Here is a 563,548-nt window from a genome sequence, read left to right as displayed (position 1 = left end):
CATGTTTTTCACCTGTAGCCTTCATATTTATTTGCTTCAAGTTGCAAATAATATCAGTTGGACTAGGCCAAGTGGTCGTGTATCTAGAATATAATTAACTGATTTTAGGTGACGCCTCGAGGAGTAAATGGACCGCGTAACTCCGGCCCTCTTCTCCAACCAGTGTCGCTGAGAATTTATTGCCGTCCGTTCCGCGCGAGGATTACCAGAACTCGGTCGAACGATATCTGACACACTCTCCCTCGTTTCGTCCAGTTAAATCCACTCTAACGACCGCGTAAACGAGCCGGGTAATTCTTAAGGCGGAGCCAAATATAGATGGACAAAAATCATTCCAATAAAATTCGACGTTCACCTTCTTTGCTTATTCCCTCATAGAATACAGGCTTGAACTTGCAAGAAGAAAAAGGGTGCGATCAAAATCCAATGTCTTCCGGGATTCCTGCTCATTCTCCTTCCCATACAAATATAAATTCCTGATTCTGGTGAGTTAATCAATTAAAAACGAATTTGAAATTAAATAGATCCATCAATATACATATCTATTCACCTACTGACTTCCTGTTCCTCTAGTGTTCCATTATTCCTGATCTCAACCAACATTGTAATTCAGGTGAGTTAACAAATTAAAAAATTAAATAAATTAATTCATCTGTTAACTTGCTGTTCCTCCAGTGTTTTACTGTTCTTGAACTCAAACAACATCGTGTCTACTATTTGTATTTGGGAGATTACATTTATTATTACTATAAAACGATGAAACTAATAATGATGTGCTAGTCAATGACACGTAGGATCGAACAATTTAACTGGCAGCAAGAGGCGACAAGCGTTCCCTTCGTCGCACGTGCGTGGAAGAGGCCGTGAAGCTGCTAATAGTCGCCTAAATGGTCGACACGCTTGCTCTGGCTGTCGCTATATGTCACCTCCGCCCTCTATTTACACGCCACGGACGATGCACGTGCGTGTGAATCTCGACGCGACGGAAACGAAGGAATTCCCGGCTGTCTTCGGCTGCCTGCCGCGTTACCCCCCATTCGAACGCCTTAAAAAATGCAACCGGATGAATTTTCCACATAAAATTTAATCCACTCGGCTTTAACTAATTTCCTAAGCCAGTCTAAGCCGTGACTAATAATTATTCTACTGCACACCGAACCTATAACTTTGTTCTTATAACATATGATATCTTTCGATGAGTAGAATTAAAAAATTAAGGCACATGGATCATTATTCGAAAAAATCATGCATATTGCACAATTTATTTGGACGCCATATTAATTTTGGACGGTCATCATTATGGCTACAATCTTTCTCAGATTCAGCACCAATTTGCTTGTATTTATCCGATTCGAAACGACAGGTTTCTTAATAATATTAATTAAATTTAATCAAAACAGATCACTAATTCGTTCTGTTAATCAAGCTTCCAGCAATGCACACAAATTTTAAGATATGTATGGCTAAGTAAAAAATATAATATACATTAACTTTATATACGCGTAGCTTTTAAATGAGAAAAATGAAAAATTAACAAATTTCATATGTTATAAAAACTGCCAGTAGTTCAGTGTGTCTGGAAACGATGTTCGATCCGAGTCGTTTATGAGTGTATTTCAACGTCAGCCAACAATTACAAGCCATGTCGGTCGTAAAATCAAGAAAATTATTGTCTCTCTAATTGTCAGTTTACTAGAACTGATTCAATGGGAAATAATAACTGTACGGTGGTTGCGTCCTCTTGTAAAGTACCGCCGCCACATCTCTGTAATCCGAGCCTACAGAGAAACACCACGAATGATTTACCTGACTCCCGTTGGATTCGTTCCGCGGAGAGGGGAACCACCGATGATTAACGTCAGTGTTTGCTTATAGAGACTGTTTGCGTGAACCGAACAGTAGCCGACGTTTATGTTTCGAGTTTCTTGTAAGATTTAGCTATTGTATACTTTTTTTTCTATCATGGACAGATGGATGGCTTATTTTATTTTCTTGGAGACACCATTTTTCTTGTAATAACTGCAGACTGCTATTTAGAGGTAGAAAGAATAGGTTTCCTCCTATAGTAGATAAAGCCTCCCTTCCTTTTAGTCTCACCTGCCCCAGCCAACCAATGGGAATTTAGGTATCCCTATCTGTCTCCATGGTGGTTCTTTTGCAAAGAAGAGACAGATGTTTTACCTGTCCCTTCCAACCAATAGGAGAGTCAGTATGTTAGCTCGACCCTCCCCATAGTTTACATTAGTGAAGTATATCTTCTAGAATATAGGAATAAGAAAAATGTCAGGTAAAAATTGTATGTTTTAAAAGGAAGTTCATAGAAGATTTAACACTTCAATTTAATTATTATAATTATCTTCTTTGGTATAGACAAAATTATATCATTAATATCATAAATATTATTGCAGTGCTTAACCAATTTATGATTTGGAGCATTTTATCCTAAACAGCAAAAAATTACAAACTAATTAGATGAAAGCCAAGAATATGAAATTGTGAAAAAAGAATGGAATTTGCGAGGACCCCAATAAGCAACATGAAGCTACAATGATGCAAGTGGGACGACTTCTGTCCATTCCATTCATGCCAAGCGTGCTCTTTTCCATCGAGCAAGCAAGATTTATTTTGAGGCGGGCGTGGAGAAGGGACGTGGCCGTACGATCGATTTCCAGACGAAAAATAAAGTGCACGTGCTATTCCTGCGCTGATGCACGTACGGTGTTGACTGGCTGTGCACGGCCAGCCTCTCTTTTACGGAGAATATTAAAGCTCGGCTACGCGCACCGTGTTTGTAAAACATCCTCGTCCACGCAAACATCACCATTGCTGGCCATTGGCTATTTTTCCCTCTTCCGCTCTTTTTCTCATTTTGCTAGGGATATTCTGAGCCCAGGGGCTCGCACTGAATCACAGGAAGCGACTATACTTTTGTTCTGAATATCGAATCGAAATAGAATCAAAATAGACACGAATGATGAATCTATTGTGCTTTTCCATTTGCAGAATTATTACGAATTGGACAACACGGTGATTAGTTGGTTAAAGAATAAAGAAATTGTAGGGGATCTTTTTGTAATTAACTATGGAAAATATCTTGAACGATATAGGATATTTTAAAGAGTAAGAGTCATAAAACTAGAATTATATTTCATTTGGAATAGAATATCATAATGAAAGGTAAATGATGCTCGTGTAACAGTATTAGACGATAAATAATAGAGATTTATTTTCGACTTTCCATCTAATTACAGGAGCTGCCACGTGTGTCCAGGGTTCTTGGAATAGGTCACGGTTAATTAATCAAACTACTTAGGCTTAGATATGTACACTGACGAATAGTCTTGCAGAGAAACTGCTTTTTTTTTTTCTTCTTTTTTACTATTGCGTTATGCGACTTACATGTTTAGATACACATTTATCTCTTGCTTCTACATGGACCTAGTTATTCATATATATAAAAGAAAACATGTTCGAGTGCCTTCCTGTATCGCGAATGGGCCTTAAGCTACGCGTTAATCGTTAATTCTAGATCTGTGCTCCTCGCAAATTCGTTTTTCCTATTGTGGAAACCAATTCACGGGACACGGACCGGTCCCTCATCTCGCTTAAATATCGAATACTGTGCAGCAGTCGAAAACACACGAGGACAGGGGTGCAATGTTTATCGCTTTAAGTGGAACAAACCTTTCACGCTTGTCTGAGACAGAATTATCACTATAGACCAGCTTCAGCTTCTCTTCGGCGTCACCACGGGAGCCACAGAAATTTCCAGTAAAAGGTATCACTCCAACATTCCACTCTTCTTGCTTACCACCTCATCCGGACGAAGCTCAGCCTAATTAACGTCGCTGAAACGACGCACAGGATGATCCTTCAGGACTCTGATAAGATTCTCGGCTTGTGACAATGGTGCAAACGGTGGATCGATTCACATGAAGCACTTGGACCGAGATTGAAACTCCATGGGCGCGAATCCGCTCGTAGAAACTCCTGTTGGAGTTGTAGATCCCATCATTCCTGAAGGAACACCCACACCACCCACGCTGGTGCTAGATACTGCCACAGTTCCCGGCTCCTCCTTCACGTTCACCACTAGAACAGAAGAAAGAAACAGACACTTGTCTCGTTCAGTCTCTTTGGATTAACAAGAAAATCACTGCAAAAGATGATTTCATTATACAATTTTATGTAATCGTAGTGGCTAAAGGAAATACCTGCAAACTATTGTATGTACTATACTATTTACGTACAAATTAGGTTCAAGTAAATTTCAATTTTCTAACATTCGGTATAATTTGACGTTATGAAAATGGTTCGTAGAAACCGATAAACGAAATTCTTCATTGGAAAATGTGCAAATACTTTTAATAGTCATTATATGCGCATCTTTAAATTTTCCATAAATGCATGCAAAATCCACAATAATCATGCTTGTTTAGTATCATTAATAAATTAAAATGCAAAAGGCAAAACTGATTGAAAATAATTACTTTCTGGCCAATAGCACCTGGCAGGTACAGTTTCCTGGGTCATGGCGGCGTCATGCCTCCTAGCGAAGCTGCTACCAAAGGAACCACTACCCATAGAACCTGGGGAACTCGTGGTTCCACCTGGAACATCCAAATAATTGCCTTGAAACGCTTTGCCTGGTCGTCGAGCATTTCACAAAATCAAGTACTAATAATCTGCTAGTTAGAGGAGAGACTCACTTAACGAGGTGCCTAATTGACTGTAGCCATTCATGGTTGGGATCTGCATGGACTGCATTGGCTGCAACTGTGGCTGAAGCTGCGAACAAATTGGGGACATTGATTAATTATACTTTTACTTTTTCAATAACAAAAGTGTGAAACTTAGAATATCAGAAGATTAATTAAGAGAGCTTGTTACTTACTGATTGACAATGGCTGTAGGACAGCTGAGATTGCTGAAGACTCCAAGCACTAGGAATCACAAATAGAGATTGTTTTTGAAATTTAATACTGGGATGAAGAAGCTTCGAGATAATTAGCAATAAATGGTGAGGAAGCTTTGAGATAATTAGCAATAAATGATAGGAGGAAGCCTGGGATAATTAATAATAAATGGTGAAGAAGTTTTGAGATAATTAACAATGAATAATGAAAAAACTTTGTGATAATTAATGGTACCTTGTGTCGTATCTGGGATATGTAGACGGAGCATAAGATGGCGGAGAGTGACCAAACAGGTTCCTAGGACCTAAATGAACGTGTGTTGGAGAGAAAGGATCGCCAAATAGCGGTTTATGATACGGTGCATTTCTGTATGGTCGCTTCATGCGTCTACGTCTTCTGTAGTTACCATTTTCAAACATATCCGCGTATTGGGGATCTAAAAGTAGATATTGTATCGAAAGTGTATCAGAATTGACCAGCCGCCGCTATTCCTGGACTAGAAATTCCACTAACCGAGAGTCCAAAAATTTCCTTTTCTCTCGCCACCTCCATCACGAGGAACCTTCACGAAGCACTCGTTCAAGGACAGATTATGCCTGATAGAGTTCTGCCAACCTTTCTTATTCTTCTGAAAATATGGGAACCTGGCAGTGATGTAAGCATAAATCTCACTCAAGGTCGCCCTCTTCTGAGCACTATGTTGAATCGCCATAGCAATTAGAGCGACGTAACTGTACGGCGGTTTCTTGCTGGCGGAATCGCTGTTACTACCACTTGTATTTCCTGTTCCAGTCGCTGTGGAGGACCCATCTGCCGCTGTGGTAGGCGTCGAGGGTGTCGACGGTGTCGAAGGATTGCTGTTCGTGGTGCTGTGAAGAGCTCCGCTCGGGGATGATCCTTTTTCATCGAGGTGATGATGAGTGGAACCTGTGGAGTGCATAGACACCGCAGAATTCGGGCTGTGAAGACTATGGTGAGAGTGATGATGACTCAGGGAGGCGTGGTGCGATGTCAGCCCTCTCGCGAGGCTCACTGTGGAGTCCAGCTCCTTCGACACGCCGATACAGCCATTCTGCATCTCTGATACGAAGCTGCTTACTGAAAATATTACAAGTATCGTTTCAATATCGTGATATGGCGAATGACCTTGAGGATGGCTCGTACGACAAGATCATTAACTTTAGAAAAATTCTTGTAGAAGAATCTGCCAATGACCAAGAAGTATCTACGTGAAGAAAATAAAGCAACATTTTTGGTAATTTTCTGAAGAGAGCAGGAGTTAATAAGAGAAGGCGAAAAGAGAGGCTAGATGATTTTCATTCGAGACACGGTTTCCAAGAAATTGGACAATGGAACTGGCTCGATCGATCTACGTACAGGCACGACTTCCAAGAAATCTCAGTCGGGGTAAAACAATTGGACCTTTGAAAGGAATTCGCTGGGCGACACTCGAGCCTCGACGATAAAAGTTGTTTGAAGAAATGATCATCCAAGGTGCACTGCGTGCCCTTGAGTAAAAATTACGTCATTTTCTCTTTCACCGTAAACGTATTTATATCTACTTCATTGACAAGAATCATGGTTGCTACCAGATTACATTTACCATTGTATAAATCATATCGTGCGAATCGCATGACTGAGTGCCAGAGGCCTCTGTGATGGAAGAAAATTGAGTGAAAAACACGGAGACATGAGTCAGGAAAGGAGTGCGTACGTGCATGGTGTCGAATATTCACCGGTGCCCCGCGGCACATGTAACTGAAACCGTAATTAGACACCGATAAGTTAAGCACGCCGCACTTGCGCAACAAAGAGGATAAAGCGGCTAACAGAGAAGCTCTGAACAAAAGGAAAAACAGCGGAGTATGAATTTTCGCAAATTCAATCGGATCGATTTCAAGAAGAGAAAGAACGACGAACTGAATATTCGAAATTAAGTTAAAAAATGGTTTGTTCAATTTACTTCGGTCCATTGTAGCCTGCAGTAAATGATCGATTACATTGTTATCGGAACCACTAGGAACGGGAACATCTGTTCCCAGGCTATGCAAATCCAGGCAAATATGATATGCCACTAACGCAGACCTCCAGGGCGTATGATTTTCAGCGCGGAGAAGCTTCTTCGTTCGGGACACAATGATGTTTCCATAGCAGGAACATGGTAATATATTTCCTACGGTACTATTGCGGCGGTCAGATATTTTAGCCATTTTGGTAATTGGACATGCTTTAAAAGAAAAGATTGGAAAAAAATAATTAAACTCAGACCCAAAGATGTCTCTTTTCAGGCAATTCACATCATTGAATTCTAATGGATCGATATTGCAATTATAAAAATGAATTTCCAGAATTTCTATCTCTCCTTCCTAAATTCTACATTTATGAAAGAAAATTGAAATTATGCAGCTTTCACGCATTATTTCGCTTAATCCTTGATGGGTTAGCTAAAGAAACTAAAGAAGAAAAGATAGAAGGAGGTATAACCAACGAGGAACTATTTGTATACGATCTGTTATCTTCTTGAAGACTTCAGATTGTACGTCATCTTTTACAGATCACGTGTCCCAAGTTTGACAAGTTGATATCGACCTATGGGGAGCCTAACATATCTACGTAGGCTCGTGGACTCCTATGTGTAGATCTAAGGTGCATAAACGAGCGACGAGATCGCGATAACGTCGAAACGTTTGCCAACACACCTGACTGCAACTGGAGATTCTCTGCTACGCGACACCTACGAGACCACATCTGCTCTCGTCACGGGATCCCTTGTTTCATAGTCGTCTGCGACAGACAATCGTTCAGTATAAAACACTGGATATAGAAAAGGAACTGAAGCATAATTTCCTTAGCTTGTACTAAAGGTGACACTTATGGTATCATATAAGAAAATCGCTGTAGAAATAATTTTCTTAACGTGTGCCAAAGATGGTGTCACTCATGGTGTCTTATAAGTAGATTACTGTAGGAAGCAGAACATGTTTCGCAATAGGGCATGCAGAAAAATGCAGCTGTTGTGAAAACCCGTGACGTAATTAGGCTTGCGAAAATTGGTGGCCTTCGCCATGGTATGTTTGTAACGATGATTTAACGACGTCTGCAGATTTGTGAAACGAGTTCACGAGTTCTTGGAAAATCGGTGATTAACTAGGTTATAAATCTGTCTCATTAGGTCTCCTATATGTAACGTTGATCATGGTTCAGTTACCGTTGTTCGCCAAGATCAATGCTACACATCTTATCAAATGTTCACCTGGACAAATTGTAAAGAGCGGTATGATGAAAAAAACTGTTACTTCATCTGTGAAAAAGAGAATGAAGAGAATGGAAAGAGAAGAAAAAGGTGATACGGATTGATTAGACTGAAACAAAGGCGATCCTCGAAGCGAAGGTCGTTGTCTTCGTCGTCGTTGTCGCACTGAAAATCGTGGCATTCGCATTCCTGAAATGCTACGGGTTCCGCGAGGAATCGGCGTCGATAAGCGAAATACAATACGCCGTGACATCACGCTGCGAATCGCACGCCTTTGTCCTCGTCGACGCCATGCGTGCCTCTTTCTCCTTACTCTTTGATCAGGTCAATCTACGCTCTAATTCTAAAAAAGCCTATGTTACCTTTAAATTTATTAAAAACTTATTCCTTCAGTATACATAAGATATAAAAGTATATGAAGAGATTTTCCTCAAACATGTATATGGAAGATTATTATATATATTGTAATTGGATGAAGTACATACTTATACATGTATGTATCCTCTTTCTTCCTGAATAATATCATTCACTAATTGATTAGCTAATTGTAATATAGTGGTAATATGTAATATGATCATTAAAGGTGAAAGTCATACTTCTCTAATATCAGATATCATGACGATTATAGCGAGCTAGGGCAAGCATTAGAGGGCGTCAGGGCACGTGTTCAATGATCCAGCTAATAGGGGGATTCCATTGGAGTAGCCACTCCCACCATGGATGAGCAGTAATGAGCACGTGCCTGCCCATGGTGATACCATCAACTTCGAAACATATTTTATAATCTTATAATGTAACGATACTTCAGATTTAAGTATCAAATTCCAAATAAACCAGGTAAGTAATAAACTTCACCATTTAATGGAGAGCGTACAATGACTTAACCTGAAACATGTTCTTTTCAGAATTCTTTAAGATGTTCAAAGTATCAACCTGAATTTATCAAGAATTGGAGTTATATTATTCTAAGCCTAAAATAATGAAGATTCCTTGCACGAGAAGGAATTACGAGGATAACATAGAACTGGAATCAAGGGGCATGGAGTCATCTGTGCGACGATAGCTCAGCTTGTGGTATCATCGCATGAGCCAATCTTTAACCTAGGCGTCGCATCATCGTCGGTATCCTCCTTCTCCCCGACATCCACAACACCGGAAGTATATATGGGATCAAATTTCTCCTAGTTACTATGTATTAAGTAAAGACCATTCTGATCTCTTCGTTTAAGTCATGCTTTCTTCTGCAGATTTTTTAACCTTCTTCTGCACGTTTTTATCTCTTCAAATATCTTCTCTTTTGGATAAAATGAATAGAAATAATATCTATTGAAGTACAACGTCAATTTTTGGTCATATAGAATTGAAGAGAACAACAGGATTCACTTTAATTCGTGGAGGTGGATTTTCCTCTCATTGAGGATGCAAGGAATTTCTCTGCTCGTCTCTCTCTCCTCTAACAGCAACCTGTCGCGTTATCACGTTTATTATACCGAATATATGTGATTTGGAGAAAGGAAGAAGCTACTCTGGACCAGATCCAGTCGAAAACAAATGCTGACGATTACCTAACAGAAACTGAGTGATAATGGTCAGGGGGCCCGACTGTGTTCTTGCCACTTGGTTCGTCATCGAGTATTTATCTCGAATCTTCTTTTTCGTGGAGCTTTTCCAATCGACTATCCGTCATTCTAATCGTTTTATCGTTCTAAAGAGCCAAGAATCCATCTGGTTTAGACGCCGATAAGGAAATCAAGTACTAATTGTACAATACTAATTCCACCTTTCTTATCTGCTCTGGACCTCTATGGGAACTATAAAGTAATGACCTAATTTGAGATTATGTTGTACAATTTGATCGGTCAAGTTTATGTAAGGTCCCGACGAAAATTATGCATCTACGTAATCATCGTGGACGCTAGCGATTCCCTTATCAACCAAAGATTAATACAGAGAGCCGTACCCTTGTTTACTACAGATCTATTTTAACTCGAGTACGTGCGAAGATATTACGTCCACGACCTGGTTTCCGAATAAATAAACAGGGTCGCGTTATCGGTGATGAAAATGAGGCCCAATCTGTTAGTTTTTGGCTAAAAACCGTCGAGGATCTTGAACTAACACCACGGAGGTAATAAGATAAATAGCTATATTTAGAAAAGCAAGTATTACAGTATAATTATGATAGCGAATATGTTAAAGCGTTTCTGTCTTATTTTCTTGTGATTGGAGGGCACTAAAGAAGCTAAATTACAAGTCCGGCTAATCGCAGCACCGTTCAAGCGCTGCATAATTAAACGTGTCAGCTTTCCATGGAGTCTTATCGGGGAGTCTTTATTGGCCCGATAAATTTGCACGCATAATCGTAAATATGGCAATGTACTAGATGAATGTGGAACACCAATCGAGACATTCATATACTAATATTCGTAATTTATGCCTGCTACTCACAACTCTTCCGAATAGAAAGAATTTTCTAACTTTTTGAGGAGCTCATAATCATGTTGGAACCTACAGTTGGAAAATATTAATCAAGCACCGTCCCAAGGATCTGCGAAGCAAGGAGAACGAGATATTGATTCAGACATTAACAACTAAAATGACGGAATAGAGTTACATGAGTCCATAAAGGATCAAATAGTAAGAAATTAAGAACTTTTTAAACAAATGTTTCTAATTATGCACGCTGTAATAGTATTTAAAATATTTTTCACAAGAAACCCAAGGACCAAAGAGTCGCACAATCAGTGATGGGATTCAGGAAAACACCGTCGTCGTCCTATATATCAAGTGAACCGTTGGAATGGGCAACACTCCCGGATTAGCGACCATAATTCTCGACAAAAGCATTCAGAATGGTTCTCCTCGATTTCGAAAACACAAGAGGAGCCATCAGAGAGTCGTTATCTCGTGTTGCTCCTGCAAAATTCTCGACCGCCAGCCACGAGAAGGATCTTCCACGTCGTCATTGAGACTGACTAATCGCTTTATCTATCCGAACACGAACAGAGAAAGAGCTCATGATTTTTGCGACGCGTTTCGCGATCAAACGGCATGCACACGCGCATAACTGGCCGGAGATATTGATACCAAGCTTCTTAGATTTCAACGAGGCTCCGTCTATCTTCAGCGATTAGCGAATAAGAAAAATCTGGTAATGCGAAACCCCGAGTGCAGTCGTTTTCTTTTATCGATGTTTTATCTGCTTCTTTAACCCCCTTCCGACAAAGCCGTCTTCCGCTAGTATCGAAAATCGCCTTCGATTTTCCTGAAACTATATTTTTCGAATGGTTCGTATACCTAGATTATGTAAACGATATAATGACTCTGCTTCGGTTTTTGATCGAATTTATTACCCGTTCGTAAACAACCAGTCCATTCGCTGCACGCGTCTCTTTCTACCTTGCAGGATGATTAATGGACGCGTTAACGACCAACGTATAACTGAACTCGTCCATCAGCGACATATTACAACAAAATACGCGTATACACCATCTATACAAAAACAATGTAGCTTGCTGATTGTAACTTATAAATCATCGGTGCCCCTGGAGACGCGCGTCGTATACGCAAGGATATTTCTATCAGTGATAATCTCTAATCCGAAACTGTGGAGGATAAGCCACTGACAGTGTTCGGAGAGAGCGTAATCGAGCCAGAGAATGTAACTAAACGATGCGTGGAGAGATCAGGACGCAGCCTCCGTCGGTATATCATCCTCCGCCGTCTCTCCGTCCACTTTTGACTTTCTTTCCTTGTTTCACGTATTCGTTGTTCCGTCGTAACGTCTCTGTCTTCTTTCAGATTACCCTCGGCCCAGTCTTTTCGTTCCTCTCTTCCCCGTGCACCGCGCCTTTCATCGTATAGAGTCACGCGACACTCGAGCACCGTTTTGTATTATTAGAACGCGGTTTTCGGATTCCATGAACACGGAGGAATCATTGGTGCCGAGATCCTGATGACGTCAAGCAGGTCTTTCAAAAATTGTCAACGCGTTTTTAGAAGCTTGGTTGTACGGCAACGATTTTTCGTTGGTCAGGATTAATTAAACGCTTACCTTGGTGCAGAGGCGGAAGAGGTGACGGTGGAGACACCTGAAACGGCTCTTGCTTGATCTTCAATGAGTGGGACGACTCCTGCATCCCTCCCAACCCTGCGACTCCCAAATTTCCATTACCTTGCTGCAGTTCCTGGAATCACGAAGAAGTTCGTTACCATGAATATATTTTTAATGCGGGAAAGTTAATTTTATAGCAAGAAGGTTTTTGCTAAAAATAAATTACTACAAATGTAATATATGCATATGTAATCTAGCGTCTGGTTATATGAATATTCATCGGTATTTACGACGCAATTTAAATTATGAAACCTTAATAATAGGTAATAAGGTAATTATGATTACCTTATGAAATAGGTAATCTAAATAACCGTTATGGCTCTTTACGTAACAATAACACGATGAACAAAAGGGTAGAAGGAGGTGATAAAAGGTGAACGAACCGGAGGATCGTGAGAGGTGAACGACGCGGCGCATCCACGAGACCGGGCCAAAGAGGCTTCTGGCTCGTAGCTGGCAATGTTTGAAGTGCCGTCGCCGGAAGCTTACAAACACCGACTCCGTGTTGTGACATCGTATTATGCCAAGCGAAACTTACGATCTCGCTAGATCGTTAATTTGCGATCCGGTTTTACGACGTCTAGTTTGCACTGAGCCACCAGTGTACTTGGCGAAAATTCGTTAAACAACCGATACCTTGAGGTAGTACATTCTTTTCAATATTTATCATACCATATTACTTTTTTTCAAAGCGTATCCTTCTAAATAAACCATTTGTATTAATCAATTGTATATACAATTCAGAGAACGACATAAAAAAACCGATCGGAAATTTTCATGGAAGAAGATCCTCCTCCCTAACTCGTGTATCTGACCAAATAAAAGGGCGTGTCGTTGACCTAGGGATTAAAACTGATTGGGTATACAATCTGCTCGACACTGAGCTCATAATTATTTCTATAGTGGCGCTAGAGCTGTCAAGTGCGGCTTGCAAACGCAGCAAGATATACAGGCACTGTGTCGGACATACTGCAGAAGTGCATCAACGGTTGACACTGAGAAACGTCCTCGAGAAATCCGTCGGGGCGGCTAGCTGGGACACGCGGCCACCTCGTTAATTCGCTAGACAGCCATTAAATTAAGCTCCTCGGCCTCTGTCGCCACCGATGAATGCTTTGAACGAGTGAAAAAAGGGAATCGGCATAGCCATGCGATGAATTCTTCAAAGGGTAGAGACTTTGAGATGCTTAGATAGATTAATACCGGTATACTTGCTAGTAGAAATATATGGAGAGCTTGTTGAGGCTCTACCAAATGAAAAGAAGTGATATATCTTGCATTAAAGGTGTTAATCGCTCACTCTATTACAAGATTCATGATCTCCTTATGTTCTTAAAAGTTTAGGAAGTGGTAATGATAATTTTTCAATTATGGAAATTGTAGATACTTGTACGAAAAGACTGAAGAGAATCCTTGTTGCTTCGCAAACAAACAAACAAACAGGAGAGGATTTATTGTTTCTGATGATTTAGCTTGTTTGCACTTCAACACTAATAAAGGTAGAGGGTCTATAAATCACTCCTGTAAACTAGCAGATGAATGACTTTAGGCTCTAAGGATAAATTCCGATAAACTTATTGCTAGTTTTACGTCTAAATTGTATTATTGAAACTTTGAGTTGTCAAACAATCAAACATGCACTTGATCATACTGAAAGAGTGATAACTTAAGGATTTTAGAAGCAATAAAGTACGATTTTTAACAAACAATAAAAGCTGTTAATGTAAGCAAATACTAGTTTTCCATTTATAATTATTCAAAATACTACAGTGTGTGATGAAAAATTGAAGAATGACTGAAAAATTTACTCTGCTCCTTTCAGCAAGTGCACGAACATCCAGCAATAGAAACCAGGCTGTGAAAGAAGAGAAGAGATCAGCATAGGTCGACGACGTGAGAGGCAACTTCTCTTATCATTGACTTGATAAAAGTTCCTCTGCTTTTCCTCCAACTTATCAGCTGTTCGTTTATTTTCAATAACTAGTTCGCATGTCTGCCCCAAAATAATCGTCGCATCACCCTCTAATAATCGTATTCTGATTTCGATATTGGTTTTATTTAAGTCAGCACGGAGTATGCTCGTACAACTGGCCTGGTTTGGCCTGTCAGCCATAGTAAGAGGAGCTTCTATCGATTTCTCCAGTTCGCTTTGTAAATCTAAACCACGTCCAACCGATCCGCGGCTCAATCAGGTATAAGTTCATTCATGGAAGAGAGGATTATTCAATAAACTCCATGGATTATGTTCGACTGGACGATTGTAATTGTTGAAAAAGAATTTTTCTAACTTGAATGAAGGAAACAGAAGAGCGTCAATTACTTGGAAATGGGAACGGGAATGGTTGAGAATGCTCGGCGAAGACGCAGATCGGATAGTTGCGAAATTTTCGAGATCACGACCTCCACTTTTCTCTTTTTTCTTCTCTCATGTGCGACGATAAGCGACGCTGGCTCGACTGTCGACTATCGTTCCAGCTGAACGTTCGTGAACGTTCATTTGAAAAACCGCGAAAATTCAGAAAAATTCATCGTTTTGCAATTATGGATTCTACACTATCACCATAAATCACTTTGCCTAATAATGTGACTGTAGGAATTGGATGAATGATCTTTTATGATTGTCATCAGCTCAGATATAGATAAATTGTAAATTAACAAGTTGAAAATTACCCCAGCGACGGGAATGACGTGCGAGACCATCCTTGACTTATCCAGGTCGTAATTCATAAAAATGCTGGCCGCTGCAGCTGCATTTACACTATGCTGCACGGCTAGGTCCTCCCAATAGGCGGGCAAGCCCTCCACTGTTTAACACTGATTCTTTCAAAACGTTCTAATTGATTTGACTGAAATTTCCTTAAGATTCTTCAAATGCACTGACACTTAAGACCGTTCAACACTGATCACAAGCTATGTACACCTTCGATACTTGATGTTACATCTTTAAGAGGAAGATACGTTGGTACACCAGAGTATCACTAAGGTGGTGGAAATAATTCTTGAAATTTGCTGATACGATCTGTAACAGAAAATGGAGATACAAGTTCATTTTATAAGCTAAACGCTCAACAAGTTAGAAATTGTATTTTAAAAATGAAAATTTTTACATATTTATAACATAGTCTAACAATTACAAGCAAGAAAGAAAAGAATCCTTCATTTCTCAATAATTTAGTAACATAAAAGCTAGTTCACAAAGTAGTTCTTACCATGATCATCGCTATACTGTGTATTTTTATGCATGTGCAAAAATGCACATAGGATGCATATAATATGGAAAAGCATAGAAATGAGAAGCGAAGAAGAATTGTGAAACAAGATTTATTGTCAGTCTAGAAATATGAATTTTCATAAATATCCCTAGTCTAATAGTCCAATCAATGCCAATTTACTAAGTAATATAGAAACAAGTTCTTTCACAGTTCAAAAGACATTATCAAGACTATTTCTATGTATTTTAGAGACCTAACATTTTCTCCACCGAGGTCTACCAACGAAATAACCGGAACCTCTGTTCGTGACAAATGTAGCGAGATCTCTCCAATGCTTCTGAACGATTTCCAACGTAGAGACTCGTGTTTGAAGCTCAAAGCCGCCGATGCGATGGGACAAGGAGTTTGACACGGCTCTGGAAGGGAATGTTGACGAGTGAGCAACAGCTGAGCACTTAGCCGAGCACGAGGAAAGGGAGTATATCCCGGGGGAGTCGTTGAGACTTCCGGCGGCCGCCGACAGAGAATCCTGGATACGTCCTCCGGCGGACATCTCGTAAATTTTGACAATAAGAGGGTATACGCGGCTCGTCGAACTCATTTATTTTAAGAGTGAATGTACATTAGGAGCTACTCATATCGCTTTATCGCTGAATGAGCTCATTAGCCGTGTATCAGCATCAAACCGCGTGTAATTTCGCTGATTATTCATTTTAATGCTAATCGAAGCCGTTTTTTTCGTTAACAATTAAGCACTTCTACTGGGAAATGACTAACAAATTTATTGAATGTCCCATGACGTATTCAGATATGTTTACGAACATCATGGATAAATATTTTGATCTGTAGGAGAGCATCTAAGTATTATAAAATGTAAAGCTATGTACAGACATTGCGTGGCAGAAGCACGAGACTGCCTCGCGAGGCGTGCATTTCACTGTTTGTACATAACTGAAACTGTTAAGTACCTTTGATCTCGCTAAAAAACTGACAGACATCTTGAAACTTTTTACTCAATTGATATAGCTATTAATTGATTTTATTAAAAAGAAATAATTATGCAACGGTGGAATGTACAAGCTACGCCTCAATAGGGAGAAAATTAATTATTATTATACCTACACCAAGTTTAATGAACCAGTGGTTGTGAAATCTCTGACTAAAAATCGTGCATCCATTAATTAATTTTGTTTAAAAAGAAATGTCCATATATGTAGTAATGGAAAAAAATCCCAATAGGAACAAAAAAATAATTGATATGTAGGAAGTTTAATGAAATCAGAGAATTAATTTAGCATCGAATGATTTTATTGTTGAAATCCCTTAAGATTGGTGTATGTTAATTGATCCCTGATTTATGGAGGTGCAGACGACTGTTTTGACGTAATTAGAAGATCCTCTTATCTCCTTTGGCAGAAGGAAGAGCCATTTATCTGGTTGTTTACTAAACACCGCGTTAAGTTCATAGGAATTTTGCTGATCGCGGAATCAAGTTTACAAACTCGTTCCTGGCCACGGTCTTCTAGATATTTCAATAATAATAATATGTCACGAAATCTACCTTTTTATTTTCACTCGCGTATTGTGATAGTAAACCATCTCATTCATGAGATTCATGATCATAAACGTTTAGTATGAATTGAAGTGTTAGATCAACGATGACCCAGAGCTTCTAGAGGTGAACTTTGCACATGACGTAAAAGACCACGTCGTTAACGTCCGACGGCGCCGTCAGGTTTAGAGAAATCTAATTCTGCATGATTTTTTCCCCAAAATTATGAGAACAAATTTTCTTCTTTATCAGAAGATTCCAATTTGATTAAAATTTTCCTAAAAATTAAAAGCAACAAGATACAAAATATAGTTTACTTAAGGAGAAGGACAGATTTATAATTTTGTAATCTTTATTTGGGAATCCAGTACTGATACATTTTCTACTTATTTCAGTGAATTCTTTACGTCCAATCTCCAAAGAAATTTCTTAAATTGCATAAGGAGACACTTGTGCACATTCATCTACTTCATCTATCTCATTCAAACGATACAGGACACCAATTTTAAAAACATATTATGCTATTCATAAAAGTAGCATAAACTGAGTCTGGATGACTCAGGAATCACCAGCAAAAACTACAATTACTCAATTACACTTTATGTAACTCAAGTCACAAAAAAGAACCCAGAAGACTAACTCAAACTAAAGAACAGGGAACGCATTACCAAACAAATACAGTAAACCACAGCATGAATTTAGCAGAAATTAATACAACTAAAAATCATTACTTTCAAGATGGTTAAATAAATCACTAAAAGCATTTACATATAACTATAAGCCAATGAACTCACAGGAACCAGGGAGCCAGAGAAACCTGATGGTTCTTCAAGTGGAATAGAAGATTTTTGAGTTGCAGTAGCTGGTTCACCAGGAAGCTTTTCACCAAGAAGGTGCTTGTTTGAAGCACTGCTATAGCAATTTTTATCACTGTATCGCGATTCGCGTGGAAACCGTCGAGTAACAGCGGGAGCACGATAGGACGTGCGCCAGAAAGGAGAGCCAGCCGAGATTGAAACTAATTGAGAACGTTCTGAGCGAGCCAGCGAGCGTTCCGAAGCGGGTGGAGGCGCACAGAGGCGGAGTTTCGCGGCCACAGCGCCGTTCAACTTATCAGAGACCTCCCACGTCTGGTTCTCCGCCTCCAACGGTTGGAACAGCCAAAAATTCTCGTATGCTACTTTCATACTCTCTAACTCTTGCTATTTCTCTCCAATGCAATATCGAGTGCCCATAAACTGACTTTGGGAATTTTCTTTGCAGGAGATTGTATGAAAAACTTCACAATTGACGCAATGCATTGAATGGATTATTTTTATTGAGACTGAAGAAAAAAGCAACAGTTACATGAATAAGGATGTCTGACTATTCATGGTTGTTGATCTGTTGGGGCGTTATTTGTTATACTTCCAGCAGCAAGTTTGTAAAGAGGTAGAATGGCATGAAACAAATATTGTATTTAGAATAATGTTCTGAACGACGATATTATTTATTGGTCAAGTTTTACAAGCTGTTGTTGGAATTTCCAGCTACAAGATGACTTCAGTATAAATTAAGTTCTCTTAGGGAGTACCACTTTGTCAATGAGATTAAAATATATATATTTACTCCTAAGTATCAATCAGTCAGTATAATTTAGATAAGATTAGATTCAGCATAATTAATAATAAAATTGCATCTGTCCAGCTGTCCTAAGGTGAAAACTCCTCAGAGCCTGTTCTGTTCGGTATTCTTCAACCTCCACCACTACAAAACATGTATATATCGGTGTGCTCTACTTTGTAAAGAATTGGTCCAACACGAGTCATCAAGTGCAATTATGTAACCAGTGCTCAGGTGGCGTTTAAGAAATCACATTAGGCAACCGTGTTTTGCACGATAATCATTACCTACAATCCTACTGGAATTAAGGTCGCCGAAAGAATCGCTGAACTGATTGGAAAACGCCTGGTCAGGATTTCATTGCGCCCGGTCTGACCATAGAGTTGCCGTTTCCACTGTGCCGGTTTCAATCAGAGCGCACGCGTTCGTTTGGATCGATACCTTTTCTCATAGCTTATATCTACACGTAAAAAGGTTCCTCTAATCAAAAAGAGCAATCATTATACTTAGATTATATTCTACATCAATATATACATAAGTTATGAAGCATACATTTGTAGAAATTAATTTCTGTTGAAAACTAAAGATTGATAAACTGTTTGTAGAATTATAAATCTTTAATATGATGAATCCTTTTTGACTACAAAAGCAAGATATGCGTAGTCAATTGATCCATTAAAAACGTGTTTCTGATCAGGTTCCGTTTTTCGTGTTACAGACAGCATCGGGGATGTTCATTTAACAGGATAGAGGGGAAGGAAAAACGGTCGCCATATTTTGGGCGGAGACTGCGATACATTTGCCTGTTTCATTGGATGAAAAGATCGATCTGGTGCATCAGCTGCACGCGCCTGCCCAGTGAACATTCTCTGATACCTTGCGATTCGTTTCACTTAGCAGGAATACTGTACCGAATACCATTTCAACCCCCTAAAAGCGATACTCATTGCTTTCTAGAAAAAGTGTACGCTTCGAGTACCTTCATTGGAAGAAAACTGCACTGAAACATTTTCCAGACAGTTCTGAAATAGTCTTATGTAATTATGGTTAGTCAAAGCCTGAGTAGGAAATTTCATTGTATTAGATATCAAGTATCAATTTCTTTTAGTAAACTTCTAGGAAATTCTAGGAAACTTTCTAGGAATTTCTTCTAGGAAACTTCTGAAGTATGTCAAATACAGTACGCAGTTTGTCGTGAGAATTTCTTGAGGAAATTTATTTTAAGAACCTACATTAATACAGATTTATTGACAACTTTAATAATTATTACCAATAGACTAAAAATTATGTATAGTTTTATTTTAGGGAGGTAGGATTCAGAGGAACAACGATGCATTTATTCTGGTGAAGTTTCTGAGAGCCAGTTTCTTTTCACGGTGTCGCTATCGGAATCGAAATCTCCGGGCAAATAAACAGCGCATGAGTTCCCAGCCATTGATCGTGAGCAATATAAATACTTACTTCCTACGTGATGTAGGTACGATTCTGAGAAATAGGCTTGTCATATATGTATACATGCCACTGATTACGTAATACGAGGCTACGTGATTTAGGCAGGCTGCTGATAACGACTGTGAAATAGAAGAGCTTACGTTTCTTGGACCATCTAATCAACCAAAATTCTTGCTTCGTTTTAAATTACCTACCATTGACCATATAATACTTAATCTGCTAACAACATAACATAGACTATCAAAACAATGAAAGAGATACCGTAACTATTAGTTGATGTGCATTGTTCGTGTTGTATTATCGTGTTGTATATCACGTTAAGTTTTAAAGCTGTTATTCTTAAAATTTCCACAATAGTCTAAAAATTTGCTTTTTGATTTTAAATTTACTTTTTAATTTATGGAGTTGATCGGTGTGGCTCCTGAGTTGCTCATAATCTCTGATGTTCTTATAACATTCTTTTGTCACTCAAACTGTATTTTCTGTGTTCTTGTACTGCTTTTTAATTAATGAAATTCCTCTCTCTTTTTCTCTCTCTCTCTCTCTCTCTCTCTCTCTCTCTCTCTCTCTCTCTCTCGCAATTAACATACTTAAGCTAATTTATTTTTTTTATTAATGAAATTCTTTTCTCAGATTCTTTTACTGATTTTTTAATACCGTATTCCTCTTTTTGCAGGTAATGGTTAGAAACAATTTGAAAGAGATGGCCATGAAACGTTCGACCAGTAGTCATTGACCACAAAATAAACATCCAACATCAAGCATTGAGGAAATCAAGAAATAAACTTTCTTTAAACAATCAGTACAAGGACAAGAATTGAAAGAGTAGACATTAATTAAGATCCCTTATGAAATACACCTATCCGCTCCTATGAACCTTTATCATCAGTAAATTAGTCTGGAAAAATATCTATTTCTGATTATGTTCTTCAAATATATTCAAGTCAACTGTTCTACAAGATAATTTATAAGTAGATTTTTGTACATCACGATTCTTATTGATTTCATACATCGACTGAAGATAAGAAATTTGAACAAATAGTTAAAATTTCAATTAGGTCCAATTAGTTGAAAAAAGAAGAAGAAAAACAACAGCCGGATATTTTTCAATGGTGATAACGGATTGTTGATCGAAGGCTAAGACTCACCGGGCTGAATGTTGTCACTGTAACAGTGTATTGTTAGAGCAGTACAATGAGCGTGTTTAACAATACCGGCGACCGATCCGGCCGATTGTTTCCTCGCCTCTTAACGTTACTGTTGCCATTAGCCGCGGCGATTGCGATTAATTCGCTACTAAAACAACGTGCGCCTTGCCTGTCCAATTATTATCACGTGCACGATACTCTATTACATGCGAACTAATCATATCGAAAGGAATATATTGAGACTCCAGATAATTTGTTGCAAATTATTTTCAACTAGACCGTCGATATTTTTTATTATCTTGGATCATTATGAACAAAGGATAAGGTGAATATTTTTATTATCATATGCTGTTGGAAACTATAAAAATTCCTGTCGTTCGTAACAGGTCACGCTTATGAAGGGACGATAAATTATTAGGAAACTCAATCCTTCGAACCCTTTAAAAATTATGACTGACCCAACAAGCGTAAGGAAACACGAGGAAAAAGAGAATTCTTGTTTTGATTAGGGAATGTCAAAGCGAACTGACTCCGGAACACTGGGCTGCCCTTTCTTTCAGTCTCTCCCTACCAATTTTATTGGCTTTTTATGGTGGTTTGTCATGACTGGTCGTGGTCACGTTCTACAGTCTACAGTAACGCATTGCAAGCTATTGTGTCATGGTTGTATGTACTTCTTAACTTGTTAAGGGAAGTATAGAAACGTAGAATTGTTTAAAATTGTTGACTCCTTCTTTTTTTAAATTAGATCTCGTGTACAATACAGTATAGAGTACAAAATACTCGTATTAAACTGTCGCAATAATATTATCACAGAATATACTATATTAGAGAAGTCTATAATTTTCTGAATAATTTTAGGATTGTACTATAGTTGCTTAAAGCAGATATTTAATAATATAAAAGAATTTTACATGGTAATACAACTTTAAATAAAACAGACCATATGAAAGAAATTATCATTTTAATAAAGCAGATCATGTAAAATAAACTATCATTTTTTAATAGACGAGCCCATATAAAATAAATCGACATTTATTTATTAGTGCCAAGAGTTTACTAGGACCATGAAAAGTTTTGCTGTAATATTGTATGTAAGTTGCAATTTTGCATTACTTATAAGTTATCTAGTATATATAAAGAAAATAAAACAATAAGAAGGGAGATAAATCGTAAAGATTTGGGAAACAAAGAGAAAGGAGGGTATTTCTTGTAATCGTTGCAATTGTACTTGCAATGAATCTTACAATTTTTTATTATGATTATTTGTGATTCCTTAAAAGTTAATAATGCAGTTGATCTGTCGTCTGTGGTACGATCATCGACGAGGTACAGGCCATAAAGAGATAAAGATAGAGTATGCGAGTCATATGTTACCGTGCAAGTGGATATTATATGGGAATAGAAAGAGAACGCTGTATAGGAGGTTCCTTTTGTGCTTGCCAATCAGACACAGTGAACATAGATACCACTCAATGATTACATTTTTATTTACTATTTCTATACGAATGTGCATGTGTTATTAGACAAGAATATGAGAGGTTTGTATGCAACATTCTCTTTCCACTCTTATACCGCTTTCTCAGCTTGCTCACACACTCTATCTTTATATCTCTATGGTATGGACCCGTGGTATGTTTTACCTCGCTTTTCATTTGCCTGTCATTATACATAATGGCATAGACGATCGAAAAAGACTGGAAAAAGCGAACAGAAGAAAGATGAAAACAGGAATGAATATAAAATCTCAATAATAATAATAACAACTTGCGCTTGCTTGTACCTTTCATTAATTCTTCATAAAATCATCAATGCTTTATTGCTAAACAAGATTAAACATAAACGATTAAATTTTATTATTCTCCGATAATGTGGATAAACGAAATAAAGGTAAAAATAAAAATCATTTTAATGAGATCATGTTTAAATAAGTTTGTATAAAGGATCTCAAAAATTGATAACATTTTATGTTGTAGCAGAAAATGTAAGTTGATGGATAACTTTTTAAATGATATACAATAGAATTTATCTCATACGAAAATCTAATTGTTATCGTCAAATCATAAAATATTCTAAAACGCAACGTAATGTATGCATATGTGTATATATTATATATACATGTGTATATTTAACAAAATGTGTAACAAAAAAGGTTATATACATATTTCTAACACAAATTTTTCGCTTCTGTTACCTTCATGTTGTCTTTATCAACTTTGGTAGTTAAACTTATAATTTCTAGACTCATTGCTTTAAATCGTAGAGGACATAACATAACGTCCGATTTTTTTTTAAACGTCCGCTCGGTATTTCAAAACATACGATTCGAAGCCTTTAAAGATGTAGGTTTATCTTATATACCCGTCTGTGGTTTCGTTCATCTGGCACCACCCGACGATAGCTGCAAGTACTAAATGATAACCGGTTCTCGACCGAGTTTTTCGTAACCTATAGGAGCAGAAGACTAAGATTAAGGGAAAGCATTGGCACTTTGTAATTTGTGTGAGTCGACAAGGGAAAAAGTCGAAATTCCGAGATGGACGATGACAATGATCAGGAACATCTAATTGAGGACGATTACTACACGTTCCTAAACATCGCGAGAAATGTGAGTTACCGAATCATTTCGAATTACTGAAGCTGAAGATCAATTTCTCTATCTCCACGTGACATAGTATACCTTAGTGTCTGATGTAATCGAGCTTCCCTTAGGGATAAATAATAAACAATATAAACTTCCACTTTAAGAAAATCATTCAAACATACTATTACATTCCTATATTTTGCTAATCAATCATTTTCAAGGGAATAACAGGTTATTTTAGTCACTGTTCTTATAGGCTGAATAGAGAAACTTCCACTTTAAGAAAATCATTCAAACATACTATTACATTCCTATATTTTGCTAATCAATCATTTTCAAGGGAATAACAGGTTATTTTAGTCACTGTTCTTATAGGCTGAATAGAGAAACATGTACTTCAGGATTGAATTTTCTTTAAGTTTTCTGTCATTAAAATTAAAAATTATTTTACAACATTTTATGTATGATATATTTGCTTACAGGCTACACAGGAGGAAATTAATTATGCGTACCGTACACAGAGCAAACTATATCATCCTGACAAGCATGTGGACCCTGTGCTCAAGAAAGAAGCGGAAGTATTGTTTAATCGTACTAAAGCAGCTTACAAAGGTTTATATAGAATAATATATTTTAATGTTTTATTATATTATATGCAAGTAAAATGCTTATTATAATACATATTATAGTCTTAAGTAATCCCCATCAAAGAGCTATTTACGACACTGTGGGGATTAAAGGACTGAAAACTGAAGGCTGGGAAATAGTAGAACGTACTAGAACACCTCAAGAAATCAGGGAAGAATATGAATATCTAGCAAGAGAAGCACAAGAGAGAAAATTACTGAGCCTCACGAATCCCACTACTAGTATCACAATGAATATCAACGCAACAGACCTTTTTAACAGATATGAGAAAGATCCTGAAAATAGGTAATGCACTGTAACCTTTAATTCAGATATATGTGCTATAAAATACATTGTGTTTTAAAATGTAGCAGGGATGTACTTTCATGCATAGAAGTCAGTGGAATGTCGTTTACACAATCCATTGAAGCACCTCTTAGTTTACAAGATATTGTAACATTGTATGGTCAATTAAGCACAAGAAATGGTGTAGGATCTGGTTCTATAAACGTGTCAGCGAAGCGTTTGCTTTCGTCTAAAGGTTGGGTAGAATTAGAGGTCGGTGCTGGGAACGGGCCGATGATATCGTTCAAAGGTTTTCGTATGCTACCCCATAAAGTATTGTTCAACGGGGCAACGATACTGGAGTTCACTCCATTCGAAATTAAGGCTAGTCTTATAGGCAGTATGTTTGTCCACCTTATCCTACTTATTGATATCAGCTGCTGAAAACATTATGTAATCTTTAAAAGAATTATATTAATTTCAGGACTCACAATGCAATTAGATACTCATATAATGGGTGACCTTACATATAATGCGGGTCCAGAAAGTTCCATGAGTACCAGTATCGTTAGAGATACAGCGAGGACTTATACGTCGTTTTCCATTCACCTTGGTGTTCTACGATCATTCGTTAGTTTTAATTACATATATAAAATGCACGAGAAAGAGATGAAACTACGTGGCAGCGTGAGGTTAATATCAGTCAACAAATTATTTTATTATCCATGATTGTATGTATTCTATATTTCTAAGTTGTGAACATTTTATTAATTACAGAGCTGGCACATTCGGGCTGCTCGTAGAATACGGAGCGGAAAAAAAGGTTTCGCGACACACTAAATTATCCGCCATCGTGTCCGCAGGAGTGCCAACAGGAGTCATGCTAAAGCTTAAATTGAATCGTTCCTTTCAAACCTACGCGTTCCCTATTCATCTTAGTGATGAGGTTCTTCCAGCTACTATGTTCTACGCTACTGTAATCCCACTAATGACATGGGTCGTGCTGAAGAAGATTGTTATAGATCCTATGATAAAAAAACGACAAGAACGTGAAAAAGAAAAAGAGAAGGAGGTAAACAAGACAAGGATGATGGAAAAACAAAAAGAAGCAGAGAGCGCTACCAAATTAATGAAAGCCACTGTGAGTAGGATAAGAGCTACGGAAGAATCAAAGAAGGGATTGATTATCACGAAAGCTCTGTATGGAAGATTTGTCTACCCTCAGCAAGATCAGTACAACTCAGAGCAGCAGACTATACGTAGAGACGAAGTAATAGATGTAACTATCCCTTTACAATGTTTAGTAAAGGATTCAAAGTTAATCCTTCATGGTGCATCTAAGGTATGTTTTGTAAAATTAGTTAAAAATAATATATCTTTTCTTTTTCGTAAAAAATAAAATTATTGCATGTTCCTATATTGCAGAGTGAACTGCCAGGATTTTATGATCCATGTGTAGGAGAAGAGAAACAATTGTTAATACAATATCTATTTCGTAATCAAACACACGAATGCATAGTCAAAGATAATGCACCAGTCAGAATACCATTACCATGTAAAAACTAAACTAGATAATATATAATGATAACTATAATTTTTATAAATATTAACAAGAAAAATTGGTCTGTTTCAGCGCATAAAGTGAACACAACATGACGTATGCGCCATCATAAGAAATCGAAGTAAAATCGCCGTGATTCATGGTGATAGTCTGTGCTGCTTCATTGAGTTCTTTTGACCGTTTTTAGATTAAACTTCCACAGATACCTTGAAGAAATTGAGTGTTCATCGATCATTCATACTACTTTATACGATAATTTTGTCCTCAAAGTAATCATCTGTATGATGTGTAAAGAAAACAATGAAAGAATCAGATTATTATTTTCACAGTTACTGTAAGAAAGAAAAAAATTGTGTTAGATACGACGACTGATTTATTCTCGTGTATAAGATCAAGGAGGGGAAAACTTAGTATGCCTTTATATGACTATAATAGAGATATTTTTCACACTAAAGAAAGTATTATTCGAAGAATCGACTATTAATAGAATTGTATCTTTGCTTCGTAATTCGTTAATATATGAAATATTTCTTTCATTAAACGCAGAATGTGTATAATATATACATCATCTTTTAGAAATTGTATTCTCTCATACATTTAATTTTTCGAAAATAGTAGTACTCTACGAATTAGTATGAAAAGTGTAATTGATAAATTATGTAAAATGATAATGTAGATCGCACATGCATAGTTCCTCCCCATATATTTAATTTAAAGAAGTAATAAATATGATTTAAATTTTAGTTGGAAACACATTTCAAATGAACGATTTATTTAAAACAGATATGTTACATATTATTTTTACATATTTACATTTAAATCAATACTTTTCAATGCATTTGTTGAAATATTAGACCAAAGTTGAGCCAACATAGTTATTTCCTTGTTCTTCTTATCAGTCTCTTCTAAAGATGTCCATGAATGATCATGTTCTAGTCTGTAGGAACCCTTGTGAGTCTGAACTGGTTCAGAATTTGATATAGCCCATTCCTGAAATATAAAATAGTTAGACTTTTCACATATCTTTTTTAATTCTGGAATTATTTAAAAGCATAATTTATTTACTTCTGGACTAATCATGGATAAGTAAAGCTGACCAGTTTCTTTTTGGTACAAATGATACACATGACCAGGATGTTTTACAAAATTACAAGGAACATGATGTAATTTCATGTTCCAATCAGCTTCTATGAGAATATTTTCAGCCTGTTTCTTCAGGTACCTTATTTGGTCTACAATCACTTGCAATTTGCTGCAGGCATTTGCTTTAACAAAGTCGTCTGCTTTTTCTATTTCTGCTGCTAATGCAATTAAATCTTGTCGAGATATTTTACCCACAGCTTCTGGATCATTTAATAGAATACCTTGTGGTTGAATGTTACGCTCTACAAGAACTACTGCTTACACATTAACAATAGAATTATTATTTTAAATAGTAGCAAAAGATTGATAAGATTCTATTTATACCTTTATTAGATAGATCTTTGGAATCATCCATAGTAGTAGCTACTCTTTTCATGAGGAAGATAGTTTACAAACACATTTATCGAGAATTTTCTATAAAAATAAAAATTAACAGTAAAGAAGTAACGACAACATAATGAGGAGGTTATGATACACAATAATTCAAATAATCCGATAAGGTTTATTTCGTATGATTAAAACATTTAAACTTCCCAAATTCTGGGATTTTAACAAGTGTAACGGTAAGGTGTTTATAACACATGTTATTACATGTTCACATGGATTCGTTTGACATATAAATTCACCACGTACCTTTAAAATACATAAGAAAGACATATATAAGTCTCTTTCAAATCAAAGCTTTTCTTAAGTATGCAATATTGGACCTGTCGCCAATTGAAAACGGAATAAAATTTTGGGTTGCTTTTAAACACGTAGTAGCGCTGACAACGAAAGATGTCTCTGCGAGCAATTGTGAAATCTCCAAAGCGATCGAGGGAAACCGTGTAAACAGGGATTAAGTAGTTTTACATACAACAAATTTTAATACGTTTTAAATGATTTACAAAGAAAATGATAGAAAAGTTGTTATCGATAGATACGGTGAAACGAACTAAATACAAAATTTCAACGAAATTGAACGAAAGAAATCGTTATTTGTGTATAATGGAATCCTACCAAGTTTTAGGCTTTTAAATAATTATTGACTATAAGATTATTTATCAGACCAATAAATAATTTGCAATGGATTATGCAAGTGTAATCGACCAAGCTGTGAAACAGTTCTACGCGGAAGGAAATAACGATGTTCACTCATGGTTGCTCAAAGTTCAGACTTCTCCGGAAGCCTGGACTTTTGTTTGGGACCTTCTTCATTCCTCTAAAGTAATGGAATATATTACTTCAGCCATGGGATATTTGTATCTTATTGGAAATAATAGTTCTCATTTTTATCATAGTCAAGAGAAGCACAGTTTTATGCGGCTACCACGTTACATGCCAAAATTTCCAAACAATGGGATGAAGTGCCCAAGAGTGAATATCCTGCTCTACAGGAGCGTTTAATAAACTTTATGAAGCAGCCAAACATGCCAAAGGTTGTTCTGTCCAAACTTTGCCAAGCGGTAATATCTCCTATTTGAATTTATTTTATTTAATTTAACTTGTAGAGATAATAAAGTAACAAATTCCATGGTTTCAGTTAGCTGGATACGTAACAAATGTTAGTATAGTTACAGATAATGATAACAAAGATAAAAATGTTGTAGAGGAATTGACACGGATGTTGTCTTATGATTCTCCTCCTATGTTGGAACTGTTGTTACGCACCCTTTCTCTGTTACCTGTAGAGGTAAGATATGTACATAAATAGTTTTTATAGTGTTATATTATATATTATATTAACACGTTCAATAATGTAATTAGTTTGAAAGAAGACACAATGTAAGAAGAGCCAAATTACACAAATGTCTAATAAATAGCTGGTATAAGACAACCTGCCTGTTACAAGAAGTTTTTTCTATGACAAATCTAAATTCTGAATACACTAATAATGATATGCACTTATTAGCTATGGAATGTGCATTATCCTGGCTTAAAGTTGGCCAACTTCCTCTTGAGGCAACAGGGCAAATATACCCCCATCTATTAACAGCTGCAGCATATTATGCACCAACCAGGTATGTGTATACATATTTCAAACATATTTTTTATAAATGAGACAAAATGATAAATAATTTTAAAGGACAATGCATGACGAAAATCCCAGAGGTTGGGAAGTAGTTCAAGAATGCTTAGATATGATAGTAACCCATAGTGAACTTGTAAAGAGACCACAAACATTGTGGGAATGGGCACATAGTTTGGTAACTATGGCAAGACAATACAGTGACAAATATTTTTGTGAAATTTTAACTGCAATTGGAGAGGTTCACAGTAGAACGTTTTTAAATGCTTTAGTGGAAGAAGGAAATGAAATGCAGAAATGGATAGTCGAAGGTTTAATTGAATTACTTTTACAATGTTCAGAACAAGAGGGAAGATATCCCACAAATGAAACTCGCAGTTCTATCCCATTTGGGTTCTGGTACGCTTTGCAGGATTATCTCCCCACTCTCGATCAACCTTACGAAAGTCGTGCTTTACTGATTCTGAAGCCCATTTACGCAAGATTAGCTCAAGCATTATTAAGAAAGTCGACGCTTCCCTTGACTCACAGCGAAGCAGGAGATGAAGATGAAAGAGAACTTTTTAGGTGTTACAGACAAGACGTGGCAGATGCTTTAGGTTATTGTTATAGAGTATTAGGACAAGATTTACTAGTGCTTCTTGGACAGAGATTAAGTCAGACGTTAAACAGTTCACAGAGGTGGACAGAAGTAGAGTCAACGTTGCACGCTTTTGAAGCTGTAGCAGATAGCGTTGGTATTGAGGAATCCCACTACATTCCCGCTTTAATGGATTTGGTTCTTAGTCATATCCCATATGACCATTATCCTGGAGAGGTACAACAAATTCTCTTGTATTAAAATGTTGCATAATTAAATTATATTTTGCAATTTTATATTTACTTACAAAAAAAGTAATATGTAGAAGCTTACTCTACTTCATCATAGATGGAATGCAAGATTTGATTCTATGTTTTTAGGTACTTGCATGTGCATGTTCAACAATGGGAGCATATGCAGAATGGATCGGAGAACATCCAGATCCTTGGCTAGAGAGAGTGCTTCGAATTGTAACCTTGGGTTTGACAAGAGGCTCAGTAACAGCACCTTTTGCTACTATGGCTTTGAAAGATTTAGCTAGAGAATGTGAACAGCAACTCACACCTTTTGCTCCATCTATTCTCAATACCATCGAACAAGCTCTTCCAAACATTACTCCGGGATGTGCAGAAGGTTTACGAATGATGTATGTAGCTGGCAAGTTGCTAAATATCTTGCCCTCTGTTGACGAACAATTAGCTCATTTGGACGCTACACTAGGATTATGTATAATAAAAATTCGAGAATTACTGCAACAACCTTGGTTCATGGCTCGTGGTGCAGTAATGAATCAATTAAAAATGGCTACCATGTTCTTTTCTACATTAGAAGGATCTATTGGAAAGGCTGTATTAGATGGACTGTTACCGATATTCAGCCAAATCGTTGCTCATCCCGAATGGGGACAAGACAATTTCACACTAGAGGAGATGTATATCTGCGCCCAAAAGTCCTTAATGTCATTGTTGCATCCTGAGGAAGATGCTCGACCTCTACTTCCCATTCTGGCAAACTCATACAAGATTTGGCCTCATCCCGCAGCTTTAAATCTTCTTCGACAACTCATCCTATTATTTGGACGAGATCCGAATAACGTAATAGGTCCCGTTTTCGCGGACATAAGTTCTATTACGCTGAGTGGCGTCAGGGCCTGCAGATCCGTAAATGGAAATTTATCCGATTGGACAGAATTAATGGAAGCGTATCTTGGGTTGTTGGCTCAAATTTGTAAAAAGAATACCAGGCTATTGTTACAGATTCCTGAACAAATTCCTGAAATGTTGCAATGTGGTAAGTTTTAGTTTATAACTTGATATATTTTCGATTATTAAATCCGAAAATCTGTAATATCAAAATTTAAAAAATGCAGGAATCGACTGTTTAACATTACCAGAATCAAGCACAGTTAAGGCGGCCGGACATTTCCTCACACATGCTATTATGCAAAGTCCGCACCCACAGACGTTCATTCAACCAATTGGTCAACAGTTAGTTTACGTAATTTTACAGTGTGTAGGTATGTAAATAGATAGCTGTTCTTTGAAAAATTTCAAATAACTATATAATAAAAATTCGTAATAATAGGGGGACAAGTACCACGAAGATACCTAGAAGCTCACGCGGAAGTTTTGTTGACATTGAATAAAATATGCATAGAATGGACAGCACAGTGGCTTCGTGTCGCCTTTGAAAAACATGGTGCCTTATTTAAATTTTCGCAAACACAAAAGGAGAATTTCATTAAAAATGTCCTCCGAGAACGAACGAATAAACGGATGTACGATTTATTACAAGATTTTAGCTTGCAAAATTTACCTTCTGCGACTAATTGGAATGTAATGACGCGCAAGCAATAAAAGCAAAAGGGAAGGTAACGAAAGTAATTAATCATACTCGATTGAGTAAATGCTATTATAATCTGTGTATTATATCTTTTACCGCGAATGGTAATGTTTATCTTTTACATAACAAGCAATTTTAAATAAAAATTATGCGTATATTTAAAAAGAATATGTAATGAGTGAAAGGAGAAGTAATAAACAGAAGTATATTACATAAGACATCGATTTTTTTTATTCATTGTCCATAATTAGTGCGTTTTAAAAGTTTACAAAGAAATCATTTCCATTTTTTAATAGAATCCATATACTGTAATCTACATAATACTCAATATCGACCTCCACACGACATAAAACATAAAATATTCATTTATCTTGTTGTTTCTAAATCACATTAAATCAATCTTACAAATTAACTTCTATGTTTCAACATCATTCGGATGTATAACATTCAACTCGATATGCTTACAAAAGAACGGAGAAAAAAGGGAACTACAAAATAAAAATGACTTACATTTGAAATGTCGATATGCTTACAAAATCGGAAAAAAGAAAATTCCAAAATAAAAGTTACTTATGATTGAGTATTACAAACATGCTACTTCAATATCCTTGAAGATTCTTTTTCCATTTGCACACATGCACCTTCTTTTTGCTTGGAATTGTTTATTACACAATATCGGAAAGAAATGTAAAAGAGAGATAAGCGCGTCAAAATGTCTTTCGATTGTTTACCAAATGTTCTTCCTTTTTCTTTAATCTGAATTTTGATTTTTACTATGATTGGCTTCTTCAATTTGAGTTGATATGCAAAATTTCGCCGCAACTCGCGACTTTTTAGGCTTTATTAAGATCTGTGTATTTTGTACTTGATGTGAACTATTCTGCACTGGTTTCTGCTTCTCAAGGGTCGTGCTGACAGCTTCCACTTTTATCGTCTAGGAAGATTTAGTATAGGAATGAATATTTATAATTGTTTGAGAATCAATATTGTTTTAAAAAATATTGATAACAAACCTTCGCTGGCGATTCCTTTCCCTTTTGTTGTACTGTGGGCTGAGGTTTGTCTTTGGCACTTTGATTTGCACTGTCTTTGCTTACAGCCTGTTTGGCTGTGATGTGTCTGCTTTTCTTTTGTGCTTGTAAGGGTACGAAAGCTGTACACTTCTTTGTCTCTGCCTTTGGTTCCTTCTGATTATGAGTTCGTTCTACTTTTGGTTGAATATGATGCTTATACTGATGTTTATTATGCTTGGGCGGTTCTTGAAGTCCAGGTACGCGATGATGGTCCTTTTGAACCCAATCAGGGAAAAGTTGAAGAAGTTTAGGTTCTGGAGGGTAATATGGTACTGGTGGTGGCCTTATATTCTGTGGCCAATTACTGTTCTGGGGATTAGAGTACCAATGTTGCGGGGGCGGTAAAGGTATCTTCATATTTGGCAATAAATTAGCTAATTTTAGTTCCTGTCAAAAAATCAACAAATAGAGTAAGAATAGAAAAAGTAGGAAGATATTCAAATAAAACTTCAAATTACTATATAAACTTTCTTTGCAGCACTTCCTGCTGCTTGTTCGTGATTCGCACAAGGATCTCCAACAAATATTCTTTTATCTGGTAAAAGAACATGTGCTTGGATTAAATTACTATCTCCAACACCAAAATAACTATATCGAGGCATTCCTACTCCACTGAGTTGATAGTAATTCAGTAATTGTGAGCAGTACCAAGTTGGCGCCTTGTCGTTTTGTCGAGCATGCTGGAATCGAACAATTCTTTTTTAATACCCCTATATTAAAGACTCGAAATAAATGCTTACATCAAACATTTGTTGCACTAAAGGTGGCGTGTCCAATGCCTTCTTTTCTTCTTGTGAGTTATTTAAACTTTTAGTTGTTTTAGGTACTCCAGGTTGGACAGGTTCTTGAGAGTTTCCATCGGAAATTTTTAATACTGCTTTTAAGAAAGCACTAGGATCTTGTAGCTAAAATACCATGATTGGTAACAGTCTGTTAATAAAATGCTAAATACCGCACAGCTATACTTACTGAATTTTCGGTTTGTGGCACAGCTTTGATTAGCTCCTAGTAAATAAGTAATAACTTAAGATCTTTCTTAATTTCTTAAAAACAACTTAAAATATTTAAATTGTCAATTAAACTAACCTGTTTTTTATGCAATTCGTTCCATATTGCTTGGAACTCGGATGTCGGTTCTGCCATCAGCTTCTTCGGTACGTTTTGAGAAAGCTGTACGCTTTTTGCTACTGGTTTATGCGATTTCCGAACGTTCACAGTGTTCTGCGCGTTATACTGCTTGAATTTATGAGGCAGCTGATTCTTCGGGATTTCCTCTATATTCTTTTGTGTAGACCATGACTTTGGTGACATTGGTGCTTCCACCATTAAATGCTTTTCGTTCCTATATATAACATTGCAGGCATTTGTGCGCGATTGAGCGTTCTGATTGATAGCCATGATGTTCTTCCATTGCTCTGTGGATTCTATATTCATTTGCGTTCCTTTACCCTGCTCTATTCTCTGCCCATAACTGATATTTATAAAATCAAGGACTGATAAACGATACGCGCGGAATTCAGAAGATCCATTTATGCTAACTCCACCTACAGATAATGTCGAAGTAAATCAAATTGCTGAAAATCACCGCTTCAAGAAATAGAAATTATCCTTACCTATGATTGGTTTGTCGAACAAAACATCGTACATAGTGTCCAACGTATTTTCCATCTTTTGTATTCCAATTATAGTTCCCTTGTATCCAAGAGGTACTGTGAAATTATCTTTAATACTGCAAATTCTGTCCAATAGCTGAGTCTGCGTTTTTGGATCAGGTGGAAGGTTTTTTATACGCAAAGTAGGTGTATAAAGCAAATATGGTTGAACTTGCATGTCCACAATTTTTCCAATGCTATTTGGTGACTCGAGATACGCGTCCACTATTTCTTCAAGTTTTTCCATTATAGTATTCTCGATAATTTCCCTGCCACAGGCACGACTTTCTATTCCATGAAGTTGATCTTTCAACCATGCCACTGTATCAGTTAGTTCTTCAGAACTATAGTATTGAAATATCACGACTTAATGGTTGTCAACCTCACCAAAGATTGATTGTTAATGAAATTATTGATTACCCTTTAGTAAATAGATCATCTTCTTGAAAAATACATGTGGTTGGATTTTGAGCTAATCGCTCAAACAAAGTGGGGCACCTCAACATGTAGCTATGGATTAAGTCGAGAACTTTAGGACTGTAATACCATTGACCAAGTTCTACTTTTCTAGTGTAACCAGGTATCTAAAATTATACATACAATGATAAATCTATAAAAAAAAATATATATATATATATATATGCACTTACCTCCGCGTTCTTTTTGTTGAACTTTAAATTAAATCCGATATTATATCTAACATCATCTTGCTGAAGTTCATTTGAGGATTGTTTTACGAAAATCGAGCCGGTAATTCTACTTAAAAGCAGAGAGCTTATACCCAACCTCTGCGAAGCTACGCTGCCGTGCATATATTGGGTTTGGAGATCTGCTTGAATCTGTTTGATCGCTTCAAACGACGGCTCTCGCATCGTTGTTACAGATACTTTTATTCTGCCCGAATTCTTACAGACCGCGGATTCATGTACCTAGTAGAAAAGGAATCACATCTTTGCTCTACGATGTATTACTCTATACATCTAATACTAATACGACTAATTACTCTATATGACGTACTTTTCCCATTGCTCCATAATATGGATGAGCCAACATGAAACATACAGTTCCTGGTTCAAAGATATCACCGACAGTCTTGTATAATTGTACATTATTACAATAGGTTGTGATATTTTTTACTATAGTCTGATAAGCATAACAAGTTGGCATTTCGGTCCAGTGCTTCTCGATGTTCACCTTCCCTTGAGCGTTAAAGATGTACTTTTTGCCTACCAATAGTTGTACATGAACTAAAAACTTCGTATCTCCGATATCCACTCCGAGATGGTCCTTATACCTACAAATAATGATTACTATAGAATTCAGAGCGTTAAATGACAAATTTTAGTTGACTTACATTTCTGTTATACGTTTCTTCCACACATTCCATTCTGTTTCATTGATGTTGTCAAACTGATTAACCGAATTCATCTTCCTGCTCGATTCAGAAACACCGATTACCAAACCTTCCTTCAAGTGAGGCCAATTCACGTACACTGTTTTACCTAATAATTTCGAACCTATGGTTGTTAAGTCAATATTGGACTGTGGTTTTATGTGGAGAATCATACTTTCTCGGCGTGAATGTCTCTGGAATACCTTTACCTATAAGCAAGAATATGTCAATGAAATAAAGCAATATAGTTAAGAGTGTAGAGTAAAAAGATTGTAGATACAGTGACTCGCGAAAATATTCATACATTTGTCGATACCTTTTATGAATATATTATTTGTGTTGAAGGAAGCATTTTGAAATTTCGTTAACGCTGTAGTAACATTCATTTATTATGATTATATTTGTAAGATATAAGACCATTCTGAAAATTTATATGGAAGTTACAAAACATTTAGTACAAGTATATATTTTGTAAAGATCATAAAAATATTTAAACAATATTACATTATATTATAATAACAGTATTCATAGGACTATCTTTAACACTTATTACATGATTGAAATGGCTATTTATACTGTATATTAATTGTTTACTAAATATAAGTTTGCAGTAAGTACCTTGCAACTTCTGTATATGTATATTTTCAGATATGGTTTAACTTTTGCTAATATAATGAGGCACGACTTCACTATAGTGCTAATGAAATTTCAAAATATTTTATATAATATGTACAATATGTACAACATAATAATAAGTGTATGAATACTTTTGTCAGCCACAGCAACTTACTTTGGCTTTTTCTAATCTCGCAGTATGTTTTATATATTGTAGAGTAGAAAAACCAGGATAATATACATCCGGCTTTACACCAGGAGACAAGCCCCGAACTAATTTTTCCCGAGGTACAGCAATGTCCTTACGATTAATTAGTTCAACTTTTGCGTGATTAATAATGTCAGGAAAATATTCAGGTGCCTTATAAGCACCTAAATTTTCTTCTGTATAAGTGAACAAACACATTGGACCATGCCTGTTTCTTGCCCGTTCTTCCGGAGTTATTTGTGGATAATGAGGCGCCATTGCTACAAAATTCCAATTAGTAATTTCAATTTATCGATAAACGAAAATGTACATATTTTTACACACCGTCTACTATATCTTTCTCATTTATGAATGGAATGAGTACTACAGCTTCCCATTCCTGCTCCTTGCCATTTAAATCTGTCTCAAAATTCGTCGGATAATATTTAATTATAGGAGATTGATCCTCGGTTAACAATGTTTGGAATGCTGGCGGTAATAAGTCTTTACTATAAGATGGCAATACAGCTAATAATTGTTCGAACGGTAAAAATGGTTCCCCTAAATCAAATTCCAATTTCAAGTCTTTAAAATCTTTTATATCCGAAATATAAGGTGCATAATGGTGTGGATAATACCACGACCAGCTGCAACAACCGTTATAGTAATAATTTAAATTCCATTGAATTGCTCTAACGTAACCCTCAGCTTGTGAACGTAAAAAATCTCTAAAACATCATTTAAGACACAATTAACAAACGTAAGAAGTTGAGTCATATAATCTCTGTTGATTACACTTACTCGTCTATATTTTCGTATTTTAGTTTATTTATATAATAATCCTTTTTGCATTGAACGAATTCCATAGTGTACATTTCACAATCTGATTTATCATCACCATATTCATCATCATCATACTTTCCTGTTGACTGCATTAGATTGCTGTTAAAGAGTAAATATTGTAAATATGATTATTTAAGTACAATTTAAGTAAATACCATATCCGCGGCAGATCTAAGTAAAGCATCGAATTCCTTATCTTGCATTTTCCTTGGAGAACGAGTCTCTTCAGTGCTTCCTGACCTTTTGTCATTGGAGTTCTCAGTTTCAGTTCTCCCTGTCTTACTTTCGAGATACTTTAGATCTGCGTAATACTCCGAAAATTGCAATGTGTCAAAACGACTAAGTCTTTCCATAAATTTTTCAAATCTATCTAATCGTAACGTTCCTGTTTCATTTATGTAACCTAAAATAAAATGGCTACTTTAAGAAACTCATGAAACATACCGTATTATATGCTTCCTCTGTTTTAGATTATCTAACCATCTAATGTAGGCATTACATCCATATATACTTGATACAATACAGATAATGCGCCGTGTACAATATGTAAATTTGGCAGATGTGGTATAAAATCATTTCCTATAAGAAATCCCATTAAAATCCAGTCGTCGATTATATTTTCCAAATTATATGGAAAAGGCAATTTTTCCTTTAATGAGGAAAATTCGTGATTTATATACTCTCTTAACAGAGATAAATGAAACAGACAAAATTTTGTCTCTTCTGGTGTTAAACAAACTTTTTTTTGTTTTTTACCAAATGTCACTTCTTCTCTCAGTAATGTAAAATGTACTTCATGTGTGCATAAACCTAACATTATTAAATCTGCATCTAAACCATATAAACAATGTTTTGTATTTACATCATAATTTGCTTGTGTTTTCATATAACGTATATAGTCCATTATTTTGTGTTCTCCTTCTCCAGGAACCTGGGATCCACTGAATATGACTTTACACTTTTGCCAAAGTTTGTCAGTTGATATCTTATATGTAATAAAATACTTTAATTGTTCATCAAGTTTGGACATAAAAACCGTTCCTGGAGTTATACAGTTAGAATCAAATCTTTTTTCTTTGGGTAAAGTCGTACCCTTAATCTTTGCTTTATCTTCCTGAATCTTTGCATCTTTCGCAGTCTTGAATCGTCTGCTTCTTTGTTGATTAATTTTCGCACGTGGTGCCACACCATCAACTGCTATAAAAAATAACTTCTGAGGCTGGATCATACGAAACAATACTTCTATGTAACGAAATATATTTTTGAATATGGTCTCTTCTGAAATACGGAATGTAATATCCGTGTCATCCGGATGTGAGCAATCATGTATAATACCATTCACATCTAAATATAAATTATCAAATTCAGGTATCTGTAAATAATAGCATTATTTTACATTGATAGTACATCCAGAGATATATATTCATTTTATTTCATATATCATTTATGTGTATTTCAGTTAGAAAAATTAAAATTCGAAAAAGTTTTAAATAACAAAAAAGCATAAAAATATAGAAGAACAGAAAAATATAGAAGGATGAATATTGTTGACGAGATTTTTTTTTAATTACTTGATAGTCCTTCAATTTTTCAGTAAGACAAGGATATCTTTCGCTTATATATCGAAAGAACTTCGGTATACCCATTTTTAATATAATGATCTTTTCTTACTGATTAGAAATGTTAATTTGAACTATGATGATAACACTTAACGATTTCTAACTTAAGAACTATTATACAAAAATTAAAAACTTCGACCATATAAGTTTATCAATTTTAATCATATTCCATAGACAATCAGTTTTGGGAAGATGCGAAACTCATTGGATTTAATTAGAACATAGCTCATTGATGGCTATTATTTTCCCTAAAGTTTTAATATTTAATACATAAAAAAAGAATAAGAGATGATTATTGTATTATTTTTTAAACATTTATGAACTTCCTTATCGCGCTAAATTCAAAGTAATTTATTTACTCTGTACAAATTTATTTTAAAAAACAGACCATCATTTCGTTTTTTGTAATTTAATTTTTTATTTTTTCATTATTATACATTAATTCGATATTATAATTTGCTATTAAAATATGACACACATTATTCATTAAATATTAACATTTATATATTTTTTTATCGTTCATATCGAGTAAGTAAATCATGCAAAAATGCGAAACGTAAACTTATAGCAATTACACAAATTTGTCGTTTATATTAAGAAGAGAAATAAAATGTAATTTTTACAGCTAATTATTGTAAAATCGAGAAATTGTTAATTAAATTCACGAAAGTTATGAAAAATTATTTATATTTCCTATAAAGAAGAATTTGTCAAATTGTATCTGAAAATTCAATTTAATGTTTATTGTCGAATGGTAGTATTTCAAAGTTACTATAGAATCGATAAAGAAGTCACGAATTCAGAATGAAAGCCAGTCATAAACAGCTTATTTATCTTCCTAATAATTGTTCGTCTCGATTAATCGCAACATACGAAAAATCATTCTAAAGTTTTGCGTAGGTACTACTGAAATTTTATTTCAAATCAAACTTTATTGTCCTCGCTGATTATCTGTTCGTTTTCTATGAAATATTTCAGTCTATCTTCAATCGTCTAAGAACTTAACCTTATACAGCATCAAAGTAACTTTAATTTGTTACCTGACAAAAACACTAAAGTTTTTGAAATGGAAACTGTAATTGTATACATATCAAATTGTTGCATAATAAATGTCACTTTCCCACAGGATCTTGTTTCAGACATTCTGAAATCCTAAAACATTTGACAATTTTATGGTGGATGGGCAAAAGAGTTTAAGTCAAAGTTTGGTCAACAGGATAAATATGCTAATATTTTCTACATTGCTGTCTTTTGCTTACAGTTCTAATAATACAAATCAATTTCATTTCTATCCCACTGTGTTACTTGAGATTATAATAATATACCTAAAATCTAACACCTAATCCTACATTGATCTTTAAATATTGTAAATAATTCTTTGCAAAATTAATAATTCTGACTTATACTCCTTTATCTAACAAAGAATGTTTTCATTCGTAAATTATTTTGTTCGTGAGATTTTTATTATTCATTTCATTGATTTCACGATATTCTTAAAGCAATTTCATTCTAAGAAACAAACAATATCAAAGATATTTTATTGTTACACTTCATTAAATGGAATAATAGAGACATTTATTAGTTTTTAGTTGCAGATGATCAATGTTGGAAGAATGGTATTGTCGCTCAATTGCAAACAACAATGCAGATGCAGAGGACGATGACGATGATAGTCCAGAGGAGGAAGTACCTAACTATAAGGATCAGTATCGAAATCTTAAGAGAAAATTAAAATTTTTAATTTATGTATGTGTATCTAGTATTTATATATATATTTTGGGTATAAATTTATATTATCATTTGATAATTATTTCAGGAAAATGAATGTTTTCAAGAAGCTTTGAGATCTACACAAAGAAAATTACTTAAAGTAAATAGGGACAAGAGTTTTTTATTAGATCGATTATTACAATATGAGAAGGTAGATGCCTCATTCAGTGAAAGTGATGAAACTGAATCATCTGATGAAGAAGTTACCCGCCTTGATACTTCAAAAAGGTAATTGAAAAAATTTTAGTTAAAAGGAAGGTGTTAATACTTATGTAACAATTTTGTTCTGTTCCTAGAAAAAAGATAGAAATGGGAATTAGTAATCATACACCACATCATATGCCAACAGTGACAAAGTCTCAACTCAACACAAGCAAAAAGAAAAAACCTACTCCAAAAGTAACAAAATCAAACAGCACACCTATAGTAAGTAACTATTTGTAATTTAAAGGAACAGTTAGTTTAGGACATTTTATATTTCAGGTACAATCATCAAATAATGTAGTACCAATGTCTTTGATGTCAGATGGCCATATGACACCAGAAGAAGTAGAAAGACATCTAGAGTCTCGACAGACTTATTTGGAACTAGTACCAGAGAAAGCACCACCTACTGTCCCAACTGAAATGTTCAGCAATGACCCTTCATTAGATAGGTAAATAGTTTGTTACAGAAATTTTTGTAGAAATATGTGTTATACGAAATTTACATTTATAGCGAGTCTAACGAAATCGGAGAATTAGAAACGTCCCCAAGTAATATAGGTGAAGACTGCCCCAGTGTGGATATGATGGCCGAGTGACAAACATTTATTCCTAGTTTAGTGATTAATTACAAACTGCACATATAATTACTTATCTCATTAATATTACTTTACTTGACTAACTGTATTCTTCGTAATGTAATACAAGTTTTTATACATGTAACGAGATAGTTTGTAAATGACCACCTGTTCATAATCCTCATTTTAATGAGTACTTACGACGTACAAGAGAAAATAAATGAAATCTTATCATAGGAATTAACGAATTTCATTTTTCGATAACATAATAGAATAACGTAAACAGCAATAATAATTGCAAACTGAAATAATCATGTAATTAATTTTCGTTCGTCTTTTTTCTTCTTCTGAATATGTTACGAATATTCAGGTTAAACAGCTAAAAATAGTCTATAATGATCGGTCAGAGGAGTTCCGTGGAAAGTGTCCTAGAAAAAATTATAGCAAAAGTTGAAGCAGAATCAAACCAAAAAAATACAGGTATTAAGTTGACCATAAAACGAAAACTCAATAATTCAAAACATGATTCGAATAAAAGAGCGAAATTGAATCTACATGAATCCCTCGATGAGGCAATACACTGTCGTATTTGCTACGATTCTTCTCACCAATTACCCATTACATATCCCTGCAAGTGTAAGGTTAGCTAATCATCGCCACTTTTAATATTCCAAGGAAATTAAAAAATAAAACGAATTAAATTTTTTCAAGGGAACCATGGGTGCAATCCATTTGAAGTGTCTAGAACATTGGCTAGAGGAAAGTAACAGAAATAGCTGCGAATTATGTGGACACCAGTTCGAGATCAGACGAACTCCTCGTTACCATGTTCTACATTCTATATTAATTTGGGTGTGTCTTAATCAACAGCAACATCAATTGTATGTTCGAAGTTTGAAGGCCGATTTACTTCGGAGCATTATTATTACGCCTATGGCGATAGGATGTTCTTACATTTGTATAGTCGCGGCCGATTTTTACGCCAAAAATAATTACGATAGCTTTCCACCAGCGCGATGGTCAACTTATTTATTATTAGCTATGATGTCTCTGTTGCTCTTCTCTTATTTTATATGGATGTACATGGCAATACAGTATCATCAGAAAATCTGGTTTTATTGGTGGCAAAAGACAAGTACAGTAAGAGTTATATTGAATCCAGAAAATAGAACTTCAATAAACTACAAGTCTAACGTATCACAAGTTTAACAATTACTGAACACTTATACCCGTAATAGCGAATACTTTTACGATAGTCATTAGGATGCTCTTCTTTTGATTGAAATTTTTCCTCGACTTAATTGGGATATATATATACGCACCTTGCTTCCATCCGAAACTTTCTTCACCCATATCTATAAAATGAGGAAATTATAATTTAAGAAAAAGATTATAATAAAAAGGAAGAAATTTTATGAATTTGTTGATAATCATTTACATACAGCTTCAGTTCCTATCGCCGAAATATTTGCAGCGAACCTAGTTAAATCTTTCCCTTCTACGTACACTGGTTGTCCACGATGGAACCTATAATTTTCTTGATTTAGATAGATAATTCCAAAAATAAAAACCAAAATTACCATCGTCTTTCATGTAGAAGTTTGCCATCTTCTATCCTAGTCTCTATTATAGGGGTATCAGAGGGTGGAGGAATATGTTGAGAAGGCATGTTTACTGTATTATAATGTGGTAGTATTGCTGCAAATAATGATTCCCAGTTAATTCATGTACATTATTTTGGAATTTTTAGTCAGTACCTGGTTTTCGAATAGTGGTCAGTACTTTACCGCGACTAATAGCTTTTAAATCACTCTCTATCTCTTTTTCATCTAACAAATAGTTCAATTGCGCGGGAGGTGGTTTCCTCCGTTTTTCTACTTTCTCAGGTACAGGATCGTTTGGTCGCCTTCGTAATTTCCTTGTCATTACAGGTTTCACCTCAATAAGTAGAAAAATAAATATATGATATAACGAAGAGTGAAACTGCTATTTGTATCAGATTTATACCTCCATTGAATCGCCAGTGAGTTCCATTGTGTGTCGATCAGATTCAATCATTTTCCGTTTCTCTTCCATATCTGTTAGTAAGTTCTCCTTTAAATCTATTTTCTTTTCCTCAAATTCCTTCACTGCTGCTTTTTTTTCTAATATATAGTCCCGTTCTACCCATTCTGTCAAATAATCACGGTAAATTACATTCAATCGTAATCTGTAAATAAACAATTTAATTAAAGGAACAAATACATAGTAATTCCATTCAAAATGAATATTATACTTGAAGAATGCAAACCTTTCTTTGTATTGGGTTTCCAAGCGTTTTAGTTTCCGATTATATTCTGGATGTGTGCCATCCTTTAATTGCTGTAGTTGTTTCTTTAAACTAGCTAACTTATCTTGATAAACTCTGAAAAATGTGAATGTAGTTCACCATTGATCAAAGAATTGACATAAATTTATCTACTTACTGCTCTTTTATTTCTGTATACTCTTCAGATTTACCAAGATCTGTCTCGCTTGCCTCCTCTGTATCTAGAAATTTATAAACTGCCTGTTTATACAAGTATTAATTATAAAAATATATTTTTAACGAATTAATTGTACCTTCATCACTTTCATCTTGTTCTTCAGCATCTCTGTCATCTTCCAAATACTCATCGTTGTCTTCATCAATATCATAATCATCCTGACCATACATGGTCGAAAACGGAGAATCCTGATACGACATTTTACAGTACAATAATCATTTTTTAATATTTCATTAACAATACTAGATATTTTAAGCCAGTTTAACCAGAAAAACAAATAACCGCGTCCAATTAAGGTTAATTATATATCTACAATGCCATTTACAACAATACTATGTAATTTCAATTTTCATAATGTGCGGAACTCATTCTGATAATAAAATAGCTGTAAATAGAGCACTATTATGTGATAGAAATAATATATAACATGAAATCGTATATGTTATCGTATATGTACTTGAAATATATAAACAAACATATATGCAATTGATCAGCTGTGGAACATTTGATGAAAATATCATTAAGGCTGTTTTAATATAGCGATACTTTTGCGAGTTTTTAGTAAATCATTTCATAATTTCAACTGGTACAAAAAACGTGTAGTGAAAGAGATGTTTGAAAATTTATTGTAATAATTTAATATACTGATATATAGAATATTATAATAATTTAAACAAAAGTACAGTTCATTTAGGATTCATGCATAAGACTAATATACATGGAAATTAAATATAAAAATTTGGAAAAATTATACATTCGTTAAGAATATTAATATCAATTAATAAAGGAAACGCTTAATTCCAATATTTGCTAATTTTAATCAATATTTAAAAAAATATCGTCCTTCTTTTACACATGCTTTTATTGGATCTTAAAATGCAGATTATTTTGCGATAATATTTTTCGAACAATTAGGATTCATTAAACGATAAAAATTCATTACCTTATATTATTTTAAATAATAATCCATGAAATTTTCGAAAATCGTACGTTTTCATACTTATGCACCTGATTAAATTTAGAACTATATAGTAATTATGAGAATTCAAATGCTATTGGCAAAGCATGCAATTGGCAATACTTTTTAACGTACTTCGCAGTTGTATAGTTACAGTTTTAAAATGAATGCACGAGTGATGAAACGAATTTAAATGTAATATATTCATTTTGTTCTGTATGTTTCTAAATTACGCCGTTTTCCGGATACTCTGTCAGATAATACTTTGAATGTACGCTATCCAAGCTTGTGCCAATTGCCATTGGAAATACACAACAGGATTATTGAAATTTGGCGGCAGCATAACCTTATGGTGACCTTAGTGGGAAAGTTTATAAATGATTTTTTATCTCATATATTTTAATATCCTGTGTAAAATATGAAAGAACTAGGGGAAGTTAGCTGTGAGGTAATTCACAATGTCAATGGAGTTTCCTATTTTATTTTCTTAAAAATATGCTATGAAAATATTTACTTGGTTATTGTAATATTTATTTGTATATTATAAAAGGCAATATCACTCTTAATCTAATAACAATATTATTTTTGTGTAGATACGCAGTGTTGTAGATATTCAGCACTCTATAACAAAATGTTTAAATAATGTAAAAGGAGATGACAGTGGACCATCAAATGGTTCGCAAATATGTAATGGTCTTGATGGTGTTTATGGAGGTTTTCTAAATGATGCCACGTATGCTTGGCTAAGTTATGGTTGCCATTTAGTAGTTCTTAATACAAAAACTGGTGAAAGTACCAGTTCGTGGACCTTCCGAGGGAAAATCACTTGTGTTTGTCAATTTCCTGCTCAGTGTGGGGAACTACCATTACTCCTTGTTGGTTTGGACAATGAAGCAACTAGAATTAAAGATTCTGTGGGTTTATTGTGTATCTTTGATTGTACTTCCTCTCGTGTTTTAAGAGCCATTAAAGTAGGTATTGAAATATGATAAGTTTCTAAATTATGTGGTATTTAGAATGAAATGTTCGTGATATAATATATTATGTACAGATGCCAGCTGGTGTAGAACAAGTTTGTATTGTATCTGGCGCAACAGATTGGGAAGGATTTAATGACAGAAGACCAGACAATATTCTTATGCAAATGGATGGTATAGCTTGTGTAGTATTACGCAATCTTCATCATCTCATGATTGATCTTCAGAGATCTACTTGGGAGGTTCCTGATTTATCTGTTACAATGGATGAAATTTCTCCAGCTGAAATACAATTCTTAACAACTAAAGACTCCTTTCATAGAAACAGTAGCAAACACATGACTTGTAATTTGCTAACTCAACGTATGTATAACATAAACAATACTCTGTTTTTGTTGTTTCTTTATCCTACTTTAATATACATGATTACATTTTTTACATTTGTAGGTATAGAAAAGCACATTGGTTTTAATAGAGAAAATTTTGAATTGAATTCTTTTCTAGACGAAAAATTAACAAATACTATAATTAGCTCAATGAAAATTGGTTGTTTAATATCAGGATGTCTAGGCAGAGTGATAATATGGCAGAATGATGGTTCTGTGGGATGGATTAGCGTACCCTTGGATGAAACCATGATAATAACACATTTAGCATTATTAGAACCAACAGATGATCCTAGACCTTTCTACTATTTGTGGGTTGTTTTCCAAGACGATTCGTTTAAGATGCCTCCTATCTTGAGAATGTTTGCCTTATTGTTCCAGCGAAAATACTGTGACAGAGGAACTAATTTATATTTTAATCTGGAAGGAGAGCCTAGCCTTAAATTCGAAATTGAATTAGACCCAAAAGATAGAGTGGTTAGTTTGTCTACGTTCGAAAGAGGAACTAATCTGGACCAAACAGAGTCAGAATATAGGAAAGGTGAAGACAGTTTGCTTCTAATTTCAACTACTAATAGAACTTTATTATTCGATTTGAATCAATGGTACAAGGAACAAATGCCTCAAACCCTCAGTGAATGCAAGAATCCAAATAGCATATTGTCCTGTTATAATACAAATCACAGGGCCTGCGACATAACTGGCAAAGAGATAATAAGTTGTGCCTATATTCCTCACACCTTACAAGAATTTCCTAATAATAGTTTAAACTCATCAGAAGAATTATTTTACCCAAATTCTTTGTTCTTTGAATGGATAGAGCTAAGTTTATCAAAATTAACATTTTGGTATACTAGAGGAGTCCAAGCTGAATTACTTCGTGAAATTGCTCTTGCAGGGCCTATTATGCTAACGCAACCTTCTGAAATGTTTCACAAGTGTCTCTCCGTTGGTTTGACACCGTTCAATACAGAAATTTCATTTTCTAGCGATCATAACGCTCAAAGGGATATGTTATTATCGCTTTGTCTGGAGCAACGTTGGGCGACTTTCTTGATCAAGTGTGCCAAAGAATGGTCAGATGGAAGTGCCGCCTACATGTATCCAAGTTTCTTAAAGTGGGGAATACAGCGCGCGTCTTCCATAAAAATGATTGCTGATCGTCTATGTATTCCTCTATTTGATCAGTCAGGTAATAACATAGGCGAGTCAGAAGTAAAAACGTTGAGATTTTGTTACCAACAATTGGAATGTTTATCTAATGTAGTAGCTAAGTTACCTTTTGAAACAAGCAGTTTAATCAAGCAACGAAGAGCACTAAAGCGAGTATCTATGTACTTCCAAGTATTATTATGGTTTTACGACGTGGGTTTGTTACCCGAATCAGAATGTCTAGAGGAAGGTCCTTTACCAATGTCTCTTGCTCTGAAAATTCCATATCCATTCGAAAAATTGTTTTCTCTGTACAAAGAAAAACGAGAATCGATTAAAGACAATAATGCAAAAGAAGGCAGTGAAGAGGTGCTTTTCATAGATGAATTGATAGCTCGAGAGTGTCCTGCCTTGAATTTACAGTGGGAAAGAGAAGCTGGAGAAGCGAATACCAATGGCTATTATCCTCCACCCTCTTTGCAGTCGTTACTGAGGAGTTACTTGACTGATTGCGATCAGACAGAGTCAAATGAGATAGAATGTAAACATCAGATCACTATATACCTTCTAATGGATTTAGCTATGCTGTTACAGGGTTCCTATCCTGGAGTTGATCAATTGATCAAATATCCTTCATCTTTCAAGATGAGTCCAAGCCTCATAAAACTTACCCAAGCATTCTGGCTTCTAGATCATGAGGATTACCAAGGTTTCTTGGACATGATGACTGGTCAATTAGTCAGTGATTCTGATGTCAAAGACTGGCATCATAAACTTGTGCTAAAAACACTGATAAGGAACAGTCAGCACAAGTTAGCTTTAATGTATCTACGCATAAAGAAACCTCCTTTGTCATCCTTTCAAGAACAAAGCACATTAATAAGTTTATCAGTGGAGCATGGTTTGGTTCAATCTGCTTTTCATCATAGACTGCAGTCACATTATACACAGCTACTAATGTGTTTCTTTCAATCCTGCAAGAATTACAATAAACTCGGTGATATTTTACATTTGGCCTTGGATACTGAAGAAGAGGAAATGTTTGTCAAGTTTTTGGAGGATTCCAAGTCTGAAGACATAAAATTATTGTATTACTTGCAACGTTGTCGTTACATGGAAGCCAATAGTGGAAACATTACTACTTGGTCCAGTTCTGTTGCTTCAAAGAACATGCACTTTGATATGTTAAATGCCTACAATGCAACTTTACCTAATGTAGTGAAGCGGTTTTCCATGAATATGGGTAAAAGTAATCTAGATACAGATTTAGAGTCCAGATATCCCAGACCTATGACCCACAACAAAAGTTTTCAGAAAACTGCAAATATTTATGAAACAGTTATCAGGAAGGCAAAGGAAACCTATGTTAGAACAGAAAAGTCTGTGGTTCCCTTCGTCACTGCCCCTTGCGCCGCGTTAAAGTCATCTAATGACAGGATCAATATAAATTGTGTAATGTCTCCCAAAATGGTACAAATGAATAACAAACGCACTTTGGAACAGGTTATGCATGATGAAGAGAACGGTGGTATGAGAACACCAGAAAGAACAAAACGTAGGAAGTTGCTGGATGATAGTGAAGCAGCTTTGAGTGCTGCATTTAGTACCCCATTGGTAAAACGGAAAATATCCACCAATAGGGATATTCCGATTGAAACTCCGCATTCTATTTTAAAAATTCGGCAGCTTATAAGATCTTCGACGTCTCCAATTGCTGCTAGCCTACAGGATGAAATCACAGGTAGTCCAGTTTCGGATAGGGAGCGTAAAATTAATAGACAGATACGATTCAATATTAGTCAGTCAAAGAACAGCTGTTCTCATGGTGAAGTCAGCAGAGAAGAAGAATTTTCTAAACTTAATACATCTGATCAAAACGATGAAGTGTTCGTGAGTCCAGCGACAAGTGAAAAGTGTCTGATTGATAGTCCAGTTTTATCAGATAGTAGTTATACTTGCAAAAATGTATATACAGCTCGACCTAGACCAAGTCTTAGAAGAACTTACTTACAAACGTCTACAGAATCCATAAATGAGTCTTCGTCCAATTGTTCAAAGACAAAAAATTCCGCAAATTCTCGTTTGAGCGTTCCTTCAGTCAATATGTTGAATCGCTCATTAACGAACACGCCGCAGGTATCCAAAAGATTATCTACGTTATCTTCCTCCAGTTATTCCCCCGCGGTTCTCTCTCCAGATAGTAGCTTTGAGATAGAAGTTCCTTCAAGAAGGTCCGATAAGAGTGACCTTCAGCGCTCCTTGAAAATTCCTAAACAAGAAAATACTAATCATAATTCTCTTATGGCCTCAACACCTATGGCAAAGAGTTCTAGCCCTGAAAAATCGCGACACAGTTCGAAGGAATCAATTAACACAGAAGTCGAAGAGGACATTGTTCCAGAAGCATTTTATAAAAATAGAGAGAAGACCTCGAAAAATATAGATCAATCAAATCATTTAGAACTACGTAACAGTAAAAAATTAAAGGAAGATGTGAAAGGTGTATGTATAAATAGAGATGTTTCGAGCTCTAAAGTTTTGGAAAATATTAATGAAGATCATGAAGGAGATGAAGAGGAATATAAAAGTCTTTCTAAGAATAATGTAAGTTGTTTAAAGAACACAGAACAACACCGTCGATCATTTCATGAAAAATTACCAAAAGAATTTGAGCACGATGTTGAAAAACACGTTAGTTCTAAAAATGGTGTACTATTCGACATCACTGACGATGAATCCTCAAATGGTAGCGATGAGGTATTCTTAGTTCTTGATGAACCGGAGAGTAAAGAAAAACAAGATTCAAAAACGGTACCAATGAATACAGACAACATCTTTGACGCTTCAAATATCACAGATGATGAATCTGATTCCAGCATAGAAGTATTAGATAATCTTCAAAGAAATACTGCACATCTGGATAAAGAAGAAAATATACGTGACCAATCCAGGTTTTCCCAGAAGAAGGAAGAAATTGCAGAGGAACAGGAGACAAAGGACAAGTCGATTCGACTTGATAACAATAATTCTAATTACAAAAGAACTAGGAGGAACTCAGTTCGAGGTTCACCAGTTCATATAGAACCAAAGGACATTGTTAATACTTCTAATTTAGACTCTGAATCCCTAGAAATCACACCTAGAATGACCAGATCACGTCGAGCTTCATCCATATCGAAAGAAACTAATATGTCTCCTTTAAATTCACCTTGCAAGGTTCTTGCAAAGACGCCACGATCGAGACGAGCGAGTTCGTTGGTGAAAGAAGTATTAATTGCTTCTGTAGTACCTGCAGATGAAAGCGTGAAGCAGATAGCCTCTTCTGGATCAGATGCATCATCTGGGATTTCGTCGCCAAGGAAAATCAGGGGCAAGAGGGCATCTTCTGTTGCCAAGGATATTTCCATAGAGGCAGAGAGTGAGGAAGCTAAAGTTCCAGTGAGAAGGAGTGTAAGACGTTCTGCCTCAATACAAAAGGAGCTACCAGAAAGTAGTGAGAAAAAGGTTCAAACAGAAACTAAGAGCTCAAATACCAAACAATCCTCAGGAGAAGCAAATAAATCGAGTACAATTTCAATTCGATCAAGAAGGGAATCTCAAACAAGTGAACAGGATGAGGAAGAGCCTAGTATTGTTAAGTCATCAAGGAGACGAGGTAGTTCTGTACCTAAAGAGCCAGTCAACGTGGTAAGAACAACTCGAAGGTCTAGTAGCGTAGCTAAGGAAATTGTCTCAAAGGAGCTTGGACCATCATCAGAATCCATAAAAGAACAATATTTGGTAGAACAGGTAGTAAGCAAACCAGCTGCAAACACACGTAGTCGTAGATCCTCAATACAATCAATACCGGAAGAGCTTGAAGAAATTCTAAGCGTACCATTAAAAGAAAGAGTCTCTACTACGAACAAGAGGCGAGAGGCTTCACGGAATCCTCGATTGAGAAGAGCAGCAAGCGTGGAATTATCTCAAGTAGAGACAAGGAGGAAAACCAGAAGTGCCCGTAGCAAGGAAATCTTTGAAGAGACAATAATGGAGGAAGAAGGGACAGAAACCATAAGTCCAATAGACGATTCTAAGAAAGTTTCTAAGAAGAGGAAACGTGGTGTTTCTGAAACCTCTACTCGAGAAGCGAACGAAGCGACACCAAAACCAAGAAGAGGAACAAAGCAATCAACAAAACAAAATATCAAGGATAAGGCAGCTAATCAGTTTTCTTTTTCACAGCCAGAGAAGACGAATGATCAACCATTGGATCAAAAAGGTACATTCTAGCAATATTTAATTAATATTTATTCATCGAGAAAACTTATTAAGAGAATTGTTTTAAATTTTATTTGCAGCTATTGGAGAAGTTCCAAAATATATGTTTTCACCGCCACATACCAGATCGAAAACTATGGCTTCTGATCATCGTAGGTGGTTACTTTTCAATTAAATTAATTTATTTCTTTTCTAGAATCTGTTATGAGCTTACTTCTCTCTTTCCTACACACGCTTCTACACACTCAATGTTCTGCAGCTTATTCACTCATGCTTCTAATAGCAGCTAAGAACTTATACTTTATATGCTTCTTTATTACCTTCTAAAAGCACAGAATCAGTATTAAAATTTTTTTATTTTTTATACAGATTGAATAATTTCATTCCGATTTTGAGCGAAGATGAGGGGGAGGAAGAGAATGAGGAAGAGACACAGAATAATATACAGAAAACTGCAGAAGTGAAAAAGCCGAACTGTTATCATATACGCCGCTGTAGAACAAAGTTTGTACTACCCGTGAAATCAAAGAGTACAACAAACTAAATATAATTTTACGAAATTTTTTAAAACCTTTTTTTGCACAATCGTATATTCAGTTATCCAATTTTAAATGATTTACAATCTATAATCTATGATAGATCATATACAGTGCTTTCTTTCGACAACCATGTACAGTGGATAATATGTAAAAAAATGCAGTTGTTTTTCGAATGACTTAATTGCATAGAGAGAAAAAAAGATGGATTAGAGATTATGATACGTGGGACCATGTGAAATGAAACTTTTGTTACATCATAATGATGCAAAGTTTATCATAGAGCAAGATTCGTTTCTAAAATACAAAGCAGAGAAAAAGAGGACAGTCTTTTGCTATCGATTTGATAATATTCAGTATAATGAAAGTTATAGCTATATTTTATCAATGAGTAATCCCATCTGATGCATAACGCTTGGAACATATGTTAATATGGTACTTTGCGAGGTGTATATTTTTTAAAATTAACATGGTTTATTTAGAAGACTATTTTATATAATCTATAAATTTATTTAATCAATTTAATTAGTATTTTCATGCTTATGAAATAACTTGTTTTTTTTTCTTAATTGGTATCATTAAGTTTCCAAAGCGTGTGAACAGGTGTATAGAAAGAAATTTTCGTTGATCTGTATCTTCTGAATATTAAACCAGCAAGGAACTTCAGAAATGTATTATAAAAACTAAATAACTCTCTCTCTATCTCTGTAAATCATAAGATTCCTTACTTTTATATACTTATTTGGCAAATATATTTGTTACATTAAATTGATTATTTTTTTTTAATGCAATAAGTTCATGGAATGAATTATTGTCATAACGTATATTTATATGGTGGTTTTTGATGAAAATGTGTACCATAACTTTGTAAATAATTTATTAATATACCCATGTATAGCTGTATTCATACAATAAATGTAAAAAAGAATTAATACATATTATTGCTATCGAATAAATTTCCAATCACCATAAATAAGTACCTATAACTTAAATATTGAAGCGACATTAAATAATAATACTACAATTGTGCCGCATCTACATTATAATAGATTAGTAAAAATTGTAACACGATCATTCAACTTACATTTCCTAAAGTAAAGCTTACAAAATCATTTAATTTATCAAACAATTGTTTTATAGTACTCATTCGTAGCTTCAAATATTTTTCAAAAAAGACGAAATTCTCGTGTTGCTAATACTAAACTTTGTCTGGTACAAAATGAACGTTATGAATGTCCTCTTTGGCAGTAAATACATATATATTCTTGGTTAGGCGTCTTAAATAATTAAAAAAAAGACACATTGCTTTAAGAAGGAAGCAAGGAAAATTTATGCATATGTTAAATCTATGTTAAATTTAGAGAGCAATATTTATGTAATTCGATTAAAATCTGTTTCAAGTAGATCATTTGATATTCAGTCTAAATGGTCGATATTTGTACATCATTGTTTTCTTATTTGATACAATTAAATATAATAGCTGAATCTTCTCTTTTTAATCTTAGTATGATTGTCTACTTCACTGCTTTTATTTATTCATTTTTTTGCATAAAAATCTCTTTGATATTGTTATATAATATATTATTCTCAAGTTCGATATAAATGTACATGGATAAAGGCAGATGTAAGATTCAGGACGGTGTAACTGGTTATTAAATGCTAATCAGTTTTCGATATTCGTTGACTTCCTTACACCGTACTCTTTCAAAAGGCACATTTATCTCTATATTGCTTTCGTTAAATATATCTTTTCGTAAATGGAAGATAAAAATTTAATTCTATTTCTATATTGATTTTTAAGTTAGCTATGTATATGATGTGAGCTTCTACACGTAACTTACGATAAGTAACTTATATCGTTTCTTCATGGCATCGAAAATGTTCTATCGAAAAATAAAGAGAAACTTAGTAAACTATTTTTACTGCTGTTTACAACCATCTTTTACACGACGTTTATGCTTTTCTTCATGAGCTTGGGACGGGGATTGCATTTGATTTCTTCGTTGTCCTTGTATAGGCATATAACACGGAGCATCATCGTTCATAAGCTCCTGTGGAGGTGTAGGCAATGCATATGTAGGACTTACTGTGCTACTTGAGCTACTTGAAGTGTTTCTGTGCATACTTCCATTGTATGTAGGATCAATAATTGCAGCTACGTTTTGCACTTCTCTTATATTTTCAACAGACTCATCTAACGTTTGTATTTCTTCAGGATCAGGATATTGTGGATAATTTAAAGTTGGTTGTACTCTAGTTTTGCCTTGAGCGCCTTTCAATTCTAATCTATCAGGTCGTTGAGGCTTCTCTGTAAGATTCTGCTCCTCTAATTCTTGAAGTTGCTGCCGTTCTAGTTTTCTCTGCTTTGCTCTTTGTCTCGCTTTCCTTATTTTTGCTCGCTCCTTTTCCTGAAGCATTCGCGCAAGTTCCGCATCCTGTGCTTCCATCGCAATTTTTTGATCTAGCAGTAGTTGTTCATTAACAGGACCATCATGATTATCTATAGCATTTTCTTCTTCTTCCTGCTGCAGCTTTCTTGCTAATTCCTTTATTTAACAGATAAAAATTAAATTATGATAATGAATACTATAGATGCATTGTTAGAATATTTTTTTAAATACCTCATCTTTTTCTTCTTGAATGTGTCGTTCGAGCTCAAGCTGTGCAGCTTCATCGTCCAGTCTCAATTGCAGTCTCATTTGCTCTTGCAATTCTCTTTCTTTCTGTCTCTCCTCTCGTTCTAGGGACAATGCAATCTGTTTTGCAACAAGAGCATCTCTTTCCTCTCTAAAATCAGAAACACTGCAATACGACATAAACTTTAACAAATCAGTACAATCAAAGGTTCAAATACTAACTGCTGTTGAATATAGGATTGATATCTAAGCTCTTCCAGCTCCTGTTCAACCTTAGCCCTTGGTAAATCCTCTCTAACTTGTGCATTGCGAACTTTGTTGCTTGTGTAGTGTTCCCTAACTATAAGGCACAGTACAATAAAGATAATAGCCAATAAAATCAACAATATTTTACAAATAATCTAATATTCTTACTTTCTTCGTCTTGTAGACGGTAAGCGAGTGCTCCATCTTCGTGCACCAGCCACTCACGACACACTACAATATTGTCGAAGGATTGCTTATTAGAAATGCCAGGCAAATGAGTAATTGTAATGTAATTGCAATGAGTGACAGGAGGCGTTGAAAAAAATGCAACATACCTTCGTTTACTCGGCCTGCCTTCGGTAATGTGTCCGAGCTCAAGACAGATTTCGCCATTTCTTATCGATTAATCCTTGCCTTACGGATAAGATACTACTTTTCAACCAACTTTCTTGTTTACAACCACCTTACGGAAAACATACGTTGTTTTTTCTCCATCTTGAATAGCAATGAATAGAATAGAGGCCTGTATTTGTGCTATTCCCACCGTACATGTGCATTTCTCCATTCACGGTGTAAGTAAGAATATCCGTAAAGCACATTGGAGACGTAGTACGAGCTGTGAGTACACATATATATCGACACACTTTCAAACTAAGCTTCACTGAATCTAAGTGATAGGTACGGTACTGCTCGTGAGTTGTGAACAATTTTCTTAGCAATTATTTTATTAAAAATGCATCCAATTTTTAAATTTCTTCTTATTTCATAACAATAAATAAAAATATATTATTCAGTTTCAAGTTAGTGCTAAAACTTTATCAGAAAGATTATATTAAATTAGATTAGGTTGAGATCAGATTTCAGTTCATTTTAAACATATTTAAATAAACAGAAACAATATCACTTAAAATTATTGTTTAAAAAATTGTTGACCTTAAAAATAGTTTGTTATTTTAACGCAACCTAGACATAACTAATCTTTTTGGCAAAATTTCATTATTAAGTGGATTAAACATTAAATTTATAAAAGTTGTCCTTATTTCTTAAAATAAGGTTGTAGTCAAATATCCAAACTTAACGTTACTAGAACTGTATATATAATTAAATTTTCTTAATTCTGTAATAGCATACTAGTATTTTTTGCAATTTCTGTAAAAGTTATTAATATATAATAATAAATATCGGTTTATTTCATATAGTTGTCTAAAAATATATTTGCAGGAAATTGTCTGAGCAACTGTTAGGTTAAACTCATCACTACTTCATTTAAGATTGCTATGTAGTAGTAATGGCGTAGTGGTGGTAGTGTTTGTAGTAAGAGTAGTAAGGCGAGCGTACTCACGTCGAACGTTAGTGAAGTGGATAGTAGAGTTTCCTGTATTAATGTCACTCTAAAATTCAATACATAGTACGATCTGTAAGGATAAATTCTGTATTCGTTCATAATGAAAGATGATAGATTTCCCTTTACTTAAAAAAAAAAAAAAAAAAGAAATTCTGCACTAATCGTTGCGATGATATCTTTCGTTATCTATAATTTGAATCGTGTTAATAAAAGAATTCACTGAGCAAGATGTGAATCGGAGCGGGACGTATTATCCTGAAGTAGACTATACGTAAATATTATTTAAGGTAGATGCTCCACTATCCAGGGAATTTAATTATGAATTTCATACATTTTTTTGCATAAAATAAATGTAAAACATAAGATTGATTCGTTAAATAATGCACATCTTTAATGGATATTTTAACGAGCAGTTCTCGTACAGAAATTTAGGAAATGAACTTAGTTTCAAGCGAATGTTCTGTTCTTATATGTGGAAACGAATAATATATTCAAGTATTTGTACAAATGAATTAACTTCTAAGAAAGTAACTTTACAATAAGAAGATACTGATGCTGAAAATAATTTAATCCCTATTTCTTCTGTTGCAGGTAAAGAATTTCATCTCCAAATTTCAAGTGACCCATGATAATTCTTCATCCAAAGAACAATGAAAACTCATTTATTACATCTATTAATAAGAGAAATTGTATTATTTTGTTAGATTATATTGCATTATTGTACAAATAATAATATTATTACCTTTATATCATTCTGTATAGCTTGAATTACGTTTCATAAGTCGAAAAATACAAGGAAATCAGTGTGTTTTTAATTTAAAAACTGTCAAAAAATTTCCTTTCCTAGTGAGAAAACATTTTCGCTTAAAAATGAAGTTAAATTCCATGAATAAATGTACGAGGAAATAATAAAATAGCAGTAAAATTTTCATTCCGAAAAATGACGTTATATTCCAAGAATTGTCGAACTTGTGCCACCTCCTATGATGTTATGTTCTCCTGATACAAAACCGAGAAGCTGGGAAAATTTTTTGCGAATTGCTTTGATTTTCGACTTGTAATATTTTGACTTCATCTCTACAACTTTTTTTTAAATTTGTGGTTTATAGAACTTATTATTTATATGGTAATGGTTTTGATAAATAAAAACGTTCGTCTAAATATATAAATTGTTATTCATTATTTCTAAATAGTGTAAAATTCAATTTAATGCAGATAGTAATCATATATGATGATTGTTTATAATAATTTATTTGCACTATAATTTAATATATAATATAATACAATAAATAATAATATAATATAATAATATAACAATGAACATGTATTATTATTTAAATAATGTAGCATTGATTGTTGATTGTAGATTATTGAAGATGTAAAATTGAAGTTCTTGTAACATAGAAAAACAAATATTAATTTTAATAGAGAAAATTAAAAATATGATTTATATAAAATTAAATTAAAATTGAATCGTATTAATTTATAGTTAATAAACGTACTTCAAATTATTTAAAAAATGTATGCTATTGTTTCACATCTACTTCATTTTATTTATTATAATTTGGCTAAAATATATTTTATTTATTAATAACTATGATATTAATATTTGTGAATACATATTCGTTTACAAAAAATGAAGTTAAATTTTTTATGTCATTTATTACTAGTTTCTAAATGCAGAAAATAAGGAGGAACGCAATTTGTGAAATTTTTACATTCTAAAAGAATACTTTTCAAACTTTGTGGAAAGCTATTTGATTTAATTCTGTTGGCGATCTATAGTTAAAGTGAGGTTAAAAATTAACCTGCAATTAATATTAGATAGAAATGGTGAATTACATATTTAAGTAGGATAAAGTTACATAAATCTTAGAAAATGCTGTGTTACAATGGAAAGCTTAGTTTCTTTTGTTTTATCGCCGCTGGTTTAATCGCAATCCTACCAGAAGTATTGTTAAGGTTAGAATTCAATGTTTTTCAAGAATATTTTAACAACATTTGGTTTACGCATTTATTTCAATATGGATTCTTAAATATACTTGTACTTCTTGCGTTTCGCGACTTTGCTTATCAGGTATTTTGAATATATTACTATTATAACGATTCATTTATGTGAATTATTATGAAGACATCAATTTATTTTATGAATACTTACATTTAACAGGTTGCTGTAAGGGCAATTCTCCTAGGATATGCCTTTGGTATTGGGATTATTGTGTCCTTTGTTGCACCATCTTCATGGCAAATGTTCGGAGTGTATATCACTATAATGGCAATATTTCATTACACAGAATTCCTAAGCATAGCTTGGATAAATCCTTCTACTCTTTCCATCGACAGTTTTATTCTAAATCATAGCATAGCTTATGGAGTAGCAGCATGTTCTAGCTGGATAGAATTTGTTATAGAAAGGCACTATTATTCTGCAATGAAAGAATCTTCTTTTATATCATACTTTGGACTTGTACTATGCATTTGCGGGGAAATTTTGAGGAAATTGGCAATGTTTACTGCCAAGCATAATTTTAATCATATTGTGCAAAGTGAAAAGATGGATAGTCACGAATTGATTACGTATGGAGTTTACAGAATTTGCAGGCATCCTAGTTATGTGGGCTGGTTTTATTGGTCTATAGGAACGCAGGTAATAATCTTTCATATTAAATATGTATAATATTTTACTGAAGCGTAGACAAGTTTTATATTTGTCTTTGTAGCTAATACTCCAGAATCCAGTTTGTTTCCTTGCATACACTGGAGTATCTTGGAAGTTCTTCCATGACCGCATTTTAATTGAAGAGATTACTCTGCTTAATTTCTTTGGGCAGGATTACATAGAATACCAGAAGAAAGTTAGTACAGGACTACCATATATATCTGGTTACAAGCTGAATTTATAGCAGCCAGTATGTGTTTGAAACACTCTAATTGTATCAATTCCTCAGGTTTAATCTTAACATTATTTGTACTGACTATGTTTTTATTGTACTTCAAGCAACAATGCAATAATTAAGGGAGGTTTTCTTAACAAAATTATATTTATTGTCTCATTTCATTTTGAAGAATTATTTATATAACAATAGACTACACTTTCATTATATGGTTACTTTCAGTTGGTAGATTATACACTTCCTTTTTATATTTATGCTTATTACATATGTGTGTGTGTGTGTGTATACATATATATATATATATATATATATATATATACGAAATGTAAAATAATAAATATAATGCTGTAGCTAACACTTGCATTGACATTCAGAAAGCATTCGTTCGATGTTGGATAATAAGAAAGTTTTAGAGATTTCAGCAATGTACTTACAATATTGTTAAGTCTGTACATAATCATTTACAATATTTTAGTATCGACAAAGCTTTTTGATATACTGATGTTAATTATCGATCTTGCCTTGATGATTCATGGCCTATATATTTTTTATTATTGTGAAACCAAAGAATGAATTTAGATTATGAGAATTTTATTGAGAGAATATGTAGTATTATTTATAAGTAGAAAAAAGAAAAATGAAAAATAATTGAATTATCGTTGTGCATTAGACTTGAGTCACACAAGATTTATATTATTGTATTTTGTTTGTCATACAAATCTAGAAAATGCCCATGATTGTTACTACTTTCCATGTGAGAGAATCTGCATTTGTTAATTGACAGTTTAATAGGCAAATGCACTAACAAAAGGAAATAAATGACAATGTATCGTTGTAGTAATCCATGAATAAATAAATAACAGTAATCTGTAAATGTATCCTTTGTCGAATCTTTCATTTAATCCTTACCTATTCGTTTTTTTATGCAATATTTCTTCTGAGAAATAGCGGTTATACAGAATGTAAGAAAACGTTAAGGTTTGAGAGACTAATTATAATTATTTACACACGTCCGTCGCATTTTCATTGAATACAAATCTCCTTAGAACTAGCAACATATTTTACTAGCACCGTATCTTAACTATGCAAATACTTGTAAGTAACTTTCCTTTGTTAGTATCACATAATGAAGTTTAAAGAAAGGAAAACAAATTTATATAGAAGTCATAGAACAATCAATAATAGGGCCTATCATTGGTCCAGATAAATGTTGGAATAAAAATTTTACTTTGTGATACAACTTATTTTTTATGTTTTTCTATATGTCGAAGATAAACATTCTCAATTCAAAGAGAATTTGTTGTAACGTTACAACTAGAATTATGAATTAATGGAGCCATTTTTAGTGTTTACTTAGCTAAAGATTAGAGGAAGTTTATGGGAAGTTAACAACTCAGACAATGGCAGTGAAAACTTATGCGTGACGTAATATAATATTATTGTATTCATTCGCAGTCGCCTTAACGTTCATTCTTTGAACATGGCAGTCAATTGGAAAAAAGCATTGTCAGATAAAAAAAAAATAAAAATAAAAAAGGGAATAGGATTGGCTAATATAAGGAAAGAATCTATCGTACTTTATAAAAACAAAGAACTGTATAAAATGTAGTTAATTCGGTTATAAAATGTTGTCAGAAACATATTCTGTACACGTACAGATATAAAACTGCTTATACATATATCATTTGCCATGGTAGGCTTTACAAACTGAATAATATAATTGTCCCTTCATTTAAATAAACCACTTCCATATCTTTCCAAGGTCGCCTCTTGTTGGAAGTCTATCGTCCAAATAACTATAAAAAAAAAAGGAATAAAGAGAAAAAAGATTATTAATTAAAACATTAATAATCCTTGCTTGTTAAAATGTTAATAATTTACCTTGTCCCCAATGTTAATGAAGCGTTAAACAATTTACAAAATGGATTAATTCCATAAGTTACCAGAGAATACGTGTTTCTTCATTATTAAATCATTGTTGAAAGGACACGTATTCACTTAAACAAGACCTAATCCAATTAAACAACACTTAACTCAATATACATTTCATCGCGTTTATAGTGTCTATGCATAATACTGTGAAAAGCACGCTCTGCTCTCGGATATCCATGGTGAAGGCGAGCAGATTTTGAAGTAGGATTAACAATGAGTAATTTTTGATACTGTACGCAGCCAAATTTGCCGCTGGTTTAGGGTGGATTATATTGACAGGAGGTGGAGGAACAAACGCGTCGAAGATGTCCGTATCCGCGTTGGTAAATACTAAGGAAGAGGGTATCCATCTTGCTCTAAGCAGCATGAAAGATTAACAGACTATTTTATACAGTTTCCATGTTGTTTTCTTAACAGAAAATTATTTTTTCATTTACCTAGTGCATGGTGAAACGTTCTTTCCCCTTATAGATTTTTCTCCAATGTCTATGGCCCCAGAATCTTGCACCTCCATTGTGTAAATACATCCAGAAAATCCTTCTTGATATTTTCCATAAGTCATAGCATAGTCTGGTACTCCACCTAAGTACACGCTGCCTCTAGCATTCAAATCTTGCTGTGTTCCATAGCTAGCACTGCTCTCCATGTGTTCTCCATTTAATTCTATGCTTCCATCACTTCCCTGACGCTTTAAGATTATTCTGTGTCGTTCTCCATCATCTACCTTCTGTGCAGTGACACGAATCACTACTGGTCCTGTACCCAGGTTGTATTGATACTCTACATAACTGAAAATAGCAGATTAAATAAAATATTTATTCTAAAAACTGGAATAGAATACTTATTGCTCGCAAATGAATTCATAAAATATTGTGTTTAATTAAAAAAAACGTTAATTACCCATCAACCACAGCAAGAGCCATGTAGTGATCAAGATTAAGATCATTTGGCGTCTGCCCATGCCACATGATCAATCCTTTGGTCTTGTTCGTTGAAATTTCAAAACCTAACACCTCACGTTCTTCTTCATGGGTCATTACAGACTTATCTAACTCTAACCAACCATCTCCTCTGAATGCAACATCGTAAGTTACCTCCGCCACTGAAAATCAAAGAGAAATTGATAAGATTGTAAAATAAATATTCGTATTTAATACTAAAATTGATTCTTTGAAATATTTACATTTTTCACAATTCTGTCCATTGTAGCCTAAGCGACAATCGCATTTGTAGGACCCATGGAGGTCTGTACAGGTGCCTCCGTTTCTACAGGGAAGCAACAGTTCGCATTGCTTCAAAATGTTCTCACAGTTTCTTCCCACGTAGCCGTATTCACAGGTGCATGAATAATCGTATGAATCAGTATTCTGACACATTCCATGAATGCAAGGATTGGAGGCACACGGATCATAGGGAGTCGTAGTGGATGGTGGAATAGTGATTACAGTAGTCAGCTTGGTTTGATTAGGATGTAGAACATTGCAGTCATCTATGTTTACTGAATCCAAGGCAGACTTTAGTATGTCTACATTCATCGAAGACACTCCAAGCTGAGAATATAATAGAATATGTTTTATTTGGATAATTCTACCAAGAATCTTCTGAAAAAAAGTTTATGATGAGCTTACATCACTGATGCAACCACGAAAGGTCCTATTTACGCCGGCATTTCTGTTCACTATAATTCTTCTGCGATCAACGCCTCCAATATAAAGTAGTGTATTAAGCGTCATGGTGCGAGCAGTCCCGGGAGACTTGCCTCCTATTGTAGGTTCTCCATTTATAGTCAAATTCCCCTCCTTGAAGTCCCTGTTGATGGAGACATGCGTCCATACACCAGGTTGAAGAACATGGTTTGATCTAATGATCGCCAGGCCAGAACCAATGTCGTATCGAAACTCGACACGTTCATCCTTGACTACCAACGCAACGAAGTCTCCTAGTCCCTCTTCACTTTGAGCACAATACATCAGTATGCCATCTTGATTGTCCAGAGGATTGAAGTTCATTGCTACTTTCAATCTGTAATAACATTGGAAATATTAAAGTCACTGTCCTGTTTTAACATTAGATGTAGAAATTAGTTCCTGTTAGTGGGAGAAAATATTAGAATTAATGGGAGAAAATACATTGGAGGGACACACAATTTTCCTTTTGGAACGTGACTTACCTCTTTGATGTTCATAAACTACTACGAAGGCAGGTAATCAGCAAAATGACAAAAATCCTGTTAAATCAATTTTTATTTGCATCTCAAGACATATATTTATACTTATAGCATCACTCGAAGCCCGTCGAAATACATATAAACGGTCATTCTGGCCCTAGAAACACACCACTTATGGCACATACATCAAACAGGTTCTTACAAAATAAGTACAAACATCTTAAGATGTGCCTGATATTAAGTGTGTGTGTGAATGTGTTGAGTGTGTGCTTAGTACACAAATCGCGTATAATGCCACAACACAATAATGCCAATAATAAGCTCTTGATACTACTGTAAAGTGCCTTTCTTGTTTGGTAGTGATCTTATTAATGGTTTACTTTAAACAATAATTAAAATAACTAACACAATGCGTTAAAATGTATTATTCAAGAAGCTGTACAAAAACCCTTTATGGTCCAAGATCCAACGAATCGAATGGCATCTTAATAAAAAGAGAGCTCTATCGACAAGAATTGTTTCTGAAATAATGTTGCTATGAAAATAATTACTTGGACCTGTAAAAGGTTGTTATATGAAAAGTATAACGTAAGTATATTAATTGATACTCTAATATTACAGCACCATGAGGTTCATTCCAAGGAACTACTCACTATACAGGCTTCAACATAATCATCTATGACACGTATGAGGCAGACACAAAAAAAATCTAATTGTAAATAAAATTCTCATAAAAAAAATATATATAATACACATATAATATATAATATGCTGACTAACTATAAATAGCAGTTACATAAGAATCGATTCGTTCTCTACAAACATTTAATAGTTATAAATGACTTTTCCTTCGTTTCTTTTTTCTTTTTTTATCATTATGTGCATTAAAAGGGTTTGGTTGTGAAAAAAAGGACTAATGTTTCGTGTGGTGCAGCTTATTGTGGTGATGTGGCCTTGATCGTGGATTTCTAACTTGTGCGTTGCGTGCTCGTAATCGATCGTATCTTTTGGTTGGGTTCATTCTCGGCCTGAAAATCATTGTTTCAATTAAGATCAGGGATTTCTTTTTATTAAGGGCAAGTTAAAGTGCGCCTGAGGATCCTTTAGAGAGTCTTTGTATCCATCGATTAACATTTAAACATACATATAATAAATTGTTTAACATGAAACTCTAAAGTGGAAACTTTCTAATTGTTTACTGACAAATATAAAAAATAAGGGACATATGCAGCAGAAAAATTGGGCTAACTTTTCTAATCATGCATCATGCACTGTCCAGATACTTACCGCCTAAGAGCTTTAGGTGTATCGTGTGCTATATAGGATTTATCGTCATGGAAGGCTGGTTCATAGACCTTCATCGTATTCTCGCAACGAGCACCGGTTGTTCCGTAAGGACAATAGCATTCGAAGCCCGTTTCCTTGTTTATGCAATCGCCTTCACCACATGCACCTATAATTACAGACAATTACAATTGTACAGATATAAAAACAAAAGATAAAAATGAAAAAATAAAAAGTAATTAAAACATATTTTTACCTGGATAACAAGGTTGGCCAACATAGTCACAGTGCTTGCCACTGTAGTCAGCACGACACAGACAAATGTATCCATTCTTTGTAGCAGCTTCTTGACATACACCACCATTGTTACAAGGATTTTCAGCACAAGTTTCACAGTTAGTGATCCCAAAGCTATCTGTCTGATCACCAATCAGGTCAATTTCCTTTTCTCCAATTACCAATCTACTGATACAGCCAACGAAACCACTGTTGATCTCCGCATACTTGGTAATTATGGTTCTACTGGGGACTCCACCCACAAACAATAATGATTTCATATCCAATCCTTGTTTCCTGCCATCTGCGATACCTTTGTAAGGGCCTTCACCATCGACTAACATGGTTCCCTCCTTTCTGTGACGCTGGAGTTTTATAGTATGCCACTCTCCAAGTGTTACAGGCTTTTCTGCCCGAATCATAGTTGGTCCAGAACCAAGATCAAAGCTAACATAGGAAAATTCTTATTATAAATGCAATTAAAGAAACAGAACCTACACAAAAATTTGTTTCGCGTTTAAAATATTACAACTAGATATGTTATGTATTTTTGCATATTATGCGCTTTTTATACATTATTGCACTTTAATTGCATATTAGTGATGTGTTCAAGTTATTTTTAAGTTAGTTATTGATAATTACCTAAATTGTGGGTAGCCTCTAACCAGTGACAACATAATAAAGTCTCCATTTCCACGGTTGGATTCATCATTGTACAGGATTATACCATCATAGCTCTGTGGCTTGAATGAAATCTCTATGTTGAATTTCAGATATGAGTCAGCTAGTGGAGGTAAAGCAATGAAACTTTGAGGTGCCTGACTGAAGTATGGAACTACTCCAGTTACGACAAGCATAGTCGGTATTTCTATATTTTCATGGTCGTTGTTCACAGTGCAGATGTACGTGCCTGCATCCTCTGCCTTGACGTTGGTTAGCTTCAATTTGCTCTAAGAGGGAAAAAGATAATACATGAAGTCAGAATGTCTTCTGCTATCGTTTTTAATTATGATTTTTATATTATGATTATCGTACCTCAAACACTTGAGCGTCAGGTTGCAAAATACCTCCTAGTTTGCTCCAGGAGAACGTCAGTGGTGGATCGATGCTAGGACGACAATCCATTTCTAGACTGGAGCCATAAGGAGCAAGCTTGGTTTCAATTGCTGGAGCATCGTTATTTCCACCTAATAAAAGAATCCTCAATTGAAGATGTATATTTTTGGAGTTTTGAACTTATTGTATACTTACATTGAAACATAATTTTGTAAGCACAAATGTGAAATAAAGACTTTATTAGTTTACTATATTACTTGAATGATCAATAAATATAGTATAAAGATTAGGATACTGGGAAATAAATAGAATAATAGAATAATCAAGTATGAAACTTTACCATGGACAACAAGATTGAAGTCCTGCTCGAAAGTACCATCAGGAGTGTCTGCAGTGCATCTGTACAGTCCACTGTCACTGACAGTCACGTTAGACAATCTTAGAGTATTTCCATGCACTTGAGCATTTTGTGGCAGACTAGAATGGTTCGGTCTGGACCAGTAGTAACGTGGATTATGAGTTCCAGAGCATGCACAACGTATGTCAATGTTATCCCCAATGTTCACTGGATCCTGAGAGACTTCCACACTGACAGCAGGTATTGTAGTAGCTAAAATATAAACAATAGAGTTAGCAGAATGCATTTAAAGTTATTTTTAAAACGTATGAACGTGAGCCCCTTTCCATTACTGCTTCCTATGACATTGAGTTTAGGATAAATCTAAAATGACAATGGATATCATTTGGATCAGGAGCAGGCTATTCTACAGAATAACGAACACATATGGAAGATATTTAATAACCTTGCTAAGATGTTAATATCCTTTTCTATGATCATTGTGCAAAGTTTCTAATTCTCTTAATCTTTAGTACCATGAACACAACGATACAAAGTGTAAGGTAGTGACAGGATGAAGATCTATTAACAATTTCGCAGTCAGACTGTGTTCCTGATTTTTTTCTATTAGGGTAAAGATAGTTTGAGAGGAACAGTAAAAAAATGTTAATCTTGTTCAACAAAAGAAGGAGAAAAGCATTAACTGTCCAATAGACATCACAAATCGGGAACACATAATTTGTTGAAACAAAACAAACCGCCTAGTTGTTGAAGATAGTGGGGAATCCACCGTTTGTTGTTGAAGTAGTGGCGATTATCAGGATAGAAGATAGCATTCACATTGCAATAGTAATCCAACAGAAAGCATCCTTGGACGCTGCAGACGCAACTGCTTTCCCTGCACTGCATTGGGTTCACACGCGTGCAATCCGTACGCAAATTAAGTACTAATAAACAATACCGCGACAACCATAAATAAAAACTGTGTCCACCGAATCTGTATCATGACTTGCTGATGATTAATTTTGCTCAAATTGAACTGAATTGAACTCAATCCAAAATAATTCATGCTCAGGAACAATTTAGTACAATCAGGTATAATACATACCCTTCTAGTCATAGTTTTTTGATCGTATGTTGTCTAATTATATTACTTGATTTGTATCGAGAAAGATGAAAAGTATGAAAGTGAAGGAAGAACACCATGCATGATGTGATAGAAACCATGGGTTTCAACTTACGTGAGACATTTAAATTAACATAATCACTGGAAACCCCATGAGAGGTTTGGGTCTGGCAGATGTACCTTCCACTGTCTTCCAGTCTTACTCTAGGTAGGTCCAAATAATCGTCTTTGATTCTAGCATTAGGTGGTAATGGCAGTCCTTCCCTGGACCAGTGTATTGTTGCTCTATCGCTGACCATGCATCGTAAACGCACAGGTTGTCCCACATATGTGACCATGTCTCTTTCGAGATGTCTGACTTCTGTGTTCTCGTAAGGATTTTCTGAAATATATGGATTATAACAGAATTACATTTCATTTTATAGTTATATATTAGAGCTCTATTTATCTGAACTCAGTGGAAGGGTTTATTAGTGCTTGATTACAAGGCCACGTTTGCCAGAAGGTGCATTAAGCGCAAACTAGGATCTCACTCCTGTGGGACCAAATTTTATGACTTAACTTTAAAACTTATAACTGTATTATGTTATATAAAAGTATAAATGCGGTCCTGTTTGATTGCATGAACTTCTCCTATATGCTCACTGGTTACGTTATTTGTCCCAAAAATGAGGTCTGATGAATGGAGTTTTATTATAGAACTATTAGGATCAGAGTCTATGGTATTACGTACGATTCACTAGAACTTCAGCAACAGCTTCAGCGGTTCCTGCTTCATTGGTAGCTTTACAAACATATTTTCCCGCGTCAGAATAAGTGATTCCATGGAACTGGAGAAGTCCACGATGGTGTGTTACCGAATGAGGTAAGCTACGCCCTATGGCATCCCATTCTATGTTCATTGGTTCGTCACCAGTGGTACGACATTCGATTGATGGATTTTCTCCGGATCGGACTGTTTGTCTTGGTGGGATTAACACAATCCTTGGTGGGGCTGCAACAATATATAAACAAATAATTTTCAATTCTGTGATTGTTCAATTCGCACATAAGGCATTGGAAACAAAAGTGGACTAAACTTAATCAATCATACAAAAGTAGGAGAATTCATTAAATTAAATTAAAAAAATTAAACTAAATTAAATCGAGATATTATGTCACATAAAATAATGAGATTAATTGTTGCATTGAGTACTTTATACTCATGTCTATGGTAAACAAAGAATTATTTAATTTGCTGAATACTTGACTTAGCCCACTTCTGTTCTCATATTATGTAAGCAAGATAAAGCTCGATCGAAAATCTTACATAATACTTCAAGGACAGATGTGGCTCTGAAGAGAACATTTCCAGTTAGATCTCTCCCAGTGCAAACGTACTCTCCTGCAGCGCTTTTATCCACGACAGGGATGATCAGTACACCATTGTCAACGGAATTACCAGCTGGCAGAGGTCTATCGTCCGCCCTTCTCCAATCCAGATAAATTCTGTGTCCATCGGAATCCTGCACATGGCAACGCATTTCCACCTTGCCGCCATCGGGGATTCTGAGGTAGTCCGTTCGTATAGCGTTATCATTTCCGTCCTACAACGAATATTTCAATGTTTTATTAATACTTACCATATTCTTAAGCTATGGTTACAGCAGATACGTGTTCTAACGAATGAACGATTTCAAGTGGTAAGTGTTTAAATATTTTTGTGAGCTATCGTAAAAATACCATAATAAGGAACACGTAAAATTACAGGACAATTATAAGAACACGTACATTTATATCTTCTACTCTGATATAGACTCGTTCCTCAGTAGTTCCTACTCTGCTACTTGCATGGCAGATGTATGAACCTTCGTCACTCGAAGAAGCGGAGTGTATTTCATAAACGGCCTGATGAGGGGCTGCCACTTCATTGGTTGTACTATTGCAGAAAAATCCAGCGGTTATCTCTGGTTTCTACTTTCCAGTATTATTATTAGACTGCGAGTATTTATACAAATTCATATTTTCATGAACGCAACTAAAGGAGTATGCTGTAGTTTCATCTATGAAATATTATACTTAGTACTGTTCTTTGGAATTTTACTTCATGTTTACCTCATATAGTATGTCAGAAAAGTAATGAGATTGATGTCATTTCTCGGGAACTGGTAATTTTATGGTGTTGTATAGTTTCTCAAGAATATTTTAGCGGGAACAAAGTTCATTTGTACTTGAGGTATTTGCAGATATATATTTTCAGAGTATCAGTCCGATTACTTTCCTAACACACTTTGTAACGGAATACATAATAAGTATAATGCTTTTTAGAATTCTTGGTAGATAAAATCATTTTCTACCAAGGTTCCTATATAACTTTCTACCTTTTTAACTATGTTCTGATGAAGTTACATAAAAATCAGCAGTCTAATTATATGATCTTCCTTTTAAAAAATAACTTACAGTGATACTACGTTCGGATGTCTGCTCCAAGTAACTGAAGGTTCCGGAAATCCATTTGCGCTGCATAATAGTCGTACCCTATCTCCAGGTCTCACGTGCAGCATTCCAGATTGGGGCGATATACTGATGACAGGCATGGATTGAACTTCTATGTATACCATGGCTGAATTTGTTCCGGCGGGATTGATAGCGGTACAGACGTACGACCCACCATCGCTGGCTGTGATGTTGGTTAGTCTCAGAACGCCACCAGGAAGTTGTTTAATATTATGAGGGAACGGTCGACCAGATTCGTGAGACCAATGTAACTCTGGCATGGGGATTCCAGTTGCTCGACATTGGAGATCCGTGGACCCATCCAGAGTAACTGGAGGGACATTCTTGGGATAGATCTCTACCAGTGGAGGTTCCCTGCCTGTTTAAACAAGCCCAAATAGTGAAATAAAAGTTGTTCCTAAACGATTCTTAAGCTTGTGTGTGAATAGATTATACAATTAGTAAATTTTAATTTTAATTCTAATTTATTCATTTACGAGTCAAAGATCATTATACAAAGATATATACGTACAAAAATTTACTAAAGCAGTGATACGTGGTTCGATTACTGGACAATTTTGTGTAGGGAACAGAAAACTTAATATTTACTCACGTTCGACCTCGATCATGGCGCTAGCTTCGTGAGTTCCACTTGGTCCAGTGACTCGACACACGTATATACCCCTGTCAGCAATTTGGATGTCGACAATTCTCAAAGTGTCTCCTACTTGTCGTACATTAGAACTTAGCGGTTGAAGATACTTGCTCCACGTCATATGTTCACCGGATTCTCTGCTTGTTAGACACCTTATTTCAGCTATGCTGCCTTGAGGAACGGTCTGTTTCTCAGGCGTCACTTTGACAAACGGCGCTGGTGTTCTAGATGTTACTGTTATGTTGATAGTGCTGTTGGTTATTCCTACGTAGCTGGTCGACGTACAGACGTAGATACCGGAGTCATAAGGGGTAGGATTTACAATTGTTAAGACACCATCACGTTGGCTGGCTGTGTGGGGTAGTGGGTTTCTTTCTCTAGACCAGGTGAGATTCGTTACTAAAGATGTCACGCACGTTATCACGATCGTTTCTCCAGGTTGGCCGAACCATTGTGACGGAGTGATGGTTGGTGATATTATGGGTTGAATGGATTTTTCTATAGACAGAATGATCATCTTGTAAGGACTATTTTCTTTATAGCACAATATTAAAACTGTCAATGAATGTGTATTTGTTTTGTTAATTTTCTAATTTTAATATCATTCTACAATTAAAGATTGTTAGATGCAGAAACACAAATTTCTTGAAAACAGCTTACAAGGTAACGAAAATTTGTAAAAACCAAAGGTACAATTATTAAAGAAAACAATATTTAAATATCTTCAATATTTGAATATTATGACAAGCAAATTTTCAAACTTATAGATTTTCAAAACTATTTGTGACTATTTCTCCTGTAGTTTTCATATTCGACAATTTGTTAATAATAAACTGGCTTGATTTTGGCTTCAATTTATAAGAAGAATATTCTTATTATATCAAAGCAATGATGGAATAACAGTCAACGATACCTTCAACGTGAAGAATGACAGTTCTCTCGTCCACGCCAACGTTATTCCTTGCCATGCATTTATATTCGGCGGCATCGTACCTCGAAGCAGATCTCAGGAGCAAAATTCCATTGTTAACTACTACACCCGGGCTCATGGGACCATAGACACGAATCCATTCGACTCGTGGCGGGGGATTCCCAGTTGCCTCGCACCGGAATTCCGCTGGTTCTCCTTCTATTACTTGTAAAGATGATGGCTCGACGATAACCCTTGGTGGAACTACATTTGAGTGTTTAAATGAGAAAATAAAATTATCCGAATGAAATCAAGATAATTAATGTATTGTGTTAATGTCGTTCTGATTAATTGACTGTTGCCTTATCTGGCATCTTCTCATTTTTCAAAATGTGGAATATTGGAAGTTTTACCATTATTTTATTTATTATGTATCATCTGCCGAATTAGACCTAAGTATAGACGCAGATAGGACATTTTATTGTAGCATTGTATGTTGTTATGGCATGTTGTAGCATTGTATGTGCAGCTAAGTTATTGTTACTGGTATCTAAGCTAAGATTCGTGTACCTGGAATGTCCAGCAAACTTCGCGGGAAAGCTGCGTCCGAGTTAATTATACGACACTCAATAATATTAATAAAATATGTACGAAGATGAATATTTCTTAGTGGTCAAATTCTCTTTATGTTACCTCCAACAGTGAGAGTGACGTTCTTGTAACCAATATGCACTCCATCGCTGATTTGACAAATGTAAATGCCGCTATCAGACACTTTCAGGTCTCGAATGATCAATAAGCCACGCTTGTCGTCTATGCTTCTTCCTATTGGTAGTTCGTCACCTTCTTTTTCCCATCTGATGTGCAAAGATCCCTGTATCCCAAAAAATATTTAATACATCCACCGTACATATCTTTCCAAGTGATTTATTTATTTTTCTTACATTGTCCGTTCTTTCAAAGCAATGGTACCTAACAGTGCCTCCAGCTTCAACGATTTGGAACTCGGGTTCTCTGATATAAACCACAATCTTTGGTGGATTTACGGGTGGACGACTTGTCGTGGTGGTCGATATTGTGCCTTCTGTAAGAAATACCATAAAAGTTAAAAGAAGCAAGTCTTTGGAATCCTACGATCATATAACATATAGAAACATATAAATGAAAATAATGAAGAAGGACTTAATTGTCCCAATCCAACATTTTACACTCAGTTTGATACAAGAAGCCCATCAACCAAGGTGTGATCAGACCAACAATCAAAGTGGTCAAAAAGTTAAAAGATCTATGAAATAGTCAGTAGTGAACATATGATTCGTGGGCGTGACTAAAGGAAACAATCATATCCAATAATGAACTAAACTAAAACACGAATGAAGATGAAACCATGATGTTCCACCCTTCCAGGGACAAACACGAATATTCCTTTAATTTGGCTCATCAAACCTGGCGTAACCGTCGTTATAACTTTGATCAGTTCCGTTCCATGATCGTCCACGATGCAGCATATTACATTGAAAGGATTCTGCTGGACATAAACGTACCAGCTCCTCCACGATCCATTAGTAGTTCTTTCAATGGGCCCTGGTGGCATGCTGGACGAGGTTAGCGGCCAGCCGTCGCACGGAGTCATTGAGAAATAGATATAAAATGGGTCTGGGGACTTGTAACTGCACGTGAACAGAACCCACGAATTTGCCTTTAACACGCTCGTCGCTGGCGTTAGACTTACCATCAGCCCATCTAACCGATCCAAAATATTTCATTTAATATCTCCCTCATCCTAAATTGCTTTAGAGAATTTTCTTGAACCCTGACAAGCTTCCAATAAATCTGACAATAAGTACTTCGAAGTTTCTTTCATACGTACCAGTGTATTGACAATACTGGCCCACGAACCCTGGCTTGCAGTGGCACTTCACATGGCCGGTGTGCGTCATCTCGCAGCTCTCCTCGTTGTTGTTGCAAGGACAAAGGATGCAGGAGCCCAGGTAGCTGACGGATCGGTCGCTAGTGTCTCTGTAGTAACCTGTTGAGCAAGACTCGCAGGATGTTCCAACGTATCCGGTTGGGCAGCGACAAACTTCCACTTGGACAGCTCTTCTGTTGCCAGTTGGATGCTCCACAGCTGTGTCTAGGCTTATGTCGCTAATGTAAGTGGCTCTCATTCCTTCGCTGTGGGTTGCACGAACCAAAATCGCCTCTAAGTTAGAGAGCACAGTCATCAGATCGGTCCTGGAGCTGACTCGAGGCCCCTCGGTGGTCAAACGCTTCCACTCTGATTCCCTGAATGGCACCGAGTAAGTCAATGGAACGTCAGGCTGGATGTCAATAGGATTCGTCCAGAACAACGTGATTCCATTTCCAATTAGGATAATATCTTGATCCTTGTAACTCTGAGCCCCAGGAATGGCAGTGATATGTTGAGTCAAAGTCAGACTTCCTCCATAGCTTTTAACCTTGTTGCCAGTGAAAATAGGCGGCAGGGACCACAACAAGCTGCGTCGTCTGCTATCTGGATAACGATATCCTATTTCGTTCGTAGCTAAGTTCAATTCGAAATCACGGTGGTCGATGATTTCCTGTCTCGTCGAATCGGTTAGAGTAAATCCGTGTTGGTTGTCGTATACCCACATGGGAATCTGCTGAACGTATAAGGAACTCTCGTGACATTGATCGGTCAGTCCACTGCAGTAACACTCGCTACACCCATCCGGATTTTCCGCGGACAGTCCAAACGTAGCTGGACGACACCTGTTACACTGCCGTCCCTCGACGTTTCGTTTACAGTCGCATCTGTCACCAATGTACAAGCTGCTGCGCGAACCCATTTCATTGCAATCAGTATGGTTTACCTCGCGACCTGTGCAATCGTAAGGAGTTCCTCGAGTTGCGTCACCCGTGTATCCTGATTCACAGAACTCGCACAAGTCGCCAGTGGTGTGGTGAGCACAGTTCTCGCATACTCCCGTGTCAGGATTACATTGGTTGGAGTGACCATTGCAGTAGCAAGGCTCGCACGTACCCAGATAGAGACCTTCGCCACCTCTAGTGTATCCAACATCGCAGTCCTCGCAAGATAGTCCCTTGTAACCCACTGGACAAGAACATTCCTCCACCTCTACGGCTCTTGCTCGACCTGTGTTGTACTTTTCAGCTGTATCTAGGGATACCAACGACAAAGCAGCCTCGTCGGTGTGGGTGGTATATGTGGCTTTGATCCTAATCGCGCGAATGTCAGCCAGGGCCATTAGCAAGTGTTCTCTGTCAGCCTGTGTTCCATCGTTGCGTTGCCAATATTGTTCTAACAGAGGTACGACGAAAGTCTGGGGAGTATTTGGCTCGGGAGACTCTTTGGAGAAGTATAGCAAGTTTATATCGTTGGCGCTGATCAACTCGACGTCAGCAGCATTGTTTTTCGAGCTCTGACCACCTGGAGACGGAACATAGCGAACAGTATACTTGAGGTTGCCACCGTAGGAGGTAACTTGATCGCCTAGGAAAATGCTAGGCAACTGCCAGTAGTAAACGTCGTTGTTCCCACGGTTAGGGAATTCGTTGTAGATGATTTCGCGGCTGACTGTGTCCAAACGAATACCGTCTGTGATTGGTAGACTATCTGGTGTTCTAGACTCGATGAGAGAGAAGTCCCTGACAGAATTGGTAAACGAAACTCGAATCTGTAAAACAGTATCATCTCGTGACAATCCTGTAGGTAAAATTTTGTAGGTTTTTCAATAACTGTAACGTAAAATATACTCACGTCGTTCCTGTACCAGTTGGAGGAGACGCATTTGTCGGTAATGCCCATGCAAAAGCAGCTGATGCAGCCAAATTGATTTTTCGATGCCAAATTGAACGTGTTCGCCTTACATTGATTGCAAGTAAGACCCGTCACATATTGCTGAAAACCAATACGTTAATACCATATGCATCAAAATCTATCCTTGAATCGTTCTAGTACTAATTCTCTTCATTTATCCCCCTGTACTTACTTTTAAACAGAGCAGGAATATTTCCGAATTAAACGACAGCATAAACAACATTGAGCACGTCATACAAACTTCTTCTAATTTAAGTAAGCAAGTAATTTTCTACCCTTTCACAAACGTATACTGGATTTCTAGACCAAGAAATTTAAAGTTTAATACCTTGCATCGACATCTGCCGGTGTTAGGATCCGCGATTGTACTGAGACTACCGTCAGGGTCACAAGAAGATTCGGGAACACACATGTCTCCTGGAATAAGAGGATTTCCTCGGTATCCAACGTTGCACTGTTCGCATCTACGACCTATGTATCCTGCTGGACAATCGCAGGTCGGCTGACCATCAGATCCAAGGTGACAAGTGCGTGCAAACCTGTTTCAGAGCAAGTTCAAGCAAATAGTTGTAACACAATTCTTTTGGACTTATTTATATTGCACAAAATATTTGCACGAATATTCGTAGTCTACTAATGACATTGTCTTACTGATTGGATGGATTGGTGAGTGGACAGGGGCACATTTGGCAAGGAATGTTCCTCGCAGGATCTCCATAATATCCCAAAGGACAACCAGGCGGCGCGGCTAAGTAACATTGACCAAGCCAAGGACCAGACTCTCGTCTTTCGTATCCTGGAGCACATTGCTCGCACGACAGGCCACTGTATCCTATATAAATATTGTGTTTCGTAATCATTCTGAACATAGATTCGGAAAGTTTGATAGGTCTCAGTGAATCGAATTAATATTTACCTATGGGGCATTCACATTCTTCCACATAAGAAGCCGATCCGAGTCCAGTATTCCTTACATCAGCTGTGTCCATCACTATGTTAGTGAGCCGGACATCCAAGTACGGAGAATCGTCATACTGTACTCTAACAAATAATTCTTTTGTCAATTTCGATCTGAGAATTTGTTAATAACTAGACTGCGTGATTTTATGCATTTTTGGCAAATTTGAAAGTGCAAAAATGTACAGAATGCATACAACGTGCAATGATATAGAAAATATCCAAAATATATTCAGCAAAGCAATTGTCTATCTAGTATTATAATAATATGAACTTGCATAAATATTCGCAGTACTAATAATTGGTACAAACAAATGATCCAAACGCTGGCCCTCAGTCACTGGAGAGGCACGACTCAACGTCTGGATCATCGGTTTTGAATAGATCAAACTGCTTCGCATACTTGATCAAGATATTGTCCACGTTCTCCAGTGTCATCATGATATCTTCCCTGGTGGCAGGAACCTCAGCCCACCCTTGTTGCTTGTACCATTCACCATCGAAGAACCTGACAGCCTCTTCGTTATCGTAACCCGTTATTATCTGCTTTCCTTTATGCAAGAGTCGATAATTATTTCCAGTCAGAATAACCGACGGCGCGGTGTTTGGTATGCCGGTTCCATTATAGGTTACTCTGTACTTCAGATAGCCACCGTAGGATTTCAACTGATTTCCGTGATAGTTCTCAGGCATGACGAAGTAAGCAACTTCCTGTTCCTCTCTTGAATCCAGTGGCAATTGGTTTGCATCGTACAGCTGCACTCCATCTCGACCTATACCTCTCACAGATTGCACTTGTCTGGTGATATCGTTCAGAATTTGAAGATCCGGTTGAGTTTTTACGCTTACGATACTGTGGCGGTCGAAAGGAGGTGGAATGTGATAAGTGAAGAGGTTGGCGCTGTGACATTGGGTAGCGACTCCGAAACAGAAGCAGGAAATGCACTCGTCTGCGGTTCTAGCTTCAGAGTTGAACGTTCCCTTGGGACAGATCTCCGGTCCGGTCTTGTTCACGATCACGATGGCGTCGGGGATGGCAATTACGAAGCCAGCGCTGTTCAGTGCCTCGCAGGAGTAGGCTCCTTGGTCTTCTGGTTGCATGTCAGGGCAGGAGAGAGTTCCAGTTCCGTTTATCGATGTCATGTAGCATTTAGGAGGAACGTGGCCCCAGTTGAGACGCCAGCTGATCTCGGGAGTGGGTATGCCAATCGCTGTGCAGGTTATCATTAAAGTTGTTCCTTGAGACACAATGATCATCGGTGGAGGTGGTTTCACTATGTAAACTGGAGCTAAATAACACGAAAAAAGAAAAAAACTATTGCTTGAATTAAATTCTTTACAGATTCAAAATAGCAGTGTCCGCTTAAATTCCAACAGAATTATTTCGCCTTTATTCGAATATTCTACTGTTGCCTACTACTCAGTGTCTCGAGTTCAGTTTAAAATTCATTGACAAAGACGATACATAGATATAGTATGAGTAAATGAGAAATATTATGTCTCTCTCACGTTTGTTCTCATCTCTATTCTTCCTTTTGTTGAGGAACTCGGAAGTACATGCACCGCGAGAATTACAATGTGCTCTCCCAACGAATTGAAATTTAAGCGGCTACTGTATCTAGTAAAAGAACAAAGAGACACGTACAGCATCCTACTTCGTCGCTACCGTCTATGCAGTCCCTCTCCAAGTCACAATGATAGCTTTTGGGTATACATTGATCGTGGCTGCCACAGGCAAACTCTGTGAAGCGGCAGGGAGTGCCTGGTGCGTTTGGAGCACAGTCTTCTTCGTCGCTACCATCGGCGCAGTCCTTGTCACCGTCACAGCGCCACACTTTGCTCACACACTCTGTGTTGTTGCAGCGGAACTGATTTGGCTCGCAACCGTGCGGACCTATTCAATGTAATGAATTTTCTTGTAGAATGAAGAGACCAACCTATGAGTCAGACTATGAATCTTCATACATTTAAACGAGATTCGAAGATGCAAATATGCAGAATGTGTATAAAATATTCATAAAATGGGTGAACCAAATCTCTATTTAATCGGGTTCTTGCATAAATATTCACAGTCTGATGTCTATGAATGATGACTTACTGCAACGCATCTCGTCAGAACCATCGGTACAGTCCAGTCTGCCATTGCACACGTATGATTTGGGAATACATTCACCGTTGCTGCAGGTGGCTTCGTCGTATTGGCACGCGTGGGGTTTGTTGGTTGGTGGCGGCTCGACTGTATAGAGAACAAAAGTGATGAATCGAAAATACCCTTGTTGCGTTCTCTGGGTTTTCCTTAAAAATTGCTTAAACTTGAAGATAGCACGAAAGAATAATTCCTTGTTTCAATTCTGCCAATTTATTTAAACGCAATTCTTTTAGCTCGTTAAAAGAAGGGTAAGATTAGACGACATGAAGATCAGAAGGCTGCGGCAGAATTAAGAGGAATTTTCGGAAAAAGGCCTATAAAACAATTGAAGATAGGAATAATTTTTTTTAATTTCAAAGCACGTACACTTTTCTACAGTGAGGTACACGCTCACTTGCTGACCAGGCATGGACGAAGGATAGCCAACAGCTTCGCAGATATACACTCCTGAATGTTCCAGTTGGATATTTGGTATTTCTAAGCGTCCATTGACATCTCGACTTCCAGGAGGCAGAGGCAGATTATTTCCTCGTAGCCAGCGCACTCTGGCTCGAAGAAGACCTTCGTCACGACATTGGAATACGACCTCACGACCTAATTTATGAAATAACAATGTAGTATCCTAAGAGACTCCTGCCTTTCGACGTTACGTGTTACTTGTCTTGTATTAATCGTAATGTTTCCATAAGAAGCTTATGTTATGAGAAGAGTTTTTATTGTTTTTATTGTTTAGTGTGAGTAAAACGAAGAACATGTAATGATATGCGGTGTTGTTCGTGGAATTGTTCTTGGGAAACGCTTTGTCAAAAATATATATTACGCTGTAAAGTAACTGTCTTTGTTTAGATATCCTCTTCGCATGCACGTTACTATTAAATACAATTATCTGCTGTCAATTGTAAATTAAATAACACGAAACTCCTCGCAGACATAGACGATTCTGGTATTACAATTATGAATGAATAAAATGGTCCCCTTAGATGATCATCCACAATTTCAACGAGTCATTAATCACGTTCCATAAATAAAAAAATTGCGTAGCATTACTTGCGATTGCTATCCGTAAAAATCTTACCTTGCTTCGGCGGGTCTGGCCAAGGCAAGAAAAAGATAATCAAAAATTGTATTAATCTCTTATATAGTTAATCTGCTTAATTTATAATACGTATATTTCTACGTGTAATACATAAGATACTGTGTAATACGATTATTATTCTTTTGCTGCCACTAAACTTACTTTCTTTGATCAGTTGCTCGCTTGGATAAGTCTTCAAGTTGAGACGACGAGATTCTCCATCTAGAGAAAGCAGGTAGTAAATGATCATGATAAACTATATCAAATAATATATATTAAACTTAGAATTAGTTACATACAGCAATTTTCTTCGTCGGATCTGTCCCTGCATTCTGGCACCCCATTGCAGAGAGAGGACTGAGGTACACAATCTTTGTCTCTGGTGCACGCGACGTAGCCGTGTGGACAACTGTCAGACACTGGGGGAGGGTTGTGATCTAATAAAAAATTCGTACAAGAATATTAATATAAAATACCTTCTATAATATTCTGAAACTGTTAATAATTGGGAGGAACATAAAAAGGTGTTGATACCAGAGAGATGGTACAGCACAAGACTCTACTAGAATGAGAACGATATGGTATGATCGTAAATTTAACTCAGAAGAGACCATTCGTTAATGCAATCGTATCCAGGATCATAGTTTAGATTCGTTGAATGATTTTCAAATTAATATTCAAAGCAAGCCTATACGATATTAAATCGCTTATTACTTTATGCTCGATGGGAAGTGTGCTGCTAAACTTTTGAAGAAAAGTCTTTCGAAGGAACGGTTAATGGCAGAAAATATTGCTCGGCCCTGAAAGGAACTTGAGGACTTAGCCTCTTCAACTTTACATTTTATATCTTGGCACTCGAGATATATAAACTTTAGCTCATCGGTAATTTTACGACTGTACTATATCGTTTCCACCTAGTTTGCTCACTCCATTCCCAATCTGTAGACGTAGACGATCGATTCGTGGCTATTTTTGGCCAATAAGGAATATACAGGAACCCTATTTTTAAGACTGTGTCGAAGGAATATGGTAAACCGCACTTGCATTGTTCCCATTCTGGTCTTCTTTTTAGCCAGAAACAGCATGAAAACCTTACCACAATTTTCGTCAGATCCATCATCACAGTCTATGAAATTGTTGCACTGTTGGTCAGCTCTGATGCAATTTCCATTCGCACACTGGAACTGGTCCTTGCCACAGCCTGCAAACACGTCCATGTATTGTAACTGATAGAATGAACAACTTTGTCTTGAAAAAACGATCGTGTGATCGTGAAAAAGTTTGAACGAGGCACAAAGGATCTATTACTCTTTAAGTAACGGTCTAAAGAATGAAAAAGAGCATGGACCACCAACAGTACCTAAAAATGCTAAGAACAGACATAAAATGATCGGTATATGTACACGTGTACTGGCACGCACAGAAAAATAGCGAGAGAAATTCACTTTTAACCCCTCCATACTGATCGCCTGTGAGTTTAACATTTTACTTATCGGGCCAAACTTGAGGATAGTTATTTTTGCAATTTACAGAGGAATGATAAAGTAGAAATGGAGTGGTATGCGAAATATCTCAATGGCAATTTTCCATTTCGATTTTCATCTCAATATCTCGATTGCAAGTTGGTAAATTAAAAAACAAATTAAATAATTAACTCGTGTTATCGTACGAGACCAGATTCAGAAGGTTAAGGCTTCCACTGTACATTTTTCTGTGTATGCTCGTTAATAAATTACTATGAAACTAGAAACTGCTGCACTATTCTACAACACTCAGAACATAGTCTACGATCGATCACTTCAGGTACATGTACCTTCTATCTCTAGCAAATCAAAAACTATGTCTCATGCTATAACAGGATCTACGCTAGGTTCGTACCAACAGGGATGTTCAACAGATTGTACCAGGCAACGGATGCACTAATAATTTACACAGGGATGCGTTGAACGTGTGACTGAGTTGAGTAGAATTCACTCAAGTCTCTACTCGAACAACCTACACACTGCCTATTTGGCTGCTAACACAGACTGAAAGAAAATGCAGAGTCTAGAAAATCTGGGGCGTCCAGGGTTCCAATGAAATCCTCATTAGAATCAACTAAAAATCATTTATGTTAAAGCAGAAAAAAGAGGCTTGAAAGTTACAAATTAAATTATTTTTGTCAGCAATGTAGGCGACACACCATTCCTGGATAAGTGATCGCATCTTTCCTTGGTCAAGGTTTCAAGAATCATCGTTATTTTTTGTTTGCAATTGATCATTATTTTTGAGCATACAAAATGTTTCCTTTGATCATAGATCAAACATAGCTTCGTTATTTCATTTTCTTTAGAAGTGACTGATTAAATAAAAGTTGAAAAGTATGTGCTATTTGATCAAAGAAACTGACTGTAACACAACTGAATGGATAATGAAAAAATTGGAATGAAATGAATTTGAGGGGATTGGACGCCAGCAGATCATCAAGGTCTGCCAGTGATCTAACCGAAGCAATACTGTTCGTCGGTAAAGTCGCGGCAATCGTAGAAATGGTCGCAGTGGTGAGTTTCAGGGATGCAAGTGCCATCAGCACAAACAAAATCATCCGGAGCACAACTCCTTGGAGTGCTCAGATTAGCTGGCGCCTGATAATCCGGATTGTAATCCTTGCTAGCCTGGTTCACGTGGGTTAGTCCCACCAGTGTGGTTCTACCTAGAAGTAACCGAAACTGAAACCACCTTGCACCTGGCTCTTCCTTTCTTTTAACTGTTTCTTAACCAATCGTCCATCTCTGTCTTGGAATTTTAACCCTGCAACTACTTACTATTGCGATTCCAGTCTTCTGTCTCTGAAGGAAGAGACAGTCATCGTCTGATCAACTATTTGCGATATTTTGTGTGTGATTTATAGGGCACCACAAACTGACAGTAGATCCTTTATGATTACACCAGTTAATAGTACAGATAGTGAAATTTGGTTTGCTATAATTTGGTTCGGCTGAGTGTTTGATTTCCTGTCAGTCTGCTGTACAATTTGGGCCACTTGCGACTGAATCAGTGCACGTACAAACTCGGTGCGGCACAATTGGTTGCCTCTAGCAGGCGGTGGACACGGTGTCACGGCCAAATACTGCGTGTGCACCTGGTGCGTTGCGTGATCTACTGGATCAAGTGTGCAGAACCGAATAGAGCTTATGTACAGACAGTGGAAACGGCCACGACACGGTCAGACATCAGAAATCCTCGACAGACTCAACCGGACCTTAAGAAACGTGTTTCTGATTGTAAGATGTAATTTGTTCTTGCAATAGAGGTTCTCCTTGAAGAGACTAAAGTATTTAAGTTCCTCCAACCATTTTCCAGAAATACTACAGCACTCTTTTGCATACTTGAACTAATATTACTGGCGCAATTTTACAAATCAAATGACCATTTACAAATTCCAAGCCATCCGATTATCTTTGAAACAAAGAATTATAGACCTACAAAAAAGAAGTTCACAATTTGTATCTTCTATCCCATCAATTGATGATTAATCAATTAATTATCATTAAATTAATTATCATTAATCAATTAAAGTCTCAAATCTATCAATATGTTTCTCAAGGAACGAGTCAGTTTCGAGGATGTTCAAACGGGTCAGTGTAGGTCTTAGCTGGTCCCTGCAGCCTTTTCCACCCACTTTGGGTCAGACTACGTCTCCCTATGCGACGTCTAGGACACGTTTCAGCCGGTGCACACGTGTTCCTGCCTAGTTCCTTCCCTTCAGCGTCCTAAGCTGTCTTACAGACATCTTGTGCACCTACCTTGATGACAATTCGCCTCGTCGTCTTCATGAGGGCAATCTGGGCGTCGATCGCAGACGGCGGATTGCGGAATACACGTTCCATCGCGACACGTGAACTCGTCAGCACGACATTCCGCTGGTGGGGTCACCACGTTGTCTGCAATTTGGAACATTTTTATCGTTATTACTTCTCGTGGATCACTATGGATATTTATCTACAAGTCAGGAAGTTATGTTTATTTCATTAGTTGGGATACAAGCGTCGACTATTTTGGAATTCTGCAACCAAGGTCTTTTTGAGGTTTTCAGCACCGGGTTACTGCGGATCAAGGATTCGTCAACTTCCAGACTGTTTCGAGGCTTTATCAGCTTCAGCAAACAGTAGTTTGGAGCTTGGATAAGGAGAAGGTTACGATCTCCATTTGAGTTTGACAATTAGCTGAAACTGATGTTCCAAGAGAAGCTAAATTCTTTGAACCATTTAGGATTGGATTAGTGTATAATAATGTTTCTATAGAACTCGTTACTAGGAACCAGCTGTATTACAATTTCTGGAATACTTTAAGGCTTCGTGGAGTTCGACAGAGTTCTTTTGCAAAGTCCTTAGGGTTCAGAGAGGGAGGCAGGATCTTCACGGTGCTTGGAACATGGGAAAAAGGCTTTGAAATGGTCTGAAATCCTTACTACAGTCGCGTTCGTCGCTACCATCGTGGCAATCGATGTTGTTATCGCAGAAGAAGTTCTTGTTGATGCACACACCGTTGTCGCAAGGTCGCTCACCGTTGGGGCACTCTGAAAAGACAGGCGACAGTTAACGAGGGAAAGGGTAATTTTTCAAGAAATATTCAAAAGAAACTGTGAAAAAATATATGAGAAAAGAAAAGAAGTAGACAGTATGCTCGCTTCCCTAGAACCATAAAGACCCCCATAATGCCATATACATTATCCCAAGCAATTGGAAGAAAGAGAAACTCGACTGGACAGTTGGAACAGAGCAAAAATGTACATAGACAGGTTCCGATCGATTCTCCACGGTCCAGTGGCAGAATTCCATGAGAAAGTATGGTCGAATAAGCGGCCCATGGTAATTAACCGATCGATAGACTGTCCTAGTCGAGATACCAACAAAGATAAAACCGTCAAACAAACAGCGTGCACACTGCCGGCTGTCATGCGACGTTTTAAGGAGCGCACATGTACACTGATCCCCATAGCGGAACTCTCTATGGTGTCGTGATCGCGTTGGCCGCCCGCGTTTAGAGATAGTAATTTGTAGAATCGATTGGAGTACCAATGGAACTTTACATTTCTTGTTTCTTCTTTTCTCTTTGCTCTTTTCTCAGGTCAGATCAGGTCTCGCATCTATTATGTGATATTATAGTTTGTTGAAGACTGAAGGAGGGAATTTAATTAATATGTTTGATTGGTAAACTCAAATGAAAATTATTTTCACGTCAATCTACTTTTCTAGTGACTAATTAATTTCCAATTAATTCTTGTAGATTTATAATTACCGTCAGTTTTAGAATCGAGCAATTCCTGCAACGAAGTATCCTCGTAAGATAATTTACGCATTCAGAAATTCAAATTATTCAAAGTGGAACAGGAGATGTCTTTCTGCTCTCAGCAGTTTTCACGTCAGTTTTCCAAATTTCGGATACTAACTTTATCAAGACCGATAATGAAATTCTCACATCTTCATAATCTTCTTAACGCGGAATACTCGATTCACAGTAAATTTGTTCTATATTCACGCAGCTATAGAATTGATAATACTGTCAAAATTTAATGGATGATTCTGATCGATTAAAGTGAAACTCTTGAGAAAGAATATTTCGTGCGCGCCGATCTAATAATTCCATAGAAATCAAGTTCACTGATTCGAAGTCGAACGACGTATCTTAGTGATTTCGATGGAAGAGGACATCTGTACTTTGTTACTCTTATCGATGCTGTCAATTTCGCGATTAATCATGCCAGAATCGATTCTGGTAACTGGTAAATGGGACCAAACACTAGTTTCCATTGTTACTCCGTGGGATGTGCGTGTATTGGAAGAGTGGTAAGTAGGAAAATTCTACTATGCAGCACGATAACTCCGTGAACTACGTTCTCCCTAGGGAGCCAGAGTGTGTAACGTACTTTCCAAAAGCTACAGGAACGTTTAAACGTTATCAAACAGAAAGATCTAGGCAAAAGGCGATGCCTCGTAAATCTAAGGCTATGGTGTACCATATAGTAAGTAAGAGACAGAGACAGAGAGATAGAGATAGAGAGAGAGAGAGAGAGAGAGAGATACAGAGAAATAGATAGAAAGGGGCACATACACTGGGATCGATCAAAAGTTTCCTTCTAACTCATTCTACGTTGCCAAGGAACTGAAAATTATAGAGACTTAATTGTAGAAAATTATTAAATTGTAGAAAATTCCCTTGAAACGAAGAATATTTCGTTATTAAACTTTTCCTCGACACCAGTGTGTACAGAAATACGAAAGTCTCATCCGGTTTGGCGACTTGTCGAATCCTAGGATCCTGTGTACGTGCGCTGTGCAAGACTCTTATAATCTAATATAGATCAGAATGGAAGAAAGATATATAGATAAATGTGAATATAAATATATATATATATATATGTATATGTATATACAATCAGAGAGTGGAAGAGGTATGTACATATCAAGGTCAGGCAACCTGTGCTGAAAGAGAAGACCAAAAAATAAAACAACCAGTGTATGAAAAAGAAAAAGAAGAAAAAGAGAGAGAGAGAGAGAGAGAGTGGCAAGAATGGAAAGAAAGTGAGAGACAGAGAGAAAATTCGAGCAACAGGATAGAGAATTGTTTGCATAAGAGCGTCCAATTGCATTTCCATAGTATCAATTATAAATAGGTCGTCGGAGTATTAGAACGAGATTTAAGGGGGGTGGGGGTGGGTGTAGAGCTGAAACATACAAAGATACCGTAATTGTTAATTACACGAGACTACAGAAGGGCACGTGCTCATACAGAGAGAGAGAGAGAGAGAGAGAGCTAAATTACATGAAATGAAATTTTTCATATTATTCTCACATAGATACATTCAAAAGTTCTAATGAATATTATAAGGGAAAAAGATGGAATAATAACTGTTTCACTTTTAACAGGAGAACCAACGATTTCTGTTTAAATATCATTCTGACGTTTAAGATTGGAATGGCTTCCTGTGGGATCCATTTAAGGGCCTTTTTCATATAGAATGTGAAATAATACGCAGGGTGAGTTAACGGGGCGATTGTTCATGGAAAAACGAGTCAAAAATGTACGATGCATTTTTTTCGCCCGAGTTTCTGTTTTCAAGAAAAACGACTTGAAAGTCGGTCGCGAGTACGTGTTTTTAGCGTAGCTGGCTCCAGTGGTTCTTAACCTGGATACATTTCAATATACCGGAGATAATTTACCATACAGTCTTCTACCGTTACAATTTACGCATTTGATTCTGCAATAATACCTACTTACAATTTTTTATTCGAAACTAATCACTCTTTTTACGTATCTTCAATCAAGCATATGAACATTATTTAATAAAACAGATAACATCTCAAGATTTGTTTGCCAACGGGAAGAATTAATTGCGAAAGGACTAGGAAGCTTAATTACGTCACATCAGCAAAGATCGTATTATGAAAAAACGGAAAGAGAACCACTGGAGTACCGTAGAGCGCAACGCCTTTCAAGTTCAATTTCCCTCAAAACGAAGTTTCTTACGAGGAACCTCCACTGCATCTTTTATTCTCATTTTTACCCAAAGAATCGCCCTACATAAAAACCAAAACCCACCGCTGCTAACAACCTACATAACCTAACTTTTTATCACAAAAATCAATCGTAAGTCCCTTAGATCCATCGTTAATTGTTATTTATCTTTGATTGTGAAAAGCTTCCAGCATTGATACATCTCTATTCAGAGGACAATTCGTAGATTCCATAGCCCCAATGGACAATCTCATCCTCGATGACGAGGCCCCCTGGTCGCAGCGTCGCGATTCAAACCGAGACGGCAGTCAACGTCCGACTCGAAACACGGTCGATAGGAACGCGGAAACGAGATTAACGGTTCTGCACGGCCAGACAAGAGCGAGCTGGCATTAGTTACAGCTTCTTAATTGCCGCCTTGAAGACCGACGCGCGACCAGGCAAAAGGCGGAGGGCTCTCCCCGCGATTCCCCGTACGCATCGATTTCTATTCGATGGCTTCTTCTCGTTTTTCACGCTCCGTCTTGTTTTCTCGAGCATCCATCAGATAAACCGGCACTCTCACTTCGATTTATTTCCTTGCAATCGTTCCTTGATCTCTTTCTACTTCGTTTATCTATAATTCTCTTCGGATAGTCTCGAGGAAGACACAAGAGAATTTGTTACAATTTGAGCTTCTTAGGTATAAGCTGTGTTCTGAAGGAATTGCGTGTATCGTTCGACTTTTGAGAAAACTATAATAATTTTAATTTTAATTTTAGTTTTCAGTCTGTGTGTCATTTGATTCCTAAAGTTGAAATATGTAGTCTACGGTATAAGTAAACTGCGAATTTTCACGTTGTTTTCATATTTCTAAGAAGGTAGTTAAAAAAGTAGAACCTTAATAGAAAATTGCTTTGCCTATTAAGCATTATAGAAAGCACTATACCTCGAATATTTTAAATATTTTTTCATAACATTATGTGTACTTCGTTAAATCCTGTACTTTCAAATTTCCTATAAATGCATAAAAATTCGCAGTTTGCTTGTAAGACGACACAGCTTAACCCAAACATTTCAAATTACGATATCAATTAAAATAAGCTTTGAGCTAGTGAAAGTCCAAAATTTTTTACAGGCAATTGTGCTGCGTACGTGCATATCGAGGTGAGAGTCCTCTGATATTTGATAGTGTGCAGGATGGGATATAGCTGAAAACGAAGAAACGATGAGCGTTAGAGAAACGTGTTAAAGAAAAGCTTCCATTTTTTCCTCAGGAATAATTTTTCATGCGAGGCGTCCCGGGAAAATGTCGAGATCCAACCGCGGAATAATTTATCAAGATGCGATTTCGTAGATTTAGCTCCGAAAGGCGGGGAGATTGAAAAGACAAAGGAAGAGACGAGAGAATGAAAATAGAGAAACCGGGTCCAGAGGTCGGTTGATTTACATTACAGGCTGGACACTGCGATCGATGGGCTCTGGCGTGATTGTTTAATTGCAGCTTTCTGCGCAGGGGAATCCTGCCACGCGCTGTTTTTTCTGAATTAAAACTCGTTCTCGTTTTTCTGATACCATCGCGCGATGGTACTCCATTGCCTAAATATAAATTGGCAAAAAAACGAGGGAGCGCGGTTGCAAAAAAAAAAGGAGGGGGTGTTTCTCTGCACAAACTATGCTTCTCGCATTATGAAAAATAGGGCGCAGGTGGGTCATGCCAGTGGTTCTCAACATCCAAACAAATAAACTAGACTAGGAAAAATCCCTTTGTGTTCATCATTTAACTCTAAGCAATGAAGACAAAGGATCTTCTTCTCGTTTCGTCTTTATTGTCCAAAACGTAGAAGTATGAATCGATTTGATAGATTAATCGAAGTTCTATTCTTAGTTAAGTTTCTATTTTTATTGCTAAAATGAGAACTATTGGCAAATGAATTTATTCAGGGGATTTCCATAAGTTCTCCCGTATCGACCGTTGATCACGAGATCAATTCTCCATCGATACTGCAGCCTGCAGTGCAAATCGGCCTTGATTGACAGGCAAATAGACAGAGAGAGAAAGAGAGAGAGAAAAATAAATAAAGAAAAATGACGACCGTACGGCAGTTGATTTCGTCCGAGCCGTCCTTACAATGCTGTCGACCATCGCAACGTCTCTTACTGTCCAGGCACAATCCGTCGTTGCATCGAAACATTCCAACTGGACATTCGCTTACTACAACGATGCCCAAAAAAACGGTCAGGTGATTTTCCATTAGAGCATCTCGTGCAATGACGCGCAATTCATAAGAGAAAAATGACCTTACCGACGGAGTTCATATGCCCTCTTTTAATTACCATCTATTGGTAACTATTACGTCTTTCTCTTTTTAGCAAACCACATTTAATTAAAACTTAATTATAAGCAACAACACTAATGTTCTGTGGTATTACATGTAAAAATTTTCGAAAGAGGTATAGGACTCCGTCACCACCTATTCCTTCGACGTCCTTTGCGCACACGTTGGTCCGTTGGTTCAGGAATGGAAAAAGTACTCACGTATATCTCCAATAAATTCCCGAGGAGTATATTCGGTTCTCTAACCCTTTCGTTGTACAGAAATACATACAGTACATATAGTTGCATAATTATTACATGTTAATTTTAGATCTTTCGAACTTGATTATAGTGTCTAAAAGAAAGATAGAGATCTTAAATTCCATTTTCGAGCTCTGACCCAATTTTAGGACAGATATAAGTAGTTTCAAAGACGCTACCTTACAGAAGATAAAGAATTTTAAGTCCAGAATCAAGAAACGTTTCTGAGGTTATGACCCCACATATTCTATAATACGTCAGACAATTGTAAAGAATCAAGTTTCAAGCATGAAATGATATGAATTGAGATTTGATAAACAACGAATGGGTTACAAATTAACCAGCATACGTTTCAGGCAATAAAAGCCGGCCCCAATGAGCCAATGAAGTGTTATACATGCTTGGAAATCGTATACCCATTCTCATGCAGAAACATGCATTTAAATGTCCAATTTAAGACTCACAGTCTACGTAATAATTGACCAAAACTTTTACATGCATCCGTATCGCTGAATATACAGCGTAAGTCTGACTTTGATAATGCCAATATATCTTTTGCATCGAGGGAATGCGACGTTAGTTAAAGAACGACCAAAAGATGTTATCTCCCTTAAAGACGACGAATCAGAGAATAGGAAGATTAATGCAGGTTAAATGGTTTTAGTTACAAATGCCATGAAATGTGCCATTGAGGTTAGTAAATTTATATTGTGTTAAAGATGGTCCCCGAAAGGTAATTTTCTATTGGACAATTACGCAAAGGAAGAAGACCAGGTGGCCAGGACATTTTTCGTTATGTATTGGCAGCAATGATCCATAGTTACCGCATCCAATCTCGTCAGATCCGTCAGCACAGTGGGTTACATTGTCGCACCTCTCGATTTCAGCTATGCATTCACCACTGGCACATTTCCACTCGGCAGGTGTGCAGACCCCTTGACACAAGTAACAGCTCAACAACAAGCTCTAAAGAAGCTTCAACAATGGGATGTTTAGGGAATTGCAGCGCCATTGACATAATCACTAGGGTGATCACTTCTAGTGACTACTCATCATGGCTCAGTCATGACCAGCTGAGGCAGGCAAAAAGGATCTTGACCAAGGTAAGGGTCACTCGAAATCTTGTATTTCTCATAAAAGAATCGAGGAATAGCAAGTGATTTTTGAATTATTTATTACTCTGATGTGACTAACTGTGCACGTATATAGGAAATTCAAAGGTGCACAAATATCAGAGTACAATTTCCATGAAATAAGCAGGTTAACTATCAACCACGAAACCATCAATTTACTTAAATTGAGAAAATAATTTCTACCGATATAGAATCTGTCTTTCTTCAAATTTAAGATCGACCGATTATCAAAGGTACTTTATTCGATGAGAAAGATTATCGGGAGACATTGAAAATGCAAAGACCATTCGAATGACCTAACTGGGTGCAGAGGAAGCTTACCACAGTCATGCTCGTCACTACCATCGAGGCAGTCGAAGATATTGTCGCATTTGCGTCGAAGCAGAATGCATTGTCCGTCTTTGCAACGCATTTCCTTGCTCGGATCGCATTCCCTCGGGCGTTCAGTTGTCTCGCCTGGCCATACATGGCCTGAACGTACATACACAAACAAGCACATTGCCAGCTACTCGAACACAAGCCTTTTGCTATATACAAATGTAAAAAAGTATCTCCATGTCGAGGAAAACGATGCTAGAGCGGTCAAGATCACTCCTCACCAAAGCTTTGTACACATTAGCTTAATCTGAATAGAATTGGGAACAATTGTCCCATATAATAAAGGGTTATATTATCAAATGGAACTTATATTTGTCAAAGGATAAGAAATTATAATCTTCCAGTTTTTCCTAGCCAAATTTTGCCAAGGTATTCTATATATGTATATAGACAAATAACTTTGAAAATTTGTTTAGAAGTTATTGAAAAGATAAAACAAATGGCAATAGTAGCGAGCGAAAAATAGGTTCAATGTAATTTGAAACTTTTATCGTTGCTGTTGATAAAAAAACCTATGGCGATTCAAAATTGAGTGTGTTAATCTTTCTTATTAAGGAAAGTATATTTTTCTTAGAACTTGTTAACAAAGCTTCAAACGATTGATATTTACATGAAATTTTCCCCTTTCCATATAAAAATTCTATACAGGTTTGTCTCCCATTTATATTCGTACAACGACCAGACAAAGTTCGTCGAGAGAAATTTGAATATTCAATATAATTTTACGTTCTTGTAAGTCGCGATAGCTAATTATTTTTAATTATTTTTTACAGTTCTAGTCTCTTGCTATACGGGATACTGATCTTTGAGACAAGATACGGTTGAAGAGCTAGGGGGAAATAAACCTGGAAATAAAGACGGCTTCTTAGCCAGTTTTACTCTTGCTTATATCAAGCTAATGAATTAATTAGCGGTGAGGCCACGGCTGACCAGCATCGTCATCCTCGTTGTCAAGTGCTAAGCAAACGAGAAATACGCGTCTACCCAGCCAGATTTTTACCTACATTAAGAGGAAGGCCCCCACAGTGTATTCGTAAACACGTTTCTTTGAGGTGTATTCAGACAGAGGATGGAGGAAGAGGAGTCGAATATAATCGAATGCAGATGGTATATCAAGCGAAAATGTATCGTAACTTTCACTGTTGTGCCTGGTTGGAAGGAACGACCCGCAGATTACTATAATTTTTGTTGAAATTCTCAGGCACAGAATATTTATCCTACAATTTCAGACAATCTTCATTTTACAGATTGAAAGATCAACAGAAATTAGGTGTTTTGCAAATGGGATATTGAGAAGAGATTTTACATTTCGCGCTCTAAAGTTTCTATAGTATACACACATATATATTCCTGTGTGTTTGCGTTACAATAAAGAAATTACGATGCCCCGAGCTTCTTTTACCAGCTTCTCAAACTTCTTCAAACCGTGTCAAACTCTACCAAACTTATACGGATTCAAACGGATGCTGGTTCAAATTTCTCAAAATTTATCCAAGCGGAGCGGAATGTTCCTTCCAACAAGAACAAAAACTTAAATTGTCCAAATTTCGTTGCTCAAAATTCCAAAATCAATGTTGTAAACACGTCCAAACTCTGTACTTCATTCTGCCGATATTTTTGAGGTATCTTTTCTTGCATATTTCCGATGATGCAACAAGATTAATTCACGTTCGTTTATCGCACTATTGAGCAAGGAATTTCGTGCAAAGAGAATGAAAAAAAAGATGAAGAGGGTGAAAACAGCGTACTGATAGGTGGAGTGGCGTGTGTAATGGTTTCGTTAGCGCAATCTTCGTCGCTCTGATCCGGACAATCCGGGTGGCCGTCGCACCTGTAGACACCCTCGATGCACTTGTTCCCGGTGACGCATTTGAACTGGGTGGGTGTGCATTCCCGTTCTGTTTGTGTGGTCGTTTGTGTCGCAGCAGGAATACACGGGAGCAGAGAACACACATTTATATATACAGATATGTTGACAATGCTGCTGAACAGGGGATGGTTTTTTGTTCAGGGGGACTCGATCGTTCGTCCATTGAAGAAGAATTTTTTGCCTTTAACACTAGATCTCGTCTGTTCCATCTTTGGAAAATGATCGAGCTTGGAATTTTCTAAAAACTTCAGTTTCATGAAAGTTAAGAAACTATTATATATTAGGATGTTGATTTATATTTCTTCTTCCACGTCTACGTTATCCGGTTGATAACTAAAAATTCTTGAGATTTAAATGTTTCAAAAATTACAATTTCATTATAAATCGTAATAAATAAAAATAGATTTCTGTTTAAAGAGTTTTACAGGTTTCTTTATAGTTTATTATATTGGGCTGCTATTTTATACTTCTTCTTCAGTGTCTAGTTACCTTGTCCTCCTGATAGAGGATAAACGTTGCGCGTTGAAGAGGGGGGATCACCTGTAGGGTTTCGATTCTGTTATGACATCACGAAAAGCTCGAAGCTCGTCCACGAACAACGAAAGCGTTCGACGAACAACGATACAAAAACTATTGCTTTGAACAATACGGGAGAGGGACGATCGACCCTCTCATTCTAGCGTTTTAAATTGGATTAAGGAAAGTCCTCTAAACTTTCTGGGGACTCAGGACGCGTGAATCTATATACAATTAATAGTCTAGAGAGGTGAGGGTTAAAACTTTGAAACTACAAATGTACAAATGTAGGCACGGCGGGTAACAAAAGCTTTGACGTTTTTCTTTTCCTTTCTTCACTATTTTTCGGTTGACCAGCAACTGATTTTTCATCCAGGATAATATAACCATATTAAAGCACTGAATTTTATTTACTATATTGCTATACTCCCATTGTTTTATCTACTATGTTGCATTCATTTTTATTTCAGTTATTCCAAGCCACTAGTTACCGGTACCAATAGACTCACTTCGATAATGGCAATATAATAAACGAAATTTTCACAATAAAGTAATAAGTGCGAGTGTTAGAAATAATTGAAATCGGAATTGTCCAGTTTATGTCAATAGTATTGCAAAGATATTCTTCCCTATCGAACTCTTTCAAGTAACAGAAATCAAAGGAACATCAAAGCTTCCTTCACCCAGCACATGACACGCTTCGTAAGTATCGTCAAGGGTTGAGATTACTTGGCAAGCAGAAGCGGAGACCACCAACACCAGAAACTCCACGTCCACTTTCTCCAGCTCAAACAATTAACTAAATATCTATTTCTTTCTGAAAACAGTAATTTATAAAAAGAAGAAGAAAAAAAAAGGAAACAAAAGAAGAAATGGCACTTTTATGGAGTCTCCAATATTGAATGTTCCCAGATGATAGGTAAGTGTTTATATACCGCAGTGAAGCTCGTCTTCTGCCCGGGGGCAGTTGTCGAATCCATCGCAAACAGCGCTCTTCGATATGCAAGAGCCGTCGTTGCAGGTGAAGTCCATAGAAGGGCACGGGGCCAAATCTACAGGGCGCCACCGGCAAAAACAGACAGCCTGGTTTCGTCAAACCCGTCGCCTCGAGCTCCCTCTTCAGGATTATTGCTCCTCAAAGTCGTGGAAAAGCTCGAGTCGAGGTGGCCATGTTACATTGGTTATATATTAAATATAAATATATGTACAAGCTATGAGATCCACGTGGACAACACACGTGTGGAGACATTTAAAGCGGGATCAACTGGGCTTGATACACTGAAAGCATCTGTTATGGTGAATGGTATTTATATATGGGCAGCTGTCAGCCTGCGATATTGCCTCATGGTTGCCAAGTTAATCCTGCATTGCCATTGTTTCGTCTGATTTTTGAATAACAATTGATATAATACCTTTGTGTACAGGTTTTGTGATTTTTCTGTTTTCAAAGGAATATCAGTCTTTCATATTTGGAACTTTCTATCCGGCTCGTTGTTGCATCCAGGTTCCTTAACGTTAGAAACATGTTACCGTTTGTAATAAAAAGTGAACAATTTTTTGCAATCCGACTGTGCAAAAATCTATAAAATTCCACCGCTATGAATCCATAAAATTTCTATGAAAAATTATCTCGACTAAAATCTGCTAGTTTTAGAGTTAAATCCTGCTGCAATCGACGTTCCTTTCTCATCATTTTCTTCCCCTACATTTTTTCATACACATCTTTTTTCATAATTCTCCGGCCAAGAAAAAGTTATTTCATCAGTCGATCATAGCGCAGCAGGATGAACAATACAGCCACAGTGCATGATGTTTATTGGCACAGTATCTGCAGCCTGACAGAGCACACGACTCCTCGACCGCGGGGTATCTTTTTACAGAGGATTCCTTCGAAGCTGGCTAACACTTAAAGCAATCTGAATGAAGCCTCTCGAAGGCGATTAGGATATATTCCATGGGTTCTATGTACAGTGTGTGCGTCTGGACGTGTAATTTGTCTATCGTGTCTGCGTAACATTAACTGAGAACATCGACGACCAATGGAAGAATCGGGAACAACGTTGTTTGGACTCCAAACAGATTAAATACTTTGGTTTACTCGTTGAACCTCAGGGCAAATAAACTGACTGCGAATTGCAGTGTGCAGTCCGCAAGACCGATGAAAGATGTTTGTTATATCCAGAGATGTAAGCTGTCTCGACTTCCTTTGCATTCACCGTTTGCTTTATCCCTATCTTATTGGCCTTATTTGTACAGCTGTGGCCTACTCCGAGGCCTACTTTTTCAAATAACCATAATACGCTGGTAATTCGTTTAGATTCCATTACGTTATGGGGTGCAAGCTGTAATTCTCACGAAACGATCTCTTCTTTATTAATAAGGAAGCAGTAGCCTTTACTACAGCAACAAAAGTCTATCAGTAAGAAAAGTTTCAATTAAATTTATGAGTACCGAATTTAAGAGAATCACTGGGGTTTAAACGAGATATGTAACTACCACTTTGTGCCCTACCTTAAGATCTATCTTTTCAGGTAATCCAGAAACTTGAATGCAAAGGAAGAGCCACGGTGACTTAGCCTGTGCAAGGAACAGAATTCCTCCGAGTACATTCAATACAAAGGCCTTTGTACAGCAAGGATGGACGCCACAAATTAAGTTCCAACATGAACATACAAATGTCTTCTTCGTCAGAATTTCTGGGCCAGATTTTCAAGCCACCACTTTGTACAGCGATAGATCCCACCAATTCAGAGCCCCACTTTTCAGACCTTCGTTGTTGGCAAGGTTTCACTGAAGAATATTCGAAGATGCCAAGAAGTGAAAGAACAGAACGGAAGAAGGATAGATGGACTGGTTTCTACCTTCCATCCCACAGTCAGCTTCGTCTAATCCATCCTCACAATCCTTTACGCTATTGCAGACGAAGATATTGTCGATGCAGGTCCCGTCGCAGGCAAATTTCCACATCGGACATGCGGAATTTTCTTCGGTCTCGTTCACTCCATTCTCATAATCTCCATTGGTATTGCCGTTACAGTCAAACTCGTCGCCATAATCTGGACAGTCTGAATATCCATCACACCATTTGTCTGCCGCGATACACGTGCCATCGCTGCAAACGAACTGATCCGGGTCGCAGTTCGCGGTCGTGCTAGTCTCTTTGAAGATGAGGTCGGAATTTGTAGTGCTCGGTCTTTCTGTCATATCCTCTTCGCAATCGTCCTCCACGTCCTGGTCAGCTCTGAGCTTTGTGCTCGTCTTTTCATCCTTCTTGCACTTTCTTCTAGCCGGGGAAGAGGAGCTCTTAGTGGCTGGCAAACCTGTAGAAACCGTAACGTCGTCTACTCTGGAGTATGTTTTACTGTGCTGATCTTGCCCTTCCTCTTGGTCAATGATTTCCTTGGATTCTTTGCTGATGTTGTTCTTGCTCAGTTCTGTCACGGTCTCCACCAATGTCAGTGATTCTGTGGCGTCTGAATATTTAGAATCAATTGGTTTTATAGTTAAACTATGGTTGAACACCTCTGAGAATTCCGAGAAGTCCTGAAAAGAATCTGAAGAATTACTGTCATCTTCAGGCTTGGAAAGTGTGGTATCCTCGATTAATCCGGAATCAATCTTATTCTCGCTTGTCAGAGACTTCTCGATACCTGCTTGTCGCAACTTCTCCTCCAACTCATACACTCTCTGTCTATAGAAATCCACACACTTCGAGGTACAATTGTATATCTTCGCTTCCAAGGTTTGGTCGATAGAATTAGGAAGAATTTTATCAGTTAAGCTGTCCTTACTAAGTAGATCTATCAGGATCTTGGAATTGTTCAAATTAGATTCGAACAGTGTCTCCACGTTTGCAGATACATTATAACTGTAATCCTCGTCTGCAATCGTAGAAGCTGTCGACGATACCGACGATGATCCCTTCTCTTCCAAGTTCTCGTCATAATACGTCGTCTCTTCGCTATCTTTTCTGCTATCTGATGTCTCCGTAGAATCCTGATTAGATCCGTCAGCAATTAAAATTTCTTCCGAACTTAAGACAGTCGATGTCCTGTACTTTTCCGTAGTCCAGGAAGAATTTTCTGCATCCGGCACTGTGCTCTCTTCCAGGAATGTCGTCTTCGAGTTCCAATCCAGCTTTTCCTCCAACAAATATTTAGTCCCAGATATATCGGAAATATTTCTTTCCCCTGAGTCCAATCTCAACGCGTCTTCTTCCCCAGTGAAGTTCAACTTCTTGTCTAAATCTTCTTCAGAGTACCAATTCCAATTTGTACTTTCTGAAAAGTCAGTGGAGTTGATCTGTTCTGTACTCGCCGACGTGGTTACCACGGCTTCTTCCAGACTCCCATCTTCGGAAACAAATAATTTTTCACTCGATTCTGTAAGAATAAGAGATTCATCCTTCACCGAAACAAAGACACTATCCGTTGTCCTGTTCACCTCGCCCTCCAATGTTACTTCATCTTCTTCCCTCGTCGAAAGATTAATCTCCGGTGTAATCGAAAAATCTTCCAATTTTGATACCGTAGTTTCCTCCACGCTTTTCAAAGTACTTTCTTCTTCCATCTCTTCTTGAATCTTATTAGAAAGTATTTCATTTTTCATTGAACTTGGATCGTCACCGACGGTCGAGCTAACAGTCCCCGGTGTTGTCGAGTCTGTTGGGTATTTTGTGCCAGCAAATATGGACATGTGTCTGAATCTACCCTTCCGCCCTTTCTTCCTACCCTTCCTTGACTTCTTCTTCTTCGTACGCACCTTTTCATCGTTCACCACAGTCGTGGAATTTGTGGAATCCGTCAGAACTGACACTTCACTGGACATTGCGTTCTCAACATCAGACTTTCGGTGGTTCTTCTTCCTGTTCCTTTTCGGCTTCTTCGCCTCATTATCAGTCAGATCTCTCACGTCGTTCAAGGAACGTATCATCATTTTGGCAGATCTCGAGCTATTCCTATTGGGAGTGTCAATTATTTTGAAACCTATTCGTGGCGAGGGATTCAAGTTTCTCGACTTGGACCTCCAAATGTTCCCTGGATTCGTTTTTTTCTCGACTATTTTTATCGAGCACGGATCGTTTATCTCGATGGCTATTCTTGGTAAGGAATTCGAATGCTCTGGCACGGACCTCCAAATATTCTGTGGACTCGAATTTTTATCAGATAGTTTATTCGAGGATGGATCGATGGTAAAGTCGTTCTTCGGGTGTTTCTTTGAATTTGTCAAATTCTGCTGCTTCAGGTCACCAACGTGATTCCAATTCAGCATTCTCGCTGTTTCCAGATACTTGCGAAACGTATGCTCATCGTTGTATAAATTCCTCCACTTGGCCTTTTCTGTGACGACGATCATAGTGACGGAACATGAAGGATTTGCCTTTCCGAAGAAAGAGGCGAACGAGAGAAGAGAATCGAGGCGGAGAAAATCCTAACCTTCCACCTCGATCGAGACATTAACGTGAGAAAGAGGAAGAAGCACAAGACTGGACCAAGACAGTGGACTAAATAGTTCACTTTGCTCGTTAAGGAGCAAACAATTGATTCGTGAATTTTTCTCCAAAATTGCCCTCGAAATGAAAGAAAGAAAAATATTTCGTCAACGACCAGAGCTTGACAGATGTGAATAACAGATGTTATAAATTTCACAGGGTCGTTTCACAGAAATAGTCGAATTGCATGGACGATTAATAAAACCGCGATGAGGATTAAACAGAGGGGATACCACGAAATTAGGATGGTGTGGTTTCAATTTTAAATATCTCTAGCTATGTCAGAGCAACAGGTGCCTGCATTATTCAGAAAGTCCATTTTCACGTTTCAGAGCCGACTTGGGGACTCTATCCCACGCGTGTCTCCCTCAAGGAACAGTTGTACGACTAAATTTATGTATTACAAACAATTAAGTCCACTCAAAGTAGCACGATACTACTTGGCCATGTAAAAGCGAGGATTACTACTGAAGAGATAGGGACTTTTCCATCTTTCTCTTTTTATTTTTAATTTTTTTTCGATGTTTTCAAAAAATCTGAGACAAGCATCTGTGAGATATTCCTAATTCGCCAATTGTACGTCTACCCTCTGCAATTTCTAACAATTGAGATGTACAGAGATTAAATTAACACTAGAACTAGCACACCAGTCAAATTGACTGGTTTTACAATTTTATTTTAAAATTCCTAAAGTTCATGTTATTAGTTTTAAAAGAATAATATAATGAATTTTATTTTGTTTTTTATGTATTCAAACTTAAAATAATTTTGTATCGAGGCTACTTATACCAATAGCAGTCAAAATGACTGGTACTTGTCAAAGTGTAAAAGAGTCCTGCAATCTGTGTATCAAACCCCAATCCCTCGTTTAGGGATCATGGTCCCAGATGGATTAATAATACCAAAAATGTACTACATAACATGGAATTGCTTCTGTAAGGAAGTAATAGATCAATAAATATACAAACATTCTATTATTACGTATTTTTTAAAGACCCTGTCAATTTGACTGGTTTTGGTAGAAATAGCTTCGTGTTAACTATCGGTAGTTCTAGTGTTAAAGAAAAGAAATACGGTAGAAGCAATCTTAGCCGAAACATTGTGGTCCCGTAGAACAATTAGAGTCAGCGTTAGAAACACGTCTTCTTCCTCTTCCCTCTCAAGTTTCAGCCTCGTCGAACCGATAAAGCCACTAAACCTGATCCTCATAACGCGCTAAATGCTCTTTTGCAAAGATCTCTGCTGAAATTACGTAACTGATCCACTGAAACTGTACGATCCGATCGAATCGTCGTTCCAATATTGTTAAAAACAATTGCTCATCATTCTACAGAAATTCAATCAACGATCGTCAGTGATCGATAACGAAACATCATGGTCTAATTGCAGCTTGAGATCCAAGATGTTGAATAGGGCAAAGAGCTACCAGGAGACAGACACGACGCTTAAAAATCCAGAGCAAAGTATATTGTCGTATGTATGTGTGAGTGTGTATGTATGTGTGTGTATATATGAGCGTGTATGTGTGTGTAGACACGAGTGTAGGGACACGAGTAGGTAGTGTGAATGGCATAATTACCGCAGTCCCTTTCGTCAGAGCCATCAGAGCACTCCTCCACCCCGTTGCACTGCAACTCGTAACCGATGCACCGTCCGTCCGTGCAGCGAAACTGGGCCTCTCCGCAACCTGCTCCACACACCACACTCATGCACATTTAACCCTTTAACCACGCGCAACTGGTCAATAACATCGGGAATGAACGGTGGAGAAGAATTTAGAGAAGAAGAGACATTTCATAGTCCTTTCTTTACATTCTGATCCTTTGACGTACTTTTGCTCTCAATGGTTCTTTGATGTCGAAGATAGAGAGGTATTGGTGTACAGGTGAATCACGGTAGAGGGATCATTTGACATTCCGAGGCTACTGAGCGACGTAAAAACTGACAAATTTACGTGTTGACGTTGATCGGAATAATTATTTTTCGAAAGATTCGTTAGCAGACTCTTTTGACCCACTTTTGCTCTTGATCGTACCTTGGCATTAAAGATGGTGAGGAACATTGTTCGGTGAAATATAGTTGAGGGGTGATTACGGTAGTCCAAGTCTATTAAAAGATGCGAAACTAAGAGATTTAGGGGTCGATTGTTGGTTGGAATAACCGTTCTTGGCAGTGCAGTTGTGCAAGAATTCTACAAGGGACGACAGACACTTTGATAGACTCTTCTGGAATTCACTCTTGCTCTTTCCTTCATGTTCAAGCTCACGACAATATCTTTTGAGTGAAGGAATGAATCGTTAGTAGATCTAGTGCTGTAGGTACATCAAGAGACGAGAAAATAAGAAATTTAATATTCAAATATGGTCCTCGAAAATTGTCCATGTCTCGGTTGTGTCTAACTCCACGAAGGAACGAAGGACTTAACTTTAATTAATAATTCGTTTTCATAATAAAAATCTACTTAACACGAAGAAACGAGTGATCAGACATTGCAGTCCGAATTCCATTTCTCCTGCAGCATAACTCTGTGAGTAAGAATGTCTATTCCCACGGTGATTTGGAAGGAGAAATATTCGAGTGAATGGCGCAGTTAAAGGGTTAAAAGCGCAGCCAAGCAGGCTTCTCATCAGTCCCTGCTTCACAAATAAAACACGCGGCTTCGGCTTACGATTCAAGCGTCCCCTTTGATGTGTTCCCTTTCCATCCAGTGAAATCAGCCGTGTGCCGTCGATACCGAGCCCTCAATGAAACCGCCACAGAGCGTAGAGAGCATTTTAGATCCTCTTGCCGTGATTACCAAGCGGCGGATGATCAATGACTTCGTGATTCATGATCGACGAGACTCGAAGTTTTACGAGATTTCGAATCACTTCGAATTTCATCGAGTCGATGATTTTCAGTATGAAACATGTTCTGCATTTGGACTCGTTTTCTCAATGCTTCCTACTAATTCTGCAGGACGACTTTTGTTACAGGGAAATTAATATACGACGTTTTATCAATTCTTCGGAAGAGGCTTATCAAATTTCGATGATCAGCGGATTATTAAATTCCGAAGTGATTCGAGCTCGTTACAAATAAGGGGAGAGATGGAATTGATCGGGGATGATTTTCGAGCGTGAAAATCTGTCCATGCGTGCCATGGTGGAAAATTGCAAACTTGGGAATAGGAAAGAAGCCACTTCCGGTGTGAGGTTGACCAGCAGGGAAAAATCGAACGTCGTCCAAAAAAGGAATAGATATACTCCACCGAGATGTTTCGTGTCTTGCATCCAATTTTTCAGCGCTAAATAATATCTTGCAGCTAACTTAAAAAGATCACATTGCCCTAGTCAATTTTTGAGCGAAAGAACAAACGAATCCCTGGAAGACTGATAATTCTTGGGTGACCTTGAAGGTGAAACCCATTTAAATAAGGCTCATTTTATCGTGGAGGATTCCAACAAAAGACTAATACAAACTATAACATAATTTCTTTCTAGGTAAATTTTTCTATAACAATACGATACGTAGAATAGAATTTTTCGATGAAAGAAAAAGAAAGGAGACTTTGTTTCACTTTATCTGTGCATTAGATTGGAAAGCGTCTCCGCCACAATAGAACGAGCTACGCGAGTCAAACCAGATGAATTAGCAGGTCATCTGAATCACTGTGTCGAGCTTGCTTGTTGCTTTTGCAATAAGCTAACAAGTGGCTTTCAAACACCTGGCCTTTCAAACCATGCGTTCACACCAGACTGTGTCGGTCAGAGGATTCCATCAGATCATTGGAATCCATGTTTCTCAAAGATTCCTATCGTATCTCAGGAATGATTAAAACAGTTTGTCTTTTTTCTTCTTTCGTTAAGAGATGAGAATAGGTTGACTCACCACACTGGTTCTCGTCCTCTCCATTACGACAGTCTATGTTCTGATTGCACCTTTTGTCGATACTGATGCAGGTTCCATCCAGACACCTGAATTGATCTCCGCTGCACGTGGTCACTTGGAATGAGAAATGGAAAATTCAGATTATTTCACTGTGTCACGCTGAAACTGAAGTTGTATCTCCGGCGAATGACGTTTTGAGCAATTAACAAAAAATAAGATAAAGCTGAACCATGGAAGCTTGAATTATACTTTACGGTAATTTGCCTCGGATTTTTGATAAAATAAATAAATATGACGAACGTCCATCGTTCAGTAAAAATAAAATACAAAAAAACATAATGGTACCGGTGCAATTGATTTCATCAGATCGATCTCGACAGTCGGATCTTCCGTCGCATCTCGAGGTCTGGCTCACGCAACTTCCGTCTAAGCACTCGAACTCGTCTGATCGACATCGAGCTGTGAGTTGGGAAACAGAAAATAAGACTAAACAAAAGTTTCATAATGGTAAAAGAAATGTTTAACATGAAAGGAACAACGACGCGTAGGGATATTAACCAAAGAACAAATGTTAAAAATTAAATCACAATAACAGAGATGCAAATCAATTGCTACGACTATTTGTATTTACTCTGCTACAAAGATAAAAAAAGAGTATTTTCGTTGGCCTGGACTAGGTTAGGTCACACATTCCTAAAAGAATTGTAATATAATTCCAAAAGAAGTCATATAGACGTTATAAATTGCTCTCAAATTAGAATCTATGTTGGGATATCTTTTTGAAAAATTACAATGCAATTTTTTAAACATGATATAAATTTTATAAATAATATTTTATATACTAGAAAGTCTTTCCCGCGCAAAAAGGTAGGAGAGGTTATTTTATCGATTTTTAGGTTAGAACTTCTAAAGAAATAAAATTTTCCTTAGATCTAGCCATCTTTAATTGTGCGATCCTTCCCAAACACACGCACCGTAACAAATATGTAAAGATTCAGCGATTAAACGTGTAAAAGTGGAGGCTGGGTGACCTAACCTAGCGGCAAACAACTTGGAACGGTTCGAAACTGATTCTAAAGGGGATTGATCGGTCAGTGGAGATGAAACGGAGCCAGGAAGGTCCATTTATCGGGTCGACGCTTGTTCACAGCGGATAATTAGGCAGTGGAACGATGATAATGAATCGGATTATTCCGTTGCGCCTCGTCTCAACGCGAAGAAAGGAGGGATATAAGATTCTGAAGGCAGGAGAACTAACGATTACGACTGCTCTGTTCATAGCCGTGCAATTAATTACTCGAGAAACAAGCGTCCATTATTGAGGCCAGTAATATGCTTCGGCTCGGACGATTACTCGGCCGAACAACCACGCGACGAGCCGTTTCACCTGAAATCGAACCTTGCGCCGAGTTCGCACTTAGCGCTTCTTTCTCGCTCGTTCCTCGCGCTTATCTCAACGTACCGGGTGTCCCGTTCAACCGTACACCTTTCAACAAATCTTTTTCTATTCCTTAATCAGGAAATGTTAGTGAATCGCGAGAATTTACAAGTTTCTTTTAGAGAAGTTTAAAGAAAGCTGACTTTATTTACTAGACTTTGTAATTTTGGTCAAATCTATCGTAATTTATCTCGCTTTTGCGCTACAGTTATTGACACACCCTGTATTTACTTTTCCAATTTTCTTCTTTTAATTTGAATAGAGGTTTTTCTTTGAAAATTGTGTTCGAAGTGTTCGGGATTTGAATTTCGCGCTTTCGTTCAAACGGTCACGTGATCCCACATTGTCGGTATGTGGAAGGGGTAACCGTGTAACAATGTTATACCATATTTCTTTCTTCCTCGTTTCTGACAAGTATACTTAATTTAGTCAATCTTAAAAGTGATTTATTTATCAAAGGCGTATTCAGGTTTTTACAGGGCACCCGGTATACATCCCTTTAGAGGAATTTATTTATTCAGACGTAGAAAATGTTTTGAATGTTGTCCCTCGTTAATTAATACTTTTTACATTGTTTATTTTAGATCCATCATGCTTCAAAATTCGCTATTGTCTGTCGTATCGTTTGATACACATCAGAATCCCATTTATTTAAAACTTGGCAAGAAATTAAATTAGAAATGAATTTATTTAGATTCCTCTGTTCTAGTGTAAAAGACAAGCGAATTTTGAAACATAGGTTAGGTTGTATGTTTGTCAGTCACTTGTGAAACCAGTCATTTCGAAAAGTATGCGCCTCTCTCATTCATATGTTTTCACGGACGATTAGTGAGCTTCATCCCCGTCTCCAGACATTCCACTTTACTTCGTTCAACAGATTAGTGGTTAATTTTCGTACTTATGTGCTGACAATTTTCCTCATCCCTCCCATTTCCACAATCCTGGTATCCATCACAGCGTTTCGACTTATCCACGCAATAGCCTGGGGTGCATTCGAATTTGTTCTCTCCGCAAGCTGCAAGAATCGTACATGTTCCATTTCTCTGTTCCTCTATTTTTGCTTTCGTATGTTCTTCTTCGAGTTGACAGATGTTGACAACACGAGTTGAGAAAAAGCTCCACGAAGGCACAGAGAGCGAGTTTCACGAAGACAAATAGACAGAGACACAGCGGAGAACACATATAACGAAGACTTTCGATACGTGATAAGCTTGAAGTTTGAGGTTAGGAGGATTTGCAGATGATTATTGCGCGAACCTGGCGCCACACTTAGGCGACCAAGTGCATTTTGAAAATATCCCCAAGTGGGAAAACAGAGTTCCGTATAATATCATAGAGTTAACAAATAAATATATATATCACGTTTTATGATAGCGACGATAGAAAAAAAAATATTTCAAATATATGTAGCGCACTACTGAACACAAATTGGCCCATGAAGCTGAGACAAACTATATTTTTATAACATGTATCACATAATTTCCCCAAAAAGGTCGCAAATTCATTGCCTTATGACTAGACCAGGAATCTTTACGTATTTGTAGAAAATTTAAACAAGGAAAAATCTACAATAAATTATACACGATCACGAATGTTGAAACTCGATTTTCTCAGAAACCTCCGACGCAATTTTGTTATTTTTCATTCTCGTCTTACATTGAAAACTCAAATCGTTTCACGAGACGTTGCACAAATATTTTTCAAAATCTTCATCCAACCGTGACCGGCGAGAAAGCTATTCAAGTCCTCGAATAAGATGAAAAATTCTTACAAAGCCGTACTATAAAAGTGTTGACGACGCTACTTAGAAGTAATAGGGTTTCAATTCCGTGAAAAAAAGACGCCATATAGATGTCGAAGGTGGATGAAGGAAAGCAGTGGTAGAATTAATTAGTAACCAGACAGATGTAGAGAAGGATAGCCTACTGACTAGCGTGGTGTGGCCATTAATTAACACGCACCTGAGGAAATTTCGCGGAAGAGATTATAAATGAACAAGGAGTTACGGGCCACGCGGCGGCTGTCTAATTTACGGCGGCAATTAGCTAACGATCGAGGATGAACGGCACTTCGAACGGAGTGCACTCGAAAGAATGGAAACGGAAGGCAGCCATCCTCTAGGAATTTCCATCGAGCTTCCCCTGGATCTTACTCCAACGATTCTCGACGTGAAAAATAAGCCAACCGCTGTATTCTTAAGATCCATACACTGGGTGTCCATTTCCAACTCCACTTGCTGATACTTGGAGAAATATTACGTATAATTAGACGGTGGATTTTCATCTGTTTGTAGGAAAGTCGAAATTGCACAATTGCACGGAATACATGTAATTTTATATATATATAAAGAAAACAAAAATTTCTCAGCACAGACAGCTGAGACTGAAGATCTCGAGCCCTGTTGACACTATTAATTGTCTGCTTTGCATATTCATGTAGTTAGTTTCGGAAGTACAATATGCCGAATATGTAAAAATTCAATGAAGGTTTACAAGGAGGTCGACATTTTCCTCTTTGGAATATTGCTACGCATACTTTCACAATGCGCTATGAGATTTGCTATATAACCGGTGTTGTTTCGTTTTTTAATCGAAAGCAATTCCTGCGTAGAGATTAGCAAACGAAAATATATACCTGTGAGTTATCACGGCCGATAAGATCGAGACAGGGAGAAAAATGGGTTAGTGGCAAAGCGGAGCAACAAAACGTTCCATTGTGCATAAATATCGTCGTTCTAGAAATCAGAATGCTGTCGCGGTCGATCCATTGTTGCAGGACTGTTTCAAATAGTCTCTTTACGTACGTCCCAGATCGAATCTACGAAAAGTTTCATGTAACGTTCTGATCGTCGTTGGTAATTAATAGAGCGCCGATATTTATGCAAGTTCATATTTTTGTGGATATCATTGACAAGAGAGAAGAATCCAATCAGTTTACTATGCATACTAAATACCATATAAACAAATATTGTACTTTGCATGCATACTACGCTCAAATATCCTAATGTCAAAGAAATACTGCACTTCCTGTAGATTTTGATGTCTTAAAATTTGCCATGATTAGGTAGAACACTGCAGTCAAATAATGAACACTTTATAGACGATAGCCGATTAATCGGTTTTTCGTCGCCGATGCTTTCCGACCGATAGCCTATTCGTCGGCTTTCTGTCTCCGACGTTTACCGACCGATAGCCTATTAATCGGCTTTTTGTCGCCGACAATCTTTCTCATTATTTAAGCAGGAATTTGTCATTTGGTACTAAAGTACCTTGCTCAATTGCGTCAGTTTGCGTTGCTTTGTAAGCTCCCACAGTTTTATACCAATTTGAAAAACTTACACTTCGCGATGAACGAAAAGAATGGTATTGGAGGGTCTAAACCGAGACAGAGCCGGCGCCAGGGAGAATCTGCGCCTGAGTTGCCGGTCGGACGTGCGTATGCCGTTGAATCGCTAGCGGTCGGTAAAGTGTTGAACATCGCGACAGATAAAACAAATGGCATGTTCTAAGTGATACGTAAGATACGTTCTAATTATAATGGCAGTGCTATATACCGAGTGTTCCGAAAATAGTCGGCGAACAATAAGCGATGAAAACTATAGTTCCTTGCCGAAAAACGTGGAATAATTAATAGACACAAAGGGGAGCTATTTCTTTTGACCATTTTTCCTTTTCACTCTGGTTTTTTTCAACGAATTTGTTCCCGAGCTGGCGTATTGTTGCTGGTCGACATGCGAAACACAGGCTCTCACGTGCGCAATAATTACACAGAAGCTCGACGTTACGAACGTGTCCCCGTGTTTCCATTAAACGGCGACGTTTACACGTTTTTACCTGAACGTCGACTCCTTTGCACGCGAAAAATGGCGGCACGCGATCACTGGGGAACGCATTAACCGGCTTGGATCTGAATTAATCCGCCGGATCGGACGACCGGCTGCCTGTTTTTCTGTCATTATCTCTTAAATAATAGCCGCCCGTTGATTGTTCAACTTTTTATTACGATATATCCCACGTAACCGTTGATAGAGCGCGTTTCATGCTCGTGAAAATCGAATTTCCTAGCTATATCCAGCACGACATAATTTAACTCAAGAATCGAGTAGTTCGTTGCTTATTTACCTTCTGTTCTCAACTAACGTCTTATTATCCAATTTCTCACCATTTCTTTTCTCCTATTGAAGAGACACCCGGTATGTGATATAATGCGAATTTCAGAATCGAATATCTTATCAAGTTCCTATTGTTCTTTTTTCTTCTTAAGTAAATAACTGGACTTGGAATGTTTATGAAAATTCATATTTCTATCAACATGACAGAAAAGACACGAATTCTAAATAAAGATTCGTTTCAACGAATAAGAAATGTATTCGATTGTATTAAACGATTAGGAATATTTAATAAAGGAGCTATAAATATATATATATAAAGTTCAATATTTGGATAATTCAGGGATCGATTCTTAAGTCTGAAAATCGAGTTTTTTTTATTATAAAGTAATTAGATAAAATACAAAAAATAAACAACAATTAATATATCCGTCTATAACAATAAATAACAATAATTATATAAACGGGAAATAACAAGTCTTTGGTACAATGTTTACCTAAACGTCCTGAGCTATCGATCTTTCTTCTTCAGTCTTTAAAATCTTAAATAACTATTCTGTAACCTTGTCTGTCTCTAATGTAACTCTCTATCCGTTCGTTTGGGAAAAACGTGCTTCTCGAAATGGTTGTCCGTAAAACAAAAGAAGATCGCTCTGTCCGCGAAACACAGCCTGTTGTGCTACCCGTAAAACAAAAAGAATCCCTATCCCCCATGAACTCTAGGGAGTTTACATATATATATATACCTTCCCAAAGAAAGACCCAATACTTGGGCACGAGGTGACATAACTGGTCGCCGAACGTAGCCACGGTCACGGGATGAACTTTATGCCTAACGGAAGAAGTACAGATGTTGAGGGACACGCTGTATTAACAATCAAGCCCCGGCCAGGAGCAATGTTGGTTTTACGCGGGACTGCCTAGTAACGGCGCTTGGAATTTTGTTGATATTCCCGATCAATATATAATTGAAAAATGTGATCGTATCTGTCTTTTATTTTTGCGATCACCTTGGAGAGTTTACTGATATCGTCTAGGCAATCAGTTTGAAAGTAACCCAGCAACTGAGCTAACGTTCTGCGTGCTACAAAATATATTCTAATGTACAAAGAGTTTTCCCGTTGACCGTGGATTCGTTATTGAACCCAAGAACATTGTCAAAAGCATGCGTTAAACTAATTATTCGATAAACTTTGTAAAGACATATTTATACGTGTAAATACAATCTTTGTTGTGCATCACGATGGCTAACTCCAATAAAGAATTATCACGCACCCGAAATCCTAACAAAAACCCGACATATATGTATATATTTGCCTTATATACATTATCTCTTTATATTACGTGGATTCTGTGTATTTATAGAGTTTCCAATTTTTGTATAAATACACAAAAGTTCACATTCTAGCAATGACAATTACGACTATTCGCGACGATGAATATTTTTACGTGTGACATTTCTAAAAGGGGACATCCTGTGCATAAAGTAATTGTGACATCAAATATCAAATTCGAAAACCAGGCTAATCTATCAAATTCTGGTTCTGGTTCTTCTATAACGACACTGCTGAGTTGGAAATTTTTTGACAGCCAGTATACGGCCGCGTCAAGAAACAGCAGCGCAGGCTACAAATTTGGCACTAAACGGAGCAAATCGACCTGGAAAAGGGAGCAACGATTCTCGATAAATCCTGTAATCACGTTCCTCCATTGGGCAGGAGCAACCTCCCCTCCCCGCTATAAAGAAGCAAAAATCGACACAAGTCGAAATTAATTCGATTCCATGGAAGCAACGAATCGAATGGAACGTGAGGTCGCGAAAATCCAGTTACGATTTTAACGCGATTTGCCAGGTGGCAAGTGCGTGCTCCCTCTCTGGTCGTTGCATCGCGGTGATCGACGAATATAAAGCGAATATCGCGACCTCGAAATTGGCAAACGTGCGGCAAGCCACGGTGGCGACACGCGTGACGCGCCTCTGCAAACAGGAAATCGCGAAGGGAACGAGGATAAATATCTTACGATTTCTCTGACATTATCTCTCAGGTTCAAGGCTCCATCCGTCTGTTCTACGCTACGGAATTGCAAATGACTGGTTCGCGATACAATCGCGATGACCTCTCTCTTTTTCCAGCGAGTAATCCGTCGCTCTACGCTCGATCACGTACCTTTTGTGACAGAAGTTTCTAATCTTTCTTTGATGTTTGAGATTAGAGGTTAGGAAGATGCCGGCTAAATAACGCTATTGGAAGAAGGAAATTGAATAACGAACATAATTTATTCGAATCTGATATAGGATGAGATGATGTTTCATATTCTTGTTTTTTGAGGTTAGAGGTTAAAAAGAGAATTATCGATATTTTAGGATAGTTTATGATCCGCAAGAAATGTAGCTGCAGGAAGAAAATTAAATAAGGAAGTTAATTTACTCGGACCTAACCTATACAGGACGCGATGAAATTTCTGATTTTTGAGGTTAGGATCTATAAAGAAGTATTTCTTGCTATCTCTGCGTATCTTAGGACTTTCCAAAGCTGAAATTAGGACTTCCAAAACCAAATAAATGGGTGTAACCTAACGTGATTTAGTTCAACCTATATTGGGTGTGATAACATTTCCTATTCCTTTGACTTTTTAGGTTAGAATCTAAAGTAGAAGGGTTTATTATTACCCATGGATGCATTAAGACTTCCAAAATGGGAAGTTGAAGGAACAAAATTAAACAAATGACTCTAATCTAACGAAACCTAGCCTAATCAATATTAAACAAGAACTTGCTGTTCCATTTCTGCTGTTTCTTTTTTGAGGTTAGGAATTAAATAGAACACCTATTCATTTTTCCAAAGGTTAAAATTGCAAGAACAGAATTGGACAAGTAAGCTGACGATTACTTCATAAACGAAAGATTCCAAGAAATTCCACTGTCCGCTTTCTTCAAATTCTTCCTTAGCTTAGGTGGATACACGAAACGACTTGACAGTTCTACGTTTCTCACCCGTGTATTCTTCGTATCTTTCCTTGTATTTTTTCCCCTCTTTTTTTTTGTAATTCGTCAACAAACTTCATTAGCAGCATTAATATCGGACGCCGCAAAAACGGGCAACACTGCCACAGCCAAATTTAAGGCGGCCCCCGTGGCCGAACGAGATTTACTCGCGTTTATTAAGCCGCCCTAATAACCGGCTGCAATTTTAATCCGACGTTAATCTCCAGCGGGGTTGGCCGGCCCTTTCGCGGCCTCGGCCCTGGAATTTCATCCGTTTTCACCGGGTTTAATCCAATTCTGATTCATGCCTGGACCCCTCGCGACCTCCTCCGCGTCGTCACAACGTACGAACGTGTGTATCAGGATGATGTTTTCAGCGTCCGACAGACTTTCCCCCTCTTTTCTCGGAAATCTAACTATCAAAGTATATTGATTGGCGTATCAGCTCCGTATTTTTGATTTTATCAGCTCATCCATTAGACAGCACTATTACTTTCGGTATGACGAAGAAACGTAAACTAGAAGATTGTAAATTTTTTTTTTTTTTTGAGAGACAGTTTTAGAAAAATGTAGCAAGTTTAATATTAACGAGAGAACTCTGTGCAACCATGTGGTTTTATCGAAGCTTTCTAAACCGAATCCCAGTTCTGCTCGCTCTACCCAATGATACTAAAAACTGGATAGTAGCCCTGACCAGTGTTTCAAAATGCAAGCCGATTCCAACAGAGTCAGACTTGCCGAAGAATCGAAAATCCCACATACATTAACCAATCAAATATTAATCACTGTATTCGTACAAAGCTACCAAAGAAATTTCTGCTGATCCGAGGCCGATATTATCGCGAGTTTGAAAATGTCCTTCGATCTATTGTACTTGGAACTCTTCAACCACGCGAATCCGCTTTCGAAATTGAAAGTTCCACTTTCCTTCAAACGATCACGATACCCAACAACAATTTTAATTATTTCAATTATCCGTATAAAATAGCCAAAGAAACTGTTCCTAATCCTATTGCGATCAACTCTGTTCCATTTTCACAAACAGGTCGTCAAGATAATTTCTTCCGGCGTTCCAATAATACGAATGTTTCGCTTTCTAGTGGAATGTTTGAAATCATGGACTGAAGAAGGTGGCCAATTTTTGTTTGCACGTGTTGGACAGCCAAAACTGGCATTCCAGGTCGATACGAAGGAAGAAAGGGACGCGAGGTATCACCGTGGGCTGGTTAACTTTCGACGTGCAGCGTCGGAGCGTGCCTCCGCAAAAGACGATGGAAATAATAAGGGGTTAAAAGGACAGGAAGATAGAGTGCGGGCTGACAGAGGGAGGAAAGGTGGGGCAACAAGTGCAATGGCCTGAAAACGCGAGGCCAAACCCCTTGCCTCTTCCCTCTGCCTGGTCACCCATGTCTTCCCAGCACGCCATTGTTATTATTGTCACAGCTATTGTAATTATTCAGCTCATCGTAATACCTGGCCATTCGCGATTAGTTCCGGCGTAGTCGCGTGCCACACTGACGATGGCCGCTGATAAAATTGTCCTTTTGCTTTTGCTCGTTTTCTTGCCCGCTGCATTTCGCTCGCGTGTTCGCTGTTCAACGAATTTTGGATGCTACTAGGCGCGGATTAAGGAGCAAGCTATGGGCCCGAGCCTTGCTGTTTAAGAAAACAGGGGCCCCAGCTATTTAAGAGAAATACCATTTTACCATTTTGTTCGTCTGCAGAAAAATGAATAAAGAAACAAATGTCTTTTGAAAGTATAGTAGGAAATTTAAGATGTATCCTGGGAAAAATAAATTTTATCCAACGTTTCGGTAATTTAATGATTTTACCATTACGCGAGGACACTGTGTTTTAAAAATGTATAGTAGATGATTTTAAATACGACTTGTTAAGAAATAAATCTTATTTCGTATTTATGTAAATGTGTTTCATTTTAACACTGCCCCATTCTCTATCTCTCCCCTGGATCAACAGGCCCAGACCTAAAAAATTTTAATCCGCCCCTGGGTGGTACTGACGATGATTGCGAAGGACAAATGTGACTATGCTACGCGTAGAAGAGGAGCCACCTTTTGCGTTCGGTGAATCGATGAATATGGTAATTGTGATATTCAAGTTCAAAGAGATTTTATTGAGGGTAGGTCGTGGATTTGTTGATGTGTAATCGTTCAGTAGATTGTGAGGGAAGATGATCTTTATAAAAAGTGATATTAATAAAAAGAGAAGGGTGTTTTTGGTTTCGACGAGTCTGTGAAAACAGGAAGAGTGAAAATTATAGTGGATCGAGAGTTTGCAAGTCTATGGAGATCAGAATAAGAGCAGATTGCGAATCTGGGATGATCTGAGCGTACATGACTTAAATATGGGTTCAATTTTGGTGTTTCTAATTTATTTTAATTAAATTTGGATCGATGGGTTTATGAGTTAGGCACGTGAATTGGTATGTGAATGTAAATACGGTGTCCAATGCTATTGGCATTGACTGAGAGGTAAAGGACGATGTAAAACAAATATTTGGATGTAGTCCAAAAATGATGGAAAGTGATGCGTTGTTTCGAGACACACTGACCGGCTTAGAAGATTCGAAGGCAGCCATTGAAAGAATTTAAAAGATTTATGGATATTGTTTCACCGTTGTTTTCGGTCAATGTGTCTAATATATCGACGTTAAAATGCTTTTGCCAACTGTGTAGCAGATCGGACAGAAGATATAGTATCCATGTGTTACGTAAAGTTATATCCCACTTGTTCGAGAACGTGCGAGAGATCTATACCCATCGCTACCCACATCATTTATGTTCGTACGATAGCAGAGGATGCAGGTAACAAATTCAGACATTTCTGAATCTCAGCAGAGAGTAAGGACAGACATGCTTATGTTAATCATGTGAAATTGTGTCCTGACATCGTTGAATTATTATTGGCGAGTACCTGAATGAATAATTTCATTCAGAAGTTAAATAAGTTAGTACACAATTGCCAAATATACATTGCAAACCAAGGCGTTATTTCTTCCAAGATCTCACGTTAGATTGTCACATGTCACGGTTAAATATGCGAGAGAAAGATCACCAAGTGGTTAAGAATTGTTTAATCGCGAAGTAGCGAAGCCACCCACGAAAATTGACGGGTTATTTTTGAAAAATCAATTTCCGAGTACCTCCGATGAATTGTTTGAATGAAATCCACCCGTGCATGCCATCGAATACATCGAATATAGAGCCGCGGTTACGAAATATTTGATGTTAATGCTGAGACACCCAACGGAACGAAGAAAACAGAAAATAATTTTCCATGCACGACGAAACGGAAGAAAAAAAATCCTACGAATGTACTCACGGCAGTTAAGTTCGTCTGATCTGTCTAAACAATCCTCGACGTTATTACAGCGGCCGCCGCTGTCGATACACTGACCGTTTCCGCATTTGAATTGCGAGGCGGTGCAGGCTGCGAACACAGAAAACGAAAAAGTCTTGTAAAAAAAAGAGCGTGTAAAAAATATTCGTACTCGAATAGAAAACGTTGGAAATATATGATAAGGGTCGAACGAATATTTCAAACTTTGATTCCCGATCGATCTCATGGATCTCATATTGCGCGGCTATACTCGCGTGCATAAACAGCGACCATAATGCCGATTCAATTTTGTATATACGTTTTTGCTCACACACACACGCACACACGCGCGCGCGCACAGAGAGATAGAGAGAGAGAGAGAGCGAGGAGGAGAGACAGACAGACAGACAGAAAGGCAGACAGACAGACAGACAGACAGAAAGACTGACAGACAGATAGACAGACATGGAGACAAACAGAGACAGGCAGATTGAGAGATAGACAGACAGACAAACAAAAAGGCAGATAGACAGACAGAGAGGAAAACAGACAGACAGACAGGCAGACAGAAAGGCAGACAGAGAAGTAGACAGACAGACAGACAGATAGACATGGAGACAGGCAAACAGACAGAGAGACAGACAGACAGACATGGAGACAGACAGAGACAGGCAAACAGACAGACAGAAAGGCAGACAGACAGACAGACAGACAGAAAGACTGACAGACAGATAGACAGACATGGAGACAAACAGAGACAGGCAGATTGAGAGATAGACAGACAGACAAACAAAAAGGCAGATAGACAGACAGAGAGGAAAACAGACAGACAGACAGGCAGACAGAAAGGCAGACAGAGAAGTAGACAGACAGACAGACAGATAGACAGACATGGAGACAGGCAAACAGACAGAGAGACAGACAGACAGACATGGAGACAGACAGAGACAGGCAAACAGACAGACAGAAAGGCAAACAGACAGACAGAAAGGCAGACAGACAGACAGACAGAGAGGAAAACAGACAGACAAATAGAAAGGCAGACAAACAGACAGAAAGGAAAACAGACAGACAGACAGAGACAGGCAAACAGACAGACAGACAGAGACAGACAGAGACAGACAAAGATACGCACACACAAGCAAGCATGCACACGCACACGCACACACTCACGCTCACGTATATATATATGTATAGATATTTATTTATAGTCAATGTTAAAATTCCATCTACTTGTGTAAATATATATATACATATTGAGATATGTATAATTTTATGTGCTAATTAGGTTAAATGCGTGTAGTAATACTTGTATGTGAATATCAGTGTGTGGAAGTATGTGTGTGCGCGGCATCTCGAAAACAAATGAATGTAAACTGTTCACTTGGTTAGCAGTCAGTTATGGAAGAAAATGCTGAGACGCTTGCAAATGTGTATCGATGAATATCTTTGAAATCATTTATCAAATAAATATATAACTATTCTAATATACATTCCAAGTGTAAATTTAGTATTCCTTTACCATTATTTCGGCTATTAAGATCCAAAATTCTCAACAATATAATACAATTAACATTGACTATAAGTATAAGAACACCTGCTGATATTTGGCGTAGATTGAATACTTTTCAATGCTCTTATTTTCTAATGGTTTCGATAATAGATTCGTCGTTTCATCTGCATATGTGCGTTAGAATGCAAAGTTTGTTTGGTAGCTGGATTCTTACAAGCTTCGCGAAATAGGAATAAAGTTGTATTGTACAAATTTTGATTCACACCGCCCTGATTCTCAGCCCACTGGGTAAGACTAAATAAATTTTGTCAGATGGGAAAAAATTCACGAATGCTTTATCAGAATGTTGTAAAATGAAATTATAAGCTACAAAGAATTTTAACACATCAGAATAAAGTAATTAGAAGAATCAGAACGGGTGACACATTTGATTTAATAAAAGTAGCAACGTTGCTATGAGATTTAGCTCTCTTTCCAAAAATTTGATGAAGAGCATGTTATTATATCAATCGACTGTAACTTCTTGGTTCGACGTTTTTAAGATATCATTAGGGAATTTTGTATTGCTTCAAACGAATTATTTATTTATTACTTCCTCTTTGAGCTTCATAATTTATGTTTCACATAATTATCGAAATTAATAGTACTCGGTATCCCTCCACTAGATTACTTGGAGTTTAATCAAATTCAGTGCACGTGGTGAAATTCCTTCTGCCATTCGTTCCTTGTCTGTGATTTACAAAGAGAGTAGGCATCAATGGAACTCGAATTTCCCTGATATGCGAACAGACGAAGGAATAGAAATACGAAGGATCCAATAATGCCAATTGAATGCCGTTTAATACAAACTCGCAGAGGTACCGAAAGAAAAGTCAGATTTCAAAGACTAGGTCCTCCATGGCATTCTACTATTTCTTCACCGTTTAGTAAAACAGTAAAGGTACTAAGCCAAATATGGAATAGCACTCTGTCTTTCGAATGTCATTCTTAGAAAATCAATAGCAACAAACAAAGGATTTTCGTGGGTATCAAGAGCATTTCTTAGTTTTCTAACATTGTTCGAACGATTTTCAATATTGAACAAACAATAAAAGGATATAAATCCTATCTAATATATTATAGGTATAGGATAGATAGCAAAATAGAAGAGAAATAGAAAGCAATAAAAAAAAAACAAATAGTTTCATTCTTCTTATTGATTATAACATTTTAGAAAATAGCTACTTGCAATAGTCACATATTGCAGTGTCACACTTTGTGCAAGTACATTCGTCATGTGACCAGAGTGCGCGCATTAGGCACTTGATCCATATTTCTTCACCAGAGTATTGGGGAAAAAGTTTGTAGCAAAATAAACGATACCAAAGTGACTGAGCGAGCAAGCCTATAGTCGTTTGACAGATATTCATTTGTCAGATTTAAAAAAAAAATGGCGCTATTCCATACGTGGTGTGCTATTCCAATATCTGGTCGTTTCTCTCTAATCATAAATCTTAAATAACATTCTCACAGCATTTTTTTTTCTTTTTTATCTACCTGCTTAATCACCATCGATCTTAATTTACCGACAGGAATAAAATGAATGAGTTTAAACCAGGAGAAACGATGTAAGCGCCAATTAAATGTTTTCCATCGTGTAATAATTTTTTCTCTGGCCTGTTAACCTCTGCCCACTGGCTGTCCAGTGATTTACTATAGGCAAGCCACTCTGCAGAGTTGTCAAAAGTGTTGGTGTATTGTGTTACAGATAAACAGAGGCCGTGGCTGGACGCTCCAGTTTCAAGCCGACAGACCAGACTCTAGCTACCACTCGGATGTGATACGAGAGTACGTCGACCATGGTGTTTCAGCAATTGAATCGACAATGGTTCATCTCGTTTTCACAATTATGCCATGCTCATTCGAGACAATCCGATCACGTTTCGGATAGCGTTACCGTAACGCGGCGTGAAGTGCCTCGCGGTTCGTATTTCTACCGATTTCCCGCGCTTCCGACCGACTTCCGCCGATACTGTTACCGACCAATGGTCACTCTTGTCGATTCGGGGATTAGTTTCATATTCACACAAAAATAACAAGAATATAGGTAGACTGCGGTTATTTATGCAAATTCATGTTTTTATGAAACACAATTAGTAGAGTATATAACCAAGTGCTAATAACCAATTATGAATAATATATACATATCTATATATATAATAGCATATTCGCATATTACGTTCCATTTTTCATAGGATGATGTTTGACAAATTTTCACTTGAACCACAGTGATTCTCAGTCCGTCAAATAAGACCGCATCGTCAGAATGCTTTATTCAAAAGTTTGTAACGATTCTATACATTCTTGCAGTCTTAAATTGCCTGTAAGAATCAGCATGGCCAATTTGATTTGCCCCAGAGGCAGATCTTGATCGTCGAAAACCACAACAGCGACCACTCGAGGATTCCCCGGGCTTTTGTATCCATGATCTCTACAATTACCAATGGAGTAATGCGAGATTTAGGGTGGTCTGAGTTCCTCGGGTTAACTCTCTGACGAAGGTTAAGGAGAATTCCTATTAGCTTTCGTGGCAATGGCAATATACCAGCAAATGGCCAGCCAGAGTCAAGTACGGCGATTGAGTGATAGTCTCCCGTGTCAAAGCACACTCGAGTTCCTTTAGCAGACATAACCTGATCGTGCCTCGTGTGCCTCGTATTCTTATGCCATCCACGTGTCGAGTAAACCCAAAGTAAACTGCTTGACACCAAAATTAAACGTGTTCTTACAAAAGACTGTGGCACTCGATTTTTCAACCATTTCCACTACTCGACTTTTTAAGTTATGTAAATAGATTTTAGGTTATGTAAATAGGTTTTAGGTTATGTACACGAACATTCGAAGCGAGGTTGAATTGAACATCCTGATGCAAGAACTGGGCAAGTTTGCCGTTTATGAAAATTATCCTTGCGGAAGCTTTGTATATTTTTATACATTGCCGATCGATTGGGCCAAAAATCGAGCAAATCCAATGCGCGCGTGATAATCTTTGCGCTTATTCCGCTTTCACCATGTGCCTGCCGCTCGAAAACATCATGAATGTTTATAAACGCTTCGCAAGTTTGCCCTTTTGTCGTGAAAATTCGTAATAATCGAATTCCATCGAAACGCGACATTATCATCTTTATTGGAAACAAGGAAACAACAGGGTAAACCGCGAGATGGAGTGAAATATTGAAGGTGCGAGCTGTGGCGAGAGCGGGTAGAACCAAGGCGGATGGAAAAGTTTGCCTGGTTACGTTTTTTTACGCTCTAAAGATGCATGAGAGCGTGCCTCGCGCTTCAAAAGCCCTGTCTCTTCGAGATGCATCTCTTTACAGCCGGCGTTTCTCTTATCATTCCTCCCCCTCCCCCTCCCCCCCCAACCCCTGTCATGCTCGTTCGATCATAACTATCTAAAGCCCGAGAAGTTGTGGAAATTGCCGCTCCGCCACGCTCTAACCACTTTAACGTCGCGAGTTTTCCACCATCTTGATAAAACATACAATTTTCTGGCCCTAAAACGCCATTTTAACCCTCTCGCTCGTAAATTATTCAATAGCCAGCAACACTCGCGCAATTTCTAATTCCTCGTCTATGGCGCGATAAATGGAGGATTTACGCGATTACTTGGACATTCGGAAATGATACTGTTCACGAGTATCTGTTTGTCATTTGAGCTTTTAGATTTTCCCATTTTTACCCTCCGTTTTTATTTGTCACGTTGTCTCCGTTTGTAAAAATGTCAAGGTCGATCACAGGCGATTTCCGTTCTCCATTAGGAAGAACAGTTTTTCAGCTGTGATAACGAGGGCATTAGTATCGCGTGCAACAGCCCGTGCAAAGTTGCAGCGCTGCTTTTTCAGTCGCATCAACCCGGAAAGAACATCTTAGAGGTATCACCGGGCTTGAATTAATTTACCACACAAGGTAAGGTAGATCGAATAAATTCCGAAGTTGCCCCAGACAATTAACCAAATATTTTCACGAGCGAACGTTTCTTTGGAAACGATGTAGTTCTGGTATAGTTTTCTTTTAATCAATTATTAACAACAGAAACGTATTCTTTCAAGCGCGTTTGAAAGAAAAGACGAGGACAATAAAATTGCGCAACTTTCACGAGAAACAAATACGTTTATTCTCTAATTGGCGAATAACTGATGGAAATTTTAGTTATAGTAAATTAATACACTGCCTTTAGATCCACCAAAATCTACAGATACAAATTATAATTTAATAAATTATTTACGACTATCCTCGCTATTTATTAAATTTAATAGTTTACTAATTATTAATAAGTATCTCTCTGTCTATTACAATTTAATAACTTATTAATTTTCAGTAGACATTTCACTATCTATTCAAATCGAATAAATTATTAACTATTGATAATAAATATCTATGGGAAATTAAAAATCTCATTGGCTTATGATTGCTCTCCCTACTCTAATTCCTCGCGATTTAGTTTACATCACGCGATATACAAATTAATTAATTTACGCCCCTAGTGTGATCACAAATCGAGCATGAAAGGGTTAACAATTACGTAGAAATTCAGGGAGCATAGTCTTCGTTGAAATATAAATTCGTATCTTATCTTTTGGCTTCTTTTTTTTGAGGCAGGTTTATTAGAAACGAAGAGCTGAAAGCGTAAGGTATGAAGGTAAGGGAGTGAAAGAATACCCCATGGGGACTAAACTTCCCCTGCTGGCAGTCCATTAGAAGAGCACGGACGATTTAGCAGAGGGGCTTTTAGGTCCAGCAATTTGATGCTGCTTGCCTGTCATGCTAATATCCCGAGCTTTATATCGAGTCGAGTTTTTCTTCACCCGCTTCTGATGTATGGTTTCCCCGCGTAAGTTGCCGGGAGTACACGTCGTTGAACATACCGCTGGATGATGCTTTTGTTGCTGCTGCCCCGGATTTTTCCTCGGGGAGTAGCTTGTTCAGAATTTTCTCTTCTTTCGCGTATAAATATTTATTCTACTACCATTAAATAAAAATTCTAGGACACGTAGCGCATTTGAGAGTCGCACTTGGACATCTTGGAACCTATTTCGTCGTCTTCCTTTCTCGATGTCCTAGCGTTAACTTTTTCCGTTGCTGGAATTTTCATCTTTGGCAAAGTTCCACTCTACTTCTTTTCATCGCTAGAATTTCTGTCGTGATTCTGCTGAATCGTAAATTGCTGAAATTCCTTTTGTCTTTACTGCAATTTTGCTACAATTGCTTCTTCAATTGTTGTGTGTTTCAATTTACTGTTGCTGCAGTTTCCTCTTCTCCTATGTTCACACGTTGATCTTTGTTTATTTCTGGAATTTTCATCTTTGGCAAAGTTTCACTCTACTTCTTTTCATCGCTAGAATTTCTGTCGTGATTCTGCTGAATCGTAGATTGCTGATATTCCTTTTGTCTTTACCGCAATTTTGCTACAATTGCTTCTGCAATTGCTGTGTGTTTGAATTTACTGTTGCTGGAGTTTCCTTTCTTTTGTATTCACACGTTGATCTTCATTTGTTTCTGGAATTTTCTGGTTCCATTTATTCCTGAAATCTTCTAGTCTCTTTTATTCCAGGGATCTTTTGAATCGCTGTTTCTGTTAGAATTCCATTTCTGATTTTCCTTCTGTTGCTTTTTATTGCTGGAATTGCCTTTTAAACATTCTGCGTTAATTTCTTTGTTGCTAGTACTTTCCCTTTTTCTTGTTGCTGGAATTCTTGTCCAATGTACCATACTCTTCGTTGCTGAAATTCTTTATCTATTGCTCGTGCATTAATTCTGATTCTCCCAGTCGATTTTGATACACACGCTTGACTCGAATACAATTATTTTTCGATAAATCGCGTATTTTTTCCACGTACATGAAATATTCAGGAAGAGGAGGGACGCGTTTTGCAGCCGAGAAAAAGCAATGCGGCACACGAGCAACTCCAGTTCCCGGTATACTCGCGTGATTTAGGAGATAACGAGTTCGGGCTCGTCCTAATGAGACACGGAAACAAAAAGGGCGTGATTTCCCTTCGAGGAGTGGAAGCAGTTCTCACTCTACTTTTCCACCCCCGCGTAACAAAATCCATCCGCAACCATAACCCTTCATAAAACCACAAAATCGACCTCCTTTCCGCAAATAACGACCAAACTACAATGAACACTAACAAAATTATGAAACAACTCGATCTTTCTATTTACAATTTTATTCTGTATATTTTTTAAGAGATACCAAGCTGAGGACCAGTTTGCAATAGCAATTAGATTAACTGGAATTTTCCATTCAGGCCCCATTATCTACCACTGTCGTAGGTTCGTGTTTCAAAGAATGTCGCACAAAGTGATTCTTGACATACGCGTGAAGCATCATTTACACAAATAAAATATTCACTGTGAAAATAATGTAGCCCAAAGCTCATTCTTCTAACCGTAACATCCGCAAGTCTGATAAGAGAAATATGTCAAAAAAAAAAAAAAGAAAAGAAAAAATGCAAAGAGATAGGAGAAAATAAAAACACGTTACACAATTAACATTACAATAAATAATATAAATGGATAATTGTAATTGATAATACGATTAAATTCCACGCATCGCGGATGTGATAACCAGCGGACAAATAAAAATTTGAAAAGAAAACTGTCGTGAAACTAAGGGGAAACAGCGAGGAAAGGGTTAACTGAAGTGGAAAAACACAATTGAACGTGGTACTAATTTCAAGAAAATGCTTGATTGAATGGATGGTTCACCAAGGAGAACTTTTCGTAACAAGTGTCTTACGCTATTGAAAAGATCAAGACGAAGATTAGGCTCAAGGTCGAAGTTTAAACGCGATCCATCAAGACGATTAACCATTAACCAGGTCCATTCGTAGCCCTATAATGGCATGGACGGTCGGTGATAATCGTTTTAGAAAAATTACCATCGATTTCGCGGTTGAATTTGCATGAAAAATCGCCGCACGTTGGATAACGAGGAAACGAACATTACGCTGCGTTTCCAACGGGCCAGCCGCCATATACGAACGCGGTATATAAAGTATATTCGCGTCATATATTGCGGGGGTGTGCCTTCTCCCCTCGTACGCTAGGGATTCGACATATTTTAGTGGCCGATTTGCAATTTAAACGTTATAATTAATGACGTCCTGTCGTGTCTCGCGACGCGTTGCGAACGCGCCGTAACGAAAAAATTATTCCACGAGGAATGGCTGTGAGGAGGGCTGCGGCTAATTATTCAAAATTATCTTTGCAACATCCTTCTCCGTTCTGCTGGCATTTTTCTGTTTCTCGCGTATTTCGATGCGACATTTTATTGAGACAGAAAAGTATATAATATATTTAGGAATTCATCAGTAGCAGAAAGTATAACATATTAGGAATTTATCGAGTACAAGCAAGGATTTAACTATTATATATACGTGTGAGCTGTTTAGAAATTTACAATTAGTTTCCCAATTATATGTAATTTAATTTAAATTGTTTAATAGTTTCGAACCCTGTTAACGGTTCCTTTTAACGCACGAAATTCTTTACCGAAAGATATTTCGATGCGAAGAAATTCAAACCTTCCAAATTCTGTTTTATCGATATTCTACGATTAATTGGAAACCAATAGCGCGATAGCGATTCCCTTTGTATCGATAGGCGATGTATTGAAAGATAATTCGAGACGAAGGAATTCGAAGCTGAATTTCTATCTCTTACTGATATATCTTTCTAAATTCTTAATTTCCATGAAACTGTAATTCAATATCCATGGAACGAGTGACCGTGGTTTCTGAGCTTTGGCCGTTATCAAGCGAGAGAAATATCTGAGAATAGAAATGTATACACACATAGCTATATTTCCTTTTAGCCAGTTGCATTTTGCATTAGCAAGAAAAATGAATGGAAGCTGGAGAAAGAAGCGGAACGATAAATAAATCATCGACGTTTAATCGTGTGCACAGTGAAGACGAGTACCGAGCGGCGCAATCGATAACTCGTTTACAATTAATTTCCCTTGGAATGACAAATACTTCTGCGAGTAGAATGGCTCGCGTCGAGCGGAAGTCGCGGCGTGAAGCTCCACGATTTAAGCGTCCTTCCCAGCAGTGATTCTCAACCTGTTCTATTCGAAAACTGTAATTGAAGTTCTTTTTAAAATGCCACTTCATCGACATTAGACGAAGATTAACCGACTGCGGTTGACGCGTGATATTACGTACCATTAGACTGCGGCTTTCTATGCAAAATTATATTTCTAGGAACACGATTAAAGAAACAGAAGTTCGATAGAGATTCATTTTTCCTGTTAAACATTATAACAAATACTCCGCCGTTACAGCTATATTTTAATTATTTTCGTACGTTGTATCTTCTCAGTTTGACATTTTGAATAAATGCACAAATCTGCAGTTGAAATATGTATGAACCTCTCAGCCTGACCAACTTCACTACTATGCGCGTAATTGACTACTGTAGTAGTCGGATCTCTCAAAGAAACGAGTCCATTTATTGCGGGAAAGTGACAAACATAAACGTAAATTCCACGAAAATTCTTTAAATGTTAATATTCGATATAAGATTCTTTGCTTTTACAAAAAATGTGAGTTTTTTGAGATTATGTAACTATATCAATGCTCGTAACCTTTCAATAGCTTGGCTATAAAATTTTGTATCGAGAACAGACCTGGATCGAAAATGTTACCGTCTGTCGGTAATACTTCCGACGATATCCGGTTATCGAGAAAATCCTCAAAATTCGACGAAATGTCAAGCGAAAGGGACATTTTTGTAGTGACAAGAGATCTTGGACAGTGGCCGTTTTCATTATATTTCTAGAGCGTGAAACATTTAGTCCTTCACGCGTGCAAAATCAACCGAGTAATCTACACCGGTGTGCATGCGTAAACTCCGCGATAACAACGGCTAAGCGTACGTCTCGGCCCCTTATCGCGATTCAACCAGCCATAATTCCCGTTTTCACGGCCGGATCATTGCTATCTTATGAAACCCAACGCGGAATCGCCCGCGGCCACTTCGAAAAACTGCTGTTCTAAGCAAAGAAGAAATTCTTCCTCATGGAACCTTAGATAGATCTCCGCATCTTCCGCCAGTTTGTAAATTATGCGTTCGACAGGTCGAAACTATACTTAGAAATCTTGAACGAAACATTGCAAATACAAATTCACTAATTTTACCATGTAAAACATCAAAATCGAAATTTTATACGAGGTCTCGGTAAATTATCCTACATTTTTAGGTTAGGTCGCAACTATATGTGATGAAGTTCTTCCCCGTGAAACCTTTCACTATCGAAACCGCCAGTTTGTAAATTATGTATTCGACAGATCGAAATCTTCGATAATGTTTCTCGATTTTATCGGCTTTTAATTAACTTTATGATATTAAATATAGAGATACGTTAAATATTTTAGTAGGAAAGTTTGAAATGTCATTGGTACATTATTCTACACTTTAAAGTTAGCTTGCAACGGTATCTATTTGAAAATTGTTCCGTTTGACCATCGAAATCATCGATAATGTTTTTCATTTTTACCGATTCAATCATTTTGTAATATTAAATGCACAGATATAGAGAGTTGGATATTACAATGGAAAAGTTGAAAAGTAATTTTACGAAAAATATTTCTCGGCCGTGATAGTCACTCGTCGCCTTATCTGACGATTTCTGCGCGACATAATCCACCTTTCTACGAACCACCCAGTCATCCGGACTACAACGGGACCATTCTGCTCTCCCCGTGGGATCGCGGCGCTTGTAAACCAGCCTGTAGCTTACGTTCAATCAATGGAGCCTGGTAAATCGGGGAGAACACGGAAAATCGCGACAGAAATCGAGGTAACAGCTTGTCCGATCCCTCGGGGATACTACGGATGAAGCACTGCTCGGATTAATAAAATTCTGCCACGCGAATTTTTAGGTTAGGTTTCGCAGAACGATTCGTCTTTGCGTAACGCAGGAAGATAGTTCCTATTCTAACCGTCTTTGCTGCCGATTATTGATCCTATCATTATCAAAAGTAACAGAAATATAACCTAATCTTAACTTATGTATAGACAGCTAAATTATTCACAAAAATGCTTTTAAGTGCTGGAAGGATTCGTAATTGGAACAGACGACAACCGACGCCGAACGATCGATGTGATCAATTAGCAACAATCAGTTCTCATTTGACTTTCCTATTCGGAAATGCTCTTCACAAAATAATTAAAAAATCTTCTTCTCCCTTCAGATGCATTCAAAGGCTACTCTTCTGGAACGATCAAGTTTCTACATACTGTTATTAATATTTATAAACTCGGGAGCTGATTGTGCAGCAGAAAACAATAGAGAAGATCCACGTATAAACGTACGTTGTATCTGTTTATGAGGTACCACGAATTTTCTGTTTTGATTTTACATTATCTAACGAGTTTTACAGAATATGCTCGAAATGACCATCTCGTATTTCAACACAATGACGTCTTGCCACGGATCCAGTTACACCCTGAATGTTTCCTGGTGTTTCGCGAATTTGTTGAAAAGCCTGTTCTATTCTAAACCTTGGTATTTCAACCTTCTCTATAGCAGCGTTTCCTCTATGTACAAAATTCGTCGTATCTCATAAACGAAGACAGTTAGAGCAAATGTTGATACCAACTTTTCTCGCTCTCTTTAACTGTACAATCAGCTGCACAAGTGGTTCGTACGTGTTCCCTTACACGCTTACGTATTTGATCTTTCAAAAAATCCCAAAGTCAGCCTCTACCACGCTGTTCTTCTTCGTTCATTTTAGACAAATCGTTTTAAAATGATCGACGGAATCGATCAGTAGACATCAACGGTGATCCGGCAGAAAACACGCGACGACAAAGAGGAGTCATCGATTCGTAGGTAGCGACCGAGGTTTGGTTCGTTTCGACAACGCGACAACCATAACCATACGCGGCAGCAGCAGCCTCTTTCCGCCCTCGAGTATCGTAAATAACGTTCAGGTAAAACGAATTGTCGATAAATAAATGCTCGAGCCGCGGATACGTGTCACGCGTGGGTGGACAGCGGCCGGTTGGATCGTTATTTCATAACAGGTCACGCTATCGTTTGTCCACCGAGCATATGAACCCACCGATATCTCTCTCTCTCTCTCTCTCTCTCTCTCTCTCTATGTCGCGCAACGCGTTTTCATTCGTTAACTGACGTGCGGTTTGTTCTCGCCAGACGCAATTAGAATTCAACCGAGTGTCCTTCTTCTCTGTCGATCGAACCTCCTACCGCCTCCACTTTCATCCGACAATTCCATTTTTTCGACTTTCCACCATAAAACCTCGTCGATACAATCTCTTCCTTTTTCAACGATTCTGTCCGCTCCAAGATCAAAAATTCCACGTGTAATAATACCGTTCTTCTATCCGGTATCCGTTTTATCCTTCGGGGTGTAACGAATTATTTGAAATCTCCCGCGGTTTTTTATCTTCTAAGCGAAATTATGTTACTCGAATTTCGTACGTATTACGAAATAAAAATTAAATGTGTAACATCGATTAGTTGTACAAGGTACAATATAGACGATAACAATTTCTTCAGTTTTCGAACGATCGATAGGAGAACCTATGGACAGAATTAATTACGTGTATCACGGTGCTACTATAGATTGTGTCCTTGGAACGATTATGTTATAGGTGCGTATATGAATGGTTCATCAGTACAGGTGACAGAATCTCCAATTTGAGGAAACTGGGTAAGTTTGCATCCTGATAGGGAAGTCTGTATGCAAACATTAGAATACATTATTATACGAGACTATAAAAGAAGAAGTACCCTTCTAGAAAAATTTTCTTGGCTATTTGACGAAGAACCAAGTGAAACGAAATCGAGCCAAGTCTCCAGGCAGGTCCACAAAATTGCAATCGATAGAGGAAGACATTTTTTCTTGACTATTAGACGAAGAATCGATTGAAATCAAGTTTACAGGCAGATTAAAAATATTACAACGGAATCATCGTTCCAGTGTTAATTAATTTTCGGGGAAGATTGAATTGTAATTGACGATATGGAGAGAAAGAAAATTATTTTTCCTGGAATCATTGTCTTCGATTACAATATCAGACAAACATTTTGTGATACTAACTGGCAAAAAAAAAAAAAAAAAAAAAAAATGGACCAAAAATTGATCGAGTTTTCCTAGAGACGATGTTAAAAACCAGGATGACTCTATGGTTGGCTTTAAACCCGTGTAGAAATATTCGTATTTCGGTTGGCAAAAGCTTCGTACGGGAGGTATCTCTTTATCAATAAGAAATTCTCGGCTATGCAGTTTGCTAGCCGGCAAGGAATCATATTTTACCGCATCCGCAACTGATACGTGGAGAAGATGCCTTTCATGGCGCATTCTTAGACGTCGTTTGAGATTTCACCAGCTCCGAACACCTTCCTCCAGAACCAATCTTTGTTTGACAGAATCTCTTTCCCACGGTGCATTAAATTTCTTACAAAATTCCCCATAAATTCATCGATTCGCGATTAAACAATTTCCAAATCCGACTCAGCCGTTGACAGGCGCTTTTCGCCTGCTACAGTTACCCATTTAGGATCCGTTTTTAGCTGCACGTATACTTCCATGACTCTCACTCAGGACTGTATCAATATTTACTTTGGATTTGCCAACTGGAAACAAGAATTTTTTATTCTCTTACACTATTTAAACGTGTCAAACGGACAGCGAAGCTGGATTTTCCTGAAATAACAGCAATCGACGTCGATAATCTGATCAGTTAAATCGATAAATGGCTATATTATAAATGTATGTAGGAGGTGAATTTATCACAAACATCTATATTTTTAGAGGATGAGGGCCACTTAATTTCCACTCGAGCCCGATAAAACGTCATTGAAAAAGCTTCTAGGTAATTTTTTCATGCAACCCTTTCTGCATAATGCATGGATCGATACAGTTGGACGACTTGGAGAGGACGCTCTTTCGCATGCAGAATTCGCTCGTAATTGTTGGCACGAGCCGGCTGGACGCTTCCTGTCGCCTTTTCGACTGGCTGACAATACACGGTTAATTACCGTGCGTCGCATAACTTGCCGATGCAATCATGCAATGCGACTGAAAATACCAAACAACGCACAGTGGTGTTTCCCTCCTCCTCCTGTTTTCCCCTCTTTCTCGGACCAATACTCTCTTTTTACCAACCAATGCGAGAACGTGACACGATCAGCGGAGCGAAGGGGCTCTCTCTCTCTCTTACTCGATGGTGTTTGTGTTGCACATGCATCGCCAGTTATGTCACCCAGTCGAATGTTGCACGCGATGAGTTCATCGCGGGCATGCTATCGGCAGCGTATCGCGGAAAACGTGGGGTGACGTCACTCCCATTCCATTCGATGAGATCTCGATGTCTTTTAACGTTTCTCCAGGAGGATGAACAGAACCGCAAGGAATTTGCTCGACGTCAGAAGAGAAAACCGCAAGAGAAACGTCGTTGTCACCGCTATAATACATACACCACCACCAAGCCTGCACCTGATCCGCCAGTCGAGATATAGCTTATCGTTTTTTAAATAGGGAAATTAATTAGCATAACACGAGTTATTTTTTATGTTCTGTGTTTAATGTTGTATCTTATGGGAATTCTTAATGACATAATGGAGAAAACAGCTAGGAAAAATTTGTTGGTGGAATCGGGAGTCGAACTCGCGACCTTCTAATTGCGAGCAAGTGCGTTAATCAATGTGACTAATTAAACAATCGATATTCAATGATTTTGAAATCCTTATAAGGCCTCATCTATTTCAGTAGTTCGATAAAGTGAATTGCACAATATACGAGTACTGAGTCATGATATTATGGTATTATAATTAGACGATGACCTAAGTTATTAGACAAATATCCCATTAATCAGATCAAAAATACTGGAAGAAATATCTGGCCCAATTTCCTTCGAACATTTTTACTTAAGAGACACTATACAGATCGTCAAGACAATGATGCCACGAGTCAATTTAGACACTCGTGCCCTAATCGAAAAGCGACATTCAAAGAGCATTTTGTAGGCTAATTGTTCGTTACGCCACGCGTTTCCTTGGAAATGATTTGCCGTCGCTTAATCAGGCGGGCGGATTATATTTCTTAGCAAGACGCGTTACTTTTCGTGGCGCCACGTGGGTTTCTATGTCAATGTCGCGATGTATCCACGCGAAAGCCTCTCCTCTTTCGTGAAATGTATCAAACCTACGTACGAGACTATTATTGGACCATCAGAGACTCACAATCCCGTGGAGCGTTGGTGGAATATTTCTGACTATGCAAACAGTGAATCAGCTTGGACTCAATTAATCCAACGTGTTCGCTCTCTGCATCACGATCGTCAACATGATTGATCTGTTTTTGTAGTTAGATAAAACAGGAAGTTCCATGTCTTCATACTAATTTAACCGTTCGCTTAGAATTTTGTAATCTCCGCTCGTGTAAATCCTTGTGTCACGGATGTTACGAGATCGCCATATATGTAGGTTAGTCACGTGTGCTGGAAGGGACTGGAGATTCAATGAAACCGATGGAATTTTACGAAACTTCGAACGTGGGTCCAAATTGCTCTGAGTGATTTAATGCCAACAAGAACAACCTTAGAAATTAGGAAAACGTGCCTCGCCATGTATGGCTGACTATAGGGACCAGATCTAATGGTAGATGGGGAAATTCCCTAGATTGGAGCGGGTGGGAACATTTTATGTTCCACGCGTTGGCAGACTTAGACGTTAAGTAATCTTAGAATATATCTTGGAGGTTATATCGAAGATATTTCCTGCATTTGAATATATTTATCGAAATTGATGTTTTAGCATATGGTTGGCTGACACTTTGGGGCACAATTTTGATAATTTTATGATACTGAACTGTGTAGGTCTAAAACTGTGTAGGTCTTGAATCTATATTTCTAAACGTCTGAAAAATATAAGAATGAAACAAGCCAGAACCTAAGCTGGTATCAGGCTTCTCTTGCACGCTGCTCTATAAAATCTTATTTTATTTTTGTCATATAAAATTTAATATGTGATTTCTATAGAATTTTTTATACCGAATTCATATATAGAATCCGTTTATTCTCGTCACGCAAGGTTTTCACGTGACACACAGTTTGATTATTTAGTGACTCGTATAATTCTATAGATTTGGGAATTGTAGAACACAATGCCTAAAACCTGGTACCTATCGATTTGCTGGGATATTTTGCTCGAGCAACATTTCGTTTATACGTCTAGCAATAAATTAACGAACACGGAATATCCTCCCTGACATTCTACGTGCATAGACATTTCTCGCACGATCGCGAAATCACTCATGGATAATTAACTAACAGCGTTCATCAATATAATAATATAATAATCTATATAATATAAATAAATAATCAAATACAATTTATATATTAATAAATAAATTTTTACCTGTCCTATACATAATACGATTTTTTACTATAGGATTTCGTTCTGCTGAACATACTAAGCGGAAATTAAATCCGCCCTATGTATTCATGCCACTATTGACAATATAACTGTAAATTCAGTTATTAAGTAATATAAATCATTGTTACAGGAAAACTATGACAGACGAATGACGGAGCATCGAAAAATACGCAAGAACCGGTATAAATATCCTGTGTGACAGAAATCATGTTGACCAGCGTAATTATAGGCTACCAAGAGTAACAAATTCTGTCGCATGACAGCGACAAGTTTAATAGCAAAGCAAGTTACCAGTCAGCTGATTCATTTCGCATAAAATACCAACACCGTAACAAGACTATGGCCTACAAATCGCAACTATCAACTGATGAATTATCGTGCAACGCAGCCTTTCTAACAAGAGGTGGAGAATTTTCTACAGACGGAGAGAAAGCTTTTATACAATTGGAAGGTTCAACAATTACACGAAATTTAAGATACATATTTCTGTGTAGTGCACAGAGAGGGACGACGTCTCTCCTAGCGTTAACATGGTCGCCTTTGTCACTTGTCGTTTAACTTTTACAAGGACTGCCTTTAATTACGAACACGTTCCCTGTTCTGTTTTTATCTTCTTCTTTTTTTTTTCTTTTTTTTTTTTTTTGTTTTCCTACGTTCCGTATCGCGCGATGACATCAGCGAGTCGCTAATTCTTTCTGTCAGTTCGAACGAACGTTTCACACCCACGGCAACGATGAGATCAACCGACCAAAGTGGCGTTTTAATTACCGCGAATCGTGGGTGTTACACGCGGCTCGATTCCTCGGCACCCTGGTGCACGAGGAACCAGGGCAGACCTCTTTAATTATTTACTAGCCGGCGAGAAGCTGGTTTAATCCGATCGCGCCTTCTTCTCTCACTCCAATTAACCTTTCTCGCGTACACGTTCCAAGAAACGTTCTTTACGATGTCATCTTTGCATATATATATACTCTGTCCATGGATCATAACCTAAATTATGACAAAGAATGATTCGACGGACGCTCAGGAAGGTCTTTTGTGAATGAAAAACGCCTTCGAGGAAGCAACGATTTCTGGAGTTCATTATACCCGAAGCAGAGGATATATCTGCTGCAGCGATCTCACTCGGCGTCGGCCTTTGACTTCTTGCTGCCAGTGTGGTCGGGCCACGTTGCCAACTGTTGAATCCCTTTTACGTGCGACATTCTTGGAGATTTCCAAGTTTCAAAGTTAGTCGGAAATTTTATCACATTTTTGCTAGGAAAAATTCGATAGAATTTAGATTCGTTGAAGTAGCCAACATTTGTCATATTACGGTAGCAGTATGAGATACTGAAATCATTAAAATATGTGTGCGTGATAAGACGTGACATATTTATCCAGCAATCGACGTGCTGAAATTCCGAATAGCAATGAAGATCATTAGTTTTCAAATGTAACTCTCAATCATGTTTGAACAACGTATTTGACACCACGGCAATAGCATTCAAACGATCCTAAGGGAAGTAGTAAATTCCTAAGTAAATTCTTCCTCATTTCGAGCGAGGACAACGATCTCCAAGATTTATTCAAATCCCCCAACATCAAACACCCAATTGGTGTCAACAAGTAGCCAGAAGCCAGACAAGGAACTGGTTTGCTTGCTCTGATTACTCTCGGGTCACTTTCATTGAGCTTCGACACGGTTCCACAAACAGTTCGCCTCGAGAAATTCTTTTAAATTTATCAATGAATTCATCATCATCCTACTTCCTTTTTTCTTCTCAACGCTAGAGAAGAGGAGAGAAACTCGAGGAGAGAGTCACACACGTGTATCTTTCATTTTATCGTCGGATCTATATCGACAACTTTCTTCTGTGTTAACTGCAATTGCCAACGAAAACATGTAGTTACGAGAGCAGCAACAACATTCCTACAGTCACATTTTTCTTTTTCCCCTCGTCACGTGTAACCGAAGTGCTAGAAAAGCGATATGTTTTCACAGGCAATTATTCACGCACGACTTCTGGCCACATTGCGACTAAATGAATAATTCATAACGGAGCATTGTTAAAATGCCGCGACGGCAAATATTTACGATTAAAATTGATCGATATGAACGTAAACAGCAAAGTAATGCGAGAAAAAGTCACTGAGAAATATTTTTAAGGGAAAGGGGATTCGAACCTGGGTCACGCGCGTGGAAGACAGCCGCGCTAGTAACTTGCCCAACTTCGTTCTCATACATATCAATCTTGTTCCATTTATTAGTCGCGCGGTTTGATTAGAAGAATGATCAAAGTATTCGGAATCATCTACATTTCTAGAATTCCACTTTTAAGTAAGTACAACGACGCGCCTAACAAATGCAATGTACATTTTGCAGATGTAACATATGGGAGGACACGAATACTGTAAACAGTTTGTCCAAAGTAATATAATAATTAATTCGAAATTGAATTCTCAGTACGAAATACAGAAGTATCCTTGCCAACGCACAAATGCTGTTATTAATTTCATTTAACGATGGAAGATTAATCTTCGATATGTCAATGCTAAGGAAACCGACTAACCATAAGCATTACAAACGGTAATCGATCCATTCGTTGAACAGGAACGAGCAGTTCGTTTCCTCAACCTGTATTTAGCTGTGTTAATGATCGTCATTATCCGCAAGAAGCCAGGAGCAATAGACGCATTTATCCTATTCAAGGATCAAGCTATTGGCGACGATAATTGGCATAGAGTGTGCTGATAAAAAATAAACGATGCAACATTCTTTTCGCAAAATAGCTGCAGGGATGGAGGCATAACCTCGTGATTCTTCGTGTTAGTAATCATCGACGTAAAAGATTGCCTATTTATCCACGAATTCCATACGATTAGACGTGTCTGATTGCTTAATCGAGTTGCTGATAAAATCGCTAATTCCGAAAAAAAATTAACTGTAAACTTCCATCATTCCTCGTCTTGTCTGATCGTCGTTCCACGTGACGATATACACAGATAATAAAACAATGCAAAGATTGTTGCGTCTGTGCATTGAATAAAACAGGATAATACACCGAGCCAGCAACAGTTCATAAGCAACGGAGTGGAGAAAAACTAATTTTTGGAATTTTTGTCTGTTTGTTTGTTGGTTCGTACTCGCATCACGTAAAAACCACTGAACGGATCTTGATGAGGTTTCCTTTGTTGTATAGCTTGATGTCCGCGAAAGAAAACAGAGTACATTTCATCTTCAACCGTTTCGTAGAAGCAGAGAAATAGTCTGGCATCTGAGTTATATGCGCTCTCGTACTTCGTATTGTTTATCGTTTACGTCGTGCTTCTTCCGCAATCGAAGCTTTTTATAATTTAATGCTTTTTCCTACGAGCAACAACCCAACTGTTATTATAAAAGATACCAGAAGGGTATCTCATATTTATAAAAATTCATCTGCTTAAAAATTGTTCCGTACATTAGCATTCTACGCGAACGAAATTGCGTGCGAAGAGCAGTATACAGTACGAAGGTAAATGACTGTCCTATTTTTATTTGTCAAGAGAATAGCAAGTAGTCTTATGCAACTACTTCGATGTTACACGATGAACAAAGGATCTTACGATCGATAGAACGATTATTGTTGTACAAATTCAATTAGGAATAATTAAATTACGATCATCAGTTCACGTTTATCGATAAAACGAATCGCCGTAACGCAAATAGAAACTGCTTGCGTTTGCTACGTATATTAACGTGGCTTGTCAATTCAAGAAATTAATACATCATCGTTAATGCATCTATGGATAAAATCACGTTCATAAAAGAATAACGAAGAATAAAAACTGTTATATAATTCTCTTTACAAGATGATTTATTCCTCGCGCTTATCTCACATTCCTCAGCGTGTGATCAGTCGCAGCAGTACAAACGTGAGGATTCATCTTTGACGATAACTCGGATGAATGTTACGTGATCTATCACGATGAAAACACGAAATTGAGCAAACCTAAGCGCCAATTTACTCGATATACGTATGAACTAAAATTTAGCATTGGCACTGACTCGTAAGCGCGTTTGACGCTCGCAGTCGGGTAGGTCCGCAGCATCGAGCGGAATTTATCGAGGCTTCTCGAACGAGAGGAATGAGAAACACGAGAGAATGACAAGCTAGCGTTGGATCACGACGCTATTTCCGGCCTGACCGCGTAAAAATCCCTAAAACTCACTTAACGCGATTAAGCCGTGCATTTTCGCGACCTCTCCAGCTTCATCTTCGTAAGAGCTTAATAAAATATTGAAGAAGAAACGGCGAGGAACACGCAGGCAGGCGCGAGACAAAGAGAAAGAAGCATAAGCAAGGCAGGAAGAGTAGGAGGCGGAGGAGGATTGAAGCAAGGATAAACGCGTTAAGTCTGAGAAATTCGGTCGACCTTTGTACATGGCGAGACCGAGTGCACGGCTATTATGCACTCGAATCGCCGTGAACTCTAATCTCGTCCTGCCGGAACGGAAGAACGTAACACCTACACTACTCGTCTCGCGTGACAAATATCAGCTCATCTGAGGATTGCACACGGTCCTTGCAACCTTCCTAACGACCCTTTCAACGCGCGAATTATGCATACGCCAGGTTGAAAATATCGTCGTGGCAGTCGAAAAGAAATGTCTCCGACAAGTGGCTCTTTCCTTCCTGGTGTTTACCACTGACGACCAGTAACCTTGGTTTTGAAAAAATGTTGAATTATTTGGAATCCAGGCTGTCCTGACGCTCGAAAGACGGATTGTTGTTATCTAAGCATTTTCACTTGTTCCTTCTAATCCCTTTGTTACTTCTTTTGTTAGTTCTCATCTGGAATTAGGTGTGCTAGTAGATTTTACACGATGTTTCGATCAGCGTCCTCGGGAGGGAATTTTCGTGGGGATGCTGCGGCATTCGAACGACGAGCAATGATCTAGATAAAGAAGACGGAAGTGGAAGTGTCGCTGAGATAACGGCCTCGGAATGCCTACGCAATAATCTCGGGAATCTTGGGAATCACTCGCGGCAAGCGGAAGCGCCGATGAAGAATTACGAGCTTCGCACAAAAGAACGTTTTGCGTGCTCAACCACGCGTGTAACCGTATCTTTTATCTGGTGCGCAACGTTTTCCCGATTAATTTCTTAGAAAATTGAACTATGTCCGCAGCCACGGGCGAACAAACGTGGGAGATCACGGTGCAGCACACAGTTTCGGCGAAACGATAAAATTGGTAAAATTGATATTAAGATGAATCTGGTATATCGAGAGATTTGCCTCGAGGCACGCGGTGAGGACTAAGCCGTTCGTTTGCGCAACTTTCTCCGCGATTGCTATACTTCTACGACGCCTGGATTAGCATGAGCGTGGAAACTATTCGAAAATTAGCACCCGACGTTATCCAGACTTCTAATCTCGATGTAATTTCTAGCTCGGGCTTCGACGTCTGACGCTTCCCTCGCCAATGGTCAAGTATCATTATGTTATCTATACTTGAAACTTTGGTCGCTTATTAGCAACACGAAGAAATTGTATCTTTGACCGGTGTGAAGAGGCTTGAACTGCTAGGAGTGGCTTTATTTGCGTACCGCACTACCTAAATTTAGTAGAAATTAATTTATACCTCTGTCAATAAGATGGAAAGGATGAAAGAACCAAGAGAGAATACTGTTTCGCCTACTAAATTTTGGAATATTATCTTCGTTAATTATCGCATTTCGGCTATTTCAAGTTTCCTATTAGCAGCTAAAATATTTAGGCTCGTTCGAGTGTTTTATGCTCCACGCTAAAATCTCATTCAGGCCGCCATCATTTCCTGTCCAATAATGAAACGTAAAGATTGGTTATCTAATAATAGGAACCTAGAAACCTGAGTCGAGAGGACTGGCGAACACGGAAAGATGAAAAGCAAAGCGTTACCGATGCCTGTAAATCGAGGATGCACTTCAAAGATCTTTGGAAATTCCCGCTGCATGGCAGAGACGTGCGCGCGCGCGCGCTCACGGGTAAGTGGATCTACTACATCACTGGTGAAACATCTTAACCGTATTCAAGGCGCGCGTGCACACACCCGCGATAAAGCTGTTCCAATATGCATTAGAATGCCGTTACACGCCAAGGTGAACGCGGCCGAATAATTTATTTCACCGTCACCGTGAGCTTGCGCGCGCGCGTTCCTACGATCCTCCAAGTCCTACACTTAGCATTTCCATTGCGTGGCGTGTCATTTTCGTTGCTCCGTTTCCTCCTATCCCGATGCATCTACCACGTAGCTGATCTTTTCCTTTTGTTTAACAAAAATAATTCCCACAGAGGAAGCAAGATGGCGGTGACAAGTTTCCTAACCTGACCTGTACCTAAAGTAACCAACCTAACCTATCTTTCGATCGCTCTATTCTCGTTGTTTCCCAATTAAAACGGATGCAAATCGGTACACGCGTTCCTAGAACGCTCATCCATCGGCTCTGCTTCCTTTTGCTACTCGCCGCTATGAATCGTTCGTACTTCGGTCAGTCTGAAAATATACCTGGTTGTAAAACGTTCGATGAGGTCTTGGTTCGACATACATAGCACGTTACGGATGGTAATTTTAGCCGATCGTTTCGGAATCTCGTGGAATATGAATAGAAGTATTTCACCGCATTGCAATTCTCTTGGCTAATCCTATTACCATAGATCCTATGGCATAGAACGATTTGCTTAGAAGCCGACAGACAGTCGCGATCACTCTTCGCTGGACGACTACGATTTTCTAGTGACAGTCGAAGACGCACAACCGTTCGATCATGGCGCATTCCTCGCTTGGATGCCACGGAGATGGCTCCCTGGGTCGGCTGGCGTTCGTCAGCCTCGTAAATATCGCAATTCAAAGCCTGCCACACAGATTCCATCGCGGGGAGGTCGATGATACCCGCGGCAAGAGGCTCACGCAGTCCTCTATGCCTTCTAGTGGCAATTTAAAATCGCTTGACGAGCGAGTCGTTGACGACATTCGGGTCATGCCAGCGATAATCCCTCGCTCGAGTGCTAGTCGATCCTTTGATCCACTGTCTTTTTCACCAGGTTCCATGATTAGCCGTGTACGTATTGGTTTCTGGTAGGTTCGAAGGTTGAACTAAGCGCGATTTTCTATATTCCCCGCCAAAAGTTTCTACGAATTACAATAAAACAAAAGAACCGTGCCTTTGATCCATCAGCAGAATCGTTTGAGAGGTTATGTTTGATCCCCTGTATCGCGTCCAAGGTTGGCAATGGCACAGACGTTCTTTGATGTATTACGATATTGATACACTTAAACTGAGAATAATCCAAGAGAGGATATTCTTGTAACATTGACTAATGTACATTGTGATAAATAAATAACTGTATCTTCCAAGTTATTTTTCTTGGACGTTTTCGCTGGTAGCCAGACAGATGGGTAAAATCGCGAAGGTCTCGCGGTTTTTGATCAAACAAACAAGTTTGTAACAAATGGCCTATACAGAGGATCGAAATGGGTCAAAAGTCGTGTACGTGTTGGGAAAACAGGGTTTAACTCAAGAATAAGTGCGATCTGCCGCAGTAAATCAAATTCACCTGTAAATTTGATTTTCATGTGATAGTTTAAGAAAGGATTTTGCAGACAACCAATTCGACCAGTTATACTTTAATTAAATGCCTTTGTGTTGGACAGCCTCGATCCACGTGTCGTACGTTTCATCGATCGCCAGGCTCTGGATAAGCCTGAGACAAGTGGTGGGAAGGTGAAATTCGATAGACAACCAGGGAGCATGTGTGTCTCTGGAAAAGTATGTTTACCGCCAAGCACGAAAGTCAGCCAGAAAATCTAATAACTGTGCAGATCAAATATCTCGGGCAAAGGAAAACGTAGTTTCGACCTAGAGGCACTGTTCGCTCGACGAAAAAAATCTTCTTGATCAGCGGTTCCAGATTGGGTCAAGTTTAGGTTAGGTTTGAGTTCAGATCAAATTAGCTCGTGCTTTGCCATTTATTTATATTTGATGGTTAGATCTGAGCTGAGTTTCGCTTTAAATTAACCAAAATTGACAGAACGACAGACTGTCAGACCAAATGTTAGACGTGGATCACATTTGAGTTTAGGTTAGGTTAGGATAACAAGATGTCAGCCTATGCCAAGTCTATACATAATAACTAATTAATTTTTCCTTGGGTTTGCAATCGGACCAGGTAAAGTAAAGACGAAGATATCGAGAGAATGTTAAAATCTCAGACAATGATCGGGTTAAGTTTGAAATCAGAAATTCCATTTTCTCAGGTTCGAGCGAATAGAAATTAGAACGTCGAGCCATCTGTACCCTGTACCATAAGCTTACCAAGCCCGGTCAAACGAGCGGTTTCAAAATTTCATTTAATCCCAATGAACAAAAGAAACAACAATGAACGTGCAACTTTAAACGAAATTTTGAAACCGTTCGTTTGATCGGGTCTGGTAAGGTCAGTGTCACGATGAGACTGACACGACATAGGAACGCGAACTATGCATAATAGAGAGCTAAATTCGGATGTCAATTAAGCGAAGATGACAAGATGACAGAATATTACTGGTACGTTTCTACGTAAGACGGTCAATCTATTCTCGAATCCTTATGAGAACTTTAGAAAACGGAACTCGGTGGCCCATCAGCGTTCGCACACCTCCGGGATGGAACCCAACCTCGGAAGAAGACTGCAGACCGAGCTGATATTTATTTGTCAAGGATAGAAAAGCAGCAGGAAGTCGTGGATAAGGGGTGAACCACAGGTTACCAAATAAATCTTCTCAACGGCGCAGGAAGTAGCGGCATCTAAAAGAGACCGGAAGTGGTACGTCATGGGCTGCTCCGTGCAACCAATCGAACGTTCCTCGTACAAGTGCTAACGATTAATCAATGGAAGAGCCAGAAGAAGAATGCTTTCAGGTCTCACGACGAATCCAAGGGAAACTGTATCCCTCGGGACGGAGGTTGCAAAACTTGTCAACTCGATCGGATTTGCCAGGCGTTCCACGCCAATAGTCTTCGTCGTCTGGCGAAACAATTTGCTCGTATCGACTGGAAAACAGCACGGAAGAACGGATACGAAAGGGAAGAGGCTCGAGATACTGCAACTTAAATAGTCTCCGGACTGGTTAATACCTCGATGAACGTTCTGCATTGGTCGTGCAGGGAATCAATTTGGCTTTTCATAACGTCGAGCAACGATAAGACAAAAGTTTCTTCTCGTTTGCTGGATCGACGAGAAACGCTATAGCGGTCGTCAAAAACTATCGACAAAGTGTACTCCGACAGAGGAGGCTGGCAATGTCGAGTATGTTCGGATATCCGAAAATAACCAGTTACATTCGGGTCAAAAGAAGGATCATGAATAAGTAAGGCGCGTGTTATGTTCATCCATTATCAGCCTTCGGTTTTCTATGGAAATTTCACGTCGGGTATTAACGTATTTCGTAAAATCTATATTTGTTTGACGAGTTTCTTACAGATTTAGGTTACATGGAATTGAACGTTCGACTTACGTGTCGATGGAAATAAAACCAGCGATGCTACATTGCTTGCTAGGGTTTCGCGTGCGTAGACAGGATCCAGATTTGGCCAGATTAATAATTTGCAGCTACTTTTCTTTTCTTATTCGCCTTTCTTTCTTTTTTAATATCGCGTTGTTTAAAACCGTGTCTTCTATCGTATCAATGGTCGCTGCGATTAAAACGTGGAGGACGTAACCATCCCAGAAATACAGTGGCGCGTTATCGATTACACAGGTGATAAAATTCTTCCGAGAACAGAGTCACGTTGTTTTTCTCTCTTTTGCATCGAACAATTTTTCCAATTAGTCCGCGCTGATATTCTTCAAGGGGGCAGAAAAATCAGCGAAATATTAAGAATTGCAATAAGATCGCTAGATCCGCTAAGTTTTACTAACAGCCACGTAGTTACTCTGCCGGAATTTATCGAGGAATTCGTCGATACTCTACGACGAATTTCTGGTATCTTACGAAGTAACGTAATTACACGTCGTTGGTAACCAGCTATAATTTGCCAAGAGAAATGCTCTTTACCAGCCAGTAACAGCAGGTACCTCAACTGATAAATATAAAACAATATTATTCCAATTGCCTTGTATTTTACATCTGACAATTTTTATCCAAAATATCACACGCTCGGTTTAAATTATCATTTAGGAAATAAATCGGTCAGAGCGGTCGAAATTAGCGATAGGAATAATCGGCGGTCGATTAATTGGATGATTCGAGGACTGGGTTTGCGGGTGAGTGGCGCGAAGAAAGAGCAAGTCCAACGGAAAAATGTCTCTCTCTTTCAGTCTCTCTGCAGCCCCGAAGAGTTTACATTTTAAATACCGCGGGAAATTCTCAGCATACACCGAGATTATTCGCTGGGAAGGGAAAAACGCGATTTATGCTTTCTTTACCCGCTACGTTTCTTTTATTCGTCGCCTTTTTCTTATTCCGCTTCTCCTTTCGGACCACAGAAGAGGGAAAAAATCTGCTCATGCATATTGCACGGGCGAACGAATCGGCGAAGGATTTAATTACTCCGCCGTAGCGCGATTATAGTCGGCGGATTCTTGAATATTTCGTACATTTCGCAAGATTATTCTTTCACCAGGCGGAATGTCCTTCCGCCGCTTAATTTAGCCAGAACCAGGTTTGCCCTACCGAGGTCAACCTGGTCACCCTGGGCAACGAGTATTGTTCGAATATCCACGTTGTTTCCACTTATTTCTCTCCACTGATCCGACAGAAATAATCCACGAGGCAAATGACCTACACTGAAGCGTAAAGGAACTGTTGCAGGTTTAACTCGGAACCTGCTACAGTTCCAGATACAGGCATCTCTGCGATTATTAAACAGACGCTAGATATTTTTTGGTAAAATGAAACTTTTATTCGGACAGACACGCACCTCTTTACCAGGTATGTAAATATGAAACCGGAATTTTTGTATAGAAAATACACGTATGAAAATGATTAAAAATATTTTATTCCAAGTATTGCCCATCGCTAGCTATACATTTTTCCCACCTGTCTGGCAATTGGTGGATGCCAGGCCAAAGAAACTGTCGCTCTTTTGAGGCAAACCAGTCATCGAGGCATTTTCGTACATTTTCGTAAGAAGTGAAGTGCTGGTCAGAAAGCGCGTGTCCCATCGATGCAAATAAATAGTAATCGGACGGAGCCAAGTCTGGTGAGTGAGCCGCGTGCGAAAGTATTTCCCAACTGAACGCTTCGATCGTTTCCTTGACCGGTTTTGCTGTATGCGATGGTGCATTATCGCGAAGCAAAATTACTTTGTGTTGCCTTTTTTGATATTCTGGTGGTTTTTCACGCAAAGCTTGATTCAAATCGATCATTTGTTGTCGGTAGCGCTCATTATTAACGGTTTCGCCAGGTTTTAACAGCTCATAATAGATCACGTTCCACGTTCCACGTTCTTCGTTCCTCATGTCAAAATTGCCACTTCTGAATTTTTTAAACCACTCGAAGCACTGTGATTTACCAAGAGCATGCTCACCTTAAGCTTCGACAAGCATTCGATGCGATTCTACAGCAGTTTTCTTCAAATGGTAACAGAAAATCAATGCTGTCCGCAAATCGTAGTTTCCAGGCACAAAATTCGACATGTTCAACGCTATTACAAACTATGCTGTTGTATGAAACTTGTATTGTTCTGAGTCGAAAATGTTTGTCAGATGTCAACAAAGACTTTTGGCATCAATGACGCAGTTTAGTGATAACTACATTATCAGCTAGGGCAATCTATAGGCAAATTCCGGTTTCATATTTACAGACCTCATAACATTAGAACTATCACACCAGTGAAATTTATTGGTTTTATAATTTCATTTTAAAATTCCTACTTCGTGTCGTATCTTTCTCCGCGATGGTGTAATGACTTTTGCAACGATAACCAAAAGAATAATATAGCGAATTTTATTTTGTTCCTTATGTATTCGAACTGAAAATAATTTTGTATCGAGGCTACTTGTACCAATAGCAGTGAAAATGACTAGTACTTGACGAAGTGTAAAAGGGTGCTGCGATCTGTTTATCGAAACTCAATTAACCAGTTTCCTCGTTTTCTACAACTTGCCACGCGTTTTTCAAATTTTCACCGCGTATCGTTCGATATGGTGATGTCAGTTACGTGGAAAATTGCGGATCGATCGCTGGATCGCTGGATGCTAACGCTAGAAACACCACAGCAGTGAAAATGACTGGTTCTACGATTTTATAAATGTGTCAACCCTCGTTCAGCGATCCCAGATGGATTAATAATAGCGAAAATGTACAACACAACATGGAATTGCTTGCGTAAGAAAATAATAAATCAATAAATATACAAATATTCTATTATTACGTATTTTTTAAAGACCCTGTCACTTTCACTGGTTTTGGTAGAAATAGCTTCGTGTCAACTATCGGTACTTGATCTAACCGAATCCTACGACTGTCGACTTTTGTAAATCCATTGAGTAACGTAGCAAACGCGTTAATAAGCAAAACCACGAACGTTTGTATCATTTTTTAAAAAGCCTGAGAAACAAGTCAAAAGACAGCGCTAAACTCGGCGCACGTTGCACACCGCGTTAGCGGAAGAAGCTTGCGCTTAGGCCGGGTCAAAAATGTTCTAATAAGAGCTGCACGCCTAAGCTTCCTACGATTAATCAAATCGATCGATTTGAAACTGAACTCGTAACGCGAGCTAACTTCCGTCAGTTTTGATAACGCGGAACACGAGAGGCCAAGATATTATTTTTCGACTATCGTCGATCAGAAACGACGTCAGCTGGATCGTTAAATTGCCTGGCGTTTATAAACGGACAGAAAAGTGGCCAAGAGCTGGCAGATTTTTCACTGATATTTACAAAATTTACGAGCTAATAAAAACGATCATTCGACGTTAATTATTCCGGGGAACGGGTAACCCAGATTTCACGGCTTCGTCCATCGGATTCGCCAGAATTGCGCGAGAGGGGAGAGGAAAATCGTGGCCAGAGAGGAAAAGGAAAAACACGAGGCAAGACTTGAATAGAGGGGAAAAGAAAGAGAGAGAGAGAGAGAGAGACATGGAAAAATCTACTCGCATGGCGTAAAAAAATTTTCTCCTGTGGCGTTTATGCGAATAACTGCGACCAATTTGTGACCACCGGTTTATGGCCGGCCAAGTATGCGGCTGACGTAAAAACGTCCACGTTTTATTTTACCGAAAGAAAGCGCGCCGAGTTAAGTCGACGACGGTTTTCAGAAAATTGAAAATAACAAGGATTTTTCTTTTCTCATTACCATCTAATGACAAAATCTTCGATCATTTAGTTGCCAACGACGAATATCAGTCGGCTCTATGAACTCGTTAGCGCGTCCCACGAAAGTCACTCGATCAATTCCCAGTCGATTTTCCTTTGCTGGAATTGCTGGGAAATTGCAGAACCCGCAGCAGCAACGATACAGTGTAGGCTGGTACAACGATATAAACAAATACAAATACGTAGTCGACTGTGATATCTGCCGTGTTCCTCGACGAAGCTTTTGATAAATCTTGCTGAATAAAGCTTTCTTGTCGATTATGTGTTTTACCGAAAGCAACCGGCCAGACAACGGCAGGCAACAGGCCGCCCAACGTTACCCCGTGGCAAATGAAAAACCGATGCCCGGCCGGCACGTGACGAAGGGTGAACGTCGATCGCGTAAAAGAAGGAAACTGGCCGCGACAAATCGAATTATCCCGGGCACGGGGGCGATGGTTAGAAGGAAGAACGCATAAACAAAGCCGATCGTTAACGCCGGTTATGGAAGTTGCTGGTTTGCCGGCCATTAGACTCGTTGCAGTTCCTCGACTTCGCTCTGCTTTATCGCGCAATCGTAAACGTATTAATAAATAATAAGGAAGCTTCTGCCTGGATTAGCGTTACGACCTCGTCTTACGCGTTAGCTTAGCTTTTTATCTTCTTCCGTCTTTTCTCCTTTCTTTCCTTTTTTCGTGTTCTGTCGCGTAACGCAACCAGCTTTGCGATCAGTCGAGGTATCAGGCGTCGTTAAACGTGGCGATAAAGAATTACGCAGGAACGTCGGTCCACGGACATGGTTTTCACTTGGACTTGAGGCTGTTTGTTGTTTAAACAAGTTTGATCGGAACGGCAAATGACAAATTGTTCGATCCGACGAAGGGAGTTGCGAATCTTTGGAGAAATAACGAGAACGTGGAACGTATGACACGGTGGTGTACGCGGGCAGCAAATTAGAAAGGACGCGAGTTGCGAAGCAAAGAGTATATCGTCTTGGTATTTCGTAAACTTTGCTGTTAGAGCCGCTCTTACCGCCAACATGAAAAATGTGCAGTTTGTGTGGCTTTCGTTGAATAGCCGGGGTACCGTACGGCACACGAATGGCGAATTAGTGGGCACAGAGTGGGAATGGAAGCAAGAAAGAAGAGAGGAGGAAGAGAAAAAGGGAACTGAATGCAGGAAGTAAGGAAGAATGGGAAGAAAGAGGAGGGGGAAAAAGGGAGAGAACAAGAGGAGAAAGGAAAAAAAATGAAACGAAGAAAGGAAGAGACTGAAGAGACAGAAGAAGAAATGGGAATTGTAAGAAGAAAGGAAAGGTAACGGAGTGCATAAGTTACGTGCTATTTGAAATACTTATTCATACTTTATGTCTCTACGTTGCTACGTGATTATGCCAAATAGAACATATTATTTCAGGTTTCTTTGTACATGAGACAAATTTCAGTTAGAACAGCGATTGGCGTGCTTCGACGTTGAAATGTTAAATGGTTTTCTCCTTCTTTTCTTTTCTTTTTCTTTTTCCTTGCCTTGTCGTTTTTTCTCTGTTTCTTCGAATCGAGAGTTGATCGTTCGTAAAACTTGGTTGAAAGGTATTAAAGATGAAACGGTTGAAGGGGGTGACTGTCGATCGAAGCTGGAAGCTGCGTCGTGTCAACGAGAATTTACGACGTCCGTTAATGGAACGATCTCGCAGTTTGATTTCAATGGGCTTGGAATACGAACGGACACGGGATTGAAGTCCTTTTCATTCGGAAATAATGACAAGGTGTCATCAATATTCGCTATCAACTACCGCAGTTCGATATATCTCTTTCGATCTGACGAGCTGCACGATTACGCTTTGCGTATCCTTCCAACGATATAAAAATCATTATAGCGAATTGCAACTAACTCTGTATGAACCTAGAGATTGCAATAGAGTTTCAACAGAATCACAACCTGATTGTAGGGAAATATTTGAAATGTCTATGACAAGTATTGGGAGTCTATGTTCGAGTTACTGAAGTTTGGAATATTTTATTTATTGTTAACATTCTTGGAGATTGACAACTTTTAAATCTGACTTAGATCAGGACTATAAACTTCCCCAAACCTTGGAAGGTTTCATCTAAACCTACAGATTGCAGGAGAGTTTAAACAGAACCCCAATATGGTTGAGATTGCAGGAGAAAGTTTGAAATAACAAGTGTTGGGAGTCTATGTTCGAGTTACTATTGGAATTTTGGAATATTTTATTTCATTGTTAACATTCTTGGAGATTGGTAACTTTTAAATCTGGTTTAGATCAGCACTATAAACTTCCGCAGACCTGGGAAGATCATCCAAATCTACAGATTGCAACAGAGTTTGAAGAGAATCACAACCTGAATGAGATTCTACCAAAAAGTTTGAAATGCCTCTGACAAGTGTTGAGAGTCTATGTTCGAGTTACTGAATTTTCGAATATTTTATTTCATTATTAACATTTTTGGAGGTTGACTACTTTTAAATCTGACTTAGATCAGGGCTATAAACTTCCACAAACCTAGGAAAATTTCATACGAACTTATAGATTGCAGGAGAGTTTCAAAAGAATCCCAACCTGAATGAGATTGTAGGAAAATATTTGAAATATCTCTGACAAGTGTTGGAAGTATACGTTTGAGTTATTGAACTAAGTGATTGCGGATTTTGTCATAAGATGGTAATGACTAGAATGGGTAGAAGAAGAATGCGCATCGACTTAATTTAGAAAAGGAATTCTCGGTATCTTTTCGCTGTAATTTATCAAGTAACTGGTAAAAATGTTCATTGTCCTGAAAGTATTGACTGTACGCGTACAAAAATACCAAAAAGAAACAATTTGTAGGAACACAAAGTTTCTTAGTATTATATATAAATGTTTAATGTTTATTAGCTTGAAAGTATTGACTGTACGTGTACAAAAATACAAAAAGAAAAAAAAAGAGAGATGAATAATTTGTAGAAATACAAAGCTTCTTAGTATCATATACAAGTATATAATGTTCATTGGCCTGAAAGTATTGACTGTACGAGTACAAAAATACCAAAAAGGAACAGTTTGTAAAAACACAAAGTTTCTTAGTATTATATATAAGTATATAATGTTCACTGGTCTGAAAGTATTGACTGTAAGGGTACAAAAATACCAAAAAGAAACAATTTGTAGGAACACAAAGTTTCTTAGTATTACATATAAGTATTTAATATTCATTGTCCTGAAAGTATTGACTGTACGCGTACAAAAATACCAAAAAGGAACAATTTGTAGGAACACAAAGTTTCTTAGTATTATATATAAATGTTTAATGTTCATTAGCTTGAAAGTATTGACTGTACGTGTACAAAAATACAAAAAGAAAAAAAAAGAGAGATGAATAATTTGTAGAAATACAAAGCTTCTTAGTATCATACACAAGTATATAATGTTCATTGGCCTGAAAGTATTGACTGTACGCGTACAAAAATACCAAAAAGGAACAATTTGTAAAAGCACAAAGTTTCTTAGTATTATATATAAGTATATAATGTTCACTGGTCTGAAAGTATTGACTGTAAGGGTACAAAAATACCAAAAAGAAACAATTTGTAGGAACACAAAGTTTCTTAGTATTACATATAAGTATTTAATATTCATTGTCCTGAAAGTATTGACTGTACGCGTACAAAAATACCAAAAAGGAACAATTTGTAGAAATACAAAGCTTTTTAGTATCATACACAAGTATACAATGTTCATTGGCCTGAAAGTATTGACTGTACGCGTACAAAAATACCAAAAAGGGACAATTTGTAAGAACACAAAGTTTCTTAGTATTACATATAAGTATTTAATATTCATTGTCCTGAAAGTATTGACTGTACGCGTACAAAAATACCAAAAAGGAACAATTTGTAGGAACACAAAGCTTCTTAGTATTATATATAAATATTATAGTATTATATAATGCTCACTGTCGTGAGAGTATTGACTGTACGCGTACAAAAATACCAAAAAAAGAAACAAGAAAAAGGAAGAATTTATAGGAACACAAAGTTTTTTAGTATAATACACTGTTAACCTTATATAAGTATCATAGAGATTTCTGAAAGGATGAGTGAAACAAGTGCCACTTCCAAAGATGAGAAAACCAGAAGATAAATGCTTAAATTACAGACAGATTAGCAGTAGATGAAGACAGATATCGCACGCAGTGTACAAGATGCGTCAAGAGAGGGAAAAGTTTTGTGCAAATAATGGAACCATTGCTAGAAACAACAACAATAAATATACGTCAACGTAAATATATGGTGAAGATAAGATTTTGATAAACGTCAAGGTCCAGCGAATAGAATATAAAAACGCAGGATATCTCGCATATCTCTCGTTTTGTTTAATTAATTCCTTGGTCAGAAACTGCAATAATAACTATACATAGCGGCAATGCCCTAGAAATCACGATACGATCGATAAGGCAATAATTCTACGTGAACAAAATATATGTTTATAAATATTGATATTATATAAATATTGTATTGAATTAATAAATATTAATATTTGTAAAGATTTAACCTATATTTTCCATTTATTTATTCATTTATAAATCCTTGATACGTCGTCTCGTCTTCGATGGAATCTAATTTGAACATTTCCTTGATATATATATCAACTTAGCTGATTGCGAACTGAATATAAATGGACAAAAAGCAGATTATTCCGCGCGCAAATGATAAGTAAAGAGCGTGGAATACAATTTTTCCGTTTGTGACCTGGTTTCCCGCAAAGTAAAATTTGAACATGTTACGTTAAGTATTTGATAAACGAAAATATCGCTTCCTAGCAAATGACGCGTCCTGCGAGCGAACTTTATTCTACGTTTGCCATTTTTAGTTTCGCGGGTAAAATAACTTCTTGTCGGTTATCTGCTGCCGTCTAGTTCGGACATAGGCAAATTCAAACGTATTTGACAAATTCTTCCAAGCTCGATATCTGAGAAAAAGACGATACGCGACAACACGAAGCCAAAGATACGAAGAAAAGAAAGCAATATGTATGTATGCGTTTCACACAGAAATACGAGAAAGTACACATTTAGATATTTTGCAAGTAGCTGATATCATAATTAATTTATACAATTATTTACAGAATTTAGAATTTATTATTACATTTATTTACAGAATTTAGGGGATAAGTAACGTTTACAAAATGCCGTAATCGGACACCCACATTGATTAAAAATGATCACAATGACGATTAAAAATCGTCACGATGGCGATTAAAAGCTGACGACGAAAAAATGACGATAAGACTGTGTAAATGCTGCGAGCGTTCGACTACGCCATTATTTTAAACGTTACTACTCTAAATTCCATAGCTACGTCACTTACTTAAAAATATCTGAATGTGTACCACACATATTTCTCAGTGAAGCACATACGTACAGCTCTTTATTTTCTTTTTTCTTTTTTTAGCTTTGGTCAGTTTTAATTTGTTTGTCAGGTACCGTTTTCTTAAAATATTTATTTAGTTGAATCTTTCTCTTCTAGTCTTATTTTTCTTCACGCCGAGACGAAACCTACAGGTAAGTACGCTATACGTAATAAGGAAAAAAGTAGACACATTCCTTTTCTGAATTCAGCGATTTCACGACGCAGCATGCACGTTTTTTCCTATTTCTATCTATATCTTCCGCCATTTTGCTTTTTCTTCCCTTTTTTCTTCAATATTCCTACATAACCTACAAAACTCTACCGAGACGAATCGATTGAAACCTGCAAAGTTTGAATCGGTTGAAGCGTTTTTAAATTACACAAACGTAAGCACAGACAGAGACATCTACGTACGTACAACATACATAGGTTAAAGCCAAACACGATAGCCTCTTCTTTTCTCCTAGCACAGTCGGCTAAAAAATTGTATTTTATATTTTCGACTTGGTTTTTGACGTAGGATCGCCTTTTTGCCGACGCTGCAATGATCGCTAGGGCAGCCTGCGTTTAAAAGAGAAGCCGACAGTGAAAGAAACGATGCAATATACGCTTCGCGACTAGCGATGTCATGTAGCAAGCGTCACGACGAATGAAAATCGTGACGAACGCACGATGCTACCTCGCGGAAGAAGAACGCGCATTGTTTTACATTGCTCAAAGCACAGAAACGTGTAGAAAACTGTGCCACGTCTCTAATATGCGTGTCTATGGAACGACGCTTCGTGGACGTATGTCTTCGAACTTAAGGGATACGATGACTGGAATCTGGCGGCGAATAATGCCGAATGAAGGACTATTTCTTCGAATTATTCGATAATAGAAAATGTCGAGTCACTGGCCAAAGCGTTATCGATGGAGTTTATAGTATTAGGTTATCCCGAAAGTTGTTTTCGTTTTAGAAGGAAATAATAGATGCAACGTTTTTCGTTTCGTATTATTTTATCGAATTATGATCGATTCTGTAGTAATAGAACAAAAAATAATATGAAACGAAAGATGATGCGCATCTATTATTTCCTCGTAAAACGAAAGCAACTAACCTAATATGATTGTATTACCTGAAGTATAAATTTAGGGGCTGAGTTCGAGATTTTGAGGTTAGCCGAGTGCCGTATTATCCAGAGTGCTTTGAACTTTACTCTGATTTCATTCTTTTCAAACAATTTTAACACAAACAGTACGAAAGCGTAAATAGTCTATTGTAGAGCTGTTGATCGAACTTTTGACCGATTAAATAATTAAGAAACCTAAATACGCGTACAATGTAACATTGTCAAAATATTTTCTATCGTTTTATTGTACGATTTACCAAAATATAATAAAATCCTTCCCGTATTATCCGAATTTTCTAATTATATCTGAGATAAGCCCGCGATCACGTCATTTAGAATGATCGAGATCCTGTTGTACTCGCAACTGACTCGAGAAACTCTACTTCGGTCCTTGGTTATCGATAGGTTTTTGGTTACTGGTATTAATTACACCTATTTTATCAACACTGACTTATCAACCACCAGTCATGGTAATGGTATAATGGCATAATAGTATAATATTGTAATAGTACAATAACTCGCCGTGACAAGCAGTCGCGAAATTCTGACGCCAGATAAGATGGCGTGAGAGCAGCGAGAGCCAACAGCTAAACAATCTCGGCAATTCGAGATGTGTTGTCTTTAGAGTGAGTGAAAGATACCTTATCATATTCGTACGGATATGTAGAAGAGACGGTATGCATGAACACTAACAATCATTTATCACAGTGCTCGCAGAATCACAATTACGATTGTCATGTAACTTCATTCGCGGCCGTGATCGTTATTCTCGATCTTGACTGAATTATTTTTCTTGAAACACTTCGACGTAGCTCGCGTGAAACGTAGATTTCAAGTTACAACGTTACGGTTCCCTCTTATGGCGTAAATTTTACTTCGTTTCGTATTAAAAGTAGAAAATAATTCAATTTTCTCTCTTTTAACTTATATCGGCATTTCAAAGAGTAAAACGTTAATTCTTCTTCCCGATTTCAGAATCGTAATACATATTCATCCGATATCGTTAACATAAAATATACGGTTTATGCGATGCATGCAAAGAACAATTATCCAATCTATTCTTCACTGAAAAACCACCGTGATTGAGATCGTACGTGATCTAATCACTCATGTCACAAACAGCAATTCACGCCATCTTCACAGTAATACAAATTAGTGTAAACATTATCTTTCGCACGATGAACGTTTTAGAGCTACTCCGCTGGATGAGAATTCGGTTGTGTCGAACATAAAAAAGATCCAGGGATCAAAAAAATGAAAAGACAAAACGTAATCCGCCACGACGTGTCATTGACTTGTCGCGCGATATCGCAGTGTTAAATTGACTTGTTACTTTTAAGCCAAAACTAAAGTCAAAATGGCCAGAGTTAATATACGACTTTACTACTTTTCGTAGATGCAATCGATTCTTATGAGCATACAGATTACGACGTTTAAATGAGTCATTGCTCGGAATGACATTCATCGGAATACACATCTACTGTAACCATAACCTTATACGGTCTCAGATAGCGAATAGATTAGCGAAGATAATAATACGATTAAAAAATCTCTTAGAAAAAGGACAATAAGGAAAAACAGTCGATATAATAAAATACTTTATCTGAATTTCCAAGAATTTCCAATCTTATTACTTACTAATTAATTTCTACCAACTACGTGATCTACTTTAACGCATTAAAACATAGTCAGCTACTTGACTGTTATAAGCAAACATACCTGCGTAACAATAACATCTGGCACACCACGATGTCCAAATATTCGCGAGCCACTCTACGCGCAACTCTTAATTCACTGTTTTTCCTAAAGTTTTTATTGTACAATCCTCTGCAAACTGCTTTTCCCTATTTTAACCCGACCACGCGGTTACATACCACGCTTAAACTACATAACTACATAATTACAGTACCGCCATAATCAATCGACTGCCTGTTAACCTAACTCTGTCCTGTCGTTTCCTCCGGAATTAGGCTGTCCTGACACCCACGAATGGGCGCTAAAGCCGCCAGTTACTTTAGGCAGCCTCCGCCGCGCGGAGCAACGTAAAAACGCCAAACAAGACAGCATGAAAATTCGGTTGCTCATCTAGGAACAGTGGCGCGGTTGCGAATCCTTTTCACCTAACGATAATTTATGCCGTGGACGATCGACCAGCTAGTACGAGACGGAGTGTACAGAGGGCGAGTGTGTGCACTGGCTGAAAAGAGACGCAACTGTACATACGCCCTGTACGCGGCAAGCAACGGTCTGCGCGATTGTTTCATCCCGAAAATGATATTCACGGGCCGCCACGCAGCCAGCTCGTAAAAGGACTCTTTTCTTTCCCTCTGTTTCCTCTCTATGCCTTTCTCTCTCCCTTGTTCTACCATCCATGCGTTTAACCCGCTACCTTGTCCTTTTCTCTCGCTGTCGTATTTTTTAGCAAGAGCAACAGCGTACGGTTTACCCTGAAAATACATCGCGGCCCCTAGCATCATGCAATTAAACGTGAGTACGTTGGAGCGCGGCACAAGTGGTGGGGATGCTAGTGGAAAGAAGAACACCGATAGGGCGGATGGGCGAGGAGTGGGGGGCAGTTGGCGGGTAGAGAAAAATCTATCGTCAGGGTGAACGACGCTAAACAGTGGACGCTTTGTCGATGACAAGTGCGAATCTCCGGTGGCTTATAAAAGTCGTGGAAATCATCATCATCCGCCTTCCGTTCGCTTTGAAGCCTTACATTAATCAAAGACGTCCGCTACCCGCTCTTTTCGTGTATGTCGTCATTTTCATATAACGAACCCCCTTTTCAGCGCGCACCAGAGATATTTCTATTAAGTTTCGCGCGATTCTCCGTCAGCCTTTGTCCCCTTTCGTAACGCAAGTTAACGCGTTAATTTCCAGCGAATCTTCCTTCGAGATGGACGTTCGAGTTTCGATTTTTCTTTCGATTTAATTCGCGGTTCGGGTAAGCGTTCTTTTGACTCAGCTTAACTCGTAAGTTAATTTACTAAGGACCAAGCAGTGGTTCGTCGTATCGTTAAAAATATCTCGGTTTCTCTACATCTTTTACAATTTCTAGAATCTGGTTAGGGGGCGGGGGGTGCGACGAGGAAGGTATCGGGCGAAGTTTTTGGGATTCTTTTGCAGAGACGCAAGGTCAAGACATAGATTCGATAATGTAGATCGATCGAAAAGAATATGGCAAACGGAGCGTCGTGTTGATACAGTTCGCCTAAACTGGGTTAAACTGTACGCTAAGTTTAAGGTCTAGGTTACCTTTAAATTAGTTTCACGTGGATCGAACGCTATTTACGGGTGGGTTAAGTTAATTCGATTTGTCGTAGGCAACAATTTCAAATACGCTACGTTTAACTCAGTTTTGATATATCGTAAATCTCAGGTTCGAGCTATGCCTGGAATAAGCTGCGATAGACACAACAACTATGAATTCCAATTTAATCTGACATCGACCCGGTTAATTTTATCTTCGGTTTTAAGTCGCCCGAATTTCACTCCACAGTAAATCTGAAAGTCTGTCAGAGTTATATCTGCGTCGTAAATTCATTTTGAATAGAATTTAATCGAACCGTGTTAGGTTGACGAGATAAAATTCCTGGTGCAACCCTTCGTGGAAACGTTTCACGCGATTTTTCGTCGCGTTAGGGAACAAACGGCCGCGCAATCGATACCGACGACGCCTTTGAGTGCTCTTCATTAATGCATAATGCGAGGAGGCGCACGATACGATTTCGAGAACGAACGTAAGTGAGATTTTCGCTCTGGAGCTAACCCTGCCGTTGGAACAACCAAATCCGACAACAGTTTTTTCCACCCTTCAACCAGATTCCATTGAAAATTCATTTCAGGTCAGATCCAACCGGTTTCCACACATTTATTATGCAACATAAAAATATCACATCGAATGATCCTCCTCATCGATAAATAGCTGATATTTATACACGTAAAATTGTTTCACATTATGCAAACAAAATTGTCAAATATAGGACACATGCATAATACGTAAGATGGAGTGGAATTTCGACGATATAATTGTAGTTATATTATTGAAACTTTTTATATTAATTAGAACATTACTGATTCAACTTGATTTATAATTCGGTATTGTGTGACACGATGAATATTTAAATTTACTTCATTAGCGTTAAACTTCGATTGACTTATTGATTACCGATTCGTAATTTATTTATGTCAATCATATTTCAATATAATCCTTTCTTCAACATTCCTTATAATATTATATAATAATGCAGTCGAATATATTAATAGCAATTCCCTTCACTATACAGCTTAAAATTCTCCTTTCGAGGATTTAATGGACGATTTACAAATAAATATGACGAAATCGAATATTTTTTACTCCAACGAATATTTTCTATTAGAAAAAGAAGAGGACCCTGAAGAAGGTATTCCCTTCGACGATTTACTAATATCGAGCTTTACAGAAATGTTTCCAAGAATTTAATAGACGATTAGATTCGAACAAAATGAATCCGACGAACTCGAATACTTTTTATTCGAAAGGTACATTAAGATACCCTGAAGATGTTAATCAAATTCTCCGGAAACAAATTTCTAACTACAATTTTCTTTTTCGTAAAATGTATTCGTTACAGAGATATAAATTCCCCATACAAGTATGCAATTTCTAAACAAAAGATGAAAACCTGACTTATCGACAGACTGCGGATTTTTATGCCTTTCGTACAACATTTGAGAACGCGCGTAATATGAGACAAATATATACAATATTCTGAGCGTAGTGTTTCCTGTAATATCTGGTCGGTAAAGTAATTTCCCACAAAAGTCCTACTTCTTTTTTCTTAATTATATCCTCAAACATACGAATTTACACGAAAATCCGCAGCCTATTTATCGATATTCCTTTGGCTGCAAATCTTTTATTCCATTGGTAACATTAATTTCGCTATTTAAACAGGAATTCAACGGAAATACCTAGATTCGTCGGTAAGAGATCGTGGTACAGAGTGAGGTTAGGTTCAACAGGTGCATAAATCAGCAAAGATTCGTGGTAGTTACCTCTGTTCCATGGATGATAAGGTCTCCTCTGCCTCTGGCCGAGGTTCGACTGTGCCAGCGCCAGCAAGAGCAAAAGAATCACGAGAAATCTCCTCGCCGGAAGTCCCATTTCACTCTCCACTATCGTTTACTAGCGTCTCATTTGCCGCGGACGATCTTCAACCGATTTTCCTCCGTTCTTCCCTCGATTGGCTCTCTTCGCACAGGACACAGGGCTGGATGATTTCATCAACTGAATTCAATTTTCCCGATTAACCGATCAGTTCTCTCAAGGATTAAGCCTGGACGACACCTTCTTCGAGGTTTCGGGGTTTCGAAGGATCCGGTATTTAGAGTATCTGTCAGATCGCAAGTCTGCTTTCGTTTAGATCTTTCGATCGTGTTCGACGTTTCGTTTCAAGTGGCTGGTGTTCGACGAGTCACTCGCAGAATCTGTTGACAATCGTTCGCTACAGAGCAACCGCCCTACAAACGCTATAACTTGGAAATAACCTGCACTTTTTCTTCTACTGGACGAATACAATTTGGTAGCGTCAAAATTGTAATTTTCTGATTAATCAATCATCGAGTAACGGATATTGTTCCCCGTTTGGCTATGGCCTGACGTTGATGAGCTTTCTATCGACCATTTCGCTATGACAAATTTAGCCAAAGAACGCTACCGCCATTACAACACAAATTGAATAACGTCTGGTGTATTTTTTCGCCGATATAAATGAGATTCGAAGACGTCGAAAATTTTATGACGTCAAGAGTTTGATTAATAAATCGCAGACAGAATAAAAAAAAAAGGCGTCCTTCGTAGATGTTCGATTCGATGAAACTTTTATGAGCCCTTCGACTATGATGGAATTTGAGGTTAAAGGCGTCACCTTAATTATTACGAGAATGTTTCAGCCTACTTTCGCCTAGACACAACGTGATTAAACGTTTGATATTTTTATATCAATTTTTACATTGATAACGACCGAGTAATTGATTGGAAGAAATTACACAAGAACCTGTCACATACAAAATTGCACGATCTTTTTCATAGTTTAAGATAATACGACCGTTGGCTGTACAGATAAGGACGTTCGCAAGGTCCAACTGCGGATAAAAGTTGGCAAGAACTGGAGTTGCAAAGAACAATGTATCGACTGGAGTATTAGTAGATAATAAATTTCACGTCTAACGAGACGTTTTACATCGTTTATCGAGAATTTTGTTCGTTTAACAACAAATTGGGAATTCAATATCGGCGAGGACTTTGCGCCAGGCGAAGAAAATTTTCAATAAACGAGACAAAATGTCTCATCAACTATCGAACCTAAGGCTAATAGCCGCTAACACGCTTCTTCCTTTCCAACTTCCTTCCGTTTGAAAAAAGAACCTAACCTCTCAACTCTTCAGACACTTCGATATAATTCTTACCGGATTCCTAATCCTCGATTAGTATAGGTCACAATTAGTACAGTGGCGCTAATTTCGGTTTAAATAAGTCAAGGATATTTCTATTCATTAAATAAGGTAACTAAATTTCTATTCATGTTAGGTTATCCGAAATGTGTCTTTCTTTTACAGACACGTCTTTCGCAACGACGCATCTTTATACAAACATGAAACCTGATCAGTCGTTGTGATTTTTATCTCGATAAAACACAACGGATCATACGTAATTCGATAAAATAATATAAAATGTGGTGCATCCATTGTTTTCGTATAAAACGAAAGAAACTAACCACCTAACATATTGGCTTGGCAACTAAGTGGTTGCGGATTTTGTCATTAGATGGTATTGACAAAATCCGCAACCACTTAGTTGCCAAGCCAATATAACCACATAATAAACCAATATCAAATAAACCGACGATCGTTATCCCATAAAATACAGAATGCAAAATAGAATACTTTATTTCCGAGTATCGTACCTGGTCCAAAATTTCTCACCGCGATCATGCAACGTCTGTACACCTTTGGAACACGCTATCCCCTATAACGCAACGTAGCGTTAATGGAAGACACAAAAGGGAAAACAGCACTAGACACAATTCTACGCAAAGATGATAATAAGACGACCGACTGTCCCTTGGAATCTCCGATAAAATCGTCGCTGGACCTCGCGTCCGAGTGATCAAAAATCGCTCACAGAGTGTCCTCTGTGTTCCAAATCGAAAACGCAGCACTGTGTATGTCTCGCGGTGGGATCGTGGAACCTCCAAAAAAAGAAGCTTCAGGGCAAAGATCGCCGCGTAGCCGAAGAGCAGAAGCTCTGGACGAACGAAGACTGGCCCTGTGCGTCGATGTGCGATTAATCAGCCGTTGTTGGGCGAGAATTGCAAGCGAAAAGCACCGGGAGCGAGCATGGAAGAAGCGAGGAGTCACAAGGCTCTCGTTAGTTGCACGAGCTTCCTTGCAGCCTCTGACCGGCCGACAATTCGGTTTTTGTTTTCGCGGATTACCAGAGCAGAGGGGGGGCGACGGAAGAAAGGAAAAGCACGCGACGGTACGCGGTGGAAAGGCAAGGAAATTGTGCAGCGAACAAGACACAATGGTCTTGCGGTGGCGCGGCGACACGCTGTGTTTTTCAATTATTTTTAATTATTTTCTGAAAGCCGCGACCGCGTTTGATGCACACACCAACCCCCGGCTCAGCACACAGCCGTCCCGCGTCTCTCCGCCCCTATTTTTCACCCTCACCCTATCGATCCCTCTCGCTTTTCCACGTCCAATTTAAAAACACGTCCACTGCCCCTCCCACCCACCGCGTCTTTTTCCCATTTTCCTTCGTCCTTTTTTCACGTTCTCTCGGCCGTCGCTGCCACCGGTTACCAGACAAAGAGGAGAATTCGAAGAAGAGGAGCTTTGAGTCGCAGCTTTGTGTGACGGGAGCACGCAGCAAGGTGGAAATAACTGCGGGAATTTGACTGAATCGACGACACAAGACGAGCAAGCAAGCTGCGGCTCGATCTTTCCGCGAGATCGTCGTTTTTAACGTAACGTCGCCACGGTTGCTGTCGGCCGATCGTCTCGGCTCTTTTCCACAACAAACCAGCGGACTAGGGATTTTTATGCGAATTCCTCTTTTCGTACACGCCATTAAGGAACTACAAGTTTTTCGGATTCTACGCCTCGAGATTCTCTCTTTTCCTGTCCACTGTGTTACACCGCGCAACGTATTTTCCGTATTTTCTATATTTCCTACACGCTGCCAGCCGTAAGCGTTAGCACGTTTAATTTATTATACTTTTCCACGTTTGTTATTTATCTTTTATAAGACAGCAGATTATCTTTATCGAAATATTCTAACAAACTTTACTTTGCTTTATGCTGCATATTTATATCGTACGAGACGCGAATATTACGAATGAATTAACCAAATTGTAATTAAAAGGAAGCAATTAAGCGAATAAAAGCAGCGGAAGGCACTGGATTTCGATCGGGCAGAAAACGTCGCACGAACCGTCCGAATACTTGCCGCAGCTACCGTGTTTTCGTATAACGCATGCATTTTGAATATTTTCACGGCTTTAAAATTTCAATAGACGCGAAAAAATCCGCGGTCCAGCGACGGCTGAATTATTCAGTTTTTTGATTCCGTCATCGACGAAACTTTCGAAATATACCAAACTATTGGGATATAACATTACCGTTTACAAGATGACAGATTTGCAGATAGCAAAACTAAAAATTGCACGATTAGAAGACAAACAGATAGAAGAACAACGAAGCCTTCTTTTCTTACGATCGATGCCGATTGATCCAGCAATTTACAACAAGTCGAACTACGTTTAAAAAACTCTGAAACTGATAACAGACGCAACGCGCAAAGATCCATAGAAGCCGTGAAATTTTCGTTTAAATCGAAGAATGCTGGAGGTTTCTACAGGTCCGTTCAACCCGTTCCATGGATTGCACGTTACTTTACTTACGGAGGAACGCGACGATCACACGTCAACGACGATTGAAATTCACAAGAGCGAAAACTTGGCGAACATCGACGCCCTGAAAGATCGCGAAGCTCGCGGCTAAATACAAACGATGCGAGATATCTGCGAACGTGCGACACTGCACCAGACTCGAACTTTTCGAACGTTGCAAATTCTTGGAATTCCGAAAATCTCCCAGCAAAATTTCCCGACACAGTCCACTCAACGGGAAGATGATACTCCGTCGCGTCTTTGATCGCGGGATCCTCGAACAAGGTGTCTGTGGGATCGATCCTCGAGCGAAATTTCCGAGGCGCGAACAAGATGGAAGAAAATGAAACGATGATATCGATGGTCGCGATGGATTCTTGTTACCTGCGGATGCGAGTCGCGACCAAGAAGCAGAGGAATACGCGCGGTTCTCCGTGCAGACGCCGCGTTGGCCGAAGCTGACAGACTGGCAAACTACTAGTCGCCATGAACCGAACCAACAACAGGCCACCCCACCTCCGCTGTCAACAAGGGAAGCGTGGGAGGCACTAAGCTACTTTGCATTTTTTTTTTTTTTTTTTTTCGTTTTTTTCGTCGCCGCAACTAGCGTCGACGTTGGCGTCGCGGCGACCAACGGCGGGCCCACGCCTTTTCGATTCCTCCGCGAGATACGCGCCGAATCTTCGGTCCGAATTTTCACGAGAAGCTAGAAAAATCGCTGTTACTCCTGTTCTTGCTTTTGTTTGTCTGTTTTTCAGATGCCGAGGGAAAATGCTGAAAGGATTGGGCGAGATCGTTGAAGCGTCTTTTCGGCGAGCTGAGAAAGGAGAAAATGTTTCAGCGGGGAGATGGAAGGTGTTGGGAAGTTCGCGAGCTTGCGAAATTTTTCTGCGATACAGGCGCGAAATCTTCGGTTGAAATTTTCTGAGCGACGGAAGACGCGGCTTTTTGCCATTCCTTTTGCAAATTGGTGGATTGGTGGACTGGCCAGGCTGGTGAAATATTTCCCGCGGGGAAAGGGAAAACGGTTTAGACACAGACACAGAAGAAACGTAGATTAAAATGTCTTTATGATATTGAGACAAAATTGCTAATAAATGTTTCTCAGATTAATCGCGCGGTTTGTTTAGGAAAATATTAGAAACTTTTGCGCTCTTTCAGAATCGTCGTAACGCATTGGATCCTCGCTTGGAATATTTTGCAAGGCTCCGTGCAAAATTTACAATTTCAATGTTCTTCCATTGTCTTCGTCAGAGAAACGAAGAAAAAGAAGAACAACAAATGTTGAAAAGAATCGATGAAACTGTTAGAAGATCTTTTCGAACAATTTGCCCGGAAAATGCAGAGAAAAGTGTTTTGTTATTGTGCTTGACCCTCGGGATTTCCATAGAATATGAACATAGAACATCGAAAGACAAAACATTGAAATTCTCGTTGTTCGTCTGTTCTCGAAAATTTTCCCAAAGCTACGCAAACGCGTTGGATCTTTTTACAAAAGTTCTATGAAATTTTGTCCAGAAAAATATCCTTGAAAAAAGAAAAAGACAGGAATTCGAAGTTTTGCAGCTGCACAGAGCGACAGATCCATCGAACGGTCTACGCGGCATTTACAAGATCGTAAGCAGCTTGTTCGACGAACGAGCGTGAATTTGTGGACAGCGGAAGGATTTGCCTCGGTTTCGTGATCGTTCGGTGCTTTAGAAGATTGCGAGTGACTTTCTTTCTACGCCGCCCCCGCGGAACTCGTAACGCGACACCGGTTTCCAACAGGACTACGAGCGAGAAAAATCGGCAGGAGGAATTGGCATCGTTTTAAAATTCCGCATACGAAAATCCAGCAACGAGATCACCTACGATCTCGCGGCAAAAACATTGCCGAGAAACTCCTAAGACGCTCCTATCTAATTAAAGCTGCATTTCTAAAAATACGCTATCCGATCCAATCTATTCGAATGTTCGAACTAATGTGGAACAATTTCGACCATCCTCTTTCTTCGCGAAATGTCGAATGCCGTAAACGTAACGGATCGGGAGTTTTGCTAACTTTTAATCAACTTTGAAATTCCTCGGAGATATGAAAATTTCAAGAACTCCAGGAATTCTGTTGTTGGAGCAGAATTCGTCTTTACGGGCGATCAAAGTGAGCGGTTTTTTTTAAATTCCGTGGAACGTAAAGCAAGCAAAAATATCATCCAACGATTTGAAATTCGAACTATCGAAATTTCCAATGAACAATTTTCCAATGCTTCTTCTCTTATCTCACGGATTTTCAAACGTCGTCGATATAATAGAATTGCGGGCTTTGTTCACTTTTAATGAACTAACAGAACGCCTCCAAGATGGCAGAATTTTAACAACTTGAGCAACTCGATTCATAGAGCAGAATTCAGCTCGAGGATCGTCAGCCAGGCGTCTCCGATGATGGAGATCTACGGTTTACCGATCGAAAGTGTCGAGAGCGTGGCCGCTAATATCTCGAAAGAGCGAACGAACCGGCCCGCGCCGTTTCGAACGAACGACTGTCGAGTGGCGCGTGCAAGGCGTCGCAGCCGCGGCGGCTCTGCCGCGCGATCAGCGCAGCGGCGCCGTATTCCGCGCGCCTCTGTCGACGCGCATGCGCGTCTATAGCGGCGCGCATGCGCACAACACCAGGAGAAAGCCGCCAAACCTCGTAAATTGAAAACCATCGAATCGCCAGATGTCTTCATCGCCGTCTAATGATCTTTGATGATAATTAGACTGCGGATTTTTATGCAAATTCACATCTTCGAGGATATAATTGAAAACGTAGAACCTTGGTAGAAGATTGCTTTACCTGACGAGTATTATAGAAAGTACAGTACTTTGAATGTTTCATACACTTTGTCGTGTTACGTGCATTCTGTGCAATCTTGTGTTTTCAAATTTCCTGTAAAAGCGCGAGAATCCCCAGTCTAACGATGATCAATTGGCGCCCTGTAGTGAGGATGAATCGAGGAAAATATTTATGAACGTTCTTACAACGTGGTAGTTTAAACATTTTCCCTTTTTTTCTTTTTTTTTTCTTTTTTGGTTTGGTTAGACTTAAAGATTAATATCTTCCAATCGATTTATACTGTCCAATTCGGTTTTTCACAATTTGTCTATGAAAGAGTGCTAGGTCCCAAAATCGTACAAAATCTTTAAAATAAAATGAATGGAATTCTAACATTCCCTTTGGAGCGAATATTTCTTGGATTTGTTGCTAGTCAATTAGCCATAATTCGTTCTACTACTCTGTATGTTATTATTAGCTAGAAAACTCTACAGTGGGAAGAAATTTTGGAACGCTACAAGTCCTACAAAATCGGAGTTTTGCATCTAGAGATCTTGCACACCTAGAGATTTAGTCTTCGACGATGCGCTGTGTCTGCTGAGCTGCATCGTTGTTCAAGCAAAATCTTTCTACGTAGGATACAATTCGATCTCGTGCATCTTTTAATAACATTTCACATTTAGGTATATTCTTGTTCGAGTAAAATATTTTTGAACTGGATAATAAACAACTGAAAGATTGATCGAATCTGAAGACGTTCTTCAAGAAATACCCATTTAATCGTCCTGAAGAATTCCACAAATTAATTCAATAAATAAAAAGCTTTGCGTCTATCGGTTTTGAACTTTTCCATCGACGTTAACATTATGACAATACGATGCCAATTACTAACCAATCGACTTGACGCTCGATGAACATCAACGAAAACTTAAGAACGTAGAACGTGAAGAAACGTGGAACAGCGATATATTTTAATTCTTTCGTAAGGAATTTAACTTGTCGATCTGGTAAACTTTTTTAACAACCTTGAACGGTATCCGTGAGCAGAATATAGAGGGGGTTGGCATGGTGAAATTTAAGGTGAGCTGTATAAATAAACGACAGTACAAAAGATAGCCAACCGGTCTATTTAATTCTGCGTTGTTCCATGGGAAAATGTCCCCAGATCAGAATTCTAATTAACACCAGCCAAACGAGATTATCCCACAGGCTGATCCAATTTCCAGCGACATAAACCATCCGACGCGGGGCAGCCTGTGAACGAAACGAACATAAGAAAACACGTTTCGTTCGCGGATTATAAAAGTTTAAATAAAATAAGTTGAGAAATCACGGTTCGTGCCGGCGATATGACGGCCGTGGAAAGCCAAGGAAAAAGCTGTTTCACCCGTGGAAACCTAGCCGTGGCATTTATTCGAACGCGGCCTTACCTCGCATTTTCATACTAATGGACTTTTTCAACTTCCTCGACACGGTGTAACCAGCCTCGAATTATCTTTTTGTCAGATGGATTAACGCGTGCTTGGGGGATTCTTTGCGCTTCCGTCGACTTCTCCAAAGGAACCTGCAGCCTTGGAAATTCGCGAATCAACCACTTTCCACGATTTTCCGAAGGATAACGAAGAAACGCGTATTAGGGTCCTTGAGGAATTTCGTTGCAGGCGTTTCAGTTGAACGAAGCTCGAAGAGATTCGAGGGAAAATTCACGATCATGCTCGTAAGCTGGTCAGATTTTCCCGAAGTACATACTTTTCTATACATACAACGCTTTTATCGAAGAGTCGTTGGAAAGAACGTGAAATTCGAAGGAATTAGATTAATTAATTATTAGGAAGCCCTAAGCGTCTAATTAAGCTTTAAAATGTGGCCTCATAGAGAGCGAGGAGGCAGCTTGCGCGCAGCGCGCCTTATGGTAAATATGGAGCTGTTTGCAGGAAAATGAAAATTGCAACAACAAACGTACCGCGTATAACGTGCAAAAATATAACATGATATACAAAGTATAGCAGCTAGTGTAACATTCGGCGGATTTAATAAATTTCTACTTAGATCCCACACGTCTAATTGGCTTTACAATTACAGCAGCTTCGAGCAAAATACAAATTTGCATAAAAGTTCACGATCTAATCGTTGTTGGTCTTCGACGATGAACGCCTTCCATGTTAATTAACGCAGTCGTGCGTTTTTCACTGCGTCATGCAAATTACTCCAAATATCGTTCGTTCGAGTTCGATGTGAAATCCGTCGCTGACTATTGGGTTGGCAACTAAGTGATTACGGATTTTCTCGTTAGGTGATATTGACAAAACCCGCAATCACTTAGTTGCCAACCAGGCGTAAATTCAGACGAAGGTTACCGCAACGAACGATAGGCCTTTTGGTTGGCGAAAAATACAACTTTCGCAAATATATTTGTAGAATTTCACCGGATTGCAGAGGTTGGGTTGGTTTTTATGGAGGAAAGCTGGATGATCATTCATCGTTAAAGCCCGAACGCGAGTGAAAATAGGGCCACGGATCGATATTTCGAACTTGGCTCAAGAACTCTTCATCATCCTTACGTACAGTCGTGAATCAACTGTGACGATTAATGCTCGGTCAACTATCGAATTGTTGCATACAAAATGTCTTATCTCGCAGATGAGGACAGCTGTCGTAGCAATTTTGGACAGATTTTTGTCAAATATCTCCCACGGGAGAAGTAATTCGATGTTCGATGATAAAGAAACGGTGGGAGAGAAAAGTGGAAAGAATCGCGCGACGATATGGTCAGGAAGACGTTGTACCGTTTCACGGATCGATCAACGAAAAATTGAAAATCCGAGAGCACAGAGGAAAAAGAAAAATATGGCGAGTTCATATTTGTTGATTTTTTATTTCGATGTCAGTTGCCTAACGTGTAAAATACACGTTTAGCTCGAAAGTATGTCTTTTCCTGGTCTATGCAACTTTGTAAAGGATTAAAAATATAATAATTTATTCTAAATGGGAGCAGAATAAGAGAAGAATTTAAATGGAAATGAAGAAAAAATTACGATAAGTAGAGTGTAATATAATAACCGATGACATTCTTCGAGTATACGATTGATTAAGAAGCGTGGAATCTTAAACTTCTTCCATTAATTCTCTTCTTCTCACCTTTCTGTCCCTTCCTTTCTTCTTTACGTTTACAACTCTTTAAAAATCTTGCCCTTTTGCAATACTTTATCGATAAAAAAAAAACGTGGAATACAGAAAGAAGGTAGTAAAAATTACATAACACTAAAACCAAATACTTTGCTAATATTTGTTCCAACATGAAAGCCATTTGGGGGCCACAGAAACCCGAAGGGAACAGCCAGGTTGAAAAAGGGGCGAACTCTTTGGCTGGCTGTGGCCACTTGCGCGTCGAATTCCTCGTCTCCGACCACTTGCCTAAAAATTCCAAGCATCCTCGACCAAACACCCAACCAACCAACGTTAAAAAGAAAAATCCTCCTCCCTCGACTACCCTCGGCAATTCCCAAAATCTCTGATCCCCGAGAACTCGCGAAAAAACAAAGGGCAACCGCCCCCTCAAAAAACCAAAAAAAAAAAAAGAACAAAAACCAAAAACCAAAAAAAAAAAAAAAAAAAAAGGAAAAAAGCAGAGAAGCGTCGGATTTATCGCGAGTTCGGTCACGTCGAAATTATAATCCATCCGCGACGCTTCAACCAGATTTACGACAGCCAGGCAATCCCCCATCGACGGTGGCCACCCCCGGCAAACCAGCCAGCCAACCAACCAACCAACCACGCTTTCATCAGCCGCGCTTTTTAGAATTCATTTTCGGCTTTAAGCTTCATTTCTCGGCCGGGGAGAATTAAGCTGGGCGCGGTGGAGGGTCGGTGTAGCTTGGTCCGGGGGACAAACGGCAGATTGGTAGGCGTTACCCTGGCTGTTGCCACACTTAAGGGGTTCACACTGTGTAACGAACCACCGTCGCCCTCCCACAGCCACCCCCTCGTGAACCATCCCGCGTTTGCCAACTCTCTACGTGCACTGGATGCATGTACATACGTCGAAATGTCGCGATGGGGTAGGCAACAACGACCACGCAACGACGACGACGACGACGACAACGACGACGACGACGACGACGACGATAACGACGGGGATGAAACGGTGGCGATGGTGTTGGTGTTGGTATTGGTGGTAGTGGTGATGGTTGGTCGGGCGGGCGGTTATTTCGTGGTAACAATTCCCCGGCTTTTTTGTAATTTACGACAATACGAACGCGACCGGCAGAATTACGATCCGCCCTGGCGCGACGCGGCTGCGCGACCTCCAATCGTTCGTTTAATCCGCGGCTGGCAAGGAATATTCACGGCGGAGGCAGCCGATTTCCCGCCGTTAGACGCGTTTCTGGCTGGTCTGTACTTGGCACAGCTTCTGAAAATCATCTTGCAGGATACGCTGCTACTCCGAGGATGAAGCGACTGGGAGGAATTTTAGGGAAGTTGAGAGCAACAGGGGTGGAGGGCAAATTTTAAACAAAGGGGTGTAGGGCAAATTTTAAACAAACAAGGGCAAAGTTTGTAGATGTTGTGGATTTTGTAGAAGTTAAAAGTAAGAGGCGCGGCGGGCAAATTTTGTGATTGCCAAAAACGAAGGAGGAATTTCGCGAAAGTTAGTGGTAAGAGGCGTGGAAGAAATTTTGAGGATAATAAAAATTAGTTGAGCGAGGGCAGGAAGAGTTTCGTAAATATCGAAAACGGGGGTTTTGCTAAGGTCGTAGACAAAGGACGTGACAAAGGACAAAATCAGACAGGTAGGAAGAATTGTAAAAATGTAAGAAACAAGAAGCGTAAGGGGTAAATCTTGTAAATCGTGTAAAGAACAGAGATAAGAGGTGGGGGATAAATTTTATGGACATTAGAAAATAGATAAATAAGAGTAGACAGAGTTTTGTAAATATCGAGAATGCAAGTGGACAGAATTTTACAGAGAATCTTTACGAATAAAAAATGTACGAAGAATTGTTTAAAAGACAAATTTAAAAATTTAAAAATAAAAAAAAAATTTTGTAAATGTGCGTTGAAAAATTTACGCCATCTGGCGACACAAATTATTAGAAATATTTCAGTTTGTCTCTGAGGTAGGTTCATTGTGCTAACATGTAATGTTAATATTAATTGTTAAGTAATTATTAATTAAATAATGTTCATCTTCAGAGTGCTAAGGTGTTAGGAAAAATATAGCACACACTGGTAAATGTTTAAATGAGAAATTTGTCTTTGAAATATGTCCACTGAACCATTTCCAAGGATGTGCTAATACGGATGATCCTGAGTTGTTAAATAGGTAAAAAGAATTTCCTAAACAATAAGTACACGATCGTTCAATTTATGCAAAATTACAAATGTCAAACTCAATAACAGAGTCGAAAGTCAACGATAGGAGGAGAGACCTTTCTGAAGACTTTCCAAGCTGGACTCTAATTGCTATGGAAATAAAATATACATTTTAGAACGCCTTATCGCGTGAAATATTTGCGTAGAGGGGAAGTCGTTGATTATAATATCGGCAAATTATCAATACTTATTTTATGTCGCAATTTGATAACGTTAGGTGGTTATCTGAGCGGATCGCGGCCTCGGTGGTCAGGCCATTATCTTTGGTCTTGATTATTTATGAAATGAGCTCAAGGCGCACACGAGGCTCGCTCGCGCGGAAACTTACACCGTCCACGAAATTTCGTGGCACGTCGAAGTCCACAGGCCGGGAATTATTTAGTAGCTGCCAGGTCCCTTATCAGCCAATAACACACGGCGGGCTAATTATCCCTTACTCAACTCGTTGATCCTTGTCGATATGTGCGGCAAAAATATCCACCGCCCGTTAGAAATCGCCAGAGCCATCAGAAATTTCAGGATCAAGATGATTCTCGAATGTTGAGTACATAATAATTCATAGAAACGTCTCTTTGTTTTCGAATATTAGGTTGAGTCAAAGAAGACTTGAGTTGGGTCTGAGAACGAAGGAAAATCCCTAGAATTTTGTTAGATATAGTAAGACACACGTGACACAGGTCTGCGTTAGACCTGGATTAGTTTAGGGAATTAATAAAAATCCCCTATAAACCTATTTCTCTTTTTTCTGTCGAATGTAGCTTTACGCGAAACATCTGTGAGCTACATTTAAACTAATCTTCAGTTGGATTTTGCTTAAGTTTGAAAATTGATTAAAATTCCCATGCTTCTTCTTTTTTAAATATGACACTGCGGTATACGACGAATATCCGTAGGTCAGGTTTAGGTTAGGTTCGGAAATCGACAGAAGTCCCTATATTCTCATTATATTTTGTAAACATAAAAATACACTGCAGAACAGTGTCGAAGGTGGACTCGAGGATCGATGCAACTTACGATTATTAATACACTACGGATTTACAAAAATCTTCCACGCGATATTTAGAGATAAATCCGGATCCATCTTCGAGAAGGATTCTACAACATGGTACAAGCGTTATTGTTACAGAAAGTGAACACGTAGTTGTTAGTGACTGACTTTGCGAAATCTGTAGCTTGAAATTCTGAAAGAATTCGTTGCAATGGCTCATGAATAAGCAAAACCCATCACCAGGTTTACTTAGAGCTGTCGAACGACTAGTTACCTAAGAGCACAATTGGGTCAGGCTCGCGTTAAGCATGAAAACAGACATAAATTTCAATTGTTTCAAAATATAGGAATTTGTGTTTGCAACAGATCTGCGTTTCGTTCGGATTAAACGAAAATTTTCGAAATACGAAGGAAACGAAAGATACAGAAAAAGAAAACCTCGGTTGGGCTTGGATGTTGGTAAAATGTTTCTGAAAACTAGGACGAGATCGGTGGCAGCGATGTTTATCTGCGCAACAAGAAGACAGTGGAGCGAAAGAAAACAGGAGACATTCAAATTTTTCGCGAAAGCTAAGTGGCTCGTTAATTTATCGATCAATGATCACGCGATGCGGTTGAAATTCGTGACGTGATTTATAGGCAGAACGAACGACTCGGGCGCAGGAAGTTTTCAGACAAATCACGCTGCCCCAACATTCACGACACATTTGCATATGCTTATTTTGTCAATAAACCGTCCTCTTTCGTTCGCCGGTGAATAAAAAAACCTTCGGTCCTGCAAAGGATCTTGTTCAAACAGGGATAACGCAACGTTAACCCAGAGAATAAAAATACTCGGACCGGTCAAATTTATCCAATGAACAATTATTACCATAAAGTAGACATACGAACAGAATTAAAGATTCGAAAAATAATTTTGCTTAATTCTTTGCGCTCGTAACGACAGCTGATATACCAACCGTCTTTTCCACTACCAATTTTAGAAACCTGTTCGTATTTACCAAATTACTATGAATTTTGTATTGAAAAATTTCTTCCCTTTTTTTCAAGGAAATTTGTAATACGTTCGACGAAACATTTAAAGAAATAACTTCAACTTTATTCGACGATATTCTCGGCAACAAGTTCGTGGAATCTCATCGTTGTAAAAAGATGTCTTCAACGATTTCACTGTTATTGATTGACGAACGATTAATTTCATTTAATTAATGGAGTTTCACAATCTCAACGAGAGTACCACGCGATTTTGAGGACAAATCATCGAATAATTGTAAATTCAAAAGACGTATTTCTGAACATACAACAGATTGATCTGTAGGTGGCAAAGGAATCGCACATGTTTGAACTATTGTTTGACTATTAAAAGAGTTCAAGGTTAGACGTTAAAAGAACGACTTGGTGGTCGAAATTGAACAGTAGCTTAAACGATTCCTTTGATATTTATTATTTTACTGAAATAGGCACACGAACGTTCGGCCACACGGTGAACGTTTGCACAGGGTGGTCAAAAAGTCGTGCACGTTAAACGTTTGGTCCTTTGTTACCTGTCAGAAAATATTTAGGATAAAATAACTGCTGGCTATTCTAGCGTAATTGGTACTCAAGTTTGTTGAGCTGGCCTTCTAGAAATTGAAATTCAACCGTATTGACGCTGGCCCCATTCCAGATATAACATTATTTCTCATTCAAAATTTCAACTAACAGATCGTATTTTATTGGAAAATCTCCGATGTAACTTGCGTGTAAATTAAGGCAAGATCCTTGAAATTCGATTCTCAGAATTTACTGTTCCAACGATAAATCTAACGTAGCCAGTTTCTATAGACTATTTAGAAATCTTCAATCATTTGCTGCTTTTTTTTCACTTCTTGAGTCACGTTCGACGCAACTGTTGAGCCGAGAACAAGAATTCTGCGAAATATCGATCGCGCCAAAAGTCGACACGCGACACTTGTCGGTTCTCTGAATTTTCGAGATACACAACGAGCTAGCAGCAGTTGCTAAGAAGACTGAAAACTCAGGAAAAACTCCAGCGTCAGGCAGAATATCCGTTTGAGTGCCAGGGGTCTTTGAAAAAACAAGATCGAAGAATCCTGAACAGCGCGATAGCGCTTGCCTCGATCGATTGCGAGGAGAAACAAGCGGCACAATAGCGCTCGTCATATTTGTTATTTGTTGTTATATTTGTTGTACATCTATATTATTATACACGCGTACTGTTAGTTTATAAATATTCCAAGTTTTGTTCAAGAAAAATTATTGACAAGATAACAATGAAATAGAAAATACCGTGGGTCGTGCTGCGACCAAATGTACTGGGACCATTCGACACGAAATGTAAACAGCGCGATCGCCACTCAAACGGTTAATCGTTGCTACGTTTGATCCGGAAGAAAAGCTACCTATGTCTGAATTATTTTCTGACGTGCAAAAATGTTACTCTTATTTCATTCAGCAGTGTCAGTTGAGCGCACTATGCTTCTATAGCCATCCCATATCTACATACTGACATCGTGCACAGTCCTGGGAAAGCTGCATTCTAAGTTCTTGTGAAAAGTCTAAAGGTCTTGCGAACGCTCCATTCTAAGTATACCAGGCTGATTAAGCTGTTCTATATCGAACGCAGACAAGAAATCATGAAAGAATGATCACCTGAGATTTCTATATTCCAAGAGCTGAAGCCCAGATCCCAATAAGCGGAGGCTTGCAGCTGACAAGCTGAGAGAAGCTTCCATGGAAAATGTACGCGTGTCACCATGCTGTCCTACTTTGATCGCACCGAAGGAATCTTCAAGGTCAGAAAAAAAGAGGATTGCGCGAAAAATGAACGAAATGAGGGATCGTTAAACTACCTAGACCGATGCAAGTGGAAAAGGTGGATGCTTCTACCGAAAACCTAGCACCGCAAATTCTATCCATGCAACAAGGACGTCTAGACTCGGTGTCACCAGGTGACACCCATCGCCGTAACCTCGATAAATATCCCAGAACTGTCACTCCAAGCCACTGTGCAAAGTTACTGCGCTCATTATCGATTGCATGATGAGAAGCGGAGCAAGCGAATGACTGCTTACAAATTCATCCAAGCAAGGATGATGCAGCGATTGCCATCATCGCAACGATGCCCACGTGTTTTTTTGCACACCGCGTATACCAGGTCGAGAGGACGCACCTGAATAATGTGCCGGGACAGCAGGGGTTGACGTTTGTCGTGGCGGTGCCTAGCGTGCTGCCGTTCCACCTACCAGCCTAACGTACAACTCCCCATCCTCCCCCCTGCCAACCTGCCAACCATACCAAAGCCTCGTTTCCCGACTTCCAGTAACGTTCGCTTCGTCCTGCTCACCAAGACTCATAATTGTCCCCGTCCGAACTGGCATATCGCGGAAGCAAACGGGGGACACGAAAGTGGTTATGCGCATTCCTATCCACCGTGCAGGATCAACGGAGGCGGGAGGGCGAGCACGAGGGTCATCGGTAGCGATGGCCTCAACACGGATGCCACTCTGATCAAGAGCTGTTTCGATTTAGTTTACTAGCTGTCGGTATAGCTATAGGTGACATTTCTAGCTTGAGAAGGAACGCTGCAGGAATACTCGTTCTCGGTACCAACGATCATGGTTCTCCTAACTCTCGCTTTGTAACCACAATGTGTCTCGTATTTGGCAGGAAACAATCGTCTCGCCAAACTATGCGAAAGACGGCATAGAACATCTCTTTGCTGAAGCGTCAGCGACACGGTGAGTTTGGGATACAGTGAGATATGGAATGGACAGTGAGAGAACGTGGAAGGAGCATTAGCAACTTTAGTTCCTTTGGCAGCGTTAGCATCATCGACGTGGTCGATGGTCGTGCAGGTTTTAAGAAGATTCTATGAGCTTGTAGCGTAATGTGTCGTCGGTTTGGTGAGAACTTGGTGGTTGGAGACGGAGCAATTGGATCAAGAAATGTTCCTGCTGTGCTATCAGCTGTACGGTGATATTCCTGGCTTCCTGTTAGGGACACAGTTTGCTACGAAAACGGTGATGTTTTGAAGATAGAACAGTTCTCCTCAATGGATACTCCTTTGGTACCATCCGACGTCTCTTTTTGCTTCCAAGAGAATTCTCAAATTTTTAGATGCAACGTGTCCCAGATTTGATGAAGAGAAACGATCTTTGGCGATATCGTAGATGGATCGATGATCCTGCCATTGACACTGCTGGTCTAATGTCACTGTGATTGTACAAGATTAAAGGAGTACGTTTAATTATACTGTATCGTAACATAGGACTCCTTAGACATTTCTTCGACATTTCGAAGAATCCGATCGATCCGTCATCGATGAAAAAAAGTCTCACTTGCCGAATATGAAAATCTTGTTCAAGACATCACGATATATCGATAGACACCTAGAGGACAATTTTACTCAGAAGATGGCGATCCAATGGATTCGAATACCCATCGCTAGTAATGAGGGGATAAGGTCGATGGTCCCCTAACGGTTGAATACTTGAATATTGATTAAGCATGCACATCGCGATTACTGGAAGCAGGTAAAAGCAGCGGTCTGCGTGTCTCTGGATATTTATAACGAATGCCTCTGTCTGTCTCTCTTTGGCTTTCAGCAACCCAGGAAAACTTCGACTTCAAGATGTGCAAAACGAATTTCATCGGCGATCGACTTTCGAAGATTAACTTTCGACTCATTGTTTTGTCGTGGTTTGGCCCACTTCCACGCAGCTCCTGCATTTCTATTTCAAACAGGGAATTTAATATCCTTTGTTACGTTTCTAGACCTCGCATAGCTGACGCACTCTCCATTAGCCGCAACTCTGATCGAGAAACTTGAGAAGACCTGGCCTTCCCCTACTTGCCTACTTGCAACTGAGAATTGGTACTCGGGATTCGTTGTTTGGCCTAATCTGCAACCGTTAAACGCTACAACAGTAGGAGACTGGGTGTAGTCTCGTGGACTGATCCACAGACTGAAATAAGTTACCGTAATTGTTGTGTCTTGTTGGTGTCCTTCGCATTCCTCTTTTTTATCAGGAGACTTCTCGAGACGCTTAACGAATTAATTTAACATATTCGTTAAGCTTATGGCGTATATTACTGACGCATACGTTGCATCACTCGAATTAATGTCTTCAGTATAGCACGATGGGACTCTTGTCTTTTTGCTTGCTAACGAAGAAACATTAGACAAATTTAACACTATAAAAATGGCCAGCTTGATCTTATTGACCTATCCGATCTGGAACCGTTAATACCAATTATCGACTCGGTAATACGTTATGCTGATAAAAAATTCGCGATCCGAGGTTCCAGCATCACGTGACCGACTTCCGTGGCCGTTGGCCATAATCATCCGCCTCTCGACGGCGAAAAAAGCGCGGTAAAACAGAACGGAAGAGCAAAAGCCCTCGAGTTTTGAATATTCAGTAGGTACATCCTGGTCGGTTTCCACCTGACCCTCTTTTCACGGCGAAAATCGTCACGTTCTGGCTCGTCTTCGACGCTCTTCCGTCTCTAAGCCTTTGACGAGCCGGTGACGGTGTACTTATAATTAGTTGATGGTCGCCGAGCGGAAACAAAGACGTTGAGAATGATCAACCTGACGTAAGGTCGGAATTTCGGAGTCATCGATCCGATATGTCGGCAAAACAGACCCAAGGTCCGCGATAGTCACGCGACTCGTCGGTAAAAGCAGAGATCGATCGGTAACCAAATCTTCGAGGGTAAGATACAAGGTCGGTAAGAAGATAAGAAGTAGATTTCTACATCTTTTCGCAGTTGGCAAATGGACATTTTTTCAATGGAATTCTCATCGTTTTCTAAATTGAAGTAACAGTCGATTGATACAAGTTGGAAATCTCTATTCATAAAATAACAACGAAGTAAAGAAAGTAGATTATTATCGTTATTAGTTGCTAGAAAATAAAAAGCGACTTACCAGGATAGTTGCAGTCGTGTTCATCGCTTCCGTCGTCGCAATCTTGGACGAAGTTGCATCGCTGCGAGTCCAAGATACACCTAGACACGTCGCAGGCGAATTCTCCGGGGCTGCAACCTGTAAAATCGATCGATTTCTTACTGCTTACGAACGTACGAGCTGTGGATTCTTTTTCAACGCAAAAGGTCAATAAAAATTATCAAGATAAGGAACATTTGATACTTGTGGAGGCACAGTTAGTCTATGTAAAGGTACTGCCGTTATAAGTAAGCATCTAATCGTAATCGGGAGACAACATCTGTACCTGGATGGGGACAACCATCTTCATCATCACCATCGTCACAATCTTTAACGCCGTCACATTGCTGTACAGAGCAGATAGAACGACTTCCATCTCTACAACGAATTGTGTCGTCGGCGCGACATTTGCTAGATATCGAATCAACTCTGTTTATATCTCCATCGTCTTCTTCTGGTACAACTCCCAAAATTTCGTTATGATCGGTTCTTCCGAAATCCCTGATGCTCGGCTCTGTCGTCGATCGTTTCGATGATTGGGAAGTGAATACAAATTATGAACATGAAGAGAGAAAAAAAAATACGTGAAAATGAGTAAATAATTAAAAATAAAAATCTTTCTAATAAAAAAAAGAAAAAGAATAGTGGCAAGCTACAAATGAGTGAAGCAATGAATTTAACCGAGCAAACTAACGAATGCATCTGACATGGAACGATTTCACTAGTAGCAAAGAGCGATCTATGCCAAAAGTCGAACATGATACTTATATTTTAGTGTATTTACAGCTACTGTGTCGACAATTACGGTTGCTACTTACGCGTTGTAGTCTCGGAGCAGCCCTCTTCGTCAGAACTATCCTTACAATCGGCAATTCCATCGCATCGCCGCTCCAATGGAACGCATGTACCATCTCTACACGTTAACTCAGCCGACTGATCGCATTCCACCTCTTCAAACCCTACTTTAGTTAGATGCGTATTTCGTGTGTTTGTGTGTAGGCGTGTTTGCAATCATCGGGTGGACAAGAGAATGCAACAAAAAAAGGTAGAAGAACGAAAAAGTGAAACAGAGCTCCAATACAAAAGATTCTACTTATAATACAAAAGTACAACTAGCATGACATAATAACAGCATGCGACGTAAGTGTGAAAATTGAATGGATCGATTCTTCCAAGCAAAGATCTCGCTAGAACGTTCCTGCTATCTCGAGATTTTTTTCTTCTATGGTCATCGACCTGGGTGGTCTTCGAAGAGGAATCGATCATTCCACGCGTCAGCGAGTAGCGAAACCAAGTTACCTTGGAATATTCTGAAGGTAAATCCATCCGGACGCACTTGGACGTTGCCCAACGAGTGGATCTGCAGCTGTTTCTCGATGATGTACTGCATCTCCGTCTCATCAGCTAACGTCGAGCCGATGTCTAGAGTAACTTGCGACGTAAAGCTGTCAGAAGTTGGCCTGAACATCGAATAGGAATTATTATCGTACCTCGGATACCTATTGGCTGAGTCACTTTGACTCAGCTTCTTCGGCTACCTGTCTATTTCAGAAAAACATCTCTAATGTCTTTAACGCTAGAACCACCACACCGGTCAAACTGACCGGTTTTACAATTTCATTTTAAAATTCCTACTTCGTGTTATATCTTTCTCCGCAATGATGTAATGACTTTCACAAGGATAGCCAAAAGAATAATATGGTGAATTTTATTTTGTTTTTTATGTATTCGAACTGAAAATAATTTTGTATCGAGGCTACTTGTACCAATAGCAGTGAAAATGACTGGTACTTGACGAAGTGTAAAAGGATGCTGCGATCTGTTTATCGAACCTCAATTAACCAGTTTCCTCGTTTTCTACAACTTGCCACGCGTTTTTCAAATTTTTACCGCGTATCGTTCGATATGACGATGTCAGTTACGTGGAAAATTGCGGATCGATCGCTGGATCGCTGGATGCTAACGCTAGAAACACCACAGCAGTGAAAATGACTGTTTCTACGATTTTATAAATGCGTCAGCCCTCGTTTAGGGATCCCAGATGAATTAATAATAGCAAAAATGTACAACACAATATGGAATTGCTTGCGTAAGAAAGTAATAAATCAATAAATATACAAATATTCTATTATTACGTATTTTTTAAAGACCAGTCATTTTCACTGGCTTTGGTAGAAATAGCTTAACTATCGATAGTTCTAGTGTTAAAAACACACGGAAATCAGTTGCTACGTATTCTCGATGATGTTACTCATCACAATGTGATTGCTTTTTAAGCCATTGTGGAACAATTCGACAACCTCTCACGTTTCATTTGTCCTTCATAGAATTTATCCTAAAACTTGAATCTCGCTTTGAATTTACCGAACTTTTCATTTAATTTTCCATTTAATTTGATGTTATAGAACATACTCTTTATCATGTTTCATCGTATCGTTTCAACTTTCAGTACCGCGTAACAATCATTCGAATCCAGTCTACGTACGATTAGAAGCCAAAAGTTGCTACCAATAAGAACGTAAGGAACGTTGGAAACTAAGGAAATTTGTTTGTCGTAGAACAGAGGAATAGAAATAAATCGCACACCGAGTGACATTACACTCACGATATTTTAACAACGTTGACGTGGTGATTTTCGTTGGGAATGTCACGGTTCAGCAACTCCTCAAGCGGCTGCGTCAGGTTCCCACTGAGTTCCTTGTACTCTCTGCTGCTCCTGTCCGCGTATTCCCTCCTGTACGGTTCTCCAACGGTCAGGGTTATTCTGTAGAACCCTGAAAAAGCCACATTGAAATTAGCAACAAGTGCAAGAAACTCCAGCCACCAAATCAAATAACCATAAAGCTGTTGCCTACTTCTTTCTCTTCTGGAAGCGTAATTAACTTTCGTGTCAAACTCGGTGGCGCTGCCTTCAACTTCTCCAGATCCGGCTAGGTCTTCGTCGTCGGTATTACCAAAATTGGCTGGCTCCCTTCGACCCTCGGCCGCGTTCCCAACCTCGTTATTCTGTCAACAACAACAACGATCAGGACCACTATCGAACCAAAGATTTACGTATTTACTTCAACGTCCTAAGTTCTTGGATATCGACCTCGTCATCATCGTCGTATTCTTCCGCGCTATCTCGGGTTATCCTTTCCAAATTCGAGCTTTGCGGCTCTTTGTCCTCGTCCGACTGAACTGGAGGAGCGTTGTTCAGCTCGTTGTCCGCGTTGTCGTCTTCGGATTCTGTAAAACATTAGACAGTACAATTTCTGTAATACTCGATAGAGAGCAGAATGTTTGGCGCAGTGCGGAGGATCTGGATTTCTCCCAATTAGCTAACGACGATGTTTAAACGTGTTTATTATGGCAAAAAGAATGATGCGTTACCTGGAGCTTCGGTAGTGGTAGTTGTCGTTTCAGATGGGCTAAAAATATCCCACAGCCCTCTCTTTATCCTATGAAACAAGGAGTCTTGTTGGCGCGACTCTATCAGCGGAGCCTCGCCGATGAACTGCTTGCCATCCTGGTCGAACACCAGATCGTCGTTCTGCAAACGAAAGAATCCATACGTAATCCAACTTTCTCAAACTCCAACAATCATGTTTCAAGCGTCTTTGGAAACGCTTCCAGTGACTTTTCTATAGAAACAACGTTACGTAAATGGAACACCAGGCAGCACATGGGCTTTGTACTCTAAGCTAATTGTATGCTCGAAGGTCTACTTCTTGGCGAATCTCAGAAGATCATAAAAATCCTTCCAACGAGGCTGTCGAATCAACAAATTCACAGTACACTAGAACTCCATTCACAGCAAGGAAACTTTGCTCAATTACATCGACGACACTTGTGCAAACGTGAACGCCTGTTACATGAACAGGAAAGTTTGTAAAGTTTGTAAGTTTGAAAAATTGTATTTGATATTAAGCTACACACGCTATCGACCGATTAATTGCGTTTGACGAGTATACACGTCGTCGTTTGTATTTATTCAGCCACTCCGTGATCTAATCCGATTTCTACAACTAAATTTCACAGTTAACTGGTTGATAAAGCGAATGCTGAACGAAGAGATCCGTTTGCTACAAAACGACGTGGCGGATCTCGATGTTGCGAAGATTCAAGAACTGTACGCTATTGTACACATCTAATATACATGCAGTTGGCTGGTTGAAAGGGAAGAAGCGTTACAAACGAGGAAACCGCAGCAGCCAATGTACATAACGAGTGAGATTCGTCGAGTGTGCTCGAGGTATCGCGCAGTGAACTCACGTGCGACTCATAAAGAACCAATTCTCACCTAAACACGCGATATAAATTCAGGATCGTCCGCCCATTCCACCGGCCGTGATTCGCTGGCCAGGGTTCGACGTCGCGGGTCAACGACGTCTCCTCTCTGTTCGACGAACAACACGTGCACGTATACACAGAAAAGAAGAAGAGAAAGAGCAACAGAGAGTCCAAGCAGCAAGCATCGCCTGGCCGAGATAAAGTATCGTTACGCGAGAAAACGACTGACGAAGCTTATGCAACCGGTGTACCCCTGTCGATATTATGCTACGACGCGAATAACAAACCAGACGTTTGCTCGCCGATCTATACGTGACGAGTCGAGCGTCTGCTCCGACGAATACAGGATTCCCCTCTATCGAGTAGTTATGGAACATCCGTCGCGTTTTTCACCATCTAGTTTTCAACGACCCTCTGCTCCCTTTCCTGGAGACCCAAAAAACTTGAGATGGAAAATTACGACGAATCAGACCACCCTTGGACGTATAAGATAGGAATTTGGGGATTTTGCTCACAACCAATTGCGAAATGAAAGGCTACAATTGCTTGGATGATGTTAGTGTACCTTTTGGCTGTGCTTTATGGAACCAGAACAAGCTCAGTGTTTCCAATTTTCTTCATAATTAAATAGTTGCAAAATGGGAGGCTAAAATTGCTTGGATGCTCAGTGTTTCCAATTTTCTTCATAACTAAATAGTTGCAAAATGAGAGGCTAAAATTGCTTGAATGATGTTAGTGTACCTTTTGGCTGTGTTTTATGAAACCAGAACAGGCTCAGTGTTTTCAATTTTTTCATAAATAGTTGCAAAATGGGAGGCTAAAATTGCTTGGATGATGTTAGTGTACCTTTTGGCTGTGTTTTATGCAACTAGAACAGGTACAGTCTTTTCAATTTTCTTTATAGGTAAATGCAAAATGAAAAAGGCTACAATTGTTTGGATGATGTTAGTGTACCTTTTGGCTGTGCTTTATGGAACCAGAACAGGCTCAGTGTTTTCAATTTTTTTCATAACTATTTGCAGAATGCAAAAAGGCTACAATTGCTTGGATGATGTTAGTGTACCTTTTGGCTGTGCTTTATGGAACCAGAACAGGCTCAGTGTTTTCAATTTTCCTCATAACTAAATAGTTGCAAAATGGGAGGCTAAAATTGCTTGAATGATGTTAGTGTACCTTTTGGCTGTGCTTTATGGAACCAGAACAGGCTCAGTGTTTTCAATTTTCCTCATAACTAAATAGTTGCAAAATGGGAGGCTAAAATTGCTTGAATGATGTTAGTGTACCTTTTGGCTGTGCTTTATGGAACCAGAACAGGCTCAGTGTTTTCAATTTTCCTCATAACTAAATAGTTGCAAAATGGGAGGCTAAAATTGCTTGAATGATGTTAGTGTACCTTTTGGCTGTGTTTTATGAAACCAGAACAGGCTCAGTGTTTTCAATTTTTTCATAAATAGTTGCAAAATGGGAGGCTAAAATTGCTTGGATGATGTTAGTGTACCTTTTGGTTGTGTTTTATGCAACTAGAACAGGTACAGTCTTTTCAATTTTCTTTATAGGTAAATGCAAAATGAAAAAGGCTACAATTGTTTGGATGATGTTAGTGTACCTTTTGGCTGTGCTTTATGGAACCAGAACAGGCTCAGTGTTTTCAATTTTTTTCATAACTATTTGCAGAATGCAAAAAGGCTACAATTGTTTGGATGATATTAGTGTACCTTTTGGCTGTGCTTTATGGAACCAGAACAGGCTCAGTGTTTTCAATTTTCCTCATAACTAAATAGTTGCAAAATGTGAGGCTAAAATTGCTTGGATGATGTTAGTGTACCTTTTGGCTGTGCTTTATGGAACCAGAACAGGCTCAGTGTTTTCAATTTTCCTCATAACTAAATAGTTGCAAAATGGGAGGCTAAAATTGCTTGGATGATGTTAGTGTACCTTTTGGCTGTGCTTTATGGAACCAGAACAGGCTCAGTGTTTTCAATTTTTTTCATAACTATTTGCAGAATGCAAAAAGGCTACAATTGTTTGGATAATATTAGTGTACCTTCTGGCTGTGTTTTATGAAACCAAAACAGGCTCAGTGTTTTCAATTTTTTCATAACTGGTTGCAAAATGGGAGGCTACAATTGTTTGGATGATGTTAGTGTACCTTCTGACTGTGCCTTATGGAACAGTTTGGGAATTTTGTTTGTAGGTAATTGCAAAATGGCTGAAGTTGATGTATAATTAACATACATAATAATATATCACATATAACGATATTTACAATAATTAAAAAACGGCTAAAGGCCAAAATTATTTCGATGATATTAATGTACGTTTTAGCTGTGCGTTACAATCTTTTTTTATTTTTTAATTAACAAAATTTAAGGAAATTAAATAAGAACGACGAAATGTTATAAAATAGCCAAGTTGAGATAAGTTAGGCAAAACATTTCATTCGCAATTTCTTTCTCAATCAAATTGCGTTACTAGATTCTGTTTTTTGATGGTTACGAAGAAAAATTCTAAGGATTTTATTCCTCTTCCATCCAGTTCCCACTAATTTTAATAATTAATTCTTCTCCCATCTAGTTCCTACGATTTTATGAAGTTTAAAGAAACTGAATATTTATAACGCTATTATAAACTATAGTTCTCTTTCTAAATCATGAAAAATACTTTCTCCCTTTCCGATTCGCGCAATTACTTTTTATTCTCCGTACCATGGCGCTACGATGTGTACATTATTTATTTCCTGTCTACTCGTTAATTAAACTCTCCGTATCATTATGACGCGAAAATACGTTTTTTCGTGGCGGTGGAATCAGTGGCGAATAGCATGATCCAACAGAAGCCGACCATCTGGCGGATCTTGCTAATCGCGACTAATACCTCAGAGTGTCGCGTTTCGTTGCGAACGCAGCTATGAGATGGGCCTGACCACGTGACCGGAAGCGTCCATATAACTTCCTGTCTGTACGCTGTTGAATTCGTTTCGAATTTCTTTTAACCTGCACGGTATAATCCTATCACTAAAATATTAAAATAATAATTAAAATCGTTTAATAACTTGCAATTATTTGTTTTGTAAAATGGTAAACAATTATTAATTATAATTTGAAAGAAATCGCAGCAAGTTAGAAGTCTAAGGACTCGACTTCCGCGTGCGCACGTTGCGCGTGTGAGTGGGGGTCGACGTAACGTTGCGTAACTGGAAACAGAGAGCTCATGGAGGATAATGACACGAGCCGACGCTCGTTAATCCTCCAGCTAAAATTAGTTGCAACGTATTCTTTGCTTGTAACCGATATGCGTGAATGTACGATGATAACGAAACTTGAACATAAGCAAACACATTCCGACGCTACGTAAACGACTCGAATCATTTATTTCCAAGTCTAACACCTTTCGCATTCTAATTCTGATACAGTCTATTCCGAATACTCGAATATAATCTATTCCTCTTTTAATAATTTCAATAAATATGGACAATTTTGGAAATATAATATCGATGTTAATATTTGGCTTGCGATAAGAATCTCTTACCGTCTCTCCGGCCGTCAGCACCAAGTCATCGTGCTATGTTTGCAGAATCTAGAAACCAAATCTACGTCTATAGACGTAGACGCGACTGTATCTCTGATCAACCTCGATCGACCAATTCTTAGATCGGTTCTCTTTTCTTTGCGTTCTTGCTTCTTCCTATTTCTTTTTTCTTTTATATACACAGCTGATGTAATATCTGAGAATCGCAGTTTTCTCCGCGATAAAAGTACAAATTTCGCAGGCAAAGTGTTAAAGAAATTTTTCTTGAACCGTCCGTACGAGAAGACGAGCGTCCGTTTCGATCCGCGATAACGCGCCACGCAGCCTGCAACCCGACCAACACGGCCGCTGGACCTGGTTGCTGTATCTCATTGCAAATCCACTCAGTGACCCCTATCAATGGTGAAACTTCTGCACGAGGGGAGCTGAAAGGCCTACTTCTGGCAGCTGTAGGAACAGGAGGAAGAGGCCGTGTAACTTCTCCACCAGCTCGTTCACGGAATTCTCCGTTTCGCTCGAAAAACTCCGAATAAACTAGCGCGTTCCGACGTTTCTCCGTTTAATCCTCAACGTGTCGCGGGATCTCGTCGTTTCCCTTCATTTCGGATGATTTGCTGGCTCGTCGAGCCACACGCGGGTCGATCTAATCTCCAATCAAAGTCTAACCTTCATCCACCTTGTCACGAGTATAAACATACGTTGTATATTCATATTTATACGAACGTAATTAAAAAACAAAAAGAACAACCCATTCAGAAATATCAACGACCAACTAACGGCCAAACGTGCGAACGACGAGTACCTGGGTCGAGACTTGGAAATTGTGTGTTTCAAGCATAAGATTGCCCTTCTTCTTATCTAAACGCGAGTGCGATAATAATTAGATGGTGGAAAATGGAAACGACGAATGCGAATGGAAGAAGAAACGACGAATTCTGAAATCGAAGATTACCAGTGTCCGATTTGCCACAAGATGGGTCGTAGATATTAAAAAAGAGAAATAAAAGGAAGGTGGACGTGTATGAAGCAGGGGGCAAAAAATCGGAAAAAAGTAAGTCAGGTCGATTAAAGCTCGTTTCCATGAGCGAAGAGGACAAAGAATTAGAAAGAAGCGAGAGAGGGTGGTATAGGTTAGAGACGAAACTTTGTTATTCCGGGCAAGTTTTACACGGGATTCTCCGGCTAAGTCCACTCTATGATCCTTTCACGACAACTACGTGCTCATACTTCGACAAAACACCGGGCCCCTCGCGCTGTCCGAAATCCTTAAAATGCATGGGAAATACGTGTCGGCGCAGCTTAAGTGGCCAACGGGAAATTCGTCCTCGGAACTTCGACTATGGGGACGAAGTTGCGGCAAACATCGAGCCTCTTGGTCTACTGTCGACCCCCTCGCTCAATTTTCTTCCGCTCACACTACCTTGTCGTTTGATTAGGTGACACGAACCACGTACAAACTCAACTGGTATAGGCTTTGTAACGATCAATCGTTTGACTTTTTTATAAACTCTGCTCGCTTCTTCGCGTATTTGCACGTTGCTGACGATTTATCGGAAAATAAACTTCGCCCCAATCGGCGCACTTTTTTTAGAAAATATGTCAAATGAAACGATGAAACGACAAAGATCCACTCACAGGTGTCCCGTGTTAATCCGCGTCTAGAATATCGCAAAATTCGGTTCGCGTCACTCGTCGATAATGTACGAAAAGTGCTATTTTATCAAGTGAATTTCTAACGTGAAAATTACGCTCGAAACTGGCCGATATCAAACCTTATCGCTAGATTATGGATATTTGTACACTTATGGGGGATTTAAGGACGCAAAAATGTACTGAGCGCGTGTGATAACAAAATGTAAATAAAATATAAATAGAACGTAATTGAGCGGACAAATAAGATACCTGAAATAGAACAGGTGCGACGAACTTTTATTGGGTTGGCAACTAAGCGATTGCGGATTTTCTCAATACCACCTAATGACAAAATCCCCAACCACTTAGTTGCCAGCCCAATATTTAGCTTCCATTCTTTCAACCCATTTGCATCCGAGCGCGGATTAATCCTCGCGTTGCTTTTTATTTCAGTCGCCAAGTATTCTTCAGATGTGAGAGGTCACGTTTGACCCGTTTGTCAGCATCTTGCCTGTATCAGTTTATTGTATTGACCATTTTAAAGAAGACGAAATATGATTTAATTTCTTATTTCTTATTTTCTTTTAAATAAATAATTTTTCCTTTTTTCCTCTGTTATAAATAATGTAAGATGCGATGTTTGCGAAGTAACGTTGTCTATCAATCGCTTTGAACAGTAAGTTTTCGATAAACTCCATGAAGAATTCCTTTCTTGTCATGGTCATAGGGACCATTTCTCTTAAGTAGGGCCATGGTTAATGGGTTAATGATATTCGGCAATACGATGATTTGAAATTGTACAAACTACTGTAGGTATACTAATCCAGTCATATTCTAAATCTTCGTGCACGATTCAATTTGTTCGTTTATCTGTAGCAGATAATTCACGTAAGGGGTCTATCGTATCAAACTTCGATTCGATTATCGTATAACGATACGAATTGATCAGCGGATGCAAAGTGATCGAGGGCGAAACAGGAGTGTTCAAATATTTACGCGATAGTGTCCATTACAGTCGAGGAGCGATTCTGAGAATGCACCAAGAAGATTCGACTGTACTGTATCACGTAAGATCACAAGTCACAAACTCAGATTATATAAAAGCAAGAAGGAAACACAACTATTAACTTTCTTTTTATTACACTTTATTATGCACTCAATAGTCACAATTGAGTATACACTGAATTGACACGTACAAATCAAACTTTACTCTAACAACTTTCTATGAATTAAGTAGGCAACTGATCTAAGGGTAGAGACCCGGTAAAGAGATGTTCACTGTTCGAAAGATGAAGAATCAGTAAAGTTTAGGTTGACAATATTGTGGCGGAGGAAAGCTAATGATGGCTGGGTCTAAGGACACGAAAAGAGCTGATTTGCTAAGGACAAGTTTTCATTAGGAGAGCGAAGGAAATAGACTTCCCTGTCAATTGGCAAATTTTCTAGGTTGGTGGGTGAAGAAGGGTGCTAACCGCCCTTGAGAGAAAGCTGCCGAGGAAGATACCGAACGTGAGAAGATTCCCGTATCTTCCCGCAGTAGACAAAAATGTAAAGAATACTCTAAATAAAAAATGCTTGTTTAGTCTGAAGGACCTTAACCATGAAAATGCCAAGATTGGGAGTGGGTCCTTAAGAATATTGAGGGTACGCAGCAAGGATGTGCAGACATCTGGTTGCCATCTTGTCCTGGGTGTGCGGCCTGGTTTCTGATGTTGATTGAGATGTGGTTGATATCACACACGCGTCGATAGTGTGTTGGCAACCAAGTGATTGCGGATTTTGTCCATATCACCTAATGACAAAATCCGCAATCACTTAGCTGCCATATGAATCGTGCGAGGACTTTTGACATTTCCACTGACTCAGGCCTCCTAACAATATGTATAGGTAGAAAAATCTTTTCATCAGACATTAATAATAGGAAGCTTTGTTCTCTAGAAAATCGTGTCTCTGTAAGGATTACAATATATCACAATTAAATCCGTTTCAAATCTATCGTAGACACGTTTCGAGCTCCATTGTCGAATAACAATGTGAATGTGACAATTTCAACAGCTTCGTTACAAAGAAACCTCGAGGACAAAACGAGAAGATAAAAGATAACGAAGCCTTTTCTCCTAACACAAAACATCCAACCACTGTCGTGTTACATAATGGATCCATCGATGACCTGGATCCATTGATGATCTGGACACTTGAAAGTGGATGACACCGCTAATAAACGTAATATATTTCATTTTTCCTTGCCACAGTGTCGCGCTTCTCGCAAACTGTCTTTTCATACTCTCACAACGATATGCGAATTATTAATTTTAATCTCTTATTCCTGTCAACTGAGAGTTAACGGTTGAGGAACAACGAATGTGAAAAGATCAATATACTTACACAGTTCTTGAATTTTCGTAGTTTAACGTTGCTCTCGTTGTAACAAACAGAAAGGATTTCTCGTGTTGCAAGACGTTAAACACAGGATCGTGCAAATTAGTGTGGCTCTTCTCATATATCTAACAATACTTCTCTTCTCATATATATTAGAAAGACATAATTGAGCCGAGGATGATCGAAAAATGACTCGACTCTCATCAGCCAGTCGCGTGTGAATCACCATCGCCAACTCAGCTATGGTTAGAGCCACTAAATTCGATGGTCGTAAACGTTTGACAAAACTGTAAGATTGCAAGGTTGGTGGAGGGAAAGAAGGTGGATCAACGAGCCTCGAGAAAGAGACGAGGAGAACAAGTAAACGAGGTCGTTAAACCTGGTGCAAAAATGAGTCCGACCGATGACTCACACAGTTGGAGAACTGGTCCTGAAAAAAATAAGCAAGCGCGTCTGCATATCGTTAAGCCGGTCCCGTGCAGTTTGCACACACGTGTTGATTGCATAATGCGAGCGAGAACCTCGCCTCGAGCTTGACCAGACTCGCCTTCGCGAAACCAAACTCTCGTCTTCGCGTGAAAATAGATGGCAAAGTATCGATTCTTTACCTCCGCTGCTTCTTCTCGTCTTATATAGATGCCACGAGAGACAATTGGCGTTGAACGGGCGATTAGGCGAGACAATATCTTGGCTATTTTTACCAGGATGCAAAGATCATTAGAAGTTTGTGTTTCGTAGAAGTTTGAATTAATTATTTCGCGAATTCAGTAGCTTCTCCGCGTGTTTCCAACGTCGGAATACTCTTTTAAGTAGAATCATTTTGGCTGTTTGCAAAACGAAAGCTGAATTGGATCCTAGATCCTCTGGATTCTGGATAATTCGACGAAAGATACTCGGTTGGCAAATTTCTCAGGAATATTTGAATACTAAACCATTCTTATGCCTAAGGATCCTGGATCTTAAGTTTCTGGACCGTAGATCGTGCAAATCAAAATCCTTATACTGGAAAATTTTCCGATCCCAATCCCTGGGATCCAAGGTCCTTGGATCCTGGATCTTCGCAGTCCGAATGATTGCATCCTAAAATTCGTGGATCTGACATCTTTCAGTCTCTTTGTCTTGGATTCTGAACTCTTGAATCCTGCACAGTCGAATCTCTAAATTTTGTAATCCTGAATACTCGGACTGCTGAAACTTGAAGTTCTCGATCCTGGATATTTGCAGCCTAAATTTCAATTTCGAATCCTCAACTCTTGAATTGGTCTTAAGCTATTGACTCATCATCCCTGAACCCTAATACACTTCGAATCCTAAATTTTAAAATTGCATCTCTCAATCCTAAATCGTTGCAACTTGCACTCTAAATTCTTCGACTGCAAATCCCCAAATCCAAGATCCTAAGGTCCTAGGCTTCAGAGCTGAGAAACGAGCATTCCAAATACGCATCGTCCCACCTTTTGACTCGTGATCGATCATCGCACCACCTACTCACGCTCATGACTAGCTGTCTAAACACTCGAGCAACTGGCGCCAGACCGGAGTCCTCGGTGATGATCAGGATCAATCTGTTCCTTTGCAGCGAGGCTGCTTCAAAGGTCAAGATCCGGCACGTATAGAGGCCGAGAGCGAGAAATCCCCCAATTTGAGAGACTTCCAGAGGCTTCGACTTAACGAAAATATACGCGCTGGCGAGCTAGATGGCGTTGTGGGTGGAGAGCAGCATCTCCGAGGGAAGAATCTGGCGAGACTGGCCGATCGTCTTTTGTCTTAAGCCGCTCTATATTAATGTGAAGAACATGCCATGTCGAACCATGCTACGATAGCTGGACGACTAGACGTGGAAAAGAGGGCTGTCAGCGCCCGGAATACTAAACAGTGGCGAACTATGTGCTGCATAGGTGGCGCTAGTCTCGCCCGACCGAGCCTTTGCATTTTAACTGCCTCTCTGCTCCAGCAAATCCTTCGGGCAAGGCTTTGCCAGGTATAGCAACTTTCGACAGTTCCCCTGTACGCACGTTTGTTGCGAAAGAGCTGGAATTATGAGCTCGTGAAGACCTGTGGAGCCAGGTGTTGAAGTTAGAAACGTCTGCCAAAGTACATTCACTGGATTCTTCTTAATCTGTCGGGTGAGAGCGATCGGAAAACAGTACAAGAATACTACTTCATAAATGATATTTAGAAACTTATCACACCTCGTATTACTCACAAGGCGTAGTATAAATTGGAATTGTAAGAAAACGCAAAGCTTCCAAAGTTTCGGACTATATCATGGAACTTAGGAAGAAAAAGCTACTCGAGAGTGTCATAAATTAAGCTTCTCTGGGTACCGCGCTTGGATTATATGATATTTTCTCAGCGTACAAAACCAGCGTTTTGTAGTTTTACATCCTTGAAAGCTAAATCGTTAGATTTTAGACGTCTTAGATAGATCAAATCATCGAATGGGGGATTTTGAGTACAGTTTGGGCGCAAGTATAATCGAAAGTGCAGCAAAGAAACACAGCGACTAAACAGAACTTTGATCATAGATATAACCAAGATAATCAATGTATAGTTAAGATAAACGTTTGCAGCTACGTCAGACGTTATAAATTTCTTCAGACACTATCGGGATAGCGGATACTCTCTCTCTCTCGTTCCTTTTCGTCTGCTCGTTCCTTTTCTCTTAAAGGAAGATTCTATTATCGAAAGAGCAACGTCCATAATCGGGACCAAATCTCAAGCTTTCGCTCACGGCTAGACCAAAGTGTCACGTGTTGATTCCCAGGCCGTAAAACGGACGAAACGACGCGATGAGATCCAGAAGAAGCAGGATCATCTCATATGAACTTTCATATCTCAACCCTTGTGCGCGAGGAGGGCAAATACTATGGGCAATCCTGTGAAAATGGTGAAATTGCGGAAATCACGGGGCTTCAACTTCCCGACAGAAACGTTCCGGCCCTCGGGCTGCGATCTGCCACTCACGCGTCGAAACGGCTGAAACTGAACGTCCTGTGGCGGTGAAGAAAAAAATCGAAAAAATGCCTGTCAATGTGAAATTTCAACCGGACTTACTTCCTTCAATGAGTCAGTCCATTTTCAACAAGATAACCTGCAGTTGCTGACTAAACGTTGGATTAATATTAGCAAGAAGCCGATGCGATTCTCGCGAAAGTTTGGCACAAGCTGGTCTGCCAGCGAGTTTTCTATCAATTATTCTCATCGCCGTACGAAAATAGATGTTTCGATATTTCTAAAAACGAATAGTGGACGGTTTTTCAACGAGAAGCGTTCAATTAATAATCTTCGATCGTAGAATTGGCCAAGTGAATGAGATAAAATGCTGACTGCTATAAATCTTATCACGAGATTTAACTCAATCCTTTCAAAGACTCAAGATAGTTCAATTATGCGACTAGAAAATACACTCGGCATTTGTAATTACCAGAGACCTAGGAGGCTTCTTTTCGCGAAACTGCTCATAGAAATCTCATAAATTTCCTACGATACGACATTTAATTAGACTTTTACGCGCAGTATACGGCTCAAGTCTATCGTTTACATCTCTTTCCTGTCAGTTTTATATTCCATTCTCGGCTGGTATTAGCATCGTTGCTTCTGTTATTTACATAAAAGAGAAAACCTCATACCGATCCATCAAATTATTCCTACGAACACGTCTATCATTTCAAATCAACGGAATCGCAAGCTACCGAGAAAGGTAATCGAAGCTTTAAAGCGGCGGTTTTGACATTGTCGCGTGATTGCTCGATAATCTACCACTTGAGAACACGCTCATCTTCATCATCGGCTAAAGATCTCCCGAGGAAGTTGGCCTGCCACTGGCCTGACACCAAACAGAAGTCGATTCAGCGATCGACCAGGCTCTCTTAAAGAGCTACGTAGGTTTGTTTTTACAGCAAACAAGGGGGATCGTGTGCACGTCGCCTAAACACGTCGCTTAACCACGGCTGCTTCACCCTTCGGCCATCCTCTAGACTCAGCCGCGACCCTTTTACCCATTTTCACCCCTCTAGGTGAAACCTGAGGCGGTTCGACAAATTACGAGACTCACTTAGCGCCTCGTGTTGCCTGTCACCGCACTCTGAATCCAAATTCCTCGTCTTTTACAGCCTCTTTTCTCTAGTCCCTGTCGACTATTAGGAGACAATTAGGCTAGCAAGCTCGTTAACATATTCGTCGTCGGTGGTATTTCGACTCATTCGTTGTTGTTCACACCAAGATCATTCTGTGTTGATGCGCACATTGAAATTTGAAATTTAAATTATTCTTCTTTTTTTAGTGAAAGAAGAAGACGTGTCGAGTATCACACGATACGACACGTGATGTGTTTTGCAATCAATTTTTAAAGTTGTCTGTTATTTTTAACTTTCTGAACTAATCGTGCTCGTTGGAAGATTCCAAGTGAAATGTAAAAGTAAGAATAATGCAAAAATAAATTTTGTAATAGAACTCTGTCGTATAACACGATACGACACATGATGTGTTTTGCAATCAATTTTTAAAGTTGTCTGTTATTTTTAACTTTCTGAACTAATCGTGCTCGTTGGAAGATTCCAAGTGAAATGTAAAAGTAAGAATAATGCAAAAATAAATTTTGTAATAGAACTCTGTCGTATAACACGATACGACACATGATGTGTTTTGCAATCAATTTTTAAAGTTGTCTGTTATTTTTAACTTTCTGAACTAATCGTGCTCGTTGGAATATTCCAAGTGAAATGTAAAAATAAGAATAATGCGAGTTTGTAAATAGAATTTTGTAATAGAGCTTTATCATTTTGTACTTAGTAGAGATCCATAATAAAATTGCTAATTATTCACAGAGCTGCCGCACATCTTCGATTTCCACGATTCTTTTATTCTACTGTCAGCTGCGTGATTCTGAACAATTTTTCCCCGTACGCGTAACCGATTACTCGCTCTTTGTTTCTGAGATATTAAAAAAAAAGCTGTCGGTATCGTTACATTTACAGATTTCTACCTACAGTGGTGCGTCTAATTTTGATCTTCTCTTTGTAATTCGTATAGCTTTGAATATCGTTTTAATGATCGCCATGGGGTGACTGATAATGAAATATCAATGTGCAACACTGTCGCACGCAATTACAAGCAAAATTCACTGTAGCGACAGTTCTTCTTTTTCTTCTTTTTTCTGCTACTAAATTAAAAAAATGTTGGTTTCTACAGCATATTAAAAGACCACCGAAGCGCGACATGACGCGAGCTTCCTAAATAATTAGCATAAAATGTCCTGCTAAGTTCAAGAAGCAACGTGTCGAGATTGAAAGATACCACGAACTCTGTATAATCCAACAACAGCCAGCAACATATTACGCGATTATGGTTATTATACACGGGTCGTATGATGTCGCACTATAAACGTGACGTAAATGGAAATTTTTGTGTCAGTGTCTTGAAATCGCAATACTGTTATCAGTTATTGGAGCAAGAAGTTGAAGAATCGAACGGTTTTGCCGGCAGAAAGCGACAACGATGAGTAAACGAATTCAGTGGAATGGCTCATTAATTCTCGACAAGAGTGGAGGAATCACCTACGTGACACGCATGTTCACGTTCTTCACACTTTTCCCGCCTGTCAGCCGAGGAGACTCGTTCCTCGAGTTCATTGAGTCGTTCAGCCGACCGATCATCAATCTTCTTCGGACCTGTCCCTCAAAAACCATCAAACTCAACGGCTAATATGCCACGCGTTGTTATCTCGTATTCAAATTACAATAAAAAATACGATTTATCTTTTTCCTATTTTCTCTCGAGCAACCTGGAGAGACCTTCACGACTGCGCAGCAAGGCAAAGTTTAGAAACTTCTGAATCGAATAGATTCGTCGCACCTAAGTAATCGAAAGAGCTTCGAATAATACGCGGAATCGAAACGAGGCTGAGAGATACGTTTCTTGTTATTTTCTTGGAGCCTTGCAGGCCTCCGTGTCTCGTTCAGAAGGTAGAACTTTGGAAACTTGCACCTAGGTAATCGAGAGTTGTCCCGAATAATAGCTGGAATCCAAATGACAAGCAAAAATACCATTTTTTCCTATTTTCTTAAAACCTACCGTCTCCTCTAACCGAAAGAGGGGAATCTTGTCCACTGGAGGTTGGATAAATGTAAAAATCATCTCTACGTCAGCCGGTTCTCCCCGTTGAACCCTCTAAAAACATTGGTTCAAGTATCAAAGGGGGTCGGAAGAACCTGTATCGGCCATCGAGAAGGAAAACACGGAGGTTAAACACCGAGGGATGATCCTGCTACGATTTACATGAAACGTTTCGTTGTTAGAGTGGCCGAATCCGCCGGTGCAATTTATGATTCGCTCCTTTTCCTCTTTTGGGTGGAACACGCGTGACAAATAACAGAAGGGCGGCTATACGGGCTGATTTGGCGGAGAGAGAAGGAAGAAGGTGTATTTGTTCGGCGAAGGCAAACAATTGGTCGACAGACCCATTTCCGTCGGATCGAAAATAGTCGAGAGCGGAAGCTTCCGCCACGCTGAGAAACACGGCGATCCATCTTTCGATCGTCCGAACCGAGACACGACATGGCGCGTTAGTTTAGAGGGCACAGGACGCAGACGAGAGACCACAGGACGAAAAGAAATCTACGGAAGGATGAAGATTGTAGAGAAAAATTCGTAGAAACGTCTGCGCATCCGGTGACTGGTGAATAAATTTCCCGTTGCTCCGGCAGACAGACAGCCTATTCGTTGACCAAATTAAGGCAATCCCGGACCGCGAATGGACGACTGTCCATATTTGGCGAACAACCGAAACCGTGCCAAATATTCGCATTCGAGGACACGTCGTTATCAAAACCAGAAAAAATTAGTTTCCCCTTTGAAACATCGTTAATAAGCTGACCAACGGGCCGTGAACCACATTCTTGCCGCAAGTTGAATTCCATTTGCCGGAAATCCCTCGGTTCCGCCACTCTTTTCATACGAAATCGCGCTTTTATTCCCTCAAAAGCTGAGGCAAATGAAAAAAAAAGAAAGGCGAAACAGGAAGAAAAGGAAGAAATAAAGGCAAAGGGAACGAGAAACGAGGCTGAAATTTCGCCGAAACCCGATGGCAACGCTCAGAGACAACGCTCGCCAGTTCTCCGCATCGTAACACGCGCAATTACATCAGAAATATAATTATAATCGATTGCGCAACCGGCCATCCTTGTGTCAAATGCCAGTACACGCATTGAATCGCTGATTTCGACCTCTGATGACTTTGGTAACTGAATTTTCTCGTTGACTCGACTTGCCAAGCTTCCACCGTCCTGTAATTTTCATCAGGTCAACACGTGTCTATCGTTTCGATTGGCCAAACTGATCTTCGATCGGTATAGCGTACGAAGATTAAATCGAGTGCAATCGTGGAAATCGCGAGAGGTGTCGTTTGTAATCGGATTTACTCCGCTTCTAAATGGTTATATTGTAACACGAGACAGCCAGAGGCTATATCAATCAACTGTATAAACAGGAGAAAAAAAAGAGATGTGCGTTTGTTATGTGACAATATTTGTTAACAAGCACAAGTAGAATGACGAAAAAAAAAATGATGTTACAAATGTTTTTTAAAAGATTTGTTTAGAATTCACGGCTATTTCCAATCTGCACACGACAAATGAATTTATAGAAGTAAAACAATTCTTCTGTTAAAAAGTTACACACGCTAATCATATGGTTAGGTAATGGAATATCTGTTGACAAACACAAGTAGCATGATAGAAAGACGTGATGATTATGCAAATGCTTTTTAAGATTTGTTTAGAATTCACGATTATTTATAATCTGCACAAGACAAATAAATTTATAGAAATGAAACAATTATTCTGTTAAGAAGTTACACACGCTAATCATATGGTCAGGTAATGGAATATCTGTTGACAAACACAAGTAGCATGATAGAAAGACGTGATGATTATGCAAATGCTTTTTAAGATTTGTTTAGAATTCACGATTATTTATAATCTGCACAAGACAAATAAATTTATAGAAGTGAAACAATTATTCTGTTAAGAAATTACACGCTAATCATATGGTCAGGTAATGGAATATCTGTTGACAAGCACAAGTAGCATGATAGAAAGACGTGATGATTATGCAAATGCTTTTTAAGATTTGTTTAGAATTCACGATTATTTATAATCTGCACAAGACAAATAAATTTATAGAAATGAAACAATTATTCTGTTAAGAAGTTACACACGCTAATCATATGGTCAGGTAATGGAATATCTGTTGACAAGCACAAGTAGCATGATAGAAAGACGTGATGATTATGCAAATGCTTTTTAAGATTTGTCTAGAATTCACACGGCAAGTAAGTTTATAGAAGTGAAACAATTATTCTGTTAAGAAGTTACACACGCTAATCATATGGTCAGGTAATGGAATTAAAAAATTGACAAACAGTGAAGTCGGCTTCCAAGAAACTCCTATATTACTCAGTATCTGTTATATTTCTTAGAAAAATTGCTAAAAGTTAATAATTATAATATTTGGCTTATGTTTATTCAGAAACTATGTTAAAAAAAGAAACAGATTGCAGTGACACCTGTGTCTCAAAAGCCATTGACAAAACGTTCAATTAAAATATCAGTGATTTAGATCTTGTGAATTAGATTGATTTTGCTTAAGTTAGATCTGTAATATAGTCGGTTCAAGTCTATTGTAGTATAATTTTTCTCGACCTTCGTTTTAATTCCGATCAACGAGTTGTCTGTCACGGTGATCATCGATAAACCACGTCACTAAATTTTTCAGTATAATAAAAGATTATCAACGATGTACATAATTTAAAACAATTTTGATTTCGATAGTAAAAAAAGAAAAATTACGCAAATACAATTTAATATTTCGCAAAAATTAAACGTTACTTAGGATAATGTATTTTCATCTGCTACGATTTCCAGGACAAAGTGTAAAAAAAAGTTTGGATGGCAGTCAACGTGTTAAGGCCAATAACAACTATTAAACTGTCTACCACGGTCAATTAACTTCAACCACATTAAAAAAAAAAAAAAAAGAAATATTAAAAGTTCAGCCGAAGCAATGAAAGGATCAAGTTAAAGTGTCAGTGATATGTTTGACTACTTTACCCGTTAAATTGTAAATTACTTCTACTATGTTAAGATAGAAATACGTATTTATCGCAGGCTTTTTTTATTGCGCTTACTATGAATGGAAGTCATTAAATTCCACTTTATCATCACGGCTCGCCAAGCGCTAAGGAAAAGATATTAGAACCTCGTTCAAAGGTTAAGCTGCATTGTCACAACGTTCAGTAACGCTCGTAAATTAGGTTGCAGATTATTTTTATCCTGTACGGAATAAAAGTATTTACTACAATAATAAATGTACACATCGAACGGCACTTCATCGATTTCGATGATTTTTTCATATTTGGTAGGAGAGATCAATGGACAATTATTTCCTGTATATCTCGCTTCTCGCGTAGTTTCCGAGATACTCGCAAAAACCTGTCCACATCGCTACAACGAATTCTGCTTATGGTCGTACATCTGTGACGCAGCGTGTGCGTTCGTATTGGTTGTTGGCCGCCGGTCGCTTATCTTTTGTTTATAAACGCATGTCGGACGAACTTAAAGGCCCTGTGCACAACGTGCATATGCGAGAGCGTAAGAAAGGTCTGCTATAAGTTAGAAGCGAATATCAACAATGTACCGTAATGTATCGTATTCAGGTTAGCGTTTTCAAATCCAGCCGCCGCACGTCACATTTCTTATAGTCGCGTTGTGCACAGGACCTTTAAGCTCGACCGCCTCTCGTATATAAACAAAAGATAAGCGGCCACCGGCCGCCAACCAATAATACTGACGCTTACGCAACTATAAACGCACGACTATATAATCAGAATTCGCTGTAAAACGATATCGACAGTTTTTTGCGAATATCTCGCAAACTAAGGCCTACGGCCAGTTATAAGAATACCAGCGTATAGAAAAACGTTGTTCAGAATCATGTCCCGACGATATATTAAAAACTCATCGCAATCGGAGAGATTTCATCTGTACATTTAGCAAGAAAATTATTTTATATAAGAAATATGAAAAAGATTATTTAACGATTTGTATTAGAAATACGAAAAGACTGTATAAATATACGGAAAGTCTTTAATCGTGTTAAAATTAATATAAAATATAATACATATATATAAATTGAAGTATAAAGAATTATAAGAAAATCATGAATTTAAGAATACTTAGACTTTACACGTATCTGTCGGAACAATCGCGACCTCGGCAAGATAAAAATTACTCTTACATAATTAACAAGATACTTATCAAAGTCTCTGCTTCGTTATACGATCAGTTCGTTCGACTTAAACGTCGAGAAGGCAGAATAAAAATTCTCCTTTGAAGAAATTCACAAGTACAATTTCAATCGGGTCGTAATATACAAAATGTATAAATTCTACTCCACCGACATCTTCCCAAACCGAGCGTCGTTTCTCTTGTACAAGACGCGTTAGCGCCTCTTTCACACCAGTGTGAAAGCCAAGTTAGACTATTGACAGTTTCGTTTCTTTAGCTCTAGCGACTTATTTTGTTTGGCGTTAGGGCAGAGAGGCAGCAAGGGTGGTGAAATCGAATCGATCCTCTACCGGGTAATCTCGGTTCCGAAACGGTTTCGTAATCGCGAAGCTTTGAAGAAATCGTCATCACCCGATCTCGCCTGTAGAATGTCCATCGAGAAGCCATGACGTAAACCGTACTTGAGGTTCGTTTAGGTTAGGACGGTAGCGCGGAAAACAATTTTAGGATCGGGTTTCTCAACTATTCAGGGACCACAGGAGGCAGTATGTGTATTCGATCGCTCCAAACGTTGACCTGATTGTGTCACGAACCGCGAGAATATATGTGTGTGTTTGTGTGTGCAGTGAATTTAATCTGTTGGAAGAATAAACTGACAGAAATTAAGTTATCCCGGCGGAGGAAGATTGGAGGAGCGACTGGTCGAGTTGTCGAAAAGAAACGATTGACATTCAATATATACGGTATCTCGAGTCTGTGTCGTGTATTTCTGGATAATGACTCACAGGCGTTTCTCCGCCACGTGCTTTCTCTGTCATTGAGTCACGAATAAGAGCCGAGAGGACGGGCATTCTCGTCAGGTCTCATGTACACAGTGTGCCAAAAGTCGGGTCACGCCTCTGTGAGATAATCGACTTCCGTTAATTTTCCGTCGACGTCGTAATTTTGACAATATTTGATCGGTGTAACTGTTTATATAATTTACAGATGCCAATTAAGACCATTATGTACTCTATTTCTTGTCAAGACACGGACCAAAAACATTTTTGGGGGCTCGGTCGAAGCTAAAACAAAATAGATTTGATAAAAAAAAAAAGAATAAAATTAGATGAAAAATTTATTGATTTTAATCGCGTCATGGTGTCGAAGAATTCCGATGCAGACATAACTGTTGATTTTATAGGGAGGTTAATTGGTTATTAAAACTATTAGTAGGTCATCTAGATTTTAACTAGGGTTATGGTTCTCTAGTCTCCGATTGACTCGAATTATGGTCATTGGAAGGTTACGATTGGTCAAAGCCGCGTATGCTACAAACCTTTGATAAAAAAATTCCACCTTTTTCAAGGAGATGGAATAGTAAAATTTTCGTTATATTATGGCAAGCCTGAAATCTCCAAACTAAACAAATGAGTGAATATCGTACAGACATGGAACAAGCTAGCACTTCCTTGTCAAAATAAAAATTCTCCTCGATACTTCCTTTTACTTCAAATGGGAACCAGGACAGCCAACTGTGCGATACCAAACTTTCAAACAAATACAATTTCTCAGTGGAAATCTTGGAAGTGAAAATATATCACCAAATCGTCCAAAAACTATAGAAAAACGGTTGAACGAAGTTTGTTCTCGAAAGGAAGATTATTTTCGGCACAAATTTCTACTTATAACCTCCAAATGTCAGATATCTATGCAGTAGCGTGCGAAATGTTAAATCTCGAAATTAATTCAGGATTTCCATCATATTTTTATAATCGATACCAACATTGACAAACGCATTCAATTCTTAGAACAGAAACTCTCGTCAGCGAAAGCTCTTCCCTCGTCATCATCAAACGGAAACCAAGTGAACGCCTCTGTACGACAGCAGCAGATCACGAAGTGCTTAATTTCTAAATTAAGACGAGTGCGCGACAGAATTACCGAATGAACATAGTAGAATATATAGAGTTATGGTAGAATAATTAAGCAGACTTGTCAGACTTTTGAAACCGAAAATTCTTCGCGTCGCATAATTGCTTTTCACAATCTCTGAATGGCAACCGAGATATTCCATTAGTCCGTGTGGCACTTCGAGAGGTTATGAACCCTCTAAATGAATCTAAATTAACACGCATTTAATACGATTCCATCAAATTTTCAATTGGATATCAGCTGAACGTGCAACAATCGCAGAAGACCAAAGACCAAATCTTCAAATAAAAAATTCTTCCAGCCGTTCGAATCGACTTTCTCGACGCGAGAAACCAGCCTGCGAAGATAAACAGTCGGAGGAGCTGTATCGAAGCCGAAATTGAACAGAGTGTAGCACGATGCAAGGGACTCGTGAATTGAACGAGAGAGACGTGGCGCGTCGTCGAGCCGGATGTCGAGGTATAGAGGCGAGGATTTGTCGCTCGGATGTTAGACAATGGACTATTAGGGCAGTTTCGCGATGTAAGCTGCTCTGCAGCCTCTCCGGTAGCGCGAGGGAACCGCGGCCGGACCTAGCAGGGAGAAGAGGGTTGTCGAGAGTGCTTGGCGGTACACCCACGCCCCTTCACTGCACGCTCCTTCCTTTTTCATACCTATTTGCACCGTGGTTCCCGGTCTTGTGGCCGCTTTGTGCGCGGCAAAGTCCGTCCAATTCCTCTTTGTGCCACGATGCGTCTCTACCTCGTCCTGTATTTTTCTTCTGTGCGCGAGTTTCCGCGGAATCGATGTCCTGGTTGTGTACGCCGTTCTTCTGGGAAAGCAGGATGGTGAAAAAAAATGGCAAATTTCTGGGCCTTCGGGCGTCTAAAATTCCAACGAGGCATCGTTCTCTGTAAGTGCGATCGTTTATGGCAAATGCGATGTAGAAGCAAGTTGATGCGAAAGGCGAATTGGAACTTTCTCGTATCGAACGATGATAACCTCGAAACGAATGCACAAAATGGAAAAATTCAAAGGCCATTTTGCAAACGGAAGTCGACATTTACGTATAGTACGCAGCAACATGTTGCTGAAATTGTTGATTGATATTGTTATTGTAACTTACTTCTAAAGGAAGATGCAGTGTATTTTAATACGTTTCAGGACACCATCTCGGTTTCATCTACAGTTTTTTCTAAATTTTCCATCACATTCCCTATAAATGATTGTGCTTTTATATCTTAAGACTTACAGAACGATGGCTTCGAATTTTACGTGGCTGAAGAGATATTTTGCTACTCTTTTGACCAACCTTCTTCCATGCTGCTTCCGGTTTTATTGTAATGGATTTTTCTCGGTATTTTTCGAACGGAACTTTAACCAAACGTAGCCTACGTGTTTATATCATCGTTTCAAACTCTCGTATATTGCTCAGTTGTTTAAACGAAACGACGAATAATAGCAAAATAATTTACCTCGATTTGAGAGGTTATCTTTCTTATTGTTTGCCGTGGATTATTTTCAGTAATATCGCTTAAGTCATTACTGTTAATGGACAATGTCATTCATTTTTTAATGAAGAATTGTCATCCTTGAATTTCATGGACGTATTTACATATAATTAACATATAACTACAAGAATTTTCCATTATCGAAATGTGAGATCCGTGTTACTGTTAGGACACCTTTTTTGAAAATATCGTGCACTAGATAGATCACTAATTATTGGTGACAACTGATAACATCATTTCAATAATATTCGTGATAAATCTCGTTAGCATTTCTTACAAATTAATAATAAAAATTCTTCGGTAATGTGATTAATCAGAATTGACAATATGACGAGACTTACTGACATCAAATATTTGGAATAATATAAATTATTCCTTGGAGTCAGGGCACGGAAATACTTAGAATTCCGTATAACGTTTCCTTAAAATCGAAAATATTAATAATTTAGATTGTTTCTTAGAAATAGATTAGCAAAAATATTTAGAATTCTGCGAATTATTCAGAATTACATTTCCCAAAATACCTACTGTTCCGTCGGTAATAAAATTTCCAGAATAAAACAAAACTGGATGCATAATTCTTTAAAGCTGAGTTTCCGAAATATCCAGAACTCGATAGAGTGAAAAATATTCAAAATTTTGCAAGCTATTCTTCAAATCCAAATTCGTCAAACAACTGCATCAAACATCGCGTCACTGTTGTCTATACAGCGGTCGCGTCAAAAATAACAAGACACGTTACATACTTTTCTAATTCATATATATCCCATTAAAACTCTATATACCCCATTAAAAAATAAAAATATTCCAACAATGTAACATTCTTCTAAACTAAATCCCTGGAACATTTAAACTTCGTCAGATGATAAGATAACATAACATCAAGCGTTGAAATGACCAGTGCCTGTGAAACAACCTATCGCAAATTCTCATTGCTACTCGCAACACATCTTCCTCGCAACTATTCGAATCTCCTTCAACCAACTATCTCGTTCTACGTCAACCAAAAGTCAAGCAATAAAAATTATTATGGTTAATCGGAATACTAATCACTATGAAACAACCTATCACAAATTCTCATTACTATATGCAACACATTTTCCTCGCAACTATCCAAATCTTCTTCAACAAACTATCTTATAGAGTCAAACCATCAAAATTATTATAGTTAATCGGGATATTAATTCCTGCAAAACAGCCTGTCACAAACTCTCATTACTATATCTTCTCACTAGCTGTCTCATTCTACAACAACCAAAAGTCAAGTGATACAAATTATTATAGTTAATAGAAACACCAATATTCCTATGAAACAACCTATCACAAATTCTCATTGCTATATCCTCTCACCACCTATCTCATTCTACATCAACCAAAAGTCAAGTGACACAAATTATTATAGTTAATCAAAACCCCTCTGAAACAACCTATCACAAATTCTCATTACTATATACAACACATCTTCCTCACAGCTATTCAAATCTTTTTCAATTAATTATCTTATAGAATCAAATCATCAAATTTATTATAGCTAATCGAAACACCAATATTCCTATGAAACAACCTATCACAAATTCTCATTACTATATCCTCTCACTAGCTGTCTCATTCTACAACAACCAAAAATCAAGTGATACAAATTATTATAGTTAATAGGAACACCAATATTCCTATGAAACAACCTATCACAAATTCCCATTACTATATCCTCTCACTAGCTGTCTCATTCTACAACAATCAAAAGTCAAGTGATACAAATTATTATAGTTAATAGAAACACCAATATTCCTATGAAACAAACTATCACAAATTTTTATTACTATATCCTCTCACCAGCTATCTCATTCTACATCAACCAAAAGTCAAGTGACACAAATTATTATAGTTAATCAAAACCCCTCTGAAACAACCTATCACAAATTCTCATTACTATATCCTCTCACTAGCTGTCTCATTCTACAACAACCAAAAATCAAGTGATACAAATTATTATAGTTAATAGGAACATCAATATTCCTATGAAACAACCTATCACAAATTCCCATTACTATATCCTCTCACTAGCTGTCTCATTCTACAACAACCAAAAATCAAGTGATACAAATTATTATAGTTAATAGGAACACCGATATTCCTATGAAACAACCTATCACAAATTCTCATTACTATATCCTCTCACTAGCTATCTCATTCTACAACAACCAAAAATCAAGTGATACAAATTATTATAGTTAATAGGAACACCGATATTCCTATGAAACAACCTATCACAAATTCTCATTACTATATCCTCTCACTAGCTATCTCATTCTACAACAACCAAAAGTCAAGTGATACAAATTATTATAATTAATAGAAACACCAATATTCCTCTGAAACAACCTATCACAAATTCTCATTGCTATATGCAACACATCTTCCTCACAGCTATTCAAATCTTCTTCAATTAACTATCTCATCCTAGACCAACCAAGAGTCAAAGCATCAAAATTATTATAGTTAATCGATACACTAATATTCCTATGAAACGACTTATCACAAATCCTAATTGCTACCTGCAATACATCTTCCTCACAACCAGTCTATTCCCCTTTCCCTAGAATCTATCTTATCCAACAACCAGCCAAGAGTCAGACGACTAAAATGATAGTAATTAAAGCGGCCGTCTGCTACATGATTCCAGCCATCAAAATGATTTACGGCAGCACCCTACATCGTACATATGGAGTAACGAGATCGCGACGAGGTCGTGAGCATGTCGAGGGGCACGCACGCTGCAAAAGAAACGGGACAAAGAAGCGGCGCGCGTAAAAGCGATTTACGATCGTGCCCAGCCGTCGCTGGAAAAAGCTGTCTGCTGCTTTCGACCAAGTTAACCGGCTGCAAACTCACGCGTCCCGGCATGCACCAGCCGAGAAGAGGCTTCTGGTTCGGTCGTCGCGGAAACGGCGCCCCAACCGAACCGACAATTCGCGTTAATTGTGATGCGTCGCGACGCGTTTACTCCTACGCGACCATACTCTCTCGCTTCTTCGCTCGTTTCCCTACTCTCCACGCCCCGACACACTTTCGCGCGAGTCCTTTCAGCCCTCTGACTCATCGCTGAATCGTTCGCGCCACACTGGGACCCGGTCTGACCAGATCGCGCGAGTTCCCACCATTTTGTCCACCTTGGGCTGCTCTTGACTTAGTTACTATACGCGAGAAACTGGTTTCAAGATTCAGAACTGCAATTGCAAATTTTCTCTTTCTTAAGTAGATGGCTTTATTTAATATGTACGATAGAACTGCGTTTATTGGAATGAAAGTTTGACATGGATACCAGACGATTAGCTGAACTCTGACTGCTTCAATTCGCTGTAGGAAAAATAATAGAAAGTTTCAAAGAAATAACAGAAAGTGAAGAAAATTTGTCAGCTCCTATTATACCAATTACACAATTTTATAAACCGTTTATAGTCCAAGGAACTCGTACAAACAGACTTGTACTGTATGTGACGAATTGACCCTGTTGTTCTTGTTTGTTCTGTGTGAGCCGAAATGAAAATTGCATTATACAAATATTATACGAAAATTTCTTTGATTTCAATATTCGACATATATTTTTTTCTACTTTATTCTGTATCCCACGCTGCTTAAGATTAAATTATTTCAAAATTTTGAAGAAGAAAGATATCTGAAGATATACAAATGAGGAGGAGAACAGGCAAATTAAAGAAACAAAATACAAATGGAAGAATGTATACCTTCGTGAGGTATAAGGCACGTAAGTGTCTATGATTCTGATTTTTGATCTGATTTTTCATTCTGAAACCTATTACTAATACTCGACTGTTCCGTGGCTGAACTGTGCCAAGCTACGGATCAAAATAACTAGAATTAATCTAATTCTTTTCATTTCGTTCCAAAGAAACGATGGAACGCTTTTAGAGAGACAATGGTACGATAATACGATGGTTTCACAATTTAATTTTGCGAAACTTTAATAGAATAATCTTTGTGATTTAATAGATTTTCGACGTTAAAATATTCTTGTAAATAAATAATACAAAAGACACAAATCTAATCTGTTTTTAATACTTAATTCCACGATACAAATTTTTTATTAAAGAACAGTTAATCGGACTTAGCAGATTTTGAATTATTTAATATCGAGCCGACATCAAAAATTCAACAACAGTCGAGGAAATACGTATGTGGCATCTAAAATTCCTCATTTCTGATGGTCGTGATGATCTGTTTATTCGAGGATCGGCCGCATTTTAATTTGTCATTTCTAATTCTAAAATTTGAATCGTTTTCACAAAAACGGAAATTGCTTCGTGCTTATTAATTTTGAATTCGCTCGATTGGCAGGCAATTCGATTAAACAAATTCCCGACAATGATATTCTCGAAACATTATTACGCAGATAATATAGCACACCTTATGCTAAAATTGAGTTCGAACGTAAACCGATATTTCGGATTGATATTCCCATTTCTGTTAATATCCGGCTTAAAGCTAATATTTCAAACTAACAGAACGTCGACACTAATACGATGCATAAATATTTCAACAAGATAACGCAAGCTTGATATATTATAATTTCCGCTAACACTAGACATCATCGTGTCAGGGCAGTCATCGTCGTGTCGGGGCAATTCATTTAGAGGAAAAGATATAATGTTAAGCTAAAAGTTATTTTCGCTAAACAAAAATTTGAACATCTTCACAAAATTCCTACGCTATGATAAATATATTTCTACGGAATAATAAACAAGTGATTTAATCGTTATTTGCATAAACATTGGACACAACGTTTCCAGAGACGATTCGACCGAATAAAACTTGCAGGAATACAATGGACTTCCGAGACGACTAAAATTGAGCACGAGCGTGCACGTGGCATGTGTTGCGGTTTCGATTAGGCCACAACCAAGACAAACGACAGAATTAAGCGTAACGAACCGTGTCAGACACACGATTGCCTTTCGTTCTTGACTTTGAGGACCGTGGCCCGCTACGACTGTGATCAAGAGCCACGTTAGAAAGCAAACTCGACCGATTTCTAACCACTGTGAATTTGGCCGCAAATTCTCGCAGAAATTCCTACGTCCACGAGAAATTCGATTCGCTCGTGCCTTCTGTTGCCACCGCAAACTGCGATAATTTGTTATCCTCGTCTCGATCAGTGGAATATTTTATTATCAACGTATGATGTCACGAACGTCTGACGTAAGACGCGAAACAGTGCTCGTAAACCGTGCCATCAGCAACGTTAAATAACAACCTTCCAGATCGAGACCCTTCCCTTAGCACGTTATTAACTCACCACGTTTACTCGAGTTTACACACGCATCCACTCGAAACGTTATTAACACGTTTCAAAGATCTGACCATTTCGCTTGGCGACAGATTTCTCGCTTTCATATGCGTACGCACATTTTTCTCCTTTTCTTTGCGATATTCGAGAGTGGAACTTGGAAAATAACAAGCTAATCGATGTGTCCGCGTATTAACTTCTCCCTTTGTTTCGATGTTTAGTACCTGACAGAAAGTTTAATGCATTGTAATATGGAGATACGCGAGTCCTTGAGGACTGTGCGGCTTTTGAATGCGAAAAACATATTACAACTGCGAGCACGTCGGCGATTACTGATACGCGAACTAATAACGCAGTAATTCCCATTCGAGGGAAACGTTCACTACAGTATATGCGTGCGTGAAATAGATTTATAATGATACCATTAAAATTGGAAAATTGCCAAGTCACAAAGGAGTATTTGTCATCGGTGGATCGAGATCATATGTCTGTGATCCGAAAATTTACTTTAGAAATATACATCGACTGAAAAAGCTTCCAACGATGACTCGATTCGTGTGAAATTTGCAACAGCGAATAAGCATTTTTTTTTTCTAAAATATCCTTTTTTTATAAATTGGATAAAAGTGCCATAATAGTAGATTAATCGCGTTTTTCGCGTTCAGGCTTTAAAGGGAAAGATTGTATGCAGGAATTCGAAAACAGCGCAAGTCGGTCGATCAATATATCGAGCAAATGAATTATTCATCTTATTTAATTCATTATCCATCTTGTTCAATTTTCTTATATACGTCAATTATACATATATTTTTATTATGTATGTAATATTCCTAATATCATAATATCATTATGTGGCTAAGTATCATTATAAATCTGTTTGATGCATTGAAAATTGAAATTAGCGTAACTCTTGAATGGGAATTACTGCGTTATTAGTTCGTGTATTAGTAATCGTCGACGTGCTTACAGTTATAATATCTTTTTCGCATTCAGAAACCGCACAGTTGTCAAGGACTCGCGATGTTTCTCAGATCACTGTCGTTGAGAAACACATGAGAGATGAAATTCTTGCATTCTTTTAAATAAATTTGATTAGATAGATCTGAGTAAGCTAAAAAACAGTTATATCAGTAACACATATAGCGTCGAAAAATTGTATTGTTTTAAAACCCATTTTGCTTCAATTTTATCCTGCATTTTTTATCTATTTTCACATTTATTGTACAATAACCTATTACTTACTCATATCCAGTGGACAATTAACCGAGTTAAAGCATACTTCGGAAATTTTCAAACTTGAATTTCTCGAAAACCAAGCTTTCGACGAACAAATATTATTCCACATCTCATTCCTATTTTTGCACCAGAAATCACTTCCCACTCGATTCGCATATTACTCGACCTATGTATTGTACTCACGATATATATTGATCGTCTGAACGCTATAATCGATCATATTGTACATTAAATATTGGGTTGGCAATTAAGTAATTGCGGATTTTGCCATTAGGTGGTAATGATAAAATTTGCAATCACTTACTTGCCAACCCAATATTAATTACAATTTATTGTATACCGTATACATTAACTATTGCCAACCCAGTATTATAAACAATTAATTGTACACCGTATACATTAAATATTGACTACCCAATATTACATACAATTAATTGTATACCGTATACATAAAATATTGCCAACCCAAAATTATATACAATTAATTGTATATCGTATACATTAAATATTGAAAACCCAGTATTATATACAATTAATTTTATACCGTATACATAAAATATTGCCAACCCAAAATTATATACAATTAATTGTATATCGTATACATTAAATATTTCCAACCCAATATTATATATAATTAATTGTACACCGTATACATTAACTATTGCCAACCCAGTATTGCATACAATTAATTGTATACATTAAATATTGACAACCCAATATTACATACAATTAATTGTATATCGTATACATTAAATATTTCCAACCCAATATTATATATAATTAATTGTACACCGTATACATTAACTATTGCCAACCCAGTATTGCATACAATTAATTGTATACATTAAATATTGACAACCCAATATTACATACAATTAATTGTATATCGTATACATTAAATATTTCCAACCCAATATTATATATAATTAATTGTACACCGTATACATTAACTATTGCCAACCCAGTATTATAAACAATTAATTGTATACCGTATACATTAAATATTGCCAACCCAAAATTATATACAATTAATTGTATATCGTATACATTAAATATTGAAAACCCAGTATTATAAACAATTAATTGCACACCGTATACATCAAATATTGACTACCCAATATTACATACAATTAATTGTATATCGTATACATAAAATATTGCCAACCCAAAATTATAAACAATTAATTGTATATCGTATACATCAAATATTGGGTTGGCAATTTTGTCATTACCACTTAATGACAAAATCCGCAATCACCTAGTTGCCAGCCCAATATATACAATTAATTGTATACCGTATACAATACGTATCGATGGTCCCTTTACACGTACGCTAACCGTTGAGAAGCGAGAAAAATTGGCGATATATCTGGTATATATGTTCGCCCTTTAATACAGGCCCGCGAAAAAATAAAATAAAATAGTAGCTATGTATTAACCAGCGATCTACCCCACGGATTTACCAGGCGATTTCTTCCGGAAACCCAATCCTTTTTGCCTGCATAACCGATTAATACCATACCCCGTAGTCAGCCGGTATAATTTGAAGAGCATCGGCGTCCGAGAGAGGGAAAGGTTCGTGTTCCATTAATTTCTACAGGAATTCCTTGACACGGTGGATTTGCCAGCGCGTACATTTTCCCCGTAATCAATCGCTGATGAGCTCCGTAATGACGATCGACGTGTGCAGGACGCAAGTGTTGGATGGAAAATGTTTGGATAATTGCCGCTTAATTGGAAACACGATAACCTTGGGATATTAGGTTCGTTTGCGGGATGTTCGGCCGGCAACCGGGAAATCACGAGATCTCTGGAGTAAATTACGCGTGCCAGGCCGTTCGTTTCCGCCAGCCACTTTCTATTTTTACAGTATTACACGTGCTATTACGTAAATCGAATCGTACGCAGGCTTCTCGCGCCTCGAGTCGATTAAAATTCGAGAAACAGGCACAACTCATGCGACACGTCCAAAGACACGTTCAATCGGATCGGCGTGTAATGCCAGGGTCACGCGTGGTCGTTTCCTTCCAACGTTATCGAGCATCCGTTCTCTTTTCAGCCGCTGCGTGTCATTTTCATTCGCAGAAATTCGATGGTAAACGATTTCAGCGACGGAAAAAGAGAAAACTGCCTCTTCACTGACTGTGCAATGCAAATTCTATTCGAGTGGAGGTTGGAATGAGACTTACGCGTCGATAAAAAGTCTAAGCGACTTCAGAGTCTCTGCAGTGGATGAACAAGAGACTGTATTCGACCTATGTATTAAACGCTTTTGCATTCTCTTCTACTGCGAGTGAAAATTATCAAGTTCGACCCGTAGTTTCTGAAACGAGTCAGCCTGTCACGCGGAGTCAAGAATCATTCCTGATCCTTCTGGAAAATTGATTCTTCCTTCTTTCTCGTATCCTTTAACCTGCCAACAATGTTTTCCAATTCAACCTACTTCTCAAAATCCTTGTGTTTTGGTTTAAAATTGAAACCAATCACCTTGTACTATGAACGAGTGCTGACCTTTTCTGATTCTGGCCTCCGAGACACTATCCACGACCAGTCGCATGTACTTCAGTCCCTAAAATAAAATCCTCCAATCTAACGTACACTTCCAAGGATATAAGCGTTCGTAGACGCAAATGGGACGATCTTTGAAATTTACAAATTCTAAGAGGTAGGTCTAGAAGAGGTAGACTCTTGAGCCTTCTTAGTCTTCTTCCTATAGCCTTTCTATACAATTGACAAGATAGAAGGATTCGTAACTTAGATGAACGCTTCTTGCAGAACTCTGATCACCACACGAGCTAGCGTGTAACATTTCTGCTGTGGATGTAAATTGCTGTAGCTATGTAGCAGGATAGGTGCAAGTAAACAGATAGCAGTCTGTGCTTTGAAACACAGAACATTCGATTCATCCGAGTGTAAACGACAAGTTCGCGAGCATAGAGCTCTCCTTCTCGCTCAACTAATCTCCGCCAGCGCGCAGACCGTTTCCTTCCTGCGATTCGCAAGAGTGTAACCCACTTTTTTGCACGTTCGATCATCACGCAGACTTATCTACGTCCGTGTTAGACAAGATACCAGCAACGAAATAAAAAGAATCTGTTGTTTCCTCCGCAAGGCGGGAAACACCGTGCGAAGAATAGGAGGAAAGGGACGAAGAAGAGAGATAGCGAGGTTTTGTTCGAGCGACAGCCGTAAATGGCCAGATTATGCATCGACGGATGATGAAACGAACCTTCAGACGCTTTCTCTACGCCAAGCAAATCGACATCGAGAAGCAAGAAACGATTACACAACGCAAAGATCAGATTTCCTGTAAGCGGACTATCTGATAGCAACATGCTTCTTTTTTCTCTGTAAGCGACTTTTAAGTGCCGCGTCCGTTAAAGAATATGATGGGTGTGTAATTACAACCATAATTGAAATTTCAAGTGTAAATACCCAAAGAAATTATGGGAAAAATACGTTTAATTTGGACGTGCCTTTGTATCTCCATAGGTACAAATATCATTGAAATTTGCTGCTGCAGATATTCTACCAATCATGAGAAATTTATGTTCCAAATTTTGGAAACTTCTGATGGTATAATTATTTTTGGATAGCGAAACATGTTTTCGTTTTGTATAGTTATAATCATAATTGACATTTCAGATGCAGATACGCAACTGATCACGAGAGACACACACGGTGTACCTCCTTTCGTTCGTGCAAGGAGGTTTGCTCGCGTGCAGGGGTATTTTCGCCAATTTTTAATCGTCAATAACTAAAAAACAAAGCCGCAAATGCAATTTCTTTATTCTTGATTTTCGTCTTATTTTGGCTTCAAAAATCACCTCTTAAATTTCCTGACACCTGTAGCCGAATATCCTGTATATTTGGATAATGAAACGCTTCATTTGTGTGCGTCTGTACTATGTTAACCACTTTCTTTCCAGGCGATGGGGCTGCTGCGCTAGAGAGACAGCCCCAATTTCGACCTTGAATAGAACAAGAAACGCGAAACCAATCGGTGAAAAGTCGATGAAAATCGAATTGTCAGACGAATTCACAATTAAATCCACGATATTCGTAGTAATAAATTTTCGTATATTTCGATATAAGATCGATGTCTACCTCTGACAAAACAATTCAAATATCGAAGCTGTCTCCTTATTGTCCACAAACCCATCAATTTGTATGCACGAAAATTCGACCGTACAATAACAATCGGCAAGTATCGAATGTTCAAGGTAAAATTACAGATATTGCAGGCCGTTTATAAATGGAGACATTATCTCGGCAGAGGCGGCGATAACAGACCACTTTTGCTGAATTACACCAGCCCATCGAATATTAATATCCTGTCGGCTGAGATCGAACCGGTTAATCATTATTCTCTTGCCGAGCTCGCGGTAAGTTTACTTAATTTAAAGCGTTTGCTTAATTCGTACAATCTTCGACGATAAGAATGTACTTATCCCCGTTCGGTTGCTCCGACTATCGTGAATCGTGACCTGTCCTGATCCTATCTCTTGAAATAAAAAATGAAAGAACAAAAGTCCCCGATTAATGCAAATTCTCGGAAACGTTTTTATAAAATCAAAATCCCGCGGGCACTGGCGAACAAATTCGCCAAGATTCCAACACTGTTGTGCGTTACTACAAACGTGACGTCATCGCTCGATTATATATAGGTGGATTGAGTAAGTTCGATCGCGTTTCTTTAGGTCGGTACCAAAGGTCACTGCTTTTGCATCGGTCTTATCTAACCAATGACGTGTCGCATGTGGAACATCGTATACTCAAACGGGACTGTAATTACGCGTGTTTTTTTTTTTCTGAGGCTTTTCTAATAAAAGTCTGACAGTATATATATAGAATAATATATAGAGTATGTATAATATAGATAGGAGAAGATATCAAAAGTGAGTCAGTGATGACATTCGATGACACAAATACAGACCTTTAATTACACACGTGGCATTGCATATCGATGCTTTTTTAATAAAAATCAGATAATATATATATATAATAGTGGAAAAATTCAACAAGATTTTTAAATATATTTTTATATAATTTTATCATATATGACATGTTGAATTTTTCCACTACAAATTTTCAAAAAACAAACTAAAGAAATCCGAGACGAAAGCTTTAGGAACAATATGCGATACAACAGGATAAGAAATTGTTGCACGACCTTTAAATGGAAAGATGACTTATGGACAGCTGTATGTTGGAATGAAACGTGCCTTATTAAAAAAAACAACGCTGCCAAACCTGATTCAACGTATATGAATAGCGGCCGACATAGCAATTAGAGTATCTGGCGAAAATTTTCAAGCTGAAAAAATCTGATTAACCGCCGATGCGTTGCGCTTTTCACTCTGCATACGGTGTTTCTCGTTTCAGGAATTACGTAAATTGAATGTGCCGCGGCCGGTGTCTCTCTTTTCGACTTTTTTCCACGGCGTTTCTCTTCGTCAAAAGACAAGATCCGGTCGGCCAGGCCTCGAAAAAGGGGTCACACGCCTCGACAAAACATGTTTTCTTGCGAGAGAAGAGACGATAAGCGGAGCCAGGCGTTCGTCGAAATCGTCTCGCGGCTCTTTTTTCGCGGAATATCGGCAAACCGAATTAATTCTCTTCGTTCTCTTGCTCTCGCTTATGTTTGATCTGCCTCGGGCACTTCGCAGCGAATTCGCGCTGCCCCGTCTACCGCCGTTTGCTAATTAATTGTACCGGTCGATTCAAACGTAGCTCGTAATCGTCGAAATGGCAAGCGCGATTACGCTCGGTATTTTCCTTCTTCCTTCGTTTTCCAATCCCTCCATTATTTTCCTCTTCTTTGTACGTAGTTACGCATTAAAGTTGCATCTTCTTGTTAAAGAATTTAGCTAAATTTACGAATATCTTAATTACATCCAACAGCAAGTAGTAAGTATACTTCCATATGTATCGCAATCGTGCAGAAGTATTCGGACACCAGGTACAATCTAACCGAAACACTGGTATCTCTGTGAATTTTCAACATCGCGATAGAAGAACCTTCCTCTCCCTCTAATTCTTTGCTTTCTGTCATAACTGGCATATTATATGGTCCGCTAAGTTGAAACTGAAGCCAGCGATACAGCTGCATCGATCAAGTTCCCTATTTATCTGTAATAAATAGCTGCCCCGTCAAATCTATGAAACACATGTTCCAATTATCCTGAGACCTCAACATTCAATAGACACGTTTAAAGCCGCTGAAACCAGGCGTATCGATACAAGTAATTTTCATCCATTTTCGATTATTTCTCTTTTATCTGCTTCGCGTTGATTCATTATTTTTATCGATACCTATTAATTAACAGTGGTATATTGTTGCCTGAGATAAGATCACAGACAGCAAATAGCATGTACAATGATTAATGAATAGCAATTTTGTCGCATGTGTATCGTTAAACTGTTAAAATTATCCGTTCGTTTCTAACTTCGTATTAGTGTCGATTCTCTTTTTTTTTTTTTACAAAACATAATTCTTCAAAATAAAATTTCATCGTGAACTGCGACGAGCGAGCCGTATCGGCCAGCTTCTCCTCGCACGGCCACTAACAGCGCAGTCTGAGAATCGTAGGGGCGTGTCAGACTGCAACGCACCTTGGCCAGGTTAAGTGATCCAATTTTGGCAAGCCTCCCCTGGTTTATTCTCCGCTCTTCCTCAATGAAATTGCTCGGAGATTCGCACAATAAAAGCAATGACGAGGACAGCCGCTGATACAGAGAAAAGAAGGCCCGAGTGGGGCAACGTAGTGGAAGAAAGCGATGGAATTGGGGCACGAGGTGCGTGAGGAGCCGGGCCGCTCCGTCTCTCTGCTATTTCCAGCAATTTCGTCACCGAAAAACTGCCGTTGTTCGGCAGCACGTACGTACAGAGAGACGGTTTCTATAAATACGCACTTACGGTGGTCTCCTGTGAAATATGCAAAACCAACTGACCGCTACAGTTCAAGGAATGAACTCAGCGCGGCCAATTTAATTTATTAATCGATATTTCTTTTTTCCCCGCATCCTCATCGCATAGCTGGCAGAGAACGTGGCGCGCGTGTCTGTGCAACAGATAACGAGCTGCAACAGTTATCGTTGGCAAATAGAATAATTGATCGCTGGTTGTCGAGCCGTAACGCGATAATCCAGTCGTTGTCGGGCTATTTCGCGCTTCATTGCCATCGTATGACCGGGAATCAGAGTGGCGTGAGTGAGTTCGCTATTCTTTTCGCAGAACAACGCTGTATGTAGATCCGGCGCTCCATGTAGATCTCGCCAATTGCGAAAATGTATCGCGTCGAAGGGTAGAGTCATAATTTGATCGATTCGTTGTGGAATATCATTTTTGGAAGCTGCAGTAGGTGAACAAATCTGCTCGACTTGTTCCACTGTGATTTTAGAAATCGCGTACGTGTAACATTGGGATAAAGTACGGTTTAAAATTGATAAATTATAAACTTCTGTGCTGACGACGATCTTTTACCATTTATTTATTAGGTTGTCCCAAAAGTTCCTCTCTTGTCGTTTCGTTCTTTCGTTTCTTCTATTGCAGGAAAGTGGATCATAAATAATTCAATAAAATAATACAAAAGAAGAAATGTTGTACATCTATGATTTCCTTCTAAAACGAGAGATGTAATATTAATTGCTCTAATCAAATATAGACTCATCTTGTAAAATCATAGCGTCTCTTTAGGTTTCTCATTTTAGAAACCTTCCTTTTTTTAGCCAGTACACCATAGCGGGCGAGTAGGTATCAGCTAACGGCTGAATAATTACATGCAAAATCAAAACTGGGATTTTCTTACAATTTTCTGATCCAATTACAGCGCACCGCCACATTCTAAACCACCGTGAAACTTACGCAAACTAAATTTTCTTCCTCAATTTCACCGTAACCCAAAGCAGAAGAAGAATCGGATCCGATGTAAAAAAGAAAGCTGCTGCGCTGTAAAATTAATCTCACAAAATCGTATTCAGCGAAGACAGCAATTAAAGATCGCAAAAGACGCGAACGAAACGTCGTTGCTCCTCGTTATCCTAGCCTTAACCGAATATAAAAATCAGCCACGACCGTGCACGTAAAATTTGCCAGCAAAACGGATCTCGACACAGTTACCAGCGCATAGACAGAGCCAAAGAATCGGAAGCTTATTCGTGGCTATGTTCTCAAGCTGCGAGCGGAACGGTTCGAACGGCAGGAATCTGTCCTCGAGAAATACCAGGTCGACGATTCGCCATTCTTCGCCGACAGGGAAACGACGAGCAAAGGGGGAAAAAATGGCTGAACTGAGGAGGGTAGTTGGAGAAGGAAAGAGAACGAGCGAGGGAGAACGAGAGAAGAAACAAAAAAAGAAAAAGAGAGAGACAGAGAGAAAGAAAGAAGAAAAAGAAGAAGGGGGACGAAATTACGAAGCGGAGGCAGGAAACAAAGAGGAAGAAATTTGATTCATCCCGCTCGACCTGGTCGCACAAAAGACCAGACACACACGGATATAAACAGCCTGTAGCCGGCACAGACGACGGTAATCGTCGTTAACACCTGCAATTAACTTCAACATGGCCGGAATGTGGGACACGCGACCCAAATACTCTGGTTACCGGGGCGAGAAGAAGAAAAAACCAGCAATTTCTTTCCCTACAACCCCGATCATTTTCGACCCCCACCACCGCCTATTTCTCTACAAAAGAAAGCTCCGCTGAGACGAGTGGAAAAACGTATGCGCAACATTTGTTGCTCTTTCACGTGGCCTTATTCACTGGGGATTTTAATTGTCGTTTTTTCGTATGCTTGGGAACGCGAAGGATTTTTATGGAATTCGGGATGAGATCGGTTCGGGGTGAGAAAGCGTTGCGCAGTTGGAGGATCGTGGGTGTCGCATCTACCAGATGTTTCGAGAATAGAAATTTAGTGCAGAGGTTCAGGGAACTGGGTGTTCCTGGTTCAAAATATCAGATTCTGCCAGTTGAAGATAAACGAAGGAAGCGAAAGTACGCGACAATTAGAAGAAAATTCTTCCGCAGGCTCGAGAAACGTTTCCCCAGGTTTTCGAGAATTCGTTGAAACCTCTGTCGTTCGTCTGGAAGCCGGCAGACAGAATGTAGAAGAAATCTTGGTACGTAGAAAGCTTTCCTAGGATTTTAGGACCTTGTTAAACATATTTGGAGAGTCTGAACTTTGACTGCGATGCTTCATCCATTTCATCAAATTGACCACTTTTTGCTGGCTGGAAGACCTAATTATTCGTAAACTGGATGATCAGACAGAATCACGTTTCTGCGAAAGCAAAGCAGCTCGATACTCGACGAACGAAATACGAAGAAACAGAGACGAAGAAACCTGCATACATTGAAGAGTTCGCTAGATTTTAAAGAATTTGTCCAAATCTACGAGGTTCTAGAATATTCAGCATCTTCGACTTGAATTCTTCATCGATATTCCGTCAAATTAGTTGCTTTTTACCGAGCTTAGACGATATTCCTGACCATTCGAAGACTCGCGCGGTCTCATAGATCAACCAGAATGCCGTTTGCGCGGAACCAAACTTGGTCGACACGGGTTATCCGGCATAGCATGCGGCGTGTCGCGGTTTTTCCTCGATTTCATCGCGCGTTAATGAGCGCACGCACGTTTCAATGGGCGTCGTGTCGGCCGTGTCAAGTATCGGTGGAACGCTGGCGTGACGTTTTTGAAAGAAAAAAAGGGCGACGAGCCATGGCAGACGCGGTGAATAAGTTTCAAACGGCTGTGTCTTGCCACATAATGACGTCTGCTCGCGACTTTAGCCGAATCGTTCGAGCAAACGACGCGTGAGATTCGAGGAACGAGGGACTCGTTTCTTCGTCGAACCACTGTCGCGACGCTTGATTCTAGGGGCTCGTGATGGCATCCGACTTGTGTCGTTTAACGTTTAACATCCAGCTCTGGCGACAGCCAGTATACAACAACCTCGCAACACGTTCGAATCTGATTTCATAGGTCAAACCTCAGCTACGTGCATCCGGCATTTAAGAGCACGAGCTAAAAGTTAATAAAAAGCCAAGTCGAATCCTAACCTAAATTTACTAACCTTCGTATTGAAATTAATGTCGATTGAATCTTGTTCGGCTGATAAAACTATTCTACAATGGGCTACATAACCTCAAATTTGATCCAATAGCAATTCTATTCCGAATCTAATGGAAATCTATTACATTTGACAGTTCGAAAAAAGAAAGATAAGAAGGTTACCAAATTCTAACCTAAATTTGCCGATCAAACGAAAATAGGTTTAGCCAATTTGTTGAGAACTTTTCGTGACCAAATTTTGTCTGATATTAGTTTTGGAGAGGGATTCTCGGTATAAGTTGTTCGTGGAAAGATTATGCATCTCTTTTTTGAAACGCTCTGTAGAGTCTGGACTAAAGATAGACACGGCAGAGGGAATAGCGGGAACATGGAGTGCTCACGCCTTGTAATTCCTGTCTCCTATTTGGTCGACAATTTCTCTGGCCACCGAGATTCGATCAATCCCACGCCACTCGTTAATCGGCTGTCATTAAATCCTAAGTAATATCGACTAAACTATTCCGGTATCGATCGAATATTAACCCAGATATGCTCACTATCCTTGAAAAAGGACGACCATGAGGTAATTTTATCGTATTTTCCGATTTTTCCAATATTCCTCCGAATGAACGTATATTTTAAAGACTAACTACGAACGATACAAAAATTCAATTAACGCATCCACCTTAGTCTTATAACGAAAAAAAAAAAATAAAAAATATTATTACCCTGAAAAGTATATTTAAAAAATCGAACGAATCTAAGTTAATTTTGAACTTTGTTCTTATGAAAGAAAAATGACCGAATTAATGTTGTAAATTAGAGGACATCGATTAAGGAAGAAAAAAAGAAACGATAATTAAATCGGAATAAATATGTTGCGAGGACAGGCAACTAGAAAAGAAATTGTAATGTTATAGCGTTATAGAGCATACGTGACTAATAAACTTGTTTTTTTCTTTTCTACTAAAGAGAATTGAGAAAAGATAGTATCGTGATTCATCCGGGAAACCGGTTTTCAGGTATGGTAAATAACGATGATCGTCGTGAAAAGGTAATATTAGAAAATGATGTCGATTTCCTGGGAGGATGAACGAGGCCAGGCAAAATGTGTGAACAGCTTGTCAAACAATTACGCAATTATATACCGGTGATGTAAAATTGATTTCTGATTATTGGTCGGGAGATAAGTGGATGGAAACATTTACACATCTGGGAACCGTTCCCTTCATCTACTCGTCGTCAAATTATCGAATGCTTTGACAGTTTGTCGATTACCCAGAGAGTATCTTCATTTTCCTGACCTCTGAAAAAAACGAATACTACAAGTAAAATTAAAGAAAATATCTGCAAGTTCTCGATAATTGTTCGCAGATAAGAAATGAACAAATTAACTCAACTGTTACCCAGGAGCAATTCAACTAATCTCGACAAGTTACTCAAGGGAACTCAACAAGTTACTCAAGGGAAATCAACAAGTTACTCAAGGGAACTCAACAAGTTACTCAAGGGAAATCAACAAGTTACTCAAGGGAAATCAACAAGTTACTCAAGGGAACTCAACAAGTTACTCAAGGGAACTCAACAAGTTACTCAAGGAACTCAACAAGTTACTCAACGCAAATAAAATCGAATACCAACTCAATATACATTAAGAGAAGTTCAACATTGACTGAAAAATAACACAGGTTAAACTTAATAGTTGCTTAACAACAATTCAGACATCACTTAACATCGGCGTAAGTATAATTTAAACTTGGTAAACACTCAATAGTAACTCAAATATTACTTAACACTGACTCGTGATTGACTTAACGTTAATAGTTAATTTCTATGTTCAAAATTGTTATCACGACTCAAATTTCACTTAACATTGACCCAAGAGTAACTCAATTAAAACTCAACAGCGACTCGACAATAACTCGAACATTATCTAACATTGATTCGAGATTGAACTTAACATTAAATAACCATCTCTAAAATAATTCCAGTATTCGCGATTATGAGCACAATTTTAAATTCAACCAAAGTTTCAATTTCTCCAGACTTAACACTCGCTTAAAGTTGACAGAAACATTCCAAACTTGGGACTCAAGTTCTCAATGGATAACGACACAATCATGTTCAGTTAACGCTATAACGCTTCCATCTCTTTCTCTTTTTATATTTTCCTATACTTTACAACTCGTCGGTATAAATCAATCAAGTAAATTGTTGTACTTGCGGAAGATAGAACGAGAGAATGGAATCTCAATGGATCCGAATTATTTCGAGTTAATTGCCTCGTTCCTTTTAAAACGAACTCGATGTTTTCTCCTTCTTTGTATCAGAGCAATCGGCACTGAAGCGAGTATTGAATGAATCTAGGACCCTGTCGTTCCTTCAGCAATTGTCGATTCCTGTGAACATCTAATTCCATGTGATGGCTGTTGCTCTATTCTTGTACTGTTTCTGCGATGCATAGGACATCAAAGCATCGTGAAGCGTTTTGTTTGAGTATTGTTGGAGTATTTTTAAAAGTGATTGACACGAGAGACACGCCAGCCTTATTATTATTTTATAAATAAGTATTTTACAACACAGTGATAATGTTGACTTTCTGTCAAGTAGCCAGCACGTGCCTTTACATCTTGGATTAACTTGTCTTGTCTTTAATGTTATATGTTTCCTCAAATCTAATTTATTGTCCAAGCGAAGACCTAAATACCATACTAATGATAGAACTCGATGATGAGTCGAAGCCATCGCTGGGAAAGCTTGAAATATGCACGACGCGCTAAGTGTTTCAGCAAGAAATCAACCTTGCGGTCATCCAATTAGATTCGTCTGACAGCCGCCGGTTTGCTTATGGATTAACGGCGATACATCCGAGCAACAGTTTTGCAATGTACAGTTTTGCATACTCAGATACGTTTACGATACGTATTCTAACCTGGTTGTGTAACGTTAACCTTGTACTTTGCGACATTTAAGAATGCAAATGTTGCTTACACAGAAAAATCACAACTTATAAACGCAGTGACAGCTACGGTTATTGAGAAGTAAATAAATATAAATCAAATTAGTGGATGAGATAAATTTACAAACAGTGTTATTTAACGATAGGAAAAATTTATAGGAGAAGCTCGTTCGTATTAACGGATAACGTTGAAAATTATGTCATCGGTAAAGATCGCATGCAACTGTTTATACGTTATTTAATTTATGAATCTATTTCCGGATCTGACGCCAATACGACGATTTCTGTGAAAATGTATTCAGTGATTCACCGTGGCAAACATCGGTGCACTCACGCAAGAAATTTTAAGCAGCAAACCAGCCAATGGATCAATGACGATCTATTACAATATATACAAATTCTTAATGGATATAAACATCGACTTGAGTACTGATTACTCGAGCATTAAGTAACGACTTAAGGAGGTGTCCTTAAAAATTATAACTGATTTCCAAGCCTATTTCATGGGCTGCGGTTTTCAATCGACGTGAAAGATCCACCTCGTAATTCTTGACCGAAAGAAAAAACCAAAAAAGGATTAAATTATTATATAATTTTCTTCTCGATGAACTAAAAAAGAAAGGCAGAGAATAGTGTGAAATTAAACATTTTTGGCGGGTTTAAAGAAAAAATGTGTTTCATAAAAAGAAAAGATAAACTTTAAGGTGCTATAACGATTATTTGAATAAACTTTTTCACGAACTTTTTTAATTCATCGAGAAGAAAAATATATAATAATTTAATCCTTTTTTGGTTTTTCCTTTCGGTCAAGAATTACGAGCTGGATCTTTCACGCCGATTTAAAGCTGCAGCCCATGAAATAGGCTGAGAAATTTGTTATAATTTTTCTTTTTACTTTAAAAAAAATTTTGTTGTATTCGTTAAATATATATAAAAGCATACCTAAAAATTCAATAACTTCATTTCTTTCTTTCCCTTCTAAAAAAAATCACAAAAAGACGCTATTTTTGAACATTCTAATTCAGGACACCCCCTTAAGTGTCAGATTAGTATAGTAAGTTTATCAGTCGATCGTGCGTCTCAATTGGTACCAAGCGTTTAGTGCTTCGTGTTAAGTAACAAATTTTCATGAAAATTGAGTGAAAGTGTAAAACGAACCTGTGGCAAACGTAAATCCGGTAATCACCTAACTTAATCCAAACCCAGTAATCTTAAAATGAACTTACATCTAACGAAAAGTTAGTTCATGTGAACTCAATAGTGGCTTTAAGTACCTCAAGTACCTATTACCTCAATAGCGAGGCACACCATTTTGAAGTTATCTGAAACCTAATTTAAACGTACTAATTAAGTACTAACTCAAGACTAACGCGAATGTAGTAGTTGAGTACGTACTTGATTTTGCGACTAATTAATGTAACCCAATCTAATAGTTGAGTACTCGACTAAACTTTAAACCTACAATATCAAAGCAAACTTAATAATTTAACTCATTTGCAGAGTGAAATTAACATCTACTGCCTCAATTATGATAGTACAATACATCTGCATACTTAAACCGAACCACCCTAAGTTTATTAATCCATTGCTCAATTTCAAAGAATATTTAAGTTGACCTTAAGTTAAGTCTACGTTAGATTTTTAAGTCAACTGGAAGCCATCTCAAATCTGGTAAATGAGTACAATCTTTTTGAAATTAATACCAACTATTCTAGAACTTAACATTTAGCCGATCGAACTTCTATTCAATGCCCTTTCTCCTAACGCTTACGTTGTAAATTTTCTTTTGCTCTCCAAAAGCAAAAAGAGGATTTGATTCAATTTCGATCGGCTGGAAAAGAGAACCGATCCCACGAGGATTGAATAGTAACGAAGGCGATGCGCAACGAGTCCAATGAGAGGGTAAAGTCGATCGAATCTCGTTAATTATCAGGAATTTGATAATTACTAGCCGTGACTGGTAATCGGTAGCCGTTTCGCCAGAATTGCGACTTTTCCATTTCCCGATCCAATGGATTCTTACTGGCAAATATGAATGAAGAACACCGAGTGAAATCCTTTAACCATCGTTATCAGCCAATAAAAATATTTGCACGATGAGATAAATGGAGTGTGAACTAGTTTGCAAATAATTACATCTAAATCGGCCGGTTACGTCATCGTAAAAAGTGAAAATGGAAGCGACGACGCGACGTGCGTCGAAGATGAATGAAAATGCATATGCATCGTCACGCGTCAAGTGCTCAATGAACGTCGTAACACTTATTGTTGAGTGATAAAACCACTACCAAGTTTCTAGCTCGCCTATGCAAACTATATTCGACGATGAACTCAATGATAAAATTGACAGCACGTCTTTAACCCTTTTGCGACTACCAATTGCTATACACAATGTCGATGGCTCGTTGCATAAATATCGTGTGTCCATTTTCAGCGTTCTGGAGAAAAACAATATTAATAATTTAATATTAACCCTTTGCACTGCGAATTTTATTTCAATTTCGTTAGCAGCATCTGCCAACGCTTTTAAGTGTTTTATTTGATATTTACTTGAACCAAAAAATAAGACAATTTAAATAAATAAAGGAAGAAAGAAATTCACCTAAATACCAGTTTTATCCACACTATTGTTGTATTTTGTAATTTTTAAATGTATGATTTATCTTGGAACAATTTCCAGGATACAATCCTGGTGTTTTTCACAAAAGAAGGTGGAACTGAAGGAATGTCGAGTGGAACTCGACAAAAGGAGCTCCTGAGATAAAAACTAAAAAATAAAACAATTTAAATAAATAAAGGAAGAAAGAAATTCACCTAAGTAACAGTTTTATCCACACTATTGTTGTATTTTGTAATTTTTAAATGTATGATTTATCTTGAAACAATTTCCAGGATACAATCCTGGTGTTTTTCACAAAAGAAGGTGGGACTGAAGGAATGTCGAGTGGGACTCGACATAGAAGCTCCTGAGATAAAAACTAAAAATTAAGACAATTTAAGTAAATAAAGGAAGAAAGAAATTCACCTAAATGCCAGTTTTATCCACACTATTGTTGCATTTTGTAATTTTTAAATGTATGATTTATCTTGAAACAATTTCCAGGATACAATCCTGGTGTTTTTCACAAAAGAAGGTGGGACTGAAGGAATGTCGAGTGGAACTCGACAAAGGAGTTCCTGAGATAAAAACTAAAAAATAAAACAATTTAAATAAAAATAGGAAGAAAGAAATTCACCTAAGTACCAGTTTTATCCACACTATTGTTGCATTTTGTAATTTTTAAATGTATGATATATCTTCAAACAATTTTCAGGATGCAATCTTGGTGTTTTTCACAAAAGAAGGTGGGACTGAAGGAATGTCGAGTGGGACTCGACAAAGAAGCTCCTGAGATAAAAACTGATGTGGAATCACGCTCGACATAGAAGTGCAAATGGTTAAGATATTTATCTGAATATTGAGATATTTTATAATGAAATAAATACTATTGGATAATTCTATTTATCTTTATCAATGGTGTTACAAAATTAATTAGAGATTGTATATTGGTCGTTTTTAGAGGCATACGTGAAATGACAAAGGTAGATCGTATGATAAGAGAAAATGTTATTTTTCCTAAACGTATGAAGCAGATGTGGCCATTTGAACAGCGTACAGATATAGCGAAGAACTATTTGCCGGATAGAAAATTTCCAATTGCACAGAAAATGCACGTACGATATTTGTGCAATCAAGTCATCGATACGTGTATTTATATTTCGACCTTAATTTGATAATAGGCATTGTGTGATATGACAAACACTTTGCTTACTCCTACGAGCCAAGTGTTATCTAATAATTGATTTCACATATTTATTTCAACTTGAGATCTAACAATTCATAATTATCACAGATACTTCACTCGATGTAACGATACAAAGCAAAAATTGATATAGTTACGATGATTTAATTGCAGTAAAAAAAATCATAATAAAAGTTGCAATAAAATTGATTTAGTTATAATAAGTCTTAACCTTGAAGGGAAGTAACGCTTATTTTAATGAACTTTCTATTAGCAGTAGCCTAAACGTAGACTCTTGCTCTATTATATAAATTTATTCAATGATTAATGTAAATCCTGTGAATAACTTTCTATTCCACAGGCAAAGAAGTTAACGTCTTAAAGAAAAGTGACACTGAACTGGAAATAGCTTCTGTCGCGAAAAAGGTCAGTTAAATATTTTCTGAGCTGAAGATTTTCTTTCATCAATAGCTTATAGATCTGATTAATAGAAGAACTAGTGTTTTTCTTTTTTTTTTTTTTTTTTCAGTCATTTTAAAAATATCTGCGTTCAGACACGCTTCTACAGTAAATCAGAGAAGCATTTCAACACCTGTAGCAACATTTTTAAATACGTATGTTACAGAAACAAGTTTTCTATCGTAAGTGTCCGTATTTACTATACAGAGTGGTCGGTAATTCATTATACAAATGAGGTCAGAAATTTTTTTTTTTTAGAAACACGAGTTTGTAAATTTGCAAAGTATACGTACATTTGCCTAATTACTGGCTAGACAGCGGTAGATGATGATCGACAGAACGTTATTCTACCTGTGAAAATAAGTCGAAGAATATGGAATTACGTATTTTTAAGTAATTTTTAGCTAACGTATTCAAGCTCCATTTTGCCAAAAAACGAGATCTCAAACGACGAAATTTTATTCATTTATTTATTTATTTTATTCATTTTCGATTTATTTAATTCTGTCGATTGCCTATTCTTATCCAGCCGAGAATCGGTCAAATTCGCGTACACTTGAAAAAACTGTTCAAACTCGATTCCTTCAAAACTGAAGATTCCAATTCTTAATTTTCCTGCCATTTCGAGCCAAAGAATTTCTCTGAGCCTATTCGTGCAATAAATTGCCGTAATACACGCTTTCGAGTTCTGTCGAGTTACGAAGAATTCAATTGCGATTATCACGTAACGGAGGTGAACGTTCAACGATCAATTCGGCATGAACCCTCGGTTTGACATTCTACTGTCCCACTTGAAACGATCAATGACTTAGTTTAACGAGCAGATATGCAAATTATTCGTAGCGTAGCAAATAAGCTGGACTGAATATTTTTGCAGAAAATATCCGACTCGGATAATACGAGAGCAAACGTTCAACTACTAGAAACCTCATTTTTTTTACCAAACTATCGTAAAATGATACCACTGATACAGGCGCAGATTAATATCAAGCGATCTGGTTCGAAGGTTAATCTTATCTTAATCGTTCTGCTTCGAGCTCGAAAAAATCTATTCTTCTATTGATCATGATCTTTGCGTTCCGAGAAAACGGAATCTATTTTTCAACGAGATTGGCAAAAAGATTGTTCGAAGCGCGATTAAAGCACGGCGTGAAATAAATCGTAAGTTTAATAAATAAAAGTTGACGAGGAATTTGCGATGTTTGGATTTGGAATGTCTTTGCAAGAAAATCGAAATAAATTCGGGGCATTTTTTTCTTTATTTGCACCGCGTGAAAGAATCGAACCAGACTAGCAACGTGGCTCTTGCATGGTTCATCGAGCCTCAAAGGTCTGATTTATGGTGGCTGATAAGCGAGAAATTTATTGATACCGCGATTTTCCCCTCCAAAAACGAGCAAAATTTCCACGTGCGTCGCCTCTAGGAATTCCTTCCACACTGACGTTCTTTCCAAACGTATCGTTTAGTATCGTTTGTTCGATAGAGAATCAAGCAGATAATCGAAAATATCGATTCGAAGAACACAAAGATTTAGGACTCTTCCTTATCTTGTGAGTGTCCAACGTTACTCATAAGATAATCATTTTTTCTTTTTTTAATAAACCACGAAAAGATGATTAATAATTCAGAAACCGAAGAAGCTAGATTTACGTTTCAGCATTTTGCGAGGTTACTTTCCCAGATTTGATCTCACAAACACATCACGCGAATATTCTCATTATTCAATTCCAATAGGTTAGTTTCCATATTTCTATTACAAATGTAATTTATACGCGCTTTTTTCTTCTCTTACGCGGCTGATATAGTCGGCGATAGAACAAAATTTAACGCACAGTTGTTCAAACATCGAAGACACGTAATTTCATATGCACCGATCTAACGGTATGTAAAAATTGTTAGGTTAGAATGCAGTATGGGAAGAAGAAGTTATGGTTAACTTCAGATAGATTCTAGAAAACTCTATAAACTGCAGCAAAATAGATAAAGGGAATTTTTGCTTTGACGAACGTCCGTGGCACAAACTGACGAGATTACGCCACAAACGTGCTTACACACAGTATCGTAAGTAAAAGAATATCACTAAAATGCGAAACTCTACACTCTACGACAGCAGAGCTCGTAGAAGCATGGCGGAAATAGAACAACAAGAATGTGTGATAAGCTTGGCTGATAAGTGACACAATAACGCCTACATTGTCGCAATCTTTTTCGAATTGTATTTATCGTGCAAGACAAATAATAAAATAATATAAAAGTTGCCACCAATATCAAACATGATCTACATGATCTACAAGTATATAGGGTGAATCAATAACTAGTACTATCTGACATAACTCATTATCTATTGGTTTTATCGAGAATCGTATTAATTGAATTATGTTGCATGTCGAGGGATGCAATTTTATTCTTTTGTATCTTATATTTTCTGAGATATCCAGCTGACCACGGGTCTCATTATAACGTTACTTTACAATGTATATTTTTTATAACGTTGGTCAATACAATTGGACTATTCTCAGCAAAAATGATATATCAACATGTTTTGTTTTATATTATTTTACCGAATTATGTATGATTCATTTGGTTCCAATAGAACCAAAGAGACAAAAAATGTTGCGCATCTAGTGTTGCCTTATAAAACGAAAGAAACTTTTGGGACGACCTAATGTCCCAAGAATCTCGATATCTCAGAAAATATAAGATGGAAAAAATAAAACTGCATCCTTTCGACGAATCTCTTGAAATTCAACGTAATTCCTTTCAAACGTTTTGAGATGAAACCAATATCAGGTAACGAGTTATCCTAGATACTTCTTATCGACTCACCCTGTATAGCAACAATAATGATAATAGGGATTTTTATGCATCTAGGGGAAATTTAAAGACGTAGAAATGAATAGAAAACAGATGATGTGCTAAAATGTATGAAATACCCAAATATAATACTTATATATGATATTTCATATAAATTTATATAATAATATAATGTAACATTATATAAAGTATATAATACTTGAAGCAATAATATCCAAATAATTAAATCAATATCTAACGATTGAACAGGTGAAACATTCGAGTTTCTTGATTCTGCCATAAGTTCTATACACTGGAATTTTTCTCGAAGAAAAGGTGTTCGATTATCCGCTTCCTCCTCACAACTGCAGAACGATTTCTAACACGGTAAACGAATCGTAGGACCCTTTGGCCATGATACAAAATTATTTTGATTTTGAATAAATACAAAAAAACAATTCATTATATCATTCTTTTAGTTGTCGCAGCAAAAATCATCACTACATCATTGCGGGAAAAAAATATAACACGAGGTAGGAATTTTCAAATGAAATTGTAAAACCTGTCATTTTGACTGGTGTAACAGTTCTAGTGTTGAAAGGTACTCTAACGCGAGCCACGCTCTCGAAGAACAAACCACTCTACGATCCTAATCAGTCGCCATTCACGAACCTGGTACCTCGAGCACGCCTGATTAGGCGCTAGTGTGAACACGTTTGCCAACATCCAAGCGACTAGTGACTATTTCTCACGAATTTTCAAAACCGATTGCAATCGTTCAATTTTTATAGTAACATTTTGCTTATAACAGATAGTATACAGAGTGTGCGAGGATTTAGCAACCAGACTTTGTCAGTATATATTCTACGGATATGGTCAAAAGCAAAAAACAATGTATATACAAAGAGAGAGAGAGAGAGTCTTTTTAAACCTTAGAAAAAAGGACATGACGTGCAAACAGAATAATATTATACTTTGACCTCCAATATCGCCTTGAATTTTACGCCATTGGACTTCTACGTGCGGACGATGGGTAATTTTAGAAAAGGAAGTACGTGCGCCGTTCACAGGCTAAAATAGTCAACTTTAATTTTTTGGAATTTTTAAAATTTGCTTGTCTTACGCAATTTCATTAATTTTCTCTACCTCTTGTTTCGTGAAATTAACGGATTTAGTAGACATTAGGAATTTTGCTACGAGGAAAACATTTGTATTAAAGAGGCCACGATTAATATTAACGAGGAGATTATACTTCGTAATATCATTTTATAATCTTTTAACACTAACCTTATCCGAGCCGGTCAAATGAGCGATTTCAAAATTTAATTTAAAATCGTACTCGTCATTTCCTTTTGTTCGTCTAACTTTATGTAAATTCTTACATCAACAAAAATTGAGAAATTGATTAGTCAGATAATATAGAAATTTATGGTCATGATAATTTATGATAATATAAGGATGATCGTAATAATAGAAATAGGACAGAATGGATCATACATAATTCAATAAAGTAATATAAAACAAACAACGTTGTGCACTAAAACGAAAGAAAGTTTTGGAACAAAATAATATAGAACGTGTAATGACTACAACTAACGACAGATAATTTTGTCGGTGCGAATTCTTTCGCTCGATCGCGCGTGTGGCCCTCACGTTCAATTCCTTCGACGCGGTGTTTCTTCGCTTTTCTCATCTGCAGTACGGTCGTTTCGTAATTAACGACGATACCGGTGGACTCGTTATTTTTAATTCCCGTGGCTGCGTTCTAATTAAGATAAATCGAATCGAGTCGTGCGGTGTTGCGGCTCGTTTTCCCGCCTCGAGTGCGTTTCCGGGGCCTTTTTTGCGCCGAGGTTGCCACCACTGTCGCGACATATTCCAATCAAGTGGAGCGTAACACTTGCACACGCAGGGCTATATTCATTTGATTACCTTTTTAACATTAGAAATACCGGTTTTCTTATTTCTATTAAATTGCTAGCCCGTTAAGAAGCAAACAGTGAAATAATGTACAAGAGTTGCATGAATGCAACGTAATGTTATGGAACGTAAGTAAAGTAATTTACATATTGTTACGTGAAGATCAAGATTATTAGAATAACGGGTACAGTGGATAGAAAAAAATCCTTACGTATCGTTGCATTTATTACAACATTTGCGTATTAATTATGGAAACCTCTGATAATCATAGAATAGGAATCCCTCTCGATAAATGCACGGTCGTTATCCCCACCACTTATCCTCGACGCCGCAAAGCTCGTCGGCGCGCCACATTTGAACAGCGTAACATGATTCAATGTAAAATATCGCTGAGACAATGTACGTAGATACTAATTCAAAAATGGAACTTTTTTTATCTTTTACTTTTCTAAAATGAAACTTTCACCGACCGAATATTTTTCAGATTTTTTTTATCAGAATGAGACCAGACACGACATAATTTAAATTATATTTAATTATCGATATGTATTTAATTATCATTTATTAAACAAGCAAATATGTTCCAAATTATATCGTGTTTGATGTGATTCGAATCAGAAGAATATAACAAACATGTTGGTAAAATTATCGATCGACTGGCAAAAAGAAGGATTACAAATGGATCGTTCTCTAAACGATGGCCTTTGATAGGCGAAAATAAAGAAAGCTGAGATTCGAGCAACGATAATCCAAACAATTACACGACGGTTATAAAAGTTTCTTCGATCGACAAGGAGCATCTGGTCCAACTTTTTAACGCCGGCATGACGTAAGATATTCTAAAAATGCGAAAATCCCGCAGAGACTGCCCCCGCGAAACTGTGCATCCCCAACTATAAACTAAGGCCGATCATAAATCCCACGAGCCGCGATTCGTTTCAAAGAGAATATTCTTTTTTATCTCCTGTTTTTCTGCACGATTCTAGAGAGTCCAGTTATTGATCTCGCTCACAGTGAAACTGGATCACCATGAAACCACAGCTGTTTCAATGTAAACGCGTAAAGAAATATTTCACAGATACAGATATTCAATGGATCTTCAAATCCAGCTGCGTGCGTGAATCACACGACTGAAAAAAATCATCGAGAATGATTCGCGGAGGTTAATAATGGCTCGTGTCTCATATATTTAGAAATTATCTTTTCCACTTTTTTTCTGATATATTTAGAAATTATCGCAGTCGTAAAAATACTAGAATAGTAAGAAATACTTTCATACTAGCAAATTCCACGAATGTTGCGACCTACAACGTATTAAGTTGAGCGATAAGTTCGCTCAAATCTTCCGGAAAGAGCACGTCGAGTATCAGGTTGTCCCGAAAGTGTCTTTCATTTTATAAGGAAATAAGAGATGCACAAGATATCTTTGTTTTAATGCGAACGAAACGTATCTTACGAGAGCTAGAAGACGACTGAAGATAAAGACGACAACGTTTGACAGATTAAGTTCCATGTTTGTATGAACATCGCCAGATAAAGCAACTGCGTGCAGATAGCGAAAGACACTTTTGGAACAACCTAATATCATTACCTTCGTGTAAAATCTACCTGTTAGAAGTTTATCTCGCTTCTTTACAAATATATGTCTTCGCGAAAAGATGCAAATACGTGCGAATAATTTTCGTAATTGGCACAAATCGGTAAAAGGCGAGCGAGTTTCTTACTCGACCCGATATCCATGAAAATTCGAAGAATTTCCCCTTGTTTTCCTTACGAGCCTCTCAATTTCTCCGATATTTTAATGTACCATCTTAGTATCGTATTACTTTAACGACAATATTATTTTGCGCACGACATCTTCTCTTTCATATTATTTCGTTCAATTACGTATGATCCATCTCGTTCCAATGGAACAAACTTAGAAGAGAATTAATTCGGTAGAACAATATAAAACAACAAATCTTCTGCGTCTATCATTTCCTTATAAAACGAAAGAAGCTTTTGGGGCGAAGATTTACCTAATATTTATATTACCATCTACTAGACCCGATCTAAGAACAAACTTTATATGAAATATACGAAATAAAGTACGAAACAATATATTGTAGAGCGATGGTAAACGTCACGCTATAAATATACACCGCTCCTTTCATCAAACGTAGAAAGGATGGTGGCCCACAGTGTCTGGCAGGATTTTAGGTCCGAGCATTTTCACGCTGCATTATTCAAGGTCCTATGAATTCGATATACCTGCCGATCCAAGTCACGGAGCTTAGCCCTTTCGAGATGGCCGTGACAAAACGCGCGCGTGCTAAGGAAGAAAATTCCCGGCAACAATAAGCCGCGGATCGTAGCGGTGAATCGGAAAGCAGCCGGCCCCCGACTGCACCTGATCTCTAATTTAAGATGTATCCACGATCGTGCACCCTGCCATCCTGCGAGAAACATAAAACCAAAGCCCTTTCACGTCGATGAAACTCCTGAAAAAAATACCGTGCATTTTAGCGGACGTTACGGATAAATAGAAGTCTGAGGAATCTTGCGATTAAATTAGCGTCAGATTTGAAACAGATTCGAATAGCTCGAGCTTGCAACGATTTTATGTTTCTTTTACGACGATAAACGTAGAAATGTTACGGGGTTAGAGCGGGGAAAAATTCCTCCCACAACCTATATAACGTACTTGTATAATTACAGATAATAAATGGAAATCTGACGACAGATTAAAATTAGTATCAGGATATTAAAGCAGAAATAGGAAAAAATGTAAAACAGGATAGCAATACAGGTTTAGAAGAGGAATGTGGGATAATATGTGGCGGAATTCCGATAGGTGAGAACTGGAAATAATTGCTGTGTAGGTGATCAATAGACTGTGGATTTCTATGCAATTGCTGGATATTTGAAAGTGGAAAAATACACAGGGTGTACAGAGATGTATAAAATATATCAGTCTGATAGTTAAAATGCAGTTGTGCGACCAGTGTATAGGCAAGTTCGAAGCTTCGATTGAAGTTTCCAACCGTCGCGTATATTTCGATGTAAACGTAAAAATAAAAGAACTGATAAACAAAGAATATAGAAATTTCCATCGCGGTCTACGTAATTAAACGTGCCAATTAACTTTACCATGGCTTCCTGCCATCGGACAATTTCCTTCAAATTCTTACAATTTCCACGATGTTGAAAACAAAATCCAATAATTCCAATTGATCGCCGACTTATAAATGAAATTTTAATCAGCCAAAAATACAATTCCGGCGATAATCGCGAGAAAGCTATGGAAATCAGAGAAGAATGGTATCGAAATGCAAGGGGATAGATCGATATCAAAGAATTTCTAGCGTCGAATATATTAAGAGAGACAGTTTCACCGCGTTATCAAGTTCGTTATAGAAAGATGATGCAACGTTTCTTCGACATCTTTGATAAAACGCCTTCGATACGGAAACACAGATGTGTGATTCGATCGACGTTCGTCGGATTGGTCTTATTAAAGAATGAATTACTGGCCTCGTTGATGGGAAGACGATGCACGTGCCCGAACCAGGGCAACTGCTAATTACTTCTCGTTCGAGTACGTCTATTATCAGGTTGCTTTCATTAAACGTATCCTGGTCCTGAATACTGTGCGACCAATGTCGCAGCTGTCTCATTATCTTCGGAGAGTAGGTGAGTAAGACCATCTTCTACACTTAAACACGATCTCATTAATTCAATGTGTTTTTAAATTTTAATTATCGTTCAACAATTTGCTGCACGATATTCCACGCATTCTAATAGATTTCTGTATTTAAATTGCTGACTATCTGTAGCGGCCAAGCAGTAGTTTGGAAAATTCGTAGTGTTTTTACTGCCTCGTTTATTTTATCTTCGTCCGTATACATCGTATATGCATTAGGTGATATTTTTTACGAGAACCATTTATTACGTGCTCTTGCTATTATTGTTTGTAATTCGACAGATGGAGGTGTAGAGAATATTATAAACACATTTCTAGAATAAAAGGTAGAGAGTGTGCCGCGAAAAAAGCCAAAAAAGTAACAACATATTGTGATCTGTCTAACATGTTTTAAAAAATTGCATGAAAAAGGGAAACAATTATGTTAAGTTTATAATATTGAATTGTTATGTTTTTACTATTGTATGTCTGCTTATAACGTTGAAATAAAATAATTAAACCTATTCTGTGAAATACATGTGTGACCCATCGCAATAGCCCACGAGACAGACCCGCCTATGGTGCACGCCGCCTCACGGGACAGACACGCGTGAACCGCCGATGGCTCATGCCGGCGTCAACGTGTTAAAAGAGAGAAATCGAAAATAGATCGGTAGGAACGATATGTTTTCCCAATAAAAGAAAGAGAAAAATAGATAAAAAAACTCATCAGAAGATTTCCTTGTCTTATCCACACTCCGATCTTCGCAAAACATTTGTTTCTTGTTACTTCGAGAAGCTGCGAAAATTGGGACGAATCGCGCGACTCACAGTTCGAACGAGCTAAATTCCATCTTTATATTCGTCGTTAGAAATTACGAAGTAACTGGATTACCTAACATTATTTGCCATCTAACGGCCAACAAGATCTTATTAGTTTGCATTCAGTATCGCGTGCAAGTCTCTTTGAAGCGAGACAAATTACGTCAACGACGCCAAACTTCCTAATTTGCTCACTCTGTTAAGATCTGACACTTATAGAATGGGTAATAATGGACCCACTTCTGAGGAGGGCACTTCTAAGGAAAAGGTCTCGCTAGAATGAAGCCTGCTTTCAGAGACACGTTGGCAACGTTGCTTCGGGGTCGCAGAAATAATACGGGAACCGTGTGACAAGTGGTTAAACAAAGGGGCAACGTGTAAGATACGTGGTATACGTGCGATTCGACGTCTCGGAGCGATTCCGTGCTAGGAATAGTTAACTTCGGTGTACAGGACTACTGTACTCTTCTCTTCGACTTCTTTTCATACACTCAGACAGACCAATCTAGCTGTGAGTTGCTCGTGTGCCGATTTCCGCCGATGATCTGACTTCTCACGCAGCTAGGAGAAAAGCCAATTCCGAGAATTAGTAGATTAGGTCTGGGCTAAATTTGAATTAGATTTAAGCCGAGTCCTGCCACGCTAAGAGGAGTGGCAACTTGAACTTTGCCAGGCTAGATCTGTTCTATTTATACATTACATCTAAATTGAATTCGATAGGCTTAAGCTGAATTAAGCATAGCTGCCATTAGGTACAACAACTTGAATTTTCCTAAATTCGCTAATCTCAGCCAGGATCTATCTTCTCGTTAAGAGTAACGATTAGAGCTCCTTTAACACGACTATGGAGAAAGAAGCAGTTGATGGCGAATCGATATAAACTTTTACAGCTTCAACCATTGGTATTTTTACGAGCTTCTAATCCAATGGATGCTTTCGCTATGTTTCGACTGTTTCGATAGAATCGTTTTGTACGACGGTTTATCAACTGATAACGTCGATAAATCGTCACGTCACAAGTAGCACGTTGTACGTCACATTTTTACAATTCTACAATTTATGCGTCACGGTATGGCTCGGAGTTAATAACTTTGGCAAAGAATGCGCGTGTTTTTGAACGAAGCTGTAGATTGCAGATCTGACGCGTCCGAGATTATACAGAAGAGGGTCGAATGGACCAGTTGCAATACGCATCTGACCAGGTCCACTCTTCCTTTTCGTTCGAGCCCTTGCCAGACACGGGCGCACGCGATGTTGGAAACCAGTTTCACCCGCCCACACGTTCCAGAACGCGAGTACTCTGACGTCTCTCCCCTTTCATCCCGGCGTGACATCGAATCTTAATACCCGACCGGACACGCGTTCTGAGACCTCTTTGTCCCCACCGTTCTTTACGACTCACGCAGGAGAAAACAAGAACAATCCAACCACCTCGCCACGAACCATTGCGATTTGTCCGCCGCTACGCGAGCTTAATCCATTTCTACACTATAGTTACCTGTTCTCTATTCTCTGCCTTTCGTGATTGTGCAATTGCAAATTTTTTCGTTCGTCTATTTTATTACCTTTCGATATATTTTATAAATTTATTCCGGAATTGCGCAATGGAATTTTTTAACTCCCAGCATTCTACGTGTTACTTCTCTGCGCCTCTTGTGGATCTTTTTCAACACTATGCAGAGGGAATTGATCTTAAAATTGTTTAGGTCTGTGCATTTTACACGTTACTTTTCTACACGTTTCATAGATTTTTTTCGGACTTGTACAATAGCAATTTATGTGCAATTTTGTAGATCGTCGTTTTGCAAATGAGAGCCACAAGGGAGCAACGAGTGATACTCTTCGTATTTTGTATAGAGCAGCGATTCTAAGATTTGGTGCTGTGTATATAGCAGGTACTCGTCATGTAGTTTTTTCAAAACGTTGTGTACTTGATCGACGTAACATCTGCAATTTCCGTGATTCACTGGACTGTCCCGATGATTAACTGCTATCGATGTTGCATTTCCCGAAGAATTAATTCTCAGAACGAAGCTATCGGTTTCTTCGAAGTTAATCTATAGATTAAAAAATTATCCAAGTGAGACAGGAAATGCCAGTGATAAATTTATCGCAACATTATTTTTTAATAACTTTATACTTCTTTTGCAAATTTACGTTTCGTACAATTTTTTCCCGAACTTGGACTATTCGCGCGAATATTCCGATCGCTCGTTACAACGCGATATACTTTCGATATCTTTATCGTAAACTTTCTTAACGCTGATTTCCTCTTCCTTAACATCTTCGACGGTGCATGATGGAAGAACATTTCACGAGCAAATTAAAAATTGACGAAACCACATTTCACGTACGTCGAGCTAACACAAGATGAAGAGTACGAAAGGCTGAAGATAGTCCTGGTTTGCGAATTTCTGTAGCTGACAATCGAAGCGAAGCCAGCAATTGCCCGGGAAATCCTTGGCGAGATCGACTCGTTCCATAAATTCCGACGGGCTGGACCGGGTCGCAAATCCACGAGAAATTCGAAAAACGAGCTGAAGCAACCAATGCGGAAACGGATCGATACGGTGGGCCGGTGAAAGGGACGCGCAAACACGTTATTTACCAGTGCATGCGTACCAGATGCACCAAAGCCTCGGGGATCCTACCTGTCCGGGCGTCGAAGTTACTTCATTCGGGGCTGGTAGCCACACCACACAGCCTACTTTCGATCTTCTAATTCTTACTACAAGCAAAATCCAAATGGTACGATCGTCTTTCACATATTTACAAACTGCTGGAAAACACTTGTCACTCTACTTATGGGTGAAACGTTTTTCAAATAACCGACGAACTTTCAGGAAGATTCGAATCTATCTGTGGGTCGATCACGAGTTCTAAACGAAATTTTACGCTTCATATTTTTCGGCAACTCCTTTCATCGCAGAAAGTTTCCATTGTTTCGCCGAATGAGTAAATATCGACAAGTGTTCCAGAAACTTTTCAAAATCTTTGCCAGTCAAAAGATCAATGACCCGATCCACGTAAAGGTACGTTTACACGACGATAATTTCTCCCTCGATTCAGTTTCTACAAGAGCATTTTATACACTGTGTTATACTGCATCAGAATTTTATCAATCCGTATCGATAGCTACTGCTACTCGAAGCTTTAATTTAGAAGCTCGCTATAACGCACGGGCTACTACCAGCCAAACTCACCTACACCATGGATGTAATATATATATATATATATATTTGACGGGGAAAGCTAACAAACCGGCGATTATGAGGAGGTTGATAGCCCGACTAGGATTACGCGAAAAATCGATTAAACAGCCGATGAGTCGAGACTCGTTTCGGGGCTGTTCCACCAGACGAGAACACTTGCGACACCATAACTTTTCCATCAGATATAAAATCGAGTCGTTCGATTGCGAAACGAACCTTGAAATGAAAGCAATCGCGTCATACGAATGGCGAACAATCCTCGTCTCTTGTATCCGTTCGTTCAGATAAAAAAGACTGTTAGGTGAATAACAATCGTGGGAGTGCCTCTTCTTCAGGTGGTATCCCACTAACTATTCATTTCATTGTACAGTGCTGGACTTTGGCTGAGTCTGCAGTTTGCCTATGAAACGATAATTGATGGATAAACTGGCTGAGTTTACTTCGAGACATGAGAAATTCATCCTAGTAATTTTCATCGAGATGAAGTCATCTTATTAATTCGCTATTGTTTCCAGAAGACCATAGACGTCATGACTTGGTGGAATCATAAAGCAACTGTGCTTCGAACCATAATTTTCGCCTAAAAACGTACAAGTGGGTCATCGGTGTCTGTGTGGACGTAGTCGATCGATCAAAGTAATCTGAACGATCTTTCCGATCTTCTAGGAAAGCTGATGATCCAGATGAAGACACCTGGTTGGCACGATGATGCACCAGTGATTTCAGTGAATCATAGAGCTATTGAAAGAGAAACCTAGACTTTGATGCAAATGATAGACCAAGCTGTAAAATTAAGAGAAGTAGGTCAAAGACTGGATCTAGCCAAATGCGAGATATGACATTATGCATCGTTCTAAATACTATTCTACTAATTTCTAATTTATCGCGCCTGAATCATATCCTATTATACGTTGCTCTGTTAGAAACAGAGTCAATTGATCCCTGAGCATCGTTGCTGGAATAAAAAATCATTCGTACATTGATAACGCTAGCGAGAGTCAAGACCAGCATTAAGAGACGGATCCGTGACTCAAGCTTGTCAATAGAAAAATTCACGTTCAAGTGGGAAAAGCTGGCGTTTTAATTGTTTCGTCGCCAGCTGATCGAATTAATTAAAGGCAACGCAATTCACGTCCTCCTTATTGACTCGAGTGAACGTTTAGGTTGCTGTTCGAGTGGTACTTGTCTACGTTTATACAGGCTGAGCTTTCAGATGACTAGAACACTGACAGGCCGTTTCTTCGAGTCTTAAAACAGACTATTGGCAGGCAATCTTCTCGATATTAATGATGCTTCGAACAGAGTGATCTAACAATAAATCAGATCCATTGACACGAGAAAAGATTAAAGGCTTGCTTGCTTCTTAGAATAAAACCTAATCTACAACTAGGCTGAATCACGCGCTATATTACGAAGATTCGTAACTTTTCCACGATCAAAGGACTGACCAATTCCGATATATATTTCTAATGAAAAAAAGCTGCCACGTAAGAACATTAACCAGAAGTTTGCAATCGCTTTTTTGAACTGACACCAAGTGTTATCTCTTGATTAAGACTAAACCAGTTCCCCCCACCTCAAACTGCATACCAATTCTAGCTTAGTAGAATGTACTCAAATATTTTTATGTTTTACTTTATCACCCACAAACTGCAAGAATAAATCAAGAACCATTTAAATCTAACGAAATAACATTATACAAGCAATATATTTTCCATGGAGCCATAACCAAATTTGTCTAGTTACAAGGCTATTGTGTCTAGCTTAACCCAATCATCTCACTGACTTAAGCAATCTACTACTCAAACTACAAGAATTGTCCAAGAATTTTTCTATTTGAATCTAACGAAATAACATTATGCAAGCAATATATTTTCCATGGAGCCATAACCAAATTTGTCCAGTTACAAGGCTATTGTGTCCAGTTTATTCCAATCATCTCACTGACTCAAGCAATGTATTGCTAAAATTGCAAGAATTGTCCAAGAATTTTTCGATTTAAATCTAACGAAATAACATTATGCAAGCAACATATTTTCCATGGAGCCATAACCAAATTTGTCCAGTTACAAGGCTATTGTGTCTAGTTTAATCCGATCATCTCACTGACTCAAGCAATGTATTGCTAAACTTGCAAGAATTGTCCAAGAATTTTTCTATTTGAATCTAACGAAATAACATTATGCAAGCAATATATCTTTCATGGAGCCATAACCAAATTTGTCCAGTTACAAGGCTATTGTGTCTAGCTTAACCCAATCATCTCACTGACTTAAGCAATCTACTACTCAAACTACAAGAATTGTCCAAGAATTTTTCTATTTGAATCTAACGAAATAACATTATGCAAGCAATATATCTTTCATGGAGCCATAACCAAATTTGTCCAGTTACAGACACTATTGTGTCTAGCCTAATTCGATCATCTCACTGACTCAAATAATCTATTAGTCAAATTGTAAGAATAAAGCAAGTGGGATTTAAATCTAATGCAGTAATATTGTGCAAGGAATCTATTTTCGTAATTGGAAATCTTTAAAGAGGTGTCATTTCTTTTGGAACCACGTGTAAATGCGGTCAGTGAAATCGGCTGTGTGAATCGACTCGCGTGAAGTAGTCGGTCCCTTCTGGCGATAAGGCATTCGAGCTTGCACTCGTCGCGAGGCACTTGAGAGCGCCGGTACTCAGGGACAAGCGGTACTTGCACGCTCCTTCGAGAACTCGAAACGAGGCTGGCAATGAGAAATCGATCCCGCAGTCGCCGTACCTAAAAATCCTGCCCCCTCCCGCCACTCTACCGGCTTTAATGCGATTTCTGTGACACTGTAAATAACTAAATCTCAGGCAAGACCTTGTACCCTGGCCAACAAGCGTCCCGAACACTAAATTCTTTAAATCTTGGATTTGCTCGAGTGTCGCCAACCTTTCGCGTCTCTTCTCGAGTCTTCTAGCTACGTCTTTGCACTTTATACGGTTTAAAGCCTTTTTTCTTTTTTCTTTTTTTTTTTTTAAGAAGAATCGAATTCTCATGGATTTCCTAATATTAGACGCCAAGTATTGGAGTTGGGATTTCTAAACTTAAATAAAGATCCTGTCAAGATCGCAGACTTCGCGATCGATCGAAGCTTTCCGGATGCTTCGAGCCGGACTTCGTAACTTACGACGTGTTTAAGAAGAATCGAAACGTTATACATTGTCCAATTTTAGATTTCCCGAAGCACGAAGAATCTTCTGAGATTGGTAACAAGTCTTGCCGGTGTCCTAGATTTTGGAAATTAGAAAATAGAAGAAGAAGAACGAAGCGCTATGAGTTAATCCATCTTATCCAGGAATAAACGTGCATTGTATTTTATCGAACGTTCTCGCTCTTGGAATATATGGAAGGCCTATGTATTCCAGGAATTCCTTCATGCTAGATTTTATAATTTCAAATTGCCGAGCAATGTGATTGCTATATTTAAGTCGGCGACAGCTGCAAAAAACTAAAGGAAATAGAGTTTGCACGATAACTAACAATTTATCATACACCATTAAGCAATGGTGGTTTCCTTCGGACTATCTTTCCTTTTTTTTCTTTACAGTTTCATAGCAATTTGCACAAGGTCAAATCCATTATTAGGCTGTTCTTCGGTAGACTAGACAACTATTCTGATAAAAACTCCAGCGCCGATTCGCATCATGCACAATACCGATTCAAGGAAATTAACAATTAGATAATAAACTTTTTCCGTTCTTATCACCACTTTTTTCACTTATCTCTTATCAAGCTAATATTTTACACGCTACTTAGAATAGTCTCGAGCATCCAAAGTTATTAATCCATCAGTCAGAAAAATTCAACCGTGACTTCACTGTGCCAACAATGAGCTATAATGTGCTAACGTGACACTAGATTAGAACTAGCGAGGTGATTAAAATTCCGACGAATACCCTCTCGTTGGAAATCGGAATGCGAATTTTATTCGCCCAGCCGAAAGTGAAACAAACTCTGTGCAGTTCAATACCTTCGAATAAAATACTATTTACGATAATACGATTTTTTAAAAAAAACATGTAAAATCCCTTGAGTAAACTGTATCAAGGTATTTTACTTTTGAATCTAATCACCGTCGTAAAAAACCGTCGACGTCATCGAAAAACGTCGCTAACAGCTAACAGACTATAGCGCAGATTGCTTCCATCGTGGATTCGATGGGAAAAAAGCTGGAAATCCTTTTCACGTCGCTTGTCACCGGTTGTATCTCTTTCTCTGCTGGCTGGACACGTCCAGCTGGCCATTTCCAGGCCGGGGAAAAAGCTCCAAAGATTTGTACCTTATGAAAAATATGGTAATGCACGCGGCCTCGCTCGATACGACTCTTCTCTGCGGCACGAGGAACGAAAGAAGCATTTCTTCGAGATTTTTCAGGCTTCCACGGACCCGATGGGACGCGTAATTTGAAAAGTTAGCCAGGCTCCGTACAAATGCCGGCCGATTTTACTTTTGGTTCCCATGATTTGTGCGGTTTCTTTCCGTACAGAATAAAAAGAATCGCCTTAATTGAGATGCTCGGTCTTTCATCAAATCTTCCATCCAATGGGTCATGGATTCAGCCCGCAGAAGAACAACTGTGCAACCGCTTTTCTAGCTGAATCTTTGATTCTTCGAATGAATATCAAAGGAAAACTAAACTAATCGATAAGGACATTCTTATTTATAAGGCTTTAAATGGTTTCCAACGTCGCGTTTTCAACAAGATTGGCATCGATCGACGATTAAAATTAGTCCACTGGCGAATTTTACACGTTAGATTCGACAACTCCATGCGGTTTTTAAGTGTTCGGAAAACAATCGAATTTTTCACAAGCTCAACCGACCGTTTCTCTTTTTCGTTAGTTCTCGGATTGAAATCTTTATGGACAAGATAGAAGAAACAGACGCCGAATATAGATTCGTTTTACTTATTGAAAATTATGATAAATATTCCAGCGTACATTGACGTGCAAGAGTTTCCAGCCAGACAAATTTCCCACTTTGTATCCCAAAAGTCGTGTCTGGAAGAATTTAAATTAATTATTAGGTATAAGAATAGGCGAGTAAAACAAGAATAAAAATACAATATCAGTTGACAATCTTCTTAATATAACAACGCTATTTGTAATAATATTTCCAGAATACAAAGTGAAAACTCTATCCGGTCAGAAACCTGCATATTACATGTTCCAATGTATATTTTCCACACCACTGTACATCATACATTTTTGTATATTATACGCATTCTCTATGTATTTTCGCATATCGAAATCGGCACAGATTCACCGTTAAATCATAAGATTTTCTGAATCGTATGAAACGATAAGATCATTTATCTCTACTTTTGAATAAATGCAATTAATGCATGTAAGTTCTGCACTGGTCGTACGAGTCAAGGATTAATTTATTGGTGCAACACTATCATCGATAGTGGTGGTCACTACGTATCGAAGTATGTGGATAAATGATTATTAATCAAAACAGGAAGAAGTGTGCGATTCTCGAGTTTTAGATTAGCTGACACAAGTTGAAGAGAGGAAGTCTGTTCTCAAAACGATCGAATCACCGATGATCCGTAACCATACCGGTGTCCCCGGAATAGACCATTTTAATTCAATATCCGTTTACTTCACAGTCGACTTCGTCTCACGTTACAACTATCCCAATAAGGGAAAGAAGGTATCTCCTAGTGGAAAAGGATCGTTCGACGTACAAATTCAATTCGAGAATTAATTATTCATCTGGATAGTTTCACGTTTGTTTTACGCAGCAAATCTCTCACGAGGATTGACATATCCGTAACTATGAAAAGATCTGTTTGTTGCTGAAACGAAGGAAACTAGATGATAGAGATTTATTTCAAACAAAGATCAGTTTCCATTCTTCGGCGTGGTAATTGATCGAATGCCTTTTCCCAAGGCAACTTCGATTAAAAATTCACCAGCGAATCCTTTAATATACATTTGTTTCCTAACTAATGAAATCTTTTCTCTTCTTCTTGAGAATACAATATTTCCTATGGCAATATTTCCTTAGTTAATGTTTTAGAGCGACGAGAGAGCGAAGAAGAGTAGAAGGAATGATATAAAAATAATAATTAGTAATAATTTATAAATATCGTAATTTTAATTTCGTGTATCACGTCTAGAAAATATAATATCTGACACTGAACTTCGTTTCGTATGGTGAAATAATATTTCAAGGAAAGACGAGCAAAATCATGGAACTTGTTAGAAAAATACCCCCATTTTTATGGAATGTAACAATAAATATTTGTTACGTCGTTTTCTCTTTCTATTGTATCTTTGCTATGCATTTTTATAAATTTTACATTTCCTGTAGATCTTCGTACGTGTCTTTTTGAATATAAAATTTACACTCATATGTCTGGAAATTTCAACCATCCTTTTTATCTTCTCCATCTTGCGTCGTATTACTTTTTATAACTTTCACTCTGATTTCTTTCAACGTTTCACGCTACAATCCTGATAATTCTAATAATAAACCGTATGTTTGTCTAAACATTATCGGCTTCTATTGCGACGAATACTTCTTCTGAATTCGGCCTTCTTCTTAAGAAAGAAATCAACTGACACAGATAACTGAAACAGCAATGACTAATACACGTCAGGTGATAAAGAGCAAATGAAAAGAGGAACTGCCTTATCAAAATTTCCACATTCGATGATCGCGCTTGGTACAACTATGCGGTACCTGCCTATCATTTATTGACATTCTAAGCAGACTCCAGCATCCTTCGACAGGCTAAACCGATCATTCCCCTAACAAAGATTTATATCGTGTTGGCAACTAATTAATTGCGGATTTTGTCATTAAATGGTACTGACAAAATCCGCAATCACTTAGTTGCCAGCTCATATACAACTAAGATGCAGAATCCTCTTTAAAAACTCTGAAACACGAGACATTGAAAAATATAGAACATTTAACAAAAGAGATTTCATCGTGCTAGGTTCAAGCCTTAAAGATCGTTGCTCCGATTCCGCCTATAAATACCGCTCTATAAATGCATTTGCACGGTTCGAAGATTTACGGAAATTTCTCTGTGACCAAGCCAAAAACTATTCTTCTGAACGCACCAAGTATACGTACTTTGGCGGCGGATTCGCCACACTGTTCGCTGTTTCCAGTCAAACTGACCGGTTTGCGGCAAACGCGTTAATGGACGCGATGCTGGATACCGTAAATAGATAACGTAATCATGCGCCCAGTTATCGCACGATAATTCAATAGGACGATCACTGTTCGTACCAAAGACGAGCCTTGGCTACATTCGCGATGATCATTTTGACCTGGCTGTTCTCGTATCTCAGATTTGTCCAACTTTCTGAAGAGCCCGAAAAGCTGAATAAATCGACCCGTATTTCATAATGTTAACGTCTTCGTCAAAAACCTGCACTGTGGAGGTGTACGTGCCTTTGAACGCACGTTTCATTGACTTTTAGCGAGAAAAGAGCACGCGAGACAAAATGCATTGCAAGCTTCTAACCTTCTGATATTGACAGCCTTATTAAGGAATTTTCTTCTTTTACGAAATAAAGAATTAACAAACTAACGTGATCTGTCCGCGAGCTTTAGTTCCAGCTTTCCAATATCAACGTTCTTATTCTTGTCGTAGCTACAAGATGAAGAGAATTTCTTTTTAGAAACGAAGGAAACCTTTGCGTTAAATACCTCGCTGTGTGTACATATGCTCGTGTTGAAATTCGCGTTTCAAATTTTACCATCGTAATCGCGATAGCCAAATGGCGTTACAGAGTTGATGGAATTCCGAAATGTCTCGCGTAACGCGTACAATATATTCGCAAAAGGTTCCGTAAAGATAGTAAGCGGAATATAATGAAATTACGTCGGCAAGAATAAATCGAATCAATCGAGGAGAAAATGACCGAAACGATACTGGAACAGAGTAACGTGTATATAGGCGATCCGATGCTGCTAGATACTTTTTACTTCCACGTAGCATAGAATGGTAGTTTAGATTCCAGTACGTTTTATTTTAGAATAGCGGCGGGCAAGAATAGCTTAGGGAGTCTGAAAAGTAGATCAACCAGATATCACGATTATCGACAAGGTTTCAAGGTTCTTACCATCTCCCGGCCTGGATTTATCAGATTATCAAGTATTTTGCAAACATCTTTAAAAATTGGATTTAGCACTAAAAAGGCCAAACGCTATAACATAACCTAAATCTTGTTATTCTCCAAAATACCTTAACGTCGACACTCTGGTTACGATTGCAGATAACTGGAAACATCTCCTCTTACATCGATCGAATTACACAAAGCAAACACACGTTCGTCGAATCGCTATAAACTAAGAAAATGAAAAATAAATGTTGCTGCACTGATCAATGATTTTCGTAAGAATCAAATTTGGTGGAGTAAGAAGGAAAATGATAAAACTCTGTCTGGCAAAACGAAGTAACTTAAACTTTATTTCGACCTTGCTGCCTCCTCTCAACTCCTTCTCCATTCAATTGTATCTCTTTCAACGTTAAAATGTACCTCGAGTTCCGACAAAATATACAAGAATTATTATCGATTCGTCGTTTCAACTTTGTGCTACAATTGCAACGACATGCAAATGTAGCAATTCAATTTGATGTTCTATCTATGTGATAAATATACAATAAACATATGTAAACACAATTTGATATTCGATAACAACCAGTGTCACAATAGTGAAACCAAGAATTAAGTAGCAAACATTGCCACAAGTGCAAATAAATATTGTTATACTGTAATTACAACACCATAAAGTATCTTACATGATATCATGTTGCTATACGTTACATTAGATTATTATTACAGCAGTGCTAGGCGTAATTTATAAATCCAGATCGACCAAGTGAAGAAAACGTACACCAAGAAAACCAATCCGCTATACCAAAGAATAATTTGCAATTTGTAATTCATCGTGATAGACGTAAAGTTTGATATACGGATTTATATTATGTTATTATCATTAATACTTAACGAATAGAGTAAAACCTTACTAACTACAACACCTGCAAAACTATCGACGATAATGATTGAAAAGGGAATTTTTCTACATCGGCTTTCCACTTTTTCTGGAGAAACGTATTAAGCGTTCAACTAGGAGGAAAAACGTAGCAATGCAAAAATCCATCGACAGCGGATGACATTTCGACGGATTGGCAGTTTGCAAAGCTGACGCGAGCTCTGTCCGCGCCTCCAAACTTCTCGATGTGATCGGAATACGATCGAGTCCCGCGAATTATTCGTATCGCGCGAACCTTTACGAATAATAATCGAGGAGAAGCCAAAGCAGAGACACGGATCGATGTACTTGTTGATCACGTCGCCATCGTTTCTCTTTCCACGTCTGTTTTTCGTTTAACTATCTCGCATGTCTGTACTATGCGCAACTATGTAAGTGCATTAGTGCAAGAATTATATTTAAATATATACTTCGGCTATAGAATTTGTAGTATTCTGCGTGACTATATTATCTAATAACGAGTTACTTTTTATATTCTTTTTACATTCTAATCGTTACTGCATCGTATTCTTGCAATTAGAATACGGTGACACAAGCATATTCCAGTTCTTACACACATGTAACTATAGTAATTCAATAGAATCAAAAGATTTCTTTTCCGTTAAATATTACAACCACTACTCTGCATCGCATATTTCATACATCTCTGTGTGTCATATACTTCGTTTAGCAACCTTGCATCTTCGTACTATGCAACTATGTAGACACGTTAGCGCAAGAATTATATTTAACACTAGGTTTAACCAGGTTAAACGACCGGTTTCAATATTTTATTGAAAATTGTATATTCATCGTTATTTCTTTTGTTCGTCCAACTGTATCAAATTCTCAATTTTTGTTAATATAAGAATTTACATAAAGTTAGAGAAACAAAAGGAACAGCGATGAACGTACAATTTGAAATTAAATTTCGAAACCGGTCGTTTAACCTGGCAAGCTTAATGTTAAACGTATACTTTGTCCGTACAATTTCTATATTCTGCGTGACTACCCTCTACAATAAGTTACGATTTTTTACATTGAGACCATTGCTGCATCGTATTCTTGCAATTAGAATACGGTGACGTAAGCATATTCAGGTTTTTGCAAACGTTCAATTAATAATTCAATAGAGTCCAGGGATTTGTTTTCTGTTAAATATTATAACCGCTGCTTTGCATTGGATATTTCGTACACTTTTCTACGTCGTACACCTCCTGGACAATTTTATACTTTTAAATACCCTGGTAAACATCCATAGTCTATTTGCAACGTATACGCTGTGTAACTACACCGTAAAGCAAAAAACGCTGAATGTGTAGTCAACGATGTTCTGTTACCCTATCATTCAACTAAGCTGTTTGACTATCAGGTATGTACATAATCTACATAACCTTATTGCTTCGCCGTACCAAATCACTAACACTATTTGACCACATTGCACAATTATGCTGAAACGAGATTACGCAAGGTACTCGCGTATTCTGACTCTGATTTACGACAATCTGCGAGCTCCGGATTTTCCAATAATTACGCTGCCGATCAAATTTATTGAAACAAATCAAAGATGAAAAATGCAGCGCCACTGGCATATGATGCGCGTATCATATTAATCTTAGAAACACGATTACGACATAACGACCTTAATCATTCCACTATGTAAGCTTTATCGAATATATTAATAAATTTTTTATGCAATTTATTCCAGGTCTCATAACGCACGACCAGCATACATTGTTCATCGTAAATCTCACTCGATGATTCAAGAGTACCACTTACAGCCAATGTCCAAGGCTGATCATGTAAACAAAGCGTACAAGAGCGTGCAAAGGAGCGAAACTTGGAAATTCGGCAGCGAAACCGAGCACTCTCGAAACCGATGTTACCCCTGGCCAACGTGTAAATTTTATTTTGGCCAACCACCAAAGTGAGTCTGTCAAACGTACCTATGAATCCTCTGATATAAAAAAAACGAACAATTTTCTTGCAGAAGAATGGATGATATAATAATTCCAAATAATTATCAAAGTCCTATTAAGTCAGGATTGCTAATCGAATATCAAACAGAAGATCGTATATCGGGTATTGTTCACCGACGTATAGGCTATCAAGGCGATAGATAAGGCCGGTTCTCAACGATAAATATGCGAAGATGCTTATCGTTTCCACGTAACACCGGTACATGCCTCGAATAATCACGGTGAGTGAACTTTAGGAGGCGGTTACGAGACTTGCCAAAAAATTCAATCGCCTGGTGCCAATTGGCCAGCGATTCCTCGTTCTTTCGTGTTCTTGAATGTTGGGCTAGTGGATGGTCAGTACCAGAGAGGATATTTTTCACGTTGTTTCCACAGGTTTCACAGAAATTCCTCTATCAGTCTGTGAAGTTCTCGGCCTAGATATCTCATAGTTATTGAACATCTTGAAAGAAACTCGATGTATCTATAATATTCCGAGAAATTAGAACAAGTGGCTTATAAACTTCTTAACATATCTTCTACAACTTACAACTTGCGACCAGATCGATCGGTTCGTTCAAACTGGAAATTTCTATGATTCTTTAGGATCTTGAAAGGAACTTGCGGTATATCTACGATATACTCGGAAATTAGGATGAACGACTTACAAATCCTTTGAGGGATTCTCTAGAACTCGACCTAGCTAGCTAGCTCTGCCATTCGCTCAAACATCGTTCTAAATCCACAGACGTTCGATTCGGTCTGAAAAGTCACTGGTCCCAGTCGTCGTATCGCCTAATAGTGCTCGATACGATTAATCGTAAAGGAAATTAAAGATCAACTGTACTTGCCTCGGATGCGTGCACGAGGGCGGCGTTGGCGACGAGCAGCAGCAGGAGGCAGCTCCTCAGCGAGCTAGAATCCCTCATGATGGGATGTGGACCTGTTAGCCCCGTAGTTGAGCAGCGTGTCCACCGGTGTTCTTCTCTATCTACACTGGGTTCGTCGAGGGAACCTCTCGTCAACGCATGACGAGGAAGAAATCGCGCGACCGGTCCCCTTCTTCCAAGGACACTTCGATCTGGACCTTCACGGAGCCGACTGTGAGGACCACACTGCGAGGACCGGCTACTACGGGCAAACTTGGACGTACAAACTGGTCTGAAGCGACAACGCGGGACACGCAAGACCGTACAACAGCGTACCGGTGTTCGGTAGCGTCTGAAAGGCCGAGCGCGCCGGCAAGATAAAACTTTTTCAAAAGCCCGGTGCTTTTCCCTCACCCCGCCGACTCACCGACAGATTCAGCTGCGTTCCCTTGCGCTCCGCCGTTCTGTCTCTCACCCGCTGACTTCCTCTTTCTCTGCTCTCTCCGTCCACGGGGCTTCCCTCTCCTCTTTGGCCATCCACCTCTTCCTCCTCGCTCGCAACCACCAATTCGCGCCGTAGCTCTGTCCTTTGCTAGTCGTCTGCCTTCCACTAGCGCGATATTCCCCCACCATTGGACCACAGCTTCCCCTCCTCTGCTGTTGTCTCCGGCGCGTCTTTCTCCGCCGTGCTCCCCACTCCACGCCGTCTTTCTCTGGCTACCCCCACTCCGCGATATTTTGCGAGGGTCTAACGTCTTTGTCGCTCGCCGAAGGTAGCGATGCATCTTTTTCTCGCAGCGGATTCTTTCTCTACACGGAGAGGAGTAAGTTGTTCCTGCCACGGACACGATCGTTTCGTACTTACGCACGAGGCGACTAGGATCCAAAAGTGGATGTTCGCGATTTTTTAACGGGAGAACTACCACACCGGTCAACATCACTGGCGATTGCATTTGAAAATTCCTATCTCGTGTTATATTTTTTCCGCGACGATGTAATGATTTTTTTATTTATTCAAAATCAAGATAATTTTGCATCGTGGCTGCTTGTAACAATAGCAGCCGCAATGACTGGTACTCGTCAAAGTGTAAAATGGTCCTACGATCTGTTTACCGAACCCGAATTAACCAGTTCCCTCGGAGTGTACATTTTGTCACGCGTTTTTTAAATTTTCACGGAGTATCGTTCGATACGGCGGCGTCGATTGTCAGGAAAACTGTGGATCGATCATGACGCTAACGCTAGAATTATCACAGCGGTCGAGATGACTGGTTTTACAATTTTATGAACGCGCTAACCTTCATTTAGAGATTATGGATGGATTAATAATTTCAAAAATGTACCATATAACGTGGAATTCCTTTTGTAGGAAAGTAACAAGTCAATAAATATGCAAATATTCTATTATTACGTATTTTAAAGACCAGTCGACCAGTCTTGCTAGAAACTTTAACTGTCGATAGTTGTACTATTAATGAGTCCAGGATCAAATTGCAGATCATAAGCGCGCCGATACCTGCAGAACGACGTCCGTTAAGTTAATCGTCGATGACTCGGTTATGTCAGATAATTAATTTTGGCAACGATCGGAGAAAGTGACGGGAGAAGTCAGATCGTCGTTGCTCTTTGGTCTTAAACAATTGTTAAACGACAGCGGAGAAAGTTGCTGGTGTCGTGCAGCGCAGTTAATTAATTGGCAAGTTATTGCTACCGTAGCTGGATATCGCTCCATTTGTTACGTTTCTTGTGGAATCAACGATGCAGGTTCCTTTAGAATACTATCGTAGGATACTCTTACGTAAACCTGCACCAGGACCACGAACAAGAGAAACATCCTACGAGAGAGATCCGTGCCATTTGCGGACCAAACTAATAAAATCACGCGTCTCCTTCTTCTTTTTTGAGGGGGATATTTTTAACGCAAAAATAATCGATTTTAAAGTATTTCGTCGTTTTACGTTTCACCGATCCGTTCAGTTTTTTCTCTAATCCCGCAAGCCAGTCGAGGCTGTCCGCTTGAAAATTCACGAGACAGCGAATCGAACGGCCATCAGCAGCGACGAGTCATACCGGTAGGAAAAAGAAGATATAAAAAAAAAGAAGAAGAAAAAAAAGGAGAGGAGAACCGCGTGCTTTCGCCGACGCGTATTCCCTCCTTGTCTCGCTTGACACGACCTCTTCGTCCAACTGGAGGATCTGTTGCGCTCAGCAACAGATGCGAGGGTGATCTTTTTTAAACGGGTCAACCTCGCCTCACGCGTATCCGCCCGCGTTTTCACCAACGAGATGCATCCTGGACCAGCATATACGGTGTAATTATAACAGCCTGTCTGTTAATCATAGCGAAGGAAAAAAGAAAAAGAATGAAGAAACAGTCACGCTAAGTCATGTCGAACCGCGAGCAACAGATTATTCGCGAGGATCGAACTGCTCGTGTATTTACCCTCCAAGATCGAAATTAGACCACGTTTCTGGAATATATTTTGTATCGTTTCGAGAAACAAGCGTGTCACAGGTTGCTCGATAGAATTTTGTTTGTATTGTACCTTTGGCCAGTTAGCTGTTTTCGACGAGTAGACCAGTCATGCGTAAAAAGTAGCTAGAATTTGCTGTTTAAACTGCGATTTAGTAATTGCGGTAAATTGCAGTAATGAAATTAGAAGATAAAAACAGTGATTTTTATATCATAAGAACTGTAGATACTCTGTGTCTGACGATTACACTCGTCGTCGGTTACTTTTTTCGGTGCGTTACAGGCACACGCTTCTCAAAACTTTCTTATATTAACAAAAATTGAGAAATCGATTAATCGGGTGATACAAGAATTCACATAAAGTTGCATGAACAAATATCGATGAATATAGAATTTTAAATTAAATTTCGAAACCGATCATATGACCCGGTCTCTGATAGGTTCAGTGTTGAGACAATCTGGCAAATGTACCTAATTAATAGAGAATCTACGAGAAAGCTCGTGTCGATGAAGAAACATCTTTTTTAGCCAGTCTGTTAATAAGAATCTGTGTCACGATATACGAGTTACGAATACAATAAAAGAAACGAAACCTTCGCACACAACCTTCCAACGTCTAAATAATAAATAAACCTGTGGTGGACAGACAAGCACGTAGATGTAAGTCATATTTTGATCAACGATCAATACTTATGCTAATTTCAACATTGCTGTCTGTTGCTTACGGTCTCGCGTCTAGGAAAATTCTACATCTTCTTTGGTCTTTATTATTAGGTTGGCAACTAAGTGGTTGCGGGTTTTGTCATTAGGTAGTATTGACAAAATCCGCAATCACTTAGTTGCCAACACAATGTAATTGTTGAGAATTTTGGATCTTAGTAGCCGAAATAATAGTATAGGAACGCTAAATTTACACTTGGAATTAATATTAGAATAATTATATATTTATTTGATGAGCGATTTCTAAGATATTCATCGATACACACTAGCACGCGTCTCAGCACTTTCTTCCATATCCGACTGTTAATCGACTGAACAGTTTACATTCATTTGTTTTCGAGACGCCGTGCATACACATACTTCCACACACTGATATTCACATACAAGTATTACTAGTACGAATCTAACCTAGTCTAGCACATAAAATTATACATATCTCGATAGTAATACCGCGGAAAGATCACCGACATACAGACAATGTGAACGATAAAGCGCGAATGACGGCAAGCCGAAAGAGTCGGAAAACCTGAATAGGCCTAACGGCCATCGATATATTTCGGCAGCACAGTCGTTGATCGTCAGTTGGCCATCGGAGAGTCAAGAGCGAAGAGTCGTTAATCGAGAGTTGTCGTATCACACTACTGCAATTAGTTCAAGTTAAATAATCATCGTTTTCTCTTTAATCCACTGTAATAAATCCATCTATCAATAAATTATCACATGGAATAGAGATCAATGGAAATTCAAATTTCTAACATTTCTGAATAAAGAATTTCTATAATATTGGGGGTTAGGTCATTACCACTTAATGACGAAACCCGCAATCACTTAGTTGCCAACCCAATACATTCATCCACGTGTTTGCTCTCTCCATTCCGAGATATAAAAGCTCAACACTAATGTTACAAGCCAATTTCATTTCTTCGCCGATCTTCTAGCCGAGATTCTAATAAAATCGAACACCTGATCTTACATAGTGTTTTAACACGTTGGTCGCCACGTCACCCATATCTATGTGACGGATATACTTCCATCACCAAAGTATGGGTGACGCTCTTCTTGTTCGAGTTAATTAAATATAGGATATACGAAATAAAAATATTAAAAACACATTATACCCTACTTTTTATTAATTTATATTCTGGACAATATATTACATTATTCTATATTGCATGATATTTGTTAAAACATTTCAAACACATTTGGACTCATTTTGGGCACCTCGAACAATAGTTGTAGACTTCGTCATCACTACTCTCCTCACTTTCAAATATATTTTCACGCTGTTTACTGAACATTTTGAGGATGAAAAAATCACAAGTATGCTTCTCGACTAAATGAAAAATCTGAGGTATCTGCCATGAGAACCCTCGGAATACTTTAGTTGGAAAGCTTATCGCTTTCTCCGTTTCAAAACTAAATAATCTTTTCATTACAATGAATCGAAGGCGATAAACAATGAATTCCCGCTTGTCGCTCTATTTACGTTCTGCGTACCGGCGGTCGGATTAGGAAACTTAGCGGAATCACACTGGGCGACGAACGTGTTTTAAAGCGCCTTAAAGCTCGTAGCCAAATCTGCCTTAGACGCGGCGGATCGTTCAAAGCGTACAAGTCCGAGTGGAACTCAAGCAGCAATAGATATGCCATTAGCAATTATTTGTTTAGTCTGCGCGTTAAAATAAGCAACGTACATGTTATCGTGAAATAGTAGAACTGCGTTCTATATTTTCCATTCTCCATACTTCTCATTGTATATGTGGGTACATAAACAATAATAAGTTTGAAGAATTTCCGCGCTACGAATTGTGGCCAGAATTCTCGCAGCCTGTGCGAAGTAAGAGAGGCAAGTCTTCTTAGCATCGACATGTTCGTGAAAATCAATGACACTTGTGAAATGAGTGAAATGAGCCACGTATCTGATATCGAACATGCAAATTTCACCATTAACGATTAAAACCATCGACGAAGAATAATACAAAAATAAATTTTTCTATTTTGTCGACAAATTACATGCGTCAGGAATTCTTCGTATTATATCAAAAAGAAAAGAAAAAAAGAGAAGGATAAAGAATCGTTTAGATTTTTGTAAAATCCTAAGCGAGAAAATTATTCGGAACTACTGTTACATTGTGAAAAGGGAAAACGCCGACCTCCGCTACGAGTAAAACCACAAAGATTAGTCAAAGGACATTGTCCTAATTATATTCCACCAACCGAAAAGAAAGAGGCTCCGACCCCGACTCTGCGTTGTCTGTGGCGGTACAAAAGAGACTGTACAGAAGAACGCAGACGTAAAGAAAGAAGATGTTATTGGGAAAACTATAGCGTTGGACTATGTGCTGCCCCGTGCTGTAAATTATATCGTACAGAACACATTACCGGCTATTAATTGTTTACGCTAATAAAGAATCCTATTTTCCGCGTCTATGAGCACAACTATCGTTCCTTCGCACCCTACGCCCCGATTTTCACTTTACGATGTTCGAAACGTAGGACATTAATCAGCAGCAATAGATATCATAATTCTAACGAAGAAAACAAATCTAACGAAGAAAAAAACCTGTTCACTTTTGCCGGGTTAGGACGAAAAAGACGCGAGCGTTAAAGGGCTGAATATTATACTTGTCTGCAATTTACACCTTTTTGCCCGTACGATTAACTTTCCTCTTAGCCGATTAACCGATTTGTCAATTTTTGTTAATACGAGAATTTACATAAATTTATTTAGACGAACGATAAATGAAATTTGAAATTAAATTTAGAAACCGGTGGTTTGATTTCACTGCGCTCTGTGCACCTTCGCGTCTTTAAATTTCCCATAAATGCATCGAAATCCTCAGTTTCTAGCGTTGGATTTGGCTCGTATATAGGTTGGCGAATTATTCCAAAAAACGTGATGCATGTCAATTAGAGGAGTACCGAGTGACAAGGGGAGGAAAGTGAAGTACTCTCGGTGACGAAAGCGCATACGCGTGGACAAGATCGGAGGAAGATATTCGCCACGAATATAAAGCAAGTTAGCCGGTACGAAGGGAAAAATGTTGAAATAAATTTCCTGAATACAAAGAAAGCTCGGCGATTTATAGTCTGACAGCTGAATTCTTCGATCGCGTGTACCCTTCGGTAGTTTTTAGACGCCGGCTCCACTCCTTTTATTTGATCGGAAGACCAGCTATTTCCAGTCTTTTAGATACAAGCCTCTACCCGACTTTCTTCTTCTCCCTCTTCTTTTTAAACAGCCATGCCTGTAATGAATTACCATCACGTCATGTCCATATTAAGTTACGTTCACTTTACAAACTTACGATAAATTACGTTTACGTTATACGACTATAATATGTGTCAGGCTTACAACTTGTACTTACATCCGTGAGAGAATAAGTGCGCTAACTTTAACAGTGAATTAATTTACAGCCACTATTATTTGTTCTTCGTTCTGGTTTTCCTCGTCCTATTACTGAATCACACTTTAGATAAGTCACTATTAAATCATACTTCAGATAAGTGAATATTAGATCATACTTGATTCAATTGAGATTGAATCACATACAAGCCATTCGATCATTAGAAATAATTCTTGAGCGTTTAGCAAGTATTTCTTGGAAATTATGATAATTGACATTCCCTTTGAATTAAATATGAATCCTGAAATGCACCAACAACCGTTGATATTTCGCTATTTTTCCCATGTACAAAATAAATAGATTTGTATAATACAATGTATAAGTGTAGAAAATAAATTAACACGTGATACGATAGAAAATTAATAATGAAGATAGAGTCGATGCAATTTTCTCGTGATAATCATCGTGTATCATGATATACAATAATAGACTGAGTGAAACGTACTAGCAGTTGGCAATAAGATCTAGGGCGAAATGTGTGGCTGTCAGAGTATTAAATGATTGCATGGAAGAATTTGTTATCCGAAGGAACGAAATAACGTAGAATGTAGAACGAAACAGTTTGGAATATATTTTATGAGACATTAGCGAGGCGATACAAAAATCAGATTAAGGAGTTAAGTAAATTAACGTGATCTACGAACTTGTCATTTCGATCATCTTTGTAAATCAGTGGCGGCAAATTAAGAATTATGAGAATTTTGCTGTCGATAAAACAGTTGAAAGCCCATGTAAAGAGGCGCCCTCCTTACTTAAAATACCACTTAAAATTTATTTCCAAGAAGTATTTTCTGTGATTCTATGGTTGTGTCACCACAAAATCATAAAGATACAAAGATATCGTGCTGGAAAAGCGATTTAGCAATAGAAAGAGAACGTTGCATAGAGATCTCTTCTGTCCTTATTTAGTAACGCATGCACATTCGTAAATATGTAGTGTAACACCGATCAACCAGCGGCATCAGCATGCATGCGTTATTAGACAAGAATAGAAGAAAGTTCTATGCAGCGTTCTCTTTCTATTCTCAAATCATTTCTTCAGCTCCCTCTTGCGCCCGATCTTTATATCGCGATGGTAACAGATGACTGACGCACTCTATCGTCATATCGCTACATCTGCTACAGACGAATTACTGTAATAACGATCGTTCAAAAATGCAACAGTTCTGTTGTACCATCTACAATTTGAATTTATTACTGAAATTAGATCGATTCCTAGCTATGTATGTAATAACATTCCCATAAAAACATAATCGTGATTGCAGCCAATTAGGTCATATTACGTATTTTGTAATTTCAAATGCTATTTTCTATATGAGTGGAACATTTTTCTATTTCGCAAAGCTAATTTACTAAATCCATGATCATAAAATAGAAACTTCTCAAAATAAACCGCGGTGAATGATTTATTACATTTGCAATTATATTTAATTTGGTTTTGACAAAAAAAAAGATAGAAAGAAATAAAAAATTCGCGAAAGCACACACCACAGCAAGGTGTTAATTCTTCGCGCAACGCTAATAAACAGCTAATAAATAATCTGTGCACTCATATTTCAACATACGCAACGCTAATATCGAGATGTCCAAGTACAGCCACGTTCGAAGCTGCTGATGTACGACCACCTCTGTGCAACTGTCTTAGCTGCTTCAGATGATCCAGGAACAGGAATAGGCTTCCACAATTCCAGTGGAAAATTTTGGGCATTTTATAGACGCAACGCTACTTACAAGACGCGATCATTCGTCAACGCAACGCTAATTCTTAAAGCGGATTTAATGTAAGTTACTATTACTAGATAGAATAAAAGCTACTTCAATTATAATCGATAATCACAAACCTTGGTGCTACGAAATTAATCCAATATTAACATCGTTTTAATTTAACTTTAAGTAAAACAAAACGCGAGAAACTCTAATTTTACGCTTTAATAAGTTCTAGCAATTCACGATCGAAAATACTGAACAATCGCGACATTTTATAATTCGTAACACTAAAGCAAACGCGATAATTTTTTCATCGCGACACTAGTCCAAACCGAATCCGGTACTTTCTCGCGAATCTCTAATTAAAAACGTGAAATTTGCACTCGCGACTCTAGTTCAAACCGTAATTAATCGTTCGCAACGCTAATGCAAATACCGCGACTAGCCCAAATGACGATGGGCCGACTTATACGTCGGCAACACACAAATTACAACTAATACTACTACAAATACTAAAGACGAGCACAGTGACAAAATAGTAACAAGAATGACTTCCCATGCTCTGTATCTGGATGACCCAGAGGATGAGCAGCCATTAGTAGTTGCCCTCTTGAGTGGCAGTTTGCCGGGCCTCTTCGGTTCATACCCTCTTCTTTCTTCGGGCGCGATGCCCGCTGAAACTTACATCTAGTCTCGAGACTTTCTAAATCGCAAACCAAAAAATAACTTATAAAGGTGAAATAAAAATATAAATCGCGGAAGCTGGCCCAAATGCATATGGATGAACAACGATCACAGCGATCGCTGTCCGTTCGCATGTGCGTGCTCGAGCAATACATAGACGCTCGTTTCGAAACCTACTCGCGACCACGATCGCGAAATTCGAAAAATCGATCAACTATGACAGAGACGTGGCATTCTCCCCCGTGTCAAGCTTCACCATCGATTTTTCAAATTACCTTTCCTGAAATAGATTGGACACGCGAGAATGAGGCTACCCGACCAGAGAGAGATCACACCAATCCACTCACTCCACGATTCTCACACATAACACTCGGGCGCAAGAACCTACACTAGAGAGGATGTCCCGGGACACCTCCGACACCCGAGTTTGACACACAACTTTCACACTCTAATGTACGTACCATTTAGCTGAAATCGACTGACGAAAGTTAGCGACCATTAGTAACGACACAATAAAAGTAAGTCCTAATTGTAATTCGTCTAAATATTCATAATTCAAAGAAATGATAGGTGGTGCGAAATTTGGTACCAGTTATTATAACTCAATGATAAGATTAATAACACTACTGTCTTTAATTTGCTATATTTAATAACGAATCTGTTTCTTATCATTATCATCTTTAAATTTATAATGAACGACGCAATTTCACAGCCTAACCACACGCACAATGTGGAAAGTACGTCGTTCACGATACACTAACGCATCGTCAGTCGCTTAGAAATTGTTATAAATTTGTTAATTGTCATCGTACCCGTTGCCTTTCTCTCACCCAAGTAGCACCTGGGCACGTGAGTGAGGTCCTGGCAACGAATACGGAAGGGGTTAAACCTGAAAATCCTAACTAAAAATGATATTTATGTATCTTGTATTTAACGAGCTAATCGTTCTTCATTTTGCAATTTCAAATTTTATCTCAAATTATTATCACGGTATACTCTACTTTATTAATTTAATGAATTATCAGAATTCTAATATTGAATGTGTTCATAAAAAGCAATACAACATAATGATTCGCTCAAATAATCGACTCTAAACTCTAACAAATTATTGAAACTTTAATATTGAAAGAAAGAACAAACGGAATAAGAAATTTATTTAATAACGGAATCAAGATAAGATACTAATGCCAACAACCTCAGGCGATCCCTTCGTAGAAGCACAATTTGAAAAGTATGAAAGCAGTACAGAAAACTTGTTGCTTCGATTCCGAGATCTGCCTGTCGCGAAATTTCTTCTTGCGCATAAAATTCAAGACATTTTTGTACGGAAGGACTAAGCTTTAATACGTTTGTATTTTTTAAATTAATACTCAAATACAAATATAAAAGGCAAACAATTAATAAAAATAATTTTCATTTTTAATGCAACGAAGTCGGAGGATGTCCGACTTCTCCACGAAATATTCGATTGCCGTTCCGACATTCATCATTTATTCAAATATTCACGTCTCATTTATATACGTATATTTGTATGTTTATTTGGCTTCTGCAAATATACATTTTTAGTATATTCTAATTTTAGAAGTAATTTTAATGAACCTTCAATCTCAGATACGCAAATTAATTCTTAATATTATATCGTTTGTATCAATTAGAACCATTATATTAATATTATTAATATAAAAACAAATAATATAATACAAAAACGCAAGTGCAAAATACAAATATAAAAATACAAAATATAATACAAAATGTGCAAGAAGACCTATCCTCAACTAATAAATAACACACAGAAAAAGGAAATGTTACTACTCATGAGTATAATAAATACCCGCGGTCACTGTGCTCGCAAAAAATTCTACGTAATACAGCCAATCACCCGTGCCGATTCGGACCTTTCGTCCTACGACATGCTTGAGTGACCGGAGGAACAAAAATACATGCGACTCACCACAGATGCGAAGAACTGTCATCGATGCTGATCGTGATAGCCCAGAAAGTCATTATCAATGACGTCATCGAACAGGAACCATCGAAACCCATGGCACAAGTTCAGGTTACAAACAATCTGTAATAAAATATTCAATATCACAATTTGTTCTTACGTTGTTTGTCGATATAAAATAAAGATAAAAATTGGTATTCTAATAATTGAAAAGTTGCACTTCATTCGATAATAATTGAAGCAAAACGTATGCACAAATATTTAACTACATAATTGGAATATAATATTCAAAGCTTTTATACACTTAATAAGTTATTTGTACATTGCTGTATACCAATCGTGTAACAAAGATTAATATTGGTCCAATAACAAAAGAAAATAAACATGTACATATGTCTGCCTTTGTTGTAATAACTCAATTATTACCAAATCTGCATAAGAAGTCAAACAATTGATTATTAATCATCTGCAGCGTCGTTTTTATATCGATTTGAATTATCGATTATGAATCTCCCATAGCCTTAGTGCTGTAAACCGCTAGTCTTTCGTAAGCGAATAATCTATACAAAGGTAAACCAACAATTTCAAGTAAATGTACAAAAAACCAATAACTTATAATATTTGAACGAATTACAGCGAAATAAATTAATAATAGAATTCAAATTATGCTTCAGAGGCCCATAATATGAAATATCGATGACTCTAATCGTCAAAGATGCAATCAACGATAAAAGTACAGAGAAATTTCGGAAAACTACTTGATTTTACTAAAAAACATGATTGATAAATGAATAAATAAAAACGTACTATTTAGATGATGCTGATAGAAGCGTAAAAATGGTGATAAAATCGAAATGAAGATACTAATAATGACGATGTGACGCGACGCACGCTGGCTCCACGAATTTCAATACTAATCCTAAATTACCAATCGTGGAAACTTTGCAATAGCTTCCGCCAATAGGAGCGCTTGGTTTGAGTTTGCAATATTTTCTGCCAATAGGAACTGACTTCCTTTTATATGAACGCGCGATAATTCAATGCAATCAAATGGTAAATTAGTTAAATTGTTAAATAAACAACATGTTTAAGATAATGTTCATTGCTAATTGCGAATAAAATTATGCTCTTAACGGAAAATTTTCGTGTATCATACGAATACCTATCTATTATTAAATAAAATATGATATAGTAAAGTAGGCTATAGTAAAAGTAACACTACGATATATTATTTAAATATTCATACTGTTATTAATATATATATATATATATATATATATATATATATATATATATTATTAATAAGTAATTAAAACATACAATAATTAAAACATATCAACAAATAAAAGAAAAAAATGAGAAAAACTATTCTACCATGCTTTAGGAATATATCTATTTAATAGGAATGTTATTATTATTAAAAATTCTTAATAATTAATAATTTAGAATAGTCGTCAAGAATTAAGAGTAAAATTATGATAAAAAAAGAAAATGTACATATTTAGTACTAGAGAAGAAATAAGAGTGTTTACGCCCGTAGTTCTAATTGTTTCACAGTGCAAGTGTTGTATCCTGCGGTTAAGTGCTGAAGGCGTCAAACGCTAGCATATACAAGAATCTATAAAATTAGAGATCTGCCCTGTTTGGTTGTAGGCTGACATATACAAGAATTTATGTATTTAAATTTAAAGTTAGAGCATTGCCTAAGAATACGATAGCGGTATATTCGGCTGTGGTTCCTTTATGTTAGAGTACTATTCCGAGAACAACCAGAACTGCTCGTAAGCATTTTCATTTTCTCTTTAGTAGTACATTTTCAATTTATTTTCTGCAGCTAAAATATTTTGTTACTGAGAAGTGTTAAAGTTATTTTCTGCAACAAAATTTTTTTATTACTGACACTCGTTAAGGACATTTCCTGCATAATAATGATAATAACATAGTTCCAAATGCTTCCGTAATGTTTTTATGGCAAAGTTTATAGTTCACGACGCATGTATGTTGATTCCAAGCATAATTTCACGAAAGAATGGTTTGAATTAAAATTTCCAATATCATGTATTAATTTATATGTTGCAAATATTTAATATTGGTATAAGCAGATAAGTGAAAGCACAAAAATGGATGAAGTCTCAAAACTGGAACATCTATCTTTGGTTTCAAAAATATGCACGGAATTGGAAAATCACTTAGGACTAAATGACAAAGATTTGGGTATAGAATTTAATTTTATTTATATTAATAAAAACACAGATTTTGTTACTCTAATGCAAACATATTCTATGTTCTCTTAATTCTCATAAAGTCTCTCATTGTTTACATTTTTTTGTTGGTTAACTTATATATAAATTATATTTAATTATTAATTATGTTACATTATTATAACTATAAATTATATTCTCTTTTCTACAGCTGAATTCATAATCCATTTGGCAGAGAAAAATGATACATTTGATAAATTTAAAAAAGTTCTTATTGAAAATGGCGCTGAATTTTCTGTAAGTAATTTACAAAGCTTATCCTTTTATTCCTTTGTTCCTTTATCTAATTGCATTGTAACGTTCAATTATTCATTTAGGAATCTTTTATGGCCAATTTGCTAAGAATAATACAGCATATGAAGCCAACTAAACTGGAGGAGAAATCATTGAAACCTCCGACAAAGCAAGATGAACTAGCTCAAAAATTCCCTGCCCTGGCACTGCCAAACGAGGAACCAAAAATTGTGGATGAAAAAGAACTCAAAGACGATGATATAGTTAGCAGTGCTATGGCAAGTTTGGAGGAACTAGCACCATCAAAAAAGTCTAATAAGGAAGATAGCAAGAAAGAGAACCAATCAATCGATAATAATGATAAGAAGAACAAACACACAAGAAGAAGTAGATCGAGAGATAGAAGAAGACACAGATCACGTTCATCAGGTCGCAGAGACAGAAGGCATAGGTCTAGATCTCGTTCAAGGTCACGAGATCGTTCAAGATCCAGAGATAGAAGACGTCACAGGTCCAGAGATCGTAAAAGATCTAGATCACGAGACAGAAAATTTCATAGGGACAAATATTCCAATAAACTTGATCGATCTAGATCGCGATCTGTAGAGGAACTTTCCATGGATCCAGAAGTAGGCAAGATTTATTCAGGCAAAGTAGCTAATATCGTTCCTTTTGGTTGTTTTGTTCAATTGGAGGGTTTGAAACGAAGGTGGGAAGGGCTTGTTCATATCTCACAATTAAGAAGGGAAGGAAGAGTCGCCAGTGCTAGCGATGTAGTATCTAGGGGTCAGAAGGTGCTCGTGAAAGTCCTCAATATTGGTGGACAAAAGGTATATAAACTTATAAAATGAAGTAGATATATTTTTAAATTGATTTAGGGCTTTACTAATTGGGTTTTAATAGGTTTCTTTAAGTATGAAGGATGTTGATCAGGAAACCGGCAGGGATCTGAATCCTGTTGTGGCTGTTACCAAAACTGAAGAAGATGAGAAACATTTGAGAAATCCAGATAGACCTACTTCCTTGTTAGAACTCCAAGGTAATTGGGACGAGGACGAAACTTATTCTAGAAAACGTGTGCAAAGATTGTCTTCTCCAGAAAAGTGGGAAATTAAACAAATGCTTGCTGCATCTTGCATCGATAGGTATTACTAAAATTAATTAAATAATTAAATTTCTTGATGTAGTAACTTCATTGTTTGAACTTTACCTTTTTCTATAGGAGTGAATTGCCAGAATTCGATACCGAAACAGGAATCCTCCCACGAGAAGACGATGAAGAAGAAGACGTTGAAATAGAGTTAGTGGAAGAAGAGCCACCATTTTTACATGGCCATGGAAGAGCTCTTGGAGACTTGAGTCCTGTTCGCATAGTAAAAAATCCTGATGGTTCTTTAGCGCAAGCTGCAATGATGCAGAGTGCTTTAGCAAAGGAAAGGAGGGAACAAAAAATGTTGCAAAGAGAACAGGAAATGGATTCTGTTCCAACAGGTCTGAACAAAAATTGGATTGACCCTCTACCAGAAGGTAATCTATTTATTTCTACATACACTTAAAAACTTTTTGATATAAAATACTTTAACAATACAATTTTTATAAATTATATAGCTGAAAGTAGAACTCTAGCTGCGAACATGCGTGGAATCGGCCTTCAAACACAAGATTTGCCTGAGTGGAAGAAACACGTGATAGGAGGAAAAAAGTCTTCTTTTGGAAAGAAAACAAATTTAACTCTTCTTGAACAGCGCCAGAGCTTACCAATATATAAACTCAGGGATGATTTAGTTAAAGCTGTGACGGATAATCAAATTTTAATCGTAATTGGAGAAACAGGGTCAGGAAAGACCACGCAAATTACACAGTATTTAGCAGAAGCAGGATTCACAGCCCGTGGAAAGATTGGCTGTACTCAACCTAGAAGAGTGGCTGCCATGTCAGTTGCCAAAAGAGTGGCAGAAGAATTCGGTTGTCGTTTAGGACAAGAAGTTGGCTACACGATTCGTTTTGAAGACTGTACTGGTCCAGAAACCAACATAAAGTAAGTAATACGTTCTTCAGTTGCATAGATACAAATATTCAATATCAATAGGTAATTTATCATGAATTGGAACAATTTTGTAGGTATATGACTGATGGTATGTTGCTAAGAGAATGTCTCATGGATTTGGATTTGAAGACATACTCTGTAATTATGTTGGATGAGGCACATGAACGTACCATTCACACGGACGTTCTTTTTGGATTGCTGAAACAAGCTGTAGGGAGAAGGCCAGATTTAAAACTAATCGTTACAAGTGCAACTTTGGATGCTGTCAAATTTTCACAATACTTCTTCGAAGCACCAATCTTCACTATTCCTGGTAGAACATTCGAAGTAGAAGTAAGTGATTTAAATCTATGTTTAAAAGTTTTTATAACTGAAAGTATTAATTGAAATTATTTTAAACAGGTCATGTATACCAAAGAACCAGAAACAGACTATCTGGATGCCGCACTGATAACAGTAATGCAGATACATTTGAGAGAACCTCCAGGAGACATACTTCTATTCCTAACTGGTCAAGAAGAAATCGACACAGCTTGTGAAATTTTATACGAACGTATGAAATCTTTAGGCCCTGATGTTCCAGAGTTAATCATTTTGCCCGTGTATTCGGCGCTTCCATCGGAGATGCAGACGAGAATATTTGAACCAGCTCCACCTGGTTCCAGAAAAGTGGTAATAGCCACCAATATAGCGGAAACTAGTTTGACTATCGATGGAATTTATTACGTAGTTGATCCAGGATTTGTGAAACAGAAGGTCTATAATTCTAAAACTGGAATGGATAGTCTTATAGTAACACCAATAAGTCAAGCAGCTGCGAAACAAAGAGCAGGGAGGGCTGGCAGAACTGGTCCAGGAAAATGTTATAGACTTTATACTGAAAGGGCTTATAGGTATTTGGCTTAAAATTTACAAATACTTTGAAATACTCTATATTTGAAAATATGCAACAAATTAAAACTATTTAATTATAATTCTTTCTAGGGACGAAATGCTTCCGACGCCGGTTCCAGAAATCCAACGTACTAATTTAGCAACCACGGTATTACAATTAAAGACTATGGGCATCAATGATCTATTACACTTTGATTTTATGGATGCTCCACCTGTCGAATCGCTGATTATGGCTTTGGAATCTCTACACAGCTTAAGTGCATTAGATAACGAAGGTTTGTTAACCAGATTAGGAAGAAGGATGGCAGAGTTTCCTCTAGAACCTAATTTATCTAAGATGCTTATTATGAGCGTACATCTTCAATGTTCTGATGAGATATTGACCATCGTCAGCATGTTATCTGTTCAGAACGTCTTCTACAGGTAAGAAATGATATCAGACGGGAATCGCGAACGAATGTTTAATTTTTGTAATTTTTCTAGACCGAAAGATAAGCAAGCTTTAGCAGATCAAAAGAAAGCAAAATTCAACCAACCGGAAGGCGATCATTTAACTCTGTTGGCAGTTTATAACTCCTGGAGAAATAATAAATTTAGTAATGCATGGTGTTATGAAAATTTTGTGCAAATTAGAACTTTAAAACGCGCTCAGGATGTTCGGAAACAACTATTAGGTATAATGGACAGGTAATTATCAATTTATTTGTAAATACAATTTTTTAATATCTAATAAGATAAACTAATTACTTATTTGGTTTATCAGACACAAATTGGACGTAGTATCTGCGGGTAAAAACACTGTAAGAATTCAGAAAGCTGTTTGTTCTGGTTTCTTCAGAAACGCCGCAAAGAAAGATCCTCAAGAAGGATATAGAACCTTGGTAGATAGCCAAGTTGTCTACATTCATCCAAGTAGCGCGTTATTTAACAGACAACCGGAATGGGTAAGTCAATGAAGGTTAGAAACGTAATTATAAAAGATACATATGACCAATTTTTTCTTTCATTATCTATAGGTAATTTATCATGAATTGGTCCAAACTACGAAAGAATACATGAGGGAAGTGACAACTATAGATCCAAAATGGTTAGTAGAGTTTGCGCCAGCATTTTTCAAATTTAGCGATCCGACCAAACTTAGCAAGTTTAAGAAGAATCAAAGATTGGAACCACTTTATAATAAGTACGAAGAACCGAACGCTTGGCGAATATCAAGGGTTCGAAGAAGACGTAATTAAAATGTTTATTATACAATCTGTAAATAGTATTTTGTACAGTCATTATTTAAAAACTAACCAATAAATAGCTCGGATATACTAGTTGTTTTCTTCGCTTCACTTCTTTGCGTATGATACAAAATTAAATATTAGTTACACAAAATGTTGCTTTCCATTTAGACAATTATAAAATACGTTCGACGTTGAAATTATAATAGTACTTCTCCGTGCTTACATGTATTTATAATTTCTTAAGTAAAGTAAATTACACAGAATAATTCGTGGGCAATTTTCTCGTCCATTACAAATTTATAGCCTTTTAAATATTTACACTCATAATGCAAGAACAGGGCCCACTCTTTTACTTTACAGTATAACTCCTGGGTTAGATCTCGAAAAATATTTAAGACGGAATTTGTTTGTACTAGTTTTAACAAGTACAATACAAGTAACTTAGTTTTCAGAGTCTAATATCGACTATATTAATATAGTTCATCTATATATGTAAGTTATATTAATAGTAAAGTAAAATGTGTTATATGCTTTGGCATGATTACTTTTTACAATTTATTTTCAAAGCTAAAACGATACGGCGTATCAGTCTCAGAGAACAGGAAAGTATTTAATTATCATATCTCTTGTCAGTCTTTTCCTCTGAATTAGTTATTAAATTTATTAAATAAATACATTCTCCACAAACATTTAATAATAAAATGATGTAGGAGTAATTGTTCTTTTTCGTGTATAAAGTTTCTTTTTTTTTCTTAATTATTCTTAATGCGTCATCCTTGTATAAGAGTACTTTTAAGAAATCTTTAATTCTTGTAAAGCTTGTACAACAGCTGTGAAATATGTATCATCTTAAGATCGAAAATTATGTTTTTGTTTCATTTTTCTTTTTTGGACTTGATTGGTATTGGACTATACTTTTTGTCGAAGGAACATCTTGTACATGGCAGGCTATTGAGTATGTTGTTTCTTTTTGACTAATTCCACCAATTGTCTATACCTTGCTTGACATTCATCCTTTGGAACGCAATATCGATTATATTAAACATACGTTTGAAAAATGCGTTGTAATATATCTATATACGATACCTTGCTCTTTCCTTCAACGCATTTTGCGATTTTCTCCCATCTATCTATTGATGTGCCTTTAGGATATTTTATAAGAGCCGCTTCTAGAGCTCTTTGTTGTTCTTGACTCCATTCGCTAATGCTTTCTACATTCTCGGCACGAGTCTTTATCTTTTTTGAACGTTCTTCTATAACAGTCTCTTCTGTAGGCGAACCGGGTTTTAATCCTTCGTCTTTTATCTAGCAAGTACCAAAAAATTATTCATCAAGAAATTAGAATTAGAATCTATAAAAAACAGATTAGAAAATAACCTTTTTCGCCATATGTGTAACTTCGGTAACTGTACGGTTCATCGCGTCTGCAATTTTATCCCACCTCTCTGATGTACCACTAGGATACTTCTTCACGAGTTTTATTAATTCTAATATGTCATCGTCAGTCCATAATCCCCCAGAAATAGCAGGTTTCTGATAAACGTGATTTATTTGGTCTTTCTTAAACACCTCTTTAACGCCATTACCGCTTCTTTCCTGCGGAGTGAAACCAGTTCTGCGTCTCCTCGTACGAGATGTGAATTCTGGTTCTGGTTGTTCGTTTTCTTGCATTCTGAAACAGGTCGTACAAATAAATTCTAAGCATACCTAATGGAAAAAATGTTTGGTGGCAAATAATACGTTTCATCTGAATATCACAGCTTTACTCACAATGCTTCTTCTTCTTTTTGCTTTTTCCTACGTTTTCTTTCTTCCAGTATAGTATTCATTACACGCACGATATCAGGTATGGACAATGTAAAAGCTATTATCCATCTTGGAAATTGAAACGGGAGAGTGTTCCAAATAGTTGGTGTAGGAATTTTCTCCAAAATGTCTGCCAAATCCGGCACATCCATCTTCCCTTTCTTATTCTTTTTTTGCATTTTCTGAAGTTTAGTGCCCAAAACTTGTTCCTGCAACATATATTATGATAAATAGGCAAAGTAATGTAACATCCATTAGTTTTAAGTAATTTTTCTTACATACATATGTATATCTTTTCTCGTAATATGCGGCCCACGCAACTACATATTGTCCGATGGTAATCAGTAAAAATAAAATTATTCCTAATTCTACAAGTCCCATTTTTCGCACATGGCGGTAATAATACACGGCTGATCGCCAGTTTGGCAATCCATTAACTAGAACACTGTCGTATCGCTGACGTTTCGCAGGATCTTTCAGAATATCATAAACAGCGACTAACTGGAAATGAGAGGAGGATGGCGAAAAAATACTAAATTTATTTCCCTTCAGACACCTAAAATTCTAATCAGGCATCATTTTTTATATAAAGTATCTAAGTACAAATCAAGTATCATAAAATTATAATCATTTATAGCAAATGTGATGGGAAAGTTGTAAAAACTGTAAATAAAGTTAACATTCCCTCAAAAGGTGAATTGAATTTTTCTAACTTTAAGTGATCACAATTTTGATATTAATGTAAGAAGTGCAAAAATTCAAATAGTATTTTGTAGAAGAAAGTCAATATTTATATAGTATGAAAAAACATATTGCTTAAATTGCTAATTAATTGTAATAAAATAAACTATTTAAGATAACATATTATGATCAAAATATTCCATATAATATGGTTCTAATTATATTATAACTTCTAAAATAAGTTGGAATATATTTATTATATATCAGAACATACTATTAACTTCATCTATATTTTCAAACTTTCACATCACATTTGCCATAAATGATTGTATTTTTATGATACTTATAGGACTTATAGAATGATGAATTAGAATTTTAGGTGCCCGAAGGAGTACAAATTAGGCATTTTTTGTCCTTTATCATTCGAAATGTTTATTTCAGAATTAGGACGATCTGTTACTTACTTTCCTAAACTGTTGCTCTGCATCTTCTGCAGGATTTTTATCTGGATGCAACTGCAGTGACAATCGTCTGAAAGCTTTCTTAATTTCCGAGGCATTTGCGGCCTGAAAAATTAATTCATCAACTATTTGTTTTTCATTTAGAAAATTAATTATGTAAATAAGGATAATAAAAAACGAGATAAACCTGCGGGACACCAAGCACTTCGTAGAAATTTTGATTAACCTCCTCGACAACGTCGAATACTTCCAATTCATCATTGTCCCAAGCATTTGTGACACCGTATACATCGAAAAAGTATAAAATTCGAAAGATCAGTAATAATGACACTCTCATTTTTTTTATTCGCTAAGTATGTACATTCATATCCGTTGAAAAGTTCCTCCTTTTTGATTCTAGCGCGTTAGTCACTGAAACACTATGCTATAATCATTATTTCACTCGAATTAAATCGATCTTCCGCTAACCAAAGTGTGAAATATGTTAAAATGCTAAGTGCCACATCGCAAATTCAAGTGAGGTTAGATCATGGAAACGTAGGCCGTGTGCATTAAACGCGTCGACGACTAACGATATATAGGAAAGAAATAGAATTTGAACTTGTGTTAGTGTATCTGTTGCACTTAACCAAAGGGTTATTTTCAATTCGCGATTTTATGATCGTCAATCCACTTTATCAACCGAGGTTACCTATAAAAAATCTTTAGTTTTTTAAATCATTTCTGATTCTTTATCCAAAATTTTACATTGACACAAAATTATAGAACCTTTTAAAACATCATCTTAAATTTTACAACTCAAAATGTCTATTAATACGCAAATTCATTCATCTAAAAATATGCTATATAACATGTGAGAGAATAATTAAAGATTAAATTCAACAAACTGATTGTATGAAAAGTATTATTTTAGGTAATTTTGTTCCATGTATTAATCCCTTTAACCTTGATTACCTGGAACAATATGTGCAACAAAGTTGCTTAAGATAAGCAAGATTACGGTTTATAAGTTACCTATATAATATATGTATATAGAAATGTCCATGCTGATATAAGAGATGAAGTCAAATTTATCGAACTGGTTGTATGAAAAGGATTAGTTTAGACAAGTTTCTTCTGCATACTAAACCAAATAATTCATTTAATCTTGCGTACCTAGAACAATATGTACAACAAATTTGCTTAAGATAAGCAAGATTACGATTTGTAAGAGACTGTATTGCCGATAGGAATACTAACGTTAGCGCTATAATATACAGATGACTCCACCAATTTCGGTGATTCGAGGCGCGGCGCACAGTGTGCTTTTGCATTCGCATGCATCACCATCCAGGCTATTCGATCGAAAAATGTGTCTTCCGCTATATTTAAGTGCGACTGCACGCACTGTTTTTACAAGCTTTCGCCTATAGGAGGTAGAAGGTTTGACCGTGAAGTCGCGTGAGCTTAATTTGCAACGATAACTTGGAAAATTCCATGGAACCGTGAATCAACTGAACGGAAACCGCATCGAGTTAATTCCCTGGCCGCAGATGGTCATCGTGGCTCACTCTTCCGATTTCCATTGATTGTATTTATAGTGTCCTCCAGTTTATTTTTGCATGCGGCTCCTTTGAGAAAAAGATGCGCCTATCCGCTGGCTGACAGCGTTTCTCGCGTCGTAAGTCCCTTTAACCATAGGATTTTTAACATTTAGGAGAAGTCGTAATTGTACAGAGAGAAAAAAGAAATCGAAAGAAAAGAGAGAGAGAGAAAGAGAGAGAGAGGGAGAGAGAGAGAGAAAAAAGACGATTGACGACTACAGTAAGGTCTTATTTGCATGTATTCGGACTGACGTTATGTGTGGGTGTGCAAGTCTATTTAATATATATTGTTGAACGTACGAACTCGATTGCCAGACTCTTTATTTCGTTTCTGTTCTAGATTCGTGATCCTGTGTCTCATTCGTTGTTGTCGTCTTCGTCGTCGTCGTCGTCACTGACTTAACGACGAACGCGATTTTTTATGGGGGAATCATTTGACGCGTTATAGCACAATAAAAGTGATCCGAACAAATACATTATTAGATCCCACTATGGAGATGTTATTCTTAGCGTGAAAACGTTGTAACGTTAGAACGACGGAAGACCGTTTTTACCTGTGCTAGATTCTTTTTACAATTCTATTTTGAACCTTCACATGTCGCCGGGTATTGTTAACCTATAATTCGTTGAAAAAGTACGAAGTTTCTTCTTTTGCAGCCTTTAGTTTCGAAATTTTCTAATTTTTTAACATCGATATTCAGTAATTTTTCCTTTTGAGTCGTTTAAAATATTCAGAGTGATAACCGTTCCATTATCTATTCGTCGTCATTGTCTACATATAAAGCATTTTTGTTGCATAATGAGTAATTATTAGCAGTCTGTAACACCACTAAATTATTCTTTGCAAGAGTTAAGGCATTATCAGAATGACTTGTCATTACGAATGAATACCCTTGCAATGTTTGAACGTTAACGCTTCATTTATGTCTGGTTGCATTGCAAACATCATTCTCCCATCTGTACAGTATATTCAATTGGTCATAATGCATCTATTAATCATGCTTTAAATCATGCTCACATATTTCTAGCTCTAGCATATTGTCCCTTTGTCCTTTAGTGTGGTGGTTTGTCTTCTTGTACGGTGAAGGACGTGGATCTGCCTAGCAAAAGTCTGCCTGATATTCAAGCAAAATACATATATTAAAGCATTGAGTACTGAAATGGAGTCTGCTATAGCTGGACGTAGGCGGACAACCGCACGACATTCAGCAGAGGATCAGGCTCTCGATCAGATAGCCAAGGAGGTATGGCTTGATTATTTTATAATAATGTAACAGAGTGGAGTTTATGAAAAAGATGATATTAAGAACTTTATAATTGTTATATTATTTTTAAACTGTATTCGTTGCCTTAACAGGAAATAAAATAAGATAGTATTGTTGCTATAAGTGTGCTTGACCTTCGGTACTTAAATGTGTGCATGTTTGTAGTAGGTGGGGTTTATATCTTCCTTGATAAGTTTATCTGTAAACAAGAATGTGTAGAGACAATTACTAAATAAGTGAGATATTATATATAGTATATGTCACAAGTATTATTTTAATTAATATTTTATCTTTTAATTGTGACTAAATTAAAGTAAGTATTTGTTGATCTAAATTGATATCAGAATCTCGCATGTTATTTTTAATATCATGTGTCTAATACAGTGTTTCTATATCATGTGTCAATGTGTTAATAATAAATTGAATGTGAAACTATGTTTTTGGTAACAGGATGGATTTTCCATACATACTTTCAGGCAGAAGCTAGATTAGCTGCTAGAAGACAGGCAAGAGCGGAAGCTAGAGAAATACGAATGCGGGAGTTAGAAAGACAACAGAAAGAGGCAGAGGAAAATGCAGATAGGGTGTATGACATGTGTTCAGGTATCTATTCGAAAAAATTAAATCTACATAAAATGTTAGAAACGAAATAAAACACATTATTTTCGCAATTTTTCAGCTGATGTGAATAGAACAATGAGAGTAACACCTGATTCTGTGAGGTCATCGCGTCTCCTCACGAATTCTAACAATTTCCAATCCAGTCGAAGATCTTCCGAAGATTCACTGGAAGATGCTGGCCTAAGCAGAGACCTCAGGGTACTAACATTTTTATCATGCAGTTCACATTATGATAAAAAACACCATGTGTTCGTTTACTTAAATATATACAAGCCTTCCTCCGAATTTTTCCTTTGCAGTTAGAATTGAAAGAATTTGAAGAAAAATTTAGAAAGGCGATGATAGCCAATGCTCAGTTAGACAATGAAAAATCTTCGTATGCTTATCAAGTCGATCTATTGAAAGACAAATTGGAGGAACTAGAGGAGACGGTTGCACAACTTCGTAGGGAACTTAGAGAAAAGAATCGCGAGTCTGAACAGTTAAAAAGACTCAGTCAAACATTGAAAGACGAGTTAGATGTATGCCATGCACAATTAATAGAAAGAGATACGCTTATACAAGTAAGTAAGCGATAATCTCAAATAAATATGTCGTACTTTTCATTTTAATTCTGTAATGAAAAACTAAAATTATTTTAGGAAAACGGTTTAGTTATTGTCGATGATGAAGGAAGTGAAAACGAAGATAATGAAATTGAGAACGGTCCACGTCCAAGACGAAGAGTACTAGTCAGTACAGAAGCAGCAGAATTATTGCAAAACGCTGGAAAGGGTTCACTAGGTATGCATAATTATAAAAGATGAAGAATATTTTTGAAATAAAAAGATATATGAGAGAATGTTTTATCATAAATCATAGATGTCCGGCTGAGAAAATTTGCTTCTGAAAAAAAAGAATTGCAAGATGAGATACGACATCTTAGATTGGAACTAGAAGAGACAAGAAACCGTATTAGATCCGAAAGATCGCCTGGTTCAGTATTAGGTTTGTATACCTACTATAAAATACACCGCACTTATATTATAGCATATTATAAAATTTCCTTTTATATTGTTTAGTGTATCTATAATCATATTTCATAATTGTTTCTTCTAGGTTGCTTATCAGACTCCGAAGATGTGCAACGTGAAGCAAACAAGCTTTTGGCCGATTACAAGTTCAAGCTTCAAAAAGCTGAACAAGATATGTCTACTTTGCAAGCTACTGTAGCCAGGCTAGAAAGTCAAGTAATACGTTATAAGTCAGCAGCAGAGGCATCTGAAAAAGCGGAGGATGAATTGAAAGTAGAAAAGAGAAAGTTACAAAGAGAAGTAAGCGAAAACTCTCTGCGAGTTTTAATCCTTTGTAATTTAATTTGAACATTCTCGCCAGATAAATCGGAAAAAATCTGTTTTTTATAGGTCAGAGAGACTCAAGGCCGTGTAGAAGAACTGGAAACGGCAAATTCTCACTTACAGAGGCGATTGGATAAACTTAAAAACGCAAAATCCGCTCTGTTGAAGGAGCTTTGACGGGACGACTTCTTGGGGTCTGTACAATGAGTCTGCCATTTTTCGATTCACTGGGAACCGTGTGCCGATGTTGCCTCACACAACATGAGATACTACTTAACGCATTGAAATATAATTTATGCGAACGGAACACGTACATATAGTAATCGTTACGCGGATTTTACCATGATTTTAATTGATTTTTAATTGTACAATACTGCATACAAGTATGGCATTCCAAAATGGCCACCGCTGTGCAATGGTCTTTTGGCATTGGGATGCCATATTTGGATTAATTATACGCTAAACTGCTGTGAAAAGAAGTCGCTGTTTTATATTCAACACGTTCTTTTCTTTCATTAATTTTTTTTTTTTTTTTTTTTTTGACACTAACAATTATTCTGCATTTCTTAGTAAAAGAAAGAAAAAGAGAAAAAAACGAAGAAAAAGAAGTAACAGCCTTTTCAATGCATTTCAAACACCGAATATTTTTTCGTTAATTTTGCGAACAGTTATGGAGTCGATTCGTAATATGTATATTATTTTGAGGAAAAATATTCTGACTCGTGTATTATAAATGGAATTAAATATTTTCCATGCCTTTATTTTTTGAGGCACAATCTTTCATGTTACTTTAGTTTTTGCTCATTGGAGCAACTTCGATGGAAACTTGAAGATAACCGTATAATAGTTATTCAGAATAATTTATGATATACGGGTCAATTAAAACATTGCGTACGTCAATGAGTGTAATTTTTGTGTTACATCGAATAATTTATAAACGATATTTCTACAGATACAAAATATTTATAACTCCTATGAGAACCGTGTTAATAGTTAAAGCTAGAATTTCGAATGGAAGCAACCAATCTACAATATTCATTTTCTACTATCGATCGTCTACTGTGAAATCTTGATAAACTTTTTTAATTTTTTATATCGTATTGTCGTATCTAAAAAATCGATATTAGATTGTATGCTGAATAGAATGATAAAGATAACTGGAACATTTGAAATTCATAAAAAAGAAATATTCCTGCTGATTGTGGTGTTAAAGTTGTTAATGATAGCATTTTTAATCGATTGAATTGTCTCCAGAACTGAACTTTTTATTCCTCTGACTGATGCGAAGCAAAAGAAAGTAGATGTATGATAGTGTGGTCTTTGTACATTCGAAATAAATTAAACTATGTTGTTGAAGCTATATAATATTCTTGGTATATAAATTTATTATATATATTTTATGTGATATAAAAGAGAAGTACTAAAAAAGTCATTTACATCCTTATCAATTAGAGATATATCTGAAAAAAGTAATCCAGCAAATCAAAAAAAATAATGAAATAACAAATCTTATTTATGTCATATTTAGCTAATACAAGTTATTTTCGAATTTATAGCGAATCATGAAATATTTAATTACATTCAATCGTCATTTTTAAGTGTAAATATGTATAAATTGTTTAGTTTTTTTTTTAAATTTGTTTTTTAGCATTTAAATTATCTAAACGGTAAAAATAAAAATTTTCAGTTTTAGATACAAAATTACAAAAAAAAAGATACAGCTTTTTTATTGTGATTCAAAGCTCGATTGCACCATTCTCCATAAAAAAATTACTTTATTATGATACTGTATACGAGAGTTCAAATATTTGCTACAACTCAAAGAAGTATTACCTAACAAATCATGTCGTGTTACTTACATATAGTCAATACATAATTAACTTGTATACTGTATGTTGATTAAAATTAAGAAACGGCTTTTGCTTTGTTTCTAATTCCCAATGCAGGGCTTTGTGGATTGGTTATAGGCTTGGTTGATTTTACAATATTTATAGGTTTATATACTGGCATTGGTCTAGCTTTCACCTCTGCCATTTTGCGCAGCTCTGCTCTTTCCATTTTTTCTTTCAATAATTTATTCTTTTCTTCCTGGATTTTCTTTGCTCCAAATTCCTGCTCCCTCTTCTTAATCTTGTCATCAAATTCGTTCCTCTTTTGAACTCTTTTCATTGTATTTAATTCAACTTTATCAACCTTGTTCTGAACATTGTTTAATTTTTTATTTTTAGTATCTATTAAGCTTGTGCTGGTTCTATTTACTGTCTCCTTCTTTCTAGTGCTTATGTCCGTTAATGTATTGTTCATAATATTAGGCTGCTTATTTTCTTGGTTACTGTAACTTTTTATTTGTCTGGTTCCAAGTTCCTTAGAACCACATACCTTGTCCTTGCTTCGTATATTATCTTTAGATAAACCATGAATTACAACAGGTTTAAAACTTGGAACAGGATTGGCATGGAATACTCTAACCTTTTTATCCTGTTCCTCCAACTGCTTAATAAATTCCTCTTTCTTCTTAGCAAGGAATTTGTTTCTTTCTTCAAAACTAAATGGACATGTAGCTACTGTTCTCCTCTTTGAACTCTGCTCTTTAACTGTATTTGTTGGCTTTAAAAATTTAGGTGCAGGTTTCGCATGAAACTCTGTCTTTACTTTATTTATTTCCTGAGTGTGTAAATTTTTCAATTTTTCTTCCTTTCTTATCTGAAATTCCTTATTACGGGTATTAAAATTGAATTTTGTGTTCTTTGTGTTAGCTGCAATAACTTCTACACAAGGATTTTCCTTCTTAGAGGAAACACTTGAGCTACTGGTGGAACGAGTGATGGGAACAACCTTTTTGTGTTCCTTGGCATTTGTATTCTGTTGCAAATTTAGGGATGGTCCTGCTGTATGACGTATTCTCTTAGACTGAGTCAAATGAAACTCTTCCGTAACTGTAGTTGGTTTTTTAGGCACTTTTTTCAACACTGATCGACCCTTTAAGATATTAATTGGTACAGGATTTGCTTTGATTTGATGCTTCTTCATTTCTTTAATCTCCAACTCCTCTCTTTCTTGCTGACTCAAGATATTACCTCTTCTTGTTCTCTGTTTGCATCTTAATGCAGGAGAAACTGGATAAGTGAGCTTCAGCGGTGATCGTTTCAATTTCATTAATGGACCAGGCTTCATATCCTTGTTACTGAGAGTACGGAATCTCTGGGGTGTTCCATTTTGAAACTTAGAAATCGCCTCTGCTAAACTTACAAACTGATTTGAACGTTTTCGGTTCTTTACCATCCTCGTGATACGATATTGACAAGTAAGTACCTTTGGTTGCGATTTACCCAATGAGTGTCGTTTTTTATTAAATAAATTGGATTCTCTTTTTGAAAGTGATACAATTTTATAAGATAATCTTTTCTCTGAAAGATTATTTTTTTCTGAAGTTGAAGTATTAACCTTTGATTTTATTACTAATTTATCTTCATTTTTTGCAAATGCAGTTTGTAAAGCACTTTTCTTTTCCATATCATTTGCCTGAACATCTTTCAATGAAGACTTACCAAAAACTGTATTCTTTGCCTGTAACATACGCTGCTTAATCCTCTCAGGCACAGCCTTTTTAATTTTATGATTTGCCATTGATACTTTAAATTCAGCAGCCAGATCTGTTATTGATATATTCCATGTCTGATGAATCTTGCTGGACCTTTCATCTAGCTTTAAGTCTTCCATAGCTCTATCTAATTGATGATCTTCCTTAATTTTCTCTACAGAATGCATTTTATTTTCATGAGGTATAAAATATGCTATACTATAATGTGCAGAAGTTTCTGGTTCTAGACTGTCATCAAACTTTGTTTCATCGACAGATTGCTCAGTTTTGCTTTCTTGCGTATATGAGGAAGATGAAGTGGAATTAATGGAAGATTTCAAAAGTATTTGAGGATCATGTACCTCGTGTTCTTTTTCAAAATAACTATCACAACAAACCTGAGGACTACGTGTAAAATCTGCCCACTGTGGAGCACAACAGTTGTCCATCATATCAAAAAAATTTGAATTCATGGATTAAATTTTCAAATAAGTATTACAACAAACTACCGTAAGGTGGATATTATTCAAACACAATCTACAAAAAAAGCGCGAGGATAATAAAAAAAACTTAAGAACGTTATTCTATTTATATGTGTTAAAGTTTATATGTACCTTTGGAATATGTAGCAAGCACTTAAGCTACAATTTTTACACAATTTCGTGTAATTCAACGTTTATCTGCTCCAGTAATTCTTTCACAATTCTCTAAATAACTAATTTTATAAAAAAACTTCTTTCCAGCATATTTACTTTTCAAACACCGAAAATCCTGGTAACTGGTCAACGTAGACGTTGACAAATTTAAGTTTGAAATTTTTTGACCTTCCATCTAATTGGCTGGAAATAATGTACATAATATAAAAGTTAAAGATCTCTATTATTCCTATAAGAATTTTGTTCGTTATTGTATGTTAAGGTTGGCAATATTAGTATATAGTGACTTAACGCTCCGTGACTGTTGCATGAAAAGATGCCACAGAACATTACAACTGCGCATCTTACTGCGCAGAATAATTTTTCCGCGGAAAAACAAAAAAAAGTGAGACATGGGTAAAACAGTTTGAAAGGAAAGGAAGATTTGAAGTAGTATTTTGAATCGTTTTTATCTTCCTATATTTTATTTTGTTCACTCTTAACTAGATAGGATATTTGATGAATCTATTACTCGAGTTAAGATTTTCGTGAGTCACTGTAACTTGTAAAGAATTAAGTAATTACGTAGGATGTATAAAGTTGGCGCGCGGAAGCGCCCCTAACATCCACATATGGAATTAACCAGACATGTCGTCGGACGTATTTGCTGGATTAATGTTCGCCTGTAAAGATGTAAATAAACTGTTGGTTAGCTGACCAGTTTCGTGCGATGAATCGTACGAGGACCGCAATATGTGCATAGTTGTATGTACACGACCGTTTATCCGGCAATCCAAAGGTAGGGGCTCAAGAATGGCGCCCGCGCGTGTGCAATGATCGACTTTACTGTAGCAGACGGAACATATTGCTTCGTCGATGTTTATTTCTGTTTTGATGTGCGCAAATTCTTTACTGGGCACGCACTGGTTCATCAAATAATTCTGCTCCAACATTTCTATCAAAATTATATCTATCCCATGAAATTTCCATTTTGGGAGATCCTCCACAATCTCCTGTCACTGTCTATTCTTCTGTCTATTTACTCAAACCTGGACTTCCGATTTGTGATGCAAACGTCAATGTGACAATTGTTGAATGATACACTATATGGTATCATTATTAAGTCGATTCGATAAGTTAAAGTGGAGAGTGACATTTGAGTGAAACTTAATGTGTCCAGTAAGAATTCATAAAAATTCTTTATGAAAACTCAATCTCGCGATAATGCGAGAAGAGAACTATATTTCACGTCCGATCATTGATAAGGACCATCGAATAGGAAATTTCCAGTAATGTATATTCTTTTTCGATTATCTTGAATCAGAAGTTATTATTAAACATTCTTGTGATATTGCCATCTTATTCTGACATCTTCTTTGCTAATGATCATTTAAGCAGCTTCAAATTTTTACAGATGAACGTTCCACTATATGGACTTCTTGGAGTTGCGGCTGCTCTACTCATATATATTATTGGAATTGGAATGATCCTGAAGCTGTTTATTTGTCTGCTAGCCTTAATTTTAGGGTATGATTCATTTGCTTTTAAGATCTTGATGTTGAAAACATTGATATTTCTATCCATTTAATTTTGTTGTAGAATAATCACATGTATATATAGAACATATGGTGCAAATCTTGACAATGCAGTTAAGTCTGAAAGGGAAGACTTAAACAAGAAGACTGAAAAGTTACGGCAGGTGAATACATATTAAACAATACGATTGGATTGATTACCATGGTGCTTAAAGATGCATTTCTTTTTGTTTTAGTATATTCTAGATCTATCCACCCAGAAGATGACTTTTACTTTAGATAGAAGAATCACTGGGAGCCGTATTATTGATGAATCCCTGCAAGTACATAGTCGATTTAAGAACTTTTATTGCCTTTGTGTACCCCAACATGAAATATATTATATAGTATATAATAATATATAATATATATAATAAGAGTAACATACGATTTGCGACTTCCCCCTATGTAGGAAATATTAGATTTCGTTATCAGAGATTATGTGGAACCATGGTACAGCATTATTACAGACGACGAGGAGTTTATATATTCTGTTCGGGACACTGCTCAGAAGATAGCAATTAACATTGCAAATCGGTACATAAAGCATACAATTCGATAAATCTTTTTTGCTTCATTCCCTTTTAAGAAAATCATCTTTTCATTAGGGTGAAAGGTGTAGATTGGGTACCATACTTAACCACGCGCCTCGTGGATGATGCAGCTTCCCATGTTAGGCTCTATCGACAGGCAAGAGCGAGGATAAAACAGCTTCGAGCCAAGAAACTGCAGAAAGGTAGTGCCAGCTCAAGTACTTCTAGTGGCACACCTAAGAAGACACCCACGCATAGACGAAATAAAAGTGAAACAGACGTCTCTTGGTATTCCCAGTCTAAGTTCTACATTCCCAATTTATCTTCCCTCACGGAACCAATCGAAAGTAACGAGGAGAAAGAAGAGGAATCGCTGGAAAAGATATTTTTCGACCTGGAGGTGCAAATGGAAAACGATTTAATCTGCAGGGACCTGGTGTGCACTAATAGCACTCAGGAACTTGAATTTTTGGGAGAGATATCTGAAATTCTATTATATCTTGTATTACCAAAAGGAGACTTCGATTGTTTGACTGTAAGATTTATTTTAAGGGAGTTATTAGTGAATGTGATTATTAAACCATTGTTGGATCTATTCTCCGATCCTGATTATATTAATCAGGCGTGTATATGGCTGGTAAGTATATTATAAGATTATATATTATATTATAAGATTGTTTTAAACAGCAGGAAACGAATTATGCTTATAATTTTGCATTTTCAGTGCGCTAAAGAAGGTGGCTTACCCAGCGATGTGTTTTTAACGGTGATCAGAGTGACGGATAGCTTAGATGAATTAACGGCGACGAAAAATATAGTTTGTAAAGAAATAGCTCATCTTCGTTCTAAGGATTCTGGAGGAGAGGATGATCTGTCGGTGAAACAACAATTGAATAGTTTACTCTATGTAAAGAAGATTTTGGAAACCAGGATTATCGGGATGCAGGAAGGACTAGAGTCAGAGACCGACTTAATCGGTACTCAGCCCGATTGGAACAGGCTACTGATACCTGGACAGAAGTTAGTGAATTTACCCCTAGATGAGCTATTGAAGAATAATATCGCGTTGAGTTACTTCATCGACTACATGACCTCCATAAATGCAGAATCGTACCTGTTCTTTTATCTAAATATCTATGGCTGGAGGGTATCGGCAGAGCAACAGATATCCAACATAGAATTGCAGAAGTTGCATGCGGCTCAAGCAACTCCTAGTCTCATAGGTACCAAGCGTAAAAATACAGATCTGGAAAATTTAAAGGAAGCAGCTATCAAAATCTACCAGCAGTACCTCAGCGACAAGGCATCTCCAAAGTTACAACTGGACGATGCCTTGGTAAAGACTTTGTTAACCAGAATAAAAACTGAGTCTGTGAAAGAAATATGGTTCGACGATCTTAGAGCTTGTTGCTACGAAAAATTACAAAACGAGGATCGATTTTTGCCGGGTTTTAAAAAATCCAAGGCTTACGTAAAACTTCTCGCGGAATTAGATCTTTTGAAAGATCCAACATCTGAAGAAGATACAAAATCTTTGGATAGTATCAGTTTGTCGAGTACGAATAACGAACTGGAGACTCTGGATGAGATGTCTGAAATATACAAAACTGAGGATACTAAACCGGCTGAATTAAAAGATAGTAAATCGAAATCTAACTCTTCGACGAGTTTGGCCAGTATCGTGGAGCCAAACGAGGACAGACCGGTTGAATCAGATTCTTCGATCAACATTAGAACCATGAAGAGTATGAGGAAGGCGATTAGCATTGATACGGACAACATTAGCGAGGGTAAAGATGTCTCTTTCTATCTGGAATCGAATTCAGAACAATTTGTTAAATTAGATGAGAACACTTATGATCAGAATGCCATTAAGAAGTTGCAACAGGGAAAATTCGAAATTACGGCCAAGATTATCGAGACTGGAATAGTAAATGATCGTGGGAAAACTTATGGTATCTACGCAGTAGCCGTTACCAAGAATTACGATTCCGGTTATCAAGAGAAGTGGCACATTTATAGGAGATACTCTGATTTTTACAATCTTCATCAAAAGATTAAAGAAAAGTACTACGATTTGGCGAAAATTCCTTTTCCAGCGAAGAAGGCTTTTCATAATATGGAAAGAACCGTTTTGGAAAGAAGAATGTTGATGCTGAACGCCTGGTTGTATCAATTAACGAAACCAGCTGTCGTCGAAGGACATATGGGTCTACAGAATTTGTTATTGAACTTTTTGGAGCAGGGAGATTACGATAAAGGTGTTACTGGTGGACAGATATCTAAAACGGTAATTATAATCATTATACAGGGTGTTTTAGTCAACTGGAACAAGCGGTGTCTTTAAATCAATTGAAAATAGAAAAAATATAGGAATTTTGTATTAAATGATAATAGTAATTAAATGCATGATATTTTATTTAAAGTGTTCTGTTTGCCTGGTACACTCTGTATATACAGGTAAGATTGTAAGAGGATTATACAAGGTATTTAATCCTCGATTTAATACAGATAGATACTCTGATGAATCCATTGAAAACGTCAATGAAAACAGTAACTCAGGCAGTGAAAACTATGCCGGATAATATGCTAAATACGGTAGATGGAGTTATGGACAATATAAGCAAATTTTTTGGCAATCCAAAGAAACCCAATGCCTTCTATGAGAACACCAAAGTTAGTGCTAGTCTGGATGTGGAGGTGCTTATTTGCCTTTTAGATCAGTATGTAGTAACCACATGATATTTAAATATGAAGCACATTTTAATTTTATATTATTTTAGACCAACGACAACATTCCCTTACGAATAATGCTACTATTGATGGATGAAATCTTCGACTTAAAAGTGAGAAATCAATGGCTCAGACGACGAATAATAACGTTACTCAGACAGATCATTCGCACTATGTTTGGCGACATAGTAAATCGAAGAATAGTCGAGTACGTTTCCCTATTAACGAGTCCAGCCAGGGTAGCTGGTTACTTAAAATTATTTAAGTAAGTAACCCTATATTTTGTCACATGGAATTAACTAATTAACGTTATTTGGCTAATTATTCGACTGTACAGGAACAGTTTCTGGCCAAACGGAATTAAAGCCGAAAAGAAACCACCCAGGGATGCAGAAACGAAGAACAGGACAAGGGTAGCAGCCAAGGTTGCACTTTTATCCTGTCTTTCGGATGAGTTGAAACATATCATTGGTAGTGAAACAACTAGAAGAGGCCTTCTGAGAGTGTTTGAGTTGTTCCAGCGACCTGTGCTCAACAGAAGACTTCTGTACGCACTTCTAGAAGGAATTGTAGAGACTCTGTTCCCTCAGAACAACTTAGTGGACATTTTCCGAAAACTCTACTCGGTTTCACCAAGGTTACAACAAAGAAACTTTCAGAAAACATAAGATTTGATAATTCTATTCAGCGTATTGTGGAGTTAGGAACGCCTATGAATCTCTTCATCGAATACTATCTGCACCAAAGACTTTGAACAGAATTGTGAAATGGAGAATGACTGTTTACCAGCTCTTGAGTGAGCAGTTGATTTCTCAAAAATGAATGAGAGGAGAAATCATATTGTCGAGTAAATATTTTATAGAGGAAGTTAGGGGAACCAATACTCATGCCTATAAATTTTATTTATAGATGAATTGTAAAATACAAAGGACGAATTTCCTTAATCGAAGCTCAACTGGAAGATTACCTAAAATCTTGTTAGGGATAAAGTGATTATGTACATTATTATCTCGAGCAGCCAATTTCATTGCAATAAACAAGAGAAGGAAAGATGGAAGTAGTCATTTTTCAAACTGGGAACAATTTGAAAGTTCTGTAGAGAAAAAGAATTTCTAAATCATACTCTCAATTTCTATTAATATGTATATTCGAGTAAAATAAGCGCAGTAATCCAGTGGCCAAATAAGTCTAATAAACTATTTACACGAATTAATTCGAGCACTTTAATCGAGTTTTGCTGGTAGGTTACGGAACGTTTCACAAATCTCTCGAATTTCTCGTAGAGACACGCGTATTTAAGAAGATTATGCATTCCAATTTGCATTTTAGCAATGTACTTCATAAATGAACACTTTTTACACGTGTACTAGAAGACCAACTTTTTCATGATGATGTTATTCTTTAATGTACAAACCGTCGCGAAGATACAATACTTAATTCGCCGAAAGATCTTCAATGTATCGTGCCATTTCAAACCTACACGTAGCAAGGACAAAAGCAAGTAAAACTAAGTTTCTATTTATTCGAATTTCTTTGAAGAATTTCTTCGGACAGCTATAAGTTTGTAAAATCTTAATTTAATTCCCCTGTCGTTAACGAATGTAATTATTCTTAACGATAGTGTAAAATTGTTGTAAATGTCGTACAATTGTATATATACATGAACGTTATTTCTATCGTGTTGAAGCGCCATATCTGTCATCGTTTACTTATTATTAAAGGAATTGTTTATAAATCCATACTATTTACTCTCTTTTCACATCCCTACCTTTTCTCTCTATAGAAAAATTATGGGAGTTCATATCTACTACATTCCCAGAAAGATTCAGCGAGCCTCGATTTTTTTTCCACCTAAAAATAAAAATATATTTTTTCTCTGAAACATATATAATTTTTCAAATTAGATTAAAACAAAATTAATACTTTTCCAAGAACAAGGATAAACATTTTGCATGAAAAAGAATTGCAAGTATAGAGTGAGATTTATCGTATGGTAACTCTTCCGCAAAGTCGGAAGTTTCCAAGTTTTCATGGCCAAATATGGATTATTAATTCTGTTAGCTATGCTGGAAGATCGAAGAGATTAACCGGGCTCGTATTTGAAAAGCCGCGACAAAGAAACTAGTTAATTACTACGAATCAATTAACCCTGGCCATTAGTAATAGCATTGGGAGGCGGGGGCACTCGCGACAAGAAGAGAGAAAAGAGTGAGCAAAAACAAAGAAACTTTATTATCGAAGGCCTGCTGCTGCGAGACTAGGGGAAGTATATTAGGAAAAAAAGAGGGGGCCGGGTACAAGAGCATCGTCTCATCGTTCACATCGTTGTTCGCCTCATACGGGGACATTTTGCCCGTGCAAAAAGAGGGGGTCTCTCTGAGGGCTTTCAGCTTCCGAAGAAGGGGTGGGGGCCGGACCAGACCGGGCCATTTTAGTCCTTACAAATTTCTCTTCATTCATCAGCCTCTTCATCATCAACTTCCTTCCTTGAATTTCTTAATAGTTCTCCTAATGACGATCCTTTTAAACGTCTAAAAATAAAGTTGGATTAACCTCTAACAAATACTTCCTTGCCTGCTCTGCTGTATATATCACTTTATCATTTGCACAATTTTGGGAATTTTCAATTGTCAAAGACGTTCCTCCTACTTTTGATGCAGATTACTCTAGTAGAGGGTTGGAGGGACCTCTTACCCCTAAGGAATCCCATGCTTCTCAACCTCCTGAACCCGGAACCTCCAATCTAATCCAGATCATGGTTCAGCCACCAGGCCGCTGAAAAAGAACCTCCTCTATCCATTGTGGCGAAAAGAATTGGCGGTGGTGCGTCTAGCGCATTTTCAGAAGGGGTTCCAGAGCAGCGGTCGGCCCCCGGGCTCTCTCCGCGCGAAAGAAGAGGGGAAACGCATCGTCAGAGGCGTACACAGCCGGGCAACGACTACCGAACGACGTACTAACGAAAGAAAATCGATATGCATGATTCACGCACGCGAGAGAGGACGCCTCGAAGGGGGCCGGGGGACAGGGGTACGCAGGGGTGGGTATACACACGGTGAAAGGCTGTAGGAGAGGCAACGGAGGGGAAGGGAGAACGGAGAGCCACTCTTCTCCCTTCATGCTCCCTTTTGCCGCGAACCAAGGGGACGGAGAGAGCTGTATCAGGCTGTATGTGCGATCAACACACGTAATTCTATACAAGCACACGAGGAGGGGTATTCTTACAATGCTACCCCCTCGGTCACTCGATCAGTCGTGTCCAGAGTCCCATGCTCGTTGCAAACCTTCGTGGCTCTCCTCGTCGACGTTCTCGCGTGTCTTCCTCGTTTACCATGTTTATTTCCATTTGTCAATTTTACGCCCGTTGCTTCTCCTTTCGATCATTTCCAGGATCTATAGCAGTTCCACACGTCATGGGGGTTTTAGTGATGGTTTTCTTCGAATGCGTCGGCGTCGACACGTCCAAGCTACGTCCAGTGCGCGATCGCCGGTGATCCCGCGTTCGTCATTCGATTTTGAGGGCTGATATCGATATTCGGAGGACTTATATACCTCCTCAGTGCATGTGCTGGTGTTTACAGTGGTGACTGGCTATGATAGAGGACCGATCAGTTGTCTTCCACTTTTCTTCTACGGCGTCTGAGAGTAAGATCATCCTGCAGGATATGATCAGCTTTAATGACAGGTAAAAGGATTTCAGAGTTGTTAAAATTTGTGGATCGTTATATGAACTGTGCTATGGAGACTTTCTGATTGTATCATTGATCCGTTTGGTCAATGATAATGAAAAAGTGACTTTTGACAAAATTCCTTTGTATTTTTTTTTTTTTCATGAAAACTTCTTACCTTCTTTTTTATTGCAAACAAAATTTCCAAATTATAGAACTGTTTAAAAATGAAGCTGTACTTAGCTAGAATTGCAATTACATACTTTTCGCAAATGAATCTCTCCTTCTTTCATTCAACTTTAATTTATATCACGAAAAGTGTTTAATTCTTTTTACATCAAGTATTCTGTCACATATTCCTATAGGAGGGTTTACTATAAACTGAGCATGCAACTGCACCGTTTTTTCGCGTTGAGGGTGGCTCGGGGATTTCGATGCGAGGCTAGCAACGTGAGGCATCGAGACGCATCTAAAATTCTATTATCGTCACGTTCCTGTAAAACCGTTGATCGTCAGCTTTATCCTATTAATTCCAATTATTTATCGATTAATTATTTTTAACCCTACCTGTTGCTATATCCATAGGAATCCTTCCATTCTTACTTTAAAAAAAGTGGTCCTTTCCAGTTAAAGCTACCACTCCAAATTCCTTCCTTTTTTAGTACACAAAACGGTTTTCGCAACTGCAGCTTAAAATATTAGTTTAGAAAAGGCACGAAACTTTCAAGATTTTGTCCATAAATTTCTTAAAAGTTAGATTCGTACGAAAACAGATAGCTCCGATAGGCCAGACAATTTGGGGATCTTGATCGTTTGGTTAATTCCAAAAAATCGGGCCGATCGTTCTGGAAGCTGCGCGCATCCGCCTCATGGCGTCGATTTTTCTCGCTTAATTCACGCCACCGATACCAGGTCGACGTGTAACGCAAGAGAATAAAACGAGAAAACGATGCCAGGCTGCGGTCAGCTGGGTCTGGTTCCGAAACAAGATACGCCTGGGACTTAAAATAAACAAACAGTAATATGCCACGAACCGAATAGAAAAGCTAGTCGATCTACTATCGATCTCTAAAAGAGCAAATAAAACTGTACGACGTGGCCACTTGTCGCAAAGGAAGTTAGATTACGGCTATATTATGTTAATAATCCTGAAGAATAGCGATTAGAAGACGGAATGGTATGAAAGAAATTTTTGGAACGCAATTCGATCGAGGGTGAGATAGGAACTTGGATCGATATCTCGGTTGGAACGCGATGGTAGAGCCACTATTTACGGGGGAGACCATCTGTATGGGGTGGCTGTTGGTCCACCGTCAAAGAATTCTCCTCGTGAACCCGATTCGCTCTTCTTTTCTAAAACAGAACGTATTCTTTCAGAAATGTATATATACAATGTGCTTTGTCATCTGTCCTAGCAAAAGCTTTGGATTTTTATAATCATAAACGTTTCAAAACATGATCAATCTTTTAACGAAAATATATTCGCTTGTAATATATAATATTATATATTGAGAATATATATATATTATATATTAAGTCTAATTTCATGAAAGTAGTGAAATAGACGCAACAAAATTCTAGAATGTGTCCAATTCGATACTAATCTAGCGACCTCCCCTTCTGAATGATGTACGAGAGAAATTATAGCATCTAGCAAGGGTAGAATCACTAAGTCACCGCTAGGGGATGCATTTGTGTCCAATGGGAGGGTAGAAGTTCGTAGACAGTCGTAGAAACACCTGCGTGCACGGGGAAATAGCTTCGTCGAGCATCTGCCCGTGGTCTATTGGCCTATTTCCAGCTGCGTTTCACCCCTAGAGGCTGACTAATTCGAAATTGCCGAAAACCATGTTCCCTAATGTCGTTGGGTAACCATCTTGTCCTGGAAAATTCTTGGAAATAATTAAAAACCGCCCTGAGCATCTGTCGTGTTATGAGCCAATAGTAAAAACATATAATCACCTTTGTAAAGCCTAGTACGTTGTGTTACAATGTTTAAAACTCATAAATTCTTCAGTTCATTCATTGAACTTCTTTTAACATTTTGAATATATCGAGAAGAACTTGCCCGATCAGAATTCCTAAGTGAAGAGATGAAGAAACTGTCTGGAGCCCGGAACATGCGACTTTCGCGACTAAGGCGTATCAGTATCGTTTAAAGGGACTGCAAACATGATACGCAACCGGATTAACTTACTCTATATGTCCAAAGAGAAACGTAGACCACTGGTTTATCCTAGTTCCTCGCAGAGCGAAGGTCGTCGTACTTCGGGGAGCGCTCATGGTGGCGTTACTTTGAAAAAACGCTGGAAAACCAGATCGAGTTTCTGCAATTCCGTGTCACGAACATTATACGTTGTTAATAGAACGATTACAAAGCGTAATTTCTTAAGGGGAAAGCCATCGATGCATCATAAAGAGAAAAAATTCGCACTTAGGTTTGAAAGAATCTTCAGCATGATCCCGTTTCTGTATCGTGGCACACTAATTCCAATTTTGACATACTAATCTCCGATAGAATATATATGCTGAATCGAAGAACATCTCGGTAACGAAGATTTAGTTGAATAGACGTTATAATTCAGTGTAGTCGGTTGAAGAGAGTCATCTTCTTGGACGACAGGCAGTAAGGAGCTCGCTGACAGGAAGAGAGACGCGAGTACAGGCTGGAAACGGAGAAACAGGGACGGCAAAGCGTGCATAGGTGGTCGCAATTTGCACCTAGAAGCACAGAGAGCACCGATATCTAGTATCCCGTCGTATTATTACGCTCGAGGGCGTTCGTAAGGGGGAACCGAGGTCCAGGGATGGTCGGCCGGCTAGGTGTAGGCTTACTTTGGACTCTGGTGTGGGATTACCGTACTTATATTCAAGTCTAATATTAAGTTACCATTTTGCTTTACGGCAAGTGAACAGGCTGCCTGCATATAGGAAGCCATCCGAGCGCTCTTGGGACAGTCTGGGTTAGGTCTGGGCCCACCTACGACACGTAAAGCGTCGCTTCTTCCCGGCCCATCATCCTTCGTGGTTTCGTTCCGAAAAAAGTGTCACCAAACTTCGACTTTCATCACTTATTCTGTTTTCAACTAGGAAACTGCTTCTCTCAAAGAGCGGGAATTTTTACTGAAGCTGAAAGAAATACGTTGTGAAGTGGAATTGTGGATCGATGGTATTTAATGATTTGGATAAAAGTGATTTTTACTTGGTTAAATTATTGTATGCATGGAGGCTAGGTGGCTGGAACTGGAGCAGGAACGCGTTTATATGAATCTTTCCCCTGGGAAGTGATCTTTTCTTTGCTACGAATTGGTCTTCCATTGTCAGAAGGGGGTACGAAGTTTTCATAAATTTTGCTATCTGGAGAAAGTGCGCAACTCCGAGGATCTTCAGATAGTATTTTCCATGCTTCAATTTGAATCTTAATATTCAGCTCAATTTTATACCAAAGATAAATCTCTGGAGCTGCAATAAGAAGAATGGGCTGTAGCAATCGAGTTTTAAATGAAAGCACTGAAAATTGGCAGAGAAGAGGATCTGAAGACAATAAGAAGATAGAGGTACTGACTTCTGTGCGTGCTGGGGTTTATGATAAACCTCCTAGCACCATTTGAAATCAGTACTACTCTTCTTAGCAATCTTCACCATCGACCACTAGGGATCTACTGGAGAAGGAAGGATACGTGTTTTCGGCAGCAAGATTGGTATTAAAAATATCATCAGTCGACTTCTTATGTATCCTCTTTCGTTTTCTTTTTTCTCTTCTCTTTGATACAATGTGTGTATATATATATAATTATATATATAGTTACACGAGATGAACACGTGTTACAAGTTTGTGCAACAACCGGTTCAATTTATACGGTTTCGTGCTTATCCTCTACGTTCTTTATAAAGACTCTCGGTTTTCTATAATTACAACATACGCATTACTTATATATATATATATATATATATGTATTGCGAAATATATGTAACATACATACATATATACTAAATACATATATATGTACACGTAATACGTTTAGGCGAATAATTAATTACGTACAAGTCGCACCGTTCATTATACTTTCTCTTCCAACAGCTGCAGTAGTTTTAACTCCATACGATCCTACACCGAACGGAATTCGACGTTTTATTCTTTTTCGGTATTATCTTTTTAATTTTAGAGGAAAATACCGTTCCTCTTCGTGCCATTTATACTACTAATGGACATTACGAAAAACGTATATTTATAACGAAAGACTAAAGTATCAGAAATTCGGCACGATTACACATAGAATGTAATTAGAACTATAGAAGGTTAATCTTCGTTAATTTTCTTAAAAATCTCACTTCTTTTCTTCAGATTCTTACTGCAGCAAAAAGAAGTTAAAAGGAATGAACGGATCTAGCGAGTCTTCTAGTATTTAGCGAGGCAGTATGGAACATCGTATAATAAATAACTTGAGGCCTCTGAGGCCGCGATGATGGCATGATTAAAAGAATACGCGTCTATATATACAGTATCTCGAGTACAATTGTCCCAAGAAGTTAGAAAAATCGCGGTACGCCGTCGATTGCACCCAAGAGCATCTATGACATTTCAAGGACACTTAGGTACTCTTTCGTTCTGCTTCCCACGCGAACCAAACAATAATAATGGTAATAATAATAATATTATAATAATATTAATACAGAGTTCATTGGTTGCTCCCACTGTTTCTTCTACGGATATTAACAGCAATTTCACGTTAATTTATGGATTAATTAAACAGGTAATGGAACCACACTGGATGTCACAATGAAGAAAACAGAAGCAACAGCAATAACGCAACGATGATGAAGACTTTTGGTTAACTGTCCGGCAGTTAGGTCGAGTCCTTGCTTCTGCTGGTTGCCTGCAGCCTTGTCCAGGTTTCCCCAAGAGCCTTTGCAAAGTGATCATCCACTAAAAAAGTTTTTTTAAATTTGTATAAATTTCTTGTTTAACTCTTCCTGCCTTTTATAAAATAAAACAATGAATTCATTGGGAAAGAAATTGTTTTTTTTTTTTAATAACGTACCACTGAGGCCTGCTTCTTTGTCAGTAGTGGTGGCGTTAAAAACTGCAGCGTACTCTTCTAGGCCTAAAGATCGCTTGAAATGCTCCTCTATTGCAGGGTCACTCACACCACCCACAGTTCTGACCCCGGTTCTTTGGCCTCCTGCTGCCGCCGACGGCGTCAGTGATGGGGTGGGCGTCACTGCCGTGTCCTCGATAGTTGTTCCTGGTAAACAGTACATATTTACTATTTCATCTAACATAAAATATGACATAGAACATACCCCAAAAATGTTTGATGTAGCGAAGAAACTTTTAATATCACAAATAATTAATACTAAAGGCTATTAAAAGCAATTCTACTAAGCTTATTAATGACAATAAATAAAATGAAATTAAAATGTTCAGTTTGGAATTCTGACCCCATTTTTATTTTCAAATCCAGTCAAACTAACTTTCAATCCATGCTAACTCGATTTTATTTTAAAAAATTCAAAACTTTAGCTGGTTTTTCTCTTTCAGAATTCTTCTCAGAGGAATTCCAGCTTGTAGCTAACGTGAATCGTATATTCCTCTATTCAAGGCAAGCATCTGCGCGACGTGCATCACGCCACATTGTCAAAGCACGCAGTCACCCCATGCGTCAGACAATAGCCTGTTCTTGGTTGCCCCCCGCGAGGCCAAGAACAACGGCAGCCAGCCACTCGCCTAACGAATTCGCGTAGAACACCAGGAACTCGCAAGCAGAAGCTTACCAGGTTGCGGTGTGGTAGGAACAATCACGCTGGGCCTGTTGTGATGATGATGATGATGGACCCTGGCTGCGGACATGTCCAGAGCTTCACTTTGGATAGGATCCCTCCTACGCTCCTTACGCCACGCGCTACTCGGTTTCCGGTGGAGATTCGTCGTCTTCGGCCTCTCTTCTGTACAATAGATAAAGATCTTCAGATAATTTGAACTCTGTGCTTTTAACATATTATTCAGATTGAGAATTCTATTTTTCTAAATGAAACTTTTTATAAGTTTATATATATTTAGGCTTGCTAGTTTGTGAAATAGTTGTCTTTTTATGTTGTAAATATTCTGGTTGGTTGTTCGAGGTTCTTTAAAAAGGGATTTACTTTTACTCTAAGAGGGAGGTTTTTAAATGGGCATAAAAGTACAGAGAGTCTCTTGCAGATTAGAAACAACGGTAATTGTCAGGATGTTGGAGGAGTTTCTTTATATTTTAGAGCAGTCTCTGTAAATAAATGCAATAACGAGGTTGTTTGATATTTTAAATAATCTTCATTTCCTCTTCCTATAGATAAGATTTATAGACATATAGTCTAAACTATAGCGATCCCTAAACTGCATGCAGCTACGCAACCAAACATCTATCCTCGACTATTTCTTGCACGTACAACTATAAATCATGATTGATAGCTCGGAGAAGCAGCGAATGGTCCGGGTTTCAAGCCATCCTTGATTCACCCTGCAATTCCTACGCTAAGTCATTCTTGTAATTCTCGAAACGATCTTGCGATCATTAAAAAATGAAGAGATCGCGTAAATCTGTATTCGAGCCTGCGGCATCGCACTTAATTTATTTATAAAACATCACGGATCACCTATTTCCGTTTCCCGTGATATATAAAATCGGAAATCGATCTAGCAACCCCTCGAACGATCGAGAAACGCGCGGAGGAGCGCGAGGAGAATAAAAGAGAGAGGTGGAAGAGGAGAGCGCGAAGGGTGAGCAGAGAAACGAGACTGGTTCCCAGGATGGGGCAGGAAGTGCCTAATAGCCGTGAGAGGATCGTCAGGAAGACGGTCAAACTGGTTTAAAGGCAAAGGATGAGCCAGCGGCCAGGGAAAAGATGAATGGACCGAACGCGTGGATCGAAGCCGAGATCGTTCCGTTCAATTAACTATCTGGCTGCTGAGTTCTGCCATACTTTCGTCGAATTGAACAGAAGAGACCAGCTTACAAGTTTAATTTACAGAAGAGACCAGAGGCCACAGCTCTGAAATATTAATGGAAGCTAGTTAATTTCAAATAAAGAGTTGAATTCATTACAGATGCATATAGAGTACAATTTATCAGAGATAGATCACTTTCGAATTCATCTAATTACACTGTTCTTTCACTTCTTTTTTTACATTTGACGTTGAGTACCATGAGAGAGTACCACTTCTCTGAAGCCTCGGATCCTTTTAACAGCGTGTATTCACATACGTATAAAAGTTATTTAGCGAACCTAAATGAAAAGGTTCAGAGAAACGACATCCCATAAACGATCCAGAACGTTTCCTCACGTACCTCCGGGTTTGTATACCGTTTGAAAGTTCTCCGTAGTGAGCCACGGCTGCCAGAAACACCTTCTCCTCGGCGAGATCTCCATGCTTCGAAAAATCTTCAGGTGTCATGAACCCAACTTGCAACCACCATGAATACCAACAAGATTAATCATAAATCAATGATTCCTCCTCTCTTATTCTCTCATAGACGGTCCATAGTGCTTGAAGAGGCGCAGAATATCGTGAACCACCGACTGGTTCCCATCAAGTTATAAAAATTGCACAGATTTCAAGCCACTTTTTACAATCCTCTCCTTGTTTCTTCTTTTACGAAATCGGTTTCAGAGAATAGAATACGCGGAATATCCTTTCCATGGGAGGATCTTCTTCTCACCGAAGAAAGTGGCTTCCATGATGTCCTGGTAGCCTCGAGGAGAACTCGAAGAAAGCGGCGTGACGCGATCTATCGACGAATTCGACTGGTCGTCGGCCAGAAATCAGGACCATTGGCTCTTACAAGTATGACCCAGGCTGGAGGATCACCAGATTGTTGAAACTAACACGTTAAAGGATATGGAACGATTGGGGACATTGGATACGAGTTTTCTGGAAAGATAGACAGAGTCAGAGATACGTGGATTCGTGAATGCCCCTCTTAACACGACTGTCTTAAGATTCATTCATTCATCCGCCTCGTCCCGTCGTCTGCCCCCTCCACAGCTGGTGAAGCTTGCCTTTTACACATGCACACGGTCTGCACGCTTGGATCTAGCGATGGCTCCGTTTTATCAATCATTCTTGAACAAATTTCTTCTGATATAGTATATATATATATATATAGATATATAGATTAGTATCTTTTGAAACTTTCTAGAGCTTGTAGAATCACGATATTAGTGTCGTTCTAATATCACTGCTAAGGTAAGATTATCTTCAGAAACTTGGAAGAGGAGTTTTTGAAAACCCTATTAGAAAAGTAATTAATTTTTATATTAAATATAGCGTGGAAATTAATTCAGATGTTTTACCATATAGAAGAATGGAGGGTTTAACATTTCCTGATTTGAGTATTATTCAATGCTTGTTTTAGGATTAATTCGAAGGTGTGTGATTGAAAGCCATCGCTATTTGGCTGCAACGGTGTGAGTGTTAAGGGATACAGGCACCTCTGGCCAACTAACTCGCTTCTTTCCTCTTTCTTCTTCCTCTTTCCCCTTTTTTCCGTAGCAGGTAAGCGATCGATGCACATGTGCGTCCAGTACACGTGCACACTACGTCTAACGCCGTCACGTTGGCGAAAAAGTTTCGCCTGATAAGGACCTTCCGATTCCTTCCGTTAGTTCTGTAAAGTACTCGAATTCGAATACTGTCAGTTGTCTCGAAGGTACCTTCGATGCCCTTCTTTCATTCACTTTTGGACAATGATACATACGTATATGTACTTTCGACGCATTTTTTAAATAATAATTACATGCTCTGTGAACATCAACATCGTTACCATAAAAAAAATCTATAATTTCAATAATGGTATAGGCGACCTTGAATATTATTACAATATAATATATTCCGTTGTAATTGTATCTATCTATGCTTCAAGAATTAATATTCAAAGATGGAAAGACGTCGTGAATCTAATTATTTTCAAATATATTTCACGCATTCGAATCAGAGTCCAGAGGCTAAATAAAAAGATTAGTCAGAATAGGTCAAGAACCTTGAAGCCTATCGATTTAGGCAAGCTATGGAACTCTGTATTATTGTTAGTCGTGTGATACCTAAGCAAGATCAAGGTGGCAAGTTATCCTCGAGGAATCGTGAGGCATTGAGGAGGAATGCTAGGCATTTTAATAGCAACGCAACCAGGTAATCGCGTATGGTTATCAGACGTCCGTACACCAGCGAATCGCGGTTTCGTAGGCGTGAATTCGTCGAATACTTCGATACATTTCGAACACGCTTGCTATATTTCTTCCTCGTGCTTCAAAAATCTGAATTTAATTGAAATATATGTATATCTAATTGATATTCCTGCTAGACGAGCATAATTCACATTTTATGGAATGTGCTGAATTAAAAAGAAACCTGCTAACTAGACGTAGTGAAAATTAATATCTAAATATCGATCGAAACGGTGCTCTCCATTTTCTAGTAAAAAAATAAAATTGAAATAATACTTGTTTAAAAAGAAAAAAAATTATCTCTCTTTGTAGAATTCTCAAAAACCCAAAAACTATCAGAATCTCTATTCTCTACATCGGTACATTGCTTGAGCTTCTTTTTCAAAATATTCAAAAGTATTCAAATATTTCAAGTATTCAAAATAAAAGGATTCGGATCCGCAGTTCATTTAAAAATTGACAAGTATGATAGTAAATCTATCTAAATTCTACAAAGGTAAGAGATCACCGAGAGATCAAGTTGCTCGAGTTTACCCTCTGGTATGATATTGAAATAATTGACCACGCCGATAAGTAGTAGAACCGACCGGGCAAACGTATTTTTGGTCATCGAGAAAGTCACAGAATGCGCCATCATCCGCAGGCAGATGCAACTACGTCTGGTATTCGGAACAGGTTCGAGGCACGGCATTCCATCACAACAAACCACACACAGGAGGAACCAGTCACACTCTCGAGAACCGGGGCTCGTTATGCTTCGCTGTCCGTTTCGATAGAGAGAGAGAGAAGAGAGAGAGAAAGAGAGAGAGAGAGAGGAGCAACTCGATGATTTATGAAAATCATCGCCGCGAACGCGTCGTCATGCTCCCGATTGCCCTCGAAAGTGGAACCTTTTCTCTAATGCGTCACACTTTGCAGCTACACCTTTTTCTGACCATACACATTCTTCGCTGTGTCATTTAAATCAATTCTCCTTGATTTACACCCTCAATTTAAAAAGAAGCCATGGAAGGTAGATATTCCTAAATAATATGAATTTGTGGACCTTATAAAATTGGATACGAACGATCCTTTTTAATATTGTAAAAGTACGAAATTAATTTCTAGATTTATAACTAAGAAATTGGATATTAGTTTCTCTTCGAAGCTTCTCTCGCATATTGAAGAAAATATTACCGGGTTTCTTAACTGGAAGAGAAACGAGGAGGATACACGATGATTTATGTTTTATCAAATACCAATGAATCAGTTTTCGATAAGAAACCTAGTTCCACTCCTATATTCCCTCCATAGCTTCAGCACTCGAAACAACTAAAATCTCAACACGATTCAAAAGTGATATAATAAAATCCATCGTGTCTTCGTTCATTAAAATACCAGAATGAACCTCGTAACATAATAGAATGATTCAACTATTCCAATGCGGGAAGACTATTGTTTACGGTCGATTACACACTAGACTATTGCGAAAATGACACACTTTAGCCAGCAAACGTTTCGTGATACTGTGAGAAGCGGCTTTAAGAATACAGAATAATCAGACTGACTCCTTTCAACAAGAAGATTAATCGAAACGTGTTCCGAGAGTAGAATGAAATTGTTTTGATGTTTGTTTAATGTTTGTTAATGTTTGTGTCTGGTTTGTTTAATTGTTTGAAATGAAACGTCACAGGAGACTCGTTCGAGGCTCTTGCCAAGGAGTCCGTCGGAGGAGTCGCGAACGCGACGAATCTAAAATAAACGCCGCACAATGTTATCTAATTCGACGCGAAATTGGCATTTCGCAGGAATGCGGGCTCGTACTGGCCTCCTCTCTTCTTACATAGATCCTCAACAACCCTACCGAACAAATTCCATCAATTCGTTCGACGGACCGTGATTTATCTGGCCGCGGTTAGTCATGGAAACGAGACCTTTTAATCGCCTTCGTGGACTCAGAAATTTCCTGGAGGAAGTGTGAATGCTTCTGGGTAAAAACTTTGGAGCATAACATGGTAAACTGGATATCTGAAAATGATCTGGTTTTAGGTTTCATGGAAATTGGGTTGATGGGTTAATTATGTTTTCTTCACTTTCTTCTATTACCCTAAGATTATAATGTGCAAAAGTTGGAAACTTTTTGTGCGTACTAGTATGTAAAATTAACGCGAATTTTACGTGTACAGAGTACCGCAGAAAGCATAATCAACAACATCGCGTAATCTAAATTCCACGGTCGTAGCCAACACATTCCATTGCCCATAATTTTAGTTTTACTTCCAGTTTTCATTTTGTAACGTAACGTAAGTTTACGCTTTACTACGAAAACAATTTGACACTCGTTAAGATATTATATTTTGCCCTGTAATATCCTGTACCTTGAAACGGTACAATTAGAATAGCCTTAGCTCTCAATCATAATGCAATCATACTTTGAAATAACAACTGGTGACGGTGACAACTGATTGTTGTACCAGTGATCTATATCGAGCTAAATAACAATTTGTTATGGAATATCCAGTTCAGTTTCCGATCCACTATAAGCTTGATCAATCAACAATCACGAACAATCACCAGCAATCCGTTGAAAGCTTAAGTCACGAGGCAAACTGACCTTGCACCATGGTAGCCGCCCTGGAGAGGACGTCCAAGGCGCTCTCGACGGCGGACATCTCTTCTCGCGTACTTCTTCTTCGACAACTTGAACAAAGGTATCCTTGATCCACCAATTTCACCCTTTTTAGTTTTTATTTCTAAAAGAACTTCACTCGTCCGCGGGATTGAACTTCAGATAGGAAGCGTTTCTCGAGGTAGAGATGCAGCAGGTGTTCGTCACACGGGTTGAAATTCCCGCGATAGAACGCTGACGACCACGGCACCGTCACGAGGATCTCTGCTCTCTGGGGACAGAAGTCGAAGTTAACTGTTTGGGGGCCTTCCTCGCGGCCGAAGCCAGTACAAATAAAGTAAAACGGGGATTAAAAAACGTGACATTGTCTGTGGAATGCGGACCCCTCACCAGAGGTCTGCCGCCCGCGTCCTCCGCCTCTTCGCGTGCAGCCCACCCGACGCCGCTTCGCGAGTCCCCACGCGTATCCACTCGATCCCAGATCCCACTCCACCCACCGTTAACATACCGACTAGTAATGGCTTCGAATTACTCTTCAATTATTAGATTAGAACAAAAGTTCTTACCATTTTTATATACATATATAGACTTACATGTATATATTTGATTTGAGATGTGTTCAATAACGTACATTATAGTGGATAAGTATTTGGAGACTCGCAAATTATTGCAAATATATAAAATAGTTCAAATAAAGCTTTCTGATCTTTTATCTCAGGGAACTACATACAATTAGTAGACATTGGGAACATTAATAGTTGGTACTATGTAGTGTAAATAGAAAAGCAATAATCGAAGCTTGATGAAATATATCTGTTCAATATTGATATCTTAGAATGATCGGAATATATGTTTTCAACCATATTCCAAAAGTTTCTATGGACTTTATGAGGTATAAGCTATTTATTAGGGACAAATATAGAAGTTGATCAATGCCGGTATATTACTTGTTTCAGTTTCAATTTAGCAGAACATTTGATCGCAATTAAGGCAAGAAGTAAAGAATTAACAATAGAGAGACTTTCTTCTATTATAATGTTGAAAGTATAATAAAAAATACCAATGTTTTGATTGAATTGCAACAAGTGTGCAAATATTTATACAAGGTAATATATGTACCATGTGTGACATGTCGTGACATCGAAAATTATATCACCGCTGAAAGAAAGAAAATCCTTTAGGATCTTGTATTTTTTACATACAAAGCTTTATTTAAGGATATAAACGCTAAGAAGATATTAAGAGTTACTTGATCGGTGATACTTGTGCGTATGTTTGTACAGTGATAACTCCGTATTATGTAGGCATACTCAAAGCTATTACTAGTCACAGTGTTTTCCTCTTCTTACTCTCATATCGCGCCTCCTGCTCTCTTTCCAAACTTCCACGCAACCGGCGTCGCAATTTCATTTCTAACAACATAAACAATGCCTTTTAAATAGTACTTTCAACCTATTATTGTGTCTCTCATCGACTCCTTTCGGAAAAAAATAAGAATTATCTAAGGTGAATGCATACTTTTCGTACTCGATAGTAATAACAAAAGTGAAATTTTGTTTTTCTAGTGTAATAAGTATACTTAGAAGGATGAGTATTAAAGTCCAATTGGAGTAAAAGGAAGCCAATAATCTGGTAATTTGGATCAAATACTTTTACTCCCACTCCGATATTCTTGCAAGCTTTTCTTGGATTCTTCCTGAAACGTATCTTGTCAATAATATCTTTTTTTAAATACTAATCTCTCGTTGGAATGTAGAGTTACTGATAAACATTCAATCGAAGATTACAAGTCAGAGAAGTAAATAATCGCCCCTCGCTAAATGAAATTCATCGCAAGCGATGAATCAACGAAACGCCGGGCACGCGAATTCCAGTCTCATGTAACAACAACATACACGCAAACGCGCGGGCATAATTAAAAAAGTTCAAATCTGTAACAAACATTTCTCGTAGAAAGCCTGATAAAAGAATAATTTCTGAAAATCACTCTGTATCATTGCTGCAGTTCATGAATTTTTATGTCTCAATCTCATTCTCGTTTTAACAAGACTTAATATTCTAAGAAAAGATGTTGCACAGGACTCAAACAAAAGACTATGTATATCAATACAACAATAATATACCTCTGTATCCTCTTCAAGCATGAGAAATTAAAAAAAGAAAGAAATTGGGCTAAAAAGGACAAAGACCAAGGTTAATAGAAAGTAGACGACCAGTAATGATTTTAGTCATTTTCTTACCAACTTTATACATTCTAAGAAAATCTTTAATGTAAAATAAAAATGAGGAAGCATGCATATCAGTGCCGCAATAATATACTTCTGTATATTTTTCAAACTTGAGAAGTTAGAAAAATTGTAATTGTGCCGAAAACTGGACTAGAAGAACAAAATGCAGGATTAATAGAAAGTAGACGGTAAATCGGTAACGATTTTTATAATTTTTTTACCGACTGAGCATAATGAAACGTACCCCTCGCCTCTCCGCCCGTCTTGAGGCAAGAATCGATAGAGGAATGCGACGTAGCGTGAAGAAAAAAAAAGGAACGAGCCACGCATTCCTCAAGGTAAATCGAACTTAAGGTGGTTCTTCCCCCTATTTCCATGATTCACTCACCGATGTTTCTGCATTGACAGGCTGACGAACAGAGGATCAAACATCCGGCACGACGTCCGCTGGCACGTCGAGCCAACGCACAGTACGTATTTTCATTGAAAACGATGGAAAATCTAATGGTATGCGGTCGAACACACAAGGAACACAGGCTCTTTGACACACGAGAGCCAGCCTCGATTCCCCACTACTTAAACATTACGCTGGAATGTCTGGTATTCGTCCGTCGAAGCGCTCTCTAGCGGGAAGATTGCCAAAGGCACAAACGCGCGCCACGCCGACCGTATAAATACAGTTCAAACTCCCTCTTTTCCCTCCAACAATTATGCCTACAATTTCATATAATTTTTTCTTAGTAAACAAAATTTTTGAAGGGCAAATTTTTCTTAGATTTCTTTTAAAGTTGAGCTTAAGTTTCAATTAGCCTGTAAACCAAGGATTATTAAGGAACAACAGTACTATAGATGATTTTTTTAAATATATATAGGGGACATAGAATAGAATACCTGTCTTTCTTTTAGTTTTCAGGCAATTCAAATGTTTTATTCAACACATTTAGCGTTAAAAACAAATTCAGAGGCGTAACCTCTTGTATACTCTTCTAATATTTGCATAAAATCTGTATACACAAGTCATGTGCGTAATAAAACATATCTTGTAATGAGATTTTGACATACATTAATGTCAAATGTCAACATAATGATAAAAAAATTAAAATAAAGCGATTGCAATTAACGGATATGGATATTAGATTATAAATTCTTCCAATGCTTTTTATGTGGTAAAATTGAAATCTTTAAATATTGTATTACAAGAACTAGAACTTCGTTAAAGAGAAAAATTCGCATATTTAAGGTATCACATCATTTCCATCATCCTCATCGTCATCGCTTATGCTATCCAATGCGTAACAAAGCTGTAATTAAAAATTTAATAAAAAATTGACAAAATTGAACGATTCAACATAAAATTTTTGGAATATATGTACCTCATCTAAATCGGGCCTTTTAAGTATTTGCTCCAGTCCTGATAATTTTTCTAAATAATTCGGTATATTACACGCGTCCAAAACAAAAGATAAACCCCGATTTTTATATTCCGCGATAATAGGCAGAGAGCAAGCTGTGCAGGATGTAAATCTATGAGTAATCGTTAACTGAGTATCGTAATTCCACAGGGAACCTCGTATCGTATGCGGTATACATCCCAGCAAGCCTACCAATTCTGTATCGCTTGGGCTAATATTATCTCTGCTGTTACCCACCAACGCTTCTGCCTCGATTCTGTTAGATACAAAACAATAAACTATTAATTATAGGCAATTGTAATATATTTAACTTTTATTTGTATTAAAGTTTGTATTATTTTTTTTTTTACCCTTGAGAGTGCTGCAACAAAGCTACCAATAACTCAACTGCTAGTCCTGCTGCAATCTGTGATAAACCCGGCCTGCTAACTGTGCATTGCTGGTCCAATGTTCTGTCAGTTTGTGACTATAGAATAAAATAACTTTTATAAAAGGAATAAAAATCGTAATAATTTTATGATAGACTTACATTTCCAGGCTGTGTTACATCGTTACAAAAATAGCAACCGAGGTCCATACCGCGGGGATTCCTAGCATCCAAGTCTGGTGAAGCTGGACTAGTAAAATTTCGAGTACCGTGCCTCTGTACTGTATAAGAATCAAAACCCAAGGCTGCATTGATAGCAATCTTGTTCTTAGCAGCGCAGAGAACCGTAGGTAGCCACCTAGCCTCTCGAGAATCCAATAGAAGAAAGACAACGTCGCTGTTCTCGACAAGTTCTTCCAATTTTTCCAGGGACTGCTTCGTAGAATCCAGCATACTTTTACCAACAACATGCCCGGGCATTGGAATGTGTAAAACTACACCTTCTGCATTCTATGTTATTAGTAAAATTAATTTAACAAAGCATCGATGAAATTAAAGATTTTTATGTACTCACTATGCTCGGTCGAATGTTCAATAGAGCGTCCTTAGCAGCATATGCTTTATACTTATGCTTCACAGCGTCTTGGTGACTGTACAAACTTTGTCGCACTGTGTTGCTATGAGATACGTTGGAGCTATCGACGAAAGTTATGTTATTAACTCCCCAACCTAGGAGAACTCTTGCTACGGAACAACCTAAGGTTCCAGCGCCTAATAAAAGACACTTAAGATTACAGATCTTTTCTAAATCTAGGTCAGGAGCAAGACGCCATTTCATTAGCTTCAAGTTCAGATTGATAGCTCTGTCTGACAATCTGATAGAAGATAAAAATGCCACTGAAATATTTGATATACGTACTTATTGTTAGTATTTAATTTTTTTTTAAATAATTACTTGGTTGGATCCATTGTATCAGATAAATTAACTATGGTGGGACCCAATTTATCATTTGAGTTGCTTTCCCAACCCACCAGATGACTAGTAAATAGAGCATCTCTTATGTCTTTATAATTTTCATATTCTTTGGTCTTAAGTTTAAAAACAATACTTTTCTGTGCTTTATTCCCTCGTATGGATATGAATTTAATGATTTTTGAAAAATAATATATAGGACAATGCCAACATAAAAGGCATAAAAGATTACGTAAAGGCCAACCTGGATTGGAAGTCGTACATGGGTCATAAAATGCAAAATATATTTCACTATATTCCTAGAAAAATAAGTAAATATACATATATAAAAACAAATGTATAGTATTTTTATATAAAATATTTTAATATACTTGTGATTGCTTTTCCCTTGCATTAATTGTTTCTACTCCTGTTGCCAAGTCAATAATGCTCAGTTTACCTTCTTTTGATATTGAAACTGTAAAATAACTTTTTGTCCTGCTATCTAATTGTAAGAAATGTTGACACAAATCTTCTACTTGTCTGGCTGTGAATTCTTCATTAATTGATTGTGGAGATTCTTGATAATACATTTCAGGTAATTTCAATGGAGTGGGATGTGCAACCCAATAATAAAATTTATATTTTTTTAAATCTGAATAAGCCAAGACTAAAAACAATGACAATTTCCATGGGTTTTGCAATACTGTTCCATCTTGAATATTAATTATAATATCCTTTCCCATGGAATTGATGAATTGTTCAGGATTAATTTGACGAAATGCTTCAAAAGTATTTGTATTAATCATATGTCCAAAGCAGAGAACCGATGAATTATTATTTAATATCTCCAAATCTCTAAAAATTACCTATGTGGAATTAACTCTGACAGATATTTGAAATACAATGGTTGAAATAATAAATTATGTCACGGACATAAACTTACTCATTGAACGATGTGAAATCCAACACCAATGGATTGTTATTGTTTTCATTTAACGATTGGAGACTGTAATTTCCCCATAGATTGACACTTTTCTCATCAAGTTTGAATTTGTCAATCTTCAATTCCACAAATTTTGCCCAGAAGGTGCTATCCGTAGAAGACCTTAATTTTGTAAATTTTACAAATTTCGCCATTCTCAAACTTCTGAAAATGATTGAACCATTCAATAAAAATACGTCATCAAGATGATAACAACAACAAGACTCACAAGTATGTATTACAAGTTCCAAAGCACGACCACTTATCTCTGCTTATCTCAAAAACTCGCACGGTATTATTTACTCTATTATCGATAATGAATTGAACTAGTAGTACAGGACGAAAAAATTCATAGAATCGTAGGAAAAGCAATTAATCATTGCATCAGGTCGTGATTTTACGAATTTTCTACACGCATGCGCGTGTTTCGTGCAAACTAATAAATTGCACTCTTTTCAAAAACCAAGTAGTAGAAAATTTTCTTTAACTTTCTCTCTGGAGATTACCTGTAATACGAAATAATATTTTTTCTTATAATTATTATTATTATAGTAATAACTTATTATGACGTGCTAATTCTTAATATTCAACTGCTACAAGAAGATATTATTTATTTTCATAAAAGCCACAAATGTTAAAAATTTAACTCTAAAATAAAAATTAGCTTGAACTATTTTAAATATTTTTAAATTTGTAATATTTTATATCCTATTTGTATGTATCATATATATTTGTGATTACTAATTGTACATATAGATTGTCAATTAATTATAGATTATCATATAAAGTGTTATCAGTTTTCTAATTATAAGGAGATAAAGATGTGAGCGAGCGATGAAGGAAAGTGATAGAATGAGAAGAGAACGCTGCGCAGAGGCCTCTTGTGTCCTCATCTAATAACATACGCACATTCATATAGTAAATAATTAAATATAACACTAATCAACGAGCGACGCCTCCATGCAGCGTTCTCTTTCTACTCCCATATCGAATCCACTTACACGGTAACATATGACTCGCGTACTCTATCTTTATATCTCTATACATCTAGTACACAGAAATGTCATTGATACGGTACTGTCGGATCGTCACTACTTATAAATATAGCTCCAATTTACCCTACACTTTCTAAATTGACATTATCGCAGAGTAATTACGTTAACTTGTTAATTAACGAAATAATTAATTTGTGTGAAAGTAACAGAGATTCTTATCATGTTTAGAATACAAAAATACCACTGATACGGCACTGTCGGTGACGTCAGAAAGACAGTATGGCCGGACAGCATCGGCTGTCTGCATTGTAACGTACAGAAACGCTTTCTGGGGGTTTGACGGGATATTGTAAAGGAAATATGTCAGATTATTTAAGATCTGCTCTGGGATACTTGAACGGAGCCACAAATACCAATGAATACGTCGGACAAATACTGGAAATCAACAATGTGAAATTACGTGTGACCAGACTACTTGCCGAGGGTGAGTTTGTCAACCCTTCTAGCACCCCACTGTCACACAATTCCACATCCTAATTAAAACATTTCCATATTATAATCGTTTTTAATTATCGAATAAAAATACTTGTTTTTCAATGCAATTTAAACTATATAAAACAATAGCTGACACTGTGCCAACACTGTATATTATTCTCCTCTTGACATGTGTCAAATGTGTTTTGACATTCAGCTATACAATGCTAGTGAACCAGTTTGCTATATCTAGAATGTTTTTAAAAACAGCCAATTAACTAAGATATATCCATTCAAATACCTATATATTATTGGCAGGTGTTGCTATATACTTCATTTCAATATATAATTTATTATCTGAATTTAATACAGTTTGTTATAATGAAAACATAAATGAATTAAAATTGAGACAAGGAATTATATACAATTGCTTTTCCATGGTAAAGGATTGCTGATTCATTCAGAAATATTGATATTTAAAAAACATCACTATTGAGATAAAAGTTTGATGTGTAAACTTTATCACATACTTCTCTAGTACTTTAGACTATATTTCTTTCTAAATTATTTATTCTGGTCAATATTGAAATACTTGTATCAACAGGTGGTTGGGCTTTGGTATTTGCAGTTGAAGACATAAATACAGGAAAAGAGTATGCACTTAAGGTAAATCACTCATCCATTTATATTATTCTAAAGTAGCTACAGAAGGTTATACCGATCTGCACTTATTCTTCCAGAGGCTTATAGCAGTTGATGAAGATGCTAACAGAAGTATTATGCAGGAGATAGAGATTTTGAAAAGACTATCTGGCCACCCAAATATAATCCAGTATCTCTATGCTCAGCGTTTCGAACGCGAGGATCGTCAAGGATACGAATATTTATTAGTAACGGAATTATGTCCTGGAGGTACAGTCGCAGATACGCTCAGAAATTTATCGACGAATTCTCTGACTCTCGCTCAGATCTGTAAAATAGCCTACCAGGCTACAAGAGCTGTGCACCATATGCACAGTCAGCAACCTGAACCACTAGTACACAGAGACATAAAATTAGAGAATTTTCTAATCGGGAGTGATGGTCTGATCAAGCTCTGCGATTTTGGTAGCACTTCCAATCAGCAAATCTTGCCAAATCCATCTTGGAATGCTCACAAACGCGCCACCTTGGAGGATCAGATGGCGAAATATACTACACCCATGTATCGAGCTCCAGAGATGATGGATACATGGAACAATGAGCCTATTGGTCCTCCAGTTGATTGTTGGGCACTTGGATGTATAATATACTCTCTAATAACACTAAGGCATCCATTTCCTGAAGGTATTTAATTCATATCATGTTAATAGTAGAGTCGATTTTATTTAATTTCATTTCATTCGTAGGTAATAAGCTCGCAATAGTTAATGGCAAGTACACTTCACTTCCGCCTAATCCTCGTTTAGCCTGTTTACACGACATAGTAAAAGGATGTCTCGATGTGTCTCCGATACGAAGGCTGACTACATCAATGATTTTGGAGCGGTTAGCAGCGATAGCCGAGTCAAACAACTTTGATCCTAGAGAACCCCCGAAAGTGGAAGTTTCAGTAAAGACTCCACCGCCTCCCAGACCTACTCAACCACCTAGCACACCCACTCCGCCACCGAGACCATCTCCTCCAGTAAACGTACCACCTCCAAAGTCTACTCCAGTGACTCAAACTGCAGTCGCCAAAATCCCCGTAGCTCAACCGACAGGCCTATTTAGCTCATTGAAAGGCGGTGCTGGCAGCATTTTGCGAAACTTAAAGGATACTTCGAGCAAAGTGATGTACTCTATGCAACAGAGCATGGCCAGAACTGAATTAGATGCCAGTTACTTAACGTCGCGTATATTAATCATGCCCTATCCAGTAGATGGAATAGAGTCTGCCTATAGAGCTAACCATGTGGAGGATGTAAGAGCATTTTTACAAGCTCGACATCCTCCGCCAGCTCGTATACAATTGTATAATTTATCTCGGGGTCGACCAAACGTGTCTAGACTTCCTGGTAGACATATCGACTGTTCTTTCGCCTATGCTTCCTCGGATTCTAATGCCCCGCTGTTGTCAGCCCTCTATCAGATATGTCAGGATATTTATCGATACCTGAACGCCGATTTTAATCACATCGTAGTGTTGTATTGCAGTGTGAGTATACTTTGGAGCCTCTTAGATTAAGTAGAAGCCATAATATTTTTTAATGTTGCTTCCTTTTTTTAGGATGGATATAGAGCCAGCGCCACGATCGCGTGTACTTTACTAATATACGCTAGAGCATTCTCTACACCTGAAGAAGCCATAGCGATGTTCATAACAAGGCGACAGCCTCCCCAGCTGCAACCCTCGGAATTACGCTGTATTAATTATATGAGTTTGCTGAGTACCGGTGTACAGCCTCATACAAAACCTCTAGCCCTTTGTTCCTTAGTAATTAAGCCTGTTCCACTATTTACTAGGGCAAAAGATGGTTGTAGACCTTATGTCGATATTTATAGCAACGGAGCTTTAGTATTTTCCACTAAGCGACCAGAATACGAGGATATAAAACTGTTTGGAATGATGAAGGGAAAGGTTCAGTTGGCACTTGGCAATGCTACCGTTAGAGGAGATGTCACCTTAGTCATATTCCACGCCAGGCAGCAGCTGGGTCGTATGATAGGAATTAAAATTGCCTCTGTTCATTTTCATACTGGTTATATACCGCTTAGTGAATCTGCTTTAACGTTCAAGAAGAAGGATCTCGATGATGCGCCTGAAATAGGCGGGAATTTCAGTGTTATTTTGAATATCATGATGGCTGAAGAGAATCCAAAGATGGCAAGAGTTCCAGCTCCTTGGGAAGCGGAAATATCCTCGAAATTGGAGCCAGATCCATTATTCGGATCTACTTTGGAAATGGAAGAAACTTTAGAGAGCTTTAGAATCTCTAAACCAGAAGAGGTAAGTTATAGAAATATTTCTATTAAAAATAATTAAAGTTTAGAGAATTTTATGATATTTTAATGTAAAAATGTTAGATTCAGAGGGAAGTAACGATTCCGCAACCAGTCGAAGCACAAGGCAACGTTAATGTACAACAAGAAATACCTCAACAGCCAGTAGAGGACATAGAAGAGCAAATAAAAGAAGAAATCAAGTTACAAGAAGCAGATTTATTGAACCTAGGAATGCCAGACACCAGTACCTTGAATAATACTGCGCAGGCTACAGTGAACCCGGGATTAGATATTTTTTCTAACTCGTCAAATTTAACTAGTCAAAAAGAAAGTGATCTCTTAGGGGGCTTCGGTGATTTTATTCAACAAGAAACGAAAAACACCGTGCCCACTATTACCGATCCTGTCCAAAACGATCTACTCTTTGGACACGATCAGCCTACTACTAGGAATGACAATGCTAATAATAATTTAAATAATTTGTTCTTCAATCATAGACAGCCTACTACTAAGCAAAACCTCAACGATTTATTTGATCCACTCGGTGGAAACACTGCGAATCTCTTAGGAAGTATGCAAGGTTCTAAACCGAATAACGCGAAGCCTCTATCCGAGGAAAACTTTCCAAGAAATTCGAGCGTTCCGAACTTCGCAGCTCAAAACAAGGACCCCTTCGCGAGTCTTGCTAGTTCCCTGGGAGCTGGATTAACGTCTAGTTGGAATGGAACGCCGAGAAATTCTAATACTCCACAATCCGCTAGCCCCGCTCCAGCTAGCACACCGATACACTCTAGCCCCAATACGCACAGGAACGCAACTAACGAGACCAATACCGCTGCTGCTGCTGCTGCTGCTGATAGCGGTGCAACAGGCAATAAAACAAGCAAATCGAGTGGAGATGCCTTCGAGGATCTATTGGGCAGTCAAGGCTACAATTTCTTCAGTTCGAGGAAAGCAGAGAAAGACAGCCCAAAGACAATAAATCAAATGAGGAAAGTAGAAGCTGCTAAGAATATGGATCCAGATAGATTGAAGATTGCCGAATGGACAGAAGGAAAGAAGGGTAATTTAAGAGCCCTTCTTTGTTCGTTGCATACGGTTCTCTGGCCAGAAGCTGACAGATGGCAACGGTGCGAGATGCATCAGTTAGTTTCTGCTGCGGACGTGAAGAAAGCTTATAGGAAAGCTTGTCTGGCTGTGCATCCGGATAAGGTATTATTCAAAATCTGAAACTATCGAAAAATGTTAATATAAATATGAACAACGATATCATTTTTAATCCTTTTTCATACTATTCTTTATAGCAAGCAGGAACGGCTAACGAGAACATTGCAAAGTTAATTTTCATGGAACTGAACAATGCTTGGAGTACATTCGAGAACGATGCGTCGCAGCAAAACCTATTTAGTTAATTATTCCGATCTGACTGTTATATACTTGTTATGTCTACGAGTTAAGGTAGTTCCTAGCGAAAAGAGAGACCCGAGAATATTATTAATTATTATTAATTATTATTAATTGTAAGATATTGACTATATTATTATTATTGGTAAGACATGACTCTCCGTGTTACATTCCGACTAATGTTATCTCAGCTGTAGCGGAAGAAGAAAAAAGAAGAAGCAGTTAAGGGATTATAGCGAATACAAATTTTTGAAAAAGCTGCATCTGAATGGCTACCTATGTACATGCATCTTCTTATCATATGAAAAAAGCCTCGTAAGATCACTTAAAAAAAGGGGAACTGTATTAGACGTAACTGCGGCATAACGTGTATATGTATATAAGGCAAAATGTAAATTAAGGAAGATTCCAAATATATAAAGATATTTTCCGGCCGACTACAGTCTCTTCCATATTCCACCGTCCATCCACTGTCTATTTAACCAAGACTTTTTAAACATCTAACAAATTCCAAATAATTTTAAATACCATTTTTTGTAACTTTTTATACAATAAAAAAGGGGATTATTTATTTAAAAAGCGACTATTTTATTTACATTAATAATAAAAAAAACAAGACCACATTTTTAATATCTTTTAGAGGGAAGTGGAGAAATTGAAACAGTAGAACCCAATCTTAATGTTCGATGTCTCATGGTCCACAGAGAGACGCACATGAGAGATACATATATAAGTACGTGTGGTATAACACGTATTTGCGCGACAGAATGGTATGTGTACTGTAGGGGTGAAATTTAAAGGGAGGGGCTGCTCGAAAATGGCTGTTATGCACGGGGTAGGACGTCTAGAAGAGGGCAAGTGACGGTTCATCCCTGTCTTCCATACTGACCAATTGACATTATTTTACGACAATTGATACGGTTACCTAATCGATAGCTATTATGTGGCGGCTAAGAAGCAATCTTCGTACTACTCTTCACCCACCCCCGGATCTGCGACATATGATTCGCTTCGGGAAAAGGTAAACTGTCACAGCTCTTTTTCCTCTGTACACGTTCAAATTTTCTAATTTCAATCGCTAAGTTTATCCGATTTTATGCACTGTTTCGTCGTGCGTGAAAAGTTCCATGATTTTTTTAAATAAAGTGTGAACCTTGGAAACTGGAGTGCGCAAATGACTAAAAAACGTTTCAAAGAGAAAGTATGAAATAAAAAAATACCTTTTACGGGAGCAAGGCAACGTTTTGTGTCAGAATCAGATTAATCATGGCATTATTCGCGCAAACATGCTAAAAACACGAGATATCTGTATGTAGCATTGTCAACAATGTGGGACTAATTTGTGACACGTCCATGAACTATAACTGACTCGTGTAATTATATACAAGGAATACCAATGACCAATAATTCGTTAATTCCCATTTCAACGATTACAGATTGGAACCTTACATGAATGATGTAAGTCAGAAGAGCTAAGCAAAGAATAACAAGGTGGAGAGAAAAACAGAAAAGCGAAGAAGATGTTTGGCTTCGCTTGGAGATTTCTATTCCTCTTTTTGCTGGGTACTTGTTTCTGTCTCTGCTCTACGGATCCTGCCAGATCTGTGAGAGCCATTAAGGGACGGTTTCGAACATCTTACGCTGCATGGCGTATCGTGCTGTGTCTGACACAACCACAGGGTTCACTGAAGACAGATGTACAAAAAGCATGGGAGAAGGCAAGGCTGGAATCATCTCATGCAGACATGAACGTGTCTTTCATAGAGGCACCAGTCAAGACAGATTCGCTGTCTTATCCTCTGTCACTGTTAAGCAAATTCTGCAATGAAATCAAAGCTGGGAAAACTGTGTTGAGTCTCATCATTGGAGGAGGATCTGCAGCCAAATTTCTCGTCACTGCTGCAGCTTCCTTGAATATTCCAGCCTTGTGGCTACCATTTACACACGAGGATTTCCTTAGACAGGTTTGTAGTCATGGATAAATTGCTTTCCTAAAAAATAGCTTTTATGTAGTTAACAAAAGATTCGAATTTACAGGGAAATATTGGTCAATACGAAAGTCGTATAGGTTCTAGTACAAGGGAAGTGGGAGCAGCTGCTGCTGCCTTGATGCATAGAGCAAATTGGCATGCATTCACTCTCCTTATAGACACTACCTTGCTGCCAATGACTCATCTTTTACACGCGAACCAAACGACCTTAACACCTAGAACTATTATACATCTTCCAACGAATGACAAGACCTTAAGGATGAGACTCAAAAGAGTTGCCGAAGAGGGTGGCAGTGGAGGAGTCATAGTGATGGGTTGTGACTTGAACAGTGCACGAAGAATCCTAGCTGTGGCTGGTAAATATGAAATGCTTGCAGGAAGATTTCTGTGGCTCTGGTTGGATCTGAAAGCAGAACTGAGACCCAATGAACCAAATATAATCAGTTCTACTATTATACACAGCTCAAGATCGTCGATAGCAACGAATGAAAATCCTTCACCCGTAGAGAGTATAAACCGAAACGCGAATCTCGTAGCGGAAAGCCAGTTATCGTTGAACTCTTTGTCCAGTTTAGCGAACGATATACATCGATTACAAGAATATAGGTGGCAGAGCGAGAGGTCTGTGAACAAACAAGAAGATAGAAGCTTTAATTTTGACGACGACGAGGATATTAGAATAATGGACAAAGAATTGAATTCCAAGGATTTTATGCCAGTCGGTATGCTAGCGTTGAGACCCTCTGGTATAAAATTGATGGGTAGTGACACTATATTATCCAGAATGATCAGGGAGACCTCTCAGGCGCTGGATGAAACATTCTTAGAAGTGAAACCCAGACTGAATCGTTTGGGAGAAGCTCAGCTCGAAGAGAACTTCGTACCAGAATGCTTTCCAAAAAGTAACGCCAAATTTTTGATGAGCAAAATGAGGCACAATGTTTCCAAGACCTTGACTCAGAAGTTAAGAAATTCCGTGAGTCAACTTTCCAAGGACAAGGCTAAGTTCCAATTGCTGAACTTACAAGCCATAAGATTTCCAGGAAATAAGACTCAATTGAGGTGTGTGTTTAATTAAACGTTTTTTTTTTTTTTTTTTTTTTAATAATTGAGTCTATCCTTACAATTCTAAATCTAAATTGATCCAATTATTCAGAACACTATGTTCGAGATAATGTATTCCAATGTTCTTCCACACAGATGGACGAAAGTCGGCACGGTGAAAGGTGGAAAGGAGGTTCATCTAGACACGATAATTTGGCCAGGAGGCGGAATCGTGCCTGCGTACCTGGAGCAAGGAGGCGAAAAAATTGGCATGCCAATGTATCGCATAGTAACAGCACTGGCACCACCGTTTACGATGGTTACGAATCTACAGGAAGGTCTTTGCTTAAGAGGACTGTTTTGTCGTCAAGAAAATACTTTGATGTGTTGTTACGGTCTAAGCATGGACTTGATGTCCCTGGTGTCTCGTGAACTAGGATTCCGATACGACTTGTATCTGGTAAAAGATGGCCTGTTCGGCAAGAGAAACGGCAGCACATGGAACGGAATCATGGGAGAACTGGTCTCTGGTCGCGCTCAATTAGCCTTCGCACCACTCAGTGTGTCAGCTCGTAGAGCAGAAGTAGTCGACTTCACGACACCGTATTTCTTCAGTGGGGTCAGCTTCCTCACTGCGCCAAAGCTCAAGTCAGAAATCTCGCTATTTGCTTTCCTATTTCCATTCAGCACAGAGCTGTGGATCGCTGTTTTTACATCGTTGAATTTTACTGCCATAGCAGTGGCACTGTACGAATGGTTCAGTCCATTCGGCCTGAACCCATGGGGTAGACAACGAAGCAAGAACTTCTCGATAGCTTCTGCTTTGTGGGTAATGTGGGGTCTTCTTTGTGGACATTTGGTCGCCTTCAAGGCACCAAAGTCTTGGCCTAACAAGTTTCTAATCAACATTTGGGGCGGTTTCTCCGTTATCTTCGTGGCTTCCTATACGGCCAATATAGCTGCCCTTATCGCGGGTCTCTTTTTCCACCCTGCAGTGAGCAATTATCACGATAAAAGTGTAAGCAAATTTTTGATTAGGATATTATATCTTACTTCTGAATAAACTAACTAGTGATTGTGTTATGTGTTGCAGTTACTGTTGCAAAGGGTTGGAGCACCAAGAGCATCCGCAGCCGAATACTATGTACAGAAAGCAAACACACAATTGTGGTCTCACATGGCCAGATATTCTTTGTCGAACATCGCCGAGGGAGTGGAGAGATTAAGAAATGGTACTTTAGATATTCTCATAGCTGATACTCCTATTTTAGATTACTATCGGGCGATAGACGATGGTTGTCGATTACAAAAGATCGGGGACACCATAAATGAAGACACATATGCCGTTGCCCTTACTAAGGGCCATCCTTTGAAAGAAAGTATATCTAAAGTTATAGCTAATTACACGAGCACTGGACTACTGGATATCCTGCAAGAAAAATGGTAAACTACTTTCACAAGAATACTGTCATTTAATTAAAAATTGCAAGTGAATACGATCGAATAACTGGAAAAAAATGATCACAACAGGTATGGTGGTTTACCTTGTATTCGAGGAAGAGAAGGAATGGATACTGGCCTTGACCATGAACAAGGGGGACAACCCAGACCTCTGGGTGTAGCTTCTGTTGCCGGTGTATTCTGTCTTCTAGGAATGGGCGTTGTACTTGGTACAATTATTTTAGCTGGAGAACACTTGTTTTACAAATATACGTTGCCCAGACTGAGACATAGACCGGAGGACTCTATATGGCGTAGCCGTAACGTGATGTTCTTCTCACAGAAATTGTATAGATTCATCAATTGTGTGGAGCTGGTGTCGCCACACCACGCTGCCAGAGAACTGGTTCACACGGTACGACAGGGACAGATCGCCTCCCTGTTTCAAAAAAGTGTCAAGCGAGTAAGTGACTTTTTGCTTTCGTAGACTGTAACTCTTTTCATATATCTACAAGGTAGCCATGTTCCAGAAGGAACACGAACAACGTCGAAGGCGCAAAAGTAAAGCTCAGTTCTTCGAGATGATCCAGGAGATCCGAAGGTGAGAACTGAAGAATCCAATAATCTTACTTGACTACTCCAATTCGTAAATCTAATCAGTAAATCGTTTCAATTTCGCAGAGTCCAACAAGAGGAAAAGATAGAAACTGTATCGGAAGAGCAAGAGAAAGAGGAAGAGGAAAAAACTGTAAAAGGAAGAGAAAGAAGCAAAAGCAAGAGCCCTTTGATGCCTCGAAGTCCAAAGAGATCAGAGAAAAGCAGAAGTTCGACCAATTTATCAAGCTCCAGGCTAGGATTGTCTCCGATCAGCCTGGAGACCCCAATGAAGCCCAGAGAATTCACTCTGAGCAGTACTAACCTCAGAGCAAGAAGCCCTTTGGAAACAGTAGGTCGTCGCTTGAGCCACGGAGATGGAGGATCACCACCACCGCGTCTAGGCTCTAATTTCGGTGGCAGTGCAACGCTAAGACCTCTAGCGCCAACGAAAAGCGATTCCACCGGAAGTACGACACCAACGATCAAGGGTGAATCCACTGGAGGAGGTGCTCCTACACCCAGATACGCGAGAAGTCCTGCAAAACGAGGGCAATCGTTCCCAGTGTTTGCCACGTTGAGGCCACCACACTCGTCCAGCCATCAAATGTCCAAGAGCCCATTATTATCCCCTAATAATGAGCTAACTTCCGCTATCGGACGGAAACTATCTCGTGAATGGGGTTCGGGAACTCTAGATATCAGCAGGTCCTCCGAAACGGTCGCTGGCGGCTGCTCTTATACGCTGAATCAGGAGATGACGTTATCTTTAGAGCGGCCGTCCCATGAAAAGATTCAGAACGATCCCCTACCCATCAAGAAGCCTATAAGAAGAGCCAGAAGCCATGAGAACAGAGACACCGGCAAGCTGATGGCCGATCTACCGTCACCAAGACTCACCGCTCAACCGGTGGTAGGAGGCCGATCGGTAAGCGAACGAACGAAAAAGCAGTTAGAGTCCGAATTGAAAGCGATTTTAAGTGCCAGAGCCCACCACCGCGACCTTCATCCCCCTTGATAGACGACAGGCTATCTCACCTAATTTTAATAAAGAGACAGAGAGAGTTCTTGCAGAAGTGAGCCATAAAAGCTTCGAGGATCGTTGGGGCCTCTGAGGGGCTTTGGTTGATTTAAGCAATATCAGATTTATAGGTCAATTTGTAGAAGAAAAAAAAATCCGACAAACAGTAAAACAAAAAGATATATATATAAAGGAAAAAGTATATATATATATAGACACAGTGTCTCCGGAGGTAATTAAAGTGTAACACAAGAAAGAGATTCTCTCACGAAGAAAGAGTGAAATCTCTTTATCTGTTCATGTTGTTACGTACATTGATAATACTGATAGAGTATGTTGATAAAAAAAAATGGAAAAAAAGTGCTATAAAACTTTAGTAGATTGTCTTAACGAGTAGCGACTTAAATGAGTAACTAAAGTATTTTCTTGTTGGCATTTTAACTCTACAGAGGCTGTCGGTCTGGGCGAGTCTCTCTTAAAATTATAATATGATTATTAGATATCGTACACTGCCGTATTTCTCAAATTCCTTTTAATCATTCGTAGATGACTCATCGACATCTTTCAGTTTGTCATCTGAAACAAATTGGTGATGGAGATTCGAACGGCCGCATAAGACAATGGCATATATTAAAATAGGAAGAATCGACAATGAATAGAAATAAGTGAAAACTGAGAATCGCTGGTCTACGGAATTTTGCTGACTCGCATACTGCCATAAATCTTCTAGTATTTCTCTCATGGAAGGAGAGAAAGGGAGAGACTCGCCCGTAGAACTCTCAGCGTAGAATGACCATTTACTAAAAGAAAAAAATACATAATCTTATTAAAAATTATCTCATTCAAAATAAAAGAATGAATAATAAAATATATTGAAAGGCGGACGAAATTTTAATCGGACGAGTCACTTTTTTACCGAAAGCTGGTATACCATTATATGGAATGAAATTCTATCAGCAAACATTTAACGACGATAATTGTATGCACACATTAATCATTCTATTCGTAATTTCATTCACTGATAGTGGAAGAAATCGTGTGTTTATTGTGCAATAACTTTCCACCAATTATTAGACTGATAGGTGAAGAAAAATTTATTCAGGAATTGCACACACGCATCCACGGATCATTGGAATTGAACACGCACATATATACACTCTCTATCTCAAAATGTTCTTTTCCTCTTCCTTTATACTTTCTTTTTCCTTTTTTTTCGTCAGACTAAAAATGAAGGACACGCACATATATACACTCTTTATCTCAAAACGTTCTTTTCCTCTTCCTTTATACTTTTTTTCTCCTTTTTTTCGTCAAACTGAAAATGAACTATCATCCTTCCAACTTGATCCCAACTACCCAAACTTAGACTGTTAGAATGAATGTGTGGGACTAAATTAATTGAAAATAATTGATGAGCGAGGCCTTAGGAGTAGTCGATCCGCCCAATTCTTTACTTATGGATATAGCGTTTAATCGTATTATCGAACAATTCGCTATATAATTATAAATTATACATAGAGGATAGCGATTTAGTTTCATAGTTTTCTCGTTAGGCACTGTATCCGACACTCGTAACTGAAATTCTTGAAAGTCTAACGAGATAGAGACTCTCACAAATGCATGTTAGTTATCATCCCTGAAATTCAAAAATACATTTCACTAAATTCAGACTATGCTTCAGAGACTCTATAAGACAACATAAGTTGCTCGCAGGCTGACTACATACAACTACTGAATCTTCAATCTGATGTATAACAAGTGTAACTTCTACCAATGAAAGTGTCCCAATTTACAAGTAACTACATTTGTTTTACCATTTACACTGTCAGCACCTACATGTTTACACCTATCATTTTTTAGCTAACAGACTTTCGAGAATATTTCATACATGATGATGAGGAAACAAAGACAAATATCATTGTGTTACAAACAATAAAGATAATTTCCATAAATTTCTTTCAATTGAATAACAAAGAAAAACGACTGGCTTGCTTGCAATAGCAGATTCAGGAAGTAATCAAAATACAAAGATATAGGGGGCCAGTTTAGAGTCACCCAAGCCTAACTAAATCAAAGATAGACTTATTAAATTAATTAATAGCTGTAATATTCTTTAATAAGTGGGTTCTGCCGGTAATTTAGTTCAGTAGTGATCATATATATTCTTTTCTCCAATTTATTCCAAAATGCATAAAAAAAGAGAAAAAAGAAACCTGTCTTTTGAAAGTCTTTGTACATATGTGTCTTCTACTCTAGATACCTGAAGAGGCATTATTGCACTGAATTAAAGGTCGAGCCCCCTACTTCATTGTGCGCCAACAAGAACCTGTACAGTGTGAGCATTTTATGGAAAGATCAGAGCAAAATTCATCTTCTATCTTTATTATTCAATTGCAAATCAAATATTCTGAAAATTATTACATGCGATAATCAAAAAAATTGAATCGGCCTATTTAATGTAGAATTTAAAGAATTCTCCTTAGTTAATTAAAACTTTTGTATCTTTTAGTGCTCTTTTCTTTCCATTCTCTAAATTAATATCATGAAGTGTTCTCATTGTTCTCATCAATAATGCCCATAAAAATAACAGATTTAAAATTCAAACTTTCTAAAATTTGAACTTTAAAAGAAAAGGAATATTCATTGCTTGATAATAAATCTAATATAAATTTGTATGATTCAGTTATTAGAGATAACTAGTAATTAAAATATTAATAACATTCTAATAGCCTTAACACGTTATTTCCACGTCTAATGGCAATAAGATTATTCTATACTATAAAACACTGCCATAATTTCAACTATTGTTATATTGATTTTAAGATCCTGCCAAATAATATTATCGCATTAAATATAATGCATTCTTCAGGGCTCTGTTAAAAACAATTAAAACTTCTCAATGAAAAACAGACATTAACTATACATTGCAAATAAGTCAAGAAAAAGAGTATCTCCTCTTCAAATTCACAAGATATTTGGATTTGTCGCTTAATTATGAGAACATTTCCAATATAAAGTACAGAATATACTAACAAATTAACAAATAGGAAGTATCAAATACTGAGGACTTGTTCATTGAATTCTATGCATGGAATAATGTCTCAATTCACAGAACAAGGTTCCTACTATCTTTGAAATTTATTTTTTCAACAATTACAATGGAACTTTGTACATTGTGGAGATTTAATAGTAAACTTCTCAACTGCATAGAATGCAATGCTAAAAAAATTCTTGAGGCTCAATATAGGTACTTCTGTACTACCCTTTCGTTTTGCTAATACGAATAAAAACTAATAAGATCTAACTCATAAATACTTATCAAGAACTAACCATTACTTTAAAAAGGTCCTTAATTTGATAGATCAATTGCTACTTACGTTGCATTAAAGTTGCATAAATTATAACTTAAGCGCAATGCAACTTTAAGGAAACGAAATAAGTATTGTAAAATCATAAAGTAGAAGATTACACAAAGTAGTCGTATAATAAATCACAGACATTCTGTTACGGCGGTGACTTGTTGGCGTACGGTATTAGGTTAGGTTCCTCGTAACCTACCTCGTCTCTCTTGTTACGCCTACTATTATACTGTTATTGTTGAAAACTCCATATTAATAAGAAATAAATATATTGTCTCAAAATAAACGTGGTCTCTCATTTTCCCAATTTCAAACTCCTAAAAACTTCAACCTATAACCTCCTCATTTCTCAATCCTTACATAATTAACTCATAAATATGTAGTGTAAATCTAATGATTGTCATTTTTTATACGTGAATCCCTTCAACATTTCTAGTTTACCATCAATTTACTGAAACAATGTAGAATACAAATGCATACACATAATCGAACAAATATTTAAAACATATTAAACGGATTCCTGGATGACAAAATGCAAGCCAGAAAAATTACCGGACGTATTGGTTCAAAGGTGCGCGAACGGTTTCAAAGGTAAAAACCTCGGTAAGTAGCTGCTAACGTGCTTGATCATCAAAGCGAAATAAATGCAAGTCATTCACGTCATCTACGATCACGAGTGTTGTTTCACGGTCGAACTTTCGCTTGTGTTTGTCTCGTACATAGCCCCGTGTGGTAACCATATACCTAGACACTGTCTCTTATTACCTTATTATCTCGGTACGACCGAGCTGCTTGCGGTATAGTGACATGTAAATATAAACGTATTCGGTGTTGTCTTCCGAACGATTAATTCTTTGCATCTTGTTTTTTCACGCTTTACCGCCCAAATTTTTCACAGACACACATGTAAAATATCGACGTACGTATTACGAGCATGGGTGGAATGTACATTTTTCATTCAGAAGCCGATCTCGAGTAACGAGTTACTCTTATCAGTCCTTAAGTAACGCGTTAGAATAGACATTAAGATATCGATGCTCATCTTGGAGAAAGAAAAATTTGTCAACTCACAGAATCTTTTGAAAGCACGTGTAAATAATAATTTCACGTCTGACGTGAGCCAACATCAACATCATATTCGTTAGTACTTATTGTTCATATCTGCGCCATCGAGCACGATCAATTAATTAATTGGCAACTTAGCCCTTCAAATTATGTTCGCTCTATCGCATCTCCTCTTCCCTTCTTAATTTATTTTACTTTGGGAAATTTATCAAGATTGCGAATTTTTATTCGTAATTCATTTGCATTTCTCTGTTTTGCCGGCGATTCTTCGGTCATTCCTGTAAGTATTTCTTATGTTCTTGAAATATGGTTTATATGTGGTGCTTAATTGTGTAAGATTTGTCTATTATTGGTGAACTTAATTCTTTCATAGGTTATTTTAATGGATGAGGAAGATTGTTGCATGAAAAAAGAAGCTCCTAGTAGCTTCCATTCCAAAAATCTTGGATCTAGTTCTTCGTTCATGACCGAGGGTGAAGGCCTAGATTCTACGGAGAAACATGGAGATCTTGGTGACATGACCTTTTACATGGCAAATTATATTAAAGATGCTATGAAGATGATGTTCATTATGCGCAGTCATCATATGCTCACTGATGTTATATTGGAAGTGGGGTCAGAATTATTCTATGCACACAAAGTAATTTTAGCTGCTGCTAGTCCATATTTTAAGGTAATTTACCTTAAAGACATACAAAAAATATACACTGGACAAGTACAAAAATTTCATTGACTTGTTTTCAATATTCTAGGCAATGTTTACGGGAGGTTTGAAAGAATCTGAAATGTCTAGGGTAAAACTTCAAGGTGTCAGCCCAACAACGATGGCACGTTTAATGTATTTCATGTATACTGGTCAAATAAGAGTCACAGAGATTACAGTGTGCTCTCTTTTATCAGCAGCCACCATGTTTCAGGTATGTAAAAGATAAGTACATTTTTCTAATAAAAAAGAAGATGTCACAGTATCTAATATACCTTTTTTACATCTATGATGCAGGTTAGTAATGTCATAGATGCGTGTTGTGTATTCTTGGAAAGACAATTAGATCCCACAAATGCTATTGGAATTGCTAATTTTGCTGAACAACATGGTTGTCAAAATTTATGTCAGAAAGCAAATCAATTTATTGTTCAACATTTTAGTCAGATATGTCAGGAAGAAGAGTTCCTACAGTTATCGGCAATGCAATTGATAGCACTAGTGAGAAAGGATGAGCTGAATGTACAGGAAGAGAGAGAAGTGTACAACGCAGTGTTAAAATGGGTCAAGTACAATGAAGAAGCCAGAGGACCCAAAATGGAGCACATATTGCATGCAGTGAGGTGTCAGTATCTCACTCCTAACTTCCTTAGAGAACAAATGAAAAACTGTGATGTTTTAAAGAAAGTACCTGCATGCAGAGAGTACCTTGCACAGATCTTCAAAGATTTGACTCTTCATAAAAAGCCAGTGGTAAAAGAGAGAACACCTAACACTCGCAGAGTGATATACATAGCTGGTGGTTTCTTGAAACATTCTTTAGATTTGCTAGAGGGGTATAACGTAGATGAAAAAACTTGGACTCAACATGCTAAACTAATAGTCCCAAGATCTGGTTTGGGTGGAGCATTCCTAAAGGGTATGTTTTATGCTGTTGGTGGGAGGAATAATTCACCAGATAGCAGGTAAGTTTCTTCTAAGGGAAGATAGTAAGAAATTAGACATAACATTTTTAAGAATTTATATGAATTTGCAGATATGATAGTGATTGGGTTGATAGATACAATCCAGTCACGGATCAATGGAGAGCTTGCAGTCCAATGTCTGTACCAAGAAACAGAGTAGGAGTGGCTGTTATGGATGGACTATTATATGCTGTTGGAGGTAGTGCAGGTGCAGAATATCACAATAGCGTTGAATGTTATGATCCGGACCACGATACTTGGACTAATGTGAAGCCAATGCACATCAAGAGACTGGGAGTTGGAGTAGCTGTAGTTAATAGGTGAAACTCGCAAATTATTTAAGGTTTAAGAGTTTGTTATTAAACTACGTTATCTATGTGAATTCTGTTTATAACAGATTACTTTATGCCATTGGTGGATTTGATGGATCAAATCGACTGAATTCTGTAGAGTGTTACCATCCTGAAAATGATGAGTGGACAATGGTTTCACCCATGAAATGTAGTCGATCAGGAGCTGGAGTAGCCAACCTTGGACAATACATATATGTGGTGGGAGGATATGATGGAACAAAGCAATTAAACTCTGTTGAAAGATATGATACAGAAAGAGATATATGGGATCAAGTCAGTAGTGTCACTATTGCTCGTAGTGCACTCAGTGTTACAGTACTAGATGGAAAATTGTATGCAATGGGTGAGAACCAAAAAATATTTTTACAGAATAGATTTTATTTAGATTTGTAACTTTATCAATGAATGTTTTCTTATTCAATATTTACAGGAGGATACGATGGTGAACACTTTTTAAATATAGTTGAAATTTACGACCCTATGAAAGACACATGGGAGCAGGGAGTACCAATGACTTCAGGAAGATCGGGTCATGCGAGTGCAGTATCGTACCACCAGTGTCCCATCCATTGTGATCATCTGGATCATAATATATCTCTAGAGAAACCACCATCGTGATATATGTAATTATCAGATGTTAATTTAAATATTGGTATATAAATGAAATTCTTAATCTAGGGAAACAAATACAAAAAGCAAGGCAGAAATAATGGAAATAGTTGCCCAAACGGTGAACGAGTGACAGACTGATAATAATGTATTTTTGAGTTGTAATGTAAGTTCTGTTCTGAAGATTGAACTGCATTAACATTCTATAATTTTATTCTTGATAGAACCTCTTAATAGATTCAATGATTTACTTTCATTAAATGTAGCATACAACATATATATGTACATGTTTTAAAATCATAAGGACCTTATCTATTCATATAGATATATTATTTTTAAAATCAAATTTGTATAAAAAAACTTTCTTATTTTTGAATCGCTGTACATTTGTAATATATTATTAAACTAATATAGTGACACACATGCACACGCCTGCACGCGGATCTGTATGTACATGTAAAATATCCACAACTAATTCGCGCATTTTTGATCAATTAAATGTATATCCTGCCTAATTATTATATGTTAAGAAATGTTGAAAGACTTGATTAAGAAAAGTGAAAAATATATATGCTTGAAATATTATCAGTGTTCTTTTTTAATAAACATTCTTCAGAAGTTCAACAATATTTATAATTATCTAGTAATAAAAAAAATGTGCACTAATTAAAATATAATTAAAACTATTTCTTTAGTTTAGAGATATTTCGATTTATATCGTTTATAATGATTCACTACCAGTCCGAAAATGTAATTCAATCGTGGGAGTGTGGGAGTCAAAACTGGTTTTGTTGTCAAGATGGATCACACTAATCGATATTTTCGAAAGCTGGGGAGCACGGATACTCTTACCATTAAAATCTACTTTTATACCATATAAAGCGACAATTATTACATTCCAAAGATAATCAACAATTTTTTTACAATTTTATGTAAATAATATCTCTATACATCTAAACTATTCAGTTCCTACTTGTTAGTTATGGTAGGTCTACAGTGAGGTTATAAACATAATGATCGTCTAAACATATTTATCTGAATCATAAACAATACGAAAGAACATGAAAACAATAAGTTCTTTCACGATAATTTCCACCGACCATAATACAGCAAAAATTCGGCGGACTACGTGAAATTCAAATAAGTACAACGATGAAATCTGTGTACAAATTGTTTTTTCTGTGCCTTATCTTCATCGGATTAATAATACTGCTTAATTTAACAAATTTCTCTAACAAAATCTATGATGCATCCACCAAAGAAGCTGTCGTTTCTACTACTGTTAAAAAGCTTCAACCACCATCAATAACAGGAGAAGTAACAATCTGTGTGGTAGTTTGTGGAGACAGAGTGGATGAAGCGCTAACTATGCTCAAATCTGCCCTAGTCTTTACATGTAGATCCTTACAGTTCATTATTCTGGCAGAAACCAGCTTAATTCCAGCTTTTAATGAGAAGTTAGCAGAATGGAAGCTTTTATCAAACAAAACATTTGATTTTGTTGTCAAGCCTATTACATTCCCCGAAGGCAGTGATGCAGCTATGTGGAAGAAGCTGTTCAAGCCTTGTGCAGCTCAACGATTATTTCTCCCGGTAATTCTATAAAAATCTAATTAACTAACAAAAAGATATTATATGTATTAATATTTAAATGTATGGTTTATTTATTACAGTCAGTGCTAAATGATATAGATGCTGTCCTCTATGTGGATACAGACACGTTATTCTTGGCTCCACCGGAAAAGATTTGGGATGAGTTCAAGAAGATGAATTCTAGCCAACTAGCAGCTCTGAGTCCAGAACATGAAGATCCTAACACAGGATGGTACAATAGATTTGCCAAACATCCCTATTATGGAAAGCTTGGTGTGAATTCCGGAGTGATGTTAATGAATCTGACAAGAATGAGAGAATTCAGATGGATAGAGTATGTGATACCCATTCACAAGGAATATAAATTGAAGATAACATGGGGAGATCAAGATATAATAAACATTATATTCCATTACCATCCTGAGAAACTGTATGTCTACTCTTGCAGATATAATTATAGGCCTGACCATTGTATGTACATGCCTGTCTGCACAAAAGCAGAGAAAGAAGGTGCTTTGGTTTTACATGGTTCTAGAGGCACTTTTCATTCTCAAAAGCAACCTCCTTTCAGAGCGATTTATAGAGCCATGCAAGAGTACCAATTGAATACAGATCCCTACGATTATTTATTGGTGCCAATGAGAAACTATTTAGCTTTGGAGCATAAGTCAAACTGTGGTAAAGTGTGGGAAGTGTTTATTACTCAGCCCGAGTTACACTTAGGACAACAATAATATTTAAGCGTTTCTTCTATATACAAAGAATAATTAATATAGTACTTCCTCTTCGACCTGCTACTGAAACAAATTTTGAACTTGTACACAATATTTAATATACAGTATAGTATAAACAATTCTATTCATACATAGACTGACTATGTTCTATAGTGCATTCTGATTTTATTTGTTAACAAATGCGCTGTGATTGTTACTGTCTAACGTAAAAAAAGGGAAAGAACTATGTTATTATAATTATTAGCTAAGATCATTTCGACAATACTCTTTGAACATAGCTTTGGATCAAATTTTTAAAATTACTTTGTATACTTACAACTCGACATAAATTACTTTTACGAAAACTACCGTGGTAGAATCTTTTTACAAAAATTTTATACAATTGCATTGCCACCAATGCAGAAGCATTTTGTATACTTGACTATAATTATTTTGTTATTCCGTAATATACGTTTTTGTGATACTTCTCTTATACGGAATAAAAGGAATCATTCAAACTTAACAGAGTGCCATTCTACCATCGAATGAAGTCACCATAACGCGCTTTAGCAGGCTGACTCTCTGAAGAGAGGGGGTCATAACGCTGAAAGGGTCCGGAATAAGGGAGCTGCAGTGCGGAGATACGCTTCTACGAGTTACGACCGTTCGCATGAAATCGCGTTTCCTTCGATTCTCTGTTACAAAATTCTTCAATCTCAATTAAAGATTCGCTTAACTTACTTGGAAGATCCCGGCGAAAGACTAACCATAAACAAGAAATTCTAAAACGAAAAGGAGGAGGAGAATGGTATTTGTAATTCACGATGAAGCACGACGATCGCGCAGTCAGTAAATCAGTGTCTTGATAACGATTACACTTGCATTGATAAAATAAAAGCAAATCATAAACCAGTAAAAAGCCAACTGTGAGACGGTACACGTCAGACATGAAGAACTTTTGTGTTTCTTTTCCACGTTGATTTCCATTTATGTCCGCACGGTAACGTCATTTTCTACTCCGTCCACAACTAAGGTAAGAGATCTTATGGCTGTTTGAAGAGGAATGTTCATTTTTAATCTTTCATGCATGAAACATAGGATACAAAATACAGTTGGATAGGCTGATTCTTATATAAGTGACTAATCGAGCAAATAACACTTGAATGAAGTTAATAATTGTGTGAACAGTAACACAAGTCAACGATCCGTTAAAGCCGTATCATCTTCCAGTGGTTCTCTTGTTTCATAGATCAGGGTCACCATCGCGTTACCACATTCTTATAGTATTATTAATTTTGCTATCTAAAAGTTATAATCTAAAGTTGTTTTGAGATCAAAAAGTTAGGAGAGTTGTTTTTTTTAAATTAATCTTCTCATGCCGATTAGCGGAGTTTTTATTGACATTTGCATTGCGTTGAACGATCACGTCATCGAGTTATGAAATTTTTTATCGCCTGAGCATTTGTTAAAACAAACAACATTTGTTTTCTCGTTATCGTTAACATTAGTCACACCTGAATAATCCTATTGAATCGCTTCTAGAAATTTCTTTTTCTTGCCTTATAAATGATTGTTGTCTTCAAATTCGTTTATTCATTACATTTTTATCCATCTCTACCATACATATACGTATTCTTCATCGTAAAATGTTGTTCATGAAAATATATCCATAGTCAGAAAAAACCACTTAACGATGTTAATGTAATAGATTAAAAAAGTATTATCCGGAGAAGAGGTAAAGGAGTATAAGTCATGCATACTGCATGTCAGTAATAGACAAAAGAAAAAGAATCTTTTTGGAAAAATTGAACGCGTTAGCCTCGCCCCTTAGATACTTATCATATTCCTACACGTGTGTGCTTTACATTCATCCAAAAATTTATCGAAGTACAGTGAAGACAAATAAAAATATTATCTCGGCGATGGCTTGATGTGGGGATTACATAAGAAATATAGAAACTTTAGGGCTTAATATCTCGACTTCGATATCGCTAGGCTTCCGTAAAACGTAATTACTTGTATGTTGTATTCTTCTTAACACGTAGCTAAAATTTGAAGAAATTCTTGAGAAATTCATTTTCTCGGAGAAATACCTCAAAGTGTAATGTTAGATCAGGTTTTGGATTTCGGACGTGAAAGTTGATAATATGTTATTCTATTTCGTTCCATCGGGCTTACAAAATACGCGTTATACTCGGTTTAGAAACATTTTTCTTTTTGTTGAAAATTATAGTTATTTATTTGGCCAAACGGTATTTGTAACAATTAAGACGTTTTATAACAATAATTTGATTTACGCAAAGACTAGAAACGTGAGACAATAATGTAGAATATGTTAACGTATTTACACTGTTTTACTTATATTCTTTTGTCGGTCTGCCAAAGAATTATAAAATACTTAACGTAAACTGGATAAAAAGATATAAAAGTAAAAAACGAAAACGTAAACAAATTTTCATTGTACTTTATACAAAGATTTTAATTAAATTTCATTAATAAAGATATGATGTAAAAGAAAATAGAAATAAAATTCGTTGTTCACTTAAGAGACATTAAATTTCACTTAAATCAAAATTCTTAAGAAAAGACTCAAACAAAACAGAAATGTTCCTGTTCCACAGAGGTAAGCATGTCGTTGTTCAAAGCGCGTGCCGCCCCCAGGTCTCCTACGTCGGAGAAGGTTCTAAACGGTGGATCTCATTACCATAATCATCATAATCAACCAAATGGTAACGAGAACGATCAGGAAGGGTCTGAAGGGACTCATAATCAACAACAAAATGGTAACCAAGAGCAAAGGCGACCTTCTAAAGTACATAAGCCTCCTCTAGTCTTCTACTGTCAACTGGCTCATGGAAGTCCAACAGGATTGATATCAGGATTCAATAACGTACGAGAACTTTACCAGAAAATAGCGGATTGCTATGATATACCAATGGAAGAAGTGAGTCTCCTGTTATTTGGTTCTTTATACTGATTGTATGATAGAAATAATTTATCTGGTACTTTAGGTAATAGTAGATGGGTTGTAAAAGAGACTTGTGTTTTGTTGCTTCTGTGTATTAATTAATAATCCATTTTTATAAGAATTTTCCACGTGGAATTATTCAAGAATTATTTCTTGCAATTTATGACAGTAATTCCGATGGATAAATACAAATCTTCAAATATTTATTTGAAAATTTTCTTCGTCACTTGTTGCTATTATAGTAGAAAAATAGCTCCAAAAATTCTTCCTGTGATTTATTTATTCAGTCATGGTGCTCAAATAACACCGCTCTTCGTAGGGTGAATATCCCGGATACAGGAAACATCGGTTCCGGGCTGTGGCCTCTGGCCGACCTGGCGGATACCAGGGCTAAGCGTAGCTTTCCGTGTAATAACAGGTTGTAAAAGGCCAGTAGCAGCATTTATTAGCCAAGCTGACCAAGCTGCATATGTAGTGGGTCATTCAAATCGGGGACAGTATTAAACTGACTTCTATAACACCGTTTAAGAACCCTGGTGAAAGTTAATCGCATTTAAGACATAATTCGCAAAACTTCTAACAATATGCAAATGATGAAAGAAATTAACCATATAGATATTAATACAGTTAGATTTAGATTTCCATTAAAAATGATAACTATCTTTATTTTTATTCAAACGAAAATAATTTAACTTCTTTCAATTATTTTTTACTATTATTTTATTCTTGTTTTACTTTTTGCTACATATAATGTAAAGTACTGGCATATGAAAGGAGAAACGAATGTAGTGGGGAGGAAGTTGCTTTGATGATCTGGAATAATAATAATATACCTTTGATACATCTTCAGCGTCTACCATAAAATATATAAAAATTATTATACATCTTTTATTATTTCAGATCCTCTTTTGTACCCTGAATACTCACAAAATAAAAATGAGCGAATTATTGGGAGGCCAGATAGGAGTAGGTGACTTTATATTTGCACACAGAAAAGGTAAAATTATAAATTTTGAATCATCGACTGTTTTTATCATTGCCGAGAACAAAAATTAAATTTTTTAAATATTACCTTTTTTTTGTCGAACCCCACTTCAACTATCACTAATTTCACTTTTTTTAGGGAGACGTAAAGAGATAGAATTGGTGAAAACGAATGACTCCCTTGGATTAACCATAACCGACAACGGTACAGGGTACGCCTTCATAAAGCGCATCAAAGAAGACTCGATAATCGATAGGACAAAAGTGATCGAAATTGGAGATCACTTGGAAAAAATCAACTCCACCAGTCTAGTTGGCAAACGTCATTTCGAAGTGGCAAAGGTGTTGAAAGAGATCCCTAAGGGAGACACATTCACGCTAAGGCTTGTAGAACCATTGAAAAATGGTTTTGCCAACATTGGTCCACGAGGTGATACGAAGAAAGGAAAAAAATCCGGTTATGGAACTGGAAAGGAAACCCTCAGGTTCAAAGCTGATGGAAGTGCACAGATTATAGAAAAGGTAATTAATTATCAATAAAAAGGAATAAATTATAACATAGATACTTACAAAATATTCATTTCTTCTTTGGTTGTTGATTAATAGGTGGATGATGCTGCCACTATAGCCATAGAGAAGATCAACGTTATCCTAGAGAGCTTCATGGGCATTTATGACACGGAATTAGGTATATAGAACCATTCAATAACGTATTACAATATGTTTTAGAAATATTGTTTTTCTAAGTAATGTTTATTGGATTTTCTTCTTTAAATAGCTACACAAATTTGGGAGCTTGCAGAGAACAAGCGCAACAGTAGTGAATTTGCAGAAGCAATTGATAATTCGGATTTAGAGGCTTTCGGATTTACGGATGACTTCGTCATTGAGTTATGGGGCGCTGTGACTGATGCCAGAGCTGGAAGACATCGATGATGTCGACGATTATGTCAATTAATAGAACCAAACAAAGAAAGAGCCAAGAGGAACCCTTTTCTATTATTAGCAGCTTAAAATTTGTGCCGTAAAAATGTGGCATGCAGATAACAATTGAATTGTAAATTAATTGTAATAGTTAACGCTTAAAATTTGTACAATTTATATTATAAATTTATACATATTTAAAATTATACAAAATAAAATAATAAATAAACTTGAAAAAATTATATATATCTTTTATCATAAAAATAAAACAATAGGATAAATAAACAAATCCAAAGATTTGAACAAACACCGAATCATTTGACAGTTCATTTATATCATTTGCCAACTATAATGCTAAATAATACAGAGATAAGACAGAAATAAAACAGGAAGAAATAAGTAGTAGATAAGTAAGAGATAAAGTCTAAGAAATTATTACAAAATCATTTTGACTGACGTGTGATATATGGTAATTCCTTCCTTCAGAAATATAGAATGCTTTATCTCGTCCAAATTGTGATCTTTGCATATTCTTGTTATTTGAATCCGAGCCAATAAAAATCAACCAATGACAATCAGAGAAACATGTTATCATGTTATCTATGAAGTTAGTGTCAAGTACTAATGTACTGTTGATTTAACGTTTTGCAAGATTTAACCTACGTTGGGAGTAAATTTTTATTTCGAAAATGATTTTTGCTACAAGTAGGGTCGGCTGTATATTTTTTCGTGCTAACACGAAATCTAAAAATAATTACAAATATCTGAAATTGTCAAGAGTATGTAATATTAACATAAAAATATACCGACTAACCAATACAACCTGTACATTTCTTATTAGATGATTTATATTTTTAATTGTAATATTAATTGTATTTATTGTGAAATAAATTTTGTTATAAATTTTGTGATATATTTTAATGCTAAGTAACTTTTACTCTTTTAATTTCTATATATATAAAACTGCGTCATTTATTCATAAAAAAGTTCATATATTTGTTATATTTATTATACTTTTCTTTTTTAAGTTAAATAAAAATGGAATAACATTTCTCTTTGCCAGATATGTACAGTAAATTTTTCCACAAAAGCTAACATCCCTCAGTTGGAGGAAGATGAACCAAAGTTAAGATCACCGGTAGGAGATGGAAAGGTATTCAAAAGTGTGGACGAAGCTATATCAGACATGCCAGATGGTGCTAAGCTTCTGGTTGGTGGATTTGGACTTTGTGGCATTCCTGAAAACTTAATTGCAGCAGTGTTGAAACAAGGTGCCAAAGATTTAACTGTTGTTTCAAATAATGCAGGAGTTGAAGACTTTGGATTAGGTATACTTTTGAAAGAATGTAGGATTAAGAGAATGATTGCTTCCTATGTTGGTGAAAACCATGAATTTGAAAAACAGTACCTCAGTGGTAAATTGGAAGTTGAATTAACTCCACAGGTAAATATTAGTAATAAAAGAATTTTTAATTAAATTACAACACAAAAAATTATACAATAATACTTCCAATATATAGGGTACACTGGCAGAACGTATTCGAGCAGGAGGAGCTGGTATTCCAGCCTTCTACACTCCCACAGCATATGGAACGATAGTTCAAGAAGGTAACGTCATTGTGAAATATGATGAAAATGGGAATGCAGAAATATCTGGAGAGCCAAGAGATGTAGCACAGTTCAATGGAAAAAACTATGTCTTGGAAACTGCTATCACAGGAGATTTTGCTCTTATAAAGGCTTGGAAAGCAGACAAAGCTGGAAATTTAGTTTTTCGAAAAGCAGCCAGGAATTTCAACCCAGTGATGTGTAAAGCAGCTAAAATTGCTATTGCAGAAGTAGAAGAAATTGTAGAAACTGGTCAATTGGACCCCGATCATGTTCATTTACCTGGAATTTTTGTGGACAGGATCGTTAAAGGCCCATCATATGAGAAACGCGTGGAGGTGCGTACATATTCTTGTCAATATAAATATTTCAATACTTTGAAAAATTACTAAAATTTTTTGTCTCTATTAGAAACGATATACGAAGCAAAATATGAAACCCAAAAAAATAACACCAGCAAGTAAAGCAAGAGATAGAATTATCAGACGAGCTGCGCTTGAATTCAAAGACGGCATGTATGGTGAGAGATTTAAAAAATTACATTAAAAAAAATTACATATTTTAATTAAAACACTTAAATAAATTTAAAAAATTTCTTTTTGAAAAACCTTTACTAAATACACCTTTCATAGCTAATCTGGGAATTGGTATACCTATGCTGGCTTGCAATTACATTCCTAAAAATGTAAAAGTAACATTGCAATCTGAGAATGGTATTCTTGGCATGGGTCCATTCCCAGACGAATCAGAACTTGATCCAGATTTAATAAACGCTGGGAAAGAAACAGTTACAGTCGTTCCAGGAGCCTCTTTCTTCAGCAGCGACGAAAGCTTCGCAATGATTCGAGGGTACTTATAGAAAAGATTGAATATTAAATATTTTTTTGGTAAAAGATAGTACATTTGAATTTTTCCAGGGGTCATATTAATTTGACGATGCTCGGTGGGATGCAGGTATCAGAGAATGGAGATCTGGCTAACTGGATGATTCCAGGAACTATGGTGAAAGGAATGGGAGGTGCAATGGATTTGGTTTCTGCGGAGAGCACAAAAGTGGTGGTTACTATGGAACATAAAGCTAGAGATGGAAGTCCAAAGATTTTGAAAAATTGCACCTTGCCTGTCACAGGTAATTTTTACATTTTAATTCTTTGTAAGATAGAAAGAGTTACTCATCCTTTAATTCCAGGTCAACAATGTGTAGACTTAATAATCACGGATATGGCTGTATTTGAAGTAGTTCATGGAGAAGGATTGAAATTGATTGAAATTGCACCAAACATTGATGTCAGTGATATTATTAGTTCTACAGGTTGTGAATTTTCAGTGGCTGACGATCTTAAAGAAATGGAACAAGTGAATTTGGAAGATTGTCAGTAAATACACGTTCCTGAACATTTTTGATCATAAAAGATGAATATTAAAAAAGTTTGCTTCGTCTAAATTCCGATAAAATGAAAATAATACTTAAAATTTTTATTTTCTAATTGTAAAATTATAAAGTCATACCTTTATCTCTAAGAATTGTAAAGTTTAGTTATAAATGTCATATAAGTGCACTATTTCATGCTATATAGTAGTTAGTTTTCAACGCGGATAATGTAATTTTGTAATATATATTCTAAAGCTAAGGAAATAATAAATTCCAAAAAGAGAACAAGCTCTGCTTTTATATTTCTATCGGTCTAAGACCTATAATTAAGGAAATTACTCTCTAAATTTGGCTTTTACTTTTGCTGGAAGTGGTAATAAATATAGAACACTGTTTAATATACTCAGTCCAACAGCAAAAGCCAGAGAAATTAATAAGTTTAAGTCAACATTCAATACTTCTGAAATATTTTCACCTTCACGGGTGAAGCGTTCTATTAAATACGATCTCCCATCTGGATATCTGCACAGCTCTGGTATCCCAGGACACGTGAAGCTTTCATTATAATGCAAATTTAAAAATGTAGGCACATCAATGGCTAATTGATTTAGAGCCAATGATGCGTACCTAGCAGGTAATGCAGTGGAGACTGCAGCAAGCCAATAAGGCAGGCCTTTCAGACTTCTGATGGCTCCAGATGCAATTACCAAAGACACCAATGTCATGTATAACACCATTATTGCACCTGTAATGGGTCTACCAACTACCATGAACACTGCAACAGTTATTTGTTCTGCTGCCACATAACTGGCCCATAAAACACCACAGGCATAAGCCCAGGTAGACAAGTCTAGCTCTAAAATAGGTGTCAGGATACCAATGGTGATCATGGTAGACACAAAACTTAATGGCAAGCTCAGTAATGCATATGCGGTCAAGAACATAGCTCCACCATATAGACCTTCTCTTTTTTCTTGATAGTATCTAGCCCTATATCCTGGAACTTATTAATTAACAAACGTTACATAATAATAGTATATCTATTAGGTTGTCTGAGAAGAGATTGGTCTACATGCACTTACAGAGGAGAGCTGTGCATGCTATTCCAGCAACATAGAACAGAGTTACTATATTGAAGACAAGACCACTTGTTTGTAGAAATATTCTGGATTGCACAGGAGTCGAATGCGAATACAAAATACACATTAAAGCTATTGAGAATGGTAACAATAATAGTCTGGCAGCAAAGTGCCCTAAGCCAGATTTATTGAAGGCAAATGTCGTTGCCAGACTTCTTCTAAAACGTAAAAGCTATAGTAGTACAATTATTTTGGGAGATAGCATGCATTTGTAAAAATACATACAAATAAAGGGCAAACAAAGTGGAGAAACATCCTGGTTTAATTCCACGCCCTAAACCTTTATGCATTATTCCTAAAGATGTATCTTTAATATTGGGTGGCACTTGGGGCGCCTCTTTCATGTAAATAACACCCTCGGCTTTGAACTTTTCAACCAGAACGGATATCTGCTGGTTAGATTCTAAGAAACGATCTCTCGAGCGACGATCGACAGTTGATAAACACACTAAAGTCACCATTATCGCTACTTAATTAAACAATTATTTAATTATTTTATTCCTATAGATACATACTTACAGTAATACATCAAAGGATTTTCGAGTTCAGGACATGGAAAACCGATATAAGTGAAATAGTCCAACATACTTCTAGTTGGCCCCGAATAGACAACTGCCCCCAAACATAAGAGAGTCACGCGACTCACGAAAGGTAGCACATCCGATCTAGGAGTTTCCATCGTTAGGACAACGATGGATCCTCTTCTAGTTGCGTAAGACCAGAGCATAGACACGATTAAATACGTGTTTAAGGGATCAGTATCCCATGTGGGCTCGTCCAGAAGTAACAACGTAGGATCTTTAGCCAATTGTACGCCCAACATTAATCTTCTATATTCTGGCTTCGTCAGATCATTTACCGATCTATTTGCAACTTGAGACAAAGCCAGATCAGCTAGAGTTTGTCGAACTCTGGCTTCCCTGTTGTTTAAATTGGCAAGCCATGTGGCATAGGTCAGTGTCTGTCGAACTGTTAGACTAGGTAATAGATGACACCTGTGTGCAACATATCCACCATGTCGTCTAAACAATTCTGGAGTTAATAAATTGTTATTTAGGCTGACTCTACCCCTAGTTTCTCCCTCCGCCCTTCCAGCTGAAAGATAAGAAATTTCCGGATGGTTTCTAACACCTAATTAATTACATTTGCACTTAAATCATTATCTTACCGATGACATCGAGCAAAGCTCTCTTTCCAGATCCCTTGGAACCCAAAATCGCTAACACCTCGCCACCGTGAACTCGGGCGGACACATCTCTCAATACAGCAGTAGGTTCTGACTTACTCAAACAACTTCCTTCAATGACCACAGCAGTGGAATGAAACACATTGGAGATATCAAGAGTACAATCCGATGGGATCATCCTGGATCTTTCTGAATTATCTCATAACGACCTTTTGGAGAAGACAAACTTTGTTTCTACTTGACTCGATGATATACTACAAATCTCGAAGATGAAGTTTTGTTAGAACGGAGAAACAATGGTTTTTCCAGTAAAATAGTATTTGGTCACGGAGATTGCACTCCAGGAAAGCACATAGAATGGACAAAACGATGTATAAACTGGCACTGCGGCTAGAGAAGTGAACATCGCATGTAAAACGTAACCATCGGTAAGGATACCTGGCTGGGAGTTGGCTTCACGAGGTGAATGTCTCCTTTGAGACGAGTTTGGTGGGAGGAAGGTAGCATCAGTGGTAGCTCAAGGGTGTACTTGTTAATTTCAATCCCCAGTTCCTTTCCCAGTCTCCAGAATTACACACAAAAGAAAAATCTTCTCTCAAATAACTTTATCTGTAACTACTAATCTTTAACAAGCATTCGCAACTTTATATATGGAATTTTATCCCAATCGAAAGTAGATTTAAACACCTTTTCAATTATAGTAAATCATCCCTAAATGCTTTGTAGATACTGGTAATAATGGAACGTAATTACAAATAAGAAAAGAGGCAGAAATAATATTCAACCAGCTTCATACTGATATAATTAGAAGTCAGGGGTCAGATTTTTGGTAGGTACGCTATTGCGAACTTGAAAGACCAACAAGGAAGGAAGGGAATACAGAGAGGGGGTTTCGTTGGAGGTTCGGAAGGCAAGTCTGTCAGAAGGCAGCGTTTAGAAAAGGCTTCTCGGCGTTGGACATACCGATGCCATTGCGGTATCGCGATCACGGATCGGGTGATGCGTTCGCGGGCTCCGTCGTGCGATTCCTGAGCTGACGAACACAGTGTTTGTCTTTAAAATTCCCGTTCAAAGTTATCAGGAGGAACCAGACGAAAAAGAGGAGACCAGGAGCAATCGGCGGAATGGAGAAGCAGCATCACCTTGACTCAACCAGGCTCGCTTGAAAGCTCATCCTGAATACCGGTGGTGAGTCATTGTCATGAAGAATCTCCGGGAACGTATCAGGTTTCGTGGCACGCGCAATTCCTGACGTGCCTCCTTCTCGCACATGAACACTATTTTTGTAGAAAAGATCGTCAAACAATTACCTATTGTTTGTTTGTTGTCCCTCCGCGTAAAAATAATAATAGAGAGAACCATGATTCATGGGTAGTTGCAACATTTTTTACTCAAGTACCCCAAGATGCTATTACGACAGAGGAGAAGTCATATATGATCGAATTCTTGTTAGACACGGGAAAAAAGGGAAAATATAAACGGTTGGCACAATCCCGTGGCCAGTCATGGTTCAACGACTGGGAACCTGATTTTGCATAATGAGAAAGGTTTACCTGGTACCGGTGAAAGCCGCAGATTAGGAACTATTTTTCTTAAAGAAAATTATTTTTTATCTATCCGTGAATTTTTCTTTAAATCAGTCGCTTATGAAACACTGGGTGGCTCTGCCTAGCGAAGAAAAGGAACTAAAAGAGCGTGGTTAATATTCCGTGGCCATACTTTCCTTCTAATGATTTTCATTTCACTGTCGATGCTTTCACTAGCTTGATAATGCTGTCATAATGGTTTGCAGAATGATATGATAAATTATCTTAAATATTAACTGTTAATTACCCTATTTACGTCCTTGTGAATGCAGTCTTTAATTGTCATAATTTTTAATGGCTGAAAACAAAGTTGAGAGTACGAATAGAATAACGTTTGAGCTGAATCGGCTACGGTTTTTCGCGATGGCTTTATGGGGTTGGAAGATACTTTGAACTGTTTAGCGACGACGCTACTATCCAGAGATTTCAATGAGCGCACAAGACATGTACTTCAGCACTTTTCCACGTGCCATGGACGGCACTGTGGCTGATTTGCAATTTTAATTAAGCCTCTCTCGCAGTAGACAGGCGTACCCCTATAGAATATTGAAAAACGCGGCAACACTGACCTCGGTGTACGCCTCCATAAAGCGTCCCATACTCCATCGCGTGGCTCAATGGCGGAACGAATACAAATAATCGAATTCTTCGGAAGTAAACATAAGATATTAAAAAAGACCGGTGTAGAATTTTGATTAGTCTTTTTGTTCACGAAAGTATATAGTGAAAGGTATATAAAACAAATGAATTGTTAGACCAGCTCCTTTTGACACCTTCTTTCATTCAGGGAATCAAATAAAATGCTAAAATAATTCTTAAATAAAATTGCTAAAAGAATTCTCGTTGAATCAATAAGAAAATTTTTGAACCGTATTCTTGAAATATTCTCATATGAGATATTTTATGCGATAAAAAAGCGTACTTAGCCAGCAGAATCTAATTTCAGTTCCAAAGCATGCTGGTACTTTTATCGTTTCTGATGACATTAGTGTCAAGGTTCGTTGCCTGATCGATGCACTAATTCATCTGATAATACGGTGGACTTTCTACAGTTTGTTGCACGTGGTATCCAGGCCACACTTTATTAAGACACACTGTCTGTCACGTGTATACGAGATCGAGAGGCACGATCGTAGAAATCGGTGCGTGGGACAATCTCACAGCCAGCGGAAGAGATTTCGAAACCGGAGTATCGTTTCCCTAAACTATCCAAGTCGGCCAGGCTACTGGAAAACTGCATAGTTCATAGACTGCAAAAAAGAGTGTGTATATCAGTTACGTGTGTCATTGGATAATGTAACGATCTAATAACATCTTCATTGAAAATAGTTTGAAATATAAGAAATTGTTCTTATGAGAAATTAGACACTAGAGAAGGGTACCATTATAATCGAAAACAAATTATAGTAATTGGGAAAGATGGAATAACACTTATTAGATATCAAGTAACGAGGAAGTAATTAATCCTTCGTCATAAAGTGTTCCTTCTCTCGAGTTTCACCATAGTAAGAACCGCTTGTTAGCCTAGTCTCCCATAATCCTCTAAATCTATGGGAACACAAACGGTGACAAGGACTGAAACTGGCAATACACTCATTTAAAAAAAAGAAAAGGAAATAAAGGAGAAGGAGCAACAGAGAAGAATGTTATCAGCTCATCAAGTTACATACACGCTCATGATAGATAATCCATTTAACGTGGTCGCTCTGCTGGCACACAACTATCGCTTTTCATCACGAAAGCCTAATGCCCAGTGGATTGAAAAGTGAATTTGCATGTAGTTCAGTGGTTGACGGTGAAAATCACCGAGCCGTCCAACATATATTAATTAAGTATCAGCTTCCACACGGGACTGGGATTATACTCTACTGAACCTGAGATATGTCGACGCTTTTCACTAAGTGTAACCAGAAACTTTTGTACCTAGAGGAAACAGGAATAAAAAGAAAAATATATGGCGGCCAGTTTGATACAACTGTTGCAGAAACGGGATATGCAAATGAACAGTTAACTCGAATACAAGATAGTTATTTGGCTCTAAAAAAACAAGCTTGTACGCGACGTTACGTAAATCGTAGGGTAACATTACGGTCGATGATCGCAACTTACTGGTTCATTATACATTAGCCAAAGAGAAATCTATACGAATATGAATTCGTCGGGGAATTTCTAGTTGTGTCCTGGCAATGATTAAACAAGTGACAGGTGGCAAATGGCTTTCCATACGGGTACACGTACCTGTTTTTAAACGATAAGACTGGAATATTCAAAGAATTACCATCTTATAATCCTATTTTACAAAAACTTAGTCGGTGGTGTTATGCAAAATAAACCGAAGAATTTGAAAATTCAATTTGATTTATGGAAATCCAAGTTTGATTCCTTCGGAGGAATCTGTAGGTAGATGATGGAGCAGAGCAGCTGGACGACTATGGAGAGCAATGATTAGCAGTGGAAATAACGTAGAATCTTGGCTACCTTCGGCCATACCGTTACTCGATGACGAGTAAAAATCTCAGCTGATGTCGAAGACGCGGGGAGAACAGTTTCGTGGGTAAAGAAGATCCATTACCCAATAATAATCATCTGCTTGCTAGCCTTTAATTTAACCATCATCAACAATTTTTATGTAATGTGGAAATCTATCAAGAAACTGTTCATCTGTAAATACCTGCAAAGAAAGAAAGAGGACAAACTGATCAGACTGGCTAGGTCATAGAAAAATAACAGAGAAACGTCTTTTGTTTGAGGAAGCTGCTGAAAAGATACTCGGTTTCGTTCAGACACACGGCAAGTGAGTCAACAACTAACGGGAAAGCAATTGGCAGACGAAAAAAATGTCATGATGGCATCTGACGTGGACCAATGCCGTTTGCATGGACCACCCGATATAAAAGAGCGTTATCTCAAACTGCTATTTTATTGCACCTATTAATCCTTATTACTCGATCTTCCAAATGATTTGTTAGGCTCTGTTGATTCATTAAAGTATTTAGAATAATGTCATCATAAAACTGCGGATTTTTATGCAAATTTATATCTTCATAGATACAATCAAAAGCGTAGGAGCTATACAGACATGTGATATACCTATTAAATATCATAAAAAGTAGTAAACTTTGGATACTTTGTTTCTGCATTCTATGCATTTTTGTATCTTTAAATTTCTTATAATTGCATACAAATCCGCAATCTAGTCATTATTCTGAGTTATAATTCACAGTGTTTAAAATCTTTATAAATGAGTAATTTGAAAAATTTGTGAGAATGGATTATTGTAAGAAATAAGAATATATGATATAAAGTAGTAAGTGTAAGCTCTAGCCTACCACTTTAATAAGTTTGATCAAATAATGGAACAAATTATTGTTTCACTAATCTCAATCCAATATTTATGGTATAGGGAATATCATCTTATCAATTTTTAACAAAAATCAATGATACGATCAATGATAGTATTTGAAAAATACTTCAATTCGAAATTCCAACACAGAATACAATTTTACCAAAAATTTCAATAAAAATTCTGTGTTAACGAGTAACCAATGAAATTTATAATAAATAAAAGAATGTTTAATATGAAATTTTTATCCCTGATATAATTGTTCAAGTTCGAGGATACTACACATGTTTTCACATTCATCACGAGGTACACCGTTAAGAGGAATGTTGGGGGAACTTCTCTTCGCCACGTGTGCTGACGCAATGAGCATAATTACGTGAATATACAAGAGTAAATGGCACTCTGGCGTATACTCACTGCAAATGTGAAGCGATGTGTCTTCGTGAAATCGGCACTAGTCGTTCCATAAATATTCTACGAGCTCGCTTTACGATATTCAGCGATGTTCTGAAGTCAGGACGGCACGTGTTCCACTATGCCTGAAAGAAAATTTAACGAGAAAGGGAATTAAACTATGCATTATTGAATTTGACGTTTATAACGTTAATCATCTCGATTAAAAAGGGAGCGATCGGATACATTGAAAACGTTTTATTAATTTGGTAACGGTTTGATGGTAAGAACTTGTAGCGATGTCTAAAATGGCAAAAAGTAAGACGATTAACGGTCAGATGCGCGCAACTGCTCCAGGAGTCACTCCACCATGTAATGATTTTGCGTGATCTAGCATCTAATAAATATTATAGCATTTGGATAATGCGACCGAGTAACATCTTTATGAATTATCATTGGTTTCATAAATAACTCTTGCCTACGTGGAATTCTACTTGCTGCAAAAAAACTAAACAAAATTTGAATGGAAACTTTCGAGTAATCAAGCATAATAAATGAAGTACCTTGAAACTTATCCACAAGCTAATAAGAACTTATAATAGTTATTGTTATTAAATATGCTTCAATATTGATAAGATAACTTAAAAGGAGAGATTCAGTTTTGATAAAAAAATATTCAAATAAAGAGGAAATAATATCGATGGATAACCAGCTATAATAAACATGAATGTGATCGATGGTGTTCTTGTCATTCGTTTTGGTACGGATTCCAGTTCCTTTCCTTTCAGTGTAGTACCGAAGGCCAAGAGGTGAACAATTTCGAGCCTCCAGTGGCGAGCAATTTCAAAGGCGCGCCGATTATTCGCACGGTGTGCACGCATGCTTATGGAATGCCATAGTGCTCTCAACTCTGTTCAAATGCATTTATCACCATTCATGTGGAACAATTTATATGTTATATTTCCTGCATTAAATTCCCTGCTGTTTGCTAAAATACTCCAGTTCATATTTTCATTAAAATATTACTTTTGGTGATTTACCTATGTCTTTCTAAATAAGATAGGGAAGATAAGTAGATAAAAAGTAAAACAATGCGAAGTTCTTAATTACAATAGTTCAAACTATCTCGAATTTACTGTAATTGCGAAAAATACCAAGTTCTTTTGACTAAACCAGAGAACAATTAACATTGACCGAGCAAGGTACAAAAAACTAACCAAGATCGTTCACGCATTTCCGAGAAGTTCTACCGAAGCTGCGAACATGATGCAATCCATCATGCGTTTCATCTAGTCTCGCTTGAACTGTTCAGATACCACAAAGCATGGGTTCGGAAGCGTGGGAGCTGGAACGGAGGTACTCAGTGCCTGGGGCATTGGACACCAGAGGCCTGGAGCCTCCAGCTAGCGAGGATCTTCACGCCTGGTCTATCTACAGGTGATTATTTCTCCAACTTCACTTTCAATCTTCAATCTGAAAAAAGGAAAAGAAAAAAAGTGTCATAATCAGTATATCATTGTTCCAGGCAAAACTTGAACTCCGATTTCACCGATTCAGCACTTGGATCAGCTGAAAAGTCTCCTCTTCCCTATGGGAACTTCCAATTGAGAGATTCCACAGTGCAGAGTATTCTCAGACACCCTAGATACGGTCCAAAAAGTCCTCTGGCCAGCAATTCGTACACATATCTAAAGTTTGGTCTGCCAAGGGTTCTGCCTCCTAGTTCCAGGAACAGAGATGGATCTAGTGGTTACGATTCCAGCGAAGAAGGTCGTAGGGTGTCTCACGCGGGAACTTCCGCACACGGGACCTCCGCTATGAGGTCTGCCAGGAGCGACCCCGATTTTAGACATGTTCACATTGTTCCTAGAGAACATGCACACTCTCAATTGACGGTTTCAAGGGAGAATCCTAGGTTAAGGAGTGTCAGTGAAGCGAATCTTCTTCATGGAGGTGTTCGAACGAATAGGAGGCACAGTATTGCGCCTATAGATCCAGGGTATGGTGTCCACGAGTCCAGAGGTGAGTAGTGCTTTTTCTCATCTACCATATCTTATCTTCAGCTTCCGTTATAACTAAACAGGAAAATTAATTTTCAGGGCATGGAATCTTGGGTCCAGAGAGTTATACGTTACCTCTGAGACCTGTACCATGTCTTCAACATCCTCATCTTCAGTTACGAGGAGTAGAAGCTTCAGGATCCGATGGTTTGCCTCTTTTACGAGGAATCACTTTGGAGGTAGGAGCTACTGAGGTGTTGGCCATTATGGCTACTACGGAGAAAGAAGGAAAACAAATCGTGGAAACCGTCGCCGGAAGAAAGAGAATTAAAAGAGGAGATATTTTGCTCAATGGAAGATCCGTGTCCTATAGAACCTTAAGGTATAATTCATATTTGTTCGAAAATTATCTTAAACCGAAAATTGTACATTAGTAAAATTATAAATTCCAGGTCTCGAGTTGCTTATTTGTCCACGGAAAATAGTCTAAGCCCAGGTCTAACTGCTCAGCAGACGCTAAGCTTTTATATGCTTCTTAGAGGAGGTCCAAATACTTCCAAACTGGAAGCCGAAGCCATCCTCCAGGAACTCGGTTTAGAGGCGACCAAACATTGTCTCGTGAACTCGTTGACGACCTCCGAAGCAAAAAGACTGGCCCTGGCGTGTCGTTTGTTACAAGACTCGCATATTCTTGCGTTGGACAGGCCAACGCATGGTTTGGATATTTTCGACGCGTTCTTCATGGTAGAATACTTGAGACAGTGGGCAGGAAGAGGACAAAGATTAGTAGTATTGACTTTGCACCCGCCTACTTATGAGATACTGACGATGGTCTCGAGGGTGGCGCTTACTTCCGGCGGAAGAATCATGTACTCCGGTCCCAGGAGGGATATGTTGCCATATTTCGCCCTTGCAGAGTTCCCGTGTCCTCCATTTAAGAATCCTTCTGACTACTATCGTACGTGATTTTTATAATAACATTCGACGATCTATGTATACAAAATTATTTTGAAATTTATAGCAATTCTCTTTTCCAGTTGATTTAGTTACACTGGACGATCTGTCTGCGGAAGCCATGTTGGAATCCTCTCAAAGGATAGACCATCTAGCCGAGCTTGCAAGGACTAGACTGCCAGGATTAAGTGATCCTGGACCACCTGGAGCACTTCCTCCTTCCATTTCCAGTCCCAATGTATTTTCACAGATTTATGCGTTGCTCCTGAGGACTCTAATCTACAGTCAACCATGGACACTGACTAGATTACTCAGGAAAATCGTCATCTCTGCCTCTTTGAGTATTTTACTTGGTGCAATATTCTGGGATGTATCTGGCGACTCAAATTTATATCTCAGAGACCGAGTTGGGTTTCACTATGCCAGCTTGGGAATTTTCTTCTGGCCATTAACCTTAATAGCCATCTGTGAAGTAGCTGACTGCAGGTCGAACGTGGAAAGAGATATCAAGGATGGTTTATATGGAAGATTTGTGTATATTTTAATAGAGGTAAATGTTAAAAAACAGTAACATACGATCGTTCATTTTATTAAATGGATTGTTTTCAGCTCCTCTGTGGAGTAGTGTCCTGGTGCGTAGTCTACGTGATCTACTTAGCACCAGGTTACGCCATGTCCGGACTTCACCTGGTGCCGGATGAGAACCTGACTTCCTTATGGAATTATCTCGGAATCGGTTTACTGTATCTAATACTGCAACATTTAATCTGTATATTATTTGCTCACACTTGCAAGTGGACGTACTTGGCTTCCTTGTTTGCCGGGATTGTGATTGGAGAGATGACATTAGCTGGAGGAGTGACCTTGCATTTGGAGAACTTGCCAGGCTGGTATCAAAAGATCAGTCCAATGCAGTGGTCTTTGTCCCTATTGTTACCTCCGCTTCATCAAACAGAGGTTATGAATAAATTGACCAATTGTAAGCCAAAACAAATTCAGAGGCAGGATATCATAGTTCAAGCTGCCTGTGAACCGCCCGATGGTGCTCTGGCATTATACGAGATTGCACTGCATAAATTCAATGTAAGAGGAGAACTGTGGCTGGGAATAGGAATAACTATCGTCAGTGTTTTAGTTATATTAGTATTCCTGTGCATTCGATATACTACTCCCAAGAGACTTAGGAGTGCACCAAACAAGCCATAAAGTGCAACTACTCAATGACTGAATAAATATCATCATTCTTACATAAATGTATTTTATTAATATTAACAAATAGCAGAGTATTCTTTTAACGTTACGCTGCTATCAGTACAATAATAGATATCAGTAAGGAATATAATTATTCACTTCATCATCAAATACATATATTTTATACTATGTCATGCTCATAGGCTTTGATCTTTGTCTATATTATTGCGACTTTTTAAAACAATAGGCTTTAGAAACTCGCAAAATAGACTTGAGCCACGAAATTCGAAAACCTAGTAAACCGATACATCTTGCAGTCTCTCCTCCAAATGCTTTAAAATAATCTGTATGTACTTCGTAACGCTATAATCAAATCAACCGAGAAAATCTTCATAAAATAAAAAAGAAAAAATTAATTAAAACTCTAGCCTGAGTTGATTAATTTCTATTATTTGAATTTCCATTTTCCTTCCTTTTCAAATTTTAAATATCTACGCTGAAAATAATGGACTAATATGGAGAATGAGCTCAGTCGGTTGTTACATGGAAACTTGATCACAAGCTCCATCTACAACTTTGAGAATATCGGCCAAGTTCGATCGATAAGTATAATTTTTATTTTATTAAAAGTTATTTTCAAAACTTACGGCTATCACTAATTTACCATCCAAATTATTTCCAGATAATTGTAGAATAATTTACTAACAGGAATATTTCAGAAATCGACAAACAATACCTTTCAGATCAAATTATATAAAAGCGAATCTTCAAATTTATCATCAATAAACGTTTAGACAACTAAAGTCGATATTCCATCCCGGACGAATATATCTATCAGCAAATAGCGTAATGTATATTCCAAACCCGATCCCGGAAGAAAATAGTTAGCATCTACTAATTAGTTAAATCGAATTAAATTTATCGGACCGCTCATGTAATAGACTTATCTTTCCTCATTGATTATTTTCCATTCAGCTTAAACTCTTATCGCGATGATTCTTATTCTCTCTCCTTATCGAAGTCAATAAAGATATCTCAGATATCACAAGTGTTTGACTCTGCAATTGACTTCACGAGCGGAGGAGACGGATGACGTTTATCTTCGAACACCAGATATGCGTTATATTGCACTTTCTATGTATTGTCTATATATAATACGAAAATTTAATATTTCCCAACAATTCTCCAATTTGATCAATCCCACGCATTTTATAGATCACATAAAATTTCTATCTAATAAATTAATTAATCTGCGATATTCCAGTTATCATATAGATCTGTATGTAACAATTAAAATACACTTTTTTACTTCTTATAATAATGTCGACATATTCCGAGCACCCTGCGCAAGTTTCGAGAGCCGCCGGTTCGTTCACCGAATTAGTACAAATTGGCAGCAGGGCAATCGTCGTAAATGCCGACTTCCGTCGATGAAAGTAATTAACTAGTGGTTGTAAGTCGGGTGAGCAGAATTCCAGGAAAAAGCGTGGGCTCGTTAGGAGAAGATCGCAGGAGAGCAGAATCACGTTCTTGTTTCGCGAACGTTAAACTTCAGCGTAGCGTCGTTACACCTCAAAATCAATGAACCACTCACTGTCTAGCGTTCTATGTGCGTACATCGGACCTTGATTCATTGAGACTACGGTCATACTATGTGCATTCATTTTTCCTACTCTTGTGGCACTGAGTTATTCCCAGTCATTCATAACGATTGCCCAAAATAATCGTAGGATGTCCGAAAAACAATTTTAGTTTAATAAATTGTTCAATTATTGAAAATTATAAGTAAAATTGTAATTCCAAATATGAACGGTATCTCGTAAAAAGGGCGCTCAAATATTTTTTATTCGTTGATGATTCTAAAAAACAACACAAACTTTATAAATTACATAACATGTACAAAATATAGCAGATAAATTTTGCATTAACTTCGAATACAAACCATAGATTTAAAAAAAAGCCTTCAGATATTTTCTTCTCTCCTATCGCTTTAAAAAGAAGAAACATTTTATTTGAATAAATTGTATATTTGGTGCAAAAATAAAGATTAAATTGCTATCGCATATGTAATGGACGATTCCATATACGAACCATCGTTCCAATTCCTGGCAAGGTCTCTCTACCGGCAGGAAGAACAAAAACAGCGCGGGATAATAACTAGAACCCGTGGGCCCGCGTGGGCGCGAATGTATAAAGCTCTTTTCGCTTTCTCCCTCCTGATCCCGTTCGCCTCTTCATTGATTATTTTACTTCGCCACCTACCAACGTATGCCGGCGCATTCTATATTAGCACGTTACTTGTATACAACAAGCTACCATACACGGACAAGTATTCTTGAATCCTCTAGCGAAAGCCGCTAATTAAACTTCCTCCCTTATTATCTTCGCAAAGAATTACATATATTGTTTTGACACATATAGAATAAAAAAAAGATATTTTTTAATGACAAAGAGAATGTTGATGTTAACGTTGTATTCTGTACTTTATAATTAATTGTAATTCTTCTTAATTTCAACAATTTCTCCGCTTATTATCTTCCCAAAGAATGACATACTTCGTTTTAACTAGCATAGAATATAAAGGAAGATATTTTTTAACGTAAAAGAGAATGGTGATATTATTAATCAATGTCGTATGTTATATTTTTATAGCTACATAATTGATTAATCCTCTTCATAATCTCAAAAATATTGTTTGTCATAATACTGAAATATTGGAAATATTAAAATTTTCTACAAAATTTCTATAAAATGTCTTTAGTTAAAAGTATCAATAGCATTATAGATGCCTATAATGGATAACTATAAAATTTAAGATTCAGATATAAAGATATAAAATCTAAAGATTAATAAAATTAAATTAAATTAAATGAAAAATTCTAAAATATTAAATAGTAAATCTAAATTGTTATGGTCCTCGAATAATACTTTAATATTATTTTAGACAGATATTATTTTAACTGAAACTGATGGATGATTTTTATTCCTTGGATGAGTCGATAATTGCGTAACCGCTCGGTCGATATTTGAAGATCTGTGTGATCGTATTTCGATATATTGATGCATTTGAACCATGCTTATGGAATTCTAAAATCCATCCATTTTCGATATTTTCCATTAATTTGTTGTTGTAAGATTGGCACTTTGTTTAATCATATACATATCCTATATTTTGGTACATTTTGTAATATGCATTTCGTTTAGAAAGTGTATAAACATTAAAAAAGACGCGGAATATTTTTGAATCTCATTGTTATCGATCGAGTGATGAAAATAGAAGCAATAAATGTCCTTAAATAAGGTATTCGAGTTGACTGATATAGCACTCCCTCTGCTATTTAAGCAAACAATTCATGAAAATTTGATGCAATAAAACTGTTCTGAATGCAATTTTAACATTCAAAGATCTCACTTAGCTGTCGATAAATTAAATTATTTTGTTATTGAATAAAAATGTGATCTTTCAAATTTTACACTTTTCTATAACCCCTGTCTAACCAAATGTCTTATATTAGGTCGAATACATACCTTATAATTAAACTGCGGATTTTTATACGGTTACGCGAAATTTGTAAATGAAAAATGCATAGAATGCACGTAATATATGAAAATATATGGAAATATCAAAAATATAGTACACATTCCGTATAATATTTAGTAGTTAAGGCAAAAATATGAATTTGCGAGAACTTCTCGGTTGATTTAATTATTGGATAAAATAACGTGTTACAATAGCTTTAAATATCGGATAAAAAAGTAGAGTTTAAAATATTACGCTATTTTTAAAATTCGTATGCAGAGACAATGGGAAATTCTAGATCACTCTTACCAAACTCTTAAGGGTTGAATTCAAGATGAAACCTGAATCAATCTTTCGTACACCCATAGAATAAATAGAATTACTCTACCAGTTTCAAATCGTTCGCCACTTGAGCACATTCCACAAAATTCCTGAGAATTTACGCCTTCTTTTACTTTTTCCAAGTATTTCAATCGCAAATTGCGTATCGATAACGAACAAAATGATAGACGATTGATTTACGGTAACTAGTGTGTTGTATAGGTTACAAAACATTTTGAAAAATTGCAAATAAAAAGAAGGCCTTATTCTGAAGTACTTTTGATACCAATAACTTTCTAAGAATGAAAGGCTATGACATAAACGATAATCACTTCAAACATCACTTTGACGGTCAAATTACAAAATTATATTCACTACTGCGATTTCAACGACGAATGTACCAACTTTTTTGCAAGAAACCGGGACTAGCTCGAGGACCATTTCTTCTCCAAGAAACAGGGAACGGAGAGACGGAAATGACTACTACAAAAAGTAATGCCTTTCCCCTAATATTCAATTTTAGTTGAATCTATTCACTTTTAACATAACTAATACATAAGCATGCAAATTTTAATTTAATGCATTAAAAATACTAGAAAAAATAAAATTGTAGTTGTGAAATCGATTAATTGCATCGGAAACGGAAAGTAAGTGAAAAAATGGGGGAAAAAATCTCTCAGCGCCCCCTTTATTTAGATTTACGATAGTAAATAATTAATAATTAATCGAATATATCCATAACTGAAAAAATATTCTTAAACTATCGAAAAATTAATCTATGGCTATCATTGTCCTTAAAAGCAATTGACGAAAAAAAAGAAAAAAACGCGGGAGAACAATATTGATAAAGATGGCCTGATTAGCGCCACCTCTGATTGTATAATTGCATTCTGCTTGACATATCAGTCAATCAATACATATGACATGTAATCCTATAAAACCTTGCTGCCAAATCTTAAGAAAAATTGACGGATAAAAGGCCATGTCTAAGAATCAAGATGAATTATGTGAAAATGAATTACAAAAGAATTCGGCAGGTATAATTTATTTTTGGTGTTGATTGATCTATATGTGAAAAATACATACAGTGACTACAAAAAGTGTTTACGGTTACTATAGTGTATAAACCTAACTCAATTCTAATCCAAACATAAACTATACCAAAATAAAAAGTATCAAAAATATTTTTACGAATATTTCGGGAACTAAAGTAAAGCGAATGTCATATGTTAGATGTACCCTAACCGATATAATTGTTTTCTTTTTTTTAATAATCAATATAATCAACAAAGTATTTGTATACTATTCTATTTATTGTAACATTTACATGGTGATTAATTGTGTCTAAGTAAATTAAATTTGTACTCTTCTATGATTACAGAAATTTCATATTATGACAATGAAATGTAAAACCTTTTGTAATCATTGTACATACTTATATACATGTATCGATACGTTTATGGTACCTTTTGTTAACTGTATGTCGTTTATTCGATCCGTAGGCATAAAGAGGGGGGAACGAAGATCCCGCAAGCAGTTTTACAGGCTAGTGAACATGCCAGAACCTCGAATCTTGTGTGGCTGGAGGAATGTGGGCGCACCAGTTTTGAGAGTCATTCAGAGAATTGGTCTCCCGTCTACCAATTTCCCTTAGAATGGAAAGCGCGGGAAACCATCTACGTCTCTAACCTATAAATATGCAGTGATGATCCATGAAACGTGATCGTTCGCACAATACCATCGATCAATGTTTGCATAACTAATTACAGCAAACATTAAATAAGTTGAACTGGGAGATATTATCGTTATTACTATTATAAAATGCCGACCTCAGATGTTTATATATGTTTAAGCCTTCTTTTCTTTTTTGCTTAGTTACTGAGACAGGATGCGATTATTCATAGTGGAGGCCTGGTTCGTTTACACTGCTATTCCTCTTGTATATTTTGAAAAATCCTCGCAAAGAGTCGGATGGCTATTTTCGTGCGTCCGAGGTTCCATTTTCATTACACTCCATCCACCATTTTGTTCACTTTATTTTGAAGCTTATATTGAAAATTTTGTTTTAGACTCATGATCGAAAAAATCTTCGCTGCTATTTTTTTACGTCAGAAAATTTCTAAGGATTGCAGGTTCTACCGTAATTATTATACAATTCATCTCTAATTTTCCTATTTTATCATGGTGGTTACATAAAAAAATTTTTTTAGACTTATTTGATTGAAAATTGAATCGGTACCTGTCCCGGCTGCGGCAAGGGAACATTTTCCAACGTCGAAGCGACGAAGAAAGCAGCCGGATGCAGGAGAGGCGAGGGACGTCATTATCTTATCTCAAACCATTTCCTGTCAACCTAGGGCCGCTTTTCGTGGTAATCACACGCACACGCCCACGCGATGGAGTGTACAAGCTTATTTGTGTTCACATATACATATCAGCCAGTGCATGCACTAATGCCCGGCCAAGTGCCAGGGAGTATTGCTTCCGGTGCGTACACTTGCGTCCACCTCGGTGTTGGTGCGTTTGTGCACGTGTACCGCGTTCGACGTTACATCTGGTGAGGCACTGTGAACCCGATAATCGGTTTCCTCCTCCGGTAGCCTGCAGGAACCAGACGCAAATAAACGCCGCGTTATACGACTCACGCCGTGTGGTGGATTCTTAGAAACGGATGTTTCCTTTGAATCTGGCTCTGTAGATCCGAGATATGGTCTCGACAATCGATATACCTTGCTAAGTGGAAACGTTAACCTCTTAGCAGCGGTTTCCTTTGAACAAAATGGTCTAGAAATTCAAAGAAATGGGGACGATATCGTTTCACCGAATGACATGTATTTGGCTCCGAAATTCTTAGCGGAAAGATAGGAAAGAATATTAATGGGGACCTAGGTAGTCGTGAGAAAAGAACATCGTGACAGAGTCAACGAGGCGTACTATAGAATCGTGATTGAGTAATGCGCTGCGACTTCCGACTGCATCACGAAATACGTAATGCCACTGCCATTAAGTATGCACACCTGTTAAGGTCATCAACAGGTATCACTTACGTCATCTTAGCGTACACATTACTGGTGTGACTGCCATAGTGATACCGCATGCACCTTCCCTATTCTCTTTTCCGCCGGCCACCGGTCGATAATCGCTTTAATGAGGACTCGTTCAGCGATGCACCAACTCAAAAAGTCCAGATTCATACCGATCAATGGCTTGTTCCCCGATTCAGGCATAAGTTTGTTGAAGGGATACAGCAGAAGTGTTAAAGTATTTATATTATGGTTACGGAACAAAAGCTTAGATGTTATACGAGGGTAAAAATTTATGGTCGAGGTATAAAGTACTTATGTTGTGGTCATGAAACGAAACCTTAGATTTTGTAGAAGGGCAAGTTTATGAGAGGTGTAAAGTACTTATGTTGAGGCCATGGAACAATTAGATTTTATAGGAGGATACAAATTTATAGCTTTAGGCTTAAGGACAATTTAAAAATATGAATAATTTCGTTTCTCATTACAGTATACATACATCCGAAATTTTTCTTTATACGCGATGTGAAAACATTAGATAAATTTATAGGAATAATACCTATATATATCTAACAAAGTTCCGTAGTTAACTAGTACCGTCACCTGGTAAATTAATTTATAACTTTGCTATATTTGTTGCAATGAGATAAGGATATAATAATATAAGGACGGATTTAACATAGTGAACCTTCGTACCCTTTGTCTATTCCAATTTCTGTCTAAATATAGGGTACGACCCACGTCTCGCGATTACCATACCAGACTATTTAATGCAATCTGTACACCTGTGTTCTAATATTAGATACCGAGTCTAATAAAGGTGTTCCTATAATAGTTATTTTGTGAAATCTATAAACACAAGTTAATTCCAACGATAGTATTTATTTTCCGACTACTACTACGGTAGACTTTTAATGCGATCCACAGAGCCATATTCTAATATCAAATATTCTAGTTATATAATAAAAAAAGATACTCTTTATCTTCAGAAAGGTCGGCTACGTCATCCTAGTAAGATTCATTAGCATTTCGCGTGACGCTTTGAAGCTTGATCGAATATTAATCCATTATACTTGTACACATAGCATAGTCGAAGAGGATTTGTATTCCGCACACGGATATTGAAAAATGTAAATGTAACGAGGAATCAATATACGAGGATCTATGGTAGGTTCTTACGTAAATCTACAGCCGCCATTGATCGAAATGAGCGTGGAGTAGCAAGGACGCCGTAGTACGCTCACCTTATCACGCTCCCACGCAATCGAATCGAAATTCGTCTCGTGGTTCGTCGAAGGCCACCGACACCAACCAGAGAGGCCCTTTTCGTCCTCTGTCTCCCTTTCTCTTTATCTCCATTTCTGCCTACTCATTCTTTCTCCAGGCGACGATTCTCTAGGGGTCGCGATAAAGTGGCCCTGCGCCGTCCGCGTGATCGAACGTGAAAATCTTCAACGACAGCAGCCCAAATGAATGGAATGCCAACCCACGCCCGAGAGCCGCCTGATAGGCTGCCCGATCCGAGGTGAGGCTTCACGTACAGTATGACAGAGCTCAGGGGCGTAATCTTTTCAGGAGCACTGTTATCAAAAAAAGATTGGCTTGAACATCTTGCTTGTACTTGTATACTAGTATAGTGTGATAAACTGATTGGAAAATAACGGATTTCTAAATGTAAGCTCTAAAAACCCATTAGGAATTATATTGTATTTTATTTTTAGCTTTTCCTCAAAGAAATTTTACATTTTCAGTTACACTACTTTTGTATTATTCTGCATAATTCAAGGTTGAAGAACTGAAGATTCCGGAAAATGATGGATAGAAAACTATATGGGAATTTTACCCAGATAGATAGATTTAGATATGGGATATCTTCAGAAATCCTAAGAAGATTGAAAATTTTTAAAATCTATATCAATTCTAAGACATGGATGAAGTTATAACAAATTCTTCATTCAATGCTCTGAAGCCTGCAAAAATCTGACTAGAAAGGAGCCGTACTTTATCTTTATCTAAAATTTTTCATTCATGTTTCGAGTTTCAAACTCGACCTACTTTTCTATTTTCCAGATCTCAAGATCTTTGACAACACTTATCTAATTAGTATTCTTATCTTTTAGATAATATCGAAGATATAAAACAATCCATAATAGGTATCCAGTGAATTAGGAAAAAAAATAAGATTCGTTAAATTCTACAGGGTGACGAGTCATATCACGCCGGTCCTGGCCGCAACACGTGCACGCGAGTGTGCGTGCACGTCGATACGAGGTAGCTTGGGTAGACGGTGCCGTGTTCTCCTGTGGATCGTAATAATATGCGCCCACGCACGCGTGAGAGAGTGAGCGTGTACGAAGCATTCCCCGTCGTCTCCTCACCTCTGGCTTACTGTGCGCCTCGGTCAGTACCGACCCCCGACCCATCTACCCACGCCTTGTTAATGAAAACATCTTTTGTCAATGAACTGACGTCAGTCCGGATCGGGATTGGTCCGATAGCAGACACCACGTGACCTGGCACCAATCAATGTGAAGACCAGCTTCCCCTACAATCGAGGATCCGAGCGCCATTTGCCCATTCTGGACGGAAGAACGCTTGAGGTAAGGTGTGGCCTGCAGCAGGCTGGCTAGAAGGCCACGGGTGAAAGACAGAGACAATCTATGGTGTGCTCGGAACGTTAGAGAAGAACAGAGAGTTGGAAGAAAGCGAGAAGAAGATAGAAGGCCAAGACACACGAGAATCGTAGCTCGAGCTCTCTGCTGCTCTCTCCGTGACTCGGTCGAGAGTCGACAGAGAAGGAGAGACGTAAAAGAAGAAAAAAAAGAACAGGAAGTCGGTCCGGCAACCCAGGGAAGACGCGTCGAGCGATGTTGGAGGGATTTGTGAGGTGAGGGCGACGGTCTCGAGTCGCGCAGCGCCGAGATACGCGACCGATCTCCCGAACTAAGTACCTCGTTCACTCAGACTGATTTGAATCGACCGTTCACGGCAGCTCCAGTGTACAGCGCAGCATCCCTGTGTGTTGGTCAAGTTGAGAAGAAAAAGAAGTTGGATCTGAGAACGTGTTGTAGTTATGATTCTGTCGAGTTTACAGTAAAGAAAAGGGCAACGAAGGAGAAGAACGAAAGAGAGGATTTAGCGCGAGGAGAGGAACACACGTACATACACGCACTCGTCGTTTGTTCCATTGTGGAAAAAGAGAGAATAATGCCAACACGTTCTTCACAAGACGTGATGATGTCGGTTGGACTGTTGGTGTGGTGTTGAGATAAACAAGCTAAAGGAAGTGTGTACTGGGAGAGCGCGTGGGATCATGCATTTGTCGGATGGGCTGAAACATTCCTCGGTTGTGGCGTTAATTGGACCTGTCGTCTTTATTTACAAAAGGATCAATAATCGAGACGAGCTGCTGGCGGTAGCAGTGGCGGAGAAGGAGGAGGAGGAGGAGTAGAAAACACGGCATCGAGGTGCCGCAGGAAGTGATGGAAACACGTGAGAAAACGTGGGATTACGACACAGATACGCGTGTATGAGGCTGGGGGAGGACGTCGAGCGTCTGGATGCCTCCAGAGAACGCGTTCTACTATACAACTCCAAGTGCCATTTCGTATTTGATAAATAATTAAGAATAGATGTACAGGACGCGTGTACGTAGGATGCGCGCGCGCGCTGAATGTACATGCACACTTGTTTCACACTGTCCACAGTTACCGATAAACATGTAGTGACAAAATTGTTGTTCCATGGGTTACGAGTCTAGGCAGATGTCACATGTGTACACTGACCATTTCACAGAAACCAATGGTACAGCGTTACTTGAAAGTGCCATACCAAGAAGGAGATTTCTTTCAACATTGTCAAGTCTCAGGTGTTTGTTTCTTTTTAAAATCCAATGGAAAACATGAGGAGATAATGTCTATAAGGAGGGCAAGCATGTTTTAAGGAGGAAAAGGTTGAAGGCCAAAGAAGCATCAGGAATTCAGATTAAGCTTACAACATGCCAGGTGGAAATATTATGGAAGAAGATCTGGTGGATCCTGAATGGCTATTCAGGCATCTTAGGTCACCGGATGGTCCAAACAAACTTCTCATCTTAGATTGTAGAGCACATTCTGATTTCTCTGAAGCTCATATTAGAGGCTCTGTACCCTTAGCTATACCTAGCATCATGTTAAGACGGCTGGCAGCTGGTAAAGTTGATCTGCTGTCAACAATAAGGTGCTTAGATCTAAGAAACAGAGTGGAGGTGTTTTTGTGTGGTGATGAGAATAGTAGAGGGACATTTATACTGATTGGTGACTCTACAGACCCTGCAGGACATCAGGGTGAAACAATTCAAGTTTTAAGTCGGAGACTTAGAAGTAGTGGAGGATATGTTGCTATTTTAATGGGTAAGAACAGTATATTCATAAATACATATATTTGTATGATTGCACATAATATTTCCATTTAGTTAGAACAAATATATACTACAAGAATAAAAGAGAATATGCCTTAACTACTGTATTTTGAAAAATAAGAAGAAAATAAAAAAGAAGAAGAAATAAGTGTAGCTAAAGGCTATATTATAAAATATTCCAAGTTTCTACAAGTAGTTATGTCTGCCATTAGAGAAATTTAAAAATTCATACTTAAAAGCATCTGTGAATGAAATATTTATTTGTACAAAAAATATTGATGTTCATCTAATTACATCTTGTAGTTATGCCAAATTTCTTTTGTTATTCAATAAAGAGCATTTTTGTTTAATTCATTTACTACTCAGTATTTTTTATTTTTATTATATTTTCTCTCATATTTTGCATATGGCTTTAAATTATTTATACTCATACAAATCCTTTATTTCATTTTCTCCTACAGATGGTTTTGGAGCATTCAGAGATAGATACCCTGAATGGTGTGAGGGTAGTCAAGCCAGTGGTGAAGGTCCCCCAGGTCAGGATTCTAATGACGGTGAATTAATGGGTCTCAGGTCCCTTCGAATTTCCACACCACCTACAAGATCATATTCAGATTCTGATAGCGATAGCACGTGTGATTCTGTTGGTTAGTAAGCCATACAAACTCTTTTACTACATAAAATACAAAGCAAGAAATATTAAAGTTATTTCATGTTTTTTTAGGACCTGAGGAGGATAAAGATTTTCCAGTTGAAATTTTACCCCATTTGTACCTTGGAAACGCAGCGAATAGCGAAGACAGGGAAGCCTTGGCGCGTCATAGAATACAGTACATTCTGAACGTAACCCCAGATTTGCCAAATGTATTTGAAAGCGCTGGTTCGATAAAATACATGCAAATACCCATAAGTGATCACTGGAGCCAGAATTTAGCTAGTTTCTTTCCACAAGCAATTCAATTCATTGGTGAATACAACCTGCAAAATCAAAGGAAAAATAAGTTCTAATTATATGTAAATTTGAAATATAATCATTTCTCCATCTTTCAGAGGAGGCTCGAAGTTCAGACAAAGGAGTGCTGGTTCACTGTCTGGCCGGAGTGTCTCGGTCCGTCACTATCACTGTAGCCTACCTTATGCACAAGTGCAGTCTCAGCTTAAACGATGCCTTCAACCTGGTGCGTAGCCGAAAATCTAATGTGGCTCCGAATTTCCATTTTATGGAGCAATTGCACAGTTTTGAGAAAGAACTAAGGGATAGAGGTGACAGAAGTAGCAGGGGGAACGATCAGAGGTGTATCGGAGCGTGTCGGCCTGGAGGACCATGTAATTGTCCAGCTCCCAGCTTCCTTAGTCCCATAGATCTGGGCCTTAGCCCGGATTCTGGAATAGAATTCGACAGGTGGGCATCAAGTACGCCGGCAGAATGAGACGGGCCAGGGGGGACCCAATACAAATTTTAGGTCCCTCCTAGTACGTCACCATAGTAACAAGGGAAGCCCTAATTGAAGGGTGCGGGAATGAAAATTTACATTTCTGCTAAGAGAAAAATAATATCTTAAGACGAGAAACGCAATGATCGTAGTAGATTGCAATTTCAAATATACTGCGGCAATTAAAAGTTTGGAATCACTAGATATTCTTAAAAAAACAGATTTTCATTTAAAAAATTTACAATTTTAAATTAGCTTAAAAACTGTTTAATTACTAGTTAAATATATTATTAATAACTGTGCAGTATTAATTCTGAACTAACAGAAGAAATAGCGAAAGATTCACAATTAGTACAACAAGCGGGTGATTTTAAACTTTTGTGGTAGAGTTTTGCCACAAAAGTTTTGTGTACTAGGTTGTGCACAGTGAACGAAATACGATGAACTCAAACAAAATTGTTAAAATGGCTGAGCCTTTCTAGTATTTTTCTATCCAGTAACAGAAATTGTTTCTGTTGTGGCTTTGCAAACCACGGTTCTATACTATCGCTTCAGGAAAAAAAGTTAAAGAATAATGGACACAATATAGTTTCTCTTTCAGAGGATGATTTTTAATTTGACGAAACTACGATTGTAAATCTTTATCTAAGCATAAGTGTTGTTATAATTTAGGGGGAAAAATAGGTAGGACTGCTACAAAAGGGTTCTATGACTCTTTCATTTCTAAGTTGTCGTGATATAGTGTTAAACACTGAAAGTATTTTGTAAATTCAACTCTGTACTTTCTTACAAATAATTAATGTAATTGTAATATCAAGATGATCGGCTAAAAATTCAAGATTCTTTTTTAATAGCGTTTGAATTCGTTCGACTCTCGATCCATTTCTAGGATACAATTTTATACATATGAGATATCTATATTTTTAATACTTGTTCCCAGAACCCTTCAATTAATGAGGCTGTGTTTGATTTTATCGCGGGTGATGCTTATTCAAAGCGAAATGAAATGAAATATAAATCGTAAAACAGGCAATCATAAGTAGTTGAATTTAAAAAATAATTAATTACAACTGTGCTTGATAAAAAGATCACACTATGTTTAAGTTCAGAGGTACAAAAAGAATTGAAAAACTCTCGCGTACTCGGCAATTTAGATTATTATAATAAAAAAAAGAGAAGGTATATACATAAAAATTATGATTCGATACTACTCGAACGTAATTTTTGACATAATTTTTCAAATCCACAAAAGTGACTTATCTTGAGAAGGGTACATATTTCCCGGTGCAATTCTGACTTTTAAAGATTTGCAACCTTGTGTGTACGTTCTCTATCTCTGTCTGTCTCTATCTCTTTCAAGTAATTAATCTTGGTTAATAATCGATTAAGAAGTATATCTTTATGGATCGGTGCATTTCTATAGGGCATTCCGAAACTTCTATTTCCGAGATAAAAAATCAGGGTCGTTGTAAATGCATATAAGAAGAAAAAAGAGTTATGGAACGGAAAAGAATTGACAAAAAATTGATTTTATCATGAGTTAATCAATCGAAGAAAATATTAGACAAATCGTACACGTATTATACCTCAGAATTCTGATAAAGAAATTTGTTTATAAAAATATACGACAGTCGTGATCCTTATCATCGATACGAGATGGAAAAAAGGAAGAGACACTGATTAATTATAGATACACATATACGACGATGTATAGCAATTTGAAATACTAAAAAATTCTTAATTGTACGATCCAATACTGTTTCTATTGTCTTACAGATCTCAGATTATATATTTCAAATTATTTTTGTAAGAAAAAAAGCAAAGAACGAAAAAAGATTACGGAAATCGCATATTCACATTCCCACGAGCCACAAATTACCTGATGATACTGTAAAAAAGAAACAAAGGATAAAAAAACTATCTTTCGTGTATTGTATGTATTGTTCATCGAACATAATTGAAGTTAATGAGTGTACACAGTGAATGTTATTATTTTTCATTGTAATTAACTACAAAGTTGTAATCGGCCCTCGGCTCACTCACGAGGGTGAATTGATATACAACTAGGGAAAACAAAAAAAAGTATATATATATATTTGACGTTAATGTAATAACAATATTCTACTATTACACTGTTGTCTGTTGTATGTTTGTCGGGCGTAACGCTCGAACGATTTAATCAAATATTATGTATATTACATAAATTATTATTTTATATTCATCGTTGTACATATATTTTAATTGATTAATTTTCATTTCAAAATACACAGCTTATTCTTACCTGAACTGAAATGAAAGCAACTGATCTTTATAAAAGCAGAAAAAGAAGAAGGAAGAAAGTGGAACGTGTTTTCTTTTTTGGGTGAACGAAGATTGTTTCTCAAATATGGCAAAATGTACTTTTATTAGCAATGAGATAATTATAATGTTTAAATCATCAGATTGCAAAAAATATAAGAAACCTATTTAACGCAATATTGGTGAGAAATGTTTTGTTAATTACAACACTTAACTGTTTTCAAGTCTTGGATTCCGCGTGTAATTGTTTCTTTTTCAATTTTCTTTTTCATATATATTTTATGTTTTAAATAATTAAACTGATTATCTGTTTCGAACAATTTGCTAGCTTGTTTGTTGGAACTCGAATTTCTGACATAGTTTGAAGTATATTTAACGCAACTTCCGATTGTCGTACTGCTTTTATTAAATTATTTTGATCTTCTGAATTTGATGTTGTACTTAAAAGCGTTCCCATTGCAACAAGAGTTCTGAACACTGCTTCAGGCTCGTTTAAACGTGGTAACACAGAGAACATTGCATTTAAACATTGTGTTTTACCGAGAGTATCATTATATTTATTCAGAGCCACAGTTAAATTCAATATATATGTTGAAATTGCCACCTGAAAATATCCAAACGAATTAATTTCATCAACTAATCGTACAATATAAATTTTGTATGCCAATATATAAATTTTTACTCTTCTATGCTATTCATACCTGATTATTTTTGTTTGTAAGTGACTCCAACTCTGATAGAAGTTTCAGTATCTCATCTTTAGAATTAAGACATAGTTTTTCACCTCTTTCGTGACTGAACATATTCGCCAGCAAACGGAAAGTAAGCATTTGGTTGGAAGGAAGCGCGTTAGATTCGATATGCTTCTTTACAATCTGTAGAAGCTCCTCTGTACATAGTACATCATTTACTTCTCTACAGAGTACTGCGAGCCTAGTAATGTCGAGTACAGGAAACAATACATCGTCTGGCCAATTCAAGAGTGTCTTCAAAATGTTCAATGTATCAGTTTTCAATTGTTCAGGAGCTTGGTCTCCAGCAAGTTTCACCAAGGACTCCAATTTGTCACTTGACACCTTGAGAGGATCACTTTGTTTGCCATTTAATTCTTTTAGTTTCTCTATGAAAGAGTATCAAATTAATTAATTTATTTCATTATAAAAATGTATAAGATAAAAGTAATAGAAAGTACCTAAAATTTGAGAAAGATTAGCCTGTTCCAGTTTCAAGTATTTTGTATGAGGAATATAAGACGGTGCGGTTGTGTCTGAGGAGTTTGGTGTGTCTGGTCTGGTAGATTCTTGTGATGTTGTATTTGCTGTTGATTGAGGAATGTATCTACTGCCTCCTGTGAAAGGATCAGCATATTGAGCATCAGTTTTCATAACTGGTGCAGATTGAGAATTTTTTATTATAAAATTTGCAACCTATAAATAAAAATAAATAGCCATAAAAATTATTTCTTATCGAAAAAACAAGCATCTATCTCAAGCTTTATACCTGATCTAGAAATAATTGACTAAGACTGTTATCGTGAAGGAACTTCTGCGCAACGTGCCAAGGATCCTGATCATTATTATAGGGCAATTTTAATGGAGGAACACCATCCTGTATGTCTACAGAGAACACATAATCATACTCTATGCCATTATAAAGCTGTTTTCCAGATGTAGCTACGCTACCACCCGAAGCGCCCATGACGTTACCGATCTTTATCCATTTTTGTTCATTTTGTGACCAGCTATATGCTCTTATAGCATCTCCATCGTTTACTATTTTGGTTTGACCGTCTCTTTGGCCAGGTTGTAGCAAGGTTTTTGCGTCTGGTAAACTGTTAACATATAAATTAAGATTTTAGCTTATTATTTATAATTTGATTCATTTCTCAGCTACTTCACTTACTCCTTAACTTTGATCCCACCTAGCTCTTGTTGAGCATTAAGCTTAACATTGGCTACTTGCTGCTCAAATTCTTGCAATGCCTCTGAGTCTGCATATTCTTCAGGATTACATGTAAATATCCTAACAACTCCATCAGAACTTCCAGTAACTATATCACCATTAGGAAGTGAAGCCAAACACCACACAGATTGGGTGGGTAAAGTAATGGTTTGACTTAGTTCTGTATTATGCCATATCCTAAGTGTCCGATCTTCGCCACAAGTAAATATACTTGTACCATTTTCTAAGGCTAAAATGCTATAGATATAATTCTCATGTCCACAATAAGTTCCTAAACAAGTTCCAAGAGACACGTTCCAATGACGTACAGTGGCATCATTGGCACAAGATAAAACTTCATTGCTACTTATTACGGAAATATCACGAACACAATCTGTATGTCCAGTTAATTTGTGTTGTACTGAACCATCACTTGCCCATATTATAACAAGCTTATCTGCTGATCCAGTTACAATAGATCCACTTGACAAGTCTGCTACACACCATACAGCAGCTGTATGACCTAGCAAGTTTAATTGTGGTTTACTTAAGTCACTCAGGTTCCACAATTTTGCACTCATGTCCCAGGAACTTGACAAGAATGTTCCTTCTTTTGTACCAGTTGTCAATTTACAAACAGTATCCTGGTGACTTTTTATAATGTTTATGGGCTCTGTTTGGTGTGAAACATAGATACGTATGGTTTTATCATGACTACCAGTGATAATAAAACCTATGGGATTTTGCTCTGAAGGATTTATAACGCACACAGAAGTGACAAAGTTGGAGTGTCCTTCCAAAGTTCCAGTGTGTTCATAATTTTTATTATTCCTGCAAAATATTTATACAATATACATTCATATAAGAAGTACGATTTACATAGAATAAGTGAAAAAGAATTTCTTTGCAATGACAAACTCTTTTATGATGTCTTGAACTTTATTGTTCGAAATCTAGCTCATATTTTCTTAGCATTTTTATTCAAATCACATATGTTAATATACAAATTTATTACAAAGTAAAGAGGATCTTATAAAACAAATTTTTATCTCATTACTTATTTATATAGGAAATTTTGTTTGGGGTCATGAAAGAGACTGGTGTGGTAAAATATTTAAACAGGTTAAATACCCGCATGATTTCCAAATACGTGCAGTCTCATCCCTCGAAGTAGAAACTATAGTTCCGTCAGCGAAAGTCGCTATAGCTCTCACGTCGGATGTGTGTCCGAAGAGAGAAGTTCTCAGCTTGTAACACGGTTTGGCCATAGCACTTTGATAGTCGTGCAGGGCACGCAGCAAGGACATTACTTATACGAACTCTACAGTTGGGATAATCTCGCCGATTCTCGATGCGAATAAAATGTGGATAAATTCGCACGGTTTTGACATTTAAAACGCATTCGAGCATGCGTGACAATGATCACTGTGCTTGTATGGTATTATGTATATGTGCATTTTTCCCACATAAACTACTTTCTTTATACGTAAACAAAATTTTTTCTTGCTTTTTTGCTAACGTCATTAGTCTAGTATCTTCTTTTGAAATTATTCAAGGCAACTTCACGAAGCATCGTTGAATCGAGAATGACTCTATATTATTGTATACAACATTTTATGACGTATGACTTAAATTAATTGGTTATTCTCATGAATTCTTGATCGAGATTGTAATTCGTTAAAATTAATATCTCTTTATTATTTTTTACGCAAGACTTCTATCTGTTACGTATCCGCCTTGATACACCACAAATATGATTCAGAATTCATTTGATATTTCTGGCGGGGATTTTAAATATTATAAAATTTTGACGTTTTAGGCTATATCAGTAATATATTTAACATTGCATGTCATACGCTATATATGTATAATATAATAATGTATACCTAAATTTAATTTGACTAAAAGAAAATATTTGATGATGTGTTTTAAGTATTATGATTCTAATGTGTAAGGTTATGTCAGTATAATTTATATTTAATACTATTCATCGTACACTATGTATAATACATAGCAATATATACTAATACATATTTTAAATAAAAGAAAATATCTTTATTATTAGTAAATTGAGTATTACCAGATAATACTAAATAATAAATTCAATCCATATGTTTCAAAATATAAGACATATCATTTCCGCAAAGTGGATAACTTCCGTTTGGTTACGTGTTGTAAATGGAGCCGCTTGTTTAAGATAATAGAACCGGTCTCGTGGCACAAGGATATTATATATAATTTATAATGAGATTTATAAACAAACTTCTTTGTTTTGTTACAATATTCGGGGTAACGAATGCTGGGGGACCTACATTGGTTTTACTCGATAATTTAGCCATAAAAGAAACACATTCCATATTTTTCAAGATTCTACAGGGTATGTAAACATTTAGCTATCAAATTCAATGAAATGTCATTCATTGCCAATTACCTTAAACTTCCTTATTTTTTTTTTCGAATTATGTCAGCATTAAACGTATCTAATTGTACTATATGATATTTAATTACACAGATATGGTATACCTTACAGAATATTTGAGGTTAGGTTGTTAGTAATTTAAAAAATTTTTGTAGATAGTGGATACACGTTAACATTTAAATTAGCAGACGATGCTAATCTACAACTTTCCAAGTATGGAGAATATTTGTATCACCATTTAATAATATTTGCCCCTTCTGTGGAAGAGTTTGGAGGAATATTGAGTGTTGAAGCAATAACGGACTTCATTGATGGTGGTGGTAATGTCTTGGTTGCTGGTTCATCTCAGTCTGGAGATGCTCTTCATGAATTAGCTTCAGAATGTGGTTTTGAAATTGATGAGGAAGGTTCTGCGGTCATTGATCATTTAAATTATGATGTTTCTGATAATGGTTACCATACAAAAATAGTAGCAGATTCTGTCAATTTAATAGATGCTTCTGCAATTGTTGGAAGTAAAAACGTACCACCTTTACTCTACCAAGGAACTGGATTGATTGCAGATATAGAAAATCCTTTAATTTTACGTTTATTAACAGCATCTAGTTCAGCATATTCTTACAATCCACAGACTCCCATAAAGGAATATCCACATGCAGTAGGCAAAAATACATTATTGATTGCTGCTCTACAAGCAAGGAATAATGCCAGAGTAGTATTCTCTGGTTCGTTGTACTTTTTTAGTGATGAAGCTTTCTCCAGTTCTATTCAGAAAGTTCAAGGTAAAAAGAATAAGTTAAATATTATAACTCTTCCTTGTGATCATGTATTAAACATTAAAAATGGTGTACAGGTGGCCAAAAATACGAGAAATCTGGAAATGAAGCCGTAGCAACGATGATCGCTCGCTGGGTGTTCAAGGAGAATGGCGTGATCCGTGTCTCCGCTGTTCATCACCATAGAGTTGGAGAATCTGCACCTCCAGCAGCTTATACTATCATGGATGATGTAATTTATTCTATCGAAATTCAGAAACTAGCAAGAGACAAATGGATCCCTTATGAAACAAATGATTTACAATTAGAATTCGTTAGAATAGATCCTTTCGTTCGTATGACCATGAAACCCGTAGGCGATGGTCGATATGAAGCAAGATTTAAAATCCCTGACGTTTACGGAGTTTACCAGTTCAAAGTAGATTATACCCGCATTGGTTTGACGCATCTGTATAGTACCACTCAAGTATCTGTTCGTCCCCTGCAACACACTCAATATGAACGCTTCATAGCCAGTGCATTCCCTTATTATATAAGTGCGTTTTCAATGATGGGCGGTGTGTTCTTATTTTCTCTGGTGTTCTTACATTATAAGGAAGACACAAAACTGAAGGCTGAATAAATTTAACGTTAATGAAACGTACGAGATAATCAATTATGTTGTTTCTAAGGAGAGTAGGAAGGTGTTTAGTCAGACCTATCATTAAAGTGCATTTATATTGCATATTTAAGTTTGTAACAATAGATTTATATTTATTTAATGAAACATTTGAAACCGAGATGAAGGGCAAGATAGAAGATATAAATATATTAATTATTTACATGATGGCTACATCTGAAGATTTTTAAGAGAATGGTTTTTATATCTCCTGTAATAAATGAGAAAAAAAAGTCTAATCGAATCTTTTTCTTTTAGTTATATTTATGACTGCAAAAATACAACAGATTCGTTATATATATAGAGAAATATTCGGAAATAGAGTTCTCATTGGTTAATAAAACTCAATTCAAGATGTTCAGACACAAGTTGCATAAAAATTATTTTTTCAATTCTATATAAACAAATATGTTCAATTTTCATTAGTACAATTAATGGTTCCTCCGTTAATATTTTTAATGATCTAGAAAATTTCAATTATATAAATTTCGAGTTCGCGAGTAACTTGAAAAATTAGACTATGAATGTTAATGTATTTAATGTATACAAATACAATTTCATGTATACAAATTTATATTTGTGTGTTTTTTACCTTCTGAATAGTATAATGAGTAGTTTACTATAAATATTTAATATATATTTCGTATTTAAATTACCTATAATTGCTTAAATATTTATACATTCTACTAATAATATACGTAACGTTGCCCCCCCTCCTACATAGTTCGCAACTTGATCAGAATTTTACATTATAAAAAAATGTTGCGTTTTGTTATAAATAATCGCAAGTTTCAAAGTTCTTAACGAGACGTCGAAATTGGGCACGATGGTGTTCACGATCGATGAAGCTTCTTTCATATGATCTGTATTGTTAACTGGAGATCTCGTGGCTTTCGTAATAAAAGAAATAGTATTTCGATGTAAAAAATGTTACTTTTGCTCGTTCAGAGCTACATCTCGCCGATCGTACGACCCATAATCGCTATTACATCGTGAGTTTCGAAAATTTGAACGAAACTTTGACGAATATAACCTATACAGAATATACTTATGCCTGCTTTTGTATATAAGTTGGTCCTTGTAGCTGTTAAGGAACTTTACAATCCTTCAAAATGTTGGAAGGACTCGTTGCCTGGGTGTTAAATAATTATCTCGGGAAATATGTGGAAAATTTAAATACCGATCAATTGAGTATCGCCTTACTCTCTGGTAAGGTTATGTTTTCCTTCTTAATTGTATTCATGTAATATTAGAATCGATTTTTATTGAAATACCTCGCTGATACTACTTCCCTTATATTATTTAAAAATTTAGAATTAGTTGTACATTATATCACTGCTTGTTAGATAGGATTATTTAGTTTCAAATCAAATCTCCTTAAGCGTACATTGAAATTTAATAGTACTCACTCAATGAAGTTTAATAGTAAAATGAAAATATCTTATTTTAGGTGAAGTTGAATTAGAGAATTTACCATTAAAGAAAGAGGCCTTGCGTCATATTGGATTACCAGTGGAAATAAAAGCAGGATTTATTGGTAAAGTAAGATTACAAGTACCTGTTCGTCAAATAAGAACAGCTTCATGGGTTATACTGATAGAGCAACTTTATTTGGTAGCTGGGCCAATCAGTTTAGATGAGGTATATGATCTGTGATTTCCCTGCAGTGTATATTCAGTTATATGTGTTTATAGATAATTGTATTTATAGTTTGATAGTGAAACTGAAGAGCAGGCAATTTTAGAATATAAGTTGAGTCGATTAGATTCATTAGAAGCAAGATGGAGAACAGACACAGAACGAGATCCTGGTTATTATGCCACCAGTTACAGTTCCTGGGTAAATTATGGCACCTCCTTGATCACAAATATTATTGAAAATTTACAGCTCAATATTAAGGATGTTCACATAAGATATGAAGATGGTGTGACATTGTCAGATGGTGAAAAAAGTTTTCTTATTCAATAAGATAAATAAAGTAATGGTAAATATATTACTGAAAAATAATTGTGATTAATAGGTACTGGTGTTACACTTGGTGTAACTATAGGAGCTCTAACTGCACAAAGTTGTGATGCTAGTTGGATACCTGGTTCTACATCCTGGAATCTCACAGATGCTTCTTTCAAGCTCATGGAACTTGACAGGCTTTCTATTTATTGGAATCACATGAAAAAAGATGAATTTCTTGGGTCTCTTAATCTCGGTGATTTAGCTGTATATATTGGTTTTTATATACCTAGCTCAATTAATTAAAATAAATTAGCCAATAATTTTGAAATTATTTTCATTCTCAGATTGCTATGAGCGAGTCAAACAATATAATAAAGAACCACATCTTATTACCTGTTAATGCAAGAGCTCATATCAAGAGAGATAGGTCTGAACGACCGTTGAGATCCACAAATAAACCTAGAATGGTTGTTGATCTTTTATTAGATGATGTCCCATTATGTCTCACAGATGTAAGTTTACGACTATATATCTGCTTTCACTATTTAGAGTCCTTATATTGCAAGTGACTTTCTCTTAGGTACAATACGATCAAATAGTTAAATGTATAAGAGAATTGAAAGATATAGAACGTCGTAAGCAACAGAGATGTTGCCGTCCACTGTTTAGTGTGTCTGCTGCTCCAAGGGAGTGGTGGAAGTATGCAGCAAGATGTCACCTCGGAAAAGACGCTCTGAAACCTAAACCATCATGGAAAGATATCCTTCAAAGAGGCAATGAGAACATTTTATATGTAGAGAGTTATGTTAAATTGCTAGGTATTTAAGAAAAATTATGGGAATCTACCATTTCATTGCTTCTTGATACTCATCAGTGTCACTTTATAGGAACACCAACTAGTATCTTACCTCCAGATATCAAACAGTTAAAAGAAAGGATAGAACAGGAACGAAGTTTCGATGAATTGAGAGTACTGAGAGAAGTAGCAATGTATAGAGTTAAACCTCCAAAACTACCTCAAAATTCTGATGTAAATGTACCACAACCTAGAGGAATGTTGGAGCAGTGGTTTCCACAGTGGTGGGGCTGGTATTCAAAGAGTTCAAACACAAACACTCAAAGTACATCCTCTACATTTGATGGAGAGCTTTTGGATGTTTTGGCAGACACTATAGATGATGACACCTTGTTACGTCGAGATACAGTGTTTGGACAGTTCAATTTTGCTTTATCTAAAGGCGCTTTTTCCCTTTGTACAATGAAGAACGATGGCAAGAATACGAAAGCGGTTATAGAGCTACAATTCGAAAGAGTAAACTTGAGTTACGATTCGAGACCCAGATATGGATCTCACAAATTCTTTATCAGTTTGGGAGCCTTGTATCTTCACGATTATCTCACAGAGAATTCCACATTCCCGATTTTGGTGCAGCCTCAAATAATTCCCACAATAACCTCTAGAGTACGTGGTTCTTCAGAAAAGTTAACCAATCAATCACCTCAACAACTCTTTGAAATGACTTACGAAAAAAGACCATTGCATTTAAATGCTGATCATTTGCTGCAAGTGAATTCAAAGTCATTAGATGTAGTTTACAACCCTACAGTAATACATTGGCTTATAGACTTTATGTGCAAACCACATAGATCATCGACCAATCAAAGGTTTCAAGCAATGAAGCGACGAACTCGAAGACAGCTCATCAAGAACTGGGAACAGATTTTAGATGGAGATTTGGTATATCGGTCCTCCTGGGATTTGCAGTTCAATATATCAGCACCACAAATTCTACTAGTTGAGAATTTTACCGATTCCAATGCTGCGGTGGTTGTTGTAGATTTCGGAAAGCTCCACTTGTCGAATAACGTACAAAATAACGAAGTAATCATTAAATCGAACTCTCCTGAACTAAATAGCGACGATGAAGATGAAAGATTCGAGACACCTTGTTCGACACCGCCTGGAAGTCAAGAAAATGGTTCCATACAAGACTTCCCGATCATTTCTGAGACAGCATTGCATCAGAAGCTGTACGACCACTATACTATCGATCTGGTGGATTTGCAGATTCTCGTAGGGAAAGTGAAAGACAATTGGAAACACATACGAACCAGGGGGATGTCTAGCTTGCACGTTCTGGAACGTTTCAACATATCTTTGCAAATTGAACGAAGAGTGTTTGCTTCCTCTGATCCGAATTTGCCATCCGTGACTGTGTCTGGGAATCTGCCTAGACTGGTGGTTCATGTTAATGAACAGAAGGTGGAGGCAATTAGACTGATGTATAATTTATTATCTAGCTTCTCGAAATCCACAGGAATTTCTCAGGCTGATGTAATCAGTATAGAACCAGAGAGTCCTAAGAAAGAAGAGAACCTAGACAAATCTTTAAGCCACGCAGTTATGGTTCAATTCATTATTGATCAGATGACTTTCGAGTTGCAATCTAGAGGCCGTAGTGTTGCAGAACTCCAGGTTTCTGGAGTTCGAGCCGGTTTTAGCAAAAGGTCTGCAGATATCAATGTTTCCCTATCTGTCCATGGTTTGCTTCTCGTCGATGCTCTTCAGGAATTTGGTCCTGATTTTGAATTATTAGTAGCCAGTCACAAACACGTAGGGATGGACAGTATTTCTGGGAGCTTAAGAGATTCGGAACCAACATCTCCTGTTTCTCCAGTCTCTCCTGGTTCTCCTGATCCCAATATGCCAAGGAGACTGACTTCTCCAGTTGCTTTGACCAATGCTTTGTCTAATCTAGCAAGCAAAGCGAAGAATTCGCAATCACCCAGGAGTAATTCTTTAATCGAATTGGAGAAAATGGATTCTGAAGCTTTGATAGTAGTTGAATTAACTTTAGTATATGATACATTAGAGATTTTGAGAGTAGCCAATATTCAGTTCAACAACTTGGATATTATTGCTAATCAGGAAACCATTGTAGAACTAATGGGATTCTTTAAAAGGATATTCCCTTCTCAAAGAAAGATGAAATCAGGATACATTGAGAGACAAGAATCCCTCTCAAGCCAAACTATAGAGCCAAAGGTTTCCATCAGGACAGAAGTAACCTTTGATTTCCATAGACTGAATGTGCTTCTCTTAAGGGCAGTGATACAGGATAATCACTTGGTTGGTCAGAAAATTGCCACAGCTACGATGTGTGACGCTCGCATACAAGCTACTTTGGCAGTAAACGCTTCTATCTCTGGTTCACTTGGAGGTTTACAAATCTTGGATCAAACACCAACCGGTAAAACGCACCAAAGAATCGTCAGTGTTGGAAGAGACCCAATAGCTGATCCATCTCAACATCCATTAGAACATTTTCCTGGTCTGCCTAATCAGCCAGAAGCTTTACGGTTTTCCGCCAATCGATGTACCAAACCTTGTGCACAACAGCAAGATGGAATGGAAACCTTAATAGATCTAACAATTCGTATTGGTAGCGTTTGGTATACCCACGCTCCTCATTTATTGTCAGAGTTACGTTCTTGTGCTGACGAGTTTAAACAGTATTTGAGTAAGCTTGCACGGCAGATCAGCGCAGCTGCTACAGACATGGCCATAGGCTTAGTAAACGCAGAGGATTGGTCCATTCCACCTCGTAGACGTTTACCAAGTTTGTCTGTGGATTTGGAAAATTCAGGAAGTTTGTCTTTGAAATTAGATATCCTGTTGGATAGCCCTGTTTTGGTAATTCCGCGTTCGTCTCACAGTAGACAAGTTTTCGTTGCACATCTTGGCACTATGTCCTTGCAACATGAACCTCATCAAGGTTCCATGGCGAAGCACAAATTAACTCTAGAAGTTAGGGAAATGAATTTGTACTCTTTGGAGATATCTGCTAACGTGGGACAAGTTCATAGTAATCTCCCTCTAAGAGCCGAAGAAATATACTGTTGCAAAGAATCAGGCAAGCCAATTTTGCATGATACTGTATTAAAAGTCGTGGTTGAAAAGGAGAATGCGTTAGCACAAAGCCCGAGTTTCTTTCTTGACAATGAATTTTTCAGTAGTCCTATTGTCCAAGTCCATGGAGTTGTAATGACACCATTAAAAGTCTCCCTATCTCGAGAACAATATGAACAGTTATTAGATACTACTAATAGACTTTTCTCCATGCCAGTATCTGTACCCGTTGTTCAAAAGTCTCAAGCAATGAACAAAGAACCAAATTATTCTGATAAACTTGACCTCTCCATCAAAGTTTTATTTGAACTGCCTACTCTAGGTATAGAACTCAAACAGGGACTTTTGGAACAGCCATTAGTTGAATTGTCCATGAGGGATTTTGTGGCCAAATATGAGAAATTGCAAAAAAATGAATCCACTATTCAAGTTGCTCTACGATCCCTTTTGATGGAGGACCTTCTTTGTCCTATTGGCTCCAGGCATAGATACATGATGCAATCGTCAGCTCCGACTCGTGCCAAACTTTTAGCTGGTGTCTCTAAGTCTTGTCCTGATTTCGCCTTTGTACAAAAAATTAGAAGCGAATTTGGGCGAGGAAGTTTACCTGACAGATTAGAAACTGATACCTTATATGGGACAATTCCTGCTCACTGGCGCAGAAAACCGGTTTCTTTGGCAAACACGCCAAATACTCCACCTCCGTCTCCTGGTGCATCAACCAGTGAAGAGAATTTGGTACTAATGAGCATTACCATAACAGAACCAGACTGTGATCTGCCAACGAAAAATCAGTTTCATCAAAAACTTGTCACAGTGGATTTTAATTGTTTGGACTTGGTCATTAATGTCGAATCCTGGATGGTGGTATTTGATTTCTTTGGGTTTGCTGGTCCCTCAGAAAGCAGTCCTAAAGTTACAATGCATCAAACGTCCACTGGCACAGATCAATTGGACAAGGCGGATAATCTGCCTCTACGATCAGAAACTGAGATAGAAGTTAGGTCTTTAACGCTGGTTTTGATACAATCTGAGAGGGAAATTGCTAAAGCCAATGTATCTAATGCAAACATGCACATTTTGAAAGCAAATGGGAAGACGAAAGTGTCAGGATCCTTGGGATCGATGTCTTTGCTAGACTTAACACCGCATGGAAGGTTTTATAGAGAGAGGTTCCTTTCATCTGGACGGAAAGCTCTGAATTTTCAGTATTCCAGCTATGTTGATTCTGAAAAACGACCTTATGATGCCCAATTAAAACTAGAGATGTCTGCTGTCCATTATGTACACACTCAAAGATTCGTGGCAGAACTTCAAGCGTTCATTGGCCATTTTTCTCAACTTTGGACCATTATGGCTAATCTGAGAGCTGGCGTTGGCGCTATAATCGATACTAACAAGAGAAGCATAAGATTATCTTTAGAATTAGAGGCAGGTGCACCAGTAATTCTATTGCCAGTTAGTTCTAGGTCAGATGAGATGTTATTGCTGGATTTGGGAGAGCTCACCGCACATAATCGATTCGAAACTTCAGAAGTGATAGATAAATGCATGCTGGACATAATGTTCCTTGAACTTGTTAATATGGACGTCTATGCAGCCAAACGAATTAAGTGTGATGATGATCAGGATGGCAATATGGATAATCTGCTTGTTGGTGGTTTTTATATCAAGAAACTTGGATCATCCTTGCTCACTGAAATGTGCCATTTGAAATTACGTATCGAAAGAAACTTGGACACCTATATTAGTAGAGAAATCCCAGATTTGAGCATTCATGGAACGCTATCCACAATGGATTGTGCTTTGGATCCTGCTCAGTATATGTTAATTCGAGGTTTACTTTCTTACAATATCGGCGAAAATTTGGATGACTTGCGACAATTCATGCAAGATCTGAACGAAACTGTTGAGTATTCCATAGTTAGCATGGATAACAAGGGGAAAATCTGGAAAAAATCGTGCATAACGTTAGAATTGGTAAATGTTACTGTTAAGCTGCATCCAAATCATAATATTGCAGCATTAGCTTGTATTAATTTCATAAAATCCAGATTGACATTGGATTCATTGAGCGATGGATCACAGGATATTGATTTAGTATCTCAGGAAATACTAATTATGGACATGAGGTTTCAGGATGAGCCTGCTAACAAACAATCTAATGTTTTCACAAGTATTTTACAGCCTCTGAGAAATTCAAATAATGAAAATCGTGTTCAGGCTGAGGTGCATCACAGAAGGCGTAAAGCAAACGCGGCCACGACTATTTTGGTCCACAGCATGCGTCTAACTGCTATACTAGACTGGTGGGAGGCTGTAAGAGATTTCCTGATTTTGAATTCTGTAGAACCAGGACCCATTCTTGGAACTGCTCAAATAATCACCGAAAACAGCCAAGAAAATGACAGTAATGCTTTGTCTGCAATACCATTCGAATTAAAGATTAATATCACTGATTCAGAATTAGTTATTGTAGAGGATACATCGATTCGCGATACGAACGCCGTTATTCTGAAAAACACAGCTGTTCTTTCTTATAGATCTGCCCCTCAAGAAGGTGAAAAGCCTCTTTCTTGTAACCTGTCCCATTGCGAACTCTTTTCCTGTGTCTTAGGGCTAGAAGAAGAGACTGCATTATCTATAATAGATCCAGTTGGAGCCAGTTTAGATTTGACAGTAGACAAATGTCTTGAAATACAATTGCAACCTCTGTGCGTAAGATTAAGTTACCATGATGTGACTATGTTCTCTAGAATGCTCAGTTCTTTACCAAAACAGACTCTAGTAGCTAAACAACGCTCCAGTGAAGCATTGACACCCACTGAGAGGCAAGTACAAAAATTGACAGCCCTGGGGTTTACAGATGCTGATTGTAGAGCTGCTTTGGATCTCTGTAATGGGCAATTGGATGAAGCAGCTTTGTGGTTAACGCAACATGCAGTACCTAATTCAGACATCAGTACAAACAACGAATCCGTTTTTCACACTTTTGAAATTCAAATATCGTGTGCAAGAATATGCATTATAGATGATTGTAGAGATGCTGACGTACCATTACTGGAAATTTCCTTACAAGATCTTAATTTGAGACAAGAACGCATGGGACCTGGTATAGTATCTACTACTTTCAGCATTGATTATTATAATAGAGTTCTCAGTGGCTGGGAGCCCTTCATTGAACCATGGTGTGCTACCGTTCAATGGGAGCAGATGTTAACTAATTCTTTCAATGCAAAGAGGCTGCAGATGTCTGTTAACTCTCAAGATTCTGTTGATGTTAACATAACTTCAACGCTAATAGAGTTGATAGAGTTAGTTAAGAACAATTGGATGCAGGATTTCTACTCTACTTCCAGTAAGGAAGTTAATGTGACTAAGGCAAGCAATGGACAAGGATATCGACGTCGAATGCCTTTCATTCCTTTTGCATTAAGGAATGAAACTGGTTGTAAATTGTGGTTCAAAACGATTATTGCTACTGCGAACGATACCAAGAATGTGGGACAGAATTTTAAGGCCCAAAATGACTTTCAGAAGGATGATACGTGGCTTGAAGTTCTTCCAGGTGACACTGTTCCATTTACTTTTGAAGGAAGAGGTAAATTGAGACATCATGCCACGCATACTGTCAGGAGACATCAGATTACAGTGTTGGTAGATGGGTGGAGACCTGTAGATCCTGTCACTGTCGATCGTGTTGGGATATATTTTCGTCATGCTAGTGCAAATATTACCGATATACAGATAGATACAACACTAGTATGTAAAGTTCATTTTTATTTCATTGCTTAAGATTATTTATTTTGACTGCAGCCCATTTATACCTTCCTATATCTAAATGATTACTTTTAGTTTCAGATACTAACGCCGAAAGCTAGAATAGTATTCGCTGTCGAATTAGAAGGATCAGCTAGAAAATTAGTAACTGTTAGATCAGCTTTACAAATATCCAATAAATTAAAACACACAGTGGAAATCAAGATGGAAAAAACTTTGAATCAATATGGATGTAAGTTGCTTATATGAAATGAAGTTAATTATTGAATTCCAATTTTCATATCCTTTTCTTTTAGACCAGCTTTTAACTTCATCTACTAGTGACAGAATTCTTCAAGTACCTGCCCAATCCACGATATCGATTCCCCTAACGCACACCGGGGTACAAATGTGCTTAAAACCTATCAACTTGAACAATTTGTTTCAATACTGTACAGAAACAATAGATTGGACCATAGTTAAGAAACCATTAGAAGTTATAGAAAATCGTATCGCTTGTAGGGCTAATCACAACAATATATTTAGGTACGCCCCGAATTATACACGGAAATGAATGATTTAATATACGTTTTTAAATCAATCTGTTTTGTAGAATGAGCATAGCAGTGATGAGGGATAATTATCCATTGGATATGAGTCAAATGCTACCAGCACACACTATAACAGTGATGGCTCCTCTCACATTAACCAATCTATTGCCTCACGAATTGTTATATGAGATTAGTACAGAAAATGGTAGAATTCTACCCGGTGACAGTGCGGATTTACATACTGTAAATGTTGAAGAGCAGCTAGAAATTACAGTGCAGTTAGATGGATACTCTGGATCAGGCACGGTAAATAAACCTTCTTTATTAATTTTTCAATGTCTTATTGATATTTAAGATCTACTTCATATAGATGTTGTTGCCACCAAATACCAACTCTTTCACTGCTCGTCTGCGGCTGACAGATTCTTGTGGAAGAATATTATATCTCCACGCAGCTGTTAACATAGAGAAAGGCTCTGCTATACATATTAACATTACTGCACCATATTGGATTATAAATAAAACTGGTCTACCACTGGTGTTCAGACAAGAAGGAGTTGGGATAGAGGCAGCCGGACAATTTGAAGAAAACGAAAAAGCCAGGATGGTAGCTCCTTTGTTATTTTCTTTTAGTGATGAAGAAGCTAGCAGGACTATGTCAGTGAGAGTCGGTACTTCAGTGCATCCCCAGGGAATTCCACAGTGGTCTCAACATTTTCATTTGCAACCCGGAATACAAGTCCGTAAATATTAAATAAATATCATTAAATATAAGAAATATTCAAATTGATTTTTATATCTTCAGGTACATCGTCTTAGAATATCTCTTCGTGATGGCAGGCCTGACATAGTATATTTAATTAGTGTCGCTACTAGGATAGCTAGAGGGAAATACAGAGCTACAACTGTGGTCACATTATCTCCTAGATATCAGCTGCACAATAAATCAAGTTCTACTCTAGAACTAGCCCAGAAATGTTTCACCACAACAATTGTAAGTAATAACAAGAAATTTATTGTGATATACAATAGTTTTCCATCGTTTCCTACTTTCAGAGTCATCCAGATGCTCAATCCACATATATTAAAATCATGTCCAATTGCCATATGGCATTTCATTGGCCACGTCTTGACAAAGATTTACTCTTATGTGTTCGTAATGTGGATGTTAAAAATTGCATGTGGTCAGGTGGTATCAGACTGGATGACAATTACTCATTGACAATTAATATCAGAGATTCAACAGGAAAGATGTATTTTCTTCGAGTAGACGTGGTGTTGCAAGAGAGTACATATTTTATAGTGTTTACTGATGCAGATACTATGCCACCACCTATAAGAGTGGACAATTTTTCAGAGGTGCCGTTGGTAGTGAATCAGGTGATTAACCAAGACATTCTGTACCAAATACGCTTCAAGCACCGTTATCATAAGTTATACCACTTGACTGAATTAATTAGAAATTATTTTCAAGAGTATTTTTGTAGGTTACCGTGCACGACAACTTGCAATGGACAGTCAGACCGCACTCCTCTGTCCCATATGCATTGGATGAATCCATAGAGGCTGCTGCTTTAGTTCTCACTGCACCTGGAGGTGTGACAGCTACATACGATTTGAATGTACTTGGAGAGGGCAGGGTTCTAACTTATGAGAACTTCATTTACATTGCCTTCACGGGTAATTCACCTTTTTCTGTAGGATATTAAATCATTCTTCTTTTATGGATCTCATTATTTCTTGAAAACAGGTACTTTTAAAAATGATTGCGATCTCGGGACTGGAGAGGGTGGTCTAGACCCCCTAGATATTGAAACACAAAGACTAGTTTTAGAAGCTGGTCCTGGTGGATGGGTTGCTTTGCGGAGAAAGCAATACGGTGCTAGATCTCAGTTATGGAGAATGACTGGAGATGGTCAATTGCAACACGAAGGTACCCTAAAAGAAATGTTTTTGTTAATTTTATACCTTAAAATGATTTTTTTTACGAATAGGATCTAGTCCACCCAGAGATAAACATTCAAGGGCTCCAGAAACAGTGTTAGTGTTGGATATAGCAGGCACTGCACCTCAACCATTCACCTATTGTGCTCTTGCTTTAAGGAAACCTGATCCCCGAAGGAGATCTACGCAAACTTGGCGATTCACCGATGATGGACGATTATGTTGTGCACATAAGAATATGTGTGTACAGTCGAAAGATGGATTCATGGGATTACACGAAGGTTTGAAATATTATGGTTATTGAATTATTATATTATTCCTTGTATTATTCCTTAGTCAGGGGTGTTTTTATCAATTGTTTTATCATTCTTATGTAAACGTTTTATATTCAGAATAGAACGTACAGTTAGAATTGTAAAAACTTTGGAAAAATTGTAGAATTGTAAAACAGTAAAAGTATTTTGCTTTTACAATCCATTTTATACATAAATTTTGTTCTATTCATTACCATATGTTCTTCCATTTTATTTGCTATAGCTTTCACTTGCTTATTGAATCGGTATTATTATGCCACGTAAATTGAGATATCATTTGATTAAAAGGATGTTTCATCCATTATGTTTACTACTAAAACTAAAGTGGAATATTACTAAGTACCTTGGTTTAAGTGAAGTGGCTGTAAATGTATAGTTACAAATCAACGTTTGTTTTTCTTACATTCAATTAATTTGGAATTTCCAGCTGTTTTCCCCGTTTATTCTCTGAATTATGTTATTTTCGTGAATCTTAAACTCATAATGATAATGTTGCAGGCGGCAGTGTCGCCCGTTGGCAAATGTGTACGTATAGATTCGGAGCATACATTAAAGTCAGAATTATAACTATCTTAAGCGTTCAAACTGTCGCTTGTTTTTTTATTTCATTAACGCTAAGTTCATCAATAACAAAATGCATGAAATAATATTTTAACTTCAAATTCTTTATACAGCTACTCGATCCGCGCAGAAATGTTCAATACATGCAGTTTCTATTTGTTTTTTTAGGGAGTGAAGCAGTATTAGGCCCTCAAATGCACACCAATCCTCCCCCAATTGAACAGTGTGTTGGTCGACAAAAGCTAAGGCCAGGATCTGGCTTTTTATCTGTTACGGTAACTACTGATGGCCCAACAAGAGTGCTCCAAGTGTTAGATATCAAAGAAAGGGTATGAATACTGGGAGTATCTTAATGATACCAATACTCACTTTCTCACTTTCTTTTGCAGAAGAAAACGTTCGCTTTATTGGAAGAACGTGATTGGTCGCATATTGCAATCAGCCACCGACCAACACAGATAAATAGTGATGCAGAGAAAGTCAATTCCAAAGAATTGGAATTGAAAGTCAATTTAACAGCTGGCTTAGGACTATCAATTGTTTCTCGAAGACCAGTTGAGGAGCTATTGTTTGTTCGTTTAGCTGGTATCTCCTTGGAACTGGTTCAAACTCCTATCAATACTACTCTAGACTTGAGCATGGAAGATATACAGATTGATAATCAGTTGTTTGAAGCACAATGTACTTCTGTTCTTTATGTAACACGATCCACCCGAGTTGAGAGTGAGCACAGGCCAGCTATACACATAGTTGCGGAGAAACTGAAGTCAAGGAATCAGAATGCAGAAATATACAAGCACGTGGTAGTGAGCATCAAGCCACTTTGCATACATTTGGAAGAGAAATTGATATTGAAGTTGGTTGCTTTTGTCGGGGCGGGAAGATCGGAATTAGAGGTACCTATGGACGAAAACGATTTCAAAGCTCAGAGGTTCATTTCCGAAGTATCTGCTGCACATGCTAAACGATACTATTTTGGAGCTTTAAAGATCGTTCCCAGTCAGGTTGGTTTTATTAATCGAAATTTCTAATGAAGCGAAAAATATTTCACATGATATGTTTTTTCAGATAAAATTAAGTGTACTCACTACAACAAAACTGCCACGTCAGCTTCAGATTATAAAAAGACAGTTAGGTTTAACATTAATCAAGTTTGAAGATGCCACTATTGAATTGGAGCCATTTATTAAGAAGCATCCTTTTGAGAGTACTCAGTTCTTAGTACATTCCATTATAAAACATTACAAAGATGTACGATTATAAATATTCTTTATTTGTTAATTTACTTTCATTTCCCTATTACAATAAATTTTATTTCAGGAATTAAAATGGCAAGCTGCAGTAATATTAGGATCCGTGGACTTTTTAGGCAACCCTCTAGGCTTTGTAAACGACGTCACAGAAGGAGTTTCTGGTTTAATCTACGAAGGAAGCGTGAAAACTTTAGTGAAAAATGTTACACACGGTATATCAAACTCCGCTGCCAAAGTAACAGAATCTCTTTCCGATGGACTAGGAAGAGTCATAATGGATGAAAGACACGAGGAAGCTAGACAGAGAATTCGAGCTAATACAGCAGGCAGTAGTGACCATTTGGTAGCCGGATTAAAGGGTTTCGGTTTTGGACTACTTGGAGGAGTAACTAGCATCTTCAAACAAACCTATGATGGAGCAACAAACGAAGGATTTCCCGTACGTTTTTTAAAATTCATTACAATTGATTGCAACAAGTTAATTAAATGTTAACAAATGATTTCAGGGCTTTTTCGCTGGTTTTGGTAAAGGAGTTGTTGGAACCATCACGAAACCTGTTGTAGGAGTTCTAGATCTTGCCACAGAAACTGCCACTGCTGTAAGAGAAACCAGTAGAAGGCAAGTGTACTTTAAATTATATTTAATAATTATTAATAATACTTATAATTTCGTATGATATATTTAGTGCTCATCGTACAATACCAAAACGTGATAGACCTCCTCGAGTGGCTAGCGGTTCCGCTGGTCTGTTACCACCTTACAATCGTCAACAAGCAGAAGGCCAAGAATTTCTGTACATAATAAATGAACATAATTATTCAGAATTATTCGTGGCGTACGAGTGTTTACGTAGTGGAACGGAGAATCTAAGAGTTCTCGTTTCTAACGAAAGAGTCCGTGTGATTTCCGGTGGCACCAAAGGGGTTGTAACCGAAGTCAGCCTAGCAGATTTATTATATTGCCAACCGATGCATAAACTAGAAAGCAACGGTGTCACTTTATATTATATTGAATTAATATCTAGATCTGATTCGACGATAGCCGTTAATATAGACGGTCCAGAACTCCTAAGGAGACCTAAAGTTCGATGTGATAACGAGGAAGTGGCTAAAAGGGTTAGTATAATAAATTTCATGATTAGTATTAATACATTTATATTATTTCAAATTTGTTACAGGTATCGCAGCAAATTAATTACGCTAAAGGAATGCACGAGGAACGTAGCTTGACTCTTTCCTCGTCGGATAATATGTTAGACGATGTACAGTACTATAAATAGTTGCGAACGGCCATATTCGAATATTTCTTACTTTGTGTTCGAACATAAGTTTGGAATCACACGTTTACAAGAATATAGAGGTTTTCATAGGAAAATTAACAATTTTTAATCAATTCAAAAACTGTTTCTCAACTCGAAAAGTATTAACTCCGAAATGGTAAAAAATTAGCTAATAATTGAATATTAATAAAATAGACAAGTGATCCAAACTTCTTGTTAGTGATCTATATTTCGTACGCTAGTCAATTCCCGGTTTTCTTGTGTATTTCTTGTTTCGTTTCTTCTTTTTCTTCTTGTCTCGTTCTCTTTTTCCAATAGTGCACATAATGATGTCTTATTACGCTTAAAACTAATTTGATTGTAAGACTGACGCAAAGTACCGTTTTTGCAATGCAGCATTCACAAGATTCAAATGTAAGATCAATTCAGACAATATTCTTTGAAGGAAGACATTTGATTATCGCACAGACAGTACATACACACATTTACACATACATACACATTTTATATACTAACGTACAAGTAGGAGATCAGCAGGAAGTCTTAAGAAAAATGCAAGATTTTTTTTATAGAATGTGTAAGTATATATACATAAATATATATTGGATTGGCAACTAAGTGATTGCGGGTTTTGTCATTAGGTGGTATTAACAAAATTCGCAATCGCTTAGTTGCCAACCCAAATATATATATATATATAATATGCGTGTAAGATATAGTTAAGGTATCTATTTGGGGCAAATCTACTTATTACTGAATAAAAGAAGGGAAAGCTAACGACAACCAAAGTTTTTACGATAGTATAGGATATTTATTTTCTACATTAATGAGTTTGATATCTTGCAGACTATTTTCTGTTTGTGACTATATATTTTTTATGTAGCTTGTTGTAAAAATGTAACATGATAATATCACTAACCAAGTATTAATATTCTTCTTCTAATACTATGAGTGTAAAATATAAGGTAAAAGAGAAGGTAGTTTAAAAACAAAACTTGTACAGACATTGTAAAATTCAAAATCATCAGCTCTATACAGATTTGATTTTTATAAGGCTGATGTTTTGTACAGTTTGAGTATATGTATATATATAAATGTATAATTAAACGAATAAGAATTGACGTATTAGCAATGTATAAATTAATTATATACAACGATTGTCTAGATTTGTTATACCTTGGGATTTTCACGTTGTCAATGATATTTAATAAAGAACTCCTATTTTGTTCGATAATCGCTGTTTTTTGTTGTCAGTAAACTGTGGGTTTTTATGCAAATTCATATTTCTGATTGTATGATTAAAAACATAGAATCTAGATATAAAATTATTCTAACTACCAGGTGTTATAGAAAGCACTATACTTTAGATATTTTATATATTTTGTCGTATTATAATGCATATTATACTGCATTCTATAGAATTTTACACTTTCAAATTTCCTATAAATGCATAAAAATCTGCAGTCTAGATATATAATAATTTATAAAAATATTTGAGAGCCTTGGAATATTTTTCCATTCATTTTTTAAATATGAGCAACATTATCATTCTTTAAAATACAGAAATCATAATAACAAATTCTTTGCTATCTTTTGATAACGTTATCAATGATAAATTTCATAAATATGGCGCCTTTCGTGAATACTTGAAATGTCAAACTGTTTCTGAGAATTTATCGGATATATACGTTTTATTAACATTACAAAAGTTGTTAGTCGAAAGAAAATATTGTTTTTGTCATATAGCAAGAATTATCTAACTCTGATATCGTGAACAACAAAAAACAACGGAATTTTTTGATCAAACAGGAGAACCATAACCTATAAACGATGGATGAAACGTATTTCGATGAAGCACCCGCGGGAAATTTTGAAACAGCTACGCTAGAAATCACCAAAGAACTCGATGTCAATGAGTTGAATAGTCAAAACACTGTTCCTGTTGGTTGGTATTTTGCATATTGGGAGTCAAAATGTTTTTCTATTTGATATCTTAATGAGATTAACGTGTTAAAAGCATTTTCTGTAATTGTTAAAAGGAGCTGATACTGCAAAGAAGAACAGAGAGAATGAGACATATACTTCAAGTGAAGTTCCATCATCGAAGGACTTGTCTAATATCCCTTTCAAACATATAGATATTCACTCTTTTTTCTCTGATAGAAACGAAGTTGTTGACAGAGCGCTAAAAGATTGTCAAGAGAGTTTAATAAATGAAGAGGAAAAGGATATTATTGGAAGCTGGCTGTTGACAGAGTAGGAGACTTAATGTATATAAATCTTGCTTTATTATTATATAATATGATGATTAATATTAGGACATATTTGTAGAATAAGTCTGTGGGATATTGAGAAAGAAAGATTAGTCATACTTTCAAAAAAAGCTATTTATTCGATAAAGTATGACTTCATTTCCTTAAAGATATTAGAGTACAATCGGATACCTTTGTTGCAAATTGATACGCTCGTCTCGGGCGAATTAGTTTATCCTCCTTCGTCCTTAGCACCGTAAGTATCATCGTGACGTTCTCGCAATAAAAAATTACCATCTAATTATAGGTGAAAAAATGGATCACAGTTAGTTTGTATTGTTTACAAATTTATGAACGATTTTTAGACGATTAAGTGGATTGGCAGAGGGTGTATCATCAATATTTCATTACGCAGGCCGTCAAGAGTGGTCTACTCTTGTCTCTTGTACAGATTTTGCACAGTTTGAACCTAGGTACACTGAACTATTACGTAGAACAGAGACAATTATTTTTTTAGAAAAAAAGAATGTTTTGTTCCATTTTTATTGATTTCTGTTAATAGTATTATCGTTCTCGTATGTGTTAAATACATGTAGGCACCTTCAAATAATTTCATTTTAAGTGAAATGCAAATTATATAATAGAACTGTTTAGTTCGTTTAGTTAATATTCACATTTATGCTTGCAGACTGTTGCTTTGGTAATTAATGTAATACTTATTTTTTTTGTCTAATTTCAAGTATATATATATATTTATTTTTAAATATTGCTATATGTATAATAGTAATTGTAATAGTAGTTCATTTGTAATTACTGTATAAAATTAAAATTGACTTTCCAGAAAAAGGCACATGTCTGGGATAAGACTGATGTGGAACAAAGGCAATCCAGTACCATTAACTAAGAAATGGAATCCATTTGCAAAGGATATACCATGGCTTACTTATGCTAGTCATCCATTATTTTGGTACAAAGGTAAATTTACTTTATTTGTGCAATTACAACAATTATTTACTTGTAAAACTTTGATGCCATTTGTAGGATCAGAAGCAGAGAAAGCAAGGTTTAATGTTGAAGGTTTACAGTCATTGATTAAAGATTTTTTACCATCAGATTGCATTATAAGAAATGGTCTTATTATTATAGAAAACTACTTTGGTGTAGGTGCCTTAGTACATAACAGAAATGGATTAGGTTTCTATAAAATTCGTGGCAAAGTCAGTTTTTAATCTAGTTTATAAGAAATTGAAATTTGTGTTTGATTTCTCTAACATTCACATTCCAATTTCCAAAACTCAAAGCTCCTATTTATAAATTTTATGATATTTATAATGAAATACTAAAATTAGCGATACAATTGTATTTTATCCACATAACAGAACTCTCAAATAGATCTCTATTTACTTTTCAAAGATTCTATTGAGGAATACTATTAAGCATATCGTGTATAATTCTACAGCGTATAATACAAACATTTTCACTCAGTACCTGGCAGACAGAATGCTAAAACTACATATTAAACATCGCGTTAAGATAATTCGTTTACACTTTCTAGATATAAAACTATGTTTTATAATTCCTTATTGTAAAGACAAGGCGCTTAACCTCTCTATAATATATATAAAAATAATAATAAATAAAGATAGTTCTTCCTTAATATTTAACAGAAAAATTTCTTTTATTATCCTTTACCATTTAATAAATTGTTCTAATTGTTTCGAAATATCAATGCTAATAATAGATAATAATATTAGAAATAAAAATTTATATGCAAAAAATAATTTTTGAACAACCACAGTAATCTTATCTTACAACAACTATTATCTACAGATAAGAAAAGATATTGAGATATAAAATATTTTATTTGGAAAATATATTACTAGTTGGTTATGTTCAAATGTATTAAGTAATAACACCACCTGTTGACCTAATTCATTATGTCGTTCAGTTTTAATACAGTTACACAAACAAAAGGTTATACAAATTAATAAAATTGCAAAATTACAAGAAAATAGCAATATTTATGAAATAACAAAATCTACATAATATCAGGTCGCTTAGCGCACTCGATCGTTTTTTATCAGTAAGTAATATAGATAAATGTAAGTACATATTTTAAACAATTTTTTCTATAATTTTTATAATAACACATACCTTATTATTTTTATTTGTAGATCCTTTAGACACAAATATGATTTATAAGATGCAGAATTCATGATTGGAATGATCTAATGCAATCAACCATTTACGAGTTCAACGAGAGTCAATTAATGTTATTAGATCATAGCTATTTCAGAGGAAAAAGCTCTATGATAGAAATGCAGTATTACAGATCAGTGTCAAAACTATAAGATGTATCTCTATCGTCTTAAATTGTGGCCTGTGTTTCTAATTGGATTCGGAATTGGCTTTCTCCTTGCCTTGATCTTATTTGCTGCTCAAGATTTATTTAACAATATTTCCATTTGTCAGAAATCATCATTAAATTTGTACTCTACAAACAGAAATGATCTTAAATGGTTCATGTCTGATACATGGATCAAGCGAGAGATTACTATACAGAGTTGGAAAGATTCTACAAACATGACATATAGTAAATGGTTGAATAATAGAAAACTGAGGTCAAAAAATATTGATATGGATACTTATCTTTATGGTCCTGAAAGTAGGGAAGAATTAGAAGCAGAGTGGTTGAAGTCAAATATTCATATCACTTGTATTGTATTTGTAAAAAAAGTTAAATTGGCTAGATCTATCCAGGATACTTGGGGAAAACACTGTAACAAGATATATTTCTTTGGTCAAGTGAAAGATCCTAAAATGCCTATTATAAATTTTGATACAAAATTAGTATCTTCGTGGCAACTTTTATGTGAAGCCTTCAGGTATGTGTGGAAGAGCAGTGAAACTTTAGAATGGCTTATCTTTGTAAAAGATGATACATTAGTGGTTCTTGAAAATTTGCGGTACATGCTTGGTCCATTAAATCACACTCAGGATCATTATTTGGGTCATGCAGTTACTCTCTGGGGTCAACCTTATAATGTAGCTGATGCTGGATATGTAATTAGCGTGGGAGTGCTTAGGAAGCTAATTAAAATGTTTGATAACTCAGAAAAATGTGTAATCAGTGGCAAATATTGGAAACAGGAAGATTATTATCTCGGTAAATTTTTTATCACTCTTGATATTCCTTATCTACAAAACTATAATTAAACTATAGCTTTTAATTGTTTTCAGCTAAACATTTGGCTTCTATGGGAATTTATCCTTCTGATACAAGGGACCAGTATTTAAGGGGAACTTTTCATGGATACTCTTTGCAATCTTTATTATGGGGTATTGTTAAGACTGGTGTTTATTGGACTCGTGCATTATACCCAGTAAAAAACGAATGCTGCTCATTTATATCTGTTACTTTTAATGTAGGAGAAACAGAAAAAATGCACACATTGAATTATTTACTATATCATTTTCATGTCTTAAAGAGGAAAGCTGTTTTTGGAAGTAGAAAAGCAGCAATATCCATATCCGACAAGGATGTATGATTATTATTTTATTATGAATGTATTATGATAAGGAAGAACTTAGAATTAACTGAATATTTCTATTTTCAGGTTTGGAGAGTCGCGTTGGAAGACGAGTTTAATATTACAAATTTAAATAACATTTCTAGCGAGATGTACTATGAAATATGGCATGCAAAATATTCTGAACCAGGACAATTAATTAAAAATTATCAGGCTAATGATTAAGATAAATTTAAATAAATCATCCATATATGATTTTTATATGTTTTATACTGACTGAAGATTTTTTAACGATATTTTATATCAAGTAATATCATATTTTAATAATTTTAAAGTACAACAATGTTGTCTATGTTAGATAGTTTAATAATTGTTGAAATTGTTCGAAACTGATTGTGAATAAACATTGAATTTTTATAGAATGACGTTGTTAAAAACTTGAAATGGTTATCAGGTTTTACAGTTTATTAATGAGTTATATTGATATGACAAATGTGGGAACGACGGAGTAGCGTTGTTTGATAACTGTTTCCCTTGTTACGCCATTGTTGCCTTATCTGACTAATTAAGAACTCATTAACGCTTGTAATGACCTCGGTAATCAAATCACAACTCCAATTTTAAATATATGTCAAGAATACTGGAACGATGCATCCTCATGCTTTTCTATGTGAATGATCTATCTCTGGCTAATGAAGATGGATATACAAAGTGTTCTAAAGAATTATTTTTAACTGTAATTGAACTATTAGAGTACCTGATAATATACATATATATATATACATTTTAATGCTTATTTTCATTTGATAATTATCATGTAAATCATTTAATTTTGTAACAATAAATGTGTAATTTTTCAAAAGCAAAGTTTTGTTAATTCACGAATCCCAGGCATGAATCCTCGACACGATATAAATCCCACTAATGACTTATATTATTTCGTCGAATTAATTTATCAAGTAAGATTTCAGTTATCGGTTATCCGCTTCCTCCTGGAGGTAGCTATATATAAGAAGAAATGTATTAATTTGTATATTTGGTAAGAGAAGACTTGCGAAGAGCATTTCACGTAAACATTTCTTTTTAACAAGCATGTTATAAAAGTAGATACTTCAACATGGTGCTGTGGAAAGCGTTTCTTAACATTGCTATAATTACTACGGCCTGTAATCAACTAATTATCGGTGATAATCTATCGGAATTTTCTGCTATAACAGAGTAAGTGATTCTTTACTTTTTCTCAGGATTTTTAAGACTAAATCTAATTGATATTTAAATTCTTCAGCGCTACTATCTCACTGAATGACTCTCTAAAACATGTCTATGAGAGTGTGAAGAGCACAAAGAGTAAAAGGAAATTGCCTATATTTCCAGGAGGTTGCAGTAAGAAACCAGATCCACCCATACATGGTGAAATAATTTGCTCTATAGACAGGTGATTTTTTATTGATTAATGGATGATATCTTGAAGTGTTACATCTGAATGTTTACCAATTTTTATTTATAGTGGATGTATTGCAACTTGTAAGCGTGATTACGAATTTCCAAACGGAGTAACAAGATTAGCTATAACATGTGCGAACAAGGAATGGCATATTTATGGTACAGATTGGGACTCTATTCCTCACTGTGAACGTGAGTTTTATTCGAAGATGATCAATTTCTTTGGTGTAAAAAGTATAATACGCGCAAGATAAATGTATTTTTATATTTTCAGCAATTTGTATACCAGAGTGTTTGAACAACGGAATATGCGTCGCCCCCCATCAATGCAATTGTCCCGAGGACTTCACTGGACCACAATGTCAATTCGAGAACAAACCATGTTTAAATTTCCCTGCTCCAATACTTAATGCACATAAGAAGTGCAACTCACAGTATGATCTTAAGAATGTTGAACTATATTGTACTTGAAATGTCCATATTAAATATTTAATTGTCCCAATATTTTTTTTATTAGGTCATGTACCATATCCTGTATGAAGAATTTTACGTTCCCGGATGGCACCTCAGTCACTAATCTTATGTGCAAGAATGGAAATTGGAAGCCCACCAGGGAAGACTGGGTCTCCATACCTGACTGTGAACGTATGTTTTCAATCCTCAATTTTTAATTCAAATATTAGATTTATTATATTATCATATTATCATAATATTATATTATCACATATATAAAGATTGTTTATTATAGCTGTGTGTGATCCACCTTGTCAGAATGGTGGCAATTGTCTCCCATCCAATTTTTGCCAATGTCCTCAAGCATTCAAAGGACCCCAATGTCAATATTGTAAATATAATAATTTGTTTATTTTAATAAAGTAACATTATTTGATCTAAGTAATTGATTGATTATAATTCTGATATAGCTGCTGATAATTGCAATGGGGAGAAAATGGGTTTTAATGGAGGCTTTTCCTGCACAAGTGTTGATGATACTTATTCATGTATCATAAGATGTCCTGATGGGATAGAATTTGAGTTCCCTTCAGCTTCTGCATATATTTGCAACTATGAAACAGGTGTTTTTTCACCTCAACCAATTCCCCAATGTAACTACGGCGATAATATGAACATAATTTCTTTGGGGACAACGTATAATTCTTATGTTAAGGAGACCAATCATACTTGGACCTACCAGGATACTTTCAAATCTCATACGAATCAGTTATCATTGTTTCAAGGAAATTATGGGCTCACACAACATTATAGCAATCATGAATCTAATATGGTCACGAATACGGTAATAATTTAAGACCAGCAGTTTAAAATTGAATATGAAACATTTGTATTACTGAATTATACTTTGATTAATGTTAGATGATGTTTAATCCATCGGAGAATAACCTGTTGTTTATTGAAGAGAAGAAACCAGTTCCAAAAACCTGCTTCACATGGGGTGGAGTGCACTACAAAACCTTTGATGACAATGTTTTCAGCTTCGATAGTGGATGTTCTCATATTTTAGTACAGGAAGCACAGAACAGACTGTTCACTGTAACTGTGGACAACAGTCCAACTTGCAAAAATCAGGACTGTTTCAGGATTATCAAAATTTTCATCCAGGACAAAGAATACATTTTGTTGCGAAATAAAGATGGTGTTCCAGAATTTAGAACTCGAAAGCACCAGCTTCCAATTCCAGCACAACTCTCTGCATTGAGAGCTGAAATGTCTGCACACTTCATTGTGATAACTTTGGACTCTTTGGGAATTCAGTTGAAATGGGATGGTGCTCTTATGTTACAAGTTGAAGCTCTAGAAAATATGTGGAATAAAACGACCGGACTATGCGGAAATATGAATGATGATAAAAGTGACGATTTAATAACTAAGAATGGAGAACATACTAAAAGTATTGCATCATTTGCTACTTCTTGGCGGACAGAAAATATTGGAGGTATCATTTTCTTACTCTACAAAGATACATTTTTTTAGTTATTAATATCTAGAGTTCATTTAATTCTTTCAGAAATGTGCGACGAATATCCAAAAACTAAGCACTCCTGTGAATCTGATTCATTAATTACCAAAGAAGCCATTGAATTTTGTACAAAACTATTTTCTGATCGCCGATTCAAAGCTTGTGCTAACACACTTAACATTCCTGAGCTGCAGGCAGCCTGTGTATGGGATTACTGTTCTTGCTTAGACAATGACAGAAAAAGATGTGCCTGTGATACGATGAATGTATACGTTAGGCAATGTGCTCATAAAAAAGTTGTGTCTCTATCTGGTTGGAGGAATGATGACATTTGTCGTAAGTTAGAATCTTCTTAATTTAATGTATAAGCTGTTGACGAAAAAAGTACTTTCTATCATTCCATAATATTATAGCCATGACATGTAGCAGTGGACGAATATACCTGCCATGTGGTCCAAAAATAGAATCATCTTGCTGGACAGAAGAGGAAAAGAAACCAAATACAAAGGATTGCGAGGAGGGTTGTTTTTGTCCGGAAGGAACAGTAGCTTATGAAGGAAGGTGCATTCAATCTGATGAATGCCCCTGCAGGCTGCGTGGGAAATTGTTTCAGCCTGGGAAGAGTGTACAAAAAGATTGCAATACCTGTACATGCTTTTCTGGAAAATGGATATGTACTCAAACAAAATGCAGTGCTAGGTGTGCTGTCCTGGGAGATCCCCATTATATTACTTTTGATGGAAGACATTATGACTTTATGGGAAAATGCAAGTATTATCTGATGAAGGGTGATGATTACAGTATCGAAGGTGAAAATGTTCCCTGTTCTGGTGCAATATCGGAGGTCTGTTTATAAAACTATTAATTTCTAATATTTTCTAATATATTTCGTTATCAAAAAATTGTAATTTTATTTGTAGAATATGGGGCATGTCCCTTCTGAAGCTCCTTCCTGTACGAAGACTATCACAATCAATTACAAAGACGTTAGCATGAAGCTAAAGCAACATAGAGAAGTATTGATTAACGGAGATGATCTAACAGTATTTCCTACACTTATTCATGGAATTAGAATACGCATTGCAAGCAGTATATTTTTAATCGTTCAATTGCCGAATGGTTTGGAGATATGGTGGGACGGAATTTCTCGCGTATATATTAATACTCCTCCTGAATTCCATGGTTAATTAATCTTCATTATTCTTTAAATTTATTTATATAGAACGTTATATCACATTTTCCATTTTCTACATTGATTATTAGGCAATACAAGGGGACTTTGTGGCACATTTTCTGAGAATCAGAAGGACGATTTCATTACACCAGAGGGTGACATTGAAAACACAGCAATTGCCTTTGCCAACAAATGGAAATGTGATGAATTTTGTCCCAATGTCGCAGACAAAGAATTGGATCATCCCTGTGATCTTGATCCAGAAAAACGAGCCACTGCAAAGCAATATTGTTCTTATTTATTCAGTGATATCTTTGCTGGTAGAGTATCTAGATTTAGTCTAACAAATCTTCCAGTTCAGTTATTTATAATCCTCCTTTTTAGGTTGCCACTGGCACGTAGACCCGGATATATTTTACAAAGACTGTTTGTTTGATATGTGCTCTTGTAAAGTTGAACTTGAATCCTGTCTCTGTCCTATGTTGGCTGCATATGCCAAAGATTGTGCAGCTGCTGGAATAAAGCTTTTATGGCATCAGAACATAGAGGAATGTAAAATTCATTGTCCAGGGAATCAAGTTTATCAAATTTGTGGAGATAGTTGTACCAGGCATGCCATAATCCAAAATTAATCAAATACCAATAAATGTAAGATATCTGTAATGTTATCTTCAATATTTCCAGATCTTGTGGAGACATATCTTCTTATCAGGACTGCAAACAAGAATGTGTAGAGGGATGTAACTGCCCAGAGGGAGAAACATTGGATATCCATGGGGAATGTATTCCAATTGGACAGTGTCCATGCATTTACGGTGGTTTGGAGTTTAGTCCAGGGCACAAAGAAGTCAGACCTGGAAATAAAGCGCTCGAACTTTGTACCTGTGCAGGTATTGACTTTTATAAATCTAAAAAGTATTTTATTTTAATATTAAATTGAATTTTATAAATAGTTTCATGAATTATTTTAAACAGGTGGAATTTGGAGTTGTCGGGAAGCCACACCAAATGAAATTACAGAATACCCAGCAACCAAGGACCTATTGGCCTCATGTGTGGCAAGCAATAATCAGGAAGTTACAGACTGTGTACCAGTAGAGCCTAGAACCTGTCATAATATGTACAAACCAGTCCAGAAACCGTCAATCTGCAAATCTGGCTGCATTTGCAAACCTGGTTATGTTTTGGATAAGCCAGATGGTAGATGCATCAAAGAGGAATCTTGTTCATGTCATCATGGAGGTCAGAGCTATGAAGAAGGATCTATTATACAAAACGACTGCAATACATGCAAGTGTATCAATGGAACATGGAAATGCACTGATAGGACATGTGCAGGTAACATTATAAACGTCTTTTTATCCCATGAAACGTTCAATTTTATCTAATTATTGAAACTTCTGTTCTATTAGGAGTTTGTTCTGCTTGGGGAGACTCTCATTATAAGACATTTGATGGGAGGCTTTACGATTTCGAAGGAATATGCGATTACGTGTTTGTGAAAGGTTCTTTGAGCCAGGACGACTGCTTCGACGTGTCTATTCAGAATGTCCCCTGTGGAACAACCGGGACATCCTGCTCTAAATCGATCACTCTTACCATTGGAAGTGGTCAAAACTCAGAAAGAATTGTTTTAACTAGAGGAAAGGAACTTCCAGCAGATAATTTTAAAAGGATCTCCATGAGAGAAGCTGGACTATTTGTATTTATTGATGTACCAGATATGGGGTTGACTGTACAATGGGATAAAGGTATCACTATTTGATCACTATTTTTCCATTGGTTACACTTATTTTAGAATTTTTCTTAAAACTTTGATGATATTTACAGGCACCAGAGTGTATGTAAGATTAGAGCCTAGTTGGAAGGGGCGCACAAAAGGACTCTGTGGTGATTACAATGATAATAGCAAGGATGATTTCAAAACTCCTTCAGGTGGAATCTCAGAAGTGTCCGCTAATCTATTTGGAGATTCCTGGAAGAAGAACGAGTTCTGTCCCGAGCCGAAAGATGTCCTGGATCCTTGTGTGCAACATCCAGAGAGGAACTTATGGGCTGTACAAAAGTGTGGAATATTAAAATCATCAGTTTTTCATCCTTGTCATTCCGAAGTTGAGGTGGAAAGTTATATGCGCAACTGCATTTATGATACTTGTAGTTGTGATACAGGTGAGTGTTATATTAAGTTATAAAAATAAGAGAAGTTTTTATCTATATCTGTATTTTCCATATTCTAGGAGGAGACTGCGAATGTCTATGCACTGCCTTGGCAGCATACGCTCAGGAATGTAATGCAAAGGGAGTTCCCATAAAGTGGCGCAGTCAAGAACTCTGTCCCATACAATGTGATGAAAAATGTAGCTCGTATTCTCCTTGCGTTACAACGTGTCCTCGTGAAACCTGCGATAATCTTATCACTCTAAAGGATAAAGCTCATTTATGTTCTCAAGACACTTGCGTTGAAGGATGTTCGGTCAAATCTTGTCCTCAGAATCAAGTGTATAGCAATGATAGTTACACGGAATGCGTTCCCAAAGAAACTTGTAAAACACCTTGTACTGAAATTAATGGGGTATGTTGAAGAAATGATTAAAATATCTTTCGTCACTAATGATAATTCATATTGTAGGTAATTTATTATGAGGGTGACAGTGTAAAGAATGAAAATTGTCAGATGTGTTACTGTAGTCGTGGAAAAGTGTTATGCAAAGGAGAACCTTGTACAACTATCACTGCGCCGAGTACTATACCGCTAGAAGAACCACAGAAATGTGTGGATGGCTGGACTGCTTGGATAAATCAGGATCCAGCAATTAAAGGAAAGAAATTTAAAGATATTGAACCCTTACCTTCAACTTTAGAATTGGTAATACTTTATTATATTGTTTAATCATTTATTTATTTTATTTCATCTCTCTTACATTACTATATAATTTTTGAAAGGCGAACAAAGGATCTGCTATATGTAACAAGAACCAAATGGTTGATATAAAGTGTAGATCAGTAAATGATTACTTAACACCAAAAGAAACTGGTTTGGACGTCGAATGCAGTTTAGAACATGGTCTTTATTGCCAATCTCAACCTGGTCTTCCTTGTATCGACTTTGAAATTAGTGTTTTATGCCAGTGTTCAGCAACTACCACCGGAGAAACAGGTTTGTATCAGGGAAACATCAAGATTATTTTAGTCTAATGATAAAGTCAATTCATATTACAGAAATACCAAGTACAACCGAAAAACCTACATACAAAAAGTGCAATATGGAACATCCATACGAATCTCATCCCACGAATTGTCATCTATTTTATCAATGCACCCCTGGACTCAATGGCAATGAATTTGTGGAGAAATCCTGCGGAGAAAACATGTTTTACAATCCTCAGATACAAGTCTGTGACTGGCCAGCTAATGTTATATCAATAAGACCAGAGTGTTCGACGAAACAGACAATGCCAAATACGACTGAATGGACAACTGATAACACGACCACGAGCACCAAGAGCACTACATCGACTACCTTACAGAAAAACATAACAACCAGTATGATATATTTTCTAATAGTTTTTAAATATTTTATTAATATTTTTGGTACCATAAAAGGAGAAGAAGTATGTAAAAAACAGATCCTTTTGCAGAAGTATGTAAAGAGGGAGAGACATGGAGCGACTGTGCTATTAACTGTAACAAGGTTTGTGATTACTATAAATACACCTTAATAAAGGAAGGGAAATGTGATGGCATTTCAGATTGTGTGCCAGGTATAGTACATTTATTACACTTTAAATAAAAAAAGAATTTTTTAAGATTAATACTGAATTATTTAAAAAATTAGGGTGCATACCATTGGATAAACCACAGTGTTCATCAAACGAATTCTGGAGAGATGCATTGACATGTGTAGACGAGAGTGACTGTATCTGTAAATCCCATAATGGGCTCCCAGTCATTTCTGGTGCGATTCTAAAGGAATCAGAATGTGAAATCTGTCAGTGTATAAATAATTATTACACTTGTGATAAATCATTATGTGTTAGTGTAACGAATAAGGTAACCACTGAAAAACCAATTACCCAACCACCTACAGAAGCAACTACTCTTTCAACCACACCTTTGTGAGTAGACTTATTAATTTTAGAAAGCTATAATTCATTGATAATAAGAATACTAATAATCTTTATGTATTAAAGAACTGAGGCTTCCACGATCATAATGCCAAGTACTGTTAGCCCACCAGCTTACTGTGTTAGCAACAATTTTATTCCTTTGGTTCAGTATTTGAACGATCAGGTTTCTTTTAATGCTAGTAGTATCAAAAGTTTCGAGTTCCAACCAGAAAATGCACTACTGAATGGCGATACTAAATTTTGGGAGCCTGAATATACCACTACTGATCAATGGTAAGTGTACAATTACATCTTATCCATTGAAATGATTAATCTTATTATTTGATCATTTTTAGGTTGGATATAAAGTTCCAGAACCCGGAACCTATCTATGGAATCATCATTCAAGGCAGTACAATGGAAAATAAATTTGTAACTAGCTACAAAGTACTATTTTCAGAAGATGGTCACTCGTTTTCTTATGTTATGGATGATAGAAAGGAACCACAAGTATTCAGAGGACCTGTGGATCAATTTAAGTCTGTTGAACAAAAGTTTTACAAGCCTATTGAAGCCAAAATAGTTCGAATCAATCCATTATCCTGGCACAATGGTATAGCCATGAAAGTAGAATTGCTTGGTTGCCAGGAAATGGTAAGCACCATTATACCTGTGACAGGAAATGTTACAATAACAACTACAATGATCACAGAGAAGATCATAATACCAGGTAATTGGATTTAAACAAAAACAAGCTATATAAAATTATAAGATCATATTATTTTCCATATTTCTTTCCCAGTATGTGATGATCCAATGGGGCTAGATAATGGTTTAATCTTTCCTGAACAAGTCTCAGTATCCTCTTCTTCTACTGATTTATTACCGAATTTAAAGTTATCTTCCCCGAGCATCTGGCATCCGAAACTAGACAACCCATACCAATTTGTAAAGATTGACTTCTTGGAGCCTCGTAATTTAACAGGAATCGCTACTAAGGGTAGCGAGGACACCTGGACAACGGTTTATAAAGTATTTTACAGCAATGATGATTATCAGTGGAACCCAGTCATGGATGAGAATGGCTTGGAAAGAGAATTCTTAGGTAATTTTGACTCCGACACCGTTAAGAAGAATTACTTTGATAAACCATTGAATGCAAGATATCTGAAGGTGCAACCAATTAAATGGCACAAACAGATAGGTCTCAAACTTGAAGTTCTTGGCTGTTTCTTGCCCTATAGTAAGTAGCTCTTGTATAAATTGGGACATTAATAATTCCGCTTCTGTGTTCTTCATTACGTTTAATTTGTATAGCTACAATTAAAACAACCACCGAGGAGTTAGAATTAACACCAACAACGGTACAAATGTTAGAAAAATGCAATGTGTGCAAAGGAGTACCATTTGAAGATCAAGTTAATTGTAGATGCACAGAATCACTCTGGTGGAATGGAGATACTTGTGTTGCCCAGCAAGAATGTCCTTGTGTAGTTGGACATATAACGTAAGCAACACGTCTTTTTCATACACAGTCTCTTTTCTCGCATTTTAATGTTAACGTTTTTTAGATATAATGTGGGGGTAATTTATATGGATGAAAATTGTCAAGAATGCACATGCACCTTGGGCGGTACCTCATTCTGTCAGCCAATAAAGTGTAAACCTTGTCAAGAGCCAGAAATGAGACCAGTGGTTAACGGACTCTGCAATTGCATTTGCAAACCTTGTCCAAGTGGGACACGTCACTGCCCAACTAGTGACGTTTGTATCGATGAGAATTCATGGTGTAATGGGATTCAGGATTGTCCAGATGATGAAAAGAATTGTTCACAGACTACAATAAAATATGAAGAAACTACTACACTGAAAATAGAAAGTACGACAGTTACTCCAACTTTAGGTATTGAAAAATTGATTTAAGACAGCTACATTTATGAAACTTTTATTGAGGAAAATTTGATCTATATAACATTTTATAATGTTGAAGTTACTTCAATCGTGTGTCAAGATCCTGTCTGCCCACCGGGATACAAGATAGTTTTAAAAACGCCTACAAAATGGCAACACTATCTCAAATCCCATATGGGAAAGGGAGTAAAATCTTCAGGCATGAATTCATTGAGAACGAAAGGACTAAGGTATTATTATAAAATTTTAGATACATTGGTTTAGTAATGATTAACGCAAATTCTTCTTTCAGGAAGTCTATGCATCATGATTCGAAACATACAGATAATGAAAACATTAAAAGTGAGACAGAATGTGCACAGTTTACTTGTGTGCCTATAATACTACCAATTTTTAATCAGGCTGCACCTCAGACCTGTCCAAAGGTGTCTTGTCCACCAGGTTACACAGTTGTTTATGAAAAGATGAGCATGTATAAACTTGAGAAGTGTCCTAAATATACTTGTAAGCCTCCACCACCAATAGAAGCTGTTTGCAATGTGACAGGAAGAACGTTCAACACTTTCGACAAGCTGGAATACAAATATGATATCTGCAATCACATTCTAGCAAGAGATATGTTTGCCAATAAATGGTACATAACATGTAAGTCTTTTATGTGTCAAATTATAATATAATTTCATTAGAATTAATAAATGAAATTATTTATTAGGAAAATATCTTAATTATATTTTTTATAGTGGAAAAACAATGTGATTCGCACACTGGTCAGTGTATCAAGATCTTAGCAGTGATTCTGGATGCAGATGTAGTTCTTCTGTACCCCGGCGATATGCATGTGGACATTAACGATTACAGTTTCACACAAAAGCAGATAGCTAGAATCAGTAATAACTTTCCTTCCTTCAAGATAGCAAGCATAGGAGATATTACATATTTACTATCCAACAACTACGGGTTTTGGGTGATATGGGATCGAAATTCGAATGTGAAAATAGGAATTTCCACAAAATGGGCTCGACAAGTAGATGGTTTGTGCGGATATTTCGATGGATATTCCATGAACGATAAAGAATTACCTGATGGAAGTCAAGCTCGAAGCACTATAGAATTTGGAAACAGTTGGGCCATGGAGGGAGTACCAGAATGTGATCCACAGGTTCGTCAGTGTAAATTAACATCGGTATTATACTTATTCTAAATTTGTTTAATTTTCCAGGTTTGTCCACACGACTTGCAGGCAGAGAGCTGGGAAATCTGTAATATAGTGAAGGATACCTCCTTTGCAGAATGTTCAAAGACTGTGGATTTGGAAAAATTTGTATCTGGTTGTATAGAAAGCACGTGTAACTGCCTGCGCAGTAATTTTACATACAACGATTGTCGTTGCCGTTTATTAACTAGTTTTATCACTGAATGTCAAGCTAGTGATCTAACTATAGATCTATCTATCTGGAGAAGCACTCACAATTGCCCAACCTCTTGCACCGCGCCTTTTGTTCACAAAGATTGCTTCAGGTATTTTAAAATTAATGAATGAAATGGTCTGACATATTGCTATGAGTAATTTCATTGCAGAAACAAATGTGAGATCAGTTGCGAGAACTTGCAGCAGATAGATCCTTGTCCAGTAATGCAGGGAGTATGTTTCTCTGGTTGCTTTTGCCCAGAGGGTACAGTACGCAATGGAGATGAATGTGTACCTCCTACACATTGCAAGGATTGCATTTGTGAATGGTTAGGGAACTCCAAATTCATCACCTTCGATAGAAAAAACGTGAAATTCGATGGAAATTGTACATATATTCTCTCCAGAGATATTATTGAGAACACAAAGGGAAATGAAGGACACGCTTATCAGGTTCTGGTGTCAAATAGAATTTGCGATACTGGAATATGCACCGAGGCAATCATAGTTCTTTACCAGAATCATGTAATTAAAATTAAGGAGGGTGTGCCTACCCAGGAATTCGAAGTGGAATTGAATGGTTCGAAAGTGTACGGATTCCCCTTCAATACACCTTGGTTGACTCTAGAACAAACACCTTCGGAGAAGCTGTTGTTACTGATTCCTTCTATTCAACTAGAGATCATCAGCTACCAGCCGAACTTTGCATTTAGCTTGACTGTTCCTTCTCATATTTTTGGAGGTGCTATAGAAGGTCTCTGTGGTAACTGCAATGCAGATGCAGAAGATGATTTGAGGCAACAAGATGGCCAAGTATGATCATTTTCTTAATACAATAAGCAGAGAAACAAAGAAACGATAGAAAAGTAAAAAAAACTGATGATCTTAATTTATTGGTAAATAGGTCACGGACAATATGCAAGATTTTGGTACAAGCTGGTTGGTCGCAGAATCTCCAAGTGGTGTCAACATAGACACGAATACGTGTATTTCCATTAATCAAAGCAAGTGTGTTCTATCACCAACAGATCAAGCTACATGCAGGAAATTATTAGATACAATGGACTTTGACATATGTCATAATCTTGTTGATCCAATGCCATATTTCATGGCCTGTCAAGATAGTATGTGTTCTGGAGGAAGCTATTGTGATAGTTTTGAAGCATATTCAAGGAAATGTCAGCAGATAGGAGTGTGCCTAATCTGGAGAAGTAGTGAAATGTGTCCTCACTTCTGTCCTCCACGTAAGTTTCTTTTTTTTATCTATATTAAATTTCATCACTTAAATACTATCTTGTTTTTAGACTTGGTATATCAACCTTGTGGTTTTACTTGTAAGGAGACTTGCGATACAATCAACGAAATCAATAGCACCACATGTTCGAAGAATTATGAAGAAGGTTGTTTTTGTCCTCCAAATTTCGTCTTTCATAATGATACTTGTATTCCAAAGGAAAAATGTTCATTATGCGATGAAGAAGGACACGTTGAAGGTGACATATGGTTCCCAGATGTTTGCACAAGGTGCACTTGCAATAAAAAGATTATTAATTGCGAGAAAACCGAGTGTCCAGCAATAGACACAATCTGTGAAGAGAGCATGGCACCTGTAGTCGTTAATGGGACAGAGGAATCTTGTTGTACTAAATATGTTTGTATTCCAAAAACAGTAACCACTGTGGCACCCTTCTGTATTGAAGAACCTCAAATTCCAGAGTGTGGCTATGGTCAAACTGTAAAGGTATCTGTAGATTTAGATGGATGCAAGAAGTACATCTGCGAATGTGTGCCACCATCAGAATGTCCTATCCTCAATGAAGTCGCACTAGAAGTCGAAGAGCTGGAACCTGGATTCGTGCAGGTGACAAACACTTCTGGTTGCTGTCCGAGATCTATGACTATCTGCGATTCTAAGACTTGTCCTGCAGCACCATCTTGTCCAGAATATCATGAGCTGAAATCTGATGTAAAGTGGGACGATTGCTGTGCCACTTACAAGTGTGTTCCACCAAAAGATTTATGTTTGTATAGTGTTGAATCAGAAGGTAAGATAGAAATGTCGGAGCACATAGTGGCGAAGAAGCTTGGTGAAAAGTGGATGGATGGAAAATGCACTTCCTGCATCTGTGAATTTTCTGAAACGGGTCCCACACCGAAGTGCTTTACTACAGAGTGTCTCAAAGCAGTGGACCATCCAGATATATCTGACTTTGTTGTAGAAGAAGTTCTTGTAGAGGATAAATGCTGTCCTAATTTCGAGAGATCAGCCTGCAAGGATGGAGATGAGATATACAATATTGGTGATGTCTGGCAACCAAATCCTGAAGACAGTTGCACTTTAATAAAGTGTATCAAGGATGAAAATGGGGTACAAAAACAAGTGAAGGTGCAAGAATGTATCACAACCTGTGATCCTGGCTTTGAGTATCAGCCCGCGGATAATAGGAGCACCACTTGCTGTGGACGATGCATTCTAGTAGCTTGTATAGTCAACAATAAAATGATAAACGTGGGCGAAGAATGGCTTTCTCCCGATTTCTGTACCAAGTACACTTGCCAGTCCAACAATGGAAGTATCTACGTAGAATCTCTCACACAGAAGTGCCCAGAGATGGATGCTCGGGAAGAAGCTGAATTTGAGATAGAAAAGCAGTACATCACAGGTCAGTGTTGTCCACAGTTTATTAAAACTGGCTGCCGTTATAATGGTACCACGTATAAACCGGGAGAGAAGTGGAAATTATTGGATGATAAATGTGCTACAGAATTCTGTGTGTTGAACGATGTTGTGACAAAGTACAAAGACATAGAAGTTTGCGATAAAAATTGTTCTCTTGGCTGGGTATATGAGATAAACGAGGCTGAATGTTGTGGAAAATGTAGGCAGGCTTATTGCGTGGTTGGGGATACGTTATATGAGCCAGGTGCAACCTGGTTTTCTACTGATAATTGTACTTCATTTACTTGTATGAAGCAAGGAGAACAACTAGTTATCAGCAGCAGTTCTGTAGTCTGTCCTGATATAACTAATTGTCCAGTGAACTCAATTTACACACAGGATTGTTGCAAAATGTGCAATTTGACATTGTATAACCAAAAGGTTGATTCTTGTGCTGCTGAAGTCTTAGAGTTACAGAATACTATTGGTATGTTCAACATTAAGCATCGAGGACATGGCATTTGCAAGAATTTAGAACCCATTGATGGAGTCACAGAATGTCGTGGTAAATGTGAATCCACCACCTATTTCGATACAGGCAAGTCTTAACAAATATAGTACATAATTTATACCAGAACTACTGTATACTTATATTATTTTTTTAATTGCAGAGAATTGGAATCAAGTAGCCAATTGCAAATGTTGTCAACCAATAGAGTATAAACCTCTAATTGTTGAACTAACTTGTGAAAACTACAGAACATTCAAGAAACAAGTGGCTGTGCCAGTTTCTTGCACCTGCTCAGCCTGTACATCTGGTAGGAGTGGTTACAAAGGAAGAAAAGGCGGAGTAAAGAGTTAAAGATCTAGGAATACTAATAATTATAATTACATTGATGTATAAATGTAAGCTTTAAAATACACTCAAGAATACAAAAATATTATTCGTTGACTTTATTGATGGATCCATATATGTATGTGTATACATATATATATTTCATTTTAACAATTTGTATATCGGCATTCTTATTACTATAATTCCAGAATCATACTAAATACAATAAAACCTAATTCAGTCTTCTCCGACAAGACTTATGAGCATGAATTTTTCTACTTTTTTGTACTTTAAAATTCGGATGATGAAGGATATATATCAATTTATTAGAGTAACAAAGAAATTATTTAATAATATATTTCGGAGTAAAAACATAATTTCCCAAATACCAAACTCAGCCGATAATGTAAATTAAAAATCACAGCTTCTTCGTCTTTTAATCATCATAAACCGAACAGAGACAAACCAAATTTACTCAGTGTCAATCTTAGCATACAATTCTTCTAGCTCTGACTAATCGATTCGACACAAATACAAAAATAGTACTTATGAAAAAAGTTTTAGACTAGTTTTCAAAAAACCTGAGCCATCGAATTATAGTCATCTTACAAAACGGTACAAACTAAGAAACAAATTAGAATCTTAATTCGTGAGTAACATCAAGGCAAGAAAAGTATAAAAATTAAGAAGCTACGTTACACTCCCGTTTTTAATATTGAACAGTATTAGTTCGCAAACGTAATCGAACTTACGAACATTAAAATATCACTCAATAATAAAACATTGTTAATCCTCTCTTACGTACATATATATATGCGTGTATATAATATACATATGACTTTAACATTTTATCTCTTCTTCAACGAATCATCATTTTTAACAACAATATATTTTGACATAATATATCTCTAAGTGCATAGTTTATATAGATATTACCGATTCAAAAAACAAGATAGCAGCTATAAATATTTTCCCCCCTGAACATTACAGAAAGAGAAGAAACATTTTTACTATATCATTTTTATCTTGACTGGAGGCGGTAGTGCACTTGAAAAAATACAGTCACAAATCTACTAATACATGTAACATAGAATGTGATTTACTGTTTTATATACACGATTTCTAGATTATTATGATTTTATGAAATTGTCGATCGGTAATATTTGACATGTTCAATATAGTAAATTTTTTCTCTTCATTGTTTTACAAGTTTTACATGCAAAAAAAGACTGTTATCCAATTTTTATATACATTTTTAATTTCTTATTTTTTATTGTTAACGTAATTGATAACAAGATGTACTTTTATTTAAATAGGTTTTCTACGCAAAGAAAAAGTTGAATTTCGACGTTTGAGCGCTTCGTGAAAAAATTATTTAAAAATAATGAAAAGTGATTTATGTCATAACGGACAACAATAGTAATAATAATAAATCTTCCTACTCTAATATGAATAGAAGCAAACACAATAATCATCTACCCTTATCGTCTTGAAAATTTATATTTATGATGATATCGTTCCCTAACTTTCTTTTTCGTTGGGAAGAATAGCGCAAGACAATAGTCATATTTTTTTTTAATCATTAACCAGAATAATGTATTGATAATTAATAACAAAGTAGAAATGGATACGAAGAATCCGACGAGAGCAACCTATCTCTCACACCATACTTAACAATAACTTTTGGTTTAGATCAAGTGTACATGTTGCTCTAGAAAGATCGCAATACTGTATCAGATGGAAATGAATTGTTTCTACCATACTGAAACACGAGGACCATGAATTTTAAGTATTTAACCTTAGAGGTCATTTTTTTTAGATTACGTTAATTATAGTTAATCAATACAAAATTAGGCCAGAGATTTCTTCTAAGCTACAATTGAATTTTTTCCTCGTGTTTCGAAAGTCTTTAGAAACAACTACAGACCAAACTTGGTCTTTTGGCACTACTGTTATTGCCAGTCAACATAATTCAATGATTTCATTAACCTGTTAACTGCAAAGACAAAATTATCAATATTTCCAATTTAATAATTTAACTGTGATACATTATAATTATATACATTTTCAAGAGATAAATCAAATTAATTCACCTTCTAGTAATTCTTAACGTTATCTATTAAAAATATATCTACATTTGTAAGAAATAAAAAAGATTTTTTGTTGAAAACAATTTTCCACAATGAAAGTGCCAGTTAGCAGATTAATAGTAACGAGAAGGTGACATAATCTTACTCTCGGCGCACTCTGAGTCTATGTAACCGACTCGTTTAATCCAGCTTCACGATCCCCGCCTCCGTGTGTGTGTATGAATGTGTCGACGAAGGTACAGACAGACAGTTTAGGCTGTTCCTCGCGTACATACGTACGCTACCTGAAAGGAGGAAGGACTACTTTTTGCTACGCTTACAGACCACACAGCAGCGCTGTGATACCTATTTTGCTACCTTCCACGTGTTCAATTGGACCTGACCGGCCATCATGGTCCCCAAGTTCGGAAACGCGTGTCCGAATGGCTTCTCCCAACGTCTGGACGCTCTATTGAATGGCATTGTTGTTCATTTTCTTTTTTTCAAAACAGACGTAACTTTTTCAAAACTCGCCACAAGATGCGAGCTGTTGGCCCATTATTCAGGGGCCGTGAGTAAGTCCTAGGCTAATTCTCGTTTACCCTTCGGTTCTGTGTAGAACTTGGACTCATTGCCGTTGCTCATGTTAATCGCCTGTTCGTGAAAGTGCCTGCTTAGCAAGTATACCACCGCTTCGTATGTTGCCATTATAATCGCCGTATTTGGAATTTGTCTAATTAGGTGGGTACCGAGACCACGGTACAGACCGTGTAATCCCTCCTCAGCGTGTACAGTCTTCAACGTTTGCCAGAAAGCCTGGTACTTGGTACCTTCCTCTCTAAGTCTTGTCCTTGCTACTTCTGGAACAGTTCAAATTGTTCTAATTACTATATCTTAGTTTAACTTATTCGCTTAAATTGGAATGATCGTTTCTTTGATTTTAGGAACTCGTTGTCAGGAGAAATGGAAGTTAATTGATACTAAAACTGTTCTATTAAAAGAATTAAAATAAAATTATTCCTTCTCCAAGCAACTAGTTCTCTTTTTGAGATTCTGATACATTAAGCGCAGTTACACGTGTGGTGGAGACGTGTTGTACTAGTGCGCAGGATGTTTGCAAGAACTAGAGAGGCTTTTGCGAGTGAGGAAGTTCGCACAAACTGGGTGCTTTGCTCTTGAACCACAGCCAACTCACTGAGCAATGCCTTAAAAATAGAGCATAATTGAAGGAGGAAGCAGAAGCTTGCATTTCGTGATGGCAGAATTATACAATACAGCCGACCTTACCATGGGGGTAAGCGATGGTGGAGGCGATCGTTTTTGAGAACGAGCCCGCCGCCATGAACTCTAAGAAATCGCGCAATGTTTTGCGATTGTCTGCGCTGCTGGCCTTGTACGTCGCTAAAGAGGCCTTCACGGCCTCGTAGATCACAAAATGTATCACAGTCTCGCTTATTCCTACGTAGGAGGCTATAATGCCTTTGTAGAATCCCAGGATACCCTGAAAATACAATATATAGTCTTAACTCGAGTTTCATCGACCATCAAGACTTATCATACTCCTAGTTTCCTATGGAAGGAATGTGAGATTGTCTGATGTTGTTAATTGTTAGTCTTGGGTAATCTAAAACACCCAGCCTGCCAACAATGAGAGCTGCAACTAAATAGTCAAAGAATAATTCCTTATTTTTAAACTGGTAAATATGTCATACGAGAATCTTCTTTTCAAATATGTATATTCTTGACACGCTACGGTCAATTTGTTGGCAAAATGAGTGCGCTGCTTCGCTATATGCGTAAGAAGCTCAAGAAAATCAGAGTATCATGAATTTAAAATTAAATATTCGATAAAAACATGATACATGTAGTTATGCATTCAACCAGTTTGTCAAACTTGTCATAATATGGGAACATACTGTTCCCAATAAAGAAATTATCTGAAGAATGCGTACCAGAGATATTTACATTCAAAGATAAGGCAGACGTTAAATTTCGAGGATGAATAATAACTTGATACAATTTATCGTTGAGCTATCAAGATTAGCCTTCCTTAGGAGCCACCATTCACGCTGTATTACTTTTTGATTGCTAATTTTCTGTCTCTGATTCGCAAGCACGCGATAGTGGAATTTTCCGTGAATTAAAATTATTGACTGGATTTATATTAGAAAAGAAATCGTAAAAGTATAATATTCCAATAAGTTAATTAATATCTACATCGTAAGTGCTTCAGAAAATATTGACCTTTTTGTTTGAATATGAAATTCTCTGATTTTCAGGAACAATATAGTATAGGCGAAAATGAAACTCGCTAACAGATATGGTAATACAAATAGGCGTAGAGAAGCTAGAATGGAAAGACGTGGGTTATGAACGGAGGATTCTATCGTACAAAACTGTCTACCTAATCAACCTTATCGCTGCATGTACACGCGTGTTGTGCGATCACAGCGAGAGAAAAGCGAAAGTATATAATTGCCTGATAAATGGTGGGGTAATATTGCACCATAGAAATTGCTAGAACTATATTTCTAACTATAATTTCTAACAAACTATTCATTCCTTCTCGCGATTATTATTTATGAGAATTTTTTTGTTTCGTCCAGTCTTTTAATGATAAGTGGCCAAAGTGCTGAATTCTATTAAAACTTAGTCTTTTTGTGCTTTTCACTTGTGTATGCTTCATACATAATTTATTCGCTTATCAAAATATATCTGTCCTATTCATAAACTCAGCTTTATAGTTCTGCTAGTTCTTCTTTACGTAACAACAGTTCCAGTCTCTTTTTATTGAACGAAAAAAACAAAACTAACGTAACTTAGACGCCGGCTACAAAAAGTCCGACAGCATGACGCAGTATGAACTAATAGATTACTTGCCATAAAGAAAAACGTTGTTTTCTCATCTAGAAGATATTTTCGGCGCATTTTAACTATTCGTAGTTCGTAGGGACAATTTTAGAATTGGCTCTGCTGCAATTGCGATGCAAATGCGACGTCTGCGAGACGTAATCAAACCATACGAAAATGACACCACGATTTGACATTCTAAATAAATTTTGTTTACATTATAGTAAGTGTTCGAAGAGCTCCTAGTTAAATCATGGCTCTAGATAACGATACGCGATTTTATCATTCTGTAATGAATTATGCCGAAAATGTTAAAGATCCAGATATATTTGGCACTCGGATCCTATACATCTATGATCGTAAAAATATCGTTGGCTACCGAATCGGATTGTACATTGTATGTCGTGACAGTTGCAACATTATGTTATGTTGACTTTCGATTGACAACAGGTTTAAGGTCTCGCATTTCCTAAGCCTCAGAACCAGTTTTAATTTAAAGAAAACAAATGAAATTGTTGTATAGCATTCACCACATACTCTCCGTTCTTTCTAAGTCAATCATCAGCCTCAAGAGCATACTATCAAACTCTTTCATCCTTGCTCTCCCAGTCCCAAGAGGGATCTACAACCTTAAATATACCCTGCTTCCTAAAATCAGAATACAGTTAATATAGTTCCCCTGTCCGATGTCAGGAACATGTGGTTTAGAGCTCGTTACCCCTATAGTATTACAGAGGCTATCTAATCAGTGAATTGATGATACAGGATGCAACAGTGTCGACCACAGACCGTGTACCAGTGTGTTTGACTGTGGGTGGTGGGGAAACTTTCCGATGATACGCTACTGATCATATGCAATGGTATAATAGATTAAAAAAAGTCTTCCAAGATGTTCCAATATGACATGTCTCATGGAACGAGGAGTGTCCTCAGAAGAGAATTTTCGTACCGATTGGCGATATATCCTTTGCACACACCCCATCGCGGTGATTTTGTTTGTTCGATGGTCCAGCTGCAGCCTGGTCTTCACGAACCAAATAGGATTTGTCAACGTGCATGCCACGAAACCTGAAAAATGAATGCACGTGTCTTTAATCCGATCAGTACGTGTGGGGCGAACTGCGACTGTCTGAGCCCTCTTCAAGAGCTAATTTACTGGCTCCCTAAAGTCTGTTTCTCGAAGATGGTCTTCGGAGAAGCGATGTTTAGACCGCCAACGCAACGCGCCAGCTAAAAAAAACATGCAAAAAAAACAAAAAAAAAAAAAAAAATCCAGGAATATCCTTCTGAAAAAAAAACAATTCAATGTTTACATCCAAAGTTGCAGGAATTTATCTCTTTTCAAATTAATTTAGTCTCGTCCTACGATATTCCAAACAAAAGAACTGGAGAAGAATAGAGTAAGTAAGATACAAAACTGCCACGCTGTATTTCCTTATAATGGTCTAATTTTAGACCGTAGACCTTTAAAGAGCCGATTAGCAGATAAATTCGTTTAAAACAAACGCTGTGGAACGACTATGACCACAGATAACTCGACCTTCTAATGTCTATGGTAATTCAATAGCAGTTGCGCCATCCACCTAACAAGCAACGAATACATTCGAGCCAAGAAACGAATGGCGGGTTGAATTCTTTTTCGTGAATCCAAATCTAGTCTGTCGCTGGCAGAAATTCCCCGATCGATCCACTGATTCCTGTAAACATGCCAACTTCTAAAATTATCGTACTTACGACAACAATCGATCTTTTCAATGGACAATGAAATGCGATGAAGTAAGAAACGAATTTATACGTTAGATGTTCACCCCATCCACGTTTACGAGAATCGAGGACGTCGAGTTGAACAAATGAATCGATAGTTATTTCACGTGTTCCTAATCACTCTGAAATCAGAGGCGAAGTTCAGAACTGTCCTAGTTTTTACACAGAAATGCCTGCAATTAGAAAAGGCGACAAATTGCCCAGCGCGATCTTGTACGAAGCTCTGCCGGAAAATCGAAGAAATATTCTGGATCTGGTTGCTAATAAGAAAGCCATCATCTTTGGAGTCCCTGGGGCTTTTGTTCCAGGATGTTCTAGGGTCCATCTCAGAGGATTTATCGAAAAGTAACGTCTTCGGCATAACTGTTAACTCTCTTGTAATTATTATCGTGACTTTTGGCTATTGCAAAAAGCATTTCAGAACACGAACGATAATTTCACTTAACTTTGTAATATACAGAAACTTATTTGCTAATTCAGATCGACAAACCTGAAATTCTTTGGCTTTGAAGAGATAATCTGCGTGTCTGTGAATGATCCATTCGTGATGTCTGCTTGGGGAAATGCCAAAGGAGCAAATGATAAGGTACTGACGTCAATGAATGATAATGACTTTCTAAGATTTGTAGGGTTATTGGCTCCGAAGCTGAAACATAATTTACTCTATGAAAGTAGTAAGATCGACCTTCACTTAAGTATAGTATAAGATAGAAAATTCGTTGAAATTTAGGTGAGGATGCTGGCAGATCCCACGGGATCATATACCAAAGCCATAGGAATGGACGTGGATATCCCGGAATTGGGTGGCACCAGGAGTAGAAGATACTCCATGGCCACCGTGAATGGCATTGTAAAAGAATTATTCATAGACGCACCCGATGTGAAACTTATGTGCTTACAAACAGATGGTGTTCCTACATATTGTACTTAGCATAGGTGTAGCAGCATGAGAATAAAAGTAGCATATACAGTTACTCGCATATTATACGAGAATATGGATCATTTATCGCAGCATAAAAATACGTCAACATCTTCTTCCTAACGCTAACATTTAATTGTACAATAGAGTTTTAATAAAAAAGAGGTTGACCTCTCTGTTTCATAACCAGTTAGCTGTGTTTGACAAGTATACTCGTCATCGCTTATTCTTTGCGACACATTTTAAGTACACGCTTTTGAAAGAGGTCGTAACAGTTAACTGGTTATATACGATGCAGTCTTCTTCTTCATATTCTTTAATAATATCTGCTATGATTAATGCTAATAATGGTACAATTTCACGAAAACTTTTATCCTTTTTTCTGTGATATGTTAAATCTCATGGTGTACTACATATAAACATATCGGTGTCAATTACCCCTGGTATTAATTATACAAAATAAATCTATTCTGCAAGTTCGAAAACTTAATTTCCAAGAATTGCTGAATCGCAGAATGTAAACAAATATTCTAATATTACCGAGGACCTGGAAATCAGACAATTTTTTGTTAAAAATCTATTGTACAATTACATGTTATTGTTAGGAAGAAATTATTTATGTATTCTTTACCTATAATAAATAATCCATATCTTTGTACAATGAGCAATACAACATTACCACTTCCTTTTGTACGAAGCATACAAATACAGAGATACTGCTGTGTCCGAGTATGAGTAAACTGACAAATTTCAATGTCCAAGATCATCAGACTTAAAGATTGAAAAATTCAAATTTTTAGACTTACAAAGCTCAAAGTCCAGAAATTTTATATTTATTAATAACCCTATTCCCAATCATTTTCTTTGTAAAATTTTCTTCAACTTCTTGTCTCAAATTCATCAAAGATACGTAGTATCTTAGAACGAAATTACACAGGTATATAATCAAGGTCAACGTAAATGAGAATCGTCACAGATAACCTAAAATAAGCAGTAAACAAGTATCGCTTAGCGCACACAGTACGCAGTGCTCGGCATTCCAATGGAGTCCGGCAATTGATGACTTCCCCGTATACTTTTGCACGTTGTCACGAGTGTAACGTGATTCCATCGTAAACACGCTTCGTCAATTTTCATCCAACGGCGTTGCGAATCAGAACACGCGAGATTATACGCGATTAACGTGGCGTGTTATTCGCCATAGACTTCCGTAAATTATTGCAAATTATAAATTTATCTTATCGTAACAGCACACTCACGCTGATCTGAAAAAAGAAGTAAATTCTTACTGTGCAACAGTTTGTCCTCGCCTTTGATATGTTTCATAAATACAGTAGTAACGTAAAATACATTTACGACGATATTTCTTGTTTATTGATCCTCCATTTTTCGTACATATACGGTCAAGACGTTCGAGATAGTTTTAAGGCTGTTTCTATGCGTAATGCCACGTTACAGCTATTTGACATTCTTTCGAGTACTAATAAGCAGATACTTCAGCTCAGCAAAATCTGAGAAATACTGTTTGACCTATCTTACTGTGGAGGGAAACACTAGAACCGCCGCATATCGATTTGAAACCCGAGATTCCTAGGTGACACACTTTGAGTTACTTTGGATGCTGGACTTAAAGATGCACTCTAACAGTTATAGTAGTTTTGGTGAACTTTCGTACTTGAAAGATTAATATTAATATTAACTTCAGGATTTAGAAAACATCAAACCGTGGGAACCAGATATACAGTGGCTGAGAAAAATATTTTATGTATATATTATGTATATATTTTGAAATGTCATTAGCGCTATAACGAGATAAAACTATGATTAATATTGGAAAAATTTGAAACGGAACTGAAAACGTATATAGAAGTTACAAAATATTTATTAGAAACATATACTTCGCAAGGCTACCAAAGTATGTTAACAGTCAATTATTTACCACATTAATAAGACACATATATAATAATATACATATAGTGAAACTATTTTCATTGTTATTTATACATTTAAGACTACTATTCATGCTTTATACTAATTTTTCATTTGAGCGTATATTTGCAATAAAGGCCTTATACATTTTCAGATTGGTTTCAAATTTTGCTATTATAATTAGGATAGTAGTGTCTCGTTACAATGCTAATGAAGTTTTAAAAAATTCTGTACACAGCATAGTATTATTTATATTGCAGGTTCACAGCCTGTTACAAACGAGGTTATCACTATGCACGTATCCACTATATATATCGTACATAATGTTTATATATATATATAATATTATAATATATATATTATATATATTATATATATATATTTATATATATATAAACATTATATACATATATATATATATATATGTATATATATATAATATACATATATATACATATATATATATTTTTTACATTTATATATATATATATATATATAAACATTTACACATATCAATACATATACATATACATATACATATAGGCAGTACAATGCACATAGTATATACATAAAAAAGTTCTGTAGTAAATGTTCGAATATTTTCGTGTGCCACTGTATCTACACCTCACTACCACTACATGTATTTCAGTATTCCAACTATTCCAGTGTCCACTATTTCAAATATTTCAAATACCCCTATTGAAATATCTCGATCTTCAATATTCTAATATTCTAACATCAGCAAGATCTCCGATACATTAATTCTCGCATATTCCAATCCAAGTGTCACAGTAGGTTAATAGCATTTCAAGATTCGAAGGACGCGTGCAAAACGCTTGCGTAATCCGGACGCGTCGCGTCGCAAGCGATGCACCGGTGGTAAACAGTGCGTTGGCCGGGATGATTGCCTGCGTGGGTCATTACAAACTGGGTCAATAGGACGGAATATCTGCTTGCAAACTCAAGACACGGCCAATAAACAATCGCAGTCTTTAGTGACCAATTTATAAATACGGAAAATTTCTTTTCCATGTGAACATTCAAAATATGCTACCTAGTAACTTTATCAGCTTAGAACTAGATCATAAACTTGACAAAACTTGCAATTATAGGCGCTCGATGATTTCCATAATCGCTCCTATTTGAACAATATCTTTCTCAATTTCGTTACACATTTTAGCTGCGAGTATACGATCGCATTTGTTATGCACCAGTGATGTAAATAGAAATTTGCATAACGTGTATGCAAAGCATTATCGGTCGCGTGAGACAAATAATCGCAGTCAAACCAATCTCGAAGAACATAATACAAAGCGGAAACTAAAAATCAAAAGAGGCGTAGCGGCTTGATAAAAAGTTTGAAGAGAAAAACGCTGTCGCCAGTCAGGTAAAAGTGGTGTTTCATTGAAGAGATCCCAGTGTTCTCGTGGCAGTCTTCTATTTTTAACATCGAACAGCCATGTAATTTCAATGACCGCTCTACCTGTCGGCTATTTACGACCTAAACCGACAATCCATAAACCGTGCTTTTTCTCTAAGCATTCATTACCAAGTATCCGTGATCTTCATTATCAGATGCAGTTGAATTTTGGCTAAAATTATGTAGAAAAGTGACAAACACGATAAATTTCGTTTGATTTTTTCAAAGATTTTTTTTCAGAAGAATAAGATAAATATGAAATATCGAGACAGATATGAAATATTAAAAATATACTTAACTCCGCGTTTGATTATATTGACCAAATTATTCGGGTCAATTTTGTTATCCAGTCACTAATAAATTTTCTTTATCAAAAATCTTTCAGTCGTGAAATCACACGATAGTCACGAGGCATCGCGTTCCGAAAATGATCTAGAGGGAAAATAACGGAGACTTCAGCAACATCAAATTAAGCCTTCGCAAGTTTCTTGTCACATGCAACCATGATGCAAGGACGCATGAGAGCCATAAGTACTACAACAGCGAGTGTTTCAAAGCCATTTGGATGCAATTGTACGCAGATGAGATAAATCGTGAAGAAGGAGCAAGACTGACAGATCGTAAGCCTAACAGAAACAGAGAATCCAGCGAAGAAGATTCGAAGTAGTAGAGGAAGATGCAGAATATTTGTTATTTCGAGAAAAATATGCAATGGAAAACTAAGATCTAAGATTCTAAAAATTATATTGGACACGATTTTTTTTATAATTCTTTAAGCAACTAAATTCCATTTGTCCGAAAACTCAAGACGTCAAAGAAATGAAACAAATGCAAAGAATTAAAAAAATATAACGTCAGTTTCGAATTATGAAATCTTAAGTTGTGTAGTCACTTCGAATGGGGGAAAACTGGGTCACTGGTACGGGGCAGCTGATGAAAAATCAGCTGTTAGGCGACTACGTGATCAGCCGCACGTTTTCGACCAAGCAGAAAGGAAGACCCTTCGAAAAGGAGCTTACGTGCCACCAGAAGCATAAGCTAAATTACATACCGTGATCGGGCTCCTTTTCTTGTCTAACCAATTTTATTAATTACTGGCTCTACTGTGGATTGTTGGATACAGTGAGTATTACACACAGCACCCCTGCAGAGAAATTAGTATCCAAAAGAATAATCTGGCACTTGAAGTTCTGTTCTTTCCGGATAAGAGTTATCTGCCAATTAAGCAAGCCAAGCAGATTCTTCAATTAATTGCAATTACTCATCACAATTTCTGAGAACTAAAATAAGCATCGCTTAATTCATGATATTATCAATGTCGAACGACAATTTTCATTCAGATAATTGACTTTATATTATGCAAACGTTTATAGAACAAATTGATGATAAGAACTCCTGTGGAAGTATTTAGAGAGATTCCACGAGGACAGAAATTTACAAAGATTTTGTTCTTTGTTATACGATAACTAAACAAAGTAGACGATGTGAATTATCAAACATACGGAATCGAATGTAATGTCATGTTATCGCGTTAGAAGAGATCAGAAACAGCAATGATTGAAACCAGTTATTTACGGCAGTCCATTCAACTAGATAACAGCGAGTGACGCGCGACATGACCCCACTGAGCTCGTTATCAGTGGCCGCCTTGATTGTTCTGAGAGAAAAGAGACAGACTACGTGATCCTAACGCATTGTGCCTGGTCGGCCGATGCCTCAGCTAGATCTTCATATATACATACATACGTCTATTTCTGTGCTCAGCTATTCGTCTTTGTTCTATTCAACGATGCAATTTTACGCTTCGATCATTATGCTTGCTCTTTTCATTTTCCACTACGTAAATCGTCAAAAGTTTCTTTGATTCGATGGAAAACGATCAACGTCGATAGTACTGTCAATTTTCTAATTTGTATAACACTGTGCTTTAAAAAAATCGCTCCATAAAGACTGATTTGAATGGAAAGAAATTTCATCCGAAAATACCTTGAAACGATAAAATAGTCCTTAATAATCCCATCTGTGCGGTCATTTTAGTAACATACCTATATCTGATCTATCAAATTATCATTCATATAATCATCTGTAATGCACAACACATTCGAGCTTTCAAGTAACGCTTCTCAATCATTCCTCCTTCGCTTAAGACATACATTACATCACAGCAGTAGCTAAAATCAATCACATCGAAATCAAGCTGCAGCAGAGCCGATGAAAATACGGGTCTGATCGATAAGAACGGAAGTAGAACGATAAACTTACCGGCACAGAATGCGGAGACCACGTGCACAATAGCGGTGTCCGGGGGGAAGATCGCGTTAAACGCGACTTTGCTTTTCGAATAGGCACAGAAGTAGATCGCCCTGGATGGTGCGACTCCTACGAGGTTGGGGCCCAATCCTTTGAACAGGGCACGAGTACCTTCGTTCTTTACGATATACTTGATGCATTGGAATATACCGGGCGCGGAGTGACTATGGGGAGAGCCTCCTGGAGAAGAGGATGCGCCAAAGTGAGAGAGAGCAACCAAAGCGTGCCTGGAATCAGTACAATGAACTTCGATTAACTATTAAACATATAAATAAAGTTCCATTCATTTTTATTCCGTTCTGTCATCGAAGCTTTTTCAACTATATTTTCATATTTTTCTCGCTTCACAGATTAATCTAACGCGTACAGAATTAAACTACACTATCGACCATAAAGTATTAGGACATCGTTGTATTTATTAAAAATACCCTATCAAGTTTTATTATATCTAGTGTTTTATATTATATGATACGTATGATACAAATGATGTAAAAAATTAGACTAGACGATAATACAATAAATATAAATTGAAAGATGAAGATTAAAGAGTCTACGAAATGCTTATAACATATAAAAGTATCCGAAGTATTTAAAGTAGAACACTTATTTATTTGTTATAATATTTAATAAACAAAACAAGCATCTAGATTCTATTTCTTTAGGTATATTCATAGAAATATGAAATTGCATAAATATCCGCAATCTACTTATGGGCAATAGTATAAATTAACTAATTCTATAAAAAATTGAAGATTAACGTAGAAGTATTGCAGGCTTGAATTCTTGAGAAGAACACCCTCGTCAGGATTTCTAGAATCAACAACGCGACGCATATACTTGGTCGAGGCTTTATTTTTAACCAGGCATGCCGCGAATGTAGGAATTAGTTGAGCATCGGCGCTGGACCATCTCGGACGTGTTTGGAACACGTTCGAACATCACGTAAATTTAGTTTGCATGCCCCATCTTCTCTAATGTCACAATCATTGTACAATTCAATATGTCCCGACAAAGTAAACAGGGTTTCAAACGCAATTAGCTAATGTATAACATAGACAGGCACGAGACAAGAAGAAATATAATCCGCTGAAATAACGATAAGCAGGTTCGTTGCTTCGTGAAGAAATCGGTGCTCCGAGTATCAATTCATGCTCTTCCTTTTTGAAAACAAATTCGAATTTCGATACTAATCTAAATTTGATCTATATTTTTAACTAATCTAAAAGAACAACAATCGTCAATTGTTTTCGTCATAAATGTAATTAATTATACAGAGGTATTGATGAAGTTACCTTGTATACCCTCCAGTGCACAGTCTTCTCCTCTGTTCCGGTTTCGGGAAACTTTTGCACGTTACATGACCCGAAGTGAGTTCCTTGTTCACTGGGGGTGGATAGAAGCCGGATGAGGAAGATTGTAAACGCGTTTTAACCACTTCTAAGGGGCAAGTAACTATCGCACCGGTCGTCCCAGCCACTCTGCGAAACAAAAAATCCAATTAATAAGAAATTAATGAAGAGGTCAACAGGAAGTTGATACGAAAGTTTGATAAATTGAAATAAAGGACAAAATTTTATACGTACGAAACTATCTTTTCTCAGACGTTTCGTCTAATATATGTATGTAACATTACGATGTTAATACGTATCTATATATGATGACAAATTATTTGTAATATTATTCGTTTGTAAATTTATAATTCATATATTTATTACGCACCAAACGAAACATATATACTACATCTGTACAAAATTGTCAATCAAACGTAATAAAATGAAACTAATTAAAAACATTTAAAACAGATTGAAAAGTAGAGTTGGCATAGCGTAAATAAGAAAAAGATTTGTAACGCTAATCGTTTGGTCGAAAACCTTCTACTAGGTATGATTATTAACTTATGGTAATAAGATGTGTTCTACAATTATCAATGCACACTATTATTAGGATGTAAATATATTCCTAAATTTGTAATGCATATGTGATATAACAAAGGAGACGTACCGCTTTTAAATACAAAAATTCTTAGATAATCGAATTCAGTTTCAATAAAGTCTAATGAATTCATATACAAAGGCTCAATGGCTTAGACAAAACATATTGAAATCTCATTAGCATTCTAACCAGGCACGACTATCGTGACTATATTGGTAAAATTAATAATGGATCTGAAAATGTATATAGAAGTTACAAAATATTTGCTTGAAACATATGCTTCACAAAGATTACCAAAATATTTGGAAAATCAATTACTCACTATATCAATAGGCCACAATATATAGTGAGAACATCTTCAATATTATTTGCTTAGGCCCGCTTATTCGTGCTGTTTACTTCCTTCTAATATGCGTACATTTGTAATAAATGTTATGAGACTTTTATATATATTTACGGATTAGTTTCAAATTTTGTTATTGAAGTCATGATAGTCGTGTGTCATTACAGTGCTAACGAAACTTCAAAAAGATTCGTATAATGCACATAATATATTCATAAAAAAAATTCTGTGGTAAGTGTTCAAATATTTTCGTAAAAATATCACTACAAATGGTAGAACGTCTAAGAAACAGTTTCAGAAAGCCATACGTAGATTCGTCGTAAAAACATGTACCCCTCATTGAGAAGCCGGTTATAATGCGTATTATACTACGCGCGATATTATTTCGAACCAAATTGGAATTTCGATGATATACATCGCAGCGATCGGAGACTCAACATAGACGTGAAAAATTATCTGACACAGACCGAAAATAACATCGTAGTTTCTAAATTTGAGCGATCAATTACGCATAAGCAAGACATACACGAGCTAGTCTAAGAATGACGTAACAACCGTGAGCCGGCGAACAATGTCGCAGCATTTAACATTACGGAATTCTCCTGAGTCACGTTTCTGTAGAAATTTCTAGGAATGCGCTTGTCCAGAAGCGCACAATATTTTTATATATTATAGCTACTGCGCAAAACGCATGTATATGTATGTATGTATATTTTGTTAATAAATACTTTTCGTCGAAATAGCCGGCGTCAATCTACGACGTAAGTTCCTTATCTTAATTTGTTACTTTGTTATATATAAGTTCCTAATTCTAATCTAAATTCACTGAATGTCGAATTTGATATAAAGGGAAAAGACATGAGAAACCCACCCTCCGGCGACGAGATGTATCGCGGTATCGCGATCCAACATTCTTCCACTTAATCCTGTCACTCTGAGAACATTAACTTCGAGAAAAAACAGAACAAAAAATACACTGTCAAGTTCACATGCGAGAAACGCAGAGAAATTGCGTACAATTGCAATGTATTCTTTCAATAGTTAACTTGGCTCTTGTCTCGACAATCAAATTAAAAAAGTATGAACGAAGAACACCACCAATACGTTCAACAGCCCGGCAACAACTGATTGCATTGATCGCAACCGTATGGCGCACCGTTTACCATAGCCTATCTCGAAACTAGAGAGGTCGTGACTATCGAATGTTTCGCGATCGAGGTGATATCGAGATTCATATGGCGGGAACTTTGTAATTTGAAAAGAAGAATGTTCAAATTTGTACCCCTTCAGGTAATTAAAATTCTAATAAGGGATCATTCTATAAATCTGAAGGTATCAATAAAGCACATAATTCAGAACAAACATGATCGGAAAGTTGTAAAAGACATAGATGAAGTAAACGGTGTCTTGAAAGGCGAATTGGAACTTTCTGACTTCAAAAGATTATAACTTCGAAATAAATGCATGAAATACAAAAATTCGAATGCTATTTTGTAAAGAAAAGTCGGTACTTATATAGTATGTAAAAACACATTGCTCAAATTATTAATTAATAACAAAACGCGACAAATTAAGGTGTAGTATTACGAGCAAATATTCTAATTATACTGAATCTGTATGATGACTGTCAATGTCAACCTCATCTACATTTTTTACAACCTTCCCATCACATTTACTATAAATGATTGTATTTTTATATCTTATGATTTAGAATGATGTCTTACTAGAATTTTATATCTCTGAAGTAATACAAATTTAGCTGTTCTTCTTTGAATCATTATTTACGAGAGTTTCCACCCTAATGACCTCAATGACCTTCATTACAATTATCAAAAGTTTTCACAGGAAGGGAAAATAAAAAGTTAGAAAGATTTAAATAAAACGCATACATATCTTTATGTCATGTATGAAAAGTATTAAATAAATATAATACTAAATCTTTCATTGAGTTAAGACTGAGTACATTAAAAAAGTAAAAAAGGTCCACGAATTAGAAAAAAATACCTCTTAGAATACTTCTTCTGTATTTTCCTTTTCTCTTTCAATCGCTATGTGCATAGCTCTTAAAAATCGACTTAGAGTACACTTTTTTGTTTTCATATAGAAAGCATGAGCTAAAAATGGTATTTTTCTTAAAACTCGTCCACTTAAGTTCACGCTCTCTTGACTGAGTTCCATTAATTTAAGACTGTTCTTTGTCTGAAATGTTTCCTCATAGCCCATTTTTTTTAAGCATGGTAAGTCATAAATTTCTTCTGATTCCATTAATTTTGTCTGGAAAAAGTGAAAATAATATATTTGACGAAATAGGAAAATATATATTTATTTACCCTCATTAATTCTTTAAGACAGGAAGTATAAATTTTGTATATAGCTTGATACGAAGGAGGTCCAATATATTGCTTCATATCTGTTCTATCGACGAATGCTATGTCAATGGCTTCTGATAAATTGCTAGTTGTTAAAATTAAAATATTTGGATATCGTTTTATTTGGTCTAGTTGCGTTAATAAGGCATTCACTACTCTTATGGAATCAACGGGTTCTGATCCGTTATTACAACTTTTCCGGGTATGCGCCAGGGATTCTATCTCATCAATTAAGATACAAACTAATGCTTGTGGATTTTCTAAAAGACTTCTTATTTCATTGAATAATTTCACAACCAATTTACCACTCTGCAAATAGTAATATTTTTAATTTTATTATCTACTAATTAAAAGAATTTCCTTAATGAGTTATTGTAATATTACCTCTGAAAACCACTTTGAAAATAAACTATGGCTGTTTATCTCAACAAATTCGCCATGTGTAAATCTATTACCTAAACGAATAGTAGCCTTCTGAGCAAGGGCTTTACATAAACTAGTTTTTCCTGTACCTGGTGGCCCATGTAATAGTACCACTTTGTTCCAACTTATGATGTTAGTATCAATATTATGGTCTGCGAATATCATTGCTGTTTCCACAAAGTGAAGTAGCTAAAAAAGGAACAAAAGCATTTTCAAGTATTATGAAAAATTGAGATAATTATAAGATATTCAACTAACGTTATCCTTTATGTTGGAATCAAAATAAAGGCTCTCCCATAAATAATGAAATTCTTGTGATGGTAATATCCAATGTGATGAGGCTGAAAGATTTTCTCCATCATTTTCCATTGTCTCAGTAGCTGCAGACTCTGTGGTTAACCTATATATATGAAACCTTAGAGTAGCTCCTTGCACTTTCATATGAGTTCTCTGTAATTATAAAGTTCGTATTACTAACGTTCTTTGTGTATGCAATTAAATTTACTTTCAAACTTTTACCTCTCCATGACTGCAAGTGCATATTATAGAATCAATATGAGTCTGTAAAGTGGAGTTTGTCAGGTCCTTTCCATACATAATGGTATCTAAAGCAACATCCTCTAATGCATTTATTTCAGCATATACTAAATTCTCTACTTTTTCTATAGAAAGTGTGCTGAAAGTCAAATATTATTGTTTATAATGGATTTAACATTCAAAATATAGCGCACAAAGTTGATAAAAGAATTATATTTCAATTGAAACATAAATTATCGTAATTGTAAAAAATCGTTAATCGTAAAAAAAAGAACTACGAGAGTAATACCTGACGATATTTAGACAGATTTCCACGTGCAAAACATCAGCTCCTTCCATTTTATTTGACTTTTTACTTTTCGACACTTTTCCGACGCTTTAAGAATTGATTTAAAATCTTTTTAATACAGAGCTAAGACCTTAAGAAAAACACCAAACTGCGTACTCTAGAACAATCAAGAATTCAAAATGTAATTTGAAACTGATTACGCAGGTGTTTCCAACCAATTGTCAAATATATAGTGATAGAAGAAAAAAGAGAGGAACAGAAGAGAGAGAAAGTTTAAATCTGATTTTCAACGAACGAATTTAACGTAAAGACAAAAAAGAGAGAAAGAGTTTTATACACAGATCTCCTATACGCAACTCTTATGAAGGAGGATGTCATTGTTTTGATGTTACTAACTCCTTTATTAATATTATTAATATTGTTAATATTATTCCCTACCTAATATTTATTCCATTATTGATATTAAATATAACATATTATTACTCCCTGCGCGCGCTTTCGGAGTTTTGTAACAGCGCCATAATGCGGAATCCTCCACCACCAAAAGTCTGATCAGTTGTCAGTCTGGTATAAGTCTTGCGTATGAGACTGTAAAGTGATATACTATCCTTTCAATAAGTGCGATTCTTTTTCTCAATAGTAAAATTTACTTTTTTCATAGAGAATGAAGGCAATTAGGTGTCCTACTGATGAACTTAGCATTACAAATTGTGCTATAATCAATCCAGATGATTTCCCAGATGATGTCAGGTAAAGATATCATCCTATAATTAATTCATTGATTTTGTAGGTATAAGAACCAGTATAGATGATATGGTTTTTTGATCGATCCTACCAATTCGGTAAAATCGAATTGATCAAAAAATCGTATCGTCTGATGTGACTGGTATAAGTACCAAATCAATGAATCGGCCCAATTACCGAGTTGGTAACGACCGAAAGCAGTGTTCACACGGTTCTGTACCTTCACCAAAAATCTAACTCTCACGCATATGCTTACTTCCTATTTTTGTTTGTTTATTTTGTTATTTGCAGTCTGACAAAATTGACGTGAATATTTTTTCATTATGAATTTTTCATGGTTTTTTAATATGTCACAAAAAAAGGATCAACGGAAGATATATCCTATTGAAAATGATGTATATCAATTGGGTTCCTATCAAATTTTCATGTCTCAATTAAGAAGTGATGAAATAAAATTTTTTAATTATTTTTGTATATGAATATTTACTTTTGATGATCTGTTAAAAAGCATGGAAAAGATTTAACAAAACAGAACACAACTATGAGACTAAGTATTAGTTTTGAAAAGAAAATGTTTGCATGGTTAAGACTAATTTTTAAATTGTTATCATTATATATAATCAAGTAGTCAGATCTAAAACCGTAATTGAATGATTGGATTCAATGATTGGACTTACAATTAAAACAAAGGTGATGTGTTATGTTGATGCAAGTTCTGATCTCTATAATTTATTCATTCATAAAATTCATTTGTTCTCTAAAAGAGCATGAAGAGTATGAAGAAAATTCTCTAGAAAAGTATGGTAAAAAGTGTCTGCATATTCATATATTTTCTTATTTTTTGTATTAAATTTATAACTTTGACTTGAAATTCTAAAGTTTCATTATTGTTGAATATATGTAATGATAACAAAATACTTTTAAAAAATTAAATATGACGATTTTCTTCTTCATCTCTAGGAAAATTTATTTGCTTATCTATTAATTTTATCAAAATCTTCTTTTAACAAATTGTATATTTCTCACCATAATGCTTCTTTTAAATTTTTATCTTTATATGAATCTAATCTTTTATCCCATATAGCGGGCCTTTGTTCCACCAACGATATCATAAACTCCGCATTTATTTTCGCCATTTTCAACGATTCATACGCACTCTCCTCTATGACTCTTCTATAAGTACGATAAAGAAAATGTATCGGCCGATTCGTTTTTATTGCCGAATCACTTCATATATCGACAAAACCAAATGTCGAATGCGACCGAATCGGTGATTTCATCGTATACACGGATATGAAACATACGTAAGTATATGCTCCTAGACAAAAAAACAATTGAGCCAGCAAATGATTGATTCATTATAATTTGAACAAGCTGTTGTTGCAGTATATTAGTAACTGTAGTAACAGCTATTACATATTATACTGAACCATTAATTCATTTGTTCGGGAGTTGAACATGCGGCGAAAATACAGAAATGTGTGAACGCTGCTTTCGGCTTACATATATATATAAAATATAAGGTTTTAAATAATTAAATCGACAAATAAGGCAATAAAAGAATAATAAAATTTATAATTTTAGTTTATTTGACAGATTATATGAAGTTCAACATAATTGTATCTTTTAGGCACATTGAAGTTACCACTGCACCAAATCATCACTTTGTATTTACTATAAAACGACATCATGAAGTACCCAGAGGAACTGTTGGATTTAGTTTGCTTCAGAGGAAATGGGCCACTCTTTCCCTTAATCAGGAAATTGAAGTTCGACCATATCATTTTAATCCTACCTCCAGTACAGAATGTTTATGCACTATTGTATTAGAAGCAGACTTTTTGCAAAAAAAATCGTATGTGCATTATATGGAAAATGCAAAGAAAATAGCATGTATAATAAAATTTGTAATGATATTTTAGGACTACTTTGGAACCATACAATACGGATGAAATGGCTAAAGATTTTCTGTTACAATTTTCGGGGCAGGCATTCACCGTGGGTCAACAACTGGTGTTTCAGTTCAAGGATAAAAGAATGCTTGGCCTCGTAGTTAAAAGTTTGGAAGCTGCTGATATATCTGCTATAAGTTCTGGACAAAATACAGTATCTAAAAAAACTCAAATGGGACGTTGTTTGGGCGATACTGTTATACAGTTTGAAAAGGCAGAAAATTCAAATGTAAACCTTATTGGCAAAGCAAAGGGGAAAGTTATTCGCCAATCAATTATCAATCCAGATTGGGACTTTCAAAAAATGGGAATTGGTGGACTGGATAATGAATTCAGTGCTATTTTCCGAAGAGCATTCGCGTCACGAGTTTTTCCGCCAGAAATTGTTACTCAACTGGGTTGTAAGCACGTAAAAGGGATTTTACTTTATGGTCCACCAGGTACCGGTAAAACGTTAATGGCAAGGCAGATAGGAACTATGTTAAATGCTAGAGAACCCAAAATCGTCAATGGCCCTCAGATTTTGGATAAATATGTTGGAGAAAGTGAAGCTAATGTTAGACGATTATTTGCTGATGCTGAAGAAGAGGAGAAGAGGGTATGAAAATATTTTCAACCTTCATGACGTGTTTTATACTGTTTTACAAATATAAATTATAAATATAAATTACATTGTTTAACAAATTTTAACTTTTTTCCGATTTTGCAACCTTCAGTAGGTAATTCTTGTAGATTTTTGTATACTAGATATAAATTTGCAAATCATGTTTTCCTAGAATCCAAAGTTTTTAAAAAAATGAATTATGAAAAAAATTGCACATTTTCAACTTTGGAGATGTTTCATGCTTTTTATCGTAACAGCTATCGAATTGCGGTTGGGACGAAAAAATTCTTTAGGCTCACTTAAATAAAATGATGTGTATTATTATTGGATTATAAACATTTAAGTGTGTTCAAATAATGATCAAAGCAAAAAAGACACCTAAAACACCATTGTTTGCTTACATTTTCCGATTTATTTAAAAAACTAAAGGTCTAGGAGAAAGTCTAACATGGGTATATTATAGAGCAGACATTTTCGCTAAAAAAAGGATCAAGAAAAACTAGAAAACCTTGTTTGATTCTAAGATGAAAGCGAAACACGTAGTGACTATAGTGGTTACTGATAAATAAATTTTCATGTTTAGCTTGGACCAAATAGTGGATTACATATAATTATTTTTGATGAAATTGATGCTATTTGCAAATCTCGAGGGAGTGTTGCTGGAAATACAGGAGTTCATGATACTGTCGTAAATCAGTTGCTTGCAAAAATAGATGGTGTGGAGCAGTTAAATAATATTCTTGTTATTGGTATGACTAACAGACGAGATATGATTGATGAAGCTTTACTACGACCTGGTAGATTAGAGGTATTCTTAATAATATTAAATATTTTTTAAAGATAATGTTTGGAAAACCATTACCATTACTTTACATAAATATTATTACATTAAATAAAATTTGTGTACATATAGGTACAAATGGAAATCAGCTTGCCTGATGAACATGGAAGATTCCAAATACTTAATATTCACACATCTAGAATGAAAGATTATAAGAAGATATCACCAGATGTTGATTTAAGAGAACTAGCCACATTAACTAAAAATTTCAGTGGTGCAGAATTAGAAGGTCTAGTTAGAGCTGCACAAAGTACTGCTATGAATAGATTAATTAAAGCTTCTAGTAAGGTAGAAGTAGATCCTGCTGCAATGGAAAAACTTATGGTTTCCAGAACTGATTTTCTTCATGCTTTGGAACATGACGTTAAACCTGTAAGTAATTTAAAAGAAATTCGAGTGTGATTAACAAAGAACTGCAATGATTTGCTTTAACGACTTTACTTTATGTTACAGGCATTTGGCACAAGTGCAGAAAAATTAGATCATCTTCTTATACGTGGTATTATTAACTGGGGCAAACCAGTGGCAGAGATTTTGTCTGATGGCAATTTATATATTCAAGAGGCACGCTCTGCCGAAGGTTCTGGTCTTGTGTCAGTTTTGTTAGAAGGACCTCCAAATAGTGGAAAAACAGCACTTGCTGCTCAAATAGCTAAAAATTCCGATTTTCCGTTTGTCAAAGTATGTACACCAGAAGATATGGTTGGTTTTACAGAATCTGCAAAATGTCTTTTAATTCGAAAGGTAAATATGAACTGAATATTTTCTAATTATAATATAATAAATGATATAAAATATATATTTTTTCTTGTTTAGATATTCGACGATGCTTACCGTTCACAACTCAGTTGTATTCTAGTTGATAATATTGAGCGTTTGTTAGATTATGGTTCTATTGGTCCACGATATTCTAACTTGACTTTACAAGCGCTGTTAGTTTTACTGAAGAAACAACCACCGCGTGGTCGTAAATTATTAGTACTTTGTACTACAAGCCGCAGGTAAAATACTTAATGTTAATGTAACAATATTCCAAAATAATAGTTACATATATTTTTATTAATATAATTACCATATCTTCTCTAGACAAGTTTTAGAGGACATGGAAATGTTATCAGCATTTAGTACAACTCTTCATGTACCTAATTTATCAACTCCTGACCATCTCTTAAGCGTTTTAGAAGAAATGGATCTATTTAATAAAAAAGAAATTGTACATTTACATGCCAAACTTCAAGGAAAACGGTGTGTCTATTCAGAACAATTTAACAATATTAATTTTTATTTAAATGTGTGAATATCGAAAGCACGATTTGTATATTTTCTTTCAGGGTATTTATTGGTATAAAGAAGTTGCTATGCTTAATAGACATGGCACGTCAAGTGGAACCAAAATATAGAGTTCCAAAATTCTTATCAAAATTAGAAGAAGAAGGTGGATTGGAGTAATAAGTATCTAAAGCTGTAATTATTTGTGTAGAAATGAATTAGATGTGATTTACGGATTAATATATAATACGTACGTAACAAAGAAATTTGCATTTATATACATACGAAATCTATATTACTTGAAAAAATCAAGTATAATTACGTGAGGTATATATGTATATGTCTTAGGAATACTTATGTAAAGCATTTTAATTGTTTATAAATATTCAGGTACTTTCTACTATACTTTTAATAGAAATTGTATTTTCTATTATCTTTTTAAATGATTCTGCCAAACATACAGTATTCATAATTTTAGAATTATATAATTTTTATGTACCTCTTTGATAATAATTTGTTTTAAAGCAATTTCACTAATTTAAAAAAATGTAAAATATAAAATGTAAAAAGACAAAGATATAATAGTTAAAAGAATGAAATTTTTTGTTAGATGGTAATAATATTAAATGTTCGCAATACATTATTATATAAATTTTTAATTATTGATCTTTTGTGTGAACTTTGAAAGTTTATGCTACACTAGTTATATATGAAACTATATGTCATAACTATGTAGAAATGAAATTTACACATATCTTTACAAAAGATAGACAGAAATGCTTCCCTTAGTTTTAATGTTATCATATTCTACCATAAAATGAGTTTATTCCATGTTAGTGCTACGTTTTTTAAACAATTTTTATAATAAGAAGTGTAATTGTTTATTAGCAACGTTTATTACATGTATTATAAACATATATTTTTATGCCTCCATTTATAGGTAATGTATGTATATCCATACAATAATCTAATGTGTACTTATCACTACATCACAGTTTGCTGTAGTTCTAGTTGTAAATGTATGCATATGTTTTAGTATTGATATTTAGTAGCATCTACAGATTAATGCCCCTTTAAGGTGACTAAATAAAACCATTCCAAAAAATATTTATATGCAAATATTTACTTTGCTTGCAATTGACAAGAAATATATGAAAAATAGATGGATACGTATTTCCTATAAATTAAAGATAGATGAAAATTAGTTTTATTTTAGAGAAATTAGTATGTAAATCTGAAATTACCCTGCATATGATACATAAATAATTTATTTTGTGTAAATTATTTAAATAATTTATTTTATGGCAATTTATCCGTATAGTAAAAATGTATTATTGATTATCTGATTATAATAATTTCAATAATTTGATTTACGTACATATAATTAAACTGTCTACAAGAAAATCTGTATATTAACATCAAATGTATTGTTATGCCTGATAAATATCTAATATGAATCATATTTGTGTTAAAATATTGCAATAATAGTATATATAAATTTATGACATATGTAATATATGTAAAAGTTAAATAAAATCTTGTAGAGTACAGTGATGAAAAATGTTATTAATATTATCATCTCTTACAATTTACATAATTTAATCACATATACATACAAAATAAAACATAATAATAATGTTGCTTGCTTGACATTACTCTTATTTTATTTCCACAGTTTTTATATAAATATGGTTATATTACAATTAAAAGTTACAGAGTAATTAAGTTAATATATATAATCGTGTGCAATAATTTTTAAATTTTGTACTATTTGAATCTTAAATATGTATACATATATAAGTACATATCAGTGATGTTACCTGTAATAATTTCTCATGCAGGCTTTTGGAAGTTCTATGACAGGCTCGTTATGAAGCTAACGAGGAAATAAAAATTAAAATATATCATAATGATGGTGTCTCCTAGCATCAAATAATTTAAATTTTGGAGATAAAAATAAATTAAACTAAACTAAACTAAATTCAAAGTTTAATGTATTAATAAAAAGAATATTAATAAAACGTTAATATTAATAAAAAAATATTCAATATATTATGTCATATTGCATAATCATATTCTTTAGTAAATTTTTATTATATGAATTCTTAATTTTTGAAGAATTAATTGCATAAAGAATATTTGCATGTCTTTTCAAATGTGTATTTTTCTAAATGAAAGAATTTCATTTTTATTGGGTTGGCAACTAAGTGATTGCGTATTTTAAATAAGAAGGAAAATTTAAAATTTTTGCTTAAAAATATAACTTTATTCAATTAGGTATTGTCCGTCTTTTTCAATAACCTTTTGCCATCTTTCAGGCAGTGTCATAATTCCATGTTCATAAAACTTCTGACTTTTGTCAGCAAAAAACTGAATTAAATGTGATTTTACATCATCAGTGTCATTAAAAATTTTACCATTTAAGGAGTTTTGCATGGAACGAAATAAATGGTAATCCGAAGGCGTAAGATCAGGGCTATATGGTGGATGTGATAACACATCCCAACCTAGTTCCAATAATTTTTGGTGAGTGACCAAAGACGTGCGGGATTTTGAATTATCATGCTGGAAAACAACACCCTTATGATCTGCCAATTCTGGCCGCTTTTCTTGAAGTGCATCGCTCAGTTTGGCGAGTTGTGGAACGTACGCGTTTGAATTAATCATTCTTGGTAAAAGTTCAAAGTACAGAATTCCTTTATAATCCCACCAAACTGACAGCATAATCTTTTTTTGGTGAATCTCAGCTTTTGGTGTCGTCTGTGCTGTATAAGCTATCCACTTTTCATCGCCAATAATCAGTCGTTTCAGAAATGAATCAATTTCGTTTCGTTTCAGAAGCGAATCGCAGATGCTAATGCGTTGCTTCAAATGAAATTCGTCAAGCTGGTGAGGGACCCATAAATCGATTCTCTTGACATAGCCAAGCTGTTTTATTCTTTTTTGAATGCATGTATGCGATACATTGAGCTTCTCTGCAATCTCACGCGTTGTACTATAACGATCTGAATCGATAATGGCCATGATATGGGTCTCGTCAACTTCAACTGGACGACCAGACCGTTGAGCATTTTTCACTGAAAAATCACCAGAACGAAATTTGGCAAACCAATTTTGACACTGTCTTTCTTTCAAGGCTACATTCCCATATAGGGCACATAACTTCTTGTGTGCTTGCGATGCGTTTTTGCCTTTCCGGAAATAATACAATAAAATATGTCTGAAATGCGTGTCTTGTTCTTCCATCTTTAAATTGGGATAAAAACGAAACTGAACTAATTGATACAATTTTTTTTATTAAATTAAAGGTGGAAATCCAAAGAATAAGAAAACAATATAGGTTAGGTGCATTGAACACGTTGACAAAACAAAAGAATGTGCTAAGACCACCTATTGATAAAATCCGCAATCACTTAGTTGCCATTAATAAATAGTATCTTTACAATTTCTTAAGTTGGCAATATCTACATGTGTCTAATTAAATAAATTCAAAACATATATATTATAACTTATGTATTATTCTAAAAAGCTAAACACTTTTTGTTTATTCTATGACTATAATTCTTTTTGCTTCAAAAATTCAAGTGAAAATAAGCCAAAATGATTTTTAGAATCAAACTAATTTACTATTGGTTCTTCTTGCGCGCGAAATAATCCTGCGCACTGAAATGCGCACTGGAAATGTAACGGTTGACCGTGGTTGAGTCGTTGCTCGTTGCACGATACGTATCATTATTAAAACTTACTGGTAATATATTATTATTGTTTAATTTACTTTTCATTTTAATTTAAAAAGTTTGATATACTCCAATAATGTTCCTCCATATACATATTATATGATATAGTATATATTTCATAATTTTCTCTATGTATTTGAAGAGTATAGATGTAAAGGGAATTATTAATTTATTTATATGTAATTTATAGATTCATTCATTGATTGTGTACAGTTTAACGAAATGAACAAAAATAAAGTCAAATGAAAAGTAACAATTTGATATTATAAACTTTGTACTTCTCATTTACATAGCTGTACTCTTAATGATGGATAATGAACAATGTTATTATAATCAATTATATTCATGAATATATGTACATATATTATAAGTATGTTAATAAAAATATGTATTTCTCAGGTAATTAAAGCCATCATGGACTGGTTCTGCTGTTTCAACAAATAAGGACGAATAGCATTGCATATTATAAAAGTAATTTTATTTTATCTATTTTATTCTATATATTTTTGAATACATAATGAGTATACATGAATTTAAGATTTGAAATATTCTATTTACAAAACACATAAAGTCTTCTATTAATGGAGAAATATGTATATAAATATTTTCGAATACTTCTTCAAAATTCTGTCTATTTGTAAACTAAAACGTTTAAAATTAGGAAAAGAATTCAACAAGTATTGTAGTTATAGTATATTTGGTTCAAAGCCAACTAACGTTAACTAAAATAACATTACAAAAGATATTCAAATGCTCATGGATCAGCAATGTTTACATTGAATATTCAAGATGAACATTTTGTTCAACAAATTTAGTAGATTGAAAAAATAAGATATACGATAATTCACTCAATATTTCTTCATAACATTGATGAAAAAATTATTTAGAAAATCACAATAGTAATTTGAGATAGATATATATTAAAGTTTTTACAAATATATCTAAAATTATTGGTAAATTAAAGAACAGACTTCAGACTTACTTTTTCACAATTTATATTAATTTGTCACAGATACTAAACGTAATAAATTACTTGTTAATTTAATAAAGATATGGTTCATCAACCCATTCATTAATCAAATATTTTGTAGAATTATTTTTTCCTAATTTATGCTAATTTTTTTATAAATATTAAAAACAAAATTAGATTTTCATATTTATAAATTAATAATTCTGAATGTGTTGGAATGATTGAAATTATTAAGTTAATTGTTATCTATATAAAACAGATCAATATTTATATGCAATAAATTTATAAGAAAGGTTTCTTTATTAATTAGAATATATATTTTTTAATTTCTTTTTACATTATGATAAAAGTTACTATTATTAGTCATAAAATTTTGAATTATAAATCAACAGACATTAATAAAATCTAATAAATACATAATTATATATATTACAGAGCTGTCCATGGAATTCTTACAAACTACATTAACACATTTATAATTGATAATTTGTGGGAAAGATCAACTACTGGGAGAGAAAGAAATCAAGTAAGACATTGGGCAGTTGCATATGAAATGGCTAATATTTTACAAAAATAATATTGTTTTATGATGGCCAAGATGTATTCAATCTATTACATCATATTCTAATTAATTCTACTTTTAATAAATCAAAAGTTTTATTAATGATTCATCTGCAATACCTAACTATTTGTTAACTATTGTTATGTTATTAACTGTTTTTTGAACTGTATTTTATATATTTATATATTTTATGTTTTTGTGTAGTTATATATTATATAATTAATATAATATTGTATAATTGTTATATAATTAGGTATTTGTATGCGACCGATTGTTGTCGCGAAGATTCTATAGATTAATATTTAATAAGTAGAAGCTGGCGCCTAAAAGTTTTTATATGAATCTGATATGATCATGAATTCTAATGAACATTGACTACCAAGAGATGAACCATCCATTAAAACCGTGTGGCTTTTCAGCTTGTTATGCAAGTACTTATAATATAATAATACAACAAAACTAGCAAAACATTTAAAAAGAAAAAGGAAAATAAAAGAAAATAAAACAAAAAGGAACTAAAAAAAGAAGAAAGCGGTAAAAAGAAAATAAAACGAAAAAAGACGTAACCGTGGAAAAAAAACACAAGCGAACACTTCGAACGCGTTGGGAAAATTGTTATCTCTAAGTCTTGAATCGTGTTAGCGCGAAAAATCAAACATGTGCAAAACGCTTGCAGATAAAAACATTTGACTTATCCCGCCACCCACGTGTATCTGTTTACAGCTAGTGACTTCACACATTGGACGAATGGATACAAGCTAATATGGCGTCAAATTAACGTGTAAAATACGCTAAAAATTCTTGGTTTTATATACGTATAACTTTTGAACCAATTGATTTTTAAGCTTAAAACTTATATTTTTGGATTCTATTTATCGAATATTATCAGAATATATAAAAAAAGTCAATAATTTTTGGTTTCTCAAAGTAAATTTCAACCGACAACTCAATGTAGTGTCTACAAAAAGTATTTGAACATACCCTTATTTTTCAATAAAATATTTTTTTATCATATTTTACATTTTATTCCGATAGTATCAAATTTTTGTAGATGTAAATATACTATTAAATGATACAAAATTTAATATACCTGAATCTAATTAATATGTAAATGCAAAAATAAATACTTTTAGAGGTGTAGAAATGCTTTTTGTAGCTATTATAATTCAGCTAAGTATGGTGGAGGAATGTAATCCGATATAATATGGATTTTGAACACCATAAAGTTCATATTGATGTAGGGCATAAAAGATCATAGTATATTATTTGATATTTTGAGATTTATTTAATATAGTAAACATGGAACATAAATAAGACATCTAAAAAGCTAAACTTGAAAAATTATATGGAAATTTAAATTTTTATATAATATACAATTGTGGTTTCAGCTGGAGAGAGATAAGGTAGAAAGAATTACTAGAGCTCAAGGTTCGAGCATAGTCAAATGGATGAAATATCCGATGAGGAATCTTTCCGTAATGACAAATCTATGGAACATAGAAAATCTGATGTAAGAATAGGGATTTAAATCTATTTTGTTGTTTGTGAACATCAAAGCACTAATTCCATTGATTATAGCCACATGAAGGAGTTTCTTCAAAAGATGTAACACAAAGCAGTGTCAGTATGAGCGAAGGAGAAGCAGATGGGGATTTAGAAGGTCTTGCAGGAAGGGTGGTTCAATTGGAAGAGTTGTTACAAGGGAAAGAAGCCATAGTCGAAGCTTTAAATGCAGAAATTGATCATTTGAGAGCAGAGACCTCATCTCCAAACTCTTCTCAAAGCCAGAGTAGTAGTATACACACCAGAGATGTCATGTCTTTGTATCATACAAAAGTATGTAAAATCTTTTTTTTTTGTTGACATAGTATATATAGATGGTCATTTGTTATTTTCAATCAAATAGCTACAAGAGTTTGAAAAAGCAGTGAATCAAAGAGATAACCTAATAGAAGATCTAATGTGGTCTCTGCAGCATGCTCTGTCTGTAAGAGATAATCTTGCTAGTCAATTGAACTCCATAAATGCTATGGAGATACCTTGTAAAGATAGTGATAAAAATAAGTGCTTGGAAGAAAAGGTAAGAAAATTATATTTTTTATGACCACAAAATAAAGAGATTTTTATTAGAAAATTTATGGTTTCTAGATTGATACTTTAGAAAAGACTGTAAGCGATCAAAGGTCAATAATACAAAAATTAAATAGCCAGGTGACCCAAAATCAAGAATATGTACAGACACTGGAAATGGAGAAAGAAACTCGAACAGCTGAGATTAACGATTATAAGTTGCAAATTAATAATTTGAATGAACAAATTCGTCTAAATGCTGCTGACAAAAATTTAAACATTGCCGAGACTTTAGAGCAACAGAAACAGTATGAAGTGCGTGTAGATAAGATAAAACAAGATATGCAACATATATTAAAAAAATTTACAACTGAGATGAATATAAATACTGCACGTCATCAACAGGAATTAAAAGAACAAGCTGCAAAGTATGAGAAAGAGGTAGTGAATATTCAAAAAGAATATGAAGAACATCTAAAGCAATTGAAAGAAGAAAATAAGACTATGGCTGATCGCTTGAACAAGGAACTGCCAGATCTGGAGACTCGACATGCCAAAGAACTCTCCATATTTCAAACGCAGTTGGCTCACTATAAGAAAACTGTGGAAACTCTGAAACTCGAAATAATGAATCGTTCTGAATCCCAACAAACTGCTCAAGCTGAATTGAACGAACATAAATCAAAGTTTAATGAGTTTAGAGTGCAGGCAGAAAAAGTTACACGCATTCAAAATCTAGATCATCAAAAGGAAAAAGAGATGCTACACGAACAAATTAAGTTGCATAAACTTCAGTTGGAGGAAGTCACTTCAAAGTACATAGCAGCGACTGCGGTACTGGAATCGAAGGAAAGCATTGAACGTTCCTTGGAACAAGCCTTAACAAATGCTGCTGTGTTGAAAGAAGAGAACGAAAGTCTAAAATTTCAGCTCGATGACCTGTCGTCGAGATACTCGACAGCGCAATCGTTGATAGAAAATAGTCAATCTCATGAAAGAACTTTAAGCAACAAAATCTATGATTTAGAGAAATCATTGTCCAGACTTAGTGGTATAAACGTGAGTACTCTAAGCGAGTTGAATGAAACTACGTATCAAACTTTTGATGAAGTGGCGATTCAATATCAGTTGACAAAACAAAAACTTGAGGAAAAAGCAGAATTCGAGAAACTTTTAATTTGTAAGATTGAGGGTCTTGAAGAGAATGTTCGTAAGTCAAAAGAAGAGTTGGAACAAGCAAATCTTACCAAGAAATCATATGAGAAACAGCTTAAAGATATGAAGAATGTGTGCGACAAATACAAATCTGAGCTGAGTTCCTTGAAAAAGAACAGTTTGGATAGCCAGAGTACCCTGCCATTAGCAGAAGAAAGCAAATCATCTAGTCAGACTATGAAAGATACCATCAGTGATTTGTTGCATAAAACTGAAGAGGATCAACAGGAAATCAAGAAGCTTAAGATGACCCTTGAGCTGAAAGAAACAGAACTTGCAGAATCCATAAAAAAAATATATGATCTAGCAGACACATTGAAGAAATCTGAGGAAGAGCGTGAACAGTTGAAGACTGGACTAGCCACAGCATGGGCACAATGTGCAGAGGTAGAGGAAAAATTGAATCAAACGTTAGCTTTAAGTGATAGTAAATTTGATGTTTCATTGTCATCATCCAGTTATAACAGTGCCTTAATGAAACAATTTAAGCTGGATACGATTGTTAATAATTCTGTAGATACAACACACGATAAAAGCATAGATATAAATAGAACTCTTGATGAAAAAACTGAAGATCCTAATAGTAGTAACAGAACAGCATCGCTACAAGAAAAATTAATGCTTGTACTGGGAGAAAATAAACGGTTGCTGAAAGAAGTAGAACGTTTAATGAGTCAACAGGCAGACTATGAAGAAATAAAAAACAAAATGGATCACTACATTAATCTTTCAGAAAATCTTACTATAGAAAAGGAACATAAGAATGAAGAAAATAAAACTTTGAAGAAGAAATTAGAGAATATGCATTCACTACAAGATTCTGTAAATCAATTAACATTAGAGAAGGAGACTTTACGTAAAGAAATTGAAGCACTGATTCATGTTCATGACGAGCAGATAAACGCTATAAAAACTGAAACTACATCTGAAATTAGAAAAGTACAATCATTAATGTTGAGCACAAAAGGAGGCACAACAGAGTTAAGCGATCTCAAAACTGAACTGGAAATGCGACACGCAAAGGAAATGGAAGAACTGCGTACGTATTTTGAACAAAAATGTTTGCTGATGGAAAAACAATATTCTGAGGAAATATTTAGTCAGCAGTCAAAAAAGATGTCAGACAATGATAGTGAAATTGCTGACATAACTGAAGGCTTATATTTCGGAGGTGCTGGCGATTGTTTGAACGTTTCGAATATCTCTGAGCATAGTTCAAGACTTGGTTCTCCAATAAAGGATGAGCAATCTAAGCATGCCAGCCAAAATTTTAATAGTTATAAGTCTGAACTAGAGTATGAAATAAATATCAAAACTTTGCAACAAGAATTGCAAAACAAAATAATAGAGTTGCAGGAAGCGAAATTGCAATGTGAGAAATCTTTAGAAGAACAGAAAAATATGTATGAAAGACAACTATACAATAATAAAGACAAAGAAAGATGCGAGTTATTGAAAAATATGACGAATCAGGTAAGATAACTTGATCGTTTTATGAACTTATTTGTGTATTTAATGCATTTCGTTTATCTTACTTTTTGTGTTAAATGTTGAATATCTTTTTGTGCAATATAATCGCTTCTTCTTCTTCTTCTTCAAGAATATATGTCACATGCTAATAAAAATTGATTTCTTTCATTCACTTTGCTATGTACATTAGATTGCACTTTTTAAATTTGGTATGTTTTACTTTAATCTTTCAATAATATGTTTTTTATGTTATTCTTTTCTATAATTCTATTTATTTTCGACGAAACGCATGATTCTTTAATTTATTTAAATGAAGCCTGTATTTTTCTAATAATTTTGTTCTTGTCAAAAAACCATTGTTTAGTTCTGAAAGCATTTTTAGAATAGTTTCCAATTAATAAAGGTCACAGATTATAATTGTAAAGCAAAGTCGTTAGCTCGAACTGAGTACAATTATGATGTATTGTTTCTCTCGTAACTAACATGCTATTGTGTGACCACATATGTATGCATGCAGCATTGTCAAACAGAATGGGATGCGGGTGCGTTGGAAAACGGTGAATTAACGCAACTACGAGCGGCCTACAACCATCAATTGGAAGAACAGATCGCACTAGCTAAGTTGGATATTGTCAATGCGCTCCAAGAACAAATTCAGGTAGCTTTAGATTTAGCCACACCAATTTATACGCTAATATCCTGCAAAAAATTGATTCGAACATATCCAAAATAAATTTAGTTTCCTATTGATATATTCACTTTCAATTTATCACTTTCATATCATTGTAATTTAATCAATAGGCACTTTTGACTGTCGAGTCGGATGTAGAAGACAATTGGCCAGCAGAATTGTTGGAATTACGAGACAAACTGACTGGTAATGCAAAGAAGGAGATGCAACTACTTAAAGAAACCCATACTGAGGAAATGCAACGTTTAAAAGAAGAGCATTCTCGAACTGTAGCTAGAATGATCGATCGTCATCAGGAAGAACTTAATAAAATTAAGTCAGAATGTGTTCAGAATTATGGTGAAAAAGGAGATCTTGATAAAGGCGTAATAACAGATAATCAAATTCTTGAAGAAAGGTATTTACAATTCGAGAGAATTAAAAATCGTCATTATTTTTTATTTATAAAAATTTTGTGTTAAACAGGAATACCTTAAGTAAAACGTGTGTAACACTTAAAACATTGATCGAAGAACTGATAAAGTATTTTAGTATTTGTGAAGAAGAAGTTAATAATACTTTTATTACCAAAGTTGTTAAGAGTCAATTATCCGATAGCGTCACTAATGAAAAAACCATGCAAATTGATAAAACTGATGGATTGAAATTCAACGAATCAAGAGAGAACCAGGAGACTAGCTTATTGAACTCTTCCAAAATGAAGATACAAAGGATCCATTTTGCTCCAAAAACTACCGAGATAGTTTCTATAATAAATAGCAATGCCGAAACTTTACCAACTATTTTAGAAGAAGATGAGTGCATAACAGAAAAATTAAAGCAAGAATTGAACAACTGCATACGTCGCTTGAAATCTGAAAGCGCTGAAATTCTTAGCACTTCTTTATCCACAAGAGAACGGAGACATAGCTCGCCTTTGAAAGATACTCTTTGGTTAAATAAAATGAATGAAGAACTGAATTCGAAACTTCATCATACTGAAGCTCTAGTCATCGGCTATCAAGAAGAGATCGGTCATCTGAAAATGACCATTTTAGATCTTCAAAGGAAGCTAATTAATGCAGAGAATAAAAAAGAAACAATCACAGAAGGTTATGGGGAAAATTATGACTTAGGTACTGATATTACTTTGCAAGATTTCTCACAATTGCAAGAAAGAGGTATAAATTCTTTTTAGGTATGAACATTGAACTTTTCAGGTGGATATCTTTTGAAATTATGTTTTATTTTTCAGTGAGACATGTATTATCAAATGGAGGAGGAGATTGCACAGAATTATTACAACTAATAGATGAACAATCTAGACTGACTGAAAAATTGATGGAAGAGGCAAAAAGGGAAAAGGAAGATTTGCAGCAACAGGTAAACTGCAACTTCTTCTTATAAAGGATGCACCGATTGCATGCATTTTCATTATATAGAGTTGGTATGCTACATACAAAACAGTTGTGGTGTATTGCATATTGAAGACGAGTTTTGTATTTGGTAGTCCATTATTTTATCTGTATCTACGAGCTTAGTTGTTCATACATTGCACAAGACATTCTTTTTTTGTTTTTGAACTCATAATGAACAGTCTCATTATCCATGCATCAATATTTAACTTTTAATAGATTCGATTATCATTTGACAAGTATTTGAATCGATAGACGATCTCGTGTTCAGAAATCGACAGAAAAAAATTTACGATAAAAACGTATGAAATAAAAGAGAAAGAAAAGAAAGAAAAAAGATAAACGACCGGTAAAAATGTATAGCTCCGTGATGCAGCTTTTTAGAAAGATTGATTGGCGTTCTGTTATCTTGCCAGCAGGTGCCTTTAGAACCTACTCCTACCCCATACATTCACAGGGTTTGCCGCCGAAAGGTAAATTATAGAATTACTAATACTATTATAAAAAGCTGTTCCGTAAGTTAACTTTAACCGCAAACCGAGCAATATTTAACAATAAATTGACAAGAACGCTATGGACTCTTTCAATTCTGATGAAATGGTTTATCACAAGAATCTACTAAATTTCATGCCATCATTAAAAATAATAATTTCCTAATGATTAATCAAGGCGTGTGTTACATTATAAGTATGTTTATTGCTATTAATCTCTTGTATGCATGTTATTAATATTGTGAATTAACTCTTCCTTATCCTCCCTGGTTGCGTTATTAATTTAATAACAAAGAATACGTTTGAAGAAAGTTGATGAGCATTTTTCATGAATATTTCAGAACACTTTATTTTTGTTGCTATTTATTTTGCATAAAGGCATTTGTTTCTAGTTTTATTTTTGATTGCGATTGATTAAATGTGTGTTGATATAAATAATATTAAAGTTTATAACTCACATAGCTGTTGAAGTGTACATTTTATTGATTATTTTTATTTAAGTTTTTTACTTTCTGCTTTTTAAGTGTTCAATTTTATTGATATTAATTGAAAGAAAATATGTGTAGATTGAGGCAGCAGATAAGCAATTAAAAGCAACTCGCAGATTTCTGGATGAGCAAGCAAGCGAAAGAGAAGCTGAGAGAGATGAAGCAGCGAAACAAGTATATGTTCTGCAGGAACAGCTTAAAGAACGTGAACGAGAAAAGGAGCGAGATCAACGCATAACATCTGAAGTAAGTCCTTAGGCATTATATTGATACTATTTAACAATTCAATAATTTGATATAAACAATTTACAATTCTAATTGAAATGTTCATTCGCACCCAAAACATCTGCTTTTTTTGATACTTTACATGGTGCGGACTAAATAATACATTTTAATCAAGTTCAGAAATTTCTTAAAATGATTATTTCTATTTGTCTTGGATTGGGATTTTTTAATGATCTTTACTGATCTCATATAAATTGATCAAACTAATAGATAACTTTTGGGATATCATAATTGAGTTCATTTTTATGGTCAGCTATATTGTCAGCTATATTATGAAGTAATTAGGCAGCTTATAACACGCATTATCACTAACCTATTAACACGAGTTTTCCTGCACTCTGGTTTTGGTTTCTGTTTGTCGCACAAAGCAGTCTACACTATCACCCGAAGCAACGTCAGACGTCCCTGTGCTTCAAGCATCTGACATCGGTGCAGTTGTGAGTGGTCATTTACTTATAAGAATTAATACATTTAATAATATTTCAGATCCAGGCTCTACTAAGTACAAAGTATACATTTCATTTTAATAAAATTTAAGATGTTATGCATGTAACTTTTATTTTGTCACATTGACAAATATTTTTTGTGTGCTTTACATATTGGTGATGCATTCCAGCAGTTAGTTTATGGTTGTGGTAATGGAATAAACTTAGCAATTACGAAGTTTCATTAAAAGGTCGAATACAATGTAGGTGGAGGTTCTAGAGTCTCAGATGAGAGAGATGTCCTCTCTTATGTCTGACACAGAGGCCAGAAAATCTGAAACCGAGAGTGAACTGAAAGCAGCTATCGACAAGATTTGGGTACTTAGAGAAATCATCACAGACTTGGAACAACAACTACAGATCAAAACCGAGAAGGAAGAATCTCTTCAATTACAAATCAATCAATTAGAAACTGTGATTGCTGCGCAGACTAAGAACCAGCATGAGTTGGTCCAAGAACTGGATGCTGTTAAGATGGGTAGTGAAAGCAAGCAACTAAATGAACATATTATTCACTTACAGGTAAATTTTAGTGAAATAACTTTGTTAGAACATACATTTTTAAAAATACGATTTTGTAGGAGGAATTAAGAAAACACAAGTTAAGTTCTGAACAATTCAATGTGAATTCTGCGGCATTGAAGCAAATGAAAACAGAACTTCGTGATATGCAGAATCAGTTAACTAAAAGAATTAGAGAACTGGAATCTGCGCACATGTGCAGTTCCAATTTGAGTTTGAGTCAACCAAGCGAAGATGTCTCTATCAGAGAGCAATTAGATGCCTCGCGGTGCCCTACTCCCGATGATCCTACTGCACCTCCAATGTTACCTCTCGACCAGTTACTTAAACTTAAGGAGAAAATGTTGAAACACGCCAGAGCTGAGGAAGTAGCACTAAAAAGAATCAAAGATTTAGAATTACAAGTTACTGCTTTCAAAAATCAGAACGAGGAATTACAAGCGGAACAGGAAATTCTTCAGCAAACCACTTCTGAGCAGTTGTTTCAAATAGAAGCAATGCGTGGTAGACTGGAGCAACACAAGCAAAGCGCTCCATTTGCTCAGAGACAGGCTACGTCACGTTTAGAACTACAACTTCATGAAGCTAATGCCAAGTTTCAATCTTTAGAACGAACCATTGCTGACAAAGATTTAGAATTAAAGGACATGAAGAATCAATTGGATAGAATTAATCAATTATTACAAGAGAAGGAAGCAGAGATTACAAATGTGGTGCAAGTAGAAAGTGCTACTATTCAGAAGTTGAAAGAGCACGTAGAAATTATTGAAGAAGAGAAAAAGATTCTCCAGGCGAAAGTTGGTGTTCAAGAGCATGCACAGCTAGAATTACCGAGACTAATAGACAGTATGTTAGCAGACAAGAATGAAGAGATAGATCACCTGAAGGAACAATTATCCAAAAAAGAAAAGCAGCTTGAGATATATTCTTCATTGAATCTGGACGAAACACAATTAAGAGAGTTGGTACGACAGACAGAGGCAAAGAATAGTGCACGTACATTGAGCGATATTTTATCAATTCACTCGGAATGCGAAGAGACTACGGAAGCCATTAGAGGAGCCAATACGACACAAAACTTACCTAACGTATCTGCTTTCAAAGTTCCTACTTCACCTGTTCTAAAAAGTATAGATAATTCAACTGTACCTTTAATGGACAGCACTAAGATAATTCAAGTTCCTCTTCTAGACCTTGGTTCTCAAAGTCTATCAGCAAATTCCAGTCAACAGTCTAGAATCTTAGACTTGTTGCACAGTGGCCTAGAGTCGAAATCTTCCACGTCGGAAAACAATAATTCTAACGACAGAACTGACCATGCTACCCAGTCAACAAAACAGTGTATTCAAACGCAAGAATTACCACAAAGAGAACGTGCTGATGAGAGAAGTGACAACAGTAGTAGTAATAGATCTTATGTTCCTTCAATGAAATACACTCAGACGTCCATCAATGAGACATTGAAAGAAGTGGAGAACTTGGAAATTCAATTACAGGCAGTGAGAGAGGAATTAGATATGAAATCAGCAATTTTGGCTAAAAGAGAAGATGATTTAATAGCTCTGCAGAAACTTTACGACGAGTTGCAAGTGGAATTTAAAAATGTTGTGGAGACACTATCCAGAGATAAGTGTTTCTATCAGAATCAATATGAATTGTCACGAGTATCAGAGAATAAAATAAAAAAAGATCTTCAGGAAATAGAAAATATTTTAAAATTGAGTAATGAAGAAATGCAGGACCACAAAAATAAGATACAAATGAACGAAAAAATTATAATAGAATTGAATTTAGAGAATAATAAGTTAAAAAAGGATATTGAAGAGAAGGAACAAGAATTAGGACAGACACGGGAATATACTATTCTCCTCCAGGAACAGACAAAAGAGTTACAGAAATTCAGAGATGCAATTCTCGAAAAAGATATCACTATCGAAACTATCCAAACCCGCAATATTGAGATCGAAAATGAAAATAAACAGTTGTACGAATTCAAAACAAAGTACCAGTCTACCAAACAAGAATTATTAGAATGTCAGAATGAAATTCAAAGGTTGACAGAAGGTCTAAACAACAGGGATCAGGTCATTAGAAGATTGGAAGAAATGGCCAGACGCACCAGCTTCTCAGGAACATCTTCACCTTCTAACGAAAAGGATCAAGAAATCCATCATCTGCAAGAATACTTAAAAGAAAAAGATAAAGTGATTAGACAAATGAGTGACGATAGCAAAAGTCTGCACAAGGCTTTGGAAGCTATACAGAATAAGATGAAGGAATCTGGAAATGTTGTGGAATTGAGAAAGAAGTTGAAGGATGAAAGAAAGATAAATGCTGAACTGAGGAACATGGTGGATAATCTAAACAAAGATCTGTCTGATCTAAAGTTACCTGCACGTAAGTATTTCTTTATATAAATTAAAAATATAGTTTTATTACAATAATTATTTATTCTATAAATTTGCAGAACGATTGCAAGATGATACCGACATCGAAGACATGGTGCAAAGAGAGCTAAATTTATCAGCACACTTAGATAGAAAGATTATGAGCGCCATAGAAAACGATGACGAGGATAAGAAAAAGACAGAAAGACAAACTCCTTATCAGGACTTCCAAGAAGCAAAATATATAGAACTAAAATTAAAACTGAGTCAAGCTAATAAAATCAATGAAGAATTGAGAAAGCTGAAAGATGATTTGGAGATAGAAACAGAAATGCTCAAGTGCCAGATAACAGAATACGAAGGTCGAATTTTCCAACTAAAGTCAGATTTAACAGAGAAATCAAAGAAAGTAGCGAAACTAGATGAAGAATTATCTTCAGAGAAGAATTTGATGAGAAATTTAAAGATTCAGATTGAAAAGGAGCATAGGGCAATGCAAGTTGGTTGTTCAGAATTAATAGAGACCCTCCAGAGTAAGTTGAAGAATTCTTTGGACAATGAGGTGAAGCTTAAAAATGAATTGTCCTTGTTACGAGATGAGCATAAGAATTTAGAGATTCAACTGAGTTTGATGAAAGACCATGTACAATCCCAGAAAGTCAATGACTTATCAAAATTAACAGATTTAGAAGCTGAGAGGAAGAAATATCTGTCATTAATGGAAAGCTTTGAAAAAGAAGGAAGGGAAAACACAGAGCTGAAAGACACTTTGAGGAAATTACAGATGGAGAAGAATCATTTTGAGAAGCAACTAGAAGTGGAAGTGGAGAAAAATGAGAACTTAACAAGTAATCTGGTTTTGATAAAAGGGACTAATGATCACTTGCAAACTGATCTCAGGCGTACCAAAGAAGAACTAAAAGCGAAACAAGAAGAAGGCGAATGGTTACAGAAGAGGATTAAAACCATGTCTGATGCGGAGACTAAGAGACAAGAACAAAAGATCAGTGAACATAGTGAGCTCAAGGCTTTGAGGAGAGAAATCAATAATGCTAGAGATGTGATAGTTAGTATAAGAATATATTAATTTATAACGACTAGTTTTTGTGATTTTTTTTCACGTGATTAATTTTTCGATAGATGGATTTGGAGGCTGACATGAAACAGTCAAAGAGAGAATTAACGGAATCTCTAGAACGGGAGATGAAGCTAGCTGAGACTTTTAAAGAAAGGGAAAATGATCTACTTAAAAAGTTATCGGCCGTCAAAGATGAGGAGAAGAACTCTAGGGATGTGATTGCTGAGTTACAACAAGAAGTAAAAGCTTGTACAAGGAGAGAATTGGAGCTCACAAAGGAACTGAAGAGCAGATTTACAAACGAGGATATGCCTACAAAATTCATGCAAAAGATAAATGTAATGAACTTAATATTTCCTAACTTCTAGTAATAAACTCCTAATTATCTTATGAATTGTTGTATCTTATAACTGATATTATGGTTTATAGGATCTCAGTGAAGTTAATGAAAAATACATGACAGAAAAGGCTGTACTTCAAGAGAAGTTGATAAAATCAAGGGAAGAAAAGGAACAATTGAACCAACGAATTAAATTACTCGAAGATCAAATCAAACGAAACAAGGGATCTCAAGTTTCAAATGCTAAAATCCCAGAAATAGAAAAGGTAATTTCTATCTTTCTTCCATATATTCATTTTGTGCTCTATGATACGATAATATTCTTTTTTACAGTTGCAACATTTTTATGGAAAATTTCTGCGAGCGGATAGCAGACGCAAGGCTCTAACATATCAGAAACGATACTTGTTAACTGTATTTGGTAGCTATCAATTTTCTGAAGAAAATACTCTATGTTTACTTGCCCAATTGACCAGAGACCAACGATCCTACGCTGTGGTAGGCCGTAACAAGAAATCGCCAAAAGTTCGATTTAGGAGTGCGGCGCTTGTTTTGATCAGTATCCATAGAATGAAGTGGTTAATCGTGAGATGGAATATTGGCAAACGAATTGGTGTGAAAACTCTATTATGGAACGTAGATCAGTCTTTCCTACCGATTCAAAAAGCCGCCATGAACCATTCGCCTCCTGTTCGAGATAAGACTACCTCAAAGTAAGTGAAGAATTATTAGAAAATGAACATTTTAACTATCTGAAATTGGATTTTTAGTGGAGATGGTGGTTTCAACACGTTTGAACAGTATTGCCAACGACTGAAGAATATTCAGCAGAGATTGGGTATAGCAGAGGCTGGGAATCTTCAGATTATTCCAGAATAGTATTACGTTTTGTACCTAAGTTCTATAAGTGTCGTAAACAGTGATTTAACTATCACGTCACTGTTTTTTGAATGCGGTCATTATTGTGTGATCCGCATGGAATTGCTGTTTTCGATTGTTTGGCCAATCGAAAACGTTCGAAACTGGGCATTTTTATCGGAAAACATGTTGTTGCAAAAATTTGAGCTTCTTTCAGCTGTATTTTTTCTACAAATTGTATATAGAATTGTAGCATAGAAAATACGATATGTCGAACACGTGTTAAATTTCCACACCAATTATTAGAGGATGGTATATTATGCGTGCTATAATTTCAATACTATCCATATTCGTAATATTTTTAAGAAATTGAACGAGATGACGTCATACTAGTGCTTATATATTGTGTTTTACCAAAGTTACTGATAGAAATATTGCTCTTAAGCGTATTGTTATTATAAGAATACAAACCTGTGCCTTGTACATTGTAATAAGTGTTCTATTATTTATTTGTTGATGATCTGTACGTTTTTATATTGTGAATAAAAAATAGAATACCTTTTTATCAGATCGTGATTCGTTGATAGGAATAGATTAATGAATTATCCGTTTATAGTAGTTTACGATATAAGTATGTATTTTAACAAAAGAAAGTATCTATAATTTCATTTTACATTTCATTGTCTCGTATATCTTTTTTGGATAAATATTTTGTACAGCTTTGCGATGCTAGTCTCGACCTGTGGAATTTTTTGGTGAGTAGATAAGTGATTTTAACAGCACTTTAAGTATGATCGTTTTTATACGAGGATTCTGGTCCATTGTAAATTTAACGAGAACTAATTTTACGTTAACGAGGAAATGATACTAATTAACAATAGCAAAGACGGTGAATTACATAGGATTCTATAATTTCCTCAACAACATTGAAAACACTAAACACAATTTCTGCTTGACAAAAGTTATTTACATATGTACAGTGAGATGTGTGATAAAATATATGGCGATCATCTAGCTTTATATGTATATATATGTATATTTAAAGCTACAATCGATTTTGTAAGACGTAGTCTAAGAATGTAAGGCTTCCTTTTTCTTATTCGTTCGAAGACATAGTATCTAAACAGTGCAAATTTTACTATCATTTTTTTCATATTTTATACTTTGATATTCCCGTAATAAAGCATCGATTTCTTAATCGATAAAAGAAATTCGATGGGCATACGTTGCAATTCGTTTTCATAAATTTTTAATACTTTCGTCATAAAATATTCAAACGTTAGGACTTATTACTTATTCGTATGGAGATTCAAATATATATTGCGTTACATCTCGCTTCCGGTTTAAGTATAAGGAGCTTGTAGAATGTTCGATTTTCAGTTCTTGATTGTTTTTCATTTCTTTGATTTCTCGCTAGAATGTCAACACGTTGATTGCCACGCGAATTTTACATATTTTATTCGAAATGTACTACACCATAACATTAGTTTTTACAAAATATTACATCGTATTTGTGCACTTTATTCAGATAATTAGAGTGCGGATTTGTATGTATCTATAGAAAATTTGAAAGTGGAAAATTGCGCAGAATATACATGATATGAAAAAATATATGAAATATCCAAAGTATAATGCAGAGGTAAAGCAATTTTTTACCGAATCTGTATTTTATTTATTGTTGTAATTATATTCATATTTATATTCGTATTTATTATTATCATATATGAATTTTTTTATATGAGTTTAAAAATATGAATTTGTGTAAAATTCCAGATTTTACTGATAATATTATCTAAGTTATTTACGTTGTCGAAAATCTTTTCCATGAAATTTATATTATTTTAAGCATTCTAAAATATTTAGTAAAACGTGTGTCATCGATGACCACCGTGGCAATCAATGTGTTAAACAAATTATAGCCCTTGATAAAACATTTTTATCTGGAAATTTTAGAACCGATCTTTTAATTATCCGCGTTTATGATTGGTACACGCATCCTTGAAGTTAGTTGCATTGAATGGTCCGAAATAATCGTCGTGAAGTTGTCTGATGATCGTCTCAATCGGGCACAATTTTGAATCTCGCCGCGTTTTTTCCACTTCATTGCGCTCGATGTAACTGACACTATAGAAATTTGCATTTCTACAGAATGGAATTTTTTGGGTGAAATCTTTTCCATTGATCACCACCCGGAAGTAGAAATCACTGGCTACGTGGTTTTCGTTCTTCGGATTTATCCGATAGACCTCGATTACGAAGCGGGAAGCATAATGTGGCATAGTCAACTTGTCAGAAAAGATTCCAAGAGCGGTTGCGAGGTATTCCAGTGTTTTATCATGGCCAGAGTATAAAACTATTTTAGGTTTGGCCTCGGAGATAATTCGTAGCATGTAAGAAACGATATTTCGAAGTAGTCCATAAGCTCTTAGCAATCCATATTTTCTACGGCTACTGCTCTTTGCCACTTGTTTAGACTCCCATTCTGTATAAGTGAACAAACCTGTTACGTGTTCAGTCTTCACACAAACCTTCTGAGTGTTAAAATCTATGCAGGGCAAGGAAGCACCATGGCAGATGTATGTTAACAATGCATCCTTCAAAGTATTTGGATCTGTCATTTGGGCTTGATCAGGGATCTCAAAGACTGCATTGGAAGCCTGTCGTATAAGCTCAGCCACCGCTGGATGAGATTTCAAGTGATCAGACATTTCCTGTAACAAGAAACATTGTGTTAAGAAGACTCAATGTTAACTTCATAATAGAAGCTAAAATTTAATTACTTTTAGGTGTTGTTTGAAAAACTTTTCAGCAGCGGGACATGCACAGTCTGTGTTACAAAAAGCATAGCTTTGACTTTCTTGCATAGTGATTTTGGCTAGATTTTGGAAACCGTCTGTTTCCAGTAGGGCATAGAGTAAAGCAACTGCACTTTGGACTGTTCTTCGATACCTAGTGCTATACACAACAATGTCTTTGCTGGATATAGAACCATTTCCCAGATTCAATTTGTGATAATAAGCATTTCTAAGTACAATCCCAGTTTTTAACAATTGTCCAATGCCAAGTGTAGTCAATTGACCAATTCTGCAATCTTTAGAGTTGCTGGGCAGCATAGGAAAACCATGGAATGGACCCAGGAATTGTGCCCAAGCAGTTCTGGAGTAGCTGGAGACATTTTGCAAGAAGTTTACATAGTTCTGGTATAAACTTTCTAATTCAGGTATGGAATTAAAATCTCCACCACAATTTACTATGCTTATATTTCGTATGTGTGCCAAAGGACCCCTGTCTCCATGCCGAACAAATACTAAAATCCCTCCCAATGTTAAATTCCCATCCAACTTTCCTAAATATGGAAAAACCACATGATTCTTCCATTGGCTTATTAATTAATGATTACTTAATAATTGTAAAATATTTTGTTTGTTATACCTTCTGTTTCTGCTGTAATATCATTTGGAGGATTACAAAATTGAAATATCTTTTTAGTTCTCATATCGGTTTTCAAATTCCTGGGAAATTCCCTGATGGAGATGTCATTATCTAGAACTCTGGCTTGCACTGAGCTCTTTTCATCTATTCCGATGTACTTGTACATACCTATATAATTTAACAAAACAGTTTTATTTTAAACAATTGCATTATCTTAGAATCCATATACATGAACATTTATATAAATGATAGAATGACATTCAATCCGCTTGCTATAAAAAGAAGTAACAAGAAAGAGATCAGATGACAAAGGGTTCTTTAACCGTCTTTACGTATACGGTTCACAATAGACTAACGAAGTCGATAATGTGAAATCGCGTATGTGCTAGTTAATCGCATTGTTGTGTGTGTTTATTTACGAACGCTCACGCTACTATAAAATAATGCATTGATATCAACGTGCTTTTTAAAGAAGCATTATTTATTATATACTTAAAAGAAGAAAAGAAACAAATATGATAATAAATAAAAATGAAACTTTTTACAAAAATAAATATCGAATGCATGGAACAATTAGGATATATGCTGAAAACAGGAAGAAGAAAAAATAAAAGTCGAGGATAAACATGTCAGGTTTCTTCAGTTACCAGCAACAAGGAGAAAGATCCACACGCTGAGAATGACATAGCAATAGAACGCTCGATGCTGGTACGAAAGTCGGACCATTTCCGCCAACATCCTGCGGCCGATCCTGGACCCAGCCAGGACGTTCCTGAATCTCACGACCTCGACGTCGAGGACGTAGCTGACGGTAACACCAAATCGAACAACCAGAGTAAATCCGGTTCAACGACACTTCTCCAAGCTGCATCCTCTCTTCTCAACGATCCTGCTGCATAATTCTACCCTGATAGCTTTTGGAGAACTCAAAGGGATGAGAATCCTGTGAACTACGTCGTCAAGCGAATTTTTCACGTCCCTCCTCGACACTGGCTCCGACCAGAATACTTCGGTGGATGCAGATGCTGGCCTACTCTCTGACATTATCCTTAAACTAATTTTATTTTACTATTAATTATTTGTTTATTTTCGTGATTTATCGCCGTTGAAGGTGTTGAGCTTTTATATTAAATTAATTATCGTTCCTCGTTTACGATTAGTTAACGGATTGCATGTAGATATAATATTGACGGTTCTCGTTGAATTTGTTTACAATTATAATATCATTTTACTATTTCACAGGTTTGTATATTTAGTAAGAACTTCCTAGCAGATGTGGAAAGTATATCGAGTACCTCCGTACTCACGTCAAATCGCAGCAGGTTAGTATCGAGCGCAAGCGCCTCTCTTTTTCCTCGCAAATCTCTTTACACTTTAGTTTTATATACTTTCAGGCTTGTTATCTGCATTGTTTGGACGATTCGATTATGAAAAAAAAAAAGTTGAAAGAGTCGATGAATGACCCCTTTCCCAGAAGCTCCTTTATCACGAAAATAATTCAAGGAAAATATCTCTCTTGCGCGGAACATTTACCCTTCTTCAATTATTATCACCAAATTTTCATACATATTTACAAATTTGCGTTTTTACAATGATAATAACAATATCGAATTATCATATGTCAAGCGTGAATCAATGAGTTTCGATGACATTTCGTGACAACAATCTTCACTTTTTACATCTGAGTCATTTTACTTCAGGAATTAAAGTTTAAAGAGATCACTCACAACGAAGATCGAGCGAAGCTACAACCTTACTAAAACATTTTTCTGCGACTACGACAGGTAAGCCGCGCTCCTTGCGACAGTAGGTTATTGAAGCGCGCTTGCGCGCAATGTGTGCGGCTCGATTGGCCTGGTCTCTGTTTTAAATCCATTTCGATCCGCGGTCGAGAGAGCTGCAAAGAGGTTTGCTTCAACGATGGGAATGCGCGATATTCAACGGTTCATCACACTGAACTCAGAAAAATATAAAAATCTATGCTAGAAGAAAGAACAAATAACTAACAATTTCACGTACAGTACTTGGAATCTCATTTGGCTCTATACTTTAACTTCCTTTCTTAATTTAATTATTCAATATATTTAATTATATTATTTGTCCAAAAAGTTGGAGGAGAAAGGACACGTAAAAAAAGTTTTTGATATGACGGTCAACATTTGAATTTGATATTTAGAAAATTTAATTTTAATTAAATATCATTAATTACTTTTAACGTTCATTCTAATCTTATACAAATATATTGCAAGAACACAGTAATTATTTTAGGATATAGTGTTTGTATGAGCATTCGTTAGGTAAATCTTTGTCAAACGCGGATTCTCGGTTAAAAGAGTGAAAATAGGTGAGCTGTGAGCGCAGGCGCTGATGTATCTATTTCCGATTTCAGGTGTACGTCTGAATCTTGTCTTTCTTTTCCTGGAAACATTTTATTGATGCCTTCAAATTAATTTTAATAATCTGCAATGAAATCTCACGCAAACGTGAAATATATGATTTAACGAAGATGAGCTTTACTTTCATCTTCCAATACTTTCGATATTTTAATTCTTTTTATTATGTACTTATTTATAGAGTTTATTTTATTATATGTTATAAAAAAAGCAAAAATGTTAGACGACTTTAATATCCTTAAGATTACAGAGGAAGAAGATTAATGTTTTCACGGAGAAGCTTGGAGATTCGTCAACTAAGAAAACAGATAATAAGTAATATCAGAATAATAGACCAAAGAATAATTCACCAGTGTATTTCATAGCAGTGATCCACTTCTTTTGCCATTTCTGGTTATCGAATATCTACCTACAGAGGGTGGGGATGTCTAGGCAGAGGCACTGAATTGATAATCAGTCGGCAGACGACGTAGACGAAGTTGATTACGGTTCCACGAGGCGAACTATGCGGGTAACTCGAGCTAACTGACATGATATGAGAGCTCGAGACATCAACTACGGACAATCTAGCCATCAGCCTTAAACAGAATATATTTACGGTAGACGTACGCCACACGTGTGTCCAGCTTCTCCTAGAGCTACAAAGTGACGTCAACATCCGTTTCCTCGTTGTCGTTTAACACACCATACAAAATGTATGTATCAAGATGTTTCTAAGTACAAAAGGTTGGAATTGACTATTTTAATTAGCTAAGTTGAAATAGACAGTATTTATTATAGCTTTATCGAGGTCTAGGATAATAGGGTAATAGGTCTCTAAAAAAACTGACGCAGCAGGCACAAGAATATTATAAAAACACAGTAGAGTTATGAAAAGCTTCACTTTCCATTGCTTATTCTGCTAGTATTTTTGCAATAATGTTATTGAGGATAGATTGCGAAACAAAAAGATTCCCGATTTCTTAATTGAAATCTGGTTTGACGCAAGGACACGGAAACTATAGTTGCATAAGGAGTCCCGCGTACTCGGCTGTGGAGACAGAGTCACTGAACTAAATTTTCAAGGATTCATGCATGGTAATCGAACAGTATAATGGAACGAAAATTAAACACGAAGAAAAACGCGATAAGATCACATACAATAATAAAAAATGCCAGTAAGATGGCGAAAGATACAAGGTCGTATGCTATGCTAATAAGATGATCCTTGAGCGATCATTTTATTAATCAAATCAAGCCCTCTGTGGTGACACGTTCGTACAAGTAGAGCGCCATTATACACAATTAAATGCTGAGCATTCCGCAATAGAGGCGCACATAATCACCGATTGCTTTTCGCGCCATCGTTATGGTGGCAATGATCTTGCCAAGGCTACAAGATCAAGCACGACGATCATCACGACGGATAATAATCGACACAGTTACATCACTGTGAAATTAGATTTCTACCATAGACGAGGTATAGAATAGACATAGCATCTTATTATCTTTATATTAGCTCAAAATAAGGTTTTAATCCTTTTTTGATAGTATGCAATACACATAAACAATATTTTTTCTATTAAAGACTATTAACTAAATTTTAAAAGAAAAGAGATTTTTTATTTTTAAATAATTGAGTAATTAATCATCCCTCTTCAAATTTTTTATTCTAAACTGATTTTTTGAATAGTATTCTTTAATTAATTATGTTATTTTTCCAGCAGTCTGTTGATATATGATTATTAAAACTTTCCTTCTCAAAAATATGATTATAAATGAATATAATATGATTATAAATATATGATAAATATGAACTCTCTAAAATACGATTATAGTTATTTTATAAGAAAATAAAAGAATGCTTCTATATGTAATTACCTTTTCTATGTATTATGTAATCAATCAATTTTATTTGATTAGATTAAATTAAAATTTAACAGAAACATGTATGAAACAGAAAATACAACTTTTTCACTTTTTTCTATTTGTTAATATATTTGAATTATTGAAATATATTTATTAATAATAGTATGAATAATCAAATGAAATACTATAATGATATCTTTACTAATACCAGATTCTATTTAATAATAGATAAATTTCCCATTAGATCATAATTTTATACATAATTGCTAATGGATATTTTCTTAAATATGTCTGCTATTCATCAATTTAATCAACTGTCATATTTCCTTAAAGGTTCGTCACTCCTTTTCCTTCTTCCTGCTTTCTGGAAACATAATGGTGCTTCAAAAGCCAAGAATGTAAGCATCTTTGAATATTATATGCCAATTATGTAGTTATATTTTGTGAAACAACTAGAACTACGGGCGTAAACACTTTCATTTCTTCTCTAGTATTACGTATGTACAATTTTTTAATTTATACATCAATTAATAGCAAAGTAAACAATAACAAAGAACTATTTTCGATTAAAGAAATTTCTTTTTTCATTATAATTTTTCTATCAATTCTTAACAACTATTCTAAGTTACTAATTATTAATAATTTTTAATAATAATAACATTTCTATTAAATAGATATATTCATAAAGCATGGTAGAATAATTTTTCTCATTTTTTCTTTTATTTGTTGATATGTTTTAATTATTGTATGTTTTAATTACTTATTAATAATATATATATATTAATAACAGTATGAATATTTAAATAATATATCGTAGTGTTACTTTTACTATAACCTACTTTACTATATCGTATTTTATTTAATAATAGATAGGTATTCGTATGATGCGCAAAGATTTTCCGTTAAGAGCATAATTTTATTCGCATTTGGCAATGAACATTATCTTAAACATGTTATTTATTTAACAATTTAATTAATTTGATCATTTGATTGAATTGAATTATCGCGCGCTCATATAAAAGGAAGTCCGTTCTTATTGGCAGAAAATATTGCAAACTCAAACCGAGCGCTCCTATTGGCGGAAGCTATTGCGAAGTTTCCACGATTGGTAATTTAGGATTAGTATTGAAATTCGTGGAGCCAGCGTGCGTCGCGTCACATCGTCATTATTAGTATCTTCATTTCGATTTTATCACCATTTTTACGCTTCTCTCGGCACCATCTAAATAGTACGTTTTTATATATTCATTTATCAATCATCTTTTTTAGTAAAATCAAGTAGTTTTCCGAAATTTCTCTGTACTTTGACATCTTTGACGATTAGAGTTATCGATATTTCATATTATGGGCCTCTGAAGCATAATTTGAATTCTATTATTAATTTATTTCGCTGTAATTCATTCAAATATTATAAGTTATTGGTTTTTTGTACATTTATTTGAAATTGTTGGTTTACCTTTGTATAGATTATTCGCTTACGAAAGACTAGCGGTTTACAGCACTAAGGCTATGGGAGATTCATAATCGATAATTCAAATCGATATAAAAACGACGCTGCAGATGATTAATAATCAATTGTTTGACTTCTTATGCAGATTTGGTAATAATTGAGTTATTACAACAAAGGCAGACATATGTACATGTTTATTTTCTTTTGTTATTGGACCAATATTAATCTTTGTTACACGATTGGTATACAGCAATGTACAAATAACTTATTAAGTGTACAAAAGCTTTGAAGATTATATTCCAATTATGTAGTTAAATATTTGTGCATACGTTTTGCTTCAATTATTATCGAATGAAGTGCAACTTTTCAATTATTAAAATACCAATTTTTATCTTTATTTTATATCGACAAACAACGTAAGAACAAATTGTGATATTGAATATTTTATTACAGATTGTTTGTAACCTGAACTTGTGCCATGGGTTTCGATGGTTCCTGTTCGATGACGTCATTGATAATGACTTTCTGGGCTATCACGATCAGCATCGATGACAGTTCGCATCTGTGGTGAGTCGCATGTATTTTTGTTCCTCCGGTCACTCAATCATGTCGTAGGATGAAAGGTCCGAATCGGCACGGGTGATTGGTTGTATTACGTAGAATTTTTTGCGAGCACAGTGACCGCGGGTATTTATTATACTCGTGAGTAGTAACATTTCCTTTTTCTGTTTTATTTATTAGTTGAGGATAGGTCTTCTTGCACATCGCGTTTTTGTATTATATTATTTGTTTTTATATTAATAATATTAATATAATGGTCCTAATTGATACAAACGATATAATATTAAGAATTAATTTGCATATCTGAGATTGAAGATATGTTCATTAAAATTACTTCTAAAATCAGAATATACTAAAAATGTATATTTGCAGAAGTCAAATAACCATACAAATATACGTATATAAATGAGACGTGAATATTTGAATAAATGATAAATGTCGGAATGACAATCGAATATTTCATGGAGAAGTCGGATATCCTTGGACTTCGTTGCATTAAAAATGGAAATTATTTTTATTGATTGTTTGCCTTTTATATTTGTATTTGAGTATTGTAGTATCGGAAAAAGGATAGGATTAGCATAATTTAGATTTGTAAAATTCTCCTAATACTATTTATTAATATAAATGAAAATAACAGAGATTAATTGGACAGAGAACGATAAATGTTCAACTTGAACTAAAACACAAAAGTCTTATTCCGCTCAAATCACTCTCGCAACTCTATAACTCTCGTCTTCGGCATCTGCACTCGCACGCTCTCGCTTCTCAACTCATACTGCACGCCTTTTGCATTCGTTCTCGCCGGCGTCTCAACTAACACCGCCTTTAGCATCTCTTTTGTCTTTTCCCGCCCTATCGCGCACGTGTCCCGAAAACGCCCGTGGCCAGGGTCACGCAGGCCTTTTCCACGAAACTGTTCACTTGAAAGGACCGACGACACATTGATGTACCCGACGATGCCGCGGCTCTCGCGATATTGTTTACGATTCGGCCGATATCTTAGGCCTTTTGTCCACGATACTACAGTATTAATTTAAAAAATACGAAGGTATTAAAGCTTAGTCCTTCCGTACAAAAATGTCTTGAATTTTATGCGCAAGAAGAAATTTCGCGACAGGCAGATCTCGAAATCGAAGCAACAAGTTTTCTGTACTGCTTTCATACTTTTCAAATTGTGCTTCGACGAAGGGATCGCCTGAGGCTGTCGGTATTATTATCTTATCTTGATTCCGTTATTAAATAAATTTCTTATTCCGTTTATTCTTTGTTTCAATATTAAACTTTCAATAATTTGTTAGAGTTTAGAGTCGATTATTTGAGCGAATAATTATGTTGTATTGCTTTTTATGAACACATTCAATATTAGAATTCTGATAATTCATTAAATTAATAAAGTAAAGTATACCGTGATAATAATTTGAGATAAAATTTGAAATTGCAAAATGAAGAACGATTAGCTCGTTAAATACAAGATACATAAATATCATTTAGTTAGGATTTTCAGGTTTAACCCCTTCCGTATTCGTTGCCAGGACCTCACTCACGTGCCCAGGTGCTACTTGGGTGAGAGAAAGGCAACGGGTACGATGACCATTGACAAATTTATAATAATTTCTAAGCGACTGACGATGCGTTAGTGTATCGTGAACGACGTACTTTCCACATTGTGCGTGTGGTTAGGCTGTGAAATTATGTCGTTCATTATAAATTTAAAGATGATAATGATAAGAAACAGATTCGCTATTAAATATAGCAAATTAAAGACAGTAGTGTTATTAATCTTATCATTGAGTTATAATAACTGGTACCAAATTTCGTACCACCTATCATTTCTTTGAATTATGAATATTTATACGAATTACAATTAGGACTTACTTTTATTGTGTTGTTAGTAATGGTCGCTAACTTTCGTCAGTCGATTTCAGCTAAATGGTACGTACATTAGAGTGTGCGAGTTGTGTGTCAAACTCGGGTGTCGGAGGTGTCCCGGGACATCCTCTCTAGTGTAGGTTCTTGCGCCCGAGTGTTATGTGTGAGAATCGTGGAGTGAGTGGATTGGTGTGATCTCTCTCTGGTCGAGTAGGCTCATTCTCGTGTGTCCAATCTATTTCAGGAAAGGTAATTTGAAAAATCGATGGTGAAGCTTGACACAGGGGAGAATACCACGTCTCTGTCATAGTTGATCGATTTTTCGAATTTCGCGATCGTGGTCGCGAGTAGGTTTCGAAACGAGCGTCTATGTATTGCTCGAGCACGCACATGCGAACGGACAGCGATCGCTGTGATCGTTGTTCATCCATATGCATTTGGGCCAGCTTCCGCGATTTCTATTTTTATTTCACCTTTATAAGTTATTTTTTGGTTTGCGATTTAGAAAGTCTCGAGCCTAGATGTAAGTTTCAGCGGGCATCGCGCCCGAAGAAAGAAGAGGCTATGAGCCGAAGAGGCCCGGCAAACTGCCACTCAAGAGGGCAATTACTAATGGCTGCTCATCCTCTGGGTCATCCAGATACAGAGCATGGGAAGTCATTCTTGTTATTATTTTGTCACTGTGCTCGTCTTTAGTATTTGTAGTAGTATTAGTTGTAATTTGTTTGTTGCCGACATATAAGTCGGTTCATCGTCATTTGGGCTAGTCGCGGTATTTGCATTAGCGTTGCGAATGATTAATTACGGTTTGAACTAGAGTTGCGAGTGCAGATTTCACGTTTTTAATTAGAGATTCGCGAGAAAGTACCGGTTTCAGTTTGGACTAGCTTTGCGATAAAAAAATTATCGCGTTTGCTTTAGTGTTGCGAATTATAAAATGTCGCGATTGTTCAGTATTTTCGATCGTGAATTGCTAGAACTTATTAAAGCGTAAAATTAGAGTTTCTCGCGTTTTGTTTTACTTAATGTTAAATTAAAACGATGTTAATTTTGGATTAATTTCGTAGCACCACGGTTTGTGATTATCGATTATAATTGAAGTAGCTTTTAATCAATCTAGTAATAGTAACTTATATTAAATCCGCTTTAAGAATTAGCGTTGCGTTGACGAATGGTCGCGTCTTGTAAGTAGCGTTGCGCTTATAAAATGCCCAAAATCTTCCACTGGAATTATGGAAGCCTATCCCCGTTCCTGGATCACCTGAAGCAGCTAAGACATTTGCACAGAGGTGGTCGTACATCAGCAGCTTCGAACGTGGCTGCACTTGGACATCTCGATATTAGCGTTGCGTATGTTGAAATATGAGTGCACAGATTAGTGTTTATTAGCGTTGGGTGAATAACGAACACCTTGCTGTAGTGTGTGCTTTCGCGAATTTTTCATTTGTTTCTATCTCTTTCTTTTTTGTCAAGACCAAATTAAATATAATTGCAAATGTAATAAAGCACTCCTCGCGGTTTATTTTGAAAAGTTTTTATTTTATAATTACGGATTTAGTAAATTAGCGTTGCGAAATAGAAAAATCTTTCACTCCGCCCTTCTGGCTCCTTGATCTTATTTCTTTTCCAGCATTCCTTTGGGCGTTTTGAAATGGAAATACTGCAATATATCGGTTTAATACTGATGAATACTTGTAACTTGGTATTGTATTACTTAAAATGATTTTTAAATGGTTTCATTTTGTAATTTCATGTATATTGCATTTGTAAAAAACTGACAGATGAAATACGAATATGCTTGGATTATACGATACAAACATTTTTTTACTAAATGAAAAAATGCAAAATATACCATTTATAGAATATTAATTCATTTGAAATATATATCAAGATATTATTTCGTTATTTTAGTGTGTAAATAGTAACCGTTCGTTATTAGAGTTACAATTTTCTCGTCTACATTATTTCCGATTAATTAATCAAACAGTAATTTTAGAAACATTTGAATTTGCTGCATGTAAATTAAAATTGATTCGCGGTCATCGTTCGCTTTAAAAAGTCTTGCACGGTAAACATTCCATATTCCATATTTCTTTGTTTGCTTTTGACTGTCGATATTAAATTTATACCATCAATTCAAGATTTAATTGAAATTTTCTTCAATCTTTAGGACGAGTCTCCATGTGCAGCCACCTCCACGTGGTGAGACTTAGGTAATCATTATTATTTGATATATAACTACTAATTGCACTACAATTGTGAATTATATAGCAAATAATATAAGTTAATTAATTAATTAGCTGCTATTGTAAACTTCCTTTACATATTATAGCTTACTATATATTTATTTTATATTAACTTTCATAAATCTATTACAAAGAGTAAAATCTTGTAAAAAGATTTGGCTCGAGAAAGTGGCAGACAGTTAAGAATCGATGTGATTTAAAAAAGAACGAAGAAAATCATCGTATCTAGAGAAAGTCGTAGCTCGTCCCTATTTTTCGCATATGACTGCCATGGGTGCTGTTGACACCTAGATTTCTAATCGATTTCATAATGCTTTACTTGCACGGTCTCATACAACACAAAGCTGATTCTAGTAAAACACGGATTATTACGTCAGATAGTCGGCATTTTTAGTATGTTATCATCCAGATTGCAATCAGCGGACGTGCATTTCTGTCGGAATTGGTGTAACTCAAACGAAGACAAGTAGGAATGAAAGTAAATTACCCTTGCACAATTTGAAGTATGTACTTAGGTAGAGCAAGGACAATTTCGGAACTTCATGGTCACATTTATCGACTATTTTCAGTCTGGAACAACGTAATAACTAGATTGCGCATATTTATGAACATTCATATTTTTATAAATACGACTAAACAACTCGAATCTAAATAGAAAATTGTCCTTTCACCTATCAACGATATTATCGAGAATACCATATTTTAGGTATCTCATATTTTCATCATTTTTATTATTTTTCTATATCACGTGCATTCGGTGCATTCTTACAGCTTTAAATTTCTTTTCAATTTCTCATAAATACATCAAAATCCGCGGTATAGTAATAACGCCTAACACTGTCGCTTTCTTTAAATATTTACAAAGATTACTTTGTCGTAACGTTTCGATGTTTGCATTAAAGAAACATGAGACTATTTCTTTCACCCTCGACCGATCTGAACGAAAGTTGCATTCTTCGTCTCTGTCGTGGAATTTATAAATCATCGGGCAGAGCTCCTCCAATTCTCCAATTTCTTCTCTCTTCTCGATGATCTTCTCCTGGAAGTAGCGCAGGTACATGGACAGGTAGAGAACACGCAGAAACATCGATTCTTGTTCTCGATACGATCACCTGTCAGCCTCGCGGAAACTGTATTATCATCGTCTGACTCTCCTTCATAAATCATTTTCCTTCTCGAAGGTACTCGGTTCTACACGGTGTCTAAAAATAATATTCGTGCGTTTTGAATGTAATAATTGGATAAACTGTCGGAAATGACACGTTGAAAAAATATAATGGAAGTTGGTGTTGATTTTGTAGCGCGATTATCGTCATTATGAGGCCCGAAGGTCTTCATATTGTTCCCCATAGAAGCTGTTTATTCTGCTGGAACGATTGTCGGTCGTATTATAGTAATCTCGAGAACGGGGACGTGTCGGATTAACATAGAAAATTCGTAAATTGTGAGAATTAGAGCTTCGTGAAATACGGTTTGATTGTTATTTAAAAGAATGAGATATCACGTATGAAGATGAAAAATATCATAAGTCACATATTCTGTGTTTCGCAAGCACACAATTTTAAAATCCCGTACGGTTAGCAATCAATTTTCTATTAGCAATTTCTCTTTCTTTCTTCGATTTTGGTTTTAAATTAATTCGATTTTGATTATCAATTTATTTTATACTATCAGCTTTGATTTGGTATTATGTAAATTAATTCGATTTTAGTTATCAACTAATTTTAACTATTTTACTAGCTTCGTTTTCGGTATGAAATTCGATTTTAATCCTCGATCAGTCTTATGTTATAAACTCCTTTGTCTTTCTTTGATTTTCTGTATTAAATGTATATACATTTACATAGTATCCTGAATAAATCGCCTAAGAAATATCGCGTGAACTGTGAACAATGTTGCGAGAAAGCCTAAGTGCCGACAGGCCGAAAGGGTCGGGAAACTTGAATGGGCCAAGTGGTCCATTAATGTGTCGTCTGTTTTCCAGTCGAATAGTTACGCGGAAGAAGGCGTACATGGTGGGGGTATGAGAAAAGGCAAAGGGTTGCTTAAGGGAGAAAGACGAATTAATCGGCAGTCGTTAACTAAGAGTCGAGTTGTGAGGAGTCGAAAGTTAAGTTGGCAAGTTGTTATGAATTGTAAACTATTAGTCGTGAGTTGTGAATTATCTATTTAGTTGTCTTAGTTATAGCACATTACTGTATTTAGTTCAGGTTAAATAACCATCGTTTCCTGTTTGATCCGTTGTAAATAGATGCATCTATCAATAAACTTATCATTTAGGATAGAAATCATTGGAAACTTTAATTCCTAATATTTCTGAATAAATAAATCCTATACAAGTATATCCTTTATATTTTCCTTAACTTTTCCAACTTCGTAGGTTTATGATCTACTTCTAAATCACACGTATGTCTTTGTATCTAATAAGTTTTCTAACTTAACTACGTAAGTTATTGCTTCCTTGTAACTGACAGGCGTGGTACGAATTAAGAAAAGAAAAGAAAGTAAATTAGAAAATCAACAAAAATCATCTACCATTCTATTCTCATTCGATCGTATAATACGCAATCGTTGCGCATAGTATGCAGCTTAGTATACAGCTGTAAGTAACAACGTGGCCTTTGTACGTCTGCTAAATAGCCGGATAGAGCATTTTCTCCGGTCAGAAGAGTTGGATGGCTTCCTGCTTCGTTCTTCCTTATCTCTAAATCGTAAATTGCTATCCTGGCTAATTATAGAGACAGAAATTCGTATTAGAAGGGCATTAATCTCTCCTCTTACTTTGTAACGTGAAACTCGCATCTCGCCGGCGAAATGATCTTAATGGACGTTAATGAAACTCGTCCAGCATTCGTTTGTTGCGTGTCACATGCTATTCAGGTGTAATTTCTCCGGTCTGAACGTTTCGTTACGTAAATTAGAACGTATTAGTTACTCGATCCTCTCGCGAGCTTCGTTTCGCGCTTCGTTCCACCGGTTTATCTTTCAACACTCCAAAAATCTCCTACAAAAGATACAAAATATCGCGATATTATCACACACATTCTCCTACAATCAGTTTCTTTTCCCACTTTGTATATGTATTGTACATATATGTGGATGTGTTTGTATCTATGATCTGTCAATTTCTTTTAGTAATTTTCTCGTAGATCCCTATTGAACGAATAACATTTAAGGATAGAAGATTATTAAAATGATCATTCTTCTTAACAATTTTTTCTTTAACTTTAAATTTGACTTAGACTCAACTGAAAGTTCTCAAAGGGATTCGTAGATAGAAAATGGAGCTTTACTGGCTCGATTGTCACGTAGGAGACACAAGAAATCACGAAAATGATAGATCGCCGGTGATCTTGTGACATCAATCCACATCAGAGACCAGGCCACACATAGAGACCAGTCAGATGTCTACATATCCTTGGCGCGTACCCTCAGTAGTCATGGATCTTGGCATTTTCATAGTTAAGGTCCTTCAGATCAAACAAGTATCTTTTATTTTAAGTCCCCCTTTACATTTATTGCTTACTACGGGTTGACACGGGAAAGTTAGTTTTTCTCACGTTCGGTATCTTCTGTTAGCAACTTTTTCTCGAGGGCGGCTAAAACGCTTCCTGGTCCAGCGACCTTCTTATTATCCAATCGGAAGCGGTGTCTACTGCCCTCACTTTCCTAACCAAAATTGTCATCAACAAATCCGATGGTCCCGTGTCCTTAGACACACCTACCCCTAGCTTTCCTCCGCCACAACATCGTCACTAAACTTACTTATTCTCTACCCTTAGAATAGTCGACATATGTTTACCGGTTTCTACCCTTCGATCAGTCTACCCTTGATTTATACATACGCATCAATGTATACTCAATTGTGACTATTATTAAGTGCAAAATAAAGTTTAATAAAAAAGACAGTTAATAGTTGTGTTTCGGCTCGACCTTGTTTTTATCATATAATCTTCAAGTTTACGTGACAATCTCCTCGCATCACAGTTCGAAGGTTTCACAAATAAGCTGAAGAAATTGAACTTTGTATATGGTAATAAAGTTTATTATGCAAATCCAACAGAGTGACGATTCAAAACTATTAAATGTATAATTTTATGTGCTAGACTACTAGATGCGTAGTAATAATGTATGTGAATATCAATATGTGGAAGTATGTGTGTGCGCGGCGTCTCGAAAACAAATGAATGTAAAATGTTCAGTCGATTAACAGTCGGCTATGGAAGAAAGTGCTGAGACGCATGCAAGTGTGTATCGATGAATATCTTTGAAATCGCTTGTCAAATAAATATATAACTATTCTAATATAAATTCCAAGTGTAAATTTAGTGTTCCTATACCATTATTTCGGCTATTAAGATCAAAAATTCTCAACAAAAGTGTTACAACAGAATGATTCAAAGTGTTACGAGAGACTGGGGCGAGCGTTTATTTTGGAGGGTTCTTATACTAAGGTTTTAGTTCCTCTAGAGGGGTTGTCGTCTGATGTATCTCAGAAGCGCCTATTCCGTTTGTATTTGGTTATTGTTTCGATGGCTCTGGTATGCAGGATGTCTATTCTATCCTATTACTGTTTCTGAGCGGGTGGTCTTCTTGAGCGTGTGGCACAATCGTAGGTCATTTGTTTGGTAGACTTTTTACGATCAATTCTTATTGAGAATTATAAGTAAATTACTTTGCTGTAAATTACTGTGCTTAATGTGTAATAAGTAAATTACTGTGCTTAAATCTAAAGGGTATTATCTATTGGGTTTTGGTGGTTGTTAACTCTTATATTATATCTGTTACTGAATTTCGATATTTCTTCTTTAACTGTGGGTATTTTAAGGTCGCGATGCATTGTTTCATTGATAACATACCAAGATACATCTATTAAGGATCTTAGAGTTTTTGATTGGAATCGTTGGAGAATTTCTATGTTGGAATTACTCGCTGTTCCTCATAATTGGATCCCATAGATCTAAACAGGTTTTAATATGGCTTTATGTAGCATTATTTTACTCTGCATGTTTAAGTCGGAGCGTCTGCCAATGAGCCAGTAGAATTTTTTTAGTTTTGATTTCAGTTATTTGGATTTATCTACTATGTGCCGTTTCCATGTCATTCTTCTGTCCAGAATCATGCCCAGGTATCTGACTGTATCTTGTAGGTCATCTGTAACAATAAAATCAATAACTGTCCGTGTAGAAACGATACATCCGATAACAAGGAAAACTGAGATCGCAATGAAACCTTTTTCTTGTTGATCCGCCCTAGCAAAAGGTTAGTCCGCAACATTCAATTTCTAATAATTGCCGTGAAAAGTAATTATCTCACGTGTGCACTTGGAACGTGCGATTCGTCGTTTCTTCGAAACGTGACTTATTTCTACCATACGATGCACAATAGAGTTTTACGTCATAAATTTCCATTGAGATTATTTCGCGAGACGCGTGAACGAATCAGTTATAATACGCGATATGATGGATATTGTAACTGAACTCAAAAGCAAGACAGATCGTGTCCGTTTTCTGTATGCTTATCGGTAATTTCTGAAATGTAATGAACGTAAGTGATACGCGTACAACATCTTAAAAAAGAAATTTCATTATTAGAAATTTATTTGCGATAGGGACGAAACGATGAACAATCGGAAGCTCGAATTTGCTGTGCAAATCGGCGTGTGGCTTCTCAGCGAATCAATTGCGAATTGCATGGGAACGTGATACGATAACGTAATATGATAACGTGAAGATTATACGGCGAGGAAAATTGCAAACGAAGACCACTCGGGAAAGTTATGATAGGAAGACGATTTTTGTTGATCTTTTTTCTGTTCTTTGTGTCATTTAGCGGTCATCCGAAAAGGTTGATTTATTGATTTTTATATATATATTTATTGATTTATTTATATATATTTATATATTTATATATTATAAAGGATGATTTATATATATCTTATTTTAAATTTATTTTTAAAGAGACCCGATAAATTCATAGTGTTTTATAAGAAACGACTAATAACAGTTTTAGTTATGTCGGTTTGATCTAATTAATATTCGTTTGTATAATCAACGTTCTTAATATTCTCTCGAGGTTTAAAGGCGCGATAAAAACACATCGTTTAGTTTCAAAATCAAATGAAAATTCATATAGTTTCGATGTGCATCTAGTTGACAACGTGTATGCAGGTACTTTCGTTAACTGTTGGAAACCAGCATTTTTGCATTAACTTTTTTCACAACCTCTAACTACCTTGTTATATGAGGCGCGTACTGTATAACGAATTTAAAAACTTCTCTTCTGCAAACGATAGGAAATGTGACTTATCGCTAAAATGCGGATTTTTGTGCAAATTTATATTCTCACCCATCCTAGTTGAACAAATGGAATCTAATTGAAGAAATTTATTTCATTCGCACGAATATTATAACAAATACTTTACATATATATATAGTATGCAGTAGTAGTAGTATGGAGAATCGTAAGAAATATTTATTATATATACATATTTTTTATTATATATATGTAATAAATATTTCATACGATTCTGCATACTATATATATATATATATATCTAAAGTATTATAATATTCGTGGGAATGAAATAAATTTCTTAATAAATGTTTTATATTATATATATATTTTACTTTATTATAATAAATATTTCGTACGATTCTGCATACTACGCGTCTTGCTGCGTATTTAAAATTTCCCATAGATGGATGAAAATCCATCGCAGTTTTGTTGCGTTTTTCACCCCGTGGCGTGGTCTTGAAATGTTTCGAACATGATCGGTTGAACCGAATCGTGACAGAGATCGTGATCACATCCATAGAAAGTCTGCCTACGCTCTGGTGTAAATGCGTGTAAGCTGGGAAGGAAGTATCAAACTAGATAAGCGCAGCAACGTTCATTACTTCCGTCTAGCGTGGATGCTGCGCGTTATATTCGTTCGTCCGCTATGAGATTCGTGAATTGGTCCCTTTCTAACGCATTCACGCAATCAGCCTGATGAATAGACACGCCTTCCCAGCATTTTTTACCCTGTCACTTCCTCCCTTGTTTCTACGAAGCCAGTCGGCTCTTGCAAACAAACGCGCGATAAAAGGAACAGAGCGTAGAGGGGCGAGGATGAAGAAAATTTCTAAACAGAGAAGGAAGGACTTCTTCGAACAAAAGTATCGTACACTGCTGGCCGATAGATTTTACTTTTTTATTTTCTATGTTTTCACGAGGTTGGTGTGTACGTCGCTGTTTCGAAGTTTGAATTTGCCGCGCCGAAGTTTTGCCGAAGTTTGAATATCGCACATTCAATTCATATTTATTAATTTGTTAATTATGTTGATTATCAAATATATCAAAGAGGAAGAAATTTTCGAGAAATCGGTACGTTCGATGTTAGCAAGATTTTTTAGTGAGAATGTGACGCTTCGTTGTCGTGACATTGACGCATAATTAGAATATTCGTGCGATCTTCTTACGTGAACCGTAAATGTAGAAAAAGCGTCACGAAGGTTTCTGGAAACGTAAGATTAGCATTTAGGGAAGGTTAAAGACGTTTCCTGTTCCATTTAAGTAATTCCTTGATACGTAAATTATTTTTAAGAGATTCGTAAACGTAGAAATTATAACAGCTTCGTTCTAAGACCTGTCGAATTCTAAAATTAATCATTCGTGTAAGTCTGGAACAATGAAAAAAAATAGTCTTTGAAAAGGTCTGTCGAATGATATAAATATCATTTTGATTAAATGTACGATATTTTCGAGCAGCTACGAGCAATAAAAATTGTATTATGCAAAACTGCATTTAACGCGCATCGATCTATAATCCTAATAACAACCAGGCATCAATTTCACATTGATACGTCTTAAAATATAAACTGTTACCTATATCTTCCGTTTTATTTGATTTTTTATCTAAAAAAATCTTATGTAATATATATAAAATGTTTCAATTTAATACGATCAAACAAACCAGTTCATTTTATGAATAAAAGCAAGAAAATAATGTATAATTATTTACAAAGAGGTCTTACAGATATTGACGATAGTTGGATATGTCGTAGAAATTAATATTTGCTACAACTTTTTCCTATACATATAATCCACGCTCGGTCTCAGTTTCCGAGATATTCACGAAAACAATTTGGACATTTTTACGCTTATGTTTTGGTTCGACTTATCGCAAGCACGATTATGTTACATGCGCTGGCCACGATGAGTTTGTAATCTCACGTTTCAGTTTGTAAACACACTGGCAGAGTACGCGCACGCGTGCGCGAGAGAGAAAGAAGATTTTTAGTCATATATAATAGATTCTATGTCCGGAATAGACAGTCTGACCATCAAATTCTTTTTAGTTGGGTGGAAATCAGATTTGCAAGTCAAACTTGGCATAAATCGATTGCAATCAGATCGAAAGTTACTTAATTGCTAGCTAGCTTGATGATCTGTATTGAGTTAGGTTTGAGTTTGTACAGTGGGTTCAATCCGGCCAACATTTCCTATAGTAATAAACCTGACTAAAAATCGTCTCTCACCTTTTTCGAACTCATCGCGGCCTGAACGTTATAGGTAGATACGATACGGAAGAAAGTTGCTGGTTTACTGAATTCTCTCGAAGAGCTCGGCAAAATTGCATTCTTCTTTCTCATCTGCCTGTGTTCAAATATCGAAACGTGAGATGATATATAAACTCATGGCAGCCAGAGCGTGTAACATAAACATGTCCGTGGATAAATCATAATAAAAGTGTCAAAAATATTTTCATAAATATTTCTAAAAAACTAAGATCAACTAGTGATTATATGCGCAAAGAAGAGTTGTCCAAAACGTCAATTTCTACAACATATATAAAAAAATCATGGAATTCGCTGAGCCATTCTGCTAATCAAAAAATGTTAATTATCTATATATCATCCACCTCACCGATATTTTTGAATACGTTGTCGAGCACGTGATTACGAAAAACTTTTTCTCATACGTACAACTGCCGCTCGTAGTTTGTTTTTGAAATATTCGCAGAATACTGCCGTTACCACACAGTGAATTTTGCTTGTTATTTTGCTTGTCCGTGACGACGTATGCGTTAGTATTGGTTATCTTATGGTTAATATTCGGATAAAGTTACACCTAATCAAACTTGATTCTTATCTTTTGTTATGGTCTTACATAAGTTTGGATTAGGTGTGATTTTATCCGGTCGCCTCACGCAACCAACACTGATGCCTACGCTGTCACGGACAAGCACGATACAGGCAGAATTCGCTGTAGTGGTATATATGTACCCGTACCTCAATTCACGCGGCACTTTTTTTACATGTGTCCCTTTTTTACGCCGTAAATTATAACAATTTACGCGGTAGTTTTCACGCGTGATCTTAATTTACGCGGCCAGAAAATATATTTTCCTGGAAGTTTTAAATGTAACAAGTGTATACGGTAACTTATACGACGATGTTAAAACCCGTCAGTGCCGTATGAGATAAGGGTAAAAGTACATTACGTTACGCTGGTCATCATATGTGTACGTATTTTTTCTTCTGTATATATATATATATATTATATATATATATATTATATATTATATATATTATATTATATATATATTATTATAAATATATATATATATATATATATATATATATATATATATATATATATATTTATAATAATATATATATAATATAATATATATAATATATAATATATATATATAATATATAATATATATATATAATAATATATATATATATATATATATATTTATAATAATAATAATATATATAATTATAATATATATGTAGTATCGTTTATCTCGAGGTAATCAGGTGATCGATTCTGAAGTCTGAAAATCGAGTTTATTGTGAAAATACTTAAATGAAATACAGGAATAAACAACAATTAATAACAGTAATAATTAAATAAACAACAACCAATTAATAACAGTAAACAATAAATAACAAGTTCTGTGCAATGTTTACCTGAAAATCGAGAATCGATTTTCAACGTTCTAAGCTACCGATCTTTCTCCGTCAATCTTCAATATTTTAAATAATTATTCTTTTCTCTGTGATCTTGTCTATCTCTAATGTTGCTCTCTGTCCGTCCGTTTGGGAAATAAGTGTCTCTCAAAATGGCTGTCCGTGAAACAAAGAAAGTCGCTCTGTCCGTGAAACAAAAGAAGTCGTACTGTCCGTAAACCGAGAAAGTCCCTATCACACTTGAACTATGGAGTTTACATATATAATTATAATTATAATAATATAAATATGTATATAGTTTTTTTGCGAATACCTAGGAAACTATAGTCGACCGACGGTTATATGTAAGAAAAAAGTTGTTGAAAATGTTGGTCTCTACTACATATCGAAAAATTATTGAAATCAATAAGACGGGTAGGGGTATCCATAATCACCGAAGCGTTGTACAAACATAGGACTGCAGACGCTTTATGAAAAAGTTACAACAGAGGACGAATGTAGTTATGGAAGACAGATTGGCCGTGTAGGGAATATGTTTGGCCCGCGAGATCGCCGGATCTCACACCGTCGGACTTTTATCTATAGGGAATAGTAAACGGGACAGTATATCGTACATACATTGACTCGAGATGAGAACCAGTCTAAAGCATTTTCGATGTATTCAGCGATCTGAAGCAGAAATTCGGAAGTCGATCTGCCGGAAAAATATCAAGCATAAAAACGAAACGAGGTATTTGCAAATGGAAGCATAAGGAGTTAACCTAAAAACGGTTAGTTTTCGTGTTTTTTACGTAACCTTATGTAAAGTGTCTGCGGACTTACATATAGTTTATATAACATCCCTTTCTTGTTTCTCCTGACAAAGAACAAGCTGGTGAAATTCGATCGTCTTGAAAGATTTAAGAAACACTCGGTAGTCAAAGTGTTTTTCTGCTATGGCTCGGCTTAAGGGAAAGTTACGGATACGCCCTTTTCGCTTTACGCGGCTGGATTAGCGAGACGAAAAGCGTAATTGGAAAAACTCGGAACGAAGGAAAGCGAAGAATCGCGGTGGAAACGCGCAAAGTGGGGCGAGTCGCGTCGAGCGGTTTCGAGACCGAACGAAAGTGGACGATCGCGGCATAGTGGCAGCTGGTGCGAGGAGCTTCGAAGCGCGCGGCGATCAGTTCGAATTGAGCGTTTCGCGACGAAGCAACGAGAGCAGCGGCCGCGGTTTCATCTTTCTGTTGTGTGTTTGGTGTGTTTTGTTCCCGATTATACGCGTCGTCGACGATGACACTCCGGTGCCCGATAACGTGCAGGTGAAACGTTCATACGAGAGGAAACCGTGTTCTACCACTCACACTTCCGGTATATCTATCTGGTCCATTCTGAGGATTCGACGCGGCGATTTTTCTAAACGACCGACGACTCACGTGGGGACAACTTTTCGATAAGAAGGTCCTGATCGACGTGCAGAAAGGTTCGGAATATCTTGTTACGATATGTCGAAGAAGCACAGAATAGCATTGTTATTTTATATTTAAGAGGAATGTTATATAATTAATATAGAGAGCGTGGTTTTTTATGCGAGTTTCTTCCTTTTTTTTTTGCTTTTTTATTGTTGTTTTACTTGCCAAGTATTATAGAAAACGCTGTACTTTAGATACTTTATACATCAGATTGACCCAGAAGTTTCTTTCGTTTTATAAGGAAATACTAGATGCACAGCATCTTTTGTTTTATATTATTTTATTGAATTATGTATGATCCATTTAGTTCTATTTCTATTTTTACGATTATACATAATCCAATAAAATAAAATGTTATGCATTTGTTATCTGTTCGTAAAATGAAAGAAACTTTTCGGACAATCTGATATTTTACATGTTCCGAAGCTTCGGACAAATTTCTAAAGCGGTCCATAGCTTTCTCAAATATTCTCTATTTCAAATATTAGGCAATATTCTTTATTCCAAATATATATGTATGTATATTTATATTATATTTATGTATATTATGTTATATACAATGTGTAATATATCATAATATATTATATAACATATATTCTATACTATATATATTATTATTTATATTATATATTACTATTTGTATATATATGCACATTCTACATTTCCCGAATATTCGAAAACTTATTCTAAAGCACTAAATTTCCCCCATATCCTATGTCGACAAATATTCAAGAACTTAATCCAAAACCCAAAATAAATTTTTGCAGAAATTCAAAGTTTTCCCAAATATACGAACAAAGCATAGCGTATTTCCCAAATATTCAAGAGTCGTAAAAATTTTCTACAGCGCCGCAAGATCCTTCCAAAGTTTTCCTACCCTTCCAAAAATTTCATTTGAAAATTTAGAATTTCCTCTGATTAAAGATTTCCACGATGTCCCAGAATTTTCTATCGCGTCTCGAAGCTTCCCAGAATTTTCTATCGCGTCTCGAAGCTTCCCAGCATTTTCTATCGCGTCTCGAAGCTTCGCAGAATTTTCTATCGCGTCTTGAAGCTTCCCAGCATTCTCTATCGCATCCCGAAGCTTCCCAGAATTTTCTGTCGCGTCTCGGAGCTTCGCAGAATTTTCCATCGTTCTCCAAACGCCCGGCAGAACGTCGCAAAGTTCTCATTGAATTTTCCTCCAAACGCACCTTGCCGCTCGTACCAGCGTTTTTCTATAGAAGACAGGCGGCTCGCCGCATCTCAAGTATCATCAAGTCGCCATTAGATTTAATGTACTCGATTGTTCTTGTTACGCGGCGAAGGTATGCAGCTGGATGTTGGATTGTGCATCGCGGCGACGGGTCAATCAACCGCGGGTGTTTATACCCCCTTGAGCGACGGTCCCCGTAACAAACTGTTGACCTCGGTACAGAGGGGAACTTGCGAATCATCGAGTCGAGGGGACTCTATTTTTACATCGTTTTTTAAACCTGTGTCGTTGTTCGATTCGCTCCTGACACCATCCGTAAGTCTACACCGATTATTAACAATCAACTCTAGATCCTGTCACCGTTTGATTCTGATGAGCGGTAGAGATCCAAAATAGCGAATATTCTAAATATCTGCTTGGCAGAACGTCGTTACGAGTAAAAATGAATCTCTATTCAAGACAGTTTTCAATGAATGTGAAGAAAATTTCTCGAAGAATGAAACGATTAGAAAATATTAATCTTTAATCGTCTCGATTACGAATGAAATCAGTCTGAATGATTAAAATCTCTTTTTTACCACCAGCAATCGTTGTCGATGACAGAAGCTTAATTTTGGTTACCAGGTAACAAGTGACCGTAATTTTTCTTGGTTACCAATAACCATTGTCGATATCTCGAATTTTATTTTGGTTACCCATCACCAGTATCGGCGACAAATATTTTTCTGGTTGTATTCGACTAATGTTGAATCGTTATTAACATTAATTAATTAATTGATATTCATTGAAAACACAGAAAAGCTTAATTATAAATATTTTGCTAAACAAAGAAACGATATGAAGATATCTGAAACAGAGAATGTAGTAAAAGATAGTATAATACAATATTGATACAATTGTATTAATATTGAATGTTAATTATCAGTAATGTTAAGAACGATTTAATAAATATTTTCGTCGTCGACAATGGTTATCGGTAAGCAAAATAAAGTTCGGTCTATCGATAAAGGTTACTGATAATCAAAAAATTCTGCTTACTTATATCGATTATTGGTAACTGAAATTAAATTTTGGTCATTTATAACGGTTATTCGTAATCGAAATTTTTTAATCAAAGATATTGAGTCGATATTATTATATAGATACTTATTATAAAGATATTAAGTATTATGACCAGTATACTCGTCATGCGTAAAAAGTAGTTAAAATTTTCTGTTTAAATATTGCGACTTGTGCTATCGGTAATTATCAATTATATTAAGAAAGAAGTTTAGTATAAATAAGAACGTAAATGGAGAAAGAATGTCACGAAATTTTCCAGAAACATAAAATTAGCATTTAGGTAATGTCAAAGACGTTTGCTGCCTCATTGAAATAATATCTCGATACGTAAATTATTTTTAAGAGATTTATAAACGTAGAAATTGTAGTAGCTCTGTTCTGAGACCTTTGGAAAATTAATTATGCGCGCAAGTCTGAAATAATGAAAGAAAATAGTCTTTGCAAAAATCTGTTGAATGATACGAACATATCACGTGTTTTATACGAAACATTTTGAAATTTCATTAGCACGGTACAGTGAAACCCATTGTAATGACTATTCTGATTAAGAATTTTGAAATTAAATGTATTAATTAAAAATAAAATTTAAATGTATGCGAAAGTTGCAAGATATTTAATTCGAGTGTATATGTTGCAGAGATCGCAAAAGTATTTAAACATTCAATCTCGTCCACGATATTTTAATAATTATTGACAACACCTATTATATGTTTAAAGTGACTATTCATACTTAAAGTGACTATTCAGTATATAAATTTTTTGCTAACACGTAATTTTTCAACTCACAAGTAAATAAATAAATACCTTACAACTTTCGTATACATTTCCAGATTAGATTCAAATTTTGTCAATATAATCTTGGCAGTCGCGTTTCGTTACGCTGCCAATCAGATAACAAAATATTTTGTACGAAACATACAATATGCGCATGTGGATTTTCTTTGGCGACTGTACAAATACTTTTGCCAGTTGCTCTGTCTTGTAAATTTCCGTTTTTCAATAGTATCGTTTCATTAGTGTTCTTCCATGAATTGTCGTTTTATTTCCAGTTATCAAATAGCAAACAGTTACTCCGGAGGAAAGTGTATTGCGTCGTGAACGTTGATGGCGCGCAATGAAGTACGAACAATTTCATTTTTACCGCCATTCGGAATAGACACGATAATTCTGTGCTCGCCTCTCTGAAACGTAGTTTAACTCTAGGGGTCTTGAATGGAGAATAATTTACTCTTTTATTGCTTCTGCAGAAGAGAAACATAAATTTCAAACGCCTATTGTAAACGAGCAAATATCCCAACTGAGTTCTCTAAAAAAAAGCTAGCAAAATTTCTATTGATTTCGTTTTCGAAAAAATTCTGTGTTACTATACTGTGTAGTATGGTAGTTATCGATCCTACTAGTTTACGTTTCGATATCAGTGTTCGGAATTTTATTGGTGAATTTGATCAGTGCAGCGGTTATCTGGAATCGTAATTTCCTTGCAATCATATTTTCTTCGAAACAGCATAACAATCGGGAAATTGGAAGGGTTTTCACAACACTAGTCGCTTTCACGGCAAAGCACTTGTATGGTTGTAATAATAAAGACTATATCGCGGTCGGTTAGGGACGTTGTACAAGCCTCTGGAAACAGGTGCTTGGTTAATGGCGCATAAATTTCATTCGATCGTATAAACCATTGGCGAATGACCAAGATCGGTAGAAAGTCTGAAGCTATTGTTCGAATATTGATATTGGAAGTCACGTGGAACTTGAACCGTGGCTGTACAAGCTTCTGCAACTTAGCAGAGAAACTTGAGAGTTACGATATGTTATTCTCTTCTGTTTAGGTGTATATGAAGTAATTAATGTATGTAATTAAGCGATAGACATTTCGTTTAATTATCATCGAAATGTTAAGATACGTGAACGTACACGTATGCTACGTTACATTTCGATTTATCAAATTTTGTCTATTCTCTGTCCTTTGTTTCGCCCTGCTTTTCCATTTTTCGAGATACCTTGAGATACTGGAAAAATGTAAAATTTTAGTCAATCAGAAAAAACGTGTTTTCAAGCAAAATTATATCGCGATGATGACTAATTATTTTTAATTAAACGAGGAAAAAATAGAGCCAGGCAAAAATGATAAAACTTTAGCCTTTTTGATTTCGAAATGGCAAATAGAAATTAGTTTCAGCGAAGGAGAGCGGTGTTAGTAGAAACTAACCAATATAACAACATCTAATATAGAAATATTAGATCACCGTTGTTTATTAATTAATTATATCTGCCTATAAAAAAGGAAAAAAAAGAAATAAGAAACGAAGAGCAAAGTCGATAGAAAGGTTTACTTTCTTGCGACTTAATTCTATTTAAACCTTCGTTAAAAGGAATGAAATTTGTGGAAAGTGAAGAGAAGGGGAAAAAAGATAAAAGGAAGCGAACGGGTCTGTCCATTGTCACGAAAAACGAGCCTCCTCGCCATTTCCCCTCGATGGAGCGTGCTTTCAAACCGGAAGAGATATCGGAGAGTTTAATTTATCGATCGTAGGGAATCGGCTCGTGATGCTGGGGGAAATAAAACGACAGGAGCACGTACGTTCGAAGAGAGAGAAACTCTTTCTATAGCTTCGTTTCGTTAATTTGAATAAAGATCAGTTCTTGTGTAACAACTATAAGTAAACGTAACACCTGATTACACATCAGCCACGTGTTGCTGACTTTAGTGACTGCTGTGTTATATTACCGCGTGCTGTATACTGCACCAGCAGAGTTAAGAATATCAATGCAAAAGCTGATTTGGAATTTTCAATTAACTCGTTACTCTCTTTATAGTTGTGAAACTAAAAGTTGACAAAGTCGAATCGAATTTCGGATTGACCCGTCTTCGTTCTTTCAAAATGTAAATGCGATGCAATTAATTTTTGCCAGAGACGAGATTACGCTTTTTAAAGAAGGTCTATATGATCCGGAATGGACGTTGTATCTCAATAGAGATAAAACGTTGATAATGTTTCCAATTATTTGGTTTCAGTGTCCAACATAATGTACTTTTGCTTATTATATCACTATTTTCATGTAACATCATATTAGCTTGTTCCAAAGATTCCTTTCGTTTTATAACTCGAATGATCCATTCTGTTCTATTAACATAAAGACCACGATATTTGATAGATTAGATCTCATGTTTGTATAAAGATGCGTTGTTGTAAAAGACGTTTGTTGTTTGTAGAAGAAAGACTTTTAGGACAACCTGATATTACATATATGTCGAGTTATCATTGGGGTTAGGGTTTAACGAATCTTCATTTGGATTGATCATTGTTATTATACAATATTGATGATAGTTAATGGTACAAATATGATTATTACAGAATTTGACGATTAACCGTGACGATCAGATACTCGAGGTATCTGTTAATGATCTTAGGTTCAACGGGATAGCAAATGCGCTTTCTTCCAAAGTCTAAGTCGAACTGAACTAGCCCACAGTCTAAGTGGAACTAAACTTGTCCACAGTTCAAGTGGAACTCCCACATGTACTTTACTCTGTACTCTTCAAGTCAACTCTATTTTGAACGAGAGCTGTACAACTACTGTATACCTCTGTTAGGTAAAAACGTCCATCCCGTGACCGTGGCTACGTTCAGCGACCAGATGTCACCTCGAGCCCAAGCCTACTGTCATAAATCTCGGGCAAACATATTCCGATTAAATCATAAACAATTACCACTAAGTTTTATTCCTTAAGAACAGCTATAATAAAAAGTTTAGACTAAAGTATTGGGGATTTTCCCAAAATTCCAAAGCAAAGGCCTCGATGTTCTTTCATCTCCGACATAAATATATATATATATATATATATATATATATATATATATATATATAATTTTTGTTTATGAGAGTCTATCCCAAACATAGAGAATAGCGGAGTGAGAATACAGAAAACATAGTGAAAGGAAGCAGATAGCAATGGCGGACACAAAAAGATGTAGCGGAAGATCAACTAGCTTTTTTTATTCGTTACAACTTGTCTAAGCGAATTAATCAGAGTATGAGTATGATACGAAGCGTGAAATCGATTACACTCGCACAATCGATACTCTCTTTCCGCTCTTTCATAGAATGCAGCCCACCTTGTTGGGCTGTTACGACCAGCGGCTTCAGCGATTAATCAAACAAGACTATCCAGGCCTCTGGTTCACACTGCACACACAAGCTTATCGTTTCAACGTTGCATAAACCATAGTTGACAACAAAGGATCGAGGCGGATGAGTAACGATCGCGATGGTTCTCGCGCGTCTTTCGCGATCCAGGCTGATTTTAACGTTTTCTTGCGCGGGAATTAAATAGAAAATCATCAAACTAGAACTTGAATTTTGAAACAGTGTCTAAATGATTAAATGATATCCTTCAAGTTCTTTTTCGTAAGCGAAGCGTGAACTCGGTAGAATTTAGTAATCGATGTCGGATTGTAACTTCCACCTGTTCTTACAATTCTCATTAGTCTTTGTTATTACGTTATTATTAGACTGCGGATTTTTATGCAAGTTCGTATTTCCGAGGATATTCTTGGAAAATTAGTACCTCGGTAGGAAATTCGGCGTTGTGCAATTCTCTGCGCTTTCAAATTTCGCGCTCTGGATAAATGATATTTATGGTATTAGTCTTATTTCACTGAAAACGTTCGAGTAAGATTACAAAATAAAACAATCATTTAAGTACAACTTAATTTTATATTAAACAGCTACGAATACTATGCGTTCGACGAGTATATTCGTCATATTCATTGCTCTTTGGCACACTTCTCATGTTAGATAAAGAGATCCCAACAGCTAACTGGTGAAATCGTATAATAATAAAAAGCAATCAGATTTCGAAGACAATTCTAAGCCAGAGAAGCTTTTTCTTTCTTCTAGAAAATTCGATATTTGTTGCTGGTACAGTGTCTTGTCTACGAGAAGTTTTCGTGTATGTTACAACCCGATAGATCGTCTACAACGCAAGTTAGAAATGAGATGCGTCGACGCAACTTTAGTTTGCTCCTTAATTAACCAGTTAGCTGTGGCTAATTAACCTCTTAGAAAAACGTGTACTTAAAATGTGTCGCATAGTTCACACGATATACACTTTTTTCATAATAATTAAAATCTTTTTATTTGTTCGTTTTATTTCATCTTGGCCTGCAAATATTGAAAACATCTTAAGATTTACGAATATACTTTAGTTGTCACTAAAATCGCAACTTAAACAGCAAATTGTAACTCCTTTCTACGCACGACGAATATACTCGTCATAACAGAAAATATTGCTATTCCTTCGTGACGAGTATACTCGTCATAACAGAAAATATTGCCATTCCTTCGTGACGAGTATACTCGTCATAACAGAAAATATTGCCATTCCTTCGTGACGAGTATACTCGTCATAACAGAAAATATTGCCATTCCTTCGTGACGAGTATACTCGTCATAACAGAAAATATTTCCATTCCTTTGTGACGAGTATACTCGTCATAACAGAAAATATTTCCATTTCTTCGTGACGAGTATACTCGTCAAAAAGAGTTAACTGATTAATGAGTCAAGATACACGGCATCCACTGGCCCTAACATTCGACAAACCTAAATCGATCAAAGGAAATTCCATGAACATTGCACGTGCGCGTGCAGTTTGCATAATCGGATTATGCCACTTGTGTAATAGCGATCAACCCGGATATCCGGCTAACGCATGCTCCGAGAGCCGTGAACAACCAAGAAAGTGGGATTTCGAGGAAAACGTCGATGAATTTTAGTCTGCTCCAGTGCTTTCGATACAATTTTGCACCTGGAAACACGGAAACTCGCTGCGCTTCGGGGCCAAGCCGATTTTCGCCTTGTTTATCCGCGTGATAACGATCTATACGTATAGCGACTCGAGCACGCGACTCAAACCGTACACGCGGCACTTCCTTCATATCGGAATTATGTAACACGTGTCTGCATGGTATTTCATAGGGAATAGAGACATAAATACGACGATGATGATACTTTCCTGAGTGCTTGTTCGTTGCGACTATAATCCTCGTTGGAAAAGACACTTGGGTCTCTGAAATTTATTATACCGGGTGTTTCGTTCTAACGTATAAATTGCTCGTCTTTCATACGACGAATTAAAGTTGAGATATCTGGCAAAATAATAGTTTCTCGACGTAAGTAGTCGAGATAATAATACTTTTTTATAGGAAATATTGAGATGGACTGATGTATTTAAAAATATATGATTGCATTTTGAAAGGAATAAAGTTGACCTTGAAATCTTGCCCCACTACTGCAAAAAAAAAAAATAATTTGCACAATACGATGTCCTGCATGACGTCGAAAGAAACAGCTTTCATTTTCTCTGTTTTTCAACGACAAAACGTTTCTTTTTCTAATTTTGATCCTTAATAATGACTAATTATACTTTAATTATACTTAATTGTTCTCTAATATTACTCGCGAGGTATTGTACCGTTTCCAGTTAAACGAAATACTCTGTGTATGCTGGAGTGATTAATTGAGAAAAGAAATTAGGAAGATTGGAGAAAATATGTGGCAGTCAGTGAATAGGAAATTCTGGGACAATATCATTGTAAATCGTCGAGGCAATTAATTATTATTAATTGTGTAAAACGATGAATTATGATCAACTAAGCATTGAATTAATTACGAAAAGAAATTAGAGGATACGACAGACGAATGAACAATCTCCGGTGTTCTGTTACGATAAACAACGAACGATCTTACGCTTTGCGAATTAATTCCGATTTTGTATATCTCGCAGCTATAAACGTCTGTTAGAGTGCCGTATAAAAGACTAAAATAAATGCCGTATAAAATACATACTGTAGCTTGTACGAGTTTTACAAGCTTTACAAGCGCGTGCACACGCCAGCTTCGCACACTGCTGCACGATCCATGTTTAAGTACACGCTATACATTATATTTGCTCTAAACTGAGCGTCTGGTGAACGTGAAAGAGGAACTGGTAAAGAAAGACCAGTGGCAACGATCAACCTGGTAGGCCGCTTCTAAACACTTGCACAGGGAGATTGTGTCTAATTAGATCCAATTAACATCTATCCTTTCACAATGGACGATTATCTCTCTTATTGTACAAGCTTCGTTCAACCGCTTTATCGGTTATTTGTCTCGATCTTTCGAGCCTGTAAGACTCGTGTAAACATGATTTATCGTGAGTGTAGAAACGCGACAAAGACAGACAATGGGTCGTAAGATCAGTAGAAAATTACCTTTGGAATAATCTGTCGCTAATAGAGGCAAAGAAGCACAATTGTCTGTTTTAACGAGCGTAGAATTCACGCACACGGCCTTGTCCTCATTTTTCCACGATTGACCCATAGATTTTGCAACGCTTTACCGGATAACGTATAAAAAAAGGGCACGCGACTGCATAATTTTGCAGCCTGTGATCGGTGCACACGTATATCCAGCCTGTTCTCGAGGTCGATCTATGCTTTATGATCCGATTTGATCGCCAGTCGTATATCTTCCCTTATCGATACGATGTGGGTCAGAGTTACGTTTAGGGTTACGTGTCATTCGCATTAGTTCCGAGTAACAGGATTTAGCTGATCAACAGCTGCAACTGAACTGCGCCTGTGAATTTCACTTGGCGTTGGATCACATCTGGAAAACGAACCGTTTAACCCCAGCGTTTCTGTAAAATTGCGATTAAAACGAGTGCCGGATCTCAGTTAAACTTCGTGTAGAATCTGAATGAAGTTCTGTTATAGGTTTAAATTGACTGATAATTGGGGTTGGATATTGTCTGAGGGGAACTCCAAATAAAGTCTGACATGGACTCGGTATTAGTCTATTATCTCAATTAAATCTAATATTTGGTGTAATTTAGGCTTACAGCTTGAGTCTGTACGTGTATGAGTAATGTGACTTAGTGTCAGGTCTAACGATGAATTGCCTTACTTAGAATTAGGCTCTTGGGTCTGACCTAAAGTTGGTACTAAGTCTTAGATGAACTTACGATTAATATTAGCTTTTCACGAATTTCTTTTATGATGAAAATGATAATTTATCCAATAATCTACAGTTAATTTATAATTAATATTACAAATTATAATAATATTATAATTATAAAATTATAATAATAAATTTATAATAAATTATAATAATTTTCTATCTGAAGGGAAAGAGGTCTCGTTTCTCTGAATATTATTGCCTCTTCGTTCTTAAAACTGAACTTTTCTTCTACCTTTCTAATTAGTAAAAAGCGGATCGATCGATGAAACATTTATTGGGGATTTTTTTGAGGCAAAGTGGAATAACCGTGGTAGTCATTAGTCGACTAATGTCATTCGCTTGAGAACACCTCGTTTCGCGATCGCAATCGGCTATAGATCGCAGTTCCATGCTGCTTTGACGTCACGGCGAATCGAGCAACGTGACTGTCGTTGATAATCGAGCAGGGAAACGCTTGTCCGCTAACAGTTTCGCCTGATTAATGGCTCTTCTTCCTTGGTCATCCATCAAACGTATGTTCACAGGTGAATTGTTGCCTGTGACTAAAATTTCAAGGCCTGGCGGGCTGATTATTATCAGTTTTGTGGACGATTAGACGTTGGTCACGTATTGCAATAATTACACCTTAATCGTCCAATGCTTCCAATTAACAAAGTAGACTAATAGCAATGACCTGATTGTAATTAAGAGATGTTTCATTTAGGTTCTTTAAACAAAATTGGAAAAATATATTTCCATACCACCATGTTCGATTAACAATTATTGACGTTATCATTGAACGTTGACTACGTTCGACGTGTATACTCGTCATTGCTCGATTTTAAATTACACACCCCGTAAGGAATTTTTCAAACTAAATTTCACTTGACATTTTTTTTCACGATTAATTTTACGTACATTTTCCTGAGAAGTGTTGAAAAAATGACAGTGTTTCGCGTTCGTGTCTATCGTCACGTTCTACAGATAGCGATTGAGTGCGTGAAGAATGTAAATGGCATAATGAGAACCGTGCGTGTAGCTCTTGATAGTTTGGAATACTTTCCTTGTCTCGTGTTACCGTAATAACCGCTATCTTCCTACCAGAAATTTCATTGTACAGGACGATCCATTCGTGTAACTACATAGTTGGTTCTGTGCTCGAGTGTCTCTCTAATTGAAGAAGCACGCGTTTCTTCAATTTCCTGTACACGTTGGATAACGTTTTTACGCTTGTGAATGACTTAGGCTACGCCAAGGTACTCGAAAACTCGTGTACACCTTTTACGAATATATTACGTGATAAGGGAAATATCTTGAAATTTTATTAACAAGAATTGACAGACTCGATCGTGATATTTATGCAAATTCATAATCTTTGTAAAGGCAACCAGAGGAATAGAAAGATAGAACTCGTTTCATGCACATTCTGTTCATTCTTGCGCCTTGAAGTGTTCCATAAATACATAGACATCCACAGTCATTATGATTCCGATTGAAGCTGAAAACCAATCTGAAAAAATGTATATATAGATGACACGATATTTACTATAAATTTCTATGTTTGTCAATTATGGAAATAATGAAGCACACAGGTATTTAACACTAGAGCTGCCGATAGTGAACACGAAGCTATTTCTACCAAAACCAGTGAAAATGACTGGTATTTAAAAAGTTCGTAATAATAGAATATTTTTATATTTATTGAGTTATTACTTTCTTACAGAAGGAATAACATGTTATGTAGTACATTTTTGTTATTATTAATTCATCTGGGTTTCCTGAACGCGGGTTGGCACATTTATAAAATTGTAGAACCAGTTATTCTGACTGCTGTGGTATTTCTAGCGTTAGCATCTAGCGATCCAGCTATCGACCCGGAATTTTCCTGATATCTGATATCGTCATATCGAATGATACGCGGTACAAGTTTTAAAAACGTGTGGCAAGTTGTAGAAAACGAGGAAACTGGTTAATTGGGGTTCGATAAACAGATCGCAGCATCCTTTTACACTTCGACAAGTACCAATCATTTTCACTGCTATTGGTATAAGTAGCCTTGATACAAAATTATTTTCAGTTAGAATACATAAAAAAGGAAATAAAATTCATTATATTATTCTTTTAGTTATCGTTGCGAAAATCATTACATCATTGTGGGAAAAATATAACATGAAGTAGAAATTTTAAAATAAAATTTCTAGTTCTGGTAGTTCTAGTGTTAAATAGTCAAATTACCCATTCAAGTATACATTGTATGTTAAATAAACTTCGGTATTCGGTGGAAACATATTTGATACTATAATAACATAATAATAAAAAAAGTTCTGTCAAAACGTTCTGTAAAAAATGATTACAAGATAGCTAGCTACTCATGCTCCGTATTAATTTTTTTATTAATAATATGCTCGCAGCAGATACCTTGCGACATCCATATACATTTTCAGATTAGTTTCAAATTCTATCGACATAATCGTATCACTCGTGTCTCTTCGTAATACCAATGAAATTTCGAAACGTTTTACATAATGTTTTATATAATACACAATATATATATGAAAGTTTTTCTTTGGGAAGTTTGAAGGACTTTGCTGAGCACTGTAGATGAATACAGGGAAACCGTTTTATCAGACAAAGTGCGCGATTAGAAACGATAATAATCGCTGGCTGCGAAGTAGGTAAGTTGGATCAAGCGGTTTCTCATGTTTAATTAAAACGAAAGCTATAATTTCAGCCACTTCTCTCCACTTTGGCTGATCTGCATGCGTCTACAATTGTAATTTCGTTCTCGGAGCAACATCTCTGGAAAATTGTAATTGTTTCTCTCGATCGAGATAGTTTGGTGTTCGATCATCGATTGGAGCGTTCAGGAACCTGAAAGGAGGGGAAAAACGTTGTTTGCGATGCTCAGTACAGATGCAGATAGTGTAACAGGATCGTTAGGGGCAATTAAAATTTCCGATTTTCACTTCTAACGAAGAAAGTGCCGAACGAATTACCCGAGTTAGTTTCTAAAATCTGCTGCGATCGAAGTTATATCGCGTTAGCTATCGATCTTATTGAGCGGTGATTTCGAGTAGATTTTGCAGTTTTTGGGCTACCAAAGCTTCCCAGAATTTTCAGAGATTCGTAGAATTGTTTCCAACTCTTTGGTGAAATTTTCTGAATTTACCGAAGGTCTTCGGAAGCCTTCAAAAACTTTCACACGTTTTCGGATTTTCAGAATCTTCCAGAGATTTCTGGAGGATTTCAGAAGTCTTTGGAGACCTGCAAAAGCCTCTCAAGAATTTTTAGAAATTCTCTGAGACTCTTAGAATCTTTTAGAAACCTTTAGAATCTTCCTTGAACTTGTATAGAACGTCAAAGACGTTTCAGAATGTGTCAAAGACTTTCAGAATCTTTCAGAGATCATAGAATTTTTCAGAGGCCCTTAGGATTTTCAAGGAACTCGCAAACATTTTTACCGACTTTCTGTAATCTTCTAAAGCCTTTTGGAACATATTCTGACGTTTCTTCCCTCTTCCAAAAACTCGCAGAAGATGCTGTGGAGTATCTTTAAAGCGAATAGGCTTTCAATTTCATTGATATTCTCATTCATCGGTCGATGAACTATTAAATTCTTCAAGAATATCTCGTCACTCGGCTGGTTTATATCGAAAACAAAAATGAAATTCGTAACAGATGCAACATCGTTTCCCGATACTTGCTCCACAAGAACTTTCCATCCTTTTCAGACCGGTCTCTCCCCCCTACACTGAGCATCAGTTGCAACATCGCGAGAAATCGATGTCTTTGAATTATTTTCGTTTCTAGGAATTGTAAATGCGACCCATAGAGGAAAGAGGAATGATTGGAATAGGCTGAAATAAGATTTCTCTTTCGGCACGTGATATATGTTATCAAGACCTATGGTTAGATGGTTCTCGTAAGAACGTGGTCCGAAATCAGGTAGATCTTTTTTGATCGCGTGAAATATTTCAGGGCTCTGGAAGCATCGTTTGAAACTTTTAACGCGTTCGCTGCGCATCCAACTTTTATTTTCTACTTGTGCTGTATGTTAACAAAACATTTTTATACAGTATCTTCGTTTGCATTGCGAAATATGAATTATTATGAAATACTTTCTCATAATCTCGGGATTTTTAACTTACGTGTCACATTGAAGACGTTAGCACGGATAATCTCGAGCGTACGTGAACGTGTCAATTGCTACGATTGTGCCATTATAACTGCTATCGTCGAGACCATAACAATCTGCAGTTGGATTACTTAATTTTCGAATTTTGAACGTAATTTAATTTTATAGCCAATCTTTATCACGGAGAATATACTTATTTTAGTTTATTTCATTAATTTCATTTATTTATTTTATTTAATCTTTATCTTTCTGCTTTGAATTTCTTCTATCAACTGTATCAACGTTACAACAATACATAATTTCTACAATAACACTATTTACCACGGAGAATATAAAATACAAAGTGAAATGAAATACCCTAAATTTTAATAATCAAACATAAATTATTACAGCCATCTGTAAACCAATAATGCTATTTGATGACTAATCTCTAATTTTATTTACAAAATACGTTATAACGAATTTCTCTTCTCGTTACTTAAAAAGTAGAAATATAAAAGCAGGGGGTACGAAGCGTAGAGATATTGAAAAAGAAAAACAGTGTTGTTAAGACAAAAAGCAATTGTTTCGTTTAACAGTTGCAGTTGAGACTCCTGCGAATAGGACACAGTTTTTTGCACAGTTTCGTTTCAAACGACGAAAGCAATGATAATTATTCCGTTACGCAAAGCTGGTGCCCCGTGAAACTGCGATCTATCGTTTCCTTATCGGTTTCTTGCAAGATTCATTCAAACGAACTTTCTCCGGCCACGAAGCAACGCAATAACGAAATTCCGATTCGATAAGCTAATCAATGACTCTGATGGTCGTACATCTTCTACCTAATCGTCTCTTTATTGTGTTACTGCTGGAATAATAGAGAAATGAAGAGAGAGAAAGAGAGAGAGAAAGAGAAAGAGAGGAGCAACAAGTGCGAAAGCCAAGCTTCTTCTCGCAGTAATTAGTTGGAAACCAGTGCGGAGCGTCCGTGAAGCGTTACTTTACATTCCTGGCTTGCGATGAGCACGGGATCACGTGTGTGGCAGATTTCCAAACGATCCGCGCGTGCACATGCTGTCCGAAAGCCACTGAAGGTCTTTGAAAGCTGCCTACATATCTGTGAAGGCCTTTGAACATTTCCAACAGCATCTGAAATTTGTTCAAAAGCTTCTTCTGGAATTCCCTCTGAAGGTACCTACGAAGATATCTAGAAAATCACCAAGGAAGATCCCTAGGTTTCTGAAAGTCACCAGAAGATAAATTAATTATTGGATGCCATTGGAGGTCCTTAGAAAAATATTCGATACCATTTTTGGAAACTCACCGAGACTCAGGAAAGATAGCACAAGCTTCTGTAAAGGTTTCGGAAGGATCGTGAAACTTTCGAAGGCCTCTGAAAGCCTGTGAAGGATCCTGAAAGCTACCGAGGCATCTGGAAATCGTTGGAAAAATTCTGAAAATTTCTGAAGCAGTTTGGAAGCTCCCGAGGACTCTGAAAATTTTTGAAGAAGTTCTGGAAACCTCTGAAGAACTGTGAAAGCATCCAAAAGTTTTTAAAAGCTTATAATGGCCTTTGAAAGCTCCTTTGAAAAATTTCTACTAATCTTCGAATGTCTCTAAAATATTCTGAAAGCCTCCAAAATGTTCTGAAGGCTTCCGAAATATTCTGAAGGCCTCCAAAATATTATGAAAGCCTCCAAAATATTCTGAAAGCTTCTAAAAAATTCTGAAAGTTTCTAAAAAATTCTGAAAGATTCTAAAAAATTCTGAAAGCTTTGAAAAAATTTGTGAAGACTTCCGAAAGATATCGAAGCTTGCGAATATTTGCTAGGAGTGTCAAACAACTTTCAAATAATGTGCAAGGCGAATGAACGACATTAACATCCAGCTGGAATGAAAACTTGACCACTTAAGGCTTAAGGTCAGCGATCGACTTGACAATATTGCTCATAGTCGTTTTGAAAGAGCCGGGCTACGCGAACACGCGTGTGCGCTCTTTCGTCATTGGTCGATAGACGAAATCGCGACTACGGACGATTGGGTAATGCTCATCGCACTTACTTTCGTTTCACGTAACGTTCGTCCGTGCGTATACAGTAGACGCGCACGAAATTGACCTGAAATCACGTTTTAATGCTTTCGCGGTCAATTAACAAGCGAGTTTACGTCCATCTTCGTAGAAGGATCGGTATAGCGTGACGTAAACGTCAGCTCGTGAAACTTGTCCTTATGAGGCCTGTTCTCCGCTCTCGCCATTACTTGTCAATAATCCTACAATCGATGGAAAATTTACATCAATGCGCTACTAATATATGAAATATAACTCGCTTTTATTTGTATGTATTTATCATGGCGGAAAGCACGGCATACATTATTCTCAGAACTCCATTCTCCATTATCCACTTGAAAGTTAATATTGTACTTACGCGATTAATTGACAAGTTATTCATAGCGGTGCTGGTGGCTGCTCGTGAAACTCCAGGAGCCTAATTGCACTTGTCATCCAAGTTACTCGTTGCAGTAACTGAGGATAAATGCTTCGTCAGATATTGAGAATCAGCCTTTGTTATCACGTAGCGACCAATCGGTTGTACATACATCAAGAATCATTGAAAGGTAGCTGCATTCTTAATCAAACGGTTAAGTAATTGCAACTTTTACTTACGTTAGTCCGCCGACGTTGGACTGCGAATAATTTCTGAAACTTATGGAAACTGGCTTCATAGTTGCTGAAACTTGCAACAGGCGTCTAGGAAATTACGCACGTAGCACCCAATATGGTTACGAATATGGATAGTTGAGATTGAAGAAACAACGAGGGAATGCGGACGACGAATGATGGAAGATGATTTACGGCAGGTCAAGGGACAGAGTACGAATGATGACGACAACGTTGAGACATGGATTTCGCAAGGGAATGCGGCAAAAATCCTGCTTTCCACTAGTTGTTTTTTCGCAATGCTCGTCGACATTCGAGTACTCCCACTACTTTTTTCTCTTGTGGTTTTTCTCTTCTTTTTCTCCAGTGTACACTACTGCTCATAAGTATATTTTTTGAATTGTAGTAACAGTTTGTGAATTTGTATAGACTGTACAAATGAACGATGAACTGCTAAAGACAACGCTTCTCGCGCTTTTATCGTATCATCAGGATGTACAATAATCGTGCATAAATATTTGTATTTACTTAGTGCACTCTAATCGAAACACTGATATTTTTGTCACGTACCCGATATTTTATTGTAGAAGTATCTTTCTCTGTCGTTAATTCTTTATTTCTTTCTATAGAAACAACGCTTGTTACTTTCTTCTGGATTCGATAGGATTGCACCAAGTATTCAGATACTCAGGCGCGATAGTGTACACCAACATGTATTCTAACAATGCACACAAGATACAAGATATACACTACCATTCATAAGTATCTGGATACTTGCTGCAATCCAATCGAAGCATTGATACTTTTGTTGTATATCCAACTTTAATATTAATTCGTTAATTCTTTACTTCTTGCCAAGAAAGTAAATCTTATTACCTTCTTACAGATCTATCAGATATACAGTGCCGTGCATAAGTATTCGTACACTCAGTGTACTCCAATCGGAACGTTTATATTTTATTATGTTTTCAATATTACGAAGAATGTTTCTTTGCAATTACTTCTTCACTTCTTGTAACAGAAACAAGGCTTATTATCTTTTTATGGATTCTCCTAGTTGTACGATACCAGGCATGAATGTTTGTACATTTGGCGCAATTCAATCGAGACATTTACATTTGTTATGTAATATTTCTCTATGGTTCGTTCTTTTCTTCTTGCATTAGAAACAATGTTTATTACCTTTCTGTGTGTTCACTATTGTGTAGGTATTGTATTGTTGTATAGTGTGTACACGATAGTGTATAAGTATTTGCAATTCAATGGAAGCATTGATATTTTGTACTGTATTTTCAATGTTATTATAGAAGATTGTTCACTATCAATTCATTAAATTCTTATCATAATTGGAATCAAATATTTTGCTGAAACATGGAATACATTTGCATTGCTTAAGGTACATATGTATTCTCAATAAATAGCTAACACCTGATCAAATCTATAGAAAGTTCTAGAATATGACTGATGACATATTCCAATTATTCTAGGATCTGAACACTGACAGATACACTTAAAGTCACTTAACTTGGTTGTGTCCGTAAAAACAATTTTCGTTCATTTTTGATATTATTGCTTTTTATTTATACTAATCAATATCGACTATTATTTTCAACAATATATGGAACTGTTTATGGTTCCCTGAGATAAGATCAGAGGCGAAACTTCAGATTAAAGATCTTTAGTTTAAGTGTATTTTATATATTTGCAATAATTTAGAAGCGCGATACATACGTTTGCTAATTAATATCGCTGGTTGTAGCAACACGAAGAGTTTGCCTGTGTGTCTAGAATACTCGTCTTAATCTGTCTTATAATTGAAAAATTAAAAAATCTGTAGAGAAACAGGTAGTCAAGTAACAAAATAGTTCTATACGGTATGCCAATTACGAACGTCAATTTTATTGTTACATATTGACGTTTGCAAATTGATTTAACAAATTTAACATTTGCAAATTGTTATACGTAATTATGATAATTAGAAAGGACCAAATCGTTCTCGATAATTAGTGCCTTGGGAAAAATAAGCGACTTGTCCGAATGCTTTTGAACGATAGTGTACACCGCCCATGCGTCGTTTACTCATTTTTCCATCATTTTTCCATCAGTTTTTGTTCCCCTCGCGTGAAAATGGAGCCGCGTACTCGTCGAATCCAGCCATGAAAACCGAGAGGCATCGTGCTAAGCGGCTCTTCTAGCGGGCAACCACCGTGTCGACGTGAAAGCATACCGTGGCCTACCATTTTCCATTTTATTATTTATAAGCGTTACTTTCGTTCTCGGTCACGTGCAACTTTGATTCGCCTGATTCTATCTCGTCATCTTTAGACTGATAACGCGTAGTATGTCTTTCCTAGATTGTGGACATTTGTGCAAATTTAGATTTTTGTCAACACAGCTAATAAAATAGAAATATTTTACATAAGTAGTATATTTTGACTATTTTGCATAGGGCTACAGTTTGGATATTTTACATAGGTATTATACTTTGGATATTTTGTACTGTTACTATAATTTTGATATTTTGTACTGTTACTATAATTTTGATATTTTGTACTGTTACTATAATTTTGATATTTTGTACTGGTACTATACTTTGGATATTTTGTATTGGTACTATAGTTAAGATATTTTATATAGATACTATACTTTGGATATTTTCTATATATTTGCATATTATGTGCATTCCGTGCATTCTTGCACTCTTCATAAATCGGTATGTAAAAATCTGTTGTACAATTATGTTACGTATTTTCCGTCTTCAAGTTTTTGTACTTTCGCCTGTTGCATAATTACTCCAATATTACTAATGAAAGCTTACTAGTCGTAAGTTAATAAATACGCTTATACAATGGCAATAAGTTTGGTAAAATGCGAGGCGAATTCCCCAAATAGATAAAAAAATTGACAAGTTACTTAATTATTATATCTGAGAAGAAATTATGAAATTATGAGAGGGAAGTTATGTAACTTACGATTTGCAATTTATCAGTCTAGGAATATTATTTTTTGATCACTTATTACACAAGAAGTCTTGGTAATAAATTCAGAATTATAGTTAGTATATAGTATAGTTAGTATATTTTTATTTCTTCTCTTTTATTTTCATAATATAATATTCAAGCCATTTGTTAATCGATTGAATTGGTTAAACCAAGAGCTCTGAGATCATCTAGTCTGTAGAAAATGTGGAGAAAAAATATACCAACTTCGAACATAATATTATTTTGCAATTTTTTGATGACGACTGCTTTTCTAACTTGAAATTGCTACTCCACTATTGGAATAAATCCAGCGAATCGAAAGTTTTTAATTTTGGAAAGAGAAATTGGCACAGACCGTTTGGCCATGTCGCAGTGACACGATTCCATCGTAATTTTCTTATTCCGCCTCTTGCGGTTGACGCGATGATGAGACATTGATCTTCGAATAGGCTAATCGTTGTCCCAGACAATCCTCGTGTCCTTTTATAATTTAACAAATCACGAATAAAACCAACTCCCTGTCGATTCACGTGTTGGTTCGCCGTTACACAATCTGTTCGCACAGGTCAAGTTTCTCGGTTCAAAATTTAATCCGATTCACTTTAGAAGCATCCAAGTAGTTCGTTTAATAAATTAAGTTAGGATTGTACGTAATCCGGTTAGATTGTGCATGGGACTCTGCATAGTTAGCAAGTTCAAGCAGAATCATAATTAGATACGCTTAGATCGGTGAAATAAAATCACGCGGTAGTGGTATCTGTGTTATTCTCTGAATTTTAATACTATTAAATCTTCGTCTGTGTATATTAGGCAAGTTCAGGGATGGCACGGAGTTTATTTTCCGAATTTTAGCAAGATTAAACGCTTGGAGCATACATACAAATTTATTTAGTAAGTTTTAAATACACCTCCCCTGGCAAGCAGCGAAATAACGCAACATTATTTTTAAAAAATCGTAGCTAAAGTAAGTCGTTGTTTTATCTCGTTACAAAAGATGTAACAGAACGCTGATGTTGTAAAATACCTTGAGATTTTCGAATTTCATAAAATTGGAGGATCTAGATGGAGGAAGAAATGGTAAAGAATAGAATTGGACAAAAATATTGATCAAATTCTTGAAATTTCTATTCACGACTTCGATATTGAGAATTTTTTTAATCAATATAAAATTAAACCGATTAATGGAACAAATTGCGGATTAAACGATTAAACGTTAACGTTTAGACCTTTGTCCCTCGATCGTTTAAGATATGAAATCTGTTCTCAATTATGTTTGTCTCGTCAGACTTTAAATATTCGTTGAGATACTTGGAAGCTCTGGATTCAAATACGTCGCGCACTGTAATATTTCAGAGTATAAAATTTCTCTAAAGGGCAACGATGGTTACATAGGGACACGGCACGCTGTAAATTTCGAGCACAAGGCCTGTGAAGCGAAACCGACTTGACATTCCCATCACAACCTGGCGTGACTAGCATCTCAGATGAAATAGCGTTACGAGGGATCATTGCCATTATCCTAGTCATTCTACAAGCGACCATTCATTACCACGAAATTCTACTGACTCGCTTAGACTCGATAATGTCGATCGCTTAGTCCTGGAAAAACCACGTTATTATCCTCATACTTCTTCATGCAACTTAAGATTATATAAATGCATGTAGACCGTAATTACTTCGACCGGAAGCTAACGAGTGTTTCACCGAAAGTGCCAAAAAAATTGGTGAAAGTATGCAAGACAATCGCATTTAGACACCGTCACGCGATTTAACGCTTTCGAGATGCTTTTTTCCCGGCAATGACTGATAGTAATGTAATAATTTGTGCTTTGGTATATCGAAAGATTGAAAAGAAATTAGGTTTGGTATATATTTTAAGCATATATATACGTGGTCCTATCTTTTACAGTACGATCATTTATCCTGATTGTTAGTGGTGACAGAGAAAATTATATTGTATACAAACAGCACACATGTTTCATACAAATCTTTCTTATCGTTTTCAGTTGCTGAATCCGGCCCTTCAGTATTGTCTATTTATTATGAAGCATTTTGTACATAGAAGGTTAAGTTGATAAAAGTTAGGTTATGACAATATCGACCCTTATGTATTGCCTACTTATTATGAAACATCTTGTACGTAGAAGATTAAGTTGATAAATGTTAGGTTATGAGACTATGGGTTCTTAAGTATTGCCTACTTATGAAACATCTTGTATATAGAAGGTTAAGTTGATAAATGTTAGGTTATGACAATATCGATCCTTATGTATTGCCTACTTATTATGAAATATCTTGTACATAAAAGGTTAAGTTGATAAAAGTTAGGTTATGATACTATCGACGCGAAGTACAGTCTGAATGGCAGCAATAAAGATAAGGTTATTAATTTAATTAATTTAATTTCGGAAGGGTTATGACACACAGTTTCTTGCTTCCTCGTTGTAAAAAATCATCTCTCTTGGAGGTTATCTACTTCAATTGCGTTACGAGCCACAGACTGTTTCGATTAATTTGTCGCGTTGAAAGTTTGAGAATCCTTTGATACGCTCAACTATTTTATCGCTGTCGACATTGTGACTTAAACCAACGATTATTATTCAATATATTACCACACCGGTTGGTCAATCCACATTCTGGTCAATTGGGCAATCCGGTGCAAGTTTATCGGGCTGTTTCACACGTGGGGAAAAGGCCAGAATGGAAAACATGTTACTAAACCTGTTAAAAACGTGGGATTTTTAATAGCGTGCACGTATAGAGGAAGGGATAGTTAAGAACCAAGGTTAATTGATTAAGGTTCTATGATTAAGCCTAGATAAGGTCAGTCCTACGAATTCCCTACGAAATTTACATGGGAATGACTTTCTAACATTACCTAAGAATCTACAGAGGAAAATTTTATTATGGGAACCTGACCTGATTTTTAATGTGAGCTAATCCAAACCAAATTTGGACAAACTTCTTCAGCCTTCGTATAAGACTAACAAAGAAAAGTCACACAATTGTATTATTCGTAGCTGCTAATGGATTATCCAATTGTTCATTATATCACGGATTTTCATGCATCTGTGATGTGCACACTATGCACACGATCTACACAACTATAAAATACAATACGTACGTACAAAGCTACAAAATATAAATACGTGTAGAATACCTAAAATAGAGTTCTCGTTATGACGCTCAATAGTAAAAAAAAAAAAACGCATCTAATTCCAAAAAACAACACGTTAATTCCAAGTACTAATTTAACCTTTAATCGTGCGAATAAAAATATAAATTTGCATAAAAGACCGCAGTCTAGTTTTTCGTATTTCTCAGCAGACGAACAAAAAGTGGCAGGATTAAAGAAGCATTACGGTAGTTTAAAAGATCATGTAACACTGGAGTGGTTGGATAGACCGGTAGCTCTAGATCAGGGTCTCCTCTTACATTCTCTGGATCAATGTCCTCGTCATTGTTTCTTCAGGAAGAAGCTCGTTCTTTCTGGATCATCAGCCCCCATACAGGCTACCGTAACCCTATACCGTGCATTCTTCCTTAACATCTCATCTGTCTCATCTGTCTAGTGCCTCCTCCTACCCTTTCTCGCTGGCTCTTGTGCACGTTTAGTCTCTTTCCCAGGATCTCGTCTATATAACGTTTCATACTCTAATTCTTTTCAAAGAAGACATACTTCTCTACTTAACGTTGTATGTTGTTGTTTTCGGTGTCGTCTATATCTTCTTTCGAAATTTCTAAAATACGCAATCCTATGACGCAACGGGTGTCACGTAACTGAAGATTGTACTAAAGTGACGAAGAAGATGGTCTTAGAAGCGGCCACATCGAACCACAGGAGATTGGGAGAAACGTTATTTGAGAAAATTTGGAGTAGTAGCGATAAATAGCCTAGAGGCAAAGCTAATCCTTTTGACAGATCACGCGAGAACATTAAGCGCAAATTTTCAAGAAAATTTGTCATCATCGTTGAGATTTGAGTGGAAGAGTGAAAATGGGGAAGTGTCACTAGACCGCATAATTACGGAAACCGTGATTTGAATGGAAATAAGATGGCAGATTTCACGGATAAGATTGGAAAGCTACGTGGACGCGGTTATCCGTAGAAACGGAAGGACATTGGCTCCGGACACGGTAGGATTCGAGCGTGAACGACTTTCTAAAACCACTTGCACTCGATTCCAGCTGGTTTTTCCATCGGTGATTCGATGACGTGGTTTCGAAGCGTGGTGTACGCAGATCTCACGATCTGGATGGCCATCTTTCTCCTCTCTCGTCACAGAGAAAGTAGTCGGTCGACCGGTCATTGGGTAACACAGCTCCTTATTCGATCTGCAGCGATTGGATAACAGTCGCGTAACAATCGAGCCAACCTTTTGTTCCAGCTGTCCAATGAAATCGTAACTTGGTCGACGTAATCGCGCTCTAATCAGGCTAATTAACAACGATTGCGCAACTTTCACACGGCTAGAAACCAGTCGGTGAAGCTTTGACATTATTTGGAAAGCAAGCTTCGTGGTGTTACGTAATTTCTTTTTCGCGGCACGGTAGAAACAAGAAGAAAGTCGGAGAAATGAATTTTTCAAGTTTCTATTAAATTTGACTCGGATCAGGTTCAATCAGACGCAAACGTAGTTTGTGAACTTAAGAAACTCGATAAATCGATCCTCGCGAATAAATAAATTTTCCAAGCTTCGGTCAACCAGTTAGCTATTTCTGACGAGTATACTCGTCGTTGAGAAATTGCAATATTTTGTGTTATGACGAGCCCAGTGAGTTATAAAATAAAACAGTCATTTCGTTACGACTTAATTCTATATTATAACAGCCACGCATACTCTGTGTTCGACGAGTATACTCGTCATCGTTTACTCTTTGCCACGCATTCCAGGTGCCCTCTTTTCAAAGAGGTGGCAACAGTTGACTGGTTAAACGCGAGTTGAACTCTCATTAACTTTGAACTGAATTCTTACTTTGATAAAGAGATTTTTGAAGTAAATAAATTTCCCAAGTTTAGGTAAACTTTGAGTTGCACTTTGATTTAATATAATAACGTAAAAATGATAAGCTCGACGTCTCTGGTCTAAAGTTTGATAAGCGTGACTTAATACACCGTGGCTCCAGAGTTCGCATTGAAGCAGTTCCAGTTGATTCGGTCGATTTTAGCGTCTTTTAGAATTCGATTAAAAGTTTTGATGAGATTTCTCAGAATATTTTTTCAATAGACTTTCCATTATTGCAAGAACTTTCATCGAAGAGTTTGGTCAGCTGACTGCGGAGGTCGACGCTCTGGCAGGAGCAGTGTTTGTGTTTTTCGCTGGTCAGAATCTGACGTAAGGCGAGTTGCGAGTCGACGAGCTTCCCAGAAAACAGTGACGGTCCGTTTCTTCGATCTTGAACCAGACTTACCGCGATCCCGTTCCGAATCCGAAGAATCGACAGCCGACGATCATTTCGCTATGCTAAACGCGTATTGTGCCGATCTAGGTCAAGTTTCGTGCGTCATTTTTACGCCCTGTTTTTCAATGACGCTTTGGTCGAATTCGCTTAACCCACTTTTCATTTAGAATTTTTAATATACCCCTGTTTTGTCTTTTTCGGCTATGTTACAAGGAGGATGACGATGATGACGATAATGCGCAGTGAATGTGAATTTCGTGCGGCGGTGGTGGTAGTTTGGTTGGGCCAAAGAGCGAAGAACGGATGTGTGCGATTTTCATCGCTAAAATTGAACTCGAGTTTGAGACACGACTGGCTACTTAAGCAGAGACGGATGTCTGCGTTATTGCACTAAGTGTGCTTTTCCATTGCGTCACGAGCACAATAACAATCGTCTACGTAATTTTTTATTCGTCTTGTCAAACATTCTGTTTCTCTTTTTCAATCCGCCTAATCCTTCGCTCCACTGGTTTATTTTCTTAACACTAACCTTGCCAGGTCTGGTCAAATGACCGGCTTCAAAATTTAACTTGGAATTGTACGTCCATCGTTATTTCTTTTGTCCATCTAACTTTGTGAAAATTCTTGTATTTTCTGATTAATCAGTTTCTCAGTTGTTGTTAGTATGAGAATTTACATGAAGTTAGACGAACGGAGGAAATAACGATGAACGTACGATTTTAAATTAAATTTTGTAACCGGTCGCTCGACAGGCTCAGAACAGTAAAATTAAGTTGGAGTATGCCAAGGAGTAAATTGTAAATAATGCAAAGTAAAATAGGGAAAAATGGAGAAAAATAAAAAAAGAGAAAGAAATGAATATTTTAATATGACACAGTTGAAAACGAGGATAATTTATAAGATCCTTTCGAAAGTAGCTTACAAGTTGACAAAGTTTTGTAGGACACCAGAAATACAGCTGCTATTGAGACTAGCAACGTTTGAATATCTTCAATATCTCGATATTGCGACGAGAGATCTTTCGAAAATTACGAAGAGCCGATCGTGAAAATCAAATAAAATACAACTCATTGAATCTTAAATTTGCTCTGCCCGTGTGAAATAGACAAATTAATTATACCTTTGCCCTTTTAAGCTTCCTTAATTAGAAAAATTAGTAAAAATTGAACGACGACTTTGTATCGATCTCAAACTGTCTTAAAGTACTCTTAATTACACCTTTCTCTGTATTGTTAACGTTTCTTGCTGCTTCTTTCAGAAATCGCTTACGCGAGAGTAGATCATGTTCTCATGTAAAAAGCATCGATTACAACGAGTACCCGTTTCAATGGAGTTACATTCGCAACCTGTAATTTCGCCATGGCTGATCGGAGATCGTAATAGTACTCAGGCATTCGGAATATTCCTTTAAACGTTGCGTTACGCTCTTTTTTCCACTTATTTCTTCCTAATTTCTTGCCCCAAAATTGCGAAATAGTCTGTCGTTAATATTCGTATTCGTTGATTGCGCTGCAACAAACAATTCGCTCCACTTTCTATCGTTTTTCCCGGTTTTCTGACAGCACCGCTCTGCAGTTATGGCAATTATGTCATAAATTTCAAACAACGTTGATCGATCGCTATCTCCGTGCACGTCTGAGAACCAGTTCCTTCGGAACTACTGTTAACCGCTATGACAATCTTCAACTGTATGTACAACTCGTTCAACTATAATAGAATGGACAGGTTACGAACGTTATTTCTTTGCTGATGGTACTTCCGCCGTTTTATACGGTTTCCACAACGCGAAGGTAGAATACTATATTTACAAAGTAAATTCGAGGCGTCTTTATTGTTTCTCTGTATTGTGAATAGAATTATCCAATGGTCCCTGCTCTGGTTATATACCACACAAGTGGGGCCATTTTTAAACAAGTTCACCTGAATATCTGTTCGTGTCGTGATGATGTAAAAAATATTCTATAAGCAGTTTGAACGTCCTGCATCAAGGGACTTACGTCCTGTAAGAATATTTGTGTTCTGCAAGCTTGTTTTTCCTGAAATTCTTAGATACCATTTAAATTACATGTAAGGTAATAATGATTTAAGGTTTATATGGTAATAATGGTAATAAGGTAAGATAATGGTTTTCCATTATCACAACTGAATGAAAGAGACGTTTAGGTAGCCTTACATAAATGGCCACCCTGTATGTATGTATATAGTTTATATTTATACACAGTGCAGGGTATATATAGTTGGATTATTGTAATAGATGATATGTTGTAACTTGTAACAGTTTCTAAATTAATTGGTTATTTAATTAAATTAATTCATAAATTGGTTAAAATTCATTGGTATTTACTTGCAAGGGATAAGAAAAATGCATTGACTACTCCGTATAAGACTATATGATGAAATTAAAAAAAAAAAGATACAATGAGAAAAAATATATTTACATGGTACAGTGTATATAAACATAATATAAAATAAATAAATAAATAGATATATAATAATATAGAATATATAAATAAATATATTTATATAAATACATGAAATAAATATAAAGTAAAGTAGCTTTGTCAATGCCTTGCCTAGATGTGGAACAATCTGACATGCGTGGACGATTTCCTAAACCGGGCATTTCACAAACTGGGTCTGGTGGTCGGCCGTCATCCCGGCTACTTCGTGATAGTTCCGGTTCTCGTTGCCTGCATCTGCTTCACTGGATACCAGAGAATCCATTACGAGATAGATCCAGAGTATCTGTTTTCTCCGACAAATGGGCCAAGCAAAATGGAGAGGGCGATCGTCGAGCAATACTTTAAGGTCAATTACAGCCACAAATTTAACCTGGGTCGCATTACCAGGCCAGGTGAGTCAGAGTTTAAGAAGAAACACCGACGTTAGTCAATTCACGGCTACTTTTTATAAAATACGTCGTCGGCGAAGTTCAAGGAGAAAGTGCATCGACTTCTCTTTTTTCTTGTTTGTATTGTGTGTAATTTCATACTGCGTGAATTAACCTGCTGTGCAGAGTATAGTTTGTTGTTGTATGGTCTGAGAACTTTCACGTTTCATCGAGTCATTGTTAATCAACTGCTGACTGAAACGATTCGCGTGGTTCCCTTACACATTTTACTTTTTAAATTCTTTTTTCCTCAATCTCCCTACCAAATCGCTGTTCATACGAATTTTAATTACTCGCGAACGTATTCGTGTAATATTTGTCGATTTAAATAGGTCGATTCGGCCATGTGATCATCACGTCCAAGGATGGAAACGATAATCTGCTGAGAACAGCAGTGTTCGACGAACTCAGACAGCTGGACAAGATGATCAGGAACACGAAAGCTACCTACGAAGGGGAGGAGTTCAGTTATAGTCAGATTTGTGCCAAATGGTTGGACACTTGCTTCAACAACGACATTCTGGACCTACATCATGTCATAGAGTAAGTATATTGCTAGAATCGTGGCATTGTTAATTATTAATTTCATTAAGCAACAGATTTTTACGTATTTTTAACATGCCAGAAAGATCTACAATGTTCTAAGAAAATGTTGAACCTAAAATTGAAACGGAAAATTATCTACACTAATAACAATTGTTCATACTTTATACAAGCTCGAGATATTTTTTAAATCAGGAAGATACAATCGCATACTTTGTCATCTTTCGTGAAAAACAATATTTAAAAGAATATTTTTAAGACTGATCCGTGTGTTTGAGGGTCTAAGTAGTCGGTAGCACTTTGCAGGGATGTGGAAAAGAGGGAGCTGAACCTGACGTTCCCTGTGACATTGAACCCCATCACTTGGGACATTCACCTGTTACCAGTCTATTTTGGAGGTAGCGTGATCAACGAGGACCTGATCATCGAGTCTGTACCCTCCATGCAGCTGGCCTACTTTCTCACAGCTGACAATGCTCGCCAGGATGCGATGTAAGTTCCTGTCCAAGCTTCTACGTTACATACGTACTCACTTGCTACTGTTAAATATATTACAAACATTTTAAAACTGTAGAAGAGAACGTAAGAAATTGGCAAAATCGCGAGCGTACGAAATACTCTAATCTTATGATTCACACTGTATATTTAAAATCCTTTGCATCTTGAAAATAGCGGAGCAGCCTGGGAAGAAGCGTTTCTAGAGACGCTGAGGCAAGTGGAGGAGGACAACGTGTTCAAGCACATCGCTACCGCCAGGTTCGCTTCTAGGACCTTGGAACTGGAGCTGGAGGAGAACACCAAGACCATAGTACCTTATTTCTCGAGCACGTTTATCCTAATGGCTCTGTTCTCTGTGGTGACGTGCATGATGACCGATTGGGTACGCAGCAAGCCCTGGTTGGGACTTCTTGGAAACGTCTCTGCGGCAATGGCCACTGTGGCGGCGTTTGGTCTCTGCATATACCTGGGTGTCGACTTCATCGGGTTGAATCTGGCTGCACCGTTCCTCATGATCGGTGAGTGGACGCGAATATGGCTCGCCCTAAGGCAAAGTAGCGATATAATATAAGATCATAAATTTGATAAAATGTAGGAGACAGATATTTTAGATTTGAAGCTCTCGTGATGATCGATGGATGTCATGCTCTTGACTTTTACGAAGACGATTGTATTATGAGTGGTATTCTTGCGTTAACGCTTCGCGAACGTTACAGTTCGCTTCTTCAGGGTACACCTAAACATTGAATTTCCGGAGTGAAAGTGTAAGAGGAACGAAATATTAGGTGGTTCCATAAGTTACGCAGTTGCTTTATTTATATTTATTTACTATTTATTATATTCTATATTATATTAATTTATTTACATACTCTTACATAGCTCTCATCTAACGACAGTTTGTTTTCTTATATTGGACAAACAGAAAAATGTATCAGTTGTGTAACGTTTGATCTATGATAAAAAATTTCTCTACCACTTTTGTCAAATTATGTATTCAAATTTCCGCTAACGTAATAATGGCTATGTTATTCCTTTTAGACTCAGCTGTTGAAAAATATTGCATTATTTACCGAATGTCCTGATAATTCAATACACGAAGCGTTAAAGAAAGAAGCGCGTAACTTTCCTCTGCTAGGATGGAGCAAGATCATAGAATGGTACTTGATTAGTATTCTTTGGATGTAGATACATCGGCAGATGAATATATAGAATTCTGACAAAAGAGTAACGTTTCGCTCTTTATTGGCGTTCGGTGCTCTTTCGTTTGCGATACAAGCTGTCTAATGTAGGTTAAATAGATTCTATGTCATAGCGGTTCGCATAATACTGAGAAAATTACGATAGCACCTAGAACGCCAAGAATAGCCAACTCGAGCCCTATAGAATTCTTAATCGGATCAAAAAAGTCGCGACTTATGTTCGTTGTAATTTGAATTTGCCAGATTGTCGGAAGAACTGCAATCTTAATGTTATACGGAGTGAATGATTCATGAGCGACTCATTGTTGTGCGAATTCTCAGAATAATAAGTGCGAATGAAACCACAGCTCAATGTGACTCACATACTCTTCATGATGACATAGTATCGATCCCGGAAATGGCAGACGAACTTTGAACTTTTTGGATACTTTGGATACTTTCGAGTATTTGTGATACCTTTGGGTACTTTTGAATACTTCTGATGCTTTTCGATACCTTCTAACTTCTTTGATTACTTATAACATATTTTTATATTTATAATATTACGGATACTTTTGATACTTGCGAATGCTTTGGACACTAGCGAATACTTTGGACACTAGCGAATACTTTGGACACTAGCGAATACTCTGGACACTAGCGAATACTCTGGACACTAGCGAATACTCTGGACACTAGCGAATACTCTGGATATTTTTGAATACTCTGGATATTTTTGAATACTCTGGATATTTTTGAATACTCTGGATATTTTTGAATACTCTGGATATTTTTGAATACTCTGGATATTTTTGAATACTCTGGATATTTTTGAATACTCTGGATATTTTTGAATACTCTGGATATTTTTGAATACTCTGGATATTTTTGAATACTCTGGATATTTTTGAATACTCTGGATATTTTTGAATACTCTGGATATTTTTGAATACTCTGGATATTTTTGAATACTCTGGATATTTTTGAATACTCTGGATATTTTTGAATACTCTGGATATTTTTGAATACTCTGGATATTTTTGAATACTCTGGATATTTTTGAATACTCTGGATATTTTTGAATACTCTGGATATTTTTGAATACTCTGGATATTTTTGAATACTCTGGATATTTTTGAATACTCTGGATATTTTTGAATACTCTGGATATTTTTGAATACTCTGAATATTTTTGAATACTCTGGATATTTTTGAATGCTATATTTTCAATATTTTCGTATACTTTGGTCATTTTTGAATACTTGGATAGTTTACGAGAACTATGCTTTGGATATTTTATATATTTTTTCCCATATTAAATGGATCCTACGGATTTTGTATGTTTACATTTCCAATAAGAATTGGCGTTCTGGTAATTCGAAAAGAAAGAAGAAAGATTTCTCAATGATCCGGTCGGACGTGTGCAATGATCGTGGTTGCCTGGTGGCTGGTGCATACGAGCGTAACGACGGAAGGGAAAAGTCGCGACAGCGGCTTCCGCTTTTCACGCAAATCACCCGGTGCCCGCCGATTCCAGCCTGTTTCCCTGATCTGTGGCCAGCCGATCGAATCGGGGAGGGCTGTTAAACAGTGTTTTGCAACAATTTCGTCAATGATCATTGCGTTACGACTCGGTTGCTTTCCCCAGTATACACAATCTTTGATTAATTGTAATTACGCCTGTTGTTGTTGATTCTTTCGATTAATCCGACGTTCTTTTTAATCCACCAGATAAATATTTCTCATAGCAATCAGTATAATAATGGAAACACTTGTACAACGGCTGGTATTGTTTAATGAACTGGTGAAAAACAAATGCAGCTTACGTAACGAGTACATTTCTATCGACCTCTCAATTTTAACTTTACTTTCGCTCAACTGTTGAAAAGGAATATTTTAATATAAAGCAAGTAAGAATGGAAGGAACTTACCAAGCACAGCTAAGGATGTAATTGCCAAAACAAACGATGTATTTGGTTGGAATATTACGATAAGCGATGGAAATTTACTATGTTCCACTCCTTAAATATATGTGTCGCGTTCAATCGGCCAGTAACTCACTGAAATGCAATGTTAAACGCAATGAGGTGAGCACGAAACGACAGAAGCATGAATTTCCGACAGAAATTCATCGAACGAAAGATGGTTCGATGGAAAAGTTTGGATGGTAACGCGGGAAATGGTGTGGAAATTGGTCGTCCTTGCTTGAAATTGAATAAATGCGTTTATTAGCGGTTATAAATCGTCGTCCAAATGTAGACAGGCTGAATCACGAATAAGCCAGCCATTCTGATTCACTCGACGCATTAACTGCCGCCTTGTTATCACGCTAATGGCACTGTGGTCGTTTTTATACCGACCGAAGGGGTGTTTGCGCCGACAAATCGCTCCCACAATGACTCAGCTGTGTCACATTGTATCTTCTTTTCTTTTTCTTCTCTCTCGTTCATATTAATTTACAACCAAGCGGCCTGACGCTACTTCCAATTAATCGAACTGATCGATCGGATTGTTTGCAGGTATCGGAATCGACGACACGTTCGTCATGTTGGCGGCCTGGAGACGAACCAGTATAATGAAACCGGTGCCTGAAAGAATGGCTGCGACTCTCAGCGAAGCTGCTGTCTCCATCACTATCACTTCGCTCACTGACATGATATCTTTTTTCATTGGCATTCTCTCGCCTTTCCCCTCGGTTCAGATCTTCTGTATTTATTCAGGTTCGTAGCACGCGATTTATCTAAACGCCAATAACTCCAAGGTTAAATGGATGATCTGTTACTTTGTTTGCCTCAGGATTCGCCGTGGTCTTCACCTTTGTCTTCCACCTGACCTTCTTCACGGGTTGCGTAGCCATTAGCGGTTACTGCGAGCAGAAGAACCTGCACAGCGTATTGTGTTGCAAGGTGCAGCCTCTGTCCAAATCCTGTAAGTCTCTGTTGCTCATATTTCTCTTTGTTCGAACGTGTTAACTTGCAAAGTAATACCCTGATCTCTACGTTCCGCGACCTCTAGCGCGATGATGGCCGAAAGAAAGCTTAACACGTTGATTGCCACAGCAAAGTTTCCGGTAGGGCCGCGTCATCCGTATTCGGGTGACGCTTATTTGACTACTTGCCAAGGATCATCGTAGGTATTTGAGAAGATATTCTAGAGGAAATAATAAAACTACTGAATTGTTATAAAAGTAATACGAAAATGGTTTATTAAAAAAACTATTTACTCGCATTATTAAAATAGCAGAGAACGCTTGGTACTGCGGCACGCGTGGCCTGACGGAGATTTCGGTGAAAACACGCGTGGCAGTCAACGTGTTAAAAGGTTAAAGGAGGAAGAAACCAGGGCCACGTTTATACTTCTGGAAGCTCTAGACGCGCAACGCGGTTCTTAAACGTGGCCAAACAGGGAGCGAGATGTCAGCTTCTTGCTCCTAACGCGTCTCACGGTAAATGCAGCTCTGGAAAAAACGCTGTAATTTTGCAAAACTGAATTATAATATAATAGACGAGCGTTGGTAGAGACAAAATGTTTAACCGCGAAGTTTACTTATACTCGAATATTAGTTTTAAACTTTCTTCTATCCACAACTGAAGACTGATTCTGAGAAGAATGTCTAATCCGAAATTTCTAATTTCAAATAAAAAAAGAAAAAAAAAGAAGGAAAGAAAGAAGCAAGCGAAACTGGTCGAATGAGATTCAGGACTAACATTCGAAGAAGCTGCGACGCTGTGAGAGCGAGAAATGGAGCTGCAAATGGATACACACGCATTTTCTTGTTACGTAACCACTGAAGAATCCGCGGTGGTCGGTAAAAGTAAGAGTTCGACGATCGTTTGCGACTTATTTCGGTTACTACATCCGATGTAACCATCCTGTTTACTTACACGTGCTCGGCGATGGTAACAGGGATCGTTAAATCGCCAAAGAAGACGTTACCCGGAATACTTTCACGGGCAAAGCCTCGTCGAACGTATCATTCGTTGGTTTTATTTGAACTTTCATTTATTTGCCGCTTGCCGCGGAACTTTCTATGCTAAGCAGCGGCCGGCCGGACCCCGGACTCTTGGGGCCATTACACCAACGCTGCTTTATTCTTATTTCCATTCTACGAAAGGCGACCGTTCTAAAAATTCTCTTAGAACAGACCTTTCTTTTCTTTTAACTAAAATCTTCTCGCGAATACCGTTTGATCGTGAAAAGTTGGTACATGATCAGTGCGAGAGAAAGGTCGTTGTAAATCGCCGGCGATTTCGATCGTGAAAGCCGGAAGATCCTGACCAACCGTCGTCGAGTCTCTAAAATCATTTAGAAATTGTAGCTCGATGCACCGGCAAGTCCCTTGCTATCCCTTGCACCGGTTACGAATCGACAAATCACTTTAGAAATAGCGTGTAGCTGTAATTGGCAAAATTGGAAATCGATCGTCTTGTGATCCGAATCGAGTTACTTCGTCTGTGTACTCCCTTTGGTTCTTGTCAATTCGATGAGAAACCGACGAGACGCCAGATGTCCGGTGGTAGCCGCCGGTTACGCGAGAAATGCGTACCTACCAGGTTACGTTAGACCGTCGCTAATTCGTTAGATCACCGCTGCGTTATGTAACCTCGTCACTTTCTCCCGAGGCATTGTCAACAGTTATAAACAATACCGTCTTGCATATTTTTGCACGATCTGCGTTTTGCATATTCCAGTTTTCCCCTTTTCTTGCCGCTTTCGATGGTTTGTGAAAAGCGGCAAACGGTATTTGCTCATTTCCGCGATCACTCGTGCACCATCGGCTGGAAAACGCGGTGAAAGTGCCATTTCAAGGTGGTTACACGCACCATCGACGCAAATATAATTTACACGGCGAACGTTGCTTTTATCTTCACGCGTGGCTAGGTCTCAAAGGTTTAAGGTCGTTGGAATTTATCATTAATAATTGGTATCGTGACTCGATCGAGTAGAATTGGTAATCAATCGGTAAGCAAGAAAGGTGGCGGACTCGCGTGGTCAACGCATCTTGGAAATCGATTGTCCCGATCAGGAACGCGTGCTCGGCGTATTAATGCGACTCTTTGTATATCATAATGTTCATTGTCGTTTTGGCGCGTGACATTGTACCGTCGTTCTCCTCTGGCTTTGTTCCCGCTAAACAATGACTCCGTACATTCTTTTTCTCACAATGTGTACGGGATTCATAGTAGAAGACAATGCAACAGATTCTCGTGAAAAGAGCGATCGCGTGATATACCACAACCACCCCTTTCCACTTGAATCAGCGAACTAACGACGAACGAATGTTATTTTGTTTTTCAGCGAACAGATCCTGGCTCTATAGAGCACTGTGCAGTGGAGGGGTAGATCCGGACGATCCATACAACCCCATCGATAACCCGGAGCACGGCTGCATGAGTTGGTTCAGGGATTATCTGGCTGTCGCGCTGAATTGCAGACCCGTCAAGGTCATCGTCATCCTGATATTCGCCTGTTACCTTGCTGGCGCTCTTTACGGCCTGACGACTCTTCAGGAGGGCTTGGACCGTCGCAAGCTCTCCAAGAACGACTCCTACTCGATCACTTTCTACGACCGGCAGGACTACTACTTCCGGGAATTTCCGTATAGAATACAGGTAGATAGAATACAGGCGATTGTTATCTGAAAAGTAGCAGATTCTGGCGCAGATTCGCGATTTTTGTCATTTTTGAGGCACGCAGTATCGTACTATTTTGACACAGAGACATTGTCTTATTTGTTTTCTACTATATCGACGAATAGGAATAACGAAAACATACAGGTCCAGCGTGAATGTCCTGAATATTGAGATATAATAGATTTGAATAATAAATTTAAATAATAATAAGATAATAAAATATAATGTATCTTTAGTATTAGCTGTAGTATTTTACGTTGTAACAAGAAAAGGTTGAAAATCGTTGGTTTGGCTAGGTGTTTGTTTGGGATTCGTTTTTTAATCGAAGAGATTTTTGAGGGCAGAGAAGGAGAAAGTGTTTCTAGCCAAGAGGTCCAGGAACCGCGACAAACCTCCGAAGATTCATCAACCCGCGAGTAACTCGCTACACGCAATTATGTCACGTGGGTAGCTTTCTCTCGGCTTCACTGCGTCGAAGAAAAGTGACTGGCGTTGCGTCACACGGTGCTGTCGCGATTTTTCTGGTTCAATCCAGAGGACGTTTGCTAGAACGTCGAGAGTGCCGCATTCTCTGCTCCGGAACCCCGTAATTGCTAGTTTCTGGCGAACTAGGCGTGGCTGGAAGACACTTAATTGCCGTCCGGGCTATAGGAGGACTTTCAAGTTCATAGAAACCGCTCTTCATAATTTCATACCTCATTCCGCGTGTTCAATATCTTTAGATCGCGAGTAAATGGCGAGCAAAAGACGAAGGAAGTTTCCTGGTCTGAAATTAAATAATTCCGCCGATATTCGCTGACGAGTTTCATGAACCAGTTGTTGCGAGGCTCTATAAAGACTTTTGTCACTTTTGTTTCAGGTTGTAGTGAGCGGAAAATACGACTACAGCGATCCGGTGATTCAAGCGCAAATGGAAAATCTGACCAGGTCCCTGGAAGCCAGCAAGTACATCAGCAGCGCTCCCATATACACGGAGAGCTGGCTCAGAAGCTTCCTCAGCTACGCCAATAACAGCGCCACCGACGTGGAAATCAAGGACGAGAAAACTTTCATCAAAGCGTTGAAAGACACTTGGCTGTCTCCCAAAACTAGCTTCTCTCTGGACGTGAAGTTTGACCAGGCCGAAGAGCACATCATCGCCAGTAGATTTCTGATCCAGGCGGTGAACGTCAGTGGAACTAACCAAGAGAAAGACATGGTGAAAGAACTGCGTCGGATTTGCGCCCAGTCTTCGTTGAACGCCAGCGTCTTCCACCCTTACTTCGTGTTCTTCGATCAGTTCGAGTTGGTCAAGCCTACCAGCATCCAGTGCATGGTCTTCGGCGCCCTCATAATGATGCTCATCAGCTTCATCTTCATCCCCAACGTCCTGTGCTGCCTCTGGGTAGCCTTCTGTATTATCTCGATCGAGTTAGGCGTGGCCGGGTACATGGCTCTGTGGGACGTGAACCTGGATAGCATATCCATGATCAATCTCATCATGTGTATAGGCTTCAGCGTCGACTTCACCGCTCACATCTGCTACGCCTACATGAGCTCGAAACAAAAGACTGCGGAGGACAGAGTGAAGGAAAGCTTGTACAGTCTCGGTCTTCCGATAGTGCAAGGAGCCACTTCAACGATCCTCGGTCTCATAGCTTTAGTGCTTGCAGGTACCTACATCTTCATGGTGTTCTTCAAGATGGTGTTCCTGGTGATATTCATAGGAGCCATGCACGGCATGTTCCTGCTACCCGTTCTGCTCTCTCTGTTCGGTCCGTCGTCCTACAAAGACGAGAAAACCGACTCGGACAAGGCTCAACAGCGGAAGGTGCCGGAAAAGGATATGAATTGCAAACTCCAGCAGCCTTACGTGATCCCACACCCGACTCTCACTTACTATCATTCTTCTGCACCCGCGAAAAGTCTGCAGGACAGTCCCGCCACCAGTCTAGCCGCTTTCGAAGACAGGGATCCTGGTCTGGGCACCAGCGAGGACAGCAACTCTACGGAAAGTGGCTCCTCCCAAAGTAGAAGAAGGGAAGGCCAGCTGGAACCAGAGAACCAAAGGCGGCACGACGTCTGGAGAAGGTCCATAGGCGTTCTCTATGGCACGTCTCAGTTTCAGACCTCTTCACCGTCAGCTACTCCTTTTCCAGATTATTCTGCCACGACCCCAGAGACTCAGAACGATCAGGAGCGACGAGCAACCAGGACGGTATCTTACCTGGGTCCCTATACACCTCACAGGCCGGCCAATCAGCTGCACAGAGATCACAGGAGAAGTAGATCGTACCATAATCTGCATCACTCGTCGAGGTACCTGACTGACCCGCGTTATCCTTGAGTACGAAGAAGCGGAGAACGAGTGTAACTTGTGCACGGCTTGCAGAGGGAAATCCAATTTTTCTGTCGTGTGACGGTCGTCGAAAATACGGTTCACGTTGTTTGAGAATTTCTCTTGGAACCTGGCAATCAGGCTTGAAAGACTTGCTCGTGGCTGTAGATACAAATCGGTGGCTGGAAGAGCAGCGAATATGCTTTCTTCCCCGGAGCAGTATATTTAACAAGAAGGAAAGAAAGAAAGAAAGAAAGAAAGAAAGAAAGAAATCTTCTCAGGAACGTCTCTGCAAGTCGTGTTCGTCTTAGAAAGGAGACTCGAGTGTAGACTCGTAAGTAAGTAAAATAAGCAAAGAGACTCGTTTTTCAAGTGTGAGCTCTAGGATACTGTCAGAGGAACTGTATGGTAGAAAAATAGCACCTTCTAAGATCGAATTACGTCAGCCGGTATTTTTAAACAGTCTTTTTTCCCGTGATTATTTTATTAGAAGAAACGAAAGATAGACTGACCGTGGTCGAGCTTTGAAAATCCGGGCTGACGTTGATCGAAGCAGCGAATTTGATACGTTTTTACCTTGAGCCGAATGCATGATAACGAATTCCTTCTCCGATACTAGTTCGACCACAGTCTTTTATTTAGACTAGTAGCTTCTAGCTGTACCAGCAGGCAACGGTAGTTACCGTGCACGAGTCAGTGGAGGATCGTGGGAAACGACGAAAGTGGTCTTCCACGATCTACAGTTAGAATATAATAACGAATCTGCTCAATGGAAATCAAAACCAAAATGCAATAGCAGGGAGAGTCAATTTTTCAAGCAAAAGATTCGAAGAACCATCGATCGTGCCTTACCATGAAATGTGTTCTCGATAAAGAAGAAAGGAAAAGAAGAAATTGCAAAGTAGCTTACGACGTTTCACGGCCGTGTCACGGCGAAACGAAATCAAACGGAATCGTGGAAATTTTTTAGTTCGATCGAGAAACGAACCGAGGCCGATTCTCCTCCGGTGTTTCTCTTTTTTATAATTCTATCACGCCGCTGATTTCAAATGTGTGACACGTACGTGGAGTACGACTGCGAGTCAACTTGTATTGTATTTGCGATTTTTACTGGGAACTCTGCTCTTCTTATTTTAGCAAATTTTTTATAGCGATTCAAGAAAACTAATCTTGAAAAATTAATTGTCGACTTTGTTGAAAAAAAGGAAAAAAAAAAAAAACTATTATATATATTATGTATTATTTAAGACAGAAAAGGGTATTACGGAAGAGATATAATTTACGAGCGAAGATGTTAAAGAAAAGCGAGAGAAAGTTCCGAAAGAGAAATACGTTCGACAACGACGATTTATTCCAAAGGAAATATATTCTTCCGTGATTTTTAATGGATGAAATAAACGATACATGCTGCGTGTTCGGCACAATTCTTTCTGTATAGCACAAACGAGTATGCGTGTTGGTGAATGAGAGAGTGCAGCGAATATTATGCATTGTCATAGACTGGCAGCTGCCATTGAGAAACTTCTTGTAAGCGAAATATATTCTGGTAATGATTTCCTGATGGTTGTTTCCCGGAACCGTGTTCTCGTCCTTCCTTTTCCATGCAAAATACTTGAGGAAGAGGGAGACCTTTTACGAAGCTCGGGATGCCCAACTAACTTGTTAAAAAAAGAATCACCAGATCCTATGAATACGTAAAAAGTTCGCTTTAAATCTTGTCTTATCTTTCAACGAATAAACAATGCTACAGAGAAGTTGCAGACAATTTACCGTGAGCATGGAACAGAACCTCCGGAACGACTTATCCTTCGCTTCTTTACCCACAACACAACCTTTCACCGAGCGACTTGCTAGCAGTCGATGTTACTGAGTCAGCAGACGCTTATCCCACGCGAACATAGATTCTACACAGACAGCCGATACAATAGGTTGCTGCAACCTTTAACCAAAATCACAAATGGCACTTCGAAATGGAAAATTTTGAAAAAAAATCTATATTTTCCCTTTTTCCATTACGGATGCGGTCGCATGATTTTGCACGTAGAGAGAAACGTAAAGTGGAAGGAACGTGCACGAGGCTAGGAAGATAGCTGGCTGAAGGAAGAATCCCTGTCCCTAGGTATTCTTTTATTTGCTCCGGCGAGTTCGGCCATGCATGAAACACCGAGCTTAAAGTCGACTTGCCCCTTTTGGGATATTGCATTCACGACGTCTCGGATAGCAGGCGATTTTCAAAGGTTTCCATCGGAACAGAGATTACCTCGGGATTCCTGTACGCGCGAAGGAACGCTGCTATCGAGACACAGTGAATCGCTGTCCGAAGGAACAGCAATGTTTACGAGGCCAGAAAATTTCTCCAGACTGCGCAGTGCACACGCTCTTGAAACTGTCGTGATATTCGACACGGGACGTCGCACATTTTTCTCAAATTCGAAGCAGTTACTGGGTGGAGAATATCGCTGAGTATCCACCTTTTCACGAAAAGGAGAAAATAGAGGATTTTTGTATCTCTTCAGGTATCTGAAATTTTAATAACCTTTCTAACAAGCATAATTTTATAGGTGCTGAGGTGTAGAAGCAGGATCATTCACGACGAACGTAATGGGAAAGTTGTGAAAAATGTAGAAGCAATGAGGAAAAAATTAACAGTGTCACGAGATACGTTCGAGATGTTCCATCTTGTTTTAGAAATGAGCTGAGGAAGAAATGATACAATTAGTAACAGGATTATTTCAGGAAATATTAGCTTGTTCGAAAGGTTTCTGTCGTTTTGTAAGGAAATAATAGATTCAGGATATTTTTCTCATTTATATTATTTTATTGAATCATGTATGATCCATTTTGTTCTATCGGAATTAATAATATTAATAGTATAATAATATATGATTATCGAATAATAATGTAATAAAATTAAATAATATAAAAGAAAAAAATATTGCTCATCTGTTATTTCCTTATGAAGCGAAAGAAACTTTCCGGACGACCTGGTATTTGTATCGCGAAACCTCACCTTAATTTGTCCTGTTTTATCGTTGTCAGTTAGCAATTTGAGCAACATGTTTTCACGTACTATATAAATATCGACCTGCCTCGACAAGATAGTCTTTGAATTATTGCATTTCATGCGTTTGTTTCAAAGTTACGATCGTTCCAAATCAGAAAGTTTCAATTCTCAATCTTCAATTTTTTACATTTTGTACAATTTTCCCATTACATTTGCCACGAATGATCGTACTCTTACAATTCGTCAGGACTTACGGAGCGACGTCTTATTAGAATTCTAGTGGCAAATACAAATTTGCCAGTTTTTCACCGTCTATCTTTCTCTATTAATCCTTCTGAAATCGATGTTTACATTTTTGCTGCCGTGTGCCAGTGGAATTGTTCCATACTGCGGAATCGTTTTAAACGTTTTATCCTGTTATCTCGCCAGGATAACAGTCCCATCCATCGAACGCAATATCCTCCGATAGAGCAATTTGCTGTCAGAGAAAATAGGGAACGTTGGCAGGAAAACGTCTCGTGAAGTGGCAACTGTTATTTTTTTGGCAACAATGCATTAACATACTGTTGGAAAGTAAAAGGAGAAGAAATCGAGACGTTGGAAATGCTCTACGATTCGTTCGTGGCCAACGTTGTCTCGTTAATCGTCTCGTTCGATTAGTTTTACAATCTATTATTGGCCAGGTCCATTTCGATGACAGACGCAAGAGGTGTTCCGGATTTCAATTAAATCTCGCGTGTCGGTGGTTCTATACGAGGAATGAACGTACACAGTAACTTTTAGCCGCAGTTGACTAATCACAGTTGTGGCAAAAATACATTCAGAGTTGAAAAATCACACGTCGTTGCACAGTTACGGATATCGATTCAGCCAACTCACTGATTTAATATCACTGACATTTAATGTTCAGGTTCGTTAGCGATAACAGTTCGTATCAGTTAAGTTAACTTTTGTTTTTCCCAAAGAACCGCATTAACCAGTTAGCTGATGCGACTTCCTTGAAAAGCGTGTATCTAAAGTGTGTCGCGAAATATAAGCGACGACGAGTATACTCGTCGAACATAGACGCATGTCTAAATATAGTTATAACATAGAATCAAGTAGTAACGAAACGATTGTTTTATTTGTTCATTTTATTACTCCGATTTACCGCGATTGCTACATTGCAATTTAAACAACAAGTTGTAACTACCTTTTACGCATGACGAGTATACTCGTCATAATATAAAATATTGTTGTTCGTTCATGACGAGTATACTGCGATTTATTGCACCTATTAAATTCTAATTTATGCAGCAAATTTAAATACCTTTTTCCGCATGACGAGTATACTCGTCGTAATATAAAATATTGTTGTTCGTTCATAACGAGTATACTGCGATTTATTGCAGTTATTAAATTGTAATTTATACAGCAAATTTAAGTACTTTTTACACATGACGTGTATACTCGTCATGATATAAAATATGGCGCGACGAGTGACGAGTATACTGAAATTCATTGCAGTTATTAAATTGCAATTTAAACAGCAAATTGTAACTATCTTTTACGCATGACGAGTATACTAACACGAAATATTGCCATTTTCTCGTGACGAATATGCTCGTCAAAAATAGCTAACTGGTTAAATGTCACCAGTTACGGAAGATTCAGTTGTTTTATGCATTTTGTGCTGTCAGACAGCATCTGGACCTAACTTACTCGCGCAGATGTCAAGAATTCAGCTAGATCCTGTCTAGTTGCTTTTATTATGAGAGCAAAGTTATCTATTCACAGCGTACGATGTGGTAATCAGGTACTGTTAACTATAATTACTATCACTATGTGGCGCAAGTGTCTCGATGTAATTTCGCCGTCCTCTAACCATCGATCGGACAAATTGATTTGCTTCCACCTGCACGACTAACATCCTCGTAATCCATTCCTATTGCAGCCACCTCCTGATATCATTGAACGAACATCATTCTACAGCGTAGCAGCCAACAACATCACGCAAATGTCGACAACGTTTATCGGACATAGGACGTCCAATCAAACCTGTATTCATGAAATGTCGTTGGTCTCTGGGTTCGCAACTTCCTATCGCAGCGTACCGCGCACAGGTTTCTCCCCCTTTTTTATTTTTTTTTATTTCCTTCGAATTCCATGTTCTCGCAGTTCATGTTCTCATAATTTCCAGTTGGATCACGATATGCAACTTGTTACCACCGAAAAGCCCAAAAATAGAGAAAAAGAAAGAAAGAGAGAGAGAGATAGCTTAGAAAATATTCATCAAATTCCCAGAAAAAGGAGCTCTTACTTCGCTTCCGTCTTGTTTCAAGCTACACCGTGAGGAATATTGAATAAATTAGCATATCGACGAGGAGAGAGCCAGGTACCTTCGTGTTGCACCATATACTCACACATACATTTAGCTTACAAACATATTCCAGCATTCATTATATAATAGAAGACTTTTGTATGAATTACGTGTGTTGTATGAATTAAACATTTTGTAATCTCATTAACGCTGTAACAACATACGATTGTGGTGATTATATCGAGCAAATTTGAAAGCAATCTGAGAATGTATTATATATAGAAGTTACAGCATTACTGTAAATATATATTTAGTCTAAGCTTAAGCGTATAACTAGTATTAAGTATACGTATTAAATAATAAGTACGAAGTATATCGAATATTCAGATCTATCGATGTAATGAATAATTAATTGACTGTTCGAATACTTTGCTGAGCTCTGTGAACGGTATGCTTGCAATAAACGAGTCGGCCACAAAAGCACCTTGATCAACTCTCCGTAAAAGAAAAACAATTACGAACATTTCTTTTTAAAATGTTCCTCGTAATTTGTCGAACATATTGGATACGTATGTATATAACGGAAAATTGATAACTTTGCGAAAAAAAACAATGGAGTTGCTCCTCGATCTGCCTTCCTGAGCGGCTCAGATATCCACAGCTTCCATGTACATTTGCAAACTTGCTTCAAACGTTACCGATACGATCATTAATTGTCACGGTGCTAATGAAATTTCAAAATGTATCCAATAACACGCACGTAATATACGCCCTATAGAAGGTGTCTACGAATGTCGCAAGTATTTTGTCAAGCCACGTAGATGAAGACAGAAGCCAGGCAACGTTGAAGAACCTGGCGAAATTCCAGGCTACGCAGGGTCTAGCGGAATTCTTCTCCCCACCTTGCAGACTAACTCGATCAGCCACTCGTTCCTCCACGAATTCCCGTCCATTTGAAGGGAATGCCGAGTTCAAAGGGTTCGATATTGTCGCTAGAGTCGCAGCTATTCTCCGTCGGAGGCTGATCTCGAGGCAGAGCAAATTATCCGGCCGCGGACTCGTCGAACGTGCACGTCGGACAGAGAATTATTAACCACGAGCTCGTCGACGGGTTATGCAACGGCGTGCCTCTCTCCAGGCCGTGAGTTATTGTCGGGAATCCTAAGGCGAGTTCCTAGCCGGGGAGGAACCTGACGAGTATCCTGACAAGCAGCCTGTTGCGTGACCTGACCGATCAATATCTGTACAGGCGCAACACCCGCAACCGCTCTTCCTATCTTCTCGACCTAACGCGTCTCGTTTCATCCCTCAGACCAGCGTGTTCCCCTTTCTTCTCTCTTTCTTCCCTCTTTTCCCCATTCTTGTTGTCGGTTCGTCTTGTTGAACGAATAGGAACGACAGACATGCTGGCGGGTCTAGCGCGTAATACCGGGGACGTGGTAGTATTAGGAAATTTGATGTCATCGTGCTTATACTGATTCAGCTCTCTGTGAGTGTGATTAAGGGAATGGAGGATAAATTGAATGATTTGTAGACTATAGGTTGTTTATGCACTTGTGGGAAATTTAAATGTGTGTACAAGAAACGAACATGATATGCAGAATTATAAAATGCATTCCTGAACAGAGAGATTAGTATGGGTCTTTAAATTGAATGATTTGTAGACTATAAGCTGTTTATGCATTTGTGAGAAATGTAAATATGTATAAGAAAAGAACATGATATGAGCAAGTATAAAATACACTTCTGAAAAGAAAGATTAGTATGGGTCTTTAAATTGAATGATTTGTAGACTATGGATGGTTTATGCTTTTGTGGGAAATTTAAATATGTGTAAGAAACGAACATGGTATGAGCAAGTATAAGATACACTTCTGAAAAAGAAAGATTAGTATGGGTCTTTAAATTGAATGATTTGTAGACTATGGATGGTTTATGCTTTTGTGGGAAATTTAAATATGTGTAAGAAACGAACATGGTATGAGCAAGTATAAGATACACTTCTGAAAAGAAAGATTAGTATGGGTCTTAAAATTGAATGATTTTTAGACTATATGTTGTTCATGCATTTGTGGGAAATCTAAATGTGTACAAGAAAGGAACATGATATGCAGAAATATGAAATACGCTAGTTGGCAAGAAGATAGAATACCCTTAAATTTAATTCTTCTCCGGTTTTTACATAATAAATGCATCCAATTTTGATACTCAAGTTACGAGCATGGAGTAGAAAGTGCTTGAAAAACTAAGACGAAGAGCGCTTTAAGTTGTGTAGAGAAGGTTCTCTATTTTCAGGGAGTTTTCCCCTCTTTGCTGCCTGAAGTACCTTTTGTATTCCTTGCTTTTGGAAAATTGTGTTGGTGCACGAGAAACTTGATTTGAAAAAAAAAAAAGAAAAAAAAAAGGAGAATTATATTATAATGAGAATCGCATGCTTCAGTATCGAAGAATTGCTCGAAGGTTGCTTTTAGTGTCTTCATTTCGAAGCAATTTGTTTGATAGCAGTTTTGAAAAATTGTCGAGGTGCTTGGAAAAATGATTGTCCGTAAGCGCAAGGTAGCGACTATCTCCATATGTCTTCTATCCATTTTTCCATTTTTCTATTTCCTTTATTTTCTCCATTCGTGTCAAGCGACGAGTAATGATGCGAAATATTTCGGTTTCATTGGAATAATGTCTCCTTTGACGCGAACGAGTTTTAATTCTCTCTTTTTCTACCAATTAATCTGAAACGAAACGAAGAACTTTAACAAATTTTCTCTCGATGCTGAGATTCAGATCTCCAGCAGTTTTTAAGCCGCAACTTACAAGTTGAAGCTCATGAAAACGTTGCTCGAATACCTTGATAATTCACGACGTTGAACAACCAAGTTGCAACAACAAATTTCTTTACAGAAAATTTCATTATGTTATTTTACCAATGATCGAATATCGAAGAATATTCGAGGCATGTTAATCTTTGGAAAAACGATTCCTCTGTCTATATTTTCAATTTAAGACGAACCTCGAAACGAACTAATCGTTACGTGGTGAAATTAATCGATCAAAGTAGTTATAGCGATGTTTCAATTATCAGCCAGAGATATTAATTACGTCATTGGCAACACACAGCTGTAACTTTTCCAGTGAATAATTTGCAATAATTATTGAGAGCCCACTGGAGCGTTACGATGGCGGTTTAGACGTGTTTGCCTTTGAGAAGCCGGAATGCTGTGTAACAGTTCCTTTTGCTTGGAAAATTGTTTATTATACGAATGATTCGGTGTACTTCATCCGCGGAGGGAAAATAATTACTTGGCTAAAGAGCTTGACCCGCTTTTTCCACGTTGACGTCAAAACTTGTATACAAATCCCGACGACCTCCGAGACTTTTCCATCCCTTCTCAACAAAAACATTCCTCATTCAGCTCTTTTTCCAGCGGAAACTTCTTTGCCCGTTGTCGAAGAAAAAAATTAGGAAGCAGCCGGAGACCGAGAACCAAATCCGAATAAATCTAATTAGATCGGACTTAATCCAGACTGATCGTTAGATGGTTGGAAAGTAGCAGGAAATTCACGACTGATATAATAAGAGACAATCAACTTCTTTTTATCAGCCAATCCCGAAAATGTATGTCTCCCTTTCAAACGATCTATAACCATGTTGCTTTCGCTCATCTTCGACCGAATTTTTTCCAATCGAATTTTCCGAAAAATTATATTTTCTTCTTTTTCCTTCTTCCTACGTGTCGCAAGAAAATATGAAAAATATCAGTACCACGGTGCGCATGATTTCTCTTTTCAATTTTACGTTAAATATCTTCTTTGAGGCGTCACAGATTCTTCTTTTAATGGTTACGATTACGAGATTCAAATATAAAAGTTCCAGCATATTATCGACAGAGTATACTTCGTCAAAATTTAATCAAAATCGCTGTAGAAATTCTGTTGAAAGTGTATGACGAAGTTGGAAAGTTTCCGATAAGAGTAGAGGAGTCTTGCGAATTCGTTTAATTTTTCAAGTTGAGTTCAGTTTAAGTTGGACTTGGATGTGGTATAGAGCGGAGTTGGGTCGGACGAGTTACTCGACGGCACGCCATTATTTTGATCACACGATCGCATTGTTATCGCGGCGACTGTGGCGTACACGGTTCTCGATGTTCGCCGAAGGAGCATGAGGGTGGAAAAGGGTAGAACGGTTGGAAAGGGGACGCCGTTGGCGCCAGGAAGGCGTCGTTTACCATAGCACCGAGGCCTGCTCTCACCAAGACGCAGCATGACTCACGAAAATCCCACGAATTTAAACGCGAGCCTCCGGTTTCCAGCCACGGCTTCCACATCGAATTTAACTAGCTACTTGTTGAGATGAAAGCAGAACCCAATACTCTCGCCAGCCACGTTTATTCGACGCCAGAACCAATTATCTTAATTGAACGACGTATTTCGACTACCTGGAAGAGTTTTTCATAAATTAAACAATTTTGAGTAAATCAGAGAGGACTTACTTCGCTTAAACTTCGCCTCTCTAATAATATTTCGCTTTCTTATTTCTGTAATAACTTTCATTTTAAACGAGACACAGAGTATTTTGGGTATTTTTGTTGATAGTTCGACTGCTTCGAATTCTTCGAATAAATTAGACAATTACACTTTGATATGTACTTCGATTCTTCAATAATATTATCGTTTCTTATTTTTATGATAATTTTCATTTTAAACAAGACACGGAGTATTTTGTGTATTTTTGTTGAAAGTTCGATTCTTTCGAATTTTTCGAATAAATTAGATAATTACACTTTGACTCGTACTTCGATTCTTCAATAATATTATCGTTTCTTGTTTCTATAACAATTTTTATTTTAAACAAGACATAGAGTATTTTGGGTATTTTTGTTGATAGTTCGACTGTTTCGAACCTTTCGGATAAATTAGACAATTACACTTTGACATGTACTTCGATTCTTCAATAATATTATCGTTTCTTATTTCTATAACAATTTTTATTTTAAACGAGACGCGGAGTATTTTGGGTATTTTTGTTGATAGTTCGACTGTTTCGAACCTTTCGGATAAATTAGACAATTACACTTTGACATGTACTTCGATTCTTCAATAATATTATCGTTTCTTATTTCTATAACAATTTTTATTTTAAACGAGACGCGGAGTATTTTAGGTATTTTTGTTGATAATTCGACTGTTCCGAATCTTTCGGATAAATTAGACAATTACACTTTGACATGTACTTCGATTCTTCAATAATATTATCGTTTCTTATGTCTATAACAATTTTTATTTTAAACGAGACGCGAAGTATTTTGGGTATTTTTATTGAAAGTTCGATTCTGTCGAATTCTCTGAATTTATTATACGTTCCACATTGACTGGTGCTTCGATTCTTCAATAATATTACCGTTTCTTATTTTTATGATAACTTTCATTTTAAACGAGACACAGGGTATTTTAAGTATTTTTGTTGAAAGTTGGACTGTTCCGAATTCTTCGAATAAATTAGACAATTACACTTTGACTCGTGCTTCGATTCTTCAATAATATTTCAATGACATACTTCTACGACAATTTTCACTTTAAACGAGAATGGCGAAGTATTTTAGACGTTTTTTAATAAATCAAACAAGCAATTTCCAGCGAATTAAGATGGATACTTACTACGCTGTGTCAAACTTCCTTAGAATCCTTAACAAGATTTCCAGTTTTTTATTTCTCTAACAATCTTCAATCTAAACGAGCTGGTTTTTATTCAATCAAACGAACAATGTCGATGGAAAAATAACAAATTCCAACGGTAGCTTAAACTTCGATTTCGCGATAAAATTTTTCAGTTTCTTATCAGTTCTAATTCCAAACGAGTTACAGTTACGGAATTTTCAAGGATATTTTTGACGTTCGTTTTGTTATTTCGATCGAAGGCATATTAATAAAGTAAGAACGATCGAAGCCCCGAACGGATCACGTTAGTATTCACAGGTCGTTCTACTCCAGCGAAGCGTTTCCTCCAGGATGGCTCACGTGTTTCCCCTGAATCGATTGGACGCGCCGCTCCCTGAGCTTCCATTTTTGCGCCACTTCTCCATCGCGTGTGCCTCGACATTGCCGCTCAACCCGCTAACGACGTCGACCTGCTTTGCAATCCTTCAAATTTTCCAGACATCGTGAAATTATCGATATAATTGCTCAGATTTTTATTACGATATTGCACATACCGAGAGTCTATTCAGACTCTAACGTTCGAAACAAGTCTCATAATTTCCAAGTGATTTGTCAGCTTCCTCTTACCTACCTTTAAATTTCTCAGCGCTTACAGGTAACTCACAAGCGCGTACTTTGTCGTTCATGAGCATTAGCAGTCCTCCTGCTTTCGTAATTATACATAGAAGACATATTCGTTGAAATCGTTTTAGTGAATTACCGCGATACGTCAAAAGGAATCAACGTGATAATAAATTACAGTAATTCAGTAGCGTTGCAGTGGATGGAAATGGTACGGTGAATTGTCATAATTACGCGTCTTCTAATCGAAATCCTATCGAAACGAAAAATAAGATGTGTTAGACAAGACATTGCTAAATGTTCATTCGAAATCTCGATCTGTTTCGTACAATCATCGTTATAAGAGATAACGTCGAAATTGATGGAAACGATGACTGAAAGAAAGACATACGTTATATGGGTAAAAAGTATTCTGTTACGTAAAATTGACGAATTATTGTCGCATAATGTTAGAAGAAAACATTATAGTCTAGCGTCTTAAATGGCGTAAGAATTGAAATGATGAAATTTGCTGAACATTTTGCCAATTTCCTAATCATCTTTCGCAGTACCAATACTCCCATCTCAAACACATTGAAATATGTCGAAATAAATTGATCATTTTCTACAACTTTTTCCTAGGGACATAATAGGCGGACTATTTTAATTTGTAACTTTTAGGAGAAAAGGTTGCTTTAAAATTACACATACGATATTTTTGTACTCTCAAGATATGCATGTAATGATGTAAAAGCGTGGGTGGGGCAGAGCCCATCCCCCTGCACCCCTGCGGTACAGCAAATCCAACCCAACCCAAGTTCTACTTTAATTTATCCAAAAGTAACTTCTGGTTGGGTCAGATTCTTTATGGGATAGGGGAGCGCACTTTTACTTCATAACACACATATACATATACATATATATTAAATATTCACCCTTAATTTAAGGGGAAATCTCAACAAATACGTAGAAGGAGATAGCAAGAACCGTGAAATCTCGAATAAGCTGGTTGTATGCGCATGTATAGGACGGTTCAGGTTGATGTTAAAACAGCCCCAAAAGGATTTCGGTGCACGATTCTTTGTCTTCAAGAAATTAATACGTTCCCTTTTATGTCTTACTTTATAAATTTTCTTCATACTACAATAAGTATTATGTCTGTTTAGAATATTCACTCTTCTGTGATTTACTTTGACAAGTTTGCCACCATTTTTATTCATTATGGCACACTGCTGCATGTCCTTACGATTTGTCGAGTGAAATTTGTAGCAGAAGCATGCAAAACGTAAGGAACTGCCGCAAGAAGAACATAATTTCTCGATTCATTTTCCTAGAGCAAAGGTAAAATCCCTTTGGCACTGTTTCGCCATCGATCCACAGCGTCGAACGCACATGCAGCCAGCTCGTTCGAGATTTCGCGGTTCCATTGCCATCTCCTTGTTAACATCGCATATTCATAGCGATAAACATATTTTTTATCTCGGAATTTAATTATTATATATATATTATATATTATGATAAAGTTAATTTCAAATGAAATTAGTGGTTACCTTATTTAGCCCTTTAACTGCCTACCACTCTTTACCTCTACTTTTTATTTCCAGTTTGTTGGTTGTACAAGCCTCGTCGACCGTTTGCTGCCCCTGGAAAATATATTAAAATCCTAATTTGCCTGGTAAAAGGAAGCCCTGAAGGGTGTAATCGGAGTCCTCGAGTGTTCCAGATTTTTCAGGGTCACCGATCCGAGGATCTAGAACGTTCCCATTGTTGGTAATATCGTCAGCGTGGCTTCGAATTGAACGTCGATAGCCGGATATGCAGGTCTGGTAGCTGGCTGTTAACGTCAGCCATTCTTTCGCAACACCGGCCAGAACAGAGGCCGGGGCCTGTTATCTCAGGCTACGTCAATTCCAATAATTGGAGGATCTTGATAACGCGGCTTGCACGTGTAGCCCGAGGCGCTGGCATTTATTAGCCGGCACTTGTCTCGATACAGCCATCCTTTCCTCCGATGTTAATTTCCTACCACCTGGTGGTAGCCTCTGATCCTCTAGATCAGCCTTCAGCATCGTCCAGATTTTCATCCTGGCGAGGATGAAACTCCTACACTGAGAAAACGACTGCGCTATCTCTCTCTCTCTCTCTCTTTTTCCTCACCTCGAAGTCACTGGATTTTCTATTTCTCCTGGATGTTGGGACCATTACTTCTGTGAAAGCAGCTTTTATTGGACCACGCAAGAACGTAGAAATATTCTTTATATCCACCGTATGGAACTCACGTAAAGGGAATAAGGATAAAACAGAAGAACCTTGCTCAAAGTACACCGGGCACACGAATGAAGTGCCTGTCTGCAGATTTAAGATCCTCAGTTTGAAATCCGCTGATCTCAGAATAGTTTTCATCCGTCAATTTCTATCCTACCGTGACTAATCGTTGGGTATGTAGCAATCATTCGCAACAGCGTTTTATATAATTTGCTTCTGTATAATCAAGATACAGTTAATAATTGTAAATTATTAGAAAAGCGTAGGATACCGTAGAGCTGATTCTACAACGAGGAGAGACATCTCGCGCTATAATTAACCATAACAGAAGATGGAAGGTTAAAGAGTATAGCAGAAAAGATTTTAATTAAAAATAGTGAAAAGGAGGGTGGTAGAGAACCTACGGGAAAGTTTCGCACCGGGCCCAGGAGAGTCGGAAGGGAGGAGGCTCGCCTACGGCGGGACATAAATTTCTCGATAATAAATGGCATTATCCAGGTTGCTCTAGCCGATCCAGAGCCCCGATCCTTGACACTGTAAACAATACGCGAGCGTAAAAGTAATAAAACGCGGCAAGGAACGAGCAGCGTGCCGAAGTAGCGCATCGGAGAGATTAGAAAAGAAGATGCTGCCCCGGAAATAAATCGGAAGGATCCTCGAGGGAATCCACGGGAGTAAGATTTTTCACCAAAACGAAAGATGAACGAGGAATTAATCGCTCTGATGGGGATATCTTCTGAGCCTTTTGGATATCTTTGGCTATGAAACGCGTGCATTTGTAAGAATGTACATTTTTATATCAGATTATATCCGATTGCTGAAATATTCGTTAAAATATTGCGACAATCAGGTCGTTGGAACATGCATTCGCGATAACTGTGGTTGTACACACATGGCGACAACAGTGATTATAGCCTCAAGGCTAATTTACACTTTGACACTTGGGACGTGCATCGCGGTTGACTCGTCCATAATGAATACGAAAGATAAAAGATACAGTGTCTGTAGCAGTTTAATGATTAAATTCATTTCATTAGTTTCCAAACTAACTACTAGCAACTGAAACAACGAGTGTCGGAATTGAGTGAATTTTAGTCGTTTGAGAAGTTAGTTTAATAAATTTTACTGTGTCGTGAACGCCTTGTTACTTGACAAACTTGGACTTTCCATCGTCGTTTCGTTACGAATAAATGATTCACTCGATAAATTTATTTCTATTTATAAAATAATATTTGCTCTGCACGAAATTTTACATTTTAGGTCATCTTTGCGAATGATCCGAAACATAAAATTTGAGTTCATCACTAACTTGGGCAACCCTTTCTTTCTCTTTGTATTTTATTTGTGGATGAATGAACCGTGATGTAATTCAAAACATAAAATTTGAGTTCATCACTAACTTGGGCAACCCTTTCTTTCTCTTTGTATTTTATTTGTGGATGAATGAACCGTGATGTAATTCAAAACATAACATTTGAGTTCATCACTAAATCGGGCAACCCTTTCTTTCTCTTTGTATTTTATTTGTGGATGAATGAACTGTGATGTAGTTCAAAACATAAAATTTGAGTTCATCGCTAACTTAAACAACTCTTTCTTTTACTTTGTATCTTTCATTGTGGATGAATGAACCGTGACGTAGTTCAAAACATAAAATTTGAGTTCATCGCTAACTTAGGCAACTCCTTTTCTTTGTATTTTGTTTGTGGATGAATGAATCGTGATGTAGTTCAAAACATAAAATTTGAGTTCATCGCTAACTTAGGCAACTCTTTCTTTTTCTTTCTATTTTTCATTGTGGATGAATGAACCGTGATACATTTAAAAATTAGGTTTATCACTGACATAGGAAACTATTCCTCTTTTATAATTTTCGTTATGAACGAATGATCCGTGATACATTTCGAAGCATAAAATTTAAATTCATCACTGACTTTGGATAGGAAGCTATTCCTTTTTTACCTATTTCTTTACGAACGAATGTTCCGTGATACAGTTGGAAGCATAAAATTGAAGTTCATCGCTAACGTAGAGAACCCTTCCTTTTTCTTTTACATCTTTCGTTGTGGATGAACGGCTCGTGATACAGTTCAGAGCATAAAATCGAAGTTCATCGCCGACTTAGGCAACTCTGTATGTCGGAAACACGATCTCGAAGGGCGTGGTGGGATGGTTAAATGGTTGGAAACGCGGTGGGAATTTACGAGACCGGTCGTCGTCGCGATGTCGTTAACACGCGAGCACGTCGTGAGAGGCTGGTCGTCGCGGCGCAATTAGGATCGCGAGCCTACGCAGCCCGCAGCGGAAACTGGGACAGAGTAAATAGGCGAAAGCGTAGTGGGAGAGAGCGGTATAACGTTGAAGAAATGGAAAATGAATCCTGGACAGGCAGCCCATAGAATCGAGCGCGTCACTAGTTACGTCAAGGGCTGAATCACCAGCTCGCGTTTTCTTTATATTCCAGAACTATAGAGAAAGAATGCGCTGCTAAGTAATACGTTGTATTCTGTACAGCAAAGCTGTTGTAAAATTTAGTATGTCGAAAATCGATCGATCTGCTAGCCGTAGTGAAATTGTCTTCTCAGTTGGTTTCGCAGCTGAACACGTGGTCTTTAAATTTTATCCTCTTGAAAGTTTCCAAAATATTTCCTGTCTCAGTGACTATATTTTTCCGACTGCTAGGAAATTTCAACTATTTTTAGAAAACTTGCTACATCTTTCAACTTTTCGATTACATACATATGTCATGACTTCGTTGCCCGGGAAATCGATCTCGTAATACCAGCTTCATAGCGAGAAAGTTTCGAGAGTTGCGGCAGTTTAAGAAGATATCTGCATAGCGGCATAACTTTTACCAAGCCAAAACCGATACCGGATCAACAGTCCCGAGAGTACGAGCGAGCCAACGATTTTTAAACATTTTCAAGATTCTAATTACCGTGCTCGAGTGGTGCTCTTCTGGTGCCTAGGATCAGCCTATCAAGTACCAAGCGATCGTTCATTATGGCTCGTTCTAGATGCTTAAATCTCTTGAATCGTCGTAAAATAGTAGAATCTCTGATCGTGCAATTGGACGATCTTGTCGGCGATCAGTCGCGTGTTCTCGAAATGAAAAATTCTCAGAAGAAGCGCGATACAAACAGCGCGGGCAAAGAAGAAACGCGGAGAATTTCTAAGATGAGGAAGGTCAGTGGATGTTTGTACCGGGCTGCAGAACGATGGCTGCTTTCAATTACATCGTTTGACAGGCGTTGGTAGAAACGACGGCGACATGGGAATAGCGGCTGGGGCCGAGGCTGGCGTTCGTCCTTGAACTTTAATTCCCGTCGAACCGCTCGATGGCTCGGATTCGTCGTCGCTGGCCTATGACCAACACCACGTGGGACAGGTTTCCCGTGAAATAGATCCGAGCCGACGATTTATATCGGGAACGAGAGAGCGTCCGCGTGAATTGCATCCTGTAACAAGATGCGGGCGGGCCGCTTCTACTGGTAATCATCGGAGTTACTTTACAAATGTACTGTCATGCAATTGCCAGCGGAAGTCACTTGTTTATCCTCCCGAACGAACCGACCAATCGTTATCCTCTTGGTACACGATCATTGCGGTCAACGTGACCCGTCGATCAACCGTGCGCGCTTTACGAGCGTCACGCCCCTCCGTTTAAGACCAAGATTCCTCCGCTTCGATCGAATCGAGACGCGTTCTCGTCCCCGAGACGTCGACTAATTTATTCACCTGTTTCTTTGGAATATTTTGTTACAATATGCGTAGTTTCACGTATACACACACGGTCGTTGGAAAGTTTGCAGGTTTTAACCAGTTAGCTGCTCTTGACGAGTATACTCGTCGTAATGGAAAATATTGTCGTTTGTTCATGACGAGTATACTGCAGTGTATTATGATTATCAAATTGCAATTTATATAGCTAATTGTAAGTACTTTTTACGCATGACGAGTATACTCGTCGTAATATAGAATATTGCGTGACGAGTGACGAGTATATTTATGACGAGGCAATTTATTGCAGTTATTAAATTGCAATTTATACAGCAAATTCTAACTACTTTTTACGCAATATTTTCTGTTACGACGACTATACTCGTCCTGCGAAATTTGATTTACAATTACAATTTAGTAATTGCGGTAAATCGGAGTAATAAAATGAAGAAATAAAACAGTCGTTTCATTATAACTTGATTCTATATTTTAACGACCGCATGTAGCGTGTGTTCGACGAGTATACTCGTCGTCGCTTACTTTTCGCGACACATTTTAGGTACACGCTTTTCAAGGAGATCGCAACAGCTAACTGGTTAGATCGCGTACTAGGATTTTAAAAGAGATAATCACCTGCTTAAGCGTACAAGTGTTTTACTCGTAACATTACAGTTTTACGCTAACGAAATTGCGATTAATTATCACACGTACTTAAAAACTTATAATTGTAATATTTCAATTTTTTTTTTTTTTTTTTTTAGAAAAAAAAAGTTTGTTTCAACGAAGATGAATAGCCCGTCCCAAACTGTAGGGCGAGAGTGTACATTTACGCACACGCCCTCGTTCATAAATATTAGCATCCTGGTTTTTGCTATATCGAACGTTGCGCCGATATTTTTCGAAAGTTTGTCGAGCTTCAGGCAATGTAGGTTAGTCGGTATTAACCGGTACGTAGAGATCGGAAGGCAAGGGGATTCCGTGGCGAGGAATTGACGTTGGGCAACGATATATCCTCCTTTAATGCGATGTTAGGAACAGCCTCGGTTAGAAGAGCGAGAAAGAGACGGACGTGAATCGAAGGAGAGCATGAATAAGGCTTATAAGAGGGAACGGTGTCAAGTGCGCGCTTAAAAAAAACTCTTCTAAAAAAAGCAAACTTTTCAAAAGCATCATGTATTAGGAGAGTGGAGTTAAGAAGATCGTGGAGCACCGGCTCGACGTTTCGTCCCCTGGTGGTCGATCCTTTGAAGCCTCGTGTTCGAGGCCTCGGCGTTTCTACCAAACCTTTTCGTTTCGCTTTTACACGATATATTTTACGTTTCATGCGATATATTCGAGAACGAATTCCATCATGCGAGATGGTTGGTATTCCATCGTGAAATCTCCAGTAATTAAACAGCGGAAGAATAATTGAAATTCGCCGAAACGGATTTTCTATAGGTATAAGCGCGCGTATTTTCCTTTTTTTCTCTTTTTTTCCTTTTTACGATTTTAACTGATTGGCCGGCGTTATTAAAATCACGTCCCCGGCTGAAGCTCGTTCAGTCGTTAAAATTCCACGTGTACAGTCTCATGCTGGCTAGATGGACACGTTATGTAGCCGGTAACGATGCCCCGTTAGGTCGAACGTGGCTCGAGTCCGCGATCGTATCGATAATCCGTTCTCCCCCTGACAAATTCATGCCGCGTCTTTACTCGGAATCTAACTTTTGTCTGCGTTTTCAATTTTCGCGATCGTGCGCGTTTTCGCCGCGCCTCGTCGAAACGGGGCGAAAAAAAGCCTCTCGATCTCGAAAATTCAACGTTCGCCTCGTTTCAGCACCAGGATAGACATTTTCAATGGGATTTAAATGAAAGTGTAAATTCGGAGTATCGGGACAGGATCGACGCGAAGCAGAAGGGAAAAATTGCGGTCAGGTGCGAACAGCAGCGATTCGCGACGTCACCGGTTCGGATTAAAGTGGCCATTGTGAGGAGGCGGCTAAATGAAATTTAATCCCGCCCACTTAAAGCCCTGCCGTGTATGGGGTCACCGATGAAACGCAAAAACGTCAAACGTATCATCTAGCTTAACGCGAGATAATCAGTACGCTTGAGAGCGGATTATACCTGAGGGAGAGACTCCTACGTTTAGAACTGAGTTCTTTGAAAGTCTGTTAACTGGTTAACTGCCTTTGACGGGTATATTCGTCGTGAAGGAATGCCAGTACTTTGTATCCTGACGAGTATACTCGTCGTGAAGGAATGGCAGTACTTCGTGTCGTGACGAGTATACTCGTCGTGCGTATGAAGTAGTAGTACGATTTGCTGTTCAAATTGCAGTGTCAGTGAAAACTAAAACATATTCGTAAGTTTTAGGATGTTTCGATAAATTTCGGATAAAGAATATAATTAATCATTACGAAAAAACTGTACGTAGCGTGAACAACGCGATACATTTTAGGTAAACAGTTTTAAAAGAGCTTGCAACAGCTGACTGGTTAAATAACCAGTTTCAACGTTTCCGGGAAAAACTGTGCGAAAAATTCGACGATATTTTTTCGTCGAATAAACTGCCGTTTCAATTCGACGCGTGATTCGTAAATCTGTGTTGCATCCACGCACGTGTCTTTTCCGCTGAAAGGCGAAATACGTCGTTTATGTTAGTGGTTGATGTAACAGAATGAACAAACGACGAACCCACGTTTAGGACCTTTGGCACTGGCGCGATAGCCGGGCCGCTAATGAGCAAAGCCAACGGAGGAGCGTGAGATTGACAACGACGAATAAAGTCACCTGGCGTCGTCTGGTGACGCAAAGAATGACCTGTAAATCGGTCGCGGTTTATTTCCAGGCGGTCAGCCTCGATCAACAGTCCTGTACACGTTAGTCAGTAGCGTTTTATACCGACGCACCGCACAGAAAGGCTTTTATTAGACAGGCGAACCGTGAATAACAGCCACATCGCGTTTAATCCTTAAAGACGTTTAAAATAGCATCGCCATTCGACCGCGAAAAATAAATTCGTGGCTAACCTGCTACCAAAGACGTTTTCGTGATATCGTAATTTGACACACGGACACACATAGCTAGAAGACCCTTGACTTGGTGGGTCTGTTTAGAGAGGGGAATTTTTTTTTTATTTGGTAGACTTTTTGCAATCAATTCTCATTGAGAATTATAAGTAAATTACTCATCTATGTACTGTAAATTATTTATTTATATACTGTAACTGAGAGGGGAATGACAGCTTAGAAAAAGAAAGACCCGACGACAAAGAGCCGTACAACGATGTAACGATGTGACTCATAAGCGATGCCAGCACGTCTGTTGGACTGGTCCTTTTTCGTTTTGTCCTGAAACGCGCTAATCTGTCGACAGAGCGTGCGTGTCCTGTGAGACATCACGGGGACACTTTTTCGACCTGTGAATCCAATGGACGAGACGTACAAACGGATAGGTGAGTTTATGAAGTCGTTGAGTGTACATTGTAGCAAGGATACTCGCCACTGGAAGCTATGGACTACTCGTAGTCTTCACTTTTTGAATCGAGCTAGTACGGTAGAGTAAGACAGGCTGAGCCGCTCGAGCTTCGATGTTTTAAAATTCCATCTTGAACTTAAATAAACCGCTTTCGAACACGGATCGAGTAAAAATTATTCATAAAAATTTAGCGAATTGCAAGATAAATCGCTTAGCTCGACTCGAATAACTTTAACTTACCCTAATGCCTTTTGTATTTATTGTAATGTTAAGCGTCCCTTTTCTTCGTTGCTACGCCTCCTTCCACGCCCGTTGTGTTTAACCTTCCAAGGAATTACGAGGGAAATATTCGATATTTTATCGTCGCAATCACGCTACAAGTTATTCGACTTTGTCGAGATCGGACTCGCAGTTAAACGACGTTAAAACGATACTTCTGTGAATTTTAATTTCACGTTTCGAGAGTTCTCGCTCAACTTCATCGCTGTCGGGATTGCGTTTAACGTTGCATAGACTTAGGGGCTCTGACGCTTCCGCAGGTGCGGAATATTCAAAAGTCAGATGAATAGTCGATGTCTAAGCGCACTGTAAGAAGTTTTCGAGTAAACGTAGGCGAAAACTGCTTGCTGCGAATTGACCAACAGGCCAAAGCAGACCATCAGAAACCACGACGTCGTGCTCGATCAGAAAGCAAACCGAACGAGAACCGGTGGAAGTTCCACGTAGGACTTTCGTAGATTTCGCCAGCTAGCAAATCGATCTCCGCCGAATTATCCTTATCGGATCAACAGATCAGTTTAGGAACGCGATTAACGTACAAAAACGAGATTAAGAGCTTCGATTAAACGAGATTAGCAAACGCTCGCGACGTTAATCGTTCAGAAGTTTGCCAACTGTGACATGCAAAAAGCTGCTTCTATGAGATGTTTGCGTTATTTGAAAGATGAAGGCGAGGCCATAGATTCGTCAAGATTATTGCCAGCCTTCTGTATTCTAATGTTCCCCGTGGGAAAGGCTCAGCTAGGGGACGATCGGGCGTTGCACGAAGTTCGAGATAGGTCGAGAGGCTCGCTTCAGGGCCGAGTTCGTACTCGAGAGCAGTTCTATAGCGGGTCCAAGCCCGGCTGGATTCGTAAGAAATCGATACGCGGCGAACCTGCCACCTGCTGGCAACCTCCGACCGACCTAGTGCAGGTTGCGCTTCAGCTTCGTTCCGTAACTGATGAGGATCACCGAGAACTCTATGCAACCTAGCGCAACCTGAACCTACCGCACAGTTCACCGCTACTTTTCTACCTATCTTCCCGAAACACGTGAAAATATCTCTCAGAAAATTGAATTTCTTTGTTCCTTTTTCTTTTTTATAGAAAAGTCCAACTTGATCCGAATCTAATCAAGATCGTGTCGTTAAACCGTAGGAGTATTGGATAGAGGCGGTTGGATATGCAATAACAAAATGGAAAAACGACTCTCTCGTTTGTCAGATTTACAGCGCCCTTTAACGTGTACACGCACACACGTACAGCACGCACTCAGTCGGAACACGTGCGGGTCAATTTCACTGCACGTGGCTCGAAGCGAGCCAAATCTCCACGTGCATTCTCAGAATCCCTTTTCGCTCGCTGTAATCCAACATGAACGTTTGCTGAGTCCTCGATGGCACATCCTCCGCAGAGTCCTCTCGTCGCCATCGCAGAACCAAACGTCAGAAACGTAACGATTAGAAAATACACGGATACGTGTCGTCCGTATTAAATCACGTTTTTCAAACTTTGAACGAAAGGAAATGAAAGTTGTGGAAACCTCGAGTAAGATGCCAGCTTGATGTTACTTTCACGCTGTCGTATTAAGAAACAAACGAGCTAGAAAAAATGTTTACTATCGGCAAGAGTGAAAAATTCGACACGGCGAACACGTAAAATGTAATTTTTTAAAGACGATGGGTCAATACGCTGTGGCTGCGGGCTCCAGACGCGCAGTTGATAAGATCCGGAGTGACACGACCGAAATAAATACGCCATCATATTTTTGCCTTGAGAAAGTGGATGCTTTAAATAACGCACCATTGAAAAACTTGCGTGTTAAAGGGATAACAATATTATCAGAACACTGGTAATTTTTGTTTCTCGCAAAAAGAACAAGTCGGACAGCGTAGATCTTCACCAGCGAGAGTACGACGTGGCGAAGAAAAACTTGCAGTAAATAAACGCCACGATCGCAAGTAGCGTTCTTGTCGGGAACGTTGTCGCGATAAAGACACGACAGAAATTAGCGTGGGAGTAAAAAGACAACCGATAGAGAGACCTCTAAGTATCCTTCTTCTTGGTAGAGGAGACTCGATCTCAAGAAGTCAAAGTCTCGAAGCGTAATCCATTGAGTTAGGCCGATTACACGGTCGACCGAGCGTCCGGAAGTTTCGCTGGGATTAATCGACTGGTCCGTCTGTGAACGCCATGGATTCGAAGCTGAGCATTTTATTAGCCGGTCCGGGTAAAAGGTGTCGTCGTACCTGCTCCTTCTTCCCGCTTCAGCGGCCCATTTCCCCGCTGTCGTTTTTCCTCTTTAGCCTCGGCCAACGAAGGGTCACTCTGTCTGGCTTTCGTCGAACATCGGTCCGCCAGTCTGAAAAATAGCCTCGTCGACCTGCTCAAATCAAGATATATATCGCTCGTAACGTTCTGAATACCGGCACGCTTCCGGATACGTAATAATCGAGAAGATATTCCATGGTCGTAAAATATTTTTATGTGTCGGTTGGCGAGTTAACGTTGTCGCATAGATATACACCAGCCTGTTTTCATGTTCATCTGATACGTACGCGTAAACCAGTACACGCGAGAACTAGTTATTAGTTAAGTTAAATGCGTTCGACGTGTATACACGTCGATCCGTAGGTTTATCTCGGTGCGGTTGACGCGTATACTCGTCGTTTGAAATTAAAAATTGCCATTTACTATAAAAGCTGAAAATTTTAGTAGAAAGTAATGTAAATGACATTTGGCGGTATGTTTCCTTTATACTTGCACTGAACCTGTCATGTATTTTATAAAAAAAAGTTTGATTATTTGATTATACTCTTTGCCGTGTATATCGGCTATTCCCCGAATTGTTTTGTGTTTTATGGCAGATATAATTTTGTAAAGCTTTATACCACCTATACCGTCAAAAGCAAATGCACTTGGAAGATGTGCCATCTGCTGAAAAAATACAGTCACATCACTGCTGCTGGATCTGCAAAGTGCCACTTTGTGCGGTACCCTGCATCGAGAAATACCGCACCGAAATACCGCTCCTTTATGGATTTTATTATTTCGTTAATTTTTTATCGAATAGAAATTTGCTTCACATTTTTCGTAAAGTTTAGAATAGGAGTATCTGCCCTGCGTTCGACGTGTATACTCGTCGTTGCTCGATTTTAACTACGCTCTCTGTAAGAGATTTTTGAAACTAAATTCCGCGGTTAACAGGTTAAAATGTTTCGACACAAGAAAAAGAGAATATATCGTAATATTCTGTTCGACACAGAACATTCATAGCTGGAAAGCTACTGTTCTTTTGACTGTTGCCATTTTTTTATTGGATAATCCAAAGGAAAGAAGGTCATAGCACCTGACTAAACGATGAGGTTCATACTTGAAAAATTCATACTTGAAATGTTCTTGTGGACATGTGACGGTAAACTGATCTGAAAATCGCAGCCGAATCGATGTGCAGGTGTAACGTCATGAAAGTATATTTTCTCGTGGTACGGATTCCACGTCAGAACAATGAGCAGCTTTGATAGAGGAAAGAAGCGCGACGAGATTTGGGTGACTCAAGACCCTAGATTTACGCAGAGTCTGCGGCTTAATCCTCTTAGCTCTTCACGCTGGCGAAATATTTTCCAGTGTTTCTCGCTCTTGTTGCCTCTAGCTGGCTTCATCCTTAATGGCTTTCATCTCCTCCTTAATTAGCCATTTAGACTCGAGCTCCGCATTCTTCTGCATGAAATATCTACTGAGTTTTTAGAGGGCGAGAGTGTGTCACCTCTGGCACATCCCGTCTCGGGACGTTAGATTCGCAGAGCGAGCTTGGTCTTTGATATACAACTTCATAGATACCTGTCCACACCGATCAACGATTTAAGAGCAGCGACGCGCAAGGAAACTTGGATTCTTTAATCAATGACACCTAGTTGCAACGTCGTTGGCAAGGTATCACGTTCGTAAACTAGTTTCCGTCATAGTCGATAGAAGTTTACTTTCCATTTTGGATCATCCGCACGTATTTTCTGTTACCTTCATCTTTCCCAACTTTGCCCAATTCCCAAACTTTCACCCTTTTTGCATATTATTCGCGAACCCTGTTCGGCTGTAGTTTCGAGTCAACATGGCAAAATAGAATAGACGTTAGTTCAGGTTTTAACAAGGTTTCCCTCCACCGTGTTATTCTCTTCGTTGCTTCACCTTTGCGCGTCCCTTCGGATATTCTCTTTTCGACTTTTGGAACACTCGCCAACTGCATTGTACGTACGCCAAGTATCGTTATAATTCCGTCCCATGGATCACGATTTTGATTTAAGTGTTCAGCTGCAGGTGCCAGAAAATTTAAGGGATGATTCCTGAAGCTGAAATACGGCGAAAGTTAAGAATAAAAGAATTGCGTTTTTGGCTTTGTTTTTTAGTTATTGACAATTAAAAATCGGACGAAATACCCCTGCACGTGAGCAAACCTCCTTACACCAACGAAAGGAGGTTAGCCTGAGCAACGGGACGCACAGTGACCATCAAACCGAACGACACATGGGCTGCAGCTTACGTCGTACGAGTCGTAAAGAAGAAGATTGTGATATTCAGAGACGTAAACTACATTTTGCAAGAGAAATATCACGCATAATTTGCTAACACTCTGTATTCGACACATTATTGCAACAAATAAATACCTGCTATAACGACGTTATAAAACGCTATAAAACGCTGTATGTCAAATACTGTAAATCACTGTTCTGAGTATTCTCAAGGATTAGACTGTTGCTTGCCGCGCAGGAATCGCAAACTCCACTCGAATCCTGCGTCGCGCCGTCAAATATTTGCGTTGGATGGAAAATCCGCGTAAGCAGGTTTCCATTCGATACGGTCGTCTCCCGTTGCTGGAAAAGTCTTTCTGCGATAAGCTAACCGAAAATTGTAATTTTCAGGGCTGTGAAGCATTTCTGTCTTTGCTTTCGTCAAACGATGTTTCCCCGTGCAGAACCCAAAGAGTGACATCGCTATTATTATCCGACTGGCGAGCTCGAATTGCGGTGTTTCAGCCGTTGGTCCATTGCGGAGCGCAAACAGGCAGACCACGAAGAGTAGAGAGAGAGAGAGAGAGAGAGAGAGGAGAGGAGAGGAAGAGGATAGCATAATAAACAACAGATTCCGATTCCCAGGTTCAGAGACGCGAGCCGGGATTCTATCTGGTCGTTGGGACGAAGGAATTAACTCGGCCAGGCCTCCGCAAAGAAGCCTTTTAGGGAGGCGTACCGCGATTAGGACAAAAGAGTTGCGCTGGAAAATGGAGAACTCGAAAATGGATAACGACGGCGTAATTGCAGCGCTTCATTAGGAAGCTTCTTTCTTCCTTTGCCGGTTGTACAGGATTGTCCGCCATTCTGTCGTTGGGCGGATTTCTTTCTCGAAGGATACTTGCATGTTTTTGCACCGGCTAATGGAACAACCTGAAACAGGATCGGGATCAATTGTACGAGCCCTTTTTGTCGGCTGATCGATTCGACCCAGGCTTTTGTTAGCATCGGAGGTGGGAGCACAGATGATCCTTTTCATTATTCCCTGAAAGACTTAATTTAGTAGCACAATCGTAAGAATTATAGTTAGTGGAGCGCGCGTTTCTACGCGTGTTCTTATACCTTTCAGAACGTAATTAAAGAAATCTTGGTAGAAAATTTCTTTATTGCCAAGCACCGTAAAAAGCCTTATGCCTTGCACGCTTTATACATCGTCTCGCATTTCATGCAATTTTCCAATTTCACGTTTTCTACAAATGCGAAAATATTCAGTCCGGTAATTATTTATCCCGGTCAAACTGACTAAATTTTTATATTACAGGGGATTACGCGAGAGGATCTTGGAACATGCAGCTTACACGTACTTGAGTTAGCAACTTACACTCGTTGGAATTTGTATAATCGTAGGAATTGTAATTATTAATCGAATTAATTGAGACTGTTTTACATGGTTGACCGGATCTTAAGACTACCCAGGCCACGTGTAGCTAGGTCAGGAGCAAACGATTTCTGTTACTATTTTCTAAGAAATTCCCTTGGATCCAACGCTATAATTCGATACAACGAATTGTTAATATTCCAATTAACGTAACTAAAATTGTTATACAGGGATAGATGGCGAGATCTCCAGGGATTCGTAGAACTTTCATGGAGTACGGCACTTCAAGGATGGTCGCAAGAAGGAACAGAGATATTGTCTGGCTCATAGGGGAGTCGGAGCTCCATCCATCGACAGCAGATCGCGATTGCAATCGTAGATGAGTCGTTACGTATGCAGCCTGCGTCCGGATCGGTCTTCCTACTAATAACATCACGCATTCCGGCTGTCTTTGCATCCCACGCCTCGACTTAGCTGCAGAGTAAAACGCGAATCCTGTCTCCTGTCGTCACGTAACGCTTTCGCACCAGAAAGCTGTTCCTCCACAGGAAGTTGAAAAGTCTTGGCTGATTGTGACGCGCGATGTAAACGTTTCACTGAACTTACGGTGGCTCGCCAGACCATTCGTCGACATCTTTTACCAACATATTACTCGCTTTGTACGAAACGTCTTGAAATTTCATTTCGTATCCCGCCCCAGTTATGGTTTCATCGATGAAATATTTTTACCATACTCTGAAAACGTGTACCTGAGTCGCAAGATATTTAGTACAGGTATATTAATTTACAGAGATCAGAAAAAGGTATTTAAACTATCCACTGTGTTCTCAAGTCTCGGTATTCAGTAGCTTTCTATATGCCAGCGGTGACCATTCGTACGGTATACTAATTTTTCATTAAATGTAAATTTGCGTAATTGTAAACATCTTGCGGCGTTTACCTACATTTTCAGATTGCATTGAAACTTTCCCGATTTAATCTCGCGACAGTCGCGTTTCATTAGAGCGTTATTGAAATATGAAAATGTTTCCTGCGACACGCGCAACCTGCAAGTGAAACTTTAATATGGCAAGTGTAGGGATACTCGTGCGAGTCACTGTACGTCACTGAACCTTCGAACGAAAATCCAACGCGTGCAAGATGCGCTTGGATGTCATGAAAGAACGCATCCTGGAGATATTCCTGACGACGATTAAAAATCGTGGAGTTTTATATCCTTTGTCTTTTCCATTTCTCCAGTTTCATTCGGATTCTCTTAGAAACCAGTGTGTTTCTGTCCGATGTTATCTGTATACTAATGCTGGAATTATTTTAACAGGATCTTTCTGTTTGATGGGTCTGACGAGGGTGGTTTCTTCGAGTTGTTTCCCTCGAGGGCGGCAGAGGATGAAGGACGGAATTATGGCGACCATATTGCGACGAAATAGAATCGTTTCGGTTGCCTACACGAAGGGTGAAAACTAGGGTCGGAGATAGGGCACCTTGTTCCGGCTTTTTACGTCGCTTTTCGGGCAGTCGCGGAAGGGAAACTTTGCCAGCAATTAATTTCTTCTATTTTCTTTTCTTTTTTTCTCGAAATGCTTCAAAAGTATGTAGAACGAGTTGAAAGGTACTCGGCGAAACTGAAGATTTACCGCTCTCGTCTCTAGCGATTCCGGTGAATTATTGCGAGGATTCTTTATCGGTGTATTACGTTTGCGAGAAGAGAAATAATTTAAGAACGCTTGGAACGTTTTGGAAAACGTTTGCAAGTCCCAGCTCTGCGTCTGCCCTGTCACATTCGTCGTCTGATGAATTTTAATTCACCCATAGCGGAGCAGAAACACCGAAGAAGACGCCGAGGCGAGAGCCGCCTGATTTTACTTTCTTTTATTTCCACCGCGAAATTCCTATTTTCGGATATCGTTCGTTAACGGACCACGTCGAGTCGACCCGATCGAAGGGATGCGATTTCTTCGGATTGCTGGCTGATTATGGGACGGAAGAACGAGATTGAAACTACGAGGGCGTGTAGATAGACAAACGAACAAGGACAGCGTTCAAGGATCGACCTGCCTATGCATGCACCTAGCGATGGGTATAACGCTGAAGCAAGTCGCCACGGGCCATCGTGCACAATCTTTTTCGATCTCCGCGAAAATCATAAAATCATCGAAGTTTTTTAAGACCTTGGAGCAACCCTAGAGATAGCGTAGGAAAAGATTCGACCGAGAAGTTGTCGAAGTTCGTTAGAAGACATAGGCGCGTCGAAGGGGACTGAGATGTTTGAAGGATGAAATTGCCGGAGAAGTTACCGGGAAGAGAATCGAATGGCCATCGCTATGTACGGGAGCGAGGCGTGCGCCAACACTCCACCACCACCACCACATCCACCAGTGCCACCACCACGATCGCGTCCGCCACCACTACCAGCCAACGGCGCACCTCGACTCTGTGCCACCTCTACTGCCTCCATCAGTCGACCCCGTGCAACGCGGCTCGCCGGCCGCCGCGCGAAAATTTACCCTCTGCCCGCCTCGATCTGCGCGCGATCCCTTTGTTTGTCTTTCCGCGACGCAGTCGTGTGTCCTTGGCGACTCGCGCCATCACGGCCAGCCACACAACAGGGTTCCTGCTTCAGCAGAGTGTGATCGACGACGGTAGTAGCCGCGTACAGCGTGTTTCGTTGCCACTTGTAGGAGGAGCGCGACCAGAAGAAGAGACATTTAGACCGGGACTGGAAAAAAGGTGAAAAAAAGAGATAGGAAAAAAAGAAAAAGGTGATATCGAACGCGCGTGCGTGTGCAAGTTGATCGGTGCGTATGCTTGGAAAGGTCACGGTGAATTAGACAGGCACAGAGGTAGCGCGAGACACGGGGAGACGGCGTGGTTAGAGAGTGGAGGCGAACGGAGAGGATTCCGCGCAAAAGCCGGCTCCACGGCCGGTCCCCCACTCGCTAACTTGTTGAGTCTCTCTCGGCAGGTGTGCTCCACGAAACTCTCTGCAGCGGAGCCAACCACGATGACGAACCTTGTGTTCCTGCTTCTTCTCCTCTGTTCAAGTTCCGTCAGGGCGAACGTGTCCTCGCAGAGGAACAACGTGCACAACGATCTCAAGGTGGTGGAGACCACCAGCGGCCTGGTTCGCGGATTCTCCCGTACGATACTGGACAAGGAGGTTCACATATTCTATGGAATTCCCTTTGCCAAGCCTCCGATAGGGCCGCTCCGATTCAGAAAGCCGCTGCCCATAGAACCCTGGCACGGAATCTTGAATGCCACTGTGCTGCCCAACAGCTGCTACCAGGAGAGGTACGAGTACTTCCCTGGCTTTCCAGGGGAGGAAATGTGGAACCCCAACACCAACATCTCCGAGGATTGTTTGTACTTGAACATCTGGGTGCCGCAGAAGTTTCGACTGAGACACAAGGGCTCGGAGCCGCCGAACAACGGGGACAAGAACGGTCTGCCGCTTCTGGTCTGGATCTATGGAGGTGGTTTCATGAGCGGCACCGCTACCCTGGACGTCTACGACGCGGACATCATGGCAGTCACCAGCAACGCCATCATCGCCTCCATGCAATACAGAGTTGGCGCTTTTGGATTTCTCTATTTGAACAAACATTTCACCAACAGTGAAGAGGCTCCTGGCAATATGGGTCTGTGGGATCAGGCTCTGGCTCTCAGATGGCTCAGGGACAACGCGGCGGCCTTCGGAGGCGATCCTGACCTCATCACCATCTTTGGCGAGTCCGCCGGAGGCAGCTCCGTGTCTCTGCACCTGATCTCTCCGGTGACTCGTGGTCTGGTCCGCCGAGGAATCCTTCAGAGTGGCACTTTGAACGCTCCATGGAGCTACATGACCGGGGAGAAAGCGAACGAAGTGGCTAGAATACTGGTCGACGACTGTGGCTGCAACTCCACCATGCTTCAGGAGAATCCTGCTAGGGTGATGGCCTGCATGAGATCGGTGGACGCCAAGACCATCTCTGTCCAGCAGTGGAACAGCTACTGGGGCATCCTAGGCTTCCCATCGGCGCCCACCATCGACGGGATCTTCCTACCTAAAGATCCTCTGGATCTTCTCAGGGAGGCTGATTTCAAGGACACGGAGATTCTCATCGGGAACAACAAGAACGAGGGTAAGTCGATCTTTGTCAGCTAACGTAACAGCGAAACCGGTTGTTTTGTGCGTCGCTACAGAGGTGATCGGAGGACGATACACTGGGACGAGCTCGAATCGATAGAGTAACGCTGTTCGCAGAGATTTTTTTTCGTGTGGAAACGTCAGTCGGACAGGTTTGAAACGTTCGTTACGTAAAATACCGTTGAGCCGGACCGACCAGCCGCGTCGGCTGGGAACAATGGTTCCGGTGTATTGTCGTTGGATAATGCGGATAGCTATTCGTTATTGGCTCGTGATCCACCTTTCTGTTTAATGAAAAGCTGCGTCGCGCGATGCAGCCTCGAGAAATTATTTCGCAATCTTTAAACGCGACCCACTCTACCTAATTAACCTTCCGCGATTTAAATGCCTCTGGGACCTCGGCTCGATAGGTTTCCTCGCGTGGCCGAGATTGACCGAGTCTTTTAGCCGCATTCAGAAATCTATGCAGCAAACTTTATGGTTGTTGGTGGTCGGTGTCGTCGGAAGACGAGTTTCGGCGACTTTCAATTTCTCTAAATCGCGTCCGACCAGCAAACGGAACCTGTTGACGGCGCGACTGCCTTGTCGTTACATGGTGATGATTTGATCGCGGCTCGGTTCAAGGTAAATCCGAGGAATCTGTACAGGCGAAAAGCATGAGCCGAGAGACTCGTCGATCGCTGGCCCGAGGAACAGTTCGTTAATGGCAGTTTTTCGCTGCAGCGAGTCGAGGTAATTAAGTAACTCTTCTGCTCGTTTTGTCTTCGTCGTGTCCCTGCTTTAAATCGAACGCTTCTTTTCTCGTCTTTTTCTCGTCCGCGAGAGAAGTTGAGCGCGGCAGCGCTCGATGATTGCTCGCCGGATCATAAATCACACCGTTATTCGCGACGATTTCAAGCTGCTCTCGGAATATTTGATCCTGCAGCCGTGAGGGACGGGAAACCTGTTAGCATAGCGAGTTTCAATTGGAAGAAGAAAAAGAGAAAAAAGAAGAAGAATCATACGGTCGCCTAAGATTGCGAGAAAAAAGCTTCTTCGACGTTAAATGATTTAATCGAGTTGATCGAGCGCTCCGTTTCCACGGGGATGAAAGGGGCAAAGTCTGATAAATTGTATCCTGTCCTTGAAGTCTTAGCCGTAAAATGATGAATCAGACTTATCTAGCTCGCTCTTCGGCGCTTCTTTAAAACGATTCGTTAGTTCGATTCTCCGGATTTCGATCTTTGTAACGTTCACGAGTCTGCCGATCGTGCTCCACGTCGATTGCTACGTAGGTGCTGAGTTCTTGCCGCACACAGTGAGAAAAAGTGTGGAGAAGTCGAGTTTGCGGTAATTGGAAACGCGTAGCTTGCAGCTATAATTAGCTGGATCGCATAAAATATCGTGGGAATCGTTCCCTTCCCCGAAATCAGCGTAACCTGTTTTCTCCTTTCAAAAGTAAAACTCGAAAGCAGAATTGAAATTCAAACAAATTTACCACGAAGATCGATAAATATTTACGAGAAATATTAGCGAACAAGTGGCGACTTTTATTATATCATTTAGACAAATGGACTTTTTAAAAATCTAGTGCTATTCTTCGTTCAAAAATAACGAGATTCGTCCATCTACGATATTGCGCTATCTTTAACAGTTTGCAAGATATTTCAGAAAATATTATGCGTGCTCGACCTCAACTTTAAGACTCGTTTTCACCTCCACCAAAATGTAAATGATCGCTGATGAAAAAGATAAGAGTCGGATATATCTGCGAAGTTTCATTAAAATCCTGTGTCACGCTCGAGTCGAGACGTTGCTCGTAAGTAGAGTTCTACCTTTGGCAAACCTGGCCTATAATTTTCGATAAAATGAAATTAAGCGATCTCATTGGCCACGTTAAAATACCACCGCGTTAAAACACCTGTTTTTCCCCAAAGTAGTCTTTCGCACGTTTTGTCAGCCGCTGCTTCGATGTACGGCGCCTGTTGGTTTCACGAGCCTGTTGCTGTGATCGTTGTTCGTTAACGATAATAATAACTGTTGAGGTTATTAGATGTATAAACAGAGAAACGCGGGGATAAATTGTAAAGTAGAAAATATATTTTAATACAGAAGTGTAAGTATAAGTAGGAATATAATCCGAGCTGGTCCAGATCCGCACGCTAGCAGTGTTACCCCGAAACCATCGTCGCCTGTCTATGGTTTACCTTCGTCCCAGTCTATTGTCTGTAAAAAGACCAATTTCAACAATATTCAATTTCAACGATAACAACAAATATCTTTAACATGGAAGATAACGATAGTCGATAAACACTTGTACCGAGCTATGGAACCGACTAGCACGGTGCAATTTTATTCAGCGTGGTCGATAAATGATTTTGTGGTATAGCACCAAGCCAATGAGACAGTCCGTACATGCGATAGAAAAGACCTGGATAAGCTGATGGAAGCGATAGTCTTGGCGATAGATTATCGGCGAAATAGAGCCGAATTCATTTCACGTAGTGGAGAATCGGTGTGACGCATCACGATATACGCGTACCTGCATCAGCAATTTCACCCATTCAGAGTCTCGCTCGATATGATATCTTGCGCCTGACACCTGTGCAAATTCACGTTGCAACTGACAATTGAGTGTCGCTCTAATGCCGAACCGCTTAACGGTATCTTGGTGAACGGATTGAACGTGGTAATTTCACGACTGTGCCCTTCGGGCGCGCACATTTATCTCCGCCAGGAATATGTAGATATCCTAATTCAAATAACAATTCACCTGACACTTTGAACAGCTAACGCCACCGCCTAACAGAACGTAGCGTCTTAAATCTACAATCATCTGACTCAGGCCAAACACGCTAACTCTTAGACGTGACATCAGATTGTAGCTGTAGCTTAGACTCAAGGACTCAACTCGGACCAGGTAAATAGGGCCCAGCTTTCCCATCCAATTTAATGTCATACTTTGACCTAACACGCTAACTCTATCCTAACATGCCAGCCCGAATCTTAATTCGCTAGTTTCGATTTAACACGTAAGGTTCTGCCTTAAGGTAATTTAACATGTAGAAGTTGTAAAGACTCGGCTTCTACCGTAGCGTAAATTCCAATCGAGCCTCGATATTCTGATTTCGATCTAACGCAGATCGACTTGATTATAGGCGTTGTAAGCAAGTCTTAATCTTGTAGCTCAGACCTGACAACCTAACTTGATCCTAACGTCGCGGCTCGAATCTGAGTCAGCCTAACCCTTAGCCTAATTCTAGCTTACGTCAAGTTGAACTGGGCTACTAATCAAGACCCGGCCGTGCAGGCAAATTAGCGTGAGCGTTCATCGTGCCTGTAACGTAACCAAAGTGCGGCATATTTTCAAAATTCAATTTCCACGATCTAAATAATATTTCAACAGGCGAATGTGGCAAGTGTTAGTCAGCGGCGATTAAATTAGACCGTGGATTTTTATTGGTCCGTGGGAAATTTGAAAATATAAAGTTCGACTTCTTTATTTTACTTGGGAAATACGCAAGAAAAATTATTTTATTAATTTCATTAAAATTAAAATATTGCAGAAGATATATATAACCATGCTTGTCCGCACAGATCGTCTTTTATTTTGTATTTTTCTTTTTACATTAGCTGACTTGTCGTGTCGATGGATATAGAAATAAATAAATAAATTTGCCAGTCTGTTCACCTGTCAGTAATCCGGAGATCAACGACTGGACATTGAAGAATTTGACGTGCAACCTGTTTCAGTGCTGTTTTGAAAATTGTACGAATAAAAAAAAAAATATTCCTCCGTCAGAACATTCCATGCCTGAGAAAAGTACACTCGATGAACCAAAGAAGAACAAGATCCCATCGACTTTGCACAATCTACAGGGTGTATCACTTTAACCTTGGTCGAAGAAACGAGTCTGGGGTCCGTTGGCCGATGGAACTGGCGCGCCAGCGAATACAAACAACAGGACAGAGCCGAGGGTTGAACTTCGGGTGAACAGAAAATTGAAAATGGGATTTGTTTAATTAATCTTCCGCCATCCGGGAAATTAAGGGGTCAGCGGGGTGTTTCACGGTGCGACGAAGTTACGATGGAACATGGCGTGTTTTCATGGCGAGTGCAATTCTGTTTGGCGGCGCGCAACTTGCGCCAACTTTGCAAAATCTAGCGAGCCGGATTCAAATTCTTCGCGCACCCTATCCTTCCGTCCTCGTTTCCTGCTTCTTAACTAACTTTCCCGCGACATCGTCTGAATTTTAATGGGACACGGAATACCGTGTATCCGTTGAAACATTTCCCTTTTCCTCTCTTTTTCTCTCGTCCGATCTCTTACGAGAGAATTTTTTTCCCAGCGTATCCTCCCTGCGATACATTCGAACGGGATGAATGGACGTTGGAATTTTCCCTTTTTCTTTGCGCCAGCGAATGATTTGTTGGAATTACCGGAACGAACGGCAAGGTAGACGGATAATTCGGCGCGACAGGGGGCCAGGGATTTATTCGAAATCGCCGCGTTGGAAATTCGGCAAGGGTGAGAAGCGAAAGTGACTCACCCTTGACCCGGCGCGTCCGCGAGCGCCGTAGTTTCCAGCGTTTCGCAATCTACATAAATAAAAAACGGGGGGAAAATGGAGAGAGGGGAGACAGAGTAGTCGTTTTTTCGGTTCTCTTCTCGTTCCGGAAAAAACTGGCAGTTCCTGTCGTTGCCACCTCTATTTACATTTTATTCCGTATGCGGAGCGACCATAGAGTTCGCTGTTTAAAAAATCTCCCTGTTTTTTTTTTTTATTTTTCATTTCTCTACTTTTTTTTTGTTTTGGTTGCGTGGTCCCTCCAAAAAAAAAAAAAAAAAAAAAAACAAAAGCGAGACGAAAAATAAAACGATAGATGCGAACGTTTCGACGAATTGGATCGACTGATTTCTAGGAAGCCGAGGGCGGGGAATAACGATGGGATTCTTGATGGAAGTTCCTTGGAAATGAAACGACGTGTTGCGTTAACGAGATCAAACGACGCTCCGTTCCGCAGTCGATAATTACATCAACGAGCTGTAGGATTATAATACGAGCGTAAATTCGTATACCGCTGCTATTAACCGAATAATGCATCGCCCTTTGCCTGGCATTAACCGAAACGAAATTATGAGGAAAGTGCCATACGAAGTAATTAGAGGCGACTGGCCGATCATTATGTCCCGTGTCACTGTTTCTATCCTCATTAGCTAGCCATCCAACGATATATCTATTCACGCCCCAAAACATCCGAGCGGTGGCTCGATTTTATTAACAAAATTGTCGTCCATGCATCTCCGTATGGATGTGCAGAAATCTACCAGCGATTGTGAAGATAAAAGACAATGACGTGTACTTTGAAAATTAGACGAGTTCCATTTTGTTAATCGAATAGTAGTTTATGGGACACCGTATGCACGTCCAGAAACTTACAAGCGATTGATTGTATAGATAAGAGACAGTGTCATGGATTGTACACGTTACGTATTCTGAAAATTAGTCGTCCATTTTATTAATCGAATTGTAATTTAGGAGACACCGTATACACCAGAAAGTTACGTATTTTGAAAATTAGACGAGTCCATTTTATTCATCGAATTGTAGTTTATGGGACACTGTATATACGTCCAGAAACTTACAAGCGATTGTAAAGATAAAGGAGTGTCGTGTACTTTGAAAATTAGTCGAGTTCCATTTTATTAACCGAATTGTAGTTTATGGGACACCGTATACACGTCCAGAAACTTACAAGCGATTGATTGTAAAGATAAGAGACAGTGTCATGGATTGTACACGTTACGTATTCTGAAAATTAGTCGTCCATTTTATTAATCGAATTGTAATTTATGGGACACCGTATACACGTCTAGAAACTTACAAGCGTTTGATTGTAAAGATAAGAGACAGTGTCGTGGATCGTATACGTTACGTTACTTGGAAATTATATTACGTTATAACAGAATGATAAAATTATAAAAAGTATAGGACAATAGTTTTTCCTTTGTATCTTCTTCTGGGTTTTCTAATATCGATGTTATATAGTGTCTACAAGGGAGTATCAATGAAAAATGAAAAGGATCAGTCGTATTTAAAGATGTAAATTTCCTAAATGTAGGTGAACCTTTAGAAAATATCAAAGGTTACATAATTTTGTTGTAGCCAGAAACGTAACGTTTCGCTAAGACGTTGTCGACTTCAAAAGAAACTAATGAATTCGTATTTTTATTTGAAACGATAATACTCACGAATTTATTAACTGGTTAAAAGGACGAAAGGTATTTCCACTCGCGGTCTTCGTTAAACGCAGTTAAATCGCGCGAGAGCGAGGAATTTCGTTGACGTCGGAGAGAAGGTTGACTCGTACTACTGCAGCGTCCGCGCTGTATCAGACTTGTGCTGTCGCCTTTATCGTTGAGTCTTCAGTGACACAGCAGCGAACGTACCGCGCAGGATGCCCCGGCCATTCGACGATTAAGTCGCCTGCGATGATTTCATGAATATTCACCATGAAAATTCCGATTTTCTCGTTCGACGTTTCGCAAACCGTATTCTCAAGGTCCACCGTGAAATTCCTTTCCTTCTCGCTTTCCTTTCTATCTCTTTGACCGTAGCACGGAATGGCGATTGGAATAAAAGATTCAGACGATAAATCGGCCAAATGTCTCGAAACACATCTGGAAAATACATGCTGCGAAGGAAACGCTTGCAAAAATCGTGATTGGGTGAGGTTTTCGAGTGACGTTTCTATCGGGCCGTGAATTAAAATTCAAACAAGCGAATCTCGATCCGATATCGAAACGTCAAAGCTCCGGTGGTGCACGTTTGTTTAAACGTTATTCACCGTGGCAGAGCCGTGGCGATCAAATTTTTATCGCTTCCCAATGATTGATAGATATCTCGCGGTTCATTGAAAAACTTCGCGTTTCATCGATACCAGTTAAACAATGACGATGTTTCATTTATTTCTTTTTCCACGTAATTTTTCGTTGCCTTTATCAATATTTCTAGTAGGTCGATCTTTTTTTTTTATTGGAAAATCGTACCTCTTCGAACTTGTTCGTTTTATTCTCTCCCTTTCCCTCTTTTTCTCTCTGCCTTTCCTTTCCCCCCTTTTTTTATTGAATTTTATTTATCACGAGGGAAAACAGTAATTTACAAGTGGAGCTATAAATCCAGGGGATCTGGCGACTCGAAGCGCGATATTACAACCGAGCTGTATTAGTCCGAATGTGGTTAAACGGATTTCGAATAATGGGAACTATCCCGCCGAGAGACACGGCAATGGTGGGATTTATCGCGGTAAAAAATTTATCACCGTCCCGCGAAACTTGCCTTAATTTAAGGCGCCTCCTTAATCGCAGATTATTTAATCGCCGCGGCACGAATTAATTGAACCGTATGTCTCGGCTGATTCCCGCAGGGGCCACGTTGCACGTTCGTTTTCCCGGGTTAATTTAGTGCCGCGTAATGAGTCAAAAAGCCAGACGTAGCGCGACGTAAAATTTGTCAGACCGACGCATTAACCACGATCTAACGAAAATTTAATTTCCTGCAAGTTCCTAGCGTTTAATTTCTCTGGCCGTAATTTAACGTTGATCAACGGGACTAAACAAATAAAAAATAAAACCGATCAAACTGACTCTGATACTTGAACGCCGATCTTAGCCAAAGCTAATTCGAACTTAACGCAAACCTAATCTAAACTTGGCTTAAACTTAACCCGAACGCGATTCAAATCTGTCTGAAACCTACCACGCAAGAATCCTTTGGTATTCGTTTTCTCGGCATAATTTACCAGCAACTTTAGGTAAATGTAACCCGAAGTTGACGCGAACTCGTCTCGGCCCAAACCCAAGAGAAAACGTATATTTCATATTCAATTTTCCGAGGTAATTTATTACCTCGTTACTAGGTGGAAAAGTCAAATGTACGTGGAAACAAAATTCCTCGATCCGAAGCAGAACATAACGCGAGCTAGCGTAAGTCTGACGCCTACTTAAAATTCGTATAAACGATCCTAAATCAGCCTGTTTTTCTTTCTTTTTCCCCCTCAGTGCTATATTTTTCATCTACCTCTTTTCCAACCAACGAAATTAGGGAATCAATCGCGAGACTATTAGGGGACAATTTAGACCCGTAGAAATGTAAAGTTCACAGTCATTAAGCCAACGATTGGCACGATATGACGTGGTGCCACGACAGGGCAAATTTTTATTAAGATCCGCGTCTCATTAACGTGGTAACAACGGGGGCGGTACGTCACGCGAACGCTCGTCAAATTAAAAGCTTGCTGTCGCCTGATGTCGGTATCAGGTCGTTCCCGGGACGAATCGAGAGGAATTCCGCGATCGTTGGATGTCGAAAGTCGTTGCCCATGTCAGAGCCTCGACGTTGTTATACGTTGGCTTGCAAAACTATTCTTCCACTTACCAGAGAACATTTTTATGCGCTTATTTTGCGCCCGATATAAAACATTTCGTTTGACGTTGTTGGTACCGCGACGAGATACGATTGCCGAGATCACATTGGGAAAATTTTAATCTCAGTTGAAAATACGCGTGTAACGCGAGAGGTCGAATCAATAATTTCGATCTATTAACAACATCGGAACGCGTACAATACACGCAGCGTACGATACTCTTCTGTAACACAAAGTTCTTTTAGCTATTAGGATATTTCTTTAACCTTTTCCCGATCCAGGTGAACAAAAATTAACACGTGTTGTGTTATGATATTTACCAAGTTCATTTAATATGAAATCCTCTAACAGAGAGGTGTAAAAATTTGCAGGTTCATTTGAAGAAAATTCAAGGTGATGAAAAAGCAAGAGTCGACAAAAAGTTTGCCATGATCGTGTTAAAGATCTCTTGAAACCATGATATACCTGATAAAAGCATTTTTTATCGGACTGCTGATAACAGAGTAATCTCCACTGATCAGGATTCGTGACTCACCCTGTATATGAAAGCTGCAAAATATTTGCTAGAAAATTAACACACGTTGTGTTATGATATTTACCAAATTCGCCTAATCTGAAATCGTTTAACAGTGAGGTGTAAAAAATTGCAGGTTTATTTGAAGAAAATTCAAGGTGATGAAAAAGCAAGAGTCGACAAAAAGTTTGCCATAATCGTGTTAAAGATCTCTTGAAACCATGATATACCTGATAAAAGCATTTTTTTATCGGACTGCTGATAACAGAGTAATCTCCACTGATCAGGATTCGTGATTCACCCTGTATATGAAAGCTGCAAGATATTTGCTAGAAAATTAATACACGGTACGAATAGTCATCTTGAGCGTGTAACAAGCACGGACGCCCTCACTGAATACAGAGACTTTAATTAATATTATGAAGATCGTCTATTTAAATGCCTTCGTGATCTCTGCAAGATATATACTTGCGTTTTAAGTATCCCATAACGTTTGTGTAGGTCTGCAGAAGTGTCGAAAATTTTACCGATGTAATCGTTATAGTCGCGTCATTAAGGTAGCTTCGAAATTTCAAAGTGATTCGTGTAACACACATAACACGTTCATGAAGGACGTCGACAAGTGTACGAGTACGTTTGCACAGCCACTGTAAACTAACGTCGTTAGAACGGTGGAAATGATACAGTCGTTTTTGTCAGTCAACGCTGTAATTACGCTGGACAAATTGCCAGTTGGATATGCTGGCAATTACGTAAGAAAACGACGAAGAAATCATCCCGTTTCTTGAAATTTTACAAGACGCGATCAATCATCCGTTTGTAATTTTTTGCCAACGATAATCGACGTTTCTATTTTATTCCGTGTTAAAGACCGCTAATCTCAGCACGTTGCTTGTAATTTTCCTGTTATTTAACTTTGATCTAAAGACTTAAGGCTCGACTAATTTTCTTTCTCCTATTTCTTTGCAGGGAAATTAACACGTTAAGGGGGCAGAAACACGTGCCTTATCGCGTATCGAACTCTTTCCATTCGGTTGTTCCGCTTTAAGGCACAGACAGCCGAAAGGCACCGTGCCACGAAGCTAGCTACTTGAGATATGGTTCGTCAAAGGGTTAAGGTCACCTGGCAGGCTAGGCCTGTGTTAACCCTCGGTCGTTCCGGATCCTCCATTATGCAGTTTCTTTTATCCGACTTGCACTGGGCGACCTTTCCAGGCCAGGGGCTTCGATGAATCTTTCAGGCCTCAGGACACCAATTTCCCTTGTTTAATTCAGTTGGTTCTTAAAACGCGTATTTATATTTCAATGGAGCGGCTGAATACAGTTTAATAAAATAACGTTAGCGTTGCTGCGGTCACAGTCATTCGTCATGCGGGTAAATTGACTTTTTAATTCACTCGGAATTACTCGGATATTTGGTATTAATTTCGCCCGAATTATGAATCTTTATGTACGTAATAATGCGGAAAATAAATGAATGGCGGCGGAGCGCGTCGGGTGTTGGATTCCCACTGGAACCACCCAGGTTCGAATCCCATTTCCACTGTTTCATTTTTTCCGAATATTCTCTGTCTGAAAATGGTCTTTCCCACCTCCTAAAAAATTAATTTCCAAGTTTTCTCACGGGGGAAAATCGAAGGTGGGGAAAAAAAGGGGGAAGTGGGATCCAATGGAGCGAGAAGACGTTCAGAAAGAAGGAAAGAAAAGAGACCCTTTTAGATCCAATTCGGGGTTAGGAAAACCGAGAAAAGTTCACTGGAATCCCGGGCTTTATATCGGTTTTCACTGCGGTTTTAATTAATATCATTTCCACTAATTAGTCCTCGTGTGACGTCGTAGAATTCTCTCGTGCATATCCTGTAGCCAGTTTTCCGACTAATCATCGGGTTTCTAACGGGCCCATCGGATGATTAAACAGATCGGGAAAGAATCCTTGGAAAAAGTGCATTCCGCTAATTAATCCGGCCACTTATTAATTACCTGCCTGACCGAGTCTTTCAAAGGCATGTTCTATAATTCCATATCTTTGAGAAAGCTATTTCCTCTCGCGGTACTAGGCAATTACGTTGTACCGTAACCCATTAAAGGCCAACGTTTTACCTTAACGCAACGTTTCACTTGCGATTCTTTCCGACCAATATACACGACTGATCTCTTTAACGTTATTATATCACAAAACAATTCACTTGACATGTTTTTAGTCATTCGACGGGTTTAATTCTCCTCGATCGATACACACGACTGGCTTTTCAACGAAGGGTCTGCTTGACATTTTTCTAGTCGTTATTTATCCCACCATTTGCATAGAATTTTACGAAGTATTTTTACTACTTTGATAACCAATCGTTCTTAAGCCATGAAAATTCATACCGGCTCTTTGATTCGTGCTGCGGACTTTTACGAGCCATTTGTCGTCCCGATAAATTTCTAACAAATCGTAGTCTGCCAGCCAAACGATATATAAGTTGCTTCATTTGCGTTCGTCAATAACTCGGACGAAAACGTGAGTTGCACGGCTCTTAACGCGCTAATATCTCGGTGTACAGGTGAGGTATTTGGAAAATTGTCGCTGCGTTTCGTCGCCGTGTTTCTGATCGATGCTCCGCTTTGTTCCTTAACGTTCAACTTCTGTCCAGAGTAATGTGATTAACCAACGCGACGTAATTACACGGGAATAACAGTTTTCGCGGCAGTGAACGCTTATGAATGATGCAGGAAGGTAATTAGGCGGCTCGAAGGGAGTTTCCGTGGGAAGGTAGGCTTCATTAATTATTCCACTCTTAATACTTTCTACAGCCACCGCATACGCCGACTTTTTATGCGCCATAGAAAAATTTCTTCGCGTTCCGTTCTAACGTCTCGTGTCATCGACACCGTGAAATTGGGTCGAGTTTTCCGATTCGAAAATTTCCTTGGCTATACGAGTTCGAGCGCACAACTTTTTTCCCACCTATACTTTTCAGGCCACGTACTTTAAGAAAATGCAAAAATATCGTAGCTCTTTGCGGCGGCGGATAAAGAAGAGAGGATGTGGAACGAAATGCAGCGATTTTACGAGGTAGAAAATCTAACGAACAGCGGGTATTTGAGCTTATGAGCGACGCATCGGATAATTGGAAGCGCCATAAAGAAATCCGCGGGAAAGGCACTTCGTTAATTACCTTTTTCCCCCGTTTTCATCCTCTTTGAAACCGGCTACACCTGTTTTTCCCACCACCAGGCCTCGTATCACTCGCAACGCCAATGTAATCTTCTCTCGCGTCGGTTTCTCGCTTCGATCCTTTAATCTGATATCGACAACCAGGCCAGCTGCCGCGATTTCTCCGCTCTCGTGTACACTGCCCGGATTAAAACGCCGACAAACTCGGGAAACACGCTTGGAGAACACCCTTGAAAAATCCACCAATCTTTGTATTTTTATTAATCGCGCTGCTGTTTCATCGTCTTTGGAAAATTTCAGTTCTATTCATTTTCTTAACATAATACACTTTCAGAAATATGTAAACGTCGATGGCTCGCCGCACGTTTTACTATATTTATTTATTTATGGTTTTAAACAACAGTTTAAAAAATTCAATGCTGTTTTCTAAATAAATAAATTAATACTCTTTCATTGCATTTATCTTTCTCAATGCTGTTACAAAATTGATCGGGAATTGTGAATCGATTATTTTCAAGAGCTCGAAATGACATCCGTGGATAGTCCTCGGAAAATGTACAACTAAACGCAGTAAACAGAAATATTATTTTTGAGAAATTTACGAGGTAGATACAAATCTGATTTTTGTACAGTAGAAAGAAACAGCCGAGATACCGGACGACTGTGTTGCGTATGAAAACTGAAATTTTACGAAACGTGGACATACGGTGTTCGTGCGGTGAGCCATCGTCCGCAAGATTTTACGCTGCGTTGCAGAAACGAACAAAAGTTGACAAAATCCTCTGATCGTGAATTAATCTTTGACGTGAAGAAATACGAGAAAATGGCACAAAAACGCGCGTTCCAATAGCCGAAATGTTGAATACCGAGAGTATCTTTAGAATGTTAAAAAATGGTACAAAAATGTATGGCTTAGGGTACGGTATTCGTTGAAAATAAAAGGAACAGGAAGTTTGCGAATTCGAAGAAGCGGTATTCGGGACTCAAGATGCGATAACGCCGGCAAATTTGATCTGTCACGTAACGGTGTTCGCGTTTCCTCGAATCCTTGGCTTGTAACGCGATGATCGGGCGTTTAGAGCGAAAAAATCAGCGCGACACGAGCGGCTGTAATTACGCTCCGATTTCCACCAAGCGTTCGTGCATTTGATTTTTGCTCGAGTACAGGGGACCTGGTCGTTGCGACACGGCACGCGATTCCAGAACATCACGAGTCTCCTGTAAAACGTTACGTGACAATTTACTAGCTCGCTTAAGTTTAATTGCGGATTTACGGCAGTTCTTTTTCCTGGGAACGAGCCGCCTGTGTTTCGCCAACTTTTACTCGAGTTTCGATAACGATATTCCTCGGTAATTAATTGATAATTGTTGACTTGGTAATAAAGAGTCATTAAAGGGTTTATCTTAAAAACGCGAGCGTTTCCTAGTCCTTTTCTTATTTTCTCTCTGTTTTTAGCAAGTTTCGCGTCCCATTCCGAAAAGCAACTTCGCGAGTTTGCACACGAGTCTCGACAACGATATTCCTGCGTGGTTAATTGATAATCGCTAACTTGATAATAACAAGATATTAACGAGATTTCCCAGAAAATTCGAATGTTTTTAAATTTCTTTCTTGTTCTCTTTTTATCAGATTTCATGTTCTGTTCTAAAAAACATCTTTGCAAGCTTTCGCTAGAGTTTCGATAACGATGTTCCTCCGTGATTAATTGATAATCGCTAACCTGATAATAACGGGTCATTAACGAGTTTTTCCTAAAAATTCGGACATTCTTAAACTTTTTTATTGTCCTCTTTTTATTAGTTCTCACGTCCCACTCTGAAAAACATCATTGTCAGCTTCCACTCGAGTTTCGATAACGATATTCCTACGTGATTAATTGATAATCGCTAACTTGATACTAACGAGACATCAATGTATTTCTCTTAAAGACTTTAGAGTCTCTTATCCTTCTCACTTTGTTCTCTTTTTATCAGGTTTCATGTCCCATTCGGAAAAACATCTCTGCCAACTTCCACTTGAGTTTCGATAAGGATATTCCTCCGTGATTAATTGATAATCGCTAACCTGATAATAACGAAATATTAACGAAACCCAGAAAATTCAAACGTCCTCAGATTTCTTTTCTTGCTCTCTTTTTATTAAGTTTCGCGTTCCATTTTGGAAAATGTCATCGCGAGCTTCCATTCGAGTTTCGATAACGATATTCCTGCGTGGTTAATTGATGTTCGCTAACCTGATACTAACGAGACATCAATGAATTTTTCCTAAAAATTCGAACGTTCTCAGATTTCTTTTCTTGCTCTCTTTTTATTAAGTTTCGCGTTCCATTTTGGAAAATGTCATCGCGAGCTTCCACTCGAGTTTCGATAACGATATTCCTGCGTGGTTAATTGATGTTCGCTAACCTGATACTAACGAGACATCAATGAATTTTTCCCAAAAATTCGAACGTTCTCAGATTTCTTTTCTTGTTCTCTTTTTATCAGTTTTCACGTCTCACTCTGAAAAACATGATCGTGAGCACCACTCGAGTTTCGATAACAATATTCCTGGTTAATTGATAATCGCTAGCCTGGTAATAACGCGTCATTAACAAATCTTTCTCAAAAGTTTGAACGTCTTTTAATTCCCCTTTGTGTTCTCTTTTTCGCGCTCCAGTCTGAAAAACATCTTCAACGATTATTACCGCGTTCGCTGCTCGCGAATGGAAACAGTTGGCTGCACTGGCGTTTTCCAGCAGCTACCGCCGTCGTAATATCACCGATAAACAGCCAGATAAGCGAATTACATGGCTGCTAGACTAGCCTGATTCTCGTTGAGTCTCGAAGAAACCGACGAGTCTCGAGCCACGAAAATGGTGATTTTGTTTGCAATTCGCATCTGAAATTCATGGAACACCTCTTCTCACTTATCGTCGTCTTATTGACTACCTTGTTATCTTAATATCTCGACATCTTAACTGTTCAGCTGGCATAAAATTCTCGGAGCTATTCGATCCTCCAATCTGTCTCTGGATTTCTTTTCAAATTCTATGAATAATTCCGATATCCCAAAAACTAATCGTTTCCAGTCGTTCGTTCGATCGATGGTGGCTTTATCGGTTTGTGATTATGGAAATTCGAGGCACGTGAATTTTGTTGGTCTCGTGGATAGAAATTTCGTTAGCTCGTAGTTGGACGCGACAGAGATGTCCTACGCGTCAGCTCACGTTTATTGAGCATCCTTAGAGGACTCAGTGAGAAAAAGAAAAAAAAAAAAAAAAAGAGGAGATTTAGTCATTTCACATTTAAAAGACCATAATTCCCCTTTAGGGTCGATAATCAAATTAACGTCCTACGATTACGAAATTAACGATCAAGCTGTAGATTTTTATGCATCCATGGGAAGTTTGAAGTTGCAAAATTGTACCGGCAATTGCGTATAAGAGATATATGTAAAATATTCAAATTAGTGTAATTTATTATAACATTTAATACACGAAACGAATTTCTAGTTAGGTCGTTGGTAGTTTTTATAAAAATATATTAAAGTACGTAAAATCCTGCGATCTACTTGTAATATCAGAATCTACATTTACAAAGATCTTCTCTCCCTGTTTTATGAATACACACACATCGATGGATTACTCGACGAATATCGTACGTCCACTTTTATGTGAAATTTAGAGTTTTCTATGCGACAAATAGTTGCATAGAACTCTTCAACTTGCACAACTTGTCAAAAATAATATTTCTCTTTATTGTATCTAGTTTGCCATGATCCCCACTTCTCTCACTTTACGCTCCTGAAAGGGATCAGCGCACGGTTTTCGCAGGCAGTTTTACAACAGCACCGATAAAGACAAGTACAACATAGAAAAGCGTATTGATAGTATTTTTTTAATCACAAACTACCGTGGAATTTGTCGAAACATTGTCGAGAACGTTAAAAGCGAACGTGGAATATCTGCGCAGCAAGCCATCGATGCGAGCTTCGTGCCATCAACTTGATCGATCATCCAGTAGAAGACCAGAGAAATCGTAAATTGATTTTTGTTTTTGGCGCTAATTGAAAAACGGCGCACGATTGCTAACTACGCGTCGTTAGAAATATCCACGTGACACGTACTTTTCTGGCCGTAACGTAAGCCTATAACAGGAGAGTGTCGGCCAATCATTGGCGGAATTCCAAACCGGCTCACGATCCGATGCATCATTCTTGTGGCGTTTTGCTGCATCAGGATACTAGCAGCACGTAACAGAACGCGTATGACGATAGCCGTGGCCTGGAACGTCAGGTGGCCAGGGATTACCTCGTTAGTATACATTGGCTCATATATCCGCAGACAGCTGCATGGTCCTGCCTCCGAATATGCAGCGTTCCTGCCATTTCCTACCCCGTCCGTCACCCTTCGATTATGGATTTGTTTTTCCGCCTACCGGTCGCCGGCTGTCTCTACGTTTCACGTTCTGCCATCGTTTCGCTTTCCGATGCCCGCTCGAAATTTCTCGTTTCTTGCGCCATTTCCACTTTTTACTAACCGCAAGCGGCGTAACTACTTTTTCTCCTATCAGAGTACAGAGTATGCAGGCCCGAGCTTTTTATTGAAAGTTCCATCGATCTTCGTAGTCGCCGAGTCGATTTGTTGCGAGTCGCTATACGTTGGAATTTCTTTTTTTTATTTTTTTATAGTTTCCTGTTTGAATTTCGATTTTCCAATCAGGAAGTCTGGTCGATTCGAGCGCGGTGAAAATTCATATATATTTTTTTAGAGGCTCCGCGTGCCGCTTGGTTTTTACGAGAGATTCCACATGCCGAAGTGAATCGGCGGTGGAATTTGATGAAAAAACTTTGCGCTCTAGGGAGTCGAGCCACGCTGCTAATCACCGATCCGACCAGACGTTTTCCAATCTTCGTTTTCTCTTGCAACACCCGTCTATTATCGACTTAACCGTCGTCTCATGCATACCAAACGAACATAACCTCACTTTCCAAGAAACCAATATGGCTACAGCAAGCATTGGCATGTATCCTTATTCTCTAACGAAGTATCTCTTTTTTCATCATAATTGTACCAAAACGATGCTAAATGATAACACGACACGCATAATATATCAGAGTTTGATCAATTAGTACGTAAATGCTACAGTAAATACAATGGCGCGGTAATATTTTGTGCAGCCATTGTACACACTTTTTGAGCTAACGTACATAACCTCACTTTCCAAGAAACCAATATGGCTACAGCAAGCATTAGCACGTATCCTTATTCTCTAACGAAGTGTCTCTTTTTTCATCACAATCGTACCAAAACGTTGCTAAATGATAACACGACGCTTATAATATATCAGAGTTTGATCAATTGGTATGTAAATGCTACAGTAAATATAATGGCGTGGCAGTATTTTGTGCAGCCATTGTACATACTTTTTGAGCTAACGTACATAACCTCACGTAGCATGCGAAACTTTTTCGTTCCTCAATTTTCATTCCTCTAGCTTCGATCCCAAAATTGTGATTTCTCGTTTTTGTTTTTGTTCTTAAATTTTTTCATTTAACAATTCCATTTTTAATTATTCCAACGATTCAGTAGGACGTAGGGTTAGGTAAACTAGACAAACGGTTTTCATTATTCGATTCATTGAACGAGATATTCTCGGTCCATATGGTATAAGCTTTTTAACATAAATGTCCGGAGTTGTATGTTGCTGTTTCGTGCAATCGCGGGTTGATTGTGTTTGGCGCAACCATTAGGTGATTTAGGATTACACGATTAGCGACAGACAGCGTAGCGCGGCCCATGAATATGTATGCTTCTTGTTCCCATCATTTGTGCAAACAGCCAGTTTTCTGAATTGATTTTATACCCTAACGCGCCATTTTCTCGCCCATGGTGTTCTCTTGCATGCAACAAAATGGCGCCTCGTTAACCCAATGGCATCGACCATTTCCTAACCTAAGCTTCTCCGTCAAAACGCTTGTAATTAACTAAATTAAATTTGAAGCAGGAAATTTTAGGAGGAAATTTCAGCCTTCCAAATTCAGAAAAATTCACAATTTAATAATAAATATAACTTCCATAGCTGTTTTTATTTTGAATAACAAATACCATACAACTTCCTGATCAACAAATACACGCGGCACCTATATATTCCCTACTGACCTACATAATAACCTACAATAATTCCAAAAAAGCCTCTCGATTCGCAAACGACGTTCGCAATCTCAAGGCGGAAAATCAAAATCATTCTGATCGACGTGTTCGTTTAACGCTTTAATTTACGACCAATCTGTACTGCTTTTCTCTTGGAACCAGGAGTATGTTATTAAATTTTTAATATAAGACGGCTGGATACTTTCCGACGGAGGTCGTAAATGGCAGCTGTTATTGTTTCCTCAGAGAGAAAGAAAGAGAGAGAGATAGTCAGTGGCCGTCAATCGAAGCACGACAAACGCCAGATCGTTTCCGTGATTTCAAAGGCAAAGACGGCTGGCCGATTCGATAGATAAGCGTGCCACGTATCAACGTGCTGGCGCGCAAGTGCTCGGTCCACGTTCCTGCGAACGAAAACACACGCGATTGTTATCGACATCCGTCGAAATCTCACTCGAGCTCTGTATATCCGTAGCTCTTCCCCCGACGACGTCAAACTACTGGCAACACGTTGTTCGAACGTCCCTCTGTCATCGCTTTTTACCACTCTCTTCTCCTACAATTCCACGCCTAATTTCGACTTTCTCTCGATCTTTACCTCGAAACACGCGATCGTCGAAAGATCAAAAATCGTACGGCGGCATCGTTTTTCACTCTTCTGAGCTTCGATGTCTTGAAACTCGATCTTCGTCTTCGCACAGAACGATAGAACGCGTTATGGAACACCGTTGGTTTTTCGTGCGAGCCGTCATTTGTACGAATTGGCTGGAGGATATTCTGTGACGGAAAATGAGACGACAATGAGGAGTAACGAAATTACGTGGCAGGGTTGGTTCTTGAGAAAATCGAGTTGGAAAATTGGCAAAGTGCGCGCGAATTCCTTTAATTCCCCGCTGGAAGGGGAGTAGGTAATCGATGGAAGGTTATTCTACGTGCGAACGTAAGTGGAAAACGTAGAATAGAAGTTTCCCCTCTAGAGCCTCGTTTTTCAGGAAATCGTATTTGAAAATTCGACTCGTACGCGTGTACTTAATTCTTCGCTGACGTATTCCAATTCTATTTTCTCTAAAACGAGCCTCGAACGACAAAATTGTATTCTTCGTTCTCAACCTATCTTCGTATCCTCCTGTCAATTGCCTGCTCCTCTGTAGCCGAGAATCGGTCAAATCTACTTTACAAATAGACTTTGCAAATTGTCGAGCTGGATTTTCTCGAAAACGGACGCAGTTTCGTCATCTTTGATTTCCGCGTTACTTCCAGCCATGAAATCTCTAATTCCGTTTCTATCATCAATTTCTGATGACTTCGTACTGATGACTTTGTACCGCGAGGTGTAAGTCGATTAGAAGTTACCCACAGCGTCGGATCTGGCAAATAAATTGCGTGGCTGTACTCGAACGAGTCTACGTTGGTGTCGTAACGAAGGAGTAACAAATGCATGGAAAATCATCAGCGAACGACAGCCATCCGGCATCTCGCCACGTTGAGAGTTTTCCATTTCGCCATCTGCTTTCCTCCAGTTAATGCAACATCCGGCGGAAGCTTTCGCTCTTCTGTCGCGCCGCTAAGTCAATTTGCCCGATAATCGTTTGATCTGAAAGTTCCACGGCGTTCACGAGCTGTCAGATGCAGCACGCTAGGTAGGTCGACGCATAAGAAACAAGAGGTAAACGTAGTTACACGTTCGACGAGACTTGGCGGCAGGCCAGATTCAACAGATGCTGGTGGACCGGGCCGAAATCGGCCAGCACATCCACAGAAATTGAGATGAATCGCAGCGATAACGTCTGCCAACCTCTAATTGACTCCTTCGTGCGAGCGAAAGAACCCCATCGTTTGGTTAATTTTCTCTTTCTTACACTTGTTTTCCCTCATGGATCACGTTCGAGTTTCCTTCGATTATTCAGCTCCTTCGCCATGTGGAATTTCTTTATTCGATTTGGCTGGCGAAAAATGTATCGTAAATCTGGCGATGAATTGTTTCAATTGTTTTCTTTTCGTTGTTTCTCGTCATTATTATTTTTTTTTATGGATATGAGGTAGATTTCCTCGTGGCTTTATTAGCGTGGCAACCCTAATGTGTTCTTCTCATCGTTTTCCACCCAATTGCACTTCGCTGACGTTAAACTAGTTAGCTGTTTTTGACGAGTATACTCGTCATAATATAAAATATTGCGTGACGAGTGATGAGTGTACTGCAATTTATTGCAATTATTAAATTGCAATTTATACAGCAAATTCTAACTACCTTTTACGCAATTTTTCTGTTGCGACGAGTATACTCGTCATGTGTTTGATTTACGATTACAATTTGCTGTTTACATTGCAATTTAGTAATTACAGTAATTACCAATCACACTTCAGAGACATTAAACTAGTTAGCTGTTTTTGACGAGTATACTCGTCATAATATAAAATATTGAGTGACGAGTATACTGCAATTTATTGCAATTATTAAATTGCAATTTATACAGAAAATTCTTCATTTTAGGCAATATTTTCTGTTACGACGAGTATACTCGTCATGTGTTTGATTTACGATTACAATTTGCTGTTTACATTGCAATTTAGTAATTACAGTAATTACCAATCACACTTCAGAGACATTAAACTAGTTAGCTGTTTTTGACGAGTATACTCGTCATAATATAAAATATTGAGTGACGAGTATACTGCAATTTATTACAATTATTATATTGCAATTTATACAGCAAATTCTAACTACATTTTATGCAATATTTTCTGTTACGACGAGTATACTCGTCATGTGTTTGATTTACGATTACAATTTGCTGTTTACATTGCAATTTAGTAATTACAGTAATAAAATTATAAGATAAAACAGTCATTTCCTTACAACTTAATTCTATATTATAACAGCCACGCGTACT

General features: G+C 37.3%; 41 protein-coding genes and 16 long non-coding RNA genes across 126 annotated transcripts; 29 read left to right on the top strand and 28 right to left on the bottom strand.

Moving 5' to 3' along the window:
• Positions 1-3,201: 3,201 nt before the first annotated feature.
• LOC126925689 (forkhead box protein D1-like) lies at positions 3,202-18,092 on the bottom strand. 3 transcript variants are annotated; one of them, XM_050741501.1, is made up of 9 exons: positions 17,842-18,092; positions 14,954-15,302; positions 12,224-12,356; positions 5,430-6,014; positions 5,151-5,352; positions 4,895-4,943; positions 4,710-4,788; positions 4,491-4,610; positions 3,202-4,092 (listed from the first exon to the last, which is right to left on the bottom strand). In XM_050741501.1, exons 2-9 carry the CDS (start codon positions 15,008-15,010, stop codon positions 3,929-3,931), a joined length of 1,389 nt encoding a protein of 462 aa, XP_050597458.1. In that variant the 5' UTR covers positions 15,011-15,302; positions 17,842-18,092; the 3' UTR covers positions 3,202-3,928. The 3 variants fall into 3 exon arrangements, with proteins under 3 accessions (XP_050597458.1, XP_050597456.1, XP_050597457.1); XM_050741499.1 differs by having other exon boundaries at positions 4,491-4,640; positions 17,842-18,091; XM_050741500.1 differs by having other exon boundaries at positions 4,491-4,631; positions 17,842-18,091.
• On the top strand, positions 10,429-14,117 carry LOC126925716 (uncharacterized). The gene is made up of 4 exons (XR_007714086.1): positions 10,429-10,806; positions 10,884-11,456; positions 11,576-12,925; positions 13,028-14,117. It is a non-coding gene; the product is annotated as an uncharacterized LOC126925716 (long non-coding RNA).
• A 5,500-nt stretch (positions 18,093-23,592) lies between the features above and the next one.
• LOC126925687 (dnaJ homolog subfamily C member 11) lies at positions 23,593-27,061 on the top strand. 2 transcript variants are annotated; one of them, XM_050741495.1, is made up of 8 exons: positions 23,593-23,857; positions 24,316-24,445; positions 24,523-24,766; positions 24,835-25,145; positions 25,230-25,437; positions 25,523-26,087; positions 26,171-26,300; positions 26,379-27,061. In XM_050741495.1, the coding sequence occupies exons 1-8, from the start codon at positions 23,786-23,788 to the stop codon at positions 26,399-26,401; spliced, it is 1,683 nt and encodes a 560-aa protein (XP_050597452.1). In that variant the 5' UTR covers positions 23,593-23,785; the 3' UTR covers positions 26,402-27,061. The 2 variants fall into 2 exon arrangements, with proteins under 2 accessions (XP_050597452.1, XP_050597451.1); XM_050741494.1 differs by having other exon boundaries at positions 23,595-23,857; positions 24,832-25,145.
• LOC126925703 (uncharacterized protein C1orf50 homolog) lies at positions 27,045-28,231 on the bottom strand. Its single transcript, XM_050741539.1, has 4 exons — positions 28,083-28,231; positions 27,774-27,863; positions 27,372-27,703; positions 27,045-27,296 (listed from the first exon to the last, which is right to left on the bottom strand). Exons 2-4 carry the CDS (start codon positions 27,823-27,825, stop codon positions 27,108-27,110), a joined length of 573 nt encoding a protein of 190 aa, XP_050597496.1. The 5' UTR covers positions 27,826-27,863; positions 28,083-28,231; the 3' UTR covers positions 27,045-27,107.
• A 27-nt stretch (positions 28,232-28,258) lies between these two features.
• On the top strand, positions 28,259-32,097 carry LOC126925684 (importin-13). Of its 2 annotated transcripts, none has more exons than XM_050741491.1 (8): positions 28,259-28,655; positions 28,730-28,894; positions 28,972-29,121; positions 29,196-29,449; positions 29,515-30,274; positions 30,418-31,327; positions 31,407-31,553; positions 31,622-32,097. In XM_050741491.1, the coding sequence occupies exons 1-8, from the start codon at positions 28,515-28,517 to the stop codon at positions 31,891-31,893; spliced, it is 2,799 nt and encodes a 932-aa protein (XP_050597448.1). In that variant the 5' UTR covers positions 28,259-28,514; the 3' UTR covers positions 31,894-32,097. The 2 variants fall into 2 exon arrangements, with proteins under 2 accessions (XP_050597448.1, XP_050597449.1); XM_050741492.1 differs by having other exon boundaries at positions 28,260-28,655; positions 30,130-30,274.
• LOC126925676 (5'-3' exoribonuclease 1) lies at positions 32,088-39,437 on the bottom strand. Of its 2 annotated transcripts, none has more exons than XM_050741467.1 (17): positions 39,314-39,437; positions 38,123-39,014; positions 37,798-38,045; positions 37,601-37,728; positions 37,145-37,527; positions 36,788-37,080; positions 35,959-36,206; positions 35,622-35,898; positions 35,255-35,533; positions 35,025-35,188; positions 34,566-34,948; positions 34,039-34,496; positions 33,922-33,957; positions 33,693-33,857; positions 33,411-33,632; positions 32,893-33,339; positions 32,088-32,813 (listed from the first exon to the last, which is right to left on the bottom strand). In XM_050741467.1, exons 2-17 carry the CDS (start codon positions 38,868-38,870, stop codon positions 32,631-32,633), a joined length of 4,662 nt encoding a protein of 1,553 aa, XP_050597424.1. In that variant the 5' UTR covers positions 38,871-39,014; positions 39,314-39,437; the 3' UTR covers positions 32,088-32,630. The 2 variants fall into 2 exon arrangements, with proteins under 2 accessions (XP_050597424.1, XP_050597423.1); XM_050741466.1 differs by having other exon boundaries at positions 39,214-39,434.
• Positions 39,438-39,999: 562 nt separating this feature from the next.
• Positions 40,000-41,958, top strand: LOC126925700 (INO80 complex subunit E). 4 transcript variants are annotated; one of them, XM_050741529.1, is made up of 6 exons: positions 40,000-40,157; positions 40,851-41,007; positions 41,078-41,259; positions 41,328-41,457; positions 41,515-41,687; positions 41,750-41,958. In XM_050741529.1, exons 2-6 carry the CDS (start codon positions 40,864-40,866, stop codon positions 41,832-41,834), a joined length of 714 nt encoding a protein of 237 aa, XP_050597486.1. In that variant the 5' UTR covers positions 40,000-40,157; positions 40,851-40,863; the 3' UTR covers positions 41,835-41,958. The 4 variants fall into 4 exon arrangements, with proteins under 4 accessions (XP_050597486.1, XP_050597487.1, XP_050597489.1 ...); XM_050741530.1 differs by having other exon boundaries at positions 40,001-40,157; positions 40,844-41,007; XM_050741532.1 differs by having other exon boundaries at positions 40,005-40,161.
• A 235-nt stretch (positions 41,959-42,193) lies between these two features.
• LOC126925699 (E3 ubiquitin-protein ligase MARCHF3-like) lies at positions 42,194-43,232 on the top strand. 2 transcript variants are annotated; one of them, XM_050741527.1, is made up of 2 exons: positions 42,194-42,454; positions 42,525-43,232. In XM_050741527.1, the coding sequence occupies exons 1-2, from the start codon at positions 42,209-42,211 to the stop codon at positions 43,020-43,022; spliced, it is 744 nt and encodes a 247-aa protein (XP_050597484.1). In that variant the 5' UTR covers positions 42,194-42,208; the 3' UTR covers positions 43,023-43,232. The 2 variants fall into 2 exon arrangements, with proteins under 2 accessions (XP_050597484.1, XP_050597485.1); XM_050741528.1 differs by having other exon boundaries at positions 42,235-42,449.
• On the bottom strand, positions 42,904-44,841 carry LOC126925695 (sin3 histone deacetylase corepressor complex component SDS3). The gene is made up of 8 exons (XM_050741510.1): positions 44,415-44,841; positions 44,279-44,342; positions 44,104-44,217; positions 43,821-44,022; positions 43,571-43,751; positions 43,394-43,511; positions 43,256-43,340; positions 42,904-43,168 (listed from the first exon to the last, which is right to left on the bottom strand). The coding sequence occupies exons 1-8, from the start codon at positions 44,536-44,538 to the stop codon at positions 43,073-43,075; spliced, it is 984 nt and encodes a 327-aa protein (XP_050597467.1). The 5' UTR covers positions 44,539-44,841; the 3' UTR covers positions 42,904-43,072.
• Positions 44,842-45,403: 562 nt separating this feature from the next.
• On the top strand, positions 45,404-53,545 carry LOC126925432 (protein ELYS). 4 transcript variants are annotated; one of them, XM_050740973.1, is made up of 7 exons: positions 45,404-45,744; positions 45,890-46,267; positions 46,348-46,636; positions 46,721-52,072; positions 52,152-52,223; positions 52,331-52,356; positions 52,441-52,471. In XM_050740973.1, exons 1-7 carry the CDS (start codon positions 45,715-45,717, stop codon positions 52,447-52,449), a joined length of 6,156 nt encoding a protein of 2,051 aa, XP_050596930.1. In that variant the 5' UTR covers positions 45,404-45,714; the 3' UTR covers positions 52,450-52,471. The 4 variants fall into 4 exon arrangements, with proteins under 4 accessions (XP_050596930.1, XP_050596931.1, XP_050596929.1 ...); XM_050740974.1 differs by having other exon boundaries at positions 52,152-52,227; XM_050740972.1 differs by lacking the exon at positions 52,331-52,356 and having other exon boundaries at positions 45,405-45,744; positions 52,152-52,227; positions 52,441-53,545.
• Positions 53,468-56,956, bottom strand: LOC126925456 (coiled-coil domain-containing protein 50). Of its 2 annotated transcripts, XM_050741020.1 has the most exons (6): positions 56,832-56,956; positions 55,825-56,105; positions 55,658-55,720; positions 55,466-55,583; positions 55,229-55,409; positions 53,468-55,153 (listed from the first exon to the last, which is right to left on the bottom strand). In XM_050741020.1, the coding sequence occupies exons 2-6, from the start codon at positions 55,880-55,882 to the stop codon at positions 54,527-54,529; spliced, it is 1,047 nt and encodes a 348-aa protein (XP_050596977.1). In that variant the 5' UTR covers positions 55,883-56,105; positions 56,832-56,956; the 3' UTR covers positions 53,468-54,526. The 2 variants fall into 2 exon arrangements, with proteins under 2 accessions (XP_050596977.1, XP_050596978.1); XM_050741021.1 differs by lacking the exon at positions 56,832-56,956 and having other exon boundaries at positions 55,229-55,394.
• A 34-nt stretch (positions 56,957-56,990) lies between these two features.
• On the top strand, positions 56,991-57,634 carry LOC126925462 (uncharacterized). The gene is made up of 2 exons (XR_007713936.1): positions 56,991-57,121; positions 57,426-57,634. It is a non-coding gene; the product is annotated as an uncharacterized LOC126925462 (long non-coding RNA).
• On the bottom strand, positions 57,293-59,126 carry LOC126925467 (uncharacterized). Its single transcript, XR_007713941.1, has 2 exons — positions 58,993-59,126; positions 57,293-57,677 (listed from the first exon to the last, which is right to left on the bottom strand). It is a non-coding gene; the product is annotated as an uncharacterized LOC126925467 (long non-coding RNA).
• Positions 58,450-60,606, top strand: LOC126925459 (protein-S-isoprenylcysteine O-methyltransferase). Its single transcript, XM_050741027.1, has 3 exons — positions 58,450-58,911; positions 59,002-59,481; positions 59,555-60,606. Exons 1-3 carry the CDS (start codon positions 58,714-58,716, stop codon positions 59,735-59,737), a joined length of 861 nt encoding a protein of 286 aa, XP_050596984.1. The 5' UTR covers positions 58,450-58,713; the 3' UTR covers positions 59,738-60,606.
• Positions 59,888-249,977, bottom strand: LOC126925425 (basement membrane-specific heparan sulfate proteoglycan core protein). Of its 15 annotated transcripts, XM_050740939.1 has the most exons (58): positions 249,501-249,960; positions 179,325-179,484; positions 179,044-179,180; positions 178,808-178,958; positions 178,558-178,726; positions 177,252-177,412; positions 176,771-176,914; positions 176,239-176,466; positions 175,935-176,051; positions 115,137-115,244; positions 105,599-105,715; positions 103,608-103,721; positions 103,263-103,376; positions 100,972-101,079; positions 94,837-94,953; positions 93,264-93,413; positions 91,459-91,608; positions 90,829-90,939; positions 89,528-89,641; positions 84,401-84,508; positions 83,736-83,873; positions 82,436-82,642; positions 81,047-81,151; positions 80,250-80,387; positions 80,113-80,172; positions 79,951-79,965; positions 79,242-79,469; positions 78,825-78,962; positions 78,372-78,620; positions 77,130-78,015; positions 76,686-76,810; positions 76,421-76,601; positions 76,098-76,308; positions 75,710-75,850; positions 73,817-75,626; positions 73,393-73,689; positions 72,891-73,030; positions 72,640-72,820; positions 72,517-72,546; positions 71,950-72,210; positions 70,995-71,534; positions 70,346-70,760; positions 69,677-69,824; positions 69,216-69,492; positions 68,640-68,900; positions 68,022-68,288; positions 67,539-67,727; positions 66,784-67,053; positions 66,423-66,574; positions 66,030-66,337; positions 65,368-65,834; positions 65,115-65,280; positions 63,289-63,682; positions 62,844-63,210; positions 62,561-62,762; positions 62,098-62,448; positions 61,610-62,016; positions 59,888-61,524 (listed from the first exon to the last, which is right to left on the bottom strand). In XM_050740939.1, the coding sequence occupies exons 1-57, from the start codon at positions 249,576-249,578 to the stop codon at positions 61,758-61,760; spliced, it is 13,230 nt and encodes a 4,409-aa protein (XP_050596896.1). In that variant the 5' UTR covers positions 249,579-249,960; the 3' UTR covers positions 59,888-61,524; positions 61,610-61,757. The 15 variants fall into 15 exon arrangements, with proteins under 15 accessions (XP_050596896.1, XP_050596898.1, XP_050596897.1 ...); XM_050740941.1 differs by lacking the exon at positions 93,264-93,413 and having other exon boundaries at positions 249,501-249,959; XM_050740940.1 differs by lacking the exon at positions 94,837-94,953 and having other exon boundaries at positions 249,501-249,959.
• On the bottom strand, positions 171,037-173,976 carry LOC126925472 (uncharacterized). The gene is made up of 2 exons (XR_007713947.1): positions 171,254-173,976; positions 171,037-171,222 (listed from the first exon to the last, which is right to left on the bottom strand). It is a non-coding gene; the product is annotated as an uncharacterized LOC126925472 (long non-coding RNA).
• Positions 180,665-185,423, bottom strand: LOC126925471 (uncharacterized). Its single transcript, XR_007713946.1, has 3 exons — positions 185,388-185,423; positions 182,269-183,238; positions 180,665-181,178 (listed from the first exon to the last, which is right to left on the bottom strand). It is a non-coding gene; the product is annotated as an uncharacterized LOC126925471 (long non-coding RNA).
• On the bottom strand, positions 199,909-205,170 carry LOC126925470 (uncharacterized). Of its 2 annotated transcripts, none has more exons than XR_007713945.1 (4): positions 203,718-205,170; positions 202,807-203,135; positions 201,069-202,688; positions 199,909-200,827 (listed from the first exon to the last, which is right to left on the bottom strand). It is a non-coding gene; the product is annotated as an uncharacterized LOC126925470 (long non-coding RNA). The 2 variants fall into 2 exon arrangements; XR_007713944.1 differs by having other exon boundaries at positions 199,909-201,158; positions 201,255-202,688.
• LOC126925469 (uncharacterized) lies at positions 224,124-224,714 on the top strand. Its single transcript, XR_007713943.1, has 3 exons — positions 224,124-224,244; positions 224,319-224,441; positions 224,567-224,714. It is a non-coding gene; the product is annotated as an uncharacterized LOC126925469 (long non-coding RNA).
• A 5,766-nt stretch (positions 249,978-255,743) lies between the features above and the next one.
• LOC126925473 (uncharacterized) lies at positions 255,744-261,357 on the bottom strand. The gene is made up of 3 exons (XR_007713948.1): positions 261,262-261,357; positions 260,461-260,577; positions 255,744-255,959 (listed from the first exon to the last, which is right to left on the bottom strand). It is a non-coding gene; the product is annotated as an uncharacterized LOC126925473 (long non-coding RNA).
• A 1,066-nt stretch (positions 261,358-262,423) lies between these two features.
• Positions 262,424-267,206, top strand: LOC126925435 (ATP-dependent RNA helicase DHX8). The gene is made up of 12 exons (XM_050740981.1): positions 262,424-262,668; positions 262,867-262,952; positions 263,033-263,779; positions 263,853-264,094; positions 264,172-264,476; positions 264,558-264,987; positions 265,071-265,329; positions 265,399-265,889; positions 265,981-266,313; positions 266,374-266,577; positions 266,654-266,834; positions 266,907-267,206. The coding sequence occupies exons 1-12, from the start codon at positions 262,575-262,577 to the stop codon at positions 267,126-267,128; spliced, it is 3,594 nt and encodes a 1,197-aa protein (XP_050596938.1). The 5' UTR covers positions 262,424-262,574; the 3' UTR covers positions 267,129-267,206.
• Positions 267,118-270,660, bottom strand: LOC126925449 (dnaJ homolog subfamily C member 1-like). The gene is made up of 7 exons (XM_050741005.1): positions 270,255-270,660; positions 270,071-270,172; positions 269,208-269,426; positions 268,890-269,134; positions 268,497-268,791; positions 268,206-268,424; positions 267,118-268,133 (listed from the first exon to the last, which is right to left on the bottom strand). Exons 1-7 carry the CDS (start codon positions 270,402-270,404, stop codon positions 268,068-268,070), a joined length of 1,296 nt encoding a protein of 431 aa, XP_050596962.1. The 5' UTR covers positions 270,405-270,660; the 3' UTR covers positions 267,118-268,067.
• A 675-nt stretch (positions 270,661-271,335) lies between these two features.
• Positions 271,336-276,238, top strand: LOC126925452 (leucine-rich repeat flightless-interacting protein 2). 4 transcript variants are annotated; one of them, XM_050741010.1, is made up of 10 exons: positions 271,336-271,727; positions 271,991-272,284; positions 272,708-272,894; positions 273,392-273,518; positions 273,595-273,734; positions 273,836-274,099; positions 274,178-274,319; positions 274,398-274,523; positions 274,635-274,849; positions 274,940-276,238. In XM_050741010.1, exons 3-10 carry the CDS (start codon positions 272,811-272,813, stop codon positions 275,048-275,050), a joined length of 1,209 nt encoding a protein of 402 aa, XP_050596967.1. In that variant the 5' UTR covers positions 271,336-271,727; positions 271,991-272,284; positions 272,708-272,810; the 3' UTR covers positions 275,051-276,238. The 4 variants fall into 4 exon arrangements, with proteins under 4 accessions (XP_050596967.1, XP_050596966.1, XP_050596969.1 ...); XM_050741009.1 differs by lacking the exon at positions 271,991-272,284; XM_050741012.1 differs by lacking the exons at positions 271,991-272,284; positions 272,708-272,894.
• LOC126925442 (targeting protein for Xklp2-like) lies at positions 272,953-279,772 on the bottom strand. Of its 2 annotated transcripts, none has more exons than XM_050740991.1 (3): positions 279,068-279,628; positions 276,733-278,990; positions 272,953-273,114 (listed from the first exon to the last, which is right to left on the bottom strand). In XM_050740991.1, exon 2 carries the CDS (start codon positions 278,924-278,926, stop codon positions 276,779-276,781), a length of 2,148 nt encoding a protein of 715 aa, XP_050596948.1. In that variant the 5' UTR covers positions 278,927-278,990; positions 279,068-279,628; the 3' UTR covers positions 272,953-273,114; positions 276,733-276,778. The 2 variants fall into 2 exon arrangements, with proteins under 2 accessions (XP_050596948.1, XP_050596949.1); XM_050740992.1 differs by lacking the exon at positions 272,953-273,114 and adding an exon at positions 279,674-279,772 and having other exon boundaries at positions 275,631-278,990; positions 279,068-279,292.
• On the top strand, positions 279,738-285,667 carry LOC126925437 (sorting nexin-13-like). 2 transcript variants are annotated; one of them, XM_050740983.1, is made up of 10 exons: positions 279,738-279,887; positions 280,503-280,615; positions 280,688-280,787; positions 280,860-280,946; positions 281,075-281,199; positions 281,271-281,832; positions 281,920-283,485; positions 283,707-283,895; positions 283,979-284,193; positions 284,266-285,667. In XM_050740983.1, exons 2-10 carry the CDS (start codon positions 280,503-280,505, stop codon positions 284,594-284,596), a joined length of 3,288 nt encoding a protein of 1,095 aa, XP_050596940.1. In that variant the 5' UTR covers positions 279,738-279,887; the 3' UTR covers positions 284,597-285,667. The 2 variants fall into 2 exon arrangements, with proteins under 2 accessions (XP_050596940.1, XP_050596941.1); XM_050740984.1 differs by lacking the exon at positions 279,738-279,887 and adding an exon at positions 279,962-280,377.
• Positions 285,668-286,137: 470 nt separating this feature from the next.
• Positions 286,138-286,847, bottom strand: LOC126925463 (uncharacterized). Its single transcript, XR_007713937.1, has 2 exons — positions 286,623-286,847; positions 286,138-286,459 (listed from the first exon to the last, which is right to left on the bottom strand). It is a non-coding gene; the product is annotated as an uncharacterized LOC126925463 (long non-coding RNA).
• An 8-nt stretch (positions 286,848-286,855) lies between these two features.
• LOC126925468 (uncharacterized) lies at positions 286,856-288,337 on the bottom strand. The gene is made up of 3 exons (XR_007713942.1): positions 288,161-288,337; positions 287,993-288,087; positions 286,856-287,581 (listed from the first exon to the last, which is right to left on the bottom strand). It is a non-coding gene; the product is annotated as an uncharacterized LOC126925468 (long non-coding RNA).
• A 2,981-nt stretch (positions 288,338-291,318) lies between these two features.
• LOC126925460 (transcription cofactor vestigial-like protein 4) lies at positions 291,319-302,383 on the bottom strand. 2 transcript variants are annotated; one of them, XM_050741028.1, is made up of 6 exons: positions 302,019-302,383; positions 299,388-299,673; positions 294,919-295,427; positions 293,369-293,539; positions 292,636-292,839; positions 291,319-292,520 (listed from the first exon to the last, which is right to left on the bottom strand). In XM_050741028.1, the coding sequence occupies exons 3-6, from the start codon at positions 294,998-295,000 to the stop codon at positions 292,441-292,443; spliced, it is 537 nt and encodes a 178-aa protein (XP_050596985.1). In that variant the 5' UTR covers positions 295,001-295,427; positions 299,388-299,673; positions 302,019-302,383; the 3' UTR covers positions 291,319-292,440. The 2 variants fall into 2 exon arrangements, with proteins under 2 accessions (XP_050596985.1, XP_050596986.1); XM_050741029.1 differs by lacking the exon at positions 294,919-295,427.
• Positions 302,384-302,526: 143 nt separating this feature from the next.
• On the bottom strand, positions 302,527-305,785 carry LOC126925443 (uncharacterized). 3 transcript variants are annotated; one of them, XM_050740994.1, is made up of 9 exons: positions 305,576-305,785; positions 305,308-305,508; positions 304,754-305,219; positions 304,365-304,681; positions 303,984-304,284; positions 303,572-303,919; positions 303,393-303,508; positions 303,004-303,298; positions 302,527-302,931 (listed from the first exon to the last, which is right to left on the bottom strand). In XM_050740994.1, exons 2-9 carry the CDS (start codon positions 305,499-305,501, stop codon positions 302,866-302,868), a joined length of 2,103 nt encoding a protein of 700 aa, XP_050596951.1. In that variant the 5' UTR covers positions 305,502-305,508; positions 305,576-305,785; the 3' UTR covers positions 302,527-302,865. The 3 variants fall into 3 exon arrangements, with proteins under 3 accessions (XP_050596951.1, XP_050596950.1, XP_050596952.1); XM_050740993.1 differs by having other exon boundaries at positions 305,308-305,511; positions 305,576-305,784; XM_050740995.1 differs by lacking the exon at positions 305,576-305,785 and having other exon boundaries at positions 304,754-305,230; positions 305,308-305,454.
• Positions 305,786-306,590: 805 nt separating this feature from the next.
• On the top strand, positions 306,591-311,620 carry LOC126925436 (cyclin-G-associated kinase). Its single transcript, XM_050740982.1, has 7 exons — positions 306,591-306,825; positions 307,420-307,481; positions 307,556-308,141; positions 308,204-308,991; positions 309,064-309,783; positions 309,861-310,991; positions 311,084-311,620. The coding sequence occupies exons 1-7, from the start codon at positions 306,702-306,704 to the stop codon at positions 311,189-311,191; spliced, it is 3,519 nt and encodes a 1,172-aa protein (XP_050596939.1). The 5' UTR covers positions 306,591-306,701; the 3' UTR covers positions 311,192-311,620.
• Positions 311,621-311,931: 311 nt separating this feature from the next.
• LOC126925434 (uncharacterized) lies at positions 311,932-319,186 on the top strand. 4 transcript variants are annotated; one of them, XM_050740980.1, is made up of 8 exons: positions 311,932-312,204; positions 312,620-313,147; positions 313,221-314,236; positions 314,375-315,236; positions 315,312-315,661; positions 315,749-316,121; positions 316,192-316,259; positions 316,340-319,186. In XM_050740980.1, exons 2-8 carry the CDS (start codon positions 312,704-312,706, stop codon positions 317,268-317,270), a joined length of 4,044 nt encoding a protein of 1,347 aa, XP_050596937.1. In that variant the 5' UTR covers positions 311,932-312,204; positions 312,620-312,703; the 3' UTR covers positions 317,271-319,186. The 4 variants fall into 4 exon arrangements, with proteins under 4 accessions (XP_050596937.1, XP_050596934.1, XP_050596936.1 ...); XM_050740977.1 differs by having other exon boundaries at positions 316,319-319,186; XM_050740979.1 differs by having other exon boundaries at positions 316,189-316,259.
• A 1,123-nt stretch (positions 319,187-320,309) lies between these two features.
• On the bottom strand, positions 320,310-321,332 carry LOC126925461 (uncharacterized). Its single transcript, XR_007713935.1, has 2 exons — positions 321,185-321,332; positions 320,310-321,083 (listed from the first exon to the last, which is right to left on the bottom strand). It is a non-coding gene; the product is annotated as an uncharacterized LOC126925461 (long non-coding RNA).
• LOC126925445 (kelch-like ECH-associated protein 1B) lies at positions 321,081-324,912 on the top strand. 2 transcript variants are annotated; one of them, XM_050740999.1, is made up of 8 exons: positions 321,309-321,441; positions 321,531-321,977; positions 322,071-322,370; positions 322,450-322,614; positions 322,698-323,365; positions 323,437-323,685; positions 323,763-324,061; positions 324,149-324,912. In XM_050740999.1, exons 3-8 carry the CDS (start codon positions 322,080-322,082, stop codon positions 324,334-324,336), a joined length of 1,860 nt encoding a protein of 619 aa, XP_050596956.1. In that variant the 5' UTR covers positions 321,309-321,441; positions 321,531-321,977; positions 322,071-322,079; the 3' UTR covers positions 324,337-324,912. The 2 variants fall into 2 exon arrangements, with proteins under 2 accessions (XP_050596957.1, XP_050596956.1); XM_050741000.1 differs by lacking the exons at positions 321,309-321,441; positions 321,531-321,977 and adding an exon at positions 321,081-321,235.
• Positions 324,913-325,074: 162 nt separating this feature from the next.
• On the top strand, positions 325,075-327,156 carry LOC126925455 (glucoside xylosyltransferase 1). Of its 2 annotated transcripts, XM_050741019.1 has the most exons (3): positions 325,075-325,920; positions 326,001-326,254; positions 326,369-327,156. In XM_050741019.1, exons 1-3 carry the CDS (start codon positions 325,480-325,482, stop codon positions 326,652-326,654), a joined length of 981 nt encoding a protein of 326 aa, XP_050596976.1. In that variant the 5' UTR covers positions 325,075-325,479; the 3' UTR covers positions 326,655-327,156. The 2 variants fall into 2 exon arrangements, with proteins under 2 accessions (XP_050596976.1, XP_050596975.1); XM_050741018.1 differs by having other exon boundaries at positions 325,076-325,920; positions 326,001-327,156.
• A 110-nt stretch (positions 327,157-327,266) lies between these two features.
• On the top strand, positions 327,267-331,751 carry LOC126925457 (PDZ domain-containing protein GIPC3). 2 transcript variants are annotated; one of them, XM_050741023.1, is made up of 6 exons: positions 327,267-327,666; positions 329,255-329,577; positions 330,502-330,598; positions 330,725-331,107; positions 331,192-331,273; positions 331,364-331,751. In XM_050741023.1, the coding sequence occupies exons 2-6, from the start codon at positions 329,263-329,265 to the stop codon at positions 331,519-331,521; spliced, it is 1,035 nt and encodes a 344-aa protein (XP_050596980.1). In that variant the 5' UTR covers positions 327,267-327,666; positions 329,255-329,262; the 3' UTR covers positions 331,522-331,751. The 2 variants fall into 2 exon arrangements, with proteins under 2 accessions (XP_050596980.1, XP_050596981.1); XM_050741024.1 differs by lacking the exon at positions 327,267-327,666 and adding an exon at positions 328,493-328,641.
• A 345-nt stretch (positions 331,752-332,096) lies between these two features.
• On the top strand, positions 332,097-334,777 carry LOC126925446 (succinyl-CoA:3-ketoacid coenzyme A transferase 1, mitochondrial). Its single transcript, XM_050741001.1, has 7 exons — positions 332,097-332,288; positions 332,573-332,953; positions 333,030-333,455; positions 333,529-333,637; positions 333,750-333,966; positions 334,035-334,246; positions 334,307-334,777. Exons 1-7 carry the CDS (start codon positions 332,199-332,201, stop codon positions 334,495-334,497), a joined length of 1,626 nt encoding a protein of 541 aa, XP_050596958.1. The 5' UTR covers positions 332,097-332,198; the 3' UTR covers positions 334,498-334,777.
• On the bottom strand, positions 334,562-343,468 carry LOC126925444 (ATP-binding cassette sub-family G member 5). 2 transcript variants are annotated; one of them, XM_050740997.1, is made up of 7 exons: positions 343,354-343,468; positions 342,161-342,282; positions 336,797-337,023; positions 336,148-336,723; positions 335,854-336,076; positions 335,572-335,786; positions 334,562-335,492 (listed from the first exon to the last, which is right to left on the bottom strand). In XM_050740997.1, exons 3-7 carry the CDS (start codon positions 336,990-336,992, stop codon positions 334,825-334,827), a joined length of 1,878 nt encoding a protein of 625 aa, XP_050596954.1. In that variant the 5' UTR covers positions 336,993-337,023; positions 342,161-342,282; positions 343,354-343,468; the 3' UTR covers positions 334,562-334,824. The 2 variants fall into 2 exon arrangements, with proteins under 2 accessions (XP_050596954.1, XP_050596955.1); XM_050740998.1 differs by lacking the exons at positions 342,161-342,282; positions 343,354-343,468 and having other exon boundaries at positions 335,572-335,783; positions 336,797-337,739.
• Positions 343,455-346,708, top strand: LOC126925438 (ATP-binding cassette sub-family G member 5). Of its 2 annotated transcripts, none has more exons than XM_050740986.1 (6): positions 343,455-343,573; positions 343,662-344,158; positions 344,236-344,518; positions 344,676-345,094; positions 345,174-345,640; positions 345,700-346,708. In XM_050740986.1, exons 1-6 carry the CDS (start codon positions 343,461-343,463, stop codon positions 346,294-346,296), a joined length of 2,376 nt encoding a protein of 791 aa, XP_050596943.1. In that variant the 5' UTR covers positions 343,455-343,460; the 3' UTR covers positions 346,297-346,708. The 2 variants fall into 2 exon arrangements, with proteins under 2 accessions (XP_050596943.1, XP_050596942.1); XM_050740985.1 differs by having other exon boundaries at positions 344,589-345,094.
• On the bottom strand, positions 346,332-354,672 carry LOC126925465 (uncharacterized). Its single transcript, XR_007713939.1, has 5 exons — positions 354,390-354,672; positions 351,952-352,723; positions 348,373-351,811; positions 348,224-348,269; positions 346,332-348,140 (listed from the first exon to the last, which is right to left on the bottom strand). It is a non-coding gene; the product is annotated as an uncharacterized LOC126925465 (long non-coding RNA).
• Positions 354,673-355,508: 836 nt separating this feature from the next.
• On the top strand, positions 355,509-361,452 carry LOC126925453 (dual specificity protein phosphatase Mpk3). 2 transcript variants are annotated; one of them, XM_050741015.1, is made up of 5 exons: positions 355,509-357,536; positions 358,006-358,191; positions 358,269-358,511; positions 358,595-358,946; positions 361,248-361,452. In XM_050741015.1, the coding sequence occupies exons 1-5, from the start codon at positions 357,143-357,145 to the stop codon at positions 361,270-361,272; spliced, it is 1,200 nt and encodes a 399-aa protein (XP_050596972.1). In that variant the 5' UTR covers positions 355,509-357,142; the 3' UTR covers positions 361,273-361,452. The 2 variants fall into 2 exon arrangements, with proteins under 2 accessions (XP_050596972.1, XP_050596971.1); XM_050741014.1 differs by lacking the exon at positions 361,248-361,452 and having other exon boundaries at positions 355,517-357,536; positions 358,595-361,198.
• Positions 361,363-364,889, bottom strand: LOC126925440 (phospholipase A-2-activating protein). The gene is made up of 6 exons (XM_050740988.1): positions 364,348-364,889; positions 363,178-364,047; positions 362,776-363,106; positions 362,468-362,702; positions 361,977-362,395; positions 361,363-361,879 (listed from the first exon to the last, which is right to left on the bottom strand). The coding sequence occupies exons 1-6, from the start codon at positions 364,521-364,523 to the stop codon at positions 361,562-361,564; spliced, it is 2,349 nt and encodes a 782-aa protein (XP_050596945.1). The 5' UTR covers positions 364,524-364,889; the 3' UTR covers positions 361,363-361,561.
• A 468-nt stretch (positions 364,890-365,357) lies between these two features.
• LOC126925448 (dolichyl-diphosphooligosaccharide--protein glycosyltransferase 48 kDa subunit) lies at positions 365,358-367,643 on the top strand. The gene is made up of 3 exons (XM_050741003.1): positions 365,358-365,593; positions 365,791-366,417; positions 366,489-367,643. Exons 1-3 carry the CDS (start codon positions 365,461-365,463, stop codon positions 367,031-367,033), a joined length of 1,305 nt encoding a protein of 434 aa, XP_050596960.1. The 5' UTR covers positions 365,358-365,460; the 3' UTR covers positions 367,034-367,643.
• A 135-nt stretch (positions 367,644-367,778) lies between these two features.
• LOC126925428 (intermembrane lipid transfer protein Vps13D) lies at positions 367,779-383,828 on the top strand. Of its 3 annotated transcripts, XM_050740953.1 has the most exons (25): positions 367,779-368,061; positions 368,141-368,278; positions 368,520-368,710; positions 368,780-369,011; positions 369,090-369,286; positions 369,367-369,534; positions 369,603-369,840; positions 369,910-376,694; positions 376,788-376,944; positions 377,009-377,237; positions 377,305-377,548; positions 377,613-377,981; positions 378,048-378,236; positions 378,299-378,622; positions 378,730-378,922; positions 378,993-379,175; positions 379,237-379,467; positions 379,999-380,025; positions 380,230-380,390; positions 380,451-381,065; positions 381,130-381,312; positions 381,382-381,753; positions 381,821-381,933; positions 382,001-382,430; positions 382,493-383,828. In XM_050740953.1, exons 2-25 carry the CDS (start codon positions 368,182-368,184, stop codon positions 382,592-382,594), a joined length of 12,030 nt encoding a protein of 4,009 aa, XP_050596910.1. In that variant the 5' UTR covers positions 367,779-368,061; positions 368,141-368,181; the 3' UTR covers positions 382,595-383,828. The 3 variants fall into 3 exon arrangements, with proteins under 3 accessions (XP_050596910.1, XP_050596911.1, XP_050596912.1); XM_050740954.1 differs by lacking the exon at positions 379,999-380,025 and having other exon boundaries at positions 367,780-368,278; XM_050740955.1 differs by lacking the exons at positions 367,779-368,061; positions 368,141-368,278; positions 368,520-368,710; positions 368,780-369,011 and having other exon boundaries at positions 369,102-369,275.
• A 374-nt stretch (positions 383,829-384,202) lies between these two features.
• Positions 384,203-386,503, top strand: LOC126925458 (tumor protein p63-regulated gene 1-like protein). Of its 2 annotated transcripts, XM_050741025.1 has the most exons (6): positions 384,203-384,539; positions 384,634-384,850; positions 384,926-385,102; positions 385,212-385,319; positions 385,688-385,821; positions 385,888-386,503. In XM_050741025.1, the coding sequence occupies exons 1-6, from the start codon at positions 384,425-384,427 to the stop codon at positions 386,073-386,075; spliced, it is 939 nt and encodes a 312-aa protein (XP_050596982.1). In that variant the 5' UTR covers positions 384,203-384,424; the 3' UTR covers positions 386,076-386,503. The 2 variants fall into 2 exon arrangements, with proteins under 2 accessions (XP_050596982.1, XP_050596983.1); XM_050741026.1 differs by lacking the exon at positions 385,212-385,319 and having other exon boundaries at positions 384,204-384,539.
• On the bottom strand, positions 384,967-387,140 carry LOC126925466 (uncharacterized). The gene is made up of 2 exons (XR_007713940.1): positions 387,001-387,140; positions 384,967-385,122 (listed from the first exon to the last, which is right to left on the bottom strand). It is a non-coding gene; the product is annotated as an uncharacterized LOC126925466 (long non-coding RNA).
• Positions 387,141-387,198: 58 nt separating this feature from the next.
• Positions 387,199-389,243, top strand: LOC126925450 (C1GALT1-specific chaperone 1-like). Of its 2 annotated transcripts, XM_050741007.1 has the most exons (4): positions 387,199-388,012; positions 388,087-388,185; positions 388,276-388,388; positions 388,464-389,243. In XM_050741007.1, exons 1-4 carry the CDS (start codon positions 387,199-387,201, stop codon positions 388,599-388,601), a joined length of 1,164 nt encoding a protein of 387 aa, XP_050596964.1. In that variant the 3' UTR covers positions 388,602-389,243. The 2 variants fall into 2 exon arrangements, with proteins under 2 accessions (XP_050596964.1, XP_050596963.1); XM_050741006.1 differs by having other exon boundaries at positions 388,087-388,388.
• A 156-nt stretch (positions 389,244-389,399) lies between these two features.
• On the top strand, positions 389,400-403,996 carry LOC126925429 (hemocytin). Of its 2 annotated transcripts, none has more exons than XM_050740957.1 (36): positions 389,400-389,594; positions 389,662-389,811; positions 389,884-390,011; positions 390,094-390,253; positions 390,337-390,464; positions 390,568-390,663; positions 390,743-391,116; positions 391,194-391,773; positions 391,846-392,133; positions 392,211-392,641; positions 392,718-392,979; positions 393,061-393,291; positions 393,356-393,581; positions 393,656-393,861; positions 393,947-394,309; positions 394,384-394,722; positions 394,802-395,140; positions 395,209-395,543; positions 395,601-395,837; positions 395,915-396,128; positions 396,191-396,514; positions 396,610-396,732; positions 396,807-397,086; positions 397,162-397,371; positions 397,434-397,807; positions 397,880-398,320; positions 398,395-398,584; positions 398,649-398,980; positions 399,068-399,213; positions 399,264-399,633; positions 399,729-400,147; positions 400,208-400,506; positions 400,567-401,209; positions 401,301-401,640; positions 401,701-403,653; positions 403,727-403,996. In XM_050740957.1, exons 1-36 carry the CDS (start codon positions 389,494-389,496, stop codon positions 403,915-403,917), a joined length of 11,823 nt encoding a protein of 3,940 aa, XP_050596914.1. In that variant the 5' UTR covers positions 389,400-389,493; the 3' UTR covers positions 403,918-403,996. The 2 variants fall into 2 exon arrangements, with proteins under 2 accessions (XP_050596914.1, XP_050596913.1); XM_050740956.1 differs by having other exon boundaries at positions 396,598-396,732.
• Positions 403,987-420,589, bottom strand: LOC126925454 (mitochondrial carrier protein Rim2). Of its 4 annotated transcripts, none has more exons than XR_007713933.1 (7): positions 420,298-420,589; positions 418,444-418,629; positions 417,104-417,378; positions 409,759-409,877; positions 407,247-407,460; positions 406,326-406,819; positions 403,987-406,264 (listed from the first exon to the last, which is right to left on the bottom strand). XR_007713933.1 is itself a non-coding variant. In XM_050741016.1 (6 exons), exons 1-6 carry the CDS (start codon positions 420,336-420,338, stop codon positions 406,542-406,544), a joined length of 1,113 nt encoding a protein of 370 aa, XP_050596973.1. In that variant the 5' UTR covers positions 420,339-420,589; the 3' UTR covers positions 403,987-406,541. The 4 variants fall into 4 exon arrangements, 2 of the variants coding, with proteins under 2 accessions (XP_050596973.1, XP_050596974.1); XR_007713932.1 differs by having other exon boundaries at positions 406,338-406,819; XM_050741016.1 differs by having other exon boundaries at positions 403,987-406,819.
• LOC126925464 (uncharacterized) lies at positions 412,310-413,773 on the bottom strand. The gene is made up of 2 exons (XR_007713938.1): positions 412,843-413,773; positions 412,310-412,757 (listed from the first exon to the last, which is right to left on the bottom strand). It is a non-coding gene; the product is annotated as an uncharacterized LOC126925464 (long non-coding RNA).
• Positions 420,590-421,429: 840 nt separating the features above from the next.
• Positions 421,430-423,301, bottom strand: LOC126925451 (pachytene checkpoint protein 2 homolog). Its single transcript, XM_050741008.1, has 6 exons — positions 423,045-423,301; positions 422,738-422,894; positions 422,477-422,668; positions 422,180-422,407; positions 421,757-422,104; positions 421,430-421,700 (listed from the first exon to the last, which is right to left on the bottom strand). Exons 1-6 carry the CDS (start codon positions 423,092-423,094, stop codon positions 421,434-421,436), a joined length of 1,242 nt encoding a protein of 413 aa, XP_050596965.1. The 5' UTR covers positions 423,095-423,301; the 3' UTR covers positions 421,430-421,433.
• A 282-nt stretch (positions 423,302-423,583) lies between these two features.
• On the top strand, positions 423,584-429,561 carry LOC126925441 (vesicle-fusing ATPase 1-like). 2 transcript variants are annotated; one of them, XM_050740990.1, is made up of 10 exons: positions 423,597-423,794; positions 424,873-425,092; positions 425,419-425,643; positions 425,711-426,338; positions 426,928-427,152; positions 427,258-427,557; positions 427,639-427,929; positions 428,002-428,186; positions 428,272-428,430; positions 428,517-429,561. In XM_050740990.1, the coding sequence occupies exons 2-10, from the start codon at positions 425,082-425,084 to the stop codon at positions 428,632-428,634; spliced, it is 2,142 nt and encodes a 713-aa protein (XP_050596947.1). In that variant the 5' UTR covers positions 423,597-423,794; positions 424,873-425,081; the 3' UTR covers positions 428,635-429,561. The 2 variants fall into 2 exon arrangements, with proteins under 2 accessions (XP_050596946.1, XP_050596947.1); XM_050740989.1 differs by lacking the exon at positions 424,873-425,092 and having other exon boundaries at positions 423,584-423,794.
• A 2,507-nt stretch (positions 429,562-432,068) lies between these two features.
• LOC126925430 (A-kinase anchor protein 9-like) lies at positions 432,069-448,062 on the top strand. 13 transcript variants are annotated; one of them, XM_050740966.1, is made up of 22 exons: positions 432,069-432,202; positions 432,591-432,662; positions 433,597-433,687; positions 433,977-434,504; positions 435,112-435,233; positions 435,302-435,559; positions 435,630-435,803; positions 435,872-438,481; positions 438,996-439,136; positions 439,280-439,566; positions 439,635-440,329; positions 440,404-440,531; positions 440,983-441,036; positions 441,621-441,788; positions 442,196-442,264; positions 442,520-442,834; positions 442,894-445,231; positions 445,302-446,287; positions 446,362-446,637; positions 446,729-446,905; positions 446,973-447,352; positions 447,410-448,062. In XM_050740966.1, the coding sequence occupies exons 5-22, from the start codon at positions 435,168-435,170 to the stop codon at positions 447,516-447,518; spliced, it is 9,231 nt and encodes a 3,076-aa protein (XP_050596923.1). In that variant the 5' UTR covers positions 432,069-432,202; positions 432,591-432,662; positions 433,597-433,687; positions 433,977-434,504; positions 435,112-435,167; the 3' UTR covers positions 447,519-448,062. The 13 variants fall into 13 exon arrangements, with proteins under 13 accessions (XP_050596923.1, XP_050596924.1, XP_050596915.1 ...); XM_050740967.1 differs by having other exon boundaries at positions 440,980-441,036; positions 442,199-442,264; XM_050740958.1 differs by having other exon boundaries at positions 440,980-441,036.
• A 44-nt stretch (positions 448,063-448,106) lies between these two features.
• On the bottom strand, positions 448,107-453,811 carry LOC126925447 (2-phosphoxylose phosphatase 1). Its single transcript, XM_050741002.1, has 5 exons — positions 453,673-453,811; positions 451,577-452,826; positions 450,930-451,097; positions 450,278-450,843; positions 448,107-450,208 (listed from the first exon to the last, which is right to left on the bottom strand). The coding sequence occupies exons 2-5, from the start codon at positions 451,665-451,667 to the stop codon at positions 449,465-449,467; spliced, it is 1,569 nt and encodes a 522-aa protein (XP_050596959.1). The 5' UTR covers positions 451,668-452,826; positions 453,673-453,811; the 3' UTR covers positions 448,107-449,464.
• An 18,577-nt stretch (positions 453,812-472,388) lies between these two features.
• On the top strand, positions 472,389-512,730 carry LOC126925919 (patched domain-containing protein 3). 3 transcript variants are annotated; one of them, XM_050741932.1, is made up of 9 exons: positions 472,389-472,726; positions 500,693-500,969; positions 501,338-501,548; positions 501,855-502,040; positions 502,221-502,564; positions 505,744-505,944; positions 506,021-506,152; positions 508,523-508,836; positions 509,717-512,730. In XM_050741932.1, exons 2-9 carry the CDS (start codon positions 500,693-500,695, stop codon positions 511,181-511,183), a joined length of 3,132 nt encoding a protein of 1,043 aa, XP_050597889.1. In that variant the 5' UTR covers positions 472,389-472,726; the 3' UTR covers positions 511,184-512,730. The 3 variants fall into 3 exon arrangements, 2 of the variants coding, with proteins under 2 accessions (XP_050597889.1, XP_050597888.1); XM_050741931.1 differs by lacking the exon at positions 472,389-472,726 and having other exon boundaries at positions 509,717-510,927; positions 510,996-512,730; XR_007714188.1 differs by lacking the exons at positions 472,389-472,726; positions 505,744-505,944; positions 506,021-506,152; positions 508,523-508,836; positions 509,717-512,730 and adding an exon at positions 474,207-474,225 and having other exon boundaries at positions 501,845-502,040; positions 502,221-502,368.
• LOC126925921 (uncharacterized) lies at positions 487,509-490,112 on the bottom strand. Of its 2 annotated transcripts, XR_007714191.1 has the most exons (4): positions 489,738-490,112; positions 489,499-489,596; positions 488,397-489,343; positions 487,509-488,311 (listed from the first exon to the last, which is right to left on the bottom strand). It is a non-coding gene; the product is annotated as an uncharacterized LOC126925921 (long non-coding RNA). The 2 variants fall into 2 exon arrangements; XR_007714190.1 differs by lacking the exon at positions 489,738-490,112 and having other exon boundaries at positions 489,499-489,727.
• On the bottom strand, positions 502,326-505,298 carry LOC126925920 (uncharacterized). Its single transcript, XR_007714189.1, has 2 exons — positions 505,156-505,298; positions 502,326-502,590 (listed from the first exon to the last, which is right to left on the bottom strand). It is a non-coding gene; the product is annotated as an uncharacterized LOC126925920 (long non-coding RNA).
• Positions 512,731-540,737: 28,007 nt separating the features above from the next.
• LOC126925867 (acetylcholinesterase) lies at positions 540,738-542,476 on the top strand. Its single transcript, XM_050741853.1, has one exon. The coding sequence runs from the start codon at positions 541,318-541,320 to the stop codon at positions 542,458-542,460; it is 1,143 nt and encodes a 380-aa protein (XP_050597810.1). The 5' UTR covers positions 540,738-541,317; the 3' UTR covers positions 542,461-542,476.
• The last annotated feature ends 21,072 nt before the right edge of the window (positions 542,477-563,548 follow it).

Source organism: Bombus affinis, chromosome 16 (assembly GCF_024516045.1).
Source record: "Bombus affinis isolate iyBomAffi1 chromosome 16, iyBomAffi1.2, whole genome shotgun sequence".
NCBI lineage: Eukaryota > Metazoa > Arthropoda > Insecta > Hymenoptera > Apidae > Bombus > Bombus affinis.
The sequence above is the reverse complement of the archived record's forward strand: the minus strand, read 5'-3'. Positions and strand labels throughout refer to the sequence as shown.

Coding starts and splice junctions, on each gene's coding strand:
- LOC126925689 (XM_050741499.1), bottom strand. CDS start 15,010: ATGAATTACGACCTGGATAAGTCAAGGATGGTCTCGCACGTCATTCCC. Junction 12,357..14,953: donor ACGTCATTCCCGTCGCTGGG/GTAATTTTCAAC, acceptor TCGTGATTCCAG/GAACTGCAGCAAGGTAATGG. Junction 4,641..4,709: donor TCAATTAGGCACCTCGTTAA/GTGAGTCTCTCC, acceptor GACCAGGCAAAG/CGTTTCAAGGCAATTATTTG.
- LOC126925687 (XM_050741494.1), top strand. CDS start 23,786: ATGGACGATGACAATGATCAGGAACATCTAATTGAGGACGATTACTAC. Junction 23,858..24,315: donor TCCTAAACATCGCGAGAAAT/GTGAGTTACCGA, acceptor ATTTGCTTACAG/GCTACACAGGAGGAAATTAA. Junction 24,446..24,522: donor TACTAAAGCAGCTTACAAAG/GTTTATATAGAA, acceptor TACATATTATAG/TCTTAAGTAATCCCCATCAA.
- LOC126925703 (XM_050741539.1), bottom strand. CDS start 27,825: ATGAAAAGAGTAGCTACTACTATGGATGATTCCAAAGATCTATCTAAT. Junction 27,704..27,773: donor CAAAGATCTATCTAATAAAG/GTATAAATAGAA, acceptor ATGTGTAAGCAG/TAGTTCTTGTAGAGCGTAAC. Junction 27,297..27,371: donor TATCCATGATTAGTCCAGAA/GTAAATAAATTA, acceptor TTTATATTTCAG/GAATGGGCTATATCAAATTC.
- LOC126925684 (XM_050741491.1), top strand. CDS start 28,515: ATGGATTATGCAAGTGTAATCGACCAAGCTGTGAAACAGTTCTACGCG. Junction 29,122..29,195: donor TTTCTCTGTTACCTGTAGAG/GTAAGATATGTA, acceptor TAATGTAATTAG/TTTGAAAGAAGACACAATGT. Junction 31,554..31,621: donor CGTAATTTTACAGTGTGTAG/GTATGTAAATAG, acceptor TCGTAATAATAG/GGGGACAAGTACCACGAAGA.
- LOC126925676 (XM_050741466.1), bottom strand. CDS start 39,288: ATGGGTATACCGAAGTTCTTTCGATATATAAGCGAAAGATATCCTTGT. Junction 38,046..38,122: donor TGTAATGCCTACATTAGATG/GTTAGATAATCT, acceptor ATTTTATTTTAG/GTTACATAAATGAAACAGGA. Junction 33,958..34,038: donor ACGAATTGCATAAAAAACAG/GTTAGTTTAATT, acceptor CTTATTTACTAG/GAGCTAATCAAAGCTGTGCC.
- LOC126925700 (XM_050741529.1), top strand. CDS start 40,864: ATGTTGGAAGAATGGTATTGTCGCTCAATTGCAAACAACAATGCAGAT. Junction 41,008..41,077: donor AATTAAAATTTTTAATTTAT/GTATGTGTATCT, acceptor TAATTATTTCAG/GAAAATGAATGTTTTCAAGA. Junction 41,688..41,749: donor AATGACCCTTCATTAGATAG/GTAAATAGTTTG, acceptor TTACATTTATAG/CGAGTCTAACGAAATCGGAG.
- LOC126925699 (XM_050741527.1), top strand. CDS start 42,209: ATGATCGGTCAGAGGAGTTCCGTGGAAAGTGTCCTAGAAAAAATTATA. Junction 42,455..42,524: donor CATATCCCTGCAAGTGTAAG/GTTAGCTAATCA, acceptor AATTTTTTCAAG/GGAACCATGGGTGCAATCCA.
- LOC126925695 (XM_050741510.1), bottom strand. CDS start 44,538: ATGTCGTATCAGGATTCTCCGTTTTCGACCATGTATGGTCAGGATGAT. Junction 43,752..43,820: donor TCACTGGCGATTCAATGGAG/GTATAAATCTGA, acceptor CTACTTATTGAG/GTGAAACCTGTAATGACAAG. Junction 43,341..43,393: donor CTTCTACATGAAAGACGATG/GTAATTTTGGTT, acceptor AGAAAATTATAG/GTTCCATCGTGGACAACCAG.
- LOC126925432 (XM_050740972.1), top strand. CDS start 45,715: ATGAAAGAACTAGGGGAAGTTAGCTGTGAG. Junction 46,637..46,720: donor TTGTAATTTGCTAACTCAAC/GTATGTATAACA, acceptor TTACATTTGTAG/GTATAGAAAAGCACATTGGT. Junction 52,073..52,151: donor TCAACCATTGGATCAAAAAG/GTACATTCTAGC, acceptor TTTTATTTGCAG/CTATTGGAGAAGTTCCAAAA.
- LOC126925456 (XM_050741020.1), bottom strand. CDS start 55,882: ATGGCGAAATCTGTCTTGAGCTCGGACACATTACCGAAGGCAGGCCGA. Junction 55,584..55,657: donor CCGTCTACAAGACGAAGAAA/GTAAGAATATTA, acceptor TGTGCCTTATAG/TTAGGGAACACTACACAAGC. Junction 55,410..55,465: donor CAATCCTATATTCAACAGCA/GTTAGTATTTGA, acceptor GTCGTATTGCAG/TGTTTCTGATTTTAGAGAGG.
- LOC126925459 (XM_050741027.1), top strand. CDS start 58,714: ATGCTGTGTTACAATGGAAAGCTTAGTTTCTTTTGTTTTATCGCCGCT. Junction 58,912..59,001: donor TTCGCGACTTTGCTTATCAG/GTATTTTGAATA, acceptor TACATTTAACAG/GTTGCTGTAAGGGCAATTCT. Junction 59,482..59,554: donor ATTGGTCTATAGGAACGCAG/GTAATAATCTTT, acceptor TTGTCTTTGTAG/CTAATACTCCAGAATCCAGT.
- LOC126925425 (XM_050740938.1), bottom strand. CDS start 249,578: ATGAGGGATTCTAGCTCGCTGAGGAGCTGCCTCCTGCTGCTGCTCGTC. Junction 76,602..76,685: donor AGAATGTGAATGCCCCATAG/GTAAATATTAAT, acceptor ATATTTATATAG/GATACAGTGGCCTGTCGTGC. Junction 72,821..72,890: donor GCTTTGAAAGAACGGACAAT/GTAAGAAAAATA, acceptor TTTGGGATACAG/GGATCTTTGCACATCAGATG.
- LOC126925435 (XM_050740981.1), top strand. CDS start 262,575: ATGGATGAAGTCTCAAAACTGGAACATCTATCTTTGGTTTCAAAAATA. Junction 262,669..262,866: donor ACTAAATGACAAAGATTTGG/GTATAGAATTTA, acceptor TCTTTTCTACAG/CTGAATTCATAATCCATTTG. Junction 265,330..265,398: donor GTAGAACATTCGAAGTAGAA/GTAAGTGATTTA, acceptor TATTTTAAACAG/GTCATGTATACCAAAGAACC.
- LOC126925449 (XM_050741005.1), bottom strand. CDS start 270,404: ATGAGAGTGTCATTATTACTGATCTTTCGAATTTTATACTTTTTCGAT. Junction 269,135..269,207: donor ACGAGAAAAGATATACATAT/GTATGTAAGAAA, acceptor TATATGTTGCAG/GAACAAGTTTTGGGCACTAA. Junction 268,134..268,205: donor GCGTTGAAGGAAAGAGCAAG/GTATCGTATATA, acceptor TGCGTTCCAAAG/GATGAATGTCAAGCAAGGTA.
- LOC126925452 (XM_050741009.1), top strand. CDS start 272,811: ATGGAGTCTGCTATAGCTGGACGTAGGCGGACAACCGCACGACATTCA. Junction 273,735..273,835: donor GCCTAAGCAGAGACCTCAGG/GTACTAACATTT, acceptor TTTCCTTTGCAG/TTAGAATTGAAAGAATTTGA. Junction 274,524..274,634: donor ATCGCCTGGTTCAGTATTAG/GTTTGTATACCT, acceptor TGTTTCTTCTAG/GTTGCTTATCAGACTCCGAA.
- LOC126925442 (XM_050740992.1), bottom strand. CDS start 278,926: ATGAATTCAAATTTTTTTGATATGATGGACAACTGTTGTGCTCCACAG.
- LOC126925437 (XM_050740983.1), top strand. CDS start 280,503: ATGAACGTTCCACTATATGGACTTCTTGGAGTTGCGGCTGCTCTACTC. Junction 283,486..283,706: donor GTGGACAGATATCTAAAACG/GTAATTATAATC, acceptor GATTTAATACAG/ATAGATACTCTGATGAATCC. Junction 283,896..283,978: donor GTGCTAGTCTGGATGTGGAG/GTGCTTATTTGC, acceptor ATATTATTTTAG/ACCAACGACAACATTCCCTT.
- LOC126925460 (XM_050741028.1), bottom strand. CDS start 295,000: ATGGAGATCTCGCCGAGGAGAAGGTGTTTCTGGCAGCCGTGGCTCACT. Junction 292,840..293,368: donor TCCTACCACACCGCAACCTG/GTAAGCTTCTGC, acceptor ACTGTTTACCAG/GAACAACTATCGAGGACACG. Junction 292,521..292,635: donor CAAAGAAGCAGGCCTCAGTG/GTACGTTATTAA, acceptor AAACTTTTTTAG/TGGATGATCACTTTGCAAAG.
- LOC126925443 (XM_050740994.1), bottom strand. CDS start 305,501: ATGGCGAAATTTGTAAAATTTACAAAATTAAGGTCTTCTACGGATAGC. Junction 303,509..303,571: donor ATGTAACACAGCCTGGAAAT/GTAAGTCTATCA, acceptor TTTATTCTATAG/TCACAAACTGACAGAACATT. Junction 302,932..303,003: donor AAAGGCCCGATTTAGATGAG/GTACATATATTC, acceptor TTTTAATTACAG/CTTTGTTACGCATTGGATAG.
- LOC126925436 (XM_050740982.1), top strand. CDS start 306,702: ATGTCAGATTATTTAAGATCTGCTCTGGGATACTTGAACGGAGCCACA. Junction 306,826..307,419: donor GACCAGACTACTTGCCGAGG/GTGAGTTTGTCA, acceptor TTGTATCAACAG/GTGGTTGGGCTTTGGTATTT. Junction 308,992..309,063: donor TCGTAGTGTTGTATTGCAGT/GTGAGTATACTT, acceptor TCCTTTTTTTAG/GATGGATATAGAGCCAGCGC.
- LOC126925434 (XM_050740976.1), top strand. CDS start 312,704: ATGTTTGGCTTCGCTTGGAGATTTCTATTCCTCTTTTTGCTGGGTACT. Junction 315,237..315,311: donor GCAATTATCACGATAAAAGT/GTAAGCAAATTT, acceptor TATGTGTTGCAG/TTACTGTTGCAAAGGGTTGG. Junction 315,662..315,748: donor GATATCCTGCAAGAAAAATG/GTAAACTACTTT, acceptor TGATCACAACAG/GTATGGTGGTTTACCTTGTA.
- LOC126925445 (XM_050741000.1), top strand. CDS start 322,080: ATGGATGAGGAAGATTGTTGCATGAAAAAAGAAGCTCCTAGTAGCTTC. Junction 322,371..322,449: donor CTGCTAGTCCATATTTTAAG/GTAATTTACCTT, acceptor TCAATATTCTAG/GCAATGTTTACGGGAGGTTT. Junction 323,366..323,436: donor AATAATTCACCAGATAGCAG/GTAAGTTTCTTC, acceptor ATGAATTTGCAG/ATATGATAGTGATTGGGTTG.
- LOC126925455 (XM_050741018.1), top strand. CDS start 325,480: ATGAAATCTGTGTACAAATTGTTTTTTCTGTGCCTTATCTTCATCGGA. Junction 325,921..326,000: donor CTCAACGATTATTTCTCCCG/GTAATTCTATAA, acceptor TATTTATTACAG/TCAGTGCTAAATGATATAGA.
- LOC126925457 (XM_050741023.1), top strand. CDS start 329,263: ATGTCGTTGTTCAAAGCGCGTGCCGCCCCCAGGTCTCCTACGTCGGAG. Junction 330,599..330,724: donor TATATTTGCACACAGAAAAG/GTAAAATTATAA, acceptor CACTTTTTTTAG/GGAGACGTAAAGAGATAGAA. Junction 331,108..331,191: donor GTGCACAGATTATAGAAAAG/GTAATTAATTAT, acceptor GTTGATTAATAG/GTGGATGATGCTGCCACTAT.
- LOC126925446 (XM_050741001.1), top strand. CDS start 332,199: ATGATTTTTGCTACAAGTAGGGTCGGCTGTATATTTTTTCGTGCTAAC. Junction 332,289..332,572: donor AATATCTGAAATTGTCAAGA/GTATGTAATATT, acceptor TCTCTTTGCCAG/ATATGTACAGTAAATTTTTC. Junction 332,954..333,029: donor AAGTTGAATTAACTCCACAG/GTAAATATTAGT, acceptor TCCAATATATAG/GGTACACTGGCAGAACGTAT.
- LOC126925444 (XM_050740997.1), bottom strand. CDS start 336,992: ATGATCCCATCGGATTGTACTCTTGATATCTCCAATGTGTTTCATTCC. Junction 336,077..336,147: donor AAATCCTTTGATGTATTACT/GTAAGTATGTAT, acceptor TGGTGACTTTAG/TGTGTTTATCAACTGTCGAT. Junction 335,787..335,853: donor ACTTTGTTTGCCCTTTATTT/GTATGTATTTTT, acceptor TTTACGTTTTAG/AAGAAGTCTGGCAACGACAT.
- LOC126925438 (XM_050740985.1), top strand. CDS start 343,461: ATGGGTTCGGAAGCGTGGGAGCTGGAACGGAGGTACTCAGTGCCTGGG. Junction 343,574..343,661: donor CACGCCTGGTCTATCTACAG/GTGATTATTTCT, acceptor TCATTGTTCCAG/GCAAAACTTGAACTCCGATT. Junction 344,159..344,235: donor TGGTGTCCACGAGTCCAGAG/GTGAGTAGTGCT, acceptor ATTAATTTTCAG/GGCATGGAATCTTGGGTCCA.
- LOC126925453 (XM_050741014.1), top strand. CDS start 357,143: ATGCCAGGTGGAAATATTATGGAAGAAGATCTGGTGGATCCTGAATGG. Junction 357,537..358,005: donor ATATGTTGCTATTTTAATGG/GTAAGAACAGTA, acceptor TTTCTCCTACAG/ATGGTTTTGGAGCATTCAGA. Junction 358,512..358,594: donor ACAAGCAATTCAATTCATTG/GTGAATACAACC, acceptor TCCATCTTTCAG/AGGAGGCTCGAAGTTCAGAC.
- LOC126925440 (XM_050740988.1), bottom strand. CDS start 364,523: ATGTCCTTGCTGCGTGCCCTGCACGACTATCAAAGTGCTATGGCCAAA. Junction 362,396..362,467: donor TAATCTTTCTCAAATTTTAG/GTACTTTCTATT, acceptor ACTCTTTCATAG/AGAAACTAAAAGAATTAAAT. Junction 361,880..361,976: donor TTACAAACAAAAATAATCAG/GTATGAATAGCA, acceptor GGATATTTTCAG/GTGGCAATTTCAACATATAT.
- LOC126925448 (XM_050741003.1), top strand. CDS start 365,461: ATGAGATTTATAAACAAACTTCTTTGTTTTGTTACAATATTCGGGGTA. Junction 365,594..365,790: donor ATTTTTCAAGATTCTACAGG/GTATGTAAACAT, acceptor AAATTTTTGTAG/ATAGTGGATACACGTTAACA. Junction 366,418..366,488: donor TTCTATTCAGAAAGTTCAAG/GTAAAAAGAATA, acceptor AATGGTGTACAG/GTGGCCAAAAATACGAGAAA.
- LOC126925428 (XM_050740953.1), top strand. CDS start 368,182: ATGTTGGAAGGACTCGTTGCCTGGGTGTTAAATAATTATCTCGGGAAA. Junction 369,287..369,366: donor TTAATCTCGGTGATTTAGCT/GTATATATTGGT, acceptor TTTCATTCTCAG/ATTGCTATGAGCGAGTCAAA. Junction 380,391..380,450: donor TGTTAGATATCAAAGAAAGG/GTATGAATACTG, acceptor TTTCTTTTGCAG/AAGAAAACGTTCGCTTTATT.
- LOC126925458 (XM_050741025.1), top strand. CDS start 384,425: ATGGATGAAACGTATTTCGATGAAGCACCCGCGGGAAATTTTGAAACA. Junction 384,540..384,633: donor TCAAAACACTGTTCCTGTTG/GTTGGTATTTTG, acceptor AATTGTTAAAAG/GAGCTGATACTGCAAAGAAG. Junction 385,320..385,687: donor TTTGCACAGTTTGAACCTAG/GTACACTGAACT, acceptor TTGACTTTCCAG/AAAAAGGCACATGTCTGGGA.
- LOC126925450 (XM_050741006.1), top strand. CDS start 387,199: ATGTATCTCTATCGTCTTAAATTGTGGCCTGTGTTTCTAATTGGATTC. Junction 388,013..388,086: donor ACAGGAAGATTATTATCTCG/GTAAATTTTTTA, acceptor AATTGTTTTCAG/CTAAACATTTGGCTTCTATG. Junction 388,389..388,463: donor TATCCATATCCGACAAGGAT/GTATGATTATTA, acceptor TTCTATTTTCAG/GTTTGGAGAGTCGCGTTGGA.
- LOC126925429 (XM_050740956.1), top strand. CDS start 389,494: ATGGTGCTGTGGAAAGCGTTTCTTAACATTGCTATAATTACTACGGCC. Junction 390,465..390,567: donor CTCCATACCTGACTGTGAAC/GTATGTTTTCAA, acceptor TGTTTATTATAG/CTGTGTGTGATCCACCTTGT. Junction 390,664..390,742: donor AGGACCCCAATGTCAATATT/GTAAATATAATA, acceptor ATTCTGATATAG/CTGCTGATAATTGCAATGGG.
- LOC126925454 (XM_050741016.1), bottom strand. CDS start 420,338: ATGTTGGATCGCGATACCGCGATACATCTCGTCGCCGGAGG. Junction 417,379..418,443: donor TGCACTGGAGGGTATACAAG/GTAACTTCATCA, acceptor TACTGATTCCAG/GCACGCTTTGGTTGCTCTCT. Junction 409,878..417,103: donor GGTCTCCGCATTCTGTGCCG/GTAAGTTTATCG, acceptor TTCATTTTTCAG/GTTTCGTGGCATGCACGTTG.
- LOC126925451 (XM_050741008.1), bottom strand. CDS start 423,094: ATGGAAGGAGCTGATGTTTTGCACGTGGAAATCTGTCTAAATATCGTC. Junction 422,895..423,044: donor ATCTGTCTAAATATCGTCAG/GTATTACTCTCG, acceptor TTTGACTTTCAG/CACACTTTCTATAGAAAAAG. Junction 421,701..421,756: donor GTCTTAAAGAATTAATGAGG/GTAAATAAATAT, acceptor CACTTTTTCCAG/ACAAAATTAATGGAATCAGA.
- LOC126925441 (XM_050740989.1), top strand. CDS start 423,709: ATGAAGGCAATTAGGTGTCCTACTGATGAACTTAGCATTACAAATTGT. Junction 428,187..428,271: donor CTTTGTACTACAAGCCGCAG/GTAAAATACTTA, acceptor TATCTTCTCTAG/ACAAGTTTTAGAGGACATGG. Junction 428,431..428,516: donor GCCAAACTTCAAGGAAAACG/GTGTGTCTATTC, acceptor ATTTTCTTTCAG/GGTATTTATTGGTATAAAGA.
- LOC126925430 (XM_050740959.1), top strand. CDS start 435,168: ATGGATGAAATATCCGATGAGGAATCTTTCCGTAATGACAAATCTATG. Junction 439,137..439,279: donor CGCTCCAAGAACAAATTCAG/GTAGCTTTAGAT, acceptor TTTAATCAATAG/GCACTTTTGACTGTCGAGTC. Junction 440,532..440,979: donor AGGAAGATTTGCAGCAACAG/GTAAACTGCAAC, acceptor TTATCTTGCCAG/CAGGTGCCTTTAGAACCTAC.
- LOC126925447 (XM_050741002.1), bottom strand. CDS start 451,667: ATGTTGGCGGAAATGGTCCGACTTTCGTACCAGCATCGAGCGTTCTAT. Junction 451,098..451,576: donor GATCTTTCTCCTTGTTGCTG/GTAACTGAAGAA, acceptor TAAATTATATAG/GTATGTACAAGTACATCGGA. Junction 450,844..450,929: donor TATTACAGCAGAAACAGAAG/GTATAACAAACA, acceptor TTCCATATTTAG/GAAAGTTGGATGGGAATTTA.
- LOC126925919 (XM_050741932.1), top strand. CDS start 500,693: ATGTGGAACAATCTGACATGCGTGGACGATTTCCTAAACCGGGCATTT. Junction 500,970..501,337: donor GGGTCGCATTACCAGGCCAG/GTGAGTCAGAGT, acceptor CGATTTAAATAG/GTCGATTCGGCCATGTGATC. Junction 508,837..509,716: donor AATTTCCGTATAGAATACAG/GTAGATAGAATA, acceptor CTTTTGTTTCAG/GTTGTAGTGAGCGGAAAATA.
- LOC126925867 (XM_050741853.1), top strand. CDS start 541,318: ATGACGAACCTTGTGTTCCTGCTTCTTCTCCTCTGTTCAAGTTCCGTC.